The sequence below is a fragment of the Plectrocnemia conspersa genome, unplaced genomic scaffold (assembly GCF_051122295.1).
Source record: "Plectrocnemia conspersa isolate PC_06_02 unplaced genomic scaffold, ASM5112229v1 ptg000014l, whole genome shotgun sequence".
Classification (NCBI taxonomy): Eukaryota; Metazoa; Arthropoda; class Insecta; order Trichoptera; family Polycentropodidae; genus Plectrocnemia; species Plectrocnemia conspersa.
In genome coordinates, this window is record NW_028277178.1 from 16,597,750 (window position 1) to 17,174,465 (window position 576,716).

The 576,716-nt window shown below is 32.2% G+C and overlaps 18 protein-coding genes and 3 long non-coding RNA genes across 56 annotated transcripts; 9 read left to right on the plus strand and 12 right to left on the minus strand.

The window, feature by feature from the left end:
- The first annotated feature begins 86,277 nt into the window (after positions 1 to 86,277).
- mbl (splicing regulator muscleblind) lies at positions 86,278 to 276,286 on the plus strand. 20 transcript variants are annotated; one of them, XR_015812364.1, is made up of 9 exons: positions 103,039 to 103,482; positions 257,043 to 257,210; positions 259,820 to 259,897; positions 260,992 to 261,234; positions 265,236 to 265,322; positions 266,319 to 266,360; positions 266,446 to 266,569; positions 273,397 to 273,481; positions 275,055 to 276,286. XR_015812364.1 is itself a non-coding variant. In XM_088204642.1 (8 exons), the coding sequence occupies exons 1-8, from the start codon at positions 103,294 to 103,296 to the stop codon at positions 270,746 to 270,748; spliced, it is 951 nt and encodes a 316-aa protein (XP_088060768.1). In that variant the 5' UTR covers positions 103,039 to 103,293; the 3' UTR covers positions 270,749 to 271,180. The 20 variants fall into 20 exon arrangements, 13 of the variants coding, with proteins under 13 accessions (XP_088060766.1, XP_088060768.1, XP_088060769.1 ...); XR_015812365.1 differs by having other exon boundaries at positions 261,049 to 261,234; XR_015812367.1 differs by lacking the exon at positions 265,236 to 265,322 and having other exon boundaries at positions 102,807 to 103,482.
- Positions 101,300 to 101,975, minus strand: LOC148226371 (uncharacterized). The gene is made up of 2 exons (XR_015812371.1): positions 101,858 to 101,975; positions 101,300 to 101,368 (listed from the first exon to the last, which is right to left on the minus strand). It is a non-coding gene; the product is annotated as an uncharacterized LOC148226371 (long non-coding RNA).
- LOC148226372 (uncharacterized) lies at positions 214,279 to 215,954 on the minus strand. The gene is made up of 2 exons (XM_088204649.1): positions 215,706 to 215,954; positions 214,279 to 215,639 (listed from the first exon to the last, which is right to left on the minus strand). The coding sequence occupies exons 1-2, from the start codon at positions 215,814 to 215,816 to the stop codon at positions 214,413 to 214,415; spliced, it is 1,338 nt and encodes a 445-aa protein (XP_088060775.1). The 5' UTR covers positions 215,817 to 215,954; the 3' UTR covers positions 214,279 to 214,412.
- A 3,445-nt stretch (positions 276,287 to 279,731) lies between the features above and the next one.
- On the plus strand, positions 279,732 to 287,054 carry LOC148226373 (uncharacterized). Of its 2 annotated transcripts, XM_088204630.1 has the most exons (20): positions 279,732 to 279,987; positions 280,055 to 280,174; positions 280,246 to 280,428; positions 280,494 to 280,727; positions 280,806 to 281,033; positions 281,110 to 281,334; positions 281,411 to 281,635; positions 281,714 to 281,911; positions 281,990 to 282,154; positions 282,210 to 282,573; positions 282,644 to 282,751; positions 282,822 to 283,261; positions 283,400 to 283,492; positions 283,579 to 283,703; positions 283,770 to 284,142; positions 284,360 to 284,466; positions 284,536 to 284,600; positions 286,300 to 286,508; positions 286,576 to 286,707; positions 286,779 to 287,054. In XM_088204630.1, exons 1-20 carry the CDS (start codon positions 279,826 to 279,828, stop codon positions 286,986 to 286,988), a joined length of 3,966 nt encoding a protein of 1,321 aa, XP_088060756.1. In that variant the 5' UTR covers positions 279,732 to 279,825; the 3' UTR covers positions 286,989 to 287,054. The 2 variants fall into 2 exon arrangements, with proteins under 2 accessions (XP_088060756.1, XP_088060757.1); XM_088204631.1 differs by lacking the exon at positions 281,714 to 281,911.
- On the minus strand, positions 287,045 to 328,391 carry numb (NUMB endocytic adaptor protein). 2 transcript variants are annotated; one of them, XM_088204648.1, is made up of 6 exons: positions 328,263 to 328,391; positions 293,059 to 293,316; positions 292,832 to 292,983; positions 292,566 to 292,762; positions 289,874 to 290,075; positions 287,045 to 289,795 (listed from the first exon to the last, which is right to left on the minus strand). In XM_088204648.1, the coding sequence occupies exons 2-6, from the start codon at positions 293,281 to 293,283 to the stop codon at positions 289,342 to 289,344; spliced, it is 1,230 nt and encodes a 409-aa protein (XP_088060774.1). In that variant the 5' UTR covers positions 293,284 to 293,316; positions 328,263 to 328,391; the 3' UTR covers positions 287,045 to 289,341. The 2 variants fall into 2 exon arrangements, with proteins under 2 accessions (XP_088060774.1, XP_088060773.1); XM_088204647.1 differs by lacking the exon at positions 328,263 to 328,391 and adding an exon at positions 300,625 to 301,180.
- Positions 328,392 to 329,832: 1,441 nt separating this feature from the next.
- Positions 329,833 to 333,458, plus strand: LOC148226375 (uncharacterized). The gene is made up of 2 exons (XR_015812284.1): positions 329,833 to 330,221; positions 330,304 to 333,458. It is a non-coding gene; the product is annotated as an uncharacterized LOC148226375 (long non-coding RNA).
- A 3,467-nt stretch (positions 333,459 to 336,925) lies between these two features.
- LOC148226376 (cytoplasmic dynein 2 light intermediate chain 1) lies at positions 336,926 to 338,655 on the minus strand. Its single transcript, XM_088203685.1, has 4 exons — positions 338,484 to 338,655; positions 338,004 to 338,415; positions 337,188 to 337,937; positions 336,926 to 337,114 (listed from the first exon to the last, which is right to left on the minus strand). The coding sequence occupies exons 1-3, from the start codon at positions 338,613 to 338,615 to the stop codon at positions 337,516 to 337,518; spliced, it is 966 nt and encodes a 321-aa protein (XP_088059811.1). The 5' UTR covers positions 338,616 to 338,655; the 3' UTR covers positions 336,926 to 337,114; positions 337,188 to 337,515.
- A 434-nt stretch (positions 338,656 to 339,089) lies between these two features.
- scat (VPS54 subunit of GARP complex scat) lies at positions 339,090 to 342,063 on the minus strand. The gene is made up of 2 exons (XM_088203203.1): positions 341,941 to 342,063; positions 339,090 to 341,770 (listed from the first exon to the last, which is right to left on the minus strand). Exons 1-2 carry the CDS (start codon positions 342,015 to 342,017, stop codon positions 339,187 to 339,189), a joined length of 2,661 nt encoding a protein of 886 aa, XP_088059329.1. The 5' UTR covers positions 342,018 to 342,063; the 3' UTR covers positions 339,090 to 339,186.
- Positions 342,064 to 344,078: 2,015 nt separating this feature from the next.
- Positions 344,079 to 345,490, plus strand: Gpa2 (Glycoprotein hormone alpha 2). The gene is made up of 4 exons (XM_088203210.1): positions 344,079 to 344,870; positions 344,939 to 345,099; positions 345,177 to 345,281; positions 345,366 to 345,490. The coding sequence occupies exons 1-3, from the start codon at positions 344,753 to 344,755 to the stop codon at positions 345,267 to 345,269; spliced, it is 372 nt and encodes a 123-aa protein (XP_088059336.1). The 5' UTR covers positions 344,079 to 344,752; the 3' UTR covers positions 345,270 to 345,281; positions 345,366 to 345,490.
- Positions 345,491 to 346,939: 1,449 nt separating this feature from the next.
- Positions 346,940 to 349,190, minus strand: Gpb5 (Glycoprotein hormone beta 5). Its single transcript, XM_088203209.1, has 3 exons — positions 348,959 to 349,190; positions 348,595 to 348,893; positions 346,940 to 347,345 (listed from the first exon to the last, which is right to left on the minus strand). The coding sequence occupies exons 1-3, from the start codon at positions 348,978 to 348,980 to the stop codon at positions 347,136 to 347,138; spliced, it is 531 nt and encodes a 176-aa protein (XP_088059335.1). The 5' UTR covers positions 348,981 to 349,190; the 3' UTR covers positions 346,940 to 347,135.
- Positions 349,191 to 349,337: 147 nt separating this feature from the next.
- LOC148226380 (mitochondrial basic amino acids transporter-like) lies at positions 349,338 to 350,949 on the minus strand. The gene is made up of 3 exons (XM_088203208.1): positions 350,783 to 350,949; positions 350,585 to 350,703; positions 349,338 to 350,521 (listed from the first exon to the last, which is right to left on the minus strand). Exons 2-3 carry the CDS (start codon positions 350,616 to 350,618, stop codon positions 349,524 to 349,526), a joined length of 1,032 nt encoding a protein of 343 aa, XP_088059334.1. The 5' UTR covers positions 350,619 to 350,703; positions 350,783 to 350,949; the 3' UTR covers positions 349,338 to 349,523.
- Positions 350,950 to 351,545: 596 nt separating this feature from the next.
- LOC148226381 (amino acid transporter heavy chain SLC3A1-like) lies at positions 351,546 to 358,060 on the plus strand. Of its 4 annotated transcripts, none has more exons than XM_088203204.1 (4): positions 351,546 to 351,949; positions 356,103 to 356,188; positions 356,303 to 356,442; positions 356,510 to 358,060. In XM_088203204.1, exons 1-4 carry the CDS (start codon positions 351,903 to 351,905, stop codon positions 358,043 to 358,045), a joined length of 1,809 nt encoding a protein of 602 aa, XP_088059330.1. In that variant the 5' UTR covers positions 351,546 to 351,902; the 3' UTR covers positions 358,046 to 358,060. The 4 variants fall into 4 exon arrangements, with proteins under 4 accessions (XP_088059330.1, XP_088059332.1, XP_088059331.1 ...); XM_088203206.1 differs by lacking the exon at positions 351,546 to 351,949 and adding an exon at positions 355,771 to 355,997; XM_088203205.1 differs by lacking the exon at positions 351,546 to 351,949 and adding an exon at positions 355,771 to 355,891.
- ex (FERM domain containing expanded) lies at positions 358,054 to 403,262 on the minus strand. Its single transcript, XM_088203202.1, has 4 exons — positions 403,125 to 403,262; positions 361,303 to 361,591; positions 361,000 to 361,079; positions 358,054 to 360,929 (listed from the first exon to the last, which is right to left on the minus strand). Exons 2-4 carry the CDS (start codon positions 361,568 to 361,570, stop codon positions 358,359 to 358,361), a joined length of 2,919 nt encoding a protein of 972 aa, XP_088059328.1. The 5' UTR covers positions 361,571 to 361,591; positions 403,125 to 403,262; the 3' UTR covers positions 358,054 to 358,358.
- Positions 403,263 to 407,229: 3,967 nt separating this feature from the next.
- On the minus strand, positions 407,230 to 413,362 carry frtz (WD repeat-containing and planar cell polarity effector protein fritz). The gene is made up of 15 exons (XM_088203129.1): positions 413,205 to 413,362; positions 412,785 to 413,101; positions 412,215 to 412,342; positions 411,438 to 411,607; positions 411,262 to 411,376; positions 410,975 to 411,184; positions 410,738 to 410,907; positions 410,156 to 410,312; positions 409,953 to 410,089; positions 409,730 to 409,879; positions 409,515 to 409,666; positions 408,990 to 409,436; positions 408,364 to 408,926; positions 408,144 to 408,303; positions 407,230 to 408,079 (listed from the first exon to the last, which is right to left on the minus strand). The coding sequence occupies exons 1-15, from the start codon at positions 413,285 to 413,287 to the stop codon at positions 408,021 to 408,023; spliced, it is 3,018 nt and encodes a 1,005-aa protein (XP_088059255.1). The 5' UTR covers positions 413,288 to 413,362; the 3' UTR covers positions 407,230 to 408,020.
- An 800-nt stretch (positions 413,363 to 414,162) lies between these two features.
- On the minus strand, positions 414,163 to 414,870 carry LOC148226384 (uncharacterized). The gene is made up of 3 exons (XR_015812162.1): positions 414,787 to 414,870; positions 414,462 to 414,567; positions 414,163 to 414,372 (listed from the first exon to the last, which is right to left on the minus strand). It is a non-coding gene; the product is annotated as an uncharacterized LOC148226384 (long non-coding RNA).
- Positions 414,792 to 419,544, plus strand: LOC148226385 (importin subunit alpha-6-like). Of its 2 annotated transcripts, none has more exons than XM_088203131.1 (8): positions 414,792 to 415,121; positions 415,190 to 415,357; positions 416,903 to 417,118; positions 417,187 to 417,407; positions 417,480 to 417,743; positions 417,809 to 418,141; positions 418,267 to 418,433; positions 418,514 to 419,544. In XM_088203131.1, the coding sequence occupies exons 2-8, from the start codon at positions 415,190 to 415,192 to the stop codon at positions 418,702 to 418,704; spliced, it is 1,560 nt and encodes a 519-aa protein (XP_088059257.1). In that variant the 5' UTR covers positions 414,792 to 415,121; the 3' UTR covers positions 418,705 to 419,544. The 2 variants fall into 2 exon arrangements, with proteins under 2 accessions (XP_088059257.1, XP_088059256.1); XM_088203130.1 differs by having other exon boundaries at positions 414,792 to 414,881.
- A 1,607-nt stretch (positions 419,545 to 421,151) lies between these two features.
- LOC148226386 (complex III assembly factor LYRM7) lies at positions 421,152 to 421,841 on the plus strand. The gene is made up of 4 exons (XM_088203969.1): positions 421,152 to 421,198; positions 421,306 to 421,449; positions 421,510 to 421,591; positions 421,655 to 421,841. The coding sequence occupies exons 1-4, from the start codon at positions 421,181 to 421,183 to the stop codon at positions 421,771 to 421,773; spliced, it is 363 nt and encodes a 120-aa protein (XP_088060095.1). The 5' UTR covers positions 421,152 to 421,180; the 3' UTR covers positions 421,774 to 421,841.
- Positions 421,832 to 423,692, minus strand: Tgt (tRNA-guanine transglycosylase). Of its 2 annotated transcripts, XM_088203967.1 has the most exons (7): positions 423,586 to 423,692; positions 423,385 to 423,517; positions 423,020 to 423,317; positions 422,574 to 422,817; positions 422,344 to 422,512; positions 422,082 to 422,276; positions 421,832 to 422,015 (listed from the first exon to the last, which is right to left on the minus strand). In XM_088203967.1, the coding sequence occupies exons 1-7, from the start codon at positions 423,624 to 423,626 to the stop codon at positions 421,857 to 421,859; spliced, it is 1,239 nt and encodes a 412-aa protein (XP_088060093.1). In that variant the 5' UTR covers positions 423,627 to 423,692; the 3' UTR covers positions 421,832 to 421,856. The 2 variants fall into 2 exon arrangements, with proteins under 2 accessions (XP_088060093.1, XP_088060094.1); XM_088203968.1 differs by having other exon boundaries at positions 423,385 to 423,636.
- A 1,147-nt stretch (positions 423,693 to 424,839) lies between these two features.
- On the plus strand, positions 424,840 to 433,287 carry Caper (RNA-binding protein 39-like protein Caper). 5 transcript variants are annotated; one of them, XR_015812389.1, is made up of 8 exons: positions 424,840 to 424,973; positions 425,046 to 425,101; positions 428,559 to 428,650; positions 428,817 to 431,477; positions 431,576 to 431,842; positions 432,080 to 432,298; positions 432,372 to 432,496; positions 432,562 to 433,287. XR_015812389.1 is itself a non-coding variant. In XM_088204791.1 (8 exons), exons 2-8 carry the CDS (start codon positions 425,048 to 425,050, stop codon positions 432,857 to 432,859), a joined length of 1,554 nt encoding a protein of 517 aa, XP_088060917.1. In that variant the 5' UTR covers positions 424,840 to 424,973; positions 425,046 to 425,047; the 3' UTR covers positions 432,860 to 433,287. The 5 variants fall into 5 exon arrangements, 2 of the variants coding, with proteins under 2 accessions (XP_088060917.1, XP_088060919.1); XM_088204791.1 differs by having other exon boundaries at positions 430,979 to 431,477; XM_088204793.1 differs by lacking the exons at positions 424,840 to 424,973; positions 425,046 to 425,101 and adding an exon at positions 427,749 to 428,221 and having other exon boundaries at positions 430,979 to 431,477.
- Positions 433,288 to 434,902: 1,615 nt separating this feature from the next.
- Positions 434,903 to 440,331, minus strand: Cyp4c3 (Cytochrome P450 4c3). Its single transcript, XM_088204794.1, has 8 exons — positions 439,986 to 440,331; positions 439,800 to 439,915; positions 437,126 to 437,242; positions 436,224 to 436,383; positions 436,087 to 436,156; positions 435,656 to 435,962; positions 435,168 to 435,588; positions 434,903 to 435,089 (listed from the first exon to the last, which is right to left on the minus strand). The coding sequence occupies exons 1-8, from the start codon at positions 440,206 to 440,208 to the stop codon at positions 434,920 to 434,922; spliced, it is 1,584 nt and encodes a 527-aa protein (XP_088060920.1). The 5' UTR covers positions 440,209 to 440,331; the 3' UTR covers positions 434,903 to 434,919.
- A 40,802-nt stretch (positions 440,332 to 481,133) lies between these two features.
- Positions 481,134 to 558,439, plus strand: Ptx1 (pituitary homeobox homolog Ptx1). Of its 6 annotated transcripts, none has more exons than XM_088204272.1 (5): positions 481,149 to 481,527; positions 493,814 to 494,244; positions 523,961 to 524,122; positions 538,544 to 538,791; positions 556,685 to 558,439. In XM_088204272.1, the coding sequence occupies exons 2-5, from the start codon at positions 493,992 to 493,994 to the stop codon at positions 557,282 to 557,284; spliced, it is 1,263 nt and encodes a 420-aa protein (XP_088060398.1). In that variant the 5' UTR covers positions 481,149 to 481,527; positions 493,814 to 493,991; the 3' UTR covers positions 557,285 to 558,439. The 6 variants fall into 6 exon arrangements, with proteins under 6 accessions (XP_088060399.1, XP_088060398.1, XP_088060400.1 ...); XM_088204271.1 differs by having other exon boundaries at positions 481,158 to 481,527; positions 523,961 to 524,134; XM_088204270.1 differs by having other exon boundaries at positions 481,161 to 481,527; positions 493,814 to 494,247; positions 523,961 to 524,134.
- The last annotated feature ends 18,277 nt before the right edge of the window (positions 558,440 to 576,716 follow it).

Genomic DNA, 576,716 nt, shown 5'->3' on the forward strand with positions numbered 1-576,716 from the left:
GCGTGACTTAATAAATAAGAAAGTCTGTTTGTTCTGTGAACCACTATCATATAAACATCCCGCACTACACGGTCCGTCAGGTCATTGATAATACTCGTAGCGAAAACACTTGTTTTACGTCGTATGAATAAATTTATAAATACCTCAAACTCTTTTTGAAACCTTTAGCGATAAACTATAAACCTGGAAGCTGAAAAGAGTTTTCAGACCCTTCTCAATTTTTTAAACCCACATTTCTTTAAATCATGCATATATCCATTTTTTATGACAATTTAATGTTACTAAAAATAATTATTGCAATTTGTCTTTAATTTCAGTTCATTCAAATGTTATTATAAACTCAAGATAGTGTATTTTTCATGTAGAAAGAACCTATTTTCATTTAGGAGACTAATGTCCATGTGGTATTCGAACACAGGTCTATCGGGTTAACACTCGCCTGTCGTGCTCGTCAAATCAATTTTGCATTCAACAAATTCACGCTTATTAAAAATCTTGTGCGAATATAAATTTGACTATATTTGTCACAACTAACACTTCACACTTCACACAACATCACATTTAAAAATGGTTTTAATTTCCTATGTATTTTCACTGATATCATTGCCTTCGAACAATCCTTTGTGATTCTTTAAATATAGAATCTGCGATTCGGTACTTCGCACGCAAGCACATTGATATCCTATACATTCCGTATGTGTGTCATTAATTGGTATCATATTATCATGTCAACATCGTCCTTGAAGTCGCGTAACGTTAGACATGCTCATTCGAATCAATCATGGTTAATTGACATTATCAAGTGCAGCATTGTTATGCGATACGGCCGAAGATGTTCGCAGCATTCGTTAATGGGCGAAGATAATATTTGCCCCCCTCCGTGGAAAAGCGTTAAAGTATCCAATTATGTGTTTTGAGAAGACTTTTCCGCGCTCTGCTTTATAAATCACGCGAGCTACATGTTACCCTCGGGTATCGTCGTCGTTCTAACGAGAAGAGATTAATTAAATTCGCCACCGACTCTCGTGTATCTTGACGCCATCATCGGCGTTGCTTCAGCCACCCCCAGCATTTCTTGTGTGCTTGCCTCTTGCTCTCCTGTTGTGTGTATGTAACATGTATACACGCACATCAATATCACCAGACTGCTCTTTACACGTCGTGTGTAACAGAAGATAATTGGTGTCCGCAAACTGACACCTTTCTAAAGCCATTATGCAACGCGGTCGCGAACAATGAGAACTCGAGTTTAATTAGTGCTCGTTCATCATAATATTCAGATCGTAATCGCTAGCAAAAAAAAGTATGTGTACATAGAAAGCACATTTCACTGTGATGCTAATCGGTGAATTTTTAATGTATCCCACGCGGAGAAGTCACTATTTCGTGAATTTAGGATCGCAATGTTTCATTTATATTTTTAAACACAATGCGTGGCGTGCAGCATGCCGTCGCTTACAACATCATAACCACAAAACCACAACTTTATATTGAATTTATCAGCAATAGACCACTCACTGCTTATGTATATTTTAATCGGTTTAATCCAATAAAAGCTGAGTCACCCAATTGATGTCATTTCATAAATAATGTATTGAAAATCATAGATATCATGAATAAATTATTAATTAATGGATAAAAAGATTGCCTGAATTTAATTAAAACATAGTTATAAATAAAGACGCTGGAGTGAATAATATTTAGAGACTATAATTGTCTGTAATTTTGTAACTGGATTAAGCAGCTAAAAAACAGCGTTTTTCCTTTTTTCTTTTCACACGTAATGTTTTAAAAGAACGACAGTCCAGATGGTCACTCTGGCGATCGGTAACCATAGAATAAAATAACAATAGTATTGTGCGCATGAATTTATGGTCCACCTAGCGCGCGTTCAAAAAGTAGTTTTTCGGTGGTACTTGTGGATGATTAACGTCTCTGTGATAATATGCTATTAGGTGGTTCGTATATATTTTAATTATTTACGCAATTGTTTGATCTCGATATTTCTAAATTATAATAAATTATGCAGGCTGTTGAACCCCCCCCCCCCCACACACACAGGTTTAAAGTTATTCGCGGAAAGTCTCGATGAGTTTTCTATTTAAACTCTCAGTAACTCTAGCTTTTAAGTTTATTGACCCTATATAAAATAATTGACATCGCTACGAGCTAGCGACTCTATAGTATCAGTGTCCTGACGGACCGCATAGACGATACGCTATATGATAATGCCACCCATAACAAAGGAGAATCCCCTATGTATACCATTGTGTTAGTTTAAAATATGAACAAGGAGTAATCGTTTAGTCTTAAAATAACTATGTTTTGAGTGTTGCTTATAGTACATGCGATATGTTAATAAAAGTTTTGAGATAAAATTACAAAAGTACAACCTAAAAAAATATATGCAAACATAAATGTTAAAGGCAAACAATATAAAAATAAAGTTAATTAGATGGGAATATCTAATTAACTGTAATATAAATATTTAATATGACTAGATTACAGTTTGTGAATAAAATTAATAACATGTTCGAAGATAATTATTTAAAGATTCTTACAAATCGTTGTATTTATTACTTTATTTTAAATAGATTACTTGTCACTTCGAGTCACGCGTTGTGTTTGTAAATTTTATAAATAAATCCACAGTCATGCGAATAAAATTATCTAAGGATAGCACGAGTCTAAATTTAAAATTGCAGCTTAACACAAATTATTGTATACGCTTAAACGAAAATTTTTGCAAATTCGTGCATTGTACTAAAAGGAATACGATGTTTAATGCCATTATTGTCTCGCAACAAACACCGCCAGGCAAAACCTCTGCAAATACGATAAACCTGTCATCTCAGGTAGATGAGAAATGTTACACAAATAAAACACGATTTTTATAGCCTCTCCGGAGGAAGGCGGCGATTCTATTCATGATCATTTTTAAAGATCCCACACAAGACACATGCAAATTGCAACATTTTATATCAAGGAAAATATGGTATATATTCAGATAGAACGTGCACGTTGCTTCTTTTTCATAATTTTCATGGAATCGCAAAAAGCAATTTTGATGCACGGCGCGTCCGACGTACGCCGGAGAAACTAACGATAATATTCCCAAAAGATATTTTTTTTCAGAAGACACGACATAGCTTCAACATAAAAAAACTCGCGGTCTTGGGTTTCTTTTCTCGGGGAGATGAATCTCAAGGGTCAACGCGACACGCGAGTGGGGGTCCCAAAAAAACTGGTCTACCATGACGTCATGTTATCTGTTTCGCTCGCTTCGGCAAACATTACGGTATGCTTGCACACCATGGGCGAATTTTAATTGAAGCATTGCCGTTGGCTTCCCTTCCGGAGGTCAGGGGGCAAGTGTTTGTCCCCCGATTGGGTCATACGCCGTTATTGGTAATAAAAAAATACGCGCACAATCGATTGGACGAGTGGGACCCTCCGTATCGCCGCTTACCAGATATCAAATTCAATTTTACAACATGGTCAATGTGCTCTGGCGATTTTTTCGTGTCCCCACGACGAGGACTGTGTTCTCGTGTTCGATAACGCTTAAATATAAAAAAAATACTGAATAAGCTTTTTATAATATCGAAACATATTTTTAAATACCCTTCGTTAACATTGATTAGAACATTGTAACAGTATAATCAGTACATTTGTAACATAACGATATCTCCCACGTGTTATCAGCTGTTCGCGTTTCAGGAGGTGTAACATCATTTTTAGATTGCTTCACATCCTATTGAATTTTATACATTTGTCCTATATTCAAAGCCTTCAATACCTGAGCATATTTTCGAAACCAATATTTTGATAGTAAAATGATAACTTCCGACTCACGCAGAAAAAAGTTTGTTGGAGGTCATAAAAGTAAATGTAATGATTTACTATATATAAAATATTATACTAGTTGCATCTCGCTTAATTTACCCAATTGCTAAGACAATTATCTAAGAAGAAGCTTACTAAATTTACTCATTGCAAAATCGGAGTCGAAAGTAATTTTGGATTAATAAAGTGATAGTCGGTTAAAATGAACTTACTACTACTCCAATTCCGATTATTGGTAATAACGGGACACTTCAAATTGCCAATAAATTATTGAAGTTACACGCGCTCCGCGTAACGAAGACGAGCATTCTCGACGTCTTGTTGCAACCTTTGGACATGCGCATATAAAATCTCCACCCCTGCTCCCATCTCCATCATATTCTATTCGTGATATAAAATAATTTTAAACAAAATTATATTTTAAAAATATAAAATCAAAGTAATATTATGAAAACGCAAAAATGTAAATTACTAATATTAAAAAAAAATATTTAAAAATATTTTTTATCACTAACAGAATATATTGGTAAAGAAAATACACATTTTAAGTTTCGCTTTTAATATTCTTTATGTACACTGAATGGGTTAAACATGTTACTGGAGAATGTGAAATTTATTGCGTGTATAATTTTATCACTTGTATTTTTCCCCTTTTGTAATTATTTCCTTGCATAATTGTATCACATTAAATTTCATCCTGACACTGATAAAATGATACATTTAGGAGTGACACGCGAGTACATGATCTAGTAAAATATAATATATAAATATCCAAAATAAATTATTTTTTTATAAATCAAAAACTTTTTTGGTGAAATTTTGAAGTCATCCTATTATTTGATAATATTAATTAATAATTTGTGTTTTAAAATACGGTAGTTCAGTATTTAATTGAACGACGTGCATCTATAATGCTTTTCCATGATGTCTTCCATCAACCCTCTGCGGTCCGGTTGGGGTCCACCGCATGTCGTAAACAACGACAAGAGACCTCCGATACTGACAATTTTCACCAGGCAGATGCCATCGCGTGTTGTACTACCGTCACTGCGGCCCTGCGCCCGTGGCCAACATTGCCACGGCTAAATTCCTGAGCCGCGCACAATTCCCGTCGTAAATTACGGCCCTGTTCTCTGTTTATTAACTCGCATTTTGATTAACGATCAAAGTTATCTTTCGTTTGTTGCCGATCGCTTTCAGCGCGCCGCCCACGCGGTCCTCTATCGATTTTGCCGTTTCATTGATATGCACCACGAGTGACATTATCGCGACAGTCGTTATAGAAAAGTGATTCAGCGGCCCACACCGTCTGTCTGGCTTTTCGCCTTATGTTAATTTACGGGTTTTGCCTGAATAGTCATTGTCTTGTCGACGATGCGAGTAATCAGCGCAGAGCTATAGGTATACGTGTAACATATTATTTTACAAAAAAAATATTTTTAGCTGCCCAGCCCCATTGTAAAAATCTATAGGTATGAATACCCTTAGATTTTAATAGTATTACTACATATTCCTTTTTTATCATGACCAAGAGATCTCGGAACACACTTTGAATCGCGTACTAATAACATAAAATAATAATTTGCGTTTTAAAACTGGTTAATCTACAATAATTGAGCCTAATAAAAACGGAAAAATTTCTGAACACATTTAAAATAAGTTTGGGACTGCTTAATGTGCGTAAGAAGGCCAACATATTGTGACGGAAAGTAAGTAATAAAATGGGACTCGAAATGTGTTTATTACCTAGAGACACAAATATGAAGGAAAAGTTTATATTGATTTGAAAATATAAATAAAAAAATGATCTGGGTCGTTTAAAATGTTTATTTTAAGCTTATTTTTAATATTTAGTAGGCCCACCCTTAGCTTTAATTACAGCTGCAAACCTTGATGGCATACTGTCAACTAATGACTTACAGGTGGACGGAAATAAGTTTCTCCATTCCATCTGCAATTTTTCTCTCAGCTCAATTTTAGATTTGTAATTGTGTTTGGCAACTTTTCCTTTTAATTTTGCCCATAAATGCTCTATAGGATTTTGGCTTTGTGACTGTACAGGCCATTCATACTACCCTCGCTAATGTACAGGCTTCCTACTCCTGCTGCTGCCGTGCAACTTCAGACCATAACGCTTCCGCCACAGTATTTGACTTTGGGTACTACGCAATCGGTAAAATATTCTTCTTCGACTCTTTGACTTTCACCACACCCAAAAATTGATTATTTAAAAAAATATTGCTTTAATTTTTTTTAAATAGATTAGGTTTTTAATATTTTTATTATATCAACCGATACTAGTTTAAAATTACCTCAAAGTTGGATTAATCGCCCAGTCTTTAGATGTCCAACTTCGGTGTTTTCGGGTCCACTCTAACCTTCGAGTTTCATTTATTTATGAAAGCCGTCAGGCAAAACTGCTCAAGAAGAACCAAGATTGGTTCTTCTTGAGCAGTTTTTTGAGTCTCTTGTTTTCTTCTAGTTTTTGGCTTTGATTTGTATGAACCACATTGTTTGTCGTAAACAATTAATATGTTCACTGATTTTTGTTGTATTCAGTCAATAATATGCAAGTGCAATACAAATTTAGCTTCACTTAAATCGCGTTTTATTAGCATTTTTTAATTTTTTGTATAATATTAAAAATTATAACGACCAATAAAGATCGAAATCACGCAACGTGATTTCAGTCTAGTTTTCAAAATTACGGCTAAAACTATTTGCTAAAATATTTCGATCCAACTATGCACTTGTAAAGAGTTACACACCATTTTAAAGGGTGCCCCATCATTATGGCCAAGGCTGTATATAAAAGCATTAAGAATATTAGAAGCAGACTTAATAATGTGTCATTACTTCATTACATAATAATATTTCTCGATAATCGAAAAGTAACAATATTATTAATAACATTTTATTTTATTTTTATTATGACTATTGTATATTATAATTTTTAATAAGTACTTATACATGTTTATATATGAGGCTTTAAATTTTTTTGCGGCAGACTTATTAACAATGTGTCATTATTTTATTTCATAATATTAATCCTGAAACCTCAAAGAGTACGTATTGAAAATATCATAATAGAATTAATCCTAATATTTTCATAGAGAATAAATAAGCAAATAAACATTACACCGTACTAATTAATAAATAGCATAGGAAATATTAAATTTTAAACACAGACGAAATCTACCTGATTCTTGCGGCTAGTGGTGGAATTTTTAATTAATTAATATAGTTCAACTAAATATTGGTAAGTACTAATATTTAATTTGAATTTTTGTGTTGTGCGGAAGATGTACAGACGAAGAAATAATTGTTTGTGCTAATAAAATATTGAATTTTGTTTTAGTTGATACTAGATTAAATTATGTTTTAAAATCCAATTTTATTTTTCTTATCTTAAATTTAATATTTTATTCGCCTATTATTTGATCAAATTATCTGAATTTCATATTAGTATAGATATAGATATTGGAATATAGATTGCAAAATTATACTTTATTTGGTTGTATGTGTCATTAAATCTATATTTTTTTATGCGAGCGAGTTTGGCGACCCCTACGCCATACAAATATGCCACTTTTGTAAAAGTTTGCATAATGGATAAACGAAGTTCTCCATTGGACGTATCCCCGCTCGTACTATGTGTATCTACGAATAAGAGTGTCTTCTTTGTCCGATCGACAAAAAATAGAGTCAATCCCCACATGGCGCGCGTGTGTGTGTATCTATCTGTTTTGCACGCCCTTTTCTTTTTACCTGCGAAAATCTTGTGCACACCTTACAAAGGAGCAGTCTCTCTCTCCCTACCTTTGTGTCACTGTCACGCAAACACGATTTGCAACAAATCAAAAGGATCCCACCCGGCCGAGTCGCCATTCGGGAATCCCAGGCGTCTCGCATTGTTTCTAAGTCGCTCCGCCCTTGTCGGCGGCTTCCGCACGAAAATATTGCTCGTTAATATGCGCCATTATACACGTCGTCGTGCCAGCCATTATGGTGTAAAGTGGCGCATTCATTATTTTATATCGCCGTCAAAAGATCTTCGCCCCTTCATGCGAGGGCTTTCAATGAGCAGCGCCCACTTCATAATGTCGCGTATCGTCCTTGTGTGTCTTACACGGCTTTTCACATCCCCTATACCGCTACTACATTTGTGTTTGTTTTTTTTTTCTTTTCTCTTCTTTACCCCGCCAACTACGGGTGCACTTTGCTCTTTTATTCTTCTCGAATTCAATGATACGTTTGCCAGTCACAGTGCAGGTGAATTAGTAAGCAGATGAAGACGATCCAAGGACGCGATGACATAATCTCTGAAAATATCAATTTTTATTTTCTTAACATTTAACTCTAGTACTTTCTCATTCAGAATTTTATTAATAGCAATAAAATAATAATGCACTTGAATAATAAAATACTTTCTCTGAATCGTTAATAACTAGTAAATGTAATGTGAAAGGCATGACATAAGATATAAAATGAAAGGTTGTTAATAAGTATGAAAAATACTTGCCCTATTATATTCATTCTGAAACATTCACACTTTTCAATGTATACTCGTATATATATAAAAAATAATGTTATTCTATTTAGTACCATATTGAACTTTAACACATTTAATACAGCAATTTATTTGCAACAAAAAATTATTTTCAAAGTCAAATTTTTAATGCAATTTTATTAATCTTTTTAATTCGCAATGCTCAAATAAATAAAAAAAACGTAAAACTATGAATAGCATACTAATACTATAAAAAATAAAATTGCGTGGTAAAACAGGTTGAGCTAATTGAGCTAAATATTAGCGGAATACGTTTAAGATAAGTTAGGGATTAATTAATGTGCGTAAGAATGCCAACATATAGTGACGGAAAGTAAGTGATAAAAATGGGACTTGAAATGTGTTTATTATCTAGAGATATAAGCGTATTTGTTTAAAGTTATTATAGTTTATATGCTATTAGTAATAACTAAGAGGCTATATAACGCATTTAACGTAGTTGAAAAATAAAATATAAAATTAAGCACACTGTAAAAAATAATAATGTGTCATTACTTTAATATATAATAATATTCGTCAATTGTCGAAAAGTAGCATTATTATTGATTACATTTTATTTAATTTTTAATAGGTTAATTGTATACTATAATTTCTAATAATTACTAATGCATGTTTATGAGGCATTCAAAATATTTTAGGTAGACTTAACAAGGTAGCATTATTTTATTTCATAATATTATGCCCTAAGTCTCAAAGAGTTAAGTATTGAAAATTTCATACTGGAATTAGTATCTAAATAATTTAGTGTGGGTCGAAAGTCACTTTACCATTTAAAAATTAAGGTACTTCTTTGTGTATAATACAAGATTTATTGATTATTAAAATTAACGACGGAATATCACTTAAAATTTATTAAATTTGACTTTAAACATTAGCTGGTTTTGTATAAGTTATTTTTAAGGTCTATTCAGTCAAAAAGTTTTTACAGCTGATAAGGCAAATTTTCAAAGAATTAATAATTAATATACTACATAAGGCGTTGTATTTTAAAATATTATATAAGGGTCAATTAACTATACTCATGGGTCTAGCCTACGCTTGTAAATATTGGACGATTAAGTAGTAAACATTTGAAAGATTACTGACGCAAAACGTTAAAAAATCATATCTTTCCAGCATTATGTAACGTCAATTCAAATTATCCGCCAAAATGATCCTTTAAAATTAAGGTACTTTTTTGGTATTCCATAATATTTTATTTTTAATTGGTTTGATGTATAAAAATATTTTTAATTAAATGCATATGTATATATATATATATAAGTCATTCAAAATATTAGGGTTATTATTTCATGTAGTATTATTATTTCTTAAACCTCACGGAGTAACATATTCAAAATTTCATTCAACTTTGTAATTTTATAATGGTATTTCATAGGTCTACTTGTACCAAAAAAAGTTGTCATGTACGTTCCAACAAATTCATTGTTATTCCGACACTCGCAGCGCTCGGACGTCTTTAAATTGTTATCACTATACATACGTAAATGATAGCGATTTATAAATAATTTATTTTGATAGCTTATAACTTTCACTATTTCAACATAAAAAAATAGTAACATTTCTAATTTCTCTTAATTTGTTTAAAATATATAAAGGAGTAATGATATCGAACGTATATTGTACTTCAGAACAATTGGTGGGGCCGTACATTCAAAGTTGTCATCTCTTTTTCAATATTGACGAAATGGATAGACATCAAACTGACTCTGTTAAAAGAAACGGAGTCAGTTTGAAACTAAACACTTCAGTGCGACCCCAAAGACACATTACCGTTTAAAAATTAAGATACTTTTTGCTGTTTTAATATTTTTAAATAAGGATTTATTGATAAATAAAATACCACGTAAAATTCAGTTAATTTTACTTTGAAATTACTGGTATTGAAGAAGTTACTTTTTAGCTATCTGTCCATTTAGTCAAAAAGTTTATTAACCTGATGGGATAAATTTTCTAAGAAAGTATAATTTACAGATATTTTGCTGTTACTTGGCCAGCGCATTTTTGTTTGAATATTTAAATTAGTATTTTTTCAATAAGCTTTAATCCTTTTTAAGAAATATTATTTATTGAAAAAAAAACAGATGTTTATATTGAAAAAAAACTCAATCATGAATCAAAATTCAAAATAAGGATTATTTTCACGATACATATTTTTTCCTATAAATGAGTAAAAAAAGTCCTTATATTTGGTAGTATAATAATATTAAAATATTGTAGCAACTTCTTGTTCAGCTGTATTATAAGAAATACTTTTGAATTTATGTTACACTATGCTGGAAAAATATATAAAGTCAACATGTAACGCGTAATCTCCCAAACGTTTACTTGTTAATCATCCAACCTTTTTAGGTGTTTACTAAACTCATGAGTTTAGTTGACCCTTAAATAATATTCCAAAATAAAATATATTTTAAAGTGAAAATATATAACAAAAAACACTTTTAATGTAGCTTGAAACGCGTTGATGTTTCAACGCGTTAAAAGCTACCCATAAAGTATTTTTTTACATTTTTTTAAACAAAACAGTCAGTATATAAAAAATCGTATTTTTTTTTCGCCAACCGGTTAAGCCTTGTAGTGAGTATACATATATTGTTTAATTTAACGATGTTCATATTCTTCAAGCAAATGTCAACGAAATTGCGTGATATACTTCTGCTATTTATTTATTAATAGGTATTTAATAAAGGTAAAATATGTAAATCTATTTTTTTTCCAGAAATATTGCTATTTTCTTGATATATGCTTAATAGCCTAATGCTATTGTTAACCCTTACTTTATATGCAAAACTGTTTAATCTCTTATATTCGTCTGGTGATTGTAGGATTCTTGTGTGTGGACATGTTAATTCATTTCGGAATTTACTTGTTACATGTATGTACCTTAATCAGCTTTAAAATGATATGCTTATAAACTGTTTCTATAATTTGCATACACAGCTTGAAAAAGTCAATACTTTCATACATGATTTCTCTGTATGTATGAAAATGTTATAAAGTATACACATTTTAGAGGTTTTTGACCTTCTTATCATTCTTATGTGCGTTCGCCTTTATTTTCGCCCCATTCTATTTATTTTTGGGTAAACAAGCCCAATCGAAAATACTCGCAAAACAATAAATTTGCTGTTTCACGTCGATCGGTTTTGCGTATAAACCCAAGAACAGATTTGATACTTTCGGCGAAATCTTATTCAAACTGTTTGTTTCTTTACACGTGTCATTTGTCAAAATATGTCAATGATCGATACATTTTTCTTTAATATATATATTGTTTTATCATGGTATAAATGCTTGAATTTGAGCTTGTTAAATTATATGATACAACATTGCTCGAGGTTCTACTGGTACACAACTCGTAGCGAATTCGACAAATAGCCTTAAGTGTGTTATGTATTTTATATTACGTTGCTTTCTAAATTTATACTTAAAAACATATGTTTGATCGTTCATTAATACAAATATTTACCTTTTATTATCGTGTCAGATCAAAGAACGGGATGTTTAATTCGTATCAATATATTTGCAGTTTCGTAAAAAGTTTGAATAACTTATTTATGCGAACCGAGTTGGGATTGTGCCAATTAGAAGTGGGCTTAAAAACTTACTAGTTGTTGAAGTTTTTAGGTATGTACTTGAATGCTTTGAAAAAGTTCGATTTTCAGAAAGCTTGTTTATCTACGACTCGTTCTTAAATCGAAGTTATGAATCCTGGCGGTGAGGCGGAAGCCCTCTTTGTTATTTTCCGCAAGGGTTAATCCCAAATATTTGACCCCTTTTTGTTGAACATGGATACGTGCCTGTGTGCGTACGCACACGCGTATAAAGGAATTAAAGTCATAATTAAATATGGCGAAGCGCGCAAAACTGGGCGCCTAAGAATCGGTTTAAATAAAAGCGTGGCCAGGGTTGTATCTTGGTGTATAGTAACTTTTTACGATAGCAGAGGAACTAGAAGATTTTAAGAATAGCATTTTTCTGTTAATGAATACTATGCTAGTAATCACTAATGGGTATAATGGGTAAAGACGGCGATTGCTTGAGTGAGTTAACAAAATCGGGGCGCGATTGCATGGTGATAGAGACAGATCGCTTGTATCTGGTACGACCGTAAAAATTTGCATTAATTAAACAAGTAGTATAGTCAGTGACTTATACGAACAACTTATAAATCTTTGTGTTTTTTAATTTATATCGTGTCTGGAAGCTTGGATTTAGTGATTATTATATGATGATTATTTCAATCGAATATCACAGATTATATTTCTATACAATGTTTCTTGATAAAACATATGTTTTCAAATCATCAAGAAACTTTTTCAGAAAATAGGATGGGTGACACCACTGGTTGTATCGCGTACCTCAGCCACGCTCGTCGTGTCGGCATTACGGACACATAATGAGGCAGGGCCGGCGTAACATTTTTGAGATTCGCTTATTTTAATTAAATTTGACCCTCGTCGCTGGGGCGCGAATTAATACGACCCCACTCTCTCTCTCGCGGGGATAAGTGGGATTTTGACCGCTTTTATAACAATTTTCCGCGTATGAATTATGATAATTCCCCGGCGTCCGCGGTCGGTCGATTCGGCCGTAATTTACTGGCTGATAAATCGGGGTTACGGCAAAACCATTTGTTCGGCGGCCGCTATCGGTTTTGAATTGGCAATTTATCGGGCACAGCGTATTTCCTGGCTGCGGGAGCGCCCCCTTTCCGGGGCTCCGGGCCCATACTACCGTTGCTAACTGCCCCGACGGCTGATTAGTTGGTTGGTACGTGAGCCAAGGCCTCGATGGACGTGATTGCTGAAAAAATAACGTCATAATGTGACTAACACGCCCCCCTTTCGAAATTAGGTGCCGCGCCGTTAAACGTGACGTTGAAATTATGTGTCGGATTCGCGACGAGAATATGCGAATTGGATTTATTGTTCAGACGAGTCTCGTGTGTTTGCCTGTGATTAAATTGCATTCGCGTGCTGTTGTTAAAATACGACCATCTGCTATGGACGTTCCTTATTAGGAATGGAAAGTGGTATCAATAAAGTTTATTTTTATGACGTTGAGTCGATTGAAACACAACTCAAATAAATATTGACCTAAAAATACTACATCTGTGACTTCATAAAACATCTTTGTAAAAGTGCCAAGACTTTCATATTTTTCCTAACAATATTTTTAATATTAGGAGTGCCTTCTTTTTTGATTTCTTTTTAATAAGACTTGAATTTAATTCAACTAAATAATATTTCATCGATCTGAATAGGTGATAATCAGAAGGGGAGAAGTCAAGTGATTATGGTATGCGAGAAAATACGTTCCATCATAATTCCCTTAGTTTATCTCTCGTTATTTTCTCGTATGGGGTCTCGCATTATCATGTTTACGGACGGAATAGCGTATTCCGTAACACATCAGACTGGTAACTCTGAGGTTGCGGTTTCGAGCCCCGGCAGCGACACTTGAATTTTTATTTATAATAAAAAACGCGCTCTTATTAAAAAACCGGCCCCGGCTGCAGTGACATCTATTGGTTATAAATTGTGTTACACATAATAATTTATAATTATTAAAAATATAGAATTCACCGATTCCCAGACTCAGTCTGGTGGTTAATATATACTTATAAGTAGGAATTCCTTATATCTGATCTAATTTATCCCGTTGTAACACATTGGGCTTACGCCTATCACGTTACAACGGAAGATTTAATAATCAATTAAAAAAATAAATAAAATGTTGGAAAAAATTGTCGTATCTCTTTGTTTTATTGCAACATTTAAACGCTCAAGCTGATCACAATAGACCACAGCTGTTATCGTGCAACCACATTCAACCACTTCATGATATTGACAAAAGCGCCTTTTTTACCTTTACTTTTGGTTTAGTAGCTTTGTTATCGGTGCTTTTGAGAGACAGTGTGTTTTGCGTCTTTGGTTGCAGTACATCACACACTTATCGTCCCCAGCTACAATATGTTGGATAAATGGTGACCTATCTTTTAATTCAAGAAGGTTTTGACACATCTGTACGCGCACGGAAAATGCACTGAGGAGTAACAACTTGTGGTTTTTGAGCGTGGCGCCGTGTTCAAACTACTTAAGTACTGAAAATTATCTAATAATGCGCTACTTCAGCTTTTAAAGAATATCTTGTAAGTATTCCACAACAACAAAAAATATTATTTTATAAGGCAGTGTCTTAAGGTCAAATTTAGAATGCAAATTAAGAAAATTCAGGGCTAAATATTAGCGCCAAAACTTTTAAAGATCAATGTGCGAATGAATGCTGATGAATGATGACGGGATATGAGTAATAAAAATAGACTTAAAATATTAATATTGCCTAGAGCAAAGCTTCCCAACCTTTTTCATGTCCCGCACACCTATTCTGGCCTTTATTCGTCTTAGTCTACAGCATTTTTTTTAACACATCCAGAACTTTGAAATATTCTTATAAGGAAACTCAACCTGGGTGAAGCGGTGAAATACTATTTATTCTAAAGTCTCGAAAAGCGAAAAAAATGGGAATCGAGATATTTGTTTGTTTATATAGATTTATAAAAAAAAAATAAAAGACATGTTTTTATATTTATTAATTATTTGTATAATAACAACAATAAAAACACAAATAAAATGTTATATTTATACAAAACATCAATTGTAAAATTGTAATAAAAAATTAAGAATACATCTTTTTTGCTAGGTACAATAAGTTTTTACAAGACTAAGGCATTCAGTGACAAATCAGATAGTCTTTTTAATTTTTTAAATTTATTATTTTTCATTTTTGTGATGAATACTCTAGCCATTAAGAATACTCGCTTGCTTTCTGTTGATGTTGGCTTAATTGTGAGTAAAGATTTATACAAAAAAAAAAAATTGAGTCGGTTCTCTGGTTGGTTGCAAAATCGTAAATTCATTTCGTCGACTATATTTATTTATTTTAATCGAGAAATATTCTATTGGCTTATAAGTTAGTTTAATTGTTATTTGTTTTTCAACGTCATATATAATAGATAAAATTGTCATCAGTATTATTTTCATTCAGTATTTCAGAATTTTATCTAGAACAAAAGACGTTTTTATAAATCTTCCTTATTATTTAAATATACTTTTTGTGAGCAACATAATTATTAAAAATAGCCTTTTGTAAAAATTGTACTTAACATTCCTATTGATAATGTCTTGAGTCTCGTCTACTTCTTCTTGGAGCACAATACGGCACAAAAATCGGGAATTATCGGGTTCTTTCTAAGCAAAATCATTAGTTAGTACTCCATTTTACATATTTTATTTATTTTTAATTACAAATATTTATAAAATTGCATTTCAAATAATCCTGTAATATGCTGTAAAGAATATTACTTTGTGTGTCGCAAAAATATAAAGCTGTTCCAAAAAACTTTAAAGGCAGAAGTGATTTTGCATTACAACCAAACAAATGCGATAAAATGACCCAAATTTATAAAGATGACCATTTTGGATGTTTATGAAGATCAAAAATATGGCTTTATATACCTTGATTTTTTGGACTTATAAATTCCGCATTGATGATAAAGGACCGTAGCTGAAAACGAGTATTTATATAATTTAAGCTAATTGCTGTGTAAATATCTTTTTAAGTATTGATTTTTTTGTGCCCTGCACATGTATTCAAAAAAATAAGTAGGAAATTTGCGAATGATTTGGGGTCTAGCCATCGTACCTAAATAATTTTTCTACCTTCCTTTTATTAAGAGTTATATTATAATTTAAAAAAATATTATTATCAAATCACTGATTTTTCATCAGGATTTACTGTTATGTGAATGAACCGTTATTTTAAAATTTAAGATAAATTATTGAGATAGCTTTGCAACATTTAAACAACATTGCTTATACTTTATCTATAAATGATTAGTTTATAGTTTCAAAAGTTTATTTTATATGTTGTTATATTACAGTTTAAAAAAATAAAGAAAAATTGAGATTTTATCTATATAATAATCCCATGAACACGTGTTTGCTTTAGATGTTAATGAAAAAAGAGGTTGAAAGTGTTTTTCAACCTAATTATTTTGGCATACTCCGATTTCTAAAATATATTTTTTTATTCACATTTAAAACCTATTTTTTTAAAATGCTATCGATTTTTTTTTTAATAAGTATATAAAAAAAATAACTCTTAGCCTTGTGTTAGCACAAGAATATCAGACGATAGATCGGGTGTCGCCAAACTCATTAATCATAGAAGTCACTTTTAAGATTTAAATTAATTGGTTGCTACTTCAAGCATTTTTATAATTTCAGCAAACTCAATTATTTTTTATTATAGAAACAATTTTTCTTTGCTGTGTTTTTACTAAAAGAAAATAAAGCGGTTTTCCCTAAGAGAAATCATCTTTTAAAATTATTTTTTACCATATATTTAAATTTAATTAAACATTATCTTTTTATTTATAATATATTCTGCGTAAAATGCATTGGAAAACCATTATACTGTATATTATTGTTCAGTAAAGTTATTAACTGTTAACTACTATAATAATATAAAATATAAGTGCTAAATATAATAAATGAACTGGTATTAAACAATCTTCACTCTTGATCAGCCGTTTACATTTCGCCTGTACAAAGAAAAAATATCATTATTACCTAAAACGTAATATAATAGTACGGAACGTCTTCAACAAAGTAAGTCGGCGTTAATTTGAAATTTCGAGGCAATAAATCTTGAGGTCGTAAATTTATATCAAGAAAAAATGTTGCCGAGTTTTCTTTTCTATACTTTCATTAAGTCGGCGCGGCGCTCGGCTGAGAGCAAAAGAAAAAACATTTCAAGGGTTTTCGGCGCAAATTTAAAAATATGCGATATTTTTCTTATCTTAGCAGATTCGCGGATAATGCGCATTAGGCAAAAAAGTACACGCATGATTTTTTTACTTGAAACTAAAAATGGAAACAAGGGTTGGTCGGGGGTAGCGAAGGTGTTGCGCATTCGGGTTCATTTTATTCCCATAGCCGGCGGAAGAATCCTCGTTATTTAAAGTGCGGCCTCATATTTGCGGCATACGAGTGGAGCTTCCTACCGCAGGTTGTGGCCCTTATACACAAAATTTACATTCATTGGCTTTCATTAGTTCTCGCTTTACACCGGCGGCGGTCGGCTATTTGAAAGCGAGCTGTGTAAATCACGCCCGGCCCGTTTCCTAACTCTAACCTTTATACACTCACACTGACCAACCGTGCCGCTAACTTTGTTTCGTCGCACTGTATTATTCGACTGGTTTATGCTGTGAAAATTGACGCGGATTAGCTCTGGAGCAAGGGCCGTCTGTATTGTTTGTTTGCTAAGCTAATGTGGAGGTAAATAAATTTACTTTTATTTGGCCGCAGACGACCGCCAGATTTAAACTTTAGACCACTATCTACAATCGAGGTTTGGGGATATATTGATTAATAAATATTGTGGTGGACTTATTAATTTAATTATTGCGTCTTTTATTTATTTGTGTGAATTTTTATTCTTCTACTCCTTCATATGTATCGCGTTTCACCATTAAGTTGCTGTAACGCAAGCTGTTCATGTATATTTTGCTTTGGATGCATTCACTTTAAATCCGTAATAAGATTTGTAACCTCTTTAATCAAACGGTTTTAGTTTGATGATTATAACTATGTCATCAGCATACGCGTATATTTGAGATATAATACAATCTATTTAATAAATGGTGTATAAATAGTGCATAACCTGCTATACATCTGATTTAATTTCAAAAACATTTTGGCCTGGTTTTGTGTTTGAATAATAGCATTTGGCCCCTCCAAAGTAATTTCCATTAGTTTTACTAGATTTGGGGGTACTCCTAGCGTTTTAAAAACTCTGAGCACCATATTTTGGTCCAATAATCGAATTCCTGCTTAAAATCATAAATAAATTATAGAGCTTGATATTATTTTCATATGCTTTTGCAATGCAATGTCTATATATCTATTTGGTTGAAATACACATTAATACTCTCCGATTATCGCTTAATAAACCATATTTTTGAGGCATTTTGTGCATCAATACTAAGAATACTTTGTAAGCTATAGTTAGTTGGGTAATTTCACAATTCATTTCGTCACCTTTTTAGAATATCGGTACTGTTATCCCAATCTTCCATTATTTAGGCATTATCTCTTTATTTCATACCTTGCATATTAATTTATATATAATATGTTATTTTTTTCTTCTTGTCCTTCTGTTTTGATTATTCTTAAAATTTGTATTTAAGTGTACTATCAAACCATCCTAAAACTATTTCACTTATACCTTAATCTCTATTTTTTTAACATTATACTTATGTCTATTGTTTCGAAAGTTCACTATGCATGATCTATCTTGATTTTATTATTCATCACAATATTCATTTGTGAGATTATAAAATTTAGTAAAAGTTATCTGTAATAATCAATCGGAATTATAATTATACAATATTCACTAATTTAGATCTTTCATACACGATAGAAATAGAAAAAAACATTTCTTTCATGTATTAGTCACCTGCTAATACCTAATTTTATTTGGTTTTGGGAATATGATTAAATTTAACCGGAAAGATATTATTAAAAATGTTATATTTATTTAATATATACGAGCAAATAATATTGGAATACAGAAAAGCACGTTTTTATTATATTGATATAAAAAATGCATACAGAAAGCATTGCACGTGACACGTTAACGTTAGTTGCGACATTTTATATACAATATAAAGGTATTTGATTTGTCAATAAAATTTGATTGAAATTTGACACCTATCAGATTTCGGTGAAGATTACTTTATTCTATTTATATAAGTAAATATATAATAAATTAATTTTCGTTTAATTTACACCGCTCGTCACGTTGAAAAGCTTTATTTACATCCCTTAATCTTGAGTTAAAAAATATATTTTATTATAAGTTTATGTATATTTTTTTATTGAATTGAATGACGTAAATGCCAAATATTACTTAATACAAAACTAAAAAATTATGCTATATCTCAAGGTGTAAGTTGATTTTGTAATTAAGCGACAGATTCAGTTCTCATTCACATATATAAACCAATTTGCATAGGGGTGAAATACTATTTATAATATTAAAATTATTACAACTTTGTATATGTCCGCAGTCGTGTTTAATGTAATATATTCATTAAATCCATATCCATAATTGTTTTTTTACATCCTCGCGATTAACACGACAAAGACTGATGCATTTTCACGCGCGCGTAATTGATGCATTTGCGTTTATTAAAATTTAACTAAAATTTATGCACGCCAGAAAGGGAGTTAGTTGCGCCACCCCTCGTTTCAAGGCTTCCTAGTAGTCAAGTGCCAGCTGCCGTTCGTTTATTTCCCGGAATGTCATTGCGAATCCTTCTGAGTTTTTGCCTTGGAAATATTTAGCAGCGCCGGTGCAGCGGCGGGGACCCCTTATGAATATTCAGTTGCGGAGGCGGGAGCGCCGAAGGCGTAGGGCGAGGGCTGCGCCCCCGACCGCTCAGGCCTCTGGTCACAATCACAATCACGTCAAATGAGTCGAGAATCGCTGGCGAACTCACCCCCATAAACAGATAACGGGTCACCAAACCTCACCCCTTTCTCGATGCACTCGTACACCACCCCATCTGTTTTGATCGAGCATCTGTTATGGCCGTTGTTCTTGGACAGACGTGGACAACGTGCAAATTAAAATATTACCCTGAACTGAACAATCATTTAATATTTATTAATAACAGTACATATATTTTCATATCAGGTCAATATGTACCTAAAATAAAATTATTAATATCTGATTTTAATTTAAAATGCTATGATTATATATTTTGCTGGTTCATATGGGCAATGCTATAAATAAAAATAATCATACAATAACTGCTGGAATTAGCAGCAGCTTCATATATTAATGTTTTATATCATCAATGAAACAGCTTTATTGTGCTGGAATTCTCAAAGCTCTTGCTGAGAAAAATGGTGACTTGATCAATTTCTGGATAAAAATGACGACATTGGAATAGCACAATGTTGGTCAAAAGTAAAGCCAGTTTTCTATTCATACAATTGTATAATGTACATTTTTAGATTACCAATATTATGTATAGTTTTATAAATTGTATAATATATAATATAAAATCCATCAATTTTTTTAACATTTCAATAATCTTATCCACTAAAATGTTGTGTTATTGCTATAAATTATGAAAATACATATTGATTTATTCATCTGGAAACGATGGTTATATGAGTTACTATAATTTAGCCTTAGGATATTTATATGATAACCGTTTCGGCTTGAAAAAAATATTATATGCTAGCTGATTCGACTTTGGAGCAAATAAACGTCCTGTCATGATAATAATGACAGTTATCTAATATCGAAAGCTTTTTATCAAATTTCGGAACATTAAGCAATCCCTGATATGACCCATCCGAGATTCGAGACAGGGACTTTCGGGATAATTCCGGTCAATCAGGAACAGTTGGTGATATATTTCCGGGAATGTTTCTAAAGTTACACACATTCGATTCTATAACTTACACGTGGCGATCCGTATATTTCCCGAATTAGTATATTCAATTACGCTAGTTGTCGTAGCGTCGTATGAATTAATTATATTTACGGGCAGTTAGTGAATGGTTACGAATCCCCCAAACGTGCAAATAAAGTAACTGTTATTACAAAACAAACATGGCCTGCGAAAATAGCTTTCGGCTACATAACTTCATTTGAATGCCACTGCGTTCGTTTTGCATAATTGGAATTTATTAAAATTATACTATTCTCTTTGTATGAATTTCAATTTATATATATTGAAAGCAACACATAATGCGCAAGCTCTGTTCATCCGTTGACATTTAAAGTTGAAATAAATTAAAATTATTTTATAACATTATTAGTTATATACAAAATAAAATATTATTTATTAATATATTATAAAATAATACACGTGATTTTTTTTAATCAATACTCTTATGGCTTCTTTGAATGTGTATGGTTTCTTGCAAAAATATCACCTATAATTAATGAATATATTTTAAAGTAATACAATAGATCATGTATTCTAAAATTGTTGAGCGCGTATTTTGTGCTAGAATAGCGCTTTTGATTCTATCGAGTGATTTTATAGGTTTTTATCGTGTTTTATAGCTTCCTTTCATTCTCATCCTCGACTAACAATGATTTATAATATTTTGCCTTACGTTATCGCTTTCGAGATAAAAGAAAAACCCTCTCCTTACCATTTGTGCACACTCTAGATTTTCCCTTAGTATATAAGTTTATTATTACAGCAAATGAACACGTTCGCAAATCGAGCTCAAACAATAAAATCTGATACGTTCGTAAAAATAACGTTTAACAGCTCCCATATGTACGAGTATATGGCGGACGCAAATAAACTTGTCTTTTTTCCGAGGTAATTACGTACTTTTTCATTTTATCGTCGATGTACACGAAAAGACGGCGCCATAGTGTATGTGTTGTTCATAATAATGTAATCTTATACATATAGTATGTAATCGTAATAATAAAAAAGTATGATTCATATCGGGGCGGCGGCGGCGTAGAACGAAAATAAAATTCGACAAAATACTCCGAACAAAAGAACTGTGCAGTCGTTCGCAACTTTTTCAGCGCAGGGGATGTTTTTAATGCGCCAATCAATCATCGCCGTTGTTGAAGACGTTTTTCAAAGGGAGGATTCGCTTGATAAATATCGGCGGACGTTAAGGGTAGCGCTAAAAATAGCCGCAAGATTAACAATGCACGGCGGACAATGTACACAATAATGGTTTTTGATTATATAAAGCTATTATAATATTACATGCATAATGTATAAGCTTTGAAAGTAATATATTTTTACATTAAATTTACTAAGTGTCATATTTGATGAAACATCAGATGCTTGAAATACTTTTTTTATATAGGCAACGTATAAGTAAGTCACTAATGCTTCTTTTTTCTCGAGAGAGTTTCACAAGAAAAGGCAAATCTTTTCATTTATCATTTCTTGATCTCGAAATTGTGTACTTTTATGATTTAATAAAATATTTAATTTTACATGGAATTATTTCAGTATCAAAATTATGATCTGATAAATTTAAGGTTGAAATAGCGCAATTCGAAAAGTCTAGACTATAATGTAATATTAAGGATTTGTTAGTATATAATGTGTGTGATGCAGAGGTCGTTTCCAATATCAATCAACCAGAAGAGAAAGAGAATGAGGATGAAAGTGAAAAAAAAATGTATCAATAGCATTAATCACAATACGGCATTCACTTCTCTTGACACATTATCTTAGTACATTGACCAATGGGGATTCAAATATAACTATGAAATAATATCTCTTAAGAAAATTCGTTTTGACATTAGAAAATCCCAAAAGATTTCTATTTCTATAAACTAAGTTAGTATTAAAATATTAATCTAATTTTAAATATTTAATAAGATTTTAAAACGAATTAATATCAGATATATAGTTGGGAAGCCATCATTGGCCCTCTGATTGACAAGTAGGTGTACCCTATTTTATATTTATTTTTATACAAATTCCATTTTATTTTTTTTATTTTGTCGGAGTACCGAAATATTGTATACATTTTATAAAAAATAGTATATTGTAGATAGCTAAATTTATTACGATATATTTATATACTCGAATGCTTATATAAAAGTCATCCTTTGCTAGTTGTGTGTAGCAACAAATGCTTCCTAATTATTTTACATTTCTATTTTTAAAATATATTTTATACATATATGATATTTTCTATGAGTTAAAGAGCTTGTTATTAGAGTTGTTTCATGACAAAAATCACGTCTTCTTAATTTCAATATATCTTAATTTTTATAATGTTATGAATAGGAGAGAATCCTTTGCTCCGAGTACATAATCATTTTACTCGAGTACTTCGTACCAACCGGTCAGTTGAAATACAGACAATATCGATATTGACCAAGTCGCAGCTCGTAAAGATAAAAAATATTTTAAGTCGTGTCTGTAAAGTTTATAAATAAATCTAGAGTTACCGAGAGCTTTTATTAAGCCCCTAGTTTGCTAAAGTAAACTTTGAAGAGTTACCAAAGATGATCGAAGATAAGCTTAGAGAATATTTAAAATTAGCAATGACTAAAAAAAAAAATACTGTGTACAATTATTATTCTGGAGAAATTGAAAATGTAAATGAGAAATTAGTAACACTAATTGTAAATATACTATAAGTGTACATCAACATTTAAGTTATGCTCCTCAGCTTATTAGGAATTTTTTTTTTTATATTAATAAAAAAAAATCATATTATTAGTAATTTATCTTAAAAAAGTATTTTATATAAAAAACTGCTACTTTTTAATCGTTTTCATATTCGAAGCGTTTTTTTTACCTTATTATGTTTTTAAAATCAGGACTTAAATCTGTAATTAGATTCTTTTAGGATGTATAGTTTTTTTCTATTTAATTAAATTATTTTTACGGTTAATTTTCGTTAAATATTGTTATTTAATAAAATATTTGTCAAAAAATAAAAACTAGCTTTCACAAAGTTACATATAAATTAAATAAGGCAAAAATAACGTAGTCTGTAAGGCCTAAACTGATATTCCAAAAACCACAAGTTCAGGTCCCCGCAGTAGACTTCAATTTTTTCGATAAATAAAAAAATAAATGTATATTTAGTACGCGATTAAATTAATACAGTATAGTATTGTATATGTATATCTTTATATTATTAATAAATAGAGAATTGGATAATCGATAAAGAGCAAATTTCAATAGAATGATGATTTGTTATAATGGATGCGAATAATCAAAGCTCCAGAACAAATCGATCTACTTTGATTAAATACATAGCGTCAAGATATAAAGGAATTTCGGGCTTCCGTATCTATACTCAAGTCGTAGAAAAATTGTCAGTTACACATTTTTGCTATTTTACATTTTTTATATTACGGACAATATAAAGATTAAAATAATCTTTTTAGATTTTTGAAAAAATGAGATTTTAGTTCACTCTATGAAGAGCCTCCATACATTTTTGCGATCTGTCGATTCCCACGCATAGCGGTTTCTCCTTATATAATTAATAATGTAGTTTTTAGATTACCTAAGCAAAGATAAGGTCGATAGAGCATTTGAAAAAATTGTACAGAATTTTTCTATACTACGGGATCTTGGATAATTAACTCGAAAGAGATCAGCTGAGCTTGCAATGTCATGAACATCTTTACGGCATATTTTAAAAAAATACCTTAAATTGCACCCTTATAAACTAAAACCTAATGATTTGAATTTACAGCGTGTTTTTGTCTAAATTATGTTGGACCGTTTTGCAAATTTTAACAACATCTTCTTTTCGAACGAAGCTCATTTTAATTTTCAATGGGCACGTTATTAAACAAAATTGTCAATATTGGGCCCAAAAAAATTCTAAATCAAAACATCAAAAGCCTTTGCATTCTCCGAAAGTTACATTATGAGCAGCCATTTCAGCTCAGGGGATTATTGGCCCCTGTTTCTTCGAAAACCAACGAAGCTGTAAACGTGAATTTCAACCGGTACGCTACAATGTTACATGATTTTTTCTTCCAAAATTGCAAGAATTTGAAACACACACCAACAAGACATGGTTTCAACAAGATGGCGCCACATGCCACACGTCTAACGAATCTCTGGCTGTCGTAAATGAACTGAAAAGCAGGAAAACTCATTTCAACAAAAGGTGATATACCATGACCTCACAAGAGTCCTGATTTGATTCCTCCTGACTTTTTTCTTTGGGGATATTTAAAGAGTCAGGTTTACAACAACAAACCAGCTACGATAATCTTATTAAAAATAAAATTCAATAACAATTGGCTGCTATTCCACGTGCAATGTGCCTGCGAGTTTTCACAAATTTGAGGTCCAGATTTGAACAATGTGTGTGTTTTTACATATTAATGAAGGAAGTTCCAAATTTTTTATTCAAAAAAATGACGGTATTTGCAAAAAAATATAGTATCAGATGCGCCAGCGTTGTTATAATACAAAATGTTAAAATTTCAGTAGCATTCAGTTATTAAGTTTTTTCCCTAAGAGACTAGTGTAATCGAAATAATCTGACATTTAGATATTGTTTAAGACAACTTCGCTTCATTTCCAACTATAAAATAATTAAAAAAGATTTTTCCAACGGGTCTGTAGAATTAATTGAAAATTATCAACTAATTATTTAATCACATTTGAACGGTAAAGATTCCCTAACAATATATATGTTTCAAATTATTGTTTTTTTAAATTCTTCATAGCACCTAAATATAAACATCGTGTAATTAGTTTTTTTTTTGTGACGTTTTTAAATTCCACTTCTGTGCACACCCGTAAAAAATAAAATATTTATCCACTCTTGTGCGTGTGTACGTGCGTTACGTAAGCGAACAAATGAAAATGTTTTTCATTTACCGTCGGCTTGTTTCGAATCTATCTAAATTTCTTCGGCCTTGGCACGCACGGAGCACGTTGATATCTTATTTGGCTCTTTGGGCATTTTTTCGTATTAGCCCAATGAAAACCGAGGCCCCTGTTTTAGCGCCGGCCGCCATGGCGACGCTTAAATGTCGTCGTAAAACAACCTATATCGAAATTTATATATTTCAGTCGACTGTATATAGACACCGTGTTAGACAGGATTTATTTATAAATATATTTTTTAATGCTCTTTACAAGTTTGTATTATGTGGAAAACTCACCATGTTATATAAAACCTTATTATATTTTTTGTTAGTTCATCCTCATTGTAGAGATACATATTAAACGCAGACGTCGCTTCAAAAGATTACCATCATCCGGACGAGTATTTATCCTCTGCAATTTGCCGCCATTGTCGCTGAATGTAGACTATGGCGGAAGACTGCTCGCCTTGACCGAATTATCTTTTCGTTTATCTCGGCCGTAAATCGTCTGCGATAAGTCGACCAAGTATGGATGCGAAATGGGGAGATTTCTCGGTTGCGCGATTTCATCTCATCGATCCAATCGACCTACAAAGGTCAATCGAACATCGGTTATCCATTTCGTTAAATGTATATTGCTTTATTGCCATCGCTATTATTTTAAAATGCATATTATTTATGCTATATCAAATTTTTATTTCAGCAATGAGCTTTGTAATCATATTTAGCGGATTCATTTAAAAAGTTTAAAACCTGATACATAGATGTGGATAGTATATCAAGAACTTTTGCTACGTTATATAGGTACAATAGTTTCGTCCGCTTCGTTCCACTAGTGCCTTTCAAACATGGTGACAAAATCCAGGTTGCTGAAGTCGCGACATATTTTCTGAAATCATATTTTAAGCGAAATATTTTAATTACACATTAAAAATGTCGTGTTTTCTTTGCTGCTCAGTGTTGCCATATAATGAATATCTAGTCCAGGTCAAATACAATAAAATCGTGCCATCGCAGTTAAAACGCTCAATTATCAAACGTTTATATTTAAATTTTTATAACAATATTACGAATGAGAATCGAATAAAGCACATATAAACCGAATTTCGACCAATAGAAGAGCGCAAAAAACTACAATCTGTCCCATTGAATAATAGTGTTTATTTTGAAAGTATGCTTTTGAAGGCAATGTTCCACTCCTTTTTTATTGTGTGTATAAAAAGGGCTGAAAGAACTTATACCCGAAATACATCAGTTAAGTTCAGATTCATTATTTAAGGTCGGTTTTTACTTTTTTTATATATATATTCTATATATGAGTCGGGCCCCGGAAATTTATTTCCTCTCCCGTCCCTCCTCTCGGAAGGTCTAGCTGTAGTCTACACCGACATTCAAAAAACATTCAATTTTGTCAGAAAGCACTTTTTTAAGTTTTTAAGAGGTAGTTTCGACTGTGAACTGTGAGTATTCTAAAGTGTCGCGAGCGCATCCCTTGTACCTGACATCAGCGCTTAAGATCGTTCCTTTTTCAAAAACCATCCAGCTTCTCAATGAGCTAACAAACATGAAGATGTTTTCGGCGTTAGCTATGAGGAGCTGGAAAAAATTATATGAGATGGTTCACATCTACTTTATATTTATATGCACTATTTTTTTTAATTTGCTTGTTTGTATAATGGTCATAATTTAATTTGAGAAATTTGTCAAATTATATTAATCAGATTTGTAATAAAAAATTTAAATGATCAATTTATTTTTAAAAAAGACTTTATGAAGAGCTTTAGGACACGTTGAATGAGATAAAAATAACTGTATCATCTCTATATTAAGATTAAATTTAAAAACTAGTGTTTTTAATAATAATGCATACACACGAATTTATATAAGAAAGTTTTCAGTTTTTTTCTGACTTAAACCCTTGATGTTTACATCTGAAATCGCTTCGAATAAATTTATTTTATTATATGTAAATAAATATTTTCATTATAGCTACCACAACAATATTTCTTGCAAAACTTATACTCCACACAAGTTCTTATTATTTACGTGTAAGTATACACACAGAAAGTAGATAAAACTTTATTGCAAGAATTCTCGTTTGCAAAATACCCTCAAGGGATCTTTTGAAATATGCATGTGTTTTGAGTTTAAACAATATATACTTATTATATATGTTTTTATATATTTGATACTTCTCATTCACTGTGCACGAAGAGCCATTATTAAAGTCGATAAAAGATTGATTGATATCGATGTCTTCCTACGTCTTCTGTCGGATTTTAAACCATCTCGAGATATCAATCAACGACGGGGCAAATGGAAAACGATTTAGATACCGAAGTACGCGCACGCACTCGGCGGAGCAATATTAGAACTGACGTTTTAACCGACTCGCTCTAAAGGAGGATAAAAGTGTTTTTGTTTACGAAGCTCGGTCGAAAGGGGTGGATGCCTCCCTCGGCGTTGTTCACCTCTCGTGTCAAGATGTCAAAATTGTCTACGGAGGAATCGTCCGAACTGATTAGTGTCTGCGGCTCGTATCAAAACTTCGATGTATTCTGACGAAAAAATAGCAATTTCCGCGTACACTGGCGCCCTGAAATGATTTTTGTGTGACGCAATCGACCGCAAAGTCTATACACAATCAAACCGCAATATTTTTTTCCGCTTATAGTGTATGTATCTAATAACAATCGGTAAAACTATGCCGTTCCATTTGTCGCGCACGTTGCACGAAAATGTCATTTCAAACATGAACAACTACGAATGAACCTTGAATGACTCCGAGCCAAGGCCGAAACTCTTTAATCTCGCTATCAAGCGCAAAATTTGCTATCTGAACGCTCGTTTTCGTTCAATAATAATTTTAAGACAACTTTCCAAGAATAACGGTTATTTTTATGACTCCCTCTTAAAATTAAACTGTAAATGGACAATTTTAAGATAATGCGTGATTTATTTTTAGTGGTTATATTTTTGCTTTATATCGCGTTATATTTTAGACAAAGGATGGTTTTTTCAGCATTTAAATTTTAATAGTTAAAATCTTGACAAAAATAGATATTATGCATTTAGCTTTGGATCGAAGATAAATATACTATATCGATAATCTTAAGTGTAAATGTACTAACCCTATAACAGTCGACTTTACAGCAGCAAAGACATAAATATGAATTGTAATAAAGTGATTGAAAGATAACTTTAAAACCAGCTAGTAAAAATCAGCAGTGTTTGTCTTGCAACAAGATTTTTTGTAAAAGTTAAATATATCATTCACATTTATAGAATTGTGTTTTTTGACGTCTTCTTGTTTTAACACATTATAATTATAATCATATTGTTATAAATAGCACATTTTCCTTTGGTCTGGGGGCATTGTCATAAAAAAAATGTATCACATCGTCTGTAAGGATATTGATAATATCGATCTTTACTTTAGTGGAAGTTATCTTGCTATTTCTTCGACACCTACTAAAGTTGTTTGATACCATTCTTAATAAATATATCTACAATTACTGTCGGCAAGCACTAGTAGACCAACAACGCGGGTTTCGTCCGCGTCGTTCCACGGTCACTAACTTTGTGTGCCTTTCAAATGCAGTAATTAAATCCCTCGGTTCTTAAATCCAGGTCTATGAAGTCTATACTGCCTTTCAAAAAACATTCGAAGTTTATCATCAGTTTCTTGAACTAAATAGATATGAAATTTATCATTAAAATTTTAAATATTTTTGAATATATTTGTGTATAATACATATCAATGTAATTTTTTTTTTCATAAATTATATTATTATTCTAATAATATCAATATAAATACAAAAATTGATTAAATTATATTTTCGATTTTGTAACACTAAGGGGTGTGACTTCGCAGCTGGTAAGACGCAGGTGGAAACTAGTAAGAATTTTATTTAATTATATTAAATTTTGTGACAGACTATGAATGGCGTGATGTTTTCTCTCTCTAGTCTCTGCCGGAGTCTGTCAAGTGACCAGCCTTATATATTCAGGCCTGCAAAACTTGAATAATCACAATTCTGCAATGATCATCCATCCAATCATTGCACTCGCTTCTTAGAACAACAAAATAAGTGACATTTGTTTTAGGGATATCTCTGAGGTTGAGTTGTGTAACGGGAATATTGTGGCTTTACAGTGCTATTTCTCTTTCGGTGATATATTGTTTCCCGTGATAGTTTCGTAACAAATAAATATTCCTTGCGTGACAGCAACTAAAAAAAGTACAATAATAAATTAGTATGGAATAAATAGATAATGCCTAAATAATGTAAGATTGCGATAATAGTACAAATACTCATAAAAAGTGACGAAATGAAATGTGAAAACTACTGAGGGATTTCCCTACTAACTACAGCTTACAAAGTATTCTCAGCAGTGATGCACAAAAGCCTTCAAAAATATGGCTAAATGAAAAAAAATTAAATCTCGTAGCAATAACAATCATATTTTGTAGTTTAAATGAATTTATTAATAAGCATAGAAACTAAAGTAGCCGAGAGTTAAACTTGAAGACCTCAACTTTCGACATCTTTCGCGATTATTACTTATTTTAATTTATTTTTCTCAATTTAAGACTATTTAATGATTATACTATAATATTAGTTAATAATAACCTTTTAAGCGCATATGTCGACATTTTTTTCAAGGTTATTCTTAAATAATTTAGAGTTGTTTTTTATATTTTTCATTTGAAACATTATGTCACGGTTTAAAAAAAAACAAATTTTTCATTTTATGAGCAAACACTTATTCGTTCAACATCTGGAATTAAAAATAAATTGGTCTGTGTATGGTTTCTTATATTTGGCCTGTAATTTGTACACAATTTCAGTTGATTAAAATGTTTTTATAAACTTAAGATAATTTACATCGTTTTATTTTTATTTTTACAATAAGTCGAGCTTTATTGTAAAAATAAAAAGATCTGTTTGATTAGTATTTGTCATCATTATCATACAAAATTAAATCAAACCAAAAATATATTTTTTAATATAAAAATACAGGTTCTTTGCTTTAACTAGATAGATTTTTATGTTAATTTAGCTTTTTAGTTGTATTACTTTTACATACGTGGTTTATTGTCGATCGAGTAAGGCTTTCGTTGATTTTGTAACGGAATATAATAATTGATCGAATTTTAATTCATTTTTATCCGACCGTATCCAATGTCATATTTATCGCTATCGTAATTCTGGTTTTTCTTCGCTCGCAAATTTATACGAAGCGGTCGGCGAGAACCCTCTCTGAAATTGGCAAAGAGGAAGAACACAATCGGATAGAAGGAATATGAATCTTTCCTTTTTTATACTTAATTGCGGCATTTGTCTTCGTCGGCCCGAGAAGGCCGGGGAGAGGATGGATCTAATTCTCTCCAATATCAACGTAACGGAGCTTAATTCGCGATCTTCCTTACATATAACCTCGCAATTCTTTCGCTATCTCCCCCCAGTATATTTACATTAAAATTCGCCGAGTTCAAGCGACTGATACATTATAAAGCTATTACGCGGAATGGCAAACGTTTAATTGCCGCTTCGGCGGTCCTAATACACACAATAATGCATAATAAACGACGTTTTCTCAAATATTATTAATAATTTCGATGATTAACGTGTGTCGTTTAAAATTAACGTCGCGAATCCATTTGGCGGTCGGGTAGTTAAAATTTAACGTTACGCATACGGATATATCGGCTTACACCGAGACGTGTATCAGTTATGGCGCCGTATATCAGATTACGCTTCAGCTTTTGTGGCTTGTCTCGGTAAACTCTCGCTAGATTTAATACGAATTCCTTTGTATGTTTGCGGTTGTATTGTATCGAATCATGACATCGTTACTGCAACGATGATAACAAAATCGCTGTATAGGTTTTTAATTGTGAAATTCTGTGTAAACGAGCATTGTGTGGCTCAAGCACACAAGAGACAATGCTTTCGATTATTTTTTGCTAGTCGATTGTACCGGGTAGTATTTTAAATGCAATAAAACATGATTGGCGAAAGTAATTCTTCTGCGATTGTGCTATAGCTTAATAGCCATCATTCAATATAACGAGTAGCAATTCAATTTATATAATTCTACGCCTTTGACTGAATCGTCATTGTCTGATTTTTACGAAATGTTACTCGTTATAACAAATATTTAATAGGCCCATAAGCTCACATTAAATTAATTGATGTACTATGAACCGCCTCTACGATGTAACTGCTTAAACTCCTTTATAAAATAACTTTCTACTTAATAAGAGCTAATCTCTAACCAGTGCATTATATGCATATTTCATTTTTCATAAGAACGAGTTAAGTCATTGACATGTGTGTTAAATAATTGCTGTAGATCGATAAACTATTTTATAATAATGATTTCACGCTATTCGATTAGCTTCCGGTTAATTTATTTTCACTCTCTGATACCACGCTTTAATCAATCTACTTTAAAGCGCATATGATTTATAAACACTATGATTATGGTAACCGAACCGCACATTATTTATATCACACATCAACGCATATGAATTTGCTTAAACAAAAATCTTTTCTACATGGCACTGTAGAATTTTCCTATATATTTCGCTTTGTCCACATTATTAAATTAGCATGAAGAGTTTTATTTGCATTTTAAGATATAGACTGTGACTAATTATTGCGAATAATTTGATAAAAAATATTTTTTAATAATCCAACTATAGAAATATAAATATAATGTTTTTAAATCTACCATAAAACACAGAAAAATACCTGTGAATTTTTATATTCCACAGATTAGAAAGGTGTACAAGCTTAGCTTAGCTTATATACTGATCTAATGCTGAGTATATGCCAGCTTTTCGCCTATATTCTTTGTCAGCCCACAGCAATGTAATAACTCAATGCTATTTATTATACACACAGAACATCTGATTCGTGTATCGCGTGCCACGACCCGTATTTATTTTCGTCCTATCGTGACATACAGCCTTATTGATTTTTATAGTAGCTGATGAGCTTTGGCGTTGCCGCAGATCGATTATTTTTAATATTTTGAGAAACAGTTTAAAAACCTGTGTTTGTGTTTCTGTTCTAATCAGTAAATCAATACCAAAGCTCAATGTGCCACTTAAATGATTTTGCTGCTAATCAACTACGTTATGTGACACTAACGAATCAATTTAACTCAATAAGTTAAGCTATGAGATTTTCACTCATCGCTTATGAGGAACAAGAGAGATTTTATTTTATTTTTATTGTATAGTATAAGGAAAAAGTATATATTTATTTTATTTCATCACATTGTAAATCTAAATACGCATTGAAATGTCAAAAGCTTAATTGCAAATTTATGTTAACATTAAAACTGATCTTTAACGACTCCACAAGTATGCAAAATGATTGACTATTGTACTTTTCAATATAGCACAAACATTTTCTCACTTAATATTATATACATACGTTCAACAGTTAAACAGTTAAAAATAAAAAGGTGCTTATTTATTTTTACATTTTGTTTGAAGTTTATAAACGGCTCATAAAATAGATATTTTATTAAAATCTTTTAAATGTAATAATAAAACTTTTATTATTGTTTTAGTGAAAATAGACAATTATAACGATTTAATATGTTAAGCTGCGTGATTTTAATTGTATTATAAGCATTTAGTAGCTTTTAATTCTTGGTTTAATAATTCAAGTGAGTAACGCCTTCTAAAGATACCGTGCAAACGAAGCTTTCGTACAATGTTTATTCGAGAGGTTAACCAAATATAACAACAGGGCTAACCACAATAGTTTCATTTATCTATATATAGTAAACTTCTCAAAGTTTTCCTTTCTGTTGATCTGAACCATTAAAGACTATCGATATGAATTTTTAACATAAAGTTCTTTTGCGAATTTCTATGCAAACGCAACTTAAAATATATTTAGTTATTATTAGTAACATAGTTCTAATTCAATAACTATCTTTTAAAATACGTTTCATTAGTAAAAGTATATTTATTAATTAATTTATCGATTCAAGAAATGATACCAATGGTCAAAGGGATGCTTCTCTAATAATTGATGTTATGTTGTCATCCAAAACACAAATTTGCGCCTCGTTTAAGGAGAATTAGAAAGAAACTAAGAAACCCTTTACTTCAAATGAGTTTAGGGATATATGCAAAATTTGAGAAATAGTGCAAAATTTCATAAAAGAAAGGCTTACCTTATCAGTTTCTGATATGAAACATATATACATTTTTTTATTTATTACTACTCACAAATTCCTACAGACTACAATAATTTAACGTAACATACTAATCTCGATAAGAAAAGCTTTATTTATTTAATATTCTGATCGCTTTATTTTGCAATTTTAATGATATTATTTTATCTGTTTTACTTAACCACATATTTATATTTGCAGTTCGCATTACTCGCCAGACACGCGTCGTTTTTTTAATGTCTTATTTTAGACCGCCTCTGATCGGAAAAACTGCACATTTTTTCGCATCGTTCAAGGCGAACTGCTTTTTTCCATCACCCCCGTACACGGTCGTCGTTGACAATTCATTTGCCCTCGTTCGGTCGCGATCAAGGATCCGCGAATCGAGCACGGACTTAATCGAATATCGTACCCAGCATTCCCTTCTTCGTTCTCTTCTCTTATATGTATGTATTTCCCCCCATCTCTTTCTCAGCTGATAACAATGCAGACGGAGTCCCACTTCGGCGATGCACGAACGCTCGTCGCGCACCTACAATACATTTTATTTTGCGACCGGAATCGAACAACGCCGGCCGGAATTTTAATACGGAGCTATGTCGTGTCGATTTGCGAGCTTTTTCAATTTTGTACTTTAGTGTACGATTTAAATTTTGACAACCCTGTGTAGTCGGCGGGCAGCCTTCGGTTCCGAGTATGCGGCCTGGATACTGGGAAATTCTTCTGGAGCGGGCTGACCGACGCCACTGGAATGTCGTTATGCGTGCGACGCCACTGTCCCGGCGTCTTTGTCGTTATTCATCCATTATGGGTCGCATTTTCCCCACATTATAATATTATGTATATGTGGGCAGACGCTTTTGAATTCAGCACTTGTGTCTTTTTATGCGAATAGAATTTACATTCGAAATGCTCGCATTACCCTTAAAATACTCATGTAAGGATATTTTTTAAATAATCAGTGATTGAGTTTTGTCAATTTATCTTATTTTAAAATTTGTGTTGCATAAAAAATTTTTTTTTATTTTTGTTAAAACATTTTTATGAATATTTTGTACCAATATTTAAAAATGTTTTACAACTGCTGAATTTTTTATACTGCTGTATAAGAAATGTTAGATCTGTGCAAGATGTTTAAAAATATGCATTTTTTCTAGGAAGCTCAAAAATTGTTTATGATTTTCTCAACTGCTTTAATCGGCCTTATATTTGCTTCGGTAATCTAAAAACTACACTAATAATCATACAATCGCTCGGCATGGAAATCGGCAGATTTCAAAAATGTATGTGGCCTTTTCACAGAGCTACGCAATTAATGTTGCGTATCAGTGAACATAAATCTTGCTTTTTTAAGTTATCAAAATTTCTCTACATGTCTCAAGAAAGTCGAGAAGTAAAATTTTTCTCGAGAAATAAAAAAAATCGAAAAATCAGATTGTTTTTTATGTACATATATAATAGTCAAATTGTGTATGTATGCTCGCTAACTAGTTATACCGTTCTAACTAGAACCTAACATTTTGCATACCGTCATAGTTTTGCCTAAATTAAAAATGTTATCGTTCATGTAGTCACCAAATTATACCACTGATCTGTCGTATTGTTTTAAATTTGTACTAAATATATTTATTAACTGAGCAATGAAAATGCTCTTATTCAACCTGTCTTATTACTGTTTCTGAATCTAAAAAATTCGCGCCACTTAAATAATTATAAATACTTATTTTATATTAACATTTGTATTTTGCACCTTACAATATAAAATGCTTGAACTAGAAAAACTTAACATGGCAACTTATTTTTGTGGTATAAATTGTATTTTAATCGTTTTAAAGAAATAACATTCATAAAAAACAGTTAATATGATACTTACAGACCTGTAATTTACTAAGAGTTAACAACAATTATTTTATGTTGAACTGAGATTGAATAAAACCATAAAAATATACCATATTGAAATATCCATTAATATAGTATTCAACCATAAAATAATTTATTATAATATTCATATAGTAAATAACGTATAATGCTTTTTAAAATGTTATTATGCATTTAGTATCTCTGTTAAAGCAATTACTTTTAATTAACATTATTTTATGACGTATTGTATAAATGTGAACGTTTCACCAATATATGTAAAATGTTTATTACATTCGCATTATAATAAAACATATTATATTTATACAGCCGCTGAGAATAGGCTTAAACATTGCTTCAACGCTAATGAGCTTTTTTAAAAGTTTTAAAAAAAAACTATTCTCCTTCATAATTCTTCCGTACTATTACGACTTTCTCGTTTTTTCACCTCCATCTTCGTGTGTATAAGTGGAGTTTTCTGAAATTGTTGGAATATGGCACCGTAAAGGGAGCGTACATTTGCTCAATTACACAAGTTTGGAAATTACCAACGCCCCGAGCGTGGCCGGGTTTCGCTCAAGAATTTCGCAAGTTTAATCGATTTTTTCACGAATTACCACTCGGATATTTGCGAATTTTCCGAGCGCTTCGGTAAAGGGCGCCGAACTCCTAGGGGTTGGGCGACGTCCGTTTTATGCGACCGGAAGAGCGAGACGCCTCACCCCCCACCCCCCCCCCCCCCAACGCAGATATACAGGAGATGGAAATTCAATTAAAATAACAATTAGTTACTCATTATCGGGACTTCCCGGCTTTATTTCTGCATTATTTGCAAATTTCTCGGCGGATTCGCCTAAAACACAGAGGTGAGTCAAATAACTTGATAATAACTTTTAATTGATCGGATAAAAGCTTGTTTGAAATGTAAACATTTTAACAAGTATACACTTAATCGTTTTATTGTTGTAGCCCTATTATATTTTTTTAACTAGCCAGTGTGTGGATGATTTAAATTAATTTTGATTTAATTTTTAAAATTATAATAATCATTAGCATATAAAGAGATAAAAAAATACACATTTCTACTATAAATAATATAATCCTTTTTCAACATTGTAAAATTAATTATTCGAATGCTAATGCATGTATAAGTTTTCTGGTAAAGTAATAATGCTTTTCGTTGATAGGATATGTGGAAAGTGAATCTATAAAGGTACAGCACTCTTATTTGGCTTCGCCTACGTTTTGTTTACAGTTCAATTCTTCTCTTTGATGCTTCACCTATGATTTTATTACGTAAAATATACCAAAAGAGCATTCATCTATCATGTTTATTTTTTTCTTTCTAATTTATTTATTGTCATGACTAAGGCAAGCCGGTTTAAGCAAAAAATCCAATTACTAGAAACAAATTTATGTTTTATTTTCTATTCAAGATCGTCGCCATAACAAACAACATGTTTCATTGCAGTTTTAGCTAACTTTTTATCAGCATCATCATTACTAACCTTGATAGTTGGTTTGTGCTGTGGTAATCTACTTGATTAAACTTACAAATACAACCAGATCTTTGGTAGCTGATTCCTCGTCAATATCTTATTATTTAAATAAAATGTCCGTGCTGCAACTGACATTATCGTTTGAATCGATTTCATTGGCTTTTAAATTGATAAACACAAATATCACTGGCCAACATTTTTTTTTTGTAACTTGCATAACAATACCAGACCTGGTAAATTTAAATTCGAAAACGAAAAATCTAGCACGTAAGATTTGTAAGTTAAAGATAGGTATATATATTTTATAAATATATTTGTAGGTTATAATTTTTCATTTTTGAACAAATCATGCAATATTTTTATTAACTATTTTATTTATGTTTGCAATACTTTTTTACATTGGCAACAAAGTAATATTAGCAACACTACTGTGAGCTAACAGATGATACATCGTGGTCGATTGTCAGTTTTGAAAGCGTCAAAGGAATATTAATAAATTTGCACAATGGTTGAAAAATAAAAAATAAGAATTGAATAAAAAAACCTACCCAAATGTGTTGCTAAATGTAGAACCTAAAGAATAGGCCAAATATCTGGGAATATATTTGGACAAACGACTTGCAAGACAAACTAAGGGACTTATTTATCAGCAGTCAAATCTTATAATATAGTTAGATAGTGTTCATATGCCAATGCTCAATTCTTACATGACATATTTTTATTATATAAAATTATATTTTGCATCCATCGTGCGTTGATTAGAACTAATGTCGCTCGACTCGGATGTCATTAAAGTAAAGCGCCGCAATAAAATACAATATCGAGTCTAATTTGCTATCCAAACAAAACAAGTCGGCGTGCTTCGCAGTTGAGACTTATCGCGGCGACACGAACATATTCCCAATGAAATATGAGTACGTACACGGGGAATATCAATTACGCTCACGGCAAATACCCGAATCGCATGTCCCGCCGGCATGAGCGCCGCCGTATTTTTTTCACGTGGGCTATCCATAATTCACGTCGATTCCGGGACGATCCGTCAGCGTGGTGGACTCCTTTCGGAAAATCGACCGATTTATGCGCCCAATAAAAGTCATCCCGCCCCCGGTCGATACATCGATAGTGGTTCTATTTCTATCCGAGTCTGTCCGGCGGCCATTGCCAGTCAGTTAGCCTATCTCACCCCCCGATCGTCGCCCGTTATCCGTCAAAGGCCTCTTGGCCCCGGCTTGTGGCCTATCTACGATCGCATCGGAAAATATCCGCGACCACCATTTTGGAAAACTCACACCAATCGCTTGTTACTTTTTTTGTTAACCTTCAATGCTTGTGTACTCGATTCGGATCTATAGGGTGGAGAACGAGTGTCGCTATAAAAATAAATAAAGATAACGGTGTATTTCTAGGAATTATTATTATTTTTGTTTCATCACAACACCGCTCATCTTTGATCTTCATACCTCACGACTCTTAACTTTTATTTATGATGAAACTGTAAGCAAGATGTGTAAATCTAAGCCAAGCAATCAGAACGAGCTAAAAGCTTACATGAGGGCAGTTATTAAACACAGACCACAATAACCACGGCAATAACCGACATTTTAGTTATTTGTATATGAATATGACTGCCAACTTTACCATAACATAAAGTGTAATATTAATTTAAAAATAATAAATTATTTTGAATAAAAAATAAAAACGAAGATATTATACATTATCATCAGCTTTATATTATTTTTTTTTAATAAAATAGCACTGCACATAAAAATTTATATTGAAGAATGCGTAATATGATGTAAATACTCTTATGAATTTAAATTATGCATTTTTCCTTGAACCAAAATGAATCCTGTAAATCGTTGTTTTTGAAAATTCGTTATTTATAAATGCTCTCTAAATCAATAATCGCGGCTCCTTATTAAAACCATTTTTCATACTTTTGTCATATATTTTTCGACGTCAATCTATTTTTTTATCAAATATTAATTCTATACTTATAAATTTGTTCATTAATTTTCAAATTTCTTTGTTAATAAAGTCTGTTTTTTATACTTGCTGAAATGCTGAAACATTTCTTGACTTTGAGCATTAAAGCGAATCAGTGGCGTAGCTAGGGTATGTGCCGCCCGGGGCAATCCTTAAAATTGCCGCCCCCCCCCCATACATTTTTTTGCAGGGTCATAAAATCAGCATTTCTTAAAATAATAAATTGATTATTGTTAAGCTCTTGGTATTCGTAGATTTACATAAATTTTAGTTTATTCAGGGTTAAGAACCACACTAGACGATTCCATCGCGAATATCCCGCCCACAAGCAAGTGCCGCCCGGGGCGGCCCGCCCCCTCCGCCCCCCCATAGCTACGCCACTGAAGCGAATTAAAAATATAGTGAACATTTTCTACATATAAATTTATATGACAATGTCAATTGTGCTAGAATAAAAACTTTGTTAATATATTTTTTTATGTTTAATTTTAACATGAAATCATCTTTAAATAAAGTAAAAATTTAATGGAACCTAAATATTATCATTGCTGTACTCTACTAGTAAAAATCAAATAATACTAAACTTAATAATTTATTTTGATTGTCATTTTCTTTACCTAAATACACATAACATACTCAAAAACATTACTATACTCATCCCTTGCTTTACGCGATAGATACCTTCCATGAAATATCGTATAAATCGATGCATAGAACGAAATCTGTTTTCGTAAAATAAACGATCGAATAGTATTCACGTGTACTTTTTACTGTTTTAAGTGAACGCGTACACTCCAAAAAGCAAATCAGGACACACTGCATGGGCAGTGAGAGAGGTTCCAGGTGTAGGTCAAGTGCAAGAAGTTTGAGCTAGCCATTAACCCATACGTTTGTACATCTACATTATCGCGCTACACGTGTGAAACCAAAATCATTTGTTTAAATTATTCTTAAAAAATACGTTGAAGAGAACAACATAAAACGAGTACCGCCAAGTACAAGTTTAACATTCACGTAAATAAGGAAATGCTATCTATGCACTACAGTTAATTTTTATATTATTATGCCATGTAAATAATAATATTTTTAATTCTATCAATTAAAAAACTTTTCAATCAACATAATATATAATCTCAGATTCTCATTCCAAATGAATTTATAATTAAAATAAAAATTTGATTATCAAACGTCATAATATTAATTATTTTATGTTAATAAAATACAAAGCGAACCTTCTACATAAAATTTAAAAGTATGAACATATTTATATTTGTAGAGCTAAAGAAATATTTTTATTTTTGTAAGTTTATTTTGTGTGATTTAACCTGAATGAGCCTTACTTATTTTGCGATCACATTGGAATTTTTTACATAAATTAAATTATCAATTAAATATTAAACAATAAATTAATTTACACTAAAATTAATTAAACCAATTAAAAATAAATAAATTTATTTTGTGCCTTATAACATACCGTAAATTGTCAATTATAGTAGCCGTTAATTTATTAATACATTCCGTTGTTTTTTACTACATAAATAATGTAACCTTGGTGATTTTAATTTTTAATTGGAATTAATTGTTAAATGTCACATATTAATCAATTTGTTTCAAAGGGGAAGTAGTCACTATAAACCGCCCTAGACAGTTTTATTATTGCATTTAAATTGCGCTTAATTATTCGCCAAATGTCGATGCGATTTTTATTATACCGTAAAATATCTAATTGACGAGTTTAAGACGTAACGCCGGAGCGTGACGGAACAGAAACGTGTAAGTGATAAAATGTCACGGTCGAATGTCAGACGATTTTTTTGCAATGGAAACCATCCGTTTACATATAAAAAACACTCACAAGTAAGATTAGGTAATTGAATTTTTTCTATGGTACTGTAGGTTGATGCATTTTTGTGTATTTTCGCCTTAGATCAGCGGTGTTTTTATTGTTTATTTTATGTGTTTTTACTTGAATAGTTAAATAATATATATGGTATTTTAATTTAATATTTTACTGCAGAACAGTATTGCTGTTTCACAGTAAACTATTAACATCCGTTAGAAGTTTCTCTTCGGATATTTCAATCTTGCTTAATCTCAAATAATCGTGCAGTCTCGTATACTATCTAAGCACAAGTTGTTATATTATTAATAACCGTTTATTACAATGTATATATTATATGTAATAGAATTTACTTTTATAGTTATTAGCTTATTAATATTTTTTTTTCTCCTTACAGATTTTTCTACTGCTTCAGATTACTCCGATTCCCCTGCACATCCCCAAATACCGTGACTTCTTCGTTTGTTAACTCCGCTTTTGAAGACATTGGTTGCTTATGAATGTAAATATTTTTTGAATATCTAATTTTACTAATGATAACATATACCTATACGATAATATGTAATTTTAAATGTAATAATTATGTATAAACCGTGACTTGTGTTATGTTATAAATGTATGCAATTTCAAGTTAACCGAATCGAAGTCAGAGAACAGTGATATTACATAATATTATACATTATGTAATTTATACATGCACGTGTATATTCAACAATGGCAATAGAGAAATTCGAAAATTGGAGATTCTGCGCTGACTCATCTTCGATTATGGTTAACGTTTCACAGCTGTTGCCGACTTAATGCTGAACACGGAAGCTGCATTTTCACGTCGAAAATATCATTTCACCATGACTGTATCGCAGTTAAATTTAACCATTTGTATAAGCCCCCGCCGATTTTTCTTTTGTCCACTTAATTAAAAAAAACGATCGATACCCAACGAACGACAGGCGCAATTTATTGCAAAAATCGGTAACGCCAGTTTAATTGTATCTGCTGATCGAATGTGCTTATAAGAAAACAATTTCGCGGTGAAATCGTACCAACGGGATATTTGCAATCAATATATCCACATTTGTATGTTGAGTTTTGGATGTGTTAATGCGCAGTAATTTTGATGGTGATTATACGACCGTTAATATCGCGGTTTGGTTAATTTAAGCGAGATTAGATTCGGTGCATAGAACTGTACTGTATATAATGAACAGTTTTTTTTAATAATTTTCATGTTAATCATAAGTATGTTTATACATAGTAATTATAAACATCATGTGTTTTATATGAAACTATTTTTTAATAGAATTGAATATTAAATTATTAAATTATTCATACATATAAAGATAAATATATCTCATTTAAATAGCTAGTCTTTTAAATATGCTATAAAAATAAACCATGACGAAAATAAAAGTTCATTTTAAATAAGAATTAATGGAATTTTAACTTTTCATTGTAATAAATACTAACATACCCTCCAAAAAGTTAGAAAACTACCTCTCATAATTAACGCATTTTATTCGTTATTTAGCAATAATACTTTATGAGATGCCAACATTTAAAATATCGTTCGGAATCTTGAAAAAAGGGTTTAAATAAATTTATTATTAGTTAATGTATAAATTAGCAATAATTGGTATAATAAATGTTAGTTAAATGCTAAAAGTCTCCTGTAAAATTAAGAAACTTTTTCAAATGCTTATAGAAAAGCATTAACAACATACCATATATTTAGTAAGTCTTTCAAAACATGTGTTTTCAAGATGTAGTTCAAATAATTGTATAAAAAAGTACGATGTCTTTTGAAATTAGATTTTTGTTGTATCAATGAAAAAGTGGATTAAATTAATATCTTGATTCAAGAAAAAATTCCGTTGGTTATAAATTAATTACTAATATGATATATACAATTTCGGAATTTTTTTTTGTAAAGGGCTAGATCATACATATTTTAGATTTGGTGGACCATTAAGTAAATTCGATTATATTTATATAGATCAGGGGTGGCAAATTATTTTGTCACTACGGGCGACCTGCTTTTTAAATTATTTGTTCTACTAACATTAAATGTGTTAAGTAATCTTAATAAAAGTAGTAATTTAAAGCCAAAAATAAGTTTAAATTTAAAATAAACATAGATAATACCAATTTCTATTAAATATCAAGTTATTATAATTATAAATAAAACAAAAGGGATTTTTATTATTTTATTTCTGGCGGGCGACTAAGAATAGTTACGCGGTCGACTGGTCATAAGTAGCTAAGGACAGTTAAAAAAATCAAATTAAAACTATCGTGGCCTAGCCATTAAACCGCTGAATGATCCAGATGATTTGGCTTTCATTTCTTAATGAACAAAATCATGAAATTGACGACGGTTAAGTCCACAAAAGCGAATAAATATCATCTCTGACAGAACTGGTTTAATAACACATTAAAGCTTGCGATATATCCCACAAAGACCCTGTTGATGAATAATAAAATAAATAATCAAGGCTTTTAAATAATCAACACCTTCAATTTTCATAAGCCTCATATTTTTTTGAATCACTCGAAATCATTTGCCTTGCTATTCAATTGGCTATTGATGTTCGCTGAAATGCTGAAAGATTTAAATATATTTTACTGCAATAATCAAACATAGCTCTATTAATTTATAATCGATCAATAGCTTTTGATTATTAGTTAATAAATAAGCTATTTGTAGGATTTGATCCTCATTTTTCTTTTTTTATTTTCACTGAAAAAATGCGTTGTGGTGAAAACTTCCGTTTTGAACTTTTAAACTTTTCTAATCGTTGCTTTTACGCAAGCTGGTAATATTATGTCGAGTGATATCAGATATATTTTACAATTTAAATGATTCAAGTGGATTACTGCTGCATAAACTAACCATTAATAATGGTAGTCCTATTATGTTGCTATAAAATTTGGATCCACCTAAGCTGTGTAATGCAATTGGTTAAACTTAAACTGTAGTTTGTACGGCTTTTTTGCTTCCTTTATCTAAAATATCTATCAGTTTTGTTTCATCATAATAATGTTTATAGTAAAACGTTGAAATTTATTACCAGCCAGTTACGAAAAGTAGTTTTTCTATACGAAAAAGTAATCACCTAACCATTTATTATAAAAAAGTTGAACCAATTTGGCTTCGTCTGCTATATATGTTTAATTTTATGGTATATAAATTATAACATTCACCCAAGTGTAATGCTTCCAACATAAAATCTGAGATATAAGTACATATCGTAAAAGCTTTGAAGGCTCCTTATATTTACGCCGATTTCCCATTAATCATAAACAGTAAAGTATTGCAAATGCAGCGTTTGTAATTTGCTTTAAAATATTGTAATTTCCCTTCGATGTGTATAATTTCAGCACTGCATTCGTCTTAACCCTTGCTCAAGGCAGCTGAGCAAACAGCAGCAGTCTCGATCGCGTGCCTTTTCTGCGATAGCTCGTGTTGGTCTGCGTTTTTTTGTATTCGTTCCGCCGACCCAGTCCGGCCCTGCACCGAAACCAGTTTGTTCGGTCGCGGGAATCGCGAATTTTGGCAACGTCTCGAAACGCTGTGTGCACTGCCGAAACCGCAGATACTACACAACCGATTAGATACCGAACGCGTGCAAACACTGACGCTTGTGCAAATATCAACGCCTGTCTGGGTAGGCTTTTTACACTGTTTACATTACAATATAAGGCGATTTTTATATGATTTCGATCTATATCAATACAAAAACATAATATTTAAAGAACGTATAAAGTGAGGCGTCGCGACAGCGACTGTGCGCATTTGCCTTGTTCTTGCTTTGCGTGTTTGTGTATCTTACAGTTTATTTAATATTAGTGATGTTGTGTGAATTAAAAACTGATCAATATTCTTAGTTGTGTTAGATCTACAATGAAAGTTTGAAAGTTAATATAATCCATGAGGGATTCAATAGCAATTAATATATGTATAGATGTTTATTCTTAAAATTTTATAAAATTTCAAAGGCTCATTTGTAATTTTGATGATCCTAAATGTAAATTGGTTAACTTTACTATTTGATAAATATGAATTAATACTTCCAAAAATCATGCAGTAATTATAATAAATGTTTTTTTAATTTTATTATCCTTGAAATGTTTTTACACTAAAGCTAATAGATATGCTTTTAAAAAAATTAATTTGGCATAATAAATCCACATACAGAACTTTCAGCGTGCTTTCTTTTAATGTCTTACCATTTTTTTCTTAAGCGGCTACCCACTATAATATTGATATGACATTGATATAACTTCAATTGAATTTTATATTTTAATTGCACTGATAATTCATGAAATAGCAGCACTTAAAATTTTTTTTGGTATGTAATATATAAGTATATTTTATTCAATTTTTCAACAACCAATCACAAGATATTTTAAAATGAGTTTTCCTTATCGATTTGTCATTGCATTTAACGTAGGTCGTAAATATCGTTTAATTGCGCCGGTCATATATGGTTGTTAGCCAATAGTTTATGTATTATATTATACTAACGTTGTTAACTTTTACTACACAAAAAAGCGATTAGCTCGCGTTGCCACAAGCCATTCACTAACGTACTAATTTTCATAAAACTGTATTTTTTCATACCCCTTAAACGTAGTTTAAGATTTACGACTTGTACTCGATGCATATACTTGTTTGTACGTTCAGTACCCACAACTTTTCTAAATGTCAAACGTATGCATCGTTCGAGCGTTATTAGCGAAAGTACAATAACAGCCAAATGTCAAACGCGTCGAACGTAATTTATTATAGTCTTTCACGTGCTTGTGTTTGTGCATTATTGAATTTTTGCTCGTTTTCGTATTATTTTGCACGGCGCGATTCAGACGAATAAATCAAGTTTTTGGCTTAAAAAATTACGCCCACGTATGGCATCAAAATGTTTTCTCTCCTCACACGTACAAGCTTCCTACATTGAAAATTATGTTTGTGTTCAAAAAAATACATACAATAGGTAAATGCAATATGTAATAAACGAATCGATTAACCTTGTTTCGTTCTCCCATGAATGACGTCGTGTGAAAATTTATTCATGTACACGCTGAATCCGTGTCATGATTGGAACATTGTGTTTTTTGTATCGATTTTTTACCACGAATTCTGAATATTTTTCAGGTTTTTTACCATAAGAAATATGAATAAAATATTTTGTTAATTAAGAAGTAGGTTTTAAAAGCAATCGAGTCATTAAAAGGCGCTTTTTATGTAAAAGTGTATTTATATATATTTTTTGTAATTTGTTGTAAGTTAATTTTAAATATTTAAGCTTTTAACGAAAAAAAATCGCCCTACTTTATTTTTAACTGCCATTCATGTAATACATTTTTTTTCGTAGTACTAATAATATATTTTTTTTGGTATTACTATGTACATTTATTTTTTATTGGATTATTCGGTTTCGACCCTGTTTATATGTGAGTATTTTAGACACTCCGCTAGCGATATTGCTAAATAAAATTGCAATAAGCTCTAAAGCTCCTGACAAAGGTATTGGAAAAGTTGCTTAAATCGAAAAATCAAATTTCTGATATTTTAGTACACACTATCGCCTTGAAACATATAAGTCAGGATCGTTGACTTTATGGACATTATATACCTACATATGAACCTAATACTTTTACAACCAACTGAATTGCATTGCACAATTTTTTGTGTATCCATATTCCATTAGGGTTAATTTGTACAATGTTAATACACATTGATTCAGTAAATTTAAAAATCAGAAAACTTTTTCTTTGTTCATTATTTAGTTAAGTGAGAAACATAACCATGCTGCAAACTGACATCGTTTCTTGTAGTATCGAGATAATATTAGTACTTACACAATATTGTTTTTAAAAAAATATGTTTATGCATATGAAAGTAGCTAATTAATATATTTTTATAAAATTTAATATGTACGAGTGACATATATTTTATTAATTATAAACTAATATTACAGCAAACAATCAGTAGATGTTACTATGTAGAAACAAGCTCCATTTTATTTTTATTATTTAGCACGATATCTATTTTTGAAATTTGTGGCAAACTGCTTTAGTGGAACAGACAAATAGAAAAAAAAACTTTAAAAAAATATACATATATATTACTGGATTGTATTTAAATACAATATATTATACTTTCGATTATCTAAGCTATTACTGGGAAAGCAGGAAGGGCACGGATAATCCAAACTTGCAATTTTTGTTAAATTTAAAAATATGTATAATATATTTACAATACAGATTATCATTTTTTTATTTATTATGAAAATATGTGATCCTCGTTTGCTTTTGGAAATATGTATCTCAATAATTGTGCTGTTATATTCAAATTCTTTTTGATCGATGAAGTCTAGTGGTTTCAACATAAGTCAGTGCTGTCTTGTGACTAATGTAATTGTTAGTATCTTCTTTACTTATATTCTCACTATCATTCTCTTTTTCTTCTGTTTTTGAGACAATCAACACGATATCAACATTATTCAAATAAATGATATTTTTCTTAATAACGGCAATAATGTGTTATTAAAGTATATGTATAAATGCTTGCAATAAAAATATCTCTTCTGTTGCAATCAAATTGAAGCCTGCCAATGTAAGACGCAAACTTTTCAATTAGATATCGGTGTATTAGGTCGGCCATTCACTGCATTCGCAAATTGTTGAGAGCGTTTCTAAAAAGGGCCGCTTCCTCGTTTCTATGGCGGAAACTTTGACACCCATTTATGGAATCCGTGAACTTGTCGCGAGCTTTATCCTGCGCACAGGCAAAGGCATTTGCACCGCAATTTCTTCCCCGAGCTTTTCAATAGGCTCGAGAAGTTTACCGAGCTCTCTCGCCTCCGGTCTAACGAAGGAGACTAGACAATGGGCGTCGGCGACCTTCCTCCCGTTCCCACTCATTGTTTACTTTATAAATTACGAATGAAGTCCCCTATTGAACCGTTTGACAACTCAATTTACTCCGACGAGCAGCACACGTACCGCGCCCGTTCCTAAACGAAAATTTATTCCCATTATAAAATTTGTGTTTTTGATGCTAGCACGCGTCCGACATGGTGCCTAAACTCGGCGTGTAATTACCCCGCTACCCGAAAATAAACTTTTACGACCGTCTATTTTAATAAAGAAAACGTATCCACTGCATTGAGATGTAATAGACCGCGAATTTAATAATTGCTTATCCTGAATTTTGTTGTTATAAAATTCGGATAGTATTCGGAAACCAATCATCGTCGTTATTGTTAAGGCCTATAATGCCTCCAGTAGTATCATTGGATACTCCTATATCTACCATATTTTCTTTGCCCCTCTTATACTATAATTTTCAATTTTATTTTAGATCCAAAATAACACATATTTTTTAATATTTTATATCGTTATATAACTATATTGAAAGCTTATTTTAAATAATTCGTTAAGTTCCATATCTTTCCTTCTTGCATTCTCTAGTAATTACTTACTGAAGTCTTCGTACAACTTCAACGATATGTATTGTACATAACCAGTAAGAGCCTTGTGTGCTAACACATGAGTCTCTAAAATATCTTCTAACAGAGGAGTAGTAGGTCTGACAGTTTTCTTACGATATTTGCCTCCCTTGAATTTGGCTAGAAAAATGCGTATCATTTAACCCTTTGAGTAATTTATACACATTTTACATATTTTCCCATAATTATTTATTATTATTTTATATTGCATTTATAGTTAATTATAGGAAGAAATAAATAATTCTCAACGTTGTATTGCTTTGATTTATTTTATTACTTTTTTGTATTAGTATGTTTTAATAATATATTTTACCATTTTTTTGCTATTAAATTTCGTTAATTTATTTTACATATTCTTTATATATTATTCAGTTTTTGTGGAAAAACTGAAATGCCGTCTCTGATTCTAAAATATAAATTCTCGGGTTATCCCTTAAATAAAATATAAAAAAAACTGTCTCGAATACATCCCAAAAATATTTTTTAAAATACGCTATTTCAGTGATATATTTTAGTAGTAGATATATTTTTTTTACCAGTGTAAATATAATTTATCTGGCAGGTGCTAGTAAAATTATATGATTTCAAGTTTTCCATACTTAGTAATATAAACATTTACGTACTAATCATTATTTATTTACATGCGATGTAGACATTTTACAGTGAAGCTATAACGCGTGGTAACGAGTGTTTGTACTGCGAAGGCGCCGACACGATTTTATTGCTTTTGACGTAGATTTTTGACTTCTGAGAAGGGATAATTGTTTTTTGCGCTTTCCTATTGGTCAAATGTGATTTATTCGATTCTTGCTTATTCGTAATATTGTTATAAAGAGTCTTAATGTAAACTTTAGATAACCGAGCGTTTCCACTACGACGGCGACGGCACGATTTTATTGCTTTTGTCTTATAATAAGGGATAAATATTTTTTGCGCTCTCTTACTGGTCAAAACTTGGTTTACATATAAACTTCATTCGATTCTCGCTTATTGTAAATATACAGAAAAGTGTTTCACTGGTCCTTCGTAAGCTCCAGTAAGACAAGCCTTCCCGCGAGCTTAAAGTCACACGCGAACAAATAAATCGCAATTTATTGAGGAAAGAAGTCATTTCATTAGCTTTCGTAAAATAATAAACGGGTACAAATGGGTGAAGGGAGAATAATAATCAATGTCATAGGACTCCCGTATATATTCATTTTTTAAATATATTCTAAATTATTTTATTACTGTAGTATTTCTATAAAGTAGAAAACATATTTGCTAAAATGTTGTGGGGGGGGGGGTTATGAAATTTTCACAGATTATATTATTTTGTGAAATTTTTAGCTAAATTTACTTTGCAACATTCTTTTAAATGTAAATGACGAGAATGTAATCGAATAATATTCACTCGCTGCACATCTCAAAACGTTTTACATATTCCTTATAACTTAATAATTATTCTGGAGTTGTAATTTTGGACATGAACTCTGAAAACAACAGAGAATTTTACGCATATCAGAGTTAAAAATCAACGTCTAATAAACGCGTTATTCGCAATCATTGGACTCGGCATAAATTTGAAAGCTCCCCTTTTCCGAACACGCATCGGACGGGGTCGCTCGTAGTCAAATTATCAGAGAGATTGTTAACGGTAACCCCTCGGACCCGCGGCTTTCGCCAGAGGTTTGATGATGTAGTAACGTCCATTTGTTTTTTGATCACGTACTTAGAGCTTTCGCTTAATGGCCGGGATTGGCGAAATGAAAAAATCCCCATTAACCCTCTCTCTCTCGTTAAACGTGCGCGTTTTGGCGTTCGATAAGAATTTAATTGTAATTAGTTCAATTTTCTGCTTAAAATTCGTAAAACGCAATCGCCGTTAAATCAAGAGCGCTCTCGACTACTTATGGCGATGCACTCGAGCGATTTGATTGTTAAAATCATCATCATCGTCGCGGTTTTATCTCGTTTTATGCAATAAACGATTAATTGCGACACAATTTGCCGTTGCGCAAACGAGCGTTTCGATCGAAAACGAAATTCTTTGTTGTGCATTCGAAAGTCTCGACGTTATTATAAGTCCGTGTTTTTTATTTATTATTATTCGCCGGAGTTACGTAACCATTTCGGCGTCGTTGCACATGACCGAATAAATATTTGCACGAGTCACGCTAATAAATGATACCGGACCGAACTGCATGCCGTGAGTTTTGATGCGAACGTTGACTTATCACGAGTATCGTGAAATATCATATGATAAGGCTCTGCGGTGTTATGTTAGTTGCGACAAATTTTACTTATATAGAGATCGGTGTTATTTTTTACAATGCCTATTGGATCGGTGCTGTTATTGAGCCCGACGTTGCATGGATCAGAATCATTCAGCCGGTTTTATGGAGGCAATTTTTTTAAATAGACAGGATTAGAACGGACAACAAAACGTTAAATAAAAAAGTCCACATGGCAGGCCCGCTCGAAATGTGCGCTTTTAAAAGAGCCAAAATAAACGACTCAAAAAACTGGCCCGATGAATGTACGTATTGTTTTATTTTACTGCTCACTGTGATAATAAATTCTTATCGGCGTGTTAAAGCTAATTTTAGATAAATTTTCAAAATATCTACAGTTTACCATCATATATGCAATATATCAAATATGACGCTCGTATGCAAATGTTTGCTGTTGTAGCGTTTTCGTACACTCACAATACTTACATCTCAGAGATAATTGCTCGCGAGTTTGTCAGGCATTTGTCATAATTAGCGAAGACTCGGCACTTCTGCATAGACGTCGATTAAATGAGTCCCACGCAAGCGTGGGACGAGGTGCGTTTTAAAAACGTCGAGACACTCGAATTGTGGGTCAGTGAGTTTAAAAGAAAAATACTAAGAATATAGAGCTATTACACACAATTTTCATTGCGTCCTTAATTATTGAAAAATGTGACAGACTCTGGAGATGAACGCAGAATTAAGACTGTGTTTATTTTCCTTCACCTGTTCCTCCACCTCTGTCCTGTTTATTCTTCTGGCACATTGCCCATAGATCTGTTCTTCTCTGTTTCCAAAAATTGCATAATACATCTCGAGCGCAGAGAAGAAAGCTCCTGTGACATTGAAGTATTACTTTGACGACCCATCCGTGATTATTTTAGTAACATGACTTGTAAGAAATTTATATATTATGTTAAATTGCTGCTTTTTTGGGATTTACAAAAACATTATGATCCTGTATAATCCATCGCTATTTTAACTCTTGTGAACGTATAGAATATGTTGTAACTTCATCAAATGTTATTAAAGACTAGTAAAATATCATGTACTGATCTCATTACGATAGTTTTTACGATGATATACACATTCTTTGTAAGTATGTACCAAATGTGGATCTAAAGCATACATCAATAGCGTAAAAGCTGTGGATAAAACACCTAAATTCTATATACCAACAAAAAGAAAAACATAAAAGTAGAACGTGCTTAGTTATGCAGGCAAATAGTCACTGTTTATTATAAGTACAGGTGTAATAAATGTTTATATACAACATGTGCTTTTTAATTTACACTTGATTTATTAAGCAAATAATCGGTCTCTCTTCACAAATAACATAGACATACAATAAATATGTTTTTTTAATAAATCATCTTATCTATTATCACAAAATCCATGCTGTCCCAAACACAGCCCGTAAAACGATTTTGGCTCTTGCTTTTAATTTTAGAGTATCGAATAAATTACCTGCCATTGACAAATATTTTCTTCGTGTGATTTTTAGAGAATCTTATGAATTGGCTGATATTTACTAATATTTTTTTTCATTGTCACTTTAATCGCAATCGTAAAGCAGCATTCAATACAGACACATCAAGTATCTGTATTGAATGCCGCCTTAGAGTATCTACAATTGAACGGCACTGTTATACAATATTTATTAAATTTGAGTTTAAAATTCTACCATAAATATCAGACAACATGACAAGAAAATAACTCTTAAAAAATGTATAGTAATTATCGAATTCAAAGAATTAAAAAATTCCTTACCGATAGATAAAATAGTTTATGGCAATTTGTGCTACTGGCCGATAGATGGTTAGAAAAACGTTATTTTATAAAATAGCCAAAAGATTACTTTGTTTATTTAAGTTTATTTTGGAAATAAAAGTCATTTTACCATTTTAAATTAAATAAATTTTAGTCTTTTTACTATTTCCATACTAATGTTTTTTAATTTAGGTACTGAAAACTAGTGTTTTTCAAATTCTATTTAATCTGTAAGATCGGAATTTGTGATTATTATATATAAAAATAATTGCATTTTTTTAGATTTTTTCTAATCTTTCAGATGGATATCGTGTTGAATAATTAATATAAAATTTAGTTAAGTTGGGTTAACATAGTTATATATATTGATTGTAAGCTGTAATAATAGTTAATATTTAAATACATGGATATTAGTAATTTAAGAGATTTTTATTTGCTTATCAAATCTATATAATTTCATATGAAATTATTAAAGATTATCTGTACTGGGCGACCGAAATTATAATTATATATTAACTACTTATTCCGATCCCCCAGACACAAAAGAAAATAAAAATACTAAGGTCTATATGGGATTAGAACCTACGTCTTTATTAGTCACCATTAGGGATTGCAACACCGGTATCTGGGAAAAATCGACCTGTGACAATACCGGTATTACAAAATAAAATACCAGTAGTACCAATTTTTTTTTAAAATCCGTACAATTTATTTGTTGAAAACGTTATATATATGGCACAGAACTACGAAAACAACGATACCAATATTGCTTGAAAGCATAAGCGGAAAATAAAATAATGTAGGGGATAAACTTAACTTGTGTTATTAGCGAAATCAAAGTAAAATAATATTTTGCAGTGATTACGAATTTTTATACTCTATAATATTTAAATAAACATTTTTAGCTTAACTTAGTATACGATAAATAAATCATTCTAAAATAAATAATAAATTTGCAATAATATTTATTTAGAGATTATCTAATCAATTTGATTTAGTTAGAATTGCAAAAAAAAAAACAATTCATAAGTCACTGATTATTACAAAACAATCACACGTGTTGTATCGTAGTAAACATTGAAAGGGATAATAACATAATTGGTATATTTGATTAATCGAAACAATACTTAATAAACGGGGTATTTGAATGTTTGTTTTTTTACTTTTCAATAAACACGGTGAAACATACGAGCGGTACTCGAATTATATTTTCAATATGTTTTTATTACCAAATAAATAAAATAATGTAAATACCGGTATTGACTGTTTTTTCTCGGTAATACCGGTATTAAAAATCCTGTAATTATTGCGATCCCTGGTCACCACTGTGTTTTTAGGTATTAGTTATCTTCTGGAAGGTGAGACTTTTATTTGCTTATCGGTAAAATCACAGGAAAATATATTTTTGCTAAATATTGGTATGCACACCAAGCACGTACGGTGAGATACATCCCCTTTCGCTCGCTCGCGTGTTAAGTGACGAGAGTGAGTGAGAAGAAGTGGGCATGCGGAACGCATGTAACGCAATTTAATTTATACAAACAAAACTGAAATTGTAAAATTATATTATACAAATAAAATTACATATTTTATTTTTACTGTGCAAAATAAGTTTTTATGATAACCATGGCGTTTGGAGACGAAACAGCTTTCGTAGTGAATATTTCTGTAGTTGAGATACTCACTCGCTTTCCGTTGATACTGGCTTAATTGTGAGCAAATATTGATATTAAAGTTTGGAATTTTGAGTTTCATCTTCGGTTTGTTGCATGTATTTCGACGACTACATTTACTATTTTCACTAAATAAATAATTTTATGGTTTATAAGATGTTCCTTATTTAATATTTTTAAGTAAACTTTATATTGATTAATTAAATCGTTTATTGCTTATTTCAGAATCCTAATTATCTAAATTAGAACAAAAGTCATTCTAATAAATATTGTTTTTGTATTTTTTCTAAACAATATAATATTATCGAAAATATGCTTTTGTAAGAAATTTATCAAACTAATGAACTGCTTATTTATTTTATAAAAAAAAATTTTAGCGTTGAAATTTTTCTATTGGTAACGTTGTGTCAATTTTTTACTTTTTCAGTAAAATTTTATAAAATCTTGAGTTTCAGATTATTTTCTTTTGATGTCCCAGGACTCGAGACGGTACAATAGCCGTAAATTATTGTGTTCTATTGACACAGAATCCCTACTCGCTTCTTACTAAGATGTTTGTTGCTTGTGTATACCCAGGTGTAACGCATTGGGCTTATACCTTTTGGGATATAACAGGAGATTTAAGCTTCTCTACTTGAACGTAAATTATTATATTAGATTATTTATATAATATTTTTATTTTCACAAACATGTACGAGTTCTTTCAATGACAAATTATTTTCTACAAATATTGTTTTTTTAGCTTGAGAGTAGATCGAAGCTTGTTGAAAAACACATGCTCTTTTGAATATCACAACAAAAATAAATCTAAATCTGTGAGATTGGGAGAACACGCTGGCCAATGTAAATCAGATTCTGTAAAATGAGTCTTCCATTTTTTAATCTAAAAGACGAGTAAAATAATTATATCCCCAAGTTTATTTATTTTTAAATGGTAAAGGGACTTTTGGTTTAATTCTTGATCAGTCTATAACCAGATTTTTTTAAAGCTGAGCTTTCTAATATTAATAACTTATTAATAATCTTGGTGTGTATCAGCTTTTAAAGACAGCCTCATGTATCATGTATAAATGATATATCGCTCGTCTGCTTGGTCCCGTCCCGTTAGTGGCCACTGCTGATTCCGCCATTATAATTGCGGACTACGTCTTCGGGGGCATAAAAGCCATTTGTCGCCCCCGAGAGTTCGCCGTGAAGAAAAACGGCCCGGAAACTGCTGAGCGCTTTGAATTTTTCATATCGGGAACCCGCGCCGATCGGACGGGAATTTCCGCCGGCGCGACTTTTTAAAGGAGATTTATGAAAAACATAATTTTCCTGACGTTTTTTCTGTTCCAATAAATGTTTGAGTGAGTTACACACGTCGCGGCCGCCACCCCCGGGGAGTCGTGAAACTCTTCTCGCCCCACGAGAAGTTTTTGCGCTGAGAATTTTCAACCGGAAAGTTTTCAGCCCGCATTTGCATGCCGAAACGCGCCCGTCCTCTACTGTTCAGATTTCACACCTCTCTTTACCTTCCGACGACCCCACCTAAACCACCCCTTGGCCGACGGGGGTGGGCATAGAAAAAATATCATTTTAAAAATTCATCATCACGCCATCTGCCGTGGACACATGCACGATTTTATCAGCGCAATTTGTATTCTAGGCGCCGCGGAAGCGATGAAATATTGATCTTGTTATGTAGAGCTTTATAATTTGTTCTATTTTTATTTATATATACCATTTTCAAAATAAAACACTAACAGCACAACACTGAATGTTTTTAACGCTCTCCTTTGTACGAGCGCCCCAGATGAAATCTTCACCGTGGAATTTATAGGAAATCGTAAACTTTTCCATTCAAAACTTTTCCCATCTGCATATTGCTTGTACGTTATTCAGTTCGAATCCCACTTCTTTAGAACGTGCGACCGAACGTGCTCGGTCAGCTCACATTAAATTCTTTTCGATCTTACACCACCCGATACTAGTAAATCGAGCACTTTGTGCTTCACAATTGCTTACTTAAAAGCATATCTGTTTTCAGATATAATTTCAAGATTAAGCGTCAAATCTGAGAGCGCAATCTGGCACTCGGGTCAACGTTCCTTTTTGAATAAGTTTAACACGGTCCACTTTCCTTTCACCGCATCGTCTCGATAGTTTCACAGACATAATACGCGTATTGTCTCGTGTGCAGAATCTCATACTCATACGAGTCGGATCACACTTTTACTTCTCATATAATATGACAAACGTAAAAAAATGAAAGTTTTCATTGCGCTTCATATTCACATTTTTTTAAATCGAATGTCTGACCATCTTTTCGAGCGCCTGCAATTTTTTTACGTTTGACCCGTTTCTCGGAAAGTCATTGTTCTTTGTTCGAGCGAATAAGGTCCGGTTTCTCTCGGGGCGCCCGTGCCGAATTTGCTCTTTTGTGAACGCAATAAAATTTTTGCCTGGCGACAATTTCCAAGCTTTTGCTCTTTGCCCGTTTAAAAAGTTTGAGCCGTTTTGTTTAGCGATTGAATGGCGAGATAAATTAATTGAAGGATTTATATCAGTTTCGCGAGCTGCGAGCCGCCGCCGCCTTCTCCGTTAAAACATAACTTTTGATTAAACGTTTCGTAAAACGTTAGCGCCTCCCGAGGGAACGATGCCCCTAGGGCTTTTATCGCGTGTACGTCTCGTAACAATGTAATTCCTGGGGAGCGATATTTCTCTCACCTTTCAACTCTTTCTTAGCTCCGCAGTCAAATTACCGTTTCGTTTGTCCTAATTGACGTATTGTTATTCTATCTCCCGAGTTTAACGATTTGATTTGCGTTAAAAAGCTACTTATTCCTGTAAGGGTGTATTTCTATGCCAATAATCGCTATATATATATTATATAAATTTAACAATAACATCTATAAAATAATAATAATCCGTTTAAAAGGCATCAGAAAAATAATCCAATCACTGCTACGCTCACAGTTAACTAGGGCTTTTAATACCGATGTATCGGTATTTTTAGAAGACAATATCGGTATACCGATATTGATTTTTTTTTAAATAAATACTAATTTATTAACAACTAAAATTCAACTACATTTCAACATTATTTATTATATACGAATTTGTGTTGTGATATTATATACATCCATATACTATAATACTATATTAGTCTATTAGTGCTAAGATTGTGACTGCCGTGCTATTTTTTTCTATATTTCAAAATCCCATCTGTGGAATCTTTCACCTGCTCGAACATAATATCATAAGTTCTAGACTAGCAACTCAGAGACCACGGGTTCAGGGCCCAGCAGCAGAATCAAATTTTTATTTATATTGTAAATTTAATATATATAAAAAAAAAATAATATTAATAAAAATTGACTCGATTTACAATTATTAGTTAAATTATAACAAGTAGTGCATAAGCTGTTAATTTTACAAAAAATCTGTTAGCAGACAATAATTATTATGATAAAAATATAATACCCATTTATATTTTATACGTGGGAACACAAATCATGACTTGTTACACATAACTCTACGTCTAAACAGTTAATACCAAAATACCTTACTAGTACTGTGAGAATCAGCCTAAACTATTACATACTAGCATTCAAAATTTCGTTGAATAAAACTCTTTATTAAAACAAAGTAGTAAGTTCTAATAGACACACTATTTATAAATAAATAATAGACCTTATCATTTACATTTGCTACATTAGGTCTTAAACAGTAAATGAAACTACATATATTGCCCACATATTAACAGTTACAAGTAAATCACTTATCTTTAAGGCGACATCAGTATAAAAAGATGATATAAAGCGTTAGGAATATTATTTGGTTATTTATTAAAATTAAGACCATTGGGATCTGACAGTTAAACAAAATGCATCAGGGTGACCAAAAGCATTACAAGCGAAATTACGAAAGGTTTTCAAGTATTCCTTGGAGCAATTTACTTATAAACATTAAGGCCGACCTCAACCAATTCATGTTTTGAGATAAAAATGTGTAGATTAAAGTGATTGTTTGCTCTTATCAGCTCTTATACCTACGCCTAATTTTTGTTTTAATTTTACAGAAAAAATAACTCATTCACATATATTTTAAAAGCGTTATTATTTCCACGCAACTGTTTTAAATAAATTATTCATCATACCATCGTTTAACTCTTATCGTTATCTAAAAATACTCGGTATAGTTCAACTCGTTGGTATTAAAATATTTAAAACATTTTCCCTCTTCGGTTTAATTTTCTCGCACGTCCTATTTGATTTTATATCACTTTTTCCTCGTTTAAATAAAATATATTTGAGAATCACACATTCGTTGTAATGTTTTTTTTCTTTTGTGTTGCTTAAAGATCGTACCTATTTAAAATGCTTTTTTGTGCCGCTAACGGTTTTTTCTCGTGAATCGTGTTCTCTGGCTGTGAAGAAATCTGTGAATAGGTCACGAAATTTCAATTCCAATTACAGCTGTTTATTTTTAAGGGCAAGGGTGAATTGCAAATGAGATGACCGGCATTCAAAGTGACCGGTAACCCTTTATCGCCAGATGCATGCGCTTCTCAGCATAATCGTATGGTAAAATATTCCAACTGGACCGCGTTACAGCGAGCGTTATAGTTTACTTGTGTATTTTTTTTCTCATCTCAATTTCTTAATTGCTTTCACAACTGTATAATTCTATGCCCCGCTTTATGATCATAGTCTAGCCGAATCGTGAGTCTGAGTTTGTTTTGTTGCAATTCGACTGCATTAAACGGCTATATCGCAAGTTTCTCCAACAAAACAATTTATCCTCGCTTCGAAGACCGAACTAACTTGAACCTGACTACTATGGCCGTGTTCGGTCGGCGACAACTGTTTCGACTCAAACAAATTAGTGAATAGCCTGCTATCGTCCGCTTGGTATAATTATCGTTTGTTCAAGAAGTTCGATAACAGATTTGTTCCATAGATGCGCTCGAACCACTTGACATTTTAAAATTGTATTTAAAAACACCCCTTGTATCATACAAAAAGTTTGATCGTGTGACCCAAGATGTGAAAGCATCTTAATGTATATATTGTCAAACGGTGAACTGGCTGACCAACAGGTTGCGGCCTATGCGACCTCTGATACTATGGGTCGCCTAGGGAGGGTAGGTCCTTCATTTGTATAGTGGTCTCATACTAAACTCGCCCGACTAAGCAAACTTGTTTATGATACACCCCATATTTGACCCATCCTATGATTTTCAACTTACAAGACAGTTGATCTAGCATGATATATTATACTCCCAGTATAATTAATATCATGTGAACGCGGTAACTAGCTCATAAAAAAATTTGAATCGTTACCGATATACTTATACGAAAACAGATTTATACAGGTGTTTCGATTTACCTATATGTAATGATACCTTATAAATTTGTTTAGTCAGAAGCGCGGCGTCTGAGCGTGGGCGAGCTGTCAACTTTGCCCGACCAGAGCAACAGGTAGATTCTTGTGTCACAAAATATAAAAGATGCCATTATATTTTCTTGAACGAGGAAAACGAATCTCGAACGGGAAAATTTATAATACACTCGATAAATTTGTCTTTCAATTATCGAACCGTCAATAAATTAACCGCGTCCATTGTGCTCGAGCTGAGGAGAGCCAATAATTGCTCTCGCGCTTTCGCGTGCAATTTTTCATCTCCTCCGTTTCGGCCGTAGTAATGAATTATCCGTAGACTTAACAGCCTCACTTCGTTCGTCTAATTTGCTTAATTAATTTATATACTTGCTCGATCTTGAGCGGCGTTTAAACTCCGTCTACTGTGACTAATCAAGCGGATTAATTTGGACGCTTTCATATTTCGCATGCAACAATCGCCGTTCAATGTCTCATATTTTGTATATAATCAAACGCTTGTTTCTAAAAGACAGACTAGGGCTGACTCAATAATATACATATTATATTTATCACTCTTTGTTTTCCGTTATATCTTATATATTTTTTATTTTATAATTTGTGTCCAATACATTTCAAGTCATAGACGTTACATTGCCCAACTAGATAACTAGCGGCTTTTACGTATATTACCTTGTCAATTGAATAAAATTTGACGTTTCATAAGTCAAAAAATTGCTTTCATCGACTCTTGCGTTGAATAGCGCAATGAAGTGGGCTTTGATATTTTTTTTATGAAGTACCTTATCTTATAATTTTATTAAAATTGCGTTGCCCTAGATATGCAAAGCATAACGTTCATTAAAATAACATATCATTAGAATCTGTGTTTCTTTATGTATTTTTTTTTAATTTTAAGAGTAAAATGACGAATCGCGCCTTTTTTTGTTAAAAATTAAATTTGTATGAATATTTAAAATGTTTTACAACCGCTGCATAAAATAGGTGGGTCCATACTAGATGCTTAAAAATATGAATAATTTATGGAAAGCTTTTAATAGAGGTCGGAAATATTTTTATTAGAAAAAAGACACCGCATTGCGTGGGAATCAGCAGATTACAAAAATGTATGAGAGCTTTCCACTGAGTTACGACATAAAATGTGTTTATCGGTGAACTAAAATATAGTTTTTCAATTTTCTAAAAAGGATTTTTTCATCTTTATCTTGTTCAAAACATTCTGGTCCAATAAAACAAATCTTCATCCTATTGAAGTTTGTTTTCTTCGACAATCAACCAGTACTCAGTTCATTATTAATATGAAGATATCCACAATAATACACCATATTATTGTGGATATCTTTTCAAACGGGTGTAAAACTTTGAAAATGATAGTATATATACTTAGCTTATCAAGCTTCTTTTAAACTATAGGTGCTAAAACTGAAAAGTGCGTCCCTTGGGAAGACTACTTTTCTTATTCACCACTGTTCTAGTATTTAATAATATCGGGCAATGATAAAATAATATTATTTATTATAGTAACACGTATAGCATCGCATAATATTATAGAGCGAGAGCTGAGTACGTCGTGCGACCTTGAAATATGGCTCATTTTACAGTTTACAATCATATCAGGTTGCAAATGTTGAAGCTTACATTTTAATTTCCGCCATACTAAAAATATAACATGTTACTCCTTATTTTAAAAAAATAATGAATTTTGCTATTTTTAGAAATTGTAAAATATAAAATAAATCACTAAAATGATGAACTAATGCTTAACAAATGGTACATTCGAATACGAATAGTTTGAAAACGGGCGAATATAATCAGTATTATAATATTTGCTTTGGAGTCTCTACTATCAACATTCTGTTCGTAGACACGGTCACTTTCATTTTCATGATCTAACTATCCATTTTAACTATTCGTTTTCAGTCAAGAAAATACCAATATTAAATCCTATCAAATAATTATTATATAATGAATAACTCCTTAAGCGTTATTATATTGTTTTGATATACTTACTGATTAAGTAATAGAAAATAAAAAATACTCATTCCTCTCACCAGTTTATACATTGTACCCTTAAAATTTCCATCACGCAGAAAGCTCGTAATACACAGAGCTTTATAGAGCGAATAACAACCGTTCGAATTGATTTTCGCGGGTGTAATTTACAGCGTTATAAATATTATATATTATGACAGGAAATGAAAAAGAAACCCCTTCAGTTCGCCCCCCGAACGTACCGCGGTCTTCCCACGGGCCGGCCCTGCCATCTGGCTTCAACTTTATGATAGTTCTGGGAAATCTATCTTCGCACATCTGCGCTTCGTAGCCCGCCCACCGGATATTCTGCACAACCACGAAACGACGATCCTATCTATGCCATTTTATGACAATCTGCCTTCTATGACTTTTTCCGCAGAAAAGTTGCCTTTTCTATTCAGTGTGACTGTGTGCGTGTGACTGCAATTTAATTCATCGTGACGGGTCGTTTCTTCTGCTGAATAATTTCAGAAGAAACGAGCGACGGGTCATGAATGCAGAGCGTTTAAGCAGTTTTCCCCCGTTATCGTCGTTTTTTGTCTTGGAAATATATACATATATAATGCAAAGTATCATTTTGGCACTATTCCCACTTGCAGCTTAGGATTGGAATGCAACGATAAGATAAATAAACGCTATGAGTAATGTTTTTTAAATATAGGAAAATTCATTTCCATAGTATAAAATAAAACCGGTTTTAATTATTTTTAATACACTTATGTAACCTGTCCCCGCCTTTGCACGTATTATAGAAAAAGTTGCGTGTAGAATATAACACACATTCTCGTGTCCATATGTAAACGTGTTACAGTATTATATGTTACATAAATATGGACATAATTAATGTAATATTGCCCTACCTTTATTAACTCATCAAAGTCGTACTTTTTATTTTAATGTATCTGATATATACTATATATATATAATGACAATATTTAATATAATGATAAAATCTCTCAATGCATATTTGATAGCAATCATTTATGAAATTTTAAGAATATATCGCATACTTTATCAAATGTTAGTTGAATATCAATCAGAAGCCGATTTAGTAAAAAATAAATATTTATAAACAGAAAATTTGATAATTATAAAATATTTTTTATTGAAACAGTGCGTTATTGAGATTAACAGCCATTGGCAATAAATAAATATATGCTATTTTGAATGAATATAAACTATGTTGAATGTTTTATTATGTCAATCCGAAAATTATCATAATAATAAAATCATTTTTTATAAAACACAAATATTTAAAACAATTTCTGAAAGTCATTAAGATATAAATTAATTTAGAAATTTATATTTCTTATATGTTTACATACATATACTTTATTAATTAAAATGTATATTTTATCATAGAATAAAATTTAAATAATTGTATTATTATTTATGACATTTTAGAATAAAATCACAATCAAGAACAAAATTTATTTATTAAGCTGTATTCACCTGGATGCAGATCATTAAACTTATCTGTTGGTTGGTTTAGTAGCTTATGTTTTTTAACGTAATTTTTCGATCAATGAAACAGGTTGTTGTTTTATTCCTGCGCTGAAGCCTAGATTCCTTGCATTACCAACGCAAAATCAATTATATCTTTACAATTGCCCAAACCAGTCGCCCACCACGCAGGGCCCTGTATTGTCGAACGAAGGCAGACTCGCGCAAGTGTCATCCCACTTTGGGGTCATCCGTCTTTGACAGTCGGCCGGCGTGACGCCATTTTTCAAAGATAACCTCGACGATTTTCGGCGATTCAACCAAGCAGTGCGCCCACGGCCCATTTTGCATTTTCGAAATGTCATGTCTGGCGAGATCGGTCACGGCGCGAGACGCCCGACACACAAAAACCGGTCCTGTACAATGTAACGTGGCTGACCGACTGCAGCTGTCTGTATGGAGCGGTCACGTCTACTCTACTCTGTCTACCACGAGGCGCTATCGCTCTCGTCTATCTTCGCTGTTTTCCACTGTATTGTGTTTGACCAATGTGGTGATGCGGAAGCTGAGCGATCCAGAGCCTGATTGACTATTGTGGTTCTTTAAGACCTTAGATGGAACGTATCCGTATGATTAAAACGGATATGGTCACCAGGGCCGCCGAGAGCGAACACATGCCCTGGGAAAACAACGATTCCAGGTTTTAACATCGTAATATAATTTCTTGAATTTATAATAATAGGTGAGAGTTAACCCTTTCTATGCTACAAATAAATATAAAAATAAGCCACCGTTGCGACATATTTTCTAAAATCATATTTTATGCAAAATATTTTAATTAGACATTAAAAATTATTAAGAATGTCGTGTTTTCTTTGCTGCTCAATGTTGCCATATAGTGAATTTTTAGTCCAGGTCAAAAACAATAAAATTGTGCCATCGCAGTGAAAACGCTCAATTATCAAGCGTTTATAGTAAGATTTTTATAGCAATATTACGAATGAGAATCGAAAAAAGCACATCTTAACCGAATTTTGCCCAATAAGAGTGTTGGCGCCGTCGCAGAGGGAACGCTCGTTACTGAGCGTTTCCACTGCGATGGCGACGGCACGATTTTATTGCTTTTGACGTGATTTTTTGCCTTCTGAGAAGGATAATTATTTTTTACGCTCTTCTATTGATTAAAATTCGGTTTAGATGTGCTTTATTCGATTTTCACTCGTAATATTGATATCTTGAGTCGTGCCCCGGGAATTTGTCTCCTCCCCCCATCTCGGTAGGCCTGATGATCACATTAATCAATTATGTCATTGGTTCTCACACAACCTTTCCAAATCATAATATTTGCATCAAGCGATTAAAAATTTCATTTACAAATCAATTGCATAATTATATAATTATGGTTTAGTCCTAAACAAACATCTTATGATACCAACGGCGTTGATTAATATTATGATGAAAGCTTATATTGTCTCGTATGTTCCTTGTACCATTTCTACTCGTTCTATATACACATATATAATATGTACACATAATTTACAACACGGTTGTTATTATTTTAAAAATCTTTATGTTTATAGTCTTATTTATCTAATTTTATAATTTATTTTATTTATATTTTCACTATTTTCCATATCCTTGAAAAATAATGTTCTGACAAAATAATTTGAATGCCTTTTCCAAAACAATCATAAGCAACAACAAGCTACTAAAATAACAAATATTTGCGTTAACACAGTCAGTTCGAGACTTATCAATTTCATCATTATTCATAATTGAGAAAGAGATGGCAAAATTGAGTTTACGCCCCTAATATTAGCTCTAAAGCACACGATAGGGATATACGTTCGATATACTCATCATTACTCCTGTTGATATTTTGAACAAATTTATAGAATTAAAAATCACTACTTTCATTTTTATATTTATCAATAAATCGAAGTTAAGAAAGTATATCGAACGTATTAATTCGATTTTAATTTTATATTATTAATTTATCGTTTTATTACCCCTTGAGATTAATAAAATCTTGGAAAACCTGAACTTTATTGATCGATAAAATTATTATAATTATATAATAATCACTAATTCTAATCCCCTAGAGACAATAAAGAATAAAAAAAACAATCGGGTCCATATTGGATAAGAACCCAGATTTTTCAGTTTACTACTACCTATATCAGTTACTCTTAAAAAGCGTGACGTATTTTGCTTATCAGAAAAATCATAGAATTTTTTTTTATAAATATTGGTATGTATTACAGGCGCGTATGGTGAAATACATTCTCTTTCGCTCGCTCGCGTGTTAAGTAGCGAGAGTGAGTGAGAGATAAGGGCGTGTGTTACATGCATTCCTCACGCCTACTTCTTCTCACTCACACTGAAAGGGAATGTATCTCACTGTACGCGCCTGATATACAATATGTGTATAAAAAAAAGCATACATATTAATTTATTAAAATAATATTAAAAGAGCATTATTAATAAAAAACTACAAAAAAAAACAATTTCAATTATATGAATACAAAACAGAAAGTATAAAATTATGTTATGAAAATAAAAATACATATTTTATTTTTCATAGGCAAAATAAATTTTAAGAAATACCAAAACATTTAGGGACGAATCAGATGGTGAATATTCCTGCCGTTGAGAATACTCACTCGCTTTCCATTGATCTAAATTTTAAATTCATTTCGTCGACATTTACATTTATTATTTTTTACCAAAGAGAAATATGCTTATGGTTTATTATTTGTTTGTTTAATTCTTCTTTGATTGTCAACGTCATATTAATAAAATCCTCATCAGTATTTTCTGCATTAATTATTTCAGTAATTGATTTCTTACTATATAAATTAAAAGATGTTTTTCAAATATATATTTTTAAAGCAATATAGATATTTAAAATAAGCTTTTGTGAAAAAATGATTTAAAGTAATAAGTTGCTTATTTTTTTTTAAGGTTGATACAGTTGTGTTGATTTTAGGTGAAAAAAACTATCTCAACACGGAATACCTAGTTACTACTGTGTATATCAGTTATTGCACTTTCTGTATCTTTTAATGTATTAACTAAATTTCAAATCATCAATCAGTCCGAGTTGTATGAGTCGTTTGTATTATAAGAAAACCAGTTTGAAATACTTGAACTTTAGAACTAGTAGTCTAATAAATCTCTATTAAATATTACATAATCAATAAAATGCGATATTTTTCCATAAAAACATATTTTTTGTCATTGGTAATAACTAGTTTTTCTTATATAAATTATTGTTTATATTATGAAATGTTTTAAACAAAAAGTAACGTTTATTCCGTTCAACCTCAGAACTCGTAGACCAAGTTATGTTTTATATATGCGATCCTTTATAAAGAGACGGAGACGAACGAGAACAATACCGGTATTAACTGTTTTGTAGAACACAATGAAGATATTTTATAAAATGTAAATGTTTTATGTTTTATTTATATAAAATGAGTATGTTAGGATCTGGTCTCGCTCCAACGAAAACACAAACAAACTATTTGTGTTGGATGATATACTATGTGTGTTTTTATGTGCCGTTGCATGTATTAGATGTTCTGATTTTTATCATCGATACATCTGACAGGAAGTTAGACGAAAAACTTGTATTAAAATCGCAATGCACCTGCCTTGCAAGGTGGTTGGGTATCCACAAAAAATGCAATAAAAATATATCGCAATATATTTTTCTTCCTAATTTACATATTCGAAATAACTATTATTCGGTGTAGCGCAGCTTTCGATTTGCCCAGGTGTTTCTAAGCGCGTTGCATCAATTTAATTATCGCCGGGTTGGAATTGTTCCGTTCAATTTATCGAGCTTATTGAGAGTGCTGTTCCCATGGCCGACCGGGGTTCCCAGATTTGCATTTTTCTCGGAAACAATGTTAGGAAACGCGTCCGTCTTGATATATTTAAATCATATGCAAACTTTATTGTGCAAGGGAGATGCGCTTCCTCCCGAGCACCGGTCTGGACCAGTCTTGACCACCCTAGGGACGCCGTTCGCTTCCTTTCACATCGTTCGTTCCCACAAAAATGTTTTATACGCAAATTATCCAACAAGACAATACGTTCGCGAATTTATTTTTCATAACCTCAATTATCTCCGAAACTTTCCTTTAGGTTTAGCGCAATAAAGAGCAAAACACACACACGCAAGACCTAAAGAAAAAGAACGTAACAGTCGTTCGGGGGGCGATATTTATTTCTTTCGCTGAGAAATATTTTTTATTGCGCGAAAGGGCTGACGGTCAAGCGGCTCGGGCTTGCGTTTACACTTTGAATTATAGCTACTTTCTTAGCCTTGTTTCCGCCATTTCTTCTCCATACCGTGTTAACCTTTTGTTATTCATTTTTTTATATAATATCGCTCCTTACTTTATCGTTATTATTACTCATACTTGCATACCTGAAAAAAGCTTTCCCCCTAGATCGACGAGTGCCTTATTCACGTCCATTGTTTAAGATTGACTCGCGTTTAAAAATAATATGCATGCATATAAAATTTTATATGAATGATTTTTTGTGTGTACGTAATATTTGTTGTACATATTATACACATCCGATTCGGTGTTATTCACAGTAATGGGTTTTTTCTCATTGTTTATATTATTTTCGTGTGAAATGCTACTATGTGCCGTTCTCTGGGAATCGTTTTGTACATGAAAGATAGCCATAAAAAGCGAACGATGGTACCCGTGGAAAATTGGAGTAATTCAATTTTTGTAAAATTCAAACATGCATGAGTTGCTATGTGAAAACGTGACGGCCGTGTCACGCTCCCGGATTAATTTACTGTTTTTTCCAGGAATCCATGCCGTATCTTCTTCCATTTATTTATTCTATATATATATATTTATTAATTTAGCTTAACACTTTCACCGATACAATAAATTGAAAATTCGTCTGCGAACAGATTTATTGAACACATTTTCACATTTCTTACTCTTGGTTAATTAAACGGACTGTTTTTCGTGTTTTTAACCGGTGTGTTTTTAACGTTGCGATTTGTGTCACTCGAGCGCTTTGTGGGCGTCCCCGAGGACAGCATAGTTCTCTCCTCTTGAATTATGTCGCTGATGAGCCGAAACTACGACAACACATACGTTTAAAATAGACCAACGTTCCATATTTACTGTTTTGAACGGCATCATATGAAAAATATGCTGACCCGACTATCCGAGAATATCACGTCGCATTTTCTTAAAGCGCTGCAAGAAAATCACATTGTTTCCAAACAATTTTATATACAATAAATATTTTAGTTATTCATGCATCGCATGCCAGTCGGCCAGTATTGATTGTTTGCACGTGAAGTGTTTTCTTTGTTTTAAAATTCAACGTGTGTTTGTTTAACCTTCGGCGTTGCAAGAGCAAAATTCAATAGCGACGTCGCCGTACAGTCTGACAAACAATCGCTTATGGACACTTCGTTTTGCTACACCCGTGTTTTCCCCGATTTATGTTTCTCGAACGTCGGCGAAATTCGTTTTTGCGCAAATAGACTGAAAAAATCGACTACAAGACGGAACATTAAACTGCGACGCGTCTGCAGTTCGCCGCTTGAAACTGCAGATTACTTCGTTATGGTATTGACCATTACTTATCGAAACGTATGCAAATTACAATAGAATTTCTAGTTCACTCCGTGAATCGTCAGCATATACATATGTACATATATAACGCATGTGAATCTATATATTTACATATTATAATATATTCTCAAATTGCTTAGATGTTGACTTAAATAAAAGGTTTGAAAAACAATGGTTTGACATGTGTTTACGATACAAAACGCCCGCTTTGACGTCACTTCGTATTTACGTTCGTCCACATTCGAATTTCGATGATATAATATGTAAGATAAAGATAAAAATACTACCTGATACCATCAATATTATAATCCATCTTAATTTTATTATTTGATAATATTTAATATTAATATTATTATTTGTAGATAATGCTAAATTGACATTTTAAAAATTATTTATGTATTTTTATTGTAAATTAGCGTTAGCCCAATGCGTTACAGCTAAGTAAACACAATAAAAAACTACTAAATAAGTAATTGGACACCATACTGAAATCAGTGACTATTTTATTAATTATAAACTATTATTACAGCTCAAGACCTAGCTCGTTTTTATTTTCAAGCTGAGAAACAAGAAGAATTTAGAAAAATTAAACTAAATTTGTGATGATCGATCGGAATTATTTATTATATAAAATAATTAATAATACACGATTCTGTATGGAATTCGAAACCAGGTATTTCAGTTCTCTCTTTATTTCTCGACGTTTTCTATTTCTCAAGAAATGAAAATTTTTATTTTCACATCTCGATTTTCTCGAAAATTCTCGAGAAAAATTTAACAAATTGAAAAAATATATGTAATATACAGTATGTGATTATAATAATACTGTAAATTATTGTAGATATATTTATATATGTAAAATATATTTTCTGATATATTATTTTTGCAATATTTTTTGCAAATTAATGCTTATTATTCTTTATTGTTTTAGAAATTTTAGTGAAAAAAAACTCTGTGGAAAGCCCCATAGATTTTTACAATTTGTCGATTCTCACGCGGAGCGATTTTTCTTATCTGATTATTAATGTAATTCTTAAATTACCAAAGCAAATATAAAGCTGAAAAGAGCCATCTTACTGCCATTTAAATACTTCAGTTTTTTATTAAAAACTTCCAAGAAAGCATGCATATTTACAAACATATAGCGCGGACCCACCTTTTCTTATGCATCGTTTGTAAAACATTTAAAAATATTCATACAAATTAAATTTTTAACAAAAAAAGGCGCCATAAAAATTCTTGAGATATCAGCAAATTTAAAAAAAAACTAAAATTCTCGATTCGGCATTTTTCTCGAGAAATTCACGAGAAGAAATATTAGTCATAGACTTTGGTGTATACCACTGATATATCGTGCTAGTATGAATGAATATTCTATTGATGCATCTTTTATGTTTCGAACGCTGTATGCATTGTAATCTGACTTTACACTATTGTTAATTAAATTTAAAAATATAGCTTTGATTATAATAATCCGATATTTGCTTTAATAATTCTCAAAAAGCATCATGCGGCAATTATTAAACAAAACCGAACTTTATCCTTTGTGTTTGTGCTTTTTTAATATTTTGTGAATTCAGTGTCATTTTGGCAAAAATGCTCATCGGGCGCCTGTAACATCTGCGCTTAATAATCCCAAGCACTGGCATGAGGCCCGTTTTTAGACTATATTGCAGCTTATTTTGCGAGGGCGAAACGATCGTTAAATATTTACTCGTTTCGCGATGGAGATTCTTAAAAAAACATCTTCGTCTCGATTCACAGCATCTTTTGGCATCTGCAGCGTCTATTGTAGAATGCAGACAGACTCTATGTCCAGCCGCTGACCGGTTTCGCGCCGAGGGGTGGTTTTCTCCCTATTTTTTATGAGTCTGATGAAAGGAACAAGCTGGACCATGTGAAATGTTCTATGAATTTGATTATTTAGTCAGCAGTTGCGATTGATACGTTGCCATCGAAGGACCTATTTCTCTATCATCTCAAAACCATTTTTTTCTATTTTTTTTTTTAATATTAATAATTATATTTTACACTTATTATTTTTAAGCATATTTTTTTCTATATTTTTAGGAGTGCTAATTACCTCACAGTTGAACTAAAAATTGTTGTGTAAAAGTGAATATTATATTATAAACGTGATTATGTGATGTTTTGCTAAAACTTTTGGATAACTCTCGAGTGTTTCGCTAATCGTTGATAAAGTGTACCCTTGCATTATAAAGGTATGTATAATTTAAAATTTCATATCGTATTTATCACAAGTGAGTCGTTAAAGCTCTTGGCTTTATAGGCCGTAAAGTTGAATCATAATTAACCCGACATTGTCTAGTGGGTTCGAGTGAATCATAATTTAACGTAAATATTTACTGGAAACTTGCCATTCACTAAAAAATATTTTAATTTCAATTAACGTCAAGACATATATATGTAGTATATAGACGGACGTTTCGGTAATAATTTTATAAAAAAATGGCTTTGAAACCATGACCGTGAATGATTCTTGATAATGGCGTCTGTTGTTCCGAAATCGATACAAAAGTACCATGTATAGCATTTTTTATGAATAGAATGTAAATAAAAAAAACAGACGGGAATTAATAATACATTTTATACTAACAGGGTAAAATTTGCATACAATCATTGCATCACATTTTGGCTGCATTTCATTAATAAATCAACATAAAATGAATAATTATCGAATGCGTTTGGCCATTTTTGTTTTTACGACCAATTATTTGTTGATTTTTTAAAATAAATAGCCACTGTGTAAATTCAACCTTGAAACATAATAGAAATTTTACAATCAAATTTAATCGTTAAAAATATATGCAGAATAAACCACAAGAACAGATAAAGTTTTTTATAATATTATATATTGACGAGTTCAGAATGAGAGTTTAATCGTAGCATTATTAATCATAGATCATACTTAAATGGCAAGTGTTTTATTCACACCTTAGGTCATTTACACCATACATAGATCAAAAAGTTCATTTGTGGGGTCATCTGTATTTAACCATAAACTTTAAAGTTCAAATGTTATTTTCACAGTAAGTTTTATATTTAGTTATCTTACAACCCGTTTTAAAATGCCCTAACACTTCACCCTTTATATACCTGTTTATTCTTATGTTGTTACTATATGTTCTTTACTTTCTCGTGAGTCCGTTGATCTCTTGATACACCAACATAGTTTTTCATAAATAAATATATTACTTACTAATAATATTCACAACTTTCCCATACTCATATGATTCTAGCACATATTTTACAATATCTTAGATCTCTCATATAATATATACCTTTGAATAACAATGAAACACATTGATGAATGTCGTATTTTTTAATAAAACAAAAATTACCTTCAAATGTTGTTTTTTATTTCAATGTTTCAAAATATATTTTTTTTTCTAAAGCTTTTTCTAAACCTTCTTACACTTTTTGCTCAAATTTTTAAAAGGACAGTTTAAATGTGCGTTAAAATAAATACTTTGTTTCAAAAAGTGAATTGTTTGTGCATTACAATAATAAAAATGAGCAGTAAATAAATATATTTATTTGTGTATTTTCAGTGAAAAATATTAAATTAAGCAATATTTTATTTGTAGTATTCACTAAAACGAATTATTTGTGCATTAAATGTTAAAAACGAGTATTAATGATAACTAAATGAATTTTCTTTGGGCTAAGTTTGGATTTGAACAGAAAATAACCGTTTCGCAACTCTTACAGTGATAATAAATTTTTAATAGTATAAATATTTCAATAACTATTTTAATCTTTTAATACTTTTATTGCTATCGTGTTGTACCAAATATTATAGCACAAAAGAGTATTTTTCATTTTTAATATTAGGTAATCTTAAAATGAATGTCGTATTTATAAATAAATTAAAAAATCACCTTTAAATGTTTATTTTTATTTTAATGATTCAAAATATAATTTTCCTCAAAAGATATAACCTTCTGCCACTTTTTGGTCAATTTTTTAAAAGGGAAATTTAAATGTGCATTAAAATAAATACTTTGTTCCATAAAATAATTGTTTGTGCATTACAATCATAAAAATGAGCATTAAATACATATATTTATGTATGTTGAATAGACAATATTAGATTTAGCAACATTTTATTTGTAGTATTTACTAAAACGAATTATTTTTGCATTAAAATATTAAAAAATGAACGTTAAAAATAACTAAATTATTAAATTTCATGTTTGGGTTTGAGCAGCAAATGAAGGTTTCACAACCGTTACAGTGATACTATATTTTCAATAGTATAAATATTTTAATAATTAATGCTCATGTCTTAATATTTTAATGCACAAATAAATTGCCATCATGTTTTACCAAATACCACAAAAGAGTATTGCTGTACTTTTAAGATATCTCGTAAACCGTTGACGCTACAAAGTGAAAGGTTGTTTGAAGCCCTTTAAGTACTAGTGAGTTCGTAGACTTCAGTGGCGTCGCGTGATAAAATCTTATATGTATAAAACATCAAAGGTGTTTTTATTTCAATTTAAATCGTTTTTCGGATCTTTTAACATATGCACATGCTCGCATTTTCTAATTAGCTCCTTAATGCTATCTAATCTATTTTATACGTCTTGAAGCAGACAAGAGTTATAAATAATACGTCGTCGTGCAGGTCGTATGCAATCTAAGCGCCGCGACGCCACCTGCCGCCCGATTTTCCACCTGCCCCTGGGCGTCTACCATCCCATATTCGTACGAAATACCTTGCATATTATCAGCTTACATTTGAGTGAAAAACTTTATTGTTTGATACATTTTATGTCGTACTACATAATTCACCCGCCGGCCAAACAATTGTTCCGTCTTGTATGTGTGTTTATATTTACGTTCGGTGTATACCGTTCGCTCCTCCTTTATTTTCCGACGACTCTATATTGCTCCTCGTCTAAGTCTATAAAGTTCTTCTGACACATATTGGATGCGTACGCGGGCCGTTAGCCGATTTAACACCCTTATTTATACGCGTACGTGTGTGTATTTAAATTTTATGCACGCGTTAATGCTTTATTGCTCCTGTAGAAAAGTTTTTTTATGTTACACGCGAATCGCACGATATTTCGACCGGCGCCGGTTATTGTTTTAAAGCACACCATCAACTGCACTAAAATACGCTTTTATAATCTGTGCGTATCGTAAAAAAGTTGTTGCAAACATAATTTCCAGTTTTATGACATGCCAAAGTTACATACATACATACGCTCAGTTACGGCTTCGCATTGTTGTCGATGTCATTCGATTAAGTTTTATTGTCGGGTGATCTATTCGATAGCGCACTACGTTGTGTTAATCGAGCCTATTGAATGAAACAAACGACCGGTTTAAAAGCGTGTGCATTATATCGGGAAGTTTTGTCTTCGCTGTGTATTTTTTATCTAGGAATTCGTGTACGTCTTCTATTTTCAAACCCACACTTGATGTAGATTGCATTAGCGCTTCTTCCCACATCTAGGTGAATCCTACGCTTTATTTTGGGTCAGTTGGAAACGAGGAAAGATTTGGGATGAGTTCATACATCCTGATTAACTCGCTCCTTTGTTAGTTTTTATTCGTTCATTACATTCTTGTTTAAATATAAATGCATTCGTACCACACATTAGTGATTAGGTATTAAATTATTTATTATTTCAAAATCACCAACAACAAAAAAAGACAATTATATAACTAAATTTTTTTTCTTCCTAGTAAAAAAAATGCATCAGTGATTATGACAAATAATACACAAACATTTTAGTCACCAATAATTTAAGAAAGGAATGAATTTTGTGAACCGATTCGTTGGCTGCATGTATCATAATATGTGTGACTTTTTCACCCGGCTGTGTTGCGATTTTGCGTCGTTGCAAAACATAATGATATCAACATAAGCACTTCGCCTCCAATAGTGTGTAATATATAATATAAATTGCGGAATTCGTGAGGCACGTCGCAGTTGGCCGTATCACGGATTATACGAGTCAAAAGCGATTGTCTTCCGCCTCATGAATCGAGTGGCAACATCTCTCGGCGAAGAGGAGAGAATACTTTCACGCCGCGCGAGCTGGGGGTATACTATACTCTCTCAGTCCTTAAAACTTACACAACCGAAGTTGCTTCCTGGGGATTTATTGCAACTGCCACCCGCCGCCCGCCCACAAACGCTCGGCTGGAACTTTGCCCCTTCGAACACCAACCACCCCCCGGCGCTCCCGTGGCAGACGATGCACCCCTTGTCTAATGCAATACGCGCGAGCGTTTCGCCTGCAAATTGGTTTCCATTACTAAGCCGGCCCCAATAATAACGAAACGATCTTTTTCTATGTCCTTTCTTATGGTAAGTATCCTGGTCGTTGTCGTTCGCAACCTCAACTGCCCGAGAGCACTGGAAGTGGAAACCCGTGTCCATCTTAACTTAACAGAAAAATCAGAGCACTTTAGATATAGCTGTATATGAATCAACAACTAAATCAGCTGTACTAACTTTGCTCTAATGTATTGACATACACTAATGAAAAGTGATTAGTTTAATTTTGTTTACATGATTGATCCTCAACGTAAATGGACTACTAAATTATTCTGTTCAACATACACATACATTACTATTATTGAAATGTATGTATTATACTTCACTTTTTAGCTTCTGTATATGTATTATTCATAATCAATTAAATTTGAGTAATATATTTTTTTTATACATGTTTAAAAATATAGTTGTATTTTTACGAGTGAATAGTGTGAGATTATGAGCGTTAATGATATAAATTTTATTTTGCATTTCGTCTTTTTTGCTTCTATGTTTGAAGTATACCGCAAAAGGATTCGAGATTTTCTAATGAAACTCTCCATAACATAAACTTCCAGATTTCATAGTTAACTTTATAAGCTAGCTGCGATTCGTTTAAAGATCTATATTATCAGTATCCTGATGGACCATATGCAATGGAAAGTTATATGATAACCTCTAAAACAAAGGAAACTCCCATATCAACAATTTAGTAAAGAAAAAAGGAGTCATAATTTTGATTTAAAATATCTATTTTACGTTATGTATATGTTACAGTGAAAATATATCTTTACATTCATTTCAGTGAAAATTATTTCGAAATACATTTTCAACAGTAGATACATATTTCTACAATTGAAAATATTATTTATCGGACAGATTCTAGTGAAATTATATGCTGTTTTAAGCTATCATTTGACAGGTGTGAAACGTGTCAAAAAAGTGACGTAAATGATGATCTTTAATTGACTGTAGTGAACACTACTTATTAAATGCTGTTAATACAAAAATGTTCCGAACGTACGCAGGGCCGGCCCTAGCTCATTTAGCATCCCAGGCAATAACTAAATTGCTCCCTCACCCACCCACATATTATGTTTATAACATGATCTCATATTCAGGGGTACCCAAATTTTATGCCAGTATGGTACCGAAATTTTATGTAATTAAGAATTAACTTAATAAAAGTTTAAAAATGATCGTTTCGCAACTGTTACATTAAGTTTAAGAAACATTGGTGCCTCTTAGTTAAATTATATTTTCGCTAGTAGAAATATATATCTATTTACCCGTTGAAATGTATTCGGATATGATTTCATTGAAACATGTTTAAATCTAGAAATCTCAGACAGAATAAACTGTGTAAATTTCATGACACCAGAGCTCACCGTGCGAGAGTTTTTGCTGCTTCAGCAAAAACAACTTCTATCTGAGAAGAATTTTCTGGAATCTGGCGTGGCACGTGTTAAGTCTTTCATTTATGTGTTTGCCTCTATTATATAACCTTTTAATTATGCCACCCCGCGATGATTTAGCGGGCGGCGGAAGTATAAAAGCGCGCCACAGACCGTGGTAGACTAGAAGAGCACTAATTGGTATGAAAAAAGGCGCATTTGCGCGACTCGAAACACACAACGTCAAACGATTCATAATGCATCGTGCAAGGAGCGTAACTTGGAACCGAAACCGGTTCTTCTGTCCGGCGTTGCTCGCGGTCAGTATTCGGCTCTTGGATGCGGCGGGATTTCGCGAGCCGAATGGCAAAAACTGATCTAGAATCGATCCGACCGACCGCAAGCTTGGTACATTGCGAACTTTCACTCGAAGCCGCCGAGCGTCCTCTTCTTCTATCGATCGATCGTCGTGACCGGTTAGTACGCTGAATAATTCATCCGTCTGATGCTAGTCGTGTGTGCTTGTGTGCGTCGTGCATGTGTTCGCTGAAGAACTTATTAGATAGGCGTGCCATGATGATGATACCGGCTCAGCCTAGTGCCCGAGATGCGACGATTATAGTGTTTGCAGAACACGTGGATGGAACCTTACTGGTTAATGTAAAAGCTCGTTCACTATTTAATTTCATAGAGTGGTACAGGATGCTTAATTTCAATGTGCATTAGAGTTGTGACATCACATTGCTTCTCCTTTATATTTTATTTTATAAACTTTTAGATGAGAAAAGCATTGCTTAGTTTCGGTGGATTTTTAATAAAATTAACGCGCTACAACTGATAGCATCACCTCGTTTCAGGCAAAGTTTGAATGTTAGTGTAAAGATTATATTAAAAACATTAGTGTTTATGTATCTCAAAATCGCCAAGAAAGTTATTCAGACGCCCGTGCAGACGTTAATGGAAACCTTGACTTGTGTGATACAGCATTTTTCTCTGTATGCTGAAAACGCCTATTGTTGCATATTTTAAATTTGCAACGCTCATGTTCTTAGTATGTCTGCCTTGCATAAACGAAGCGTTAAAATATTAATGCCAGGCTCTTTGTGTTTGAGAAATTAGGTGCGAACTTGCAGCGCCGAAATGAGTACGCCAAGTATTTATTGCCTCGTTTGGTTCTTACCGATAACTCGTGCTAATCTTTTTCTAAGGAACTCTCCCGTCTATAGCCATGTTTTGCCGTTTTATTTGGAGGTATTTTATGTTTGGCTGTTCAAACCGAGCGTGGGCGCAGAATGTCACAAGTCGTTCTTTCCGTCCGAATGCTGCTCAAAGGAAACCTGGAGCAGCCCGGTTGCTCGTATCCTTCGCGTGTCCTTGGACTCTGCAAAAGGACGTTTGACTAGTTGCTGAATTCTGCGCGGATAGCCTTGACCGTCGTCCTGGTGCAAGCGACCCACGCCACCGCCCCCGCGCCTCCGCCTCCCGAGCCCGACGGGCGATAAGCCATCCACAATGGCCAGGGAATTTGATCGGGCGATGGCGGACCAAATGCATTATATTCGCGCGTATCATACCCGGCCTTGACTCGCAGACTCGTCTTTTTTACTTGTGCCTCTGTATGTGTGTGCATGAAAAAAAACAACGCCGACGATGGCATATCTGCCGAGTGACGTCGTCGCTTTTTCGCCTATTGTGCGACGAGGCGGCGTGGCGGCCTAAACCAGTGACCTAATGGCTGCCGGCCCGGCCCGCACATGATTGTTTCGACGAAGGTCACGTGGCTACGAAGCCACGCTCCCGTGCGCGTGGCGTATGCAGCTGGACGCGGCGGAAAACGCAGCCTCGGGCGCCAAAATTCAACGGGCACGCTGGTGTTGCACATCCAGAACCTAAGCACTATAAAACTCATTTATTTACGCAGCAGATGCGGCTAATTATTAGTAACCGATCGTTCACACTACGACTTTCAAACTGGTATGAAGTTACTTTCCTGTTATCAGGGGGCAATTTTATTTTAAAAAAATATTTTCGATAACTTTTTTATACATTTCGGGTGGTATCTCAACTTTAACTTAGCGAATATTGGTTTTTAGGTTCTCAAATATTTCGGGTTTGTCGGCGTAGACACGACTCTTAGCGTAAAACCCTACAAAAAATCCAACGGCGTAAACTCTTTCACCGCGGATGGCTTCTATAGAGGTCATCAAGAAAATCTCCAGTACTCATTGAGCCTTATAATATGTTTTTATAGTATAATTTAAGGCTGTAAATTACTTGAATTTATTGAGCTATAATATTTTAAAAAAATACGGCAGGAATAAGTGCATATTAACAAATTTCAATAAGCCGCCCAAAAATATCAGCCGCGGTGAAAAGGTTAAATCGCATGATCTTGGCGGCCAGTTTACGTCACCAAAACATAAAATAATAACGCAAAACATCCAACTTTGCACCCGATGTGTGGCAAGTTGTACCGTCTTGTTAAAACCACATGTCTACCGCAGCAATATCTTCGATTTCGTGCCAAAAATAAGTATTATTCGCCTATAGCACTCACCATTGCCTGTTACGATCTGACCTTCATCGTTTTCAAAAAAGTAAGGCCACAATGCGCACGAAACAGTCACTTTTTGGGCATGTAATGGTATCTCGTGAATTACATGAGTATTTGCCTCGTTAGAGAAGAAGATTTTATTTGAGAAACAACATCAACTTCCACTGCTCTAAAACACAATCTGTGTAAATTATTCGCTGTCCATGATATCTGATCTTCTTGTTTCATCTAAATTTTATACGGGTGTAGGTGCAATTCTAGATGCAAAATGCGCCAAAGGGAGCCATATGAAAAGCCCAAAAGCTGCGAACACCGACGAATCGACAGTTCCGGGTGTTCTGCCATACTTTAACTTACAGCAGCAATTTTTCGGCTGAACAGGCGCCACGATAATGCACAGGCCTTACCCTATCTCCAATTTGTTCACTACGTTACGAATTAATTGCTCAGTAGGACGATGAAATTGATCATAATTTTCCCGTATATTTCGATACAAAATTTGTACTAATTTTTAAAAAGCTACGTGTACTGTCTTGAATTAACATTACCATGCCTTATTTTACTGAATAAAACCCGTCTGAAAAGTTGGCCATAATATGCGGTCTGCCACCTTATACATCGTATTACTTTTGTTTTGTTCGCGGCCTGCCACCACCACAATAGGGTAGTGCAGCGGTCCGTCAAGCAATTATCTATAGCTCTTGAATGTTCCATATGTCCCGCTTCGAAATTATATTGTGGACCACTACTATAAGAGTAGCCAGAAATAATTAAAATAAATATAAATAATAGACTAAGCGCATATATTTATGGATATTATCGTATGTTTGCCGATTTAAATAAATAAATTAGGTCAGAATAGCATAGTCCGTAAGACCTAGACTGGTAACTCAGAGGCCACGGGTTGGGATCCCCGCAGCAGAGAGATAATTTAAAATATACATAATAGTTCTCAAATAATTTTATAAATGTCACCGATTAAGATACTTTAATATTAAATAATTTATATTAAATTGAATGCATTTTTCATTTCTGATTGACTTACTTAATTAGTACTAATTTTCACTGTTGTATCGCAATAGTCTTACGCCTGTCAGATTACAACGAAATATATAAAAATTATTAAATTATTTAAAAAAAAATGATTTTATCTAAATGCTAATTTATACAATTAAATTTAATTAAAACGTCTTATAAACACCATACTTTTATTTGTGTACAAAGATGTGTTCTTAGTTATTTTATAAATCTATATTTAATATTTGTCTTGGTTGTTTATTATAACATATTTTAACACCTTCGTATTAAATTACTCTTTGTGTTAATAACTTATTAATTTTTACTATTACTGAGTATGATCAACAACTATATAAATATTATAGTTAAAATGGTATTTTAATTTATTTTATATGATGACTAAGAAAATATTATTCAAATATGCGCCAATAATTAAACATCAAAGTGTTCTTTCTATTAAATTGCGACTTATTAATAAAATATCGAAAATTATTTCGATGCGCGGCCAGATTCAGTTTTTCATAATAATATATATTTAAAACATCCTAATTTTATGCCTTATTTTTCTTTAGTTTCTCTATTCATTATAATTATTGTTATTCCTCAAATTTATTTCAATTTTTTGAATATTTTTAGTCTCTTGTCTTCGGTCATCAGCACGTCGCTGTTCAGCTTAAATTTTAACTTAAAAGTTGAAATTAACGCAGTAGACCTAGAAATGGCAGACAATATGCCATGTGCAAATGTCACGTCGCTACTGTTTGGGAGTTCTTATGACCGACAGACAGACACGTGTACAACTAAATATTATGCTTTTAAAATACTACTTTATTTAATTATAAAAATGAGCAATTTAATTATAAAAATGAATGTATATTCAAAATTTATATTGAACCGATTTTTAAAACATAATCAAGTATAACGTGACTGACAACTTCCGTGTTAATTTAGTATCCTTTCAAAAAAATGTTTCACAATCACGTTTTAAAACATTGTATGTACTTAAAATTTAACAAAGGGTTATTGTTCACACAACGTACACGCAACAAATAAGTTCAAATGAAAGCACAGTAATTTAAAAGAGTGCAACTGTATACTTCGACCATTTTTATAAGTATGAAAAACATTTTTATCTTTTTTTTTCAAAAAAGCATTATGTAAGGAAGTTCAAAGAATTTATTACAACGCTTTTTGTACATTTTTATAGTTAGTTCGTTGCAGGTCTTTCCAAGTTTTTATATTACTTTTTTATTAGATTTTTTTGAATCTGCGTCAGATCGCATCAGCTGCGCTGACTCGATGAGATTTTATCTTAGTGAATTGTTAAAAGTCGTGACGGTTTGGATCTTACCCACGTTTGGGTTATCTCTCCTTCGTTTAAATTCAAAATGGAAGATTCTTGCCGCTGCACTATGCTATCGCCCTCCTTTTTTCGAGTATGTGCGCAGAATTATGGTTGCGAAACGATCATATAAATCAAGCTAGCTCGAATCGCCTACGATTAGTATATATTTGGTCGACTTCGCGTCGCACTCACTGACCGTATGTATCTAATGTGTGTAATCGTATTCATTTCGCACTGGCCAAGTATCAAAAAAGCAACGTATGTCACTCATTCGACTGCTGGCAACGTGACATTGCAATACCTACTCTGGATTTGCTGTCAAATTTGTTGGATCGCTAAAACTTGACGAGAGTGTCATTCGTGACAATCCTTATATTTATATATTTATAATATACCTCTTTGCATAAATACATAATTTTTTTTAGATAATTCCATAATATATAATTTTATTTGCATTGTTATAATATTTGCACTGTTCAATACATTCCAACTAACGGTAAAGTTTATTTTATCTTTCAGCGCGTTTATTTGCGTGCAATTTGATCGATAAAATCGTTTAGTTATTGGCCGACCGATAAGGTCGTTTATTCAATTTTATCAATGTTTACTAATTGCATAGACACACCTTACTATTCATAATAATCTGTAATCTTACTTTACGAATTTCTTAAAATTGTTAGCAAAATGACTATTGCTAAATATTTTTTTTTTTATTTCTATTAGATATAAAAAATACTCGCATGATGTAATCTAATTAGATTTTTATTTTCCTGAATGTCAGATTCTAATGCCAAATTATTTGAAACCGCACCATCACCAATAACATTAAACACTCTAATTGCCCAATTTAAGCCTTTCACTGTTATCGACAAACTGTTGCATGAGTATATAAAGTAAATTTGCAATAATGCATTACGCGATATATGAACAATCAACATTTCTCGACATTATCGTTTTTTGTGCGAAATTAATTAAGTTAAGCTGTTAATATGAGAACCTCGGACAATGTTCCATGGAAAAACTATTTGTTATCTAATGTAAAATATATATTAACAATATTGCAATTTAAACATAGTTTATTTTCAATATAACATCATTTCTGACTAGAGTTTTACCATAGTTGTAATTATAATTAAAATATTTTAGAGCATAAACTAAAATGCTATCAGGCTATTAAATGTTTTATTGTAAAAATAACTTAATTAATATTAATCCAGTTATGGCTGGTCAAAATTTGATTTTATAATATGCTTATTTTGTAAATTCATTAATTAAATGTTTTATTAATTAAATAATAAATATTAATATTATATATTATGCGTTATAATAATTTATTTAATTAATCATTATTCGTCAATTTATAATAAAAATACATAACCGTTCATACATTTGATGCGGAAAATTAAAGAATAATTCATATTAGACGCTTAAATTTACTTCAACAACTTCCATGTCGATGGCCTTAAGTGTAAATTGACTAACTCCATAACTCTCAAAGAAACTGCGTGGTTTAATTTAATGTAGTTATCTTTCATATTTAAGAGGTAGTTATATTTTATACAAGGAGAGCCTTATATTTTTCAATTCATAAAATTGACAAAACATTTTTTTTAATAATAGATAAATTCTTATGTTCATATCGATCAAATATTTTATTTTTAGATTTATCACACCTTTTGTTTTTCAAATTCGTACGTTGTATGTGAACTAACAATCAATTTTGAATTACAACAAATAAATAATATTATTTTTAGTCACAAACGCAAATAATATTTATAAAACCAAACAAGTTACATTTTTTTTATTTCACTTTAAATAAAAATATTATAATCAAGAACATGCTAGAGCAGCGTTTCTCAAGGTTTTTGGAGTCGTGACTTTTTCTTAACGGTTATGTAGCCTATCCCCCTCCTAAATAAAATAAAACAAAACACAATATATTAAATAAGTATATATACAAAATTTTAACTGTATATTGTATATAACATATATACGCAATAAAAATAAAATGAATTTAGTCCTTGCAACGCAAAATTTCGAATGATTTACTTTTTTTATTGTATTTTTCTATAAATGTAATAAGATTAATTTAATCACAAATATTTTTTCCTTATTTAATAAAAATCAATATATTAAAACCATTAAGATTAAATGTGAATATGACACTGCAATTCATTGTTTTTTTATATTTTATTTTTAAAAAACATGAGCTTAAACGCCATTTTTATTGCTTTAATATTCGTCATAACATGCATATTTTTTCAATTAGTCTAGCTATTTATTTAAAGTAAAAAATATAATAAAATCAAATCAACATAATTTATTTAGAATTTTTATACATCTAAATTATAATCATATCAATTTAAAACTCAATTTTGGTATTTTGCAGCATAGTGAGAATTTTTTGTGCATTTTACTACAAATTTGAAAAAAATGCTAATATGTGAAATATATGCAGCAAAATTCAGATATATACTTATTCACAGTTATTTCGCTAAAATAAAATACTTGAGCTATGATGTTTCACATAAGATTTTTTGAACAAATATAAATTTTATATAATATATTATGCTAAATTTCTTTGCACTTTAAACAAATATAAAAATTTAATCGTAATATCAGGACTAACACTATAATATTGAGCGGCAGAAAATAATTTTCCTCTTGCAACTCCCTCCCTCTAAGTTATTATCAATAATGCTAAACATTATACATATTATAGGTAGCATTGTAAAATATTCTTTCGCCATTCATTATTTTGGATTATTGATATTTAAAAATATATAATGATCAATTAACACATTTTTTAAATTTAGTTTATATTAATAATACTAAACATTATACATATTACAAGTTTCATTTTTAAAGAAAAATAAGAATATTTAAAAAAAGATGAATACATATGCCACGTTAAATTATTTATCAAGTCTACGAAATACGGTGTTGACTAGTACCGCAAAGGTCGTGGGCTCAAGTCACTGCAGCAGACTCCAATTGCTATTTATAAAAATGCGATATTATTAAAAACCGGCATATATTGACTTTCAAACTGAAAGTTATGTTTAATTACTTGTACAGTAGGTATAAATTTATATCATTGTAACGTATTGGGCTTACGCATGTCAGCTTACAACAAAAGATCTAAAAATAAACAGTTTATTCCTTTAATCTAAATGCTAATTTTTACACTCATTCATTTTATGCATACATATTATATTAATTAAAATGGCTTATGAACAAAACACCTAAAGAAAAAGCTGCAGCAAACACGTTTACCACCCCACCCCCGTCCCCCATAAAACAATTCATAAATAGTAATTTTATGTTTAATAAAGTAAAATAACGCATAAATACAGATTCGTTGAAATACATAGCCTTTAAAACTTTTAACAAACTAATAAAAACAATCGCAAAGAAAATGTATTTCTCTCTCTCTCTTTTTTTTCAATTAATTTGTGAACATATATATATTATATATTCTCGGAATGAGCATTTCAACTCATGATAAAGAAAAAAGTAGTATGTATATATGTGTATAATAATCACATTGTATATGATGTTCTCTCACTACATCCACACTGCTTTAGTTAGAAATCTGAAAATTTGCATACTGGCAGTTTCGTATGAATTAACGACTAGGGCCATTTTATCATTTATGATATTTTACTTCGTTTGTGTGCGTGTACGAAATACTTATTTGTATATGTTATAATAAAATACAATTAAATCTGTTGACACGGTACAATTCCTCGCCGAGTCCCTACATTTTTTGTACGCTCTGGAAAGCCGCTACACAATTTTATTTCAACAGTTGGAGCTTCAAGCATGTAACATGAATCAACCTAGATTATGCAAAATAGATTTAGGTTGTGCGTCAAAACATTGCTACCAAACATGACTGTGAAAACAAGAACTGTGCTGAAGGGGAAAATATTGACCAGCGTGCATTTTAACTTTAAATTATTTATTTTGTAATAGACTAAATAAATCTTAAATCGTTGAGGGTAAATTTAGAATTACTTTGTTTTTATTATGCTCAATTATATGTGCCTTTCCCTTAAGTAAACGCGCCCAAAAGATTATTTATAAAGCATTAAAACGGATATTTATGGATTTATATAGATTAGTATTTTATTTTTCTTCTTCTGATATCTGGATGCGCTTGTATTGTACATACATATATATTAGTTCAGATATAGATTATTTTAATACTTTAACGGTTAATCGAAAAAATCATATGAGACATATCTCAAAACATGGAATTCGCAGTTGACTTTTAAACACGTCGAATATTTTCACATTAAAAAAGCATAATTCGTTAATCGCAAAAACGAATCCGACATCGCAAGCTTTTGCGGTCGCCGCTCCGTCGGGCGCTTCGGGGTGGGAGAGGGTGGGACGGAGGTTCGGCTCCGCTCGCGTGCACGTGCGTTGGGCGCCCCTGCTCGCCGCCGAGCGCCCCTCCCTAGTGCGCGCGCAGGCGGCGGCGCGCCGAGAGCGAGACGCCGCTACCCGAAGAGCGGGACGGGTATCGCAGAGAACGGACTCGCGGCCACTGTGCCGCGCCGCGCCGACCGGACCGCACCGCCGGCCCCGACACGCGCCGAGGCGCCCCTGCCTCCGCACGCACACACCGTATCTCTATAGCCCGACAGAGGAAAATGTGAATCGCATCTCCGCACGTTCCGACCGATCGTACATGCGCTCACTTTTCGCCGACGGACTTTTCCCCGCCGCAACGACGCGTGTCGTGCGATCGAATCGTATTCGCCAGTGTCAAAACGTTCTGAAAAAAGCAAACTAGTGTACTGTGTGCTACGACGGCGTGACTGAACTTTTTTTGACCGTCGTTCAATCATCGGTAAGACTGACATTTCATATTGTTTTTAAATGCGATAAACAAACAAATAAATGCGCGCCGTATATACACGTGCGCGCCGGGAAACTCCCGTACCTGCAATTTGTGCAATCGCACGTGTTGTAATTTTATGATCGAGTGGCGCATTTAAAACTAGCCCGATTTCCTAATAACTGCATTGACTCGTCACATTTTTAATCACAACACGTACAACGATTATTTTTGAAATGATACGTTAAATTACGAGCTGATTTCAAATATTGACGGTTATTTTTTCACCCACAACGCATACAGATTGTTTTTAAGTCGATCGATAGTATTTTTTTTTACAAAAACTACATGTAAATATATATGCTGGTTTAAAATATGTTGTTTTAGCTTACAATTTTAATATAACGCAAAATATATCAAATTCTTGTGATAAAATCATTTTACATATGTAAAATATTAAATTAAAAAATAGTTTTTAATAGAAAACGTACAGTTTTTTATTATTAATTTAACACAAAATATTGCAGTACAAAATTTATATAAAGTAAAATTACGTGTTTAAAAAAATCTATCGTGACGCATTGGGGAAACCTGTCAAGCTATTATGGTTAGATTAATATCAATAAGTTACGCGCTTATTTTAATTATGTTATAAGTATGTTCAGTAATATAAAAAAAATATTTAGCACATTATTCTATAAAAATCATGTGCTGCTTTTAGACATTTTATGATTTTTAACATGCATGCTTTTTGTGCAGTTGATCAATATTAATAGCAAATCCAATATGACGCATTGGGGAATCCTAACCAGTCATGATTGTGAGATTTATTTTTTAATCTAAGTTACGTGCTTATTTTATTTATAACACATTTTATCTATGATTAATATTAATACAACACAATGTTGTAGTTCTCAAGACAAAAATATAAATTATGGTATTAGTTTGAATTCAACACATCCAGTTTTTTTAATCAATAAATATTTAAAATACTATACTTTGATATTTTGTTAAAAAATGATCAATGTAATATATAACACAATGTGCTGATTGCAAATATTCCTGTATAGTTTTATTTTATATAAACGGATTATGGAAAAAAATATTTTATTTTTTACTTTTCTGTTACCAGGGTAATTATTTTTTTAAATGTTCAAAATAAATTTCTAACAAAAAGGGTTCTTACAATTATTTTAAAATGAGCCTAACCAATATATTTAAAAAAGCCTCCGATAAATAGTAGCGTTTTTTTTTTTAATATTACTATTAAGTAAAATTGCGTGCTGATTTTATATATTTCATATGTTTTACTGTAACACGTATACTTTCTTGTACAGTAAATCAATACTAAGGCTTTCGTGACGCATTGGGAAAAACCATGTTTTTGTGTTTTCAAATAAATAAAAAAATTCTAATTGTGACAAGAAATTGTAAATTGTGTTTTTTCAAAATTATCAATATAATTATATGCTCAGGTACTCTAATTCATTGATTATTTTTTTCTTAATATAAATAAAATAATACTGCATTTACTATAACACTACACTATTATAAGTAAAATTACGTTTCTTCTACAATGATTCACGCTGGTTTCAAATAATGTCTACAATATTGCAATGCTAACAAAATATTTTTTGCTCGGTATTTTTATACAAAATTTTCATATAACATTATATTAAAAATTGTTTAGTATTTTTTAATGATGTTTTAAATTACGTGTTAAATTAAAATACTTGATTTATTTTTACTCACAACGCGTATTTTTTTTATATCGATCATTATTATTATTATAATGCAAAATATTGCCACACTTTTGATAAAAAAATGTTAAATATTTTTAATACTAAATTATGTATATGTATTAATTTACATAAACTAATAGCTTATGGTGTTTTTCATATTCTTATGCCACTTTATTTGTGTTTTATTTTATTTTCACCTTTGAGTAACTTGTGGTTATTATTTTGATACATTGCTATTCTTTTTCTTAAATCATTGTTAAAACAAGTCATATCAAAAGCTCCGCGTAAGATATGTATATTAAATAAATTAATATGTGTGTGATACTGTGATGACACATTTGAAATCAGTGAGTAATTTTACTTATAAATCGTACTATTTAAGCTACAAGATAGTTTTGTTATATTGTATTAGATCGGAATATTATGATAACAAGTGGCATTTAAAATAACTGAGGCATTAATCACAAGAACACGAATCGTTAAATTGCCACTTTTTACCAAAGTATGTTTATATCCCTAATATATTGCATGCAAATGTATATAGTAATAATTAAAGCAACTTGAATCGAAATCAATATAGATTGAAAGTATTTTATTCAAAAAAGATTTTGATAATAAGCTTATTCATTTGTTTTTTTTTTTTTTTGAAAAGGCAAAACCGCCTCACTGATTATTTAATTTTGTCGTGCTATAACACCGTATCAATGTTCCTAAACCCAGTTATAGTTCCCCAACTTCTTGGAGTTTCGAACTGCATTTATCAATTTCCAAAGTGCTCTCCCGTTTTAGCTTCGAATCAAAATATAGGCGTAAATTTTCTCTAAGATAAATTATTATGTGTATGGATGGCTTTTCGTTGTTTTTGCTCAGCAACCGAGAACGCATAAATCTCCCGACTTTTAACGATGTCTGAGCGAGTTTTCCGCGAATTTTCGAGGCGAGTCGTGAAATATGGACATCGTAGTTGTCGCCGCTGCGAGACGTAGAGTCGAGCTTTTTGTCCATCTGCCCATCGAGATAAAAACGATCTATTTTAGTGATTAATTAACCTCGATCCGGCGCTGTTGTGTAGTGCGCATTTTTTACTGTCGAAATATTAATATTTTAGCTATTTATAATTTGTATCAGATTGTTTGGGTTATATACTACGGCTAATCTTAATCGTGGATACTTTTTGTTATTATGCAAAATAAATGTATATAAGCCATCTTGATTATACAATATGTACAATGCAGATAGATGTAATGTACGTTACTAACTGTGCTAATATGAAACATATGTGTGTAAACAAATTTATTTTATAACCGTCTGTGCGATATCAGCTATTTTAATCGCCCGTGATATTTTAGTCGTTCCTTTTATATGAACGTAAAATGTATTTATGTCATTATTTATTTTTACCGTAACGCACGTGATATGTGTTTTATATTAGCAACAAATTAGATTGCCAGTTATTTAAATACCTCAAGGCAAGAACTTGTTACTGATTTGTATTTAGACATTTGTAAAGTAACCAGTATTTTTTATAAAAAAGAGATGATGGAAATTGAAATGTTGAATATTTGATTTTTCGATGTTTGACATGAAAACTCTGGTTAATGCCAAAACACAGATTAATCATTCTGTAATAACTTATGCTCAATGGTTCGTTAAGGTTTTGGAATAATTTATGAGATGGAAAAGATATTACAAATAGTTAATGGTATTTTTATAAAAGAATAAGCATGACTTAACATATAATATTTATATTTTCGGTAAAATAAATGTTTAAAAGTAAGAGCATGTTAAATTTAGTTTAGTTAATATTATGAATATTATTCTACAACAATGTCAGTTAATTTAAAATTATCTTGGGTATTTTCATTTAATCAATAAACATTTATTATTATTAAAATTGCTTAATATTCAATTTATATTTTTTGTCGTGTGTGATTCATTATTATATCGAAAATTCTATGAATAATATTTGCGAAAACTAAATTGACCCAATAAAGCTATTCAACATCAGAATCTATCAATCAAGTCAGACCCGTCGTTTTATCATGTCAGATTAAATTTTATTTGAGAGTTCTAGACAGTGGGTACGGTATACACATCCTTTGTGTAATTTCATTAATACACAATGAGACTCAATCATCAATGAATTTTATATTAAAAGTAATACAATGTTGTGCAGAACAATCTGTCCGTTTTTTTTAAATAAAAAACGCGGCCATTTTTAAATGCAAAATATCTCACGTGGAAACGAGCGCGTATTTGAATACGCACCGTTCGTTCGTTCACCGTAAAAACTAGGCGTCGTCGTCTAGATTTTCGCTCATTCTTTGCACTTCTGCAACCGTGAAATTCTAACAATGCCGCCGCCTCCAGACAGGTCATTTGGTATTCAAATGTCGGGAGATGGGCTTCAAATGGGTCTCCGATTCCGAAGGTGTCTGCTTGATTCGATTACGCGGCGCCGGCGTTAGTTAACTTTGACCGTAACTCTCAGTTTGCTTTTGGTCCGATCAACTTTACAATACCGTAATCGGCGATATACACTTAGGCATGTATATGCATAAGCGCTTTATTTTCAGGCCGGCAGTAAATTTAAAATTTGCCCTTTTCGGAGACTAGGAAACGCCGCCAGTCACTCGTAACCCTTTTTCCCGTAATTACTCTCTTGGGCCCGTTTAACAGTCGCAGGGCCGAGTATAATTCACCAGTCTTCCCATAGCAGAATTTCGTTCTTGGCGAAATTTATCTTTTATACCTTCGTGCGTAATAAATGCGCGCGCAAAACTCTTAGCTCTGCGTCTTTTTGTATTTTGCGTAACCGCCAGCTGTTGCCCTGCTTCCCTAGCTATTTATACCGTCGATTGATAAACGCTCATTTCGGATGCTACATACACTGTTTTTTATCGAAAAAAATTAGACGCTCCATGCGCATTCGCGTAATCAATCTTGGCGTTAATAAGAGCGCTCGTTACACTATGAAAATAATTCCAAATAATAACCACCTTCGGCGCGTGAACTAGAGCGTGGAGAATGGTAATGCTGTTTTATGGATTTTAACGTAATAAATCTACCATTTTTTACATCATACGTTTTAATTAGTAGAGTCGACGCACTCTCGATTTAAATTGCACTCGCGCCCCTTCGATCTTCTGAAAAAGTTCTCGGTCCGCACTAATGAAAACTGCCGGCGCCGCCCTTTACGCTCATCTTTTAGAACTTTCGCATCGCAATAGTTTCTCAAAAGTTAATTCTTTGGCCAAACATAATGAGATTTTCGAAAGGCGTCGTCCATTTGTAAAGCGCCCCCTGCGCCCGGCCGACGTTTATTATTCCGCAGGCGAGCGGCGCGGACTTCGCGAGGGATGTTTACGCTCGAGCTAAAGTGAATTTTATGCGGGTGCCAAGCGAAAGGTGACTTACCCGATTACGTGACATTTTAGATAATTCAAAGATAAATTTCCGGTTGATGTGCGCTAGTGTTGTAGAGCTCTAGCTGGCTGGTTACCGCGCGTCGTGCCTCGCGAGGCGAAAGTCGTCTATCAAAAGTCTCTCGGGTTCGTGTACACTCGACTCAACCACTATTTTATGGCTCATGCCAAGATAAGACGCACACGCTCGGCATAATTGCGATGCAGACGTGTCCGTAATTTCCGACGTTCATACCACCCCATTTTCAGTGATGGGAAAGCGTATACAATCTTAGAACTAACCCCTTACTCCATGAACTACTCATTGAACTGTATGTATTCTCAAACGGTATTTATTTAATAAATATAGTCTGTTTTTTTAAATTCATTTGTTTAAATTGTATATGTGCGCCTATGTATATATGAGCCGTTATTTTTTTGAAAGTGTTGAAAATCGGTAGCTTTTGTCAGATAAAAATCCTATTTTATATTTTATAATCACATATTATCCTCATAAATTAATTAAAATAAGTTTAACTGTAAAATGCAATCACAGGATTGTATTTATTGAAAGTGGAATAATCATAATAGCATATTGTTACCTGAAACACATTCAATATAGTTCCATGTGTGCCGGGCAAAACCGAAATATAAAGCTTGCATTATTGTGGTTAAGAATTGTTCAATCAGCTGACAATAACATAAACGTTATTGACCATACATTTTTGTTGTCGGGTCATTCATTTATTTCAATGAACTTCACAAATGTATCTACAAAATTTATTGAAAAAAATGCTATATTTAAAGTTTTGATTTATTTTAAAAACGAGGAAGGCCTAAAATTTTCAACAAAATTACTATGTTACCACTGTACACAACTTCAGGACCTATAAGTGTATTTATAAATAATTTTATTAATATTAATTATCTTAACGAAGTAATTTTTTCATACTTGTTTATTTATAAATTCATAAAAATATAATTACAATTATTTTTAAGAAATTCAATTATTGGTTTACTTACATGTCTTTATTTTAATTATTATTTTTACATTAAAAAATACATCTTAGGAAAACCAACCTCAATTAAAATATAAATTTTAAATTTGCTATTATTTAAATTATTGGTGTAATTTAGCTGAAAAGTCGTTTATTGTCATTAATTATTATTGCATAATAAAATTTACCAAGTTTATAGTTTTAAAAACATTACCCGAATTAATTATCGTTTGCCAATATGCTTAAGTTGGTGTATGAATAAATTGACTTATACCACTTTCACAAACAACGGCTCATATATGAAATCTTCAATATTTTTTCATAATAGCTATGACTCATTTGGGAAACCTGTTTAGTCATGATGGTCATTTTTAGTAAACAAATAAATTAAATAAACTTCGATTCAAGACTCTTACAAAATTATTATTTATTAATTATATTTTTAACTAGGAAATTTGAATTAAGATTATTATTTATAACACAATTTTTTAAAAAAGTGCCAAAAAAAAATTTATAATTTCTCGAAAATTATTTTTATTGATAATTAAATTTATTCGAATATTTTCAGACATTTTTTTATTTAGCTGCATAAGAAAGGATGTGTCCGTGACAGAAGCTTGAAAATATGCATGCTCTCTTAGAAGTTTTTAATTTAGCTCGAAAGTATTTAAATAGCAATTTTCCTAACTATTCTGATCGGCCTTATCTTTGCTCTGGTAATCTAATAATCTGATGAGTAGAAACCGCTCCGCATGAAAATCGGCAGATTGCAAACTTGTTTAGAGGCTTTTCACAAAGTTATGCCATAAAATCTGCCTTTCGGCTAACTTAAATCTCATTTTTTTTAATAATATATTATAAAGAGTTCTTTTTTATGTTTACCTTTTTCGAAATATGAGACATATTTCTCTACAATTCGGGTATAAATACAAGAAAATAAAATCGACAATAATCAATCAAAATAGATTTTGGTCCTTCGCGCGTTCATTATAACAAATCGTCATATTAAAATTTGTTCTCTGTTCATCAGTAATACTATATCTAAAATAATATACCTAGATTTTCTTAATTTCACAGTTACTTTATGTCACTAATTTACCTTGTTGTTGTAATGCTTTGAGATTTACAATAAGTAAATATATATTATGTAAATGCCCTCTAAAAACAAGTTTTCTAAACTGTGTAAGTTTAGTTTTTAAATGCTTGAAAGTAAAATGTTTTTTATAGGTATGTGTAATGTATATTGTATTACAATTGACGTTCTATAATTTTGAGAATGTATTTTTTACAATAGCGCCTTTCCAATTTTCTCTCAGGCTAATTATTTCAATCTCTCTACATAGTAAATTGTAAAGTACGTACGGCAAAGAGCGCCGCCGAGCTGGACCAGAAACGAGTTTGAAAAGTTTCAACCGAACCAAAGTTCTAACAATTTCGATTTTAGTTCAACTTTAATAATATCGATTGTTCTTTTTTATGAACACGCCGCGTATTTGCATTCACGAGATTCGCCTGCGTGAAAATTAATATCCGGCGCGTTGATTGAAGAAATATGAACGTTGCATAAAAAACAGGAACAAGGTCGCAACTGCCGGTTTCCGGATTAGTCATAGAGCGTCAGTTTTCGCATTCGACCGTCCTAATTAAGGGACCTTGTATTAGTATCTTAGGTTCGTCGAGGAAATGGAGCGAATCGCGCTACTTCCCGACTTTACACGGTTAAAATTTGCGCAACGCGATAATTATGACTCCGAATCGACTTTTAAAGCTTTCGTTTGCATCGGCCGGCTGTTCGACACGCGATCGCCGCACAAACCGGTCCAATAATAAGACTTTCGATTTCAATAGCGAACGGATCTGAACGTGTTCAGCCTTGCCGGCGCTATCTGAATTAACGTCTAAGTGCCTTTTCCGATTCTCGTTTTCGCCCCATAATTAACGGCTCAATACTGATAGATAGAACCGTGCACAAGATTAGATAGCCTTGATTCATTGTACATCGTTTTATTCAAGTGAAATATCCAATTGAAAGGATAAACACCCGAAACGATGCGGTTGCCGCTCGTTGTGCTTCTGTGTAACGCCAGTTTGATCAATAACGGAAGTGTCGACGTTCGCACGTTTGCATCTGAATAAACAATTTGTAAATACATATGTATATATATATATATATATAGGTAAGACTGCTCTTATTTAATATTCGCATCGTTTAAAGCTATTACTCTTGCCATGAGTATACTATACGGATATATATTTTATTTAGATTTAAAAATTCGACCAACCGTGAACAAATCGTAGCATGTAGAGTAGTACCATTACGTCCGCCGGCAGTGGCGTAATAGACGCGGAGGGCAAAAAATCAACCTGTTAACATTTGAAATCGCGTTTGGCAAACAGTGTTGCTTTTGATATATTGAACGTTTTGTCGCTTTTTGGTTGAAAAAAGCTTTTATTTCTAGCGCAAAATGCGCCCGGCGCGTCGGAAATGTCAATCGTTACGCCCAAAAAAATACTGGTGTAAATTTAGCGTAAATTTGCTTTTAAATAACTAAATATTATAATTAACACGGTTGAAATAGCATCAAATAAACAGTCAAAACAAACGCACACAACCCCTCGCTTGACCAAATACACAATACATACTTGAATAATAAAAAAAATTATTCCTGCTACTTTGAATTATTAATATTCTTACAATTTTGCCCCTACATTTGGGACACAATAGAGAAACGTAGGATATATGTTTCCATTCATGTTGACAATCCATACGATTTAGGGACTCACCTTTCAAATACTATAAGCTATCATCGTCTAGCTCAGAATATGAATTCCTTAATTTTCTACTTTGGTGTTTAGTGTTTCTTTAGCATATGTGTTTCTATGACTTTTTAAATTATTAATCACCATATTCATTCATCGAAAGATTAGGTAAATCTAGGAAAACATAATCTGTGATAATCGATCTCAATTATAGTTAAATAATAATCAATAATTCTGATCTCCCAGACAGGATAGAAATTTAAAAACATTAGGGTCCATATAGGATTCGAACCACTGGACAATGTTATTTTTAATGCTAATGATATTTTGTTATTCAGTCCTTATCCAACATATTATAATACATTAAATTTGTTTAAAATGGTCATGAGTAGGTATTGTTTTAAAAAACAATGTAACCTTTTGTTGAGCTTAACCTATGCTTTGTTTCGAAACGCAACTCATAAAATACCGTAACGATTTTGCACTTAAAAAATGACTATGTCGCAATCAATGATGGCATCGGTACTACTTTCGCTCGCTAGAAGGTTTCGATACGTCTCGTTAGAGCGTACTTAACTGATCAGCCAGTTGCGAACGATTCAAATGACTTTTAAATGAGTCGCATCGAAATCTGACTGCGCCGCTTCGGTTACCCAACAACGGTTATTTTTACAATATTAATTAACCGCTCTCAGTGTGTGGCTTAATGCGCTTGCTTAGATTGAATTTTAAAACCGCACGCGAAAAATCCGACCTCGTGGATATTAATTAACGAAAACTCGAGTTGCGGGCGATTAATTTCGCCCGCGACCGTGCATATGCGTCGGGATAATCGAGTTTTGCCAAGTGGCTTTGCCGTAATTAATAACACTTTAATACACCCACGTAAATGCTTTCTCTTGTATTATACGAGCGATAGGGGTCGCGGCCGATTCATCATCCGGCGAGCCTGTCATCTCGGTTTTGGCATTCTCCGGCAAAACACCCTCCGACGCCAACCCCCTCGATTGAGCTTTTTCGCCAATTCAGCGCAAATATAAATTTGCCGTAACATTTAATTTATTCGTATATTTTAAATAATTCTTATTCTTACATAATATATGTCCAGGAAATATTTTTATTTTGAACATATGTTTGAAATATGCGTGTAGCGAAAATGCATCTGAACTCATAAAATAAAACTTTTGGTGAATGGAAAAGCAAAAGAAAAACTCTAAGGAGCATTTAAGGAAACTAAAAAATCTTTTAAATACATTAGATTTCAGCGATTTTTACCCATGACATTTCCCCTAAATATGAAAGTAAAGTTAAAAATTAGGAAGAAACAGTTTTTAGATATGTATTGGTAAAAAAGTATTTTAATTTAATTGTCTATAAAACACTTTCCAAACTATGAATTCATCCCTCGTCCCTCGTAATCATTCACTAAATCAGTGATTGTGGATTGAGAAGGCATGCTGCTTATTTCAAGAATTAGGCGTTGTTTGCTCGATAAATATGTTGCATATTATCTTCTTATTTTTAACTAACCGTACAACGGGGAATCAAATTACTTTGACATATAATAAATTATATATGTATTAATTTGATTTTTAACGGGCATTGTTGCTGCTCTTCGAAACAATTCAATGCTTTGTATGGTTGATTCAACGGGTGCAAAAACACGACAGACTCAATCATGAGTCATTCGTTCCGTTGCGCTGTTTGGACGAAGGGTTCTATCAAATGTGCATTTCCATCATTAATTATTCGTACGATGAAGAGCTAGCTACAACAGTGACCCCGCGGTTGATGCAATCGAGAGGATATTCGTCTTGATAGCTCAGCGGTCAGAGCGCCCTTTCGCCGAAGCGGAGGGAGGCCCCAGGTTCGATCCCCGGTCAAGACCCAAACGTCCTTGATGCTGCATTTAAACCGCGAAACGCTCGCCAAGGGTTTAGCTTCCCTCTCGATTTTAAGGCATTAAAAAAGTAAAATTTCATTTATATTCGAATAAATATTTACCACAGCACGAAAAAAAGGTATAAAACCATCAGAATTGCAAATGTGCGTTTATTTGTTTTTCAGAAAATGCCATGAAAAGTGAGCGAAGTTATCCACTTGTTATTCTGCGAGCGCCGGTTCATCCATTTGATTCTCTTTGTATGTGTGCATTGATCGGAATGCAAAAGCGTAGCACTTTATATATGTGTATTTACGTTAAAAAAGATAAAATGCCGGCGCACATCGTAGGAATAATTCATGACGACTGCAAAAAATAGGTTCGTTGTATTATAATTTTCGTAGACTATCGATCGGTGTGTTTTCAGCGAGGCATTATTTTTGGAGAGGCTTTCGGCCGACACGCAAGAACGCCGAAGCAATGGGTTTTAATCGAACTTGGCTGCGATCATAATCTGGCCGGCAGCGTTCGAAAACCTTTCGGGCGCTATAATTTTGGTAAAAAGCGACTGCGGCCCAAGGCGAGCGTTAACGCCAGTTTGTTGGCAATACTGCGAATGGAAATTGTGCGCCCCAATTGCCGTCGATAAATAAGACCTGAATTGGTTTACGAACGCAAATAGTGCCCTCGTTGGTCGTCTTTTATGCCGTATCACAATCGGATTGCTAGTAACGTTAATTTAATTCGTTTAATAGTCAAATATGTATAAAAAATACGACGCTCATAATGCACCAGATTTGATTAAATAAAACATTGCGCTTCGTTTTGTATTCTTATCTAGATCATTCATCGCGTCTTTGACTCTGTGATATTTTTTTTACTTAGCTAATGACTAGCGTCGTGATTATCAATCATCAAGTTAATCGTCAAACTAATCAGCACGCATAAAACACATCATTAACGCCATTAGTAACGTACAGTGTATGCGAACTAATTCGCTAATGTCATATGTGTTTTGTTTGATCAAGCTATGTAGTATTTTTAAGCTCGATTGCGTCGGACCGAGTGCTTCTTTTTGCCGTAATATTTCCACGTCCGTGACCTCCATAATCCTCGAGAGGAGAAAGAAAATGAAAATCGATAAAGCAAAGCTTCTATTATATTACAAGAGTTGTTTTTCTTCTAGTTCAGGGAGACTTTCCGAGGCAGTGGAATATCAACCGTTTTTCAAGGATAATCCTTGCGCTCTATAAAGATTAACAACTAAAGGTCATATTTAATAACACAATACAACAATGTTACACTTTTTGCCACACAGATAAGATAAAACTCATATGTTATTAAGTTTGTGAAATACGTTGTTCCTTTAATTAATAACCTCGTGCATATTTATTTATTATTATCATATATGCTATATATGATGTAGATAATTTATTATATAATAATAAACATTTTTTTATAAATAATCCAAATTTTGTATTTGCAATTGCATAGCAATGAGATTGGGCGTCACCGATTTATTTTAAACAGATCCAGACCACTAGGGTCAAATATCGGTAAACATTTAATATAAGTTAGGGATTGATGAATGTGCATAGAATGCCCGATATATGGTGACGGGATGTAAGTAATAAATATCGAAGTGTTTATTACCTAAATGGAGAGGAGAACAGCGATTTTTTAGACTATTTCTGTCAATATATTGTAGTATAAGTAGAGACACGTGTTTCTCGCATCTTTTCGACATTTTAGCATTTAAATTTATTTTTTGCATACCTTGTGCATGCAAAATCGAATAAAATTTGTCATTTCTACCGAAAACAAATTTAAGAAATGACAAATTTAACACATTAAATACTGCTATTAATTTATAATAATAAACATACTTTTTTATAGGCCAATGTTTTGAAATCAAATAATTTAGAACGCATTTTTTTTATTCGCAATAGAAAAATCAGTGAATGTCAAACTGTAGAACGCGTAACAATTAAATAAAAAAAAGTTTGGCGTCACTTACTTACTTTAATCGGGTCAAGACCACTTTAGGGATTGATGACTGTGCGCGGATGGCCGATAGATGGTGACGGGAAGTAAGTTATAAAAAGTGAATCTAAGTGTGTTTATTACCTATACTTCGTTTCATTTAACAGAGTCACTTTGAGGCTTATCTCGTATTTCACAACGGTATTTCATTGCTCCGCTTGCGTCGAGCAAAGTTGTCATATACAAACGCTCTAATTACTTCATTATTATTCCGACACTCGCAGCGCACGGACGTCTTCAAATTGTTATCGCTATTCATACGTAAATAATAACGATTAATAAATTATTGATTTTGATAGCTTATAATTTTCACTACTTCAACATAAAAAAAATTTAGTAACATCTCTAATTTGTCCAAATTTGTTTAAAATATAGAAATACATATATGATATGTAGAGGAGAATATCTATTTTTTGGACTATTTTTGTTAATATATAACATATTTTGAGCATCTTATTTTTTGTATTTGATCTGTTCTACATTTTAGCATATTTTTTTTATTTCATACTTGATTTTTAAGAAAAGCATCATTTGCTCTCTATTTTAGCGGAAAAATCTTATTTTTTCAATGTTTTTAGACAGTATTTAAAATTAGATGGTCGGTATTTATATTATACAGTCAGTATTTATATTACTTGGTCGTTATACACCGGTCAGTATTAAAGCTGTCAGTATAAATAATGAATGGTCACTATTCTTAAAGAATAGCCAGTATTTATATTATATGATCTGTATTTTAGACTCAAGGTCAGTTTTATGTTTACAGATGGTCAGTATATTAATACATGGTCATTATCAAGGTGTATTAGGGCCGACCAACCCACAAATAAATAATCAATAATTAACATTTAATATATGGCATGATGATCGATGATTACAATAAATGGTTGATTTTTAAATTACATACTACTCTAAACTGTCTGTTTGATTGGCAAACCTTACTCAATGAAAGTTATAAATATAATTATAGTTTTTGAACTTTCATTAGATTAACTCGTTTTTTGACCAACTCTAAAATAAACACTGAACTTTCTATGTTCATACTGACCAAAAATCTATTTATCCTGAACATTGCAGTAAAATAATACTGACCATTAAACTATTTCAATACGTTGTTTTGCATATATTTGCATATTTTACGATTATATTATTACTCGCATATATAATGAATTTTAGCATACATTGCAAATTGCTTAAAATAGGTGTTTCTATGTATAAGTTTAAACTTTACTAATATATTCTAGGAACTAAAACTAATAAACTTTAAAATCAGCGCGCAGTTTTACATTTGCATCACGGTAGTCAAACTTAATTGTATATAAAATTATATGATTAAGGAATATGCTAACATAAAAACTAACTGTAACATAAAAAACATGTTTTTAATATCAATATTTACTGGGTTTTAAAATATTGTTTTAAAGCCCAATACTAACTATTTCAAAGTGTACTATTAATCTTAGTTTGATTTAATATATGAAATAAAAAATAATAACAGAACCAATCCTTTATTTAACATACTAATCTATAGTAAAAATCTTGTAGTGTATTGTAATTTGTTGGCTTTACAAGTAATAAATATTGTATTGTTCTGTCCTGTTATTTCGGATTCGTTTGGAGGAAAATAATTTTCCGAGTTTGTTGACATTGGACCTTTAGCTTTGAGCCGCAAATGGAAGTGTCGGGTTTCCTTTCTGTTCATTGACCAGGTGGTCTCGGCGATTATCGCGGTCGTAGGCAAAGAGGTTTTCCACCGGGATTGGCGTCGTGGCACGACGCGACGCGTCGGCGTCCCGACGCAGAACTATATATAATCCCGGTTATAATATATCCCACAAATACATGCCGCATTTTTTTCAACTCCCGAATACCGACGAAAACGTCCATTTTCATTTCGTTTATTATTTTTACGCTTTATTTTCGTCTAGGGAATGCTCACCGTGTCCGTCGGCTGGCAACAGTTCAGCTACTTGTTTGGTCCTCCACTCTGCCTTGTATAGCGTAGTCTAGTGGCGTTTGTCCCCCTTAATTCTTATGTAAGTCTTCCGCCGAATGCACGTTCTATTCCCGTGCCGGCGTGAATGCTTTTCGTTCTATTTTTCACCTCAGTTGCTCGTTTCCTCGGTCCATCTCGCGCTACAAAACGTCACAAAAGAAAAACGTTTACTTTTCATAAGAATTTGCATTCCTGTCGCGTGACGCATGTTTATTTCCGTACACCCCGTTAGAATTAACACAAACACAACTCTACTGATATTAAAAAATATTATATTAATTAATAAATGACTAGCTCTTTTATCAAAGTATAATATAATGTCATCGCATCCGCCGTATGGCATGGAACGCCGCTACCGTTTCTTATTTATATTTGTATAGGTCTGCCAAGATATGGGATGCTAAATATAATTTTAAACACGCTCCGCTTACGTTTACTTCCTGGCTTTGCACCTTCAAATTTAACAGGTGTTTTCGAGTCGTTTATTCAGTTTTATTATTCGCGATGTAATTAATTACGCCCTCGCGCCCGTTGTACATTGTTTTAAATTCGGGAACGGAAAATTTTCACACGCAACGAGGCGGAGAGAGAAAGAGAGGCGTATCGCTCGGTCAATTTGCACACATTACCGATTTCGGCGGAAAGAACCGTATTTGCATAAGTTGAAAACGCGCATCGATTGTGGATATATGCCCATTGTTCGATTTCGGAATAATGCGATTAAGGCCTTGAATATATACGCAGCCCGCACAATGGCCGCCCGTTCGTTGTTCGATCGAAGCGTTCTCCTTCGTGACTGGCGACGTTTTACCCACTGCGCCAATTATCTAATTACATTCTTACCGAAATGAAATTTACATAAACACACACGTACGGCGGATTTTAATTTCCGGCGCTGAAATTGGATATCGCCCGAATGAGATCTGCGCGTCTATCCACCGATTGATTCAATTTTATTTCAGCTCTAGCTAATCTGTCCTATCGCTTGAACAAGTAGTGTTAATCTAACTTAGATTATTTTAGGTGGTTGCAGTGATGCGATTCAACGGAGCGACGCGGCAGAGTGAAGCTGCAGCGGCGGTCGGAGTGGATTTAATTATTTTTTTTAGGGTATTTTTAGGCAGTAGGCGAAGAGTTTCGCAAGTCGTTTTTCGATGCTTTTTGCTTGTTTCTTACGCTTGTTTTTTTGGCTGTATGAAAAACTAACAAGGCAGGCCACGGTTTATGTATTTACCCCCGCCCGGCGTTTTGACTCGCCCGGAGTGTCCCGGTGAGTCGGCGCCGGGGTAAGTCGTAGAGGGCAGCTTGCCGGTGACCGGGTAGTAACGTATGTGTTTTGTTGTTCGCAGAGCTGAGCGCCCACACCGCCCACACACCAGCTTAGCTTGAGGCCAGCCAGCTCGCTACCGCTTTTTCCGTGCCCGACACCACCCCGCTATCGACCCGGACTTACATTGCCGCGTGTGCTTTCAGTCGGACGACACCAAACACTCTCCTGCCTGTCGTCACCTGCTTCTTGGGCGCATCTCTATCTCGGATCATAATAGTAATATTGGTTGCTTGACGCTTGAGGCGCCCCCGCCCCGCACCGTCTAGTCTTCGTTTGCCATATGCAGTACGCCCGACCGAGACTGTCGATACATCGAGGAAACCGCGTGTGATATCACCCAACTAGTGTTAACCTTATAATATACATACCCCTATGAGGTAAACCAGATAAAGAGAAGAAGAAAAAAAAATTCTAATATCGATATAATAATAATAAAAAACTAATTTATACTTTATGATACATATATTATATACTGATATATATTTTTATGAACATTAACATTTAGAAATTATATATACATAAAATAGAAATAACAAATTTTGTAAAATATTTTATAAACCGGGTTGAAAATAAGTATAAATTATAAATAAAAAGCCTAAATAAATCGCAACGAGTTCTAAAAGAGTATAACCCCGACAATAGTGGCGAATAGACTGACTCAGATAAAATAAAATAGTGAAGTGACAGCGCCGTGTTTGTTGTGTGTAGCGACTCCGCGGAAGATAACCAAGGAAAATGGCAGCCGTTATGAGCATGAATAGTTTGCTGAACGGCAAGGACTCGCGCTGGTTGCAGCTGGAGGTATGCAGAGAGTTCCAGAGGAACAAGTGTTCGAGGTCGGACACCGAGTGCAAGTTCGCGCATCCGCCCGCCAACGTAGAGGTCCAGAATGGCAGAGTTACCGCCTGCTACGACAGCATTAAGGTAAAACTTTCAAATTATTATATATATATATGTGTAAATGTAGATCAACCCATATTATAATCAATAGTACTCGAAAGATTTTGAAAATAGGCTATATAAATTAATTACATATTTAATTGAAAAATCAAATTATTTCACGTTAACTTCATACAGGCATTTGGCTAGAAAAATGCATGTCATTTAATGAAAAACTATGAATTTTAATAAAATCTAAATATTAAAATAACCGACCACTGACTAGCCAACTCACCCCCCCCCCCCTCCTAAAAATCTTAATTATCGTCCCTGATTCTAAACCGGAAATTCTCAAAACAAATCCTTAAAATATAGTCTCGAATCTATCCCGAAAATATTCTTTTAAATATGTCATTTTAGTGAAATCATATCAAAATGCATTTTCACCGGTAGATATAATTTTACCAGTCAAAATATAATTTATCTGGCATGTGCTAGAAAAAAAATATGTGATTTTAACCTTTCCATGCGATGTATAAATGTTACAGTGAATGTATATTTTTCAGTCCAAATACATTTTCACTAGTAGATATATATAGCGCTAATATGCTGCTCTAAAATGTCTTTGAAACTCAATTTAACAGTTGCGAAACGTCCATTTGCTGTTCTAACCCAAACCTAACGAAAGTTTTAATAGTCCAAAATACAAATTAAACCAACTCACTCAGGGGAAAATAAGCGAATTAAGAAATACAGGCAAACGTCGCATTAGGCATATTGCTGTTTTAAAAATATGATAATTATCCTTACCAATATTACTGTAGACTTCTGATATAAGAATATTAGTAAAAATACATTCAAATCGAATTTTGGTCAATAGGAGTGCGCAAAGACAATTATCACTTCTCAGAAGTCAAAAATTCACGACAAAAACAATAAAATCGTGTCGGCGCCGTCGCGAGCGTTCCCACTGTGACTACCCACCTCCAATCCACCCTTAATTTCTATGTATATTAGAGTAGAAGGCAATGGATTTTTAATGGCTTAGTCATGAATAATTTTAAAAACGCTTTTGATATCCAAAAAGATGAAAAATTTGCTTTGTTCATAAATTCAATGCGTGCTCTCATTCCAAATTATTCAGAAAAAAGTTCCACTGCAAATTATTCAGGCTCCTCTGGCACATCTACTTCAATAAACGTAACATGTCAGCAAAATAAAATATTGCAAAAATGCGTCTACAATAGCATTATTAAAATATGTTTACATATTAAATTACGACATCTTAATTTATATAAGATACTACAAATATGCATATATTTTATGGTTTTGCTTTCGTTTCATCAAAAAAATATTTTTTACCTATTTTGTGGTAATCTATCCCGGTTTTCCGACCACTGACTTTCAGATTCGACTTACAGCACTATCCTTTCACAGAAGTGAAAAAAGCATAATATGACAGAAATATAATTTATTTTCTAACATGCTAAAAATTTCATAAAAAAAGCTCAAAAGACACTGATTACAACATAATTTTATCAAAATGATAGCAAAACTGGCACTTTTCAAATAAAAAAAATATATTTTTTTATGCGAATTTGCTAAACGGGACAAATAAGTGTTATCTAAAAATAAAATAAATTAATTTGCAAATCGTACCGCATATATTTATTTTTCTGCGGTCAAAAATCTAAATTAGGAATTTTGCCTTAAAAAGTCAATAGTAGTTTGAAGCAGATCTCTGTTTACTGTAGTGTATATATTATACATATGTATGTATTAATGTTAATATGTCTTTAATATCATCTTGGCTAATTAATTTTATAATTAATCCAATAATATTTTTTAATCGAATTAAATTTTACAGAAGTATTTTATGTATGTATCATATTTAAAGATAAATACAATATTCGGATGAAACGGCGTTTCGACGATTCGTTAAACGCGCCTCTTCTTAAACTTCGCTTTAATCACCCCTCAAGAAATACGTTTCTTTCAACAGGGTAAAAAATGAAGAGAAAAAAGAATCGCGATCAAACGTGGAAAAGGGCGCGACGGGAATACGTTCGCACAATACCAAACAAACAATAAAAACCAATTTATATCCTCGGCGACATGGGGTGCGAAATTTTAATGGATCCCATTTATTTAGGAAAATTTATCTGTTTTATCGCGTCGAAAAATCGCGAACAGACGCGAAAATGCGGTTCGCATTATTCTCACGGGGATAAAAGCGAAACCGGCGTGTTGGTCTTTGGATTTTTTCTCTGTCAACCATACCAATCGGCATAATAAGGCGTCTGACGAGTTCTCGTATACATTTAATAAAATATTCATGCCGGAGGCTCGTTAATAATAAATTATGCGGCACGGCATCCGCCCGTGACTTATTGGACCGGATACCTGAGAAATGCGCTCGATCGAAATTATCCATTAAGAGATTCGCGAGATTAAGATCCAGTCGATTTTGGGAGGTTGGTAATCGTAACTTAAATTATGTGATTTTTTGTATTTGTTATGCATGAGCGCCAGACCGCGTCAGTTGCATATTCATTGTTGTTATTGTTAATTGAAATTCTGTAATAAAAACTGACGATGCATTTGTATTTTGTGCTGACTAGTATCACACTGACTATCCAGAAAATTTAAATTTTATAACGAAATTATAATTGTAATACAATTTTACGTTACATACATATTTATTGCAAAAAATGACAGTAGCCACTCACCTTGAAATTTTATAAAAGAAAAAGTTATCATAAAAAGTCATCTGCAATAAATGCCACACTTGTTTTAAAAAGTAAAAGTTTGATTGGGTAGTCAAAAAGCAAAAACATACACTGAAAACTGAAATAATAATAATTACAGATGTATTTCTATCCAAGAAATTCGAAATCCGAATATATTTGCCTTTTTCTTATCGATTCGTAAAGTATTCGCTGATATATGTATGTATCCGACCAACCGTAAAACATAGTTGTGTATTTTAATAATTTGGATAGTCATTATTTTCTTTGGTGTATCGCTACATTATCTTTAGCCCAATTGTTTCATTTTTAATTTTGCAAAATTTATTTTCTTATTTTTATGTTATGTATAACAATAATGGCCGTGGTAATTAATACCCGACAAACAAAATAATCACATACTGTAATTGCCGAAATTCCAAAAAATACTCGTATTTCCCAGTTAATATTTTGCAGCTGTGGATTTTACCAATTGATTTTTTTTATTTCTTAAATTCGATACCAATAATGTGTAATTTTAAATTTGTCTAGAGTACTTTTTATAGTAATATTTTTGCGCATATCAAGTTGTAGTATTTTTGACTGCAGGTGAAATTCAAATTTAACATCGTACTGATTTAAAGTATGAAACATATAATATTTTTAATATTATAAAACTAAATACTTTTTTTTTGGTAACATGTAAAGCATATGTATGCATGTACAATGTATGAACTTGTTTTTTGTACAAATTGTATTTTTGAATTCTTTTAATGCCAAATCAAGAATTCTCATTTCTCGAAAAATTTGCTCGTTTATCAAAAAATTCCATAGAACCTTTTTTTGAAAAATTAAATTTTTACGAATATTTTACAATCGCTGCATTTTTTTATACCGCTGCATAAAAAGGGTGGATCAGTTTGAAAATATGCATGCCTTCTTAAAAGCTTTTGATTATTTAATTTATCTAAAACTACATCTACACTTAGAAGAAATCGTTCTTCATGTTAGATTGCAAAAATGTATGATAGCTTTTCACAGAGCTTCGCAACATAATTTGCTTTTATTATTTTTATCTTGTCAGAAATATGAAAAATGTAAAGTATGCAGTATTATTGACAATTCGGGTATAAAAATACGTTCGGTTATAAAAACGCTCTGTAATCAATCTAAGCAGATACATTAGAATCTGATCCTCGACTATTCGCATCCATTAAAACAAAACATTACTCTCTTGAAGTTTGTTTTCTTTAAAAATCATTCAGTTCTCTCGAAAATCGAGTATTCGAATATTTTCGTAAGATTATAAAAAGACGTTCTGGTTTTCTCTCTCAAGAAATTAGAATTTTCATTTTCACTTCTCGATTTTCTTGACAATTTTTTATAAATAAAAAAAAGTGTAATATATAGTAAATGATTAAACTAATATAATACATTATTCTTGTTATTTTTATAATAAAAAATATTAACAATAATATATTGTATTTTATTATAATTACATTACACGTTTTTTTTTTTTATCAAAATTTCTTAAGAAAATCGAAAAGTGGAAATAAAAATTCTCATTTCTCGAGAAATGAAAAACATTGAGAAACCAGAATGTCTATTCATAATCTTACGAATATATTTGAATATTTTGTCGTTTACTGTTCGATTTTCGAAGAAACTCGAATATATAAATTATGTAATTTTAATTCAGACTGTTCATTACACATTAGGGTTTCTTAGATTTTTCTAATTGCATGTATGAATATCTTAACGAATAATTAAAACTGTAATAATAGTTTATAATTGATAATATAGATGTCACAAATTTATATGCTGATTTTAGTCTAGTCTCTTACTAATCACTAGTGGGTGTTGATTGTGTTGACGCGGTCGCAATGCATTGGTCTAATGCTCATGTTACAACTGATGATTTTCACTAAATAAAAATGTTTGATTTATATTTGTCTATTATCTTACCAATTTATTAAAAATAACGTGCTAGAATTGACATATTTTGAATCGACTTGAATGAGATAAATTTCTTAGACTTAGTCATAAACAAAAATAATTTCTTAGTCATAAACAAAAAAAGCTTCGTACTTTTTTTTAAATCTAACTCTATAAGCTTTTTGTCTCCACGAGCTTTGAAAATAAACGGGAAAAGATTTTTTCATTATGTAACTTAACGATGTCACTAACGCTGACAAACAATTAATTAAACACGAAGCTCGTTTTTGAAACAAAGACGACTTTTACCTTAATAAACACATTCGTGACTGCTCGACGTTGGGGGTTGCGAATGTCGCCCGCGCCAGATAAAATTCCGAATCGATCCGAATGTGGGCTAGCCGTATATTAATTGAAAATTCTACGGAAATCTTCAAGTTTTCTGATAAGCGACCGGCGCTATCTGCCGCGCCCCCCCGATTCGAACCGCAGACCGTGCGTGCCGCGAAACGCGACCGTGCCACTAATCACTCACCGTGTTATCGAGCCGACACGGCACGCACGCCGCTTATTAGCATAAACGTATGCAACGCGCCGGGGTCGAAAGTTTAGTCACTAATCAAGCTCGGCGGCTCTCAAACTTTGTGTCGCGCGGGGCACCCCTTGTTGTGTAACCGAACCCCGAACGCGCGGAGGCGTAATCGGCGATCGTTTGTCATCGCTAAGTAGTCGCTTGTTAATTTTTAGCCGTGTGACAGTTCAATGTTTCATTGTGACAAATCGTCATGAGCGAATGTCCGCCGCTCTTCCCGAAACCAATTACGCTGTCTAATACGGCTGACGTTTGCGCAAATTGAATTATTAAATATGTAGTGTCATGCCGTACTATATATAGACGTATTTATTATTTATGTATTAGATTCGAGCCACCAGTGAATTATTTCAATATGTCAGTTATCCTAGTTTCCTGTGTCCTCGGATCAATATCAAAAGCGTGAACTTTAGATTTGTCACAAACAAGAAATGCATATAAACTTATTTATTATCATGGTGAGTTGAAAATTGAAGCTGCTGAAAGCGAAATGGCAAATCACTAGCACATAAGCACAAGATCTCCCTAAAATGTGTCAGTCAAATCGTTGCTTTAACACAGATGTGTTAAATAAATACTTTTGCACAGTTTTGCTCTGGATCTTATTGAAAGTTTGAACTGTTGTAATAACTAGACAACTAGTAGCTTTTTCTTGTTATATTAGTAAAATCGTGCTGCAACTGGTATAATATCTTCTACTTGTATATTCTTAGGCACTAAATTACTAGTAAATTACGTTTCAAAAAATTACTTAGAGAGACAAAATTTGAGAATTATACTACTGCTTCTATGAAAGGTATGCATATATAGAGAGCGAGAACTTATTAATGCCGAATAAGCGATAAACTCGCGGTTCCCGTATTTTAAACCATTTTCCCCGCCCATACTGCGAACCAAACGCTTATAGAAAATCAGCCGTTGTATTTTTCTTTTTTAACAACGCACCTGTAAAAAACAAACACGAACCTCATATACACGTAATATATAGATTCGCAATATATATTATGGTTAACGTGCAACGTAAACATAGGGAAAACTCAGCCCGGCGATATTATTTCGAATCGGAATTACAGCGCGCGCGAACCGAGTAAAATTGTAATTTAACGTCGGCATCTGACTTCGGTAATGCGGTCCATACATTATTCGCCTTTGTATCGAACGTGTCGTGTCTACTCCTGCAGAACGGGGATAACATCGGTACGAACACAATCCCCAAATGCCATCATTCACGCCATTAAGCATCCGAAATGTTCCCTCCGGACGAAACTCGAACGAACTCGTGCCACTATTTTATCTATCTCTCACTCTCTCTCTCTCCTTCTGCTCATACTCTAACTTTTAACGTAAACAAATTATCTCGGCCCCCGTCAAAACAACCCGATTTAATTAATCGAACCATATTATAATATAATCCAGAGATTATGTTATTCTGTTATATGTAAATGCATAAAAATTTTGGCATACATAATTGAGTATCATCTCCAAGATTCGACCCAATAATTATTTGGGGAATAGCCAGAAGTTGCAGTAGTCTAATTTAGAGATATTTGGCAGATCTTGGTAGAAAAAATATTTTGATTTACTTCTACATTGTGTATATTATATTTATCTCATATATTGCTTAACCAAATCTAATACGATTTGAGCGTAAAAATGTAGCCATATTTAAAAACATTTATATATTTAAGAATTAGTTCCGAATCGTTTCTGTATTACGTCACACATGAATATTGACAGCACAATTTAATCCACACATTTATAAACTTGAGCTTATTCATTATTTTTGATGATGATTATAAGTTAATATTGTTAGTTTAATTTATAAAACAAGAGTGCAGATATGTTATACAATATATTAAATTTTGTTTCAGTGTTTTCATATTTATAACTTAAAATCGCAAAAAATATTTTTAATCAGCCGCAATGCCTGCACGATATTTACCTGAAAGACGTAGGTGTTTTTATTAATTTACATCTAGTCTGAAAGTATAGAATTAATGATTTTATTATAATATATAATTTTAATTCCGATCGAACATCACAAATTGGGTTTACCTTATTTTTTTTAATCTCAATAAATAATTTAAATCGAGTTAGAAATCGTGATTAATAGTTAAAATTTGACAGTTGCAAAACGTTCATTTGCTGTTCAAACCCAAACCTAACCTAAACGAAAATAATAGCGGTTACATTAATTAATTAATTTCGAGTTACAACTTTTGGATTTTGAGTGTGGCACCGTGCTACAAGTATGTACCTAAAATTCTATAATAATGAGCTACTGTATGTATTCAACAACGACAAAAAATATTTTTTTATTAGGCAACGTTTTAAAGTCAAATTTGAAATGCAATATTTTCAACGATTATTGCTAATAATAAAAGCAATATACAGTAGATTGGGGACGTGCTATTTGTGTGCATGTAGTTGTAGGGAGTAGAAAATAATCGATAACAATTTTTTGATAACGGCTAATCAAATATGCTACAAAAAATGCGCAATTTAACGTATTTTAAACGCACAAGTTTTCGATGATTAATATTAATTTTATGTAGTTACAATATTTAAAAAATAATATTACAACAGTATTTTTCATAAAAGTATAAACAGAATTAATAAAATATCATCAGATAATTGCCTGAAAAAGATCATTATTACTTAAAAAATCGATTTGTTTCTAAAAGTTAATTTATATACACAAATTAAGTATTCAATGTAAGAACCAGACAGAAGAGAAACCTAACTTAATTTTATACATGTTTGTTATTTGCTTAAAATATACATCTCGTGTAATGTAATCGCGAATTTCACTTTAGAATTAAATATAAAATACTTTCTTTAAGCAAAGTTTTGAACAAATATATTCTTTTCCGGAAAATACTGTTGTACAGCGTTTATGATTATTGTATTATTGTATTATTGTATTCGTTAAAAAATCAAAGCAGAATACACGCTATTTATAAATTAACTAATATTTTAATTCTTCTTATAAAAATATTTTATTTTTATAACTCATAATTAAATTACTAAATATTTATCAAATGACACATTATAATAACACAGTATGTCACAATATTATAAAAATCTAAAACGTAGTAAAAAATAAATTTAGTCAGCTTAAAAAATGAATAAGAACTGTTTGTTTCTTATTTATTTTCAGATTTTTTTTATTTTTGTCATATTTTTCCCTGCTTTCCGATAAAGCTGCGAAACATCTGCTGCGAAAAGCCGACGCGTATGTAAATTTTCGCGATCCGTGTTATTTGTCGTTTTTTTTTTGCAGCGCACGAACCATTTGTTACGTGCTGCGATAATGACAATATTTACATTGGTTAAAATCACCGACGGCCGTTGCACATTTGCCGGATGGCGTTTCGATGCAAATTCGGCCGTGTGTCACCGGGCGAAAAGCGCTTGTGCACGATATATTTAACACGCATATGCATATCGGGTCGTTCGATATGTGTGTATTGTGTTTTCAATACTGCGGTTGAAATAAAATGAAAATATTGCTAATTATCTCTCTCTAATATGTCGGGGTGCATGCGCACTATCGCTGACGTGCGCCGTCACGGACACGCAACCGACGATAAAACAAAAATAATTAACGTCATGCCTAATACAGTAGTAATATATAAATATTATAGAATACAAACAGGAAACCATTACGTCTAATTCATACACAAAAAAAAGTATATGCCTAATACTCGAGTACATGTGGATAAGATTATGTAATAAGTAAATAATCAAATTCACATTTTTGCTATTATTCTTATTATGATTCTACAGAACTTGCGGTGTGTTTTTTTTTCAAAATATGTAACATCAAAATCCAATCATGAACAGAACGACCGACGGAAAGTTTCGGCGTTATTTATTGCCTTACCTGAAAATTCAATTTGCCTAATTGCGGACAATCGATACGAAATGTTGTACACACGCTAACATGCAAAACTTTTTTAGCCCCGTTCAATATTTGCAAACGGGGGAAAAAGTTTTCCGTCATACGCGCGACCGACACACCATGATGACTCAGTCATTTTATCATATGCATGTTTTTTTTTTCGACAGGCGCGGCCAACCATCGGCCCGCGAAATAAGTAATTACGAAACAGTCTGGAATGCGAGGCTTACGTCAAAAGCCTTCAGACGCAAAGCTACGGTTTGCGAAGAATTCGCACGTGATTTTCGGGACGATCTCTCTCTCGCGGTTTGCGGAAATGTGTGTAATTTAAACTGTTAGTTTGCGATATAAATACATCAGTGACGCAATTGGCGTTCGATAATCTGAAAATAAAATACAGGTGCTAATGAAACTGTCCAGCCATGTCGGAATGCGTTATATAAATGTAATATCGCTTGCTTCAATCGATATATATATACTACTTACTTGCTTGGGCAGTCTTTATTATCAAATTGCTTCAGTACACTATTTTATTTTATAGTAGAACCAAAAAAACTTTCTGATCCTCTTTGTTACGGTGAATTAAAAGTTACTTTAATAATTAAAACCGTCTCGAGCTACAGGATAAATTACAATGAAAAAAAAATATTTTTTTATAATTTATAACTAAATTACAATATTTACAGAGGTTTAATATTTTATCTCTAATATACATATTATATATTATAATATTCTGTTCACTCGTAGGTGAAAAAAAATCTTAAATTAAAAAGACTACTCCATTAATTATGATATATCCTAAAATCGAATAAAACCAACATGATAGACGAGTGGTATATGTCGCTGACTGTTGACCTGAAAGTCCCGGGCTAGAATCTTATATTGACCTTATTGTTTTTCAATTTCTATCATATCTGGTAAATCTAAATGAATGATTATTATATAATTTATTTTAAATTGATTAAGTTAACCTAGATTTTTCTAATCTCACAAATGCATATCGTGATGAATAATTAAAATTGAACTCCATTGTATATTATAATAAGCTATTTCAATTTATAGAGAATGTATTCATCAACAAAAATTTTTTATTGTAAAATATAACTAATGTTAATAAATTCCAATTTCAACTAATTATGTTTTCAAAACAATATTTTTTCCTCCTTAAGTCATTTTTAATAAAAATATTAAAATGCTTAATATTTTATGGGAAAAAATATAAGTTTGAGGAGTTTCCTTCAAATATTTTAAGTTGTTCTGTGAAAAGCGGCGAGCTGCATCGATCGTGAAGTAAAACAAATTGCAAACATTTAATTAAACTCTTTCTTACTAAAACAAGAACTCAGCGTATATATGCGCAGTTGAAACTCAACATATAATTTAATATTGAAAGCATGAGGAAAACTGTGAGCTAATCTAAAGTTGTACCCGAACGGAAGATATGATAAGATCTTGAGGTTTACAAAATATGCAAGATGGGCTCAAATTAGATATAATTTATTATTATACGAGAATGCATAAAGAGCTAATTTAAAACCACGTTTACGGAACAGCTGCATATAATCGCTATACGCCCACGACTACTTTTTTCACCCAATACTACCTTATATCGTGCAACGTTTTAATTTAATTTCAGGCAGCGTACCTCCACGCTTACCGCACTTTTACCCCGGATTGAAATATGCAACATCCAAGCTCGCCGTGGGGATCTGGAAAATGTCAGGACGGCCACTAATTTAATTTCGCTAAAAACATAAACAAAAAACCTTATCCGTCGCCTGCCAGACGAAGGATAGTATTATACGTCGAATGTGCTTTGCCTTTAAAACTCACAACGCTATAATATAACTATATACTTTGTATGTATAAACAGTTCCTTTCTCATTTTTTTCGGTACTTTGTTGTGCGTTAAACTCTACGCTTGACACGTTGCTTAATTAGTTTAGACCGAAACGGGCGATAATTGGATCAAGGCAATCGATACAATGTAACTAACTCTGTATTGTATTATGTAATTAAAAACATGTATAAAAAACTATTCTTGTTATGAATATTAAAAATTGATTGCTTCACTATTTTTTAATCCTAAATTTTTTGTCGCACGAATGTGTAAATATAATATTTCTCAAACGCTGTTCCTCCAATCTCTTCAATGACACAAACCGACTTTCTTGTCTTCTGTTTGTTGAGGGCTTGCTAGAACTTTTGTCGCTTTTAATAACCAATTTTGAAACAACCATTTAAAATTTCATGCTTTCTCTATTCATTGTATATTAACAGTATACTCTTGATTATCTGGGCTAATGCTGGGGAGGAAGTTACTTAAAGATACTTAAAAAAAACATGGATAATCCGAACTATAAATTTTTATTTGCTTTTAAAATATGTATATTTTATTATATTTGGACAGAATATCGTGGTTTATGACGTCTCAGACTAGTAATTCTGAGGTTGCGGGTTCGAGCCCCGGCAACAGCACTCGAATTTTTATTTATAAAAATGCGCTATTATTTGTAAAGAAACCGGCTCCAGCTGCAGTTACATCTATTGATTATAAATTGCATAGCATAATAATTTATAATTAATATTATACATAAATTTTACCGATTCCCGGACTTTCAATCTGGTAGTTTAAACTTACTTTTAGGTATTGACTTACTCAGTTGGTACAGATTTGCCCGTTGTAACGCATTGGGCTTTAGATAATTTAATAAAAAATAAATTTGTAATACATATTATCAATTTATTTATTCATTAAGGAAATCTGTGCTCGTTTGCTTTTTATTTTTAGATCCTTTAATAATTTTTGAACATTAGTACACTTTATATTATATAATTTGAATCCTCTTTGGTAGATGTATAAAGTTAGTACTGTCTTTTGACTACTGTAGTTGTTAGTATCGCCAAACCTACTCCATGTGTGCCGATAGAAACAAATAAATAATCTCATGAAAAAATCATAATTCAGTTTTTCTTTTGCTGTTAATTCAATTGCATCCTTCTCATTATAATGATATTATATTGCCTATATATAAGAGTATATGTTCATAAAACAGGGTTATTTTATTGTTACTATAAACTCCTTTTTATTCATGCTAATAAAGTATATTTAATTTTGTTGGGATTTTTATTTGGGGTGCCGCAAATAAAATTCTCCTCACTCCGTGTGTCGTAAGATAAAAAAATTTGGCAGATACTGCCTTAAATGATCTAGGTTTTTGTGCTTTTCCAATCACCAAATGTTTTATTTTGTGAGTTCCAGGTGCATTTACGCAACACATGCGCATGATTTCAAATTTAATTCAAGTGCATTGTATATTAAATAAGATTCTATTCACATGCATTGGAACTTGTTCTACCTCTCTCCCTGTTTTTCTTGAAGGTGTTAAAAACAACGGAGCACATAAAATTTAGATATAGTAAATTATGTTTTAATGAAGTCTTTATAAATATTTAATATTTTTCTATTAAAATATATTTTAATATAATAAGCAAAGGCTTTGTATATTACCACACAGCCTGAGTCGGCTAATCCGTCAGGGTATATGCCTCTCTCCTTATCAAAAATGTCACACGGCTCCGTGTCTACAAAACGATCCCCGAATCCCTCCTCCTGTTTGCTCGGCGAAGTTTCCTCCGGCGGGCCGTTAGCGAGATAAGGATTCCGTGTGACGTCACAGAACCGCGGTCCGGATACGATCCTCGGCCCTTATCTCGCGGTCGCTTATCCCGTAAGCTCATTGTTTTTCGTCGACTAATGAAGGGTTAGCACGTAAACATTAACCGTTATTGCCGTCTTTGACTGAAGTGGGTTGCGACACCTAATTTTGCCCGAATGCCGTACTATTACGACCACTGCCTAGTGCTTAATACCCATTTTTCTTTGCGGACGATAAAGAATGATTTATTCTTTGTCGATTTTTATTATTGTATGTATATGTACGTATGTGTGTGTACGTTTTTCTTCTTTTCCTTACGACGATCGAAGAAGGTCATGTGGGGAATGTGAATAGAGCGTGGCGCACATGAATGGTGCTCGAGTGTGCTTTTATTCGATAAGGCCAAAAGAAAAATTGCCATACAGCGACCTTCAAATATCAATATTACACGTCTATGTGTATCATATTATAAATTTGCCATATATTTACTTAGTTTTGTTACAGCGCATTTAGCAAGTTTAACCATTATTTCTATACAAATAGACATACAATGAAACTAGCACAAAAAATACACAATTTATTTCAAATTGTTATAATTTCGGTGAGCACGAAGGTGCCATTAAATTACCGGCATAAATGGCAGATATCCAATTTAACTCATGATCGTATAAATTTTTATATTCGCAAATAATTAATTTTATACATTTAATCATTTAAATATAAATATATATACAGAATAAGTAATTAACACATCACGCGTTTTCGAGTGTTAAAAATAATGTACTCAAAATGATATTTTAGCAAACATATGTATGTAACACATCTGAAATCAGCGTGTATGTAATTTTATCTACTCTGTTTTTTTTCTGGTATCTAGTGTTAACAAATCTTGTACATGACGTTGCGCAACTACAATGCGCATTCACCTCGGCTTTTCTGCCGGTCGCTGGTTCGCACGGATGCTGCGTTCACACGCGTCTGGCGCTTCCGCGATCAGCGGCGAAAACAATAGCGGGAAATTTGACGAGCCGATACTTGACCTTTCCCAAGAGACGTCGGGGGCCAAGGCCGGGCGTCGCGACGCTTCCCGTGCCCGAAGCGCGCCGGCTTGAAACCGCGCCAAGCCCGAGAGCGATTTACAACCGCCGGTGTCGATTATTTACGAGTCAATTGAGTGGCACATTCCGAACAAAACAAACCGGGACGGGACACCCGCCCGCCAGTCAATGGGAAGCGTTTAACCTTTCGGATTCCCTGCGTCATTCATCGCGCACCGATCGATGCATATTTTATGCGCTGCCGTCTCGACCGATTCGCTGCCGATTAATTATTCCGTCGTGCCGGATCGTTAACCCTTGGCAAGAGGCTGCTGGGTGCGCATGTAGCCACGTATGCACACTCCAGGATCAGGTGCTAACACTATCAAGTCTACTAAATGCTTCATTATCAATGCTCATTCAATGGAGACTTTTCTCCAACAGAAATCCAAGAGTCTGTTGCCTATAGCAGTAACAAGACTCCCACTTTGCTGCTGAGTAGTAAGTACTCTTATTGTTTAAAATGATGCAGAGGAAATTTCTACAAAAAGGAGTTTAGATCGTATCAGTATTTGTATCGTCTAGGAGCGTTGGGATACAATTCTCTGTGTAACGTCTACTCAATGAAACACTTTTTGAAGTTGGTAAAGCAACTTGACCTTTTTAGCATTTTTTAAAAAGAATTTGACTTGCCATGTGAGCCAAAAAACGTATTGCGTGACTTGATCATTAATTTAGCTAGTGTGTATTGCTCATTTCAATTGCCATAAATACATTTAAATTTCAAAAAAAAATAATTTATTTAATTTGAGTTTCAAGCTTCGTCACGTCACCAAATCAAAGCACCATTATAATATTAATATGTAACTATTTCATTAAAATGAATAAGGTTTATGTGTGAAAGTTTGCTTAATAAAATAGATGAATTAAAAATATGTACCATGTTGCAACGCACGAGCGTGTTCCGGGGCAAAAAATCAAATTCAGCGAGCATCAGAGAATAAATAATAATATCAATGTTTGACTACATTTATGAATCATATTTAACGCCTAAAAAGTAGATTTAAAATATTCATATAACTATAAAAAAAAATCCTGTGACTGCATAAGTTTTTGAATAACTCATTCAATCACAATAAATTATTATATGTACATATAATTTTTTTTTTGTTACAAAAGACTATTTAAAAAAACTATATTCCTTCAAATACAAATATGTATTTTATATTTTTAATATGCTGAATATAAATCAATGAGTACATACATTCTTAAGCATGATACAATTTTATACAAAATTATAAAATATTTGACTAACGATTTTACATATACATATGTATATTTATAACTGACGTATTTATTTATAATTTATTACCTCGCTCAGAGAAAAATCGTATATTTTCCATTAAAATTCACTAAAATGTTTACGAATTCCTAAAATATATATACAAACGTACGTCTATTTATATTTATAAAATACAACAAAAATATTTTAGTGCAATTGTTAATTTAATTATTTTTAAATCTCCTTTTTTAAGTTATTATATGGTTCTATATTATATTATATTAATATATTTATATTCGAAAATTTCTAACGTCACTGTCATTGGAAAAGCGTCTAACAAGTTTATGAATACAGTCGTGTCGCTCAGGATTTAATACGATATATATTCTGGAGAGTGTTCATCTCAAAACTTATTATTAGATTAGTGTGGCATGTCAACTTGGGATTTAGTGAGACCATTATATCCTTTGAAAGACGGTTACTGGCAAGGCGCCTCAGCATGTTTCAGGCGTGTGTTATATTTTTCATCTCCAAACATTTATCAATACGCCGACGACTCTGAATTTGATATATTACAACACACTTTTTTGTGTATCATTACGACTATGCAATATTTATGACAATCGCTCACCATTCGCGATGAGGTAATACGATGACGTTATATCATCGCGCATTTTCCTGTTAATTTAAATAATGCAATAAAGATTTTACATACACTTTCCCATTCAAACTCAATAATCTGATAAAACGATTTATTTTTTAATGTGTTTGTTATATTAAATTATATAGCAGAAGTTCTCTCGTGATTAATTTACGACCTCTAGCGTGGGTTCCTCAAAATGCGTACACGTATATTTTGTAATATATACGTCTGTTTTACTAGATTTTCAGTTAAAGTTGCAAGTTATAATGATTTGTCGAAACTTTAACGTCCATTGCATTCATACGATGTACGAGAAAACACAAAATTAATCTCGTGTCTCGCCTGGCAAAATAAAATCATAGTCGCATATAACGCGAGGCGGATGCTGCAAATCTGACACCACAGTAGTGTAGATAGACGGTGAATCTCCTGCATGATGTCATGTATTCTAGAAACGGCAGCATTTAACGGTATAATAATACCGCTGATATCATTTTTTTTAAATACCACCACAACATGTTGTGACCAATTTCGCCGATAAAATAATCGAATTTAATAAATTACGACCGAATTGCAGTGGACACATTTGCGTTCGTTTCGCTCTAATCGGCACGCCAATAATCCCATCGGACCGACGGGATAATTCAGCAATTGCATCGTAATTGTGAGATAATGGAGGAATTGCCGATATGTTCATATATATGCATGTACACAGACATACACATAACTGACCCCCAGCACGTTCTAAATACAGAATCCGAATCTGCCGCGAATCCCGACAATCTCATTTGTACTCCATTAGGTGCATTACACACTTTGCGCTCCCTAATTAATATGAATTAGTTTCGTAAAAGCACCACTCGAGCTTCATAGCTTGTACAGATACACACTCGTGCGTGTGCACGATCGATTCGGGAGTAATTATACCAATTTGCGTAGTATGTCAAACATCGGTATTAAATTACACTTTCGCGCTAACTTTGCCATTAAATGTGCTATTATAAAAAATATAATAAAATGCTGATGCTGACCCTCGAAGCTGTAGGCGTCGCATGATCTAAACCAGCGGCCCGCGGACTCTTCGCCCACTAAGTCGTCTATTAATAAAGCAAACTTGCCGAGTGTTAAGTCATCATCACAATGTGTCATATTGCCGTGTATGATCTAACGTTTGTTTCACGGCCATATGTATATGTTACAAGTTACACGTTTCGAATTCGATGTAAATCAGTCGATTTTGAACCACTGGTAAATGGGCGTGAGATGATATTTGCATACGTCTTCGCAAACAATCCCCAAGAAACGGATGTTGACAATTGCATGCCGCTGACTTGGCGTTCATTATGATCTACTTCCTAAAGTGGGCGAGTCGATTCGTTTTTATTTATAAGAATGATCCATCGCGAGATATGAATAATGTCTGTGTAACAGAAATGCTAAGCACGTGGCTCTCGAACTGCGAATTCGTTGCTGGAAATACAGCAGCGCAGCGATTTTGTATATGAAAGATACGCGGAAGTAATATAAAATCTTACACCATTAGACTGTTTTTTTTTTCATGAAAGAAAATAATAATATTACTATATTTGCTTTTCAAATATACAGTTTTTTATTATATATTATTAGTGTTGCACGTTATGTTATCAGGCGAGTGTTCGCGATAGTGTGTTATCTAATCGCGGATTTGATAAAAAATAAAACATTCCCGTTATTTAAACCATTGTACAATATCTTTCACATATTTCAATAGCATAACGTGCAAGTGAAAATATAAACCATTCTATTAAATAATTATCGTGATCTTTTCATGTTTATTAAACAAACAACTTGCATTAAAATAATTCGAATTAGAGATAAATATTTTAAAAATAGACAAAGAGGTGAATGACATTTGTTATTTTTAATGAAGCATAACCTTGAATTGTCTGGATGCATCTAGAAATATTTAAAAAAAATACCAGTAGCTATGCGACCACGGTCGTAAACGGCCGAATAAATTCTTTTGTTACATTTTTCTCGAATAAGTGTTCTCGTTCATATTTTTTATAATAATATCCGTTTCGATGTTTTTAATTATAAAGTGATAGTGTAATTTAGTGTATGTGTTAGAATTAAGCAGTGTATAATTCAAATTAGTGTTTAATACTGTTACTATGCAAGGCACCGTTGCACCGACGCGATGCGACGCGTCCCTTCCCCCGCCGGCCTCGCGGGGGAAGGGACGCCGATTGACGCCAAAAGCGCGATATTTACAATTCTAGGCATCATGCGATTGACAAGGTAATGTCTTTGGAATTTTCTGTGTCATATAGTTAACCCTTTGTGCTAGTAACCCAACATCGTATTCCAAGCGTTGCACTCAAAAATTTCAATGCATTTATTGGATTTGTGTTCGAGCTAATTTTGCCAATTTCAATTTATTAATGGTAAAAAAGCTTCTGGTAGACACAGTTAAGTGATATTGAATTCTAAACTTTTGCAAATAAGTCAATAATCTTAAATTTACGAGTGTAAGTTTATTGTAAAAATTTTCATCGGAATATGGCCGAATCGAGCTGTGTTAAGACCGCATAACGCTTTATGCGGTACAAACTTTGTCGTTTATTAAAATAAAAAAAGGTCTGAATAGCCTCATCCGTATGGTCTTGACCAGTCAGCAGACTCAAATTGTATTTTATAAAAATCAGCCCCAGCTGCAAAGTGAAATATATTAATCATAAATTATATAATTAATTATATAGATGTCACCGATCCTCACACTAAAAAATCGGTTTGATTTAATATTCATTATGGGGCTCAAAAATCGCCCGCAATTCACCGCCAGCATTTTACCACCAATAATTAACGCCAGTTTATAGCCTACAGATGATCGCTAGCATATATCACCGCCGGGTTAAACATAAAATGTATATTATTTTCTTTGCCATTATAAATTAAAAATAATGTGTTTTTATAGGATGTTATTTTTTCATCCGCGCAGTGAATAAATACAGTTATACTAAGACTAATACAGTTATACTAATTTAGACTAGTCACACTTTCAATCAACTAATGAATGAGTTTGTACAAATACATCATTGCTTCTAGGCGGTAATATATTTGTAGGGTATAAATTATCGCGGTGGTAAACTGCTAGCGATTAATTGCTGGCGGTAAATAGCGGAAGATAAATTTTCATAGCCTCATTCATTATATCTGATTGACTTATTTCGTTTTAACAGTACATATTTACCATTTGAAATTAAGCTTACGCTTACCATACTACAACATAATAAATAAAAAAATCAATAGTATTCAAAAATCAAAACTAATGCAAATATATTCATGACGATAATGATATATTCATTGTATATATTTTAGTAAATGCGTCTTACCAGTGAAGTTGTATTATCACTAGTATAAATATAATTTATATTATTCAGCCAGTTTAAATGTATCGAACAATTGTTTTACAATTACACTGTCAATAAAACTGTATTTGTTTATATTTCCACATGACCTTAGTTTCACAAAACTGTGACGTCAAATAGTTTGCCATAATACTACAATATTTAAATAAATGAAGGTGTTCATTAGGTCAAGTTGGTTTTATATTATTCGGTTTGACACTAAACAGCCTTTTAGAGCAGCATACAATTTATATTTTTGCTACTAGAAATATATATCTACCGGTGAAAATGTATTCGGATATAATTTCACTGTAACAAACATTATTACAATAGCAAAAATAATATGCGATAATTGAGCGATTTTCTCAAAAAATACTTTTTATGCTTTTAAAATTGAACCCTATGTATCTCAACTAAGTATTGTGTATGATATTTTAAAATATTTTACATAGTAAAAAATAAAATCTATGATCTAAAAAATATTACTTTTTAAGAAAGTACATACTAATATTTTGTAAAGTAACATGTGACAATCAAAATAAATAATTTCAATGTAACGCAACTTTCATCTTAAAAACATATTTTTTAATCTCTAGATTAAGTGGATGAATACTCAAAATTTTTAAATAAATAAAACACAATTAGTTTTAGAAACAAATATAATTACAGAACTACGTAGAGCAAGGCAATGATTAAAATAAATAAATCAAATGTATCCATAAAAATAACTGGGTTTAAAAATATTTTTTTTTAATGATTTTCCAATTATTTATTTGTAATAATCGCCAGTTTTTTTATTCAAAAGCTCACAGCGAATTTTAGACAAAACATATTATCGTTGTTCGCAAAATACGATTTTATGCTTTGAAAATTGAGTGAAAAAGGCGATAAGATAATACAACTGTACCTCGATAAAAACGAGCTAATACTGCCCTGTGTACTTACATGTTCTGGTACATCCCTCACGGCGTACGACTAATTACAGGGCATTAATTTAAAAACATGCGATGATTGTTGAAAGTCCAATATAAAATTCAAGTTTCTAATAGTTTGAGTAGCTACTCTTACGTGTATAAATCAGTAGATAGTCGACAGGATATTGTAGAGATTTTGCACTCTTGTCTTTTCTTTTTTCGCTTCCATTAAACAGCAGCGTAACGATACTCGGATACGCGGTACAAGGAGTAGCGGTGCACAAATGTCGATTCACATTTCCCAGCGTTTAACACGCGCGCGACAACAGACGTCATAACGACGTGTGCTCCGGAAAAACACGGTTTTTCATTTCCTGTGCTGTGAAAACGACGCCGATGCCTGCGGTCCGCGCCGGAACGACGCTTGTCGGCGCCGAAGAAAAATCTATTAAATAGTTAATGGCCTCGCAGACGAGACTTTGCGGAAGTTTCATTAAAAGATACGTGCGCGGCAGACGTTCGCAACACGTTCAAAATTCAATATGGTTTCAAATAATTAATCTGTAGATAATGCCTGTCTCAAACTTACTATTTAGTTGAATTCGCCAAGTGCAAAAGCTTATAAATTAAAAGCTATTGCAGTCTGGTATTCCGTTTACTTTATTTACGAAGGTTCAAGTTTTTAAAAAGTAAAACAATCAAGCAATTTAACAATCAAGTCTTTTATCTGAATACTTAACGCCATATTTCAAAGCCGAATCATATTATGTGCTTATTATATTGAATTCATACATTTATATGCTATATTCGCTTCCGGTCTTTAAAGCGCTTTACTAAGAATCTGTTGATTATGCCGATTTACTAATCGGAATCAAGATCGCTCGTTCGTGGTAGCGCGCTTCAAATAGCCGGCGATTGAATTAATGCTATTATAGTTGGTTAAATTAAGTGTAACACCTAAGTGAGTCTTTGTGTCTCCGTTGCCGAATCGCGTCTCTTAAACGTCCCGACGCTTCTAGGCGGCGGCGCAAGTCAACCAGCCAACGTCTTCGTTATCGTCTCTTGTTCCGGAACAATCATATTATTACTTCCGAAGGCTGAATGCTCTGCTCGCGATCACACCCTTCGCGCGCGATTGAGCCGCCCAATCGATCAAAACCCGCCCATTAATCGCCCCTCGTCCGTTTAAGTGCCGTCTTCGGTCACGCGTCAAACCCTCTTCGCTCGAAATCGCGCCCATGTTTGACTTTTTTAAAAAGATTGAACGCCTAATTAAGAACGTCGAACTTCGGACACCAAACTTTCTCTTTTCAGAAGCGACTCGATTAATCTACGACAATGTCCTTTTAAATTTCCGGGGACGTTTCGTGTTTACGAGCTCTAGTCCCTTTTCCGCATCCGAAGCGTGCGCGCTCGCTTTGATTGCCGTCCGCATCTCTATCCTAATTAACTTTCTTCACTTCGGCTCTCGTGTCCCCTCCTTCGTTTTCGTCCCATGTGTATTCATAGAATAACTTTGTCCACTTAGCAATCGGGTCTTTGACGCAGATGTCCGTCCTTTCCGTGATGGTGCCTTTTTACTGCTTTGATCCTTTTCGTATCGATAAGCCCAATTCGCTCGAATCGAATCACTCTCGTTTATGGCTATCACAAAAAAAGTCGTTATTTCTCATTTTTAATCCCTCGTTTTGAATACACGCGACTCTTTGATCCTCTTTAACCCCCGGCCGTTAAAATTGACCGCTGGCCGAGGGGCGCGTCAAGGTCCGGCGTCAGCTTTCGACGGCTCAATAAATTAATTTTTAAAACACGCGCAAGACGGTAACGGTCAACGAAGAGGTCCTGAGATTGTGACCCTCGGGGTCAATCCGCGAACCGGTCCTCGTGCGCCCCCCAGTGTTCATGCGCCTCCCTTATAATTTGCATCTTAATAATATACAGCGATCATATTTTACTCGGTATTTTATTCACTTAATAGTCAAGTCCCACGGTCTAACATTTTCTAATGCGTTCACATTTGCATAACCATCCTTCTTTCCGATCTAATTATGCACATCTCGAATGATGTTAAATACATGATAGCTATCATTGCTGATTTTATAAATTCGCTATTTGGTGTATTGAGCCGTGATATTGTATTTTATTGAAATAATGCGAAACTGGGTCGAAAATATAAAATTAACATTAAGCCTTCGTAAAGCTCCGTCCTGTGCATTTTAGCTCTCGAGCGCGCCAGCAAAAAATATACACACATTCGCTATATACAATGTATGTGTGGTACGTACTACCCTACGCCCGGTCAAGAATTTTCTCGCTCCGGAGTTTTCCCGGTCCAATTTGCCGGTTCTGGGCAATTTTCGCGTGGATTTCTGTAGCCGGGTAACATTAGGGGCGCCAGTTATTCCGCGCCGGTCCGTTTACGTTTCCCGAGCCGCCGATTGATACGCGAGTTTCTTTTTCTCCCTTTTGTCCGTTTCCGTAATGCGAATCGCGGGGCGAGAGGCCGAACGTGTTGTCCGGGTGTGATGTAACAAAAAATATATACTACGGTGTAAAAAAAAAAGTGGGGTATTCCAAAAAGCGAGCAAGGCGAAACGAAGAAAATCAACAAAAACGCTAAATATGCCGATAAAAACATTTTTCCTCCGTTTGCCCCCGACGTTTGTTTTCGCGAGTCGGGCATTCGACCGAACGTATATTCGGGGAATAAATGGTGTTGGGAAAACATTAATTATTTATTTTTTCAATGATATGAATATATTTTCTTCTTTTTTGATAACACGAACGATTATTATTTATAATAAAAATGATTTTAAAACAAATTGTTCATTCAAACTACTCAAAACTTTTTTACGTATTACTCAGTTATGTATGTATTAATTTTAAAATAGATCATTTCGCCCAGTTTGACAATTAAGAAGTAATAGATTAAAAATCACAATAACCCTAGATTTCCATTGAATTCTATCTTGTCTGGAAGGTTGGCTTTAATCGATTTACTAATCTAACGGTGAACGTGAGGCAATAATAAAAATTTATTTGCTTAATAAATAAATAAAAAAATATATATGATACAAAATTCAAGATTCATTTAATTTCTTGAGATTTAATACATAACTACCTTATGAATTTTGGGTCGCCGTGGTTCGCTTTAGGCTTTTCATATTCCCATTTAAATCCTAGATTCGCTTTAGGCTTTTTAATCCAATAATTTTTACTGGAAATAATTTTAAAACCGATTTTCAAACGTTAGATGATAACGCAGTTATTATTATGGTTATATACATATGTATGTATTATTTATTATAAAACGTATTTTTTTATTAATTTATTTTCTTATAAAATCATAAGATTTTATAAGAAAATAAATTTTACAAGGTCTTTATTTTCATAATTCATATACATGTTTTTAAAAACATAAATATCTAATTACACAATATTAAATACCTAACCTTAGTTATTTTCTTAGTTACCAAATCGTGTCTACAATATCAAGATAATCTATGTTTAATAAGATTTTTTGAATTTGTTTTAGCGTTGTTCTCAACGACTATGTGAATATTACGCGTATTTACAAGCCGGAATAGCGTAGTCCGTTAGGCGCTGACTGAAGTATAGCTACGTGTTATCACTGCCGTTACCAGTACTAGGGCCTTACGAGTCCAACCCTTATGGGCGGCCACCCAGCTTGTGACGGCCGAACGAGCGGGACCCACCCCCCGTAGCACTATATATTTTATTGGAGTTTCATTATTATTTCTCCCGAGCGCTCGGGGAAACGTGCTCTCGTTGGCTGGCCTGCATTGCTTTGCACTGCATGCATTGCATTACATATCATCCTTGTCACAACACCACCCCCCTGATCTTCGAGAGGTGAATATGTTGCCTCAGTCGCAGCCTTGGCCCTCTTGGCCCTGCTTGCGTTAATAATTTATTAGCGATTCGCGTTCTGTACGATACGCTTGTTCGTAGCGTCCTCGAATATAACTCCATTGTCTGCAATCCAAGTGAAGCTGTTGTTGGGAAAAAATCTGAGATATCTTTACAAAATTGAATAATTGTCGTCTCCGTATTTATATCCTAATATGTATTTTGCTAGGAGCATTGGGATACAATTTATCGCAATCTCAATTAAGCACTTTTTAAAGTTGCTCAGGAGCGGTGTTGATAATCCGTTAATGCTCGGCAACTTTGGAGTGCCTCAGAGAGTTGCAATCGTATCCTATTTTCTTGCCCGATGTGACCAGGATGTCAGCGCTTGGCACGAGCCATTCAAATTTTGCCAAGCACATGTGGAGTGGTGTCACATATATTTTAAGTGTGTACCATAATTGTTTAATTATTGTTTTTATCACAATGCATTGGATAAACCTGTCGAGTCATGATTTTTAAAATTTTTATTTAAAAACATAATGCCACCGATTCCTAGACTGGTCCAATTTTAATATTTATTTGTATGTATTATTTGTGTCTGATTGACTTACCTAGTTTTTGCATTGGGCTTACGCCTATATGATTACAATGGAAAATTAAAAAATATGTATACTGACTGTTTATACTAATTTACTCCGATTGCCACTTTATTTAAATAAAAATGTGATTTATTTGAAAGTTTTGAATATTTACAACCGGTTTCCGGAACTCGAATTTTTATGGAATGATATATCAAAACTTCGGGATTGACTTCCTCTCTGATCTCATATAATCATATTTTTTTGTGATAAAAATACAAATTTGGGGACATAAATATAGTAGAAGATCGGAGTTTTTCAGACGAAACTGAATACCATTCTAAATCCATTTCGAATATAATATAAGAAATTTTCAATTTTTATAGTCCGCATTCTATATTTAATGTGCTAACTGCTTTTCATATCAGTGTTACCTTGACTTAGGAGTTTAATTCGTTTCGTGACGAACGTCGTAACTCAAATTACTCGTATGTCAAATAAATTTTCCACATTGAAATGAATTGAAATGCCATTAATACATTTTAATGGGGGGAAAAGATGGTAAAAGCATACTACCTAAATTAGTGATAAAGATACGCAATGCGTATTTTTAGTCAATTTACAAAAAAGTCGAGTTTCCACTGTATATAAAGATGTGTTTGAAACTAATAATTTTGAACAAAGGTAACTGATTTATATTATCCAATACTCAACCGATGCATTATATAAAGAGCATGCAATATATACCTATAGTACTCTTAAAGCAATTTTCTTTTACCCATCGACCGATAAGAGAAGAGCGCGCGGTAATTAATATTGATGAAATCTTTACAATTTCTCGTTTCTTCACATAATGAGTTGTCGCGAAGAGAATAAAGAGCAGCCAGAGAGCCTTTCTAAGGCTCCGTGGCGAAATTTTCCAACGCCCGAGTGCCGGGGTGTGATTAGCCGCCGCGGACACGTGCTGCCAACCCCTCGAGCTGCCCTCGCCCTCTTAACTCGGAGGGTTAACGCCCTCCCCGCCCCCTCGGCCCCGTCGGCCGCCTTTGTCTTCTCGGCTAAATAGCCTATCCACTTTGCAGGGACCTCCGTAAATCTATGTGCCTTCCAACTTGTTACTCTCTCTCTACCTAACTAATTTACTATTCCGTGGCAGCGGTCAAAAATTTCGCACGTCTCACTCGGAGAGACTCTCCTTGTGTGGCGAGAATGGATACGTCCACTTTACGTAATGAATATATTCATACGATTTTAAAACGCTGTGTTTGATGAGAGTTTTTATTATACAATTCGCATCTATCCATGCACACCGCTGGCAGCCTTTAGGAATTATAACTGGCCGCAGGGCGCAGTACATTCAGCTCACGTGCCGCCGGCCTTAATTGCCTTACGTATTATTTGCCAATTATGGTGAATTCTCTTTGAGTCTCTCTCTCTCTCTCTCAGTCTATGCGTGTAAATCATTGCGAAGAGGACGTGGGTCGATCGCGAACGACGATCGAGTGGGTGGCGCTCGTCGATGTCGTCGACTTTTCGACGACCTTCGTCTTTATATAAATTCAGAACAGGTACGCTTATATCTATGCATAAAAAAGCGCTTTTCCTACTGGCGCATCTATTCGAGATAAACGAGAAAACGCTTACTGTGTTTTCTCCGCCGGAAGAAATATAGTCGCGGTATTTTGTGCCTGGTGAAAAAAAAACGAGCGGCATGACGTTAATGTGCAACCGCGGCCGCTGGCAAATATTTATCTTTCCCTTCCGAATTCGTGCTCGGCGTTTTGCTTATCAAACATAATTTTCGCAACTTGAAAATAATAAAACATTCCGGCGGAAAATATGGTCTTTCTCTCTCTCTCTAGCGCGTAATTATTGTTCCGCCGCTTTTCGGCGCTAATAAATTGTAATTTTCGCTCGTCGTTTCATGAACAAACGTCGGTCTTTTTATAATGCCATAATAATAAGGTTTGAATTGCGTATTGTCCGCGGAATCTTTTGTAAAGTTTTCAACTCAAATAGTTCGAAGGTAAATTAAGTACCGTAATGAAAATGAGTCTTATGAAAGAAATTTCGCGACGCCGCGCCGCCGCGTCCAGACCCTCCGAGGTTTTAACGAAAAATGAATAATAAAAACAGATCTTAACACGGTCGTTCCTTCCGCTTTGTTTGCCGCTCGCTCTCGTATTTTCATTCGCAACAATAAAAAAAAGCATATTAAATTGGCAAAAGTTTGGCGCGCCGTTTCAAGTTTATGAAAGGTGTTGTTTCGGGGCGAAAGAAGTTACGCGCGCAAAGTGTAAAGCGCGCGTTTATTAAAATATTATTTCGGGTATCAGACAAATCTTGCAGCGAGTTCCGACCCTCTGGCGAAACTCGGCAGCGAGGTGAAAAAATGAAATGAAAACGGCGGAGGAAAATAAAAAAGAGGAAAAAGGAAAACAATCGCGAGCGGCGGCAATAATTCATAAATATTCGCGCCCGGCTCCTCGGCACCCTCCCCGCTCGCTGGCCATAAACAAAATAAACAAAACGCAAACGGAAAGCCGCCCCGCTGAATTCCGTCTCGAAAAATATGGTTCAAAGATGAGGATTACTCTTGAAATATGAAGAGCCTCCCTGGGGTTGTTGGCTGCGAGTGAGACGACGGAGCGACGTTCCTCTGCGAGCGAAGCACATTATTGTGCCAGAACTAGCGTCATACAATTTATATTACATATTCTTATACATGTATCCACCAGCCGTGTCACCTAGCTTTATACGGGGCCAACTAAGTACGCATAATACTCATAGTTGTCTCGAGTGTAAATTGACATACTAGTACATATTTGAGCGATAATAACCTTCACTATGTTACTGCAACTTACGCGTATTAGTCAAAGAAAAACATATTCTAAAAGCAACTCTGAAATATATCAAAAAGTAATTCCACTTCATTATTTGATGTACAAAAAAATAGATAAACTGATCAAAAAACTCCTAAATCTAAAACGCGGTTTTAGTAACTTACACTTTACACTTTATTACCATAAATACATGTGGCAACTGAAATGTATACATATTTATTATGTGAAAATTTTATTATCTGATAAAGGTTGTCAATTAAATATCTAACAACTGTAAGTTGCCACACGGTTTATTGACATACAGAAAACTATTGAAATCGTATTAAGTCGCATAAGTGTGTTTAAACGGTCTTAATCAGCTTTCATAGACTTTTAAGAAAGAAACATATCTTTAAAAGCCTTAATATAATTTTTCTTTAGATGAAAAGTATACGTAAGGCTTTTTCAAACATTTTAAAGATGAGCCTGAATATGAAAATGCGACAAAAGATCGCTGAATGACGCTCCAAATAATAGTCTGTTTAACATCAAACTGTTTGTGATTCATTTCTCAAGAAAGATCTGACTTATTCAAACTAATTTTAAATGAAAAAGTAATTTAAAAAAAATGTAATCGTTGAATTCAAAGCACATTTGTCAGTAAAGTTTCACAAACATGTATAGCGAGATGGTACAACATCGCAGTATTTGTTTTCGGAAAGCCGAAAATCTGCGACACGCCGGTAACATCACGTCTATTTATAGAGTATTGTATCAGTGCACATAATGCACATAGCGAATGAATCATCGACGCCAGTTTCCTCGCTCGGAGACGGCGTCAGGTATGTACCGGTCATGTACACCTATGTATACCCAGTACATGCATACAATATTCCGGTCGTGACTGTCGATCGGCTCGTTTCCTGCTTTTACTTTTCGACTCGATTTCGGATCGAAGCCCAAACGAGGCCCCTTAAAAGGCTTCCGCGACGACATTGTCATAATCGCCTGTCAATATACACAATTCTCGTCCTGGATTATTAATGCACTGTCGTACCTCATCGGCGGCCATCTATCTGTGGGACCAGTTCGTCCGAGCCATGTGGGCCTTTGTACTCGCCTTGCGAAACGTACATACCTACATATATATATACACGTGTTAAATCCATTCAAAAGGTGTCTGTCTTCTTGTCTCTTATTCCGGCCGTTAATCTTCTCCGGATCTTAGCAGCAGACGCTGTCAAAAGTCAATTATTATCTGGACTTGTGAACGACGTTTTCTCTTGTGTGTCGATTGACAATGTATTCCCTATAAGGTGTTAATCGAATTAGAGTGCGATTCAATTTTCTGATTAAATTTTATTTAGATAATATGATTCTGGTGTTCTATGGTTTAATATATATGTATGTATTTATTATAATACGTCATTATGTTTTATTTACATATTATGCAAAGCAACGATTACGCAAACTTCCGTAGCAGTATTCGTAACCGATAATTTGTCAGTCCACATATGGTTCTCAACACCTATTAATCGTCCGCAAAAGTATAATTTCACAATTACACAAGATCGTCGTCGTCGACCTTCCGACAATACCAAGGGCCACCCACTGCATAAAAAGGTTTTTCCACAATGAGCCAATGAGTAATATTCAGATACGAACTCACCAGACGGTCCATTCATAATGAGTTCTATGAGTGTCTAGCATATTTATCTTATGGCTTCTTTGGATGATACCACCACCCACCACATTACGCTCCTACGCAAGATATAAACCAGATACGTTTCGAAAGTCTGAAAAATCGATTTTGTTTTACCTCTCACACATGTAGGTACATCAGAGGTTTTTTTGCGAACTACCGAATCTCGGCTTTGTTTTTTTTTCTTGAATTTAAATTAGATTCGCGTCTTGTCAAAGGCAACGTCTATCTTGTTTCACATCAAAGACCAGAGAATTACTTGATTGCACACAGTGGACGACACTGTCTGATAGGGTTTTCCAACCGCGTCGTATTATGTATGCGATGCCAGTTATCTCAGTATGAACTAATTAATTTTCCTTATGTATTGTTATTAAATTAGTTCGCTCAAGCTCCAGCGACCGCGTTTTATTTCGGTTGTTCCGAGTTTCTCGGTCTCTAGACGGTAATGTTTATTCTCACAGTCGGAGCACGTTTGTTTTCGTCGCGCTTCACACACGCAAACTCGAGATTTGAGTCTTTGGAGGATTTAGCAAATAATTTCGAAATTATTACTCGGATAGTGCACGCCGCGATAGCGTGAACGCTTACGTATCCCTATGTCGTTAATATTGTCGATTTAATTATTTCAAAGTGGATACGTACACTACGTCTTATATTTAATTTATCTGGAGAGCTTTCCTTTTACGTGATTTCGATCCGTCTAGACTCGCTGTGTGCGGCGATGTCGTTTATTGGAGTAACTGCTCACGAAAGTTCGATTTTAACAGAATCGAATTCGAACCAGAACTGGCTTCTCGTATCGCCGCCGGCTGTACAGTCGAATTAAATCGACTCTAATACGATCGCGGTTTGTCCAACCGTTTGTGTTCTGATCGACGATTCTGCGTCTATGCAAGCCGATAAGCGCGAAAGCTTTTTGAAAATAACGAGCTTTTTAATGGATCAGTCCATTAATCCCCGAATATTAAATAAAATAATTATTGCGTTTAATGTTGAAAACATATAGCCATGGTCTAAATATTGACACTGTTATACTTGTGTTATATATTACATGTCAATTAAAAAACGATTAAGGTTTCATACAAAATTTATTTACAGCATATTTTTAATATTCAATAGACCTTTTATTGGCTGTAATTATAGCTACAAACTTTTTTGCTGCATAGCTACAATTTCATAGATTTAGATATGTTGATCGTTAATCGCTTCAACATAAACCATCCATTGATTTATCAGAACATATTTAAAGAAACGTGCATGAAAATATTAAAAAAATCAATTAGTAATATTAATGCAACCTATGCACATGAACATGCTTCCTACTCTTAATAATGACATGCAAGTTTATTTCATTAGTAATATTAAACTCATTACTTGGATGCATTAAACCAAATTATTTTTCTGAAATTGAACCAGATTGTGGACTGAACAATAACTGCTACCATTTTTTAAGTAATACAAATATCAGTTAAACATAGTTATTGAAAATATTTAATTTCGCTCAGCTTAAGAATAAAGTGCTATCACTATTTTGAACAAGCTTGAATACCTTCACCATGACGACTTATCATCAAAACTTTTAAATTGTTATAAGCTTTTGCCTTTATAATTATTTCGATTTTCGTCAAGTTCAACAGGCACAAACGACGTCACACGTTTGATTCAGTATCTAAGCATCTCTTACGTTTATTATACTCTCAGTTGATATTTTGTGTAAATACACACCTATTTGTGGACTGACCAGATCTTTAAACAGCGTTTGTTTGAAATTGAACGTATTGCGTACATATACGCCAATTCACCGCCGCCGCCACGTCGCCGATCTATCGATCCGACCTCTATATATATTAGCACTAATGGTTATTTTTGTTCGTTTTACTCCGCGATGGCACGCAATTTTACTGTAATTTTGTAATTTAGCGTTACAAAAGTTCACGACCCGGCCGGGCGGCGACATGATATTGTCGAGGGAAAGCTTTCAAATTGAATACACACGCGGCTCGTGTGTTACATTTAATCGATCGGTGTTTATTTTAACGTTTTTTTTTTCTTTATTTCTTTTTTAAATACATCGGGTTACAAAGCCAACGAAAACATAATGGATTACTCTGCACGAGCTTCGCATTGGCCTATATAGACATGGGTATGAATATAGATCTGGCCTATTTCGTTTCGAGCTGCGCCGATTTCGACACGCTTTTACAAAATACAACAAAACCGTATTTGATGATGATGTTCATGAATAAGTGGAATTGAAGCGATTCATTTTTGCGCCTGCCTGTAACGAATCCGAATTATATATTTTTATATATAATACATATTCATATAAAACATGTATGTATAATATACATCAAGTATAGCCCACGGCAGTAAAATTGTTAAATAATTCTAAAAAGCAAAATACACGATCTTATGACTGAAACGATTTAAAAAACATATAGAAATATTCATATTTCTGTATCTTTTTAAATCGTTTCAATCCTAAGATCGTGTATTTTGCTTTTCAAGCTACCGAGTCTTTTAAGTATCTTATATCAGACTTTTATTTCAGTTATACTTATTACACTATGATTAGTACATTTACAACTTTAATTTAAATAAAATACATGGTACTGTTTTTTTATGAAAAAGAAAAGGATATATTAGTGATTATAATTTGTGTAATAAACTAAATATTTTTATAATTTGGATAATATAAATAAGAAACCAAAGTATATATTGAAAGCAATATATAATTTGGCATTTTGCGCTTATATTTAAATTTTATGTTTTTATCGCAGTCTACGATACTTAGATAAGATAAGCGAGTTAGTGTGATTACACAAAAAAAAAATTTGGTATAAAATTAACAATCCATAGATTTTATGATCATATTTTTTTTCGCAATGACGGCAAGACATTTAAAACTAATGTTCCGAATAGTGCCTATTACGCCCAGATAATTAACGTTTTATTTTCATATAATAAGTTTGTGGATAATTCATATTTGAACACCAATGTCTATGTCAAGTTTTCATTCTCAGTTTAATTATTTTTTCATTATTTTAATATTTTTAAAAATCTCATTCAATCGTAAAAATTATATTTTTATGTTCAAACTGATATTTAAATAATTTAGAGCTTTTTTATTTGTTACAATATGTAACATTTTATCATTTTACGATCCAAATCTGTAATTAAAAAAATGGTCTGCTTAACTATTGATGTGCCAAAGTATCTTGGCGTAATATACGACCGTAATGCCAGACATTGTTAATAAAAATTACAAAGGCACAAGTTGCTTACGACAGCCCTGGCAACGTTGAAAAGTTAACATTTAATTTTCGAGTGGTAATAATTTCAAACGTTTCTCCATAGATGACTCTATTATACTAAATACCTAAAGTCTTGCAATATCATTTTAAAGCATAAATCCGATTTTTTGCGAGAGCTTCGTGATAATATTGTCGCGACTCGATAGAGCTTCGTATGACGTCCGTGGCATACAAACGGTTAATATTGCTCGGCCCATATAGTGTGTGCTTGATACAATAGTCTGTGCCGTGAACATATTGTGTTTTTATGATTAATTCATGTATATTTTGACTGGACTGATATTGGTTTTATACGTATTTAGTTCATTTTATATTAAAGTTAATTTTAGGGTTCAGATGATTGTCTCAAACTATTTAATGTGAATTTAAATGTAGTGATGAATTGTATGAATATTTTAGAGGAAGCTTAAGGAAATTAGGGAAATAAAAAGATGTTCTATATGGAAATGACCTTACTTTACCATTATATATTATGGTTTTCAATCCGGATGAAGAGTTCTTTCTAAGAAATCGAATGCAAAGTGTTATGCAGACTCCAAGCAACTGTAAAGAGCAGTTATCCTGTTTCAACTTTAGTTAATATTTAGACAATTATCAACCTAATTTAATTTTTTTAAATGGCATATTTTCATGAAAGCTTTATTTGAAAATTATGTATGCATCAAAAACTATATCTGGAAACAATTAAATAAATATTATACTTGTCCTAAATGGACAGTCACCGAAAAAAAATCAAATTATTTCTTAGAAGAATCATGAAAATATGAATAAAACTATTTATTTTTTAAATATGTAAACCTTTTGCTTACGGGTCTTACATTTCAAAATGCATTTTTGTGGTAAAATTATTCCTTGTAAAGGTTTTTTTTAAGTCCTATGGGTGCTTCATTTAAAATATATATGCAATAGCAGATCATGATCAGAATTTGAGGATGAGAAATATATCTGGCTTACTTGGATTGGTGTAAAATATCACATTTTATTTAATTTAAATAAATAATTTCACAAATTAATGTCCAATATAGACATTAATGAGTCATCATAATTTATACCTAATTTTATATATTTTAAAACTTGGTTTTCAATTTGTATTACCTTAAACATGCGTATTGACAAATTAACTGAAAATTTCTTGAAATTGACAGAAAACTTAAAAAAAACATTTGCAGTGCAATGTGTTCATTAAATAGCTATATAAAAATATTTTCTTTCAAGGAAAATTGTAGAATATGACTAAACATTAAAGTTTTAAACTGCCACTTTTGTTTATATATTAGGCAGACCGCAGTCCTCAAAAGCTTGGCTGCCCATCCTTGATATATATGTACATGTTTTTCTTCTCCGAAAGGGAAAAACTCGATTACGCGGCTAACGGTCGGCCGTTACGCTAGTTCGAAATAAACAAAGTGCCGGCGGGGGCGCGTTTAATAAAGTTACCAGTGTTTTTCCGCACTTTCTATTTTATTTCGCATCTTTGGACTCGTAAACGTTAATAAATTTCTTTTTCCCCAGTGCTTTACCCGTCCGTGGGCATTATCCCGGCGCACGATAAGAATGATGCTTTCACCCCGCTCTCCTCGGACATCCCCGTCGCCGTTTATGTATCCCGGTACATTATCCCTTAGCCCCTTTCCGTTCATTATCTCGCTGCTAGACGAGGCTATTGTTCATAAATTAGTTATCCGGGAAGTGCACCGCGGCTCTCTCGTGTTTGCTTTAACAGCCAGACTATTTCCCTATCCACTTCCTTCTCTTCCATTTGCGCCTATTAACCCAGACTGCTGCAGTCGATACGATCTAGGATTTTAATTAAACTTTAATATAAATAATATATAAAATTAATCATCTTGAGAGTGCATTCAATTTAAACAATCAAAATAATTGGCATAAATACCCGTCAACGCAATAACAAAGTTTCGTGCGCTTTGTGGCATCGTTCCAATCAAACAATTCGTTTGTTATTCGATTGTAATCAAGCTAGAGATAACGAAGAATAATGTTTTATATAAATTCATTTTAATCCGCATAGGCTTTGCAGCCACGAATATGCGCTACTGATTGATGCGCGCGTGGGTTTAGAGCGTCATCGTAATTTACATACGTTTCCCATTTGCGAGCTTAGTATAACCATTAATCCGCATTAAATTAGGACTAGAATTTCGCGCGTTCTGGTCGACTTTAACCGAGGGAATGAAGAAGAAAAAATCAAAAAGTCAAACAATTCAAAGTTTGCGTGAGCCCACGTAATGCGATCAATTTGCGTCACGCTGGCACGCTTTCAATTTGTATTTATTTTATACAAAAAAAATCTGAACGGCAAAAACAAGATTACTCGACGTCGGTCGGTCGGTGGAAAAAAGGATTACAAGCGCGCGTGAAAACGACGTCGGTAGGGGAAAACCTTTTGGTGCGAATTACTGCGGGCTTGTTTATTCTTCGCATCCGAACACAATTAAGATTGCTGCGCAAACATTCACGTACAGCGGGTCCGTAAATCTCGTATTGTGTGCTGTATCGCAAAACGATAACAATTACGTATTATGATAAGGTACAGCCGCGCTGCAAGACGCTGGCAACTCGGTAACTGTTATATATCTCGATGTAAATCTTTTGTTTGATCTTTCGAGCGAGAGAGAGAGCGTTTCATTGGTCTTTATCTTAATAGACTGTATAGATCTGAATTTGCGACGTTCATATTATACGTACAATATACTCTTGCAATTCGAATAACAAACGACTTGTATGTATTTACATACGTGCGCTTAACATCAAACGGACGATTGTATGAACGGGTGCAGTAAATGGTTTGGAATATATTATAAATCCGTTTTAATATATGCACTAAATTTAAATTATATAATATATCATTTTTCTTTGAATAATTATTTTAATTTCATTTCTGGATCTGTACTCGTGTTTTATTCGCGAGATTTTATAAGACAAATTTTGAGTTCAGCTACTCTTAGAATTTCTAGCGCCGACTTATCAATGCAAAAATATTTCCTGTAAACTGTATTTAAGAAAAGTCTTTTATATAGATATTTAAAAAATGTTTAGATTTCCCTCTCAGACAAAGAAAGGGACTTGCAGTCGGTCGCACCCCTTTGTTGAACGGGGTGGAGATTCCAAATGAATTTACGCCTTTCTAGCCGCGAACGTGCCCCGACCGTGATTTAGCGATGAAAATTCCTCGGCGCATCGGAAACTCATTTCTTGACGCGGATGTTCGAGGCCCTCAACGATAAAAGTTTTCCCGAAACGGGTCTCCGGCGGCGCGCAGTTTCATTAAATATCAACCGGGTTGAATTCTTCACCGGCAATAAAATAGCGCCGCGGCGCCCCCGTCTGCTTTACATATTCACGGCTGCGCCCCCGACGCCTGCGCCCCCCGGACCCACCAGAACTTCGGCTCCCCCGTCTCTTCTCTCCCACACTCTGCTCTTCTGGCGGATTCGATCTCACACGTGTCATCACTCCCGTTATTAAGATCGAAATTTATGACGGCACGCGGATTGCCTTTGATATACCGTACGCCGAATTTGCTTATTCGAATTTGCATTAATAACGTTTATTTTTATTTCTTGTTGCAGGTATGTACTACATTTTTCACGCGCGTGTGAACATTCTGCGTATACGTAAGTTTAAAAATATAAATAATGATTTATTTTATTAGTTGACTAAAAATATATACGAATCTTGATTCTCGATATATTTTTTTATTCTTGGCCGTCGCTCATATTAACTCCATTTGTCTTTAATGAGATCATTAGACACAAAGATGCTTTTCGCGACAGCAACGAGGAGCTAGTTCAATTTATATAGTATTCATAAATGATTACAAAGTTATCTGGCATATATTTAAATAAATTATTTTATGAGTCTTCAGAGAGTACATTCTAAAATCATTTTTTTTATTATATTTTATAGTAGAATCTCAGATTACGAGTATTTCTCAATACGAGCATTTAAAAAAATCAATTTTGACTTGATAAACGTGCTATATCTGTCTTGCAATACGAGCAGCATAATAAAAAAAAAACTGAATTGTTATTTTCCCTTAATATTTTGGACGCCTCATTTTGTACTACATATTATATACAAAAATATTTTTTTTAAATATAATTAAACCGCTTATGCATTTACTTGCTGACACAAAATATAGACTTTTGATTATATTATTTACAAATAGGTAATAGTTTATTTACCTTTCGTGAATTCGAATATTTTTACAGCTGCTTTCTTGAATAATATCACAACTTTAGTCAATCAACCTCAGTATTTATTAAAAAAAATAAAAACCCAATCTAAGAAATATGGAAAATAAATATATGGTTTGATATATATACAACCAATGTAATAGTTTTAAAAAATAATTTATTACTTTTACTTTATTAAAAGCTCATCCAATATACACAGCAATCAATTTAAATTAGATTCTTTATAGATATATGTATATACCAATATTAAAAACATAATTTTTCTAATACCCATTTTCTAGCTCAAGGTTTGTTCCAAATTTCATAGTTAAGCGCAAAATATTTTACCACAATTCTAGGCTAAATTATGTTGACTAAAATACTATAATATTAGGTAAAAACGTTCCGAATAGAAAAGGTTTTAAAATAGATTAAAAAAATTGGTAAAGTATATATGTTTTGTTTCTATGAAACCAATTATATAATATTTACCTACATATGTATGTTATGAAACCAAATTATTTTTTAACACAGCAATCCAATGACTTAGTTTATTTGCAAATATAAGAATAAAATGTCAGTAGTATCATACATTTAAAATTTGACCAACAATTTGGTAGTTCTTGTATGAAACCATATACATATACAATATATTAACCACGAACTTTGGATCGTGCTGGTAGAAGAGTGTAATATTATAACAAAGCCCGATAAAGAACTTTATTTTATACAAGAGCACATACCTTCGTACCATTGTCTCACAGTCGGCGCCCATTTCCTCATACTGCTGCTGCAGACGGTAGCAGACATATGGGGGTATAATCTTGCGGCTCCCGCAGGAGAGTCAGGAAAAAAGGAGGAGGGCCGCTCCTCCGGAAAATATTCATGTGCATCTTTACGTGATTTATGTCCTTTCTGCGGTCGTTATACCAAGATACGAACATTACTAAGAAAGTGCTACGCTTCTGCCGCGCCGCTCGCGCTAGATAAGACCCGAACTGAAAAATGTACATATATTTATTTTACATACATATTAATTTTCCCATATTATTATCTTTTCGCACCCGCGCCGCCACACAATCTTAATATTTTAAACGGTATCGCGCACACCACCGCCTCTTCTGAAATAAGAGGATGAAAAAAAATAGGAGGAATTTGCTCTTTGAATTTTGCGCAAAAAACACGGCAGATCCGCTCGAGAGATGTTTATTTTTGAATACTTTTTCTCGGAATTTTCCCCAAATAGCCGCGGGTCGTTACCTCTCAAATTCGCTCTCCTTATTCGCCTTACGTCGCTCGGTAGGTATGGAAGTCGAGTGACAAAGGTCAGGATTACTAGGCTTTCGTCGTATTTATTTTGATTTTTATGCGTAAAAATATTTTCTTACTCTCCTTACCCATTTTACTACATTACCGTTTTGATGTTGCCCTTAAATACGACTAAACCATTAATAATTTAGTCTTAACATACATTTTTACATTGTACACATAATGAAAAACAACGTACCCAATTTGTGTTACAACTAGCTACGATGTACAATTTTCTTCTACATGTGTTCATCGTTAAATTTTAACAACGGTTATAAGTGTCCATATAGGTATTTACATATATTCTCTAGGTGTTAATTTATAGTTTTTATATTTAAAAAAAAAAAACATCTTGCTTCAAAATGGTGTACATCGAAAATATTAAATAACACGTTTCGTTTATTTATTCCGAGAAAATGTAATTTAATAATTTATTTTCGTATACAAATTGGATAACGCTCTTATTTATCGTTTTAATAATAGCACATAGCGTTTCATTTCAGTGTTATATTGTATCGTAATTTGTATAACTATACCGCTCATTGTACCGCTAAAAGTTTTGAAATTGAATTCCAACGTTCAAATGGCTTTCAAAATTCCTTATTTAATGAAAAATCGATCGGTAACGTCTAGGAATTGAATTCGTGTTAAATATACTGAATAATTAATGTTACTGTTATTTTCTTATATAAATAAATATTGTTACCTTGATTTGATAAGCCTATTTGAGTATATCTTTCTTCCACATATGACTTTTTCGACAATTTATATAATTTGGAATTAGTTTTAAAATTTTCGCACGTTCACCATCCACATAATTATTGCAATACATTTTTTTTCACAAAGAAATTAGATTGTTAGAAAAAATCGCAAATTTTTAATTCACTTTTAAGTGAAAGGTGTGTATTGTGATACGTGTAATCTGAAAGTGAAAGATAATCATATATATTTTCTCCGCGTGGGCTCTACGCAATGAAGAACATTTTAATTTTGCTAAGGGGCGGTGTTGACAACCCGTCAATGCTCGGTGTCTTTCAGCTGCGAGCTTTAGAGAGCTTTGGAGAGTCGCGATCGCGTTCCTTATTCCTTACTGCGGCCAGTTTGTCAGTGCTTAAGTACGCTTTGCTTGCACGAGCCATCCAGCCAAATTCAATGATGAGCTGGAAAAAAATGTTATTTACTGTTTAATTATATAATTATTACTGTTTAAATCATAACTGCTTTTTACTGTTTAATTCTATAATCATGGCTATCGTCGCGATCGTAATTGACAATGTGATGTTAACACGCCAAATTCATGTCGTAAGTAATTCTCTCTATGACGCTACCAAATCAAACATGGTGATAAGTTGTTTAATATTAATTTGGTCAGATCTTACATTGGCAACCCCCGGCCCTTATTTTCTTAGACGCAAATATCTTTTTCGAGTATTATTTAATGCAATTATTTTGGATCGTTCCTCGAAACTACTAATGACAGTCATCCCGTGTTTAAAAATTATTGTGTTTTAAAGGGATCCGAAGTTCTGATATGCCATACGATCTAATTGAACCTCGCTGACAGATCGACACACGTCCCGGGTCCCTAGATTAGGCAGGCACCCGGCTGCAGCCCGTCTCCGGGTGCATGGCCGCCTACAACAAGACATTATGGAAATGTGTGTCTGGGTGCGTGGCGGAAGGCACCGAAAGGGATTAGGTTTACATGTCGCACGTCCCGCGCGCCCTACGAGACGCGAATTTCAAAACGGGTGCGCCAAAGGAGAGGGCGCGCGTGCGAATATATTCTAATCCCGGGCGGGCCCTGTGACGGTAATGCGAAATTCGCCTCCGCCTTTGTGCCGCAAAATGCCAGCGTCCTTATTTCTTTTCCTTCTCCTCCGGCTGGAAGTGTTAACACCACCGCCGCGAATGGAAAGTAAATATATCCCGCGGCGGCGGAGCGGATCCGTCCTGGGTGACAAAGCGTGACGGAAAGCGCGGGGTCCAAATTATTATATCTCGGGCCGGAGACCACCTTTTTGTAGCAACGTAAATTCTGTGCGTATTATTTTTTATGTATGTTCATTAAAAAAAATACGCGTATCTGCCGACGATCGCGTGAATGAATTAACGAGATGCCAAGATTTTTTATTAGACGTAATAATTGTATTTTTAAACGTTGAAATCCGAATTATACTACTATCTGGCACTGCGCGTCAGTCTCTTAACAAGGTTTTCGCTCTAAATAAATTTATAAAGCTGGCAATAGCCTATGGAATTTTAGTACTAGAGTTCCTACGATTGCCTCTTTATTTGGCAGTGAAATCTAAATTTGCTTAATATTTTATTAATAACTCATCCTTATTCATTAAAAAAAAATATAAATCATTCTGTCTCAATCTATACCATCTGAACGTAACAATCTCTCTTTACGCCAATTGTAGTTTATATATTAATTTAATAAACACCCACCTTCATGCAGGGTAGAAAGCGAACACAGGCCCTGGAAAAACAATGATTCCGGGCCTCATGACAAAAATGGCATTTTATTTATATTTTTACATCGTAATATAATTTCTTAAATAGAAAATAATAGGTACGAGTTAACCCTTTCTATGCTACAAATAAATATAAAAATTAGCCACCGTTGCGACATCTTTACTGAAATCGTATTTTATGCGAAATATATTAATTAGGCATTAAAAATATATACTCAAAATATTTACAGTTCCAGGTCCAAAAACAATAAAATTGTGCCATCGCGGTGAAACCGCTCGATTATCAAGCGTTTATATTAATACTTCTTATAACAATATTACGAGTGAGAATCAAATAAAGCACATCTAAACCGAATTTTGGTCAATAGGAGAGCGTAAAAACAATTATCACTTCTCAGAAGTCAAAAATCCACGTCAAAAGCAATAAAATCGTACCATCGCCGTCGCAGTGGGAACGCTCGTTACCGAGCGTTCCCACTGCAACGGCGCTGACACGATTTTATTGCTTTTGCCGTGAATTTTTGCCTTCTGAGAAGTGATAATTGTTTTTGCACTCTCCTATTGACCAAAACTCGGTTTGAATATACTTTGATGAGCCCTCTTATATAAGAAGTCTATAGTAATATCGGTAAGGATAGCTATCATATTTTTAAAACATAGTGTAGTATCGAAATGCAGACAAACTGTGGAGCAATATGTGAGATGCGATGTCCCTCTGTACTTATTCATCCGCTTATTTATATAATAATTCAGTTGGTGCTGTTGTTGATTTTTGTTTAATATTTGTCTTAATATTTTTTAAACGTTCTAAAGCAATAAAGTCAACAATAATTTGCAAACAAATTTTAACACAAACGGAGCAGCGTCAAAAATCTGTCCCTTTAAATAATATTTTTTTGTTTAAGTACTAGCTAAAAAGTGGGTGCTTTTGAAGGCAATGTTCCGCTCCTTTTATTTATTGTATATATATATATATAAAAAGGCCTGAAAGAACTTATACCTAAAATAAATCAATACATACATCTCGAACAACTGTAGCTTAATTTATTTTATTCTTGCGATAATTTTTTCCCGGGCCGGGGGTCCCGGGCCCCAGTAATTTGTCCCCTCTCCCCCCCTTCCTCTCTGCAGGCTTGCCTCCATGTGTAACTCGTGAATTAGTCGCGAGAAAATATTTATATGCTTTCCGTTGATTTTTCATCGGGTGTGATGCATTCCATAATTTCCTTCATAACTTAATTAAGTTGGACGTCGTTCAGCCCTTAACTTTTTTTATTATTACATTTTTGCGCTCTAAATATTTTGAGATTATCTTACTTAATACATAATCCAAACAGCTTAGCTTTGCAGCTTTTGAACTTTTACGTTATCATAATAATATTTAATATAAACAGCAAGTCAATTTGCCTACTTTTAATTTGTATCTGTAAGAAAATATTTCTAAAATAAAGCTGTATAATAATTTTACGTATTATTATATTTATTTAATGTAATTTGCTTTAAACCTTTGTTTAAAATGCTACATGAAAGTCACTATTGTAAAAAGCAATGTTTATTGTGCTAATAATATATTATGTACAACGCATCTCGCATATTTTTCAAGCTATACTCCAAAGCTATAAACATATACATATTAATGTAATAACTGATTATGATTCCGCGTATAATCTCATGGCTCGCGCAACTTGCTGCTTGTTAATTATTATTCAAAATCGGAGGCGAAGGGAGCACGTAATATTTTCACCATTGAATTTCTGATAATGGCATTTTATATTACTTCTTACTGTCGCTTCCGATTTATCGTGGAGCGTACCACCCGAAATCATAAATTTATGATTGAAACAAAAACATGAGATGCAAGGTACTTAGAAGTGCAAATCTAACCGGCACGTGACAATTCGTGTTCAAAGCGTTGATTTAATATCACACCGGTGGTTGGCACGCAATTTGACAGACGCCATGATCGATCGTTTCGTATGCGATCGAGGCATTTCGATATTAGACACGCGTGCGCGCGTGAGTTGTTACTCTAGCGTCTGCTTTGCATGCATAACCTGCTTCAGATTACCTACCATACATAAATTTTTAAACACCTGAAATAGTCGGAAAAGGTCGTATTCCATTAATCATCGCGGTTATTGCCGTGCGACAAAAATTGACCCACATATCTCACAGTTATGTGTTTTTGCATCGGGAGAAGTTATCTTCGGTTACTGGCTCGGACGCGTGCCAAACGCGCGTCTATGAAAATATTTTCACATGCCAATTTTCCCTGGAAAATTGTGCATCGTAAATGTTTCGCAACTTCGTTTTCCGATGTTCTTCCGACCGCGTAAAAACATTAACAAGTCTACTTTGCATCGGTATGTGTGTGTTTGTGAAGGTTTTTTCGCGCAGTGACGCAAACGCGTGCTAAAAGTGTCGTTACATTGGCTATTCTAAGTTTCAAGGTCTAGTTTTTCACATATTGTCGGTTTGGCGATTTTTTCAGCGACCGGTGTGCCGTTTGAATGTCGCGCACTCACCCTCTCAAATAGTGCGTCTATATTATTAGGGGTGTGTGTAAAATAAGACTGTAGATTAAATAGTCTAAAAGGCCAGATTTCATAATGAAAAACATACTTAGAATACTATTTTGAATTAGCATTTCAAGCTAATGTATGGAAGATTAAAAAATTTATTCTTATACACGAAAATAAAAACACTATGGTAGAGAATTATTGACCAGTTTTACTAAATCAGCACCAGCCCAAGTATTCGAAAGTATTGATTTATCAAGGGCATGTTTTTGTATTAAGATTAAGATATTAGCAACGAATTTTGTGATGAAAATTTTAACTAAATCTAAACTTTAAAAAAAAAAACACTTATGCTGCTAGTAGGAAGTATAGATTTTAGAAGAACATCGTTTTAGGTATTGGACAACTCCAATAAGTAACGCTATCTGTCGGATAGTATTGATTCATGCTCTTACAGTTGTCTAGGTATTAATGCTATTATTATAAATGTATGTAAATAAATATATAAAAGATACCAAATAATAATCAACACAAAAAAAGCAATTTAAATTAACATTCTTATAGCAGTAAAGACCATGTAAATTTCAACAATCAGCCGAATAATAACTTAAAATAAATTAACCATTTTTTTTAAATAAAATGCTAATTCAGAGCTATATTTCAATTAAAATAACAGTTTATTTGCTACTATATTCATACTTGCCCATTTTTTAAATACATTTATTTAAATAATATAAATAATTTTACAAACTTGTTTATAACCATTCTTATATTTATTAGCTACAATTTAATAAAAAGTTATGGTTTTATAATTTAAGCAAAAGAAATAAGAAAACATATAGGAAAAAACGATAAATTAAATGATTATTTGAGTTCATTTTATTAATGATCTAAAACCGTTGATATGTTGTCATTAATCTCTAAAGCAATATATGCTTTGAAATTTTGTGTTTCTATTTAAATTTAGAGTTGCTTTCTTCGTAGTCACCGATACACGTTTCGCAAAATATTTTTATTATATTTTCTGATATGAAAATTACAATGTTCTTTAATTGTTGGTATTTGAAGGCTAATATGCATTTTTATTTTGAATGACTGACAATTTAGAAAAATAGTGTAGCTGGTCTTAATTCACACCATGTTAAAATAGGTCTAATTAAATGTTTATAGTTAAAAAATATTTATTATACAATAGTTAGCGCGCTCTTTCTATTGTATTAAATATTGGTCTAGTTGCCGCAATGACGGCAAGTCCATAATTTTAAGTTTATTATATGTAGGCTTGGACTAGAAGTGTAAGCCCAGGTGTTTAACGAATGTTTGCCATTTACGCTATTGCCCTCTTGATTTAGGAGAGGTGGTGGCAGAGTTTGTAAATAATTGCTTCTCTTTTAATTCAGTTGATTTTAATTTTCCACCTCTCAACATATTTATTTAAGATTTTTGTAATTTATTGTCAGCGTATATTAACGCGTATTTTTTTATTTTTGGGATATCGTTTGTATACAAGATAAAAAGAAAGGGTGCGAGCAAACTTCCCTGAGGCACAGCTGGAATTTTACGCGGTATCGAGTGTTCATTATTTAATGAAACTACGTAGCTTCTATTTCTCAGCTATGAGATAGTCAGGGATTTTTTATTTGTATAGTTTATGAATCAAACCGTCGAAAGATTTTTCTATATCTAACATTAAAAGACTTGTATTATTTTCATATTAATATTATAATTTTTGATTAGGCAATACTGTTTGAAGCCAAAATTTTATTCACTGAAAATTATTTTATACGCATAAAATTATTTTTTTTAATATTATTTTCTGATACTTAGCTATTGATTGATAAATAAATAATATAAAGCTTACTGACATAATTGCGGTCGATCTTTAAAGATGACAGTAATTTACTTTTTGTTATATTCGACTTGCACTAGAGTTTCCAAATATTCGTATTTTTTTAGATAAACTATTAAATTAATTTAATATATTTGTAAAAGTATGAGGAATCTAAAAATACAGTTTCAATAATAAAACAAAGTTCATACTCAAAAAAACGATAACTTTTTTCAGCTTCAAGACTATTATTTTAATTTAAAAAAAAATATTCTTGAAACTTTAAATTAGTACAACGTTTAATTGTTACAATATCTACTCCCGAAAAGCCTCAAAGAAAAAATATTAATATGATAAATTACTTAAGATTACTTCTCAAAATTAAACATTATTCGTATTGATTTAAAGTCCACAACTACACAATATTAACTCGGAAATATGTTTAATTTTTGGAATATCAGCAATAGTAGTGTTTTTATTCATTATTTTGTTCTATGTCTTTATAAATATGATATAAGAGGAATTTTACAGAACAATAATAGGATGTAAATAATGCAGCGGTACATTGAATAAAATTAATGATTATTCGCGTTATTGTAATACATGGTGCTTATTAAAATTATTTTTTTTAAGAACACCTCGAATAATTAAACAAATATTTGAACAATGAATAGTTGATAAATTGACAAATATATTCGGTTTGGAGTCTAGCTGCGACGTTTCTTACCTAAGTACAGGTTTTGTGTATAATTCACAAGCGATATAATCTACGTATATTTTTATAATCGCACATATTCGATCATAATACACGCTGTGTACACACACGCACAACTTGTTGACAAATTCACGAGAATGAATAAAAAAAAACACAATAAATCGCCGTCGACCCGCACACTCGCAGCGGCATACGGAATTGTCACTTGAGATTATCACGAGCATTCCGCACCGTGACACGTACACCTGTTCTTCGGTCATGAAGTGTCATCGTTCAGCCTTGATCCGTCACAATGAAGAGCCATCTTCATAAAGGCTGTCTCTCATCCGCAAACACCCACCCGTTCAGCCTTAATTCCGCCCGCTGTCACTTCTGCGAGATTAATGATTTTCCCCACATTCGGCAATATACGCCGCGGGGTGGTAGGCTCCGCTAGGCGGCCTCCTTCTCGCCCCTTCGATTATTATCGGGGTAGCTTTTTAAAATTCACCACCGGATCCTAGCACGCGCCGGAAGGAAGCGTCTACCTCGAAGAACGCAATCGATCACTCTCTCGCTCACTTGGCTGGCGGCGTTTGTCGCCAATATTTTCGATTCGGCCGCCTTAATTAATTTTGAAGTCGAATTTTAATATGGCACTTTGTTCGCCACCTTAATCTTATTTTAGCGCTTCGCGATTATTCTAAAACGTTTACTTGATAATCCTTCGCTTGTGTAATGAACATGGACATACTACATAAATACGTATCTCGTGTATAGTGATTTGCATTTAACCTTTAACGCTTCGTTGTGTACTTTTATTTAGATATGAACTTAAAATAATGCCATTGCACGTCTCAAACTACATTTTTGTGGAATTTATTAGCGTCTCGCGCTGCGGGTGGACTTATAATTAAGTTTTATTAGCTAGATGTTTTTTATAACTTTTATTTTTAACGAATGTAATTTAAACCTTACAACACTTTTTTGCTAAATAAAATTTCATCTGCTAGCAAATATTGCTCCTCTCGTGACATTTTTCCATTAAATTTAAAGTGTTTTACAATTTCTATATTGGTAATTATTATAAAATCATAATAATAATTCTGATTAATTAAAACAGATTAGATTTACCAAGATTTTCCCAATCACACGGAACAATATCGTAATGATTAATTGAAAATTTTCTAATAATGCGCTACTTCGATGTTTTTTTAAAAAAAAATATTATAGCATTTAAGTAAAATTTCACTCTTACACGCAAAAATATGAATCACTAAATATTATAGTAATAGGATTCTGCAATAAACATATTCTCGCTTTTAAAATGCTTTCATATTGAAAGCAATTCAACGGCGAGAATCGAACACTCAACTGTATAATAGTGTTAGTTTGTGCTGTGATTTTATTCTAAAACTCAATATCACTTATACTTTTTTCAATTGCCACCATCCCTTGAATCCATCAAAGCGCATTTATAGCTCGTTTTTGAAACTATCTAAATAATTACATTCATGAAATAGTGTACTTGTAAAAACCAGTCACTGAAACGATACACTATTATTTTAATTATTTTAGAATTTGAGCCGGAAATCAAATCATAGCAAATAGATTTAACCAAAGCCCGCTTAACGTTCTAAAAATATATAATACGCGTATATTAAAAAATAATGTTTAACGTACCATAACTACAGTTAATTATAACTAATTATTTTTATTAATTTATTATCATTTTTACGGTCTAGAGACTCGACGAAATATTAAGCACGTGGTATATACCTTTTTGTGACAAAAGTAAACTTTTTTCTCATAAAAAATAATTAAGCCCGCCAACGGTCGTATCTAAATTAATTTGCACTTAAAACAAACAGAGCGTATCCTCCCCTTCCATTATGCTTTTAAATATCATCATCATTAGCTCTGGACAAACTTTGTTGAAGCTTTGTATTCGATCAATCGATTATATCTTAGTCTAAAACATATTTTAGAGTTTAAAACCGTGTCAATCGCCATCTAATGCATTATGTAATGGTTTCACATTCGACTTCGATTTCCTGTAGTGTGGCTTCAGCCTTGATGTCGAAATTATACGAAAATTGTTATTCGGCCACAGCGGAAACGTTACCCCGTCTTTTACAGTATATTTTAATTTGCTAAAAGCATTACGCGATAATATAAATCAAATCCAATTTGCATGTCCGCCGTGTTATTTGGCGTTGAAAAAACATTTTTTTGTTATTATTGTGTTATGTATAATAATTACACATCGCCAAATTGGATTTGCGTTACTCATACGTGTACATAGAGAGGGGTTTAAAGTCCTCTCAAGTCGCTGCACAAACTTTAGGGTCGTTCGATTGCCCGGTTTTTTTTAAAGCTTGCTCGTCATCGTCGTCAAAGGGTGCCGTGTTATTTTTTTAAACATCTCATGAAAGAAAACGCTTCGTTTTTGGTGCCGGTTTTCGTTTGTGCATTTGCAATATAAGTCACACTTTGCGAGGCCCTCTCGCTCCTGCATGTGCCGCAAAAAAGAGCACCTCTACTCGACTTGAGTGTGTTTGAAACAAAAAAGCTCTTCAGGGTCTTGAGCTCCCGGCCGTTCCCACCTATGGTGCTTGCCACCTTTTATGCTCCCTCCGTCACAATTATGTATCCGTGTTTTTTTTTAAACACCGCATTAGCGCCGCTGCAGATTTCGCTTTCTAGCGTTTCATTAATTAAGCATACGGAAATTTAAAACGTCTTGGACCGCTGTTTATATTTATTATTCATGCCGGCTGGACCCGGGCATTTATCGCGTGTCACATACAAAATTCTCAACATTGAGACTCGACGCATTATTCAACGGATCCATAAATTTTCTTTTTACATGTTGTTAACCCAAAAGTGCGAGGACGCGCGAAGTACCGATTTTTGCTTGTAATGTAAACGCAAAACGGCGGAAGCGGAAAAGAGAGCAAAAAAAAAACGGATTATCGCCAGTGAATTTAAATTCCAAATTTACGTACCAGTCCAAGTTTTTGATCCATTGCGAAGAGACACGTTGCAGAAATGCGAAAATTATACAAATTAATGAAAATGTATGCGCTTTCGATTTTACGGGATTATTACCATTAAGACCTTTCTACTTTACCTGTTTTTTTTTTTTTCACTATAATCGTTTATATGGATCAGCTATATCGTATATAATAAAAAAAACAATACAATGCTTTAGCACAACAACTTCTTATCAATATGACATTTTATAGTCTTATCTCATTTACGATGTGTAATTATTAATACTCTTAGATTATTGATTTATATTTTTTATGACATAATATGACAGCATAAATAGCAATAATTTATCTAGTATATATGCTAAAAAATCTTAAACAACAAACTGATAAAATATCAATGATTCGAATGGCTGTTTATAGATATAACATCACAGATAATTAAGAAACGCGGTAAATATACAAGTGATAATGTTAAAAGCATACAATAAAATTTATCTCTTTTCAAAGCATTTTCTGTCTAAATTTTATTCTTAAATCTATTTTATTCCAATTGTTTCTTTAGATTTCGAATAGTTTTTAACTTTTAATTGAATTGACAAAGAAATAGTACATCGATATTTAGCTTTTCGCAACCAGGTCTTGCTTTATAATTTGCAGGAGTCTCTCGATTATTAATTTCAATTTTTTTTAACGAAAATTTTATTGAAAAAGCAACAGATTATTTAAGGAGACTAAAATAAAAAATATTTCTGTTAATTATTATAACAAAAAAGAAGCATAGAAAGATCGTCAAAGATTGGTTCAAAACCAAATTGGTTCTTGAAGTGAGAGATATTTTTTAAAGTAAAGGATGGCCACAAAATGTGGTATTGTTAATAAAAAAATGCTATTTGTCATCCGAATAAAGCATAATGAAATTTACGACGGTCTTATAGTTGCAAAATTTAATTTAACCCATTACGTATAACGTGAAACGGCCTTATTATGATGGTCTTCTTAAAACTCTAGCTGAGGAAGATGATGGGTTGATCAATTTCTAGAAAAAAATTACGATATTAAATTCAATACATGGAATATCACAATCTTGGTGAAAAGTGGTCAGTAACACTTGTTAGATCATGGAGAAATATTCTTCTTAACGTGGAAATAAATGTATTTGATCCTGAAGCGACTGAGTCAAATAATATATTTGAAATATGCAGATTAATGAAAATCTTAAAATCTCATGAATTGATCTCGATTCAAAAGATCCGTGTTTTTATACTTGAATAATGCGGACATCATTTTTATTGACATTTAAAATTGTTTTCGTGTCACGGTATCTTTCGTAATACACGACCCTAATGACAGCTATTTTTTTAATTAAAAAAATATATGTCAAGTGTGAACGACTTTTCAAAGACGCTTATAACCTAAAAGACGGTGCAGTTTTCGATGCATTTTGACACCATTTTTAGAGTTGTCACAACAAAACAATATTAAATTATTTTTTGATTTTTTGATAATGAGTCGTGTTTTATTTGCTGCTCAGTGTATAGCCAAATAGTGAATTTCCAGTCCAGGTCAAAAGCAATAAAATCTAGCCATCGCGATGAAAACGCTCGATTATCAAGCGTTTATATCAATACTTTGCTTAACAATATTACGAGTGAGAATCAAATAAAGCACTTCCAAACCAAATTTTGCCGAATTGGAGAGCGCAAAAAATAATTCTCCCTTCTCAGAAGTCAAAAATCCACGTCAAAAACAATAAAATCGTGCTACGACGACCGATTTTATTGCTTTTGGCGTGAATTTTTGCTTTCTGAGAAGTGATAATTGTTTTTGCGCCCTCCTATTAACCAAAATTCGGTTTAAAAATACTTTGATCAGCTACAAAAAACTACAATCTGTTCCTTTGACTAATATGTTTATGGTGAAAGAACTACCTAGAAAGTGGGTGCTTTTGAAGGCAATGTTCCGCTCCTTTTATTTCTTGTATATTATGTATAAAAAATGCTATAGGGATTTATACCTGAAATACATCAGTATATATGTAGGTACATCTCAAACAACTAGCTAAGTTCAGATTCATTATTTAAGGTGGGTTTTTATTTTTTTTATAAATATATTCTTGCTGTGATTTATTCTAGAGTTGGACGAGCCCCGGGAATTTGTCGTTTCTCGGCAGGCCCGAGTGCAACATAATAAAAATCTTATCAATTCTTTAGTTCATATTTTTCATGTAATATGCAAGTATTATTTTATGAGATTTATTCAAGCCTTCCTATGATGGTTAGTTGTTAAAGAATATAGCATTTGACGCAAATACTGCTTATCAAAGCAGTCTTTCTTTTGTTCTTATTGTCCAGTGTGTATTTTATTAGTAGTTTATATTAGATTTATTATAGTAGTTTATACGCTATAAAAAATATTTATAAAAAATTATCACCATTATCATCCGTATAAGCTTTTTCATCAGTCGGGATTTGCTTTCCCTCATTCTTGACTACCACTCAAATCCCATAACGATTTCAGGAATTACATCCACTTCACGTTATATATCTCAGGCTACCTACTTCTGAAAAAAATGACCTATTTTCTTTGGAAAAACGAAAGTCTTTCTCTTCGCGTGCCGCTCCCGGTGGGCATCAGGTGTGTCCCGACTAGGGGTCGCGACCTCCCACACTTACCTTATGAAATCTGGCGTCATATATCAGTTTTACTGGCGCCGCGGCGCCCCGGGGGCTCTAATTACTCTCGACGCCACATAAATATCGCGCGCCATCGGCGTTGCTCCTCTTTCTCCCTCGCGAGAGCGCGATCGCTTATATCCGCGCGTTTTTCATTTTTTACGATGAAAACGTCGGTTATGCGGCAGCTTAACGGCACTTAGTCACTGGATGGTATCACTCCGTTATCCACATCCCCACGGCGGAAGACAAATTGCCCGACGTCCGACGGTATCGCGCCCCGCGGCTTCAGCTCCCGAACAATCTTCGTGATGACCTCTCTCTCTCTTTTCTATCCTATCCTTTTTGTGTTTCCGTGGTACTGCGGCCAGGAAGCTACATGACTTGACTAATTAAGATATGGCGTGTGATAAACTTCTTCGGCCTTTCAGAGCGTGCACTGAAAAAAATGACATCGATCATAAAAAAATAATAATCTGCTGTCATAAAAACAAAAGTAACACCTAAACAAGCACACGCCACATCGAGTTCAATTTGAATATGAGTCTCACGTGAATGTTAAGTCGCCATGACGTTAAATAATTTAATTAATAACACCTGATTGTTTGGATTATACTTATTTATACACCATAGCGGTGAATTTGATATATGAATCGTGAGAGTGGCTCGCTATCGATTACACGTACACAATGAAAATGTGGATATTTTTAGATAAAACTATATTTATCCCTACATCCGCGCCATTACTAAATAGAACATCTTACATTGAAATTCGATTGTTTCTGCGGTATATTCTTATATGGTATACACACAATCGAGACATCGTAATCGATCTTTTCTCGGCTCTCGCACCGTTGCGCAATCGTTACAAAGCGCGTATATGGGTCGCTCGTTTGGTAATCCAACACGTATTGGAACGCATAGTCTCGAATTACCAAGCCGTGCAAATCGGACACGAGGTTTACCATTGTAAGGGTGCTATTAAATGCAAGCGAAGGCTCTTCGCAATACTCTGCCGGAAATGAACTGTGAATCGGAGCGTTTTAAGCTCTGCTACGGTAGCGGCCGAATGATCGATACCGATTAGTCTAGTCAAAGCCGATTAGACATAATGAACTGCTAGAAGAATAACGTTCACAACACATACATATTATATGCACACCTAAATGTTAAAAATATAAAACTATTCTCTTTTGAATCGATAAATTTATAATATTAGTTAGATTTTCTTGCTTTTGAAGTCATTTGTTAGGTACCCAAATAATTATTTAAATTACGTTCCGAAAAATAAATTATTCTATACCAAACAATGAAAATTATGCGTGTTTTGAAACCCTGTTCTAAATCTATGCTGTACTGCTATAATTTAAATATATTTTGGAACCTACTTAATATTCTTTTAAAAAAAGTTTCATTGCCGTATTTGTGTTGTATTGAAACAATCTAACATAATTAATTTTATATATTCTTTACTTGAAATGATTTTTAAAATACAAAAAAATTTGGCACGTGCGTTTCGAAGATCACTTACATACGTAGGTATGTATAAACTTTCGCAAATGGACGACTTTCCGATCGGAATTTATCCGGGCTGCGACCCCATCAATCCGCCGGCGACGGGTCATTTCTAGTCAAATGCCGACCCGACGCCGCTTCAAATTCGCCCTTATAATAATAAATGGGCTGTCTACTTTTCGACGCCCTTATCTGTCGCGATCTTGGCTTCGCCCTTACGCAGGCCTATCGATTAAGCCCCCACCGTTTCGATGTTCCTCTTCCGCGCCGCCGATATCAAATGTCAGGCCGAGCACCCACCCTCCGAGGCTCTCTATTACCCTTCCACGTGCGCCGCCCGACCCCCAAATGTCAATGCATTATTGGATGTGTGTCCACTTTTCGAATTTGAATAATCGACACCCGAATGGAATTTTTAATATATAAGGGGCACTGTCTTCCCAGGAGTGTAATTTATGAACAAGGCGACGTATCAGTGGAGATGAAAGCTCTAGTGGGTGTGATTGATGAAAGCTCGATTTTTTATTCATAAAACCTACATCAAATCGATTTTTATAAATTAATAATATACCTAATACACTATACTAAATATTAGAAAAATATCGTTCACGTAGCTGCTGATAAGATTGCCTCGTTCTAGTGCTTCAAAAAATTATAGAGAACATAATTAATATATGAAATGATTAATAGACTGTATCAATTTCTTTCGTTAAGTAATATTTTTTTTCTTGTTAATGACAAAAAGAATAGCGTTAATGATAAAAAAATATTGAAAAGCTACGCTTGCTTCTAATCAGTCTTTAAGACTGTTCTTAATGAAACGGTTACTGAAATAATGCTGCGCTCGTTGTGTGTTAAAAATGTAAAATTTGATACTTAACATATTTTCAACTGCCTATTTGGTATTATCAAGATAACCGGTGTTATATTTTTGGCTAATTATATAATACTAATATAAAAAATATATGAATAACGTTAAATTCTATAAAATTATTTAAATACCCGTTTCTTCTTATACAATAAAAATATGTAATATCCTTTTACCACTAAATCATTCTAACCTGTAAGTATTTCCATAATTCCCGAAATTCATATTCAGTTTAGGGATTATCCGTGCATAAGCATAAGTCGCTTTCCACTCAATATCGAAACGTAGTTTTCACATTTTATGAATTGGGTTATAATAATTTTTTTTTTTAATATACATATATGTACAAAATATTAATCACATGTTTTATCTATCGTTTCAGGTAAAGACCATACTTAGCACACAAACAAGTAGTACGCATAGTAGTTAAAAATCGATGGGTAAGTCGTTAAACAATACGCTTTATAGTACTAGTGTTACTACATATTCGACAAAGTGTCGTTATTCGACACGAACGGCTCGTACATACATTTTTATTCGATGCAACGGTCACAAAGTGTGTTCACACCGTCTACGGCGTAGACACGCCGACGCTACGAGATAACCCGTGTACAGCCGCCACCTCTATCTCGTTTTCAATATCGTTCGTTACGTATCGGAAAGTATTAAGGCGTTCCGGTGCAAGCGGTGTCGCAAATCTGCCAATGTAATCTACTGGCGAACAGCTTTTCTGGAACGCTCAAGTGGACTGTTGGTCTTGCGGTGCATTACCTGATTACTGAAGTTCAATTTTATTCAAAGCTTTCCTTTCGTAGTCGATGGATACTAGCTGAATATATTTCAAATCCACCCGGCGTATCATACACCTTTTTAACAACAATGTTAATAAATATTTTTTTTTATTCCTTAATCATGCATTTCATTGTATTCACTGAATTGTCTTAATAACCTTGCCTATAATTAAACCTACTTTAGAATTTTTTAGTGGTAAATGATCTAAATGCTTTATGCACATATGTTCCATAACATAATTTATATAATATTTAATATGTTAAAGCTAGTTTTGGAAAATAATTCTTAGGAGAAAAACTTATTTTTATAGAGCCTTTATTGTTAAAAATTAAATTTGTATAAATATTTCTTAATGTTTTACAACCGCTGCATAAAAAAAGTGAGTCCGTGCCAGATGTTTGAAAATTTGCATGCTTTTTTGGAAGTGTTTGGATTATACAATTTTCTCAAATATTCTAACCGTGGAAATCTAAAAACCACATTAATAATCAAATAAGAAGAAACCGCCCCGCGTTAAAATTGACAGATTACAAAAATGTATGAGGGCTTTCCATAAATTTGTCTCAGAATTAAAATCCCATCTTTACCAATAATCCAAAAATGTTTTTTTTCTTTATCTTGCTCGAAATATAAAAGATGTAAAGTAACAACAGTTATTGCCAATTTTCTTAATGATTCAAGTGTAAATAGGGGCGCATAAAATTCAATCTAAGTGAATCGATCTATTCTGCTCTTTTATTTACATTAGCTTACAGCTATTTTGACCCATGACATTTACCAGTCATTTATTATGTAAAATCGTGCGCCAGATCCGAAAATAAAGAAAGTAAAAAAACTTGAGTTTCCTGTAAACCGCCCATACAATACTTTTGAATCAGATTATAGGTTTAGGCAATAATTATGAATGTATCGACGATTTTTGATCATTTTTAGCAAAATTTAATTTGTATTTTTTTAAGTCTTGGTTCCTTTGGAATTTTAAGCACGATCTATAACAAACAAAACAGCTGTTATCAAAATCGGTTCGAAGCTATAAGTATTTGAGTAAAAATACATAAATTCAATTTTTACTTATTATCGTGATTATCTTGACTTTATTAAGCGTATGATTTTATTTATATATATTTTAAATGAAAACGTTCACGACGCTCATCACTTTCATCCCCATAATTATCAGGGGAAAAAAATAAATGCGAGTGCAAAAAATTAATCTTTAAATCTTTAAATGAAGATATGAAAATTATACATATTTTCTCATAGTTCGTAAGTAAATGTTCGATTACTTTTTTTGTAATTTGAGCGTTTGAAGTTTTACAAAAAGCTAGCAACAATACAACAAAACAAATTCCATACTTCCGCCTCATCTACTGACAAAATTAAACCGAATTTGGGGTCTTCGATTAGTTTTTTTGCGGCCTCACAAACATACGTTCTTTGATCTTAACATCAGATAAATTCGGAAACACGGTTTACAAGTAAAAAAATTAATCGCATCTTTTTGTAACGTAATTTTTATTAAATATATTGCTTTAATCAAGATCTATTCCTGAACTAGTCGAAACAAAATGTACTTAATCTTATCTAAATTGCATCAATTAAATGTATCAAATAAAAAACATTTCTCTTTATTTTCAACCTATAATAGGGTACATAAACATCCATGAAATTGCAATCAAAATTTACGCCCATGTGCTTTTTTGTCTAAGAGATGAAAAACAATCTAGAACAGTTTTATAATCTACCGCTTTCAATTTTCCGTTGAGTGGATACCTTTCATTCCGGAATATACGAAGCACCCCCCAAATAATTTAACTCTAAATTTTGCATGATTACCTGGAGACATTTCTTTCGCGACGAAAATTGTACTCCATCTGATCCATATTCATTTATTTTACTCTCATTAGAGAGCGTCACTCTTCTTCAATTTAAAACATTTTTCTGGTCAATAACATTTTTTTGATATACCATACCAAGCCACGTATAAAGGTTTACTGGCAGTTTTACGCCCACATCTTAGCACATTCGATCTTAACTCATAATACTTAAAATATTTCCACTCTCTTGATGTATTGCATCCATTTTGACATTCTTTAAAAAAAGTCTTTGAACTGATTTTTATGACGATTAAAATTTGTTTAAATTAACAAAAACTAAATTGCACTCAAACTAAATTTGGCATTAATATTATAACGCAAAAACTAACGATTATTGGCTAGGTAATTACTCAAAAACAATATACATATACCCCTAAACAAGTTTCGACAAATGCAACTAAGTTTTTATGATTTCGTGAATTGCGTTTTTTGTTAGTTTATTTATTTTATTTACCATATTTTTAATTACGATTTTTTATTGTTTAAAGAAATATAAAATTCATAATATGTATTGCATTTGACTCTCATGTTCATACCATTTTTATACGTTCTACCAATCATTAACATCTCTTCAAAGATATCTGATAGTTATTTTACTTAGTTGATTATGAAAAAAGAATCGGTGTCATAAAAATTACGTGAATTAAAATCACCGCTTTAAAAAGATTTTTTTTTTAAATATTTTTATTCACCCTTTGCCCTAAATATTTTACACCAAAAGCCACATTATGCATCCGCAGATGTCCTCCATTAAATTTCGTATGCATTTTTACGATGCATCCTGTATGTACACACGTTGAAAAAAAATCTAATCACGGTTATGAAGCCTCAGAACTGCGGCGTAGGTGTAACGTTTCTGCAGGTCGGCAGATCGGCAGTGATTATTTTATTTATTTTTTCGCAAAGGCAGGGGTGTCCCACCCGGCGCGCGCGGCCCACATTCTGGCCGACGCCACCTGCACTCCGCGCCACTCGTTAATTATTCACCCTGTTTGCGCAATCTTGCCGGTTTACCCGTTTTTATTTCCGGCCAAGTGTACTCGTTTCCCCCGAGCGCTTTAGGCAGTTAAGAATTTAATCAGTTTTCTACTGCGAGCCGTGCAAGCGCGCACGCTCGGCTCCATTCAATGCGCTCTTGATTAGTCCATTTCTGCAAATGTTTCGATTGTGCGCCAAAATGCCAATTTGGCTATGATTCAAGAAGAAAATATTATTGTATGCATGATGATGATGCCAATCCACTAATCAATGTATGTGTATATTTATATATCACACTGAAATTGAAGCGCTAGGAGTAAGCATTGGATTAAAGTTCACTCGGCGCGAATAAAATCATTTTCTCGCGGGAAATACCTGATTTTTCCATCAGTGCATCACCGTGTCGGGAGGGGGTGTCGGATAAACTCGCCAGGGATGTTTTCCAATACAAGTTAGATCGGATTTGCGATGTCAGAAGCCAAGTGACGCTCCCCGTCCTCACTCCATTGTACCGTAGGAAAGTGGCTACGTTTTCCATCTCTTTCTTATGTAAACATACACATATATACATACATAACGAAATTGTATTTTTATTCAAAAATCATGTTCTTCGTAAACCAAACGATTTAAAAAAACTGGTCAAACGTGAATATTTCCTTTTAAACTGAGTCTGAGTTATTGTGTATTTATTATGTGAAAACTTGCATAGTAATGATATTGTAGTTTCCAGATATTTAATTATTAGTAAATTGTTTTTTTATATTTTTTACATGATTGAGAATATATTTTTGTTTGATTAAAAAAATACGTTAAATGTCGAGAACGAGAGAATAAAACATATAAACAGATCTATTTTTCTCTCCTGCGTGGAGAGCTTCGTCAAAAGCTCTGTTTTCTCTAGCCGGGGGGTGCCACACTTATTATTTAATTAAGCGAAGTGGAGCAATTTCTCACCCGTCGGGCGCCATTCGACGCCATTTTTCAACGGGTGTCCTAATGGTTCGTCATAATATTTCCGTCGGTCCAAATGCACTCCCCCTTCGCTACTTTTCACCTACCTATTTTTTTATTTCGCATTTTCTCAACGCGACGAGGAAGTGGACTTTTTGAACCAATCGCTCGATTTTATATATGGCGATAGTAAGGCACGGGACTCAGATGGCCGTTCTAATTATCCGCTCGGATTAATCCGCTCGAGCGTACTTTAATCTCCGTTAATCGGTTCTCAAACATTCAAAAATGTGTAATTAGGCGCAGCTTATCGCAGCGTTTAATATGTAATTAGTGTGTATTACAATGTTTTTAATAAATCGTATACAATGGACGCCTCGCACTAGTAAAACGATTTTACAAACTAATATAAAACAAATTTACATCGAATGACATAAAAAACGCGATAGAACAAAATTTCATTAAAAACGTCCGAATCAGATTGTATTATGTTCGCTCGCCCGCCACTCGTCAGTCGCTTTTTCGTTCGCGATTTATATGAAAACGTTTCTGAATAATACATATAGTAATATTTACACATTTCGTTTAAAATATCGTTTTAATACTTCTGCGTTTTCGTTCACGCCGTTTATTTGTACGTACCGCAAGTTGTTTGCTCTCACGGCGTCTCGTTAACGCCATACACTAACGAAAGTGTCGTCGCCGTCACTTTACGGGTTGCTAGCGAGTCGTCGAAAGTCATCTCTGTGTTGCAGAAAGCTTATTCGGTCCATCGGAGCTTTTCAGGAGGCCTTTGACGCCGAGAGAGACAGAGCTTTCATCTTAAACGCGCAAACTTTATATGAATATTAAACTTGTTTTTGTATTTTTCTTTATCGTCAATGTTCATATTTAAATTTCATCATTAGTATGTAGCTAGTATTTAAATTAAAGGTATAAGAAATTATATCCATGTCAACTAATACGTAAGTAGTATTATACCTATCAGTCAATTGTCTAACGCCAGATTTGGTAGCTAACTATTAAACGAGTTTCGTGATTTTATCGACGAACAAAATACATATAATACAAACATATCACATTGGTTACATTTATTCCACGTGCTAAAACAGCAACTTTTACCGAAGTTAATTAAACTTTTCCGCAATAAAAAAGCACCTCGCCGATACGTGCATATCGGATTATTTTAATTTCACAATATAAATGCATGGACCGTATCGCTTACGAAACGAAAGAAGTTTGAATCCCGCGTCGTAGTATAATAAAAACGCGCCCAGGCCCGTTTTATTGCCTTTTTCGGGTTTGAATTGAAAATAAGAGTGAGTCCCGTCGACGGGATGCGGCCGCGGTGTCCCGCGGGACCCCTGCACTCGCGCGATTGGCCCGGTAACGGCTTCCGAAACGGCCCGCAGATACGAGCCGCGTCTTGTGAAAATTGTGTCATCATTCTTTATTAATGCACGCCCCTGGCCTTTATTTTCAGTGCCTCTTAAAATATTTTTTTAGACTCGGCCGAGTGGTGCTTGGACGAGGCAAGTACTCGGCCGAGTTACTTATGTTAATATTTTAATGATTCAAAACAAATTATAATATACGATTCATGTATAAATAAATAGTGTTTTTTCTCATGGATTTCTCGGGAAAGTGCTCATATTTTTCGAAAATGGTTATAGCGCCTTTTTATATTAAAAATTCAATTTGTACGAATATTCGTGAATATTTACCAAACACTGCATTTTTTTATACCGCTGCATAAAAAAGAGTGGGTCCGTGCCTTATGTTTAAAAATGTGCATGCTTTCTTGAAAGTATTTAAATAGCAAAAAAATCTCAACCACGCTTATCTCTGCTTTGGTATTATAAAAACTGCGCTAATATTCAGATAAGAAAAAACCGCTTCGCGTATAAATCAGCAGATACCAAAAATGTATGGGGGCTTTTCACAGAGTTACACCATAAAATTTACTTGTCGGCGATCTTAATCCTTTTTTTCCCAAATGTTTTTTTTTTATCTTGTTCCAAATATTAAGAAATTCCTTCATAACTCGATTATCCAAAGAGGTTTTTATCTATATATTGTTCGAAATATAGATAGTGTAAAGTAGCAATAGCCAACTTACTCCAATCGACAATTTTCTTCACTATTTGGGTATAAATACTTTCGTAACTCGATGTTCTGTAATCAATCAAGTAGATCGATCCGTACTGGTCCTTTGATTATTCGCGTCGATTATAACAAATCATCAGTATTGAAGTTTGTTATTTTCCACGTCATCCATTTTTCTGTGTATCAATAATACAATGATATATACAATAATATACATATAGATAGGTTCCGCAAAATTTCTCATAAATCGAGACATAGAACACACAAAAATGGGCGATAGGTTACAAAAAATAAAATCCGCGTAATTCGAGACTAAAAACATATAAAATTAGGTTACAAAAAATCGCGAAAGCGAACACATACAATTATATACATATCTATGTACATATTTACATTCTCGTATATCATTACAAAAAATACAGTGTGGTAAAAATATTACTTTATAACAATATGCACTCGATCAAACGGGATAACAATTTTAATATTCCTCTTCATCGCTGCTGCTCTAATCTAACCTCATGTTTCCTTAGAATTGGTTAAAAAATATTATTATGTCATTTCTAGCAGCAGATTCTTCTGAATTTGTCCTTATTAAATAATCTGTTACTATTTTTTTTTCAAATCCTTGTAAATTTATTGAAATGATTTTTAAATTTTGCTGAATTTTAACAGCATTTTATTGATCGCGTTAATGCGAAACCGCGTTAAATCTCGTGGAAATAACAATTTACAATAAAAGTACCGAGAAATTGTTTATAACGTAGTGGTTTTCCGTCACCTTCTACGAACGAAGTAATAAAGATCAATAAACTGTGTTTATCTGTCTTTAATCTAAAATAACAGTTTAATCCTTTTAAAATTATATAATAATTTAGATAAGAAAAACATAGATAAAGTATTAACATGTTATATTCCTCTCCTGAAACTTCTTATACGGAGTTAACAAACTAAATATTTACACATTAAATCGATGATATGTTCACACGTGCATAATTTGTGGCTATGGAAGAAAAGCTGTAAAACTCGAGTTTTATTCTCAAAAAATCTTTACGCAGTCTGAATCGCTTTAAACGATGTTAAATTATATTTTCCGTCGAATCCAGACGCTTTCGCTGGTTATATTATAATATTTTAAACTTTTTATGAGTTTGTTCTCGTCGACTGCGAACCGCTTTTGTTACTTCCGTCAATATTTCCGAGAAAGCGCTTTATTATATGCATATAAATGTGGAAATTAAATTTAATATTTCAATGTTGACTTAAATTATTTTATTAAACATATAGATCGACTTAAGTGAACCAGTTTAAAAAAAACATTTAGCAAACTGTATTCGCGTCGAAAGCAACAAGAAATTACTACGTTATAAGCTTATTATAAATACGTAGGGCTGTCGTAACCTCATTGCAGTCAATCATCGATAGAAAATGAGATTAGATTGAACTTTTTTTGTATTTAAAAAAATAAGAGCACTTGTATTTGTATATCTGTTTGTCCATAAAGTCCAGAGAATATTTATATAGAATTTTAATCCGTGTAACTCTTTATTTATTTATTTAACGCATACAGTATCCAATATTTCGGTAACCTATTTTACAAAGAACGGTTCTTTGTCTTTCACTGAGAGGAAAAGGATCGCTAAACAACCCTCACATTTTATGTAAGGGATTAGGAATTTATAGCCATTGTAAACACCACAGCCAATACTAGTGGAACGGCAGTGCAAAAAAATCATGTTTATGTATTTATATATATGTACATATTCCGTTTTAAGAACCCCGATGTTTTTATTCGTAAAATATTAATATAATAAAAATACGCCAGTGTTTACTTGCGTTAAACAGGCGTATATATTTATTGTACACAAATATTAAACAACAATAAAAACGCTGTTTAAAGACGCCTCTTTATTGTTTGCGTTAGTACGGCATCGCTGCTAAACGGGCGCAATTTTTATTCAAAGTAAACGAGAGAGCAAGCTCACCCTTTTCAGCGGAACGTCTTAATTGGATCGCCGACGCCGTTTTTTGATTCGCAGCATCTGCTGGCCGCACAGTTTACGGCGTCAAAAATTGCCATTTTGCGGTCGCTCGGTGCCGGGCGCCAAGGTGTTAAATCGCCTACGAAAGCCATCGGGCCGGGATCAAATGGCCGGGAGAGCGACCATTCGGGCCCGGATAAGTGGGATACGGCCACGGTTTTAATGCCCCACGTAATTGTCACTTTGTTCTCCATTTTCTTTTGTGTTGTTGCGTTTTGTTGCTCTCGCGTCTCGCACCGTTTGCTCCTTCCCCTACCTTGCCAGATCTTCCAGCAGCGTCGTTTACCGCCCGTACCGAAATATCCTCTTTGGGCGTCCATTCAGAAACTCTTTTTTATCATCGCCTAATTTTAACACCCCCGCGGCTTTATCCGTCCCACTCGATTGCGGCGGAGATTCGCAGATAAGAACACTCCTTTTTTATTGCGAAAGAATTTTTAATCTCGGTCGGAATGAATAAATGATTCTGTATCATAAAATATAACATTTTCGTTTTTAATAAGTCCCGAACACACCGATGTGGGGACAAAACTACATCACAGGCGTCGTGTGCTTTAAGTTGTCTTGTAAAAGTAGTGCAGTAGTTTTCAGTTGTCATTACAGTTCCATATGTAATTACAGTACAACATCATACTTACAGAAATTCGATATTAAAACGAACTATTAGATCAATCAGTGTATTTAGACAAATAAAAAGTCGATAAAAGCTATTCCATGCAAAACTAAATATTAGATGAACAAATTAGCTTTATGATATTATATATTATAAATCCACCATTGCATCTTGACAAGTTTAAGTCCGTCCAGTGCTTTACAATGGTTGAGTTATTCATATTATATATTTATTGCTACCGCTTGAAGCGAAAAAGCAAATCATTAATTTTCTAAATGCGCCTCTTTGCTTAAGAGATTTATAAATTTACAGTAATATTATTGAGATTCAAGTAAAATGAATGTACTTTAACTGATATTATATTTAAAAGAAAAAAATACATTTCATTGCTTGGTGCAAATATTACACTTTGTGTTTTTCATAATTGATATAGTTGATCAATTGAGCTACTTATTTACAATTACTTTAGTAACCTGTTAAGCTATGATGGACTTAATTTAAATAAATAAAACCTTATAATAAATGTGTCACAATCACTTGAATTCAATGCCTTTGGAAGCAACCGCATTTCATCCTGCATTTTTATCCAAAATTAATTTTTCAATAATTTTTAGATAAAAATGCAAAATGATGATTCCTCATTTCTTGATAAATTTGCTTCTCGAGAATACTCATAACAAATGTTTAATTTATACGATTATTTTTAATTTTTTTACAACATTTAAAATTTAAAAAACAAATAGTTGTTTTAATACGCTAAATTCACAGTTACATTCAGAGCAGGTGGTTATAAAAGGGACAGGGATTTCGGATTAAAACTCGGAAAACAGTGTTTCACAATATAAGTTTATGGCCGTTAGTAACTATTTCGTTTCGACTTCTTCGACCAAAAAAATAGGAATGCAAGAATCATTGACTTAATAATTAATATTTTCACCCCTTTTAGTCAATATTTTTATGTAAATTCTATATACAATAAATCATTTGATGATGTAATTTTTTGCAATATTTAAGATAAAATATCTTAATCATAATTATATAGTTTTAGTTATGCACTAGTTTGTTTTAATAATTCTTTCACTATGTTTCGCTTGCGTTTATAATTTAATTAATAACTAAAATATAATTTATATGCATATTAACCTAAATTGTGTAAATGAAATCAAAAAAAAAAAAGATTCATACTAAAGATTAATTATACATATGTATATTTTTCATTTAAGAACTCTTAGAAATCTGGATTAATTTCTCAATTTTCGAGAAATGTATAATATTTAGAATCATGACTACTATAAACTTAACATGATTTTACTGTAATTTTCTTCTGAATTTAAACATTATTTCATCGACTTTGATATTGATGAGCGCAAATATAGCTCATTTTTAAGCCAAGTATTAGATAATTATTTAAATAACGCTCAAAAAATAGTAGATGTTCTTAAAAAGACCTTTACATAATCTCAGCTATATTTTTAAATCCCTACATATTATTTAAAAAAAATTGTTCTGTTCTATATTTTTTTATAAAAATGTGCACCAGATTTTTTTTATAAAAATATCGTATAGCTCAAGCTTTTATTAAGAAAAAAAAAATTACAGTTTATTATAGTATAGACTGCCTTCTTTATAAGTATCATAGAACCACAATGATATGTATCATAATCTTATATAATATTTATAAAAAAATCAAAACGCGTTTTGCACTTTCTTTAGTAATGTGGTTACTGAACGCTCTTGTATAAGATTAGATTAACGTCCTTGATCACATAAATTTGTATAAACCCTTTGCCTCACAGGCTTCCTAAACTATCCCGTAAATAAAAACGTCTCTTAACAGAGGTTAAGTCCTGGATTTCGCAAGTGACAGTCTTAGTTTTCGGCCGACTTGACAACTGCAGATTAACCGATCGCCTTGCTCTGACCGTACTTTATCTCGACTCAGCCGTCGTTTCAGTTTGCCAAAATTAATATTTAACAACGAACGAAATGTTTTTTACGCTAGCGAAAATTTTAATTAAATCCAACTCGCTCGCGCTACTTATTATATACACTTTCTCTCTCTCTCTCCCATTTGAATACGTACGAAAACGAAAATTCTTCAACCCTTTCGGAGTCGTTTGTTCCGATTTGCGCTCCCGGCCCCTAAAACTCGCCAGACGTCTTCGGCGCAAAGTTTTCTTCGGCTATGAGTCTCGCTAATTACGCCGAGTATCCACTAAATCTTATCCGCAACACCATCCGCGAATTTAATTTCGCAAATGCGATCTTTTATTGCTGTTACAATGTCAAATTCGCCATAAACCCTGCCCGATATCGACCGTTAATCCATTAACGTCCGTACGCGAAAGCTCGTTTTTTGATTATTCATCGCGCTAATTAACCTTTTTCGTGTGTGTATATACGCATGTGTATGTTCGAGTCACGTGTTCGGGTGTAATAAGGCGACTTTCGGGCATCGCGTATAATGCTAATAAGAACTGTAAACAACTGCGACCCGCGGCAGCGGTATTAAGTAGATCAAAATTACACAAGCGACTTAATTTGATAAAAGCACCCCATTTGAAATTTAATTCCGCCACCGAAGGCAAGGCCGCTGTCCCTTTCGCTCCGTCTGCGGAAACGGGACGCCGCCGGAGAAAGGGAGCAAGGACGCAATTCTAGGATTCGGTCTAAAAATTAAGCGAAACTTTGAATTTCTTTCATGGGCAATTAGTCGGTTTTGATTACATTGCCGCGGCGCAAGCGGACCAATTTCGAGTTCTTATTCAATGAAAGCCACCCTCTCAAAGCGTCACGCTTTGATACCGATAATAACCCTTAGCGATTGTTTTTAATTACGTTGAGATTAAAAACAAGATATATATCATCATGCGATTTTTTCAATGTAATATAGCTGTCGTCAATATATCAAGATTATTTTTCATTTATATTCATGGGTCGAAGGTACGAAGGGAGAGCATCGGAGACGAGGACTTTACGGTCCCGCCCTGTGTGGACTTTATTAATTCCGCTTCGGCCCCGGTCCGACCTATCATTCCGCTTGAAATTTGCATATTATATTAAATATCAAACGATCGCTCTAGTAATAATGCAAGAAGCGTTTGCATAATGCATTGGTATATGAAAAATAATTATTTAAGTATATAATAATACGAGAGCCACGAAAATATAATGCAAAAAAAGGAAACCTCAAAGGACCTGCGCTGCGGTTCAAAGAACCGTCCATCCGTCCACTCGCGCACGTATGGAAAGTTTTAATATTTTTTAATGCGCCCTTCCATCGTTCGTCATTGTCGGTGGTCTAATTAAAAAGCGAAGTAATCCCTGCCCGGACAACGGGATGCATTAATGGGAGCAAAAGCCTTCCGACTTCCCTTTAAGCCGGAACCGACTGAGGGGAGCGCCGTTCGGATGCTGCGCCCTTTCAAAGTATCGATCAGTAAATTAAAAAAAATACGTAAAACACGCTTTATATCACTTGCTACTGGTATCGATCACTGCCACGCATGAAACCTGATTTTTCAGGATAATGTTTCTGATTGCCACGACGCCAAAGTCTCTGCTTACAACACACTGAAATAAATCTACGTATATTAAAACAATATCCATATTTTCACAGAAACTTTTCTATTTATATTTTAACTAAATTATGAATTTTTTTTTATAATTTCACGTCGTTGAAAATATTAAAATTTAGTCAACATGAACCTTAATCAATTAGTTATTTAATAAATTGTTTTAAAAATATTATAGTTTGAAATGTATGTTGAGTTCGCGAACAGGATCGAGAAAATAACACAAAACGAAAGCCATCTCCATAGAGAATCTAAATCACTATGTAGAGAGGATTATGCAACAGATTGAACGCATTTAAACAATTTTGAATCATCTGCTTGATTTTGTAACTGCTGTATAAAATAAAAAGCAGAGAGCCCACCCCCGAATGGGTGAAATACTTTTTTGACAATCGGTCGCCATAGGTTACAAACTGTCGCCGATCGCTCAAATAACTTAAAAATAACCGAGCTATATTATATATTAATAATACGAAAAAAGATCAAAAGTTGGATATTGATTGAATAACCATAAAGTTTTGCTGAAATCAGCATTTAAAAAACTCGGAAACAAGATTTTTTTATCTGGGCATGACACTTGATTTTTCACTGAAATTAAGTGACAATATTCTTTTATCATTACATTAGCTATCTTTACTTCGTATGGGAGTAAATATGTAGCACGTAGTATTAAAAGCGACCTAATTAATCGCCAGCAACAACACCTGTTAAATAAAGGCGCGGTGAAAAAAGCGTGTCGTTGTTTATGGCGTTATTACGATAATAAAGCTCTCGCTAGGGAATATTTTTTTAACGTACTACATAATATACGTACATAGTGATAGTAAATTTAATTTCGAATAATACGTTGAATACTTGAAAATAAACAGGCGTTAAGACTCGAACGTAATATTTTATTGGATATTTGACCGAGTTTCTAAATAGCTTCTTTGTTAATTAAAGTGATAAATTTAGACTTTGAGTAAAGTTAGGTAGTTACATTTATTGGGTCAGATCTTTGCCTATAGTTCATCGTTAGATGGAAAGCTACATCTAGACAAGAATTCCAAATTACATTAATAACACGCCGAAGCTATTTGGTTGCCAGTAATCTTTTATTGTTGCTCAGTTGAAAAAATTGACCTTACAGTGCCAACGGTCAATTTATTTCAATTGCGCTGATTAGAGATTCGGATTCTTTGCGCGTTTCTTGCTCGGCATCATCTACGATATGTGTTATTCATTTTTTTTAAATTAAACCAAAGTCATACATTACAATACCCATTGAAATGCCAATAAGGCAACAAAAAGTCTCACTGCCGGTACATGACTTTTATCTGCTCACAATGTCAAAGCCGGTTTTTGTTGTTGCCAAAAATGTATTTTTTGCATGCATGTGTGTCATATCGCGAAATAGAAACAGCCGAAACGCTTAAACGTCATAATTTTTAATATCCCCTTCGGCGTCGAAGCACAAAACGCGACCGCCAAATGTCACGCGGCGTTTGTCCCACTTCTGGTTGGCTCATTGTCCTGTGAAAAAGAGGTGGGCTCAACCCCCAACTAGAGAGAGAGATACGATCGCGCTTGTTTTGTGACCACAAAAGACCCCTTCCGACTTTTATTTCGACAGTGTTTTCACACTGTAAACATTTTGTCTCTAATTTCGTTTATTCATGAACAGCAGCGCAGAATGGCGTCGATAAGCGGATTCTGGACGATGGTGTTATTATATTACATTACAACATCCATCTGAATCGTATGTGCAGTTATTGTAATCGTATACATATATTTATACACAATATATGGAAACGTCGAATGATAACCGCATCGTAATTAAAGTCTATGCACTATTTGTCTCTTATATAATTAACAACAGTATTGATACATCGGCTTTCGCTATAATTAATGAGGTTTACATAATGTGATCCCTGAAACTCGCGTAAAGGCCTACTAATCACCTCGTTAACTCGTTCGCTAGTCCGCCGTCATTGACAACAGCGTCAAATTTCCAATGTTGATATTTGGTTGTAAATTTACGTAATAGATGTGTGTATATCCAAAATTTGAATATGTAGTTTGGACTAATAAACACTGAAATCCTGTCTTTTGAAATCAGCATTTAAAGACAAAATTTGTCTTTAAATGCTGGATTATGGTGAGTAGAACCATAATCTATATAGCGGACTAGTACAAAATAAATCTCTGGATATTAATCTTTCGCCAAAAAGTTTGCTGTGTGCAAAGTGGTTCAACCCTAATTAAATAATGTCAAAATTGTCCTCGACCTCAATTAAGCAAAAAATATATATCATAGACTTATATGAAGTCTTCGTAATAAATTAATGCTTTGGTAACAGATTTGGGGGATGCTTTAATTTATAACTACATCTGTTAGATTCATTACACTCTCGATTATCCGAGCTAATGCTTGAGAAAAAAGGCAACTATCAATTTTATTTGATTTTAAAATAAGTGTAATATATTTACAATACAGATCATTTTTTATTTTTTAAAAATATCTGTGATTCTCGTTTAAGAATCTTTCAATAATTTTTGAATACCAGTACGAATTTAAATCATTATATTCAATTCCCCTTTGTTCGATGCAGACCAGTAAAGTTTCAACAGAACTTAGTGCCTTATATAGTATATTCTCACTATCACTCTCTTCCTCTTCTGTTGAAGTAACAATAGAAAGATATCCGCATCATTTAAGCATTAAAATCCCGGATCTTTTGAAGCGCAATTAAACCATTTCTTGATGTTTTCCCGAGCGACATTTTCAAAGCATCTTAAATTTTCCATTAATCTGCATATTTAAGATACATCACTTGCCTTAGTCTCTTCAGAATCTAATACATATATTTATACTATGGGAATAATCTTTCTATACGATCGAACAAGTGTTACTGGCTTTACTTTTGACATATCATCCAATGTCATTTTTTTTTATTTTTAAAAGAATATCACAATAAAGTCGTTTCATTGATAATATTACATATTGGTCTATGGATTGAATTAAACTTGTAACATTAGGCAGTAAAAATTTTGCAATCATAAAACCGTCATTCGTTTTTAATAGATGCGTTTTCTTTCATTCCGCATTATTTATTAATTTCTGTAGCAATTATTTACTTCTTAAAAAATCTCATACTTCAGAAACGCATTTGGTGTGAACTAATCTTCGAAGATTTCCATATCTGTTCATGCTCCTTTTGATTATATTAATCAATATGAAGATTTTTTACTTTAGTCCCCTTACCTTACCACACTGTTTCACATGTCACAATTAGGATTCTAATTGTGACATGTGAAACAGTTCACTTTTCGAATATTGAATAAAAAATCCGCGCATCCTTTCCAAAGAAAGAGTAGTTTTTTAGCGGTATTATGGAATATTATATTAACGTCTCTGGACTGTTAATATAATAATTAATTACAGGTTTCTTGTCAAATCTGTTTATTAACATATCAATCAACCTTTCCACAAAATGTTTAAAAATCTCAAACTACGTACAAATGAGAATTTATAATAATTTTATTAGCCGTTTTGTCCCACACTGTATAAGTTAAAAGAAAACTGAATGTGCTATAAGCTTTAATTCCTTTATTCCCCGAAATGCGTTCATTGAATAATTTAATTTAAGAAAGTTGTACTCCTGAGAAATTGAACCCATTTTCCAAGAACGACGAGCGATCTGGATATGCGGATTTCTTATCTGAAAAAGGACTGGTTTTAAATATATTTCTAACAATGGAGGACCTACCGATAATATGGTTTTAAAAATAGCTCGAATGCCTCGATTGGGCATGTTCGATCTGTTTGCAATGCTATTTATAGCGCGCTGTTATTTCCCAAGGCGTTTGAATCTCTCGTCGAGACCTTATATAACAAACAATTCGCGGGCTCGTCTCAACTAATTACAAAATGACATCACGACAATGATGACAATGATGACAAAATTTACGACGACAGCTCGGCCAGGTCACGGTGCTGACGCCTCACCTTTTAATTTGACTAGCCTTCTTCAATTCGTCTCAAAATTACGGTCTCGTTGGCCCACTTCCGCCTCCGTGACATCATTATTTTTTATGACACAAAACCGCCTACGAATGTTGCGCTTTTCCTAGCACGTGAAAAATTGCCCTCGGCCCTTATCGCGTGCGAAATGCGCGGCCCCTGTCCAATAAATACGATCCGCGTGTATGATTTTTTTTTGTTACGCCGACGTGCCAATTGTGATTTATTTTATTGTATTGTAGTATATAGTAAATTTTATATTTATAAAGAAAAAAAACACTAAATAAGATATTCGTTGTATAAATACAAACAAGGTGTGACGCATCGATATTATTAGAGTTCAATTTATATTTATTGATGAAGTCGTGCGTCACTTTTGCGTTGTTCCTTTTTCTGCGCTGCGAATTTTTCACTGTTCTTCTAAGTAGGTGTAGCTCGCCGTTCGAGAATTAATTCCGAGGTACTAATGGCCCGAAACATTACCGCGTTCTTTATACACACATTAATCTCTATGAGAAAACGGAGTTTCTCTCGGCTCCCCGTGTTCGTTACGTGTTTTATGGTACCAATTAAGGGCGCTAAGTAAGATTTACATGTTTTTCAAAGTACAATTTTAATTGAATCGCCATGCAATCATTGCGAGGTGATATACGCTTTTTGGAAATTGTGTTATTTTTATTATTTTCACTGCGCATGATTTCTTTGTGTGCTGTGAAACATATTGACAGTGACCAATGGAGTGTGGAAAAGGGTTGATTCGGTGATATTCGAGCGAGAAACTCGTGGAATTGGATGAATTTTCCTAAATGAGGTTTACGAGAACAATGTCTATAAAAGCATATAAAGAAAATAGTATTTCGTATCGATTCGAATATTTGCGAAGCAGCGATCCAGATATTTGTTTTATTTATTTGGTGAACTATTTGCGTGTAGTATAATTTTAATATCGCATTTTACTGAGCTTTTGATTTTATTATATTTTTTTTCTCTTCGTCCCCTAAGCAACAACAGGTCTCCGCGTTCGGCAATAAAACGACATTTTCTGCGCTTTTTACAGTGCGCCCACGACCGAACCGTAAAAACGAGGATCGTCAATAAAAGAAGCGAAAAAAATACTCGCCCCGTCACGTTTCAAATGTAAAACATCCCCCCGTTGCATTAATAACCACGAGAGATTTATGAATAATATATTGTTTTCTTTCGAATGTGTGGCGCTCCACCCCTCCGCGGGGGCTCGTAACATTTTTACGAGCTGAATGTCGCGGCCGGTGGAAAAAACACGAAAAGGCCGCAACGCGTTCCGGGACGCGCCGTAGCTTTACGCTCCTTGCATGTGTGTCACGTTGCAAATCTGGGCAACTTTACCTAATCTCGGTGACATGTGCGAAGCTGTGTTACATGTGGACTAACTGGGACATGATATGCTAATGTTAGATATGAAGAAACTTTCTATACAAATCATCTAATTGGATAGGAATTGTTAGTCCACAGCTGCATTGTTCTGGACCCAATAGGCACGTTGCATTCGGACGAAGATTCAATTATTTGAGTAATCGAATAGACCGCGTCTCGCTTCGACAATGTTCTCTAATTTCGTTTCGCTCCTCTCTGCGTATCATCAATTATTTGGACGATGCTAATTCGATCATATGCGCCCGTAGGAGCGTCCGTAACACGCTTTATGGCACCGGAGTGACCGAGGCTTACCCCTACTGCATCTGATGCGTCATAATTCACGTCAATTAACGGTTTCCCGTATCGGCTGGGACGACAGGTCATCGGGTCCCAATTGTGGGTTGGGTCAAGGAGAAGATCTAGCCAGGAATACAAATGTATTATACAAGTCGGGCAGCGGGAGAGGTGAGCGGCGAAATTGCCAATAATGGCTCCGGCCATAAATTATTGTCGTTAATGTATCGGCTAGTTTACGGCGTACTTTTGCAAATGTTTCGCAATAATTCAAAACCCAGAACGAGCGCGGTTTTACGGCGTGGAACTGTAACCGAATAGCGAAAGCCGCCGCGCCAGCGATACGGGTGCCGGTTTACACCTGTAAATTGATATCTAGCCGAATTTTTTGAAATGGTAACCTCACACTTGCGTGACTCGTGCGTGTTGGCACACGTTTCATGAATCATGTTTTAAAAATAGTTTATACTCATAGCAACTTTGGATTATAACAACAACAAATTATTTTTCTGGTTAAAAAGCAACTTGAATCACTTAAAATGACCAACTTCTCAGTATTTACTTATATTTATTAATATAAAAAGTGTGCTTTCAATTCCTTAGTGAAACACTTACACCATGCTGAACTAGATTCAGTTAAATGTTCTTTTGATTGCCAATACTAAATAAGCATTAGAACTGTGTGATTTTAATTAATATGGAAGGAATTGCTCTAATAGCACCAACTGATCAAAAATGATCGCATTATAACTTATTAATCTAATTTATCAAAAATAGTGTTTTAATATTAATACAATAAATAACCATGTAATAAATTCAGGAGAGCTATAACTTGTATATTAATATACTTTTTTAAATAGAGTACACACAAATAGTCTCACTCAGTATTAAGATCATATTTCCTTCTTGATATTCAAGCATTAAAAAATCTATTTTATTTATGTTCCTTAAGTGCAACTGAATTATTTATTTATTTTATTTTATTTTTATTTTATTAATTTATTTAGCTTAATAGCTAATCTTTACATCTAACAAATTTAGTAAACATATATAAAAATATATAAAAAATACATAACAGAAAGAAAAAATGAAAATATACAATAATAAAGTCTTAATATTATAATTTATTTCTATATGTACGAAGGTGTTTTTTTATTCCATTTATGAAACCCGTTATATTTTTTCTGTTTCGGATTTCTCTTGGAAGACTATTATATAAATCAAAACCTCCGTACATAATTCCCCTAGCCGTACTCGTTTTCTTATACTTAATTATCTTTAAATTTTCTCCATTTCTAGTATTATATTTATGTACATCTTTATTTCTTAATAAATACTTATTAAAATATTCTGGTAACATATTATTTTCTAACTTATATATAAATACTAAAACATTCATACTCAATATTTCTTGAAAATTCAACCATTCTAATCTATCAATCATACTTTTACAATTAGTTAATCTATTTTTATTTAAGATTACTCTCATTGCCCTATTTTGTAATTTTTGCAACATTTGTTTATCTAATTTATTTAACATATTTAATAGTGTTGCACAATAATTAAAATGGGGCAATATTATACTATTGTAAATTATTTTTTTTGTATTTATACTTAATATATTTCTTAATCTATATAATAAACCTATTTTTCTACTATTTTTTTTTAATATGTAATTACAATGTTCTTTAAAATTTAATTTTGTATCAACAATTACTCCTAAATATTTTATATTATCCACTATTTCTATACTAGAGTTATTTATTACTATTTTAATATTATTATCTAACACATTTTTATAATTAATAAACATACATTTAGCTTTATTCTCATTTAATTTAAGTACATTATTCTTTAACCATATTTTTAATGTACTTAATTCATTATTTAAATTATTTACAATTTCTTTAATGTTATCACCTATGCAATACATTAATGTGTCATCCGCAAATAGATGAATTTTACATTTTTTCACGTTAATAACTATATCATTAATATACAAAACAAATAACAATGGTCCCAATTTAAACCCTTGTGGTACTCCATAAGATACTAATTTCTCTTCAGAATATACATTATTTATTTTAACTTTTTGTTTTCTTTTATATAAGTAAATATTAAACCATCTTAAAACTATATTTAGCGAATGTTTTTTTCACCAGTACCATTACAGTAGATACAGAAAAATAATCAAGCTACCATTTTTTCATATTTAACCCATCTTTTATTATTTGGATTATCAACTCTATTTGATAGCACTAGTTCGGTGTGTTGTCACCATATGCAATCCTGGGATTAAACTGTCACACGGTATATGAGATTTTTTAAATTTTCTTATAAAATGTGCTAAAATGTACGTAGCCTGAAGAAGAAAGGAGAGAATACAGAGATGTGTACAATCAGGGATCAAATATGAGCATACAAGCTGGCTTAGGGGGACGGCGGGATTACATCCACCCTTGCAAATCCCGTTCCGATTTTCGGTACACTTAATCCTTTAGAAGATTTCTTTCTCCCGCAGTATTGCCATACTGTCGTGAAATACGCTTATAGTCTTTCGCCGACCTCTCATCCCCCGTTTATTGTGAAATACGTCCCGGCGCTGATCTTCCAGACGAAAAACATACGTACATACCCCTTTTTATATGCACTTTTATAGACGCATTGATGTACGCGCTATCACGCCGTAAATCTTGTGCTATACAATACTTTGTCTGACGTGATTGGATATAACATATTTTGAAATAATTAATTAACGACGCCAAGTTTAACCGTAAACCTGAATGAATATTACTACTGGCTGCCACCTTTGTTTCGGCACCGAGTTCAATTTTAATCAAAACTTTGATTGTGGATTTTGTTCAATAAACAAACATGTATGTATATTATATGATCAAGGCTCGTATGATAATTATTGAAATAATTTTATTTATGCGCAAAGTGGCGAAAGGGTTTATTCTCATACGAGAATTATCCACACGAATTATTGCAAATTTCATTCCGCCTCTCCGTCGTAAACGCTATTCGTTTTGTCCCGCACAGAAAACGTGGGGGTAGAGGAGATGAATGTTTATCTTCGTCTCTGAATATCATCCCTTTGGCTTGTTTCGAGCGTCAGGCTCATCCCGTCATTTTGATTGACTTGACCAAAAATTGGTTTGACGTGACATGCCATTATAGACTTTTCGCCTTACCGTGGTTATTTAATCATTTAAAATATAAATTCAGTGCTTAATAAAAGTTCATAAGCAGGTATCGTGCCTGACCGAACACATTACATCACCACTGTAATGAATATATGCATTAAAATTAGATGCTAAAATGTAACTCGATTCTTTAATGCATTTTATATTGTGTTACAATGCAGTCGAGTAATGTCTTGGTTGCTTGGTTCTTAAAACATAGCTTTACATATATATAAAAATATATTCAGCAGTAAGATATCATCATATAAACAGCAAAATTAATAAATGATGCTATTCCTTGTACGTTAAGGACTGTAACTCAAATATAATGGGTTTTTTGCCTCACATACAATACAGAAAAGTATTTATATATTATGTATATGTATATATGTGTTATTATATGTATGGTAATTTACTCATAAACACACATTACAGCCCAATTATGATGCATTAATATTGACTATTTAACCATAAAACCATAAATGTCACAGCACGATGGTAATTTAATATTAAAACACCATTATAGCGTATGTATTAAACATGCCATATATTGATTATTTAATACTACAGCATTGTGTATCTTTAGACTTTCATATTATATATTAGATATTTTTTATTAAAATATTAGGTAGATGGAAACATTCCGATATGGCGTTATTTATTAATCAACAGTCAGTAATTATGTACGCGTGTTAACCATTATTACCGCGATGGTTTTCGCATTGCGCTCGCAACCCCATCGATTTTCAACGCAGTGAAAAATTTATTTTGTCAACCCTTCTATTATTACTTACTTAATGTTCAATTTTTTTCTCTTTACAGGTGAGTTTACAAACTGGCGCCACAGCCGGCGCCGTCGCGTGACGTCATCGGCTTTTCCTCAGAGGTTTCCAAATCCCGGCCGTGTATATGTCAGGTCATGCATTTCCGTTTAAATATTAATTGGTCGGTTCGTATTGCACACTTGCCTACCATTACATACATACATACGTATCAACGTATGTATGTATGTATGTAACACTTTTACTATGAACAATTTTACAGTAGGTATTAATAGTTTTGCTCTGAGGGTAGAAAATATATATATAGGCATTCGTATGCACACGAAAATATCGCATATCGCATAATTCTCACGAGCTACCGACTATCAATTTATAATTCCCAATTTAGTCCTTAATGCAGCTCGAACGTCCTAATCGATGAGCTTTCGCAGTTATATAGGATATAAATGCAATATTACACGACACAGTGTACTAAACATTATCAAGTACTATTTTAAATTTGAAAAACAATATTTATGTATGCTTTATGTTGTATTGTACATATATTGTGACATTAATGGTGACGAACTGTGATCTGATTCAATATTTATCCGTTGGTTTTTCCAGCCGGATGATTTAATACGTGATCGTTGGCGCGAGCTCAAAACACGTACTAATTAAACTTAACGTGACGATTTCTACCGTAAATGGTTTTAATATTTGGCGATTGTGTGCGCTTTCAAACCGATGAATACATTTCGATACACAAATTTATATGATACATAAATTGTTCACACATTATATGTTGTATAAAATTAAAATTAGAACTGTAATAGCGAGTTATAGAGATAAATAAGCATCTGCAACAGATTAAAAAATAATGCGTATTTAATGCAATGCTTGTATATTAAAACATTGCTACCAAATTTAATGTGAACGTAAAAAATTTGATTGACGTGCCTTTTAACTTTAAAAGATTAAATTTCAGGGACAATCAATCACTTAAAGTTTTATGGAATAAATTTGGAATCATATTACTTTTACCATGGTTATTTGTTGTTATAATATTATTTTTTTAATATTATACAATGCAGATCAAATCAGAATAAAAAGCTCAATCTCTTAGGACTGACAATACATATATATATACCATAATGAACAAATCGCGTGGCACTTTGACTGAACAACTTCTCGAACATGATTTATGAACTCGAGCGACAGCATCCGTCGCGCGGCCGATTTGCAGCCGAGTGCATCAATTTGAACCGCGATAAATCTTTCGGCGGCTGTTTCCAGATCCGAAAGTCTCGCCGGTCGTCGTCTGGCATGATCGAGAGCCGAAGTTTGATATTAATAATGGAAACACGGTTCGCTACTTAGCGATAACGGCGTCGCGCGCCGGAGGGCGCCTATGGCGCTCCCCTCATCGGCGGGAGACCTCGCGTTTAACGAGTCGCATTCGGCGCGAAAGCGAGTGCCAATTTACGGAAACCGACCTATGGATGTGTACGTTTAACGTACAAACAGATACGGGAGAATTACCCGCCGTGACGGTTTCGTTTTGAATCATTTAGCGATCAAGTAGGCTGTCGTGTCGTGCCTTGTATTTTGCCAATGTTAATTAATTTTCAAGATACATAATAGTATGAATATATTACGTTACACTGTATTGCTATCTACTATATATATTTCTGAATCATACAAAAAAAGAATAACGTCAATTGAAATACAAATTAGGCCGATGCTGGGGAGGGAGTGCATGGATAATTTAAAAATGCGCAATTTCTGTTTGGGTTTTTAAATATGCATAATGTATTTAAAATACAGATTATATTTTTTTTATTTATTATATATTTTGATAATTTTTTTTTAATAATTTTCAAATAGTTACATTCGAATCCCCTTTGGTCGATTATAATAACGATAATAGAAATCAGTGCCTTCTGGAGACTAATGTAATTGTATTTTCACTGTCTCTTACTTCCTCTTATGTTTGAGTGGCAATAGAAACCTTATTCGGATTCTTCAAGCATTGAAACCCCAGAGTCTTAAAATCGCGATCAAACCGAACGACATTTTAACAGCATTTATTTTTTATTAATAATATACGTTTCAGATATACATATCTATCATTTACCCAAGTCTCTTCAAAATCCAATACATATATTTCAACATAAGGTTTACTTTTGACCAAGATTGTGTTATTCCATGTATAGCATCCAATGTTATCATTTTTTCAGAAATTGACCACGCCATCATTTTTTGAGCCGTTTCATTAATGATACATCCTGGTTCACGGGTTAAATTAAACTTGTAACGTCATGCGATATAAAATTGCAACCATAAAACCGTCGTTCTTATATGCTTTCATTCGGATGAGAAGGAGCATTATTTATTAACAATACTGCTTTATTTTTTTTTAAATCATACTTCAGGAACCCATTTAGTTTTGAACCAATCTTAGAAGATCTCTATCCATCCATGCAATACTTTTTCGTTATAATAATCATGAGAAAGATTTTTTTATTTCAATCCCTTAAATGATCTGGATTTTTTTGCTTTTCCAATCACTAAAAGTTTTATTTTCCGCAACACATTACTGTAATGCGCTCTATATATGAAAATAATGCATTAAAATCGAATTTATTTTAAGCAATAATAATCCTCAATACACTAGGGTACATAATGATATTGAATAGTTAAGATACTAATAAGACAACCTTTAATTTATTTATTGAATCGGTGTATATTTGCATTTTTTCTGAGGTCAAAAATGATTTTTTTTTGTCTAGTTTTGATAAACAAAACAAATTGTTTTGAATAGTAAGTTTTATGTCATACATGTTTATGTATACACTTTTTTTTACATAAAACTGTTTTCTGTACAGACTACTTTTAAATTCTCTACTTGGAAGTTGGGTGAAATAAAAAAGAAACATTAAAATAAAATATGTATCGTTCCATTTTCTTTCTGGCTCTTTCAGAGCATTTTCAATGAATTGCGTTTAACAACTTTTTTTCGCATAGGGTATGAATACCTAATTTATATGTAAAATTATGCGCAGGAATAGTTGATTTCGCTGTGAAAAAATACTTAAATACCTTGTTTTAGTGTTAGGATTTATAGTGAATATTGCATTGATTTTTTTACTAGAATAATAAAAATGTTCAATATTTAAAAGTTATAAATATAACGTGATAAAATTTTGACTCTTTGGAATTGTGATGTTTACATAATAATAAACTTTTTTTAATATACTCTTAATATTTAATACCCCAGAGTGCTTAATATATATCTTGAAAACATATTTTTTTATTTTGTATCAAATATAAACACTCGAGTCAAAAATATTTATAGAATGGATGTTACATTTGAGCAACCATTAAGATAAAAAATCAATGTCGCGTTTCTACGTTTATACTTATACCGCCTGAGATATCCTTGCACCGCAGTCATCCACCCACGCAGATTTTCCACCCCGACGCCACCCTTTTTAAAGCTGCGTGCGCTTATTTTTATGAAATGCTCTGCACGAGTGTCGTGATTTATCTGTCGCGACTTTCCGCACAAGATTGCCGTAGTGCAGTCTCAGCGAAAATGCATTTTCAGAGATAACACCTTTCTCCACTTTTCGCTATCTTAGAGCCCGCACATACTTCACGTTTAACACGTCTCAATCTAAATAATATCATTTTTTTATAAGGTCGATAAAATTATTATTCTCTCTAACCTAATATCCGCCCCGCTGCTAACATATTCAAGTCAAGGCGTCTCCCCACAACGATGATGGCATCTATTTTTCTGCCTCCAGCCACTTTTCCCGTATTCCGCTTATGTTGTGCCTCGCGTCACCCGAATCGCAATATGTCTACCGTTCAAAATCGAATCATGTATCGCCTCGCGACGAACATCGAAACTTTCCGCCCAAGTGTACATCATTTCCTTTTTTTCTCGCGTCGCAGGGCGACGAAAATGCCCCGCCTAAGTGGAGAATAAAGGCTCCTTCACGCCCATTAAAGACGATTGCGATTCTCTCTCTCACTCGAATAATGTATATTTTTCGATATAAGGTGCGGCTATAAAGATGCGAGATGTATTATTGAACCTTTTACTATTTTAAATATCATCGTAGCCTTTGAAAAGCTCTAATATCATATATAGCCAATAACCCTAAAAATAAAATATGATAATGACTGGAGCGCTGCCAAATTTTATTTTTATTTTCTATAGGAGTAGCTTGAATCGTATTGATTGCATTTGTCAGTAAATATAATAGATGTTTTGCGTCTTTTGCCACAGATTAGCAGCACAACAGGTGTGCCATGGCCTGGACAATCGTTCACGGCCGATGACACAGCATGTGTGTCATGTTTCCGCTAACAGTTACTGTCCGGTGACACAGCTCCAATATCACTTTGCATCAAACATTATTCGATTATGGCACAAGGCATGATTTTTTTTTAATTTAAAAATATTATTTAATTGATTTTTTTTTAATTTTATAAATTCTTAAAACAAGTCTATCTGAAATTTAATCGTGTAACTGCGTGGCCTGTATAGTGTTATTATGTTTAACTTTTTAACCCTAACTATATCGAGCTTTAAGACTAGTGTTATCTAATATTACTTAGGTGGCCTTTCTTTTATTTAATATACGTAAAAATCAGTAGATAAAAAAACAATTTTACATCTGTTTCGCAGGATAAATTCATGTTGACTTCGCCTACCGAATTTTATTTTCACTATTGAGGTATCTACTCTATAACGGTATAATCAACGCCTCCTTAAATTGTCTTGAAATAACCGTGTTTAAACGTTAAACACCTGAAAACCCAGGAGGAAATCAATATGATCTTGATAATTATTGACACTACTTTTTTACGTATAAATTTTTTCACAGCCAACTTTAAAACTTAAATAAATTAATTTAAAATATCATATAATACATATATTGCCTACTTTTTTGTCCTGTCGTGAGACATTGCATATGATATGATTAGATTTTACAAGTCTTTCAATATGTCGCAATTATACTGACAATAGTAATCGTTGCGCTACATTGATTTCTTGTGTATAAGACAATGATCAATTTGTGGCTTATTATGTCCCTAAACAATATGAGAAACCTATTAAAAATAGGGTCAACGACTGTTGAATTTAGGGCTTCACAATTCAACCGTATAATACCGTATTATGTTTTTATAGAGGGATTAATGATGGGCGAAACATTTTTTATTCATGTCCTTGTAATTTTTCGTCGTAGCCGTGCAGAATTATGATTAGATTTGAGTTAAGAAAAAGTTGTTTCTCATAGAGAGGCGTCCTCGTCACGTATCTCCCGTTCATCGATGATTCACTTCGCGTTATCGCAGCTCTCCGAGCCTCGTTTCTTACCGCACAGCCTCATATTTTCCTTCAGCCGGTAATATGTGGGCGGAATCGAACTATGGGGGACCTTGCCACCCCCGACGAGTTGCCTTAATCGCATCTTCGATGCCAGTTTTACAATGAAAATAAATCGCTAATGGAATTCCTGTCGTATTTTATTACTAGAAAAACGTTACGCTCAATTGGTCTACGGTATCGATGATTGAATCGCTGGATTCTTTCCAATACGCCAATAAATAAACATATTCGCTCGAGGAAATCGTCCGAAAAAAGAACGATGATCGCTCCACTACTGCGTTCGAAAACTTTAAATACGCTCGTATTGTATATAATAAATTGTAACGAAAGTATTGTTATATCTATAGCCGTCAATAGACCGCGTTTCAATGAAGTTTATTAAAAACTTTTCATTTATATTCCCGTGAAAATGCCTGAAACTTTCCTGCCATATCTGGAATACTGCGCAATCGACAATTGTTGTGTTACATAAACGTTTTCGCCACTCAATTAACCGCCACTCGAAAAATTCACTGGAAATCTACCGAGCTAAATTGCGAATTGTATACGCTTGCAAATAAATGCATTTTACACTCGCCGCATACCTGACTGTTTTATATGCGCCTTGTTAAAAATTCCACTTTGAAATATTACAATGCGATTTGTGTTGCTCAGCTAGTTTAACTTTCATGTTATTTTATGCTACTCACTAATTAATCGCGTCAAGGCGCTTTGTTGTATTTTGTCTTATTATAAAAACTGACATTGACAAATCATCGCATTATTTTTATTTATAATAATTATGATTGTAAATCTACCGTTGAAACATGACAGGCGCTAGTCATTCAAGATAATATATAAAAAAATCCTTTTTCTTTAAAATAATTAATTTTCATCTTAATTTTTTTAATATAATTTTGAAATCTCTTTATGTTTTTATATTTATAAACAATATTTTTCAGATAGCTAATTTGTTATATTATACAATAGATAACAGTAAAACTATTGCTTTTGTTATTTACTTTATGATAACAAAGCTTGAATCTAAAAAATAATTACTGATCTTAAACTGATTAAATTTATTTATTGCATCCTCCGCTCTTGTGATAGTATATGTTGGCATTTCAGTTAAGCCGACAATGCAAAAATATCTTAATACCTTTATTTAGATTCTGTGTTTCATATTGATTTTAAACACACTAGATCGCCCCATTATTTCATTATATCTAGTTGGCCATCCCACGTGTTGAGCGTCACTATCCGGATCGGGGTAGGTCAATGCAATGGAGGCGAATCCTTCTGGCGCAGTTAATCACTCAGACCGTCGGGGGCCCCCGGAGGGCCATCTTTCGCCCCGTGCCACCCCGGTCCCGCCACCCGCCCCCTCTGGCGCCCTGCTCCATCTTCATTGCTTTAATGATTTCCCCATTATTTAGCGCCGCTGTGAGATTTCCGCCCACGCCTCTCTACCCATTGCGGAATTAGCTTACACACGGGGTCTGATACGTGCTTACGACTTGGCAAATTATTAGAAGCGATTACCTTAAGCGCTCCGGATAGTGTGTCCGTACGAACGTTAACTATCCCACTTCGGTACGACTGTGCGCTTATAACTATGACCCACAGAACTAGTTATTGTCGCGCGCTATAATGCATATGTATTTTTGACGAATATATCAATCGATTTATATAGGCCTTTATAAATATTTTAACTAGAAATTAAAGTGTAGCGCGAAATTACGAGCGCAAAGCGGGAGATTTTGAGCTGAAGCATAATATTATGAATGTATCGCTCACTAAGCAGCTGCCGAAGGGGTAGGTGCTCGCTATCGCTCGCACCGTATATTGTTCCTTAATTAAATTGTCGTTTTAATAGCGTCAGTACGCATTATTAATTTTCAAACCCCAACATGTCTCTTATCAAAGTTTGGCGTCTCTCGCGAAAAGGTTATGCGAATCGGGAAGCCGTGAGCATATTTGTTCTCTCCGTCTCGGATTATGCATATTTAACGTTATTTCGTTTCTTGGCGAAGAACTTTCCGAGTTAAATATTTATCCGTATCTCCTGGACGTCTGCGGCGGCACCGAGCGCGTTTTAATAATGGACAAGCGGCGTGCTCGACGCGTCCTCCATTATGTTATGCGGACATTTATGCAAACTAACCGGAATAACGGGTGAAACCTTATCACGGCATGGTATGGTGCTCGTCGGCATCTTCCGCCTCTTTATCCGCACCCCCGGCGCTTAAGTAACTTTTACGGATTTATTTTTCCGCCGTTATCCGCGACTGACGGGGTTAACCGATGGCGTTTTCAGCAATGTTAAACACAATTTTATAGATCCACTGCTATGGGCTTCTTTCTTTAGTAATTTATTTTGGTAATCTTTTGAAATCGAGTGGTCAAAATAATATCTTGGAATTTCCACTGATGGGGCTCGTGTAATTTCAGGGAAAAGAATCGATTTTCTTTATTAAAAATGTCGCACCACTTGAAATCACTAGCATCCAAATATATGTCAATAGGCTTGGAAATAACATTAGAAGACGAAACATAGCCATTGCGTAAAATATGATTTGAAGCAATTTAAGAATATAAAATAAATTTAAGAAATAACAATAAATTCATTGTTATCTGGACGAAATGCTATCAAAAGTCGTACTCTTGAAGCTAGTTATGAAATTGCTAAATCTGTAAAAATTATACTCTATGGAAAGAATTAATTAAGCGAGCTAAATCAGTTTTTCTCAAAAAAATTTTGGAAATAGATGACAAATATGTAAAAGAAATGCCACCAAGCAATAGCACTGTTTGTAAGAGAATATATGCCATGGCCAAGGATGTAGAAACAACTAATTAAGAAGTTGAGAGCAAGAAAATTCTCAATATAGATGAATGAATCAACTTTAAGATTCAGTGTGGCTGTATTGATGACAATGGTGAATTTAAATGAAGAGACGTTATGTGAAACATTGAAAACCACAACTACTGCTATTGACATATACAATAAACTAAAACATGTCTAGATAAAACCCAGATACAAATGAATAATACAACACCGTGTACTGCAAATGGTGCTTCTTCTATTGTTTAAAATGAATGAAGGATGACAACCCAAAAACATGTTGCTTGTATATTGTGTTATAAACAAAGAAAATTTAGTTTCCAGAAAGCTTTCACCTGACCTGAATGAGATAATATATTCAATTATAAAAACAATTACTTTATCAAAGCAAATGCCAAATATAAACAATTTTGAGGAGATAAACATGTTTAGCATTTCATACTAAAAAATATGGTTTTCAGAGGTTTATGAAACTATTTGATATTCTTAACGAATTTTTGAATGACAAACATGAAATTACACTTTAAAAAAAAGTTAATGGTCACGCATTTGTGAGTTATTTAACAAATTTAATTTGTTAAATAAACCACTGCAAGTATCAAATTGATGCAAAATCCTTCTGCAATTGTATAAAAAAAATCTGTAATTGTATAAAAAAAGTGAGGTGACTGTTTCTGTTATACTTGTTGTGGAGAATTTGTGTAAAATGTCTTGTGACTTGAACAACAGATTTTCAGATTTGAAATAAATTGATTTTTCACCTTGGAAACACAACTGATGTAGTCATACAGTATCAAGAATAACTCTTATAATTGAAAAATGCTGTCTTTTAATACACTTTAACATAAAAAATATAATTGCATAGCTTTGTATCGAGACAGAAATAAAATACCCGATTATGACAAGTCTGGCATGAAAATTATTGCTACCATTCCCATCATCATATTTAGATGAATGTGGTTAAAGCGCTGTAATGATTTTCTATTGAAAAAAAAAATTGTTTGGATATCACAAACGGTACAAATTTAGGATTAAGTTGACCAAATTAGTATCGTACATAGAAACTTTTCCGCACACATATAGCACAAGGATTGCATTAATTTGCATATTATTTTTTTCAGTGTTGTTCATTTAATATTACATACATTTATTTACACGTAAACCATCCAAGAGAAGTTCATCAAATTTTTCTCTTTTCTATATAAATATTATTAATGAGTTTTAATTTATTTTTCCTTTAATGTTTTTCGAGACTGGTGTAAAAATAAATATATAATACCATCTAAAAATATAAAAATAAATATTTTAGCTACATTACAAAATAGCGCAAATAAATAATTTAAATTACCATGTTTATATAAATGTTAGGTACTTAATAACTGAAACATTCAAGTTATACATATTTACTTACGAAACTCAGATTAAAAATAGTTTAGACTATGTACATTTTTATTCGAAGCAGACATAATTATTTTTTAAGAATTCGATAACTATAAAATTTTAATTTTCGAAGCGTTGAAATGGAGGTTCATCTATAAAAGTAAAAAAACAGAAATTCAGAACACTAGAACTGCATTTTAAGGTTCTGATTTTCAGTTCTGTTTTTTCGTATATTTTGCAACTATTAATCACTTTAAATTATTGCTTAATATTCTCCTGATAATTTATTCCTCGGTACTGTAACTATCTTTTCTTTATTTTATTTCTCTTTTTCGTGAGCGCAATGTTTTTGTGCTACAGGGGAGACATTAAGATTTTAGAGATGCTTTCGTAGGGCGTAGCCAAAAATGGTGTTTTTGGTTTCATAGCTAAAGATATAATTTTATAGATACGGAAAATCCGCACCCATATGATTAATAGTACACTGTATTAACCTAACTAAATTTACACGTATATTTACATAATTTAAATCCGTGTTTTCATTTATTAAATTTTTACATAATAATAGTACGGTTACGGATCATAAATTGTCAGTAATTAGATACAGTTATTATTTATATACACCGTCATTAACATTGGGCATTAAATATTAGATTCTTAACGGACGAAGGCGTCACACGTTACGCCTATTAAAATTTTATATCTCCGCCAACAATGAGGTACCTAAAAAATATATAAACCGTTTGTAAGATCTGATCTATCACAATATCTCACAAGTGATTTAAATATCTACTTATTGTATATTATGGTATATAATTAAACATTTTCACGGTTTCGATTGACTTTTAAACGGTATGATTTTATAGTTAAATTATTATTTACTTAATAGGCGAAAATGAGAATAATATTTGAATTAGTACAAATTGTTTCAGTTTATTCAATTTAACAATCAAAAGAAAAACTCTAATCCCGAAGCCGCTCGTTAAGCACACAATTGTTTCTTTGGTTACATTGTGCTTTTAATTAACTCTTTTCTGAAAATAAAATACACCTGTTTTTCCAGTGTTTATATAATATAAATATATATAAAGTATTGTATATATATATACGTTTTTTATAATTTTTCTTTAAAACATATTTTTAATCGGCTATTAAGTCGACTTTGTAACATAACTCCTTGACATTATCTATAGTGGAAGCGAATCTTACGTTACAGACTACAACGTAAATGTACATAGTACGTGTCTATTCGAGTGTACAAATATGGAATTTAGCGTTGCTGAGGTGTTGTTTTATCGTTTTTGCTTATTTACGTTGGCGCTTTCGACGCTGACATAACAATGCTGATTTGACAGGTAACGTCTTCCTTATTTCCTAGCCGGTCGCGATCGGTGCCCTTCTGTGACTGAAGCCTCACAAATAAAGTGTCGTCTAGCTGGTGTTTTGTGTTTGAAAAGATTTTCAATTCTGAGTATAATTTTAAAACTTGGCAAGACTTGTTCTATAACGATATGCTATTGAATTCATACGAATAATATTCGTAAAATATATGTAGATATAATACTCATAGAAATAAATTCCATCAGTAGATCTTATATTGTACAGAATAAACGGATCACAGATTGCAACCATAAATTTATTGACTCTGAATATATCTTTTTATCCAAAAAAAAATATTTTTTGCGTCTCGTGATATGCGTAATATGAACGATGAGTGCGGTGCTATATAATAATTAATTCGCTGTATGTGTGGGTAAGTTTTACCCGAACAAGATTATCGGAATTAACTAAATAACAGCGTTAAACCGTAAACGTTTAACCAACGCGGGATTATGTTTCCTTTTCTCCGTTACAAACAATTGCTTTAACCGATATCCGAGATGAATTATTCATATAATTTCGTTGTGTTTCACGTAGTACAATACAATTGTTTTGTCAAAATATTTTCAACGTTATTTCTATTTTGGATTTAACTATTTCAAGCGTCATATTTGGCATAAAACTTAAACTTGTTGCAGTTTTAAGTTGCTCCTACATTTGTAATTTATCCCAAACATTATTATAAAACATAAAATGTATTACTGCGTTACTTCCGCCAAGTTATCTAAATTTCATACAAGCTTCTCGCTGCAGAGACGGTGTAAAATTATTCGAATTCTTCGTTGTAATACAACACAGCTTATATATTTTACACAGAACATACAATATATATGTATGTGTATGGGGTCCGTAGCGATTTTACGAGGAAAACTCGACGTAACGGCGCCCGGGTCTTATTGCCGTGGGGAAAAACAAAGACATTGTATACAAATTGCGCCGGACTTGTTATCTGCGGCGCCGAAAAGGCCTTTATCAAAGGCCATCGTTTTACTCGCCGTCAATTTATTGTTAATCAAATTTATACTGGTCGCTAAAAACTCTTTGTCTCTCTCTCTCTCTCTCTCGCTCGCTAGCTCCAGTTGTGGGATTATCGCGAGCTTAATCTCTGGATTATGGCACGATTTTATTATACCCGTACCGACGGGCCAATATTTGTTATCTTCTGATATAGCACTATACATAGTCACTGGTGTTTATTTATGTGTGCTATGCGTAAAAACCTCCATTCGTCGCTTTCTAATCTTCTATTGTGCCATAATAACATAAACCTAATTTTATTGTAAAATAACATTTAACGACATATACAAAGTGTTTTATTTTTATATATTGTCATTTGCTATATAAACATGACCTACATAACATATTATTTTATTACATAATTTCGTTATGAGTACAATTACAATTGCAACACTTTCTATTGACCCCAGTTTTAATATTTACAGGAGAGCTATTTCTTTTTATTTGATTGTTTCAGTTAATTTACATTTATATGTGATCCTGTTTGTTAAAGTTTGTGACATGATTAATAAAAAAGCTAAATGTCTTAATTCGAAATATAATAATAATATTAGCTCATCCAATTTATGTATTAATTTTACAATGGTAGAATTTCATCGACGCCACAACAAGGGTTGTACGCGCTCTCGTCAGAAACACACACACATATAACGTATTAAATTATATAACGAAACCTTTCCGTTCGCGCCCTCTCTGAAGGGATGAAATAATAATAGACGAAAATGACTTTTCCTTGATTTTCGCCTCCCGATACCGAGGTGAGCTCGGCTGCGAATAAAATCGCGTCCATACATATTTTATGGGATGTTTGGAATTTGGGGTCATAATGTCGGCGGTGCGGCCGCACAATACCCGGCTGCGGCCCTTCCCCGGATTACATCTCAGGTGTAATTTGTTTGGTGTGCGGCCCGAACGGCTGACCTTTTTCCCGTGGTAATTTAGTTTTTTTTTTAACCGCCACCATCCCTCGTTTGCGCGTCTTCCCCGCCTCTCATTCAAATTTGCCTATTAGCTTTTTCCCCGTTCGGTAGCGATTTTATGCCTACTTTTTTCCCTCTCCCGTTCACTTAACGTCTGCCCGCTCTGATGCCGTATTAATTTTAAAGGGATGAAACACTCCAATATGCCCAATTTTTGCTCAACAATTCCTCGTAAAAATGCCATTTTCCTAACGCGGCGATGCGCCACCCCACGCCAATTTTCTCTATGAAAACGCCGCGTAATCTGTACCTAGTTATTTAAACCCATCTGCAATATTTATTGCGATCGCTTTTTTATTTTCCTGTGTAAAAAGATTGCCTTTTAAATCATACATAATATAATTTTCAACTCATAAATTTAGTGTACCTAAATATATTTTTTTTAAGTTTGGAATTGCTATGCTTACGTTTCGACTAACATTTTCCTGCCATGATCATGATCTACAATAAACTAATTTAATATATAGATGATATTAATTAATAATTATTTTTTAATAAAATTAATATTATTTTTAGTTATAATGTAATTGTTAAAAAATTTTAAGATGTTTTTTTGAATATTACATATGAAGTGACTGATTTTTTTAATAAGATATATAACGCTACAAATTTTTTTATCAAATAATGCTCTACCTAAAAAATGCTATTTTGCTCACGATTTAACAATGAATTTTTATGGTGTCTGACTTATGCATGAACACATATTTTGAAAGTTACTATTTATTTACAATTCTGTACCATTTTATTATTTACATAATAAATTTATGTTAATTAAAAGTTTGGAAGCATTTCAAAATACTAGAAAGGGAATCAGCTCAATGCAGTTGATGTTTAAGTTTAAAACCCTGAACTTATGGCCTGTTTTGAAAATGTCGAACCTCTTCGATTGCTTTTTAGCTTGCAACCCTGAATTTAGAAGAAAAGTCTGTTTTGAAGAAAAATCTAAAAAAATACAGATCCATAAATTTTGCGCCTTTTTGATAGATTTTTGACTTCAAACCCCTAAATTTAGAGCTTGTTTTGAGAAAAAGTATACATTTTACAAATCCACAATTTTTTTTTTGAAACAAAAAATGATTTTCTCTCTTTATTTTAAATGAAAAATATTCTCGAAGTCTCGATTCTCAGGAATTTTCGAGACTTTGAAAATTTGTTTCTTGATTCCTGGGAATTTGAAAAACCCGAGACTTCAGAATCCCTACTTCAAAGTTCTCGACGAAAGTATTTCTTCTTTAAAACACCTCCGCCTAAACTGTAAGAGAATTCCGCCGGGCAAGGGATCTGAAAAACGTGACAACGTGACACTTGGAAATGCTGAAGGATAGTCATTTGTCGATCAACCTCCTCCACAGCGATTCCAGGTCTTTCAGAGGGAGTGAATCCGAATTTAATCCATACTTCAACCACTCAATAAACTGACTTTGAAGGATGGAGATTTAGTTATATTAACATTTTATAGTTGATTAACTTGAAACAAGCGTATTTTGCTACATACCATTTTTTTTATAGTTCTGATTCAATATATGAATGAATGGATAAATAATGAGTCATATCATTCAATAATATTATTTATTATTATTGATAATGAACCTTATATATAATGTTTGTTGTTATTTAATTAACCTTTGACATTAGATACTGATAGTATTGCTATTAATAATAAAATAGTTTATCTAATTGTATATCAAATATTATATATAATATTCACATACACTATCGTCTTAAAGTATTATACCTACAATATTTAAATTATCATAATCTCGCCTATTATAATGATCAATTCGTCTATTAATCTCGACCGAAATGAAATAATAATATTTAAACACGAAATGGACTCACGGAAACCGCGCTTATAAGCAATATATACGTCTTTCACGTGATTTTAATTTATTACCACTGGCGATCACGCGATTTTTTTTAACTTTTATTGTATTCGGCGGTGTATATTTTTTATTCTGCATTTTTTATTATCCTCGCGACATTCTCGAGGGCAAAGAAAAACCGGCAACTATCTAATCACGGCGCTCGCTAATCCATTAATCCGGCCCTGGCCGCGGGAATAGTTTTCAATCACGCACAACCCCTATTAATCTTGCCCGCCTTTTAATGCGTTTGTTTGCCTAATTCGAATTGATTCACCGGCATTTATTCGTAAGACGTCACCGCCCGAAACAACCCCCCCGCTGTGAGAGACCCCGCCGAGAGGGCGGAATTAAGGAACAATATGACTCCTTTAAGAAATACATTAAAACAAATCGACACAAGCGACGCGCCTTGAATACGTTAACATTCTTTTACCTCTCGTTTTTCCTTCTGCCTCTCAGATAATAATGACCCAGCTTTTAATAACGCCTTTAAACGAATACAAAATGCAATATTCTTTAATTGTATTGCTATTTGTTTGGCTGAATTGCTGCTTTAAAGCATTGCATCTATATGACTTACCTTAATTTTTTTATATGTATTTCTCAAAATTTTGATTGAAAAATTAGTTTTTATATTCACATGATACACGTGATATTTCATATTTTATACATATCTGACATTAGATAGACTTATCAATACACAAGTCACGATCAGCGTCCATTTTCGCCGAATCATTGCCGCTTTGTTATTCGCCGTGTTCATCACAATTAGACCCCGGCTCGTTCGTCCGCGTGACTTTTCTTTTTGCCATTTTCCCAATTTTCTTCGTCTCACGTCCGCGAATCCCCCACCACCCACACCCTCCCGCCGCTCTCCGTCTCTATCGGATTGTCATTCTTGGACGGTTCTTCGGGCGACGACGTACGTACATTTATACCCGAAATCCAATTACTCAAGCGGGGGAAACAATAAGAGCCCACGTCGTTTTGTCAAATCAAACCTGTGCGTACTAAATACATTTGCATGCTCCAGGTGAATTTACGATTCAATTTCGGCGAAAGGTCTTGAACGCTCATCCCTTTGCTCTTATCCGTAGCGACGCTCTCTCGCGTTTTCCCTGTTTTTTTCCTGTCCTATTCTACGTGTACGTCTTACGTGCGTTAGTACGCAGGCAGAGGCCCATTAAGTCACTTGATATGCTCGCAGAAGACGTTGCGTTAATAAAATTATATGTTTTTTCTCCCTTTCGTACGTTTATATGGCTATTGTATAACGTACAAAGTAAATTTTCCCATGAGGAAAATTATATATTTTTTTTGTGTAAAATAAAACTATCAGGTGTAGTCATATAGCCATTATATATACCATTATTCTTTAATAATGCCAATATTGAAAGCTCACGTATCAAAGTGCTTAATTTCATAGTATCATAATCATATGTCTTTGTTAGTCTGTCTAAAAACTCGCTAATGGAACATAGCGATATATGATATAATTTGTAAATAATGATGTGCTGCAAATTATATGATTTAGTTACACATTATTTTAATTGTAAATTATTTAATTATTACCATAAACTGGCAATAAAAACCTAGTATCTTAAAAATTAAGCAACACGAATGTGTGACTCATATAATGGAGTAATAATAAATTATCAAGAATCCACGTTAATTACCATTACCATAACATAAATGAATCCCCAACTTTGTTACTTTTATGTTGCTTAAGAATTTTAATTTACAAAAACTATAGAATAAAATGCGATTGGTTGTGAGCATCGTAATTTAGACAATGCTCTGGACCTAAATATGTTTTCTCAGTGATGTAGCTTAGCTTTAAATTGCTTAAATTCTCAGTTTACCTTGCCTTCGCCATGATAATAATAAATTGGCGCTCAGTGTGAGTGCGACTTGAAACATGATCGTATATGGGCAATTAAACTAGTATTACATTTGTTTATTTGTTTATAATTTTCCAGTGCAACATGACACGCCTTTGCCCCAATGCATTACAACAAGACATTCTGGTTTCTTGGTGTGTTTCATTTCTCAAAAAATAAAAATTCTCATATTTTTTATTCAATTTTTTTAAAGTATTGCAAAACATATGTAATGCGAATCATGTTATTAGAATAATACAGTATATAGAAAAGTAGTATTGTAGAAATGGATGATCAGGATGATGATTTATCAGTACAGAAGGAATTTCGGGCTTCCGTATTTTCGCCCGAATCAGAGAAAACAGCTGTTTCATAATAAAGATAAAATCCTCTTTGGAAAATTATTATATAAATACAAAGTTTAAGTTCTCTGACAGACAAATTTTACGGCGTAACTTTGCGGAAAGCCCTCATACATTTTTGCAATCTGCCGATTTCTACTTATCTGATTATTACTGTAGTTTTTAGATAGGGCCGATTAGAGTAGTCAATAAAATCGCAAAAAAAATGTCATTCAAATACTTCTAATCTATATTAAAAGATTCCAAGAGAGCATGCATATGTTCAAACATCTGGCACGAGCCCACCTTGTTTATGCAACATTTTTGTTGCAAATTTATTTTTTTCAAAAAAAACTCGAGAAATAATTCTTGCGATGAAGCACTAGTAAACACAATCAACAACTAAAAAGTAAAAAGTGAGACACCAGACTGAAATCAGTCCTTAGTATTTTATTAATTTTAAAATATTATTATGCACTTACGCACGACCTAGCTCTATTTTATTTTAATCATGCATCACCATATTCGTCAGTGGCGTTAGGAAAATTTAGGAAAAGTTGATAAGTATAATAATTATATAATCTCTCGGTAATGATAGACATTAAAAATATATTAAGTTCTACATAGGATTTAAACATATTTAGGATCAGTTAATTTGGATTATCTATTCAACAATCTCGTCTTAATTTGCACAACTCTTATACTATCGTTATCACTACATAGAAATTTACTTGATAATCTTCGCAGTGTTTTCGTGATAATCTCTACTGATGTTTTTAAACCCTCACTTATCGTTGTTAATTTTAATATGAATGTCCGAGTCGACTGCGGAACGTACACAACATATTGGTTCTCCATTATACATTTTTTAATATTTAAAAAATTGATCAAGCTCCAGTGCGCAGCTTTGCTTTCGGTCGAGCTCGATTTATTATTTATTCCCTAGCACGGGCTCGGTGAATTATGTCCGATTTTTCGCCGGGCAATTTTCGGGATTTGCAAGCGAAGCGGCGGCCGTTCGTTCCTGCGAATTCCGCTACGAAACTACTTTGCAAGTACGTGATCGGGTTGCGGACGGGCCTTAAAGCGGCATACCCATTTTCGTCTAATATTTTGCTCGCAAATTTGTCCACGACCAAAGACAGTTTGCCGGGAAGAGAGTCTCCGGGGAAGATTGGGCTGCGGCAATCTCGTGGCAAACCAATAAAGCGAGATCGATCGCTGCTTCTGCTTTCCCAAATTCTAAAACCCGCAGGCGAATGTAATTTTAACACATGTGTGCTTTGTATCTAGACTAGAGGATAAGTCGCTACTTTAATATAAACGGGATGACGTTTATTGCAAAGCCTGGAATTAAAGTTATTTACCGGTGCGGCGTAATTCGATGCAACAGGCGCACACGGTACCATATTCATGCGAATGAGAATAATATTTAACAATATCAAAATGAATGATAATTAGGCGCACGTGCATGCAGAATGCACATGGGATTATTGTATGCAATGACGTACATGTGAAATTAATAGTTATAAAAGCAGATCCAGCCTTTGTTTAATAGTATGTCTATGACATTTAAAATCCACATAGTGTTGTTTTACAATTATGTATTATACAAAGTAATTTACTATTATTTATTAATAATGTTTTAGTACGTACTTATGTATAGAAGTGCTTTAGATATACGTAGAGAGTGAGAGTCTTCGGAAACGTAGACGTCAAAGCTCACCAAGTCGGTTATCTTTAATCAAACAGTAACTGGGAGCATTTCCGGGTCGTGTCGATTATACCCGGGAAATCTGGAAATATGGTGGGCGTATTGGGCGGCACTGGTGAGGAAAGGGTTTGGGTCACGACAGACGGTCTGTGTAAACACGACCCGATTTGAAAGAGATCTATTTGCCCCCGACACGGATTATAAACTTGGAATTCAGATGCAATCAACGGTATTGCCGTAAAGCTGCGCATTATGTGGTGATTATCGAGGGTCGGACTGGAGCCATGTTGTTGTGCGAACTTGCTGAAAAACTTATCTATGTATATCTATACGAAACTGTTGAGAATTAGTAATCCTAGAGACAACTCCGCTAGGAGCGTATCGACAAATTGCATTGTCTTTTAATTAAATAAAAAACTACTTTACTATTGAGTTTTAGAATTAGGTTCATTTGTATTACTAATTTATTACAAAAATAAAATTATTTTTATGACTGACTAGTACTTTCCCACACAAATAATATCTGCAGCTAATATAATACATAATACTCTCGATTATTTGGTCTAATGCTGGGGAGAAAACACGGATAATCTAAACTATCAATTTTATTTGGTTTTTAAATATATATTATATATTTACAATACAGATTATCATTTTTTTTATTTATTAAGAAAAATCTGTGATTCTCGTTTGCTTTTGAGATTATCTCAATATTCTTTGAATAGCAGTACAATTTTTTTTAAGAGCTTATTATATCGTTATATTCGAATCGTTTTTGGTAGCTTAGTATCTTTAGTTAGTATCTTCTACACTTGCGTTCTCGCTATCACTTTCTTTCTCTTCTGTTTGAGTGACAATAAAAACGATATCCGCATCATTCTAGCAATGAAAAACTTTTTCAGAGCGACATTTTAAAGCATCCTGTCTGTCGCTTTAGAATCCAATACATCTATTTCATGATCGAATGAGTGTTACTGTCTTTACTTTTGACCAAGATTGTACTATTCCATTTATCAGCAATAACTCGACATGAGTCAAAATCGCTGTATACTAATGTATAGTCCGTCCAAGATGTTAACGCTCATCATCGTTGTGTTGTAAATAAGGGTGCGTGTACGCATGCATGCATGCATACATACATAGTTTTCCGCGAATTTGTTTACACCGATAGGAGAACGCTACAAATACTAAATCAGGGCTGTTTTAAGGGTAGGGTGACCATACGTTGGAAATCGAATTAAAAATTATAATGTGTTATATTTTTATTATAAATTATTGTCATGTTATAGTATTTTGTAATCAATACAACAATTCCTGTAATATTCTATTGGTATTTTAAAAAAATATTATATTGAACAGATATTTAACCTGGAGAGTGATACCAAAACTGCTCTCATGTTTTTGAGTTAAATATGTATATAAATGAACAAAAAAAAGTAAGGAAGTGATATTTTACACTTTCCTCAACAAATTAAATTAAAAAAGTAAAAATTAATTGCACTTGTAATTTCACATGGTCACTCTATTATATTCTCTCACCAGTACTATGACGATGAGCGTTCATATCTTGGGCGGACTATAATCAACAAATTTTTATTTTAGTCTCCTTAAATGATCTGTTTTTGGCGTTTCTAATCTTATGAGTTACAAATGCATTTCTGCAACGTGTGACTGTAAGATTTTTAGCACGGATTATCTGCACCCGAATAATCGGGAGCTCACTATATTTCAGAGCATCATAGATCATGATGGGAATGATGTTCTAAATTTGAGGACCCGAGAGTTTATGCTGCTTCAAAAAACATATTTTAATATATTTATACATGTATGATTATAACTCATTAATTTGAGTTTGATTTTTCCGGATAGCTTAATGAAACGTCGCATTCTTCCCCTACTCTCTCTCAAATGTCCTAAAGTGTGAATATAGCACCGATATGAAAACCCTCCTATGGAATTTTCTCATCAAACGTGAACTTTGGCATACTCGCGCGTTTTTCGCGTGCAGCGAGAGAGCAAATGGGTCCTCACGCCCAAAATTGGCGTTGATCAATTTTCCGAGCGTAAGGCTATTACCCGGTGCCTATTTACGCTCTCAAGAGAAGTTTCCATATTGAAAAAAGCGGCCATTTCGCGTAACCAATTTGATGGCGGCGGCTCTGTGCCGCGCGGAGGCCTCCCGCGCAGGAAGCAATGTATATGTAAATAAGGAGGCGAATTTGAAGTTATGAGGATACGGGCGCGGAGCCCCACCGACAGGGATAATGGGAACAAATTTGGAACTTGTCTCAGCCAAAGACCCCCTAAGTATACCTAATGGTCGGCGCTTAATAGTCACCGTGCCGTTGGTGCTGCCGCTGGAAAAAAACTAACTACACACGCTCTTAATCCGAGATATTTATTGGAAATGTAAATTCGCGACGCGAACGAACGAATCTTTTAATCTAATTATTTCGCGCTTATCTAGATTTTCGAAATGTATTTGTGTCGAGTTTTCGCGCTACCTGTAATTTAAACCATTCGCAATAGTAAAAATACAAGATCTTAGACATTAGTTACCTGTTTCATGAGATGAAAATAATAAATGATTTAACAACCATATCAATGTTAATTCAAAATCGAGATCTGGAATATGTAAAATAGAAACACAACCACTATATCGTATTTGATGATCTGTTAATTGCCGTTCTCGTCGAAAACGCTGCATTAACTTGTCAAAACACGCAATTTGCCTCTCTCATAGTTTATCAACATTCTTGCCTACACGAAAACCATTTTAGGCATATGATATAAACGTGTTTGTGCTATGCGTTATTTTAATAAATAAATTTACAGGCACATCATTGTGTTTAATTGCAATATAAATTAAAATCACGGATCCCTAACGTATTTACTTCTTTCGTTCAAATTAAACGTCCGCGTCAAAATTGCATTCGGAGAGTGATCGCAAACCATTTATCCAGCGGGGTCGGCCGTTTATCAACGTCGCAATTGAAAGCTTCGACGGTGCCCGTTCCTAATCAACGCAAGAATTATGTGGGACGTGTAAAACCCTGGTCAGGGGCAAACAAATGTCCCGGGACAAAGGGGACGGCAGTGCAACGGCTGGTGCAACGGGACAGCCCGCATTCCCTTCCGCTTCATTACTCTGCCGTTTAATTTATTGTCCTGGAACTTTACGGTTGCGCTTTGCGGATTACGCCGACTAATTACTGTATATAATGCAAATAAATATATATATATATACATAAATCGTATTAAAAAAATATATTGTTAAGCTATGATACACTTAAGTCTCTTAGATAAATTCATTTTAATACTTATAATGCTAAATATAGTTACTCTCGGTTGCGAAAACACTGAAACCCACTATCCTAAGCGTAATGCATGTATATAAGAAGCGATTAAACTCGTAAATAGAGACGCCCCCGAAAAGGCGAGGCCGCGCGCATTTTCCTGGTAATCGGCCATCTTAACCCGATAGAAAACTCGCCGCCCCCTCGAGGCGACCCCCTTTCTGCCGGCGGCCATTGTGCGCCGAATTGAAAGCCTCCTCACGCGCCCTCACAAAGAATGCCCTCCTCATCTTTTCGCTTAGCCATCGGGAACGTGTACCCTTTTATATTGCATTCGATCTGCCGTCACGATATGATTGACGCCGTCCGCGAACGGACAGCCGACCGCTTTTCTACGAAAGCCATTTTCGTTGCCCCCACACTTGCCTACCGCCCCCTGACGATGTTCGGTCAATGTTCGATTCGGTAAAAATTTATTTCCCTTCGGCGGAAGGAACTCGGTCAACATGGAATTTCGTCAAAGGCATTATATTATCAACGATCTGATGACGGATTCGTTTTGGGACAGAATCGCCGGCTCTCGTGCCAAAGTTTACTTTCGGGAATTAATGACCACTATGGTCGCCTTTATTGCTCGACGACATTATTTCTATTTATGATATAATCCACTCTAGTGACTTAAAAGAAATATATATATCAATATTGGGACAACATCGTCTGTAGAATTTATTATATGTATAATAAAAAAAACGCAAATTTTACAATTTAAAAAATCTGCTTTTCAATAACATTGCAACATACGATCATGATAGATTTTTACGCCCAGATAAATTAATTGAACACCTTGATTATAACATAATAATTTCATTCGGAAAAAAAGTGTTTCGTTATAAACATAAAAAGTGGAATTTTATGAGTAATATTAGATATATTTGTTGCAACATAGCAGGCGTTATTCCAATGTGTTTCAACGATGTAAACACAATCAACAACTACTAATTTAGTAGTGAAACATCAGACTATAAATCTATTATTACAACTCACAATGCATGATAAGCTCGATTTTATTTTAATTATTCATCTGTGATTTTGAAAATCTAGGAAAATTTAGATTATTTTTTTGTATGTATACTTAACATCAAAAAGTATTTAAAAATTACGAAAATTTCACATATATTTTATGTTTTTACAACTATATACAACTCTTTTTAGAGTAATATTGCAATGACATTGCTGCTATTGTTGTTTATAAAATAATGTCATGAGTCTTTTTTTATCTATTGACTCACGTCCGCTGCAAAAAGCTTCACCACAGGACTGTCTCATCTCGTTTTCCGTTATATCCTTCCAGACGCCGTTTACGAAACAAATGGACCGTTCTATAATTTTCCACCGCCGCCATGTAGCATCCCTAAAAGTCTCGTATAAACTTTTATTTCTTCTCGGCAGTGCGACATTGCTCGTGTCGGATTATGATAAATTCGTGTTTTGCGAAAAAAGTACTAGCCCTCTGAAAAATATCAATATTTGCACTCTTACATTATTTATCATTTGAGTGCTTTAGCGTAATACACTTAAAGCCGACTAATGCGGGAAGCATGTAAAATATGCTTTAGACTTTGGGATATGCATACGAAGGTTGTAAATTTTTCAAAGCGTCCCTTTTTAAAAATAGGCATAGGGACGCCTTTCGAAGGCGCGCATCTGGCGTCCGTGCAGATTTACGCTTTTAATTTTCCGTCTTGCGCGTCGAAAACGTTTTTTTGCTACTATCACATACACACACACATACCGCGTAATGTTTTAAAATTAAGATAAAATTAAAACGCGCACTCGAGCGAGAAACTCACCGGCAACAAGATAGCGAGCGCGGTTAATATAATACGGTCACGGAGGAGAACGAATGAATATTTGACGGCAACCAAATCCGCGTTTAATTAACACGTAGCGATTTAATTCGCGCGGCCTGCATTCGCATAATGGCTTTTTCGCGGCACAAAAGCTTTATTAATATTGTCAATTTGTATTTCGCCCCGAGCCGTCGACGTCTGCGGCCGGGTGGGTCTCGGTAGACCGCCGTGAGTCGGCGAAAACCGAAAAAGAAGAGTCCGATCGGCTCTTATTCAGTCGGTAGGGGGTCGAGGTGGTTTGGATCGAGTCGGGGTTGGGGTCGGATAGAGCGCTTCCTGAATTACAGATGCCGCCCAGTTTTTGTCTCCCGCCCGGCAACACCTAGACAGGAAACAAATCAAACGGACGGGTGTGCTCCGACCTCCCTTATTGTGGTCTCATCGGAACGGGAAAATCTTGCAACGCGTTAATTGTCCGAACGATTTCATTGTAGTTGAAAATGGCTATTGTACATTTAAACATATTTGTAAAATTGCAAACCAATCAGATAATTTAATTTGCTAAAATCGAAACTACGAGCATGAGTGGCTTATGTGCGCTGAACGCGAAAAAGATATACACGTGCAAGTTAGCGCATAGCTGTTTAATTAGTAAAATCGTAACTTTAAACTAACTGTACATACATATGAAATGGATTCCTAGAACTCGAATGCGAGTTCGACCCAGATTGTTAGCTACATATTGGATTACTGTAGTTAACATGCAAAAACCCATTAAATTGTAAAGGTCGTGCTAAATTGTTTACATACTGAATTGTATATCATATGTATCTTACATTAAAGAAAAGAATGGATGTAAGATTCAACTACATAATAAAGACAATCCAGCAGTGATTTGATTAAATAGTTAATATTTTTAGTCTGTATCTTATTCTATAATATATTAAAAATATATATAATTTATTAGCGCATAATTTCTGATACACACTCGCTTCACAATAAACCCTCGTATATAGGCTTCATAATGATTTCTTTTCAGCCGCTTGATTAAGCGCTCATCAATCATCCCGCTTTTATATTAAAAAAAGAGCGAAGTGAGTGGTAGTGGAGCGTCTGCGGAAAACTGGCGCCCTAATGCGATTCCGTCTGCGGACGGAGGAGACACAAGAGTCGGCACAATGGCTTTCGTTTCAAAGGCCATCGGAAATAGTTGCGGAGGCCGATATCGGCTCCCTCCTGTCCTCTTTTAATTCCGCGCCCGCAACCCCTCCGCCTACCCTTTGCGGGAGGCTCTTGCGAATTTCCCGCGGGACGTGTTGCCCCACGGTTTTCCGTCCTTTTTCCCGGGCGTCGCCAGATACTTGCCGACGTTTCAAAAAGATTGGTCCCGTTCCGCTTCGATTTGATTCTTTTGCGCGACGTGTGTTGCGGCCCTAATCTTGATACTACACACATGTGCATATATCTACATACCTACATACGGTCATGTTCAAGAGTGCAGAATAATTTATCGGAAGAAAGAAGTTCTCGACCGCCGTCTATCGCCTCCAGCACTGCGAGTGTGTAATATATTACTATAAATAACAACGTCGAATCTGAAAATAAATATAATATATTATACGCCGCGCAGTTCTTTGCGAGAAAGTTTGGAGACACCCCCTAGAGAGAAAGTGCTAAATTTTTATTTGGTCATATTTTATTGAAAAAATAGACTAACGTCTGGTAAATGATTTATTATATTATTAAAATTGTATAGAATTTGCCCTTAACCATATGTCACAGAATATAGCTTAATTTACAATATATAAATAATATATCTTTTTGACAAATATTATCTTATTATTAGAATTTTTTATGAAGATGTTTTGGTAGATATTAAATGTATATTAATATTTTTAAATGTTTAAAAAGGGTGGGTCCGTGCCAGATGCTTCTTGTAAACTTTTTTTAGAGATCAGAAGTATTTGAATGAATCAAAATGTCTTACGATTTTCTCAATAATCGACATTATCTTTGCTTTGGTAATCTAATACCTACATTAATAATCAGATAAAAAAAACTGTTTTGCATGGAAATCGGCAGATTGCAAAAATGTACGAGAGCTTTTCACAGAGTTACACCATAAAATTTACTTTACGTTTACGTTTTTTATCTACATATTTTTCGAAATGTAGAATATGTAAAGTAGCTGTTATTGAAAAATTTCTTTACCATTCAGTATAAATACGGAAGCTCAAAATTCCTTCGTATTCTTTATAGACATATTTTTTAAATCTAACTAAATAAAAATCTTGATTATTAAAACTATTGATTTCAGTTAATTAGTGACAACGGACGGCTTCCAGTTCTTTCTTCTATATAAAAAAATAGTAATCTGTTTGTCCGTTTAGTGTCAGGTGGATGAGTCGCTCATCAGCGATCCACTTCGCAACTGAAGAAATCATTTTAACCATTACTTTATAAGATTTTCTTTTACTTCGGGCGTTTCTTATATTGGACTTTCATTGAATCTGATTAGGATGGTTCGTCAGTCTTTTTTTATATTTCATGTTTGTCTTGTAGATCTCTTCTTTCACAGTAGCATTTTATTTTGATACATTTCAAATATATTTATATTGGAGTTGCATAGTTATATCCGGTACATCCAAATCAGTTTTATGATGGCCTTGTATAGGAACAGTTTACTGTCAATTGAGAGTTTCTCCCTTTAGCCAATTTATTTTTTAGGCCAAATCCTAATTACTTGCATTTGGTCCATATATGTGTCTTCCATGTGCATCCCCAAATATTTTCCACCGTCTGCTTGTGGTAATATAATATTATTTAACTGGACATTTTAAGGTAAATGCCATTATATACACAAATATACTGGACTTATTATTATTATAATATATGCTGTATATTTGTTTTAGCTAACACTATTTTAATGAATCACAATGAATCGCCGATATTATATATGTTAATGTATATATCTATATTGACTATTTTACACCTGTAGTAGATGATATGAAATTAAATAACAAAATTATTTTCTATTTATCGTGTGTTAACGAAAAACTTCTATAGAAATATATTTACAATGCATAAATAAAGGGATTATGTATGTAGTTTTCTATACTATATATAATAAATGTTTGAATAGCTTATTTTAAACATGCTAACTAGATTGTCTCATTACATGAATTTGCATGTTGCCCAAAGCCGATCCCCTCTGAATCGCTTTGCTCTTTCGCGTATTTAAATGTATGTAGTTATCATTCTTCGCACACGTCACTTAGGGGCGCCTAATAAAATTTAGCTCTTTTTTAACATTCATCGCAAACGACAATGACATCCAATCAGGTCCGAAACAAATTATTTCAGCATCCCTTGCGATTCGCCCGCGGGCCGGGGGCCATCTGTCGATTTATGTACTTTGCACGGCACCCCATTCCATCACACACAACTTGAACAAAAGCTTTGGTTCTTCGTATGACGTTTAATCGATGTCGAAATTTAAATACGCGGACGCTTTGGCGTATATTTTCCTGACCTCGCGTGACTGCGAAAAAGCCGCGTATTATTATTCATCGCTACACGAACGAAACTTGTATAGATAGATCTGGATTGCAGCACATTAACATCGCATCAGATTTTTATATTACGGTTATTAGTTAAGTCCCGTTTGGCTTTGAGTAATGAAACACCTTAGAGCCCAAAGCCGGTCAGGCTATATTAATGCGTCGGATTAAAACGACGCTTGATTTTAATATGTCTAATGCATTTTAATTAGTCGCCATTTCCAGCCGCTAATTTGCCTCGTTTTGTTTCAGGTGAGTACTCAATCACGTTTGCGGCGGACCCCGCTCTCTCCGCTGACCGCTTTCGGGGGCCACCGGGGGGCGGAGGCCCGCGGTGGCGCTTCGCGAGCAGGACCCGGTACGAATTAACATATAATTATCGCAATTTGACGCCTCAATTTTGTCGCGTAATTTATACAAACCTCATTTTAAATAATATTGAATTACGATTAATGTGCGTGAACGTTAGTTATCAATACAAGAAAACCCAAAAATATTGTAATTTAAAAATATTTCATTCAAATAATCACTTTTGCGTTGAATGACTCTTTCTCTATGCTTCAATCTCTTTTTAATTTTATAATTGTCCATTCCTCGTGTGATTATTTAACACCATGAAATAATATGGAAGGTGAAGCATATTTTCTCTTCCTAATACACAAAATTAGCCCTAAATTTGCCTAGCAATATAAGGTCTTACATTATCTAGCAATAATAAAATGACTAACTTAAAAAACTTTATAATTACTAAGTTGCTGTTTTTGTAGGCACGTATCAAAAAACTCAACGTGGACAATATCGTCCACGTTCCACCATACGTAAATCATAATATTCTTAGTATGAATCGTCTTTTATGGACAACAAATAATATGAAAAATACTCTGAACGACGACGACACGTGGCACGCTCAAACGATTGTAGAATTAGTATAGGCTGCCTATATCTTCATAAAATTGTTCAGAGATACATAGGTACTAAATTATACATTTTGCTTTGTTTTAATCTAATAATAATATTCAGGTCATCTGTCCCTGTCACCGCGCATTTAGTGCGAATCGATACACATCTGGTAAACTATTTTTATATTATGTACTATATTCTCAAGTCGTTTGTGACAAGAAGAAATGATTTTCTTATAAGGAAGACTACTCTCTAAACTTTATTGTATTATGATATAACGTTTTTGAGCAATGATTTTTTAATCTTCTTTCTAGTTTGCTTACACTTGAATATGAGGCTATGTTTACTCTACAGTGTACACAATATATACCAAAAGGTATATTTTTAGCATCGCGCACTTTCTAATACCAACACACACAATTTCAGCGCAATCAGATAAAATAAATACATAAATCGAGCGAGCGGCTCATAAAAGCGGCCCATTTCATTAACCGGCTGCAATAAAACCTATTTACGTGCACAGCTTCTTTGGTGCGACTTCCTCGCTCGGCGCAAATTCCTCCGTACTTATCTATGTACACATGCGTAATTATGGATATACGTATGTATGCATATACATACGTAGTACGGCCGCATCGATCGGAAATCCCCGTCATCCCCAGCGGGGCAAACTCGAGGCCAAGCTCTGGTGTCACTTTTGCTCCCTTGTACGGTTTCCTTCCCTCGCCGCGTTTCCGCCCCGCGCCGGCGAACGACCTTCTTTGTTCCATCACAAAGTCCCTTTGTTGCTTAGAATAAACCTTTGCCATATTATTTTATCAGGCTAACTGAGTTGTCCCGTTTCGAACGATCCTTTGGCAGCTAGCTACACACGCAGAATGTGAAACCGCTCTTTACTCTGTGGTCGCGAAGCTTCTTCATTACTAATATCGTGATTTATAAACACAAGTGTTGTTTATGTCATGTAATATTTTTAAATTTAATTTGTGTAAAAATATCAGATTTTTATTTCAATATTTCAAGCACGATGTTAATATGAATAGAAGTATTTTTAACCATAGGTTATCTTTTGCTACTTTTCAGATGTTCGCTATCACTTTTTTTAATAAAAAACGTTTATATCTCAAGAGGTAATAATCTAAAAATACTTTTTTCGAATAATAAACGCGGTCTCATTGTCGTGTCCCGCGAGGTCGATTTATGCAACTTTAGTGGTTGTAAACATTTTTTCATCAGGTTACAGCTTCCCGGCTGTATGAGATACGATATCGTCCGCGAACAATATTTTGCATCGGCACAATGCCGCATAAAGTATCCCTCTAGTCGTGACGACATCGCTCCCGCGTACTTTCACTCTATATATCCCTTTGATGTCGGTTTATCTACGTCTTTGAATGGACAAGTTTTTTTTTTTTAGTCCGTTTTGTCCGTATATTGGCCAAATAGGGATGATGTCGTAATAAATAGCGAGCGAGCGCTTTCGCCGTCTCCGTTATGGGAATTCTGGCCGCTATCGCTTATCTTTCTCATTTGCGTTGCGAAATTTATTTTAACTCGGCTCTGCAGCCGAAAATTCCATTTAAATATAATTTTCCACTCTGTTTTTATTTATTTTATCTTACGATAATAAAATTTTGCTTTCAATTAAATTTGATGCGATCGTAGAATTTACGGTTTTTCAGAATCGATTTTATTTATTACCTTCGCATAAAAGTCACACATGTCAAGGGCTTTGCGGCCAATTAACAACAATCGGTCGTAAAACATTTTAGGGGTCAAGCGACTTTTTACGACAATGCCTCACCATGGGCTGCTTTCGACCGGTTCGCTTCTCTGAAGCTCGTTTTATATCCTAATTTTCGCTGTTGCTTTTATCTCAATTATTTTTTATAAAAGTATTTTTACTCCGCTCAATTCGAATATATATGGCGTCAGACGTTAGTGTAAAGTTTTTCATATTTTTTTCTCCTTCAAATCAGCTACCAAACCTGTTTGCGATCAACTCGACCAATCTCCAAGATTGGATCCTCGTATTGGGAAAAGTTTTTGTCGACCGTTTTTAGTTTGAATTACGCACCGTTGCCCCTTCGTTATGGACCAGCGTCTATCGCTCCAGCCGATTGCCAATCTTTATCTGTATTGACAGAGGTCAGCAGGTTTCGCAAATCGTATCCATGCGTCTCGCCGAACCCCTAGTATATGTATAAAAAAATATCCGATCGTTTAATTCGACAACAACGAACGACGCACAAAAGTCGAAAATCTGAAGTTTTCGCTTGATTTACCGCAGGAAGTTTCCGCTGCGAAATTTTGATAAAACACTTCTCGGTTCGATTCGTAAAGGGATACACACGCAAGACGAATTACTTTTTGCCAGATAAAAGTCCACTTCGGTTTATGAATAATAAATAATATTAAAGGTATCGCGTTCGGGTACAAAGGGTCGTAATTTATCCGCTACTCTTGGCCCCCGCTCGGACCGCACTTTTCTGCCCTTTTTGCTTTTCTTCTCGTTTTTTTCTCGTTCTCTACCTCTCTCGTTTTCTCTCTTTAGATTCGAAGATCCCTGACGACCGTTCGCCTACCAAAATAAAACGTCCAAATTGATGCATGCTCCGGGCGAATCGCACCCAATTCGCTTCGTGGCGTTCTTTTATATAAAAAATATACTACAAATCTAGATACCTGTGTCTATTAAGTGCCAGTCTTACTCAATATATTATTTTCTAATTAAAACTCATTATGATTTTCTATCAAACCTATATATTTAATAATAATAAGTTTCTTGAATATTGACCTGAAAGACCTGGTTTTGATTGAATCCCATATAGGCCTTATTATTTTTGTTTTTATATAAGTATAATACCGATCGATCATCACAGATTTAGTTTACCTAGATTTTCCTAATATCACGGATGAATATTGTGATGATTAATTAAAATCGAGCTAGGTCATACATATTATATTTTAATAATGTGCTACTTTCGCTCAAAAAAAAATATTGGATGTATTCAATATATTTTTTTATATTGAATACTGGATGTATATATTAAAAAAATCACATCATCTGAAAAAATCTTTGACGTGAAGTGGGAAGCAGCTGCTTTCTCGACCTTTTTAGTCTCGGTGGTCGATACTCGGCGTAACTCCGATTGGTGCGACTGTGGATGAAATCGGTGTGTCCCCAAATCGAGAGTATCTAGATAAAGATCTTAATAAATATTCTTGATTATTTGAAGTAGAATTAGAATTGACATTTTATTGGCTTAGGCGCATTTTGATTATTACCTATTTGGGGAAACATTTACTTAGTCAGTCTAAATTATTTAAAGACTATTATTTGATTTATTGCGCTTTTAACACATATTTGCAATGAGTCTTTTCTCAGAATCACAATCAAATTAAAATATATGGTAAACATGTTCTAAAATTTCGCACAGCATGAAAAAATGCATCTCCACAGTTTCTTAATAAATATAAATTTTACTCTGCATCATTCATTTCATTTTTAATGATGATGATGCTAAATAATATGTTAAATATAAGAAAAATTCGCTACGTGGAAAATAGTAGTTTATTATTATTAATTAAAAAAATGAGCTTGCGGAAATCTTTAAAATTTTCTTGAACAGAACTAAAATTGTATTTGTAAAATATCCACATTTTTTCAGTACGCGAATATTAATCGCTTTTGAAAAAAAATTACTGGCAGTTTATATTAAAATACGCTGTAAAATAAACCTCGTTTTTTCTTTAATTAAAATTTACGGTATTTGCGGTTCGCAAATGAAAATGTTACTGATCCAGCAAAAGGGCTTATTCTCACGAAAATGCCTGGACTGATATTCCTTATTGGCGAGTTTTATATTAATGGCAATTCTATTTTGCTGTACTTGTTAATTCATATTTCCTAGAAAAATACTCATATTATCTATATAATCTCTTTGGTAAATTTGAGTGTGTCTATTAGAACTAAATAATTTATTTAGTAATGTAGTACTTATACATTGATCCATTTAACAAAATTGCCACTGTTATTTTCCGGAGCGCGCTTCATTGAATATTTATAAATAATAAATCGTGTCTTAGCAACATTTTTTTTATAGTACATTTTATACGTACAGCCTATTCTTTTGCGAGCAAATCGAATTTGCCGACGAGACAATTCATGGGCCAAATTGACAGTTTTTATTCGGCGCGCCCGTTGTAAATCACTTTCGTTCGACAAACAAGCCGTTTCAGTACTACTACATACATAGATACGTACTCGTACACACCTCGGTGTGTGCATCATCAATGATTTATCCCCGGGAAAACAATATAGATTGGTTTTTGCATCGTGTTTTATTCACGCGGCCTTTTTCCATTTATCCGGCGCGCATCTCGAGCGCCATGCCCGCCTTTCTCACAATTCCGGCATAATGGAGTGATAAAATTTTATGCGAACCCTTTAATTCCGCCACCCCGCCGAGTCTCCTCGCCCAGGTCATAACCGAAACCGCTTCGACGAAGTAATCGCGTGTTATTGGGATGTTTTTTTTTCGCCATCGCATCTGAGCGAACCAATCGCTTTCACCTTAGAACGTCACCCCGGAGCTGCTTATCCGATCGCCGGAGAGTTTTCGCGAAAATGAAGGTGAACTACACGCTCTTCTGTGTGTGTATGTAGTGTTGCAGTATCTCGGGGTAACGGCGTTACGCAATAACCGTTTACTCCGGGCCGTTACGGCTCGTGCGGGATATTAGGGCCGAGGCCGTTGTATATAAATTCTATGACATTAAAGATATTTTAGGGTTAAAAAGCATCCCGCATAAATATCGACTTCTTACAGCCTCCGGGTAGGCGTGTACTGAATCCATTGGGCCGCACGGTCGACCCGAGATGTTCAATTTTCTCGGAATGGTGTTACTCGCTCTCTTCGTGATTTTTTCTTCCACTCTAAGCTCAAATCTTGTTTTTCGGCCAACATTTGCATTTCAAGCGTCTAAAGTTACTGATTTTATGGCTCGATACGATGTTAGGAACTATAGAGGTCGAAACATTTCTGCTTTTTCAATACCCATGATAATTAATATCTTAAAACATAAATAGTTATTAAAATAATAATTTAAAGACAAATTTATGCAATATAATGGTACTTATTTAAATAAATGGTATTTAATTAAATTTCGCTTTTGCGTATTAACAGTGCCAATTTTCTAACATTATTTTTTTATTTAAATTAAATTAAGACATTATATCAACATGATTTAATGATGCTCCGTACTAAAATGTTTAAAGGACGCGAATAACTGACGAAGTGAAATGCGTTCCTCATAATAAAGCAGAGCCTCTTGAAAGATTTATCGCAAACCTCTTAAAAGTTATTCCAAAATCTGTAGTGTAAATTTCTCTTGCAAAAATATGCTATACAAAATGTGTAATTACACTATTTTATCCTCGGAGCTATTAAAAAATATCGTAAAGGACTTGAAACAACATAGAATAGAAAAAGAGGTTTTGCACACAATTAATCATTTTAATCACAGTAAAATAACGTGAGTTTTAATAATCAGAACCCACAGATACAAAAATATAATTCTGAGGTGTTTTGGATTTTATTTTTAGAAAAGTTTTGCGCAGTTCATACATATTTAAATCAATACTTTTTTAATTATATTGTAAATTATGAATGAATCATAACTATGTATTCTACTTTTATGTACTTTAACTTAATATTTGAACGGTATAATACTAGTTATAAATATTTTTCAATTACTTTTAAAAGGGGCGTTACTTTTTAAAATTAAATTGTTATTTGAGCTACTGACTTAAACCAATATTATCATAATACATAAAAGTTTAAACAGTTATCTAATAATTTCCCATGTAGAGCTCTAGACTCAGAACTTGTCCGATTGCGTGTGTGTGAGTCACAGGGTGTTTGATGAATGTTTTACATTTTGTTATTAATTAATTTTCTAATATTATTTTTGTGTAGCATTTATTTTTAAATAATAAATGAAGCAGATCGTATTTATGTCAGATTTTCAATGGACTGTTTTTTGTTGCAATTATGTTCAAACCTTTTTTATACCTGGATAGGGATGGTTTATTGACATGGAGCTGGCGGAAGGGATTATTTTTGTCTTACTTGTCGCATTGTGATAGTTTTACTAAAGTAATATCAATGGTTCTTCCATGGATCTTTAGAATTTGTAAACTTGGTATGTATATGGTGAATTTAGAATTTAAAATTTGATTAAATTATATTAAATACTTTAGAAATTATGACGATTTTAAAATGTATTAAATACGTGAATGACAACCTCGAGTGCGTACTAATTTTACCTTTTTGTCACATAAAAATACCTTATCAGTTCACTAAAGTGATCGCATGAAGATAAAACAAAGATAAAGCAGTTTCCAGAATTTTGGTTTATTATATATCTTAGTGTAAGAATTATTTAAAAGCCAAGGTAGAGTATTAACTTAAAAATATTTTATTTAAATATAAATCACAACAACACAAATTATAAAAAATACATACATATATAATTAATATAAAAATTGCAGACAAATTAATCTATTCATCAAAGGAATCTTCTGAACTAGAGTCTGAATCTTCGTTTACACTAAACACTAAATTCATATTATTCATAATATCATCCATGGCAATATCGTTGATTTCATATTTTTTTTCAATTTTTATTGCATTTCGGCAGACATTACTCCATTCGTTGGCAGTTATAATATTTATTTTTTCTTCCACTAGTTTTTTGACCGAATCTATTGTCATCTCGACATTTCTAGAGCCCACATAGCCTTTAATAGAAGACCAAATTTTTTCTATGGGGTTGAGATCGGGGTGATATGGTGGCAGCCTTAATACATCGTGACCAAATTCACGAAAAATAGCATCTATTTCAAATTCTTTAAATTTGGACTTATGAATACATACCAATTTATACAGTTCGACCTTCAACATATTTTGTGAAAAGGGTATGCTTTTTCTCGAAAGCCACTCTATCATTTCAGCCTTTTTTGTGTTTGAGGTTGGAGACGGGTTTAGTTGCTTATTGTGATAAGGCGCATTATCAATTATCACCACCGATCTGGGCTCTAGATTTGGAATTAGCATCTCGGTTAACCATTTTTTATAATTTTTAAAGTTCATGTCGTCATGGTAGTCTCCCGTCTTTTGATGCGATTTATATATCAAACATGCGTTCGGTATAAATCCTGCCTCACTGCCAGCGTGTACAATAATAAAACGAGAACCTTTTGATACGGGCTTTCGAATACCGCTGTCCGATGAATCGCTCCAAGCCATGGATGAAACGTGTGTGGTGTGAATATATGTTTCGTCAGTGTATACAATAACTCTTCCTTCTTGTCTGTATCGTGCAATATTTTTTAAAAATACAATCCTTTTGTATACAACATCGCTCTTTTCTTTTAAATATGGGTAATTGTCACGCGTTTTTGCCCATTTAAATCCTAGATCATTGACAATTATTCTACCCAATGTCTTTTCCGATCCTATAAATGATATCGATTCCTTAACAACTGGGTAAATTTTGTTTACGGTTGGCAATTGTTTATGTGTTAAGTGGAAATTGTGTAAACATCTTCTAATCACTGATTTGTCAAAATCATCTACTACAATTTTTTTACTGCAAACCCTTGTTTTCTTCGGAGAAGTTATGGCCATCCCTATTCCGTTATTTTTAAAATCCCGAATGATTTTTTGTACCCGTTTGATAGATAACTTTGTCGCCTCGGCAACCTGTTTCATAACGGGCTCTACTACCTAAAAATACACACATTATTTAATATATAAATATTTTGTCTATATTATTATGTTATCAATAATTACCGATTTGCTAGTATCGTCCATCTTTTTAAAATATGTATATACGTTTAAAACCATTTCTTTAGTTTGTCCCGATAATGCTCTTCCTTGTCCTAATTTACTGTATTCCGACATCTCAATACTTGATAAACACCGTGTACTCAACAGACGACAGCTTCGCTCTGTGCCAATGGCCTACTGACTCACACCCATTCTACCTAGCACCAACAGGCGCGTGTGGTGAAATATATTCCCTTTCGCTCGCTCGCGTGTTAAGGGACGAGAGTGTGTGAGCGATAAGGGGATACGGTCCGAATGCCCTATCTCTCACTCACTCTAGTCACTTAACACGCGAGCGAGCGATAGGGAAAGTATTTCGCCGCTACCGCTTGATCCTAAACCATCCCTATGTTATCGCCGTCCACTAAAAAGTCTTTACGTCAAAAATTATTTTACAGGGTCCAATCAGTGCAGATTAGTATACATATTTACTCACACTATTGCAATAGGACAAGTTACGTGTCTAGAGCTATACCTATCCTATTTATTATTTAACGGCAAACATAAATTCGCTTTACAGTGTATTTTGTATGACTATACATTACTTAAAAAAAAAAAATTTAATAAACATATTAAAATAATAAAATCTAATTATTAGATTAAAGCCTAATTATCATTATACAAAATGTATTAAATCAATCTGTGTCATAATTTCCATTATTGCTAATGTCTATCTTGCTTTTTTTTGCTAGATTGCAAAATGTGGACTCGCATTGTCGTGATGAAAAACGATACTCTTGCGATTGATTTGTTTTAAGTACCCAGTTTAATAATTGCAGTTGTTTAGAGTACGCTCGGGATAAGGATGCCGGTTTGTTATTGTGTGCGTGTACATGTATATGATAGGGAGAAGTGATGTAGCGTGTACTTCGTTGTCTCGCTTTCTCTTTTAAGGACAGTCGCTGATTCGTCAACGCTGGTATTCGTTATTAAAGTGCAGTGTGGCACAGAAGTTCGATCTTCTCTAGTGATTTATTTTAAATAATTTTGTGTTGATATTGGTTTAACCTAGATATGCCCACTGTCCCATGGGTAGCTCACTAAACTCGTGCCACTGTTTTTTTATTTATAAATGAAATTTTTAGGGAACAAAATTTCTTAGGCATATCTGGGCTAATTGATATCAAGGCTTCAAATATACACTAAGTTATTCGTTCTCTTACCCGTGGATCAAAATATTTTAATTATTTTTCCATTAGTCCGTACGTTGTTGGTTTTTTTACACTATTCTCTGTAAGGCTTAAAAAGTTATTATTCTTATCGTTGTGCCAATGATAATTTTTTAATTTATTCAATGGATTCTAATGATTTAATAGAGTCGTCGAGCCATTAAACAATCTGCGAATAATTTCTTTCCCCATTTTATATCTTTTTGTTTTTGAAAAATAGCTAAAGACTTCATTATTTTTTTGACTAGTGAAAGATTTTGAATTTTGCAAATATTTAATTAATGACATCAATGTCTGGTTTCTTCGATTATATCATATATTTTTAATTGTCCGTTGAAATTTCCAACTTAGCTCAGATGTATGTATGTTAAATAAACATATATTTTCTTTTAAAATAAAAAAATTAAATATTCTGAGCGAAATTGTTTTGAGCCACACAGTTCACGCACACAATAACAAACCGGAATCCTTATCCCGAGCGTACTCTACAACATCTATCAAAATTATTTTTTTGCTTAGTTTAATTCATAAAAGACAATGTCTTTGATATTCCACCAAACACAAAGCATTTTGTTTTTTTATGAAGTTCGGCCTTCCCCATGCTTTGCCCAGTGTCGTTTCCTTATCACATTGATTTTATACAACTCATTTTTTATCCCCGGTTTTTGTCTCACACTCAAAGAAACACATGTGGAACTTATGGCTTTTATCATACACAAAAAGTAAATGTTGAATATGCACTATTTTTTAAATAATCACAAGTACTTCTTAATATATATATATAATACATAAGCATATTTTAGCAATGATTTTAAATAACAATGACTTTACATTTTCTTTTATAAAAAGTATTTCAATAGATATTTTTAATTTTTTTTTTAATTATACTGGGAATCTTATATATAATTATAAGTCAACTGTGTAAACAATACGTATTAAACTTGCACGCCGAGCGTGTGCGAGTGACAATCGTGACGCGGAAAACCGAACCACAAGCGTTCCAAGCTCGCGAACAACTCGCAAAGTTTTAAGAGCTTTCGTCTAATTATGCATAATGAAATTATATCCAAACAGCGCTTCGCTGCATTCGAAACCGTCGCATGTCGTACATAAATCTCCCAAAAACTTCTAAATCTCTACTAATCGATTAAATCGCAACACGTTCTCTCCCTTATCCCAAGCGACCCAGTTCTTTCGGGAGCCAATTCGTAAACAAAATGTAATGCGTTAATGTAACGATCCGCCGGAAAGAGAGAATTTCCCGACGACACTATTGTGTAGCAATATTTTTATTTCGAGCAATCCGCCCCCAGAGCGGTTTCGTGACATTACACCTGTCCTGATTGATGGCACGCATAAAACTTGACTGGTCGTCTCTATCTAATCAACGTCCCATTTGATCGATCGCGCTTCCGGACTGCGACCCGAAGGGTCAAAGCTGTTTTCTGTCTGTAAAATATATATTTATGTATGTGTCTGTTCAACGGTGATAATATATAATTTAGAGAATGCTTCGACGGTCAGTCGTGCTTTTGAACTTGTTGTTTTTCAACTGACACAATAAGGCAATTAACGTACGATCACTAATTGAATTCGTGCATGAGAGTTGTGCCAACTTTGACTTTGACTAGATACTATTATTTTATTTGGGATTTTCGGTATTATGGATTAAAAATCTATACTTAACTTACAAGCAATATACATAAGAGCTTACTTTTGTGTTGCGAAATTGATCGCAGTCTGAATACTAAATTGATATACGCTAGCCACACGTGCTGCATCCCCATCCCGAGCAGATATCAAACAAAACAAAAGCATCGTAGGCAATATACTCCCATGCTAATCCAGCCCTCAAGTCACGTGTCTCTTTGTAGACGTCACTGTGCAACAAGAAACGTTCCGTTGCAGAGAGCATTGCGAGTCAGCTTATTCAGCGGTTTATATTGAACCCGAATAAATTCGCCATACGTGAACGCAAAGTCGAACGTCTTATATCGTATCAATATATAACCAGACCCTTTAATCTTATTTGCTTTGGCTCGTTCAAATATTGTCTTTCGGTTAATTATCGAGTGACCCGATTGCGGCTCGGAGATAAATATATAAAAAGGAATCGGGCAAAAGACAACCCGACTTGACAAATCTCTTTGTGTGCACAGAGAGAGACACGAGTTGCCGCGGGGGAGATTCGAGTGCGCACTTTACCTTTTTTCTAGAGGGACCACCGCAACCCCTTTCGTATTGATGTGTGTGTATATTGTATATTGTCTTGCGGTACGATTATACGTTTGACGTAAAAATTTGAGGCTAATGTACCGCGCCGGCTTATCGATTCATGTCGACGCGGCAGCATGAGTGCTCGTCGTCGCTTCGAAAAATCGATCGTCAGGAAGTAGATTTTCCACCCGGGCAAACACTGGCTGGCAACCCTTTGATGATGTGTATCGACGTTTGATCGGTGTTAACTGGCGTCCACCTGGCGCCGCGGCGCCTCCTTGCGCCGTCTCATTAACGGAGTCGTTAAACGGCGCGCTAACTAACGTTGCCGTGTTTACACCGCTCTTACACGAACTGTAAATACCGAGCGATTCCCTAAATAAAACACGTTTTAGATTTAAAACAATCAATGTAACTCACGGACAAACTTATGGAATTGAACTTGTAATACCATCAAACTCGTACATAGCACTGCCTAGTGATTTTTCTACATAATTTATTTAAAGCGTATTTTTATTAATTATATACCCCTTATTGGCTCTATCTACAACTGCAACCTTTTTGGGTATACTATCAACTAATAATTCATAAATAAAATTTATCCACTACAGACTTGGTTTTCAAGAATTATTCATTGAAAATTTCTCATGAAAAATCTTAAATCGAGAATTTTTATAGTCCTTTTTCGTTAAAAGTTTAATTTGTAGGAATATTTTCAAAAGTTTTACAACCGCTGCATAAAAAGATGGGTCTATGCCAGATGTTTAAAAATATGCATGTTTTCTTCGAAGCTTTTAATAAAAATCGAAAGTATTTGAATGGCAAAATTGTTTTTTTCCATTCAAAACTGTTTTCTTGCCTATTTTATTTGGCCTAATATTTACTTTGGTAATTTAAAAACTAAAGAGCGTTTGTTTTTCGAATTTGCAACACCTTTTCCCGCGACAGCTAATTAGACAGCTGATTTGTGCGCAGTTTGGTTTGCCATTTCACCATAAATAGCCTGACACCAGAACAACGCTTACAAATTGTGCAAATTTACTTCGAAAATCGTGGTTCATTTTACGATCGACATAAACGTCCATCCGAGCATGTTATTCGAATAACTATAGATTGTTTTCACGCCACACATACTCTAGTTGATAATACGAATCCGTAGAGACGTCGTACTGTGCGCACCGAAAAGTTGTTTCTGCTGTGAAGCATAGTATTGAGGAGGACCGAAATGAGTCGATTCGCCATTGAGGTTTATTCTCTTCAACGATCATCCAGTTCTACAATAATATACTGTATTATTATAATCACATATTATGTATTACATATATTTTTTTATTTATCAAACTTTCTCGAGAAATAAAAAACATTAAGAAATCAGAATGCCTTGCTGTGTATGCCACTATAATATCTACATCATCGGTCATCACCTCAACGGAAAATGACACATACACAAGACCTTTAGCGTTGTAATTTAACGATCATTATACCATTAAGTCTCAACTTATCGTAAAGTCGGAGTCATCGTATCAAGTGACTTTCGCCCAATCTTAAAATTTGCGGTCTCGCTCTTGTCAAGCTAATTTCAGTTTTCTCTTTTTATTTTCTTAAAAGTCACTGCTTATGTAGATTTGTAATCTCTACCTTGTTTCTTGACCTCACAGCTCGCGCTGAATTGGATCGCCTTTCATTTCTTCTACATGATACACTACACACTCTTGGATTGTTTTTCTACAGTTCCTGGTTATATGTACCGATATATATATTTTAAATTAATATGTAATTTAATATCGTTAAATACAAATAAGTACTATGTGCTTAAAATGAGCTGTAAAGAATTACACAACATTTTTAAGGTTGCCTTACATATAGTTCTAAGGCTGTTAGGTTTATATTATATATTAAATGGCTTAATAAGAGTTTTATTAATTAAGTTTGTTTGTTTAGCTAATGATGACAACTAGGCATAAACTCCGCCGACCCAATAAGCGTAAACACACACGAAAAAGTCGATCGGCTCATCTCTAATTACGCTTAGCGTCACTCTGGACGCGCACGCCCTTCCGTTTAATTTCGCGAACGGCGTAAAGGAAAATCCCTTATATCCGTTTCATTCCGGCGTTACGGAGAAAAGCTAAGAAAAAAAAGAATATAATTCTTTGTGTGTTCGAAAAGGTCTTCGGAGACGCAATTTTGCGGCGAAATCGGCGCCGAAACGGCTTCATATAGGCGCTGCGGATATTTGCCGAGGAAATTTCGTATTCTGTCTTTCGGGCATGCACACACAAACGGCCGACAGATGGCTCCGCATGCCCTTGCAGCGGTTTTCCTCCCGGCTTAATATCCCCGGCTCCCTTTTAGTTTTCCCGGGGCCGTTCGTTGTTGCTCCGCCGCTCTTCCCGGGCACGGAAGTTTTCTTTATTACCGATTAACCGCACGTGTCGATCCCGGCCCGGTCCGCGTCTTATATTTCCTAATTCTTTCTCTTGCCGGAGGAGATTAAGGAGATAGCTAGAGTTTTTCTCCTCTTCGACGTCCCCTGCTCTGCCCGGACCTTGCCCGGGCGCAATTGTGACCTCGACCCCACGGGATATTGGCTCGTTCCGCCAATTTTCCCACTCGGTTATTTCTCATACGGTTCCAATTAGTTTTATAAACGGCCGAGTGTGCGATCGCATCTGTAATTGAGCCTAATTAAATTTAACCTTTTTTTAAATAAGGTAGGCCTTTATTATGCATTCCAAACATATCGAAACAGCGACTACAACAAATAGAAAACATTCCTTATTATGTGATTATATTATATTACACATAAAAAGTTTCATATAAATATTTTTTTTGAATCTTACTAAAAAAAGTCGACAGCAATCTATCTCTCTCGTAACTACTGCGTATATTATTATATAGATATTATTATGTTGAGTTCGCCAAAACCAGAACGCCAAAAATCAGCAGTTGATTTTATAAATTCGTGAATTTCTTATAAAATATGAGCAATCTCAGCAAGATAAAAATATGCCTATAATCTCTATGAGGTAAGGATTAATTTTTGCGGAAAAAAAGTTTGCTCTTTGTGCTCTGAAGCCTCATATGTATCGTAATTTAAAGTAAAAATACAATTTTAATTTAATAAGTAAATGTAAAGCAATGAATTTTTCTAAAAGTTAATAACAAAAAAAATATCTTAAAATAAAACATATCGGTTCTTAATATTATATTTTTCCTGTTGTTAATTAAGGCGTCCCAAAATAAATTGATTAAAATAAGGACATTAACACTATAATACACATGCTCACTCTATTCCAGGCGTTTATGACGTCTATGTAATTATATAAATACATACATATATATATTAACGTACATACAAATTCGAAGAATGCTTACATTCTTGGGTTGCATAGCAGCAAACGTAGGAATCTCGCTCGCGTATCTAAAACGCCAAGCTTTGTGTTTCCTAGTTAGCGCTCGCTTATCTCACATCGAGTACCACCAATATAGTGTTTCTTAAACTGTTTTCCTCTCGTTGTACATTTTCAGTGCAGGCACTGTGTCGTTATTGCTTGCCGTTGATATTTCAGTTCCAATAATTTTCCGGTCCATCGGTCGATGAGTGACGTGTCCTCATTTTGCGGCCAGCTCTTCATATTGTTCGAACAGATGGTGCACGATTCGCGTGGCCAGAAATTATTATTTACGTGAGGCCATCTACGAAACTTCTCCGCTATTTCACGCCCACGATATTAATTCGCGAAACGTTCGCTTTCGATCTCTTTTGTGTGTGTGTTTGTATAAAAAAATCTTTTGCGTTCGGAAAAAAATAACTTTCAGATCACGTATGGAATATATTTTTTTCAGCCCGAGTGCCAAAATTATATGATATTCTTCCTGTATTTTTTATAATGAAAATATGTTTTTGTGCAAAATATGTAACTATACATATATGAATAGTCGAGATGCTATATTTGAATCAAGTGTTGTTCCAGAATCCAGATATTACCACTCGACGTTCCTAAATGTTGATTAATAGCACACAATTAACAGATAATGCTTGAAATATTTTTTTACTTAATATATATAATATATATGTTATATGAATTAAAAAAGAGCTGACTGTATATAATATAATTTAATATTCTTCCGTTGGATCAACATCAGTAATAAACCCTGACAATCTGTATTGGGTTCTAATTTAACTACCCATTCTAGTCGTCCCTTGTTTTCAATCTCTACAACCCTATTTATGTCCCATTTTATGTCTTCATGCGTTATTACAACCGCACCGTAACGAAATTAGGCCGTAAAAAGCAACGCATGAATATACATCAATCAACAAACTATAATATATAATATTATATAGTACTTCTAGACGGAAAGACACGTATCCGTCTGAGGATGATATGCGGTCTGGGCAGTGGCGCCAGAGAGTCTCGCCATGGGCGGCGACTCCGTGGCGCCGACGCCCTCCCAATCGCGCCCCCATCCCCTAACTTACTCCATTCGGGGGCAGAGTCGCCGCCGCTGTGTCGGCTCGACTCTTGCGAAAGGTTATGGAAATCATCCCATTTTCGTGATCAATACCAGCCGAGCCAACCAGTTGCTTTTCTTTTCCGCGAGACGCCCTTCGAGGACGACGACCCTCTGGCTATGACCCAGATATGGTGGCGCCTCAAACGATACATCATCCACTGTCTGGCCAATAAAACTCGGCGATAATCCACTGACGATGTTCTATCTCTACCCGCGTTCTTTGTCCGGGTGGACAATGTAATTATCCGAGTTTCAGATTGGCGTCAATCTGGCGATGAAGGCTGAAATTGCGTAAAATCCTTTGTTATAATATCGCTTTCGTTTTGCTTACTATTAGTTTTTATTGATTGTGAATAGTGTAACGTACCTTGTTTAAATATTACATTTTTTCGACATTGATTGATCTCTTTTTAAGTGATGTTTAAAACCAATTAAATAAATATGGTTATACTTTCGTATTTGGCTTTACCCACGCGTATTATTCAATACTTTTTTATTTTTATATTGCGATTCAACTTTCTAAATCCTTTGTTTCCAATGTAGGCATTTTGATTCCTAGATAATTTTCTAATAAACTTCACTTCTCAAATTTCTCGAAAAATTTTGACGAATAAAAAATGTATTAATTCAGTATAGTATTCCAGATACATTATTACATATTATTCTTAAAATAAACCTTAAAAGAAAAACACATTTCATCTAAAGTTGAATGACACATCCTTGTTTTTTTTTTTTAATTTCGGCCGTGGAAAAATTTCTCTCGTTTTGTATTGATGTTGATTTAATCGAATAGGCACTGTAAATTATTTATTCTCTCGCCCGTCGATTAAAATATTTTGAATTCTTTCTCCATTAATTCATAAGATGCTGGTTTTCTTTCACTACTCTCTGTAATAATAAATTTTCAATTTCTTCAATGGAGTCGCGAGGGTCCTTAGAATTCTTCGAGCAATTAAATAATTTGCGAAAAATTTCTTTCTCAATTTTACATATTTCTGCTTTTGAAGAATAACTAAAGAAGTCACTCTTTTTTTGACTAGTTAAAAAGTCTGGATTTTGGAAATATTTAATTAATGACATCATTCTCTGGTTTGTATGGTTATATAATTTCTCTTCAATTGCCCGTTGAAATTTTGGGCATAGCTCAAAATTGATATTTTCCAATTGTTTTAACAAAAAGTTTAAGGGCCGTTCGGCTGTCAATAATGATCCTGAGGCAATTGTCAATTACGGGTGTTACTACTTCACAAAAACAATATAAAAAAACCTTTTTGTATTACCGAAAAATTAAAATGCGTAATTTATTTTTATTGGAGCGGGTTTTTAGATCACCAAAGCAAATGTAAAGCCGCCGGCCGGTTAGAGTAATAGAAAATCGCAAAAAATTGTTGGTCATTCAAATACTTTCGAACTTCTAAGAAAGTATGCATATTTTCAAACATCTGCCAAGAACACCTTCAGAAAGGCTTCTTAACTGAGTGTCTTCTTTTATTACTTCGAGTTCGAGTGCTAAAAATTTGTGAAAATTTTTTTGTTATTTCCAGACCATTATTAAAATCTTAAAATATGCATATTAAGCATGAGCCCGCCTTTAATTGTGCAGCGTTATAAAAAGGGCAGTGGTTGTAAATCTTTTAAAAATATTCGTACAAATTTAATTTTATATAATAAAAAATGCTATATAAAATTCTCAATTTAACATTTTTGAAAAGAAACACTAGTCCAATGGCTTCACAACCAACCGCTTTCCATTACGTAGTTTTAGTGTATTGGTGCCTTAGTTTCTTGGTCGATTATCTCTTTAATTTAATAAAATGAACACAACTAGCATAAAACATTAAATGTAGAAATTAATTTCAACGACTTCTTACACGTTATGAAATATACATTGACATAACAATGAATTTAGAGACCGTTTTTATTGCTCTTAACTATATTATTCTCAATAATAATATCCAAGTACCTACATTATATATTGTTTTCTAAAAATTAAAAAATAAATAGTAGTAATCGAAAAATACGGTTTTAATAATGAATACATATTTTTCTGTTAACAATAAAAAGTATAAATACTATTTATTTTGATTTTAAAATACGAAATTTCGTTTTAATTCTTCTTGCTGCCAAAATAACTCATTTGGTTGTTGTTAATGTGAGCTTTATCGCAACAACTAGTTCGGAATGTTCACAATAAATTAATTTATACATACTTAAAATTAAATATTATTTTTAATAATTTTAAAGAGATAAAAGAGTCAATTAAGGAATTTTAATTAGTCTACATTAGCATAATATTTTTTTATGCGATTGCTCTATTGTCGAATTTTAGTTTTACTTTAGCTGATAAACAAATACAAAGGTTAATTATTCAAGTTTAAACCGTCCATATTTTCATATGAGACTTGTATTAAATGATTTGGAAGTTATGTGTATGGTATTATAAATAATGGTCATTGCGTGGCTCTAAAAATATAATATATGTCATCGTAAAATCTATAAAATTTGATGACAAACTACGACTAATGTAAGAAGTACAGCAAATATAATTATAATTTAAATGTAACTTAGTACATCTGCATAATGCAACATAATTACTTTAGTAAGGTAATATTTTAACGGTGGCATTCAATTTTGTATAAACAGCTTGATTTATACAATAAAACGTAATCAGATTTACGAAAAATCCTACCAGCACGATATTTCGTAAAGTTATTAATAATGTTTTGACGTATAGTTATTGCCTTCGTTTGGCATTCATTGTAACAAAAGTTTATTATACACACATACAAAATTTTCTTGGGAAATTGACGTATAAAAATAGCTTTATACCCAAATGATCGAGTCAACGCTCGACAATAAAGCTCGCGATCTTTGCTTTATGTAAATTTTCTTCAACAACGCCCCATTATTACTTTACGTGCTCGCACACACAATAATTTCCTCCGGCACTGTGTTTTTTTTTTATAATGCCGCTTTTCTTTGAAGCTTTATATTCCATAAACCTTGTTACTAATCGTGTTTTTTTTCTCTTTCGCAGGTTCGTCTCGCATCGCATGCATTGACACCATTACGGCCACCAATATCTCAATTTAGGCGACCGATTCCCACGGGGTAGTCAGTCAGTCTGGCGGCGCAATTCCTACATGCAGCCGATATAAATCGCCGACTTCCTGTCTGCGCCTTCGCCCCACACAACCCCCCGAACTGGCTTTTTCCTGCAATTCGCGTGCCCCCCGCGCCGGAAATGTACCGCGTATCGTGATCCACCTGCAACCCCCTAATGGCTCTTGTGACATAGTTAACCGTTGCCATGTGCCGCAAAACGTAAACTGCAATAGGCGCAGTTATTCGCGTGGCGAATGCAGCCAGTCTAGCGACATAAACAACTTTCGAGATCGTTACGTACACAATATGCCCATTATGCGCTGTGAAATGAAAAATGAGCTTGCAAATAAAGAAAACACGTGTCGATTTCGTATAAATGGATTTCGATGAAGCGTGAAACACTTTAATGATTTGAAACCCATTTAGCATTGAGCCTTCTAAAGATTTGTTTTTGTGTGGGTTGCGAATTAAATTCGCAACCTTGATACTTCTTTATAAAATACTCATTTAATTGCAGTATTATTCAATGTTTCATTTATCTTGATTTCGTGATTTGAAACAATCTGATCCAATCCAATTAACCCAAACACTTCGACTTTCAACAATCATCAACTAGCAGTTTTCAGTAAGTAATAATAATTTAATAATGATTTACGTGCTTTATTAAAATAATAATATACATTTTTCAATGTTGTCATTTTTTTTATTTTAAAATTATAATAGGCCTTCAATTGGCTTGACAGTTACGACCCTTTATTGGCATACTATTTATTAATGATTTAATAGTATACTGCGTTCACAAGTTTTTTTTTCGTAACTTTTGAAATTATATTAGGCATTCATATTTCGAGAATTTTTTATAAATAAAAAAATATATGTAATATATATTATATGATTATATTCATACAGTATATTATAATTTTTTGCTAGTGTTTAGGTATGTAAATTATATTATTTATAATAATTATTTAAAGATTATTAAAAAATGATCATTTATTTAAACTTATAAATGGGTACATTATCACATATTATTCTTACATATTTTTAAGAAACACACACCGTTTAAAGTGGAATAGAACCTTGTTTATTTGTTAAGAAATTTTCGGTTGAAAAATAAAACTCGGTTGTAAGCCCCCATACGTTTTTGGAATCTGCCGATTCTCACGCGAAGTGATTTCTTAATATTTTATTAATAATATAGTTCTTAGATTACCAAAGAAAAAATACGGTCGACTAGAGTTGATAAAATCGTGAATAGTTTTTCACTATTTAATTACTTACTATATTTTAAAATCCTTAAAAAAAAACATGCATATTTTTAAACATCTGACACGGACTCGTCATTTGTTATGCAGCGGTATAAAATATCTGTAGTTGCAAAACATTTTAAAAAATATTTTTTAACAAAAGGTCTGGTTTCTCTGAAATGATTTTCGAGAAGAAACACTATGGTAGCGTACGTCACGGCATCCAATTTTTTAAACATACATTTGCGCGTGCTAGGGCTGAGTCGCAAAAAGAAAGTCGTATATGTCGCACGAAAATACGATTGTGTGCTGTTTTTGTTTCTACCTGCGTTGCAATAACGGTTATTATCGGGAAACTGCATACTTTTTATTAGAGATTTGTATGAGTTTATGCAGAGGTCGATAATAATGGCACACGCATTATATATTATTTAAAAAATATATTAATTACAAATTATATATGTATTGTATATTAGATATAAATTTACAGAAAATTATATTTTATTATATTTGCCCGCTTAGTTACAATAGTTTTGTCTAATTCGCTTATACAACTTAAGGGGTTATACAATACAAAACACGACAGTTTTGAATCCTTTATAGGCCCTTGTGTCTTCAATTTTTTTATCGTGTCTGGAAGAACAGAATTATTGATTATTACATAATTTTAATTCTGATTGATCATGTTAGATTATGTTTTCATATATCTTTCTAATCTCAGTGATGATTCATTTAAATTGAGCTAGGTCATACATATTAGGTATTACAAATTCTCTAATAATGAGCTACTATAAAAAAAATCTTGATATTTTATGATATACACAATAATTGCTCTTTGGATCAAATGACCCAATCTTTAATGTGAAACTCTTTTTCTTCACCCATCTACTTGCTATTTGTAATGAAATGGACGATCATGCACTTGAAGACTTAACCAAACATTTTTCTAAGGGCATTTGTCATTCGTTTTCTTTCAATATCATGGCTGTACGGAGGGATTTAAATATTAAACCATTGATTTGATCGATATTGGCTGTTATTATGATATATATGAACGATGGAAAATGATCATTTTCTAATATATTTTTTTTAATATTTAATGCCAAAATAAAAATTATATATTTGCTATACTACTAAGTAACTTATGCCGTATTCTTCGCTCTTCTTAAGACTTGGCTCTCTTCTCGCGATTTGAATATACACAGTCTAGCTGACGTTGTTTGCATTAACTTTTATAACCACGTCGAAAATTGAAGTGTCTTCCAGCGCGCCGAAACGTTCTGAAACGGCGCGCCCGCTTATTTATATCCAAGTATTAGCGCGTCGAATATAACTCGTTCCGAAATAGATTCCCGTTATGATCCCGTGCGGAAATATGAAAGCGTGTTAAATTGGAGCTCGATTCTCGGCTCGTCCGCCATAAATTTCCGGCGCTCGCGATCGGATAGCGGGGCGCGGCGCTGCCTCATTATCCGCATCGACGTAAGAAATCGTCTTCTAAAAAGTAGGCGAGGAGGATCCCGCGGGACCAGGCCCGCAAGCCTGCCCGAAGCTGCTAAATCATCTCCCGGAAGTCGCCCGCCGGGGACTCCCTTAACTATAATTTACGATCGCCCCCCGGTTCCGCTGAACTTTTCTCAATTAGGAATCTCCGAACGGCCAATCGAAACGCGAACTTCCCTCCGCCGGCCACTAATCGACGACCGGCGCGAACATCCGCAATCGCAATTCCCTTTTGCCCCCCGACGTATGAGGAAAATCCACAAATAGACGTATTTTGATCAATCGTTCACCTGAGCCTTTCTCTCTAGATTCTTATCCTATGTGATAATTCATAATTTATTACTGGATAGTAATGAATATACCCAGCTGCATGGGTTAAACATTGAAAGAGTGAGAGTTCATCATATTTTTTATCCAATACATTTCATATACCATCGTATACATAATAAATTTGAGGATAATATTGTCTCCTGTGCCATCAATTATTTAAAAATTAATACTAAATTATAATATATTTAAACAAAGAAAAATACTATGGCGGCGATGTGACGTCATAACTATCGCGAGCGCGTTTTAGCCCGACAACAATTAAAAAAAAAACAGCGCTACCTATCAGATTTCATTCAAACTACTTTCTAAACACTCCTGGCACTAATAAAAACAAACTGTACAATTTTCAGCGAAATCGGTCCAGTAGTTTTAAAGTCTATTGGGTACATACATACGAACATTGCAGATTGAGATTATCATTTTTTCTTTATTAAGAAAATCTGTGACTATCGTTTGTTTTCGAGAATCCCTCAATATTTTTAAATATTAATACAGATTTTTTCAAGAACTATATCATCGTTATATTCGAATACCATTTGATCAATATGTAGTCCAGTAAAAAAATTCTCAGTACCACCCCCGTCTTCTTCTGTTTGAGTGGCAATAGAAATCAAGACAAGCATTGTAAACCCGGATCATTTGAAACATCATTTTCAATGCATTTAATGCAGATAAATCACTTGCCTCGATCTCTTCTGAATTCAATACATCTATTACCACTTTAGGAAGAATCCTTCTCCACGATCGAACAAGTATTACTGGCTTTACTTTTGACCAAGATTGTGTTATTCCATGTATAGCATCCAATGTCGTCATTTTTTTCATTATACGCTGATAATATAATACCGTCGTTCGTTTTAAATAAGCTTTCATTCGTATTATCGATTAGGAATACTGCTTTTTGTGGCAACCCTTTATTTTTAAATACATATTTCTATTATTTCTTTTTTTATTGTAATAATCAACAGGATTTTTTTATTTCAGTCCCTTAAATGATCTAGGATTTATTTTATGAATCACAGATTCATAAAATTTATTCATTAATAAAAAAATATTATTTCAAGTACGGATAATCCGTACCTGGATCATTGAAAGTATACTGTAGTATATTTTGCACATATATTTTTGTAGAAAGTAACCTTACTTATTTAGGCACACGATGCGGTTTTAAAACCTTGCTTTACTTTTTTTTATTTATTATATTTATATGTTTGAAAATATTTATTTCTAACAGCGCTGTTGGTTTAATACAATATAAACATAACAGTAATATCAGATCTAGGTTTTTAAAACCTTCCCATTATTATTACACAATACATAAACCCTTTGCGTACCACCGTGCGTGCTCCGCCGAAAGGAATACTATTAAGCTCATACGGCGCTCCCGCAATAAAAGCTCGTAAAATTAACTTGCACGCTTTCTCCGCCGAGGTATCAAAACGAATCCATACGCTCTTTAATCGCTAGCGTTCCTTTTTAATGGCTTTATTCCCTTTAATTGTTTTATAAGCCCAATTTCTTGTAAACGCAATCGCGAAACTATTTTCCAAAAATAAACACTCTCTCTCGGATACAAGACGATACGTCTTTTATTTGTCTCTCTGTCACTTTTTGTCGTCGGTTTAATACGTCAGATACATTATGCATGTAGGCGACGCGGTCCAACGACACGGCTGGGAGTGCTTAAACTCCGAGTTCTTTCCCTTTTCTTCGCCCTAAACCTGTTTGCAATTTTGAAGTACTCGGAAACGAGTCACCATACGCCGGAAGATAAACTTCAATGTTTTATTAAACACGCGTTTGTGTATGTGTATGCGCGTACATTCCAATAATCCGGTAAAGCTACACAAATTCATAATTCATTCAGTGGGACGTCAAATAATATTTTTAGAGAACGATGCAAAATTAATGAGCAAGCTGTTACATAAAAAGTTTCTTCTTATTAAACTTATCTCGTTCAATTTACTTTTCCTCCCGCTGTCTTCTCGCAGTCGTCATGAATAAGTTAGGATGAATGAGAAGTTAAACCGCGCGATTATCGAACCATATATAGAAGTACTTATATATTTATTTTTTGTTTTAATCCGTACAATTCGTTATGTAACATGATTTATGAACGGAACATTTGTCACATGAAATATTTCCGCCTGTATATTAAGCCATAAAACCGACTCTTGTCGTGCTCGACTTTTTTTTATATATTTTATGACCGTTCAATAGATAAGATAGGTGAAAGCCTCCCCCGTCCGATCTAATAAAATATTATTTTGTTTCGAGTTTTCACCCCGAGAGATGACCATAAAAAAGTGCGGGTGCAGGAAGCAGGCAGTTCGTATCTCCAAGTTTTAATTATCGCCCTTTCTTCTCCGTTCTTCCTAATGATAATTCGCAGCCTTCTTCCGTTGGCTCCCTCGTGCACCCCCCTCGAAAGAGCGTGCTCTGACTCCCGATATAACCACTTCCAATACTTATCAGCCGCTATTGCCTATTCCTGAGCCTCGCGGCAGACGGAAGCAAAAAAATTACGCCGCATACCCGCGTAATTGAATTTTGAATAAAACTTATAGGCGCGAGAGTGTTTGTGTATTGTGTATAAGTGTGTGTCGATACGTGGACCGATTAAGCTCGCCTTTATTGAAAATCGCACCTCAGCAAATTACTTAATTAAATTGAAAATCGTTCAGCCTATCTGCTCGCCGACTCAGCAACTTTGTACTAGCACTGGCGATGTACCTTGTATGTGTACACAGGATGACAAGAAAGTACGTGAATCGATTTTTGAAACAAAAAATAAATAGATTTAATTTTTTTATATAATATAACATTCATATTCTATGTTTATTTTTTTATAAATGGATTATTTGTGTAATGTCTTGTTGCTTGATAGCACCAATTTAATTATTTCTACAGCGTGTGGCTCTTTTTCTCATAACTGAATTCTCTCTCACCAAGGAATGGTCTCTGTCTTTCTTTGAAAGCTAAAGAATTTAATTTCGGTGCACATGTTTATGTCTAATATTTCATCGGCATTTCTTCGGTGATATTTAAGTGTTCTTTCACTCGGTTCAGCCTTTCAGCTTTCTTATAAATTGTAAGCTCTATTAATATTTAATAAGGTAAATACATTAAAAAATCCTTCGTACATTTGAAGTTTACACAAAAAGCTCACATAACAAAATTAAAGTTTTACTCGCTATCGCAATTGATATAAAATCTTATTTAATATAAAATACGCATCACTAAAAACATTTTTTAAAATCTCAATTTTTTACATAAAAAATCGTTTTTATATATTTCTAGAAGATCTATAATATTATTATATTGCTCTATACAAAAATATTATTTTAGTGCAATTTAATTTTTAAAATGTCAATTTTTATAAAGTACAACAATATTTTCGAGCAAGAAGTTTTAAATATATTTTTGGTACTCACGAATGATTTTTAAAGCAGATATGTCAATGTAATAACTATTAGCATATATTGTTAATAAAAAATATAATTTTAAATAATGATTATCTCATTTTTTTTAAAAATCTAAGCTTTGTCTGTTTTATTAAAATATCTAAATTATGTAGTATAATTCAGTATCTGTATTGATTTAATCAGCCGAAATAGTCATTTTTTTAAATATTACACAAAATGAATACATTCTATATGTAAATTATTTCTTATTAACCTTAGTTCGCGTCTAATTATTATTGTGATATACTTGTATAAGTCGCCGACTATTGATCTGAAAGACTTAGGTTGGATTCTCATATAAACGTGAGTGTTTTTTTAATTTATATCGTATCTGAGAAATCTAAATTAGTGCCTTATATATAAATATAATTTTAATCGATCACCTAGATTTTTATAATCTCATGGATGAATATAGTGATGAATAATGAAAATCGAGCAAAAAACGTTCTTTTGTGATGAAATGAAATAAACCTACGATCTTCAAACAGTTCAAACACCGTCATACATTTATTTATTGTCTTCTCAATTCTCGTGCAGATCCAGTTCAATACATTTATTTTAATAATTCATGAAGAGAGGGAAACATGTTTTCTTTTCTTCATTATAAACTCTTTTGCCACAAATTCTAGATTCTATGCCAGGGGTCGATGAAAAGTTTTTCAGCTATTAACCCAAAACATATACTTTTATACAGATATTACCCAATCGAGTTGAAATAGAAAAATCAAAATATTTATATAGTATATTAGTCTATAATCAAATTTTAGAATTTTTAATATCAAAGCAATTTGAATACTATTTTTATGTTAACAATTGCAATTTTTTCATCACTTTTTGCATAAACTATTATAAAATCCTCGACATTTAAAAAATATGACAAATCTGCTTTGTCCATAAGTTTAATGTGCGCTTCATTATTGAAACAAAGTTAAAGAAGTGCCTCTGCTAAAATCCTTCATTAAATCTAAATTTAATATCTTAAAATTGTATTTTTTATATATTTACTCATCCTTTATAATTCTTGAATTTGGACAAGATATTTTTTTAATTCTTTGTTGCCTTGGGTTATTAATAACCATATGCGTTAACAATAATATACAAAATAATTAAATACAAATATTTTAAAAGCCGATGGAACAGACTGTGTTTGCTCTGGTGACATTGCACTTTCCAAGTTTGGCCACAAAACGGGTCTCGTCTTAAAGCCGCGCCCCACCGCTTTTCCAGGGTAGAACGACTTGCGAGTTGTATTTAGAGTTTAATGGGATACCGCTGGAAAACAAACATGGAAATAAAAGTGCGAGCTCGGGCGCCGTAGGGAGGGTCAAGTGCGAGCCGGGATGGCCCCCCGGGGAACGGGAGGAGACGCCGGGAAGTAAACAGGTACACAGGTCGAGATGGGAATTAGATAGTCGGCGGCGGCGGTACCTCGCCGATAAATGATAAATAAAAAGAAAGAAAACGACTTTTTTGCGCTACTCTCATACGCTTTTATGCGTTTCGCCTTCGCGACGCGCGTATATATTATTTGATTATATAGAAAAAAGTACTTTGTGTATTGCTTCTGCTGCATATCCCCCTTTATGACATCTTGAGGCGCGATACTTACGCCTACGACGATTTTGTATTGTATTCCAGGCGCCCGACGATCGTTTTGTAGGCATTAAAATTTTATTGAACGATTCCATTTTTGGACACCCCGCGTGCTTATCGATATGTGTCGTATTTATTTAACCTTCGCGAAAAGCAATCTCCCGAACATGTCCGCTATATTTGTATTTAATTTCATATAAGAAAACATATTTAAGAATTTCCGCGCGTACACGCGATCGTATCAATTCGAATAGAGTTTTCCCATAGGAGTGTGCATAAATTTATACAGCACAAAGCCTGCGAGTGCGTACACAACTTACGAACTAATTGCCTTTACAAATTTAAACGTCAAAATGTTATCCGCACTTGTGTGTTGCACAGCAATTGCGAGCTTTTGTGTTGTTCGAAACAAAATTTATAGTTATAGAAATTTCATTGTTTGTTTTTAAGTGTTATCACACTTTGCTTCAAAGTCGAAATGGGTCATGCAGTGCTGCGCCATGTAATATCACGTGCTAATAATTATCAGAGCTACATTTTGGACCGTTTCATATCCGCAATAATTCCGCGGGGTAGCGATATTCGTGATCGTACACCATAATAATTTCGACTTCTTCCGTAGTACCGCATAGCTGACGCCTTTGTTCGTTTCGTTATTGCGAAAAATTATATGTTAAATGTGAGGCGGGTGGCGTGCGTTGATTTTCAAATCGAAAGCCTTGATACATACGTGATTATGATTAATTATTATATTGTGAACATAAAACGTATACGACTGCAAAGTTCGTTTGACTGCCGTTACTGGGCAATTTTCGTTTTATTAGTACATTTATAACACCTTTACGCCTCAATAATAACGTTAAAAAAATAACATTGAATATTGGAACGTCCCATCTTAATCAAACAAACGACGCCTGTTAGTATAAAGATTAAAGTAACAAGCTTCAAAGGGTGCCGTTAATGATTTGTATACATTTTAGATTGTCTCGCAGTTGATCTTCAATATACGAGGGCTCGATTAGATCCACCCCGCTTTATTTACGATTTTAATATTATGCGAAGTTCAGTCGCGTACGTCGCTTCTAATTGCTACGCCTTCGGGGGGCTCGTTATTACTATTTGCATCGGTTCGGACTCGAATTATACGTTTAGCATTATCTACCGAATCGTGTATTAAAACAGGCGAAGAGCAAGTTCGCGGCGGCAGGTGGGGCTCCTCCGCCCACCCTGGAAGGCGGACGCGGCATACTTTACGGCCTGGACTGTTCCCCAGGGTACCGACGTTTCTTTATGTTATCGCTGTTGTTGCCGGGGACTCTGCCCCGCCATCCGCATCCACCCGGGACCCTCCGCAACTTTCCATACGTAGTTGGATAGAGGGTCGGTTACCTATCTTCGGTCGAAACCGCTGCGATTTTCCCTTGAAATTTTCCCAAAAACGGATCCATGTATTTATAGTCCTTATAGCATCTGAAGCATGCTAACTTCCCGCGGGACGTAAAATTTTTAACTTATATGAATATTTTGTTGGGCGCGTCCTAACTCGGTCAACCCTTTCGTTTCTGCTTTGATGTCTTACCCTAGCGTCTTTGGAAGCGGTAGGGATCGAGCGCTCAGGGGGACTCGAGTGCATTCAATATTCATTTCGACTGGAAAAAAAAACACTTGTTAATATTTTTTATTAATATTAAAGTCAAGTCATGTCAGATGTCTCTCTAATGAATTCCATGAGTTTCCATTAAAGTCTGCGCAACTAGTGAAAATCAGAGACGCTCTTGATCTACTTATTTTTTATCATGAGTCCCGTCGGATGTTTCGCGTGCATCCCTGTTTAATACGTTAAAATTGGTGCGAGCGTTTATATGTTAATTTCGTATTTAGCAGGTTGAGCTCTCTCTGCCGGGACAGGTCTCAGGTGGGTCGTGACCAGAACCGGACCGAGCGGTCAGTGTAAACGGGTCATAATTCGAAAATGGGGTGTCGGGGGATCAAGGGGTCGTAAAAAATAACGACCCTTGTTGCCATGCACCGACTGCAGCGAATTAAAGCCACTGTAAAAAATACAGCGATTTGTATAACATCAAACAAAATATCTAGAACCATCACCTGGCCTTATGAAAATTTCATCGTTTTCGCGGCTGATGGAGTAGTGTGCATCAGGATCGCATTATGCACGCTCCGCCAGATTCATCCCGCCGATGGATGATGGATGGGATTCTCTGACGGCTTTGTTGTGTACGACCATTCGCCAATATTGCATTCCGTGACATTATCTCCAGTCAACACTTGCGCCAATCTCTATATATATTTTATGCGTTATACGAGTTGATAATTTGAGAATTTTGAGAAAATATTCCATTGTCACATGACAGGCTTTAGCCCAATGCATTACAATAAGGTAAACACAATCACAATAAACAATCATAGGTGCTATGAAAATCTTTGCTGATCGTAATTCCTAGAGTCGGTCATAAAACTTATATTGTTAAGCAATGTTTTCGGAGTGTTAATCGGAAATCTTAGTCCCTTTTCGTACACCTGTCTAAATGCAGCTGTGAATTTGTATATTAAAAATATAAATTTATTTTTTAACAAAAAAAATCATGAGAATTTTTGAGAAATGAGAAATCATAATTTGGAATTTCTTTTGAAAAAACTTCAAAGAAAACACTATAGTACATATAAACACTAACAACTTACACAATTTTGTCATATTTGGTGATTTCTATTATTTACGTATACATGTATGAAACACTATCAAAAATAAACAAAACGATAGTAAATATAAATATATCGATAAAATGATGAATAAGCAAACAAACAGAACAATTTCCTTTCGAGTTTTTAAATTCTTTGAAACCATATAGAATACCGACACATATATTGGTTTTAAATTCAACCAGATTAAACTGTGCTTAAATAATATTTTTGCCAACGATTTTGGGTTACTATAATTGCGAAAATATAGATCGACGTGTCTTTTAACTTTAAAAGATCTCAGGTACAAAATTTTCTGGAGTAAATTTTGATTTTCTAATGGTTAGTTATATTATATATAACTTGCTTTCAAAAATATTGATTGTTAAATTAGACTTAAATGATAAAGCATTACAATACATGCAGCAAGACGATCAATTACTCAAATTTTTAATATAAAATATAAATTTGGGTCTAATATAACTGCTCGTACACTATGAATAAAAGCGTAACGACCTTAATTTTGCGTCATAATATAAATAAAATATTTTAAGTATAGTTGTAACGTATAAAGAACGCTTTACGTCTGTGAAAAGTTTTCCGCCTATGTTTGTGTGTGTGCGTCTCGAATACACTTTTATCGCTTTTCTTCCCCGCCAGATTTCTCTCCAGGAACTTGTTTATTTAAATATGCAATGTATCTTCCGTTACCCGACTAGTCTCTCCCCTTGAGTCGCTCGCTCTAGGTATATTTATCGTTGCAACCCACTTCAATTTTGATAAAATTTATTTAATTTATCGAACGTGTGTTTCGTATGCAAGGAAGGTTTTTTGCCCGCGCCCCATGTGGCGCAAAAATAAGCCTGCATCGCACAAGCGACATTCGCCTCCCGGAAGGGTTGAACCGCAACAGAATTTTCTTTAAGCCCACTCACGTCCGACTAAACCGCCGATCTGTGAAAAGAGGCTTAGGATTTTTGCCGCCGCGATGTCGCAAACTTCTGCCTATATTTCAGCATTAAAAAAAACAGAAATCAAAATAAAATCGCAAGTCCATCAATCACTGCTCGAAGGACCATTGTTTGCAAGATTATCGATCCTCTTTTTTCCCCCTTTCTTTATAATATACTGCACGGATCACACACTTCACGAGTCCTGATTTACGACGCGGCGTTGTAAAGCGATAAGTTTTAAAAGATCCACCGCGCGTGCCGTGTGTGTGTGGTTCTTTCTAGTGCGCTAGAATAATGCTAGCGTGCAATGAATGGCACACCCTGCGAATTAATTGCCACCTGACCGGGACCGAGACACAAGAATGGGATATTAGGGACATACTTCTAAACACTGTGTTGTATAATATATGTGTATGGGCAAAGTCGTTTAATGAACGCTCGCGTACGTAGACAAACTTTAGGGGTCGTTCCTTGGTTCATAATTTATTTACAAGATAATAATAAAAGTATAATTGAGATATGTACATAATACACTGACGTAAAAGTATTATGGCATCAATGCTATAATATCGCCTGTTGACTCTGGATGCGAATTATTGATTTGCGCCCTTTTCAGCGAATGTGAGTTGGTATGTATAATGGCATATATTGTTAATTTGCCCCTAAAGCTTTTGCCGCGAACGATCGCTGTAACTAACACCGACGCCGATTTTGCGTATATCAAAAGCGTCGGTTTGTCGAACCTAATCGTTCGGAATAATTGCCGCCGCCGATTGACTGAACGCCGTGTGCCGGTTTTATAATTGACTCTCGAGCCTTTCGACCGAGTTTTGGCTCGGTTTATTTGCGACGCTTCCGGTGATTTAGATTGATTTTAGCTAATATTTAATCGATACACTGCAGCAGTGTTTTCAAATAAGAGAAAAAAATACTTTGAACTAAATTAATCGAGCAGTGCTGAGAAAAATCTATTTAACAAAAAACTCAAAGATGTATAAATTATGTTTTTAAAACTACAAAAAAGCTAGTAATGAATAGCAAGGTACGCTGTTTCTTATAATTTCTATATACACTAAAAAGTATCAGGCGCGTACGGTGAGATACATTCCCTTTCGCTCGCTCGCGTGCTAAGTGACGAGAGTGAGTGAAAGATAAGGGCGTGCTTTACATGCGTCCATACCAATGTAATCTATTGGAAAATATTGATTAAATTTAATAAAATAAAAGTTCATGCATAACCGCAATCAAGTTTGTGACATACACACAGACAAATATATTATATTAAAAATATTCTTCATTTTAGTCTGTCTCGTCAAGCCGATCCTTGCTTTATTAATTCCGCATTATGTGCTTTATTATTTAATTTAATCGCCGGCCGCATTTAAGCATTCGCTTTGACATTATACGGTTAATCGCGTTAAACATTCAGACCTTGCTGAATACGTAAACGCACTCCGTTTAGCGGCCGCCGCGCCAAATAATTGATACGCGCAAAATTCTTGTTGCTTATTCAACGTCTGTGAATATCGTCCCGGCCGCAAACCGGCGTCCGAGGTGGGCGCGGAGGGTCCGAAGAGATGTTTCGGGATAAACAAGATTAGTTGTTTGGCGGCCGAAGGGTGGAAAGGGTTGAGAGACGCCGGCGGTCGTATGTCTCCCGGGCGGCGGAGCGTGCGCCCCCGGCCTTTCCCTTGACACGGCCAGATAATCACTCGATGAAATAAATTACCGATCTGACGAAACTCAACAATGATCGAATGCCGATACAGGCTTGTCGGTTCGACCCGTTTCACGATTAACTGTTATGGGGGAGGATTATGCGAGTACCTTTTAATTGCGTAATTTGTTCAATACATCCGGCTTCTACAAAAAAATGAGTCATCCCCTATCTCTTAAATGTAACGAAATACAAAAAAAAATACGACTTTTTTTCTGATTAATTAAGGATCGTCAGAGATTATTTGTGTTATGCATAAATACAATTTAAAATCAGTGTACTCGAGGATATTTTTCATCTAGCCGTTTATTGCTTAATTATATTTTAATAAACATACATTACTATCATCTCTTACTAGTGATTTTCTGTTTTATTCAACATTTGGTTTTTCGTAGCAACGCCTGTTTAATTATTTGCATCATATTTGGGTTCCCCGCTATATTGCCATATAAGCCATTGATAGAATTGATTGAAGCCTCCTATAGCTAAAAAACAAATGGAGATTCCTTGACTGTGTGAGAGTCTGTTTACAGTCTTTAGCAGGCCAATAGTTGAGAGCGGAACACTGTCGTGCATACGCCTTTTAATGTTGCAGAACAATCTGTTGGCAAACGAGAATACACTATATAAATTATAGCATCATTATTTCTAATAAACATACGTGCATTACTCAAAGCATTCAGTGAAAACTATCTAAACTTGTCTTATGGAAACCAAATATGATTGTGTTAAACTACGTAGTTAACAAATTTTAAACTACGTTTGCTTTGATGTCTTTATTTATAGTTTATGTACATATCTAATTCAAGGGAATAATGTATTAATTCAACAGAATAACTAGTAGTCTGTTTCTCATTCATATATTATCTTGTCGGTCGAATTTGAACAATTATTTAAAAAGGCGTTATGGTAAAATTAAATAAAATTGTTATAAAGGGTTCTAATTCCATAATGATCTTACTTTATTTATTTGTAGGGTTTCTTGAAAATATTTTGTGTAATTTATATTTGCTATTAAATATGAAAACAAGTATTAATATGAACGGAATTTTCCAAACACGCTTTTTACGCTGTAATATAATAGGCGTTAACCCTCATTGTTACAGTGTGTAACAGAACTTTAGACAAACAATCCAATTATGTTTTTATTATAACATTTGTATACAAATATATTTTCAATTGCAGATGTATAAGTCAGCGACTAATACATAAAATACATGAGTTCGAATCCAATAAAGACTCGTATAATTGTATATGGGAGATCGGAATTAGTGATTATTATATAATTAGTTTTTCTAATCTTATGGATTAATATTGTGATACATAATTATCATAGTCACATATAGTGATTGTGAATTTTTAATTAAAAAAATAGATATGTCACTGATTGATAGATTTCAATCTGGTGTTTCACTACATACTAAAAATGGGTTTCTCGATGTTTTTATTTCCCGAAATATATAGTATGTGATTTTAATAATACAGTATATTATTGTATATGTTTTTATATCCATGATAAATAGAGAACTAGGTGATCGTTGAAGAGAATAAACTTCAATATGATGATGATTTGTTATAATTTTATGGCGAAAACCCCCATACATTTTTGCAATCTGCCGATTTTTCTTATGTGATTATTAACGTATCATAGTTCAAAACAAAAATATGGCCGATTAGAGTAGTTGGGAAAATCGAAAATAATTTTTTGACATTTAAAAACTTTCGACTTATAAGAAATCATGCATATTTTTAATCATATGGTACGGACCCACCCTTTTTATGCAGCGATATAAAAAAATGAAGCGGTTGTAAAGATTCAAAAATATTCGTTTAAATTATTTATTTTTTTGGCATTTTTTTTAACAATAATTACTAGCTGTAACGCATTAAACTTATGCCTGTTTCAATGTAAGATTTATAATAAATGAAATATACTTATTTTTTGTAATTTAAATAATTATTTAAGTACCTATCTACATAATATTTTTTTTAATAACTAGAAATGAGCAGCAGATGTTCTGTTGAAGTCATATGCACACTGAGAATAATAATTTAATTTGTTTGTGGTTATGAATTATCTCACTATGTGTTATTTTTAATTAATTAAACATAAGTGAAATTATATGCATGATAAAAAAATACATCTCATAAAAAAATGCCACACACCATTCACAAGTTTTATTACGTATTAAACGTGTTATATTAAGTTTCCTTTGTCCCTCGTACATTTTTCGACATTTCACGCACACGCGTGTCATTGATATTTATATGTCAGCAATATTCATAAAGACACGCGATGCGTTTAATATTTTTATTTTTGTAATTCTTTCTTTTAAGTCGCACGTTGCCCGCGAATTTTCCTCGGAATCTGCTACGGGCTTCGGCAGATTGGGGTGTGAAATGGCCCGCGGGTTTGCCCTCGCGCCGTGCGGCCAAAACGAATTATTTATGAATGAAAAACGGAATTTGCGAGAGGCCCCACGTCTTGGGTCCGCGGGCCGCAAACCGACCGAACGGACCCGAACGCAGCTAGAGTTATTATTTCCCACAATTTTCCACGGACGTGCGTACTTTTTTACGCTCCGTGCGCTTTTCACTGTGCCTTTTGATTCCTTTTGTGCGCCGGCCTTCGCAGACCATAATGTTCGCTTGCGTAATTAATTCTGAATTCATATCGCATTTATATTTGTTTATTTATTTATATTTCATTTCATAACATCAACTCGGATTAGAGTGGGGCTTTTTGTATTTGTCCAATCGCGATTGTACGTGTATCTATTTGTCGGGGGATCCGACATGCAAACGGTATTATTAGTGTTGTCCCACTTGAGTACCCCTAGCCCAGATGTTGAATCCCTGGGGCGGGTGAAATTTCGAGAAGCAAATTAATTTCACGAGGCATCCCTTGCGCTTATCCCGTCCTCGCCCGCTCGGTTTACTCTGCCAAGAAGCCACTTGTTTCACGTAAAATGAGAAACATAATTACAGCAAAATTTTAAATTAAAATTCTCTCTACTCCGTTCGCGATTTGAATATTTGCCTAAGCCGTTCGTCAACGGCTTTCAGCTAATCATTACATGATATGAAACAACGCACACGTATACATACATGCTCCAAATAGCACATACGATCCTGTATATTAAGGCACCACTAAATACCATAATATCCTCATTAGCATACAACTCTACTATCTCACACTGTATTTATGTTGTCTCTCTTACACTTAACTAACAAATTTCTACCACCTGGATAAGACTCGATTGTACTATAAATTCTTTTAAATTTTTATAATTATTTCTAAAAGATAATTCACTATCAAGTATTTAATTTGTAACGAAATAAATGTAAACTATTTTTATTTACTAATTTTTAATAAATATAAACATCAAAGTAAGAAATGGAATACTAAAAATGGTATAGTATTTTTTTTAATTTGCATATTGATTTACAATATATTTTTAAATTATATGCGACCTGAACAAACATTTTTTTAATATTCTCTATAAAATCATGTTTTTAGATATTTTGAAAAAATCTGTTTTAAATCATTAATGCTTCGGCAAAATACCCAAATATTCTTGATTATGACGGAATTGAACCATTAATATTAATTATAGGTCAAAAAATATATTGTAATATTACTTATTTTTAGAGCAAAATATTTAATAATAATCAGTGTAATATACATCATTTTAATAATTTTATAAAACAATAAAAAAGAGACGATTTAATTTATTCTAATTAATTAAATATTTTTCCCTTAAAAAATTAAATAAGTCCAGTAAATTGCAGACTTGATCCCGGATCAAGGGAGAATATTTTTTTGCCTATTCACTTGAAATCTCTTTTCACTCAATGCAATACTCAATCGAGTTTAAAGTTTACTATACACTTCTGCCATTACTGTTTTACCTTGTTTTAACATTTCAAAATAAATAATTCCTTTAGAATCCCACCATACACAAAGAAAGGCATTTTTAGGGTGCATTTCGGATTAAGGGGTTGGAATCGCCCTATCTGCGTAAATTAACCACTGTTTTTCTTAGTCATGTTTTAATAAAGGACATATTTTTCGACCTTTTCAGCTTGTCAATATTTTTTGAGCATCTTTGGATAAGGAATTTTTAATTTTACTTATACACTGATTATCTATCATTTTATTAATTTTAAAAGTTGATTTTTTATATTTTAATAATTAATAATTTAAATAGTACGATTGTTTGATGGATGATGGATATTCCTCAATTTCAGCGCATATTACTATTTCATCCCCACTTCAAGGCATATCTATAGAATCAAAAACGTCAGATTAAATTTTTTAAACCATCCTAGGTATTGTCTGAAACTTAATTTGTCGCTGTAAATTTCATAAATATTTTTTGTAGCAGCTGTTCCATTTCTTTTCATATAAAATTCATGCAATATTTAGCAGAGCAAATTTCTCCCGTTATTTCCCGATCAAGCCATAACACAAAAACTTGGAAATACGGTATGTTAATAAAACGGCGTTATTTTTGGAACAATGTAGTAAGATCCAGATTCTTCTATGTTCGGTCCATCTTTGTTGAAAAAAAAAACTCGCGGATCTCTTCTTTTCCTCTAAATATGCGAGTATTCTTCTCTCAAAGAAAGTATGCTGTTGAGAGTTTCTCTTTAGTAGTTGAATTATTAATTAGTACACGGAATCGCTCCCTTTGTATATCTTTATATACATTCCATTATTGCATTCCATTAAAGTCGTCTGATAGATGTAGTTCTATTATTAAACCTACGTTTTAATCATTTCCCTGTGTTGTTTTCATTTTGTTAAACGGCATCTTGGAATACTAATAGAGTTATATTCAAGTACTTGTGCACGTGCTATGTATGAAAACAGCAGTCACATTATCTACGTCGTCAGTGTAAAAAATCTCCGTTTAGGCTGAAACGAACAGCATCCACCTGGAATAATCGTGACCCACCGTGGGAACTGACAACCCTTTAGCACACCTTTTGTTTCCATTCTTTCGCGACCGGTTCTCCCTTCGACCTCCTCCCTCCGAGCGGATATAAATGCCTTGTTTTTTATATTCCGTTTGTGTATTCAATTCCTCGCAAAGTCGCCGTTTTGCAATTCATTCGCCCTCCCCTGAGTGTTTTTCGCAATATTAATCCCATAATTCGGATTTATCCGACGTCATTCGGGACGGGCGACGCATAAAAAAAATAAAATACACACGTATTATAAATATTAACCACTGACTTTTTAGCAATGACATATTAACCCCGCCCGTAATATATTTTTACTCTTGCGTGATGGATCGCACTCGCGCGCGTGCAACGTTATAAAAAATCTCTTGATGCTCGCGCACATATACGTATACTTTTTTATTATCAAATTACATTAAATTAAATATTTATATAGAGGCCGTAAACCGCGAAAATACGGCCTTCGCATAAAAACTTCGGCGGCGGTGCCATAATTCAAATGAGCGCATACACAAACACGCGCGTGCAAAAAATACGTCCGATGCCAAAACATTGCGGGACCATAGGAGAGTTTAATCGCTAGGCATTTTCTGTATTAATATGCGGCCGAGTGCGGAAAAATACGCATTCGCCCTTCGGTGTGTAGGGGTGCGCTATCCACCCCTGCAATTGATATGAAGTCTCATATTCGCCGCAACATTGAGAACCGCTCATGTGAAAGTGAAGATGTACACATGTATAAGATGTTGATGCATATCCGTATGCTTTATACTTCCCTAGTGGCTCGTTTGTAATGAGCGCGCTCTGTAACGCTGATCCGAAACACAGCTTCTCAATACGATTTGCATATCGCTTTTCATCGACATCGATCAGTACTATTTTTGATAATTTTATTCATGAGATCTTGTATAAGAAGTAATAGCATACAAGAGGATCATATAAGTCGCTTTTTATTGTATATAAATATTGAGTCACTTTTTTTTAACTGTTAATTATATGTATTATATTATTTTATGGTTTAAACTTTAACCACTTCAAATTTATTCAAAATGACACTCGAATATCTCGGTACACAGATTTTTTCGAAAAGACGATAAGAAATTACCATGTGTCTCTTCGACAACCTCCGAAGAAAACGAAGGCTAGGAAGGTTATTTTTGCATGCTCATTGTGTAATCATTTATAATGAAGCAACGTTCCTATTAGACAGACTTTTTTCCTAAAGACTTATTACATTATAATTTCCTGTTCAAACCCAAACCAAACGCAACCTAATGAAAGTTCCAAAGCTAATTACAATTTAAAGTCTAAAATACAAACTAAGCCATCTCTACTCTCAGAGAAAAATAAGCGGAAAAAATGTATAGACAGACGTCAAATCTCGAATATTGCTAAAATACATATGCTGCTTTAAAAATGTATGAAAATCAATTCGACAGTTGCGAAACGTCTGCTGTTCAAATCCAAACCTAACCTAATGAAAGCTCTAAAATCAATTTTGCACTTAACCTATCAAGTGCAAAATATCAAATTAACCAACTTATCTCACAAGGGAAAATAAGCGGAAAAGGTACAGACAGACATCACCGTAGTTTGTCTGCAATTCGATATTACACTATGTTTTAAAAATATTATAGCTATTACAATGGACTTTTTCTATGAGAATATTTGTCAAATATATTCAAATCGAATTTGGTCAATAGGATAGCGCAAAAACAATTATCACTTCTCAGAAGTCAGAAATTCACGTCAAAAGCAATAAAATTGGAGCGAAAACGGCGCAGTTTTCAAATCAGCAGAATCAAGATTAGTTGCGATTGAATTAATTCAGCAAAATTTATGAAATAATTTAATACATTCATAAAAATTGCGACGCACGCCTGTTTTTGAGATAAGCGTTAAACGATAATAAAAGGTGGGCCTTTGCAAGGTTTTGTTTCATTAAACGAATGAATTCTGCGGACTCATAGTAGACACGGCCGATAAACTATATTTTTATAAATGTTTTTCGAAGGTGTAAAAGCATTTTTTTTATTGAGAAAATGTGTCTTATTGTCTCTCATTGCGAAACAAAATAAAACCATGGATTTTGGAGCGGTACTAGTCATTCGGGTATATTGAGAAAAAGATGTACTGCTCATGTATACAATTTTTTTTACAGTTGAAAACAATCTAGTTGAAACTCCCACAATATTTTTATATTAATATAATTATATTAAGAAAAATATAATGTTTGAATTGCAAGTACTTCATTAAAATATGGTTATTTTTTTTGGACAAATCTGGAAAATTAATTTTCAGACCTTGCATATACGAGAGTAATTTAAAATATGGCTTAAATATTTACACAATTACTAAAATACATAAATTTTTCCTTAAAGACTCAAATGGAACCTGAAAGTATTTTCTCTCGTCGCTTTTTTGAGTGCATAGATGCAAATTAAAAATAGATTGCTGTTCTCGTGGCTGATCTTTACGATGCAGAGTTCGCGCTAGTGGGTCTTTTTTTCGAAAAATGCGACTTTGCACTTGTTGAAACACATCACCCCGCGAAAGGATAAGACCGCAATATCGTATTTCAACGGAACCGGTTCCACGTCTCGTTTATTAGCCTCTCGGCGGACCGCAGACAATGGTGCTGTCTAGAAATTCTCGGTATTGCGAAATGTGCGTGTTTATTCATTATATGAGAAAGCGACTCGAGTCGTGGGCGATGTATCATGTATTGATTATCATATTAATAATATGATTATATAACTCAACTCGGATGAATGCCATAGCCATAAACATACAAAAAACTCAATCCAATCTAATTATATTTACGTTACGTATTATTCAAGGCATGGGTTGCTTAGAAAATTGGCACAGTATTAGTCAATTAGTAGTCAACAATGTACGACTCTGCGGCGAGTTTAAATTATTATTAAGTGTTCTTGTCGAGCTTTTTGCTCATTCCAAATTGTAAGCATCGTTCCGACCCTCCGCCCTCGCAATTTGTGTGTATATTTATATACATCATTTAAGGAACAGTTTCCCAATCGCATTTAACGCGAATCTCTTAAATGAACCTGCATCTTATATACCTGTTGAATTTTACAACTGCGAGGAACGTTAAATTACAAGAGCCGGTTCTGGGTGGCGTGGGCTGTGGGTGATCAGAAAGGTAAAGTCGTTCGGTTTGATGTTGCTCGCTCTCCTCTTTTTTGCGAATCTTCCTATATGCGATTCGGTGAGGTCAAATCTCTATGTATATGTATGTGTGTAAGCGTTCCTCTTTGTTTTATAAAAACGTTTACTTTTCCTTTCAAACCATCGGCTCGCGCAATTTATTACCGTTTCCCACTCTTCCAGCCGATTCATTTATCACTTTTGTAACGCACGCGACTTTTCCGAAAACTTGGTTACGCACAATGGAGCCGAGTTGTCGACGAGTTCAAAAAGAAAATTCATTACAAGAGCACACGCGTGTGGTCCATTCACTCGGCTAATTCAGGCCAGTGGGTTAATCCTATCGGGCCGCTTGCCAAAACCGACCCCGTCGATGTGTTCTTAGGATGTAATTATGAAAATGTCATATCGCTCAAATGTCATATTCCACTTTGGCAATCCAATACGACGTAATTTAGCTTAAAATTCGAATGCGAAAATAATAATTATGTAGATTTCAATAAAGGCAACGTTTGTTTATGTTAATATGTGGATGTTTGTATATGAAATCCTTAAGAACAAATTAATATCTTATTATAAATATACGTACATGTATACATATATAGGCAAAAGCCTTTGAATGTTTTTATTAAAGGACCACAAGCTATCGCCACGAGTTATCGGTAGTTACCGATCTTTAGTTTGTCGACCACAGCTACAAGTATGGCGACTGTGGTTCAAGTGTGTTTATTGTGTGTTTCAACACGTGTTTCATATTAATATTAATTTATGATTAAAATATTCACGAATTCAATTAAAATATTTTGTATATCGAGCGGTCGACCGCTTGACATTTAAGGCACACCACAGGAATAAGTCTAAAAAGCCAGAATCAAATCCGAATAGCTGAAAGATAGCATGCGAAGATTTGTTTTTAATTCAAGATGCTTTGAATCAACATTTAATCAAAATTGAAATTTTTATGGAGCTGATAATTTTTCTTCCATGATTTTCTAAATATCGAATAGCCTTTGTCGCTGTATGAAAATCTACGTACAACATACTAAATTGAGAAACTAGCGTATTCAATAAAATAATCAATTCATTTAAAAGAGCAAAAAACGCAATAACGATTAAGCCGAGGCCGGGTGGGAGATTAGGTGAATTCGCTGAAAGCAAATAATTAAACATCGTAGAGGGCTTATTAAATTTCGACGAAGCGCCCCCTAATATACCCATCGGTAAAAACGATTCGATTTGCCCCCGGTAACGACCCAATCCGGTGGAACGCGGGGCACGCCGCGAGAGGGATGTTTGAACTGTAAATTGAGAGAGCGATCTGCGGTGGGAAAATATTGGAACAGCCAAATGGGACGAGTGAAACTGATTTGAGATAAGCCACGGGAAATGAACATAAAAATCAGTCACGACCTGCTCCTCTTCCGCAGACCTGACGCGCGCCACCCTAGTGCTTTAATAAAATCAACACCGATATTTTTAGTGTATATACATATCTATAGGTACTCTCTCTTTCTATATATACAGGGTGGTTGTGGCGTGATTTTTCAACGAAAACCGCATTAACCATTATACAGCAATGGGAGATAACTCGCGGCTGACGGAGGGGATTTCTATTTATGGACGCGACTGTAAGGTTATTTCGCTTGATAGCTCTAATCAACTCGAATCCACGATTAGCATATACATGCAAAACATATTTATTATACCCGTGTATAATAAAAATGTAATATATAGAGCCAGTAAAAAAACAAAGGATATAAAACACGCATAACTTTAGCAAATGATTTTTTTATAAGTAAAGGAAACTAGGAACAATGAAATTTTTTGGATGTAGGGTATAGTAATATTCTAAAATAAACGCATCTATTTTTGTTTTTATTATTATTTTTTAAATCAACATCTTGTATAGCGTTTTTATTAAAATACTGTAGGTTGTAAAAATGAAACTCATTTCAGCTTTTTCCGTCGCAGTGGAAGCGCTCGGTTATCTAGCGTTCATATTAAACCTTTTTATTACGATATCATATGAAAATCGAATGAAACATAACTAAACCGAATTTTGACCAATATGAGAGCGCAAAAAACAATTATCCCTTCTCAGAAGTCAAAAATCCACGTCAAAAGCAATAAAATCGTGCCGGCGCCTGCACGATTTTATAATATCATCTTGGCTCTTCTTCTAAGTTCTTGAACAGTATAGTGCAGATTATTCATCGTAACATATTTCGCATCGTTATGCTACAAAACTGTCTAAACCCCGAAGGCATAATTTGCGATTCGCAAAAATAGCGGCTTTTTCTTATATGGTCATACAATTTGCGCCACTTTTTATTTGTATTATATGTTTTATCGATGGTCTTAAATATAAATATAAATTATTTAATGATGCGATTTTTTTTACCATAAAATTCATCTCAAGCAAATTTGCTTATATAACAGGAAAAGAAAATATGCATTTACTAAAAAAAATATAAATTAACTTATTCACCCTTATACATACATCGATATGTGAATATGTTTCTGAGACGTTCTAAACTCGATTCAGTGTATGGAACCACCTTTATAACGATGGAGTATCGTCGTGGCTCTTCTTGGGCCAGTGTCAGGTTGTTCCCCCATAATTGTAATAGGATTCGGGATACGCTCAAAGGACCAATAACTACCCCGAAGGGCATGCGAATTCGAATCGTTAAAATAGGCAATACACACGGGGACGGGCTAATGCGATGGCGTCGGCACCACCTTTCCGCCCCCGGATTCCCACCGGGTGACCCTCGGCCTCCGGCGACAACTCGAACGCCTTGTTATTTTTTACTGCCGACCACCCTGACATTTGTTTTTATCGCCACCCCGCGCCCCAGAAAGCCTCGGCGTATTTTCCGGTCATCTCGAATTCCGGCACGATTCCACTTACCATCCAGTGCGAATCACGTATGTACGTTCTTACTTACGACCCCGCATAACCGTACGTATGCGCGTATATACTGTGCATGCGGGTGACTTTTCATTTTTTTTCCAGGGCAAAGTGGGAAACGCTTTCAATTACAACCGTATTTTAGACGCTCTAGAAAGAACGCAATTCATGGTGTTATGTATATATACACAAAAAAAAAACACATTTATTAACAAGAAACAGTTTTCCAAGTGTGTAACTTTTTATAAGAAATCTGATGCTAATATACGGGTGGGTCTAGACTGAATCATGTAAAATAAGTTTATTTTTTATAAATGATTTTTAATATGAAATAGAGCAGTTTTTTTCATGAATAGTTTAGGATGACTTGTTTAGAACATCTTTAGATTTTTACGTCGATGAAAACCCTAAATTTTTCGGTACTCACATATTTTTTGTAGTATGTTGTATATAGATACAATTGAAAAAAAGAGGTTGTCAACTGTGCGGTGGGACACTCGAGCGGACAGTAATAATTTGGAGCCGTGATTCGCGGCCAAGTGCACTCGCAATTAATGTGTCGAACGTGAAGAGAGCGAAGTAACGAACGGAAGTGGCGTAAGTGCTCTTATTCGCTAATTGCTCCAATTATAAAGCGGACTTTCTGGAGTCTCCGAGGTGGGCGAGAGATCGCATCTCGTAATCGGATGGAGGGAAGTCTGAAAAAAAAGAAAAGAGATAGAGAAACGGACGAAAGACACTCTCCGGTCACGTAGAAGAATACCGATAATAATAATCGTGGAGATATTCATAGTTTTTTTTTATTATTATTTTATTTTCATCGTAGTAGAGAATAATCTGAAGGTTTTAGCTTCTGAGAGCGGATTGAGAGAAAGCAGCGGAAAGCTCCTTGTGAATAATTTAACTGTGGAAAATTGTATTTCTAGAAAATATTTTAAGTTATGTATAATAGCTGTCGCATACCATGCAATGGCGTATGTTGTAATTGAATATTGTCATGCTGAAAAAAAAATATTTGAACAACGCTCACACCGTTGAATAAATTAATGTGCTGTCGTGCGTCATTTAACTTTGACACCCTTCGGCGTATGAAACAACAAAGCATTAAGGCGAGGACAGACCGTCACAGAACGCGGCAGCTACTGTCTAGCGATGTAAAAAATGAAATAAATTAAATTCGCTAGGGTTGAATTTGCGAATTTGAAAAATTCTGCTTGGACCCGTCTGCGCGGTCAGCGGCGCGGTCATTATCAAGATATAGTGGCGGTTCAAGAGCGCGGCACATTGGAGCCCTAATAGAGACACCGGGTCCGTAAACAGCAGGGCCCCGGGGCTTTAATGGGGTGTGAACTTGCGAGGAGCGCGATGACGGTCGGCGGCTGGCAGTAAAAATGAAATAGGAAACGTCTCTCGAAATTCATTATGGCCGCGGGCGCTATTAGTTCCCCGGGCTGGAATTTTCCGGGCACGCCGGCCGGCAGATTTATCACCTGAGCCGGTCCGGAGGAGCGTCGGAAGCGTCGCGTGACGACGCGGAATTAATTATATAGAGGACGATGCATTTGGCGACCGAAAATATTTCGACGCGTGGTATGCGACATTGCTGGAGAGGGCTTTGATCAGCGTGACGGCTTTTAAGTCCCCACTAAGATTATATTATAAAAAAATACTTCAATAAAACATGATTTTAAATAGTGTCATTATCAGAATGCTGAAAGCCAGAGAAGAAGCTTATAAATTTTATTAGTGAATATATGTATCTTAAATTAAATTAAAAGTGACGTTTAATTATGAGGGTTTAAAATCAAAAGCTCGTATGTTTAACCTTTCTTTACTGTGATGTACAATAAGTGTACAACACAGTAAAAATTGACTAAATAAATTATATTATATATTAATAAAAATAATATTCTAAGTAAGTAAGACAAATAATTTCAATCAACATAATGATAAATAAAATGATCTTTTTATCAATGTATTGTAGTTAAATTTTAACCTAAATATTTCACTTAGTCATATATTTTCAGTACAAAGAAAAATCGAAATTATATTTGACGAGCAGTGCGCTTATTTAAGTAGTTTTCTAAAGAAATACTACCCATTGTTTCAATGTGTTTTTGAAAATAATGTAGAAAACTTTGCTTTGTAGCGCAATTTTTCATCATTACTTAAAATTGGGTACTTGTAAATTAAACTAAAAACGAAAAAAAAATTTTACTCAAACTGATACTGTGTATTTAGAAATCATCATAAAACACAGCTCTTTCTCAAAAAGTTGCTTATAGATACAAAAAATTACGCTGCGAGCTACAATAATCTAAATAACTCTTTTGCTCAATGAGTTTGCTGTAAACCAGTTTATCGTGATTACTTTATTATTATTTAGATCCAGTAGCAGCAGTTGAAATATTTAGAATTTTATCAAACCATTTTTTACTGCATTTATGTATTTTATAATACAAGACGATGAATATGAAAATCTCAATTTACTCATGCCACTGTCGACGTTTACGGCTCTAGTCGTCTTCGACCTCTAAACTCCTAAGATTATCCCCGACCAAAGATCATTATGAATGTATTATTGGATTAGGAATGCGTCGCGGCCCGCATGAATAATTTATGTGGTTCGTGGTGCAAGAGCGCGCGCGCCCCTATTTACCGAAGGGGTGAAATGCGATATTGTTGAAGTTGGCCGCACGATACACACCTGCCGGCTAATGTCCAAAGTTAAAATCTCTGCCCGGATAAAAACTTTTGCGGTCGGCTTACTTCCCCCAGACTTCGTGAGCCAGAAACTTGGCGAATGCCCGTCCGAAACCTTCGGAGGAGGCTAAGCGCCGTCTAGCTGCCCCCCATAATAAACAACGGTCGATTTGGACGATTACAGCCTATTTTCGGAGTTTCGCGAGCTGTCGAGGTCGCGGTGTGGTCCAAAAGTTTCATCGAACACAAAAAGTTAATAAATTATATCGATCCTGTAACATTTTATTAGCACCGAACATTAGCAGTTCGTACGAAAGCGTCTGAATTTTGGCATGGCTTTTGTTTAGATCTGTACATCTGTATACTTTTTAGAATCTCTGAAATCGAGACTCGTTTTTTATACAAAATCTCTATGTACAAGTATTTTCAGTGCAAAATAGAGTCGTAGTAATTGCTGAGTGTTGAGTTTTACCATGGCATATAATCATCAATTGTATTTTTATTGTAGCGATCGATCCGTAAAATATGATATTAGATCACGTTAAATCTGTATTGTCTTTTATTCGCTTCAAACTGAGCATAAATGTCACGCGAAACATATATCCCAAGTATTTCCATGAATTTTCCTTCTGAAATATTCTTCGAATGTATCAGAAGTTTTCGAATTTTCAAGCGATACATTATGCTAGCATGGCTTTGGAAAAGCCCAGGCACGAACGGTGCAATTTGCAAAAATCCGCAGTCCCGTTTTGAAACCCTGCAACGGAAGTCGGGGGGGAAAGAGTTTTCCGAATCCGCGAATTCAGGATTCGCGGCGTCAGCTGCGACATCCGAGTCTCGTTACGTACAACTTTTAAACTTTGATAGGTCATAAATCCGCAGGATTCCAATGTCGTCACTGAGTCGTTGCTGCATTTGAAAAATAAGTAAAACTACCATTATTTATATCTTAAAGATAAATCTAAGCGCGGCCCGACTTTCAAAGATACACGCTTCGGTTGTAATTAATGTAACCGACGCCGGTTTAATGTGCCATTTTTGGTTAATTGTTAACGCGCCGGTTAGTTTTGTCAGTAAATTTTGAGATATCTCGTAACTGGAATTTATGGTCTAATTTCTAAATTGCCTATCGCGACGTGCCGTAAAAGTCCCGTGACCGCGTCCCGTGATATTCCCTCGCATTGGGCGCCAAATGAAGCGGCTAATAATTGGGAGTCTCGAGTCATTTCCATTGTGCCCAGCCGCATGCCGGGGCGCAGGAGCGGCTCACCACTTCGTCACCCTTCATTTGGCCCTTTCACTACGGTAATATTGACGGAAAATTGGAAATGCCGCACACACTCGCGCGACCTCTATCCAAAAGGTCGCGGCGAAAATTTCAAACACGCGTGAATATCCAAGGAGCAAAAGTCTTCCAAACTATTGCACAATTCTAATTTAATTTAATTATGTAAACCTATATAATAATATATATCTACGTAGTCTCCATTACGTTTAATCAAACTATAATATAACACAAATCTATGACTCGCTCTTGAGCGTAGCTCTTTACTGAATCGATCGCTTTATTAATTTGTAAGACGCTGAATATAGTATAGATCATAACAATTGCAATATCACACCTATTGTCATTAAATTGATGTGCATATTTTACCCTTCTAAAAATCATTGCTCAAACATCAATTAACAGAACGCTTTTATTCATGCAATATTATTGTCCGCATCGTATTCGATTGAACAGTCTGTTATTATAAATTACAACAATATTTTTCAGCTGTCCATAAATATATACAATTAAAATCAATATTTTTATACTACGCTTATATACTCTTCGTTGAATTTTTGGTCAATAATTAATTATTTTTATATTTATTTTGATTTTATGTAAGACGTCCAAAATATTAAAGACGAATCTAACATTCTTGTTACATTATAATATTCCTCACACCTCGAAGAATATCACAGTATAAAATCAATTGCAGTATATATTATATTTCTAAAGTATTTTAAAATATTGATCTTTATATTATTTATTATTTCCAGATGAATATGGAAATATGAATACGAAATATCTAGTTTTACATTCTTTATAATACAACTAAATATCTCAAACTTAACGTTTTGTAATTACACCAATGTATTCACTTAGACGTTTACTTGCTCAAAATCGATGTTAACATAATAATATAATTGTGGCGGCGTTCTGACATTTCCCAGTGCTGCCACACCACCGCTCAACTTGAGAAGCGGGTGTTTTTAATTAAGAACTGGCAACATTCATAGTTTCTCGCCATGGCCGACGGTTGGCACGCAGCGTCCCCGCCAGCTCTTCAAAAAAGGTTCTCCTGAAGCAAATACGCTACAGCCAAAAAATCTTTTAATGATGACGTTAAATCCAAGACTCAACTGATAGAAAAACTCAACTGGTAGAAAAACTGATATATCGAATTTTGACAATCAAATGATCAATCGCTTAAAGGACTTTGACTTGAAGCATAGCTTTTGTTGAGTTCGCCCTCAATATATTCAAAGCCTAATATACACCTGAAAAAGCAGCTTTACTAGATCTGTTTTAAATTGTATTAATTAAAAAAAAAACATATATTTAACAATCAGTGGTGTTGTGAAAACAACACTACATAAATATGATTTTAAAAATAATACAAGTTTTTTGTCTGTTTTTAACATTCAAATACATTATGTATGTATGTAAATGTACATAGAAATAATAGCTAATAATAATATAGCTCGGTAACGAGATATGTGCTTTTAAATAAATACTTTGTTCTGTAAAACAAATTGTTTGTGCATTTATGTAAGGTAAATCTTCGGAAAAGTATTTGTTGCACTGTTCTGACCAATGCTGGCTCTCTACCGCTTGCTCGCAATTGGCCAACGGTAATGCACAAACAATTATTTTTATGGAACAATTACTTTATATATCGCTCGTTTAAATTGACATCTTAGATCATTGTATGTTAAAAGTGAAAACACATCACTCATATACTAATTTGTTTACTTTTACTTTCCAGGGCCGGTGTAACCGCGAGAAACCTCCCTGCAAGTATTTCCACCCTCCACAACATCTGAAAGATCAACTGCTTATCAATGGCCGTAATCACTTAGCACTGAAGAATGCCTTGATGCAGCAAATGGGCTTAGCGCCTGGCCAGGTTCTACCTGCACAGATGCCTACGGTGGTGAGTTTGCAATGCATCTCGTAAATGCATCTAGTTATAAATATATATATTTTATATATATACATACATATATATTGCTATTGAATCTAATTATTTTCATGTATACAAATATTATCGTTACCCCGAGTGATTTGCTTTTATGAATCTCAACCCCTCCTCGTCACTCTATCCTATGCAGAAACACAACACATATAATTTGAGTGTTATGATACAAGTTCAATATAATAAATAAAGTATTTAATTGGACAAGTGTACCCAAGCACATATTTGTATCACCCGACTAGTAATGCATGACATATTCGTGCTATTAAATAAATTTGTTGAACTGAAGCGTCAACGCTTTCTGCTCTAAAATGATCCAAGATCACTTAATATTGTCAATTTTTACTGAGGAGTGTCACCAATAGTTCTCTGTCACTTTGCATGATGCATTAAATTGAATATTTGGCATAAGCATGACTCCCCTCTATCTCTCGTTTAAATATAATTGTTAAGTTTTGAGACTCACTCGCTGTGTAATGTTTTTTCCTCATTTTGAGTTACCGCTTTTATGAGATTCTAATATTCTATAATAAGATTATCGACGTCCAATTAGTTTCACAGATGTGAAACCGAATAAAAATATCTGAGCGGTTAAAGTCTTTTAGATAGTTTTAAATCAAATAACATTGAGTCATATTTAGTAATTTGAAAGATTATAGTCGCACAGAAATGTTTACAGAATGAAATTATAGACAACAAATCGAGCAATCGGTCACTATTTTGCGAGCGATTATATTTTTACTCTAATACTGCGAGCTTGAATAATCGTGACCGAGTGTTCCTTTTTTAACGTTGTGTGGTAGTGTGTCGCTTAGTGTGGTGTTGTTGTGTTGTGTTGAGGTGGGCGGCGCCGCGGGGCCGCTGCAAGAGCTCGCGCTACCGCTGCCGTTGGCGCCGCTACCCGCGCTCACGGTAAAAACACTCTTTTTCCTCAGCCCACCTTTTTGCTCCACACCACATCGTAGATTGAAGCTTTCGAATAAGATCAAATCACGCCGAGCTATCTTTAATTATTTGTATCATAATCAATTTTATATGTGTATATGTATATATATCATATTTGTTTAATTTATTTTACTGTAAATGTTACACATACGGTATCTACAATATATGAGACCCCTAGAATCAATCTCGGACATTTTTGTAATAACACGAGGGTGAGTCAAATGAAAACTTGAAGTAGTTTCTTTACGTAGTTTCCTTGCGCTCAATGCAAGTTTTCCAGTACTTAAAAGGTGCAATATTTTTGCAACTAAACGTGCACCACCTCTTCGTCGGACCTGAACATCTTTGAACAGTCCGAAGATGTGAAAACACTGGGCGAGATCTTCACGCGCTCACCTTGCAGACGTATTGTGGAACTGCAGAAAAGTGCTACGAATCTTTTTAGTCCACTCGTACACATACTAAAATGACAGTCATGCATCACCTTATGAATTCCAATAGGTTCCACACCACCACTACTCAAAAAACGAATGACGCGCCTATGTATTGCATGCCTGATTCGTACTGCCACTCTTCAAACTATACAACTGCGTTTTGTTATTTTTTAGGTTTTCATTTGACTCACCCCATATATTAATCTGTTAATTTGAATTGACTTATCTTGATATGCTATAATTTGATATTATAAATGTCTGATGCAATTTATATATAAATTACTAACTTATAAATGGTAAAGCACAAATATTGCTGCTAAAAAAAGGTAAAATCTCCGTTGTTCTAGATTTTTATTTTTGAAATATATTTATTCTTGATTATAAGATGTCCTTCCCTTTAACAAGACCTACGTAAAAAGATGTACAAAATAGTGTGAGATATTTTTTAGCAGTACTCAAGTCTAATTATTGTACCTTTTGGATTCTAATGATTTATGAAAACAAATTTAAGTTAATACCTTTACGTCAATTGAGATTATTATCAATAAATTACTACAGTACTGCAGTGACAATATTGTGTGTTAACTTATTTAGTATATAGTTCGTTCTTAAACACTACACAAAAATATGAGACTAAATATATTTAACATATAACGGAGATGTTTATTCTTTATTTTGTAGCAATATTCTTGTTCCACCCTTAATACTTGAAGTATGACTAGTCTTATATGTAGATATTTATATTATTCTGTTGTTGTTCTATAACTAAATTTCATGTTTTTTAAAATGTCTGGGATTAATACTAGGCGTCACGTATCAATCACACAGTATACAAATGGCTGACATAATAAATGCATTACTTTAATTAAAACATCATCAAAATATACATATGAAGGGTTCAGAACACATCTGATAATTTCGGTTTGTTATATTGGAAGAAAATACTCTGGTTTCCGTGGAGTGGAAGAATTATGTAGGGATTTTTTTATAAGAATTTTGGTATATCGAAACGTTAGTATCCAATACTTAAAAATGAAACATTGTGTTCTGTACCCCTCAGATATGCCTAAGAATTAACAATCCACAACCACAATCCAATATCCATCTTTATCATCATAAGTTCGACGGCCCGGGATGGGTCTTGGCAGAATCATGGATTTTCATTCATTCTGCTCTCTATATTTGCAGCCCTCGTTCTCCAATATTCTAGTCCGAGCAGCCCATCTCAGACATCCTACCTATACGACGTCAGGATCCGATTACATGGTATTATAGAGTTCTGTTATACTTGCCAAAATAGCATTCGCCTCTGTATCTCTTTATTTACATATATAATTTTCCGATGCCCATGGATCCCATGTTAGGAGTTGATCGTTTTGAACGCATACATAGATTCCGCCAATCATTTGGTCAATCGTGTCCTTCATATATCATCACGAGTTGGGATCTTTCGAGCGACAGTGTTTATGTGTTAATTATCACGTCTTTAAAAATACTGTCTGTCACAGTACTACTTTATCATTTGAGAATATTCCTGGCCCATTTCCAACTCCAAGCCGATGACAACCTTATCGTACATTACAAAGTTTCCTCTGACCAGATATAATTGATGTATTGAATGTAATTCGTTCGTTCTACATATAAAAATATGTCGTCTTTCAAGTTGCAATTTATATATTGTACTACCTTTTGCTGTCTTTTAACAAATAAGTCATTTATAGTCAGCCAAATTGTGTACTACATTTATTACACTTGAATTCCACATATCATTTTCTAAATTATTTAAGCAGTTTTTAAATAATATCAATAGTTTTGATTCTAGTTTCACGTTTAATCACAAAACTTGCATATTTTATAGATGATCTTTTCTCTTCGAATTTTTGTATGTGAAATTAACACAATATGAATAATACAATATAAATAACCCCGGTTTTCAATAATATATATTCATTCTGACTTAGCTTTCTGTATTTTATTAAAAAAGTAATATTAGATATAATCACATCTTATGAACTATTTTAATCATGCTTCATGCTTAATGTTCAAGTCATAATTTTGCATAAAACTATGAAGTACTATTAATTGAAAATTGAAACAATTTTATTATTACTATATATGCTTTTAAAATTAGCATTTATTATTATATATATAAATATATATTAATTGAAGTTTATTTATTCTCGCTTAATATCTTAATATATATTTTTCTATCTATTATGTAAATTAACATACATACATATACATTATATTACGTATTATACAATAGTATATATATATATTTATGTGCAATATATTATTGTATAATAATAAAATATATATAACATATTGTATGTGTATATATATATTCCCCATTTTATCAGGGCATATTACCGCATCAAGACATTACTTATAGTAATGAACAATGGAACCTGTTGCAGGCGTCAAATCCATACCTGGCTGGAGTCCCCGCTGTGGGCTCAGGTTACAGCCCGTACTTTACAGCGGGGCCCCTAGTACCCGCTCTAGTTGGACACGATCCCGGTGCAGTACCGTCACCGTTAGCACCGGCAATTCCTCAACAAGTACTACCCACACAAAAACTGCCTAGATCCGATCGCCTCGAGGTTAGTGAATGTTTTGTTTGAATCCACGCGTATATCACTAAGAGAAAAATTACAATATTCAGAGATACTATCGATCAACAAATTTATTGAGTTCGGATTCTATTGCATTTGTTTGATTTCTACTTCACATATCATATTCCCCTACTTGTTCACAATCATATTCGGACTAATGTTACGAGTATTTTTTATCTTAGGCCTCATAGCTTAGGCATAAATTGATTATATATATATATATATATATCATAGTTTTTTATCTATAAAAAATTGTAGTTTTAAGCGACAGTGTCGTTATACGAATGTCACTTTTCATAGTTTAAATTTTAGATACTATAATGCAATTTTATTCCAATAAAATATGTCGTTTAGGTATAACGCTACCGTAAACTATTATTACTCATAATTGATATAATACATATCTAAGCCTTTATTTAATTTTGTACATATTTATTTATTTTATAATTATGTGTGCTGTCTAACAGCTTAATGCGCATTTCAAATAAATTGCTATGTCAATCGTATTATGAGAAAATAATAGTTTTAATATATAGATTTATATACATATGTTATTAGAATAATAGTTAATTAAGAATAAAATACATTTAGATTGTAAAATATATATATTAATAATAATATCAGAAAACAAATTAGGCATGGAAATTATGTCAAATCATATGTTACTTTTCAGTTTATATTTAATTTTTATTATATATTCAAAGCTAGTAAAGAAAATAAGGGGGAGACATGTAGTATATTTAAATTGTAATCAATATGGCGAGATTACTTATCGTTTCATTTTTTGAATTTGAATTATTATTTATTTAACTCCCCTCTTAATTTATAATTTTGTATGCATTATGCAGAATTGGCTAAATGGCCTATTTCGTTGAATAGGCATAGTATCCGCCAAATACATGAATCAGGCAAGAATTATGCTGTTGATTAGTTCAATTTATCAATGCTTTACTCTTTAAACTGAAAATAAATATATCTTGCTCATGTATTCTTCAAATATTTGCCTATTTTACGTAATAGACAGTTTTGTTTATATGATCAGTAATGAGTGTGATACTAAATTGTTGTACCTTGAGTGTTATTTCCTATATTATTTTGGCACTACTTTAAATTGAGTTATTGTTTGATTATTTGATCCGACATACAAACTCCATCGATGTTTTTAATTATGTTTTTGTTTTATTTTTATTGTATGTGTTCATGTTTGAGTGTATTTGTTTTTAGTATTGAATTACATTCTATGCCAGAAAATTGTATCTCAAAAGAAAGTCTCCTTCGGTCGTACGCGACAATTAGGAAAGATAGAAAACATATTGTAAATGTAACCGAGAGACACGGGGCCGCAGCGCGTGCGAGCCGGTCCCTTGTCCCTCGGACGAGTAGCGTAGAGACCGGAGCATGCCCCCACGCCCTGCTACTTGTGTCGCTGTTGCCCATCCTGTTGCGCGCACGCCGCTTGATGTGCAGGGCGTGCGCGGCTGCTCAGGCAGTGACGGTGTGCCGTGTGCCGAGCAGGTGTGCCGCGAGTTCCAGCGCGGAGCGTGCAAGCGGCCAGAGACGGAGTGCCGGTTCGCGCACCCCGCACGTGCTGTGGCGCCGCACGCGGACGGCTCCGTCACAGTGTGCATGGACGCCGTCAAGGGCCGCTGCGGCCGCGACCCCTGCCGCTATTTCCACCCTCCCCTGCACCTGCAGGCGCACCTTAAGGCGCAGGCGAGAGGCGCGGTACGCCCCCCTCACCTCCCACGCATTTCACTATAGCGCACCCTTTTTCTTTTTTATCTATCAGCTTCGAACACACTTTTTTAATTCTTATTTCTGCCTGCCCCAGACTCCTAGATGTGTATGTTTTAAAAAAAGTAACTTTTACAAAGCGTTGTGAAACATCATGTGTATTATCATTCTTCTTATATTAACTGCAACAGAAAGCCGACTATCGAGTTTATGCTTAAAATTCTTCTCGGTTAGCTATATTACATTGTGCTAGTGCATTCAAAGCCTCTGATTATTTAATAGTTACTAATTTATTTTCAATCCAGTGTTGTTGCAATACCCATTTGTAGGTGTTGAAGGATATTGGGCTAGCACTATAACATTTTTTTATTAACACTAAGAGCAAAATGAAATACGTTAACTGAAAAGGCTTTTATACTTATGTTGTATAAATTATATCACCACATTTCTTATCAAATATTTTAAGTTACGAAGTACTTTTCTCCTTCCCGAACAATAACGAATGTTTTTTGTTCCCGCGCAACCTAAAAGAACTGAAATTTTGTTTCACAATGTTACATTTATTACTCATCCTTGTCCCTTTATACTTTTTTTTCAGTCGCTAATATTCCTTTATTTCTGTAGTGGCTTTAATGTTTACCGATTAGATTGTGTGATAGTGACTGTAGATTCTACTGCAATATGTGACCTGATGCAATGATCGCGCCTGCCGTGCTCTCTAAAAATTCGTCTCCCATATCTCTCCTACATCCTTTCCGGTGACTCGACTCATTGCGATATCTCTTAGCTGAGGTACGGCCGGCGAATGCTATTTTTCTGCGCTCTATCTTTCTCTCTATCTCTTTATGCCCTCGCTGCGAGTCCTGCGCTCTATGCAATCGAAGAAGCGACGCCGCGTTGACATTGCTCTCCAGTCGATGCTTAAAACTTGCGCACCTACCTTTTTGTAAATATACCTGAAGCTTGACCTCCTCACGATTGGCTCCGGATACGATTTCGAAATTTAACAAAATTTACAAAATATCTGGCATAATGTAATCTTAATTTTTGTATGTTATATATTTAAAAAAAAATATATGTCAGTGTACAACATGTTTGATATGTCATATGTTAATATATTGTGAAAATTATATATGGCAGTGAATGTTTCACAAATCTCATACATTCATTTTTGACAAAGGTAGAAAAAAAACAAATGTAAGACCATAAATGTCGTTCATTGCATCGTGGTTGACATGTGCAGATTTTTTAAATACTAAGAAAATGTATTAGGAGTCATTTGTATTATCGCTCCCAATATTAACTGAATAATACTCAACGGCGGGTGAAATCCTGATGCATTTTCTATACTTAATATATATTCCATTAAATCACCTTTTTTGAATATATATATATATATATATATATATATATATATATATATATATATATATATATATATATATATATATATATATATATGTGTGTGTATATATATGTGTGTGTATATATATGTGTGTGTATATATATGTGTGTGTATATATATGTGTGTGTATATATATATATATATATATATATATATATATATATATATATATATATATATATATATATATATATATATATATATATATATATTGTATATATACATATTGTATATATACATATATCACAAGGTGTATACATTTTTTTATTAACCATCTACGTTGTTAGTATGTTATTATATATCACATTTATTTTCATCTTAATTATATATATATATGTGTATATCTTCACATTTCACTATATTCATGAATCAGTTTTAAACGATATAAATGTTGTTTCTAGTTTGTTGCATTTACAGAATATATTTAGGGCATCTTCATGACATAAATAGGAAGACTATCTAAAATTATCGGTGTTTAAATTAAGGAGAAATGTCTTGTTAGAGAAACCTTTGAGAGGCCATTGCCGTACTACTACAATGTTCAGGTCCGAATCTCATATGTATCACTCGCAGGTGTTTTACTAACAGCTACGAAGTGAAAGTTGACGCGCCGAGGACGCTGTAAAATTTTATCTATATATACATATATGAAATATATATATTTATATATACATATTTTTTCATTTATTACTCTTGGTTTTTAACAAGGCTTTTTATCACGCTTTTAAGTATGATTGCGGGTAACCGCTCCACTTAATGCTTATTATTTGACTAGTTACATATCTGTATATATTTATGATAATCTAATATGATCTGTGTCCCCTCCCGTGTGGTGCTTGCTTGGCTGTAGGGCGCGGGATGTGCAGCGGCAGGTGCCCAGACGACCGCTGTGGCTGAGCAGAGCAAGAAACGCCCCGCCGAGAGCGACCTGCTACTGGTACCGCTGCAAGCTTTGCATGACAAATCCGCCCCCGTAGACTCGCCTATCCTATACCTCCTCTTGTTAGCATGTTGTGACGCGACAAACTTATACACGCACCTTTGCACATCTTTCAGCTTAATCATTCTTGCTACTATCACATCTATTGTATATTATATTTATTATATATATATATTTGCGAACATTATACTTTTTTTGCAATTTAAAGATTTGCAACGGACAATATGTAATTTTTATTATAAAAAGAAAACGCTTACTATATAGAATTTAAAGCTTTTGCATGTCTGGCGACAGTCAGCATCGCTTCTTATTGTTTTTGTTTTTAATATATAAATATATATATATATATATAGCGTATCTCGGCGCTCAACTTGTAGGTGAACGCGTACTAGAACCGACGCACGGTTCACCGCAACGGACAGATTTAGGGAATTGCAGGTCACAAATATCGTGTGACGGGGAGCCTCGCAACATTCTAGCAACATCCGTTCGATAATCCCTAACGGTTCCTCACAACCTCTCCCAAATATTCTCCTTAATTTCATTTTGTACTTATACAGGGGTGCATTTTAACATAATATATAACTTCGGAGAACTTTCGTTTTCCAAATATGCAAGTCGCGTATGGCACATGAGCGTACACTTATCGTATATGCTATGTACGTGTGACTGGATATGAGCGTTCCTATTTTATACAATTTTCACACGATGCACCCCTTTGTTTAGTTGTAGTTTATTTTTAGAACTTTTTGCATGAGATGCTTTTGACAGTTAGTGGTGGTGCAATATATTTAAAATAATATGCGTACTGGTGGTAGTGACGTGTACTGCCTCTCCTGTTACTTTTGTGTACTAGGATTTCTTCTTCTATGACTTTACCGGTCAATTTTCACCGAACTGACTGAAGCTGACTGCCAAAACCATCTTGTTGATTAGATTTTTATTATTTTTCAATGCAATAATGTAAAATTACATTCTACGCTTCTTTTGCAGATGGATATGAAGACTGTTGGATCATTCTACTATGAAAATTTCGTAAGTTTGCTCAATAATCTTTTAAATAATGAATTTTGTATTGCTCGTTTATAATGCGACTCTTGTCGTCTCGTTTGCTTTACAGGCGTTCCCCGGAATGGTTCCTTATAAACGAGCTGCAGTTGATAAATCGGGCATGCCTGTATATCAACCCGGTACAACTTATCAACAACTAATGCAGCTACAGCAGCCTTTTGTACCTGTGTCATGTGAGTACCCTGCCCCTGCGCCCCCCACTGCCACCTCGCCGCGTCCACCCGTGCAGCCCTCTGTCACGTCTCCGTCTACTCCTCCGGCTCCGTCTCCTTCTCCGGATCCGGCGACTGTAGCGAAAGAAGTCGCTCAATCGAACTATGCCGCAAAATTGGCTGTTCAGATTCCTTCAGCGGCTACGGTGTCTCCTCTCACTGCACTTACTTACACTGGTGTAGCACTTAACAAACAGCCGTTGCCGTCGGGGCGGCCCACCACCGTTTCGGCCGTCTCGTCTTCGACTCCCATCATCACTCCGACCATTGCGCCCACCATGTCTCCGGCGCCGACTCATCCGTCCCTTCTCTACCGTCAACCATCTTCGATCCACCCCAACTATCAGCCAATTTTGCGCGCTCAACTTCAATCGCAACAGTTGCAGTTGCAAAATCAAATCCAAGCTCAACAGCTGCAGAATCATTTGGCGAGTCAAATCCAAAGTTTGCAGGGACAGCTGCCCGCTCAATTGCAAAATCAAATCAACGGTCAGTTGAACGGGCAACTTTCTTCGCAAATCACGTCATCGATGCAAAGTCAGCTAGGTACGCCTATGGCGGGTCAATTATCGGGGCAACTAAGTGGACAATTGCCCCTACAATGGACCCCGCAGTCCGGACTATCTGTTTTGCCTCAGCATTTAATGCCAAATTTTTATCACCAACCTATGCTTTATCCGCTTCCTTCCGCTCCCATTCCGACGTCAACGCCGTCTGTAATTTTAAATCCATATAAGAAAATGAAAACCACTTAAACAACTTAACTTAACTCTAAGTTACTTAGAATCGATAAGTTTTACTGCATTAAATTTTATTTATTAAATTAATATTTTAATATGTTGTGCAATTGAATTTTAAAAATGTAACTAATACGCAGACAATTTACGTGGTGTGTGACGCCATTTTTTTTTAAATACGACGAGGGCTAGCACGGGCATGGCCCGAGGTTTAAAAGCCTGTTGGATAATTTTTCTAGTCAAAATTAGTTTCTTTTTGGAGCGGTGGCAAGGTGCAAGTCAGGTGCATTTGTCGGTGGCATTTGTGTGGCTGGGCTTTTCCGCCTTTCCTCCTTGTTGACATTCTCAATCCATTATTTTAATTTATACTAATAGGGTATAACCAAAATACCTCTGTTAATAATTAGTTGTAATTTGCAATTTAAGTATGTTTTTTGTTTTATTTATATATATATGTATATATATATATAATATATATATATATATATATATATATATATATGTATATATGATAAGCTCAAACGACGAAACCACTCAATGAACGAGAAAAGATTGCAACGGTTTGTAGCTTTAGAGCAACAGCCACAACAAGAAATTACGGGTCATGATTGTTTTTGAGGAGCCACAACTCATTTTGGCATTCTGAAAACACTATAATACATCATGGTTGTTTTTTTATAGCCACAAATTGATGTGAGACAAGTCCTATTAAACCTTTTATATTGCTTCTTATCAGTTAACGAGTGATAAAACTAGAAATGTGTAGTTTTTTACAGCCATGCAAAATAAATGAGCTTTATCATTGTTGTTAATTTTCTAGGATTAATATAAATTTTTCATAATAACCAATAACTCTAGCTTGATCACTTGCTAACCGTTATATTACTGTTTCGATCGTGCCGGAACACATTGTGGCTCTTTAAATCAGCCCCGATGTGAAATTTCCCGTTTTAGCTCTTTATCTCAAGCCACTGAGCGTTCTGGTCGTTTTTACTTTCACTCATTGAACAGTTTCGGCCTTCGAGCTTAACACATATACCATTATTTGTTAATTATACAATGATCATGATTGTAACAGTCCTATGAAAATGTTTTTTGTTTTTGTTTTATATAATTGGGTATTTGGACGGTGTCAAAGTAAACTTTAACCCTGGAATATCTGTGTATATTGCAATTTTACTTTGAGACTATTAAAGCATGTGGCGACTTCTCCCTGTAGAGTCAACCCTCACAGCATGCTCGCCTCGCGTCGAGGCTTATCTCTCCTTTGCCGCAGCTCACGTTTGGTACATTTGTTTGTGTGACATACTGTCACTTGTGGCTCATTGTTAAAATCATTAAGCACAATTTTTTTCAGTCATTGTTCTTTATGTTATTTGAAATTGTCTTATTAGAACATAGGTTTAAATATTAAATTGTATTGTGTAAAGGTTCTTTAAAAGATTTATATATTTTTGTAGTCTTCCTGGCTGAATTGTAATTTAAACGATTACCAAATCGCTTTTGTTTAACCTAAAGCAGTTATTTTGTTTGTCATTTAAATTCTATTCGATAATAAATAAACACTATGTAGTAATCGATATGGATAAATTGTTTTCATTGTGATAGTGGTAGTTTAGTGTGAATAGTGTAGTTATCGAGAGTGTTTGAAAGAGAGAGAGAGAGAGTACGGAGCCCAGCTTCCGAACGACTCTCCGGGTGGAATCATCTGAACGGCTGTAATTACACGAAATATAACTATTTTTTTATAACGGACGAGTAATGAAACAACCAAAATGTTTTGTAGTTGGGATAATATTTAGCTCTTAAGTAGGTTTACATGTTGTAACTTTGTACAGAGTGGTTGAAGCGAGACAGAGTGGTGGTCGTTTTTTGATTAATTTGTCGCAATTGTAAATGTTGTAATTAGTTTGACTCGATTGAGATGTTATAATATAAATATAATATATAGGCGCACCACTGCTATGTCTCTTTTGTATCACGCCATCTACCAACTCTCTGCGCCTTGCTATTTGTAAACACACATATTTACTATTTACATACTATATATATAAATATATACATATGGAGTCAGTATTTGTAATAATAACGCTTGAAAATGCATGATTATTTGTTTTTATTACCTACTTGGTTACATCATCTTTGGTATATAATAATAAATTTGGCTTATCAATCTGGAAGCTGTACTTTCCTCTTGGCATATCACAGCTGCTTATATCTATCTTAAAATCACGATGCCTTACACCTCAAGCTTCCTGTAGCCGATCCCAGCCTAATTCCTTATATTCAATCGTTGATGAGCTTTTAAATCGAACCGATGTTTACATACGAGATATGCACTTATACACACAAACACACACATGTTATTTTATTTAACCGGACATCATTCAATCATCGCAACGAACGACTTGTATAATAATTAACATCTCCATCATGATATTGAAGCCGATCATTGTCGTACATGACAACAAACCGACGGAAAGTTTATATGACGACGTAAGTTTTCATGGTGATATATACAGCGGAAGTGCAATTTATTTTTTACATAATAACAACATACATACCTTATTCAGCATCTATGTTCAATAATAATGTTAACATAACACGCTTTATATAAATACATTTATATTATATAAAAAAAAGCTTTATTAGCACCTTTTTAACATATGGGTAAAGTACATTTTAGAGTTGCGTATAAATGTGAATGTTGAAGATTTAACCCTATCCACTTTCCACCCCTTACAAGGAAGCCCTTTGTTTGACTGGTTATTTTGACCGTGTTTATGTGATTTTTGTACTTTCATGATTTTTAAACTGTATCTTCGATATACAGCGATAATTACACCGTTCCAGTGTGTTTACTTGTCAGGTGTTCATTTTGCTTCAGCAATGTGTTTTCTCGTAGCAGTTAAAAAAAGCTTGAATTACCCTAGTAAGGTAGTGAATGACATGCAGTATTTTTCTATATACATATACATATATATATGAATTGGCTACAGAATGGCGGTAACCTCACCCTTAATAAAAAATAATAATCAATTCTCTATTAGTAGTAAGTTGTTACAGCTTCTTTATACGTTTATTATTATTATACATATATATATACATATGAATTTAATTTGGTATGTGGCTCCGTTGTTTGTGTCTCAACCACACGAGCTTGACTGACTTGGCACTGCTTGTACGGAGCCGCCAGCCGGGTTGCGCCCTAACACTACGCCTCCTAATGTAGCATGGACTAGAAACTTTAAGTAATCAACTTGGTGCCCAGGTATTTGTTTTATTTTTATTTTGTATTACGCATACCTTAATTATACTTTTTCGCCATAAGTTGCACACGGCTTGTCAATTGATTCATTCATGTTATATTTTGTTTTATTCAGATTCGACAATGAATTCCTAAGGAGCAGTCGGTGTATTGAAAATATTTACATTAGTATTAATTCGACCACACAGATCCATGTGCAAAAATACGCATACTGCAATTGCTTCAATTCGCATGAACTTGTGTACATTAAGTTATTAAAATCAATGTGTAAAACGTGCACGTATCTTGATATCCAATTGTTGAAATAAATTGCTAAAGTATAAAATTTAATTAGATTTTTATTGTGTGTATATATTATTACTTAATATTGTTCGTTCAACACCTTCATTATGTCTGTAAAGGAATTCATTTTATACAAATAAATTGACATGCAAATTTGTGTCATCCTTTAACAATATTTTTATAGAAGTTGTCGCATGCATCACTGTAATGTTTTTACTTTATTGTAAAATTACTTTAATATGTTTATTACAATAAACTTTTCACTATTTAGTGATAATGTGCACATTTTTTTCTTTGCTATTATTATTATTATTATTACTAGTCTTTATATATTCAAAAATTACATTAACTGGGATAATATGGCATAACCTCGATCTATTTTTTCCTATTTAATTTATTTTATTTTTATGTATTTAATAGATTGAAGTTGCACTGTATTTGTATTACCTATGGAAATGTCTCGCATGTCAGTCATTACAATATGTATTTAGTTTTCCTGCCTGTAGCAATGATGCTGCCATCTATACCACTTTTGTTCTTTTTGACCTGTACATTTAAATAGTAAATAGCAGTTTTAAAAAAAACTCGCTATGCGGCCTAATAAATCAAATTATTTTCTTTGAGTAAAAAAATTTTTATATAAGTAATACTTGTCGCATTTTTTTTGTGGACACTGCCCGACGTAATTTTAATAAGATTCCAGAAAACTTTTTGTATACTTGGCTATGTTTGCTATTCTAAAATGTTCTATAATGTAATTATTGACGAAAAAAAGCATAAAATATTCCATCACGCACAGATATCTACATGAGTATTATGGCACCTGTGCCGAGAGAAGTTTTTTTTAAATAAAGCCTATAAATAATCGCTGGTCAATCAAATTTAACCTATAATTTTTTTAATTGAAAAGTACTTCATTTTTTTCTTATAATAAAAAATCATATTTTTGAAAAACCATAAATACACCTAAGAACCTAAGAACGGATTTTCATGTAGGCGGTAGAAGATGTCTTTCGAATCATGCAGCAGGCGAGACAATTCCATGACATATTATATTACCTATAGTTGTATTGTCAATCATCTATCTATAAACACCGAATAATTATAATTACCTAACTAGAGTATTTAAAATATCACCAAAATCCAATTAATTAAATTAAATTAAAACTGAACAAAAAATATGACTTGTACTAAATTATGGTATATTTTGAATATAAATAATAATCCATTATTTTATTTATATAATTTTATTTTAGGCCTAAATGTCATTGTAACATAAAAAAAGAATTATGGTAAATATGTATATTATTATTACTTATTGCATGTATATTTTTTTCAGTGTTATCATTTTTATTTTCGCAAATGCATGTGTCTAATATAGACGCTTTTTGTTTCATGTCTCCCAAATTGTGATGACAACTGACACATGCCTACTTTATTAATTGCATAATGATTTTCGCAAATTTTATGGTGTTGGTTTTTCGACTCGTATTGTGGATGAATGCATCGTTGTCTATCTTTACTGTGACGCTACGCTGTACGGCTGTGCATGGCTATAGGCTGCGCCGTGCCTATTAACGCACCACATGTACTCTACACTGACGAGCGAGGACAGGTACATCAGCTTCCTCGGCATCAATCAGACAGAACATTCCATCCATGCGTTTCCTAAGAGTGTACTTTATACCTTTTCGAAGATTATCTTCATCATGTATGCTTGGCTGTAATGTAAGTAGTTAATTTGTTTATTTACGCTTCTACGCAAAAATCAAAATTTCAATCGTTCCGTATGCCCCGTCCCCTCCGGTAAATATCAGTAGTTTATTGTTGCTTTACTAAATATTTTAGAAAAGATTAACCGATTTTTCGTATTCACTATATCGATGTTTGGGTTGGCAGCTTTGAACCTGATGTATGAGTTGAAATAATTTAAAGCACTTCTAACCCTCGCTAATAATATTACTTACAATAGCTTTCACACTAGTATTTTTTTACTAAACCTGCTTTGATTAAGGCTTTTCGTTTAATAGACTCGCTTGTTGTTCTTGTAAATGAAAAATAATCGCAATGTTTCGCTTTTCAAAATAAATGATCGGTAAAGAAGAGCGAATTATTTGAGTATACTTAACGAATAAAAAAAATATCGTCCACAAAATTTAATTTGCTCTACTTTTAATAAATGCATTTTATAGTGGTGTACATTTTTTCGTATTATCAATCACCAAATTCTTCCAGATAAAATATCTCAAGTCATTGAAATTTCAGCTGGTCTAGTGAGTGATTTCAAAAAGAGATTAATACCGTGAAATTTTATAAAAAATATATACGGAGGCGATTATTCATCAATGTTTATATATATACATAGTGTTATTTTGATTTTTTAGAATAGACTTAATTGTTTTTCGTTTTTAATAAAACTATATAATTTATAAACACGTGTACGATTTTAAATTGCCATATTCCCTTTCGCGATTTGGTTTAATGTTTATTTTTCTTTACAGTTACTGGACACCCTCCCGGTGTGCCAAGATTTTAATCGACAAGGCTGTACCAGACCCACCTGCAAATTTGTTCATGTACGGGAAGGTACGTAAATCTTATTTGCTAATTACTTTATAAATGACATCAAAGAATTAATAACAGACATGTCTTGTATTCATCCATATATACAGAAATGCTAAAAAAATAATATAAATTAACAGTATGTGTCTCAAGAAAAGTTATATGAACCCAAAACAAATCAATACAAGCAATCAGAGACCAAATGTTTTATATTATGTTCATTTCATTAAAAACATAGTTTATATCAAATAATGACATGTGTACAAATCCAAAATAATTAATTTGCAATTTTCACAACTGTGAGGCTCTACGACTTTCTTCCTCAGAGTGCTGAGAGAGCGTATTACAACTGTGGCAGTCATTTTAAGCTACTGTTGCATTCCTGATTCTTTAAATTATATATATATATATATATATCATTGCTGCCAGTTTATAAGACAATAAAGCAACGCTTTTAAAAATAATAAACCATCACGATAACAAGGATTTGAATTTGGCCAATTAGGCCTTAATGAAATCGAAATATTAAAAAAAATGACTAATGACTGGTGAACTTGAAATGACGTCACTGATTCTAAACAAGAAATTTTCAGGTTAACACTCAAAGAAAAGTCTCTAATCTATCCCAAAAATATTTTTTTAAACATGTCATTTCAGTGAAATCATATCAGAATACACTTTCACTGGTAGATATATATTTTTGCCAGTGAAAATAATTTATCTGATAAAATTATATGATATCAACTTTTCCATGTGTAGTAATATATACATATACATACTCATCATTATATATTTACACGCCATGTATAAATGTTACAGTGAATGTGTATTTTTCAGTGAATTTATATTTTCACTAGTGAAGTCCAAATACATTTTAATCAGTATATATATATATATATATATATATATATATATATATATATATATATATATTTCTAACAGCGAAAATATAATGTAACTGATAGGCGCTAGTGAAATAATATGCTGCTCTAAAAATATATGAAAATCAATGTAACAGTTGCGAAATGTCCATTTGCTGTTCAAACCCAAACCTAACCCAATAAAAGTTTTAAAACTAACTATAATTTTAGAACAAGTCCAAAATACAAGCTAAGCCAACTCATCTCTCAGGAGAAAATAAGCAGATAAAGAAATACAGGTAAACGTCGGGCGGCAGTGTCGAATGCGAAAGAGTCCAAGTCACTCAAAAACGTTTGCCGAGTTCCAAGTAAAGTAATCTTCGAAGAGTGTTTGTCGAAGTGAACCTTTCTCTAGCTTTTTATACAACATTATTTCTCCCAGGTAAATGTCCCTCTATAAACGAAACCATTGTGGTTGTTTGGTCAAGACGGCCACAAAAATTTATTCGACATTTAATGGTACAAACAGTTACAAAAGTTTGGTTACACTGATTAAAGTATATGGTTTTTGAAAATTTGTAGTCTGGTCATTGTTTACTTGGGTGTTTGTTTGATTGACGCTTTCTAATGGGATCGCCCACAACTAAAAAAGTGTAAAATGTACAATGTCTGATATTGATTCTAAATTTTATGTGGTATTATTTGCATAATTTTAATTTTGCACACTTCTATTCCAGGTTGCGGTCTGGCTGTGGAGGGAGGCTCTGTAGCAGTGTGCAGGGATGCAGTGGGAGGACGTTGTCGTCGGACCACATGCCGCTACTATCACATCCCTGTGCCTTTGCCGCCTGCGCCTCCTCTCCCATGACCTGTTTCTTCTCTTCTTATTATCCCCTTTATTGTGATTTCTACGTGGTTTTTAATTAGTCATGAAATGACGCATTTAAATGTTTTTATTTCAAATATTTATTGAAATTTATATTACTCATAATAAAACTACTTACATAATGTTGAGAAAAAATATGTATCTCACCAAAAATTACATGCATTGTTATTCACCGGCAGAATATTTTTTAAACGGAAGAGAAAATCATTACGTGCAGTTTCGTTTTAAAACGGGAACCTGCACCATTTAAAATATGTGAACGAAATGCATTTTTATACTTTTTATGTTAATTTTTACGTTATCTATATATTATAATTGTAATGGATATAATAAAATTATTATCTTATTACCCCTTAAAAAGGAGATTTAATAATATATTTGAATACACATATGAAGGATGCAATGGTTTTTGTATCAATAAAGTTATCGTAAAAGTACATGATATTATATTCTATAAAATTTACCATAAGATAGTTATAGGATTGCGAATGATAAAGTAGAACTGTAAAGAGTGAAGGCGGGACGTTAAGGCTTAACTTTCATAAACTATACATCAAATATATAATTTTACTTGAATAATGATAACCGACACCCCTTTACCTTCTGTTTAATTTGATATGATAACAATCGAACATTGTATCTCTTGACTGTCACGTAATCGAATCGAATCCGAAACTTTTGGCCTAAGTCATTTCCTTTTTGAAATTTACATAGGCATTCTTTAAGTAGTAATTTTAAAAATACTAATATTTTTTTGTAAGTTATTTTTTATCAATAAGGCAAGATGTGTGAGAATTAGAATAATAACTTGTAACGTTTATCGCCGTTGCGGCCTGTTACAAATTGGATAATCGAGCGAACAAACTGATTGTGATATAAACTATGACTCAGTAAATTTCATGATTCGGCAAACAATACACTTGTATGTATGTATCTATATATGCGTGTTTGTATAACATGAGTATGAATATGTATGCGTGCCTGTATGCATCCTTGCGTGAACGATGTTAATCAAAATTATGGAAGAGTCGAATATTTTTAGTATTTTTTTTATTATTCATTCGTTTTTTAATAATACAAAAACTATGAGTTCCTGTAATGACCGCCGTATATTGCGACGGGCACTCGTTGCCGGTTCCGCAAAGGTGATTGTCAAACTAATTTGTGATGTACATAAATAAAATTAAAAAGTGCGCTAATTAAAAGTAAGCTCCAGTGGGATTCACCTCCAATTTTCATCCCCTCTAATTTACCATTTTCTAATCACCGTTAGAAGTTTCTTTGCTCAACTTCTTCGACGTTTCGTAGAGTTACTACTATTTTTAAAAAATAAATTAGTAGCTGATAGTTGGCTTCGAATCGTAGGTGCTCTTTCTCTTCCCACGGGAGTATGTCCTCTCTAAAACGAAACAAATTTTTATTATTTAAAAATCACCACGAGACACTTGAGATGTTAATCAGCGCATGTAATTCTAGTTTTGTTTATTATATAGGTATATAGATCTACTTTTTAAGATGGATAAATTACCTAATATTTTCAATTCACTGTTGAATAAATTAGAATTAACGTAGACGTAAGTAGAGGAGGCGCTCGGAGGAGGGCAGGAGCCGACAGCAGAGGGGAGTTGCTTGCTTCTTGCTTGCAGCTGTTTCGTTCGCTAGCCGCTCGCTTCACTCAGCCGGTGTCAAAAGTTCACTTACCTTACGTACTATTAGCTAGTAAATTGTTTTATTGCAAATAAATTTAACACTTAATAATAAAATAAGAAATATTTATATTAACACATTGACTTTAGCATAATTTAAGAATGACTCCATTACATAAAAAAAAAAAACACCAATAGTTTAGCGGTTTCTAACTCGTGGCACATTACTCTTTTGACACCGCTGCATTTATGATAAGTGGAACTTTTTAGACAATACAGATCGGTGCGTACTCATGATGTGAGTTATTCACTTTACAGCTTGCTATATTCCATTTATATATATGTACATAAATACATATACACCCACTCCAAGAATTGATTTCATTATTTGCTTTCGACCCCCATAGTTGACTTCTGATATTCTTAATCCATATAGCTTATTTATATTATATATATATTTATACTCTTAATGAATATAATTAGCCAGTAGCTATAACCCCAAAAGTATTTATCTCACAAATATATATATATACATATATATATTATATGAACAATTACATTAACCCCCACTGCACATACATGATTGGCGTTGTTGTTTCTTTAATTTTGACAAAGAGTGAAGGATATTTGTCATCGTGTAACTACTGTTTGTTGAATATATAAATTTATTTCTCTTTACATTGCTTGATAATTAGAAAACGGCTTAAATATTATGAGGTGCAGTATTTTTATCTGCAAATAGCTATCCTCCACCTCACCGCCCCCCGCTGTATTCCCTCGTCACCTCAAATACATCCGGCCAATGCTCCAAAGCTCGGGGCTATGTATGCTTAGTAATATGTATATGTATATATGTGTATATATATACTATATACGTTCATACATACATACATATATATATATACAAATATACACATTCATTATTTTCAAAACTACTCCAAACGTGCCCTACAAATGTAAAGATGACCATTATGAAGTATTTATTAGGGGTAGTTTGGTATTTTTTTAGATTTTAAAAATGAGCAAAAAGCATGAAAACATCTATTTAAAATAACTATCATGACATACATATAAAAGGAACGTTTTCACATTTATGATTATAATTTTACGTGGTTTAAAATATTTTTACAGTCGGACTTGCTTATTGCGAGTATATATATATATACATATATATGTAATTACTACTAAAACGTTCATTAAATTAAACTAACCTTTCTGTCCATTTTGTAAGTTATAAATGGCGCATTAGTCTTATTTTATTTATGTTATTATGGGCAACGTGTTAAATAACTCATGAAAGTGCCTATAGCTCAGAAAAGTCTTTTATTACAATAGATTGTTTTTCTCCTATGATACTCATATAAACAAGATCGACTGTATATATACAAGTGTACCAAAAGTTTTTATTGATCAATTGAATCAGGTATTTTGAAACTGTTACTAAATTATTAAATTTCGATCATATTATTCGTATACTTTCAGTACTTTTGGAACATCTGTATATGTATCTTTATATATATATATATATATATACATACGTACATACATATATTTAGTATGAATGCTAGTATGGATGTGATTGCGTATATGATATTTGTGCACGGTGTGTGTTGCGGATTTACACTCAAGCCTTGATTGATATCTGATGGTAAAACAGTGTTTACAATTTATGAAATGAATTTATTGAATAAAATGTTCTATAGCACAATTCATCGTATGACATGAATTTATAATTCAGTCTTCCAAATTAATATTTTTACTTATCATCAATAAATTATATTATTATATAACACCTAAATTATTTTGTGATCGGGTCCTTCTTTAACAGTTTGCTAGATATTTCATTAATAACTTTTAAAAAACTAAATTGTTCAAAAAATATATAATATTTCTTCGATAATTAAAGTTATTCAATTAAAAAGAGGACTGTCATTTCCAAAAGTATTAAGTTTTTATATTTGTAAACACGGTTTATATGGATTGAAGAATATAATAGATATTATAATGAGTATGGGAGATTTTAATTTTTATCATGAGAAGTCATTGAATTTTTATCACGATTATTTCATTTAACAATGTTAGTAAAGTGCACTGTAGATAACTTATTTTTAATAACAATGCATAGGATTGTTAATAAAATAGTCAGGAATTTAAAAGTATGTATGCGATAATTTATAAGAAACGAAATATTTTCTCTTTTTTAGCACCAAATCGTTTTTTACATAATTTTTTGTAGATCCTTTACGTAACAATAAATAATTTTTACATCTACATCGAATGTATCCTTCCTTTGGATAATAAATCGCTAGCAGTATAATTTAAAAGTCTACAAGCGATGAATTACATTTATTTGAATAATTTTGTGATATCTTAAATATAATGTTGTATCATTAACGGACTTATTCCGAATCAGAAAAATGGTGAAATATAATAACCACTTTTTAATATCAAAACGAGATTAGTATCTTGTAAAAGAAGAATATATATATAAAAATTTATCAAACTTTTGTTTGTGTATAAATTTGCAAAAACGATAATAAAAACCAACCGCCAGTGTCATGAAGGTACTAGTGGAATTTATATTCTAACAAATTCGAAATTCATTCTAATTTTTAATATGTGCAAACATCAAAATCATGACATTAATTGTAAGTTTATGATGTGATGAAGATCTATGGATCAGTTCTGAGTACAGCATAGATAATAAACAAGTAATTATGTCAACAATATTTGTTTAATTTCTCAACCTTTCCTGTTCCTTCATTCGTCGAAAAAAAAACTATTATATAAAAAACTTGATAAAAATTTAAAAATACTTATGGTTAATGCAGGTTTTAAAAGAGGATGTGGTTTTAAGAACTTCCTGCGGCCAACATATTTTCATGCAGACGGCGATTAGCAATCAAATTTGTTACACTCATTAATATTTCAACCTTACATTAAGCATACTGTGCTATAAGTACACGTGTATATAAAATGGTAAGGGGTGAATATACGTTTCATCACCCTGAAGATATTAATAAAAAACATGATAGTTCTTGGAAATCAGTTGTCTGTGCTCTATTGACATTTGGAACGATATGTTTAATAATTGTGGCTTTAACCGTGCCTTGGAAGAGTGTTGGGCGACAACAAGAGGTAATATAAATTATACTTAAATTTAATATTCATTTTTCATTTTGTATTTATGTAACATTAAATTTAGGGCAATAATTCTAATGAAGCAACTTATGACACATACAAAGATGAACAATCTGCTGAAGTTTTTAATGAAAAATATACAACAACGAGCGATAAATATAAGAATAGCCATCAACCTCACGAGGTATTTCAATATATCCGCAAAATAAAACTAAATAAATAAAAACAGATATACACATAAAAAAAATATTTTAGCACAATGAACCAATTGATACAAATTTAGCAGAAAATGACAATGACAAAACGGAAAGTTCATCAGAAAACATTGACGATACTAATCATGACAATGATGATTGGAAGGATAATCTTGACAACGTTCATCAGCCTGACTTGAAAGATTCTGATAACCATAATAATTCTGAAAATCACCCGCACAAAGTATTATTTTTATGTTTTTAAATTAAAAAATATAAATTTTCACTATATATTACAAATTATTTTAGTCTAATGAACCAATTGATTCTAATTCAGTAGAAAAAAATGAAAACATCAATGATAATAATGACATTACAAAACAACATAAAACATTATTGCCTTCTACTGAAGCGCCTGATTATGATACAAAAAATAATGATTCGAATTATAATCTTAACAACGTACATCAGTCCGATGTAAAAGATTCTGATAATCATAAAGACGATGATGATAATAATGGTTCAAAAAATAATCCTAATGAGGTATATTTTTATTGTTTATGCTTAAACAAATTTTTATCATAAATACTTTTTGTTATATATAAACAAAAATTATTTTAGCCTAATAAACCAATTGAAAAGGAAAATACATTTGATAATAGAAATGATAGTATTCACAATAATACAGATCATGAAACATTATTACCTCCAATTGTAATTCATGATGATGATACAAGAAATAATGAATCGAATTCTAATCTTAACAACGTACATCAGTCTGATGTGAAAGATTCTGATAATCATAAAGAAGACGATAGTATTAATGGTTCTAAAAATAATCCTAATGAGGTATTTTTTTATTATTTATGCTTAAACAAATTTTTATCATAAATTCTCTTTGTTATAAATACACAAATTATTTTAGCCTAATAAATCAATTGAAAATGAAAATACATTTGATAATAGCAATGATAATAATCACAATAATACTGATCATGAAACATTATTGCCTCCAATTGTAATACATGATGATGATACAATAAATAATGAATCGAATTCTAATCTTAACAATAAACAACAATCTGATGTGAAAGATTCTGATAATCATAAATATGATAGTAATAATGGTTCTAAAAATCATCCTAATGAGGTAATTTTTAATTTTGTATGCTTAAACAAACATTGAATATAAATATTATTTGTTATATACACACAAACTATTTTAGCCTAATAAATCAATTATAAATGAAAATACATTTGAGAACAGCAAAGATAACAATCACAATAATACAGATCATGAAACATTGCCTCCTACTGTAGTAGCTGATGATGATGATATAAATAATAATGGGTCGAATTCTAATCTTAACAATGTACATCAGTCCGGTGTGAAAGATTCTGATAATCATAAAGAAGAGGATGACAATAGTTTTAAAAATCATCATAATGAGGTATGTTTTTATTGTATTTGCTTAAACAAACTTTTATCATAAATACTTTTTGATATATGTATACATAAATTATTTTAGACTAGTAAACCAATTGATTACAACACATTAAAAAAGGAAAATACATATGAAGATAGCAATGCTAATAATCACAATAAAACATTATTGTATCCTACTGTCGAAACTGATTTAAATGATACTGTTGCGAAAGATTCGGATAATCATTCTGACAATCATAAAGAAGAGGATGACAATAGTTCTAAAAATTATCATAATGAGGTATGTTTTTATTGTATTTGCTTAAACAAACTTTTATCATAAATACTTTTTGATATATGTATACATAAATTATTTTAGACTAGTAAACCAATTGATTACAACACAGTAAAAAAGGAAAATACATATGAAGATAGCAATGATAATAATCACAATAAAACATTATTGTATCCTACTGTAGAAACTAATTTAAATGATACTGTTGTGAAAGATTCGGATAATCATACTGAAAATCAACTCAACAAGGTATGTATCTATATACAATATAAAAAAGCATCGCTATAAACATAAATTATTTTAGCCCATTGAATCAATTGATTCCAAATCAGAACATATTTACACTGCTGATAGAAAGAAGTTATTAGAAAACACTGACACTAATTGTACTTGTCTTAGTGATAAGGTTCAGTTTAATAATTATAAGGAGACTAATATGAACAACACAATGGTTATAAATAAGGTTTATGAATATTGTCCAACTGAAGTAACCGAAGCAAATATTTGTCAATCAACACTGTGCAAAAATACTGCTAGCAAAATTTTAAGTTTAATGGATCATGATGCTAAGCCGTGTAATAATTTTTATTTACACGCATGTCATGGAATATCAAATGATTACACGGTAGAAATTAACAGAGAGCTTAAAATTAAAAAGTATATCTCAGGTAATATGTATGGTAATTAAATAAATATGTTTATTATATTGCTTTTAACTTTTTATTTATATTATTTTAGAGAAAATAGAAGAAATTGATTTGAATAGTCCGCATTATCAACAAGTGTTCAAGAATTTCTTCACTACGTGTAAAAAATTTAATGTCACAGAAACTTGCTTTGCCAATAGTAAAATATTTCATATATTTTTAATAAATATATAATTAATATACTTGCCTAAAAATATTTTTCATTTTAGTTAAATCTTTAGTAAGTTCAGTAGGTGTTTACTGTAATAAGGATGATTCTTCATCCAATAATTTGCCACCTATGACCAATCTTGTGACGGAGTTGTTAAAAAGGAATATTCCCATATTTTTCGATCTTATAACCGAAACTGAAAGAGATACTTTGAAATTTATAATCGCTATTAAGCCAGTGTCTTATCAGAAGATTATTTCGAATATAATGGAAAATCCTTACAATAAGTTTTGCATGGAAGAAATCAAAACAAATAAAAAGAAGATTGACTTATATAAAGATTCTTATGAGGTTTACAATAAATGTGAAAATAGCTTGGATGAATTTATAAGAGTAACAACGAATACACTTAAAAACATGAATGTATTTTATAATGCGAAAGAATCTATAAAAGATGTTATTAATACTACAAAAACTATATTCAATCATATAAATGAGGTAAAAATACTATATATAAATAAATATATATTTCCCTCTCGATCGCTCGCATGAGCGATTGAGAGGGAAGGTATTTTACCACCCGCCCTTGATATATACATATACTATATATATATATTTTATTTTATTAATTTTTAGATTATGCCTACACAAATTGAATTTGATAATGCTTATGAGGACAAAAATACCGCATATTTTACTATAGACGAATTAAATGAAAAATTTAAACCTGTGAGTCATAACAAAACTAAAATTAATATTTTAATAAAATATTTATTAGTAAATAATAATAATATATGTATCTTTATAATCTTTAGTTTGATTGGACATATGTTTTTGATAAACTTTTTGGTAATTTTACACACCAAAATGAAAAAATACTGGTATATTTTCCAGATAAATTAAAAGCAATATTTGATATATTGTGTCGAGTTCATCCCAGGTATATAATTTTATATCTCATTAAATAAAATATTTTCCCTATTAATTTAATATTTGTTTATACTAGGTCAATGCACAATACTATTTTAACATTGTACACGCACCAATTATTCCGAACTTATATACAAGATCAAAACGTAGCGGATCGCAATTCCTATTGTATGGATTTATCCATAAAGTTAATGGAGGATGTTGGCTCTTATTTATATATTAAATCAATTCCCAGTGAAAAAGTAACTGCCGATAATACGGAATTGCACAGAATATTCGATTATATTAAAACAACTTTAGAGTCTGAAATAAAGATAAGCAAATGGATCGCTGGCAGATCGGAAAAAATAAAATCTGCAGTAAACAAACTTAAAATTTTGACACTGCAAACATTCAATGATTATAATCTGAATACGATGAATAATGACTTGGAAAATTGTTATAAAGATGTAAGTAAATTTGTTGTAAATATGTAGATGTACATACCAGGGGTGGGCGGTGAAATACTTTCTCTCTCAATCACTCGCGTGTTAAGTAATGAGAATGAATGAGAGATAAGGGCATGCTGACCGCGCGCTCTTATCTCTCACTCACTCTTGTCACTTAACACGCGAACGATCGAGAGCTCGCGCCTGGTATATACATATAATTTAATATTTTATTTAGGTGGCTTCAAAAGGAGAATTCGTACTTTTTGGTGACATTTTACAAAATAGAATACGAACTTTTATGTATTCCGTTTATAAACGAGTTTCTATTGACCAACAAAGCATGTATGTTGCATTATTATTAAACCAAATATGAAAATATGGAATGATATTATTTAATAAATTTTATTTTAGGTGGTTCTACTTGGTTAATCCGCTAAGTACAGAAATTAAAACGGTGGGCAATCGAGATATTATAGGTATAGTAAATTTATGATGTCTATAATCAATTAAAAAACATGTACCTTTTTATGGCTTCTTTACTAAAAAACTAGTATTTTAAATCAATTGTATTAAAAAAAACATTTAGAAGTTGTATATGTCCAAAGAAAACTTATAAATTTTTAGTCTTCCGGTGTAACCTGACAGGCGTAAGGCCAATGCGTTACACTACTTACTTGTAGTTATTCATTATAGATATAATGAATACCTACAAGTAAGTATTAATCAGCAAATTCAGTCTGCGAATCAGTAACATCTATATAAATAATTAAAATTATTGTGTATTTTAATTCATAATTAATAGATGTTACTTAGCTGGTGCGGGTTTATAATAATAGCGCATTTTGATAAATAAAAATTTGATTCTACTGCTTATGGACTAAGCTATTCCAGCCTTATTTAACAAAGTCAAATAAAAGCAACCGATCGGGGGTCTGCGTTTGGTCTTAGATTGGACACTACATAACATTTTATGTAGTTGAATATCAATTGTTTTCTAGTCCTGTGAAGTTATTTTATTATTATTAGTTAACATTAAATCAAGATTAAAAATACTATTTTATGACTTTTCATTAAATTGAATACATATGCAGATATATATGGTGAGTCAAATGAATACCTTAAACAAAGTAATATGCATATCTACATGGGGTATTAATACTTCTAGAAAAAGTAGTGACAAAATTTGGCAGAATTGTTATCTTACAACGAAACACATACTCAGAAGTTTACGCTGTTTTGATTTGATTGCAGGTCATGGAAGATTCTTGAGATCTGCATATATAACACTAGTGCTCCATATTTTTCCCTCGTTTATCCCAATACAATTAGCACAATCTTTCGCCCCTTCTTAATCCAATAGCATCATCATATTTAAGAACCCAGGTTTCATCTCCAGTAAACCTTTTTTGATTTCCTTTTTTTAGATGAAATGGTGATCTAGTATCATTAACATTCTTACAAAGAATTATAATGCTTAAATCAAGAAATTAATAGTTAATGAAATATCACTAAAAAAAACAATATAATTAAAAACCATTATATTGTATATAAAATATCCAAATAAAATAATGAAACCATTACTGTTGAAAAAAATGCGACCAAGAAGACCAAAAAATAGCAAGAAGAGTATTGTAAATATAATATTCTTTTTGATGTTTTTCGTTCTTTCTGGCCATTTTTTATGTTTCGGTAGCATTACTTTTTTTTTTAGCTATATATTTATCTGTCTTTAACTATACCCTTCTTGATGAATCATTATGATCTATGTTAATATGATACTGTTTGTCTTTAGACATAATAGACGAAAGATTGTTTTTGAAATAAAATGAATTGAATTTTTTTTTCATACAAATCAGTAAAAATATTTATAAAATAAATATAATGCTATTCTACGTAATCTTCTATAAAATTCTATACATGTGGTATATTAACATATTTTTTTGTAAGCTGTGTATTTTACAATTAGACATATTTATTCTAAAACACATAATTACAGATATTTGTAAGATTCAATTTGCAGGTGGTCTAAGACTCGTCATAGATAGTAATGCACACCAGTCGATTCATTTTACTTTATAAAAATGCCATTTTGTTTTGAATTTTTATCACAGTTTTAAGGTTTTCATTTGACTCACCTTCATACTTCACTTGAGTAACAAAATTTTTATTTTACAGTTGCGCCGCTCGGATCTATAAATCGAGACACCTTATTAACCGAATTGCCTTATTATTTGATAATGAGTGATATAGGATTCCAGATTGCTAAACAAATGAACAATTACTTACAAATTCAAAAGTATGAGTTGGGTAAATACGAAGCGCAAAAAGGACCAATTAAACTTTCCGTGAGAGACATAATCAACGATCAAGAAATAAACTTAAAAGTAAATTTATATTTTATATATATTTGAATAATGAATGGAATCTCTAAATAGTATATTTGTTACTTAGATGGATTTAGAACTAACACTAAAAGAAAGAATTACTGATGCTACTGGTGCAGAGTTAGCTTTAATTTCATACAGAAGATCGAATCAAGTCGCAGATAAACCGTTGCCATGGTTAGGCAAAACACCAGAACAAGTAATATATTCATACATAATAGATATAATTTTATATTATTATGTAAATGCTATAATTATAATTCTTTTCAGTTGTACTATTTCAATTTGGTACAGCAGTTTTGTACAAAACGTCCAATTCAAACCTACATGTCGATGTTTGACAAGGGTAAAATGCATCCTATGTTCAAGGCTAATAGCATCGCCATAAACACACTCAGATTCACGGAAATCTTTAAATGTCCCATAGACATCGATATGGAAGGAAGCATTAAAATAACACTACCTTCCGATGAGTATTAATAAGCAATTTAAAAATATTTGTAACCTAAAATAATTTAGAAAATAAACGACAAATGTAACAGATAATACTTCTTTTTAATTCAGATAATATAATACATATTTGGTATTTAAATATTATTTCTGCATATACAATATGTGTGTGTATAATTTAGTAAACATGTATCATTGTGTTTGAATATTAAAATATATGCAATTATAAACACATCAATAACTCTTCTCTATCAACAATTTTTACAATTTTACAAAAATTAAATCCTCCACGACTGTTAAGATTCGTTTCTTCAAAAATGATTTAAATAAATATCTAAAATTAAGTACATGTGTATAATCGATATTTTTCACAATAATTTATATACAAAGTATAAACAGACATTTATGCACAGTGTCACATTAAAACGAGTGTGATGCGTCATTCTACTGGTGCAGAGTGCTTCTTTTTAAGTACAGCACTATATATGTACGTATGTATAAAAAGCTTACGTTATAAATACAATTTGGTTAAAAACAAAACATACAATAGACTTTAATAGAAAGTCAACAATACATATCAAATATATGTGTTTATGTACAAATCATATATAAGGTCAGCATGCTAAACAAAATTAGCACCACTCGTCTCAATACTGCCACAAAGACAATTTCCACGTTACCCAGAGGCACTTGACCGATACTTATTTGCAGCTTATAAAATAAGAACGATGCAATTATCTATCACAACATTTCCTAAAATTAACCTTCAAATATATGCTAAAATTAATATATTAAAAATAAAAATTAAGTACAGAACCAAATAAGTAGCAAATCAAAATAACCTCTCAACATTTAAATCAGTAATGTTGCCGACGCTGTAAGTATGTGATCAAAAAAAGTTTTAAATATCATCAATACATTAAAACCAATATATATGTATTTAAAAAATAATAAATTATAAAAAAATAATATAAAATAAAATAACGAGAAAAATACTTATAATTTTAGCATATTCATTGCACAAAATCCCTCTCTTCGCTAAACGTAAAACTTAAAACTAAATAATTCTTTACGATGGAAAACAAGTATATTTACATGGAATATAAGGGATGAGACACCCAAAGACGTACAGTAAAATTCTATTACTAAATACTTCGCGCAAATCATAGTTTCGTAAGTGCCTTCCTAGTAAACGGTTCGTCATATTCGCACATAAACGATACCCAGCACAAGTATGTATGTACGTTTTAATGAAAGGCGCATGTCTTTCGTTCATATGGAATAATCTACGTTTTTAACACCAATATTACTAACAGTGACTTTCTCGAGGGTTCTTTTTATCAAGCAATCATAATGTATACATTACGTATATATGCGAAATCAAAATATATTAGATACCAGCATTCCGAATCAAACGATCACTAAACTAAATATCGACGATCATCTTAAAATTACTCGGCATTAAAAGCGATCTAGTTTTTGAGCAATATACAGTTAATATATATTTTTTTGTATTTTTTCTTCTATGTACATTATAACTATATATTAGTATAACGCACACTTACATCAGCTAACAGAAGATATGTATCAGACACCAGGCGGAACCCAGTAGAAATGAGTAGTTTTAATTATAAAAATAATTGCCGAACATTTTGTAAAAATATTCTCATAAAACATACCTACACGTATGCAGTCATAATATATTATATTATTTTATATATAAAGGTGCAAATTGATTGTTAAACAATGAACACATCATAAGTGTCGTAAGTAATGTATAAGCAGTGACGAGATCAAATGTGTTCACAATTATTAACGGTATACATTCAATGTTCCCGAAATTAATATTTTGATAATGATAACGTTTCGATATTAGCAAAATAAATATTATATAAAAAAATAATACTCGTTGCAGTTATATAATAATTTACAAAATACAATGTGAACTAGACTGTGTTGTAGCATAAATTTGTTCAAATCAGCTTCTATTTGTGCTGGAGATTTATTAGATCCGTTAGTGCGCTTTGAAATAATTTTTAATAATCACTAGTGACAATGTCAAAATTCATCGCATACATACGCAACAAAAACAAAAGATACTTCCAAATTATCAAATGCGAACGTAATATAAAAAATAAAACGCGCGTTATCGGTGCAATCGCTACTTGATAGCTTTTTTAACAATTTTCTAAAGCTGTCATCTTCGTAACATTTCAAATAGTTTAACATTTTTTAGGTATGTCGAATACCTGTTACTATTGCCGCAGTGACAATCGATATATTTTTCCATTTATACATACAATATAAAACAAAATATTTTACTACCACCGTGGCAATAACAAAATTCTGGAACGCGTATTTTGAGTCAAAGTATATCACAAATTTACAATGCCTGTTGTAAAAATGGATTGGTGGGACGGGGAGGAACGGCCCATTCGGCGTCGAACGGGTCTCCTCCCAACGATCGGGCCCTGACCGAGAGCGGCGGCGGTCTGGTGACGGGGGGTGGAGCGCGGGCCACCCGACCTAACCATTGATCGGGGGCCGGCAAGTCTTGCGGCGCCGAAACCGGCACGACGGGCGGCGAAGAAGACACCGGTTCTTCAGAAAGCAACTGTAAATCGCGCGTTAGCTGCTGACACATAGCCGTCACTTGATCCTCTGGTTCCGGAGTGTGTTCGAGAGAAAGGGGCGACAGAGGAATCAACGTTCCTATTTGAGGCTGTTGAGGACCCCGTCCTTGGGACGAGATGACCGAAGACGGATTCGTTCGAAGTCGTTCTAAATTACTCGGTAGATCGCTTATTCTTAAAGACATCTGCCGTTTGAACGGTGAACTACAACAAGATAAAATAAAAAGAATATGAACGCAAATATAATAATAAAACGTCAATGTGAATGCATTAGATACTTACTTATTATTGAGATGAGCGAAACCACGGAAAGATCCTTGTCTTTCTAGCATGTGTGGTGCAGCATGCGGTCGTTCAATAGCGAACGGGTTAGGGGGTGGCGGAGGACGAGCGGACGCCGGTAAAATGCTCGGTGTCGTTGTTGCAGTTGAAGAAAAACTTGCAGTACTATCGATACTCATAGATCTTTCTGTCTTATTTCCGCCTTAAAATAAAATTATATCGGTTAATTTTAAAATAAAAATATAATAAATATGATGCTAGGTGTGGCAATTTAATTCTCGGATTGGCTTGACGCAAACGTAATCTTTATTCCTTGTAATGTATTGTGGTTACATTGTACATCCTGAAATTATTTAATATCTCTTTGGGGGGTTCAGTTATTATTGCACAAACGAAAATTACTTACAGTGATAATGCTAATCATAGAGATACACATATACAATGTATGTATATTTAACCACTTAAACACCAGCGACTCACCGGTGCGTCATTTGTTGATTATTATTTTCTTGCAAATTAATTTTTCGATACAAGTTAACGAATTATTTACATATTATATTTTTTTTAATTATTAAAGATTATTGTACTAGCTTGATTTAGCAAAAAATCAAGTATATTTATTTTTAGAAAGAGATACTGGCCCGTGAAGAGAAAAAACAGGTAACTAAGTCGCTGGCGTTTAAAGGGTTAAAAATACGTCAATATTAATAAAAAAATTATATCTGTATAAATCAAGGATGTCAATATGATTTAATTTAAAAATATTTTACAATTATATCAGTAACTTACATCGGTGTGATAACACTTCCATTTCCTATAATTTCAAAAATACTTACTTAGAATATAGAGAAAAATATAAAGCAGTTGGAATCAAAAGTAAAATATATTTGACAATCAAAACATCATCTATATTTAGAATTTACGCCGTGTGGTATTTACGTGTGTATAATTTTCGTTTGCGCAATAATCTGTTCACCCCTTTTGTGGCTACTTTTTTCACTGTAGAAAGAAAATATAGTCAAGTGAATTGAGTAGGTGTTGATCCCAACAATGCGTGTTTTCACAATCAAAGGATTTCATTATAAATAATTTAGCAATCTTTGGCCACATTTTGGAAAAAAAATAATATGAAGATTTACCTAACTTTTGATTAAATGAACACATTAATTTCAGCGATTCTAAGATATATCTTAATCATTGGTTGGATTTCTCGAAAGTTATTATTACTCATTTAACAGTATGTCTATATTATTTTTAAGTGGTTATCTAGTCAATTGATCGGCAACTTTCATGGTGTAAATATTTATAAAAAAAATATAATACTAAATCGTTTAAATTTTAGTTTGAGTAAAAAATTCGATTTATTGTGTATTTTTATATTACGGAGTGGAAGATATTCTCACTTCATCAGCGGAAGAGTGAAGGCGATTGATTATAAAACCGTACCGAAATTATTTTTCATCCCTTCGATGGAAAAGTATGTGGGCTCAATTTTAGACTGCAATTTCATGAATGCTTCTGCACTCTATCATCAGGTGAAAACAATTGGTAATTTTTTTTTTCAATTTTAGCAATGCAGTAAAGACGAGATTACAAAATTAAATTAAATTAATTCTGTATTACATAAATTATTTCAGAATTTATATTCTATTAACGGGAAAATATGGAATTTAATTATTAGAGGACTAACCTTGGGAAAATCCTTAATTAAACCGATGGCTTCTATAGAAGTCATCAAGAAAATCTCCAGTACTCATTGGGCACCAAAAGGTGCCATAAACTTTTGAGCCTAATAATATGCTTAGTTAGTATAATTTAAGGCTGTAAATCATTTGAATTTATTGAACCATATTTTAAAAAATATTGCATGAATGGGTGCCTCCCACATATCGACAAATTTCGAAATGGCGAAAACACAGGAATTATTTCTTGAGACAAGTCTAAACAGACTGATTGATAATACAAACAATATTAAAATATTTTTTATAATAAAAATCACATACTCCTTTAAATACTATGAATTACTTTTTCTTTATCAACTATTCAATATATTAATCCTCTCATTTGCTAAAAACATACTGACCATTTATAATTATTAACTAACCTAATTGACCGTTTCATTTAAAAATTACTGAATTTTTACTAAAAAACTGACTTGATTTAATTTGGCAACAAAATGGTTGTTTTTTTCAAAAATAGTGAATAATAGAAGCAACAAATTACTGGTTAGTAAATAATTATATTGTCAGATATTTTGTCATAAATTCCCAACTTTTTGATAGTGCCTAATAACCATATTAGCTATATTACTAAAAGTAATTTATTGTTTCATTACATATTTAAATACAATACTGTTCAAAAGATTATATGATTTTTGTATAAATTCTGTTTTAGTCCTATTCAAATATTTGGTCAATATATAACTTATTGTTTAATTTGTAAACAAACATCCTTTGTTAATTATGAACCATTAAAACCACTGATCTAATAAGCACAGGTCATTTAATTTGTTGTAAAAAAATGATCCATTAGATTTCATAAATGTACATTAATAACTTTAAAATAAGAAGTAGATGAAAGCCTACTACGTCAAATATGACAGATTAATCAACCTTTATTGGTTTAACTATATTCACATATAGCAGCATCAATCCGTGTATTAAATTATCACATATATTTGATCAACTCTTACCATTTGAAAGAATTTTATTTGTATGCGATTTATTTAGTTCTGCTACCACTAAGGTATCTTTGTCTCGTCGTTGTTTTCTTTCTAAACAAGCGGCAAAAGCGCAGCCTACAGCATGAGACAGTCTTTCGCCGGGTTCGCGACTCGCTAAAAATCCATGACACATCCATCTTCGCGTAGTGCCATCGCGACATATATAACTGTAAATGAAATTAATCATTAATTATAATAAAACAATATACAATAATAATATTCAGCCTTGAACATACCTAAATCCGCGCTCATGGTTTCTATCGGGTGCACAAAAAGACACTTTTTCAATAGTTTGATCAACTATCAATCCTTTCGTGTCTTCTTCCACAACCCGTAAACCATCTCCGCTAACATGCAAAACAGCCCGAACTGCTCTTCGTCTTGAATTCTAACCATAAAAAATTATTACATGTTGAATAAATATGAATTTATTTCATCAATATAAGTTAATAAATTAACTCACCCTCAAAACTTTTAAAGCTTCTTCGCACACTTGCATGCCGCGTGATTCGAAAACTTCGACGCATCCCAAATACTTGACTTGAAACGCGCACGTGCTGGCTCGTACGGACGTCTCGTCGGCCTGCCATTGATGAGGACGGGCGCTCTCGGGCCCGGCTCCTCCGTTTATACCTTCTCCTTTCCGTCGTCGAAACGATTCTCTGAATGACCTGCGGAGTCGGTCCATGCCGCGAGTGCCAGTTCGACGGAACGAAGTGCCCTATAAAAAACATATAAAAATACATTAATAAACTTGATAATATGAATAATTTAATTTTTTGAAAATAAGTTAAATGTTACAAATTGATACATGTTTTTTTTAAATAATATATTAACATTTCATGACAAGAAGCACGGCTTCAATATATAGAATGTGACAATTGTAAAATGAGAAATGATTGGCCACTGAGCTTGGTTAATGACATAGATGGCATTACCGGCTTATGATACTGCTCAAAGTCCAACCATCTCTACTAAACTAAGAAAGATGTCTGAGATAAAAGTAAAACGTTCTGAGCTATGAGTACGAGTTTTTTAACGACTTTGCAGCTGCATTTCGATGCAGTGTCACTAAAATTTAGCAGGCATTTTGACATTATTAATTGTTTTGCTTCAAAGCCCTGAAATGTAATCAACTCAGATTGTTACAGTATTATAACAATATGAAGTACCGGTATTTAAATTTTAATATGAGCATATATTTTTAACAAAATATTAGATTACATGATAATAACACTCGCAATTTTAATTTAATACACTACCAACAGAAAGAGTACGAAATTGTTTTTATACTGTACAATCTATAAATAAGCATTGTGTAGCACTTCATCAATTTTTCTTCTAAAATTTTAGGAAGTCATATAAGTTGGAAAAAATGTGTCGATGTATGCAGAATTTTTGGTAAAAAACGTACCAGTATTAACTGCGTCATTATATCATTTTTAAATTTCATATTATATGATGAAGTAAAAATCGTTAGCTTAGTATAAACGTGATTATTTAAAATTAGTCCTCATAATTGTTTGAATTACGAGAAGAACTTTCCATATTGTTACAAGATGAACATTTAAAAAAAATTGTAGATCGTTTCAGAAATGTTAAATGGTTTTATCAAATTGCTTCTTTGGCAGATGTTTCTCTTTCCCTCCGGTGCAAAAATATATAAATTTTCACCACATGAGAACAAAAAAAGATAAATAACGATATTTATTACGAACATTGGATTGTTGAAAGGAAAATGGATGTATTTACAACTTTACGAAATCGAACACATCAAATTGGCGAGATTGTTTGAATATAAATCATTTAGCATCTAAAAACAATAACAGTGTCATTAAATGAATATTTTCCAATAACACTATTTAGTTTTCCGTCTTTCAATATAAATAAGTGGACAAAAAGATACTTAGAATATGAAAATTTTCAGTTAAACATATAAAAGCTAAATACAATTAAGTTTCAACGATTTTTTGTGTTACGTAAAATAAGAATATCCAAATTTATCCAACAAGGCAATTCGTTATTGCTGCCTTTTTGTACCACTTACTTGTGTGAAAGCGGATTTTCGCTATATAGCTACATAAACAAAATACAGTAACAAGTAATCAATATCTGATTTTGAAAAAAATTGTAAAATAAAAAAATAAACTTAATCTTTCACATTATTAACAATTGATTAGTAAGGCTTCAAATTGTTTTAATGTGTTTAAAAGATTTCGCGTTACAAATTAAGTTAGGAATTGCTGCTTTACAAAAAAAAAAATTTCAAACCTATAATTGAAATAATTGTTAATGAATAAAAAAATTGCTATATTTATTGGGTCAATAATGTGTGCTTTAATAATGCTTTTGACCATCAATTTAATTAAGCGGTGATTAATTTAAATAAAAGGTCGGTAATTATTAAAGGGTATGTTTTTTTAAATTTTAAATAATTATATTCTGATTAAATTTTGATGTTTTAACAGAGAACAATAATAAGGCTTGATAGAAATTGCTCCATAAAAATAAACATTAAAATATTTTTATAATAAAATCACATTTCACATTTCAAAAATATAAAAATCAAAAATTTATGATAGTTTTGATATATTATTATCCATTTTTAATTATTAAATGATTATATAACAATATTACTGACCATTTATTCTTTAAAAATTGACTTTTTAATTTGTTCCCGTAAGATATCCAAGAAGTTTTTGTATCTCATTTTTTTTCTTTAGAAAATAGTATTTTGATATTTAAAATACAGTAGACCCCCAATAACACGGTAAATTGGGGACGTGCTATTTGGGTGCTCGTTACTCTGTGTGAGCGAGCCAAAGGGAGGATATCTCACCACACGCGCATGATTCGTACATACGTATTGCAAAAAATATAAGTATTTTCTAGTCCCCCAACTACACACACCAAAATAGCACGTTCCCAATTTACCGTGTTATTGGGGAGTTTATATACAAAAACACCATACTGCAATGCATTTAGAGTTATGTATAAGACAATGAAAATAATTACAACTTCGATCCCATTTTCAGGATTTCGGTACCCGAATGTTGAGAAAATAGCGATTTATCAATAAAAATATTTAAATATACTTGCGACCAATAAATCTATATTGTCTATTTCACGCTGTACAGAAAAATATTTATTTTCAATTAGTTTATATAGCATTATGTCGCTTATTCAGGCGTCTTTGTACAAATTGGCACGAAAATATCCATTTTCAAAATGTTGAAATATTGTAATAAGGTGACGCATGATTGATAATACCATATAAGGTAGTAAACATTTCATAAAAATCGACACTATAATACATTTTTAAATATGGCATATTTTACTTCAATGTGACGTTTACTTCCTTATATGCAAACTGGATGCCCATATCAGTGTATGATTATAATTATGTAGCGATGATTATAATTAAGGTGACCAGATTTTGAAAATATCTAGCGGGGACACTACACTAAAAATAAAAAAGCTATCTAGGAAATTTTTGTTTGAAAATGACAAATGAAAAATTTTATTCAAAGGCCATCTCCGAAATTTTTGAAGAAAAAGGAGGAGAAATTGCCATGGACGCGCAAAAAAGAGCATTTCGCAAATTTTTGTTCAAGATCAAAAGGAAAACGCCTGTTCTCATTATAATACAACTTTTAGGATTTCAAGTTAATTTTTATATAAAAAATCACGACTATTAAATGTTGGGAAACGCTGGTCAATATACAGTAATTGTTTTAAAGCTATTTACAAATAATTATAATCACATACCTAATAAGTTTGATAATAAAAGATAAACAACGAAAAGCTCGATCGTTGAACAAGATGGCAACGCGCGTGCGCACTACGAACTGTCAGTTTGACATGCGGTCACAATCGTAGCGCGCATGCGCGCGCGCCGTTTGAAATAACATTTCCAACGGTTAGCGCGAGAAAGTTCCCACGCTGTATCGAGGGGGGTTATTCCTAAACGTTCGTTTTTTGTTAACGGGAACGCGCTTAACTACGGGGAGGTCACACGCGGTTAACACACAATATAAATATACATGCGCATTTTTAACATTACGATCATATAAATACTTTTACTTGTACATATATAATAAATAAATTTAAAAATAGAAGTATGCATGTATTTACTTATTTGAAAAACGATACTATAAAAGTAGACTGTTTTATTTTTTACCGAGTATCGCGTGATAACCGGAAATTACAATCAGACCGCAAATAGATACTGAACGTAAATAGAATCATTGTAAAAAGCTCCATAATCATTATTATATAATAACATTCAAATATATTATATTTAATATCTAAAACAAGTCTTCCAAATTAAAATTAATTAACTACATCTGTTTAGGTCGGCAATAATATATGATGAGGTTCAAGGTTAGATTACAGGTTAAAATATGGAAACTTCATGTAAATTGACAGTAGTTCCATTTTTCACTAGTAACTAATACCAGACACGGTAGTAAAAGTCTCATAAAAAACGACAATATAATTAGATAAAGCTACGTTAATTTTCATAAACAGAAATTAACACACATGCTGGAATAAACACATTATTTTATTGGTACATGTATCTGCAATTAGATCTTCTTCCTTTGTGTAAATTTATACAAATTGGGCGCACGATTTGCAAAGTGTATAAATATTTAACGATTTTTATGAAATAGTACCGCACTGGTAAGGCCAAAAGTCATTTTATCATTTAAAAATTATTTTCTTTTTCTTTCAGATACTGAAAGTAAAAGCTTGGAAAATACGTGCTTAAAAAAAATAACGACGCAAAATCAACGCGCTATTGTTTTAATCCTGAAAATATCATGTATCATATTTATCAAATAAAATCTCCTACTAACTATATTTCCTATCCAGATTAATTTTTGTGTGGCTATTTAAAATAACTAGTATTCATCACTAAATCACAATGAGCATAAAGAAATCTGAGCGATATAATTAGATATTTTGCATATAGTTATGGAGTCATTCTGAAAATAAAAAGGGGGTAATTAGCCTTTCCTTTACTGTGATGTATACAAAGTGTACATGTCATCTTAATATGTCAATATCCCTATAAATATGTATACAATAATTTTAGGTACTCCTCCTCAATACACTTATATATTAAATTAGAAAATTAAAATATATAAGTAATTATCAAAAGTAACAAAAAATATTTTTTATCAACAAAATCGAGAATCATTTCACTAAAAATCAAAGGAGTGTTGATAGTCGATTTTTCAGTATAATTTTTGTAAATAAATATTTTATCTATACTATTACATTAACCAAATTAGATTGAATTATTGTATATATTTTTATTTATTATGTCAATATTTTGGCGAATCCTATATGCAAAACTATATGTATACAATAAATAAAATTGAATCGGATATTTTTAGAAATTTAGTTCGTATTTCGTGTGCTACTATAAGCCCTTGTGTTAGTAAACAATAGTGGCTTTTAATACAAACATCACATTTCAGTTTGTTGATGAATGTTATGGTGACACACTCTGTTTGAATAGCACCGTTGCCATTGTAGTTTTAGATCGAAAATATGTTGGACACATACATTTTAATGCACGTAGTCGATTCAGCTATCAAAATATGTAGTGATAAATATTTATTCGTCTCAATTATATAACACACGTTATCGAACACGAACGCCTCACTTTTTTATCAATGAATAATAGTATCGGCATTCATAAAGAAAGTGACGACAAATCGGTTAAAAAACCCATTTTAACATATGTTTTACGCCAAATTAAATGATTTGACTCATTATGCATTTATATGGATTAACCTCCATCATATTGATAGCAATCGTATCTAGATAAAAAAATATATGCATAGCTTTATAATAAATAGAATATCTTTTTTATCGTTTAATTAATAAATAATATGGAATTAGTATTTCTATGGTAAAATTATGTTTAAACTAAAGCCATAATCTATCCTTTGCTGACAAATTAACCTTTGCGGTTATACTAATTTCATATTGTGGAAATACCACATTCTTTTTTTTTGTTATCTTACCATTGTTTGCATACTAAGAGTTTCGTTCTATTCGCAAAATCATTAATCACACATGATAAAAAATGACAAGAAGAAAACTGGTAATAGTTAGTCAATCAGATTTTCTTAGTATTGAAATAATTCCTCGCATTGAGCGGAAGTTGAAAATTATCCAGTAGTCAATCAGCATTTAAGCTAAGTGTGTAAAAATCACACGCATGTAATTATTATTCCACATTTAGATATATATAAGATATCTTATAGTTTATGAAAGGCAACATCTGAGAAAATATAAAAAATATTCCCACACATCCTTTTAACAAATACAATGTAGAATAAAACGAGAAACCATTACATTTAATACGTTTCTCAGGAAAACTTATATATTTAGTGTCCTACTTTTTATTCGCGGATTTTGAACATTTTAGTATTAAGACTAGAATAGTTTTAAGAGTACATATGTAAGTACTAAATATAAAATTATTTATTATTATAGTAAAATTAAATGGCTTTCAATATTTTGTTTAATAACTGTTGAACAAACACGATCGACCAGTGGTATAGTCTATGACTAATAACTGAAAGTCCAGTGCCGTAGCTAGCGGGGCAGCGGACCGCTCCGGGCGGCACTTGCTTGGAGGCGGCATTTTCGCGTTGGAATGTGGTTATTAAACTGAACTTTAAAAAAATATAATTCCTAGAAGAGCTAAATTTAATATGTGAAAACAATTAACAACAGTTAAATATATGCTGATTTTATGACCCGGCCGGTCATACACAGCAGATGTTCCCCATTGTTTGTTCGAGTCAAGCACGTGCTAAAGTAATGAAATGCTTGATTACCATTAACATATTTCATCAAGCTTGAAAACTGTTTTGCACATTTTTTATATCTATATATGTGACGGGTGTGTAGCGTAGCTGGAGGGGGGGGGCAAAAGGGACCGCCTGCCCCGGAAAGAAGACATGCATTAAGATACAAATTTTGTATTAGATAATTTTATGGGGGGGGGGGCAAAGTTAAGGATCGCCCCGGGCGGCACAAACTCTAGAAATGCACCCTCTTAGAATTAAATATTCGTTACTCATAAAATAAAAAATGCTAAGTATAAAAATAAGAATTGCTTTTTATAAAAATTGTATTTGCAATTTAAAAAATCGAAAAAAACGATTACAGCGAAATCCTAAAACGCATTATAAATTATGCAAAATATATTTACTTTACTATAAATATAAAATACATACATTAAACATTTTCGCACATAGTTTTTTGAACAAAAAACTATCGTATAAAAATCGCCTACAGATGGGAGATATTGCTCACTTTGAGGTGTTTATATTTAAAAAAAAAAAAATAATATCAACAAGATATCTCCAATGATTGTTTGAGTTTGCTTTTGTTAAATCGTTTTAAGGCAAGTATAAAACGGCGTATTATAAATTATTTTATTGATGTGTAATGTATTACTTGAAGGTTACAAAAAATAGTATTTTAATACTAGTTTAATTAAATGTTATTTTTAATTGATCTTGAATTTTAGAGGCGCAATTGCGGCAAGCTCTGTTATGTTTAGTGAATTCTAGTTTTCTGGCAATTCTTCTACACGGTTGTATCGTTTAAATAAAATACTAAAAACAGAGAATGTCATCAATTTTAAAATATGTGTACATCTAATAAACATAGACTAGTGAGAAAAGGATTATGTTGACATATCGTACTGCAAGTGATTCTCAGGCAAATTTATTTTGACCCTACCCCCTCGTCTCGGCACGTGACTGTTGTATCTACGATTACCAAGGGATATAAAACAAAATTTTAATATCACACGCACTCTGTTGAAGAATCATACGAACGTGCCTCATGCCGATGCGTTCAATGCGTATGTATGTGTACAAAATAAAAACACTGCGGTATATAGGCACTGCAGCAAAGGTGCACGCACAGCCAGCTTCCCGTAGGTGAGCTATTTTCGCGTTACGGAAACATCTGTCGTAGAAAAAAATCCACACACCCGCAAAGCGAAGCCGGCGTTGGATCTAGCGGCTCCGCTTCTGGACAGGGGCTCATGGGGCGCGGACCCTTGGTTTCCCATCTTGATTCGAGTGTTGAACGTCGGTTAGCTGCTCGGTCGGCGAAGGGTTAAACCGAGTCGCATTCCGCGGGCCAAGGCCGTTCGCCGCTGCAGCGACCGGTTTTCGGATTCCAGGAGCGGCTCTCGAGAGCCGCGCTGCTCTGTCTCTCCTCTCCAGGCGAAAACGGACGAGCGCACTATAGTTATAGCGCGTGCACCGCGAACAAAGGTCCCACGGTATCGAGCACCTGGCGGGGAGCGGACGTTATTTTTTCCCACAGCTCGGCGGCGAAAGGGGAGCGAAACGGCCTGGGATGCCGGCCGATCCTGAGCGAAAAAGTTCGCCGAAAGAGGCAAAAGTGCCGGGATAGATTGTCAAAGACGACCGAGATGCAAAGATCCTGGGAATCCGGGAAACGCGGAAGAAGATGGGAATACAGATGGATAAACCGACGCGGAAAACGCGTGCACGCGCGCTCGGGCCGCGGCCGCGACTGATCCTCGCTTGCAACTTTTCGTGCTAACGGACAAAGCCCCGACACTGCCAGAGGCGCCGAATATTTTTAATACGGTATCGACAACTTTGTAATACAATAAATAAAACTAATCGTAAATAATAAACTTTAAAAAAATAAAATTTAAGAATCACTAGTCAGGTACTGACTAAATGTGCATTCATGTTTAATCATATGATTTTTTTTAAAACTTGTTTGAGCTTGAAATTTTATTGAGTTATAAATTAAGAATTGTTTAAGAATTTGTAAACCTGCTACTGAAAATACAATGAAATGGACAACTGTAGATTTTATGCAGAAAAAGGCATCCTTGTTCAAAAAAAATCACCCCATCAAATTCAGACCCATATATTTATTATTTACTCCTTAACTAAGGCTTGGATATCACATGCTTTTTTCAGAACTTTTGGCGCTAAAGGTGCATAGATCCTTATTTTTTTAAATAACGAAATAATTAGTTTATAATATCAAAACCAAAAAGAATCATAATGCATAAGTAATTATCATAAATATGCTACCCAAAACGGATTTTTTCGCATGAGTGATATTCGCGTACAAAGGTTTTTAATTGATCTTTTAATATTATTATAAAAAATAAACATTTAATACGTTCAATTTCGGCATTTATAGATAATAATTGCGATGTCTAATCCATTTAATCGGTTTACCCTATCATTACAATAACTATTACGACTTAGACTATTATTATAATTACAGTAAAACCTCGATATAACGGACTAATGAGTGTGAGGGGGTGGTTAAAACTGAAAGTCCGAATGTGTTTTTTTAGTAAGAAAATAAACGGCAGAATGCAATGTCAGTGAAGTTTCCATAAGTGGATTGAAAATATTATGTGCTTTTAAACAATGATAAGGTAGATATAAAACTTTTATTCACAGAAAAGCCTTAAAATTGGTCATATTTTTTATGGAGGTAGCTTCCTGAATAACGAATGACGCAAATACGCGTCGCCCGCGTCTTATAGAGAAATTCAAATGACCTTAGTTACAGTTACGTAAACCTTGATATAAATGTTGTAGTACAAATCGGTTAAATAGATATTACATTTGCAATATAAACTTATGCTAAGAATATATTAACCTGATAAAAAATAAAGCTTTCCATGCCTATTCTATCGATCATATCAAAAGGACATTCTCTATGAGCTGAAGTAGCTCATTATTAGAGAATTTTCAATATCTAATTCATACGACTTTGATTTCAATTTCAATATTCATCACGATATTCATACGTGAGATTAGTAAAATCTAGCAACCTAATATGTGATGATCCGATCTCTCAGATAAAAATTAAAAAACATATGTGATTCGAACCCAAATTTTTCAGACTTGTGGTTACCCTGTTCTAACGTATTGGACTGAAGCACGTCATGTTGCAATGGAAGATTTACAATAAATAAATAAATATTAAACTGATTTTATGACTAGATATATTAAATAAAAATGTTTATAAGAATTTAGTTTGATTGATTATTTGAGCTGCAGCAGAGAATATGTAAAACAGGTCAACTGTCAAAACCTTGTAGTATACTACGTATGAGTTTTATTAGAAAATTAAAAATTGACTCACATAATATACGAGAAATACGCTAACGTCAATTGCTAAACATATAAACACATAAAACGCCAATTCAAGTCTCATTTTGCTAATTTTTTATATGAGCATGGCAGTGTCATGCTTATAATTTATATTTTTTGTAAGTGTAAGTGAAGCAGCAACATGGATATCAATGTATAATGATCGAAATCATACAGAATAAGTATTACAATAAAATTGAAGCACCTTAATTAAAAAATATTAATAAAAAAAACTTGTTTTATAGCGTTGTCGATAAACTAGCAAATGGTGGGCGTATATTTTCTATGTGAAGTGTCTCTACCAAACGCCTGCCATTAAATCATTACATACATGTGTTTATGTACACATGTGATAAACAAAGAAAAAGCACATGATAATTAAAAAAAGAATTACATAAACATACAAATGGAATGAAATAACAATACATAAAATAAAGGTTTCGTACCCCTGGCAAATCATCGCAGCCGTAACCCGCAAACGATCGGGATGCAAATCGACCGACTGGACAATGCATCGAGTTCTCACGTATATGCTTCGACTCTTTGACTATGATAATTCTTGGGAAAAACGTGAATAAGCGACGGTGATTTTTTAAAAGAAAACGACAGTCCAAAATCACCGGTCACCTCGCTGATCATAAGTGGGCTTTTATTTTATACCTGCAAGGACGATCCGTCGATTGCTAAGCGTCGATGACTAAACGAGAATGTCATGCGTCATCGACAATATCATCGGCGTCATCGGATGGAGAAGAAATTTTATTAATAACATAAAAAACACACGATCGCCTCTGAAGGGGCACACTGGAAGTCGTATATGTTCGCATCATGAAACGAGGCGACAGCATGAAAAGCCTTTCACTGTAATTGCGACGAGTAAAATAAGGCTTCTGGCTAATCGAAATCAAATCGCGGTTATGAGCATTGCGTTAATCGCTTATGAGTACATTATTTTTTTATACAATGACACATATGAGCGCCAAAGGAAATCCCTGTTGTAATATTATTCTATACAACCGGGCTCGGTGAATCCCTCAAGTTTTTAAACGATGGATCTAATTATATTAATAAAACATTAAACGTAATTACCACAAAAAGCAAGACGTGTATTTGGAGATAAACGTGAGTGGAATATCAAAAATTGATATGTGTTAATTTTACATAATAACTTATATCATACATAACGCATATTCGCTGGTAGCGTAGATAGATTTCATTATCGATCATAATCATTGTTGATTCGTAAATTTAAATTCAATACATAATATTATTGTGGAAGTGTTTATTTGTGATTTTTGTGTTTATGTCACCGCTATTATCAGCTTGCGATTTAAATATTTATAGTTTTATCAAACTGTTTACGGAATACATTAAATTTTTCCTGCTGTTTTCTAAGAGCAAAATATACTTGGAAGTGCTCAAAAAGTGTACATTTGTACCATATATATGCACTACAAAACACACTATTATGATATTTGACCCCAACGGCCGGTAAACTGACCTGAATAAGTGACGTATATGTTTCTGAAATCTGAACGGCTAGTTTACCGGCCTCAAAATCTGTCATCCTACGGGCCGGCAAAGAAAAATCTGGGAGGATACTTTTGACTCATCAAATGGCGTAATTTTACAATACGCAAGAGACCGTGCACTGGTACAAATTATGCTAGGTGTCCCAATAGTCCTTTTGAATTGAGTTTGATCTGAAACTGTGTACCATTACAAAATTGAATTCTAGCAATAATTTTTTTTAATTATTTTAATCTATTATATAATTTTTTATATGCAAAAAAATTTTTTTATTGTTTTTCTGAATTGCTTTTTTTGAGCTGCAAAAGTGTATGTAATCATAAGAAACTGAATCATCAGAAACTAAAAAATGTATAAAACATGCTATTTTAGTCGGATCTTTGTTGAAAATTACATAAGAGCTCAGGGTTCAGAGGGTTAAAAAATATAATAAACGACCATATCGTGGTAGTAGCGAGTAAAATATTAGATATTTAAATAATAATCGATTATCTAAAATAAATAAGTGTAAGCCTCTCTGTATTATTTTAGTTTAGCTGAATGTATTTGATTTTAATTTATTTACTTTCAACAAACCATATCACCCAAATCTAGACTCCGATCAAATATTATTATATTCGAATACCGAATATATTCGCCAATTTTTAAGTGTTTGTTATTTAAATATTTTCTTAACTATTCGAAAAGTATTATATTTGTAGTGGATTATTTTTTTATTGATTTTTTTATTAAGTTGTTTACATATTAAATCAACGCAGGTAGTCATTTTTTCTTCGAAATAAATGCCGCATCTACAGCACAATAAATTTTGATATATTTTGCTTTGAGAATTTTTTTTATCTTTATGTTATTTATAACAGCCATGGCTACAACACCTAATAGCTGACAAGCAAAAAAAAACTTTGCTTGCCGAAATTTCAGAAATTTTTCAAATTTTTGAGTTAATATTGTGCCGCTGAGGACTTTCTCAGTGGCTAATATTGAATTTTGTATTTCTATTAAATCAATACAAACTATGTTTTATTTTTATTCTGTCTAAATTAATTAATTCATATTTTTAACATACTGATTAGTATTATTTTCGGGAGCAAGTATGATTAAAATTAATACTAGTACAAATATAAAGTTTTTAAAACTTAATGGTTCATTATTTTTAAATTTAAAATAAATAGTTTTGATACTTTTTATTGCCTTTTGTGACATAGAACCTGTATTCATTATTCATAACTTGACTATTGAATATTCGAAATTATTTCATACTTTCTTCAAAACCATAAAATAAATTGACGTATCATCTGCAGAAATGGTAATATTTCATTTTTCACTAAAACTACAATATCGTTTATATACAACACAAATAACAATGGACCAATTTAGATTCCTTTGGCAATCCCCGAACATTACTGTTATTAATTAAATATGTTTTAAATCATTTAATCCATGCACATCTAGCTTTTTAACAGCATCTGTATATCTATTGTTACATACACCCTTTTAAAATATAGAAACACTGCTCTAAATATTTTTTTGTCTAAATATCTTCTGTCCAATTAGATCAAATAAGCTGTATGACTCACTCCTTTGAATGCTTATCTCGGAATCCTTATAGAATTTAGGAGAATATCAGTCTCGAATATATTATAAAGAGAACAAATATTATAAATACATAATTACTTAATTGGCTACTAAAAGTACAACATGAACGTTTTTTTTTTAATATAATTCTTGCAGCTAAGTTATAGATCTGATTAATAAAATACAACAATATTATTCTCACGTGGCAAAATCGATTGAGCGGTTTTTATAAAATACTTTTTGTTTATTCTTAAATTGTTAACAATAATGAAAAACATATTCTGATAGTAAAGATACAAAAAGCCCAGAAGTAAAATACATTTAGAACTAAATTTAATGAAACAAAGAGCCTATTGACTCCTTCGTCAGAAATCTAGCGCTACTTTATTTTTGGCACCCAACGCGTGCAGTTAACCTAACTTTTCGGTAACCGTTTCATAAAAAAAAAACACTTCTAGACATTATTTATAATCTATCGATCGTAAACCACTTCCCGGACACAGTATTTTTTTTTAAATTACTCAAAAACTTCTTGCACTGACCCATCCTTTGTTATGCAGCAGTTGTAAAACATTTAAAAATACTCCTAAAAATTGTATTTTAAACAAAAAAATGCCATAATAATTTTCTTAAAAATTTGCTGATTCTTGAGATAAGAATTCACAAAACACAACTTTTTTAACTAGTGCATTGACTGGGAAGGATTAAGCGACTAGCAAAATGTTTTTTTTTTAATTTTGCCTCTTGATAACATTGTATAAATGGAAACTAATCACTGAACGAGGAATTCAAATAGCTATATCAAATGTTACTACGACTAAAGTCTGGTAAGCACCACCCTTGAATTTCCCTTGTAGTTGAAAAAATTAAACGCTTGTTGTTTATATCTATTAAATAAATCATCACGATATTAATCCGTGAGATTAAGAAAATCTAATACGTAATAATTTATTGGAATCATAAATATATAATAAACACCAATTCCGATCTCTCAGATATTTACTATAAAGATTATTTTAAGCCGGCCTAATTAAAGTATGATAAATTGAATCAGGTTATTAGCAACTAATAAGTTTTCACATGAATCTGGTGGTGGCAAACTTGTATGAAACCTAACGCATATCCCTTGTAATAAACATGTTAATAAGCTTTTATATATGTATCCCTATATCTCATTATAAAGTTGGAGTCGATTACTTCCGTTCAACCCCTTTCTCACGCAATTAATCCTAACAAAGCGTCGCCCCATAGCCCAACGACATTAAAACAGTTAGATTCGCAGATCAACGTAACTAGTCAATTAAAAAATAACACGCTTACAAACGAATTACACAGTACTTCCCCTTAGCGTGGTCGAACATTTTTCAATTCAGGGAAATGATTACAAGCAATGCAATTTCTCGGTAAAATTGCATTTTACAACCGGTTAAACGGCTGGGTCAAAAAACTAAAATTATGAAAAGAATAACGTCACGAGGGGTCAACGTCGTTGGCGAAGGTCTTGCTTAATTAATTAACAGCATCGTTGCTGAGCATCTGGGTCAACAATAGATTAATTTGTATAAGTCTGTTTTTCGAAAACGTCCAAGGCGTGCTACGGAATATAATCTTGTATTATTGAATTACTGAAAGTAAATAATATATATATATAATGAAGAAATCCATCAACTTTAAAATTGTATCACATATTATATTGAAAATACTAACAATGTATTTATCTACACTGAGGTAATTAAACAAAGCTTAATAGAAAAAAAATTATCAGCGATGAAATTACAAGTGTATCGAATGAAAGTGGATAACATGATAGAAAATGCGATTAAGTAAGCGTTTGCAAACGCAGTCAAGGGAACCATTCACTGTGAGTGGTTTTCACTTGAAGATGTAATATAATACAATGTTTTAAATAATAAAAACCCATTAAAAAATTGTTTACAATTAATTTAATAACAACGTATTTTTGACCATATATGGCGCAACCTAATTAAACCATTTATGTTTTTAATGTTGAATTATACACGTGCCGATTAAATAGACTACAAAATAAATCGGATTATCAACTCCATCACTCGGATTTATTTATTGTTGTATATTTTAGAGGGATGTGATGAAGGGTGGAATAATCAAAAGTAATTCCCCACGAGGGTGGCAATAATCTGATTTACAACAACCCTCGTAGTCTTACACGAATTTTGACCTCGACCTTCGTGTGTGACGTAAGTTTAAAATTATACCAAATTTTGAGTTATGAATATCAATGGTATGGAAATTTCTTACTTTTCTAATATTCAAATACTCGATGCAATCCTTCAGCACAAAATATATCCCTAAAATGAAGTATTGATATATTATTAATAATTATTCGTCGATTATCTATTGTGTATATATATATATAGGCTATATATTATTGAAAACAATTTAATTATTTTTTCAAACATAAGAGCTTTTTTCATACGTTTAATTATTGCTATATATATTTAAATATTACAGTGGTAATTAAGGGTGTAAATAAGTAAAGAAAAATCGACTCTATGTACAAATTAAGTACATAATATCTTTAAAAGCTTTCATATTTTTTACATACATATACATTTATATTGCGTATTTGTACATATATGTATCTAATTGTTAATTAAAAATCTCATTATCGCGATTTGATAATATTTACACACATATTTCATACAAATATACATATATTCTTTATTATTGAAGAGGATTCAGATGAAATTTCCCAAATATCTCTACAAAAGGGATCGTAGCCGTATCCTATTTCATTAATTTATAAAAACGTTGGGATACAATTAGTCGCGATTGCGTCCCATATTCTTTACGATTGCAGCCAGGACGCCTACGCTCAAGAACGCTCCTTTTACAAGAGCCATCCAGCTGTTCAGTATGCTTTCAGACACAAGGATGTTTTTGGCGAGAATTACGAGGAGCTTTTAAAGTGTATGGAATAGAGCATATATCTTTTAAGCATCATTTTTCAATATTTAAAGGTATAATTAAACATTTTGTGTGCAATTTTAATAATATGTGCGTTGAATAGATGCATAAGAGCTGACGTATACGTATGTATATGTGTACGAAATGTTTGAACTATTTTATAAAAAAAGCCAGAATGATGCATTGGGAAATATTGTCATGATGATCAGATTTGTAATACTTAATTTGAAATTCAAATATACACTTACATGTTTTCGGCAATAGTTACGAGGAGCTTGATATTTATTATAAAAAAATTACCATAAATCCAAATAAGATACGCTTTCACTAAGTGATCTACAGGAGGCGGAGTTAAACAATAACGCTATTGGTCCTAAAATAGCCTTCTCTCCCATTCCTTTAAGTATCAGCAAGGGATCAATTTGAAGGACATCACATCACAATATTTTGATATACATACTAAGTACGCTAAAAAAAATGGGAGCCCCTGTTTTAAAGAATGTATATATGAAACATTGGATCAGTTTGAGCGCTTTGAATGAGTCAGAAGTGAAATAATACATATCTGATTTATAGCATTAAAGTTGGCTACAGGATTATAACAAAAATTGCTACGCTGCCAAGTTAGCTACAGTATTTTCCTTCAATACAATATTATTAAAGCCTTATACTTTGCATGCCTAGCAAACGGTATTTTATGTTGCTGCTTATAAAAAATATTTTTTAAATAATTAAATTTGTGTACTTTAAATAATATTAAATATCACAAGCCCTGGAATTGTTTAAATGTAATTGCTATTAGTTAGTCGCTAATTTTCGGTGTTAAGTGGTATTGTTATATGAGTTATGAGCTATTACACTTCATAATTGAATATATTACAGACAATCCATTTTTTTAATAATATATTTTCTGACAGTAGGAAAATTGGTACGTCAAAAGTGTAACATAATGCGCAATTACATAAAACATAGCGAATAGAAAGGGCAGTTGTCGATGGTTCTCGGGCAAAAAAACTTTCCAATTTCAACCATTTTGAATAAATACATACATATGTTATTATTGTAGCTAACGAGATCAGCTTGCGCTATATGCATGGCGTTTGCAAAAATTACACACGGACCAATTCGCAACCACGTATTCTCAAAACATAGTACGTAGATACGTACAGTTGTTGTATGTACATAAATTTGACACAAGTGACTTGATTGCTATGACGCGATAAGAAGAGCTGGTGAATCACAGCACAATGAGCAAAAACGGGATCTGATTCGGATTTCCGCATGCAAGCGTTTGATCACAACCATGTGTTGAGAGTTGTTGAATTAAAATAAAAATGTAATGATGTCAAAATGTCGATTAATCATTACAGTATACGTCATCAGGAAAAATATACTTTACCTCGATGTCCCATTGGCATAGCTCATAATGTGGCGTGAAATTCAACTAATTTGACTATTGATCTACTTGGAATCATTCATCATTGTGAAAAATTAATGCTATGGTTATCAAAAAAATTATGAAAATCGATGAAAAACTAACGCATAGCCCTGAACTCACAAATAAATATGTTGTAGCATGAAAACTAGAAATCATCTTGCTATGCAGTTTAATTTTAAAAAAATAGTCAATTTTTATTGAATTTTTTTTTATATAGTATATGGCACACATGCCCAAATGGCGGCTCGCGAGCCGCATGCGGCTTTTTAGTATACATATTTAATGCCGCTCCACAGTAAATGGTGTAGCAGGTATTCGTTGTTTTTATATCTATCGGTGAAAATGTATTCCGGTATGATTTTACTGAAATGACATTATTTAAAAAATGTTTTCGAGATAAATTCAATAATGTTTGTTTAGATCTTCTTTGAGAGATAACCCGAAAATTTCTGGCTTTGCATCAGTGACGTCATTTAAGCTTTTTTCATGGGAGGGGGGCAAAAGTTCGCTAGTCAGTGGGTCGTTTTTTTAATATTTCATTAAGATTCATAGTATTTAATTAAATGACATGCATTTTTTTTACAAATGCCCTCACTAGTTTTCACCTGCACTTATTAACTGGCTACCAAGTCACACCCCACAAACCTTAAACTACTTTTTTTTTAAATATCTTATGATAAGATAATTTAATAATTTTCCCCGTATAAAAAGCAGATCTCTTGAGATCAAATATGAAAAATTTGACGAATATCAAGGAAAGTTAAAATAATTATTGTCTGATTTCAGTCTTAAATTTGAAGAATCTAAATTCTAGATCATACAATCTCATTCTTAATTAATACATTTAATATGTATTTGAACAACTATGATTTTTTTTATTTTTATATGTACTCTTTAGATTATTTCATACGTAAAAAATCATCAAATTATTAAATACCCACATTCGCAAAAAGAGTATCGTGTCAAATATAATATTAGATTACTTTAAATTGAATTGTATTTTTGAGCTCATGTAATGAGTTATTAAAGTATTAATATGAGGGGGCGCAAATTTAGTTTACCTGGAGCGCACAATAACCTAACCACTCAACACCATAGAGTTGCTGCGTACAGTTATAAGAAACAACAAGCCAGAAATCAAATGCCTGGTAAAACAAGTCCAAACCCACAAATTTAATAATTTAACAGTTAATAAATAATACATTTTTATTTGATCGTTTGTTGATAAAAAATAGTATGCGAAATATATTTATATAAATATAATTTATAATAAACCATTGTTTGAATTAAGTTAGGCATGAAGTTTGGTCACCACTTAGACGAAGATCATTGATTCCTAGTTTGGGCAACGACCAAATTCATTCATATTCAAAATTATGTCTCCTTGCTTCTTCACATTTGTAATTAATATGACATTTTAAATATATAATTCTGAATTGTTATGGGAGCTGTACCATACGATCTGTAAGGACACTGATAATATCGATCTTTATCTGACCCACGTAGCGATAACAATTATTTATGTCGCGTGAATAAGTTTATCAATAAACCTGGAAGCTTTAGTTTCCGAGAGTATAATTAGAATACCTCAAACCTTCACAACCACAGGATTTATCAACGACACGCAAAATAACAACATAAAATTAGTGGCATCAGGAAACTATTTACAAGACGTTGGAGGAGGGCGGATAAGGCTAAATTGAGAGCAAAGGACCCATATATTTTTTCTATTAAATCTACGTCCGATTATCTTTTTCTTGGTATAAAGCAAAAAAATGTAATTATAACTATTATTAACCCATAGAACCGGACTTGAACCACTGAGTCATCGCGCTAGGTGGATGAACAACGGGAAATGTATAAATTTCCTTCTTCGCATATACATAGATAAGACTTATGTAGCGAAATATTACATCTTGAGGATAAAATGCTAACGTATTTTAGTATTGAGCAATGTATATATGTACTATTGGCTAAAATGAATGATTATCGTTTAATATGCAAAGCTCGACTGATTCAAACGGAAAATACTAAGAAGGCTTAATAGTCGAGTACTGTGACGAAATATTCTCATTTATATGCAATTGCCACTCGCACGGATATTACTTTACGGATGTTCAACGACAGAATCGAGAAGCATCTCTAGCGATCGAAGATAGTAAAACGAGATCAAAAATTAGTTTTGAAAAAAGGCATGCTGTCATATTCTAAAAAAAATCCTCTAGCACTCCTTCCTAATTGACATCAGCGCAATTACGAATTACATACACACACGCGTTCGTGCCGGTTAATTAGATTATTCTTTCATGGTGCGTTTAAAGTGCCCTTCTCGCCCACGAATCATATATTATTTCGTCGCACGTGTATCAACCAGAAGCCTTTCTGACCTTTCGTGCCAAAAACGGACATAGAATCGAAAATCGATCCAAATGCACAACAATTCGATCGCATGCAACGTACAGCAGAAAAACGCTACAAATAGACTGTGACCGATCTTATAAAAAATCAAGGAGACTACACAAACACAATTTTTTAATAAAGCCACATAATAATTTATTATAAAGTAGGACAATTTGTGCCTCTATCGTATGAAACCTAAGATAGCGAATGTTTGACACAAAGAAACACAATCACCTCTCACAATTAATTAGTGAGTTGTATTAGGCTACACAATTTAAATAGTTATATTACTTTTTAATATTAAAATGTTGGTTACTGACAAAATCAAGTTCATTGCATGTCGACATATTTAAACGCTGAGTAATTCTAAAATAAGCATAACAGGGGAGGGAGAAAAAACGCCGAGACCAACGCAGAGGGTAGTCTTAAAGAGGCTCGTTAAAACCGGCATGCTGCGGTGCAGAACACACTTATAAAAATCGATTTTAATTCTCATACACCATCAAGCGATAACCTCGAGAAGCGCGCACAAGAATGCAAACTTGGCACATTGTTACACGCGTATTATAATACACAACCATACGCATCGGACGACCGGTATGAAATATTAAATATTCAAGATCAAACGTTGAATAAAACATGCAAAGGCGAGAGTCGTCGACCTCCGAATATGATCGCCGATGGCGAGGATTCGAGGAAACGTAATCCTGTCGGAGTGTTGTTCAAACACGGTGAATAAATGTTTGCTCGGTGATCATCTGTAGTTTGGCGCAATTCGTGGTGCCGAGAAAGAGCAAACAGAGCGAGCTCTGCGCGAACGAAGATGACGTCCAAGATAAAGTGTAAAAGCCAGTTGGCAAGGTGAAGCGAAGCGAAGTTCCAAGGCCAAAGTACAACTGCCCGCTGGCTGTGTCGCTGTGGATCAATGGAACTTCAGCTGAAATCTAAGGAGACGTTCGCCGATGTAACGTGGTTAACCTAGTTCACTTGTATTCACATTTTCAATTATCATTGTTCACTGTAGATGCAGAAACAACGATAATTCCGTGGATGTATTACATGTATACTTTGAGTTGAGTGCTAAACACGAGTGACAAACAATTTCGATGGCCAACTTTCTAACATTATGATAAAGGACAAGCAAAAATTTTAACAATATTTTATAAAGATATTTATATACATCCTGTAATTCATTTACTAAGAAGCCTCTCAAGCTCTTTAAAATTAGATTCTTATTTCAAAATTGCTTTTTGCATCTAAGCAAATAATATTTTCTACGATTACGTATGTTTGGACACGCAAGCTGGATCATTGTTTACTTTTGAATATATTAAAGCAACCAATTAAAAATATTATAGCATCAGAGTTTCTAATTGGTGTGTTTCGTTGTGAAGGTCTTAATCTGAAGTCTCCGATGAAACTCGGCGACCCTTCTCAGCTTACAGGTTCAAAGTTTATCTCGAAAGGTCTACTAATTAAATTCTCGGTTTATTGATGAACTTCATAGACACGACATAAAATAATTTGTTATCTAACGAATACGAGCAGCTGTGACTCGGGTGAAGATTGATATTATCAGTGTTCTGACTGACCGATTGGTACGAAAGGTATATGATTATACTCACAGAACAAATGATTCTTCCCTATTAATAACATTACTGCTTCATACTATTATATATTTTTAAGTACAACTTCAAAATAGCAGTTGTAGTAGTCATACCAATGTAAATTACTATATGTAACATATTTTTAATACATTATATTTTTAAATTAAAATCATATTGATATCTGTGATATAAACATACATTAATTTTTATATATACATATACATATGTGTATATATGTATTGACGTATTCTTAAATAAGATATGTATATTGATCATCTATGATCGGAATTTTCGATGTGTGCAATAATCACTGAGTGAGTGACAAATAATACAAATAAAGGATATCAAGTGGAGTAACTCAAATGCGATTGCACATTTATAGATGACACTGTTATCTTATTAACTGGGAAGATGAATAATCTGTCAATAAAATGAAATGAGGTATTGTCAAAGTTAACCAATAAATTACGTATCAGCATATACAGTTTACAGATTTACCGACAAGGATCAATCGAGAAGTCGTAACGTTTGCCAATAAAGCGAAGTACCTCAGCATGGCCATGAACATGATGTGGTGGAGCGAATGCGTCAAAATTAAACGTTAAGAACTAAATTGTCTTTGGCAAATTGTATCGGCTTCTCAGAAGACACTTCGAATTGTCAATATATCGTATACTAAACATTTTACCAACAAATTATAAAGCCTATCTGGACAAATAATATTCTAGTATTAGGACGTGAGAAAAATATATACTAAATTCGTCCAGAAATTGCAGTACAAAGTTGTATACTGAAGGCGCCGCAATTCTACATACATTATGAAACATGCGCACGGACATAAGTTGCGTCTACTTCAGCACTGAAATGGCAAGGCAGCAATATTTAACGAGATAAGTTTGTATACTCGGCAATTTAACATAAATTGGTTTAAATGCATGTCTTTATTTTTGTGAACCCTTTTATATGTTCTCTGCGACCAGTTTTAATTTAAGTGGACCAGGGGAAATAAATCCCTACCTCCTTAATAAACGCCCATGTAACAGCGTGTATTGCCATCCCATACATATATTATTTCATTACTTCGCGGTTCATTTACGCGAACAAATAAGAACAGCATGTTTGTCTTCAGCATAATGCCATAGAATCTCTTAACTGCGCGTTTCAACGAGTACAGGTATATTGTTTGATGGTGACAAACGGTTATATAAATTTTAGCCAGTCTCATTAATGTGTATTAGAAAGGGTTTCGTAAACATCCAGTATTAATATTTATTATTCTAATTCTTAGTGATTTAATATAACGATTTCTTAAAGCGCTTTTGTAACGCCGAATTTTGTAAGATCCCGCACATCATAATTGTTTCTGAATAAAAATATGTATGTAGCTTTCTCTTTTCAATAAAAACTGTTTTATTTGCAAAAAATCTATATTGACGCGTATGTGTAAAAGTACTATTGCAATATTAATGTTATAGTATTGTACGCATCGTAGTGACGTCGACGCGCGAAACAAACCTATACTAGTCAGTAGTACAATAAGACAATAAAGATAACAATGCGGCTTCTATAAAATTACTAAGACCCAACAGTGCTTACTTGCTCAAATCTAAACAGTAATAATCCTTTAGTTTTAATTAAATTCTAAAGCATTTAAACGAAAAGTTTACAAAAACAATAAAATCACTTTTAATCGGTGTATATTAAATTTACTTATATTGACGTATATTAAATAAAATATACGGCCAATAATAAAATAATATAAGCTATATCTAAAAAAAAATGTATAATATTTTGTCAATATTTTCTGTAGAAATTAATTAAAAGATCATAAATTCCAATACCTCTATCATAACTCCGTAAGCGAGATGTAATTAAGACACTATTCTTCAATGAACAGCCAAATCACGGTAAATTAAACAAAGCGAGGTAGTAAATCTTATCTGAAATTTAAGCCGCATATCTTTTATAACAGCACAATGCGGCATAACATTTTAAAAATAACGAGCAACTGTCGTTTTAATATATAAGATTCAATATTCTATTAATTCAAAATATTTTAATAACGTAACCTACTGTAGCTAAACTATTTAATTCTGACTGACTTGATTACTACCACATTTTATAATATTCAAACAATTTCGATATCGCAACATAAAGAGAGGAAAAAAATTAACCGCACGACATACAGCGTAAAATACAATCATGACAAGACCGTGGTGATTGTGCTGCAATAAAATCATGTCGGTTAGATTATATCGATTATATTTCCAGAAGTAGATTTTGACGACGTTCAGTCGAACATAGCACGTGATGTGAGTGGGTTATGAACTAAAAAAAATGTTATAGATAGACAATACGTACAGAAATGTATTTTCGATAATTACGTTTAACAGTTCAATTTGAATCTCTACACATAATTGATTACACATAAACGTACTGCGACATTGTTTCAACATTATGATATTCCCGGAGAAAAACAAGCTCTATAACCAAGCTTTCATATTCAGTTTGTTAAACTGTTGAGAGAAAGCCAAGTATGGCAAGCAAAACTATTTAATTGGTCTGCTTTGACGTTTTTGAGTTGTAATATATATATATGAGAATATATCATACATATGTATTATACATCAAATTTAATATATGTTTAATATATAAACAAAACTATACCTTTCTCACTAACATTAATGTTTATTTTTACTATCTTTTCCAAATTTTGCTTAGTTGAACTTTAGGACCCTGAGGAAAATATAATGAACCGAAAACATCTTACCCTTTCTTGCATGGACTAAATTTTTAATACATCTTCATTTTATGCAATACTAAAAAACCTCTCACAGTACATAATTCAAACGTATTTAAAAAATCTCTTTATTTCTTTGCTATTTCCTGTTGACGTTTTAACATTGAATAGCGTTATATTTATGAGATATTTCTTAGTAATCGAAAATGTATAACTCAAAATTTGTCATATTTTTATAATATAATAAAATCGAGCAATACACCATCTCTCCTCAACCATTTTCTTTAGTTGAGTACATAAAACCCTACATGTAAGTTATGAAAACATGAATATTTTAGTAAAATACATTTCCGTATATACCTAGCGTCATGTACAGTTTTAAAATTCACTCATTTATTATCTAGCATGTGAAGTTGGCTGTGTAAAAGAAAGACATGTTGAAAAACGACGTTTATCGATTGCGAACTGCGAAAATAAATAATAGATGTGGTTCGATTTTTTTAGATTTCACCCACATATTTAAATAAATCAAATATATAGTAGATATATCAGAACCGGTAAAGATGAAATTTAAATATTAAAGTATCACTTGATAATCTAGATGGGTAGTCCCGAAATGAAGAAGTTTGGAAGAATTGTTTTATATATTGCTCATTTAAATTGTCCTTTTTAGTTTTTTGACCAACTGATTGATTCCATTTCTGCAGCCAGTACATCATCGTTCATCTTTGCTGCTCTCTCAGATTCAAAAAATTTTAAACCACTTTTGACATTTGCGAATATCTAATGAATCACCCATTACTTTACAAATGTTTTTAGTGGCCGTAGTTGAATTGTTTTTTGAGAAATTCATATAGCATGCATGTTTTTATAAATTGTTCACTTGGTAAAAATTTTGAGGCCCATTTTTCCAAATGTGCACCAACACAGATATAACAAAAATACGTAATATTCTATCAACAGCCAAAGCAAAACTGACTTAAATTAATTGTTAAAACTTGAATTAAAAAAACGGCATTCGTTTCGAGTTTACATAATATATAGAACTACAAGTAACATATAAGTTGTTTACGTGAACAGCACCCGAATTAATTTAGATTTTAACTATTCAAATGTGTATATTTTATAACTGACATTGTCGGTCTGTCAGAGACCTAGACAAGAGTTACACACCGAATAAAACCTCACAATATCCTTGTCTACCCTTGAATGCGTATTATGACCTTAAAAATAATTAAGGCTTAACTAAATAAACCTTCCAAGATTTTAGTATTATTTTTTGATTTAACATATACTACCTGACAAAATTCGCTTCGATCCCACCGGTAGCCCTAGGGGCAAACGTAACCAACACTAATGAAAGTTTCGTGCGGTATACGTGCGGAATAATTTATCACAATTTCTGTGACCTAATAAAACCATCCACACTGAATTCTACTCTTTTACAGTGCTTTTGATAATTACTTATGATATCTATATAGATATACAAAGAACATGTCAGTCTTCAGATACTAAAATAGCGTATTAACCACACATTTAGAAATAGCAAACTAAATTTAACCGTCATTATACACGCGAAATAAACAGCAGATTGCAATGACACCTACAAGGGGCGAAACACTCTGAGTTATTCAATATAATTATACACCTTTATAATGATTGTGAAATTATGTCTAATACTTTGTGTGCGACGCGAATTAAGAAGGTTGTTATTATTTTCATGTGAGAAAATCGATATAAGACTCGAGCACACAAAAAAAAACAAGCTCCGTGGAAGGTTGTGCGTCACATAATTTCAAATTGCGTTCACGTTTATCGGTCGTCTGTCACAAGTAGAAATAAGGAGTGGTGGGGTCATTTTCTTACCCCAAACCGACGACGATCAAGAAAACGTGAAAATACACAGACCTTTGCTTTTAAATATCTCGCGTGTTGATGGTATCAAAAGCGTGTTTATTTGTCTCGGACTAATGGACCAGGTAAGTGCCATTAAATCTCATGTGTGTATCACGGTACACATTTTCAACGATAAGAAAAAGTTCTTGACCGTTCTTCGACCCTTGACGATTTTCAATAAAATAAAAATTAGTTTCATTGCATTCTTAGAGACAATGCACAATCAATCTATCCGAACGTGACGGACGGAAAGAGGAGATGAAGAAATAAAGAACCGATAAAAATTAAACGTTACGGCTTTTATGCGACGGTATAATTCTGTTCTCTTTGATAAATAGACCTAAGAACTTTCTGTAATAATGAGTATTTTAACCTTTACCCGACAAAAAAGTTTTTCTTATTGAATCCACTGCGGTCCAATTTATTGAAACACAAAAATAAGGCTTGATAACTATTATTTATATACAATTTATTTAGGGTACACCATGTACCAATTCCAGATGTTGCGACCACTACCAGAATGTTTCGCGTTAACTTTTTCCAGAGAGGGGGAGCAAAAGTTAGTTAGTGGTCGTTTTTTTAATACTTTATTTAATTCAGATTCATAGTATTTCATTAAATGGCATGCATTTTTCTATCCATTTTTAAAGCGGTCCTGGTTAGAATCCACTTTAGAATCAATAAAATCGTGGGATCGGCGCAGTAGAAACGCTCAGTTATCTAGCGTTCATATTAAGACTTTTTATTAGGACTTACAATAAGCGAGAATCGAATAAAACACAACTAAACCAATTTTTGACCAATAGAAAAGCGCAAAAAACGATTATCCTTCTCAGAAGTCAAAAATCCACATGAAAAGGAATAAAATCGTGCCGACGACGACGCAGTGGAAACGCTAGTTATGGAGTGTTCTTTTGATTAATACTCTCATATTAGAAGTCTGTAATTAATCAGTAAGAATATTTATAAAACATAGTGTAATATCGAACTGCAGACAAAATATGAATCAATAAATGATATGTGACGTCTGTCTATACTTATATTCCCATGAGAGAAATATTTTGTACTTAACATAAAACTATTATTAGTTATAAAATTTTTAGGATTGGGTTTGAACAGAAAATGGACGTTTCGCAACTGTCAAATATGGTTCATGGACATTTTAAAGAGGCATATAATTTCACTAGCGTCTATCAGTCAAATTATATTTTCGCTAGTAGAAATATATATATCTACTGGTGAAAATGTATTTGGACTTCACTAGTTAAAATATGACTTCACAGAAAAATACATATTCACTGTAACATGTTTACATCGCATGGGAATAAATAATGTAAAGTACCTAAATGTATATATTACTACGTATGGAAAAGTTGAAATCATATAAGTTATATTTTTGCTGATAAAAATATATAGTATATCCACCGATGAAAATGTATTCCGATACAAATTCACTGAAATTACATAATTTAAGAAATATTTTCGGGGTAGATTTGAGACTGTTTTTTTAGATCTTCTTGCAGGGATAACCGAAAAATTTCAGCTTTTCCCAGGGGGGAGGGCAAAAGTTGACCAGTCAGTGGTCATTTTTTCAATACATATTCCGATTTCATTAAGATTCATAGTATTTCATTAAATGACAAGCATTTTTCTGGCCAAATTTAAAGGGGGTCAACTGGCCGCCAGGATCTACGATTTAACGCCGTTGGTGCACCTAAAAACTAACATCCGCCAAGTTATAGCCGAGATATCTTCGCCCGAAATGTACGAAAGTCATCGTAAAATATATCGAAAGGATCGGCTGCTACAAAAGGTCCAGAGGCGGCCATTTTATTCACTAATATTTTTCATAATTAATGAAATACATCAAATATGCGATTAATAAAAAAATATAAAGATATCCTTAAGTTTGTGCGGTTTTAAAAAAAAATTAAAACTGGAGTCGGATCACCTTTTATGTATGATATTCTTCAGCATGAACAACGTATCACAAAAATCTACCGTACAACTGAGAATACTCTCGATTAAAATAAAACATTCAGCCCAATTAATCCTCGCGACGTTTCAGACTTATTTTTTAATATAATATGACACAAAATAATAAATATGTGACAATTACAAAATATATTGTCTAAATATTGACTTGAATTAAAAGCAATAATTTAATTTATTTTAAAAAAATGTGTATGTAAATGTAAAAACAAAACTTTTTAGGTTGAGAACCATGGGTAACAACTCACGCTTCTAAGTTTTGAGCGGCTGAAACAGACTGGTCAAAAAATTGTTTCTAAAATCCGTCGATGGATTAACAGATTTCAGTAATTTGACAATTCCAGGTAAAATAGTATGTATTGTTCATCTTCTCTGATAAAAATAGTAGCATCCTATACTTATTTGACAGTTATAATATACAAATGCTTCAATCATAATGTAAATATTATTAATAATGATAGATTCAACGCTGGCGGAACGTCAGAAGGGACCAGGAGTCCTGATTATAATAATGACCATCGAAATTATCGCACATTTTGTGCCTTATCAAACGCATGCACGTTTGCTTTCGACGTAACTCGATATGATAAAATCTGTTGTGCAAACAATAAACCACCGGGCGCGCGCATAAAAATATGTTTAATTGAATCATTACGATGTTCTTAACAAAAAATATGAATATTACGATATAACTGTGAGAAATTTCGCATGCCATCGTTAAAAACAATGAAAGAGACAGTCGCGCCATTCAGGCCCCGACCGATCGAATGTGTGTGTGCGAGCTCGCAAGGTCTTGGATGAAAATTTTGCCATTTTTGGCTTTGACCTACCTTCGTCGAGCGTTGTGAACACAATATACGTACGTAATATAATCGCAAATGTGCGAAAAAGAAAACGTAATGAAGCGCCATTTTTATATTTTCGTGCAGGAACATGCATATGTATGTGGTACACAATTTCGCTACGCGAAAGCTTTGCTAATGTTGTTAATTAATTTCAAACTCCAAGTTACTCATATCGGTTGTACGTACACGGTTCGAGTACCGCGAACGATGAATTTTTGATTAACTGAGCTATCCTAACTTGGCATAATTGTATAATATTAAGCACGCGTTAAATCACGATTTAATTATGTTAGATTTACAAACATAATTAATATGTATACCACCGCCGTGACTTGTTGTTTAAGACAAGGATTGCGTATATATTTATATTATATAGATCACGGAATTCAGTTTTAATGTATGTATTTAATATCCAAATCAATCAATAATAAATTATTTAGTACGTGACTTTTTCTTCTAAAATGTAATAAAAAGGGTGGCTAGGAAATAAATTAAGTATAATGGTTTCTTGATGCATATGTGGGGACCGATTTATTTGGCTAACCTGGAGCTAGGCGGCACACAGCGAGGACTACCTAATTTAGCGCCGCAACGAGGTCTTACAACTTTTATATCATGTAAAACTATTTAATATTACGATAAATCTTCTGCAGCGGCGAAGCATATTATTATAAATGTATGAGATTATAATAATTTTTGTTCTCATATATTGTAATGTTTTCATTATATTTTTAAATAGCACTACAATACTTAACATAAAGATAATATAGCTAGGTGTATATGTAAAATTACATTCAGATTTCAGTAGTTTTTGAGATTTTTCTGCAAAATTCTTTGTATTTTAACATGTGTGCTTTCAAAAAACTATTCAAAAATACTTTTTATGATTGATTTAACATACAGATGTATCTACATACATATACGTAGGACAGTTTTAATTGATTTAAATTCCAACTTTAGGCTCCCTAATATAATTATAAGAAATTTTTAAGAGTTTGTATTACTATAGTAATGTTGAGCTATACTCGATTCAGAAATCACTATCGGTAGCGCGCTAACTTTTTTATTCATAAGAAAAAAACAGAAGCAATATATAAGTTACCGTGGGGAGGTTGCACAGTTAACACGACACTTTTGAACGTAAGAAAATAAAATAACAACTCGTTTGGACAAAAAGCCTAACTAACAAGAGGATATTATTAAATATCACAATTGTGTAATTAAACAGATTAGTATAGCCCGTCCAAGATGTTAGCGCTCATCATCGTTGTGTTGTAATTAAGGGTGCGTGTACGCATGCATGCATACATACATAGTTTTCCGCGAATTTGTTTACACCGATAGGAGAACGTTACAAATACTAAATCAGGGCTGTTTTAAGGGTAGGGTGACCATACGTTGGAAATTGAATTAAAATGTATAATGTGTTATATTTGTATTATAAAGTATTGTCATGTTGTGGTATTTTGTAATCAATAAAACAATTTCTGTAATATTCTATTGATATTTTAAAAAATATTATATTGAACAGACATTCAACCTGGAGAGTGATACCAAAACTGCTCTTATGTTTTTGAGTTAAATATGTAAATAAATAAACAAAAATGTAAGAAAGTGATATTTTACACTTTCCTCAACAAATTAAAATAAAAAAGTAAAAATTAATTGCACTTGTAATTGCACATGGTCACCCTATTATATTTTCTCACCAATACTATGACGATGAGTGTTCATATCTTGGACGGACTATACGCTCGTAATGACTAATAAAACTACCATTTTGTACATAAAAAATGCAATAGACAATGCGTCTTTCGGTGTAAAAACCACCATTGTGATATACCTCTTTGCATTAACGACTTTTGGAATGTGTTCATCTTGCAAATTTTATTTCATTATATTCAGGGCATAAACATATTTCGTTGGTAGAATATACAAGCGATGCAATTAGCTAACCGATTTCTGCATTTTTGTGATTCGCCGGAGACATCTCAAATCAAGAATAGAAAAGATGTGACACTCTGTCACATCGGCAGACTATCTTGCGATTCGAGACGGCAGACAACCAGATCATCCCGGAGACATAACTTCTCCACCAGCGCAGTCTACAGAATATTTACAACTCGACAATATTTCGTTTTGGTTTAACAAATTAACTTAATAAACTACCAGTTTTCCGGCGTTTCTGTTTTGGCAGCAGTCACACCACCCCTTTGGCTTCAAAACCAGAAATTAGATCCTTTTAATTTACCTGATATGCCAAGACACGTTTGTATACTATATCTACAATCGATATGATTTTCATCAATACAATAATTTTATAAAAAAAATATATTGGTATAATGTATATACTAATATGGTAAAAGTTATCAGTTGTCAGAATCTATTTAATTATATATTTGTGAAAAGGCTTAAAGGTAAAATAAATATAGTACTTAGAAAACCTTTTATCCATAGCATTGTGAAAGTGTAGAATTATGTGAAAATGACAGATAAGTGAAATATTTAATTATCAGAGCCATACATAAAAGGAATACACAACATATAAACCGAATAATAAAAGTAGAACTAGCATATGATTTTTTTTATAGGGAGTTAGTTACACATATAAAAAAACGACTTTTGAAGAAAGTCAACATTAATTAGTTTGTTTTGAAAAGTTTTGATAAAGTCGAAAGTCTAAAATTTACGGTCAACTCTGGACTTCAATCCGCTGATATAACGACATATCTAACTAAATTTTAACAAAATTGAGATAGGTATTAAGTCTTCTAAAATCAATGAAATGCAAAACAATGCATTTTAATTAAATTAAATGTTTATTGGGTTTCTTGAATAGATTCGATTTCGCTAACAAGGTAAACCGAGAATAAAACATATTTATCTACTCCGCCAATAATAAATATATAGATATTTAATATAATATTAATTAAACATTTTTAATGGAACCCATTGTAGTACTAGTTAATGGGTAAATGATATTATTAAACTTTGTTTGAGCGTTGATTTCTTGATTTTACTCATTCACAATAATAATTAACTGAGGTTTGCGTGAGTCGATGTACAAATAATAATATTTATTATGAAATATATAGAAACGTTCTGTATGATATATGTACATATACATGTTTTACCAAGGTAAAGCGGATGATTTTTTTAAATACTATTCAAAATTTAGACATAAACCAAAGAATGCAACCAAAGATTTTTCCAGAAACAATAAATATAACACGGGTTTCGAAACTTGAGTGAAAGCTTTTTGTTGCAATTTTTTTTTTGGTAATTTACGATATCATGGAAGTAAGATTACACCAAAGCCCACATACACATGACAAGGTGCTTCATGCATGCAAAATGCATTGCGAAACGATTGCATTAAATTACAGTTACCTCACACACGTTCGGCAATCGTAGCGTCAACCGAGCACGGCACACACCGTTAACCCAGAAAATGCAGAACGCCCATCGATCAAATAGTAGCATTTTCATTCTTTCTCACTTAACGCGGATTCAGAATGTTTTTAGAGACGCAGTCGGAAACCCACATAACCGGTACGAGCACGAGAACAAAATGGGCAAACATCGCACACCCAGCCTAGCATGTCCTTCTCCACCAACGCCAGCAATGGTCAACGACACGAGGCGATAAATTACGTTAACGTGAAATTGGAAACGTTATCAATGCGCCTCAACAATATTATTACTATCCGTGGCGGGAGAAATTTGTGTGAGGCAATAGAAAATTGCCAATGACATAAAACCTGTTTCGTTGTCGATGTCCGTCAGCGGTTATTCGAACCAGTGTCTTTCAATATTCAATCGACACAATTCTTCGTGCAAAACTTAATCAATAACCCTATTTACTTGCGCGAAATTAAAATTCTGCCAACTCTGTTACAAAAGAGCAATTTGCGCGTCATTGATGATAATAAGGGAGTGAAAGATAATACATATGTATTATGTTCCCCAATCGAATTATATTATAAGAGAGAAAATGTCATTATAAAACTGATAGCTGACATAGTCTAGCGCTAACCAGTTAAAAAGTAGTTCATTTAGTATTATCATATCAAATTAATATAATCAAATTTTACAATCACTCAGTACACAATTACAATTATTTACCGGGCATGCAGTATTATGCAGTGTTACATTAACCACACAGTTTACATTAACAACGAAAACAGTTATCATTCAAGAGCTTTCAAGGAATACAAGACCGCAAAAATTAAGCAGATTTCTGAATATAGAAATTAAATAGCAATATATAAATAAAACAGTAATAATAAATATACTACGCGACCAAGCGCATTTTTTAAGGAAATGGAAATTCCATTTTTTTCCATTTTTCTAAGGGAAAAATGTACTTGAAAACTGTACAGAACAGACAGACGGACTTGGAATAAAAACGTTATTATTGAATTATGTTTCCTAATGACGATTAATATAATACGGCAAAAACATGAATAAAAGTAATTATCAATTAAATATTAATAGATAACACCGACAAGTCGTCAAAGCACTCAAGAGTGTCATGCGATCAACGCAGGACCCTAACTAACACGACCACCCATCCAAATCATTACTTTACCTCTCGGTCACTGAACTGAATGATTCACGTGTGATTTATATCATGAAGTTACATGGACAATATGGATTCCCACACTTGTGGATAAATAAAATAAATTATTTTACTACAAATCAAATGGGAGATATTGACTGATAATCGAATATATAGACAGGTAATCGAAACGTTATCGCTATCAAAACTGGCTACGAGTGTCGTGTGTTTAGTTAAAACGCTGTCATTAAAATCGATTTATTCAAAATAATCCAATCATTTCAGCTCACTGTGAAGCAATGGACGCCTGTCAAGTTTAATAAGCAGATTTACATAATGATATTAGTATTCAAAAGTGAATTTATAATGTGCGAAAGCCTTTCTAAATTCAGGATAATGTTTATCGAGGTAACGAAAAGAGTGTGAATTTTTTTTCAAAAGTTCCACTTGTGGATGAACCACTTCTTTCAGAAAATTAACGAGCCATAAATACAGACCCAAATTTTAATGCGATAATGGCGACCTTGTCTACTGGGCATGAAATTAGTGTTGATGACCGAAAAATTTCTCATTGATAGAAACAGTTGTTATAATCAAAATAAAGGTTATTTCATAACTATCAACTAGATTCCAAACAGAATTCGTAGTAATTTTCAATGAAGTATTTTGCAAATTATGTTAAAATTATTTATGCGTGAAAAAATACATTTATTTTCATTTTAAGGGTGGAAATTTAATAACCTTTATAAATAATAATTGCATATTTAAAAGTAAAGAACATTTTTATATTTTGTGAAGACCAAAAATAGTGTACAATTACCAAAATATATCATAAACGATCAACTGCAACTGAGCGGGTGTTTTCAAAAACAGGAACAATTAAAACAAAGTTAAGAACCAATTAAAAATAAGAAACGTTCAACGCGTTATTTTAAAATTTACAATAAATGTTCATTATCAAATGATACATTAGTTTGTTTTCTTTGAAATTTGAATGTACTAATATGAGTTATATTACTAATTAAAAATTAATTAATCTCTTTTTCCATTCTTTAGAAAAGATTTGAATAGTTCATGATATCTATATAAAAAAGTATAAAAAACTGTTTCGGAAATTTCAACATTCATTATTTACGTAAGGCTGAAAGGCCTCAAGTAATTGATAGCGAGTTCCGGCAACGATCCAAACATTTTAAAAATATGAACGGCGTCATAGTGCCTCACAAATAATTAAACAGAAAATTTAAAAAAATGTATGCAGTTTCTTTGACTAATATCAAAGTCAACCAGGTTATCTATATGAACATTTAGAAGATGATGACCCCTACATTGGAGGTCGAAATTTCGGCAATAGTAATTCAGTAGTTTGTCAGAAAAAATGTTTAAAAAATGTAAACACTTATTTGACAGTTGGTTATTAAGTGTCAAATAAGAATAGTAAATGAATATCGAAAGAAAGTTTTTGGAGAAAAGTCAGATTGGAACATATGATCGAAAATGAAAAGTAAAGCTCGAATTTGGCACGAAACGATGACGATAGCCCCGAATCGACCGAGAGAACGCGCGTCCAAATGTCAAACGATTCGTGCCAATCTTACATAATACCCTCGTGCATTTAACGTTAACCCGTTTGCATGTTTCGCCCCGACGTTTGAGAAGCGGCGATCGCGACACAAAAGCGATCATCACAAGTTCGGACGATAACGATATTTTGACGTTTCATGAATCGAAAATCGATCGGATCAGCGCCGAAGTCTCCGCGCGTGAGCCTGCGCCCCTCTTAAATGCGAAAACGATATTCCGGCGAAGGTTATCGTCGTCCGAACGGAGCAGTCGCTCCGCTCCGGCGACCTCGGCGCTGATCCGAGGGCCGAAACAAAATATCGCTAATCCAATCTGAGAATCGACTGATAGGGATTCATATTTCGAACTCACCTGAGGGCTGCAAAGCTCGCCGGTCCCAGCGCACCTGTCTCCAGCGCCGCTCACCCTCGCGAGTGCATCTCAATCAGCCGCCATTTCTAATCTATTAACGCGCGACCAGCGCACGTTGCGACTCGTAACGCGTTATTCGACACGCTAGCGCACGTGGGTGGGTTGCTTTGTATTTATTTATAATAAAATGCTAGCTAAGCGCTACACATTATATTTATTTACCTTTTCAAGTTAATTCGATTTTTGTAAAATATTATTTACCAAAATCTGAATGGAAATATATATGGAAAAACACGTCGATCATTAATTCTGAGGGGAGGAGGGGCTATAGTCCCTGTTAATAACTTAACACGTTAGAAACAATATAAATTATAGGCAGTGCATATCAAATTTATGATATATTTTTTTTTAAATATAATATATTAATATTAATGCTATATAGCCTTAAATTATATTAAATAACCATATTATTAGGCCCAAAGGTTTATGACATCCTTAGGTGTCCGATGAGTACTATAAATTATCTTAATGACTTTTACAGAAGCTATCCGCGGTGTAAATGATAAAAATATCGAGTTCTAGTTGTTTCTCTTTATCTGCAATCTGTCTCTAGCGTGGACTGAATTGGCTCGTGAGAGAGGATGCTCACTAGCTACTTCCCGTATCAAATTTAGTTACCAAATTTATTATGCTACTTTTCAAATCTTGTTGCAAGATCCATTTGTTGTGTACGTTTCAATCTTTTATTATAGTTCCATGGTTTGGCAAGTCTTGCAGCTAGCTGATTAGGACGATTCTCCAAAGTATTGAAATATTTATCGTGATATCTACGAATTTTACTCTTTACCGAGTTTATGCCGAGATCTTCTCGTATGATATCATTAGGCACATACCATGGTGTGTCTATAGTTATTCTCTATGTTAAAAATACTTGAGCTGCTGGCGGTTTCCCACAACTCTATACCGTAAGTCCAGAATGGCTTCAGTATTACTCTGTATATAAATAATTTGGCAATTTGTTTTTATTGAGATACACTGGTGGACATGTTTTTCTTCTCATAGTAAACGTTACATGTACTGACTTGGATTCATTTGCTTTTAAGCTTCATACTAATTTTAATTTTAATTTTAATTTTAACCGCATACTAGAAGCGATGGTTGGGTCGTCATGTGATTCTAATATCGCCTTGTCATCACTAAAGGTGGTTACCATAGTAATTTTCATCTTTGGGAGATCTGCAGTGTACAGCAGGTATAACACCTGCCCAAGCATACTTACCTGAAGAACACTTAAATTTATAGGAAAATGTGATGTTTTTTCTTCATCATGTTTTACCAAAAATTACCTATTGTAGATTTATGATGTGGCAAGCTCATTTTTATTTGATATAATAAGCTCTCGAGGTAAATGAGGGTTTATTATATAAAATAAAAATCTTATCTAAAACCTGTGTAATGTCCAAAAATGCTGCAAAACAATAGCATCCACCAAAAATAATGTACCACCTTCCGCCAAGCTCAGCAGTTTGTCGTTGATGGGTTTGTTTGCGTTAGCTCAGTCGCGTCCAATCAACACCATTCTGTATTATAAGGCCGTCGCGTAGGATTTTCCCATAGCCGTGACGTCACGGTCCAACGGTATAGAGCGCGACGGTCGGCGGCGGCCAGAACTAAACCGTCCGTTGGCGCGCGACGCGTCAGATTCACGTGCGCGTGTTTATTTACCAAAAATCGGTTAAATATCGCAGTTAACCATTTATCCGTGTCGTCGTGTGTTATTCAGTGTTATTTGGTGTATTTGCAACCATGGTTTATACGTGTTGTGTCCCAAATTGCAACGGAAACTACAAGAACGGCCCCAAAGTCAGCGTCTACAAATTTCCTCGAGATGAAGCGACTAAAAACAAATGGATCCGGGCGATTCATCGAGCACATTTTGCTCCTACTCGACATTCTAGGGTACGTATTGTTTTTACACATATAATATGATGATCGATACACACACCTAACCTACAATATAATGGATCATAACATAACATAGGTATGCGAGCGCCACTTTACCGAAACGGATTTCAGACGAAATAGTGAATATTATGACGAAAGAACCGGACGTCATCTGAGCGTTCCCTTGGACAAAAAAGCATTGAAAGAATCAGCAGTTCCGACGAAGCTACCCAATTGTCCAGATTATCTATCTGCTTCTACTTCGACCAGAGAGAGTGCAGAAGAGAGACGCACGCGTATCGACAATTCCAATATAGAAGCTGCAATTGCCAACAGCTATCGTTCCAAAGCTAAATATGATAGTAATAGAGTATTTTCCAATTTTAATCAATTTATTGTTTGTCTAGATAGCCATAATGTCGACGAGGAGTGGACCATAGTCAAGAAAAACGGCCTGGTAAAATTTATTTTAATAGAAGACGTTCCAGCCCCCGTCATTACGCTCTCTGCCGTATTTAGCCAAGACTTAAAATTAACATTATATAAAAACAAAACCCAACTAACTCGCTTAAATAATAAACAAATCCCATTAGCGTTTCAAAATATTAATGATGTAATTGAAACATTAAATACTTTTAAATCTTCTCACCAAAATGTAAACGAGAGTTCCGTCGATGACAATATTCAATTGATCCTCGATACGTTAGCATCGACTCGTACATTAATAGATGAAGATAAGAGGAAATATATCGATTTTTTAAGTGAGCAAGTAAAACTTTTCAATTGTAAAAAAAATCGTTATAGATATTCACCTGATTTTGTAATATTTTGTAGCATTTTGTTCTCAATATCTCCCCACGCATATAGATACATCAGAAGCTTTGATTATATGATTTTACCTCATCCGACTACAGTTCATAAAATTTGTTTAAAATATAATACCGATCCTCAGATTGAACAAAATGAGGCAAATTTTTTAACTTATATTAAACAAAAGTTTCATTTTTTAAAAGATAGTGATAAAGTTGTTAGTTTAATGATTGACGAAATTTATATTAAGCCATATTTTGATTATAAAGGGGGAAATATTGTAGGTATGGCTTATAACACTGAAGAAGCAGCTAAATCTGCTCATGTATTTATGTTACAAAGTTTGCTTTCTTCGTTTAAAGAAGTTGTGCATATTTTACCTGTAAAAACGATGAAAGCAATGGAATTATTTAACTTCATTAAGAGAATTGTAGTCGGTCTACAGAATATAGGATTTAATGTAGTCTGTGTCGTAAGTGACAATAATTCTATAAATCGTAAAGCGATGTCTTATTTTGCTTCACCTCCTCAAGTCAGTATAGTTTACAAACATCCTTGCAAAGATAATGCACCTTTGTTTTATATTTTAGATTCTGTTCACGTATTGAAATGTATACGAAATAATTGGATTAATCAGAAAGATACCGATCAGTCGATTAAGTTTCCATCTTTTGAAAATGTAAACGATGATACTTTATCTGTAGCTTCCTTTTTAAATGTGAAAAAATTGTATCAAATGGAAAATAATCAACTTGTCAAATATGCTCACACATTAAATTTAAAATCTCTCTCACCTAGTTGCTTTGAAAAACAAAATGTAAAATTAGTATTAAATATATTTAACGACAATGTTATACAGGGACTGTTAGAAATAGGTCAGCAGCATAATTTATCTAACCACCGATCTACTGCTGAATTTATTAGATTAATAAAAACTTGGTGGGAAATAGTAAATGTAAAAACACTGCACAAAGGTGACAGATTTAGAAATCCTCTTCAAAATCCTCTCGTACCTGCCGAAGAAAATTCAAAATTTTTAGAAAAATTTCTAATATGGTTAGATTTTTGGAAAGGATTAAATGTAAAATGTAATAAACTAACCAGAGAAACGCACGATGCAATTTCCCACACGACACACGGGCTTTTACAATTAAGTGAATATTGCAAGGCAGAATTAAATTTCAAGTATTTGCTTCCAGGCAAAATTCAGACAGACAATCTTGAAGCCCGTTTTGGTAAATATAGGACGATGGCAGGTTCTCAATATTTAATTACAATAAGACAAGTGTTTGAAGTTGAATCCAAAATTAGAATCCAAAATTTATTGCCATTAACGTTAACGTCTGAAAAATTTGGAAATATTAATTTAGAAAATAGTATAGAAATTGATAATGAACCTAACGTAGAATCAACTAATTTTATGTCAGAAACAACAGACTTCGATTTAATTTATACTGAAGAGGATTTTAATATGATTCAACCACAGTTACCTATATTTACATATTTAGCAGGCTATTGTGCAAGAGTAGTACTAAAAAGAGTTAAGTGTGATATTTGTAAAAAGTTTTTAGTTTTAGACAAACATTTAAATTTTGCTAATTTAGAAGAAAATTTCAATTTTATTAAAAATGTTGATAGAGGCGGTTTATTGTATCCGCACTCTGATTTAGTAAATGTAATTATGCTAAATTACATTACAATAAACAAATTAATTAGCACTAATCATGAAAATAAGTTTTTAAAATGTAAAGCTCAGAGGGAATTAGTAATATGTTTAACGTTAAATACAGTCGAAGAACATGATTTCTTTCTATCGGAATTTTATTGTCCATCATTGAAGCATACCGATTTTAATATTTTAAGGCTATTAATAAAAACATCTACAAATATATTTTTAAACAATTATATGAAAAAGAAAAATAACATAATATCGATTAATTCTGATGGAAAGAAAAGGAGAAAATTAGAAACACTCACCTCGGGTAGTTAGTTTTAAGATTTTTTTATTTTGTAAATATGTTGGGTTTTGTTTTGTATCATACCAATTAATTTTAATTAGACATATGTCAACTTACTTTAAAAGAGATCAGCTGAGCTGCAAAAAAGATATGTATTCAAATATTAATTTGTATGTATAAATATGGCAATGATTGACTTAATGTATTCACTTTTCCAGATCAAAACAACAATAGATTGAAGTAGCGATTCGAGAGAAAGCTGTTATATGTCAAATAAAATTCAAGTTTTATAAGTGAAATGGAGAAAAGTTATATTTATAAACAAATTATCTTGAACTATAAGAATGAAATTTATGTTAAGACCATGTACTAAAATTTGTTATATGTTTTATGTAATTGAATATGTAAACTCTTATCAAATAAACAGTGAAAAAGTTTTTTCATTAACATACAAATAAACTAGAATTTTCGGACATTCCTTAAATGTACTTTGTTTTAATTATATTTTTTTTATTGACCTATTTTTAAAAAATGTTCTGATAATTTTCAAAACTAGTAATAAAAATCATAAATGAAACCTTGATTTTATTAAATTTAAGAATTATTTTTATTCTAAAAAGGCTATTAAAAATACCGAAATCGTAAAAGCGCGTAGATTCTCTAGTACGTTTGCCGCGCCGAGTATCCCTACACCCAATGACGTCACGCGCGCTGCTGTCCGGCCTTCTATCTAGGTGGTGTTGGTCCAATTCACTTGCATGTGAAAATTGTTATTAAAAATAAAATACACCGTATTTTATGTTTAGTGAGTATTAATTTTTAAATATCTACTATATTATTAATTAATAATATTATAAATACGATTTATAAAATTATAAAGTTTTTCTGAAAAATTAATAACACTGCTGACGAGTTTTTTTGTAATGCAACGACTACGAAAGAACAATAGTCAGAACGACAGAATAGTGAAAAAGACATAGAATTGAAAACGACCGAGGAAATAAAATAGAAGATATATTAAATAAAGATAGCCACGCAATCAGAATTGGAACAGAATGCTCCTGAAATCCTTTTTGAAAATCAGAAAGCTTGAAATTATGGATAATGAATTAATCTAAAGGTAGCATCTAATAAAGAGATCATGCTTTGTACTTTTTAACCATGCTTAGGGACGGTGGTAGTGACGGGTGGCAATTATAAACAGATTGAACCGCTGCAGTATTATTTTATTGATGATTTATGAAGTTTACATGGTTATAAGGCGGACGCGAGACGACGCATCCGAATGCGCGGAAGATTGCCAGTGCAGAGAATAACTGTCACGCCAATACTACTCAAGTGCCGACCAGTTTTGGCCACACCAAATCTCAATAGGCCCCATACGTTTATCTGAATGTGACTGAAAGAAGCTGATCACGTTCTAAAAAAGAGTACCTTTCACCCAAGTGCTTGTCAACTTTTCAGGATTAAAAATGCATTGTCTAGTTTAGGGGCTGTGATGATGGCGGTTGGCAATGAGACACAGGTTGAGCCGCTGCAGTAATATTTATTTAAGATTGACGGTTTACATTATAAGAATGGGGCGGACGCGCGACGGCACGCGTCCGAACCCTTACAAGCTTGCCGGTCGAGAGAGCGAAAACCGTCACAACAATGCCACTTCAGCGCCGACCAGTTTTGGCCATAACAACTCTATATTGGCCCCCATATCTAGTTATTTTAAAATTGACTTAGAAAACTTTCTATCCCGTTTTTCATTAGGTGATTGGAAATTTATGAGTAAAATATCTTACGAAATTATGTTGCGCGCTTAAGATCTCTGCTTTTTCTTAAGAAAATATTTTATTTATTTATGGGGATCCCGAGACGACCGTCCGTGACGCAGCATAAGTGAAAGTGAAGTCCCGCTGAGCCGCGCGCCCGAACTAAGCGGCGTTGTACAACCACACCGCATCCCCGCCACCGCAAGCAACGCGCGGAGTGGGGATACTGTTGCGCACCCGACCGGGATTATAAGGCGGCGCTAAAAGGCTCACAGGGAGACAAGACACATTCTACTCAGGACTTCTGACACTGCAACACTCACTGGACTACACGGATTCTACACCTCGCCTCCTGTTCGAGCAACCATCTCCAGGACACGTGCTCGAGGTTTAATATCGACGACTGTCGAAGGATCCCAGTCAACACGTGTCAAGAACGTACCGGACGATTTCATAAGGGCCACTTTGTACAGTTCGCTGTACAAACGTCCTATCACAGATCGTCAACCGGACTGCTGATAACTACAATACAGAAGCGTAACCCCACGACCGCTTCATTGGTGACCCCGACGCGATGGATTCTCCAGCCAATACCAGTGTTTCAACCAACCCGCAAGCAACGATGACCATCACACATGCTTGCGAAGAGCTTCCTGTGGACGCGGCTGGGAACTACCTAGCCGACCGGAACCTCCGAGTGCCACATACACAGCTCCGCACACTGTCTGGAGACACATCTCCAGCAACGACAACGCCCGTCTAAGTTTCGACTATAAACTTAGCAACGGATTGCAGCACCGACTGATCGTTTCAGTTTCAACCACAAACTAAACGACGACCCGCTGCAATGCAACTCCACTGCGAAGAGCTTCCTGTGGACGCGGCTGGGAACTACCTAGCCGACCGGAACCTCCGAGTGCCACATACACAGCTCCGCACACTGTCTGGAGACACATCTTCAGCAACGACAACGCCCGTCTAAGTTTCGACTATAAACTTAGCAACGGATTGCAGCACCGACTGATCGTTTCAGTTTCAACCACAAACTAAACGACGACCCGCTGCAATGCAACTCCACTGCGAAGAGCTTCCTGTGGACGCGGCTGGGAACTACCTAGCCGGCCGGGACCTCCGAGTGCCACATACACAGCTCCGCACACTATTTGGAGACACATCTCCAACAGCAACACCAATTCTTTGTCTAAGTTTCGACTGTAAACTTAATCAGACACGATTTGGCTAAACAGTGAAATTCCCGAAACGTTTGGGATACTGTTCACATTTTCGGCAACAACTTCAACCAACGACAGACGAGTCTACACAAAATACAGCAACGGACAGCCAGTATCTTGAAATATAGTTTTTAATTACAGTGATAATATTTTCTTTATATTTTAAGGTAAAAGTATGCACACGGAGGAAAATGTCATGCACAAGTGACAAACGGACCCCGGACCCCTACTTTTCCGTTAGCTGAGAGATTCGCAAAGGCCACTTTGTACAGTTCGCTGTACATACGTCCACACAATCATCAACCAACTGGTTCTGCTTCCATCTGCGCCGACCCACGCTGCGCACGAAGACCACATCAGTCTGAACGAGCCTCAGCTTCTCCTCTTGGTTAAAGTTCGCAACTGTAAATTGCTAAGAGGGGGAGTACTATGGGGATCCCGAGACGACCGTCCGTGACGCAGCATAAGTGAAAGTGAAGTCCCGCTGAGCCGCGCGCCCGAACTAAGCGGCGTTGTACAACCACACCGCATCCCCGCCACCGCAAGCAACGCGCGGAGTGGGGATACTGTTGCGCACCCGACCGGGATTATAAGGCGGCGCTAAAAGGCTCACAGGGAGACAAGACACATTCTACTCAGGACTTCTGACACTGCAACACTCACTGGACTACACGGATTCTACACCTCGCCTCCTGTTCGAGCAACCATCTCCAGGACACGTGCTCGAGGTTTAATATCGACGACTGTCGAAGGATCCCAGTCAACACGTGTCAAGAACGTACCGGACGATTTCATAAGGGCCACTTTGTACAGTTCGCTGTACAAACGTCCTATCACAGATCGTCAACCGGACTGCTGATAACTACAAAACAGAAGCGTAACCCCACGACCGCTTCATATTCATTTATTTTTTTAAATAAAATTTACAGGATAATTACAACAAATAAAAATATATATTACCTTGGTGACCAAATAAAAAACATCAGTTTATTAGAAAAAATACAATTTGCCGTTTTTAATAATATTACATAAAATAAAACTACTCGGAGAAATGATGTTAGTGGCGGTTTAACTTCTTTTCTCGAGGAGAATTCGGGAGTTTGTCTTATTGCTGTGTGCGATCTTGAAACTTTTGTTTTATCGGGCTTGAAAGACCAGTGAAACAGTTCAATAGTCAATATTCATATTTTTTAATGTTTAATAAAAGAACAAGCTTACCCTTACGTTGGTACACCATGGATGCCAGCGGTATAAAAAAGAACGGAAAACTCCCGCTCGAGTTGCTCCAAAGATCTTGGCTATAAAACAAGTTTTGCTAGATATGTTCCAAATAAATCAGAACAGTGTCAAAAACTAACTTTATTTGCTGGTTTGTAATATGAAGTGGTCCAGAAATAAATAATTAATCTTAAAAAATTGAAATAAAGCATTAAAAGTATTGAAATTTACATGAATAAAATAAATAATTTTAATGCTGAACAGCTTATTTATCTCATTTTATAGTTGTACAAAAAAATCACAAAATAGACATGATTAATTATTTATTTTAGAAATAACTTCGTACAGAATCTGCCATCATAATTTTAAGTTCTTCGTCTTTCTGAGATCTAACAATATCAATCATTGGTTCTCGATAATTTGCCTCAAGAGAAGGGTCACTTGCTGTAGAAGCAGTCTGCTGTATTTGTGGAAATTGTGTTATATAAAGTGACTTAACAATGTCCCAAGATATTTTACTTATTCCAATGCTTTCCCAAGAATCGCCGCTGGACGATATATAAAGTGGCTTATTGTAGTCATGAACGACGCCTTTAATCTTTTGTTCGGTTCCGAACCCGACGTGATTGAGGAAATCTTTCATTTTCTTCTTTAACGTTTGATCAGTTTTGGAGAAAAATAACAAACTAGCACCTGTCAATAAAGCGATGGAACGTAACATCTTGCAAACGACCTTTTTAACTCCCGAATCTAAAATAATCAGGCAAATAATAATTTATGTTCTGCCACTATCATTAGGTTGTAATAAAAACTTACCAAATTCATTGAATAAATCATATTTTCCACCTATTATGACTAACGGTAAGGGAAATCGGTCTGTTTCTTCCTGATTTATTTCCATTCCAGATGTTGTGATATAGTAATTATTTTTTTCAATTATAGACTTTAAATTGTTGATCAAATTTTCTATTGTTAACCATAACGTCTTTGGTTGTGACAAATCCAGAACGAGAATTATAGTCATATAAGATTGCTTGTGCGCCAAAAATGGAATGTTCAGAATATCTAATGTTTTGAACATATCTCCACCGAGTTCCCATATGTGGCATATGCTCTTATCGCTCAAATGACCGTGTACATTTTTTCTGGCAAATGTATAATCTAAGCCAAGAGTTTCATTCTGGGTCTCTTCTTTATCTAAGATTATATTTGCTAGAGTAGTTTTTCCCTAAAATACATAATAATATAATTTAGCTTTTGACAATTTAATGGATAGGATCGACAATATTTACTCACACAACTTTTGTTTCCTAAAATAAAAAGAACCCTCGAGCCACTTTCACTATTACTACCACTTTTGTATTTGCTTTCCATTAATTTAATGGCTATACTCCTTATAGTTTCACCATTTTCAGTATTACCGTCCATTTTTAAGGTTATTTGTTTACATTACCATCACCATGACTACACATTTTCATCTAGATGTGTACACAAAACTGCAGGGTAGATCATGTAGTTTTGGTTATAGCTTATTTTATAAATAATAATTCAATTAATTTTTACTTCTTTTCTTCTAACTTAAATTTGTTGTTTTGTGTTATTGAAAGATTTAAATTTAAACAGGATATTTACCTTCAAAATATTATTTAAGGAATTTATTTACTTAAATTTGTCTCATGGATTCTAATTATTCGTTTTGAATCTTGTTCAGACTATCCTGCCGATATTTTAGTTTTACTAACAAACTAATGCATCTATATAAATTATGTTTTCATAGATTTAATTATTTCAGTAATTTTAAAACAAAAATCCAATTGTCGCCGTTCGTACACTCGGACACATTTCATGATAAGGTAATCTAGATTAGGACTTTTGCACCAGTCCCTAGTATAAAAACATTAGTCAAGTCGTTTATATAATTTTTTATTCATTATAATATAATCAATTTAAAAAAAAACTCAACAAACAATAAATATAAAATTTACAAATAAAAATACTTTCATTTCAACCATATTTCATCCATAAACTTCAAATTCAATTCTTCTTCCGGAAGTACTTGAAGAGTGACTAAAGTTTGAAGATAAAACGTCAATTCTGATGTTACCACCCCGTGTTGGGGACCACCGTTGCCGACTATGTTCAACCGGATCAACTGTTCTCGTAGTTTATCTTTGAAATTTCGATGGACAATTTGATAAACGGCGCAGAGTTGAGGCACTGGTAAAACTCCGATTAAAGCTTCGTGTAGTTTGAGAAGATGCCGAGAGATATTTCTAAATTGCTGGGAAGGAATTGGAGGTCTAGCTTCCCAAATGACCAACTGGGCGGTTAAAAGGGTGCTCACGATGCTAATCAATTTATGTTCAATTTCTTTTATGTGTCTACCGAAATCTTTTTCGACACTGTCAAAACCTTGAGTCAAAGCTCCGTTGATTTCGATTATTTCGAAGTGTCTACGAACGGCAACCAAGATCCACATTAGTAATTGTAAGGCACGGGAAGCTAATCCGAGATTTGTGGTTGTGATAGTTTTAAGACCGGCACTTTGTAAGGCGCCCGCTCCGAGGACGAGCTGACAACAGCGGGAGTTGAAATATCGCAATAGTTCAACTAAAGCCCTTCCACCCATGATCGCAGTGCCGGAGGCTTCTTCGCATACCAGACAATACTCTCCTATCATTTTTAGAGCTAATAAAACAACCCCGACTACGGTAAAAGGTTCATTATTAACTATTAAGAAAGATGCTGGAGATTTCTCATTTTCTGATTCAGCGATGTTGCTTTTTGGAAAATATCCACTTTCAGATATATGATCGACTATCATCTGAAATTCGTACGGAACTTCCGCCTGTTTCCATCGTTCGTTATCGAGAAGTAAGGTGAGTTTATTTTTTCTTTCATTATGAAAACGCTGCATATATCGACTAGTTTGATTTTTAAGCGCAGTCTTCAATATTAAACACGGTCTACTGCAAATTTCTTCACACTTCTTCGTAAAACCTTCTACGATCGTCGAGAGTTTAACGACTTGCTCATTGGTGATGTTGGTGCCTTTTTCTTTATCGCTCGCGTTGATTAAATTAGCACATCTTTCTAGACAGTAATCGCAAATTTCATAAATTAAATTCTGAAGCTTCGTTTCGACAACTTGCTGTTCTTCGGAAGTAAAAAAATCTTCTCCGTCCAGAAGAGCTACGTCAGCAGCTAGAGACGTCTGTAAAACAATACGCCTTAAAGATAATATTCGATATAGTAATGTAACTAAACGCGGCGTCAAACGGCTCAGTACGTCGACAGTGTTCGCTCCGTACCATCCGCCGCTTTCGCCTGTTCCTTTAACGGATATTTCACCATCGTGTCCCGATATTTCTTCAATCATAGCTTGCTTCACTGTCGCTTGAACGGTTGTTATAGCTTCTTCTTTATAATTATCGATAAACTCGAAATGCTTTTGTCTCAGAAGACCGGATATCACCGAAATAAGTTTATCCTCATCTGGAATTTGCGCTTCGTCGCTCAACGGCCTATTTAAATCTGCAGCGACGAACCGTTGAAACTCCGTATTGAGCATTTTATCTATCAGTCGCTCCATTTCTTTCAACTGCGAAGATAAATGTCTAAAGGCATGTATACCGGAGAGTTCAGATGAAAGAATAGATTGCGTGGTACCTATTAGATCTAAAGCAGTCACATAATCGGCAGTACTCAACAGTAGTTGAATCATAGGTTGCGTTTGATGCACTGTGGACATGAGCTTGAGTTTTTCGTGGACTTGAGAAGTGTTATTTCTGAAGGTCGCTAAGTTAATGAGCTTGAGAGGCTTCACGGACAGACCGGATTTAATATCTTTAATGTTCAATCGGAGGGATTTAACTAGCGTTATTGCGGAACTCATTTGCTCCATTATAGTGTCGTGTGAAAGCATAGCGTGAAAAAATGCATCTGATTTTTGAGATACTTGTTTAGCTATTTGAACTTCGATTATATCTAAGTAATGACTGAGTTTCTCTTGTAGTAGTCTACAGCTGGCCCTGCTGTCCTGAGAAGATTCGCCTAAGCCGGGAAAAACGGTGTTGAAGGTTTGCGAATCGTTTAGCAACAAGTCGCTTTTGAAGAATATCGTCGGTACAACGGTCAAATCGTACTCTACAGATGGAATGTTTGAAGTTTTCAGCGGAACGTCGACATGACACTGGGCGATTATCCTGCTGTGCTTCCTATATTTTTTGCCGATTTTTCGCATATAATATTCAAAGTGGGCGTAAGTTATCTCGGGCAAATATGGACTGTTAGGGATGTCAACTTTTTCGATGAAGCACTCTCCCCATGTGTTGGTGAAGAAAGTAGATCTCTTCCCCCGGTTCGGATCGTTGAGAACAGCCGGAAGGTTTTGAGCAGCGGAGTATACCGTCCATTGGCAAGAAGTATCGTCTTCTTCGGAATACATATGGGAATGTCGAACGTGAGAATCGTATTCTTCGAGCGTGATGCCGTCCAAAGGCGAGGAAGGGCATATTCCATTATATCCATATCGACAGACGTATGCATTTCTTTCATGTGAACAATGTCTCTCTCGCAGATGTCTGAAATAAAAATAGGTTGGAATTGTATTACATATAAGTTTTAAAATATTATAATTTTATTAATGATTATCAATATTGGATGACATTAGGTTACATAGATGACAGCCAGGAACGCAACCTAACCTAAAAATAGGAAAAGAACTTTGTTCAGATGAAGATAAATATAGTACCTGTGAAATTCAGTCGGCGATGTAAAAGTGAGAGCAGAGCAAAGCCTGCAGCGGCGCCAGCCCTCGCGGCCGCCCATCAGCAGCAAACCGACAGCTGACGCGGACCATGGGATTTGCAAACGCGGCTCAATTCGTTCGACATTACCCCTTTTGCGAATACAATCATTTTTTTAAAACACAATATAGCAGGGCCGGTACGAAGGTGAAACGATCGAGGCACTTGCCTTAGGTGAACGATGGAAAGGGCGCTAAATTGATAAAGTCAGTAAATTGAAAAAAATTAACTTTCTTTTTCCACGAATCTAACGAAAACACTATTTTTCATTCGAAAATTGTTTGACTACACATATAATTCAAAACTATCCCTTCACACAAAACATCTAAGAACAAAAAGTTTGCAAATTTTATTTACCTTCCTTTTGACGCCCACGCTGATAGGGCCGAGCCAAGGGGAGCCATTTACTATGATTTTGGGTGCCATTTGATAACATTTAACACGGTATCAAAATCTTCTCGATTTCTCGAATAAAAAATCTGATATGGTATTTGAACAAATTTTTTTAAATAACATATTTTTAGCTTCTGCAGCAATTTATTTTTCTCAAACAAAAACCCTGAGATTTTTAGCTCTCGCAAGAAAAAAATCCCAAATGACCTTTGTTTTTTTAAGAGCCCAGGACGCTAAACATTCTCATACCGGCCCTGCTCACTAATCGGTGATTCGCGTAGCAGGAGTATCGACGAGTGTACATATTGAACTGAAGTGTATTTTTCGTGTTTCGTTTTGATTTCCAAAGTTTCTATATACATACATACATATGTATTTAGGTGAATTTTCAGAACATTATTAAATTTTTTTTCAAGCGAAATTTTTAATTTACTTTTTATGGCGCTTTTAACTGATCGGTAATCTACCTAACAGAAGTTTTCGTTACAAATATACAAATTTTATTAATCTAAAGTGATTTTTTGTGTTTCGTTTCGACTGACTGAAGTTTCTATAAATGGTAAATTTTTAGAAAACTGTTTAAAAATTTTTTTATTAATTTTTTTCCGAGTGAATTAATTAGCTTATATAATTATATTTTTTTAAAACAACAAATTTGATCGAGAAAATCCAGTGGTGCTAAATATAAAAGAAGAGGAAAATTGTGGAATGAAACGACTCAAATCAGTGCAGCACAATTACAGAATTGGCTAGCGAGTAATTTAAATTTAACACATGATTGAGGCTCAAGAAAACATAGAATTTGAAGAAACAACTGCCAATAAATAACAATTAATTTTTGATGTGGAATTTGACTAACTTGATTTGGGTTTATATCTAATGAATAAAAAAAATTGAAACGTATGGATGCCTCTCGGTTTTTAGGTTTGTAATATGAAATTGATCGACCCTGCCCCATTAAAGTGGAATAAACATGGTTACTATTATTATCAACGTTATTTTTAATACTGATTTTTTTAATACAAAATTTATTTATTGCTTTTTATTTTGCTAATAAAGCAAAACAATAATTCACATTTGTTTCGTTGTGACAACCCTAGCACTTAGATTTGTAACTGCCAAGAATGGACATCAAATGCACCGGGAACGTCATCCAGAGGCCCTTATGAGGGGCATAAAGGTCATTCTTCTGTACCTTGACACTTGACATATATTTTATTTTTAAATCTAAAAATACGCGGCATAGGGCGATACATTAGGTCCATCTGGCTCGGCCGGCAAACGGTTAAATTGTTGTTTATTGTTTGCACATATTCAACCTATATCTTAGCTATTCGTTGATATATTTTTTTAGCGCATTCAGCTTAAGAACCACATTACATCGCAAAAATGCCGCTCCAAACAAGTGCCGCCCTGGGCGGTCCGCCCCTCTCCGCTCTCCTAGCTACGCCACTGTCTATTTGATACGAGATTATATTTTTTCAATTATATAGTTAAGTAGTACATAGAGTTCTTATTGTATTAAAAATGGTACGAGGGATGTAAGATGTCTTGAATGTGGTCTGTTTTTTAACGATTTTCAATACCGTCATTTTTTAATCAAATTTATTGCCTCTACTGCTATTTTTTTGTCAAAATCTCATTTTGATTATGGATAGACGTATCTCAACAATTTATCTTTTATTATAAATAAAAAATCATATGTGTCTATGAAAACATGTCAATAAGGAAATTCCAAGAAGACTGCAAAAATCATGTTTTCACTCAATAATTCTTGGTTCGCAAAGATTATTCTGAAATCATTTTTCTCGGATATTCGACCTCAGTTTTTATCTTTATAATATTTAGAGTAACAGTCAATAATGGTCATGGTTAATGTTCAGTAATTTAATAATATTATCAAATTAAAAAATTTAAGCGTTTTAAAATGAGTCACATTTAATTTCTAGTCTTTGCTTTCTTCAGAATAAAATATTTCAGTTATTCATTTATATTAAAGATTACAATTTTAATTTAAGCAAAATATTCAAATATTAGATATTAATGACATGCGCTATCATGTGGATAATTATCGTTCATAATGAGACGATCTCAATACAATGGTGGTACAAAAATAGACAATTAAACATATTCAAAGACGTTGACGTCAACGATTTTTTATTATCTTTATGAAAGCAATGCTTAACGCGACGAAAAATTCAAGGTGTGATTACATTTGAATAACGATTAAAAGTAAGGGTAAAAGGGCCGATATAAAAGCTTTCGCTGTCGTCTTACAGCCAGTTGACGAAAGCTTTCTTTTGTAGACAGTATTTTTTACACATATATATATTTATTTATCAAATATTTAATTATAAATTAAATATGTTCCCGTGGCTTGCGGCGTTTCTGGTAGCGCTGATAGCTTCGGGAACTCTCGGAGAAGCTACTGTAACTCATTCCGGGAAACAGGCATGGCAAAAGCCCGGATGTCATCGCTTAGGTATGAATTAGATATTGATTGAGTCGTTTTATAGACTGAATATCATAATTTTATCTACTGATTTTTAGGGCATAGCAGAACCTTACTCATACCAGGATGCGCCCCCTTTTCTGTAACGACCAATGCTTGTCGTGGCTATTGTGAATCTTGGGCTTTTCCATCAGGTGGGAAAGCGTCACAACCAGTAACTTCTCTGGCGCAATGTTGTAGTATCATAGATTCAGAGGACGTAAGTTAATCCTGTTAACATATATATTAATAACTATTATTGAATTATGATAGTGAACTTTAATTCTTGTTTCTCAGGTGATTGTTAAAGTACCGTGCGTGGAAGGCGAAAGAATTATTACATTGAAATCGGCAACTGCTTGTTCTTGTTATCATTGTCGCAAAGCATGATAATATAATAATGTTTGTATTTAATTAAATTGAACTATTTGTAAGTACATATATGTTTTTTTAAACATTTTGAACGTGATATTAATTATTTTCCAGGAAATATCCAACAACAGACACGACACCATTGCTAATGGATATTAAATTGATTTTTAAATTAAGTTTTATTATGTATTGTAATCATTAGATGTATACGAGAGATTTTCAAATAAAAAATTATGAATATGAAATGATTTATTTTATTATTTTTGGTGTTAAAATCACACTTACCAAATTATAATTGATAAGTAACGAAAACTGTGTTATCTATGACATAATACATAGTTTGTGAATGAAAAATATTATATTCCATATATTAAATTATCAATTTACAAAAATATTATGAATATTCTAAAAACTCTTGAAGGTAATAATTACATATATAATTAGTATAGTAAAGTAAACGAAAGTATTTTAGAACGGTATATGTTTTTTTTCGTTGCGATACAGACGGTTTGTATAATTGAAACATATTTGAGGTCAAATATTTTTTGTTATTAAATCTACTGCGGTCCAATTCATTTAATCACAAAAATTGGATTCCTTATATATTATTTATGTATTACTTATTTATGGTATACCCTGTTCCTGTTCCAGAAGATGAGACTACTTCCTGGAAAAAAAAACACACAGGAATGTTCCGTTCTATGCCTTTTAAAAAAAATATTTTTAGTTAATTGTTCAATATTATAATTATCACAACACCAGTGGTTATCAACGCATTTTTAATGACACAGAATTTATTACTGTGATACATGAAACAATAATATATTTGAATGTACGTATGTAATTACTTACATATTTATATAATTTATGCTTATATTTGTCAATCGTATGATATTTCTTCAATCTTACATACATATAGAGATATTATTTTCGATCCAATGTTTTAAAAAATCTCCTCTTTGTTTTTTTACATAATATAGGAATTTACTGTATGGGGATAGTATATATTAAGTGTCACATCCGATAGATGTAAAATATGTTTTGAACGTATTAAGACTTTGTTGAAAAAAAATGAGGCTTGTGAAAATGCAAATCTGTGATTATTCGTTGTAATATTCATCAGCAGGCTCGTTGTAGGAATTATTTCAACTTATCATGTGTTATTGAACCAGTTGTGTCACTGTTCCGAGACTATTTTGTATCAGAAATGTAAGTGTAAATATCCTAGCCCTACCATACAGCATTTTAGTGGCTCAGTCTAAATAAAAACGTATCATTCATCCTAGTTAGTATTTACCGCAAAATTGCATTCTGAACTTCCCTGAAATCGTTACATTTTCTTCATCGATAATCAATGAATCACTGTCTGAAGGAATTTCTTCTATTTATAAGAAAAGTTATTCGCCTAAGTATATTAACTATTTTAGAACATCTCTAATTATTTTTTTAAACTTTAATTTTTAAATTAAATTCTAAGTAAATTTAATTCTAAAAAAAATTAAATATTAGTAATAAAATCTTGAACTTTAAGGTTTTTTTATATAATAATCCGAAGTATCAATGGTGATTTATTTGAGATTTCATGGGATATTTCGATCGAAGGTTTCCAGAAGCAAATTCCAAATAAGAACCTCTATTTAATAAATATCGGACAAGAAAATAAAAGGTCTACTCAATATTATTTTTAATATAATATATTTTCAAATTTTTATTCACAATACAAAATGGTAATAGTAATAATAATACTTTCTTAAATTTTTTTCTAAAATATATATTACAATATAAATACATATAAAATAAATCATATTCGAATTATTTCATGTTTTTGGCTACTCTAAATATTTAATACTGATCAGCAAATAGCGAGGATTATTATTAAAAGATTCAACGCGGATGAGGTAGCCATCCACAGCTGGTGTCTGCAGATGTGCAAGCCGTGCAACGGCAATTGACAGGCTTAACATGGTGATAGATCCGGGCTTCGGGGGCTGCGCCCTCCTCGCAGTGCTGGAGATTAGTTATGCCCTCTCGTCTCGCTCCAAATCCGCAAACGGGATGCTTTGAGCGTTTATAAGGGAACTTCCATTCGGATATCTGAAATTTATAAAATATATGTATATTAGTTTTAGCACAATCGCGGACACAATTACCGTGATACTAAATTAATATAATATTACTGTACAAAATTTTTGCAGCAAAGTTTGTTTTTAGGTTTATAGTTTATAAGGAAATTACACCACTTAACAATTATATAATTTATTGCTACAAATAATTACGCCGCTGATTTTTTTTTAAATAATCAATTCATCTGTTTTCAACCATTTTGGTTTGATAAAGCACTAAAAAATATTTTTATTACTGATTATAATATTTTTTTTATTTAATGTAAATCCTTTTTAAAGATTAAAATAATATAATAAAAATAAAAATACATAAATATTTTTTGTGTGAAACATCCCTTGTGACATGACAGGCGTTAGCCCAATACGTTACAACGGAGTATAGACAATAATCTGATAAGTAAGTAGTGAGTATGTAATGTATATTTTATTAATTATAAACTATTATTACAGCTGACAATCAATAGATGTCACTATGCATGACCTATCTCGATTTTATTTTAATTATTCATCTGTGAAATTAGGAAAATCTAGGAAAACATAATCTGCGATGATCGATCTGAATTATAATTATATAATACTCACTAATCCTGATCTCCCAGATACGATACAAATTTAAAAACATGTTCATGTGGTATTCGAATCCAGGTCTTTCAGGTATTTGTCACCGATTTATACCAGTTTTGGTCTATAGTTTATTATGCTACAATACATTTAATTTATTAAAAAGCCAATTTGATCTATAGATTACTCAAGATTTAAAATGTAAAAAAATGTTAAAAACGTTAGTAGTAATGTATGTATTATGTAGCGATTTTATATATTTTATCGCGACTATATATAAAGCTTAGTTATATGAAATATTTGACTTTTATTTAGTACATAGCTTTACAAATGTATATATTCGACTACAGAAAAATATCTATACGTTTTATAAAATAAAATATATATATATATTGTATAATAAAAATTAAATCGACGATATATTTATGAAAACACAGAGTTATTTGGATATCTTATCTATGTGGGAAAAGAGAGCAAGATTTAGTATTTTGAATGTCTGTCTTATTGCAGAGTGAAATTTATCGAAATATTAAAATATAATTTATCAAAGTCATAACACATGACACAAAAATCCTATGTATCAAAGATTAATTGTGAAAAATATTTATAATAATTTCAAAATAAATAATATTTATAATGTATTGTAATTAAATTCATACTTCGTGTGAATCGCATCTCCCCCAGCAAGCTTCAAGAGCAACTGTATCCCAGCAGCGACGACCAGCTTCATCCTTTTGCTCAACTTTGACTTTGTACATCCGACGATGACAGCGAAGAGTATTCGCCTGCTTTTCCATGTGCGCCACTTCGGCTGAAGTGACTACTTCTTCGGTTCCTCCGTCGATTTCTTCGACCTCGCGGGACTCGAGCCAGTCGCCATTTTCAACAGCACATCCGACTTGTTCAACGTATACCAACATCAGACACATCCAAAGACACATAATGATAAGGTATACGCCTGTAAAAAACGATAACTTAAGCAATTCGATCGGTGTTTAATCTTTAGCGAAAGTCAATCAATACCTCCGTGTCGAAGATGACCCATCTTCGTGAAGGTGCGGAGAGTACTGCTAAGCGACGTTTTGGATCTTCAGAAATATATATATGCTTTGAATTGCGTAAAAGCTTTCATTATAATAATCGAAAGATCATGCTTTATAGGGTGGAAGAGTCATTTACATATTCACACTTCATAAAATGTCTTTAGCTTGAAAGATTGAGTCATATTTGAAAAAATATATAAAGAAAATGCAGATAGATGTATAAATAAAATATATTGTAAAAGTGTAAATAATATATAAATAAAACAAATTAAAAAATAATATAACAAACAAATAAATTATATAAAATGTTCTCATTGTCTTTCGCTGATGTTACTAGTAATAATTATCATAAAACTCAATCTCTTTCATATTGTTTATTGTTATTATCGATCTCGATTTATGACATGTATATTTTATTGTGAAAAAAATGCGAGCAGTGAAACATCACCTCCTTCCAAAATTTCTAAACAGACTGCCTCCATGACACAATCGTCACGTTCGTCTATTTTTTTGTCATTTCACAAAATGCCAATTCATAGCAAATATCAGCTTGTTATTTTTATATCCGCCAAAATACCCAATTTTACTGGAATTGACAATACGCAGCTACCGCAAATGCCGTTTTTACGTTTAACGTTGTGGAAGTCTTCGTGTAACTCGCTTATATCTCCAGAGCAAATGGTTTCGCTGAACATACTAGCAAACAGCAAACTCTTGTAAGCATGAGCCGCATAATGCATATCGCAAATTTGATTCGTTGGCTGTGTGTAATTATCTTGGAGCTTCATACACCAGCTCACAGCTCCAAAGCATGCCGCGTTGCTAGGGAATGCTCTCAGAAGCACTGCTGAAAGACCGCGAACCAAAAAGCGAGGTCCTTCTGCTGCCATGCTCTTCTTGAGACAATCGTAAGCGCTCGAGTATTGTCTGGGTCCTTTCATGCCGTCTGCTTGCAAGCGAGATTTGACAGAATCGACTGGGAACGATATCAACCAAGATGCTGTGCCGGCTAATCCGCCCGCCATCAATACTCTAAACGTGCTACAGTGTCCACCGTCGGCTCTCCTCGTCAACGCTTCGTATGTTACGAAATAACAAGCAAACGCAGGAGTGTCTCTAAGGATTGTAATACCCAAACCCCTAAATAGAGCACTAGGTCCTTCTTTTTTTGCAATCTGCATCAAACACTTCAACGGGCCACTAGCAACTCCTCCGTTGCCTAGTTGCATCCTAGTTTTGGCCAACTCTACAGGACTGCATACGAAAGATTGCAAGAATCCGGCAGCAGCACCAGCTACTGCGTGCGATTTAAGTGTACTTGGATCAGAGCATTGACGTTGAACTCCTCCATAAGCTCCGAATACGATGGCATTCACGAAAGCAACGCCGGCCATTGGACTTGTGACTCCTCGATAAAGCCCTCGAACCGAATCTTTAGCTATGACGTTCTTCACGCATCCGAAAATGCCAGTGCCATTATTTTGAACCTGCATCATGACTTTGATTGTGTCCAAAGGATGACCAACTACAACTCCAGCGCAGCCTGTAAAAATTATAAAAATATAATATTTTTCTCAAGCAACTAAAACTCCAAATCCAAGCTTACCTCCAACGCATCCAGCTATAAAATCCATCGCCATTTTTAATGGTTTATGTTAAATTAAATATTTATTTTAAATGCTTCTTCTGATATTTTATTATCAACCACGTAATTTGATCGTGTTTCTATAAATATATTATAAATTATTGTTTAAGTAAATAATTTTATTTGGTATAAATTGTTTTTTATAGATTGAAAATGTACCTTAAATCTCTCTCTCCTACGATGAAATCGTGTCACTCTATGAAAATCTGCAACGATATAAAAGTACTGATCGATGTTCGAGAATGGCGAATGGATGGGACACAGAGTGGGAGGCGTGAGCTTATCTTGAGGTCGCGCCCTCGTCGGCCCCCGCTGCCCCTGTGATATATTTGACCACGAGTTAACGTGACGACGTATTTCAAAGAATCTCACATTTTATTTCGACTAACCAATCAGCAACGATAGAGGCAGACACACTCCGCACCTCATTCACGTCACGTGACAGGGTCAATAATAATAATAAAAATACCAAAAAAATAAGTTTAGTAATAAAACAACATGATTACCATATCAATTCATTTAATATCATAGCTTTTAAATCCCACAAAAGTCGAAGTTTATCTTATTTATATATAATTCTTCTAAAATTCAGCTATATCAGCGTTTTTAACGGTTAATTCAACAAGACTTATGATCAAAGTTATGACTATTTAGCAATATAAGCATATTTACTGGCAAACAGTGTGATTATTTGTGGCCATTTAGTCATTATGGCTGACCATCCCTAAAGGCTGATTTACACGCTCCCAGTTGCTGGCATGCCAGCTGAAAGTTGACTTGAACGAAGCTACTGGCATTCCAGCTCACTGGCGGTTTGCCGTTTACACAGTGCCTGCAATTGAAAGAACCATTGTTAAGAAAAAGCGACTTGCGGGCGACAGTTGTCGTTTTAAGCGATGCCACTCACCTTGCGCCAGTACGGTAAGGTGGTGGTAGAGGGAGCTGGGGTGTCAGTTAAGCAAACATATTTGTTCTGCTGGAGCTGCCAGTGGCGCATTGGCTTCTCCAGTGACTGGAGTTAAGCGTTTACACGATGTTTGTCGCTGGCATCCAGTTACTGGCAAACTCAACTGGCCCGGCAACGGCCTGTCGGCGTTGAGAAATATTTTTTTTTTAAGAATTTATTGTTTTCAAGAATATTATTTTTAGAATCATATAAAAAAATGAAAACATGTGGAGAATAATTGTAAAAAGAGATGGAGAGTATATACGTACTTAAAAGTACTACAAGTTTTATTTTTTAACTCATTATTCCGCACCTTAAAAAACGTCAAGACTTATGGAACAACCTGATAAATCATATTCACGGATCTTTTTATATCTTAGGTATGTCATTTTAAGTTTTCTTTTCACTTATACTTATTTTATACATTATTATTTACACTCGCTCTAGTGGTTTTTTAACAGATAAAATACTAATTTGTCGTATAAAAAGGCCACGTGATAATAGGGAAAAATCCTAATTAATTATTATCACAAAAGGCAAAGTGTAGCATTACCACTCGTGTATAGCACATGAAGTTAGTCGCGAGTGAACTAACAAATAATTTATAACTGATTTGAACTAACAAATGCCTGATTCGGAGTACCATTCTCAAAATTATTTGTATTAGTACTAGAAGTTTATAGGTCAAAAGTGCACTCTTTTGAATTTTTATCGCAATTTTATCATAACTATATAGCCAATAATACAGATTTCAAAGAGCATTTTTGCGTTTAAGTCTTTCCTAAGGTTCAAATGATAAATACGTTTATTTATCTTCTGTGCTGCTAGATTATGTTTATTCGGTCAATGAATGCAAGCAAAAAATAAAAATATAGCGATAAATGTATATTTAATGTAAACTATTTAAAAATAAATTAAAACTCGACTTATACAAAAAAAAAGTTAGTGGTTGTTTTTCCTAAGCATTACAGAACCTAGTATTTTTATTTGCGATAACAAAGGTCAAGACTTTTTTCTATTCCATTTTGTTACGTATATGTACATTCAAATAAAATTGCGTATGTATTCGTGTTTATAAATATCATGCAATTTTCCTGCCCGTTAATAATCTTGAGGTCATGACAGTATTGTAATAAAATATTAAAGAATCTCCACCAACAATAAAAAACTGGAATATTCAGAAAATTCCGGATTTTTTTTGTTCATTAAGACAGTAGCGTGATTGGGAGTGTGCAAAGTTTACTAAGCAGAAGGGCGAACGCTTTTCAGGGCTCCAATTTTTTTAAATAACATATATTGTTAGTAACGTTATTAAATGTATTTTTGTTTAACTTGTACGAAATATGATTTAAATTATCTGCAAGCATAAACTTTTACAATCAAAGTTCACGTTTTATTAACACCTTATACATGCGTTACAGCTTTATATATATATATGTATATATATCCATATTTATAGAATTTTATTAAATATATGTATTTCATAGTATTAAGCTGGTGGCTTATTTACAAACATCTGATATATTTACGCGACGTACAAACTATCACGTGAATATCACATTATGATAAAAATTATGAACGCTTACATTATAATATAATCTAAATAATTAATTCAGTACGATTAAGACAATAGTAACAAACCTATTTTTTACTATTCAGTTTTTTTTTGGTTAGCAACAAAATTTTTAGGACTGCGATAACCCTAAGAAGTTGAAATTGTAAATATAGATAAATTAATTTATACAACAATAATGATTGCAGTTGTTATTGTTAATGTATCATTTAAAAACTGTACAGGCGTGTAGCAAAGATGCATATTTCTTTTTCAGATATCAAAAAATCTGTATAAATTTAATTAAGTAATAATAAATTATCACTAAATAAACAAATAAATAAAAGCATGAGTTCAGAATGGAAGCTATTGTCATAATATCATTTAATTTGTGTAAAAATAAAAATTATCGAAAAACACACATGACCTGCTGGCGATTGGTGACAATCTGAGCGTCTTATTAAAGTTTTTTAATACCCGCAAACCGAAAGTTCAACTTTGATAATATGATAAAAATGTAAATAACAATGATAACATCGTATCAAAACAAAAATTCCATATTCATAACCTTAATACGTTCCGTTGGGATTTATTTTCTTCTTTTCTTCTGTTTTTTTAAATAGTACATTAAAATACGATAATGCTTCTTAGACGTCACATTAACGTGCGACCATTATCTAAATACAATAAAAATGCGAAAAGGAGTATGAAATTTGATTAGGAAGGTCGACAGTTCATTTGGGTGTTATAACACGGATTTGGCCAATGACGCCATTTTTAGTTTAATTACAGTATACAAATTTAAATTAATGCTAACAGAGCTTAACTTATCGATTTTTATTTTTTATAGAATTCATGTGTATTCATTCATTTATAAGATTCATATTTATATTCAATTGCAATATACATAATAAAAAAAACTAGAGCTATATAAATCTATAAAATATAGACCTAAAGGTCGAAACAAAGTTATTTAATGTTTTAACTATACCAGATGAATCCAGCTTGATCCAGTTTTTAGCAAATTTTACTTGGGGTCATGTTTTTATTTTAACTAACGTACTTTGATAACTCTCCCATTTGTGTCTTGAATGACGGGTTGTTTCATTATTTTCGCGTTTTAAATCTAATGACTTGTTTATTTATCAGTCAACGAAAACATAATAAAAATAATAAACATAATGAGATAGTGTTGATTTGAAGTTTAATGTTTATATATGCAATGTTCAATGGTTTGTAAAACAGCACATTAAAAATTCGTTTCGTCAATCAATTAATTAACTAACAAACATAATTAAGATCAATCAACAATGATAATTATTCTTTGATTTCATTCAAAAGCGATAATAATAAAGTTTTAATTAGGAAAAGATAACTACAAATATTTGATAAACAAAATATATATTAAATGACACGTGCTGCCATCTATAATGGAAATTTAAAAAAGTTATTAACTTCGATATTCTCTGTAATTTATTATTTTGCTATCGCATTTGGTTGCTAAAAGTATACAAGTTTTAAATTAAAAATGTCTTAAAAAGTAGTTAGTTTAAAAATATTTTAATTATTTTTATGATGCTGCCATCTATTGCCTTAAAAAATATGAATCTTTCTAAATTTCGATAACAGATGTCTCCGTCTATAATTGTTTTGGTCATGCGCAGTGATGCAATTGGTCAACATTTGGTCTTAACAAGAAATAAAATGTCTACAAAATATTGCGCAATAAATTGTATTATATAAAGACTACCTAAAAAGAAAAACACACAACTAACATTTCTGTCGAAAATGAGAGATACTATTTAATACATTAAATTTAGTGCTGAAAAGTGAATAAATATTATTGAAAAACAGCTATTATCTGCTAGAAAACTAAATAGTTAAGAATTTATTAATATGGAAACTAATGTGACATTGCTGTGTATTGATGCATTTACAATAATATAAGAATTAAAGACACACTTTTGTCTATATTTTAAACAAAATAAACACTAACCAAAAAGGATTGTAGATGGGTTAGCAAAGATTCAGCTTTTTTTGGGTGTGTCTGACCTGGTTGAAAAGTTTATTATGAAACTTTAAAGAACTTTAAATCCACTGGTAAATTTACAGATATGCATCACAATGCTATATTTCGTTAAATATCGATAAAAATCACAACTACTTCAAAAAAAATTTACGACCCTAAATTGTACGTATTGCAGGAGAAAGGATCAATAAATAATATAAAAAATGATTTTAATATATTGCTAAAGATTTTCATAAGAATATATTAAAACAAAATTGTCAAATATTACATATTTGACCTTAAAGATGAAGATTTTGTTGTAATTTTATTTTTACTGTTAAAATCTACTGTTAATTATTTCACTGCGATAAATGGCGGTAACAACCTACAAATACGAGTAAGTATTGTAACAACCAAGTTTAAGAATCAGCGACAATTATTAATCTATTTTAGATTATATTAATGGGTTTATATATAAAAATATTTATCGTGTAATTTTCTCATTCATTGATATGTTGATTTTATATAGAAATTTATATTTTGCAAAGTTTAAATTTTACTCAATATAATATTTTTCATAAAGCTCAATATTGCGCAATATTCTCAATATCTCACTTTATACTGAAAAGCAGAACAAATGTATATATAGAAAAACTAGCATACTGTGCTAATACGTTCGACCTTCCACACGCTGTGTTTGTTCCGAATGCTGTGATTTTTGTATAAATTCTACAAATTTGTTTCCAAGAAACGACGCAAAATGTACACAATATTTATATTCTCTGTTTGCAAACTGTCCACTTGAACTCGTCAATTTAACTCGTTAACCTCTCTGTGTTTATAGCATAGTTGGCTTCCACATTAATAAGTAAGATACTAACCTATTCTTCTGTTTGTTAATACTGCTGCATGTTTCTTTCATATTCATTCATTCAACAACGTTTAACCGGACATTTGATTCATTTTTCTATAGGTCATTAGAAATGGAGCAGCAGGAAGCATTATTAGACGACGGTTCTCCATCTCCAAGACCTCCAACTCCTATACTACCAGTTGGAGGTAAGAATTTATAACTATTGTTATGTAAAAAGTGACTTGTAAATAATCAATAATTTAATGACATACATATGTCTATATGTATATAAATTGATATATTATCTTTTTATTCTTCAGATGGTTGTACCGGAGAAGGAGATTCGAGCTCTGCCGGATCTGTTTTACCTGCAGATGCTGTTTCAGCACAGCTCATCAACAACATAACCATGTTGGATTACCATTCTCTGGGAAAAACTACAACTCTTATCGACGATCCAGTATTTACTACAAAGCATACTTTATATATTATAATAGTAAAGATTTTAATGTATCTTTCACTTTCAGGAAGACATCGGTGTGACTAACGGGATGGGCATAGGACCGGCTGTCGGTCAATTGCCTCAATTGTTAACGTGGAATTGGCCGCTCATCAGACGCTTTCTCTTTTGGGTGGTTTTGTCTGCTATTTTTGCATGCGTGGCAACCGTCATAGGAATGGTCGCAACTCTACCTCGAACGTGTAATCCAGTCTTACCGTGGTATCAAGGCCAGCTCTTCTACGAAATTTTTCCTGCTAGTTTTCAAGATACGAACGGCGACGGTATCGGTGATTTAAGAGGCATTTCTAAAAAGATTGAATATATAGAGAAATTAGGGGCAAAAGTAGTACGTCTTAATTCAATTTTCCAATCATATCATTATCCGGAAAACTATAAAAACATCACTTCTCTAATGGAAATCGACAAATCGCTGGGCACGGTTCAAGACTTTGCGGCGCTCGCTAGCAGTCTACATGCTAGAAATATGTCTTTGGTCATCGATCTACCGATCTATCCGTTCGTCCTTAAAATGGAAAACATATACAACAACATCAGATTGAATAGCACCGATTCTAATTTGACCCATCTTAAAAGTGCAATTTCTGTAGAAAATCAAATTACGACTGCTATTAAATTTTGGATATCGAATGGAGCTGATGGATTTTATTTGAAAGGCGCAGAACATTTGATCGATGACACTCATTTCACAGATTCGCTCAAAGAATGGAAGAAGATAATCGGATTCGATAGAGTATTGATCATAAGTCACGATGCATTACTCAACGCTAGGTTTCACATAGTCAACAGCATAACATACTCCGTCGATTTGATCGATGTGTTTTTAGATGTGAGCAACGGTAGTGAACATATTAAATCTCAAGTGAATAAAGTGTTGAGCGATGTAATGTGGACGAAACCAGGATGTCCATGGGTGCATTGGTCTGTTGGAAACGTAGAAACGAAAAGGTTATCGTCCAAAATACCTCAGAATAATACTCTATCCGCTATATTATTGAGCATGATGTTACCCGGAACACCAAGCATATTTTACGGAGACGAAGTAGCACTGCGAGAACTGTCTGAGCCGGAAGAGGACTACCACGAGTCGAAGAAGGTTCATAATTTAACACCGATGCTTTGGCCGGATGTCGAATCACAATTCACAACAGGAAAAGTGTTGCCTTGGTTGACGGCCGGTGATTATCATATGGAGCGAGTTCCGTTCGACAACGTAAAAATTATTCGATCTCTCGCGGACGTAAGAACCAAAGCGTCTTCCATATATGTTAACGCTGTTTGGAGAGACGGAACAATGCTACCCAACACGCAGCTGAGATACTCTGGAAAAGCAATCGTGGTGCAAAGATGGTATCCTAGAAAGACGTCGTACGTGTTCGTTTCTAACTTGGGTAAGACGAATTTTAGTGCAGATCTATCGTCATGGTTCTACGGAGGTACGGTAGTGGTCAGTTCTAATATGGAACTTCTAGGCGAGGAGGTCGTCTTTAAAGCTGTCGATTTAATGCCTGCAGAGGTAATTATAATAAAGTTAGAGAAATAAAAGCGTGATTTTAGATTGTGTATTATTATTTATATATGTATATATATATAAAATACTATTTTCAGCGTACAAAACTAGTATAGGATTGTATCGCTCTGTACATATATTTAAAAATAAACGAAAGCACCAAAGAACTCGCTCGATCGTATAATTTATTGCAATACGTAGTCGATTTGTCTGTAGTGTTTTTGCGAGACTGAATCAATTGAGCAAATATATTCTAAAATTAGATTCGCGAACGGATTAATATTAATTAATTATATACATATTACGATATGTCATATTAGAACAACTAATAGAGTAAATCGAGGCACTATGCGATGGCTGGCGACCGAGGATCGGGCACGTAAGTGTTGGCGGTGGCGCGCGGCGCCGGATGAGGTAAGGCCGGTAGAGCGTCTCCGGGGTGTCGGTGGCAACCCCTCCGAGAGGGCCCTTTGCCGACGCCGCCCCCGCCCATGGACACTGGCCTCTTGCCCTTGCCTCGCTCTCCTCTCTCGCGCTCCCCGTGCCGAGGCATCACGAACGCCTTGGTCTGTTTCAGCAGCGATTTGTCGTTGCAAAGCGCCGAGATCAGTGGCAGGTCCAGGTTTTTGCTCTTTTCTCTGAGTGCCTTTATGTCCATCGGCTCAGGGGCAGGTTTAGTTGGGGGTGGCGGCTCTCTGGGCGGAGGGCGACGCGGGTAAGGCGGTGGCGGCGGAGGGAGACGACGCGATCTGGGCGCCGATCCGAGACTGTTGAGGATGTTATCGTCCGAGACGGTCCTTCCGAACGGGGGAGGCGGAGGGTCTCTTCTCGGCGGAATCGCGCACGGAGGTAATCTTACGTAGGTGTCTGAGAGAGCTTGGGCAGAGCCGCCGCCTCTGCTGCGACAGAGCGCGCCTCGGGGACACATGGCCGCTATTTTACTATCTAGGTAATCCTGCTGACTGATGGCCGGATCTTGCATGGGGTACACGACGTAATCTACATCGCTGTAGAGCTGTCGTCTGTATTGCTCTATTTGTGACCGCGCCAGCTGGCTGGTGTACACGGTGAGCGGCGGCGGAGGGGCTGGAGCGGCCCAACTAGGCTCCGCCGTGGGACTCACCGCGCTGGCGTGCGCTCTGAGGACGGTCACGTGCGGCACCATAGGCAAAAATCTAGCAGGATACGCGCGACCCGGGTACGGTGGAGGATCGCGCACCGGTATGCCCAATCTCAACTCTCGGAGACTTCCGGACAGGTCGCAATCCGGAAGGGTCTGGTGTTCGGACTCGTAAGGCGGAGGCGGTTTGAAGAGAGCCGACGAGCTCTGAAACGAGACGCTGTTTCCCAACGCCTCCACCGCTTCCAACACGTTCGGTAAGGACACGTTGTGGCGATTGGCGCTATCGATTCTCTTCGGAGGTATGGGTGGCGGTGGAGAATACGATCTCTCGTCTTCCGGATAGCCGTCTTCCGAGGGCGCGGTGTCTTCGTGGCCAGGAAGATAGCTGCGGCCGTTTGGCCTTGGCAGAGTCACGTAGTCGCTCTCAGAGTTTTGTGGCTCGTGGACCAATGGCGGCGGCGGAGCCGGAGGGGGCGGATACTCCCCTCGTCCGACAATGAGGTCGCTGAGTTCCTCGGCACTGAGCGGGCCGAGTTGCGCGTCGGTGGGGTCGGTACCGTCGCCGTGGAACGATTCGGCTCCACTCGCGTTGGAGTCCGCCCGAGCTCGGAAAGACGAGTTCGGCTCCGCGCCGTCGACGCTGTCTCCCGAGACGAAGCTCTCGTCGTTGTAAAAGCTAGCGCACTCGGAAGCTGCGACTCCTCCGTTGCGCGGCCCCAGCGAAGAGACGCTTTCCGTCCTGTAACTGGACGAGCGAAGACTAGAAACGTCTCTGTGTGGCGCGCGCGGTCCGGGTCGAAAGCTTCCGTAGTCGAGGCTGCCGTCGTCGCTGGCTGGCACGGCCGCCGAGCCGGTGGTCATTGTGTATACTCCGCTGGTCTCGCTGGAGGCGGCGGGGGTCATGCAGGATTCGGCGTTGGCTGCTACTACAGTGCTGCCGGATGAGGAACACCGCGAGCCCTGCGCGACCGCGCGCGTCGTCGTCCCCGCTTCGACGTTCGACCGCACCAAAGCGCAGTTCTCGACGACGACGGCGACTGGAGGAGAGTCTATCATGATCTCGAGCTCGTCCTCGGAGTGCACGCGATCGCTCACGATACCGGAGGTGGTGTTAGAACTTGCACTCGATATCACGGATATCCTCTGCTCGCATTTGTCTTTGTTGTACGGCAGATTGAGCGCGCCATCGTAGGTGAAGCGGCTCTTGTCTTCCTCTTCTTCCTCTTCCTTCTTGAGTATGTCCGTCAGTTTGAGAGCCATCTTCATGGAAAACTGATGCGTCTCCTTACAAAGTGTCAGCAGCAGTTTGCTTTTCTCGTCTCCCGAGGAATATAGGGTGATTCTGCTCTCGCCGGCTTTGATTTCGAACTTTTTCCGGTCGAAACTCAGCTTTCCGATCGAGGGCCAAGGGAAGGAAGCGGGAGGCCTGGAGTCGGGCGCGACGGTGAGTCCGGCGGCTCGCACGTACAGTCGCACGGATCCGGGCTCGGCCTCGGCCTTGTGGGCTCGGAGCCGGTAACAGTGTGCGTTGAGCTGGTCCGAGGCGCACGCCTCCCGCAGGTACTGGATCTCGGCTTCGGTGGGATCTTGGAGACTGTCGATGCGCACGGCCAGGGCGTTAAGTCGGTTGCGCGACGCCACCGGCAAGGAAGCGGCTCTCGCCACCACCTCCTGCCGGAGCTGTCTTACGTATTGGCGTCGCGCACCGGCGTCACGCACCAACGAGGCGCTCTCCACGTAGAACTGCACTCTGAGATGCAGCTCCAGGAGCGGCCTTCCGTTGGCGTCAAGACCCTGAAAATATAAAAAAAACATTAGCGGATGCAAATTAAGAGATAAAAATCTCCATAAATAGAATACTTACATGCGTATGAGACGACCTCCAACTCTTGGGAGCATATTTTGAAAGTTTGCTGTCGAGATCTGGAAAGAGGTAATCTCCACCTGAAAAAAATAGATATGTGTAAAAATGGATTCAACGAAATAATATAATCTTGAACAATGCGTTTGAATATATTTATGGCGCACGTGTTGATCAGCACATCGACTTGAAGATAATAAATGCAAGTTATGTAGCTGGTTTTAGAGCAAGTAATATACTAGATATACATATTTTGCGTCATCGATTAATGATTTGGGTAAAGCAAGAATAGATATATAAATGTACCTGATAGGACTGCGACACCGAAAACTTCTGCGTCGAGCACGTCGTGGTGTTTGAGGTGTCTGAGGGCGTGGGCGCGCAGGTCGCGCACCCGCGCTTTGGCATCGACGAGTAGACACAGCGGCGTGGATCCCGCCAGGGCCGCAGACGCCGAACAGAAGTCGGGGGCGCGGGGCAGCCTCAGCGACAGGAAGCGCGCGGCCGCCGGCAGCGGAGCCCCCGGCCGCGGCCCGCACGACGGCGGCGCCGGGACGCCGCACAGCGCACGCATGCCCCCACATAGCACTGGCACCTGAAAATCACAATAATACACGTTAGGAACCAATTTAGTAAAAAAAAAAATATTGTCAATTGGAAAATGTTTAGGAGTAGGGCCGGCTCTGGCCAACATTAAAAAATTAATCGTAGAAACGACACATTCAAGTTGTTCTGAACTTTGCTTCTTTTACTCAAAGGGTTCCAAGGGCCCCGCAAAATCGACGACGAAGTTTTGGTGGTTCACTAGGTCAGTTCTGTCTATGTATATGAATTTTACAAAGATACACAGTCTGAGACGGCAAAACCGGCTCCAGAATTCGCACAATTTTGATTACGTCGTAATTAATATTATTATTATCACATTTTGTGATAATAATAATATTAATTATTATTGTTTACTTTGAGCGTAGGGCAAAGCTGGCTCTACTTATGAGCGTTTAATATCAATAAACGTTCTGAGATAATTTCGCTAAGTTGGATAGGTATCATACTAAACTAAGGAAATTTGAGGTTTGCATATTAACTTCACGTGTGAAATTAGTACATATTTGGTTTGTAGAGGGTTTTAAAGGACTTATTTCAGTGTTAAGAGCAGGATTTCAAGAACAAATACAAACTCTTGAAATTTATGTAATTAAAATTGAATAAAAATAATAAAAGACGAAGGAAAAAGGGCGATATCACAGTATTTTTGTACCGGCTCAACCCTGATTTCTTATATAATTTGGGTACTTTTTTGATATCCGGAGTCATTTTTAAATAATGTTATTTATTTGTTCAATTGTTTTTTTTATATAAAAGTACATTATGTATTTTTATTGCGACCAAAAGCAAAACGTTGTTTTGCTACATAAATACGTAAGGTGCTACAGGTTAGGTGCGAAGGAGTTGCAGCGAGTTAACGTTGACCAGAACAGTATAATTTCAAAAATGACTCCGGAAAACAGTAAAGAACTATAATTTGTCTTTTACTTAAATGTGTTGTTTTGCCGTAAATTTAAAAGTTTTTGGTTATTTTACTTATTCATGTCTGAAACTCATTTGATGCAGTGCGATTTTTTAACAAAAACTTTAATCTCCATTTTTCCTATATTCTGTTCAAAAACTGTTATTTCACTGAAGTATGGTAGTTTATTCTTACAAAAATAAAGAATATATGAATTTTTTTATCAATAGGTTTCTGAATTTAAAGGTACATGCTTTTATGTCAACTTTACGCTAGGGCATGTATTGCCGGTTCTCGATCAATACGGCTAATTGCTATTACCGAATTACCGGAAAATATATTTCTAATTACCAGTTTTTCGGTAAATTTTTCGGTAAAAATCACATTTTATATTTAATTTTTATTACGATATTGTGTGACGATGTTTGCTGCGGACAAGATCGAAGGGTCTGTTTTAAGAGTCAAGTGTATTATCACAACAATCGTAGATCTAGCTTAGCTTAAACACCAAAATAATATTTACAATTAGCATTTAATTATCTAAAAATTCAGCCAATTTGTGTGGAATCAGAATGAGTGTTAGAGAGAGAGAGAGAGAGAGAGTTTTCTCTTTAACATAATCTGCACTAAAATTATATCCAGCCTAAACGATGACACGTTAAGGATGTTATGTTTTTTAAGGCTTACTTTAATTCTTCTTCTGAAAGAAAATAACTTTTTATTTTTAATAACCATAAAATTACCGATAAAGTGGTATAAATTTCAAATTTTGACAATTAATCTGTAAATTTGTATGTCTTACTATATAGACTCACCAAATCTCAAATTCCAGGACCATAGTTTTAATGAATTGGCTTGAGATTTCGTGAGCACTACTGTAGTAACTAATTAGTATAAACACTGCATTCGAAATCTAGTATTTTATTGATCCCATTTGGGGACTACGGATAATCTTAAACATAGTATATGGCAACTAATCTATTTTATGTCTATCATTGCTGATGTTGTATCTGTAGTAATGTATAGCAATAGTTATATCTTTTTTTTATGGTTATGACTGATGTTCTCAACTAAATCCCACAAGAGCGCAACACATTATTCCAGTGAACGCTGCATTTACATCTGTCGTAGTCTATCTCTATACAAATAGCAGTAGTTTTAAACATTATTTCTGTCGTACTCATGATCAACCCTTTAAATAATATGTAATGAAAATTTATTATAATCTAACAAGTGGTTCTCAATTTTTGTTATCATAATAAGATAAAATAATAATGTGCGTCGATATTTTAATAGGCCCTTTCGTGGAGAGATACAACCCTGACATTTTTTCTCGGACCCTCCAATTCGGAGAGGTCCATCTTTCGGTACCGAATTGTCGAATTCAAGCAACTGGGCACCGGGCCCGCCCGACGACCTTCCGGGCCCTCGGCGGCCTTCCTCCGCGCATCTGCGGGCTTCGCATTCCAAAAGTCAGGCGCCAGTTGCGCCCAACCTTGTCCGCGCTGGGCAACCGAAATTATTTTTATCGAATGGATCCGGAACGAGAGGAATTTTATCACGAGCTGCTAGTTTGATATTATATCGCGAGATATTAATTAGTCGCTCGAGCGGCCTTAATAAGGTCGTTTGGATTTTTTATTTCGTTTAATTGATGATATGAAAATAATATACATACATCCGTGGAACGTATTGATATACATACATAGATTCGAGGCCGAATCGTTTAATAATGTGCACTTGTATTTATATATTCGAAATCGAAGTATTATTAATTTTAATAACATTTATTACACAGTTAGTAAATTACAATGATATTTACTAAACCTATAAATTCTCCAATTATTGATGACTGAATGATTTTTTATCAAATATTATTTGGAACGCATTCTGATAATACTTTATAGATAAACATACAAGTAGCATTTAATTGTAAATGTTTATATTATACATTAAAAACGTTCTTCTTACTTTTTATAGAAAATAAGATGAAGTAATACGTCGCGAAGCTAGAAACTACGCCAAGACTAATGTGAATATCTGTACTCTTCACATATTTAATTTTATTTCAGAGCCTATAATTTAATAGTTAAAAGATTTTCCTTATTAGCACGATAGATCAGTAGTAAAAATCGGAACTAGTGTTTTACAAATTAGTGATTATTATATAATTATAATTTCGGTCGACTACGACAGATTAGGTTTTCTTAGATTTTCCTAATCTTTCGAATAAATATTGTGATAAATAAATTATCTGTTAATACTAAGCTGTAATAATAGTTTTTAATTTGTTTTCATTGTGGTGTTAATTAAGTTTACCCCACTGCAATGCATTAAGTTAACGCCTGTCATGCTGCAACGGAAGATTTACAATAAATACAATTTTGAACGTATAAAATTAAATTGTAAAAAATCGCAAAAGAAAAAACGCAACTATACCGCAGAATCACATTCCATGTAGATCACACAATCATAGAGAACATCTTTATATAAATTTCATATGATTTTAAATGTACAAACGTCAAAATAACGTTGATAGTGATAGAGGCAGGTCGCTAGATCTTGTTTTCAGTTCTTTCGTATATGCAACTCTTAAGAGTGTCATCAAGAAACATTAATTATATTTTTGTGGATTCTGTCTTATTACTCAGATCTGAATTGACCGAATTATATTTTAATATATAATACTATAAAATTAATGATTAATTATTCCAGCACATCAATCGATTGAATAATCCTAGTTAGATGAATGTGTACACATTCACAAAAACACGTTTCGACAACGCGCTATCGGTCACCGTCGATGGAACATGTTGATCAATGGCGTGTTGTTCAATTCGTATTTGTCACCGTGTCCGGCACGTGGTAATGTTTACGTTGTTTTTATACAGCGTAAATAATTCCGGCTGCTATTGTACGCCACTTTTCCAACGCATTCCAACGTCACCGGCGAAACTACTATAATTCGGAGTGAAACTCTACCGCATGAATTAATATTTAATTCTCTTTCTCTCTCTCTCTTTCTTTCTCACGCATACGTAATAATGGATTTATATAAAATGAGGTGCTATTTAACAGGGAATTGTTTTAAGAGATATGTGCATTTAAATAATTACTGTGTGCAATAAAATTAATCGTTTGTGCATTTATGTAAAGTAAATCATCGGATATTTATTTTGCCGAAAGTTATTCATGGAGTGTTCACTGTTATGACCAATGCTCGCTCGCTACCGCTCGGTTGCACCTAATCTGTACAACAGTAATGCACAAACAATTTGTTTTATGGTTTTGAATCAATCATCTCACTGTATTACTTTTAAGATTTTCTCTTACGGGATCCTTAGGTTTCTTTTAAACTATGTTATTCTCTCTCACTAGGAGTTAAATTAATCTGCTCTTATACATTCGTCAATAGTAGAAATGATGGAATTACAGATGGAATTAATTTCCGTAGTCTCCAATTGTTTTCACGTGTGCTATGTTCACATTTAAAAAAATTCCCTATTGGGAAAAGATTTAAGATGTGATTATGTGGAGATTACTACTCTTACTGTTTAGTTCTATTAACCTTTTGATACATATTTTTAATGAAAGGAAAAAAATGCGATACGGCAGCAAGAGGTAAAACTATTTTGGAATGTTCATGAAGGGTTGTAATGTGTTATGGGGAAGCATAAGATATGCTACGCCACTGGCAGACTGTTTTGCGTTAACAAATCGTTAACCGGGGGCGGTCGGGATTAATCGCATGTCGGACCACGAGCAAAAAGGCGATCGAAAACATGACGCGTCATTACCGCGCTAATGCGTCCAATTACAGGAGGGGTGCAATTAGCATGCGCAGTGCGCACGAAAGGTAAAGTGCATAAATCGCACGAGCTGGCATGCGAACAAAAATAAAATGATTTAGAGATCGAAAAGAAAGTGAAAATGAGAGCTAATGAGCCGTGCGAGATAATGTCTCGAAACGGCCCGACCTTCGCCAAGGTCGGGAAACCTTGAACGATGCGCAAGAGGAAAACTGCTCGGGATCCTTCCCGGAACGTGGACGCCCCCTAAAGTTTTTTTTACAAATAAAATAATGATGTTTTGAGAGTTTTGGAATGCGGACCGGGCGAAGCATATACAAATAGCATCTCCTGCAATTCGAACAATTTCCTGTGTTTTGTATATTTTAAAACAATCTTCCTCTATTTTATGAACACACGATAAGATAAAGAAAATAACACAAATAACGATCGGTAATACCTGATAAAAAGCGATAGAGTTGGAATTTAAGAATTTGACCTCTAGCACCACAAGCACAACTACCTTAACCTATGACCATTTCAAATAGTATACTATATGAAAACCTGCTACAATAGGCGCAATAAAAATCTCCTTAGAGTGTGATGTGCCTGTCATCAGATTAGTTTAGATTTGGACATACATAAACAGTTACAGAATTGCCTAATATTATAATATACCAGGGAATATTCAAGCTGCAGCTAGAAAGTAGATGGAACTTAAATTTCGTTTATATATGCAGTTTAAAATACACAGAAGTAATGTCGTTTTTATCAATAAAACTCAGATGACATTTTTCAGTATTTTGATTTTTGACATTTTATATAACATTCTTTCACCTTTTTCATTAATTGCTATTGCTCTTTTTGTAGTAATATTCTGATTTGGAAATAAAACAATGAACAGGAGCCTATTTCATTTACTTCATCTGAATGTGATGTAGTGAATATGAGGGCTGCAATTAAACTTCTTAAAAGGTTGCAGATTTTATACCGTGTCAATTGAGCAGTATATTGTTATGTTAGTGAATATGTTTTGCCTATCCACTAGAGATGGTATTTTTCACTCAATATAGTTTAAAGTTTACTATGCACTTCTGCCATCAGTGTTTTACCTTGTTTTAACACTATTAAAAAATAAATATTTTTGAATCCTATCATACACAAAGAAAAGCATTTTTAGGATGAAATCCGGATTTAGGGGTTGGAATTGCCCCTTCTACATGAGATAGCCACTGTTTTTCTTAGTCAGGTTCGAATAAATGATCTATTTTTCGTCCACAGTGATCTGATTTTTAGAGAAAGGGCTGTAATTGTTATTTTTACGCAAAATAGTACACGTGTTGAACCCAAAAACATCTTTGGGTAGTAAACTACGAAGTACCGACCTTGTTTGATAATTATTCGATGATTACCGTTAGATATCATTCAATTTCAACTATGGCTATTTCATCCCCCAAGTTGTGTGGTCCAAGCACCAGATTATTTTTTTAAACAATTTATGACATATCCTTACATCCAATATGTCGACATAAATTGCAGAAATATTTATTGTAGCAGCTGCTGCATTTCTTTTCATTTGAAATTTATACAATATGCAGCTCCGTAATTACAAAACAAATTTCTCCCATTATTCCCAGATCAAACGAATGGGTATTTTTTGTCATTGAACAAAGATCAAACATCGCCACAACACAAAAACTAGAAAATACGTGTTTATTACTGAAAAGTCATTATTTTTGGGTACTCCTAATATAACAATTACAGATAAGAGTATAACAATAATATTTTTGCTACAAAGATAAAATTATATGCTGATTTCAACTGTATCATTAGTTTTTCGAGAAATTCGATTCTTTTCACTGGTTTTCAATATTGTTTCAACAAATAGTAAAAAGTCATTTATACTTATAAGTCTTAATCTGTAATATAATTATTGTAAAAGTACTACAAAAAAATTTGTAGTATTGTATTGATCATAAATGGTATCGTATGTATTATATATGTTGCATTAAAGCTTTATTAAACTACATATATTTATAGTATTTATGTACGGCTGTTTTGCTGCACTATAAGATTTGTCATTTAATTAAACCATCAAAAGCAAAAAATATATCTAAAGAAAAAACTAATACATATTTTTATAATATGACAAAATGATTTTTTGTTATTATATTAAAAGAAAAATGTCTGAAAAAATTTGCAAAAAAAGTTATATACATATGTATATAAAAAAACAGACAGACTTTAGCGAGTAATTTCACACATAAAGAAAGTTATCTTATCGTGTTGACAAGAATCTGTTGTAGTGTTTTCTGTCATGCTACACAAAAATAAAAACATTTGGCGCTGATGTTCTACATATTTTTTATTGAACATTGCTTAAGATTTTTTAATTCGTGAACTTTGAACGTATTGATTTACGTTTTTTTAACTGATCTTTAACCTAACATACCAATATGCATACGTGATTGGTCTATAAATGATTAATGAATAATTCAATTGTGTGCTATTTATATTTTATGTATATATTCAACGATTTACAATTAAATTAAGTATGAATATATTTAATTCTGATTATATTGAATTTATTTCTGGTATTAATAATTACGGATTTTTCAGTGGGCGTAAACTTTACCGGTATGAAGATTACGGTATTTCCTTTTTTAGATTGTGTTGAATGCGTTATTAAAATAAAGTTATGAACATAAACCGTGTTTATTGAGTGTTAATTTAATATAACCTACGTTACGACTTCGTAATGATTCTCACTCACACACCGTAGCAAAACAATAAAGCAAACATTCCGATTAGATTATAGCGAAATCGTTACATTTACAATACAGCAGTTAAATTCCAACGCGATGATTACAATCTATGTACAATACATGTGCAAAAACGCAGCGAACCACTGAACCGATCGAAACATATTTTTTTTACAATCGTTATACAAGGTGTCCCATAAAGAAATTCACTTTTCTTGTCTTGTGCCTATAATCAATTCCAGTACTTATTTATGAAATATTTTAATGGAAATATTCAAAGTGTAGAATTAAAGAATAATACTTAAAAATTATCAAGCATGTCGTAAGAGTCCTCTGAGGCTTTTAAACTGAACATAGAAAACAATGTGCATTGAACTTTATTCGTAAGATCGAGAGGTATCATAAAAAATGTTGTCAGACGTGTATATAATGCATCATGTTGATGAACAATTGAAGCAGAAGAATGCGTGATTGATCACTGCTGATATTTTTTTGTAGTTGAAATTCAAGCCAGCGTGCGTCTAAAATCTAAAGCAGACCTCAACGTGACTGACACGTGTGACCTTGAAGGGTTCTTATAATGCATTATTTATCATGACAAAATGCATTTTTCTGTCTACTTTTTAATGCCTGTAAATTTATCTGCATTTTAATGTTACAAAGTATTCATAAAATTTTCATATGAAAATTACTTATAATTACATTTAATTTAGAATTAATCGAGTTGCAGCGCGTATCAGATATTTTTGATAAGCCTACACAAATGAGTGTATATAATTTGTGTAAATTTCTAAGAATTAATCTCCAAGGTAAATCAGAGCATATCTAAATCATTTCAATACCCACAACATACATTGTATCGCATTGTATTTTAAATGCCAGAATGAAAATAATTGTGTGCTTAGAAAAACTTTTATTGTAGACGTTCAACAACATTTAATATATTTTGTTGTATTGCACATTGTACGAAATTCTTATAATAATCTGATGTGTATTTTTTTTTTAATGTTGGAAATTTCTCATGAGATTATTATTAACATATCGTAAGGTATGATAACAAATAAAAAAATCATTAAATCATAAACGACAATAAATATTAATTTTATAGACAAAGTACAAAATGTGTCAATATTAGGTAAATATTTATTACACGTATACATTTTGTAAATAAATAAAGTCAAATACTTTTACCTGCATATAATAAAATCATGACAAATCATTCGAGTGGGATTGAGGAAATTTGTACACTGAAAGAGCTTTTGGGTAAGCCTTTAATCGAATGATAATAATTTTAAGATTTAATTTTGGAATCTGAAGTATATCATTGGTGCTTGACAAATTAAAAAAAATAATTCCTATATATTTTGAAAAATACTATAAATTATTATTAGTATTAACGATTTATAATATTCCTCGACAGTCCAACTAATTTGTAGTATTTTTTTAAAATAGCTACTGTGAATATTAAATCATGTCTTAAAAGACCGATTTTAGATATTCATAAAAAAGGTAATAAAATATGTAATATATATAAAGGCTTTTTATAACGTGAACTATTCAATCTTAATCGACAGGTTTTTCTCCATGTTTTTTGTAACTACTCATAAAATCATCGACGGCTTGTAATTTATGATTCGCAATTGAGTACCGCAAGGATCGAATATTGGTTCTCTGCTATTTATGAATTATATACACAAAATTTGCTTACTCCGACTGTTAATAATATGCCTATAATTTAAAAATATGTTTATATGTATATTAAAGCGGTTACTGATTATATATCTCTATAAGATTAGTAAATAGAAATAACCAATAGACCAGTGGTATAATAAATAAGTCACTAAAATGTAAAAGACCTGGGTTCAAATCCCATAAAGATACATTATATATACATTTTTCAATTTCTATTGTTTCTTGCAGATAGTTATTAGTGATTTTACATATATTTATAATTTCGATCGATCATCACAGATAAGTTTTCCAAAATTTTCCTAATCTCACGGATGAATAATTAAAATGAAAATCAAGCTAGGTCACCATAGTGACATTTATTGATTATAAGCTATAATAATAGTTTATAATAGATGTCACTGATTTCCATACTTTGATTTTAGTCTGGTGGCTCATTAATTAGTAATTATTGATAATGTTGCATTGCATTACATGTTATGTTACAATCAAACATTTACAATAAATAAATAAAAAATGACTGCATTATTCTAATTAGTCGATTTTTCTAATAAGGGTTTGTGATACAACAGCCTTAAATTTAATATGACGAATTGATGCTTAGCGTAATTTATTTATTATTTTTAAATATGCAATTGTAACCTGACAGGCGTAAGCCCAATGCGTTACAGCAGGGTAAATCTGTACCAACTGTGTAAGTCAGATATAATGAATACCTACAAATAAATATTAACCACCTTTCTGAAAGTCTGGGAATCAGTGACATCTATATTAATAATTATAATCAATAATGTTAATGTAGCTGGGACCAGTTTTTTTTATTAATAGCGCATTTTTGTAAATAAAAATTCGAGTGCCACTGCTGGGGCTCGAACCCGAAACTACAGAGTTACTAGTCTGAGACGTTACGGACAACACTATTCCGCATTAAAATATGGAATCACAGAACCATTAAATAATCCTTATTAATCCATGATATTTGTATTTAAAGAAATATGGATATTTACTATCGAATATCTGAATATCCAAGCAAGTTTCTCTTAGGAGCACTCGTATATGACTCTCTAATTGTCTTTCTATACTCGTCGAACTCCAGTTTTATAAGATTCTCGTGGGATGTATTTGATTGCACTGTACTTCTTCATGAAATTAAGTATTACTGAATGGATTATTTGCAAATATAGATTTATTTCATATACATATATAATAATTTCTTATTGAACGTCGATTTTATAATTATGTATTAAGAAGCTTTTAAACAATCTTCCAAAATTAATTTTTTTGGTCTATGAGACAGGAATTTTGATCGATTGGCAAGGTTTTTGTCAAACTATTCTTTGCGAGCATTTCTGGACTCATTTTAAATGCGCCAAAAAGTTTATAGACGCAGTTTTTTTTCTCGTACGCGAAAAAAAAAACCATCGATTCGGATCGATTAATTCTGGTACATGTGTCTGTTTTTCGCGTGCGCCCGAAGGTCGCAGCCGGCATTCATTTTATTGACCGTTCTCGGTCGTCGTTCGGTAACGTTTGATTTACATAGTTTTCTCCGTGGCGGCGGTATGCGGCGGTGGGGCCGCGTCGGGGGCCTCCGGCGGGAGGGGGCGCGGGGGCGGAGGGGCGCCGAGGAATGCGGTCGGAATGCCTCGGCCATTGTGCCCGGGGGCCCGTGCTTACCCCGCCGCCGCTGCCGACCCGACATAATCTCCGGTAAACAATTTGGGCTTGCGGGCCAATCGTCAGCTGTTCTAGCCACGCGCCAAAAATCGACCGCAGTGGCCGAATCTGTCGATCGACGAGAGTGGGTCGCGGTTCGAACCCGAGGTGAATAGCGAGGAGGTCTCGGCTTTCGAGGGTAGGCCGCTATTGTTGGCCACTTGCCATTGTTTGATTTGAATTTCAATTTGACAACCATCGGTAGCTTTTAAAATTTACATCCATAAGTTCAATGTTTGTCGGAAATCACTATGGATAAATTGTTACCACAGGTAACTATATCATACTAAAGAGTTGCGATCGCGCTCTTTATTCTTGCCCTTGCGGTCAGGATGACAGTGCTTAAGAACGCTCTTCTTGCACGAGCCATCCAGCGTCAAACGCAATGTTTTCGGCGATAGCTATGAAGAGCTGGCAAAAATGATGTGGGTTTATGCTCAGCTATTCTACGTGTGCTAATGTTTATTATTGTTTGTATAATGGCCATCGTGACGCATTGGGGGAAACTTGCCGAGCCATGATGGTCAGATTTTTAATAAGAAAATAAAAATATAATCATTATTCCAATAAATGAAAAATTTGCTCACATTAATTACAAATTAAATTAATTAAATTTATTTTAAGTGAGTAATCCTAATATTAAGAAAATATTTAACTAAAATAAAACAATTAAAAATAATCAAGTTAACTTGGTTTATAGTTTCGAAATCGAATGCAAATCTATTAGCGATGTCGAAGAGACAGATTTATTTACTGCTAAGAATGTGATAAAGTTATTCAAATAGTAATATCTGTTCAGAAATCACAGTCAATAGGCACCATTTAACAAAATACATACTTACATACAGTCCAAAATTAGAAGAAAAAATGCTTATTTCGAGTTGAGCTTATATAAGAAGTGGCCAAAAGAAATGACGTTTTTATACTGAATAACTTTTGACGGACAGTTGTGACTTATTTGTCGTGCGGGTCGCATGTCTTTCTTTCGGCAGTGTTTGGATAAACATCTGGAGAGTGCATTATAAACATAACAATAACATAGAACACCCCAAGTTTCAATGGAAGATTTCGTTCCGAGTAGATGTTTTTCACTTGCATGCTGTATGAATTTCACAAAAATAATTGGCAACCACAGCAGGCAAAAACATTTGTGTCGTCTATAGTGAAGTTTTACTGGTTCGTCAAAGCCAAAAATGGTTCAAAAGATTTAAATCCGAAATTTTTGTTTTGAAGACAAACCTAAAAGTAGGACAGCAAAAATCATCGATGACCGCATAGCTACAGAAATTGAAGCTAATTCAGAGACAGGATATTCATGGTCTAGCATTCAAAGAAGTTTAAAAAAAGCGTGTGGATACTACACGCACTTAGCGACGAGAACAAGGCGACGCGCCTGCCTCATACTGCGATAAAAAAATATTTTTCTCGAATAGAAAACTGTTACTCACCTTCCATATTCTTCCGATATAGCACCATCAGATTAACATTTATTTATGTCTGTCAGGTTACAACGGAATATTTAATAATAAAAATATATAGTTCAATGGTTTCCAATTATTAATGAAAAATGAAAAATTAATCATTAGAGCTACATTAAAGATTATAATTAATTAGTGAGCTATCTTAGGTAGCTAGATGAGTGTTTATTCGTTGGTCAATGTAATAATATATCTGAGCAAAGCGCAAGGATCTTTTACAGCGAAAAAAAATTGCGAGCTACCGATATTTAGTGAATATATATAGATAAACGCCATATAACTTATCTTAGTCCGCGGGCCATTTATTTATTTTGCAAACATTTCGGGGACTAAAAAATCTTTTGCTGTTGGAAGCTAAAAAAAATTTATATACCCCGTGCCTGGTAAGCAAACAAAAATGTTTTTTTTAGCTCATTTCATTTTAAAAACATGAATTGGTCCGCGGTCCGCCAGTTGAACAGCGCTGATATAGACATTAAAAAATATGTCTAAAAATCATACATATAGATTTAAAAGCTATTTTCTATAATAGTTTCAAATTATTACAATAACGTCTACCACATTCATGTAAATGTGATCGATAAGTGAATATAGAGTACCCATTTTCATATTTCAGGTAGATTTTGTGATAATTCAATAAAAATTGAAAAATTGTAAAATAAATATTTTTTTAATATATAACAATAAAATAATAACAAAATATATTTTTTAACACGCAATCTACCTCATTATTGCGGAATTTTTGTCATTTATGTGTTACATTACGGTCCGCTATTTTCGCGGAATTTTAAATGTATATCCGTGTTTTGACAAAAGGTGACATTTTTTTTACAAAATAATTATTAATGTATATATATTCCCATCTCTCGATAAAAGTTTAAATATTTATTACGTTCACACGATATTTTCACAAGCTTAAGTTAGATTATTTTTAACTCTCGAAAAAGCGTGAACGGAAAGACTGTTAAATTTCGCTATCACGCGAAAACGCGTAAGCGGACCGTAATATGTTAAACGGTTTTTTAAGCACGATAACTGGCATAGTTTAATCATACCAACATGAAATTTATTCTAAAAATATATCTTAGGAGTATCTCGACTAAGTTCGTAACTATTAAAAAAAATGTTAAAAATGTTAGAGAAGAAATTAAAGAAGACAAAAACGTTTTCTAATAGAAATTAAAATTAAATATAAAAATTAAGTATTAAAAAATAATATATATATATATTTACATTTCTTTTGCTATTTTAAAATTTAAGGCCAAGTTAACTGCCGTGGTTTAATCATATCGATATTCAACTAAAAATATATGGTAACTATCTCTATAAGCTAGCTTTTTTCAAAATGGCGGTTGTTTAAAATATTTAAAAAATCGTAATTTTGTTAAAAAAACATAGAGAAAAAAAAGTAAAGATAATAAAAATATTTAAAAATAAAAATAATTCTTTATATTATAAAAGTAAGGAGAGTAAATATTTTTTCAAGGACAATGTACTTAGTCTAATGTTATAAAAGCAATTAAATTTAAATTATAAACATTTGATTTTTTTTAATTCACATACATATATGATGACATCAAAATAATCACTATAAAATATGACGCCATTTATGTATTTAAGAAACGTCATTTAAGCACGTTTTTTATTTAAACGTGAGGTAAATAATCTCACGTTTGGCGGTATGAATTGGCAATCAAGATTATCCTATTTGACAGCACCAGACTATTTTTGGTGTTATTTGATTGGTTAAGTATTTGTTAACATGTCACGGAGTCTAAATATCTACCAGTCAAAATATTAATGTCTTAGTTTGCTTTTGCAGTAAGAGTCACTTTAAAATCATTTATATGAGAGCATGAGAGATCCATATTATATTTTATTAGGTTTGATTTTTTACGGAAAAATCTGTTGCAAATTTCTAGAGCAACGCATTTAAATAAAATATATAGGCAGTAATTATTTTAATTATTACAATATATGTAGTATAAATATATCAATGCCTATAACGAATGACTTTATGAAATTAATTTCTGAAATAAAATTCAAGACATGATGCCATTTACAGCATATTTTACTATCTTGAAACTACCTGTTTATCTTAATCTTTATTTCCATAAATTCAAATGCTTTACTAAAGCATAAACTAATCCTATTATGCTGTTTAGACATTTAGATGCACCAAACACAGATATGTTTGTATGTGGTAGTAATCCACAGAATTTAACATTTTAAGAAAAAAATACGATGTCTAATATACAAACGTACAGTATCATTATGGTTCAATACAATTTTAATGGTTCATGCCGAAATGATAACGATGTAGTATTTTATCGTAATAATATATGTGCATTAAGTTATTTAAACACTATACAAACCGGAAACAATTATTTTCTACAAACATGGCATTACGGAATTTTAATTCATTCTTGACATTGTATCAAATATCATTACATATCCATTTAATTTAGAACCCCCTTTCATAATACGTATAGAAAAATATGTTCTTTTATTGAATAGGCAAAAAATAGAGTTGGATTATTTAACAATAACACTATTGTTCGAAAATTATAGGATACGTTATATCTACATCTACTCATAAGGACGATTTTTAGCCTATGCAATTATCTAAACGATCTTCCCACGATCGATATTTTTATTGGAAACAGCATAACTAAGCCACTTTAGGTAGTGAGTTGAAAAAATAGCGTAATTACGAGGCGTGCGTTAAGAGAAATCTCATACCTTTGTAGCCTTCTCACGTACAAAACGAAGCGAGAAAAACAAGGATGGTGGTTTTGTTGACGTTTTTTTTCACCGGCGATTATTATCATTGTGTAATTTTGGCAAGGTAAATCGGTCGAAGAATTATCGTGGAATTCCACGCGTCGTACCGTATTTCGAGTCGGAATAATTGACGAGGACTAGTGAGGTGAGGGTCGCGGTCGTGATGTTCTCATATTGAAAAGGTCTCAAAAGTTCATATACCTGGAATATACATTCTCTCGGGGAATGCGAGAGTCCATAGAAAATTTCGCTCGCATTCAATCCAGCGCTACGGATCGACAGGTGCTAGTTCTCGGGACTGCGAAAAATATTCAAAAATTGATTTCGATCAGCGCCGATCAACCTTTTTTGGGTGGAGATTATGATGAGGCGGATATTTGTGCGGTAGGTACATATAAATCTTGTCAGACGCGGTCGAATGAGCACATTATATAATGTGTTCGATAAAAAAAGGTTACGAATCGCTGAGTCCACATACCGCCAAGGGGCTTTGTCGAAGGAATGATGATAGAGATAGGAATGCGGAACGACTTTGACCGTTGTCAAAAAAATATAATATATAATAAACACGCATACGTACATTTATATAGAGCTGAGGATTTCGTGACCCCCACTTAAAGAAACTGTATATTTAAAATTTAAATAACTAGAGATTTCGGTAGTATCCATAGATTACAATGTATAATAATTTAACACCTTTATGCCACAACTATAATAAAATCACGCGTTTATATATATAAACTTCAGCATTAATTTTTTCAACACATATAATTTAAAATAATTTATAATTACATTTTTATGATTGGTTATGAATAACTAAGATACAGTTAATACATTTAAATTATTATTTTTTTTATTGCAAAAAAAAACACTACAAAAAATGCTATATTTTACCAAATTTTTATTTTTGTTATAGTAATGATGTGCATTATGTATTTTTGATAGGATTTGTTTTTATGGCAAGTTTTTGCCTTGCATGTGTAATTATGCTCTATATGCAAAATTGTTTTTATTTATTTCTGTCGGGCTTTTTAGATGTTAGAAATAATTTTATTTAATGACAAAATAAATAGAAACATAAACCAGTAGTTCTAATCGATGGCAACTATCTCGTTAACTACATTTTTGTATATCTTGAGTTATTTTCATGAGTATGCATTATACTTAAATTTATCAAATAAAATAAAAATATTTAATGTGTTTTTAAGACTTATAAATAGTTTTCTGCACTCTCGCTTTTAAAAACAAACAATATTTTTAATGGAGTTTCCTATTTGTATTTGATAAAATTGACTATAACAAAAAAGAACTATACACGTTAGGGAAAAAATGTTTTGGAATCATATACATCGGCTAAAATATTTTACAATTTTATTTTATTGCGTAAAAATTAATATTACGTAGCTAGAAGTTCAGCTTTATGTTATGCATTATAGTATATTATAAAAAAAAAAACATAAAAAATAATTATAACGAAATAAAAAAAACTCCAAAACACTAGAACTGAAAGTAGTATGTATGTAAATTAATATATCTAAGATTTGTGACAAACATTATATTGTAAGGTGCTGGGTAGTTGATCTTGGATCATCAAGCACAGAAAAGAAAACAGAGCACTTCTTTTCTTTTTGCCTTGGCGCTAAATTTTTTTTAATCCCTTGACTATTCGGGACGCTATTTCAAGCCTTTCCTTGGCCGGGCGTCCCCAGGGAAGACCCCACCTCATTTAAAGCATCCTAAGCAGCACGAGAGACGAGTGGTATATGTTTCTATACCTCATGCGTAAAGTATGTCTGATGACAGATATTACATATATATATACATATTATACCAGCATTATAAATCACTTGTATAAGTTGCTGATTCTAAAAGACCTGGGTTTGAATTCCTTTAAATCCTAGGTTTTTAAACTTGTGTTTACTATATAATTATATTTCCAATTGACTTAAGTTACTGTGAATATTGTGATGATTTTTTAAAAACCACACAAAAATCGTACATATTAGGTATTAAAAATAATATAATTATGAACTACTTCAGGTAATTGAGAATATAATATAATACATATAATACATATATATTATATAAAAAATATTATCCCTAAGTCTCCGCAGAGAAGGCTACCTTTGGAACTATCTTATGACATGTTTTATAATAACTAATTTTTCAAATTATAAAGTTTTGTGCATTATTTTAAAACAGCTTCCATTGGTTCTCAACCAGCAACCCAAAATCCCGAAAGTTCCATGTATATTGTATGTTCAAAGTGAGATTAATCTTTGTTGAACTAATTATACCAAATAGTTTAATTAACTTATCTTCTAAATGAAAACCAAATAAATAATTTTTGGAAAAAAACGTTTGTCACAAATGTTGTTTTGTTGAAATTACTGCATAAAGAAAAAATGGTAGTTTTGCTTCATGAATCTAAATAAGACATTTTATTTTACAAAAAACGTATTAGCCTCAAATATTATTATTTCAACTAAAAAAACTGCTCAAATGTCTTTATATACTATTGAACAGAATTACAGTTTTATTATCAAAAATAAAAATAAATGTGTATTTAAAATATGTACATACATAAATTAACATATAAAGATATATATTTTTTATAATAGAATAGCAATTTCTACCATAAAAAAACTGGAAAATTAGAAAATATCTCAAAATTACGCTTATTTCCTTGGGGTTTTTATATATGTATAATATTTAAATATGATTCTCAACCTTCGATATACATAGCATTTAAAGAGCAAAACTTATAGACATCGCGTTCGGGTCATTTGGGCCAGGTGTCGGCCTGGTAAAAAATATAAATTGGAATTGATACAGGAAACGATTAGCATATCTCACATAGAGTAGACGACCGAGAATATATAGGAATAAAAAATGGTGCGAGGCAGTCTCGGGTGTGCATCACAACGAGCCTCTTCGTATGCTAATACTGCTTCGTTTGTTACGTTGAATCAAAAGTTTCAACGTCGATGGTTGATCGAGTGCTTGAGCCGAGGCGAGCAAAAAGAAACCGACCGCTGCGCTGGCCGACTACTGTTTGAGGATATCCATCCGAAAAAAGCAACGGCATTGGGCAAGAGTGGCTTCAGGAATGCGCAGACGGCGACTGATGCAGGAATGCGTCGTGGCGCAACCATTAGTCAACACAATTCCGATTCATGATTTATGTCGTACGTCGCCATTATCATCCGGAGATTCGATCGTCCTCGTCGACATTGTTAGGCCAGCACCTACCCGAGATGTAAATTTCGTATATGATACCCACACACGACATGGTGGCTCGAATGAAGATTAGCATAGGGTTGATACCCGATACGTTTCATCAAAATGTATCGAGTGTCTTCCTCAAATAACAAAAAAATGCCTGTCAACTGTGTTGTATATAAATTTTAAATATAACATATCTTTGCATATGATTAAATTCTATATTTTGATTCTTAACTGAGCATTGAGATATGTATATGTGGTAATAAATCTGTGTTTAAGGGAGCTATTAATATTTACATATATATGTAGGTACATAAATCGAAAGGTAGATCTTTAGAAAAATAACACAAGTATTACCGCACTCAATGAATACAATAAATATACTTATAATTGGTTCGTTTTAGAAACCTTAGTTATAATTAAATCATTATATAAAATAAGATTCACAATTAAAATTTGTATAAAAGGTTTCGCGCTACCCCGCTCGTTTAACGCTCCAGTTTATAAAGCACGCGTGATAATGCGCTTTCAAATAAATACATGCATTAATTTATATACATTCGTATGCGCATATTTGAACAGCAACAAGACGTAATCGTCCAAATCTCTGATGCTCATGATACACACATAAATATGTATGTAGGTACATATAAAAATAAATTTTGATCGTAAAATTTTACTATAACGACGTTATAACATTTCTCTCTCGTCATTAATACGCTTCCACGTGAGGAAGAAGACCTGTCGAATATTTATATACGTGGCATATTGCTAGAATATCATTGACCTCACAATAATGAACGCGGTATCAAATATCTTCGACTCACGGCGACGATCAGACGCAATAAAACAAAATTTTACAACATCCATGAAAATTTTGTGGTCGGATTTTGATAGCCATTATAGGCGATAATTACCGATAGATGCGCGCAATGCTAAATAATGCAATATTCTGTGAAAGGTCGATACACTATAAATGGAGCAAAAGTATTATTTGAACGAAGAATCATTGCATATTATCATAATGCGGGCGGAAGTTCGGTTTTTGTGCATTTGTGTCGACGTTTTTTTATCTCTAAATGTATTTAAAAAAAACAATGAGCCAAATTCGATAATGACCTTAAAGACCAAAAAACAAAAAGATGACATAAGCGCTACTATTGCATGGCGTTCTTTTTTTCAGAGGGCAAAAACTTGTCCCGGTTGTGATTAATATCTGGGCACTCGAGATGCGGGATTGCCCTCGGGGAAAACGGTGGCCGACTGCAATTCTTCAGCAACACATAAATTTAACGTGGGTCGAAATTCCACATACGGGAGCGAGATTTGAGACGAAGAAAAAAATTATAATGCTTTGAAATTAATTCACCTCCGCGCCCATCTGCCAAAACGAACCGCAGAAGAAGCCTAGAGCTTAAATTATTTTTTCTAAAGAACAACACAGCGCTGTTACAATAAATATCCCCTAAGCGTTTAATTATTTATTTTAATTGTTTCAGAATCACATTATATTTGCAGATAAATATCTAAAAATATGTCGTGAAATCGTAACAGTAGTTGAAATTAAATATTTTTAATTCACCGGAAATATGACGGTATTAATATTATGCGATATGTAATAAAATATAATCATTATTATTAAAAATGTAATAAAGCGGAATTAGTATTTATTTCTGACTATGACTCTCGTATTTAGTTTTTATCACAAGCTTAATTAATATTTGATCAATGAATGCGGCCTTAAAAATATCGACACGAACTCATTATAAACCAAAATTTTGTTTACACTTGAATCAAGGTCAGATCGTGCAGATTTTTTCCGCGTAAATGCACTTTATAATGACGAAAGTTTCAAACACATAAATTAGTAGATAATAAGTACACTACATTATTAAAGACCACACATTTTTCAGGAAAATTACAATTAAAGATTAAGGTAAGCAATGAAAAATTACTGGTGGAATGTTTATTACTATGAAAAATACCACATAAAATTAAATTCTGGGGTAAAAACAGACTATTCAAGAATTTCTTGTTTATAAATATTATTTCTGAGAGAATTCATCATTTTACTTATCTAATATAAACTATTTCCTTAACTACGTAAATGTAGTTATGTTATGAGAATATTATATCAGTATTTAGGTGGAAGAAAGTTAGCAAAACAAAATTGTCATGAGATCACTGTCACTTGGTTCGGTGATTATTGAGCAAAGGAAAATTGTGCACAGCGAAAAATTCTGATCATAGATAATCAATATACACATAGTTATAGCAAAACAAAGTCTGTAAGTATATATAACAGATGTTAATATGATTTTAATTAAAAAATATTTTACAATTATATTAGTAATTTACATTGGTATGATACACTTACATTTCTTGTAATTACACAAATGTTCACTAAAAATAGGAAAAAATATTAAGCAGTTGGAATTAAAAGTAAATATATTTGAGAATCAAACAATCACATATATTCAGAATCCGGTCACCCTGTCACTCGAATTTAAAACTTTTAACCAAAAATAAATAAATAAATAATCAAAGTATGCTTATGGAAGACATACATAGTGTTATCAAATATGTTTGATTTTGTTGTTGTTCTAATGCTGCTAATTTATTTATCAATCATGGACGCTGTTGCTACTCATCCGCATCATTAAATATTGGATGGGCATTTCGGGTGCCCAATGCGGCCCCGCGCCGGACCGTGCTACCGGTTTCCACGTCCGAAACGCCATCTTCGAATTGTCGAAGAATTGTTGCGCACTCGATGCAACACACCCGGCGCGATCATCCGGAGATGAGTGACGTCCTCGACGCGGGCACGGGCGCCTGAGGAATGCGGCCCAATCGGGTCGTGACGTCACGCAACATGGCCGACAACATGGCGCGGGCATAGCGAGCGGCGACGGAGTTTTGGCGCCCAAAACACACAAGTGTTTACGGGTAGAAAGCGAACCGCGCCGGTGAAATTATGTAAATGGCGGCGTTGCATCAGATTCGGATAGGAGATGGAAAAAATCGCTGCCGTTTCCGTCCGTGCGTACGATTTCCCAACGACAGCTTCCCACGCGCGATTAGAAAAACCGGCGATCCGTCAAACACCTGTCAGTGACAATCCGGCGCATGCGCACGAAGTCTTCGAGCGCAAATATTACGATTTTGAATGGCAAACGATGAATGGACATCGAAAACTAGTAACTTTTAATGTTATTTTTAAACATTTTAATACAATTACACGGCTAAATATTAGAGAATCTATGGTGTATTTTAGGGGTAGCTACATTTTTATTACTGCTGTTGTGTTGTTTGCAATTATTTTTTAGCGCTCAAATCGTGATAAATGTCTGCACTGTGATTGGTCGTACGGTGTGAGGGATGTGCCGGTATGTGTAAGTACACAGGACAGTGTTGCTTTGCTATTTTCGAGGTACGGTTATAGAGATTATTATCTTAACGCCTCTTTCACGTTATTTATAAAAAAAATATATAAAAATGACTTCTGCGAACGACAATAACGAGTTTTGTCCCTTTAGTTTTTGCCAATTGCAAAAATGTATAACTTTTATATAAATTAACGATAATTTAATTATTCAATCGGTGTTTGTTATTAGTAGTCTTATCAATATTTTTTTATTCAATATTTTCAACCCTAAATCAACAATAGCAATGGAGATAAAATTTATTTTTGAGTATATGTATATCTAATCAGAAGCTCATTTGATTATTAAAAAAAACCCTGAGGGTAATTTGGTTGAATATAGGAATAATATTAAACTAATGGACTGTGAGCCGGGTCCGGCTCGTGGGCCGTAGATTGCCATCTCCGATTCTATTAACATTAATTTGAAATTATATAAAAACCTGCCACTGTTACGCAATTCCGACAATGTATTATGGTATAAAAAATACACAAACAGACATCTAAACTCAATCAGTACAAGATTGATGGATTTTCAGTGACTTGTATACCTCTCTTTATTTTGTATACTAGAAGCAATTATAACTCACCACATTTTTTGATTTGGAAAGTCATTAATAGTCAATACTCTTACAGTTTATTTGTTATAAATGAAGATCGTAACGAAATTTAAATTTGATTTCGTCCCAAATGAAAAAATATGCTCGTACCCTGGGAAAACAATGATTCCGAGCCTCATGATAAAAAAGGCATATTATATATTTTATAACATCGTAATATATTTTTTAAATATATACTAATAGGTACGAGTTAACCATTTCTATGCTACAAATAAATATAAAAATTATTCACCGTTGCGACATATTTTCTGCAATCATATTTTATGCGAAATATTTTAATTAGACATAAAAAAATATAAAATAATTAAAAGGGAAATAGAGAAGGTAAAATTTTGAACAGAATTTTTTTTCTTGTTGTGATTTTTAACTTAAAAAAATATTCTGATTGAGCTTCGAATCTGTACATAAACGGAAATACTATTTATGATATAATAATAAATCAGCATCTAATAGTCCTCCCCCATGTCTTGTATTTTTATTTTAGTGATTGTTCAAGGCTAGAAATCTTATAACAACATTGATATTTTAAATCTGTTGTTTATTACCTGAGATCGTATTATTTAATAAGGATAATAAATAAAGGCAATTTATGAGAAATATTTTTATTTAATTAAAGGGTTTTATTACTCGTTGACCTTGTTATTAAGAAACCGCTGATTATATTCGAAATATAAACAAAATTGTTAATCATACTTGTGAAATATAAAAAATTCCGATTTCCACTACCCACACGTACGAGCATAACATCACAACGCACATTCCTATCCTGATATACCCGAGCACGACGGCAACCCGCGAGATCAGACCACAAATTCCTATTCTGAATCGCCCGAGAAGCCTCGCTGGCTTTTTATACACTTCGTCTAACATTCTTCTCCTCCTCAAATATCGCATATTTCTCATTCATGATAATCGAGTAGTATGAGTATGCTTGATAGTAAAAGCTTCGAAGGCCGTCTTGGCAAATTTATTCAAAATAAACAAAAAATTAGAACGCTTGCCTCGCGATCGAAGTTCGAGGACTATAAAAAAACACTCACACGCAGGATCGATTACATAACTCGAGCCGCATTTTTCCTTATTTAAATCCATGTCATGACGATGAGAAATCCTGACTTTACGCAACAGAAGTATGGCGCCGATACCGGTTCGAGGCGGCTGGACCGCCGAATGCTGGACGTCCACCCCGTCTCGAGATACGACGCGACGACGCAAGACGAATCGTCGGAGACGACGTAAAAAATCTTATGTGAAATCCGTTGGTTCCATCCACCAAGGCATTGCTTAGGCAAGAGGACAAAATAACGAAAAAGATTCTATATCCTGAATATATAGAATTATACACTGTATCGTATTATTAAAATAATCTTACATTCTAATAATATTTATTCATCATCACATGGAAGACATAATGGAAAGTCTACATTAATCCAACTGTTACCATTATAATGTAAGTAGCCTATCAAGTATTTTTTACAAGAAAGAGGTAAAGACCATCAATTAAAATTAAAGTTAATTTAATAACACAATTTTCTAATTTTTTTCATTACTTAATATGTATAACAGAACATACTTGTACAATTGCATTAACTATAACCGTAATAGTGCATTATTAAAGATCCAAATTTAAAGGGATTATGATTGATTCCTACAACAATGTTTTTCATATTGAAATTTACGCTAATAATATAAATATCATGTAAATCGCAAATTGCCCTATATTTATACGACTTGTATTTTCACACTAAAATAGTATTTTAAATTATGGATTTTTGTATTATGTATTTCATGTAGCACGCCATTTTTGAGATATGTTTTATTGATTTTTTTGTAATCAAATGATTATTAAACGTTATTCAAAATATTGCTACTATAATCGAATTAACGTATTTTTTATTTTCAACAATTTTAATATTTATGAAAACATGAACGAAAATTGTCATACTAAAATTATCCTCAATATTCCGAATTTTTTCAGTTGCTTTAGTTAAATTATTAAACTCGTTTTTAAACGCTAGAATCTTTCGTATTAAAATTGAAAATCATTCGTCCATTTCCAGACACTGGAGTCCCTCAATGTTTAATTTTAGGACCCTGGCTATTTAGTGATTTCTCAACTAAACCTTACAAAAATTATATCACCGCTTTCTATGTTTTAATAAAAATCCACAACGAACAGATAGATAGATAAAATAAAAAATGGTTTGACAAATAGCTAGTAACTGCAAATCTCACTAAAGGCGTCGAAGTAACTTTTCTCATAGAAAGAAAAAAATATTTCGCTGTCGATAAATTAGTAAAAATTAAAATGTATAACAAAAATCTGGAGTCCAGACTGGCATAGTATACGGCATAGTCTTGCATACTTTAGACTCAACTTTCGTGAAAATATGAAATAGATACAACTGATACAAGCAGAACAAAAATATGCCGCGAAAGTAAAGTAAATTACTTATATTTAAATCAATATTAAAACTGCAAATTCGTATGCTTCCCAACAAAACCTAAGTCACAAAAAAATATTTCGATAAGAATCGAGTAAATCGTGGTACACCACGATATAAAAAACTATACCCTAAATTGCGAGAGAATTCATAAAAATGCATTAATAAAAGATATGTATGAGAAATAGCAATAAATAATATTTTTTATATTAATAATATAAAAATGAGATACTTGTTAATATTATATATATATAATAATAAGAATAAAATAAATATTGATAAAATTTTTATCAATACAAATATCCACCAAAATAGATAAGCCGGTAAGAGACCATGTTATAGGAACCGCAAAACACAGTAGATACTGTAATATTTTAAGAATTATGGCCATACGTTTATTGTCGATTAAGTTATATAATATATAATACAGAAACTGATTCTCTAATTTTCTCAGTAGAATAATTCATATGATATAAGTTACGACCTACCGCAATTATAATGCATATTATTAAAAAAATATATAGTTAAAATCGATGTAAGATTTTAAGCCATGACCTTCACTTTATAAGCAATGTCTCTTAGCACTGCTCCACAAATTGAATTCTGTTACAGATAAATATTTTCATTAATTCTATATCTACCAGTACTTGAAGTTAAAAAAAACATAAAAAAATATATCTGTTTTTTATCAATTTAATCATCATTATTTGTGCAGTTATGTCGTAAATTATAAAAATACAGGTCAATTAACAAATACCTAACTATCTCGAAAGTATATTAGTTCTTTAAAATGTTTTTGCCTTCTCGTTTCGTTGAATTGTATAATTCCCTAATAATTATTTTAGAAGGTAAAGTTATGAATTCGATGAAGTGGAAAGCTTTTGAGCTTATTTTTCACGTCTAGAAAATCCGTGGTATTTTTAGGCGGCCTACATAACATAGGTATCTAAAACACTTTACAAATATATTTATAATATAAACATCGTATATGATAGGGTCAGGCAAAAAAACAAGTACATATAAAAATTCCATGCGTCGATTATCCCGCGGCGGCCTTGGCGATCCGACCAGATATGCGCTGTATATACATACATATATAAAATGGTCCCGCCAGGATAATTATTATGAAGACGTCGAATATTCACGCCATAATCTGAGCATAATAGGAGCACCGGCTACCGCGGTTTACGGTAGCCGATTTTATTGAGTCCTTTTGTGTTCGCGCTCGAGCTACCTGCGCGCATTAATATGTATGCGGCCGAGAGGGTGGTGGCTGCTGTGTGGTATAAATAAAAAGAGTAGAAGCAGAAGAACCTCCGAGGAGTTTTATATATATGAACCTCCGTCGCTGAAAAGAAGTTAACGAGGAGCCGGAGGAGGAATTCGCCTCGAAGCAAAAGCGGGGATTGACCGTCATTGTGTTATAGCTATGCCTTTTTTTTTAATTAACACCAATTAACTCGCTCACCTGAGACGACCGTAACGCGGCGCTAACGTCGCTCGATACTACGAGTATAAACATTCGTTTTGAAATTTTATTTAGTAACCTTGTTCAATATTGATGACGGTCGTTAAGTGGGAATACAAAACAATTTGAGGAATGCACGCGATTACGTTAACAATATGGAATTAGAGACGCAACCGCTACGAAACCACGTAAAGTCGTTGCGTACTAGTTAAGATGTTTCAGATTTTATTATCACTGTTAAATACCTATGTAACAAACACTAAAAAGCGATAAATATTATACGAGTAAATGTGAAAGCTTTACAGCTATATCTATGTATTATATGAATAATAGTAGATAAATATATCGAATGTTTGTTTACAGCGATTATGCAGTTTTTTTTATGCAGCGATTATACAGTCAATAAAATCAATTCCGAATAGTAAGATTATTTTAATGCACTACAATGTTTTTAAAATATTATAATAATAAGAAAATGATTGTGATGTCAATAGAAAAAAAGTCATTGCCGCAAGTCTGAGCCCTTTTGTCTCAAAATAAATAAAAACAGATATTTTAATTTATTAAAATTTGATTTTCCTCGGGACGTTTTTAATGACAGATTTATAAAAATAAATTTACTAAATAAAATCAAGATACTATAACAGTACAAAATAAGATAATAAATTAGTTATATAAATGTACGTTTCAACCTGTACAGAAGTTGTTAAGTTACTCGTGCAATTAAACGGCTATTACTTGCCACCTTTGACTCTATTACTAGCACATATATTTAAATAATAACGTATTAACCCTTTTCTTTAAATATCTTGCATATTTGGCTTATATATACAATGTAAAAAGATCATTTCATGTTGATTTAGGAATGAAATATAAATATTTATGTATACGTTAGACGCATTTTTTTGGATTGGATTGGTGATAAATTTAAAGTTAAAGTTGTAGACCAATTCACATTTATGTATACACCTCACTTAAGGACGCATTGTTTGTAAACATTAGAATTCAACTGCAACTTAATATCACCGCTCATCATTAACATTCAAAGTGTGTTTACATATATTTTTGGATTACCTGACGACGCGTGAAGTAAATAAATTCATAACATCAACATATTTTATATTTCTCGCCTGAGAATATTATTGTGTATGTGTATTTGTTATTATAAAAAAATCTAAATAGTTAACTGCGGCTTAGACTTAACCTCGCGTGATAATATTAATACGAACAATCGTGAAGTAATGCTAGTTATTAGTTTATCACGCGAGTAATTCCAACCTTTGTTCTGCATTATAATTTGAGGCTTAGATGGGGTGAACGATAACCCCAAAGTCAGAAATGACACATGCATAATAAAAAGATACAGTATAAGAACATATGGCAATATTTAGGTCGAGTGTTACTGCAACAATTAACTTTTCCAGAAAGTTTAGTCATAGTATATTCTTCGTATCAAAAGAGCACACAAAGCAGACACTATTTTATCAATAATTAAGTTTCGTAACTATTCTATTTCAATGAGTCTCAATTATATATGTTATGAACTTATAATAGTTGTTTTATAAAAAAAAATAAAGACAAACACTATATCATTTATCATGCGAAAAAAAAGAAATATATCGCTAAGATAAAAATGTAACGATTGCTTATTGTCAACAAGTTAAATAATTCCCAGGACAAACTAAGCTTAAAAATTAAGTTATATATGAGGCGTCAAAATTAAAAAGAGTATTATATTTTCATAATAATATTACTCAAACCTTGATGAGTATGGTAATAAAGTCTATTCTAGACTATTCCAAGAATATTGGACAAATAAATTCGTGATTTCCCATTAAACTAACGATCTTAAAAATATATAATTATTCGTGTGAGTTTAGTTGATAGTTATATTCTAAAAAGCAAATAATATTTCAAAGTATGGATTTGTTAAATTCACCCACAATATTGTCAATGCCTTAAATGTATTAAACAGTGGAACCTCGACTTACGAGCATTTTTTTAATATGACTCGACATACGAGCAATAAATGTATTACATAACTTAAAAATAAACTTTATTTTTAATTTAGTTAGTATGTATTTACCATTTACATTTTCTCCATTGATATGGATTAATGGCATTTCAATTAATTTCAATAGATAAAATTGATTTGGCATACGAGTAGTTTGAGTTACAAGCTCCGTCACGGAACGAGTTAAATCGTAAACCAAGGCACCACTGTATATATATGTTATGTATACCTACACTTTACAAATGAAATCAAAGTATATTAGTATTTTTTAAACTAAATAAACATATAAGTTATTTCAATATTAGATAATTATTCGATCAGCAAGATAGACGAGTGGTATAAGTCGGTGATTATTACATGAAAGACTCTCGTATGAACAGGTTTTTAAATTTCTATCGAGTTTAGGAAATCAAAGTTAGTTATTATAATATAATTGTAAATTAGATAGATTATCACAGATTAGATTTATCTCACGTATGAATAATTAAGAAATAAATTTAGCGACATCTATTAATTAATAAAAGATATGGAAAAGTCTGTTGTAATGCATTACAACAGAAAAATTTACAATAAATATATATTTTGTAATCGTATAACTAGCACAATAGTTTAAAATAAGCATTCGTAATGGAGATGAGCTGCCCCTCAGGAACGTGCCGGGTATGTATTGGCAATTTTGGAAGGCTTGGAACGCGCTAGCATAGAGTTTCCAATAGGTAAAGTGTCTTACACGAGCAGAAAAACTTAATATATGTATGCATTATGTGAGGTATTGAGGTTATCAAAGTCAAACTCTACAAATCTATATATGGAGATAAACGACAAGTGCTAGAATCACTATTCTTTAATGATATATGTTATAAGAAAGTACAAAATATGTTTATTTAATAGACGAAATAGACTAATCTTGAATATACACTTTCATTTCAAAACACTCCCAGTCAATCTAGAAGAGTTTTAAATCCTACCCTGCCCCTTTATTATCCAACATTTGAGTCTGTTCGTAATTTGTCAACGCTCATCTCTCGTGTTATTATCGTGCGGCCGTGGAATGTTTTTTTTTTCGGTCCGCGCAACAAAGTGAAACAAAACTAGTTTTCATATCATAATGCAATTATGGAATTCCAAAAAGTGGCGCGAGAGTGACGACCTCGACTCGTCAGCGGAGCGAGAGCGGCCCAGGATGACCGAATGGAGACGCGTTCTTGGAAACGAGCCGACTGTTATTATTTATCATCGGTTGTTGTCTTCGTAATTGCAGATGGCGCGCGAGTTTTCTTTTTCTCCCCGGCGGATTTCCTCGAAGCGGAGAAAAAGCGGCCGCCGGGTTGAAAGGTTAAACGCGCGAAGGCACGAGGTGGCGGTGCGGGCTTGACCTTGACACGGCGAGAAGGTCATTCGGGGGCCAAGGACCGCTGATCGCGCGGGCCGCATTCCTCGAGAGCCGCTCGAGCTGCGTGCCACAGGAGACGACTGCGCGACGAAAGTGAAAAGTGGATCTCGGAAAAACCAACCCTACAAAAGAGTGGGAAAATTAACCAGAAAAACATTTTCTTTGATTATTATAGATATTCCAAAACGAAATACAATCTATCATTACACCAAAGTTATTCAAATATAGATAATATAATATAGATTTAACATCAATGTCCAATTAGAAAGCTATCCAACTTCTTATATGAAATATCTTTCCAGATATTTAAATAGGGAATAGGATTGGTTTCTATAAGGGCGTGTTGGTTTTTAAAAAGAAAGGTTGAAACAGAGTGAAAAATCTTAGTTCAATAAGTATAGCAATCATGCTAGGAGTTTTGGTGTCTGTTCTAATATAATAGAGCAATGGTAAAAGTCGGTGAATACTGGAAAAACTTGGGTTTGAATCCCATATGGACTTTTCAATTTATATCGTGTCTTAGAAATAGGAATTAGGTAGCATTCATAAATATAATTGAAATCGATCATCAAATATTAGGGTTTCCGAGATTTTCATAATCACACCGAAAATCAAGTTAGGTTATGCATAGTGACATCTAGTGTTTATTCTCCGGATTTCTTGAGAAAAATGTAAGATCGAAAATTCTCATTTCTCGTGAAATTTTATGAAGCATTTTTATTATATAAAATTAAATTTATACGAATATTTAGTATTTGAATAACTAACAATTTTTTTGTGATTTTCTATTACTCTAACCGGCCGGCGGTTTTATTTTTGCATTAGTGATCTAAGAAACCGCTCTGATAAATAGAAATTACGCATGGGAAATTACGCAGAATGCAAAACGATTAAGGGATATTTTTTTCAATAATCCAAATTTTTTTTTTTATATTGTTTTTGTAAAGTAACAACAGCTGTTATTGACAATGGTCTCACGATTATTATTGCCAGTTGAAGGGGCCTTAATTTTTTTTAAGACAATTGGAAAATATCAATATGTGCTAAGCTCGAAATTTCAACGTAAATTAAAGAAAAATTATATAATCGAAGAAACCAGTCATTCATTTCATTAATTAACTATTTGCTAAATCAAGAATTATTCACCAATAAAAAAAAGATTTCTTTACTTATTCTTCAAAATCTAAAATATGTCAAATGGGGAAAAAAATTATTTAATGGCTCGACAAATTTAAAGGACCCTCGCGACTCATTGAATCATTGGAATCTATTAAAGAAATTGAAAATTTATTATTGGCGCAACAATTATAGAAAGAAATTTCTTTCAGCCTTACATACAGTAGTTACTAGAATATTGCTGATCTTTATTTTTATATACTAAGGAAGAATATGAGGCGTATTTTTTGCATTCAACAAACCCCAGATTAATTTACAAAAATGGCTAAATTATTCTCTTTTGAGAATAATTCCTCAAAGATCATAGAAAAATCTCTCGGGATCTAGTTTTTTTATTTATAAAATGTTAATAAATAAATCACACTTATTAATACTAAGACATCTTATAGAGACGATGAATAATCAATTGCTCTAATAGATTTAAACACTTTTAAATAGTCAGCATATGAACAATTGCTGTGTTAATGTGGTACTTCATAATGTGTTAAATACTCTTTTGAGTATTGCGAATCATAAACAACAAGTTATTGACGATTCTATAATAGTTCTTTATAGCATTAACTTTCTTAATTGGTAATGTTTTAAGAGATTTTACCATATTTTTCATGTCAAAAGTCATAACTTTTAATGAGTGTATATGTGGTTTTGATTTGTTCAACGAAAAAATAATTATAGTGATTGGAAATATATTTAAATATAACAATAAAGCTATAGATTATTTCGGCTTTTGTAAATTGGAGTCACTTTTGTGCATTTCAAAAAAATGGTAATACAGAATTCTACGAAGGCTGATTAAAAATAACTGTAAGTTTTTTAAACTATTTTTTCATCAACAAAATCTGAACCAGAAAACACCAACTTTTAATGGATAAAGTTGAAAATTAAGCCAAATATTCACAATACTTTAAAGTAATCTGAAAATTCATCTAGGACCAGCTCTAATTTATTTAGCGCCGCAAGCAAAAACTACATTGCCTCCGCCCTCACACATAACATTTAAATACTATGCACCAATACTATTTTACCATTAATTATCTTTAGAAAATATTTTTTAAATTTATAGTAAAACAAAACAATAGTTGCTTATTATATAATAATTATTTAATAAATTAACGCATTTAAGAAAAAAAAAGACGCTGAAAAGCGGCGAATACAACTGTATGGTAACCACAGAATAAAGAATATAATAAGAATAAGAAGAGCGATGAGGTCATGAGATGGAGCTAAACAAATATTTTTTAACATCTTGATATGCTAACAATAAAAATATACCATGCAATTTTTATTATTTAGTTTTTAATAAATATAAAATTATTATCTATATATATATATATATATATATATATATATATATATATATATATATATATATATATATATATATATATATTGAAATAGTTATCAGAATATATTTCGCAGTTATAACCATTAATAGCGTTTTAGAACCACAGTGCAATTGACACGTTTTCGAAAATAATTTATATGTTAGTTCAACTAAAAAAAGTTGGTAAGCTATAGCATTTATAAGCTTAAATAAATAATGTTTATTTTCAAATATCATCTGCTAGCTCTAAGAAATAATTATGAGTGTTCTCTACATCTTAGTCAATACTAATCGCGCGCACACTGTTAGTTCAGATTTAATATAACTACACGTTTTGATACTTGTAATAATCATGAAAAAAATAGAATAACGGATTTGTTTAATTACACGAATCAAAATAAAATATGTATTAAAAAACTTACGTATGATTATTTCACATGCGTAATTTATTATGTAATATAAAATTTATGATTGATTATTTTTATTGAATATTTCAACTATTGTATATAGTAAAACTTAATATCGTTATTATGGCTGAGTCGAATGAATGGAATTTTTGCACCGTGCATAAATTAATTAATATTCTCGCATTTCCGCTAAGAGATCTTATAATATCAAATATCATGAAATGCAAAATATTTTTAACTCAGCAAGTCTACAAATAGATTTAGTATATATTTCTGGACTGGTCAATCTGCTAGTCAATCTGCTATAAAAATAAATTTGCACTATTAAGTATATTTTTATGCAGAAAATAAATAATAAATTATCTTAGACCAACAATAGCCTGGGAGAAAATTATTGAAATTTATTTATAGTATAGTTATATTTAATTAAAAAATATTTGGGCACGTCTACTTTTGAAGTTTATTTTTGTGTCTGTCGTCAAAATAAAACATAATTGAGATAGTGACAATAGTAATAAATAAGTAATACAGAATATGCATGTCTGATATTGATTCTACACATCTCAAAATTACGTATTGGCTCCAGCAAATTCGTTACATAATAAAACTTAAATTAATACCTGGAATGATTAATTTTAAAGCGCGGTTTAGCAAGCGCTACCGAGTTAATGACGATCGGTATGCGAGTGGGCGGTTCACGGTGATTTTTTGCTTCATAAAGTATGCACTCGGTCATAACGCTTACTGAAAAAAAATTACGCAAAAGTTTACTAGTTCGCACACTTCATCACTCATTGACCGAGCGATTTATCGCGAACGTAACGACGCGTTGCAAAACCGTCTCACTCGCGCGACAATAAAACAATGTTTATCGTTACGCAATCTCGCCGTGGCCAAACAAAAGCCTCTTATGAATAAACATTTCCGATTTGCACAACACAAAATGACCTTTTAAGGTTTCCAGCATGAGTATATGTAGTACTATGCGCGGAAAGCAATAAAAATGACCGAGCGTTTGACCGCGCTGGCTCGCTTCTGGGTGAAGGTCCTTTTGTAACGCTTTTATGACAAATGCACGTATAAATTTTCACACCAAGTATGTTAAGACACTTGTGTAGTATAACGATGCTTACTGAACATCGTAACACACTGATAAGAGCATTGCTATGTAACTAATCGATTTTATGGTAAGTAATATTCTATATCTCACACAATACAAAAAGTAACAAGATATGTAAAATTACACGCTGATTTCAGCTAAATATTTATTTTCCTTATACTGTCTCTTTTATTAGATATCATTAAAACTGATCTTTTAATAAATACTTTTGCTCAAACTGCATTTTCCCACACGAATTAAACCAAAACACGAGAAAATGTCAATATCATATGTTAGAGAAGAGTTGGCAAGTGCTCCAGTTCTAGACTATACAGGCAAGAACAGTGGACGTGACCGAGAATTATATAAACACATCTGCGACTTGACATAGAAACGTAACCAAGCGCACCCAGGCAACAAGGACGGATAATACCCATATTCCTTCAAGTATAAATATCGAAGGAATTTACGCTGAACTTTTTACAGCTTCGATTCATACGCCTGGAATCCAAATAATAGAGCTAGTTTCTAGTATGCTGCAGACTAGAGCATCATAAAGAGTGCGCAATACTAAAGTATTCCTGAAGTAGCGCGCATTTCTTAAGATAAAACCGATACAATGACTAGGCAAAGTATGCACTAACTATGAGTTTTAGTTAAAGCTTACAGCGCTACATTTCAATGTATACTTTAACTAGAGAGTGTATGAACTATTCGACGCGAGCTAGTTACATCGTCAACGAACAAGATCTGATAACCAACCAAATCGCCAGCGACTAATCGTAGAGCCAATTAAATAACATTGGACTGGTTCGTGACGAGTGAGCGTTAGTCAGAGCAGTGAAAACCCCATGAATAACGGAAAAATACATAAATTGGCACCAAAATTTACCTTATACAAATGTTCTAAAATATCTATTAAGCACATAAATGATTTAATTTTTAATTTTTTGACAAACACTGAACAGTGAGAGCATACAATAACTTGCTCGTGAGTTATTTGGTGTGTACTGTAACTGATTTGTACTGAGTGATTTGATAGTGCATACAGTGACTAGTTAATGTATGCATTTTCTAAATTCATACTTTGCCTGTAACACATACACACAATAGTAAAAAAATATCCATTCTAATTTTCCACTTTAAAAAATCAAAATTACTATATAGAGCCTAAAACTAGAAAATTATACATCATATTTTTATTATACATTTCAACTAAATATAATTTTAACATTGTGGTAAGGGTTAAATAAGCGCAACCACGCGCGGCTAGTATTATATTCTTAGAACAACCAGAGTGTAAGGATTTCGGTAAAAATCTTTCAGATGTCATGCCTCGATCACGTTTATGTGTCTATTTAAGTAGTCTTCAAAATGTGTTCCGATCAAATCAAGCAAATCGATTTCTTCCATGCATCTTCATAATAGACAAGCCTTCGTCCTCGCGTAGGCTTTGCGCGTGTGGTTCGATTTGCCGTGCGAATTTATAAAGCGAATTCCGAAACGTAACGATGACGCAACGCGCGCAACAATGCCCGGCAATAGTGAAATCTAAATAAAAAAAATAATACAGCGGCGTAAACGTTTAGTTATTTGTGTTGTTTTGCAGTGAAATAATAATAAAAAAAAATCACACAACGAACTAAAAAGAGTGAATCGTACAAGCGGAATGCTCTACGTTCGTGGCGAAATTCCACTTAATTATTGGCGACGAGCGAAATTGTACTAATCGACGTTTCAACCGTGGATACCTCGCTTTGGTCGCGACGAAAAAATGCGGGACGAAACTATGCGGTTCGCTTTGACGCACAAATTACACGCGAACTCAGTACGCTTTATACTGGAGAAGAGACTGTGATATTCTGATGAATAACATATTGAATATGTACAAAAAGATTTTTTCATATGCATCAAAGAGTACTTTTCTTTTTCAATTAGCATACATAATGCACCTTTCTCAAATCAACAAAAACTTTCAAACTATTTAACATGTGACCAAAATATTAGTAGTGTCGCGCTTAAAAGCCAAACAACTATATTCGGTTTTTGCAGTAGAATATATATGAATATCGTTTAAAATTGTGCTATTAACAACAACAAAAATAGTATTTTTTATACCACGAAGTACACACAATCAATAACTTTGAAGTAAATTAGTGAGACATTAGACTGAAATCAGTTACATCTGTTTATTAATTATAAACTATTACTACAATCAATATATGGCACAATGCATGACTTAGCTCGGTTTTATTTTAATTATCATCATAGCAATTCGTGAGATTATGAAAATCTAGGAAACTCTAATATATAATCTATCGGAATTATAATTACAAAATAATCATTAATTCCGATCTCCTGGTTCAAATGGAATTCAAACCCATTTAAAAAAAAAATATATTATAAATATGTTATAATCAATAAAAACATGTTACAGTCTAACACCTATACTGTTACAGTGGTAGATCTATTTTAATCAAAGGTTAATACATGATATCTCGTTTAGTAGCATATTAATATTTATTTACCTATTCACTAGTAAATCTAAAAATTATACAAAATAGTATATTTCATCATAAAAATAAATAAAGCTTGAAACATACTATATTTAAAACACGTTTTACCTTTTCCTGTCATTTTTTTATACCAAGTGCGTACTATGAGCTAAATGGAGAATAAATAATACGATTTTTAATCAGATTAGGCTAGAAAAATCATATGTGGTGAACGATCGGCATTATTTTTATAATAATCACTTATTCTGGTTTCTCATATCTAATCTAGGGCTTTCTTGATATAACATTATAAAAAATCATATATTTCGTATTCAATAAAAATATATAATCAAGCCTTTTATTAAAATAAAATAAAATAAATATCTCAAAAATGACTGGAGTGAAGCATGTGTATAAACGTTTATTATGTATTATAGGAAGCGATTTTTTCCGAGAATTATTTTTTTAAAAATTTTCAAAAATAATGAAAAGTGATGATTTTTTATTTCTCGTGAAAAATGATGGTTTCTTGAGAATTAAAAAAAATGTTTTTTGTTGTAAAAAATTAAATTAATACGCATATTTTTAAATGATATATAAGCAATGCAATTGCACAAACAATTGCATCGGCTAAATACACAGCTGCATTCAGAGCAGGTAGTGTAAAAAGAGACAGAAATCCGATATAATATTCGACAAAATTAATTTTATGATCATCTCAAACATCTCGTTAAGATTTCCTCAAAAATTAGGAATGCAGTGAAGTTTTTGGTAAGGATTCGTTCGCTGACTAAATGAAACTAGAGTCAATGTTTTCATGTAAATACTATAAACATCATACGAAAGGAAATATAATGTACATTAAATATTTTAAGAAAAAAAGTTGTTGTGCCCAGACGTAGTCCAATACGTTACAGCGGGGTAAATCTAAACCAATTTGGTAAATCGATCAGATATAATGAATAGCTTCAAGTAAAACTAAAAATCTGGAATATCAACAATATATTATAAATTATTTATTTATATTAAATTAAGACCATCGTAACCTAACAAAATACCCCAATGCGTCACGATGGTCGAAAACAATAATTTCAATGCACAAAAAAATATATAAATAATACATATAAAGAAACAAACAAAAAATGTAATATAATATATGAACCGATATTTTTAAAATTGGTATATGTCCATATATTCATATATTGAGATATTTAAGGGTTTGGGTTTGAAACAACCTAAATATATTGGCAAACGTTAATCAATTTAAGTAATGTTTTTAAAATTATAAACTTAATGAATTTTATTGTGCAATAATAATTAATAAAAATGTTGAAATGTATATTTTCTTGGATACATTTCAATAATAACAAATTATGAAAAATTGCCTTTTCTAAAACGTATTTTTAATTAATGTATAAGAAAACGAATAATCGAGTTTCTTAAGAAATAGTTGCAGTTATATTATAACGAATTTATAGATACACAATCATGAAAAATAAATTACTAATAATAAGAAACTATTACTTATTTCTCCTTTACACTTAGCATAAGTGAAATAATTATGGTAAACTAAGCAATTATGATTATTACGTATGGATTTATTGCACTTTCAACAAAAACATTCCTACGATAACATTTTACAGTTCAACTTTTTTTTATTAATTTACGAGGATATTGTGTAACATTGACTGTGATTATAAAAAGAGGATATTGTTATCTGACAAAAACTTCTATTGACCCAGATTTTTCATGTACAAAGATATATTCTGTAATAATAAAAATATATACTGTAAAATACATAAGTCTAAATTTCTCATGTCTCTAGAATAGAAAACATCGAGAAAAATAGAAACACTAATTATAGCTAAACTTCTAAAAAATATACTATAAAAAATATGAAAATATAGCTACATTTTTGTAATAAAATAAAATTTAAGGTTAATTTTTAAAGCTAAAGAAAAGCAGTACCTCTCTAAATAATACATATGTATGTATATTATAATAAACAACTCGGAAGCTATCGCTAATGAAATAATAGTTATACATATTGTTTTATACATTTTTTTTCTTTTTATAAATATTTTTGGCGAATGCTTTCTTAATGTTTTCGACTTTTGTTTATGACTTTTATTTTAAAATATAATAATCAGGAAAAACTGATTTTCCTGATTATCATAACCATCGATTTTCATCGATTGCTTTCACATTGTTATAGATATGATATGTAGTACAATTAATTGAACTATCATCAATTTATTGAATGAAAAGCGCCGCCGATCCGAATGTTTATTTTGACAACATATGGCGTATGAAATTGAGAATAAAAATTTAGAACGATTTCACATATGAAAGTGATTTTATTTGACGCGACTCCAAAAACAATTTATCAAACATATGCGTATTGTAATCGTTTTGAAATCATGCATTGCAAATGCAATATTTTTTATTTGATATTTTCGACATAAAGAAGAGCATTAAATCGTCGTTTACGGTTTTGATAAAGTTGTGCAATACTGACGGATTTTCCGCCGAAACGAAATATTCAAAGTGCGTCTCCGGCGTTGCGAATTTTGCGATTAGTTTTTTTTATGTGATTAGAATTTCGTACGCACGTTCTAATGTCTCCCGTCTCTCGGCTCGAACGGCACAATCGATTTTAGTATTGCTAAGAACGAGTCGACTATCCGACCGTGGATTTTGTAAGCGCGAGAGCAACACACGAGACTAAATGCGGTCAACCCGAAGAAAGTGGGTTGTGAAATTTGAACTCCATAAACATAGTCATCATATCGATACGAAACGCGCGCGACACGCCATCGCACATGTCAAAATCGAATTTCGTTTTAACGCACGCATTACAATAACGATAATAACGCGCGTTTAATTTTATTGTTGTCTTCGGTCGGGAGATTTCACCTCGGAGAGCACAAATCGAAAACCTTCGCAGTTGAAATTGTGTATTGAGCATTAAACGGAATAAAAAATATTGCGGAGGCGTTTTTTTTCGATTCAATGCGAAAAAAATTCCGAACGTACGCGAAAGTATTCGACGGAGATCGTTCGCGAAATTTCAACGCGGGGATAAGACAGAAACCGGCTTTTCCACTTCTTCGCCATGATTCAAAAATCGAGATGAGTTTATTTTTCGCGGATTAAGAAGACATGCCAACATTCGCGAGCGACGAAATAAAAAAATATGCGGAATGTCGAAAAAAATATACATACGTATAAGAGCGCACGCACATATACACGAATATTTTTTATAATGCGACATTGACGGCTGTCATGAAGCAGTTTCGACGTAGATATCGACGATGGGTCAGCACTGAAACCCAGAATACAAATATTGCGCAAAACTCTCGAGTTATCAATGACTACCTCAATATGAAAACTCCAAAGCAAAAATATGACAAATAACTAACATTTTTGCATTTTTGTTAAAAGAGAGTTTGTTTGAAATACAGGTGAATAACGTAATAATTGTACTTTTATATGAGGGCCAAATATTTACAATAAGAATGTGTTAAACTGATTTGTTAACAGGTTCCTGACATTTAAAAAGTACTTCAAGAATAGAGAAAATGTTATGTTTCATGCATCTGTAGAATAATTAAGTAATACTAATCGACCGAAAAAAATTTAGGCAAGTAATTCAAAAAAATATGTTTAAAAAAATTTCAGGTATTTTCAGTAAATGATATTATTCAATTAAGCATAATACATAACAGTAGTAATGAAATCAACTACAGTTTTCTTATCAGAATTAAAAACTATTAAAAATAAAAATGCATAAAATAATAAATATTTAAATCTCACAGTATTTATTTTTAATTTATAAAAATATATATAATATATGAAACTTTAAGCTAATCTTATTTTGATAAAAACCAATGTAAATAAAAACCAGTGGTATTACGGAACCAAATAATTATGGTGGTGGACTGTAATGGTCATTTTCTTTCTTTGGTTTGACATAATTTTATTTTGTGTGGCTCATTCGCTCTGCATTTCTGCATATATAGTAAATAAACAGTAACAATTGCCTCTCGACGGCACAATTTTGTGCAATTATGTGCTTGTAATTTGACGTATAAATAAAATAAAGAATAAATTATTTAATATATAGATATCACGTTACGAAATATTTTTATAAAACAAAGATTTGACATGCTGTTAACCTATCTATGTATACGTCTGAAAATGAAACAAGATAGCTGGAATTGTCTTATTTTGATAATCCAACTTCATAAAAATTGATGGTTTTACTGTATTTGTTTTAATACACTACTGAAAAACAAATAAAAATATATATGGACGTGTCTGATATTGATTAATACGTCACAATATTATTATAAATATAAAATTAAATCCATCGAACCGGTAATAAAAATATATATTAAAAATACATTCCTACGCTAGGAAATTCAATTGTCTCCAGATCTTTGGCAAATGTTCTATAAAGGTGGATCGAATTATGCGGCGCAGGAATGTCGTCAATAAATGTGGAGAAAATATGTGGACTAAGGATGCTGCCATGCAGAACTCCGAAGAGTTTATAAATAAATTGTGATTAACATTACTTTCGTATATTTACGAATGTAATATTATCAAGAAAATAATTCAAAATATTACTTCCAGATTAAACAAATGAACAGATGTCAAATATAATATTTAAAAAAAACGTTACAAAAATATATTAAAATGAGTTTGTATAATATATAGCTTTCGTTACTATAACAACAGTTATTATATGTTTTATCTTACGCCTGTAAAATAAATCTACAACTAGACATCAACGATCGGTCAACGTTAAAACCCGAAATTAATTTTATAGGAGTAACAACACAAACGAGACGTCGTCCACGTATCGTGCGTTCAATGCGTAAAAACGTAAACAATCGTTATCAATGAAAAGGTCGCGAAACACGTGTGTCAATATATGATGTGTGATTAATTTGAAATTGATCGTAATTGCAAACGGTACCATATATGGATTGTATTCGATTCTTACAAGAATGTGACCCTAGGGTCTATCGTCACTTTCGCGCAATATCGTAGATTACGTTTGTTTACGTCGTCGGAGACCCGAGTCCCGTGTCCCGCTCGGATGCGGGAATTCGGAATGCGGCTCGATAGAATAGAGCCGGAGCACGTCGAGAAAGAGGCGTGAAGGTAGTTAGGCATTTATTTTCATATCGAAAACGAGTTCAAGAGTGCGCAGGAGAGGGGGGATCGCCCGTGGAATGTTCGGTATGCGGCGTCGGGAGAGCCGCCGTGCGTCGGTCGGGCAGGTTGCGGTCGTATTGTGGAACTACCTCCGGCTGCTGGCGAAGCGCTCTCGGGCACCGGCACTGGCACTAGCACTGGCTAGCGATCTCCCGCTAATTACTCAACGACGACGAAAACGTTCACGCACCGCACAGCACGAAGGCCGCGACTCGACTGACGAGCCCGCACGTGGCCGCACGCCGCCCGAGGAAAATCCCACCCTGTCCGTTGTTGCCGAGAGAGAGAGAGATAGATAGAGAGAACGCGAGCGCACCCGAAACCCTCGGAAAGGCGCAGAGCCGCACTGAGCGCGACACTATTAGGTAGGTTTCAATCAAATTCTAGCTACAGTGAAATAAATTCATATTTTCATTTTAACTTAATTTTTTTTAATGATAATGTAAAGAGTATATTATGGTCATTCGTTGCGGAAATGCAAATAGAACTTAAAAAAATAATCTTTTGGTGATGGGAAAAGCAAAAAACCTAGATCATTTAAAGAGACTAAAATACAAAATTTTCCGGTACAAGTTGGTTTTATCACCGCCACTGCCGCGCTTGCACACGTTTACGAGCACACATGAAATGAAATAGTTTAGCGCATGCACAAAAGTCGTCTTAGCACTCGATTGACAGTTCGGTTTTTCGTTAGAATTATGTTATCAGTGGCTTTCAATCTGTGGGTCACTTAAGATCAAAATGAAAATAAATAAAAATTAGTTTTATTTATTTTAAAACACGCCAAAACTTTTGATACATTTTTGTTTTTCTTCGAAACCCTAGTTAGACGGTCTTCTCACAAGAATAAGAAAAACACAAATTTCTTCACGTAGGAAGAAGTTTTAAGAGCTAGTATGAATACACTAGATTTCTTTGTTTAAATATTTATTATTCGTTAAATTTAGTTTTAGTTCAATAAATAAGCCGAAGCGATTCAAGTCAAAATGTTTTTTAAGTTAATATATTAATTTTAATCTTTACAAATTTATCAACAACAAAATTTGACACATCATTTTGTTAAATAATTAATCTAAAGCACATGATTTATGGTTTTCGAATTTCCCAAATTTAAAAAAAACAGATTCTTAAAAACCGAAAAACTAATCGTAAATAATGGTTTTAGTACAAAATGTTGCAAAATAGTTTCTACTGTTCTTTCTCCATAAATGTATTTTTTCTACCCTTTTCTACATATTACAAAAAAAAATACATCAAGTGAATATGGCAGATGTTGTATAACTACTAATCAATTTTTATATATAATTTATAGTATTTGAAACTGTTTTTTAAATTCTAAAACCAGTTTTCGAACTTTTCAATTTTTTTACAAAAAAACGATTTTTAAAAACCGACAAACCCAAAACATAAATTTCCGTTTTCACTCAGATCTTAGCGAAAATATTTTTTTTGGTATTTTTCTATAAGCTATTCATTTACATACGAGACATCGAATTTTTTTATCACCGTTTTTGGATTTTTTCATAATAACGAAAATCTCAAGACCGACTTGGCCGCTAAATGCGATATGTTACAATATTTTTCTTAAAAATCGTTATTATATTCATATATTATATTTTCCTCAATTTAAAAAAAATATATTTCCCATCCCATCCTGGTTCATTCATCCATCAATAAGTTATATTAGTTAAATATAAAAATATTTACGTAATGCAACCTAATACCTCTCTGTACTTAGAAAAGAGCAATTTATAAAAAAATCGCAGTGTGCAATAAATTTAATCAGGCATTTTATTTAAGAGAAATAGTTTATTACTAAAAATCTATAATTTTCGAGCTGCGCGGCAAATCACACAATAGAATAATTTATTCAGGCTAGAATTTAACCATCAGTTATCTCAACTTTGTAACGCTACGTAATAAATTGTGTCTTATATTTACATTTTGAATGAAAATGTTAGTTAAAAAGGAAAAAGCCAAAAATTTCAACACAACATATTTCTTTAAAAAAATGTTGAAGAAGTTAAAAAAACGTATTGTAGTTGTTTTACAAGTTTATGTAGTTTTTTCACAGTAATTTTCATTGTTTTTAATAATAGCTTTTTATATACAAAACTATCTATCTTTTTACGATTTATTGTTGTACGGGGAAAATTTTTTGATTAAATTCCTCACTGCGCATTAAAATAAACATTTTCATTGAAAAATCATTATATGTCACCGATACGTATATATGCCTATTTGTTGTTAATATTTTTATTTTTCTATAGTTTCTTAGATTAGGCCAAAACGTTCTAAAATGAATTGTTACAGTGCTAAATAGGACACTGCAATAGTATAGATTTATGGCAGAAACAATGCATCGATTATCACATTCCAATGTCTTATTAAAGATTTCTTTAAAACAATTAGCGGTTGGTGACCCGTTTAGTATATTTAAGAACCGTTGATAATTAAAGGCATATACAGATAAGAATAGTCATTCGAAAACATTGCACTTATAGAAACGGCAAAACATCTTACTAAAATAAGTAACTCTAGAATTATTGTGGTGAACAATTTCTTAACGTTTTAAAATAATATGCAAAATAAAATGTATAATTTTTAACACCCGTATCTATACTGAAAACAAAAATGGGTAAGAGAAAACGAAATTCAGCTTCGGATCGTTAAAAATAAAATGAACGCTTATTTCTGATAATTTAATACAATTTCTTAATCAGATGGAAAAAATTTCTCGTTCCGCGTCCCAAAATCTTGACTATTTAATTGTGTCATTTTGAGAGTCAGATGTTCATTAAATATAATTTACAGTAGCTCCCAAACTTATGCGTCCCACCAGGCTTTAATTTTAGTAAAATTATACATATTTTTTTTCATAGGGAAATACTTTTTGAATAAATTATATTTTTATTTTTCTGTGAGAATATTTTGATAAAGAAATAGTTGTGTGAATACAAATATGTTAAAAATATATATTTTCGAGCTTAACTTAAATTTGTGATTTAAGGCATCAACTATTTTACTGTACAATAAAAATAATAATACAGTTTTAATAACCGCAGTATTAAATAAAATGCGATGTAGTAAACATTTTTAGCTTATTATTGTGAAGTATCATGATTTTAGAGTTGGTATTGTGGCGGTCGACATATATCACACGGACGGAAAAAAATATTGAATTTCAATGACGCGCCGAACCGGCGGCGAAATAAGGTACGACAGTGCTAACGTAAGCCATGCTCCACAGAAAAGAGCTAAAACGCCTACGTCCTAAAAAAAGTCTATGTCACTAAAGCACACTCCATCCAGTCCATCTACCTCGGATACTGCGGTTAAAACACTTTGAATGCGAGTTGAAATAGTCCTGATTACGCGAGGAGCGGGCAGCTAATTAAAAAAAAATATTATAATAACTTTGGTGACGGGAGATGGGTGGCGATTAGACACAGATTGAGCCACTGCAATAGTATTTTATTGCCGATTTGAAGTTCATGTTATTTATTATCTATATACAGTGAACGGTCCGCGTAGCCCGCACCGACGTGCGAGCCCGCCAGAGTCGCCAAGATAAGAGTCTGGCGGGGATGTATTTATTTCTTTTTTATAATAAAATGTAATATATTATAACCAGGCATGTGTTATTTGACCTTTATTTAGTTAAAAAATCAGTGATTTGTATTGATTAGATTCCTGCTTTAAATACTAATTATTTACGGATAAATAAACGAAATCCTAATAGTACAATAAAAGTACAATAAAATTTCGTCCTTGCAAAACGAAAACTCTAATGTCCCGCATAAAAACTATTCAAATAATTATTTTTTATATACATTCAAAAAATATAGCCTACAATTTTTTTGTTAAGCTTTCAAGGCTTGAATTGCATCTCATTCAACCCTTAAATGTATGTACAGTAGACCCCCCAATAACACGGTAAATTGGGGACATGCTATTTGGGTGCCCGTTACTTGCTGTGTGAGCGAGCCAAGGGAGGATATTTCACCACACGCATCTGATTCGTACACATGTATTGCAAAAAATGTATGAGCATTTTTATTCTCCTAGCTACACGCACTCAAATAGCACAGCACATTGTATAATAGAAAAATCTACTATTAAAATTTTAAGAACTTCATTAAAATAAAAATGCATCTTAAGGGCTAGCGGGTGTATTATTAAAATAGAAAAGTTTGTTTGTAAACAATATAATTTATTTACTAGCTTAAGATACATAAAATTATTTTATTTTAATATAAAACATTTGTGAAAATGGACGGATTTATATTAAGGCACAATAATATAACGATATTAAAATAATAATTATTATATAAAATAAATGCACATATTCATCACAAGTTATAAATGCAAATATCTTTGATGAATACATTGAAAAAGATTTAAAATTTTCATTAACATCAATATATCTGAACTTATGGCAATTAAAACTATTTGATATATATTTTAAAAAGGCACAATTCACAACCGAATACCATCAGTCATTAAATAAATACTTTATAATATAAAAAAATAATAAATATTTACAATTAAATGTATAAACTGTAGTTTTAAATATCTATACATTAGTTATTTATTTTTTAAGAATATGTACTTAAAATCATAAACATTGAGCGATATTGTTTATTTTAATAACTGTTAAACTATTGATATCAAAAATCAGCAATAAATGCTTTTAATATAATAAAATTTATTATCTTTAATCTTATCAAAAACCTAACATTTAAAATATTATATTCATGATATTATAAATACAAAAATAAATTGAATTTGTACTTTATATTATAAATGCTATTTTACGGAAGCACAAAAACATATAATATTACACAAAAGTGTAATTTGATTTGATCCATGTTTTATTAAATGCGCGTGCTATTTTAATTAAATATTTTATCTAAAATGGCACACAAAAAATCCATTTTTTGCTACACCATTTTAATTCAATAACACATAAAATGGCACACATTTTATACAACGCCAAAATGAACGACTTTGATTTTCGTCTGCTTTTCTTTATTTTCCGGTTCTGAAATATAAATTTAATTACCGTAACAGTTGACATTGATTATAATTGAATGAATTATATTTACCAGGCTGCGGGGCAAAATCTTTGAGATATTCATTATTGGGATCGCAGAGTGGCAAGCTATCGGCAAGTTCTCGTTGTGGATCGAGATGTCCAGCATTCGGTCCAGAAAATCCTCTACCCGGATAAATCCTTTCATTTCGCCTCTCCTTTCTTGAAACTTCCTACAAAAAACAAACATTTTAAACAGAAATTGATATGTATAACACTCGATAAATACTTACAGGAACAACTGCTACAGTAACGGTGTCAGAAAATTTAACTTTATTCTTTTCACCAGGTGGTTTCGTCGATGGTCCGTCACCGTCGTTCGTTCCAGATAGAGACGTCTTAATAACTGGATTAATTTTATTGTTATTTACAAAAAGGCTACCGCAACCTTTCTCGGTGAGTTTATTCGATTCTGATTTGTTTAACTGTGATAATGACGAAGACATGTGATCGTTTTTAAAATTTCTATTAATTGGCATATTCAAGCGAATGTTCCGTTGTGGGGACATATTAGAAAATTCAGTTCTATTATTGGAAGGCAATTCTTCTCTAATGCTTTCCATCGATACTATATGTGTCAATTCTCGGTTACTTTGAGTGTGCATAGCAGACATTGTATCTTTAATAGGTTGCGGCATGAACGATTGAGGTATTGTTGGAAGTGTAGAAATCGTCGACGGAATCCTTCCAGAAAACATCGGATGTTGATGATAAACTGGCGTGTAAACATTCAATAAGCTTTCAGATTTTAAAGCGTTTAGATTGAATCTCATTCGATCAGCTCGCGTGGGTTGATCTAAAATTATAAATCAGATTAATTGCTTCACTTCAAAACATATTTAATTTAAAAATAGATTACCTGAACTAGAAGCATTTTCTGGCAATTCCGTTTGAAACAGATCTAAAGCCGATTGCGATTTTACGACAGGCTGTGGAATGATCTCTACAACCCTATGTAAAACTCTATTATCAGAAGGAGCCATGCCATCTAACGGATGATTCGCGGCTTCGTTCCATTCAAAGTTGTCCCTTTCAGGAAATTTATATTTCGTTGCTACTTTAGGCAGCGGTAAGCTCGGAGTGTTGATGAAATTCTTTGTAAAGTTGTTTTGTGGAACGGGGACGTACGGAAGCGGCGGCGGAGATCTATGCACTTGCGAATACAGTTGGTTTTGCATAGACGAGCCATATAAATCAATGTTTTTAATTAAACTACTAGCGCTCTTGTCTACAATTGGATCGTCTTCTAACGACAGATCGCTCGAACTTGAACAATTTGAGCAAGATAAACGCGAACAAGAAGAATCTATAAGTGTGTTATGTATAAATAAATAATTATACTAATATACAGAATCATAAAAGATTAAAATTAATATTAAATTACCGCATGAACTGATAACTTCTTCGGCATGATGGAAAGCTTCTTTAGCCAAATCATCAGCACCTATCGCTTCAGCGGCGTGTTTGATATCCATAAAAAGATCGTGATGTCCAACGTCAATAGCAAGACTAAACGCTTTTTCTAATCTACCGTATCTAAAATGATTTCTATAATTCATTATCTGATTCAAGTGAATATATTAAAAATAAAATGTATACCTCAATAAATGGCGAAAGAATCTACGGCACAAATCGTGTAACTGAGGTAAGTGGGTCATGCGTATCGATGAGGGGAAGCTTTTAACCGGTGCTAGAAAAGTTCCTAAAGCAGCTTGTGCTAATTCTTCTCGTTCAGCATTTAATGCACGACTGAAAATAAATTCATGTTTAAATATTTTTTTTATTAATCAAGTATTCTATTACAAATGATTTAGTAACTCACGAGAATAGACTGTTTATTATTCTATGTAACAAAGCAAGACAAGATGTTCCTTGAGTTTCCCAATCCATCGTTCGTAACTTTGCTACAGCTGTTGCTTCTGAATCTAAGTAGACTGGCCCACCACCACCTTCTTCCCCCTAAAATTTTATATTGGAATATGATCAGCATAAAAATCAAAATCAAAATAATTACAAAGAAAATACCTGAAATGTAGAAGGAGCATATATTCTAATGCACACAATTGGACCATTTTCCATGATTGCCAATAATAACCCATCGCCTGATACAAAATTATTAGTACTTATGACACTTGAGGTTTTATTACATTTGAACATTAAATGTGTCATAACTGGTTCTTTTCTGTAACATAAATATAATACATGAGTGATGATTATTGTTGATTAAGGATTTCGATCATTTAGTTCGCTCCAGTTTTTTTCTCTATATAGTTCTGCAAAGTTGTGATCATTTTGAAACCATGGAAGACGTATTTAATTCATAATAATCAATCATTTGCAAGATGTTTTTGGAGAGTGCTGAATCGAAAAATACCATTTTAACTACGAGTCTTAAAGACAATGAGTATAACATCTGATCAAACGCCGATCATTCTACGAAGAAAAGCTAGTGATGGATATACGTATGTGTGACTATTTGTATACATTTCTAAAATAGTTCTTTGAAAAGGGTACAAAAATACTTGTTTACTTGAAGAAATATAAGTTAATAATAAAATTATAGAAATCTAGAACTTTGTAAGTATACCTCATATATATGTAGTTTACCTAAAATAAGACGATAAGTCAAATACAGATGAAGATGGTAAATGATCGCTGACAGGAGCAAGATGAACAGGAGCTAGCGCTGTATCCCAGCATTGCAACTGTGATCCAACTCCGCCGATCATAATAGCATAGCCACCGCCGTCTTGCCACCAACAGCAAGTTCTTGCAACCTAAAAATATATTAATTTATGAATAAGCATAATTAAAAAAAATATAAATTAAAAAAAGTATTATTACGAATGCCGCCGATACTGTCGTCGTTATGTTGTGATTATAATGATGAAGCAGAACAGATCTATCGCTACAGGTGAGTAAAAGAAAAGATTCGCACGGCGATCTAGCGGCGCAAGTAGCAGGTGCCGGAGCAGCCACGCGAATTGACTCACATTCTTCTAATTCGTTTCCATTTCCGATTTGCAATTTCCTACATTCAACTATCACGCCACCCTAAAATAAATATCGCTATTTAAAACCAGTGCCATTTATTAGAAATGAATAATAAATTAACATATAATAAAATTCACCTTTTTAGAAATTTTTTGTTCTACAGAAAACACGATTTTTTCGTAAAGTTTCGAAAATGATACACATATTGGATCGAATTCAATTCGATGATAGCACTGAAGGCTCATTTGAGAACTAATAAATAAAAGTGAAATAAAATAACAAATAAAATAAAGTTAATATCGTTTAGTTTTACCCTTGAAGTAAATAGATGTGAACGTTAGCATGATCTTCATTCGGCGATCGAGGACTCCACGGAAATAAATCTGACGGAGATGCCTTACTCCATACCAAAACGGATCCCCCTCCGACACTTCCAGACACTTGTCTTCCTCCTCTTCGCCATCCACCTACTAATTCAACCGTCTAAAACAGAAATTAATTAACTTTTTAGCGACACTAATGTGCAAAAAAATGTGCCTTATAAATACGAGGGTAAGTCAAAAGTACAAGTATGTTAAATTTACAAGTATGATAAAAAATCACTACACTTCTCTATTGTCCTATAAATTGGCAGCAAATAACGGCAGTATAAAATCAAAAACGTAACAGATGATCCATCAACAGCTTAACACTAGATTTACAAACAATGAATGTTTTTTGAACAATGCAAATATATTAACACTATTTTTATTTTGGGAAACTTATTTTTGAAAATCTGGAAAATATGACCATAAATGATTTAAAATTTATGTCATGCGTATTAGAAACTTGCATTGGTATGATACACTTATATTTCCTAATTTTACACAATGTTTTACTTAAAAATAGGGAAGAATATGAAGCAGTGGGAATTAAAAGTAAAATATATTTTACAATCAATCATCGTGTTCAGAATTTTCGTGTGCGCAATAATCCGGACACCTATGAAAGCATACGAGAAGCGGTAAAACGCATCCATAATCTTTTTCGCACTAAATATTAGGTTGTACCGAAACTAAAACAAAAATATTATATGATTACAGTTATTTACCTGAAATTTTGGGTCGCGTTTACTGAGTTTTTGCACGCCAGAACTTTTGATTGAAGGCTTATTGAAATTTACTAGAATGGCTTGATTATCATTATATGTCAATAGAATATGTGTATCAGTAAACAAAACTGAAAAAAAAATACATTTTTATAAAAAAAATTAATGATATAAGCATAACAAAATGTTAGTTGGACTGGAAAAGAATGTCGTTTTTATGATCATTTTAACAATCTTGCGTTGTGCCTTATTTGTGGTATTTATATTATTTGTAAATAATAATTGCGATGCTTAATGCATTTACTTGTTTTCAATACATATTTTATATATTTTATAATTGTTTGACTATTAATATAATGATTATTTCGTAATACTATTCCGCTTTTTTTAATTTGAAATCTTTTTTTTTTAGCACATCATATGCTAGCGATGTACAATAAGTGTACATCACCGTAGTACGTGGATTATTTTGCACTGTAAGAGGAAAGTAAAGAAGGTGAGAAAAAATATTGACTTTTCTATTCAGAGACGACATTGTTTCCCGTTACACATGTATAAAATATAAAATCATACCTTCGCTGACGCTGTTGGAAAGCAATTTACCCACTAAATATCTATCAAATAAGATTCTCTTAATGTCAGCGGTGTTGGTGTTGACTCCAATGTACGCTATAATGCCAGTCGAAAAAATCAAACACAAACAATCGTCGCTTCGCCATGAGCTGTACATTAATTTTTGACTTTTAAATAGTTCAGTTAGCTCCTCGAGCGCATCTTTCAATTTCAACGGACGCTTGGCGGATAGAGTCCAGCTCTGTCCTCTTCTTTCCGCGTATAGCTTTTTACCTTCACGGTAAATCGAGTGGGAAGACGGTTTCTTATTTTCATATCTGAAATGAATTGATAAATGAGTCGGTCGAAATGGAGCATGTTTGCATTGTACCTAGATCTTGACATTCGAACTATGCGCGCGTTATGATGATAAATAAGTACCTAAAGGCGGAGAGATCTGTGTGTTTGACAGCCAAATGATCTGCCGCCGACCAAAAATGTGCAGAGCACAAACGCGCCCGCATACCGCCGGCACGCGTCAAATGTCACTCAACATAGCAATGACACTCAGGTATACCAACATATCGAGGCAATTTCTCAAACTAATGTTGGTAACAACTCATACTCCACTCACAAGTGTTTGCTTTATAAAAAATAAATAATATCTAAACTGCATGTTACTAGTGATGGGCAAAATTAATAAAACAGTAAAAAAACAGGGAATTTTAGAAACTTATAATTAAAATGTGTTTTTAACCATAAAAAAGGCTAAGAAATAATAAAACAATATATTAAATAGTTAATCATTAAGTTCAGCAACGGTCAAAAACGTTATTTCAATGTATTTAAACATAAAAGACTTTATAAAATTATTTAGTTGTCAAAAATCCGCATATATAAAATTCCAATACTAATGTTACTACATTTTTAAAATATCTAAAAAGAATACTAAAAATAAAAAGGCCATATTGAAAATATTTATTCAAGGAGGACAAAGGGCAAAAAAGTAGAAAGAAGGAAGACAATCCTCCTCCTCAAAGGAGACCGTCTGGTCACCTTAACAAAGCAAACATATAAATACAAAATAAATGCAAATATTGCAAATTATAAACAAGTTATATAAAAACAAAATAATTTTGTGTCAATTTACGAAAATATTCTTTATATCCGAGACGTCAGTGACGCCGAGACGAGACGAGACGCCGTTATGTCAGTGTTACCAGAGCGCTGCCAAGTTTTGGCCATAATAAAACCTATATTCATACATATATTAATGGGCCCGCACATTGCCAACAGAGTATTCCGTCTAAATTATGCTCTTGATTGAATAACAAATATAAAAAATAAAGTAATGATTTTAATTTCTAAACAATTTTTAAAAAGATTTACATATACATACATTTTCTGGATTCTCAAAGGCCGCATTTATAAAACTGGTTAAGACGCTGCAGTATTATTTATTTAAATATGGTTTAGTTGCATGTTGAAATATACAATATATTCTAATAAACGGTGGACGGGGCACTACCGGCCGTTGTCTTCCTGTCAAGGTCCACCAAAAGAACATGCCGCTCTCCACTGCCGTCACATCAGTGTTACCAGAGTGTCGCTAAGTTTTGACCATAATGAATGAATAAATAAACATATAAATAAAGATGAGAAAGAGCTGGAGACTAAAATTAGACCCCTATTATACACCTGAATGAGCAAAATTGTCGTCGGGGCGATTAATATAATATATATTTCAGATACAGGCGACTGACGCTCTAAGATAAAACGATACTGATGACATTCACTTGAGTTTCTGAAAAAAAAAACAATTCTAGTAACGATGAAGTTTTCAATGATGAGGAGCGAGAGAATTGTCATGACAACCTTGGAATCTAATAAAATATATTTTTATTTGCTAGTAAGAATCTGATAACTGGATTATTAGTACAATTAATTGATTTAAAATTAGTTTTAGACTTAGCTAATTTTAATTTATTTTTTTAAATTAAAAATTAGCCCCGAAAGTGCTAACCGTTTAGCTCCTCGGCGAGTGTCCGCCTCGACGGGCTGACCGTTCGCTCGTCCTTCTATCGCCTTCGCTGCTTCGCCGCGGACCAGGAGGCCAAAGTGAGTGTTTTTCACATCGCGATCGTCGACCTTCGGACCCTCGGGTGATTCACGCGCCGCGCTACGGCGGAAGGGCGGACGGCATGCTCGCGGGCGCTGTCATCGCATATTACTGTCGTTGCCCTGCTCCCGTCTATTTCCGTGTTTCGTGTTTCGTGTTTCCTTCGCGTCGTCGTTGTTGTGTCGCGAGACAGCCCCGCCCACGCGGCCCGAGACTCGCAATACCTAACAGACTTAAATGTCATTTGCATATTTTACACATTTTCCTAATTGATTCAATTTTCCTAATCGTTTTTCCTCCCTCGTAGATGTTGAACGGACAGAAAAACCGCTTCAAGACCGCCGGTCTCAGCGCCGAAGAATTGAGGAGACGGAGGGAAGAGGAAGGAATACAGCTGCGGAAGCAGCGCAGGGAACAGCAGTTGCTCAAACGTAGAAATGTTGTGCCATTGAATTCCGTCGAAGTGTCTCCTCAGGTATATGCATTATCTTGACTCCTTAATTTGTATTTTTTTAAATATTTTAATTGCAGAGATACAAATTATTTTTAAAACTTCGAAATCTCCTAGAATTCTTATATTCATTATATGTTTAAAGTGTGTATTCAGATTTTTATATCAGAATATAGTTAAACATAAAATGAAAATAAAAGTGTGATAACAAAATAACAATTTTTATTTTTATCAAAAACTATTTATTTATTCTTCAATATTGATTATATGCCAACGTTTCTTTCAATCTGCACAATATTTATGGAATGTACTATTTGGTGTAGTCTTCAGCTCACTAGACGATTTTGTCTTTATCTCTATTTAAACATAGCACTCTCACCAAAAAAAATTCAAAAATACAGATAGATAGAAAATCAATTTCAGTTTTACTAAAATATATCTAATTGTTAAATATTCGCAACTGGTATTAATTCTCTAAATTATATACTATTAACCTACTTAATATTATGCTATTTTAAAAATATAATTTAGCTCTGAATATTATTTGAATATGTTAATATTGTATAATTTATTTACAAACCACGAAGAACGTAATACTGATAGATAATAGGCAAATATTTATCAGCCTGTGTTGTTTATTTCTTAGTGATTGAATAAAAGTGTAGATAATTTGCTGATAAAAGTGTTGCTCATCGAACGAAACAATGATTTGGACATTGACGTTATCTTATGACTTATTTTAAAGAAATATGGTAAAAACAATATGCTTTGAGTAACAATCTGTATAAAAAATTTGAGATCGGAATTTTTGTCCAGGATAAAGAAATTTTATTTAGAGACACCTCTTGTCTCACAAACGAAATTATTTTATAAATTTGTATTAAAATTGCTTAGTAATAATATCAAGACTGCCCGTTGACAGACACATAAAATAGGCAGTTAAATCTGATACATTTGTATATCCTGTGTTGGTTTACTCCACTAAGGTGTCTGTTTTGAGAATTATTATTCATTGGTGAACTATTAATGATTGTATTTATATCCATGTAAAACTTTTTTTATTAACTGCTTAAGGATGTGTCCTGCCCATGTGCGGAATTTTCGAACTTAGCATTAGACCGACACCTTTCGTTTGCCGTTACACCGGGCGTGGGGGGGGGGTCGCAAATGAGCGTACTTTCATATGTTTTTTTTATTGTTTATTTATTATTTACCTAAAAATATTTCAGGCATAAAGTGGTTAATGAAGCTTAAAAATATGTGTTGACTTATAAAAAATTTTTTTTTGAAGTAGATATATTTAGGGATTCTATAGTAAAACAGAATCATTTAAATCTGATATAAATTGAAAACCCTAGAAATATTGTAGCACTATTAAAATTTTTATACGCTCGAAAGATTTTTTACAATTAGAATATATCTCCGGTTTAAAGACTGGCAACAGATAATGATTTGTTTCGATTTTACAAGGAGCAAACAAAAGACCTTGTGTTCAAAAATAAATATTTTATTATTATTGACAATGAAATCGTTTTATATATTTGTTTTTTTTTCTCTTCCATATTTTAGAAAGATGCTAATGGTGTTCCCGTATCTGACAACGTAACGCCTGAAATGGTGCAAGCGTTATATAGTGACCGTCTCGAAGATCAAATAGCGGCGACTCAAAAGTTTCGCAAACTTCTTAGCAAAGAACCTAACCCTCCGATCGAGGAAGTTATCAATACGGGTATTTTGCCTCGTTTTGTGGAATTTCTTAAAAATGACTTTAACTGCACCTTGCAGGTATTTTTATAATAAAACTATTAAACATTAAGTTTTTCTGTTGACTAATTTAATACTTGAAATTTCAGTTTGAAGCCGCTTGGTCTTTGACAAATATCGCCTCTGGTAATTCGGAACAGACAAACTTGGTAATACAAGCCGGTGCCATTGAAGTATTCGTAGCGCTCTTGGAAGGTCCGCATGAAGAAGTTTGTGAACAGGCTGTGTGGGCTCTCGGTAACATTGCAGGCGATTCTGCACAGTGTCGAGACCACGTCCTCGAGGCTGGAATATTGCCTCCCCTTTTAAAGTCAGTAAGATTACATTTTCATCGATGAAAACTTTGTAGATCCTGTCCATTAACTTATAACATTTTTTTTAGATTATTAAATAATTCTACTCGGCTTTCTACAATAAGAAATTCTGTGTGGACTCTTTCAAACCTTTGCAGGGGTAAAAACCCCCCTCCAGATTTTAACAAAGTTTCTCCAGGACTGCAAGTACTCTCCCAACTATTGTTCCACACCGATCCGGATGTATTGAGCGACGCTTGTTGGGCAATGTCATACTTATCAGATGGAACCAACGACAAGATTCAAGCCGTAATCGAAACTGGAGTTTGTCGAAGACTAGTCGAATTATTAGGGTATGTTGAAATAATCGTAATCATTATCTCCGTCGATTATTAATGTATTAAATAAATATTTATAGTTTCAATCAAATGAGCGTTGTTTCGGCTGCTTTGCGAGCCATCGGAAATATTGTTACCGGCGATGATGTTCAAACTCAGATCGTCATAAACTGTGGGGTATTGCCGTACTTGCGAAAACTAATTACCGGAATTGGTGACGACGTTCGAAAAGAAGCATGCTGGACCGTCAGCAACATAACTGCTGGAAACCGTTCACAAATTCAGGCTGTTATAAACGCAGACATTTTTCCAGTCTTAATCAAAGTTTTTGCTAACGATCCTTACAAAACTCGAAAAGAAGCCGCTTGGGCTATCACAAACGCAACGAGTGGAGGTTCTCCAGAACAAATAAGGTAAAACTGTATTTAGATTTTTATAAGTATTTTGTATACATATTTACATATTATAATGATGATATTTATGTAAACCTAATATAGTCCTTATTATATATTATAATTGTATTTTTGTATGATTGTAGATATTTGGCTGAAAACGGATGTATTCCACCATTATGCGAATTACTTACTGTTCAAGATCCCAAAACAGTGCAAGTGGCTCTAAATGGCTTAGAAAACATTCTTAAAGGCGGCGAACACTTTAACGAATCTATAAATCCGTACGCTGTAGCTATTGAAGGATGCTACGGTATGTTGAATTTTAACACATTACACACAACAATTTATTCCTATTTTATAATATGCTAATTTTCTTTATTACATTTTTAGGCTTAGACAAAATAGAATATTTACAATCACATAAAAACATTGAAATCTATCAAAAGGCCTTTGATATTATCGAACACTTCTTTGGATCTGAGGAAGAAGATGGCAGGATCGCTCCTAGCGTTTCCAGTACAAATGACCAATTTCAATTTAACTCTGACCAATCTGTACCTATGGGCGGTTTTCAATTTTAAAAATTGTAGTGTTGATATTAAAAGAACCTCAATCTCAAAATTTGTTTCAACATTTTTATAAACATATGTATAAACACATTTTTGTATTTGGTCAGATAATCTCATTCGGAATTTTGAGCTGTAATATCTTTTGATTACGTACAGAAATTAACAAAAAATAAATTGATTGATTTGTTTAACCTATATTACAATTCTTAATATGAATGGTAAAAAAATATAATTTACCGTAAATTTTAGTACATACATGTACCTACCTAATAGTTTTAGTGTGAAATAAATGACAAAACAATTCAAAATTAGCTTTCTTTGAAATTATATCGAAATATATACTTGAAAAGATTTAGAGGATTTTTAAACATATAATAAAGTAATAAAGAAAGGTTTATAATATAGTTTTTATAAATATTACTTTTCTGTCAATATCATATTTAGTATCCTAGTCATTTTTTGTATCAAAATATTTTGAGTAATCAGAATTATTATTTTTTTCCCATTCAATTGGATACTTTATGTTTATTGCTTTGCTAATGTTATATGATAAACTAACTCTTTTCATTATCGCAATCCATAAATTATGAATAATATAACAAAACAGCTTTCATTTTTCTTATGTGTGAATTTAATAGTAATACATACATATATATTACAACTTTTAACATGTATTTATTAAATTCACGCATTGAATTTGTATGTTTGATATTTTTAATGGATAAATTACCAATATGGACAAAGAACGCATTTTTCTTGTAATGTTAAAGAATTGTAAAAAAAATGTTTTGTGGGAGTTTATATATTTCCAATTTTATTTATTGTTAAATAAACACAATGCTTCATTTGTAACGGATGTTGTTATTTAAACCTATCTATATCTTAACCCAACGCCGTCCAACTGGCGGCCCGTGTAGCAATTCCTTTTTTAAAATGAAATTTAAAAATAACTAAAAAAGAGGGTCGGTGTGAAAATGTTTGTTCGTTTATCAAAGCATGGGGTATATCAACAGAAATGTCCGAGGTGATTTTTTAGACCTCCACCAGCAAAAGATTGCCCCCCGAAATGATTACAAAATAAAAAATGGCCTAGGAATAAAAGAAGTTGAACATCGCTGTCTTAACCCTTACCACTTAATTTTTTTCGATATTATTTGATGAGTATTAATTGATATAGGACCATACTTTTTAATTAAATAAATTATATTTTCATTAGCTTCATGAGTTGTACAACTTTTTATGGAATTCTGTGTAGCAGACATCAGAGAATATATAATTCAGTAAAATTATTATACGTTTTTATTTTTAACTCATTTAACCCGAACCTAAAAAACGCAAAGACTTAAAGCCTATCCAAACAGAGAGCGATGCGAAGGCGTGGCGAGGCGTTTTTATTTTGTAATACACCGAGTCCTTCGAGTCTCATTCATAAGATTCAATTATGCAGCCTATGATACTCTCCATAGTCTTCCCGGGTTTTATTTATGTCGTGTACCCAAATTCTTTGCCCTTTTTCTTATTTTTTAATAATAAAACAGTCAAAAATAAAATATCGTCACGCCTTCGCTTCGCCGCGAAAACGCAGTGAAAATGCCTCGGAATGCTTCGCGTTCGCTTTCTGTGTGACGAAACTCGAAGGACTCGATATATTACAAAATAAAAACGCCTCGGAACGCTTCGCGTTTGCTTTCTGTGTGACGAGACTCGAAGGACTCGGTGTATTACAAAATAAAAACGCCTTCGCTTCGCTCTCTGTTTGGAAAGGCCTTTAAGGAGCAGTCTTATATAAGCAGTCAGTGTGTTGATTCATGACCAGAAGTAAGACTATTGCATTCACTGTAACTCGGCGGTTTGTTTCGTGAAGCCTTCAACTGCTTCAATATATTCTAGTGTCACTACTCTGCTGTATAACTTGCGTTGTTTTAGAACCTTTTAATCCACCCGTACAATTGCTGAATTGGCAAATATGCATCATCATACTGAACATTGATTCGTTAATAAATATAAATATGTTTCACTTCTCAAAAAGTATGACAGCGCTATTGTTCGATGTTACAAGTGCGGCGGCTATTTTAAGCTACTGCTATGCCTAATTCATATTATTTGTAACATGGATGCTAATGTACGGGATAATAAGGCATTTTTATCGCAATTTTAAGGCTTCATTTGACTTACTTTTGTATAATGAATCTTGTATGAAAATGACCAGGATGAAATACAAATACCGTGCAATAAAAAATGTGAGTATGAAATTGCTGTTCAAATATAAAATTGCACATTTATTCCTAGATATTCAATCGAAATAAATAAAATATGAAATAAAAAAGGGGTGATATTAAATATTTTTATACAATTTATTTATGATAAAAATAAATTATTTATAATAAAAATATTAGTTAGATTTTATGTTTTATATAATTATCTGGAATTATTATTTAGTAATCAGTGGTACCAACATTGCCATTCTGCCAAGGAACTGTCATTCGATATGTCACTTCGATTAGAGGTTATTTTTTCATTATATATGATTTATATTATATAATGAAACAATTTTTATTGTTTTAATGATGTAACAGTTAATGGAATTGTATAGTTTAATTTATATACTTTTAGGTATTAAAATGTTTCAAAGCCTTGCATAAAGCACGAAAACTTATATTTGCTGGCGATCAAAGAGCTTTAAGCATAGTAAGAGAAAAGATTAACGAGGCGTTTATTACAAACAAAAGCGAAAGCAATGATAAAAAAATTAACGAGGTAATAGTTCAGCAGCTAGCTATTTTTTAATCTATTTATCTCAAAAAATATCATTTTTAGATGATAAAACTTGGATATGAAGTTGAACATGAATTGAGAACAACTGTTATTCAGGCTAAAGAAGTCGACCCTGGAGTATACCGTAAGTAGTAGTAAACTTCGAGTTATATAATATTGTATGTGACAAAATCATATTGCATTTTAGGATTACGAATTCTTCCAGACACGGAAAAATTGGATAATGTAGAATATAACGATTGTATTAGTGATGATTTAAAATGCAAGAATATAAATAGCAAAAAAAGTTCACGCGATAAAAAGTAATAGTTGATATTTAGGGATATTATTTAATATATTATTATGTAGTTTAATAAAAAAAACATTCTTTTATATATTGTTTATTTATTTTACGATACAACTTTCAAATCAATATTAACTTCCTTTAGCGAATTTATAACCCAATCGGGGTATGAATCATATGGATATAAATCAAGCATAAACTTCTTAACAAAATCTGGAAAAGTATCTTTTTTAATGTGTTCTCTCATAGTCCGCATTAATCTCATCTAAAAAAAAGAATATTAATAATATAATGGTATTTGGAGTATATTATGTTTTATAAAATAATATACTTGAAAAGCTATATTGTGGATAGATAATAAATGACATGAGACAGTTTCAACTGTTGCGATTGTATGAAGGTAAGCTCTTGTGTAATTCTTACACGTTGAACATTCGCACTCTCTATCAATAGGACTGAAGTCTTCCTGGTATATTTTATTTTTGAGACAAATTTGTCCCGTATTAATCAAAGCACAGCCAAATCTCTAAAGAGAAATGTCTTATTAGTTCAAAATTTCATAATAAGTTATTGGTGAGTAATAAATAACATACAGCAGTTCTTGTAGGATATACACAATCGAACATATCAACTCCCAGTGCCACACAAACCACTAAATCCACTGCTATACCGACACCCATAAGGTATCGTGGTTTATCAGCTGGTAATATACCGGTACTAAGATGTACCATTGGCCAAAATTCGTTTTTTGCTTCACCGCCACTAAAAATTAACTATGATAAGTATATTGATTATATAAATTTAATATTACAAAAATATATACCTTAAACCTCCAATAGCAAATCCGTTGACGTTTTTTGTGACATGTTCTTCAGCACTCTTCTTTCTTAATTCTGGATCTAACAAACCCTGAACTATTGGGAATATATTTTGCTCGGTAGGACGTTGATGCGCTTCGATACATCTGTCTAACCATCGCGATGTTCTATCGGTAGCTTCTTCAATACGATCTCGATCAGAATGAGTAGTTTGAACTACGTCATCTAACTGCATTATAATATCGGCACCTAAATAAATGCAAAAGAATATATACAAAAACAAATAAAATAATTAATTTAATTTAAGGTAACCAGATTTTGAAAATATCAAAGGATACTAAAGAAAATCGGATAATCAGTGCTCTGGGCTCTATAAAAAATGGTCTGGAACAGGGTTTCCAAAAGGAGGACGTCTGGTCACCTTAGTATATATAGTATACGATTAACATACCTATGCAATTTTGAATTTCTATACAATGTTCGGGTGTGAGCATTATTTCATTTTCATTGTATGGAGATTTAAACTTCACTCCTTCTTCGGTTATAGTGGCTAATTTCAACAATGAAACCATTTGAAAGCCTCCAGAATCCGTGAGTATCGCCCGATTCCATCCCATAAACTTATGAAGACCGCCAGCCTTCGATATAACAGAAATTCCTGGCCTATTTCCTAAGTGGTAGGTGTTTGACAAAATAATTTGGCAGTTTAACTTTTCCAATTGTTCAGGCAATATACCTTTCATTGTTCCCTGTTTCATCATTAATATTATAAGTTCAAATTTAATTATTAAATATCAATATAATGTTAATAAGTACCTGTGTTCCGACAGGCATAAAAACGGGAGTTTCTACACATTGATGCGGTAATTGCATGAGAGCGGTTCGCGCCCTTGTTTTTCCACATTTTGATATTATGTCAAACGTCAAAGGACGACCGTGAGCCATTTTGCTTATAAAAAGTTATTGTTTAATTTAAAATATAATATTTTATTTAAGAAATAAATCAACAAACTTTACTTGTATATTTTAGGGTTATAGTAATTTGACACATGACACATGAATCATGGTGGAAAGTCATATTCTTAATTTTGGCCGCAAGATTACTTACTACTTTAAATTATACTGTAAAAATAAATATTTTAGATCGAAAATAGACAAAATTAAATGTAGACTTTTAATTTGGCTTAAAAGTTTTTCTAGCAAATCTAAATTTAAAATCAAAATACGATTTCAGCTAAAAAATTAAGTATCGCCTTATGTTGATTTTTCAAGTCTTTAAATTTATATTGCTGTGTATGTTGGGGAATTCGTGGTGTAAAATATCACTACGCATTATGAATAAAGCGAAAAGCAGAGAGATTGGCTATTTAACTTTCTTGAAAATGTAGGAGCTCTTCAAAAGTTTCGTATGCTTTGATTGCAAAATTACACTCATTCGTAGGAAACCTTCCCAAAGATGTTCACAATTTTACCGCGACAAGGGTAGCTTGTATATTTTTGCAGCCCGTGAAAAATCATATTTTTAATTTAAATATTTTATTTTGAACATTTTATATGCTTTTCTATATTTTATAATTAGTTGTCAAAAGTTATGTTTGATATTTTTATTCGTAATTTGGCGACGGGAGGTGTTGGTGGCAATAAGACACAGACGAAGCCGTTGCAGTAGTATTTTTTATTGAATATTATTACAGTTATATGTTAAAACTTGAATGTGCGAGCGGACGGTGCGCGAGGCCTGCACCGGCTATGCGAGTCCACCGAAGTTGCCAAGAGAAGAGAGTCCGTCACGCCAATGCTACCAGTGTGCCGCCAAGTTTAGGCCATAATAAACATATTTTTTTAATAATAAACGAGACTTGCTAACAATTTCGAAGCTTCAAATGATATTTTTTTTATTGTAATAGCTGTTATTTTAGGATCGTTCAAAATTATATTAAGAATACAGGTCACTCAAAGAGTGATTTGAAATTTTATTTATTTGGGTTTCACCCGTATGCCACGTAAATACGGTCAAAGAACATGGTTGAAAATTGGCAGTTCTAGTTAATCTACAAAATTAAAAGTAATATAAATAAATAATATTACATATGTAAAAAATAATTTAAACGATAAAAACAATTGTAGATAAAGTTTAGGAAATTCTGAATTAAGAAAGTATTTTTAATTATATCCAGTAAAATGAATAATTTTGATGTGTATCGTTAGGTTGGTACGGTCTAGTTGGCATAGTGGACCAGTGTTGCCAACGCAGCAGCGTGACGGCGCCCATTTCCGGCGGCCATTTGCAACCGCTTGGGTGTGCGATTGCGTCGGTGGGTGGTTCGTTACGATTTGCTCGTCCATCGCCGATCTGAAAGGTTGCGTGGACTCCGTTGCCGTTGCGTCGAAGCGTCCGCACAACGGTGAGTAAGCGGCGATCTATCGCGGTGATTTCGTTTCGTAACTATAATAACGCGCATTCTTTCGCATTTCAGACATGGCAGAAGACCTAGACGTGGAGGCGATGCTGGAGGCTCCGTACAAAAAGAACGTTAGTATCGTTTCTCACATTTGGCCATATCTTCCATTGTCGGAGCCGTCGCTCCTTTAGCTCGTTAGGGAAACAAAAACTGCGAGATAATTTGTATTAGCTCATTTGAAATTTTTTCATAAAATGACATTTGGTCTCGTTTCTTTGTATTTATAGAACTTTGTGGTATTAGTCGAGCTCGCTTCACCTGCCTGTCGCAAAAGAGGTATTGCCTATTAAACAATATTTATTTCCTTACATTTCTTTCATTTTGTCATTTATACAACGATGGCGCGCTCTCCCGATTGTGCCCTTTTCGACTTTTTCAACTCCAAATAGCGTTTTATTTCCTATTTTACTAATTGAAAAACGCGCCTCCATATGGTACTATCACTAATCGAGCAATTTTTCGTTTGTACGTTTATGTGTAGAAAATATTTCTTTGTTTACCTTATGATAACCAAACAAATATTTGTTTGATAGTAAATATAAATCCAAGGACACATTAACCAATTCCCTAGATTCTTTGAAACCATCTAGAAGGACTGTCATACAAATTGAAGCTCTTTATATTTCTTTATACGTGATCCGCCTAGATCAAAAACGTTACATTGTAATTGAAGCAACAATTTCATCTTGATATTTAGCATTTTTCGATAAGACTAGCATTCGCAATGTCTCGTTATCGCTCATAGATATGCTTTTGATTTTGCAAATTTGATTAAAACTGGTGAACCCTTTGGGACTACTTTCTAAATATCACTGCATTACATAATCAAATATGTAATGCATTGATAATGTTTTCTGGCTTGATCAGCTACCCTATTTCAAAATTGTTCTATAATAGATTTTAAAATGCACTCAAGAATTTCTGCGGCTATATTAATATTTATTAATTTGTTTCTACATTTTATTTATTTGTATACAATTATAAATGACGTTTTTTAAGTAGATTCGATGCAGAGTTATTCATCGAGTGTTCACTGTTCAGACCAACGTTCACTCGCTGCCACTCATTCACGCTTAAGTTGTTTTGCTACATAAATACATTTATGATTTAAACAGGTGAGGTGCGAATGAACGGCGGCGAGTGAGCATTGGTCAGGACGGCGAACACCCCATAAACACAATAACACAAGTTATTGTGTTTGAACACGTTCGTTTTCCATGAAAATATAATTGTATATAAATGATTAAAATGTATAAACAAATGATCGAATAAATTTGACCCCCGAAAACAGGAAAGATTATTATCGACAAAGGATGTATAGTATTTTTTCTCCATCCCAGGAGTAGTCGATAAACCTAGTCTTTATTTTCTACGGTCAGTGCACAATAAAACACTTCTTAAACAAGTTCTTAAATTTTAGCCTTGTGATTTCAAAAAAAATAATAGAGTGTAGTGTTTGCTTATCTCAAACATGTGAACTGTTTCTTGGAACAAGACATGGTACTCAGTGATTGACAAAGGCTGTATAAATCATAATAAATATTAAGTATAAAATATTTATATATATGTATATTGCTTCATTGGTGTGATATATAGCTGCCGACTTGACTATGGGTATTAATTTTGTTTGAAAGTGGTATAAGTAGTTTTAGTCAGATAATAATATCCTCTTTTTATATTTATAATCACAGCTAATGTTTCACAATATCCTCATAAATTATTCAAAAGAAGTTAAACCGAAGAAATGTTTTTTTTTGAAAGTGGAATATGTTCATTTGTAATAATCATAATAGATGAGTTTTACTGCCTTTCGTACCTCATATTGACTATAATTACTTCACTATGCTAAATGTAAAGGAGAAATAAGATTGAAATATGGGTAAGTTTGATATTATTAGTAATTTATTTTTCATACTTGTTTATTTATAAATGATTGCAATTATTTCATAATAAAATCGATTATTCGTTTTCTTACAAGTCTTCATTTTAATTATTATTTTTTGCATTAAAAATACTTTCTAGAAAAGCCAACTTCAATTAAAATTAAAATTGCTATTGTTTTTATTTTTCGTAATTTTTTTTGTTGAAAGTGGTATTAGTCCATTTGAAGCTAAAAAATCGTTTATTTAGTTTACAGTTTTAAAAACATTACCTGAATTGATTAACGTTTGCCAATATTTTTAGGTTTATTCAAACGCAAATCCTTATATTTTTCAATGTATGAATAAATTAACTTATATCATTTTCAAAAATAACGGCTCATATGTAGAAATATATACTTGATATTTGTATCCCTATTTAAACACAACACTGTCAAGTAAACGATCTAGTCAGCAGTGATAGATAGCTTCTCTCTTTTTCTCAAAAGATCATATCCCTGCATCCCATTTTAAGGGTTAATGAATACAACTATTATTTTACTAAAGTATAACTTTTTATTTATATTGAAAGCATGTACTTTATTATGTAAAAACAAGAAATGTTCAACTTTAACGCTATTTGAAATTGAAAATTAAAAGTCGAAAATCTCAGAATTTTGAGCGTGTTAATTAGTTGACCACCACTATTTTTATTATCTTTAATTTTATGTAAGGTGTTGAGCGAGAATGAATGAATTTAATCGATTGAGTGGCTTTATACCCTTTAGTTGGCTCTTAATCCAGAGCTTAATATTAGGAAGTTGAGTTGGTATTGCTGATTTGGTGCGTTTTTGTTCAGGGGGTGTCTGACGGTGAGCTGCTACGAGATGATCTACTTGCCTTGCAAACTCACGATGGTGTAAAGCGACATATTTTTAACGATAACTGTTTGCTATTGAATTAATTTTCATATAAACTTTATACTATAACTATAGTAAAAAGGCTCTTTCTAGTTTCATACCGTGCGCCTCGAAGGTGATTATGTTCATAATTATTTTTATTAAATACACAAGTAACGTTTTCTCATTAAAATTATTAACAGTAGATTTAGATTCAATAGTTGTGTTGTTTTATACATTGAAGACAATACTTGATTTTACAATTTTCATGAAATAACTTTAAATTCATATTGCATTTTATTATGTTACTCGTCCAAAAAAAAAAAAAAAATACGTGTCCTTCACTGATACTTTGTATATGAAGCTGATGGGGTGTAATCTTTTGCAGAAGTTTTGCTGTGGCCGTCTCTGTTGTCATTGTCAATAGTGAACGGTAAGTTTGACTCGTCCCGTCCTATCCTCGAAATCAATCCCGTTCTCCAATTTTCACGTCCTTTCGATGTTCTCCGTCCTTGTCGGGATCTCCGAGGGAATTTTAAGCAGCGGAAATATACATTTACATAATCTGCTCGGTCGGCAGAAGTGATTTAATAAGATTAGGAATTAAAAAAAAATGTTAAAATTTCAAAGCAATGTGTGCTTTATTAGCGTAAATCATGCATTTGCTATTTTTTTTGTACTTTTTGCTTGTTAAATTCCTCAATTAATATAATATGGTTTTTGTTGGCGTGTCGCTGTGGCCGTTCTACTTTGCCTGCTTTGTGTGACAGGACGAGCATTCGACGTCCAAACATCGTCGCGACAAAAGCTCGGAGAGGCATAAGCATTCGGATCGCACTAAGGATTCCGGAAAGAGATCAGGGTGAGTGGTTTGATAATTAATGTATTCTATTAACTCTCATGTATATTATTATAAGCTCGTATGTGTAAAAATTGCATTGATAAGAACGAACACAATCTGAATTTTAAAAATATTTAAGTTTCCCACGTATACTTTAAAATTCTGATGATGTCTTTTTTTGGTTAAGAGGAATCATGTCTCACCAACTCGTGGGCAGACGGCCTATTAAGCTGACGACCATAATAAACACCGAAGGAAAAGAAGTGGAAGTCGAACGGCGAGAAGATCCCGAAGAGAAAGCGTTAGCGGATAAAATTGTCGGTTTATTTATCGAGGCTGGATATTTTCAAATCAATCACGAAATTAGTCTGTTTCACAAAATAACCAGTGGAATGGTTTGGTGTTTGCAATCGGCGAATTACGGATTCAACACGGACTCTTTCGCCGGATTCGACGAACAAACCAACATAAGGAATAAAATATTCTTGTCTGAGAAAATTATTAGGGTACTATTGAGTAAGACTGTCAAATGCCCGATTGTGATACAACCGCATCAGATATTAGGGTTGAACGTAGAGCATTTATTTCCTTTGATAAATTGGCTCGTCAATCATTGCTTAGAGTTGCAAAAGCATCGTAGGGACGATTTTGTTCGTATAGCGCGCCAGTTTTTAGATACAAAGAATTTCTCGACTCCTTTGAGCGCATCCGACGTTAGGTATTTGTCGTTAAAGCGTATTTTAGATATATACGCTCCACAAAGAAAATTTGTGTGGAATTATCCCAAAAAGTTAAAACAAAACGCCAAGTTTTGCAAATCTGAGTTTCAAAATGTTGTGTATAAAAATATTACTAACGAAGAGAGGAATCCGCCTATACTAGATTATCTCATACCTATTAAAGCCGATAAATGTAATGTGACAAGTGAGGAATTAAGAAGCATTCATTATGATGAACTTACAAGTGAGTTATTTATAAAGAATGCGCACGCTAACGAAGAAAACACAAAGGAACAAAACAGAAATATTTTTACACATTTTATTAAAAAACAAGACGTTTCTCAAGTTGCTGAAGATCAGCTCAGTGAAATTTTGAAAACGTCTTCATTCGATACTAATAAAACGTTTAAAAAAGTAGATACTATGATAAATGCAGTTGTTAAATTGGAAAGTGAATATAAATCATTATTAAAAACGGAAGAAGCTAAAGAATCTAAAGAGACGATTAGTGAATCTCCGCACAGTATTAATCGGATGTCACTGGACGAATTATATGACATTGAAAAACAGATTGATAGAGAATTATCTAAATTAAACGAAGATATAAATCTGCATAGTAAGGAAGAGTGGTCCAAAGGTTTGGAAAAGCAAGTGTTTAGAGAGCGTTTGAACGAGTTGCAGTCTCAAGTGATAATGACGACTGTTCAAACTAAGCAGCACTATGCGCATTACAATACGCTAATTGACATTCAAGCTTATAAAAATAAAGAAATCAACTTGTTGAATTCCGTCATAGAGAATTATGAAAGAGCAAAGTCGGCTAAGAATTATCAAGAGCAATACTTGAAGCAACTAGAGAACGTTGCCGAGTGGATAAAACAAACAAAGTCTAAGTTGTGCGTCAAGCACAACATTGCCAGGGGTAAAAGAAACGATGTGCACAAGCAGTGGTCGATTTTGATGCAAATGGAGAGGGATTATGCTAAAGTTACGCGAGATATTAAACTTGCTGTGTCGTAAAAAATGTATTTTTTTATTCATTTTGTATTTTTAATATGAATTAGAATAATGTTAAAAAAGCATTACACTTATGATAAACTATTGTATAAAAATCAATTGATTTGATTGTATGTATATTAGTATTATAGAACGAAGTTATGTGATTGTTTATGATTAATTTGAGCATTTATTATTATATTAATAACTAATTATGTATATTGTCAGCTTAAAAATTATCAAACATAATAATCCGTAATAAATTAAATATTTGGGATGGTATAATACAAAAATATATTTATTTTTGCAATGTAGCATTTAACCCTTTCATATAATTTATGTATAATGAAATATTGCGTTTATAATGTATAAATAATAATACATTAGATTCTTTAGCGGTGTTGTAATGCTGTGATTAAAAAAATCTAAAAGCAGCTTCCTAAATAAGTATTTTTCATTAAATGAAAACCTTAAAAAATTAACATTAAAATTCAGTTGGATTATGTTTAAAAGATATGTTTGTAGCTGTGATTTGTGATGACATTTATCTTTTCATATAAATAAATAATATAGTAAAAAAGTTTTCATTTTATTTCAATTAGTGTAATATGATAAAAACAATATTTTCTTGCAGAAGGAGCAGATCTCGCGAAAGAAGAAGGTCGAGAGATCGTAGTAAAGGCCGCAGATCGCGAGATAGAGAGGAAAAGCGCGATAAGGACAAGGACCGCACCGACAGAGAAAGGGAACGCGATAGAGGGGATAAGGATAAAGATAAGGATAAGGATAAGGATAAAGATAAAGACAAAGACAGGTACAAGCACGAGTATGTGGACTCGAGAAGGAGCAGACGACACAACCGCAGCAGGTCGAGAGGGGGTGAAGGAAGACGAGCGGGCGCCGTCGGAGCGGGGGGTGACATGAGCGGCGTTGAAGAATTAGCTCCCGAAGAACGCGACGCTCGTACGGTATTTTGTATGCAGTTGTCTCAGCGGATTCGCGCTCGGGACCTAGAGGAGTTCTTCTCTGCCGTGGGGAAAGTTCGCGACGTAAGACTTATAACGTGTAACAAAACGCGAAGATTCAAAGGAATAGCCTATATTGAATTTAGGGACACTGAAAGCGTGCCATTGGTAAGTTTGTCGTTGTATCGCTTCGATTTGCGAAAGTAATACTTTTATATATTTCATGATCATTTTTATTAAGTACCTTTTTCTTTTTATTCGAACAGGCTTTGGGTCTCACGGGACAGAAGCTGCTCGGCGTCCCGATTATTGTGCAACATACGCAAGCCGAGAAAAACCGAATGGGAAATTCGCTTCCCAATTTAGCGCCAAAGAACAACACCGGACCTACGAGGCTTTATGTTGGTTCTTTACATTTCAATATTACAGAGGACATGTTGAGAGGAATATTCGAACCTTTTGGGAAAATTGATAATATTCAACTAATGACCGACGGCGACACTGGAAAATCAAAGGGCTACGGATTCATTACGGTGAGATATATGCATATTTTATATTAAACCAATTTTAGCATATTTGTAGACCCAAATTTTGATAAAATTCACTATTTGGGGGGATATATATATGCAAAAGTATCAAATGCTACATTTATTTATTACTGTTCGTACTATTAAAAATGTTTAGTATAAAATGTATCATAACATTTATTATTCAATGTAAATATTTTTTTTTATATAAATTTGAAATTAATTTTGTTAATAAATTTGCAGTTTCATCATGCTGCAGATGCTAAAAAAGCTTTAGAGCAATTAAATGGTTTTGAATTGGCTGGGAGACCTATGAAAGTCGGAAATGTCACTGCACATCTTGAAGCAAATTCTGGCTATCATCGTTTCGATACCGATGAGCTAGATCGTGCCGGAATCGACTTAAGCGCCACTGGCCGTTTGCAGCTTATGTTTAAATTAGCAGAAGGTTCTGGACTTCAGGTATGTTTTAATTTATTATACATGTGTATCACAGAACTCATTTATATTTTACATGCTTCAAATATCATTTTAGGTTCCACCAGCAGCAGCATCTATGTTATTAGGTGCCGGAACCGGATTAGTGGCATCGACCCCCCAAATTACACCGCCCATCGCTACGCAATGCTTCATGCTCAATAATATGTTTGATCCGGCCATGTAAGTCAGATAATAATTAATAAAAATATTTCAGTTTTTTTAATGTATTATATTTCATCTTCCAGTGAGACAAATCCTAATTGGGATATTGAAATACGAGACGATGTTGTAGAAGAATGCATTAAACATGGCGGTGTGTTGCACGTCTATGTTGATAAAGCTTCGCCGCAAGGAAATGTCTATGTCAAATGTCCGACGATCGCAACAGCGGTAGCTTCCGTTAATTCTCTACATGGACGATGGTTCGCCGGAAGAGTGATCACAGCTGCGTATGTTCCGTTAGTAAATTATCATTCTCTGTTCCCCGATGCAATGACAGCGGTGATTCCTTTGAGTCTCTCGGGAATGAGAAGAAATGCTTAAGCGTCTCGTTTGGTTAATTGTACATTTTTTACTGTTAGATACTGTAATCTTGTGATTGGATATTATCGAGTATCTTCTTAAACTGTAAATATGGTTGTAAAACGTTAGTCTGTCGACCGATTGTGATTTTTATCTGTCGGATAGATGTAATTGGTTTTATTTGTTTGGTTAACTTGAGACGTTTATGACATTTATATATACTTTCATCTTTGTACCTGAAATGTACGGAAAGCGCCGATACAAGGATACATGATTTAATTTGTCTTTTATTTGATCCTTAATGTTTTTAGTTGTAAATGCATCTTATTAACATATATCTCATTCCACAAGGTGTGTCTATGTGTACGACTCGATTTTTTCAAGGTTAAGCAACTTGTCTGTAATATATTTATATTGTTTATATTTAAATAAATAGAAATGCGACCGAAGATGTTATTTTATTTCATTTTTACTTTCTTGTCGATGGGCCGATCAAATGGATTATTCGTCATATGAGAGATCATAAGTTTGATTTCTGATTCTACACTAAGCAAATTCTAAATAATTCTGCTATTAAAAATAGGTTCATTACTGTCGATTAACAATAAAATTATTTTGAATTTCAACAATGGAAGAAGTTCTAATAGAACTTCATAAATAAGCCATTAGGCTTAAAGCACATTAAGCATACACATTAAGCACACTCAGTCCAAATAATTCTCATACTAAGGAAAACCTTCAATATGCTCCCCAATAACACGGTAAATTGGGGATATGCCATTTGGGTGCGTGTAGTTGGAGGACTAGGAAATACTCGTACTTTTTTATAATAAGTACATACAAATCAGGTGCGTGTGGTGAAATTATATTTATTATATATATAATTTAATTAATAAAAATATAGATGAAACAAAGTATACAGTATTTAACGTACAAGGAAAACAACATTGGTGTATGATTAGGCTTTACCATATTTATGAAAGTAAACCGGAACAGCTAAAAAAGTCATTTCCGAAATTTTTACAATTGAAAATTTGGAATGTAGGATGCGGCGAAAGCTAAAAAGAGAGGTCGTAATCGTAAAAAAAGAAAGATTTTGTTTATTTTGGAATGTTTAGATATTTAAATTGGATGGCGGAATGTTGGTGATAGCTAAAAAGAAAAAAGGACATCTCTGAAATTTTGTGAAACCAGGATGTATGGTGAGCCTATGTATGATACAGTGTGCATCATTCCGAAGAATTACAAAACTTTTTTAAAGCTGATATAAATATATTTAAAAATTCCAACATTGAAGTAATCCAAAGATTTCAATTGAAAACATTGAAATGCATCACAGTAGGACCTTCCCGGACTCCTGGAATTCGCGGTTTCAATAATCGGGACGAGAAAATAGTGATGTTTTAACATCGATTATTTATATATTGATGATATTATTCCGTTATAAATCACAAGTTCTTTCTTATAGAAACAAGGTCAAGTTTCTAATTTTATTGCTTGTCCAAATCCTTTGTAGAAATTACAGAAAATGAAAGCATTTTTAAATCATAAAATAATTACCAACTCCGATGTAAAAATCAACTTGGATGTACCAAAGACATGTTTTATCTAACAAAGTAAATCTCATTTATCTATATTACTAGGGGTGTCTTATTTAAAAAAAAATAATAAAAATCATGAAATTAAATTACGAATGTGCGAATCAAATACAATCCGACAAAAAATTTGAGAATGCAGTCGGGGTAAAGATGAAGTCAGGTTAAATGTTTAAATAATGTATTTTTATTGTTGATAAAAATTTATTTGTTTTTGCTTAATGTATTTTGTTTTTAATTTTTTATTAAAGAAATAAACGTATTTTTTTCTATAATAATACTAAAAAATTCTGGGATTCTACGAAGTTTCAATCCCGACTCCCGGGATTGAAAAAATCCTCGGGAACAGCACCCACTAATCACAGGTTAAATCTGTTGTAGGAGGCAATACAACTCACTTTGTAATAATTATACTCATACACGTGGAAAAGATTATATATATGTTATAAAATCATTCCAATAAAAAGCATTTTATTTTTAATAGGATCATTTATTACTTTTACGTGGATATATTTTTAACATCAATCCATTTTTCGGTCTTAAAATTAATTCTCCTAAAAGTGTGATATCTTCTCTGCGATCGATGGATTCTATTCTATACTTTCTCAATATTGATGATAATACAACTTTTTCTTCCAGTATTGCAAATCGTTGACCTGAAAACATACAATTTAATAAAATAATGTAAGTATACACATATGTATATCCATATAAGCTATAAATAATATAGACACCTATGCAGTTTCTAGGTCCGGCACTAAATGGGATATAAGCATAAGGATGTCTTCCCCGACAATTATCAGGTAGAAATCTTTCTGGATCATATTTTTCTGGATTCGGGAACGCTTTTGGATCTCGATGCAACATGTATGTGACAATCAAGGCAGTTGTACCAGCAGGTACTAAATAATCGCCTACTGTGATATCTTCTTTCAGATAACGGCCTATGAGGGGCACACTTGGAAACAATCGAAGAGCTTCTTTTACACAACATTCTAAATATTTCATATCAAACAATTCTTGCATAGTCGGCTTTCTATCCGAATCGCCGTCGAATATCATATCTAACTCTTCAACAGCTCTATCTTGTATATCTTGATGACATCCGAGGAGATAGAGGCACCAACTTAAACCCGCCGATGTTGTATCGTGCCCCTAATGAAAAATTATTTTAAAATACATTCTACTTTATAAAGAAGCATTGAATTATCATATAATATACCTCAAACATAAATGTGTCCACTTCTTCTCTGATATCATCAATACTTAGAAGTTTCCCTTCATCTGAAGCTTCAATCAACAGATCTAAGAACGCGAGCTTTTTCTTCTCAAACTCATCATCATTTTTGTCTTCTTTCTCAGCTTTTTCCTTAGCTCTTTCTTCCTTCCTCTCTCTAATAACTTTATAAGAAAAACCGTGCAATATTTTGAGACATCGTTCATGAGCTATATAATCACTAGTCATTTTAAAAATCCAATTGGGCTGCATCCAAAGAGTGGACTGTCTGTTTAAGACGATGTTTCCAATTCTAAAAATATATTTCACACGCTCAGATCGAATAAACATTTGATTGATGCCGCATTTCCTCTTAGTTACATGGATGACCGAATACTAGAGGGGGTGATATGTGAGTACATCATAATAATACTCACTCATATATAGCTTTCACATATTCAGATTCACTGTTGCTTTGAGCGTGAACTTTTCGTCCCATCGCAGTCTCTGTAGGGAAACTTTCAGTATTAATAATGTATAATATATGGTAATTAAATTAAATTTGAATATGTACCACATATGATATCTAGTGTGCAAAGTGTAACATATGGAAATATGTTAAAAGCTCCGTTGCCTAATTCATTCTGCATTTTCGTTACTAATACTTGACTTTGTTCGAAGAATATGTCTATGAAATTGTCCAAGATTTTGAAGTGGAACGCTGGTGTTAATATCTGCAAATGTCTTGGCATGTTAATGAGTGATAATTAGTTGTAGATAGCAATGGTGCTGCGTGAATTGTGATTTGGAAGAGGTAGTACTCTAAAAAAATTAATATAAATATAAAATATCAATATCCTAAATTTTTAGTAATTTATTAATAAGCGCTATTCCTCGCTGGTTCGCATTGGTAAGATACACCGCTAAAAGTAGGGCCAGCGAGGAATAGTATTACCAACATTAGAACGATAGACCATTGGTATAAGTTGGTGACTAAGACCTGGGATTCGAATTCCATATGGGCTAACTACTATTGTGTCTAAAAAAATTAGTGATTATTATACAATTAAAATTTCGATTAATCATGACGTATAAGGGTTTCCTAGATTTTCCTAAACTCACGGTTAGATATTGTGATGAATAATTAAAAAAGATCGAGCTAGCTCGTGCATAGTGACATAGATTGAATCACTGATTTTGATTACAATCTGATGTCTCATTACTTACTTAGTACATAATTGTTGATTGTGTTTACCTGGTTGTAACGCATTGGACTAATGTTCCATGTTGCAACGAAAGATTTACAATAAGTAAATAAAAATCTATATTTTAAGTAAATGTAAATTTGTTTTACAGGTAATTTAGTTATATAGATAATAATTTAAAAATTAAATAGAAAAGTGGGACTTCTACAACTTATAAGAGACCCGCAGCCACCAATGAATAAGTGTTTTATATATTTATGAATAGTCTTACCTTTCTTCTGGCCTTCCATTTCGGCCCTGAACTCGTAAGAAGACCAGTGCCTAACCACGGCCTCAAATATATATACTCAATACTTTTGTTGATGCATTTGGCGTTGCTTAGTATTGGCTGCATTACATAAAATAAATATTAGTACCTTTGTTAGAAGAACAAATTCAGAGGACAAAATTAAGTTCCTTTGTAGTTTTAATGTTGTTTTTATATAAAGAGTTTCATATTCAATGTTTCCAAATATGTGTAATTAGGCATTTATTAAAAAATATGATTAATTAAATTTGTCTAAAATGACTTGATTTTTTGTATTGGAATGCAAATTTTTCACTCAAATGTAAAGTATTGATATAAAATAATGACATAAATGAAGTTAGAACTAGACCAAAAGTTAGATACTGCAATTTTGATTTGATTCTATTTCTCGACAATTCATATCATATTTTTATTCTCAATTAAATAGAAAACAGTCAAAATACGCATAATAATTAAGAAATCACAGTCAATAGATTGCTCTCTTTCGCCAATACTCATAAATAAGAAGGATATTTGGGTTATATCCCTATAAATTACTTCGCAAGTCAAGACATAAATACAATTCATAATATCGTCATCACGTTTACTTTTATTTTGAAGAATTTTATAAAAAATATATATTTATATAATATAATATGTTAATATTGCGAAAGTTACCTTCAGAATCTATTTAATTGTTATTATTTATTTATAAAAGAGCTTTAGTGTAGAAGAATGCGTGTGTGAAAATATTTTATTAGAAAAACTTGTGCACAGATGAGTAAAATAGTTGATTATTAGAGCCATACAAAAACTGGAATACATAAAAAATAAAAAATAAATTAAAAAAATAGACCCAATGATAATAGTATAACTATTTGATATGGTAATGTAACAATATTATTCAAGCCAATATAAGTACACTAGTCTCCCCAATAACACGGTAAATTGGGAACGAGCTATTTGGGTGCGTGTAGTTGAGGGACAAGAAAATACTCATACGTTTTTTGCAATACGTACGTACGAATCAGGCGCGTGTGATGAAATATTCTCTCTTTAGCTTGCTCACACATAAAGTAACAGGGACTCAATTAACACGTCCTCAATTTACCGTGATATTGGGGGGTCTTAATTAGATATATACACCTTTTTAGAACTTCTTGTAAGTAAACATTATATTTTCAGTTTTTATAGTGCATTTTTTTAATTTTTAATCACGTTTATATCACTGAAAGCAGGACAGCAAAACTATATATCTGGAAAATTGAGTAAAATAATGGATATTCTTAAATATGCACCTTTTTAGAAAGACGTTTTAAAGTACTGTCTATTAACTATGCTTTATAAATATAAATAGTTATCGTAAATAACAAGTCAGAATGTATAACGAAATTTTTTTAGATATACATGTATGTAATGAATTTTTTTCTTCTTCTAAAAACCAACTAGCTCAAAGAGCACAGTTGTGTATTATATTTTTAGTCTTTGTGTATACAAATATACCGTTGTAATATCTACTATCAAATTGTGCACTTTTTTTGCTTTGCAAAATTTATTCTATTGACATAGACATAATCCAAAACCGACGAATAAAAATAATTCCCTTAAAATCGCGGAAATTACAGAAATTACTCATATTTCAGAGTTAATATTGTGCAGCTGTGGACTTTCTCATTGACTTGTAGTGATATTTTTTATTTCTTCTAAGTCTATACGAATAATGCTTAGCTTTTATTCCGACTAAAGTAATTTAATGTGGTAATAGTTTTTGAGCATACTGAGTTGTAGTCTGGATTAATTAAAATGAGATTTCGTATTTAATTTGAGTTTGTAATACTTAAAAGTCTTTTTACTTTTTATTGTTTTTTTATAACATAATTAGGTGTGTATGAATATGTATTCATCATTGAAACCGTATTTTATGATTGTTCATAACTTTACGAATATATTAAAATATTTTATGAATATTTGGAAACTGTAATATTTGTATATTATAAGCAAAATATAATTACAATTATTATTGATTGTTTTTCTGGCGATCTATCAAATACTTTTTTGGAACGCGTGCTAGAAAAATATTGCGAAACCGCTGCCATATTTTATTACATTTTCTAAGTCTAAGCTAAAAATAAAAATAAAATCGATTTATTTATTTATTTTGTGTTCTATATATCTGTAATACATATATTATAAAAAGAAATTGTTTTTCAAATTTGTTGTTATGTTATTTTGATGCTAACGTTCATTTTAGTTATCAAAAATAAGTACTTTCGTGTTATCGGGGGGTCAAATTTATTGTAAAAAAATATTTATTCATTTGATTATATATTATTTTATGTTTAAACCTAACCTAAATGAATTAGCACAATGAAGGTCCAAAAACAACATTTAGTTTTAGAATATATAATTATATATTATATGTATATTTAAATAAAATGTATTAAATAACAGTAAAGTTCTAGAAAAAATTTTTTTTTATGCATATGTCATTTTATCTTTGAACGACAAATATAGTATAAGTCACTAGAATAATTAATTATTTTATTGAAAAAATATGATGTAGGGATATATACATATTTAAAAAAACGGAACATATCACACTTTACTGCTTAATTTTTTAATTAAAGTAATTAATTTTTGCTATAAAAGTATTAAATACCTCAACAGTAGAAGCTTCCGATACTAGAATGTATGGTTTTGTTCCCAACCAAGCTTTGTTCAGTCCTTGTCGTCTGCCCCACATAGCTCTGACTCCAGTGATCCTTTCGTACATTTCTAAAAATACATCGATATTATATAAACACGTTTAATCACAACATAAATAATTAGAATAATATATACAAACCATCATGATCGCAGTATAATTCAAAGCAATTTCCAAGAAACGGTAACGAGGCAGGTCCGGGTATTTTCCCAATCAGCTTCACCAATCTTCTCCTCTGCCAATTATAATAAGCCAGCGACAATGCTATCGCGATCAGAGATAATGTGACAGCCGGAGAAAATATTGGTATAAACGACAGAAAAGAGGTATTGAGTAAATTGTAAATTTTTGATATAATAGCCATGATGAGATTTTCAAAGTTCGCTTAATTTTCTCGAAACTATAATTGTTATACGCATAATATGTTAGCGTATAACAGTTCCGCGATGATCGGAAGATGAAAGATGTATGAGTTCGAAGTGTGACTGAGGTGTGACAGCAATCAGCCCCCTCCTACCCACTTCGTGACCAAGAATTGGTGATGAAAGTGAAACTTTGAATTTATTTTCGAGACGTTAAGAAACGAAGAGAGGAATTTAATTGGCGGACGTGAAAAATAAAAACAACTCATTACGAATGTATGTGAGTAAAGCTATAACTTTTTTAAGAGAACTGTTCTTGAAAGTGAATTTCAGTGTATTTAAAGTATACAATTATCATTAATATAAACTGATAATTTAATGTATTATTTACGTTAAGCAGTTTGTCATTTATGAAGAATTTTTATTTTTTGTTAATATATTTTTAATACGAGAAAAAATCATTGATTTAATTGCTGTATTTAAGTTGAATGAAATAGTTGATAATTAATTATAGTTATTATTTACTTAAGCATTGTTTCAATTAATTAAAATTAATAACGAGTAAAATAAAGTGTAATGTAAAATTAATGATACATTTTAGGTTTATGAATGTTTTACTTAAATATGACATACAAGTGGTATAAATCGATTAATATCTGAAAATCTTGAATTCTATATTAATCCTATATGGATAGGAATTAGTGATTATTGTATATAGATAGGAATTTTCTATATTTTCTTAATCTTACAGATTAATATAAACGAGGAAAAATTTTAGCGGTTTTAGTTATATGGTTTAAAAATATTTTTTTCCAAGCAGTAATATTTTTTAAATTAAAAAAAAACTTCACCAAGGTTCTGGGCTCATAATAAATTTTATTTATCCTAATATATATTGCATTATATTATTATTTAAGGAAAGATCTCAGGGTTGTCTGTTCGCGCAGTGCATTTTTTTTACATATTTCACTCATGAACTATCATTTTATTGAGCTCAGTTTTGGGCTTAGTAAAACAGGATTCCGTATTTTAAAATCATTACTTAAAATATTTTGAAAACCAGCAAAAAGCTGTTGAATTTTTATAATAATTTAATTGTGGTGTTTTTACATTGGCTGTATTTATATAACTTACGCATTGACTGAAATTTATTAAAATTTTCTTGGAGCAACATTTTTTTTATCACTCATATTGAGACCAGCTAATACTTATATTCTGTGGCTTGTATTAAAATTTGATCAAGGACAGCTGGACTAATATTATTAGTTAATGCTTCTCAAAATATATTTTCAAACGATAATTTCAAAGGATATTTTCAGACTCTTTCGAGTATAGGCGATCAAATTATAAATTATTAAATAGTATAATTCTCATTTAGATTGATTATCTTTGATGATGTAGTTTTTATGTATATTAGGTAATAGTGAATTATAAAATAGTGTCGGAGTTAGGGTTCTCAATTGAATATTCGATTATTCGAACTTTTCGTCCAATTTAGAATATTCGTTTATACTATCTCGAAGGGAATTAAAAAATATATAAATGAAACAATTTGTAAGCTTGAACAACACAGGTCTTTCTATCAATATATCCCAGTTACTAATGCTGCTCTAAAATGCATAATTCTTTATGCGCCTTTATTTTGTCTCGGAATGTGAGACAACGATACGCTTCTTCTCAACAACAAAAAATCCTTTTACGCCTTCAACAAATATTTGTGAATAGAACGTTTTTTAGGCTGTATCTAATATGACCGAAATTCGCAGAATTCGTTCGTTGAACGAAACAAAACGTCAGAAAGGCACACCTTTTATTATCGTTTAATGCTTATCTCAAAAACAGGTATGCGTTGCAAATTCCTGTTACGTTTTTGTATTTGTTGTATTCAGATGTAATTATTTTATTTTAATCAATTTAATTTGACTAGCTTACTGTAAGATATTAATCTCTCTTTATAATATGGAATTTATTTTTACCTGTCCATTGTATCATAAAGTTTTTCGAATTCTGGAATAGTTCACCGTTAATTTTGTCCGTATCGTTAGCCATTTTAATTATAATATCTTCTTCTTCTAGTGTCATTCTGATTCTAGACGTTGGCGACCACCATGTTGATTAGTTTTAAGTATTCCTTTTGGACCTTAGCTGAACGAAACACTTATTCGGCTGTCATACCCCATCTCATATGACATGACATATTCTTTCTTCCGACCCATTTTTTATAAATACTCATATTTCGGGACTCGAATCATGTTTCCATGGTACTTCATCTTCCTCCGTTTGATGGTTGAAATGAGTCCTCAATCGTGTCCTATCATGAAAAGAATTCGGGCATTGAAGACTCTCTCAATCCATGAAACTTTTAGCATACGTCTATAATGCCACACTTCAAATGCTTCCAGAATATTTATTAGCACAACACATATGCTAACTGTAATTATTATTACACAGCAACAATTACAATGCAAAAAGTTTAACAAAACGGTACAATATTTTAAAAATAGTGTCAAATCATCTAATACAATTTATGATTCAACATTTTCAATTTAATATTCATTATACTCAATGTAATAAAAGCAAATATAGGTTAATTAACAAAGTAAGTTGTCTATTACATGATAACAGGCAGCTGATAATTTTGCTATTTATTTTTATTTAATAAAATTTGAGCGTTCTTAGATTCTAAATTTCTTAATATAAGGTGTCATTATATTTGGCTGACAGAAAAAAAAACACTATAATTAGTGAGTGCACAGCGTGAAAATGATGCGGCTGAACGTAATTTCGACTTGACATTATTCGTGACAAGAAAGCGCAAATGTTAAGGGCAGTCGAGATGAACGCAATCGTTTAATTTAAACAATATTATTTATTGTATAATATAATATAACACGATTTAAAATAAATATATTTGCCCCTTTTAATGAATAGTAAAAATGTTTATTGTTAATTGCGTCAAATGATAATTTATCTGACTAAATTGACCTTGGATTTTCCACGAGCATCAAACAGGTACAAAAGGTAAGCGATTCGTGCGTGACTCTAGGTATGAATCAAAAATTAGTTACGCTCTTTTTAGAATCGTTCTCTTATCCGTTTCGATTTGCCTGCATAATGCTCTTTTGTCAGTGTTTGATATGAAAAACTAATGACAAAACTTCACTATTGTCGTGGCAAAACTAGCGAAAGCTGTTTGTTGTTGTTATCACGAAATTTGGAACATTTGATTCCGTGTTCAATTGCGACATTTCATTGTTAGAAAATGTGAAAATTCCTAAGACGTAAACGAAATACTACAATTGAGACGCACAATTGGAATAGAAATGAGCATAAAAATAAAAAACTTCAAATATATTTTAAAGTAATCATAAATTCGAAATACTAAAATCTGCTTCCCAAACATGCAAGTTTATATGTCAGTTGATTATTCAGATGATTTGGAAATATTAAAAAATAACTAAAAAAGATGTGTTCATCTGACTACTACTCAATAGCGAGGAAAAAGGCCATAGTCGTAATTGCTTACAGAAAATTCCCATATTTTCTATGACAATTTAAAATATGTTTAATTGAAATTTTAACTAATTTTACAGATATTATTTTTAATAAATTTCAAGTTTACTTTTAGACTTTCCAGCAACAATACTTTTGCTACCTTGTAATTTTAAGTTCAGCTCATTCATATAAACAGAGAGATCTGTATAAAAATGTATTGCCCCACATATGATAATTGAGCTGAGGAAAGTTTGCCATATTCTTATCCTCAGGAAATATTTTAATTTTCCTCGGCTCAGGCACCTCACATTACTGATAGATTGAATAAACTTTCTGTAAAAGCGCCGAAAATTCTCGCTTCTGAAGGGCTCGAGTAACTAATAAATTCACTATTTTTTTCAGAACTGACATTAAATAATTTAATTCTATATTAGCGATGGCCAACTATGGCACAGTAAATAACCATATTTTGTAGTTTAGTAATATCTATCTTTTCTATATTTTATTCATAAAAAAATTTTTATTTTCAACTAACTACTTTATGTGAACAATTTTTTTTAGCCATTTAAGACTTGCAATTTGAGTTGCCATTTATTGAAAATGAGATTTATGCTCAAATTTAATGGGAAATTATTAATTGTATTCATGTAACTGATTTATCGGTTAGTGATATTTTTTTCATTAAAATATGCTGCTACTAAGGTACATTACAGTTGAAGGCTTGGAAGTCTCTGATATAAAGTAATTAAAATCTTTATCGAAAATGACGATATTATTAGTAATATACGGTTTTATTACCGGTATGTAAATGAAAGGTGACGACGATGTTAATGCTAATCTGTTACATGGGTTCTGTACTCGATATGCTAAAATTATAAGCAAATAAGATTAGATCTTTAAACCAATCAATTGACATTTTTAACGATGGAAAAGTCTAAGGAAAATGACTTATAATTCTTATCATTATCCAAAACAATATTATATTATTTATGGGCTTTAATTTTGATTGCTTTTGGTAATTAATTTAATTAAATTGTTAGAAGTTTCACTAAATAGTTAGTAACTGAAATAAATGGTCTGTATTTATATTAACAGCTTACCGGCCGAACTTTGTTTGGTGACCGAGGGATTTCGCAGAATAATTCGCTTTTTTAGAAAATTCCCTATAACTTGTAAATTAATTAAGATATTTTATTGAAATTTCATATGTAGCTTCCTTATGGTACATATATTGAGACATACTTTTTGAAAATTCATCTATGTGACGTACCCCAAATTCGGGAGATCCACACAGATAAAAAAATGCATTTTATAATCGAAGGAATGCAGTATATTTAGTCTCTTCTGAACTATCGATCGAAATGTATCGCGAAAATTGCTCTTATTGATATTTTGTGATTGTGATTTTTAAGAAAAAAATATTTTCGATCACCCCAAAATGGACGAAAGAGATGAAACGTTTTTGGAAAATTTTTAAGATGCATTGTCAACGCCCTTAGTGATATGTGCGAAAATGATTCTAATTCAATAGACCGCATGTAATGAATTTACTTTCATCCAATGATGGTGAGTGTGAAAGTGATATTATCCCAGAAGACTGGAGTGAATTTGATTCAACAATCGATAATCAAGATTTTGAAGATATTCCAGGTGAATAAGTTTTTCCCAATAATAGTGAAATCATCGAAGAAGTGGCCAATTTATTTATTGGCGATGATTTGTTCGAAATAATAGTTTCGGAAACAAATTTATATCATCGGCAAAAATCTCACAAATATAAAAATATAGAAAAAAAACGCACAATGTGACCGTAAATGAACTGAAAAAGTGGTTTAGTTTACTTATTATAATGAGTATAGTTCATAAGTTTAACAAACCCTATAATCGAAACGCCGATATTTCGAAAAAACTATGTCAAAAAATAGATTTAGACAAATTTTAACATTTTTGCATTTTGTTAAAAATGCAAAAATTTCAAATAGTACAGATAGCTGGCTAAAGTGAGATAGTCCAGTCAAATAAGGCGAAATAAAGGCTAAACCTCGGAATGAAAGATAACAAGCTGAAATTTTGCACAGATTTTTGTATTGATGTTCTAAGGACAGGGTGAAAAGTCTCATAAAATATCGTGTCTGCTAATCAAGATATCAAAGGTCAAAGGTCACAAAATTGGTTTTTTTGCAAATATCTCGCATTTTATGCGTCGCACGTCATTAGATGCTTTACAAAACTTGTAAAGCATAAAATTTTCTACAAGTTTGGTTATAATATTTGTTTTGTATCCTTAACCGTTTTTGAGATATAGTGCGAAGAGTGGGAGGCGTACATCCGTTTATAGAATCCAGCGAGTATTTCTACCTGATTAACTTGGTATAAGCTTTGAAAAAGTAAGCAATCGTGAAAAAAGTGGTCTCGGCAAGTCGTTTGAACCATAATTTTATTACTTTTTTTATTGTATTATTAGGAATTATGAATGAAATATTGCTCGACTAGAAATTTGTGCAAAAAAATTGAAAGAGTTGAATGATGTCCTTACGGAGTATGTACCAGATGATAAGAAGATCATTTCCAAATTAAGAGAAAAATATTTAACTGACATTATAATTACAACGAAGATTGGATCATTCCCTATTTTTTCTTTTCCCGATGCTCAAGCTTAAATTTTATCCATAGCTTGGTATGAAAATAAAAAAGGCACTTCGGAAGAAGAACACTTGCGCGTAGTGGAAGCTGCTGCGGCGATTATTAGAGAAGATATTCGATCTTCTGTTGTTGAGACCAAGTCCTATCCGCCCCCGAGTAAAATATTAATGAAGAAATTCCGAAAACTTTATTACATTTTCTGCAAGAAGTATTATATATGTATTATAAAGAACAGAAAAGGAAAGACGGGGCATTTTAAAACGAAATACACAGCTATAAGTCATGCTATAATGACTTCCATACGAAAATGGTCCTTTTCTTCGCAGTTATTAATAGGCCTATCTGTATTTCTTCATAGAAGAAATACAGATAGGCCAAACATCCATAAAGACTTTTGGATGTTTTGTCAAGTTTAGGTTTTTTCGCTTCATATAGTGATGCTGTAAAATGTTAAATTTCAGCTGTTTATCACCCACAGCCTCTTAATCAACCATCAGAGTCAAGTGCCTTAGTACAGTATGCAGCGGATAATGCAGAAAAATATTTATACTCTTGATGGCTATAATACTGTTCATATAATGGGAATGATAAAAATAATAACTTCAAAATCTGAAGTTATATCCGATGACCGCATAAAGAAATTTACAACAAAACCAAGTGCAAAAGAGTTAGCAGCACTATCACATATACCCCTTCTAGTGTATGAAAATCATGTCGTACCCGGATTGAGCAAGAGATTCAAGTTCGAAATTTTAATGATGTAGAAGAACTAACCGAACAAATATTTAATGTAGTTGATTTGTTGTGGATGTACGGAAAGTGGAAAAATATCTCACCGTTGCCAGGGTGGAATGGATTTATTGAACAACTTACAAAAACAACGAGAACTTTGTAGCTTCTCGGATTCTGTTTCTTACTTTTATTCATCATCCTGCGAGTAATATGGACACAATTTACAACACATTACAGTGTACTACAAACACTGCCAAGAAACATGAACAAAGAACATGCTTAATAACTTTTGATCAGCCGTTGTACATAAAAGCACGTGAAATCGTAGCAGCTTCAGATGCTAACTCAGACTTGTCCAGAGTAGTTGTGAAACTAGGAGGCTTTCATATGCTTATGTCTTTTATTGGATGCATAGGGTATATAATGAATGGAAGCTGAATCAAGGAAGCTCTCAGTACAATTTATGCTTCGAATTTTGTCGACAAAATGTTGGATGGTCCCGCTTTTGCAATAAGTATCAGAGGCCATACGTATTACTTTTCGCATTATCGATGATGATTTTTGAAGATATGGAGATTGAAAGTTATAATGCTTTAGATGGGTTCATTCTGCAGATAACAATTTGCGATGTTTCCTATGAAACTGTGGAAAAATGTTTAACCCATATCTGAACAAGTGACACTGTGTTTATGGTGACAATTTTTAAAATAGCGTTTTACTCGCAAAATATTTACTTTTATGGAAAACAGAACTTTGTGGTATAATCCGGAAAAATAGGCTGCCAGAATTTAAAAAATATAAAATATAGGCCCTTACAGATGTAACATGGCAGAAAACGTAAAACGCTTATCCAAATTTGGAAAACAAATAAGAAAAGAGGTTTCAGAATGCTATATACTTTTCATAACAGCCAGATGATAGACACGGAAAAAAAACAAGAACAACCGGCCTTACAATATATAAGACTCAATGTATAAATATATGAAGTGTTGATCGCACCTAGTTACACAATATGTCTCAATACCTAGTTACATAATTTTTCGAAAAACAACGGAATAAACAAAAGGTTGTTTTTATTTATTTCAATGCGTTTTGTTTTATTCGTTCAGTGTCTATCAACATTTATACTGTAACAGCAAAATTAAATTCAAAGATTTTCTTTTGAGTAAGGCTAAAGGATGGATGCAGAATTCAGTGAAATCTATCGGTTCTGAAGACATTTCACCAGTTTCTACCACATCTTGCCGTGCTCGTGTTGCGATCTGCCAAAAAGGCTTTTGGATAAGCTGATAAGTCATCAGCTAATAAAAATAAAAAGTGAGGAGAAATACGTGAGAAGAAAATGTCGTGTTTGTTCTGCACATGGAATAAGGATAGATACACCATACATGTGTAGAAGTTGTGAAGTTCTTCTTCATATTGACGAGTGTTTTTATATGTATTAAAAAATATTGAAATAAATAAAAAAGTGTAAATAATAAAAATAAATAAAAATAGTGATAAAGTGTGTTTTATAAGTGTAATGATGTAAATAAATGTGTCTGTGACAGTTGTAAGCAGAAAAAGGAAGCCGAAAAATTTGGTGAGTGCATTTATTATAAATCGTTTATATAAAAATTATAAAATCATTTAAACATACATACTATTAAATTATAAATAACTGGTTTGTAACCATTGCAACCATTTTCAATTAACACAAAATATTAAGAATGAAAAATTCATATTTATGTATTTTTCATATAAAAAATATTTGGATTTGTGTGGGGCGTTCCTCATAATATTTACTTTATAGTTGAAAATCGTAAATAATTTCAATAATGTCATCTTTGTAAATAGAGCCTATAAAATGATATATGATCAAGTGTCGAGGTCGATACTAGGGGACATCTCACATATCATCCTTTGTCTATCGTTTGAACCGGACGCGCAAGTTCGACGACAATGCGATTCCCCAGTGTAAACACAAACGCTTCATAATTCTTGCACAATACAAACATATTTTCGATCAAAGGAACAATGTAATTCTTGTTGCCGTGCATGTGGGGATAGGGCGAATTCGCAGGGGATCACCTACATTACAATGCATATTAAGGGTATAATTTTATTACGGTTTCAATCATATGGGGTACATTATGTCGGTTTTGGGGTGAAAAAAATATCTATGTGCGCTGACTAAAAGTGACTTATAATAATATTCTCATCATTAAAATATGGTAGTATATGACTATTGCCATTATACATATGTACATATACCATAAGAAAACATATCGAGAATTGATTGCATATTATAGTTTTGTGATTGATACAAGTAACATATTGTAACAATGTAATACGAATCTGTAGAACAATGATCTAATCTTGATACTAATTTGAATATGGCACATAAAAAGCGAAATAAAAATTAATCAATAATTTCGAATGCTTTCATATTTTCAGTCATTAAAATAATCTTAAAAATATGTTGATTGTAATAAAAAAAAATATATAAAAATTATTGAAAATAATAGTTTGCTTAACTATTAAATGTATTTTACACTAGTTATATTAAAACGGAATTTGTTAAGTTTAAAAGTAACTATATTTAATATATAGTGAAAATAATTATTATTGTACTTTTATAGTACCCATTACGCTTACAAATGAACGTGTGCTTTTATCGTTTAACACATATTGATCATCATATGGGTTTGTTAAATTTGCATATGAAACGCTATAGTTCATATTAGACATCTGCGGTGGGCGTTTTCTCCATATCTCATAAATTTATGCTAATTTGCAATTTTTAATGTCGTAGACCGAATGTCAGATTTGTTAAAAGCGATTATTCAATATAAAAATATATAATATAAAAAACTCTCTAGGTATATACATTTGTGTAACGGTTATAATAAGTATAAGATATGTCACATATACTTTTTTAAGTTAGGAGGGTTATTTTATAAATTTTTAAAGCAATATTTTTAAATCAAAACTTAATTAACGTTATTATCGAGAATTTATCAAAATTTATATTTTTAATATAACAATAAAACAACAAGACGAATAAAAAATTATACTAAATTCTACTATTATACTAAATAAATACAAAATTTTTTTTTATAATTATTATTGATAAGTATTAAAATACATATTAATAATAAAATAAAATAAAAATGCAATTGAAAAAATAATATTTACATACATAGTATATAACTTGAATTTTCAATAAATTAAATTTTTCATTAAACCAAAAAAAGACAAAAATTACATTTTAAAGAGCAATAAGTTTTTTTAGAACGTACAATTTTCACATTGTTAAAAACATAAAAGGTGGAAAAAATGATCAATATATATATTAATCATTACTACATCACATAGGTACAATTGTTAATAAAATCATAATATAATTTATTGAAAAAATGATATTTACCTGAATTTTTCATTAAACAATAAAAATAATAGCAGAATTACCTAATTCTTAAGAAGTATCTATTTTTTTCGTATGTAAAATTTTTATATTGTGCGTTACAAAACGGGGTAAATAAAATTTTAAGCAAAATAAAAAGTAATTGTTTATAAAATTGTATTAAAAGTTTGTATTGTATATGCAAATGTAACTAATACAAAGATTAAAATTCACTTCCATTACCGATATCTTTTAATCGTCTTCTTAATTAGAAACTCGCGACAGCTTAGGTAGGAAGCCAGATATGCCCTGATCTCGGGCAGTAAGCAGTTGCATGCATTGTAAAAAAATATCTGAGGAACAATGAATGAAATAGCATATTTTGTATATGAGTAGCTGATCAGAATTAAAAGAACAAGGCATGGGTATGGCTATGAATTCCAAAAAATCATTTCCGTTCAATAAAATACGGGATAAAATATATTTAGTGGTTTTGATACTACTTTAATGTGTAAAAAATAATATTCGCTGATTTTTATTGTATAAAGTGTATTCTGAATTTAAAACGCAATTGCTTAAGATTTGAGGCTTTTTTATTATTACAATAAAAAATCTCTTTCCTGAGAGATATTTTGTAAAATAGTGTTAAAAATACAGTATTAATGAATCTCAATTAAGGGTTAACAAACCATATTGTGAAATACATGGATTGAATTTATAATTAAAGATAAATTAAAATTTAATTATTAGGTATACTATTGATATGTTTTATTAATTCCATATTTACGTATTTCATACATATGTATGTATGTACACTGTACGAAGGCGAGGTGTATAATATTATCTTCTTCGGAGCGTGTGTTTGATGGTGTGTATTATCGCGTCGTGATTACGAGCACACAGAAACCTCCTCCATACCCTCGTCTAATATCTCTCTACCCCTTTCGCTTTGTTGCCACGCACCGCGTAGGTAGGAGAAATGATTAATTAGACTATAATGAATATGTATGAGAATGATTATGGAGGCTGTTTCGCTGGAAGCCCGCGCCCTGGCTGCTCGCTGTTGCACTGAAGGGCTAATTCGAAACGAGTATCTTCTCTAACTTATAAATCTACTCATAATTAATGAAGCTTTGATGATCTGTCTTTGCTTTTACATATTTTAATTTGGGCTCGTTGGAAAGCTTCTGAATCCACGAGCAAACATTTTATTCAATAGTATTTTTGATTAAGGATAAGGATGCTCGTAAATGATAGTGACGTAATTTAGACGGATAGGCGTGTGTGTAGGTGCGATGGGCTATAACAATTCGTTTGGCGACCATAACACGGGTAATATGAATGGCGCTGGGGAAGGATGCTTTAATATCGCAAGTTTGGCGGGTGGAGTGTGCTGAGGCTGAGCATTAACATCACAATGCCACCATATATCACCGGACGGACGGTCACTACGCCGCAGCTTCCACAACGATCGCCAACCTTTGGTGCTAGAAAATTCTACTACTTAATTTTTAACTAACAACTTTGAAATAAATTTCTTCTTGGTAACTAATTCCTAATCAGTTCCTAAATTAATATTATAAGAATAGTGAAAAATCAATAGATCATTTTTTATTATTAAATATAAGGGTTAACTTACGTATTAAATTGATAAATAAATATACATTCAAATAAAAACCTTGGTACTGGTTCCACTGGAAATATATTGCTCTTAATGTCACTCTAGCGACAAGTACTAGAGCGAGGTTTAAGCATATGCTTATTAAATTTAAACATGGAGTTCAGGGGTACAACTTAGTATATGTCACTTAATTTTCATTCTTTGCTGCTACTCTGTTAAATTTTGAGAGGCGGTGACGAAGCTTATCTACGTCTAATAAATATAATTGACTGTTTAATGGATTCATTTCAATTTACCACCTTGTGTTTTCTCTGTGTATATTGAAAGTTTTAAAGATATTGTTCTGATTTATTTGCGACATGCGCATTAAAAACATTGTTATGTCCAAAATCGGGCGGGAGTTTCCCGCTAGTTCTTATATCGCTGGCGTACTTTATGTACCGACGCAAGATTAGTCTACGTATTATAAGGTGCTGACTGTAAATATTCTCCGTCATTGAGAGGGTATTTTTTTGTTGGGAAACGGTCACCGATATAATAAATCACCGGATCCATAAGATTCCTGTTGTAATGCCGCTTTCTAAAGGCGTATACATATTTAGCAGTTCTAAGAAACGACTGCAGCATCGGCTGGTTGATTGCTGCATTATTGCGTTTGGTTAGCAAACTTTGCAGTCCTGTATACTTAAGCCTGGATTCTGTTGAGGAGAAGGTAGGCACAAGCATCACACTCGAAGACTCAGGTAGACACTCGAAGAGATTCAGATTCATCCAGCCTGGCAGACGCGCCCCATCCACACGAGCAAGACGAACTGCTTCCAGACACTCGCTGCGGGACCTTCGAGGACCTCCCACGGACATCATCTCTGCGCCAGTTTCTCTACCACCACTTGGAGAATACATTTCGCCACTCAGCATACCAGCATAGCACCTAATTATTTTCAATTGATTATTTTCAATTCGCTCACGAAGCGAAAATTTAGAAGAAAAGCTATATTTTTCAAATTATCTTGGATCAAAATTTTTTAAATGATATACCATAACCACAAGTAACACAAGATTCTCGTATAACACTTTGAAGTAGGATTCAAGTGATATAATACGTATTTTAATTGTTTTATAGCCGATAAATATATTTACTAATAATATTAATATCTATATTTATAGATATCGATGACTTAAAGTGTAAATTTGCTATCTTCACTTTTGGGTGAAAATTTCTTAACAATGGCATCTTGTATTTTAAACAAAATACACATGCTCTCCAAAATCTCCAATTAAACACTACTTGAGATATTGTTTTATTTTCATATTTTCAAGTTATTTTTTTAGTTTCTCCTGTAACGTTGTCAAATATGTAGCTAGCAATTTTATACTTTATTATAATATAAAATTACTAGTAGATCTATTTATATAATAAAAAATATTTATCATCATCATAAATAATTATTAGATTATTATTTTACTACTTTGAATATATAAAATGAATAATTTATATTTTATATGAAATATATTTGTATATACATTCTGTTGTTTCAATTTTTATATTATACTAGTTATATAAATTTGCTCGGTATGTATTTTATTATTTTATTTATATTTGCTTTTTTTATTGATAATTACAATTATTATTATTATTAATGATTTTAAAACAATCAATCAATGTTAATTGTAAAATAATCGATTATTTCATCAAAGCGAAAGTACAACTAGGACATAATTAAAAAAATAAGCTGTGCTAGGAAAACATATTTATATATCTATACTATAAAGCAGATTTGTAGTAAAAAACAAATACAATCACACAATTTTAATATTGTTAAATTATATTAATTTAGTTATAGAGGATCTTACTAATTATATTTATATGAATAAAAGTAAGTCTTGCTCTTAAAGCCAATTTACACTTAAAGCCATTGATTTGATAATTTCACATGTATATAGAATGCTATTGTTAAAAAGCAGGTGTATCTATTTATTTATTTATTAATATTGCCTTTAAATTTGATTCTTAAAAAATAGAGAATATGCATTACGTAGTCTTATACAATTAATAAATGAAAAAATATAAATAGTTATTCCTAAATTAGTTGCGAATATTATTTTTCCGCGATAAATCGCCAATCACAGATTCACCGGCCGACACTTATTGCTTCGCGCGGCACATTCAATTATAATTATTTATGACATGTGTAGTTTGAAATTGGCTGTTAGGTCCGGCCATTAACCATGGAGGGTGTTGCTGTCGGACTATGTAAATGAAATTACCACATTGTGGCGTGGTGTGGTGTGGAGGCCGTGATGCGGTACTGAAGTAAAGCCTCATTCAACGCGCATAATAGCAAGATCACACCGAAACCCTTCCCAATTGTGGCGTTCGTTTACAGCGGCACTGGAACAATTCCTGCATTGTGATAATCACCTGAAAAGTCTATAAATATGACACAAAATAAATAGCTAATTTTATTTATATTTAATTAATTTCATACATAATTACTACATTTTTCTAAAATTGATGAGATGCATCATATTATTAATGATTATTTTGAATTCATTATAAATTATATTTCTGTGTAAGTGTTATAGCAGTACTTATAGTAGGTGTGGTGCCAGTTAATATAAAAGCCGCTGTATATATATTGCGGGGCGAATAATAATTTTTGCTCTGCTGAAATGCGTGAAATTACCATTAGAATAGAAGAGGACCATTGTGCATTGGTTGTTTGTGCGCTCCATTATCTCTATTCAACGTTTGTTTATTTTTCTTCCTTGCTACTATCATTTCAAGTTGTCGTAAACATTTTTTTTGTATTAAAAACCACGCGTTAAATTTAATTAAAATATAATTTATAAAATATATGTGTATTTTCTGTTACAGAAAATTCGTGACCATGGCTGGAGCATCACAACTGAAATATAAAAAAGTAAGTGTAAATCGCGATGAATCCCGAGATTCCAAAGGCCTATACTAACAAATTAACAAATGTGTATAAATTAACTTACCACCGAAAGGGTTAAGGATTATGACTAACAATCACTTTCCAACTTTATTTTTCTTTGTAATTTTACAATTGATACTGTATATTTAATCGTTATTAGTAAGCCCTTATCATTTGTCGTTTAGTTCGTTTTCATACTTACAGTACTTTCGTGTTTTCGCTTTTCTCAGCGATATTTATTTATTTAAGTTGAATTAAGATCATCGTAATCTAACAAATTACCCTAAAGCGTCATGGTGGTCAAAAAACAATACATAGTAGTACATAAATACATTGTAATCAGAGCCGGATTTAGATTAAGAAAGTCTCTATACTATTCCACTTGTGAGGCTCCTACAAGCCCCCATTTTCACGAGTAGCGAAAAATGCTCAGTGCCTCTTATCAATTAATTTTAAATTATTTAAGTCTTGAGAAATATCTATTTCCTGAGTTGACAATTAAGCTAAGAAACAGTTGCATGATTGTCATCTGATTTTTTCTTGTACGAGTATATAATTTGATAAAAGCCTGTATTCTGTTGGCTTGTGGTTTTGTCTCACGTATATATAAAAGTGATAATTTATTCTGGGTATGTTTCCATCGACAATATACCTAGCTGTATTTCCTGCTTCGATAATGTCAGATTGCCAAGAAAGGAATACATAAATGTACTACGCAACTCTTCTTCTTGAATACGTCTAAAATAGAAATAAAAGATTTTATCCTTAGCTTATGTTTTGAAGAAAGTTTCTTTAAAGCATCAGAACCGGATGTCCTTCCGTCATTTTATTGCTCTTTTCTTATTATTTTTATCCTTCTGACAGTCCTGTAATCGACATTTGGCAAGGTTTGCTTGTTGCTCAGGCTCATTAAAATATTTTTTAATTTTCCATAAAAATCCTGAAGTGACATGTAAAAGTTTGCACAAGTATTCGATAACAGATCTAATTTGTGAGTACGTTTATTAACTTAGTGAAACTGGCCTAGCACACTGTTCCACAAATGCAGCATAAACACCATTTTTTTGTCAGATTAACATCAGAGTATAAGTGACTGAGGGTATCAGTCTCAGAACTTGTGCCTTTTGCACGTGCTTCCCACCTAATATCTGTCATAGTCCAGTCAAATAAGGGTTTAGCCTCGGAATAAAAGATAACAAGCTGAAATTTTGCACAGACCTTTGTTTTGGCGTTCTAAATATTAGGTAAAAAGTCTCAAAATATATCGTGTCTGCTAATCAATATATTAAAGGTCAAAGGTCATAAAAATCGTTTTTTTGCAAATATCTCGCCTCTTTTGCGTCGCATGTCATTAAATGCTTAACAAAACTTATAGAAAATAAAATTTTCTACAAGTTTGTTTTAATTTATTTCTTCGTATGGTTAATGGTTTTCGAGATATAGCGCGGGGAGTGGGAAGCGCGCATCCGTTTATAGGATAACGCTATGTAAACTACGGAGCCAGAGTTACCTGTACATTCTTCCACAGTTTCGTAGAAAACATCGCAAATTGTTATCTGCAGAATAAACCCATCTAAAGCATTATAACTTTCAATCTCCATATCTTCAAAAATCATCATCGATAATGCAAAAAGTAATACGTATGGCCTCTGATACTTCTTGCAAAAGCGGGACCATCCAACATTTTGTCGACAGAATTCGATGCATAAATTGTACTGAGAGCTTTCTTGATTCCGCTTCCATTCATTATATACCCTATGCATTCAATAAAAGACATAAGCACATGAAAGCCTCCTAGTTTCACAACTACTCTGGACAAGTCTGAGCTAGCATCTGAAGCTGCTACGATTTCACGTGCTTTTATGTACAACGGCTGATCAAAAGTTATTAAGCATGTTCTTTGTTCATGTGTCTTGGCAGTGTTTATAGCACACTGTAATGTAGTGTAAATTGTGTCCATATTACTCACAGGACGAAGAATAAAAGTAAGAAACAGAATCCGAGAAGTTACAAAGTTCTCATTGTTTTTTGTAAGTTGTTCAATAAATCCATTCCACCCTGGCAACGGTGAGATATTTTTCCACTTTCCGTACTTCCACAACAAATCAACTACATTAAATATTTGTTCGGTTAGTTCTTCTACATCATTAAAATTTTGAACTCGAATCTCTTGCTCAATCCGGGTACGACATGATTTTCATACACTAGAAGGTGTATATGTGATAGTGCTGCTAACTCCTTTGCACTTGGTTTTGTTGTAAATTTCTTTATGCGGTCATCAGATATAACTTCAGATTTTGGAGTTATTATTTTTATCATTCCCATTATATAAACAGTATTATAGCCATCAAGAGTATAAATATTTTTCTGCATTATCTGCTGCATACTGTACTAAGGCACTTGACTATGATGGTTGATTACGAGGCTGTGGGTGATAAACAGCTGAAATTTAACATTTTACAGTATCACTATATGAAGCGAAAAAACCTAAACTTGACAAAACATCCAAAAGTCTTTTTGGATGTTTGGCTTATCTGTATTTTTTCTATGAAGAAATACAGATAGGCCTATTAATAACTGCGAAGAAAAGGACCGTTTTCGTATGGAAGTCATTATAGCATGACTTATAGCTGTGTATTTCGTTTTAAAATGCCCCGTCTTTCCTTTTCTGTTCTTTATAATAACTTCTTGCAGAAAATGTAATAAAGTTTTCGGAATTTCTTCATTAATATTTTACTCGGGGGCGGATAAGACTTGGTCTCAACAACAGAAGATCGAATATCTTCTCTAATAATCGCCGCAGCAGCTTCCACTACGCGCAAGTGTTCTTCTTCCGAAGTGCCTTTTTTATTTTCATACCAAGCTATGGATAAAACTTAAGTTTGAGCATCGCGAAAAGAAAAAATAGGGAATGATCCAATCTTCGTTATAATTATAATATCAGTTAAATATTTTTCTCTTAATTTGGAAATGATCTTCTTATCATCTGGTACATACTCCGTAAGGACATCTCTCAACTCTTTCAATTTTTTCGCACAAATTTCTTGTCGAGCAATATTTCATTTTTAATTCCTAATAATACAATAAAAAAAGTAATAAAATTATGGTTCAAACGACTTGCCGAGACCACTTTTTTCACGATTGCTTACTTTTTCAAAGCTTATACCAAGTTAAGCAGGTAGAAATACTCGCTGGATTCTATAAACGGATGTATATACGCCTCCCACTCTTCGCGCTATATCTCAAAAACGGTTAATGATACAAAACAAATATTATAACTAAACTTGTAGATAATTTTATGCTTTACAAGTTTTGTGAAGCATCTAATGACGTGCAACGCATAAAACGCGAGATATTTGCAAAAAAACAAATTTTGTGACCTTTGACCTTGATTAGCAGACACGATATTTCATGAGACTTTTCACCCTGTCCCTAGAACATCAAAACGAAGGTCTGTGCAAAATTTCAGCTTGGTATCTTTCATTCCGAGGTTTAGCCTTTATTTCGCCTTATTTGACTGGACTATCAAACATTTAGGCACTTTCGACTGGGGTTCCAGATGTTATTTTAGAACTACCCATCACTTTGTGGAGGATGAAAAGAAAATATATATTTCATTAGTAACGCAAAAACTTCATTAAGAGCCGAACGGCTTACTAATTTATATAATAACCAGCGCATGGAATAAATTATGCAAATAAAATTTTTTCGATGATTTCGATGGTAGGTACATACTGTACTACTTCCCAACCATTTTGGCTTCTTTGTCGTAAGACTGCCCTCAGCATTCTCTAAAGTAAATGTCAAGCTCAGAAGCGAAATACACTAAATTAGCCATGCTTTTCCATAAGTGATATTTTATCTCAAGGAAAGTTAAAATATCTCTTTTAGTAGACCGTCCTCAGATGCAATATATCTGATAAATAAAGTCAACTGATGAGTATGTAAAATGTCATCTACAGAAAAAGTGAAATATATATCCTTTTCCGCGTCAGACACAATTACGTCATTAACTTTCTTTTTCGTGTGTTGAATAAATTACTTACATGTAGGTTTTGACTAACCGATTGGTTAACGTTAATCTATAATAAATAAAACAATGTTGACAAGGGTTAATTAGTTGGTTTATATAGAACTGACGATTAAATGCTTATTAATATGTAATTAAAAACTTCTTTAGAGCCTGTCTTGAAAACTGGATTAAGAAAACTAAATATTTATTACTAATTAAAATATGTTTTGCATGTGTTTTTTTAGCAAAATTGCACACACTTTCGTGTTGACACATCTATTAAGATCGGAAGGACAGTGATGTAAAATAAATAAGGCTCGTTTGGGCAATGCGCCCCACGATACCCGCCCACGATAACCTCCAGCACGTGGAGGGCGGGCGCCCGACACGTGCGAGGGGGCCGCGCCACCGGGGGGCGAAGCACCCTTTAGATAGAACAATCGTCAAACGTACAATTCGCCAGTTTAATATATCATTTTTATTGATTTTGACGCCCGCAGCATAATTGCGCGTGTCGGAGCTTTCGTTTTATTCAAATCGAAAGTTTGATATTACAGTGTTATTATTTGCATATAACACAATACGATCGTAACGAAATTTTTAATCAGTGCGAAGTGATACAAGACGGCACTTGCTATGTGTATCATACGTTAGTAATTAAACCAACGGGTTATCTTATAAATTGAAATAGTATTAGAGCTTGTTCGAACCCCGGGTAACGGAACGATCTTTGCGCAACGATTGGCTTTAATATTCATCATCACGCTAGCTGGTCCATTGTTATCAGGAGAAATGAATGATATTGACTTTTTTATAATATCATCTATTGTACATAAAAATTATTATCGTAATGAAAATTAATTATGACGGTTCCGTTTTATTAATGCATGTTTTAGAAAGCGAGTTTCTAGAAGTTAATTCACGAATTGCAATATTAATATTAATATGTCATTAATAACATATTCACAAAAAACTGCCACTCATAATTATAATTATTGTTAGTTAAGATTATTATTGTCATTAAAAGTATTGCTCATAAAGGTCAACAGATAATTTGAACCAAATGTGTAGTTTTAAACATATAATACATAAATGTCTGTTGATTGTTAGGATAATGTAATTCATAGATGATCCTCAAACACACGTAGAGTGCTAAACAGTCTTTTTGATTGTAAGAAACATTTAACAATATTGCTGCCTCAGCATTCCTATGCTAAAACAGAAGCAGCTTATACCTATTATATATTAATAAGGTATCCAGAAAGTTCACCGATTGGTAAATTTGTGGAATGGAAAATTCACCTACCCACAATTCATCGAACGGAAAGTTCAACGATTCTTTAATTGATCGCCGATGATTTATTTAATAAAAACAGGCAAACGTTAGTTAACGTTTTTAGTTAAAATATTTTCCGGCAAATACTTTTCGTTATTATTGATCCAATTTCAATGCAATTTAAAATGAAGCGATAAAATAAGGGCTTTGACCGATAAGGGCTGACCGATTAATTATTTTTATCACCTCCTTATTTTTTTAACATCGTATTTTTAATTCATAATTCTGTTAATTTTTCTCGTTTTATTTTTTTATAATCTTTCTAGAATCCAGTACGATTTTCTAGATTTAGCTCTCTACGTTTTATTGGTAGCTGATCGATTCTTGTGTTTGTAAAATTCATGTGCTGACATTTATTGTCATTAATTTTGATATGCCACAATACACTTTATCAATGAACATTGCATTTTATTTATTGGTACACTCTTCTATCATTTTCCCAGTTTAGAAGATAGTGTAGCTACAAAGTCCAAATACAATTTCACCAGTTGATATATATTTCTACTAACGAACATATAATTTAATTGATAGGCGCTAATATGCTGCTCAAAAATGTCTATAAAACGCAAACCCAAACCGAACCTAAAACTAATTATAGTTTTAGAACTTTAATTACGTCAAGTTTAAAATACAAACTAAGCCATAGCTGAAGAATAAGTACAGACAGACATCGTATTTCACATATTGCTCAATAGTTTGTCTGCATTTCGGTATTACACTATGTTTTAAATATATGATAGCTATCCTTACCGATATTACTGTGAACTTCTAATATAAGAGGGCTGATCAAAGTACATCCAAACCGTATTTTGGTCAATAGGAGAGCGGAAAAACAATTATCACTTCTCAGAAGTAAAAAATTCACGTCAAAAGCATTAAATCGTAAGACCAGACTTTTTCTGATTTTAAGTGTTTTGAGTACTGGTATTTATGGTCCTCCAAAAAGTGTATGATTTTATCGGAAGGTACTTCATACAGAAAAATGTTAATATATGTGATCTTTCATTGTTTAGTCAACCGACGTGTAAGCTGATTCAAGACATTTTTGTCAGTAGGATTGTGTGTTATTTGCCTTTCATATCTTTTATCTCAAGAGGATACTTAATATCGTTGATTGTGATGCCGCGAATCAATATCAAACGTGTCACATTTACTTATTTGGAGTAAAATGCAATAAAAATTTGTTAAACAATTATATTTTTCAATATATTCAACGTTTATTACTATGTTTTTTTTTAATATGTTTATTTCAATAATATAAATAATTTTCAGAGAAGTCTAGAGAAACATTTAAAACCGACATGTCTAATGTCTGATTCAAGATTGTATGTCTAATGAACATTTATATGCCATCATCACCAATATAAATTAAAACGTGTTACGAAATTTATTTCATTTATATATACTGATTTTTTAATAAACTTAATTAATTATGTGGTATAAATAAATTCTATTTTTAGGTAAAAAATTATATAAGTTGTACTCATTTAACCCTTTAAGCACCAGCGTCTTTTTAGTGGGTCACCTGTTATTTCTCTTCAGGTGTCAATATCTCTTCCTAAAAATAAATATAAAATACTTGGTTTACCGGTAAATTAAGCTAGTACACTAATCTTTAATAATTAAAAGAAAATTGTAAACAATTTATCAGCTTGTTTTAAGACTCACTGACTCACCGACGAGTCGCTGGCACTTAAATGGTTAATGTACGTAGCTTTAGTTATTACTAAACATTTTTTTATGTATATACCTTTACATATTAAAACATAATCTTACCTAAATAAATCAACATTTTTTAAATATAGAGAAATATGACTTGAATGAAAAATATGGTCTTCAAATTAAAAAAATGTACTCAGTTGCAATAGAGGTATCGTTATTTTTTTACTTCATTTATCCATACACTACATATTATTTGATTAAATTAAACCTCAAATACAATATTAGCTTGTGACGTGCGACTGACACGTGTCCTCACACAAATCCCGTGTTCACATTTCCCCTCCGCATTATGCCCAAAGCCTAATTACCAGAAAAAGAAATCCAATTATTCAACGCAAGCATCCGGCAACGTGCACCGGTGCTTCAAAAGAGCATTACGAAAAGTATTTGCACACAAAATTAAATCCTATTCTATGGAGTATCACATACGGAGACTACTACGTTTATATTCTTATTTACGAAATGCGAAACGTGTATTTAGTGAGCGAGTCGAGCGTGAGGCTAGAAAAATATATATTCCACCGAAAAGTCACCTATGTGTTTCCTAAAACCCTTTTCTTGTAAAATAAATGATTCACCTAGGTATAACCACACGTGCAGTCGGCCCGAATCGAATCGATGCTCGATTTAATTACCGCTCAAAGTATTAAGTGAAATTCTTTATATTATCAATATCATAATAAGCATTATTTTTTATAAAATATATTAGTAATGGATATTGTTGTTACCTTTTTCTTATTATGTCATCTTTTTTTTCTCTATAAGCAACGGTGTAAGTGCGAGTAATCTTGCTACAGGATTTTCCTTATTATTTTTTCTTGCGAGAAAATTGAAGAGAAGCCTTTCGAAAAGCTTAAGTTGTACCTTGGCCGCGTCTGGGTAAGGGTAAGATCCTAAACATAATAAAACTTAGCCAGGGTAAGCCCGCCCGGCCACGCGCCGCCTCTGTCCCGTCCTTAAATCCAGTGGCGCGTTTATTTATTATTTTAATAAATTTGTCATAATAAATTTGTCTTATATAATAATTAACGCTATTATGGATATTGGATGAGTAGCTCGGGCGATTTATTGTTTTTAATAACGATATATTTAGCGTATTATGTATGTTTATGATATTGAACTTTTGAATATTTTAGTTAGGTGATTAACACATTATTTTAACAGTGTTGTTTAATTGTATGATTTTTATATTTATACGTTAATGCAGAGTCTTGCTTATATAATATAATCGGATATAATATTTACAAATATACAATTTAATACTTTTTTAAGTATTAAAATATGTTATATGAATAAAATATGTATATATTTTATGGGTGATAAATATAGAAAAAATAGACTAATTTATTCCATTTTCATGCAATTTAGTTATATTAACTACATTTTCTTTTTTCAAACTACTCTTGATTTTTATAATATTTTACATGATATTTATTAAAGATTTATTATTTATATTATAGATATTGTACAAACAAAAATTGTTGCACAGAAAAAAATATATGCTAATAAATAATTATACCTAAAATTCTACAGTAAAATTAATTTTAAGGCTTTTATATTTATGTATAAATGTCATATAATTCTTGTAATAGGCACAGCTACCGTTTAAAAATATACTACAACAACCTTGTATTAATATTACTGTTGTTTAATACTACACTAATCGTCTGTAGTAATAGTTTTTTTTGCTTAATAATAAAAATATATTTTGGAACAACCAAAAAAATCATTGGTACTTAAAATTTCTAAATCTTGATTTTAAAAAAAGTTTTGAGACTTTAATTTCTGCGATCTTTACTTTGCTTTTATATATTTTTGCTTATACTTGAGAAATAAATTATTCGGCAGAATGTTAATAATTATTTCAACAGACATCATTGTAGCTTTTCTGCGATTTAGTGCTTCAAACAAAAATTTCACTGAACTGAAAACTAAAATGTTTCTTTGAATAGCCATTTATTTGTCCATTTGTTTTTTAAGCTTGTAGAATTATGAAATATATTTCTTCTACTTCTCTACTGCAAATTACCATTCTAATATTGAATGTATGAGACATTAAGACCTAATATTTCGTAATTATTATTACTACAAAAACTATTTAAATCATGTGGACGTTCAGAAAAAATACGCATATTTTAATAATTTTAATAAATGGGTTTATATTCGAGCTGTAAGTTTGTAGCATCTCTGCGACTTAGTGCTTCAAATAAAAATTTCACTGAAGTAAGAACTAAAATGTTTCTTTGAATAGCCATTTATTTTTGAAGCTTGTAGAATTATTATACATTTTTCTTAGAATTCATAAATTTTTGTGATTAAGATTTTCATGCTATCTCTATCTAGAATCTCTACTATAAATTACCATCCCAACTATTTTAAATTAATTTAAAATCTAATATTTCGTGATTAATACTACAAAATCTGAGATTCAAAAAATCTCCAAAAATGAGTTTATGTTCAAGTTCTAATTAAAGTATTGTAGCAATATACAGTTTTAAAGGCGCGATGAATTTTAGGCGTTAATTATATTTTTATAGAAATAGTGAGAAACATTTTTTTGGTAATTTTTTTAGCTTAAGCTATTTGTGAGATATAAATATGTTAATATGTGTCAACTTGTAAATATACTAAAATTGACCAAAATGCACTTTTTATAGCATTATATAAAAAAATGTATTTTGTAACTTATCAGAAATTGGTTTATCTTTATTATTAATATTTTATTTTTTTTTAATAAAAGAGAAAAAGTCTTTTGCCCTTTTAAAACATATTATAAAAAATGTCATTGATATTATTATGGACTATATATATTATAGGACTTGTATTTACTAATATAAGAGGACTGATCAAAATATATTCAAACCGAATTTTAGTCAATAAAAGAGCGTAAAAACATATATCACTTCTCAGAAGTCAAAAATTCACGTCAAAAGCAATAAAATCGGGTCGGCGCCGTCGCAGTGGGAACGCTCGGTAACGAACGTTCCCACTGCAACGGCGACGGCACGATTTTATTGCTTTTGACGTGGAGTTTTGACTTCTGAGAAGGGGTAATTGTTTATTGCGCTCTTCTATTGCGTAAAATTCGGTTTTGATGTGCTTTATTCGATTCTCACTCGTAATATTGCTATAAAAAGTCTTAATATAAACGCTTGATAACCAAGTGATTTTATTGTTTTTAATCTGGACTGGAAATTCACTATATGGCAACACTGAGCAGCAAATAAAATACGACTAAATATCAAATGTCACTGCCAGTCTTAAAATCTGGATAGAAAAATAATAGGCAAAGTTTGTAAGGCTTTTAATTATACGTTCTTTATATATTTTTTCTTTTAATGAAGAAGTAATTAATTCAGCAAAAATCAACTCAACATTTCTGCGATTTATGGCTTTATAATAGCTTCCATCTATTTATTTTTATTTTTTTTATAAATATGAATATTTTTTTGATATAAAATATTGTTTCTCGTAAAATTAATTTAATTGTTGCTTTTTAAACGTAACAGCCTTTGTGTTTTTTAATATAAGCTCAGAAAATCTGATAAATTGAATGATATTTAACTAATATATGGTATAACTTTAAGTTATACGATATATTAGTAGGCGTATGTTTTTTATACTATCGGTAAAATAAATAGTTACAGCTGGAGTCTCTAGGAAAATTATTGTTATCTCTTCGTTTTATATAGTACATACATATAAATGATTATTATAAAAATATATTTATTTCTATATAGGCTGACAAATCAGATAATTTAAAAAATCTTCACAAAACTTTAATTGTTTTAAAAGATAGAAAATTATAACTAAGGTATTGAAGTCATAATACTTTTAATCCAAAAGCAACCTTCGCAAGGTGGATATATAAAATAAAAGTCGAGCGTTAATTACGCAAATTTCAGAATTATATTTACTTGAATATGATCGAATTTCAATTAAAGGGCTTGCCGCCATACCGACAGAAGTCGCGTGTTAAAAATTAAAACTAAATTGTAATTTATATTCATTTTAGAACCAATATTATTTTTTTAAGATTTTAAAGATACAAAACAAATTGTTTAGAATATATTATACTAACGCCATTTTAGACCAACATTAAAAAGTTAATTATTAATTCTAACAATTGACAATAGCACCGGTAAAATATTACAAAAATATTTCGAGGAAAAATATCTCTCTAATCTCAAGTATCGGTCAATTGCTTTAGGCGTTTAAACTCTAATTAGGTAAATAATATATTATCTAAATTAAAATTAGCGTTTAACGATTAATTATGTATAACTTTTTTCATATAGTGATTTATTTGATTTAATTTCTTAAAAATTAAATTTAAGTTTGATAATAAACCAGGATCTTGTAATTCCATTGTATGTATTTTTATAATTCACAATTAATTAATTAAACAAAAATAATGTGAATGTTTTTATTTTACATGTTCAGTTAAACGTGTGTATCTACATACATATGTCGTCAGAATTGCCGTTTAACTACGTCACAAACCAAACTGTCCGGTCGTTTTCACAAATCGTTACCGCCGCGAAATTGTTTCGTCGCGAAAGTTAATCCGGCAAACAATGTCAACAAACATATAGCACGTATTTAAAAATAAATTGTTGGGAATAAAAATGGTGCGCTCGTGTGTATTACTACTGCTATTGGCCCAGGTAGGTACCTGTCGGCCCTCCACTGTAGAGTCTCTCCTACGGTCTAAATTGCTGCACCGGATTACGCCGGGATTTGCTTCTCGGGATACTTTATGCTTAGTGGCTGTGCCGGCTCCCGGGACAACCCTTGCCGGTGCCTTCGCCGGCGGCGCCTGCGCCCCCTGCCCCGGGCACCCGCCAAGACTTCGCCCCCGAGGTCGGAGTCACCTACGGGGCGAAATACGGCCACATACCGTAATTAAACCGAAGACCGTAGACAAATCCAAAATATCGTTCAATTATAAATGCGCACTTTAGAGGATTTTGTCTAATTTTATTGAATAGAAAATATAGAATAAATAAAATAATGTGAGATACTATTTATATATGGTTATATTGCCATTGTTTTTTTAAGTATGCTCACTCTAATTTAAGTTACCTTTTAGATGCAGGAATTAGTCTTTGTAGACAGTGCAGAAACTTGGACACGAAGATCAAAAAAGTCAAGAAAAGTTTGAAAAGAGTTATCATAAAACTGACCGTATTGGCAAAGTTTTTCATGAACACTTGGTCGTGTGTTTTCCAAAACATGTGATTGTTTTGAGCGCTGTAAAACATTGCTGATGCTCATGAAAAAAATATTCATTAAATTACGGCAGGGTTTCCCAAACATTTTTTCCAATGGAACACTTTCCTAATCCTATTTTTTTTAACGGATCACTTAGTTTAATTTGTAGGGTAGGTAATTAATCATAATTAAAATCAAAATAAATCAGAAAAAAACAATTATTTATTATGTATTTTTTTAATACATAACACATAAAATGGGTAAATGAAGTTCTTATTAATCTCGATGTTTTTGGGTCCATATTTCTATTATACTTAATTCATTATTTAAATTATCTACATCTTCATTAACATTATCAGATATGCAATATATTATTGCGTCGTCCATAAACAGATGTATTTTACATTTTTTTTATATTATTACTATATTTTTTAAATTTATCAATCAATCAGAGTAATATGTATATCGAAGTGTATCCGTATCGTGTGCTTTAGAGCTAATAGTAGGGGCGTAAACCCAAACTTGCCATCTTTCTCAATTATGAATACTGATGAACTGAATAGATCTCGAACTGACTGTGTTAATGCAAATATGAGTAAAGGTCGGCTGGCACAGAACATGAATTTCAAAGCAGGGAAACGTTCTCACTAGTGTTCCAAATATACTTTGGAAATTTCTTTATCTACTTAAAAAAATATTTAAGACAGGAAAACTATGCAATTTTATTTTTCGTATTAAAATTTTTAATACTCTATTTTACTAATGATAAGTTAATTTTATTACACTTAAAAATATCTGACAGATACGCCAGACTGATCAACCATGAAGTGTTTGTTAAAAATTCAATAATAATGTGTGCCTTAAAGAGGACAAATAACTCACGTCAAATCTCATAAAGCCTTATTCAAGTTCACTATATATCAGCACTGAGCACCAAAAAAGACATGACTAATTATCAGATATATATTATTTTTTTAATGCATAATTAAAATATTTAGTATAAAATATGATTTCAGAAAATATGTCGCAACGGTGGCTAATTTTTATATTTATTTGTAGCATAGAAAGAGTTAACTATTTATTATTATTATTTATTCAAGAAATTATATTACGATGTTAAAAAATATTTCAGGGTCCGGGTTCGCTCTCAGCGGCCCTGATTGCAGCCAGTCCTGTGACATCTGTAGCTTTATCTATTTGAAATGCATATTAACTACAAAGTCCAAGTCGTTAAATTAGCTCTTATTGTGCTATAATTGTAATGCATCTATGACAGCCTCGTTAAATAACGCATGATACTGTCTTTCATACGTGGCTTAATGAGTGTTTCTCCATATGTATGAGTTTCACCATTAAGAGCGATGAAGTAACTCACGTGATAAGATGCCTCTGTTGCATTTTCATTTATTTTTAGCAATTTAATTATTTTCTCGTTGTCACTTAAAAAAATGAATGTACTTTCCTTTTTTATCGGCATATATTGTTAGAAGTGACTAAAAAATTTATCCGGAGCCAAAGTACTATTTGTGAGTATCTTATGATACAAAACACACATTATATCAAGAGCAGCTGAAAAAATATTTAATTGACATTACATTTAATTTTTTGGCTTTTGCCAAAATTTTTGCTTAATTAAAATATTATTGTATCTGAACGATACGTTTTATTATTATTATTATCATATAATAAAGTGTTGATATAAATCATTTTTTGTCATTTAGAAGCCGTAGCGCCGGTCCGCGTCTCCGTTCTGCCCTTCGTCGTTAATGTAAGATTCTATGAGAGCGAGTAAAAAGCTTTTTATTAATAATTTAAGGCGAAAAACAAAGAGCCAGTCTTAATTGTTTGATACCTTTTTAAGGCTACAATGTTTTCCGAAGCTTAAGTCTTTATTTAATGGAGTATATATCTGCACAACGCCTCCTGTTTCATACAGCACCATTATAACACCGGGTACAGTATACCGAATTGAAAGTAATTTTATACTTTATATAAATAATAAAATTATTATTAATGTTATTTTGACACTTGTCGAATAGTTTATTGTTTTTTTGTACGCTAAGTATTAATTATTACAATCTATTAATCGATTTAGTTTTAGATAATAAATGTTTTAGTATTGAAAACATCTTCGATTCATTATTATTAAATTAATTAGATGTTTAATTATATATTATTATATTTTTCACGGAGGACTTCGATCGCTTTCCGATTCACTCGGCGTGGAATCGCCGTTCTAAATAGAGACTAAAAGCTTTTCATTATTATGAGAGAAGAATAAGGAGCTTTGAGCTTTTGTTGTTCCCATTCACCTATCTAGTCCTCTAGCGCTTTTCGAGTCGCTCGCAGAGCTTCCAGCCTTATTCAAATCCATTCGCAAAGATTGCTCCGATAGCTCTACATAATCATATTTTGCGTTGTTTTCCTGCACGCCAGGACGTACAGAAACGACGACATCACAGGACGAGCCTCGCTTTTTGAACAGTATTTACTGACGTCAACAAGGACGGAAAGTGAAAATACACCATTTAATATTAATATTATTGTGTTGTAAGGAAAAGCAACGTACAACGAATTATTTAGCTTATACTTAATTTATAATTATATCAATATTTATTTATATTACATAACAATTAATAAACTTAAATTCTGTAAAAAAATGATGGACTGTGTAAATAAATTCTAAATTAGTTCATTTTACTTATATTATAGATAAAAAATATTTATTAATTTCATCTTATATCTAAAGAATTAAATCACTAAAAGTACATTTAAAAGTTTCTAAAAATACGTAGTTGAACTGATGAATGTATTTGTCTTTCCTATAGTTTTTTCTATTATGGAGCTTATCAATTTATATTAGGCATTAATTTGTTAATGAATTATCGATGACAGAAAAATAATATTGAAAAAATTAGAGAATATCGGTATAAGTTAAATAATTTTAATATTAGCTATGTTCATTAAATTAGATAAAATGATGTTGCAAAATTATATTACAAAATAGTGTAATGAGAATGGTCATAAATAAAAATAGATTTATAAGTCGCAGAAGTAGGATTGATAGATTGGAATGGTTAAATGTTCAAGACGTTTTGAAGATTAATGTTTTAGTATTTATATATGAATTGGAAAATATTATGTTGTTATATTAATAAGAGTATATTAATAAGAAATAAAGATAGATTTAATACTAGAGATAGAGACAATTTAAGGATAGTTAGGTATAAGAAAACGAGTACGGCCAGGGGAATTATGTACGGAGGTGTGAATTCGTATAATAATATTCCTAGGATAATCAGCAAAAATAAAACTGTAACGGGTTTCATAAATGAAACAAAAAAACACCTTCGTTCATTAAGATTTATCAAATCTTAATGAACGAAGTATAATTTATTAAATCTTTTATTAAAATAATTAAAAAAATACATAAAAAACTTATTTTAACAAAAAATATTTATGACTAACATCAGTACATATGTATATTATATTAATATTCTACTACTAAATGTGGATTTATTTAAAATAGTTAAATACTATATTTTACATGAAATATTATCATAGAGACACCTGTTGCATCTTATTTTTAATCATATTGAATTTTTGTTAAATATTTTTATATTATATTTACTAACTATTAAACAAATATTTTGACTATAAGCTATTTAATTTTTAATAAATTAAAATACTATTTAATAGAAAACTATTATTTTACACAATTTACTTTCTACTAAATACGACATCTATGATCACGTAGTCGAACGAAACGTTATTCACGTAAGTTTTTATTATTTAATTTTCAAAATTGTAAACGAACCGCAAGTGCCTCGGTGGAAATAAATTAAACGTGATTCAGTTATGGTAAACCGCCACTGTTAAAAGTTATCCATGAATATGAACGAAGATTAGCATCGCTTTTGGAATAAATCTCAGTGCTTTGTTTGGACTATTGAAGCCTTCGCGTTGTCATTGTACCCGCCGATGGGGTGGAACAGGGTGGAGGTGCGAATCAAAGTCGGGAGTCGGGGTGAGGACGAAAAAGTGGTGGGGGTAAGGTGGACCGTTCGCATCTTCATTATTTCATCTTAATTAACGAGATTAAGCTGCGCCTCCTTAATAAAGAACAATTAGTCAGTGTCATGTTTCGTAATATGCGAACGGGGAATATTTTAATTTAAAATGAATTTTTAGAAATACTGTTATTTTAAATAACTTATGAATTTAATATTATTATTTTTTAATTAAAAATGTAAAATTTGTTAAGTATGTGAAAAAAGAATTATAGTTTTAATTAGTATTTGTATCATGTTTTAGATAAACAGGGATATAAAGCAATAATTAATTTAATATGTGCGCTACTTTGAAAATAACTTCATTATCTCAGAAGCTACTTCAAAATGAAAAAAAAAGTTGAGGTTGTTCTGACTATGGGATAAAAAAGCATACTTCCCTATATTATTTTAAGGATTAAAGTATGGATTCTGATTATAATATTGTTATTTATATACTAGAAAATATTATAAAAAATATTTTTTAATTCAATTTATGAATAGCTTCTAGTCTTTTCTTGTAAATTGTAGCCTTAAAAGTTTTTCTTTTTATTTCTAATTATATTGTGCTAAAATATTAAATTGTTTTTTTTTTATTAAGAAAGAAGTGTGTAAATTTATTTATCATATAATAAACGTTTCACTAAAACAATCTTTAAAAACTTTGATATTCAACGCAAATGCCCATTATTCTAAATATTGATATAATATAAAGATTTAGGGTTTAAAGAATTTTTATACAATTTCATTGCAATGAAAAATTAAATTTATATAAAAAAAATCATTGTATGAATTTTACATAATTATCAAAGTATTTTAGATTTTTTAAATTTTATTTATATATATTTACTTCTTATTATAATATATTTAATGGAGAATTTAAAACATTTAACTTACTAATAAAATCATGCTACTAGAATATCTGCAGCTTAATGGTATAATTTTTGACAATTTCATTGGAGAGTATATTACGCTATCAACATTTATTAAAATATTTGATTCCCATATTTTTTAATGTTATAAATTCATTTTAGAAATAAAATCTCGAGATTTTCATAACTATTTACTTAAATTAGTGACTGATTTCATTTTTTTTAGAGAGTCTATGAATTTATCATAAAAGTAAATTATTTAAATAATAGAGAATTAAAGCTGTAAAAGACATTTTTTATTTAAAAATATCTTCAATTATATCGTATTATTAAATATCTGATTTAATTCATCAAATAGGTAATACGTAAAGATTAAAAACTTTTTGTCAATAGAATAAGATATATTTGTGCAGTATATATATTACATATTTCTTTTTTAATAGTATTTTCTATGACTAGGGAAAAATGATTGTTATAAATAAAATGAATGAATAATATTAATATACTTTCACATGAATTATCTAATCTAATTAGTATTTCTACTATAAATCTCAATCATTAATATCAATGGCTACACCCCAATATGCCGAATAATATAAAAAAGTTTTTAGAACTTAATCGATAAAATGTTCACTCGAAAAAACTTTTCAATATATTTATACAGTAAAGCAAATCTTTTGAAACAATTTTACATGACTGCTCTTACATTTATCAACTTACCTTCAAGGCATTAACGTATATATTATGTCACGTAGTAATAGAAAATGAACTTCTTAAAATATTATTCATCCTTCATCTTTATCGTGTAATATATATGCATGTATCGATAAATTTGTAGATAAGATAATTTTATATATTTCTAAAAGTTTATGACTAAAAATTTAATCGTTTTCATAGCAACGGGGGTGTGATAAAAATACACTCGCTGCAGATAAATGTTTGCATTATATTTGCGATCCAACCCCACGCAGCTAAAACTTCTAATATTATTATAAAGATTACATAACTGCAAACGCCATTACCCCGTGGCAGGGGATGTCAGATCAGGGGCTGGGGACCATCCTGGTGTCACTCGCTCATTGAGGGCGAAGCGGCCCTTTGTATTTCGATAGGGTCAACATATTTTCTTGCAATTAAATGAAACAACATATTCAAACACATCAGTAAAAAATACGTATTTTATTGATTGTTTATATGATAGAAAATTACGGTATTTAGATCTTTTATGTCTATCGTTGATTGTATTATATATAGATTTTTTTTCGATGGAACGATTCATGGTCACCGCAATATCAGTGGATCCCTTTTATTCTCATCTCGCCCCTGCCCTCGTAGTGGCATAATGCGATATTTATGCCCCGATCATCATATGCGACCCGTCATGCTAAATTTGACCCAACCCCCGAGGAAAGAATTGCTTTGAATGAAACGAGGGTGATCGCCTTCGCTACAAGAAAATGCAGGTTCGGTAATAGCAGATTGAACAAGTGCTTTCAGCTGGTTATTAATGGTTATTGCAATTTATGCAGATGTTGTAAATTTTAATACGCCGTGGCGGCGCGGATTTAATCTGGCGGATAGGAATTATTTATTATGTTTATGGTTTGATTTGATACATCCGTTGGTATGCAATCATATTCAATTTGATAATACCGTTTATACATATATACAAGGAAAGGTGATTACTAGAAGTAATTGATTTACCATATTATATAAAAATAATAATAAGTAAGCAATACTTTTATTTATTAGTATAGTCATTCTCTTATAAAATTAATATATACATAGTATTGTATATATGTATCTATGTCTTTAACTAATACATATTGCTTATTGGCAGAAATTAAAAAAAATTGATTATAATATTTGTATGGTAAAAACATTTCATTACTGATGTATTATATAAATCACTTTAAAACGTATTTAATATTCTAGAAAAATATTTTCTAGATTTTATAGTAACATAGTGGTACAAGGATCTTAACAATTTTTTAGAGGTAATAAACTAAAATAGTAAATATTATATATGTTATGTACGTTAATTTTTCAATCCTATTAATTTGTGCCATTCGTCTTAATACAATACAACTTAATACAAATTAAGTAATAGTAACATATGTTACAAGCACGATGAATCAGTGGTAAATTGTTGCCTAATGCCTGAATGACATCGGTTAGAATTTCACATAAACCCTATCATTTTATCATGTCATGTCATATAAAAATAATTCCGATCGATTGAATATCGTGATGAATAATTAAAATAAAATTCTACTGGAAAATAATTATAAGAAAAAACACGTGATTTTCTTTAACTCATTGATATAAAGTATTACCATCTAGATTTATTTAATTTTTTATCTCCTGTACTTTTCACAGGAATAAAAAATTTTGAAACGCTATTTTTATGATTGATTGCTATTTTGGAGATGTGTGATTTTTTATAGCACATATCAGAACAGTGGGTGCAAAGCCATTATTGTGTATGTTTTTACTTTCAAGATAATTCTTAAACCATTTATTTGTTCATTGCAATTGCATATCAAACAAAAATACAAAAATGTTTATTGCTACCAAAACATGCTTAGTTTAGTCACCAAATACGATAATATATAGTAAATTAATGCATGTTTTTATAATACGTATATTTTACTATAATAAATAAATTTAGAACCATACGCTTAAATTTATTATGCGTTACTCAGTATTTTTTATTTTAATAATAATTAAAAAATTGACAGAAAGGTGGGAGAAGATTGCATTATTAAAGCGACATTCGTTTAAGGATCACCTAATATTTAGCTAAAGATCTAGTGACATTGAAATGTCTGTTTTTATTTTTAAAACAATTAGTCCTTATATTTTAATTTTAGTATTGTGACGCAAAACATTTTATAGTGTTTTTATATACATATATAATTTGATTTAAATGATTTTTTTTTAATTATTTTTATAGTAAATTATATAGGTATTAGTAGCTAAGAGTTGTATTTTTAGTAAACAAGTTGTTTCTGTTAAAAAAGTCGGGAAATTTTTATGTAGCCATTACCCCAAAATATATTTGCTTAGACCGATATTGCCCAAAAAGTTGAAAAGGAAAAATGTGCATTTAAAATAAAATAGTCTATAATTCAATTTATATTGAGAATATGGTTTACTGTAATAATTACTTTTTTTATTTAAGCTTTTGAGATATATTGTTGCTTTATTTTTAGCAAATACTTATTCTAATCGAAGTAATTTGACCCATGTTGTTTTTATGTTCATTAGAGAAAAATAGTTGTTTGCATAGATAAGTTGTTGCAAATGCTTCCTCACACATAATTTTAAACGCCTGTGCAGTTATTGACATCTAAAAAGATGACAAATCTATGTTGTACACAAATTCATTGTTTGAACAAAGTTTAAAAAATGCCTTTGTCAATATTACAGGCTTTTCTGGAAAATTATCTTTAATAAACCAAACATTTTGGCAAAATAAAAATGCTGCAATAGAAAAATACTGCATTTCAATTAATATAAAATATTACAGACATTTATACATTTCTTCGCCTGCATTACACACGAATATTTATTTTAATATACCACATTTTGGAGTAATTTAATTTGGCTCTTCAAATACTGGTTTAAATGTTGTAATAGCGGCAAACTCCTAAAAACTTTCGTTATGTGTTAATCGTACTTTTACAAGAGATCTCAGACACAACAATTTTAGTACATGTCAGAAAAAAATGTATTACTATCTAATAACAGGTGTATTAATTAATTATAATTATAATAAGTTCTCACGCGTTTTAAAAACATGAATGATTTTATAATATTAAAAATTATTTCAATTATATAACAATGGGCACGTGCAATTTGCAGTATGGTGGCGCGGTTTGCATAACAATTTTCCAATGCGGTCTAACCGCGTTGTGTGTTTAATAAATCACCTATGCAAATGTAATGCAATTGCACACGAGCATATGCTAATTCTTTGCATATCATATTTTTAGAAAAGAGAAACATGTGCGCTCGTAAAAAGAGTGTCAAGTCGCAATTATGATATATTGAAGGCAGAAAAAAATAACGCACTACGATTTTGTAAATAATTCACCCGCTGTGATATTGTTCGCGTATATTCATTCAATTTTAGAGGCAAGTGGTGCGATTTTTTTACTTTTGTGCATGGGTGTAAAAAAAATCGTTTTTTAATGACATATACTGTCAAGTATGCGTACAAAAAAATAATCAATCAATCTGATGATGGAAGTGTACAAAAATAAAACTAATATATTTCAAGTGCAAGTATTATTTATTAAATCATATTAATATACACAAGTGATTCTTCGCCACTGTACCGTGAAGTTAATGTGTCTCTCTTTTTACCTGAAATTCATAAAAGTAAATATGGAAAAAGGTAGATATAGAGATAAAGGTGGGGCAGTCAAACAACAGGTTGTAAATCAATCCAGCGATTAGACGAGGTTCACCGAAGCTCCGTAAGAAAGGTCTCGGATAGATATAATGTTTGCTCAGCGAATGCAAGCGATCGATATCTTACAATATTATCGTTTCGTTGTCACATAAAAATATATTATATATTTCTCTTCTCTGATAATTTTTATAGTGAGTAGATAAATTTTGACAAATGTGTATCTATACATTTTGAACAATTTTTATTACATGAAGTTATTATATAAAGAAAAATAAATAAAACAATATGATATAAATAGATTAATTTATTGTTTTATGAATGTATGTATGTATTAAATAATCTAATACTCTTTATTAGATATAAGTTTCAATGAAATTTATTCTTTCAAATAACATTTAATTTGTTATAAACTTACAGATCTTTAGTTTTTATTAAGCAAAAAAAAAATGTACATATAGAAGTATTTCTAACATTGTAATAATTTATATAAATATTGTATAGAAGGTATTTATATTATAAGTATGTAATTATGTGAGAAATTATATTTTTAGTTTTAATCATATGCATATTATTTGTATTACATGAGTTTTTTTGCTTTTTTGTGACTTTAAATACAACTATATTAAGTTATTATACAAAGGAAATATAAAAACACGTCCAAATATTTTTTTACATGTTAAAACATATAAAAATATATTATTTATATATATTTAAGTTATAGACTTTTTTTTTACTTTAAATACAACAGTCTTAGGTACTATTTTACAATTTAACGTGTATTTATTATTTTAATAACAAGCTTAACTAATATAGGGAATATTTACATTGTTTTTTTAATTGTATATTATTGGTTTGAATCATATAGCAATGTTACTCATTTAATTAAATGTAAAATATTGAAGTCTTAGAGCTTTTTTATTACCTTAAATACAACTGTCTTAGGTACGATTATAAATAGAGGGTATTTATAATTTTATTAACAAGCTAAAATATTGAAGTGAATTTTTCATGTTATTTTTTATTGTATCTTATTGTTTTGATTAATATAAATATATAAATGATTTTTATTTAGTTAAATATAAAATTTTAGTTTTTGAGCTTTTTTTCACATTTAATACACCGTCTTAGGTAATATTTTACAATTCAATAATTAAGGTGTATTTATAATTTTATTTACAAGTAATAGTAATTCAAAAAATATTTACATTATTGCTTTTATTTTATATTATTGGTTTAAATCATATAAATATATCTATGTTATTTATTAATATAAATGTAAAAATTTAAATTTTGGAGCTTTTTTGTAACATTAAATACAACTGTTTCAAGTACATTTTTACAGCTTAATAAGCGATTAATAATAAAGTGTGTTTATAATTTTATTAACAAGCTAAAATAATAAAGTAAATATTTTATTGTTTATTATTTGTTTTAATCATATAAATATATCTATAATATTTATTTATTAATTTGTAAAATATTTAAGTTCTAAACCTTTAAGCAAATAACTTACTAATTCAGTGAATATATAAGTTATTTGTTTTATTTAATAATATAAATACATCTATGTTATTTATTTATATCACATGTAAAATATTTAAGAGATTTTAGTGTAATTTTAAATGCAATAAATAAAAATATTCACAATACAAGCATTATTAATATTATAATAAAATGTTCTAATTTAAAAAATGATGAATCAAGACAATATTATATTATATTAACGACACAATATATTCTACATCATGAGCTTTAAATAATGATACAACTTTATAAAAACACAATTTTTCACAATATATATTAGGTAAAACTATTTATATTTATTTAGTTGCCTTATTGAATAAATAAATATATTTTATGTCATTGTATTTTTTGTGTTTAGTGCATAATTATAAGTTTTCTATTATTATTTAATCACAATAGTAATAATAAATAATTAAATAAATTACATTTTTATCAAATCACCCTCAAAGATCGACGCGAAATGTCCGAGCTTTAAAGCTTTTATCCGTCAAACATAATATTTACATATAAAAACCATTTGTATACAATTTTTTAAATCACAGACACAACTTAAGACCAAATCACTTGAATCGAGACGATCAATCGGCGTCGGACTTTGCCGTGAAAAATGCGGAAATGCAGCGGCGACGCAGCACGGCGGCGAAAATAGTCGCACGCAAGGGAAACAACAAAAAAGTCGGAGCGCACGAGACGCCATGTTGCGCTAGGCCACGCCCTACTAGCGTATCATTGGTTGAAAGGCCGGCGTCCCTCCCCCCACTACTCTCTTCACCCTCTAATTACTGAAATTTTATTGCAGCCATATGCAGCCTGGGATTTTATTTTTTTAAAGCAAAAAGTATTACGCAATAATTCTTAATGTTTTAATTCGTCGTTAAATATTTAGCTCAATAAATTAATTTTGCTATTTTATTTAATGAATAATTTTATATTAATTTATTTAATTTGTATATATATATATCTATATTTAAATAATTGATTATTCATATTACATATGTTTTATTAATAATTATAAATTATTTTGATAATTATGCATTTTTGATTTTTTATAACTCATTTTATTGTAATTTAAAAAAATTAAGTTCATACAAAAAGCAATTTAATTTATTTACAAACTGTATTATATTATTTAATATAAAGTAATGTATCAATTTTCTCTTAAAAAAAGGAAATATACATATTTTAACATTTTTTTCCCTCAACCTTTTCAATAATATTATATAGACTAACGAAGTACATTACATAAGATGACAATATGTATGCATGTTTCACTCACTCTTGTTCTTGTAAAAATATTATATTATTCTAATAAATTATTAAAATAGAGTTCAATTTGTAAATGTCTTAATATTTTTATATTATATTTATGTCAGACTCAATCGAATGTATTCATACTAAAAATTTCAATCATTATAAATTTATTGCCTTAGATTGTGCCACTATGCTTTTCGTACAAATCTCTACGACTCTGTCTTACTAGAATTTGGTTAATATGCACATATTATATAAATAACGTATTTATCATTTCAATCATTAACTTTTAATTATTTAAAAAAAATATACAGCTTAATTTGTAAATATATAAATATTTTGCTATCAACTTTATGTCAGTCAATTAGAGTCTTCATATTAGGGTTAGACTTTATCGAATGTATTCATAGTAAAATTTCTGTCGAATAAAATTTCAATCATAATATATTGATTGCCTTAGATTTTGCCTCACTATAATCTGGATGATATGTACATATTAAATTACATAACTTATTATTTTTACTATAACACATTTTTTTAATTAAAGAAATACAGCTGAATTTGTAAATGTCAAAATATTTCGATAACAAGTTTTTGGCAGTCAGTCATGGTCTTTATAACAGGGTTAGATTTAATTGTATGTATTCATAGTAAGATTTTTGGTTAATAAAATTTCAATCATAATAAATTGATTGCCTTAGCTTTTGCCACTAAGCTATTTGTACAAATCACTACGACTTTATGTCGTAGTGATTTGATTAATATGTACATATTCAATAAATAACGTGTCCATTATTTCAATCATTATCTCTACTAAAACACAATTTTTTTATAAATTATTAAAATACAGCATGATTTCTTCATGTCTAAATATCTCAAAAATATATTTAGGTCAGTTAGCGTATTCTTAACTTGGATTAGACTTAATTTTCATAGTAAGCATTTAGTCAAATAAATCTTAAATCATAAAATATTGATAGTAATAGAATTTGGTTTTATGTATCATTTGTACATATATATTAGTTTAAATTATATGTACATTATTTTAATCATTATCTCTACTATACCACATTTAAAAAAAAATAGCACAAATTGTAATTGTCAAATTTTATTTAGGTCAGTTAAGATGACCTAGACCTTAGATTTTGCTATTACGCTATGCGGATAAATCACTGTGATTTTTCCAAGTTTTCTGGTTTGTTTAAAAAGTCGTAAATAATATATCAAAACTTTTCATAATATTAAGGGCGAACTCAACGTGCAACGGTTTATATTAATATTTCTTGAAACAACTAGCTGTTTGAGGGTTAATGTGAGTTCGCCCTTAATATTCTCTTATCGCTTAAACAACTTTGAAGTCGATTAGTTCGAAACGTGTTTTTGTTGAGTTCGCCCTTAATATTTTCAACGGCTCATTTGAGAGACGTTTCATATCGCGCTGCGTAGTGTCCACACGCGGCGGTCTTGCGCCGTGTCCAGTTGATGCATAGCGTCGGGAAAACTGCGTACAATTTTTCCGACCACATGACCGGGGCGTGGTGAGGCGCGCGCGAGCGAGACGCGTATATGCGTCGACGCCTCTCGGCCTTATCTATTCGCTGGCCGGATCGCCAGATAAAAGTGTGGCCGTCTCGCTCACTCGGCCGTTCTAAGGGCTCGAATAGACAAGGACGCGCACGCGCGCGGGGAAAACTGGGGTGGCGGGGGCGCGCACACGCGGTCCGCGTGTGTTTGGTGCCACAACTCGGCCGGATGATATATAGAGTGGAGGAGTTAGCGTTAAAGCTCGCCGGGAAGTGGTCGAGATTAGAGGAGTCGGCCGGGTCGCCTCCCGTCGTAAGCTCACATAAGACTTTTTTAATACTTTTATATGGGATTTAGCGATAAAGCCCCGCGGCCGCAAATCATCGCACACCGGCTCCGATTGTTATTATTATTGTTGTGCAACGGATTTTCCATACGTGTCTTCTCCATCGAGATCTGAGTGCATGTTTTTTTTGTTGACGAATATTTTTAACTGTTGTGTGGTTCGTTGATATTTTAATCGCTCGCCGACGGATGTGCACCTGAAGATGTACGCCTGTGACGGAACATTTTATTCCAACGGTGAGTTTTGATGTTTTTTTACATTCATATAATTCGTTTCGTTACGGTTTTAGGCCTACGATAAAAACACATACGTGATAAGAACAGGTGACGAACGCGTACCGACGCTGTTGTGTGTTCACTCTTGGCAAATACAAAGGAAAACGCGGTTTTATTGTCGCTCTATTTGTTCTGTGTGTAGATAAAAAGAGCGTCGAGCGTGTCTACGTGTAAACTCATTAGAATGTGTTGATAAATATTTTTTAATAATAATAATTATGCTGTGTAGCGAAAATATATTTTTCTATAAAATAAAAAACTGCAACAAGGCGTCAGCCTATTTAAATAAATTGTATATAAATTACAAGACGTCATTTATTTATTGTAGTGTATATATCATTGTAGTGCGAACGAGCGGTTATTCCGGCCACCTATAGGAAATTGTTTATATTGCCTCACAGCAAGAAATTTTTAGTCACGATACGTAATCACTAATATTTTATTTTTATTTTACGTAAACGGCGGCGGCAATCTATTTTTTGGCCATGTTGTGTATGAGAAAAGTAGTATTTTATTTAAAAAAATGGTTTGCACAGTAAAAATTTACTATTTTATTTGTGTAAATCTATGAGTAGGTATTACAACACAAGATACATTTCAAATTCAAATTGCGAGACGTTTTATTAGTAATAGTTTTTTAGTGGGAGAGAGTAGAACATTATCGGGAAAGATGGTATATTCCTACCCTTATATGTATATCTAAAGAAAACTGTTTACCGTTCATCATGACGCATTGGGCCGCGCATATAAAAATATTATTTTTTTGCTAATCTTACAACGAGGAAACAATTGTAAATTATGAGTTAGTATTATAAAAACACCAGATGAATGGTTTGGGAATACCTCTCAAGCCATGAATGTTTAGATTTGTAAATTTAAAAAATTGGCCTCGCATGGAAAATTTTCTTTAAAGTAACATTTTGAAAAATAATTTATATAAAATTGAATACACATTTTTATTAATTTAGTAAAATAATATAATGTTTTTGATCATATAGTACGTAATAAATTAAATGCTTTCTATTTTATATCTACTTTTATTATGCTATGAATTGTACATATAATAATAATAATTAAGTAAAAATATTTTTATTAAATTGATATAATATTTAATTATGTGATTACTAAACAAAATATTATTTACTTATTTTTATTGCAAAAAGATTTTCAATTTTAGTTAAAAAATATTTTCTAATTCTAGAAGTATTATATATTTTTTTTATCTAATGTTAAATATTATTTTTTGAAGAATCTAATAACAAAGATAAAAATATTTTAAATTCAATACAAAGAGACTAAAATAATATTTTTCAATTAACTTAATAATGTTTAAATATTTATATTATTAATAATATAAATATTTAAATATCGACGCTTTTATAATGTATTTTTTTGACTACATAATTTTGTAGCAAGAATATATATTTTTTTATTAAAAAATATCGCTAATTTTTCGCGGTATATTTTTGGTTTGAATTAAACACGTTTTTTTTTATATAATATAGTGTTTCTTAAATTATCTTATAATAAAGTAAAATAAATAAATATAATGAAATTAAATATGCCTCTATTAAAGCTATTATTATTTTAAATAATCACTTTCTCTAAATAAACTAATAATAATTTAAAATATCGATTGACGTAAAATATATCTTTGATCTATTTTTGCAATTTTTTTATTATTATTCTGCTTTAAATTGAACTCAATCTCTCATTTAAAAAGTGATTTTAAATTAGTTATGTAGTAAGAATATTTAATAATATGACTTATATAAATCAATAGAGATAAATATTTAACTATAAATTGCAAAAAAAATGTGAAGATTTAAATATACTATGTATTTAAATATTCATGTTTTTCTTTCTATTTTTGTAGTAATAAGATTTGTCCAAATATGTTAAAACAAAACTTTTTTTTATTTGAAAGAAGTTACACTTAAATAATGTTAAAATATTCTACATTAAATGACTGAAGAATAAATAGAATATAATGTGACGATGTACAGAATATTTTTTTAGATACATCCATACATCATACGCGTTCTTTTTAAGACATTATTTAAAAACCCAACAGAATCAACGCAGTATAATATTTTAGAATATTGTCTGTGGTAAGGGTGTCTTATTTTTTAGTCCATATAGTTTTCATTATTTTATAGACTATTCATAATTTTTAAAGACATATTAAGAATATAAAATTAAAATATTTTTTTGTCTGCAGTAGATAAATAAATCTAAACACATAATATAGTTTTAATACTTCTTGACATTTATTTTTAATATGGATATTAGAGTTACATAAAACAGTTTATTTGATATGCTCTCACTTTATTATATTTTAATTATATATTAACATAGCTTTCCCGATTTATTAAAATTCAGTCGTATATATTTAAGATTAGGAACACATAATCTCAAAAGTCTTTATTTGAGAGAATTTAATACAATAAAAAATCATGTTTTAAATAAATAAATGTGAAGAAAACCGCAAAGAACTATAAATTGTGTTCGAAACATCATGATTTAATCAATATATATAAAAAATATCCTTTACACATAAATATAAGATTATTTAACACATTTTAATAAATTTGTTTATTAAATTATAACTTATTACACAAATTATTGTGTGAGCATCTAATATATGATATAAATTATGTTTATATGTAAGTCGTGTATATTATCAATTATCGCAAATCTATGGTCACGCGATAATTGATAAAACACTTTTTAGTACAAGTATATAAATAGTGTTAAATACGGAATTACACATGTTCAATCGATAACATTATTTTGATATACATAATATTGATTCAAATAAATTCGTACAACGATATAATCAATCTGAAATGTTATGTATCGATTTATTTCGTCGAGACACAAAAGAAAACATACTTCCTTGTAGTGGTATGAAAAATTGCATTTAATTAATATTTTCTTGGGTCATCGTACAAAAATGTTATAAATGTAATAATATTTTTTCCTTCTTTCGATCCTGCCGCGGCCGTTTTCTCCTCTGGGTTTCTGTGTAATAGTGGCAAGCACCCTCATCCTTATCCGGCTTGATCCAGGAGAGATTGTAGGATTTGCAGGACTCATCTAACAAGTCAACTTACCCGAAATGGCGGTCACGGCGCACATACCATAATACCCGTAATACGTTCTGACTTCATTTTGAAAGTCATACCAGGATATGCGTATCGGAGACATGTCGTGTCGTAATTGCAACGTGACCCACAAAAATATATTGTAATTATTATAATCGGCTAATAAAAATAATACACTCTAACGTATGTATAAATAAAATTTATTGATTATAAATTTTGGTACACATATGTATATAATGTGTAATATAATTTATCGTATCTGAACGAATCTTTTGCTCTTATCAATTGCTGATAATCGCGTATGTGCAATGTGCGTATAAAAATATATGGTTAAATTTTAAACGATAAATAACTTATTCATTTAAGAAAATTTATATACTGCATATTAACTAAAATTTCATATAAATACTCTTAATGACAATTATTGTATTGTATTTTGAAATGCAGGTTCTTAAAGTTTTTAAGAGTTTAATTTGTATACATACTTTTCATGATGCTGTGATTTCACAATTTCGTGTTTTGTGTAAAGTGCAACAAAAAATATTTAATATCATATAATCCACGTTGTGGGAAAATTATCGATAAAATGTACTTTTAACTCATAAAGAAATTATAAGTCATGAAGAATGTTCTTTATATACTAAAAGAGCAATACTCGTTATATTTTTAGAAAGCTTATTCATTATTTAAATTTAATATATTAGTGATATTATTATAAAATGTATTTCTTATCGTATTATTTTATGCATTTTTAGATAATTAACTTTTTTAGGTATTGTCAAATTAAAACATATACGTTTCAACTATATTAAGTACTAAACGTTTAAAACAAATTTACAAAACATGGTGCAAAATACATATTTACTTATTTATTTCTGGTACTACTCGAAGTCACGGTCTTCTGATCGGTCTGCTAGAACTCGGTTTATGCTGCATTTTTGTCTTATGCAATTGGTTATTTTCTATTAATCCTAATACAAAATATTTTTAAATTGAGTTGTATTGATGGCAAAAAAATAAATGTACGATTGTGAGAAACGGCTTTGCTTATAAATACAATTTTTATTTAATACATATGTATATATATATATATATATATATATATATATATATATATATATATATATATATATATATATATATATATATATATATATATATATATAATTAATAATATAGTTAATATTTCTAGGAGTCGGATTACTCCGCGTACTTTTTTGATTCCGTGTGGAATCATGGTCCCTACGTTTCGGCCAGATTCGCCCGGCCATCCTCAGGGGAAAATTGAGAATATGAACATCCGGTGTGGGCAAAGCCCAGCATGTGGTTGTTCAGATCTATATATATATATATATATATATATATATATATATATATATATATATATATATATATATATATATATATATATATATATATATATATATATATATATATATATATATATATATATATATATATATATGTATACTTATTATTAAATAAATCAAATTTATGTTTACACATATGTATTTATATGAAAAAATATATAAAATATCTCTAATAAGTTGTACAAAATATTTATTAAATATCCATTAAGGATTTAATGTATAATACAATATAAATACATACTCATACACAAAGTATCATAATATAACATGTAATGTATTCAACGCTTTTTATATGCCGAGATATACATACGATATATTGAAAGTTTTTCAACTAATTCGAAACACCTGAATCGCAAGCAGGGCACCTTTATATACACGTATGTGTGTATATATATATATATATATATAAATATGTATGTATCACACTCGCACGCAGTACATACACACATAAGTATTATGTCTCCTCGGCTTTATTGTGAAAACTCTTCACGTCGTTTGTTGGCAACAAAGTATCTTTCTCGTTTCCCGCGAGGAAATCGTGTATTGATCTGCTTTGGCCATTCTTGTTACTCATACTATCAATAGCTACGCTTCGTACATGTTTCTATCATCCACTCGGTTTTATCTTTGCACTAAATATATATAATAGATACATTACATGTGTAAAATGCAAAAAAATATTATCGCGCAGTACGTTGCAACGTCATTATTACAATTTTGTTATCGCACTAGTGTGACATGATAATAAGATATTTATAAATTCAGTGCGCGCGAGAAGAATGTAAATATTAAACTGAAAACATTCAATTTCTGTATGTGTTATGTATACAATCGTTTAATAATTTTCTCATAAAGTTTCGTTCTCTCGTAATATAATATATTGCAGTCTATAAGGATAGCTAAGCCGTTATTTAGAATAGTTTAGTTTTGATATCACAGAGCTATAGTATGTTTATAAAGCATTATCTATCTGTAAATAGCGAGTTGTGTAAACTGAACCGAAACCAGTCACGAGTGTCGCGGGTATAATTCAATCTGTGGGTGTTATATAGTTTTATTTTTATTTAAAATATTATCACTTATAAATGCATATTTTTTATTTAAAATATTATATTCACTTATAAATGCATTATATACAATTATATGTGTGTAATTTATCATTGAATATATCGCAATATGGTTATGAAGTGCGTTGTGAAATGAATCGTTGATAATGTCTGATTATATACATAAATTCCGTATTGCAAATTTTACATAAAAATGCGTAATATGTAAAAGTTATATTTTTAAAAATATATTAGTGAAAATCTTTTTATTAGTTATTTTATTAATACTATACGAATTTATCTGTTCTAAAATTGGTTATTATTATTTTAAAATTAGTTAATATTCAATAAAAATGCTTCAAGTATATATTTATTTTTAATTCGTAGGGTATATCTATTTGTATCAGACGAAATAAGACGTATGCTCGGTATAAGAATAGCATCTAGTTAATCCGTCTATTTTGGAAGACATAATTACACTGTACACAAAATTTTTGACACGAGATAAAAAAATACAAGCTGATTTTAGCTGTATCATCGTAACTGTATTTTTATTATTGATTGTAATATATGATAATATGATACACAGTATATTTTTATTGTTTTATAGCCGATACTTGATATCACAAAAAAATCCTAAAATTCTGGAAAAAGTTTAGTATCTATATACCGTTTAAGAAATGTAGACATTTTGCATTTTTTATTATAATTTAATTTAAAATATGGTATATTCTGGACTTTTCTAAAGCCGATTTTCAGACTAAATTTTATCACTACAAATTTTAAAAGATCTGTAAAATGTTTGGTTTATTAAATATATTTTTTTATTTCCATACGTTACAATGCCGTTTAATTTCATTTTAATGATTGTACATTATATAATATACTGCAAATAAACTTATTTAAATCAGATTTTAAGCTAAATATAAATACGATGTTGAAAATCTAGGTAAAAAATTGTATTCATTTTAACAAAATATTTTATTTCTATGCAATAAGGATTTTCAATTGAATATTTATTGTTAATGGTAATAAAATATTTTATATAGTATATCTCGAATTTATATAAAGCAGATTTTAAGACTCAATATTATGTCTACGAAGTTTTAAAGTTGTGTAAAATTTTTGGTATTAAATCGCTAGAAAATATATCTATTGTTTTTTAAAATAATATTGTTTTTATTGCAGTTTTTAAATTATTTTTTATAGTGATTGTAATATAATATATTGCGTAATATATTTTAAGCTTTAACATTATCGCTACAAATAATTCTGTAAATCATTTAAAAATGTATTATTTTTTTTAATATCATATTTTAATTACATTTTAATGATACATGGTATTTTTTAATTCACTTAAAACAAATTTTTAGTCTCAAATATAACCACTAAGAATTATCAAAGTTTTGTAAAATATTTAATATTAAATAGTTAGAAAGAGTACAATTTATTCTTATTTTTACGCAATTAAGATTTTTAATTACATTTTTATGTATAATTTAATATAATATTACGCATAATAGTATATTTTGAATTTATTTAAAGACAATCTTAGGACTTTACATTCCTAAGAATTTTTAAAATTCTTTAAATAGTTTGGTATTTAACGGTTAAAAAATATATAATTTTTTGACAAATAATAAATAATAATATAAAAATTATTGCATTTTTATAATTGATTAAAATATATTAAAAAATATATAAACTTCAATTAAAATTGAAATATTATCACAACAAATTTAAAAAATCATATTTTTTCCAAAATGTCTTTTATTGTTGTATGTTACAATGTTTTTTATGGCATTTTTATGATTTTTTGTAATACACTAAAAGTGTAAAATTTTGAATTTTTGTAAATAATTTAGTATTAAATTGTTGAAAAGTGTATTACATAAGTACATTTTTTTACAAAATAATATTTTTTGGCAATGAAATATTCTTCATAGTATAATTTTTAATTTATTTACTCAATATTATCACAACGAAGTATTAACGTTTTGTAAAATGTCTAGTAGTAAGTCGTTTTCACAAAATACTATTGTTTATAGTTTCAAACTAAGTTCTGAGTTTTAAATTACAATGTAATTGTAAGTAAAATATTTGATACTAGAAGTAGATACAAAAATGTTTAAAATGGAATATAAATTTTGATAAATTTGTATTTTTTAATAAAAATTTCAAAAATGCTGTTTTGATCTTACATATTTAAATTAAAAAATGATGTCTAAAAATAAAAAAAAGTAATCTTGAACAAATTTTATTTATGTAAAAGACAGGAGATATAAAATAAGATTTTTTATTTTAAGAATAGCTTCTCAAGATATTTTGACAATTCCACTGTCACTGAAATCAATATCGTTAATTGTCTAAAAATACCACTACTACTTTACTAAAATATAGTATCAGCGAAAGAACTGCTAAAAAAATTACAAGTGATTAGAAGATTAAGAATTTATAATTAATCTTGAGAATATTACTTAAAATTATTGGATTAAAGTAAATCTCATAGTTTTTTTCACCCATCAAAGTTGCCTATGATAAAGTTTGACAATTCATAAGTAATAAAAATTATTTACAATTAAAACATACGGTAATTAACATACCATTAATACAAAAAGGCTACTATATATAATATAATAAATCAATCTGGAATATTACTTAATTTTATCTTACTATTACTTAATTTAAATTAATAAAAATAGATAAGTAGGTCCATTGATTACCACTTAGTTAGTGTTACATAAGATATAGTTAGTGTTACTATAGTAGCTTTATCTTAAGCCATTTGAATTTAATGTTATTCGATTTTTACTATACACTTGTTATTGGTTCATTAGACTTTGCTAAAGTAGCGTGGCCGATCGTAGAGGCTCTACGCCACTACGGGCGTCGATCGTAGCGGATGTTGTAAAGCGGCGTTTTATAATCGCATTTACCTGAGTCGCGGGTTTAAGTCAAGTAATCGCGGTTTTAGCACGTTTTAAGGGACTGCGCTCAGTGATTTTTATACGGAGGATTTGCTGGGCGAGTGCCCGCGGGGGGCCATGGGGGCGCCGCCCCGGGGCTTAGCCGAGCGAGACTCGGCCTCCGCTATGGCGATAGGTGTTTAAAACGTGGACCCCTTAACTCCGCTTTATTAAATGTTTAAGACGCGCGTCAAGAAGCGACTTTGCGTTACAAATCGGATTGACTGGCCGACCGCGCTCCAGATTAAAACTTTTAAGCGTTTGTGCCACCCCATTTTGGTCGTGGAAGGGCTTTGGGGTTGTAACATTATTCGACCAAACAATTTATTATTTTATCATATAAAATATGTATGTATGTACAATTTTTATATATTATTGAATTACTTTAGTAAAATAATAAATGTAGTCCAGAAGTGGGTGGTGTAATAGGTTTGGAATTGTGGTCAAGGCTATATCAGGTTCTTACCTCCTCATCATATGTCATGAAATTTGACATGTTTAATCTAGATATTATTAAGAAGGGTTTAAACATGTATGATATTTACCCTGCAAAAAAGTGACGTTTCATATTATATAAACACAATAAGGTGTGTTGATTTTTGCCTTAACTAAGATATATTATCTTTCGATTACACTTTATTTAATTCAGAATATTGTGATACAATTTCTCAATATAATTAAAAGTTGATTTGTGTCAAATCTTTTTTTTTCAATAAGCTTACACTTTGTTGGTAATATCGGTAAAATCCACTCTTATTATTGATGATGATATATTATCGATCTGCGTTTCTCAGAATCTCAAGCATTGACATTATTAAGGGTCTCCAAAACTTTTCAGTTGGCAAAAGATCAACACTTGAACGTGGCGTATATAATATCCACAAAATCGCAAATATAGACAAATATTCACATACGAAAATCGCACGTAAACAAAATTAATGGATTCTTGAGGTCCTAAATAATGTTTAAGAGTATAGTTTGAGAATATATCTGTTAGATTATAATAAATTATAAATGAAAATATTGAATTTATTTAAGGTTGAGGCATATATGGATTAATAAAAATATTAATAGTAAATAAACGACGAATTTCTCTAAATTAAAAAAAAAATCTTATATTGATAAATATATTTTGTAATTTTATCTAAAAATATGTAAATTTGATGTGATTTTAATTTAAATTATATAACACTACATAATTAACCATGTGTTTTTTATGGATGTACTTGAACTAAGTAAAGTTATATTTACAAATAATTAAATTACGAATAATATTTCGGAAATTAAATGTGCTATAAATATTGACAATTTATATGATCATGAATCATTTTTTCTTATTTTGAAATGGTTACTTGAAACTATTTATATATATTTATATTTTAACAAGGTAAATTATGTTACGAATACATGTTTATAATATATGCTCATTAAAAATACATAGTATTTAATTTTTCTAGTACATATAAAATTACTAGCAAAAGCAAATTAATTTTATTGTTAATTATAAATTTACTATTTAAGTTACTCATAATCTCGTTATTGAAGTTTTAAAAATATTATTTTTCTAGTTGAGTCTCTAGTAAAATTATTTTCTTAAATTAAGTTACATCATCGTTTATATTTAATATAAATAATATTTACATTTAAAGCTGTGTTTTTATGTTAAAATATAATGATCATATTAATTTTTGTCGAATAATTAATTTTTTTCAACAGTTTCTGTTATGTTTTATAGCAGTTTATAGAACATAGTATTTTGCTTGCTTAACCTTTTAAAGACTACCTAAGTTGTAATATACAAAAACCTAATATATAATATAGAAATATTAAAAAAACATTTTTTTTAACATTTTACTACAAATATGAACGAATATTTGGATTCGAATAATTCGAAAATTTGGTATAAAAATATTAACTGACTAGAGTCTGAAACAATCTGTTAATAGGGAATTTTAACAGTGCAAGAAAATCATTTGACAAAAAATGTTCTATTTGACTGCCATCTTAGTACAAAATAATAAATTTGTTTATTAAATACGCATATTTTCACATATCATTTCAAGTAGGTTGGTTTTAATCGTCAATTTTTTTATAAAGTTTCTCATAGACTGAAGTGAAAATATTACCGATTGCTGGTACGAAGCTTTTTAAAGTAATTGAAACTATGTACACCGCGAGTGATACAGCAGTACGGTCGTGGTATCACTTTGTGACGCAACTTGACATAAGTTGTGAGTATGTATGACTATATTAAACACTTACTTATAACGGATCTTCAGTTTCTGTTGAGGTAGTGATAATATTTCATTTTACTTTGAAGAGTATGTTGACACGATCACGAATTATATCGGACTGTAAGTATCATATCGCTTTGATGTAAATTAACAAGTCGATACTGATAATGATTAAATAAAACCCGACTTTTGAAAAAAGGTTTATAAATTATAATATTTAAAAAGCAGTAAAATTATTTATTTTAATTTATTCAAGCTATTAAATATTTATGAAAATGTATAGAAAAATAAACTGATATTTATTAATAAAAAATAATCTTTCATTATAGTATCCGAACTTAGATTTATCGTTTCCATGGCATCAAATAATGAAAACAATTTATTTTTTGTTATTTAAATATTACGATACGTATATTGAAAACCAGTCTCTGGTATCTTCAGTTATGGTGTCATTAGTTCAGGTTTTTATTGATTTATTTATTGCATCTTTTTAAGCATTGCCTTCATTAATAGTTTCGATACAAAAATTGTTTATGGAAAGAGAATTTTCAAATATAACATAAGGATTAACGTTTTTATCTTAATACGAATTAGGATAAAAACACCAATCTACATAGTAGATATTAGGCTAAAGACTTAGTTAATAAATACGCATTGAGGTTAGTAAATATGTGTGCTTGATTCAGAAACGATTTGTCTTCGTCTTCGGTTATGATATTACAGTCGTCATTTTTAATTTTATGTGTTTCCATGTGAATATTTTATTAATGTATATTTTTTATTGGAAAGCAAATGAATAAATAATTTAAAATATGATAATCCGAAATAAATAAGTTCTATGTTGTATAAATTATTATTATTATAAAATATTTAAAACTGGTTTTTAATATTTAAAACATTATAAACATTTATTTTTTTTTAATCTGACAAACCCTAATTTTTACAACTTATAGGAATATTTTGAGAAACTAGCACTGTGAAGAACACCAGCTACTAGCTCGTGTTATATCATGAATTCTGCGATTTTGTAAAGATTTTTTAGATTTCTCAACGCTTCTTTGTGGAAATCTATTGTTGCCCGTTCGTTATATAATATTTTTGACATGAACATATAAACAGCCTTAATGATTATATATGTATATATTTAAATTTCCTGCGGTACCCCAAAGTTATTTTACGGAACTCTTAAGTTCTTCCGCGTAACACAAGCTAAAAACCGCTGCATTAGTTACTTGCAGAGCCGTAGTGAGATTTATTTAAATTTGATTATGCGATATGTTTTATACTTAGACATTTTTTATATTTTGCTTTTTAATTTGCCTATTCGATTATACATAATGTGTTAGGCATACGTCCAATTAGTTCAATAGCTATCAAATATGGCAGACCTTGATTTTTAAACCGGTCATCTGTGCGTTGCTTATCCGATTATTGTTTACATGCGCTGCCAAGACTCGATGAACATTATATAGCTTAGCATTGTGACCACTGCGGCTCTGACTACATGAGTGACTGTTTTTTCAGAGACGCCGCGGCCGAAAGCGACGCAGCGTCGCCGATAGGGGATAAGAGGAGACTCGCTCGGAGGCAAAGCATGAGACCGTAGATCTGACCTAATAGGTCAGCAGCCGGCACGATTCATCTCCGCGTGTACAAGGACGTGTTCCCGTCGGGGCTGCCGTCGTTCCTGCCCGGGGCGGCGATGGAGCCGCTGGAGGCGGGGACGGGGGGCGGCGGGGGCGCGGGGCTGTGCCTCCAGGACCTGGTGGCGCAGGAGCCGCATGCGCACGCGCACGCAGTTCATGCGGCGCACGCGCATGCGCACCTGCATGACCCCGTCGCGGCGGCCGTCTCCGTCAGCTCGGCCATCACGGGGCTGATGGGGGCGCCGTCGCTCGCCGACCACGCGCTGCCTCCGCATCACTCGCACCACGAGCCGCTAGAGAAGCTGAAACGTGGTGAGTGACGTTTCAAACGATGTGGACCATGAGATCCACGGCGTAAGAAGATACTTTCCTTTTATCGGGGGTCAAACTTATTCTAAAATTTTTTTTTATTTATTTGTTTATAAATTTTATTTATTTGTATACAATTATAAATGATATTTTTTAAATAGATTTGTTGCAGAGAGTTATTCATTGGGTGTTCACTGTTCTGACCGTCGCTTCCGCTCGTTCGCACCTGTTTTGATGTAGGATAGCGTTGTTTTGTTATATAAATACGTTTTAAAATTTAAACAGGTCAGGTGCGAACGAACAGTAGCGTGTGAGTGATGCTCAGAACAGTGAACACGCAATGAATAACTCTCTGAAACAAATCTACTAAAAAAATGGCAGTTTTAAATTATAAATAAATGTTTAAACGAATAAAAAAATATTTTTTAGAATAAATTTGCTCTCCAATAGCAGGAATGTACCGATAATTGAATGTTGTCAAATACGATTGGGGCTATAAACAAAATTTACAATAATTCAACCCATATTATATTGTAATAATATTTGTTAGGAAGAGAATATTATGTGCTGTCTTGCACACGCGCGCTTTTTTTAAGCTATCATATTTTGTTTAATGATATAATATCTATTTGTGATAAATCGTGAACTGGTAACTTATAATCAGTCGACGTTCTTTCGACAGGCTTTAGTCGACCATCAACGCGGTTGTTGTAACTAATATTTTATGATTTTCAAAAACGGTGAAGAAGTTCCTCGATAATAAATTCTATGATTTGATATTTCGACGAGTATTTCACTCGTCTTAGGGTACCGCAGAATGTCACTTATAAGCTGACGACCTGAAAGTACTTCAGAGTATTGTTGTGTCTTATTGCTATATTTTTCAGACCTCTTTTCTAAGAGGTATTCTCTTATAGTATGAAAGTGTTTTTAACCAAAAATGCTTCAGAAATGTAGAAATGTTATATAATACATAGCGCGTATCACTTTAATAATTTACCCACGATTTGCTAACTCCAAGTGTCCTCGAATATGCTCGAAAAAAAAGCAAAGCTTCAAATATATACATATATATGTACGTATCAGATTTTTGTATTCTTGGGGTAACATGTACATGTAGTGCATCCAAGATTTTATCGTCAGCCAACTAACGTAGATATGAAACTATTTTTCTTATAAACTATGACAGCTAAGAAACAGGTGATATTGATCCGATTTTACCGCATCACAAGCTGTAAACGTTAAAGCAAAATTCTATCGTTTCGAGTTATAGATCGACTAAGTTTCTCCATTTTTTATTTATATGATAAAATCATTGAGAAGCTGGATGACTCTTGTTAGAGAATTATTTTTGTACACTGGCGTTAGGAATAAGATACGCGAAAGAAACACTCTTAGCATATATAAAATTACCCATATTTATATGTACAATTGTACATATATATATGGGTAATTTTATATATTAATATAAAATAAAATTTATTTAGCAATTGTAAATATTCCGTAGCAATGTGACAGTCATTAGCCCAATGCGTTACAACAGGATATACACAACCAACAACTACTAAATCAGTGAAAAGCCAGATACGAAATTAAATTAGTATGGTATCAAGTATTATATTATAAACTATTATTACAGTGAATAATATATGTCACTCTGCACGACATAGCTTGATTTTTTCATAATTCATCACGATGTTTATGAGTGAGATTAGAAAAATCTATGAAAACCTAATCTGTGATGATCGACCGGAATTGTAATTATATAATAATCACTAATTACGATATTTCAGATTCGATATAAATTGAAAAATACTAGGGTAGACATGTGATTCAAACTCAGGTATTTTAGATAGTTGTCACTGAGGCATACCACTGGTCTATAGTATTAGTATATAATATGTATATATATTACATATGTATGTATATATACATATGATAGAGACCCGGGTAAATGCTATTTTAGAGGTCCTTCAAAATTAAGAAAATAATATGGACAATACATTAAAATCAATGGTATTTATTATTTATTCGATTTAATTAACATTTAATTATTTCACATAAAAAAAATGTTATTAGTTATTATTATTATTTTTTAAATCTTCCGTTGTGACCTGGTGGCTATAAGCCCAATTCGTTACAACGGGGCAAATCTGTAACAACCGGGTAGGTCAATCAGACATAACAAAAATCACCAGACTAAAAGTCTGAGAATCGGTGGACAGACAATAAATCAGCAAACCGATTTGAAACTAGACCTTGTTTTTATGAGAAAGATCTTGAGATATATAACGGAATAATATAATATAAATAATTTATGTTACAACATCACTGATCTTTTTTTTCATGGTTTTTGAATTCTGAATCTCGGGAGTCAAGATTAAAAAAAATATTAAATTTTCCGGGATTTCCTGTGACCCACTACTCCCGACTCATTGTCGATCGTAGAAAGTTTTTAATTATTCTCAAAACACTAAATGATCTTTTAGTGTTCTCCTTCTGGTACATTCACAAAGTTAAAAAAAATCGAAGCACAATTTCTGTATTTGGTAATATGTGTAGGAATCCAATATCAATAATTTTTTTAAGTAATTTTGCAACATTAGTTTTTCTGAAGAAATTTATTAAAATCGATGCGTATGCAAAATTATTTAGCCAAAATTATTAATTATTAAATTAATAATTTTGCCAAAAAGTGGTAAATGAAAATATTATTCGGCAGATTTTTAGTCTTTTATTCGACAGTTTATTTATTTGACGATTATAACTCTATAGTGCTTTTATTTTTGGTTGCGAGTTTTTCTGTATCTTTAAGTTCTCAATATTATCTTTTTTTATATCCAATGTTGCCTTACGGGATTATATAATGAGATTTGTTTGTTAGTACCTATTTGTAATAAATAACATTATTTATTACTATTTTCGGCCAAACTGTAGACATAAGAAAGTATTCAAATTTTGACAAATATTTTTCATAAACAGGAATCTGTGTTTGTGCATCAATAGGGAAGGTTTATTAATTCGATTTCATTTAAAGCAGATTACAAAGACTTAGGGACACTCGTTTTACTACCTTTAGACTTGCTGACCAACTTGTTTTTGAAATTTTTGTAAGAAAGTTGTAAATATTGTATTAAAATCTCCTATATTTTTGGACTTCCGCTAAAGAAATTATAAATTTGCTGGACAGTGCCAAAGAAAGGTATTGCTTCTTTGCAAGATTCTTTTGAATTTATTCCGACAAAAATTGTTTCCATAACCTGAAAACGTACAATTGCTATTTTACATAGGGCCACATAGTTTTTTAAAAGCTATTTTAATTCCTGTAACAAATTTAAAAGTCGGCTAGTAATATCATGTTGTGTTTATAAGAAAAAATAGCAAAGCATATAAAACTTTCTTTAATTGAAAATTCTCATTCCTTGCGCATGACTTGACGTATAAATAATGTCATTTGTTCATCATGAGATGAATCTGTAGTCACATTAGCAATAATAACAAAATATTTAGCTCTCTTAACTTACTCAATGATCGCGTTTTCAACTAACGAACCACGAGTATTCTAGTTGAAAGAACCTGTATTCTCCTGTTGTCTTCTTGTGCTACTCGAATTTTTGAAATATGCCTTGCTATTTTTTGAGCATATTTACTAATGCAGTAATTAATCCAAGAAAATTACTGTTATGTGGACTTCCAATTCGTGCATCAGATCCAAAAAACGCTTGCCTTCTTCAGCAGCTTTTTTAATGTTTGGTATGCTCATATATGTCATTTAGCAAAATTTATATTCCTTTATCAGATTATATGTGAAATTTCCATAAAATGTATTTTCGTGAGATGGTATGAATAATTTTAATCTATTTTTTTCAACATATTGAATTACCAAGATGAGGTCCGGGACAACTGCTTCTCTTGTTCCCTTCTCTGTATATATTATACATATGTTAAGTAATATGATATAATAATTCAATTAAAAATAATTTGTAGTTCTGTGTCTAATTTTATAATATACAATAATAATATTCTCATTGTATGATTTAAAAAAAATCCTACAATTTTTAGTATACATATTTATAGTTTTATTATTATTTCTTGCTTTTTTATAAAGTAATAATGGGATTTAAACATTTATTCTTTCATAACTGATGATTTTACAAAGGATATTTGGGGTGATCGCATAGATCACCCCAAAAGGGTGATCAATGTGAACCTGGTTACTTTGTTTATTGTATTGTTGTTGGGTTGTTCATTGTACTGCAATTAACAGACTATGCAATTAGCACTAATATGCACTAATATATGTATTTTACCTGATCTTTTAACAAATCGTTCCGGAACGCGCTCCAGTCGTAGAAAGATGTACTGGAACACTATAAAATAAATGCATAAGTAACCTTTTCAACCCTTTTAATTCCAGATGATTTTGTCTTATATATGAAAAAACTGATTTAAGTCATAGTTTTCAGGCAATGTTTATTAAAAATACATTACGTATCATTCATTAAAATATTAGTATTTTAAATTATTTAAAACTCAAGCTGATTGTAAATAGTCATTATTTTTCAGATAATAGAAATAATAATATTATATATACTCGTATATATATTTCATTGGGTTACTATTTTTAAAAGTGTATAATTGATCTAAACGTGTATTTTTAATGACGGCCAATACCAAAGTAATTCATAGCTTTCATTAATGAAGCGTATAGGTGTTGTTGCTCATAGGATAGCTTACATAGAGGGGCTCAACCCCCAGATAGTGCGGCGAGCAAATTACGCGGGGCACAAATGCATAATAAATATGCACACTATAGCTCTAAAGCGATACAAATTACCCCCTGGCATGTGCGAAGGGGCATGCGAGATTATAATCGACTCCCTTAACATTTTTTCTTCTGAAAAATAAATAAAACATATTAAATTCGAGAGAAAATGTGAATATTCTAATTGGGAGTAATTTTAAATAAAATTGCAATTATGCAAATGTTCGCTTTTTTTTGTATATATGTATGTATGTACATATATACATTTTGCAGGTTCATCTTGTATGTAGGGAGCGTAAGCCTTTGCCCCCTGGGACCACTGTTTGTCGTTGAACTATGTTTAGGGATGCAATTAGCTGTGGCGAAATTTGTATATAAGTATATGCATACAGTCAACTCGCGTTATGTGAGGGTCATGTGCAATAGTATTATATCGTAAGAAGATAAAAAATATATGTAACTATTCTTCATGGAAATACGCTGTTATTAAATCTATAAAATGCATATAATCTAAGAAGAATTCGCGTATATACAGATGTGATTGGTTAAATAGAGCAGATGAGTTTCTTTAATATTATATTTACTATGCAAACGTAAAATTATGTAAAAATACATTTTTACTAGCACAGTCAGTCATATAGTTATTATACCATTCTTTAATACCCACTGTGTTAATGTTAAAAAGTAAGTCATCTAGCACTTGATGGCGCTGTTTATATCAATCAATCAATTACTTAAATTAATGTGTAGTAGAGAATCACTATCAAACGGAATGACTATTTAATGCAAGGCAATAATGGAGGTGTTAGTTTGTAATCCATCACGTTTATAAAAAATAGGGGAAGTATTTTTTAAGTCGATCTGAACGATGAGGGCTAATGCGATTGTTGCACTTTTTATGCTCATGCAAACTAAAAAGGACATGTGGAGGATTACCGGCGCTATCGTTTTAATATGTATATTGATATGGTAATCTTGTCGAGTAATTGATTTTATAAGCAAATTATAAATTTAATTATTTGGCATAGGGATCAAGCAATATTGTATCATAAAATATGTCGTTTTGTTTTATAAAAAAATATATTTAGGTAGAATAAAAAATTCAACACGGAATCCCATTTTCGGAAGTTTTTTTTCAGACGCCGTCGATCGTGCAGTCTCTCCATCGAATGTGTATAAATCTGGTCTCATAATCTCTAACCTCAACCCAATTATTCGTGGCGCACTTGAGGGTAAGGCTGGGGATCAGAACTAAGCCTCCGTTAACGATTCGTCTGAGCCTCTTTTGGTGTTTGCCATAATGTCCTACCTGCGGGCCATTGAACCTCGTAAAATACCTGCTTTTTTCACTACGCCCGATACACTCTTATTTTTTTACACAAGCCCTAGAATTGAATTTTCATCTACCGAAGAGACGATTTTCAACGGGATTATGAGTCTTCCAAGTTGATTATTAACGGTGGAAAAAATTGAATACGACGTTAAAATTTTCGCGCAAAAAGCAATTATTTTTTTAATAACGATTTTTTACGGTCAACATTGGATAAAAATCTAGAGCGAAATATTTTTAATTTGCTGTTTGCGCCACATGAACAATCTTTACGAAAAGCGATTTTTCGGATTATGAACATATATTTTAATATGTATATTATTTGTAATATATTTATTTAGCTAATTATAATTATTTAGCACACAAAAAATATTTTTAAATAGCTCAAGTGAGTTATTTAGAAATACTTTTCGTATGTTAACTATTTATTTTTACCGCTTACGACGCAACAAATCCGCGTGCTACGGTCATGTACACACAGAACACATGTCAAAATATGTTAAAATTACTGATTTAAAAATACGAAACATTGATTATAATAGTAGGTCAATTTTGAAACGTAGTCATTATTATATTATAATATAAGTGCTGAAAACGACATCGATGAAAACATTAAACATCGCGATTATTCTGTTTTTGGCTCTAAGACTAATGATCCAGAATAATAATAATATCATATATAAATAATGGTAATTTTTTTCTGCTTTATTCGAAAGTAAGAGAACGTGTCATGTTTTATATTGATTTTAATCGTCATAGTAACTCATTTTACACCTATTAAGCAAATTCTCTCATTTTTCTTGCACAAAATTCGCCTAGTTCTTGTAGCGTTCTCACGCATTTTTAGAATAGCACAATAGCGACAATGGCATAAATCATTGTTTTAAACACTCATAATCTCATGAGCTGCTTCATAATTCATTTTAAACTCCACACTAATGCCGTTATTGTGCGAACGACTTTTCGCTAGAATGTCAGTCACACGGGAGTCTCAATGTCTGACACGAAAACGTGTTCGGAACTATACAAAGAAGAGATACTGGGATATACCCTCGAATGCGCAATCTATAATATCATCCCCGACATCTGAGGGTTGTCCGCGGGATGTTTGCTTTGCACGGACTGAATTTATTGCTACCACGCCTTTCAATAATAAACGCGCTTTTTCGCCATCCGCATATGCCCATTTGTCCACGATGACATTTAATGCCGTTTTTATTATAATGTAAATGCCATATGTCGCCAAAGTCGTTGCCGACGGTGTATAGAAATGAAAGACCTATAATTTATTCGCTTATAAGAAACATCATAAATTCTGTAATATCTAATCCCAATGGTCTCGTAAAAAATACAGTTATATGGTTTATTTGCATTTTATAGCATTAGTATTGTATAATTTATATAAAATGATATGTTGTTTATTTGCCAAAAAATATAATGTCACGTTAATGCAATATTTAGTTATTTATTAAATATGAATATTTAATAAATTATGTATGTGAATTTATTGTATTATAATTACTCTTAATAATTTCTGAAATGTGCAATGAAATATGATAGTGCGCTTAATTAATTGTGATACTACTCTTATCATTTTATATTTATATATACATATATAAATAATAGTTTTTTTATAATTATATAATAATATTGGTATTCTGAATCACAACACAATTTTGTGAATTCTCAATTCACTGAAATTAACTTTAAATAGATAGATTTATATGATTAGTTTCTGATATTTTCACAAAAAAATGCTTTCAGTGATTATGTAACTGAATTCTTAAAATTAATCGCTATTTTAGGGTTGTAAGATTTACATAGCATGTTGCAAAATGTTGAAGGAAATTACCGGAATAGGAAATTTACATTTTTATTGTAAATATTTTGGGCTGATTATCTACATTGTTAATAAATTTGAACTTGCTTAGTGTCGCATTGGAGAGTTTGTAAATTATTTTTTATTGTGAATATTTCATTAAAACTTGCTAGGCGTCAGCCCAATGTGTTACAACGGAATAAATAAAATCAGCATTACTGGACTGAAATTAGTCTCTAAATCAGTGACATATATTTTATTTATTAAAAACAATTATTACAGTTTATAATTAATAGAAGGCACAATGCATGACCTCACTCTATTTTATTTTAGATTCTGTATTGATTTAACAATCCATAAATCTGTTTGTAAACATTTATTTCTTGTATGTATAAAAAGGACTGAAGGAACAACTATAGTTCAGATTCATTATTTGAGGTCGGCTTTTATTTATTCATATATCTTTGCTATGATTTTTTCCAGAGTCGGGCCCCGGGAATTTGTCCCTTCTCCCCTTACCCTCTTGGCAGCCCTTTATATGACTAAATAAATTTTTGAGTATAAGGCCACTTTGTTTCGATAATTCTGATTCATATTCTATCAAAATCGTATCCAAAGCTCCAGTGTCACTAAAGTAAGCACTGAAAAATACATTAAATTCTAGATCTTTACCATTTTATAAGCGGGTCTGTCAGAAAAATAGTGTACCAGAAAGAACTGTCAAATTTTGTCTTTGAGCAAAAGATAGAGGAGAGCTATAATATACATTTATAAAATAGCATATTATTATTTGACTTCATTGAGTGCAAAATAAAATCGATATAAACATTACTCGACTTTATATAAAATGCTAATAATATATTTTATCACCAGCATTGAAAATATTAACCCCCAAAATAACGAAAGTCATCGAAGCGCAGCGATTCTCTCAATTACGGAAAAATACCATTACAGACAAGTCACCTTGTTGTCGTGATAAATATATATTTTCTTCTCCATCGCGTTTTCACTATATATTAGGGGACTCGGCGCGTATCCATCACACTAGGAAGGAAACAAAAGTAATTTCGGCAGCGTCCCGTCTCATGAAACGATCATTTAGCCGCCCGAATATCCATTAAACCCTTCGTCGGCGGTAAACATTTATTGTCATTTTGACTTGTTTCACCCCTTCACCTTTCCAGGGGGCGGCGTGCAGTGAAATATTGATGAGGAGCACATCTGTCACACGATTTTTCCAATTAATTTGATCTGTCACTGTCCGCTAGCCGGTCTCTATGCATTGGTTAGCAAATACCCCTTTTGTAACAAATCACGCTAATATTATATAAAAAAATGGGACTATTTTATTTTTATATCATATTATAAATGGATTTAAACTCATAAATCAGTTATTATTTTAATATTTTAAAATTATATTTAAACATCTATATAAAATATACACATATTCTTCAATTTGTGTAAAATAAAGAGAGGTTCAAAAATCGCGAAAAATTAATACATAATTGTATATCAGCACATCTAAATAAAATATTGGATTATAGTAATATATATACATATATTATATTTTTTATAAAACAACTTTTACTTCAATATATGATTAGTATTGCAGATTTGTACATTTAACGGTCTCCGACAAGGCGATGCTCTAGCGTGTTTTTTATTCAATATTGTCAAGGAAAAAGTCATCAAAGGTACTAAATTAGATATAGCCAGCGGTATACATGAATAATAAATCTTAGGTTGTTGGGCTAAAAATGAATGAATATAAGTATTGATGAATAATTATTTTAATGACGTAGCATTATTTTATTTTATACTGGTACAAAATCATTCTGGATTTACTATTACTAAATAATTTTCAACTAGGTAGTTTTTATGGTTTATGTTTTATCTAATCCTTATAAATTTGCAAATGTTTTTCAAGTTTTGTTGAACTTTTTTAGAGCGTTGAAGATTTATATCAATACCTAAAACATTAAGTTTTTGTGTGCGAAAGAAATAATAACACCTAACAACATATAACACACGATTGAAACATTTCTTTGTAAAATAGCTTTAAACTTTTAAAAAATTATTTTCTCTCAAGTTTAAACATTTCTTTGCCAAATATACTTAAACATTTTTGAATAACTAGAGGTATTCTAAAATGTTTTCGCGTAAAAAATAAAAAAATGCAGTTTTAAACGAGTAAATCAGGTACAAAAGACTAGTGGTATAGTTGTGATTCATACCTTAAAGACCTGGGTTCAAATTCCATATGATCCCTAATGTTTTAAAATTACTACTGTGTCTGGAATTATTAAAAATTATGTAGTAATAATTGTGATTTTCCTAGATTTTTCTAATCTCACGGATGAATATCGTGATGAATAATTAAGATGAAAGAAATTTAAAAACACTAAGGTCCGTATGTGATTCGAACCCGGAATAGTCGGAGACTTATATCTCTCGTCTATCGTGCTGGATTTATACCGTTATTTTGTTAGACAAACGTTTTAGCACAAGACATAATTAAATGCAGGCGGCTGCAAATAGTTTCGCGGTCGATAGGTCAATCGCAATCGACGCAATGCTGTATAACATTTTTTCATAATTGAGCGCTTATTTTATTTTTTCTTACGATGTATATTTTTATTTTGGGATATTCAATTTGATTTTTGATATTTGTCTGAAAAATAATTTATGGTATTGCAATATTTTTGCGTTGATAAATTACTCCCAAATCATAAATTATAATAAATGCATTTTTACGATAATTAATGTTTAATTATAAATCGTTACTAAAAATATTGGTTTTCGTGTTTTTGTATTGATGTAATTTGTAGAGTTTATTTGTGTTCTTTTTTAACGGTGTTTAGTTTTGTGTGTTTAGCTTTTCTATACTTCGTTACGCAAAATAATAAATGAAAACCTCAGCTAAATCGCATAGACTTATTTGATGTATACTTTTTCTTATAACCTTATTTATTTACCTACTATATACTGAAATGTTGATATCATTTATATATCCAAAGCAAAAATACAAACGCTGTCACACAATAACCGGGCAATGATTTATTCTGTCTCCGTACACCATTGTGATGCAGGGCTATCCTATTGTCATCCTGAAATTTCCATTTCACCCCTCCGTAGCTGAATCGTCGTACCAGCGATGTGTGTACAAATAAACGATAAACATTAGCGAATTACACAAAAGATGTTGCCATTGTTGACAAATATTTATATCCGTTTCACCCTCCCCGAAAGTAATGTCCTATATATGTTTTTTGTATCATAACTTTTAACATAAATTTCAATTTTAATGTATAAAAATACGCTGTAAATCTGTTATAAACACTCCTCGGAGACATATTGAGCTATAATAGATTTTGTCGTGGCTAACCAAACTGCAAACGAACACAATCACATAAACTTTGGTCCCTTGAGGAACTAAAAAAGAGGGTTCAGTGCGAAATCTAGACGGTGCCCTTGCTTTATCGTAGGAAATAATTCTAAAAAAACATCTAAAATATAATAGAAACGCAATGTCATAATAAATATATTAATTTAGACTGGAATTGCATTAACATTATCTTATTATTTTTATTTTAGAGGTAGGTGGAAAGAATAAAGGAACACATATGGGACCAATTTTCACCCCTATACATCTGCTCTCAGATAATTTGCAAAGCCAAATTGGTTGTGGTCAACCCCTTTTTCTGTCTGTGGGTTACTTGAGCCTATTTATTTTGTTTTTTGACATGTTTTGATGCTCTCTAGAGAATGTATCTATTATATAAATATATTTAAATTATATATATCTAAATTGAAATCATATTCACTGTTACGTGTTTAATAATCGATGTCTGAAAAGTATAAATATATAATGGAACGGTAGTATCAGATCGTTTGTTTTATTTATTATGTTTTTGATACATTATACATGCTGCTATTATTTTATTCGTTGTGTGTACAGACTTTTGGAAAACACTATACGTATGTGTGTATATCCAAAAGGGCATAAAACACAGTGCTGATAAATGACTTCCGAAAATCCTAAAGGAAGTTGAGGCTTACGCGGGATTTGGAGACGAAAACCTCACGAAGCTTGTTCGATCTGTAGTCTGGGTCGCTCGACTCTCCCCTCGTATATTTTAGTCGTATTTCATATCATAGATGATTTTTTTGTTTCCAGCAACAGTTATGTGATGGGATCTCGAAATACCAAAGGATTACTCCGTATAAATAGAGTCCCCGTTGAAGTGATACATTTGTTCTGTCGCCATTATTCGCCGTCTGTCAAAATCGCGATGCGAGCGCACATTTTCGTGATGATATTTCCAAAATTATGATCTCATTTTTTATAATATTGTATAAATATATGTGTAAAGATATACATAAATACATGATACGTATTTATGTTATACTTATAGCATTTCACGCAAAGTTTATGTATGCATAAATTAAATGAAAGCTTAAGCCTAAAAATATTTAAAAGGTAATATGATTTGATAATATTACAATGATGATACACTTCAATCATTTTTAAATTGCTTATGCTTAAACTTAACTACAACTATTCAATCTAACCTAACAATGTGTAAGTGTTTAATGTTCAAGCTTCCTAATTTTGTGGTAAAAAATTATATTTAATATATAAAGAAAGGAAATGGACTTGAACAATTTTCATACTTTGAGTGCTTGTACTGAAGATTACCTTATTATGCATAGATATTGTATATTGTGTTTTAACTATTTATAGTAACATTAAATGTTGCTCTCTAACGTTGATTGATTGTCCAATTTTTTATCATAAAATCTTTTACATACGAATTTTTTCGAGTATTTTTTTATTCTCTAAACAAGGCACGACGCGTTGGCTCACACGATAATGACACAATTGTCTCACGGCAAGATGTCTTCATAAAAATCCGTGTCATTTCATATCACACACACATAATACATGGTATGTAGTACATTGGAAGTGTACACCTGACGGTCCTGTGTGAGAACAAGTGCCGTGGGTTGCCCTCGAAATTTTTAATGTTCCGGAAATAATTAATGGTTGTAACCGAACGGCTGGGGGGAGGTTAGGCTATTGAATTAGAGAGTGCAGAACGGGCGAGGTTACCTCAATTTATGTCACAGCCTCCGGTGATGTATTTCCTGAGAGAGAGGCCGTGGATGCCTACACCTACGCGTCCTTACACCTCTCTTCTCTTTTGTGAACGCCATAGCCTATTCATCATATTTTCACGCCTTTGTGCCCTTCCATTCACACGTTTCCTATTCATGGAAATGGGGAGTGCATAATGGTGACTGCATTGCTATTTTATTATACTGTGTGATATTATTTTTTTGTTCGACGCTGACAAATTTTCAATTGCCCATTAAGGCGTATTGATAGAAATTAATCGTTGCGGTTCCACAACGGAGGCAATCGTGAATGATTAATGTTTGGATGATTGATATTCTATATTCGTAAAGTATAAAATGATTGAAAAATTTATCAAGTACATAATATCATTTTATTACTTTTTTATATTAAAATCTTAGTCATATTTTTGATATACAGATGGGCGTAGTTTTTTTATAAAAGGTTTTAGATATTATTGTGTTGATCTTGTAGCTTTGTCGTCTGCGTCACTTTGTCTTCAAAGTGTTTCTGAACTTTTAAGTATTCGGAGGAATTTTCCAGATGGTAATATATTCTGAAAAAAGTGTCGCGAGTAAGTTATGTATGTATGTATATACGCTTTTACTATATAAAAAAAATGCTTCTCTTTATCTTGCTCTTGACCCTTTGGCCAATGCGACGATTTGGGGGCAAAATCATACTATTATTGTCTGTTCCTTTTTTAATAATAATTATTTTAAGTAACGCCTATTATTTAAATAGCCAAAAATTTGGCAACGCTGTCACTGGGTACCTGCTATCCGCATTACATCGACTTTTTCGCATGTATTTTATTCACTTTTGGCAGAGTACATTAGTTTTTGTTTATATTACCACCGACAATCTTTTGTTTAAATCCATTTGCAAGTGGTCCTAATCCGCTCAAATTGTCCAAATGTATATCGCCGGCGTGACGAATAAACTTGTTCTGCAGATTATTAGCAATCGCGGCAAATTAGGTTCAGATATAAGAGACAACAATTAATAATACTTTTATATATTTTTATATAATTTTTTTAATAACATTTTGATTGACATAAACCAATTAGCCAAACCTTAATTGACCTAATAAAAGTTCTAAAAGTAACTAAAGTTTTAAAACTTCCATTAAGTTAATTTATTTTGACTAGGTTTGGGTTTTGCCTAATTTATCTTAAATATTTTGTGAGTCTCTGACCATATAAAAAAATGCGTATCTGATCATCCATTTGTGATCAAATATAGTTTTATTGCTATTAAGCAGTAAAATTGTTAATCAATTGTTTAATACAGTTTAACTGACTAAATAAGTAAAATCTTATTTATACTAATGAACATATTAATTTACAACATATATATAAGCATGCATGTCACACATAACCGTTAAAAGTGATAAAAACTACGTTATATATTATTTTGTAAACAATAAACGATCATTTTGTAAACAAAAATCTGTGATTTTGTTTACTAAAAATTTTACTTGCTCATAATCTAGAATCAAATCATAAAATTAGGCTTTAAATAAATTTAATAGGCTTTAAATGATTAAAAATCTTACAATTTTTTTTAAATCTTGATAGTACAGGAAAATGAAAATAGGTTCAATTTAAAATTCGCGTGTATTTATACTTATCTTTGTGGCAAACATATTGTACAACGTTCGTAATTTAATAAATATACCCCTTTTTAATTTAATTAGAATGAATAGAATCATTAGAGTATAGATACAATATGAAAAAATTATCAAACATATTATAGATATTAACAGAATTCTAGTATTATAACTTATTTTAACAATGTAACCTAAATATAGTAATCAAACTATTGGGCTAGCAATTTATTTGATCAGTTATCTAATATTTTTACTGTTTGGGTAAGCTCTTAATTAACACACTTTTACGTATAATAAATATGAGATGCGATTTAACAATTAAGTTTCTACATAATTAATGTGTTTTCCAAAAAATTTTTTTTTTAATGCTATTGATTTAATTTAATTAACAATTTTTTATTTATTTAATATAACAATATTCGTATATTCTATATGAAAGGTTATGCAATATTCTAATATAAATCATTATAAATACCTACGTTAATTTTGACATAATAATTATGTCGAAGTAGTTAAATGTTAATGTGTAATTTGATATCTAGTTACTTTTTACGACTTCCTATCCTGTGTATTAAAATGAAAATATATATTATATAAGCTACATATCAAACTTTAATGAGACTATGCCTGTAAAATGCTTAGTATATAAATAGTAACCTTTATTATTATACATCAAACTTGTCATAATTCATAATAATAATAATAATAATTTATTTAATTGAAATGTAGCACCCACCTCTAAATTTATATTTATCTCATTGTACGCATAACACATGATATAAAACTCTCTAGCCTTAACATTTGCATTCGTGTTTTTGTGACCGTTGATAACCACGCTTTTATTTGCTTTCAGTCATCATTTGTATTATTGTGTCAACAATGACTATTTGAATTTCACGGACGCTTTGTTGTCGAAAAAACAAATAAAACGTGTAGTCTTTCTAAATTAGCACTTGATCGATATCGTACAGCGATGGTTCATATCCCGTAACGAGTCCTCGAGAAGGTAAGGTACTCGAGTTATTCGAGAGCCTTGTTAGGTGGTCCGATAAACGCAGTCCGTTGTTTTTAACCTTTTAATACTGTTTCACGTCACGGATGCTGCGTCGGAAGTAATCTGTTTTTTGACAGGTCGATTATTAATAACAGCAACCCAAAAATGTTGAATTGCTATGGACAGCTCTTGAGTGTAAAAAAATAGATAGATAATAGAAGAAAACGTAGGACGTTACTGATGTGACGTTTAAAGACGTCATATGTCAACATTCTTGTTTGTAGGCGATAAGAGAGAGGTAATTTATAGCCAACGCTGACTTTGTTACCTTACGAGTATATTTGTTTGATGACGCAGTTTACATTTAACCGACAAATTGTGGTTCAAAAAATGTATGAGATTATAAGATACTAAATTTATATTTTATAATTAATTCGCTCGTTAGGAGCGTTTCCACTGCGACGGCCCCGACACGAATTTTTTGCATTTGACGTGAATTTTTGCCTTCTGAGGAGTGATAATTGTTTTTGCGCTCTCCTATTGACCAAAATTCGGTTTGAACATACTTTGGTCAGCTCTTTTTATTTTATAAGTCCATAGTAATATCGGTAAGAATAGCTATCATATTTTTAAAACAAAGAATAATATCGAAATGCAGACAAATTTTGGAGCAATATGTTAAATGCGATTTCTGTCTGTACTAATTCTTCCGCTAATTTTCCCCTGAGAGATGAGTTGGCTCAATTTGTATTTTAAAAGTTCTAAAACTATAGTTTTAGAACTTTCATTATGAACAGCAAATAGACGATTCGCAATTGGCAAATTGAGCTTCATAGACATTTTAGAGTTAAATTATATTTACGCTAGTAGAAATATATATCTAACGGTGAACATATGTTTGGACTTTACTAGTGAAATTGTAACTTTAACAAAAAATACACATTCACTGAAACATTTATACATCGGATGTAAATATATATATTCCTAAATATAAAAAAGTTAAAATCAATATAAATGTACTAGCCAGATAATTTAAATTTTCATTGGTAAAAATATATATCTACTAGTGAAAATGTAATCCGATATGATTTTACTGAAGTGATATATTTAAAAAAATATTTTAGGATAGATTCGAGAATATTTTTTCTAGATACATGAAACTAAATTAATTATTTATTTATTTTGCTGCATTAAATCCAGTTTTCAAATTACTAATAATACAATCTTTAAAAACAGTAAATTGATATAATTCATCTATTGCTGTTATTGATTTTTCATTATTTCTTTGCTTCTTTCTTAGGTATTCAATCTGAAAATTCTGATCAAATACCAAAATTTACTGCTACTAATTTATATTTGTTCAAATCAGTCGTTCAATCTTCATGTGTCCAGTCTCGATGTAGTAGAGCTCATTTCAGCCTTTTATTTTTTTAATTCTGAAAGTAAAAGCTTCTACCAAATAGCATAATAATGTTGGAATGTTTCTACTTCTCATTTTTTTGTAATAAAATGTATAAAATCCGTTTGCAAGCATTTCACTAGCCAGTTCTGTAGATAGTAGTTTCGGCGGTGCAATATTTTTTTTTATCCTGGAAATTTGTCATACGTTTTATTCTAGTCTTATCATATTAATAAAAGTGTTAAATAAATTTTGATGACGTAAAAATTAAATTCGCACAAAAATAATATAATTTAACGCAATTCAAACCATTAATACAGAATAATATATCAACGGACGTTTTATAATTACATTATTTTTGTATTTCATCACTAGTGAATGGTTTACAGAGTACATTTTCTGGGGGTACAGACCATCGGCGATGAAATAATCGTCCCCAAGAGTATGAAGGGAGTAAGCTGCAATCTCGCTCTTACCCGGGGGATACCATTAATGCTGGCGGGCGTTCACTTATGGCTGATCCTTTAAGGAGGGCCTCATTCTGTTGATGCAGCTCTAGGAGCTGCTCTCTGAGGGCCTTTATGGCAGATCCTCTCCGGAGAATGCCTTAAATTGAACCCGACTGGACAAAATTGAAAGCTTGACAAGGAGTCTTCAGTGGGGATACCCGGCCAAAGACCAAAGCTTGGTGAATGGCGGTCCGCTGCAGAATTACCCTATTAAACGAAAAGTCAAGGGTTAAGAAAAAATATGTGCGCAGTAGTACTCTATGCTCTAGTCTACGACCCAAGTCTGGCGTTGATTAAAATTCTTGATATCTCTAACGCCTGATGAATGGAAAGTGTTTCTTGAAAGCACTCAAAAACGTGCGATAAGCCAAAATTTTATATATTTTTTAGAAATGCTATATTTGCGTTATTTTATCTTTCTCAAAAAATAGATTTTGAAGTGTATTCGAGGACCGTTGAAAAACAGTTCAAAATTGAGTTCCAAGAAACATTGCTATTTTGCTTAAGGAACGGTCGTCAGGTTGTAATTAAATGAAAACACGCACCGAATTTTTCCTTTCTTAAAAATGAACTACATGTGATCAATTTTAATCAACATTTAGAACAAAAATTGTAAAAATTATGAGTTGAAAATATTTGCTTAAATATTGTAAAATTTTTGTCATATTTTGCTAGCAGTATTCAGTGGTGAGGTGATAATAATAAATCACTAGATTTTCAAATTTTAAGATAACCATTGATTAGAATTGTCATTATTTTTTCTTCTTGCAAATTTTAAAAGTTAGTTGATAATCATTTTTCAAAATTTTATTTCCATTTATGTACATCATACAAAATGTGGCGGCGATAGTTATGGTTAACTTTAACCATGTTTCTCGTCGACAGATATTTAAGCAGACACAAAGTTTTGTTTGACAAATAAAAACCTGTTAAACACGTGCTTCTTTGTGTGTCGGTAAATACATCTCGAGAAACATGCACTTTATCTCGGCGAATGAAGTGTATTTAAAATATTATTTTCGAATAGATACGCGCTTTTTCTTTCGTCTTTAAATAGTCAGCCGAAATTTGCAAATTTATGTAGAGTCAGGTTGTGTTATTTAGTTAAGGCTGTACACGGTTGATCCCATAAAGTACACCCTCTCGCCGAAGGTAAGCCTCTCTTCGGGTCGAAACAATATGTAGCGAGGAGGGCCAGTTTATTATCATCACAGGCGGATGCCTTAACACGTGTGTTTTGTATTTTATTTTGTATAGAAAGATAGGTTACATGTATATTTACTAGCATATTTTTAAATAAATTTAATAATATAAGTTAATATAACTATTGCCCTTTACAGTCTTCCACCCAATTTTTACAATAACTATTGAAATATATATAATCTAAATATGTATATTGAGCTATATGGTAGGTTATAAAAGTTCCTTATATATTTTTTTGTAAAAAACTAATCTTATGGCACTGAGAATAAGCTTCTCGATTCCTAACTCCTTGCAACATAACTTGTACTTTCATTTAGTACTTAGTTTGCTGTAGTGTATGTTTAAAGATACACACATATGTGTAAGAGAATTATCTATTAAATACAGATTTGCGAAAAATATCAGAATAAATTAACTTGTCTACAAGACCTTTTTATATGAAAAAAATAACTTACTTTTAAAACCATGTTGTATAGCCTGTCTTTGGAGTCTTTCTTTGCGATTAGAAAATTGAGAATAATGTTGTAGGTACTTATTTTAATATTTGTCGGCTCTTTGCTTCATTATGCTTTAAAAATATTGTACCAGTTATAATTCCATGCTTAAATATTAATGAAGGAGCGTTGAAATGTCTATAGAAGATTTTTTATATTTATAAAATTTAAAAAAATAGTCAAAAAATTACGGGACATTAATTGCCTTTAATGTTTAATTGCGTAATATTTTACTTTTCCTAAGAAGAAACAGCTTTATATTGTTATGTATACGTAGGTATATTGTGTAATGTATTACGTTGTGTACGGAATACGGGGTCGTGCAAAAATTAATATATACGATACGGCCCGTTGTTGCATCCCCGTGTTTTCTCAAAGCGGTTGTTTCGCACTAAGGAGATGGTCGTTGGCTTAATATATTTATGACTCAGGTCTCGTGGACTTATCTGACCTCTTGGAGAGGCTTCGTTAAATTCCACTTTGGTAAAGTGTCTCCTAGAGCTCGTGATACGTACATAGATTTCCGCAAGTCGTGTATAGATTGATCATGCAATGATATATCGATATATTTTTTTTAATATATCCTGTTCTACACAATAATTTTATATGAGGATGTTTACAAATAATAACACTGTAGAGTAGACAATATGTCTGTCAAGACAGTAACACGTGTTTGACGGTATATTTCAAAGTTGGATATTTGATATCTTTTATTGATGCTTCTAAAATGTTTTTCACACTTTATATTATATAATGATATAAAAAATATATTTTAAAAGTAAGAAACATTTATTACATAATTTTAACAATCTTATTATAATACATATGATTTTATTAATAACTAATAAATAGAGCTTATTTCGTACACTGTACATTATCTGGATTATCTAAGCTAATAATGGGGAAGAAGGGCAAGATTAATCCGAAATATTAATTTTTATTATGTTTTAATTATATATAATATATTTGTATAGGCTATCCATTATTTTATTTGTTAAGAATATCTGTGATTCTCATTAATTTGCTCTTGAGAACCTCTCAATAATTTTTGAGAGCTATTATATCGTTACTCTGATCGACGTAATCCAATAAAATTTCAACACAAGTCAGTGATTAATTTCTGGCTTTGTATTCTCATTATCACTTCTTTTCTTTTCTGTTTGAGTGACAATAAAAATGATATCCGCATCATTTAAGCATTAAAAACCCGGATCATTAAATCGCAATCAAATGTTTTCCTTAACGATATTTTCAAAAAAATTAAATTTTCTATTAATCTGAATATTTCAGATAAATCCCTCGCTTTTCTCAGCCTCTATATAATCAATTACATATATTATATTTTAACAATATGAATAATACTTACGATTAATGCATTCTATAAGTCGATTACTTCTAAATAGCTTCCTTAAGGGAACGATTTATGGCCACGTCTAAATATCATTGTAAAATATATATAATAAACCCTTACTTAACCTCTACTTTTTAAGCCATATTTTTATTTACCCCTTGGTAGCTTTTTTCTTGCTTCTTTCTTGTACTTGTACACATATGTACGCTCTGATCAGGTTTAATGTTCCTGACAAATAATAATTCTGGGGTTCATTTAAATTGAGGAGATCCACATGGTTTTAGGGAATTTAGGAACTCAAATGTAAACCTATATGCATATCTTATAAATTAAATAAAATTATCGTACTGCAACTGGAATCATTTTTTTAATCAAAAATTTACGGTAATTGATTTAAGTATATATAAAATGATTATTCAAGAATTAATTCAATTTTGCTTTGATTTTTCCAGAAAATATGTATGCTTGGACAGTCACTAAATCTATACTATATTGATGTAATTTAAATTATTATCAAACAATTTAGATTACATAGATGTAATACATGAAATACATGGATAGTAAATAATACCTAAAATACTTGGGTTCGAATCACATATGGAATCTATTGTTTTACATTTTTTATCGAATTGGAAGATCTGAATTATTAATTATTATATAATTAATAAACTTGGTCGATCCTCACTGGTTAGGTTTTCCTAGAGTTTTATAATCTCATGAATAAATAATTAAATTAAAATTGGGTTATTTAATGCATTGATTTTAAGCTAAAGAAAAAAAAGATTTGTAAAATCATTTTTATATACAATATTTTTATACATCAACACGATAGACTGAATAGCTTGGCTCAAATCCCATATGATTTTAGTGTACCCTAATGTTTTTCAATGATCGGAAAATGATTTTATATTATCAAATTTCCGATCGAACATCACAGATTAGGTTTTTTTAGATTTTAAAGAAAATCGAATCGTTTATATTATTATACATAAACACTGATTTATTAACTTTGATTTCAGTCTATTGGCTCACTACTTACTTTAAAGATGCTGATTGTTTTTATCTAACGCAGTTGCAATTAAAGACTGGCAATTAATAAATAAATAATTTAATTTATAAAATGTTGCATTGACAGTAGCAAAATTCACACTGTAAAATATTATAAAAAGTTTTTAGTGCAACACATAAACAGAAATCATTTATTTTATTATATAGTATAAAAAATATAATAGCGATTTAAAAACAAATTTGTAGAAACTGCGTCGAATTGTATATGTTTTCGTAAGAAATTTGATATTCTCTTCTCGTTTCACGACTATTTATCTTTCGGCAATTCCTTGATCCTGTATAGACATTTCGCCGCTGACCCTCTACCCTTATTTGGCACATGTTAACGTTTTCGTAACGGTTGAATTAATTTTTATATAGCCTTTTTTCTTTCCCCAAACAGTGAGAATGACAGATGTATCGTCGTTCCGGAGCGTTATGATATCGAGAACATGTGTCACAGTTTCCATCAGAAAAAAATAGTGTAAATAATAATTTTATCGACTTTAATTGAAACACTACACGACAAAGTTGTAGTAAGAAAAAAAATAAAAAACCGTCGAATGACAAACAAACGGTACGAACACATTTGTATTTTTAAAAGAGAACTAGAATGTCAAACGGCCGAAGATAAAACGGTCGACGAGAAGAATTTAGGAAACATAAATTTGAGCTTAAACATAACAAAGGGTTGTAAAACTGATCGCTTAATGGAGCGGCACGCAGCCACTGGAATTCGGGAAACATGATTCGGGTGAATTGTTGGGTCATCTATAAAATATAATGTATTCTTTATTATATCTTTGGCATAGCTAATATTTTTAATAGAATACATACTGATATTTCAATAAATGCGGATTAGATAGGATACGATGTTTAATGTAATATATTATTATTACATGTATACATAGTATATATTGTAAGTGAAAATGTATTGCATACAAGTTCTGCTTTTAAATGTAACTCTTCACGTCTTGTAAACATAAGCATTTTTTTATTTTTCTCCACGATTAGTTTTATTTGCAATAAACGTTCGAAAAAAGTGAATTATTCCCACGTTGCGGTGAAGCGTTAAATAACGCCGTTTAACGAATGCTTTTCGTGTTTTTCTGTGGCACAGGAAGCCACATAGTATAGGGTGGGTCGTATGTCTATTTCTGTTTTTTATGACGATACTTGATTCGGGTCGAAATAAAAACTTGTAACGCGCTCGTGGAACACGTTCAGCCATTAAACAGGGCTCACAGCTACCTATACTTTAACGGTTTAATTATGGTTAATTAGTAAAAAATATTCATAAAATGTACATCTAATATCTTTAACAGCGTTTAAGTTTAATTTTAATGTTGCACAACTAAATAAAATAATTTGGTTTTTAATTTATAACTAAATTAATGATTACAAAAAATGGTCATTTAAATGATATTTAATATTTGTGTATAAACTTATAATTGTATTGTAAGCAATATCACATGAAAATAATTCATAATATTGATACAATTTACAATTTGACACAATTTGATACAATTTGACGCAGAAGTCAGCTTCATAAATAATCTAATTTTAAGTGCAATTTTATATAGCTCTTTTTACCTTGATTTAAAAAAGCTAACAAAGTTGATTTCAAAATATGCTTTAGCTCTTGATTAACAGCCATGTTTAACCTTTTGAGTAGCGAGTTAATTTATACACATTTTTAATTTGTTAGTGTACAGCTGAGAGTGAGTTAATTTTACGTATTCCCAACGTTTAATTACTTTGATTTATCTTACTACTTTTTTGTAAAAGTCCGTTTTATTTAATTTGCTAAAACACTATTCAATTATTAAATTTCGTTTATTTATTTTAAATATATTATTCGGCTTATTTGTATTTTTTTTTGTCAATTCAGAGGCTTTCAATATTTTTTATGTTCATTTATTTCGTATTCTATAATTTATTGGTATTAATATTTATAAAAATTATTTACGTTAAATTAAATTACAAAAAATATTATATAATACAATGTTTTTTATATTTATATTATTTCTTCAGTTATATATGTAAATATATAACTATCTGGGGTACCTGAAAACAGGAAAAGATCAACCGCCGTACATGTACGGCGATACCGCTCAAAAGGCTAACAGACGATATTGACAGACAATTAATTAACAAATTAGATAAATGGACTTCGGATAAAATATAATCGTTTTGTAGTACAACATTTAAGTAGCACTGATATTTTTCTTATTTCTTAACTTTTTAAAAGTAAAGTGATACAATTAATTTTTTTTTTTACTACGATTATTTCAATATAAATAATTTTACAAACATACTAACTATATATACTATACGCGTTAGTGGTTTTGAACTATTTTCATGTTTAGAATTTGTTATTAGCTACAATTTGCGTGCCCAATGAATACTGGCGATTTTATTGATGGCATCTAAAGATGCCATCCGCGGTCAAAGCGTTAATGAAAGGTCAATAAATATATTAAATGGCAGTTTATATTGAAAGGTGATTTAAAAATCACTCAGTTATACTATTTTGGCAGATAATTGTATTATTATTGGCATTGTCGATATGTTTAAATAAAAATACATTACACTTGTTCTTAATTAACTTAACATTGATTTAGTTGTTCGCCAAAGTAAAATAATAATAAAAAATATTTATGATATCACGATTATATGAAAGCTTAATTATTTATGCTTTTATATTATTGTATTTTGAGTATAAATAGCTAGAAATTATTTTTATAATATTTTTTACAGCTACGTATGACAGGTCTCTATTGCATAATCTTCAAACATGCGTCAGCTATAACACATTATTTACGGTTTCTCTGCGTTTTTATTATTTATATATTAATTAAAACTGGTAATGATTTATTTTTAGAATTTTCAAGAAATAAAAAACGCAGAGAAACCAGAAATAATTTATAAATTATTTTTTTAACACGTAACCAAGTCTTAGATATATACAAAATACTATTTAAATAAAACTTATTTACATATTTAATTATATACAAAATTCTTATTTTTTTTACTTTCAAGTAATATGTATTATATAAAATTTAAGGTAAATAATAATAAGTTAGTTATTCGAGTACGTTTTTAGTTATAAAATCATTTGCAAGTCAGAAATTCCGCTCTTTTTGAGTAGATGCAGATTTAATCGTTTAAAGATTATATCTCTCAGTTATAAATTTGTTATTAATTACTAGTCGTTTCGAATACATAAATTTAGTTAGTCTGTCAAAATATCTCTTATTTTAATTAATTATTAATTATGTTATATATAAATTTAGTTCATCTGAAAGATCCTTTTATACATGTTCTATAATTTTTTCGTGTTTGAGATATTCATAAATATTTATCACTAATTTATATTCTATTGTATATTTATCATTTGCAATAAGCTTACATAATGCAAATCTTGTAATAATACATTTGATTGATTTTTTGTATTAAAAAAGATCAAAATATTATATAGTTCTCAGGATTTGTGTATTTTTTCTAGGAATGAAAAAAAGAGATTCTTAAGAAAAAACATCAACAAACAAATCTTTATCTTAATAATTTGATCGCGATATCTAAAAACACAAAATCAATTTTCAATTAATTAAAGCCAACTAAAATCAACGTGTATGTTTTGTGAAATTTTTCTAAAAAATATCGACAGTATCTAAATAACTACACAGTTATTAAAGACAGCAACTTAATAGCTATTTATGGTTTTTCCTTATCAGCGTTCCTGCTGCGGTACGTATCCCCGAGTCTGATTTTATTAATGGGGCATGTGACAGGCGCTAAACGTTTCACAGCATCGGTTCAGTCCCCGAATAGCTCTCTCCGACTAATTTGTTAACAAGTGTGCGGGGCACTTCATTATCTGAAGACACCTTGTCTTCCTGTTAATCGCGACACTCCTCCACACAAAAAAAGAGGAACGTCAAAAGCGCTCAAACGAGCTGATGACGAAGTCTGCTTGTTGCGTCTTTATGATTTGTCATGTCGTGACATTAATCGTCTGTGTAATTGAGTGCAACTAATTGCTTATATACATTGTTGAACGATTGAACACGTTAGTTTTTAAAATAATTTAAATCATTTGGTAGTATTTTTCATACTTTATAGATCTAAAACTTCGCAGTAATTTAAAATGTATGAAACAGATTAATTGTATTATTTTATTCATTGAGTGAATTGTATTTGTCTTTCAGAGGGCAGACGATTTCTTTCATATTTTGTGAGATAATACCTAAACAAATCGATTTTACAAGTGATACAATTTTATGGTAAAAATTAAAATTTGTAGTTAATTTTTTTTACAGGCTTTAATCATAAATAAAATATTTTTTATGTAAATACTATTAATAAAAAAACTTTTGAATGACTAACGCAAACTTTAAGTACCTATATACAATTATTCTCTACTAGACCTTCACACAAAATTCGGCAATTTTTTAGACTCGTTGGTTGCAAACGAAAAAAAAAAAAAGTTTGATAATTTTATTTGCTTTTAAGTTGCAATTTTTTGCAAAGATAATATCCAGATGCAGATGATTACACATAACGTAAAAAAATATGCAATTTTAATTTGAAGCCAACGTTTAACTATACAAGCAGCGAAAATTTTAGGATATTTAGATTATAAACTAATATTTTTTTAACAAAATAAAACGCCGCTGTTTTACACTATATAATTATGCTTTATGGGCCACGAGAATAAAACGTCAATGGACATATTTTTGTACTATTATAATAGCCATTATGAAAGTTTCCACCTGCACAATAATAACTCAAAAATATTAGTAATTTGTAGAATATTTGAAATAAAAATTATTTTTTCTTTATTTATTTTGTTTGTCGAATAATAATTGTTATGGCAACGACTGTTATAAATAATATAATGATTAGAAGACAATTTTCGCAAAATAAAAATGGTCACAATCAAGCTGAACGAATACTTGCTGAATATTTTAAGAAATATTCGAATCACAAATATTTGGAAAAAATGGCAATAAACTAGGTTTCTATTCTTTAACTGTAGTTCCGCCACAAATCACTATTTTTTGTCGTCGTTTTTCCTCATTGGAATCTGTATTAATGAAGAGTCGTATCAACAATTCATTGTTCGCATTGTGCTTATTAATGATTATGTTGTTATCTCTATTGTGTCCAGGTCTGCCGAAAGAGGGGACAAATTCCCGGGGCTCGTTCTCCTTCAGGTGCCCGACTAGAAAAAAACATAGCAAGAATATATATATAAAAAAGTAAAAATCCACCTCAAATAATATATTTGAACTAAATTACAGTTATACTGATGTATTTCAGGTATAAGTATCTTCAGCCATTTTTATACATATAATACAAGAAATAAAAAGAGCGGAACATTGTCTTCAAAAGCACCCACTTTCTAGGTATTACTTTCACAATAAACATTATTATTCAAAAGGAAAGATTGTTGTTTTTGACGCGGCTCCATTTGTGTTAAAATTTGTTTGCAAATTATTGTTGATTTTATTGATTTTTGAACGTTTAAAAAATATTCGACAAGAGAGAAAATATTTAACGAATGTAAATTAATAGCAGTAAATTTAGGTATTCGATCTGAAAATTCAGATCGAATACCCAATACGAAAAATCAACAACAGTACCAGCTGAATTATATAAATTTAATGATTTTATGGACTGTATTATCGATAATTTGACAACTGGTTTTAATGCAGCAAAATAAATAAATATAGTGGTTATTCCTAAATGAAAATCTAGAAAAAACAGTCTCGAATCTATCCGGAAAATATTTTTTATATTTTTTTTCGCTGTTGCAGTATAAACGCTCGGTAACGAGCGTTTCAACTGCAACGGTGACGGCACGATTTTATTGCTTACGACGTGAATTTTTGACTACTGAAAAGGGATAATTGTTTTTTGCGCTCTCCTATTAGACAAAATTCAGGTTAGATGTGCTTTATTTTATTCTCACTCCTAATACTATTATAAAAGGTTTTCACCTAGATGGCATGATTCTATTGCTTTTGACTTGGACTGGAAATTCATTATATGGCAACACTGGGCAGTAGCACACGGACTAATTATCACTTTAATTTTTTGAGTAGATGTAAATATTTTGCAAAAATATAATTTCAGAGAATATGTCGTACCGGTGGCTAACTTTTATATTTATTTGTAGCATAGAAATGGTTAACTCATACTTATTATTATTTATTAAAAAAAATATATTACGATGTTAAAAAATATATTAAATTTTTGTCATGAGGCTCGGAATCATTGTTTTCCCTGGCTCTAATTGTGTCACGTGTCGTTTAAAATACTTCAATTCATAACCGCTAATATAGCGATTTATATTTGTATCTATTTTTTCAGCTCGAATAATTTTTTTTATCAAAACTAATGACTTAACTTCATAAAATATATTTTACTGTGAGATTATCATGATATATTAACGCATTCTATAACAAATCCAAGACAGGATTAGTTCCTAAGTTAAAATGTCAAATTTGATCCATCCGTTTACAAAACGTTCTATTAAGTCCAAGGCGAATTTTGTTTTGACCTGTTCCAATTACAAATTATACAATAAACGCCACTTTATTTGCAAACGGCCTTAACAAGGATTTCACGCGTAATCCGGGATGAACGGGATCATTGATGACGATAATAAAACCACTCCGGGGTCAGAGCAAACCAGTTAAAACTAATAAATAACGACGAATTTATCGACGGGGCGTGAAAAAATGTAAGCTTAATTCCGTGAGAAAAGCCCGGGCGGTTCGTAGGTGGTCCGCGAAAAAAAATGCCAGGGCACACGTGTGCGACCTATGGGTGCGAAACGGGTCCTGATAGGTCGCAATAAATCTCGTCTGCTTCGATGAGACCGCAGGCAGTTAGCGTTGCGGTCTTGGCAATTAATGCTGACACTGTGCGAGCTGGTCTTCTAATCCCACTATGACACCTCAATAACTATTTAGAAGTCAGATTTACGCGGCTCCAGCGGCAGCTGTCGGGGTATTTTCGGGAATCATTGGCATCTGGAGCGAGATGCAATTATCGCACCAGTTCGGCGAAAGCGAATGTTTCACGTGAATACATTCTAGCTGGTACTTACGCATTCAAAGAATAGTCTATTACTGTAACAGCAAATATGCATCCTAATGGATATTGTATATCAGAATCTGATATAAATATATTCTGAGAAATTATAATCACTGCTTGTGAAGTTATAAACATGTCACATATTTTGTATCAATATCAAACACATACCTATCACTTTAATTGCGCTCATTTAGAATTCAGTTTGTCATTAGTGTCTTAAGAAATTATATCCATCATTCCAGTAACATATCCAGTTAATTTAAATCTTTGAACTCTGGTAAATGAAAATGTTTCTACACATATTCATGTAAGAATATGTTGAATATTAAATTATAAATAACCTATTTTATACTTGAAAATTTATTAAGAAAGACAGAAGATCTTATTATTAAGTAGTCCTTTTAAATAATAATGTATATTTAAAAGCGGGTGCTTTTGAAGGAAATGTATAAAAAGGGTTGAAGGATGCATGAAATACATCAGTACATATATCTTCAATAATTGTAGTTTAGTTCAGATTTATTATTTAAGGTTGCTTTTTACTTTTTTTATAAATATATCTTTGCTATGATTTTTTTCAGAGTTGAGCTCCTCCTTGTATAGAACTTTATAATGTAATAATAGCAAATACATAAAAAATACATTTATTATTAATTTTGCGATTTTTAAAAATTTAAGTACAAAATACTATTTGATAACTTGTGATCTTATATTATTGTTTGAATGTGTTTTATATTTAATCTATATCAGACATGGATATTGTTACTTTATTTATATATGTTATGCCAATGTCTAAAATCAAGGCGAGTCTTCACAAGGGAAGACGCTTACTATTCGCCATTACGTATGCATCCCCTATGTCATGTGCCTATCCCTGAATACCCAATATTACAATTTTAGGATGCCCCTGTGTCACAGCCCTGCAATGTATGTGTTTTGTGTGTTTCAGTGTGGGCCGAGACGGGAGACTTCAGGGAGAGCACCCACAGTTCCCTGACGTCGGCCAGCTCGGGGGGCACAGGGGGCGGAGGGCTGGACCACGCTGCCCCCTCGCCGCACCCTCACCATCTCGCGTATGCCCCCGCGCGATCCCGCCCCCGGGACCGCAAAGGTACGGACGATGGTAACGTATCACATGAATTTTACACATTTTATATGTACGTTATGTGTGACTGTCTGTGAAAGGGTAAAGACAGAGGGCGACCCCATCGGATCTACGAAATTACGATTAGATTATTGTAAGCTTACAGTGTGTTGTATATTTGCTTTTTTATTTATATTGCCAATATTGTGCTTAAGAAAAAAAAAACATAAAGCTATTATTCTAACGATAGTTTAATCAAATCAGTGCTAAAATCTCACTACTATAAATTTACTATGTAGTACAGATTCCGTATATCAGACATATTTAGACATATTTGTAATTAAAAAAAAAAAAACATTTTTATGAAATGATTTTTATCTGTATTTTAGTTATTATTTGTATACATATATAAATATCTGAAAATTAAGCTAGTTTGATCTATCATATTTTGCTATAACAATGGCGTCATTTAAATAGTCAAACTCCAAAAACTATTTCTATAGAAGTCATCAGGAAAATTGCTAGTACTCATTGGGCACCTAAAATGCCTTATACCTTTGAGCCTAATAATATGGTTATTTAGTATAATTTAAGGCTGTAAATCACCTAAATTTATTGAAAAAATATGGCATGAATAAATGCCCCTCACATATTAACAAATTTCGAAATGGCGTGCAAAAATATCAGCCGCGTTATGTTCGTTATTAAATTTATTTATAAAAATTAAGAGTACAATAGATCAGTAGACCGAATATATATTTTTATACAAATTTACTTGCTTTTTGGAAAAAATATTGTGTCTAGGAGAAAATATTTAATAATGATACTTATATTAGGCTTTTCTAGATTTTTTTTCTCACGAATAAGTATAAAAATTAATGAATTAAACTCATTATAGGGCGATAGTGTATTTAATTTGCGATACTAATTGTACAAATTCAATTAATAAACTATTACACTATTAGTAGTATTTTTTAGAATATTTGGGCAAAAAATATTTTTTTTTATATGTTCTATTAGTAATTGAAATATTTTTTTCATCTCTTTCAAAAAGAGTGATTTTTTAGTTATATTGCAACATATAACTTAATATATTCTACAACAAATTGTATTTTACTATATATGTTACAGTGAACGTGTACTTTCAGTGAATATTTTCACTAATATAAATGTAGTTTTTCTAACTGTTTTAGTGAAATCAGATCCAAATACATTTTCTCCAATAAATACACACACACACATATATATATATATATATATATATATATATATATATATATATATATATATATATATATATATATATATATATATATATTTTACTAGCGAAAATATAATTTAACTGCTAGTGGAATAATATGCTGATATAAATTGAAACACGATTTAAAAGTTATGAAGTATCCATTTACTGTACAAATGTAAACCTAACTTAAATGAATTAATTAAAACGTAATATTGGTTTGATTTTAATAACACGATTTATAAATATCCATTTGCTTATGTATATATAAATATTAAGATACACCCAGACCTCGTTTAACACGGTCATATGTTATACAAATCCGTGTTATACGAGGTTTGCAGTTCATACAAAATAAGGGTTTGCGTTCCAAGAAAAAATCTAAATTAATTAATACCCTTAATTTCTTAATACACAATCAAAAAAAATATACATTTTCATATTTATCGAATTTTTTTTTAATCCGTAACATATAATAGATCATTCATTAATCATCGCTATCACTTAAAATTCTATATGTTCGACTCTTTTTCGAAATCGGTTGTAAGTTTTCATCATCAGAGGACTCTGGACTATTTTTGGATTTAACCTTTAAAAAATCTGTAATAAGCGATTGTCTACTTTTAGCATATAAATCTTTACGAATTTCGTTATAAGGGGCCAAGATCTGCTGTAATCCCCTCTTGAACTTCAAACTACTTTTCGTCATAGGATCATTTTCTATAAAACAATGTTCTAATTTATCAGCCAATTCCGAGCCGTCATTTATTGTTTTTAATGTGAAACATTTAGCTACTTCGCTGCAACTGCTTTCTGAGTCATTAACTATGGTAGTTTCATTCAAAATTTCGACAGATTCTTCTTCGTTCAACGTACGATCTTCAAATATTTCTCCAATATCTTAAATATCCATATCATGAAATATTTCTCCACTAATACCACGACAAATGTTAATTATTCTTTGGTATTCATCTTCTATTTGTGGTACAAAATTTTCGCAAGGGACTACTTCTGTCCACAGATTTTTCCAGCAAGAATTTAAAGTCGATTGATTTATTTCTTTAATGGATGCAGAGACTTTTTTTCAAAGCTTGTGTAACTATTAAATTCTCATCTTGTCGTAGCGCGATCCATATGCGTATAAATCAAACATGTTAATTGATTTTTTATTGTTGTTTTTTTCTGAAACCGTGTTGTATAAAACGTGTTGTACAAAAATATGCCACAATTCATCAACCGTTTTATATAAAAACAGTGTTATACAAGGCTTTGGTGTACTTAAAAAATGTAATTTTTTATGAAAATAACGGGAGTACGATAGATAATACGTATATGTAATAGTTTTTACAAATTTAATGGTCGTAGGTGGGGCGAAAAATTTATAATAGTACTTTTCATATTGTGTTCTGAAGTTTTTGTGCAATTATTTTCTCACTCCAAATCTTTTTGTATTATAAATCGATTGCCTATAATTGTCAATTTAACAGGAAGTATGAAAAACTAGTGTAATTTAATTTATTAAAATTAAGTAATAGTTAGATTTTTTATTCTTTTATATAAAGATTTTTTTAATCTTCTGTGTCAAAATAAACGTGCGTAGTTGACGTGGTTAATTAAATAAAATATTTAAGTATGATCATCTAGATCTACAATAGTTATTTTTACAGAAAAAAATTAGATCATCTACATAAACTTTCGTGCAAACAAAATTATTTTTGAACATTTTGCAATGTTATTTTCAGTGATAATATAAAAATCTTGAGACGTTATTATAAGGCATATGTATCAAAATGGTTAAAGCAAAACTTTTTATACAATGGTATAGTTGGTTAATAATTATCAGTTGTAGAGGTAAAGTTAGTTATCGATATGATATATTAAATATTTTGTGGATGCTTTGAATATCTAAATTGACTTACTTATGCAATTCACTTACTCATTAGGAACACTAAAAATAAAATAAAAAATTATTTGTCAATATAGAGTCCATATATGCATTTTTGAGTGCCACCAAACAATTCAAAATTTTTGCATATTTCATTACAAATAAATTTATTAGTTAAAGTCGTAGATATATTTAATACAAGTCATATTTATAATCACTGTTATAATATGCAGTAGCTTTTAAATATCAACATATTACATAAATAGGTTAGCACGCAATCAATATTTTCTCATCAGATTACCCGCGTGTCGGACGCAGGCATTCGTTGGTCAGTGGATTTGCGGCTGGATATGAAAAGTTTCGTCACAGTGAACCAAAACAACCCTGCTACATAACGGGAGTGCGAAAATCTGCGGATTTCTCAAATTGGCACGATCTTGTACGTGTTTATTCGACATCGTATCGGCGGACACTTCCAAAGCGACTTAAAGGCGACTCGGTCCGTCATCCGGCCGTAATCCTGTGCCTCTATCGCTCTGGGACGCCTCTTTGATCGCCTGACCATTCATATAAATCTGACGGTCGTTATTGGTGTTTGGCCTGGCATTAGCGCTAAGAACACGGCCAAGGTCCGTCGCTGACTGGACCCCTACATCACCGGCTTGTCACAGCGAGCCGCGACAGGATTAGCGCGGATTCGCGCCGCGGTGAATTATTGTATAGGAAACGCGAAAAACGATTTATACGGTGTGATTTTGGATTGGAATGTCGTCATGGTTGATTAGAGATAGATGACCTATTTGATTTGAAAACGCATACATTGGAGATCCATATGATTTTTATTTAAAAGCAGTTAGACTAATTGGGTTTAAATTTAGACTAACGCATATGTACTTACAATTGTCTCTTGGAAAATAAATTTTAATATAGTCATTTTCTAAATTAACATTTTAGAATTTAGGTAATAGCTTTTTAAATTACTGAAAAAATATTGGTTTTAAAATCAAACTCTATTGATCACACGAATAAGCTCTATCCTCTGATTATTTGCTTTTATTTGTGGGAGTCTAATATACATAACTTTTTGGATCCAGTGTGCATTTGAAGTAATGTAAAACTATATGTATTTATTGAGTCTTCTAAATGGTATTTGTCTGGGAATTATAAATAGATAAATATGTGTATGTAGTATATGTGATATTTATTTAAATGTCAGAAAATTATACAAATGTGTTTTTTAAAACAATGATGATTCGTTATATTTTTATATCAACAACAATGATTTCTAAATTTCTTACGTTAAATTAAGCATATCATATTTGATTCGTTACATCGTGTTTTGATAACTATAAGACGTCTAATCATAATAAAAAATAAAGCGAGCTCAAATAACATTACTAGCAATTTAATTAAATTAAACTGTCCGACTCGAGCGTAAAACCTCGACAGACAGATATCAAAGCTAAGATTTGCCAAAGATCCTTAACACTTGGCGACTTAAGCGGCGGCTTATACGGAATTTGCCCGTCTAACGAATGGCACGAATATTAATTTTTCATCTCGGAGATCAGTCCGACTTATCTCGCGTGTTCGGATCGATAGATCGTTTGATCTAGACTCGCGTTTATTTACTCGTAGACTGCGAAAGTTACGAGCCGCACGAAAGAAAGCCACTTCCAGCCAGAGCCGGCTTTAGCGTTTAATCCTTGGCAAATCCCTCGGCCAGGACCTCAGTCTCGGAGTGTGCTCGTTTAAGAATCGGCCCCGAGATGCCATCGACCGTGTAAATATATTAAAACTGCCAAATAAACCGCTCGGCGTGCACCGTCAATTATTTTAAAACTGTCTTGACGCTAATCTCCTGTCTGAGCAGCTACATAGCTGCCAGAGTTGCGGGCAAAAATTTACGGAAGAGTTTCGCGTCTGCCAATGGCGACGCTGCTGCTTTGTGCCACGACAAAAAGTTTTAGCGAAACAAAGTGGACGTAATTTATTATGACTTATTTGTACAATAAATATGTGTTTTACGCCTTAATACCACTGAATTTTTCTTAAATTTCCGTTTATCGGATATTTTTTTTTATGTATTTTCAGCAAACATGATTATTATTAAAAAAAATAATCAATGTTATATGTATGCAATAAACACTATATAATATCGTATAAGTGTATCGTTATAGATTAAATATATTTAATTCATAAATTGAAACCATGTCTTATCTCAAAATGTCTCCGTTTTTCTTGTTGCTTTTGTGAGAGATATATTTAAGTACCGAATTTATCTACTAAAAAAACTAAATATTCTTCATTAAGAAATTATTAATGATATAATGTCATAAAATTATTAAAATACATTTAAATGCTGATATTTAATGGACCATTAACACTTCATATAGAAACACATAAAAATCATAGTAATACGCAAATACTCAATTTAAAAAGTTTTATAACGAAAAAATTAAAAGCTCTGATATTTCAAAAACTGCTTCAACTTAATGATAAATACACAAAATAAAAGCTAATGTAAATAATCAAATATAATATATTATTCATATTCTTTAAGATAATAAAATACTAAGAAAAATGTAGTAAATTAGTTTTTTCAAATAAAAAATAGTGTTTTTGTATTGTTTTCTATTAATTTACCATTATTAATTGACGAGTTTTCAATGTTTTTTATTGTTTGTTTTGTGTCAAAGCACTAAAAATGAGCTTTTATTTGCTGTGCTTTTAATGCTTGCACTACACTCTCTGGAAGTTGTCTGAACCAAAGTTCAACTGAAGTCGGCCGAGGTCGCCGACTTCCGAGTAGCGACCACACTGCCACAAATTTCATATGCCGTCCGGACGGCGGCTGCTGTCACGTACAGCTAGCATATTTGCGCGCGATCGAAAAATGTGCCAAATAATCGCAATTTTTAAATTGTCATATTATTAAAATTACGCTACTAATAATTAAAAAAGTTTGTGTGGGCACTCACCAATACAATATCAGTGTCGTAAATATTCAATTTACGCAAAATCTTTGTCGGTTTTTGCAAAATGCCATAAGGCATAAATATGATACTTCAGAATACGAACATCACATCTGTGACTATCTTAGAATTTGTCGCCATCGATTCTAAATAAGAATTCGTTATGGTGTGACATTTATATAAACCGATCTAGGAAAATACATAAGGATATTCGAAACGATTTTTTCAACAAAATCAAGTACCAATAATTCTTTTTTAATTATTTAATTTTATATGAAAAAAAATATAATAACGAAATCTGGTAGAAGAATATACTATCAAAACTATAATTAATCCCTTTTGGTGCCCTAAAATATTCAAAGATGTCAGTAAGAGTATGTTGAAGTCCCCGATAAGCACGTGGTATTATAAATTTACCACGTGGCCCCGATGTAGCGCTCGTCATGCGTGTTGATCATATGACGCCTACGCGCATACTGAAATTGAACCGAGTTACTCGTTCTATCTCAGTTTGCGAAAAACCATATTATTATCTCTCTCACTGTCGTCACTTAACACGCGAGAGAGTGAAAGGGGAAGTATCTCACCGCTCGCGCTCGAAAGAGCAGCTCCGACTTTGGTTTCTTTGACTTCGGTCCGTTTGCCGACAATGTTTGGAAGCGCTCGAAGCTGGACAAGTCGACTGAATTACCCCCACTTTACCTCCCGTTCTCGGTAGCCTCGGAAAACTTCCAAGAGATTTTAGAGCGGGCAGAACCGAACTCGACCGAAGTAACCCACTATATTCTCCGTCCTTGGCCAACCTTGGCTAACTTTCAGAGAGTGTAGTGCACGCATAACGTAATTTAAAAAAATACGAGATATGTATCTAAAATGTTTAATTTTTGTGGGTCTAAATTAATTAGGAGTATAAATATACTTTGAATTTTTTTATAGCTTCATAGTTTCATGAGATACAATGACTGAAAATGTTGTATATGTGATAATGGAAGTATCTTTAGTAGATTTTTTGTATTAAAATTTAGTTCAATAGTTTTTATATTAAATGATTGACTTTGATTGTAATATTATAGAAAAACATATTTTTAGTTGATAAACATACCTCAATTATGTTCAAGATTTGATAAAAAATTAAAGTAATTATGTGCTATGATTTAAATTGAATTACTTAAAAGCAAAAGCAGGATAAAACGCAGTAGAGCACATTAAGTACTTATTAGTTATTTTATTAATGCACTAAAAATGTTTATTTTACCATGGCAAATTATCATCATTAAGAGTCTTAGCTTTATATCGTAATATGTTATTTCGCATACATAATCCCATTACATAACAATTTTGTCGCGCCTCCGCATAATGATCTCGGCACTTTACGATCGTGCAGTTCGAAACAAGCAAAAGTTCGGTCCCCTTCGAATCGTTACGGTTCCTTCCGTATTGACGTTAACTGTAAGTCGTTTCGATAACGGCACGTTCAAGTTTCGAGAATGAGTTTCCCTAAGTCCAAGTTGTCTGGCGTCGGAGCCGCTTTTGCCGTCAGGCAAAAAGCTCCGGCCCGTAACTATGAAAATTTAAAATGTGTCAAACCGACGTCGCGACGCCCTCAAAAAAAGCTCTCGCTGTATGTATATACGAGTTTATATACTATGTCTACCGAATTGAGCTTTCTCGGAATTGATTTTAAAAGTGTTTATTTGAAATTGCTATTGTTCATTTTAATGTTTAATAAACGATGCTCCGTAGATAAAATTATTTTATAAAAGTTAAATTGCATCAATGACAATCATAGTAACGTTAAAAATCTAGATGCTCCTATATATTAAACTAAAAAAATAAAATAGTAAATAGTTTGCCAATGTATAATTTATATGCTATATAAAAAGTACATAGACTATTTAAAAATATATTACAAAATGTTACATAGAAAACATAAAAAAGCTCATTCTACGCCCTTATCATTATTTCGGTGATAGATCTTTCACTGTTTTGAGGTATCTCAGATTGTCATATATTTACTATTAACTAAAGAAGTATCAAATAAAAACATTATACGTATATAATATTTTTTTAAATTTGATTAAATGTGAATGATTTATATAGAAAATAATACCAATAAATTAAAGAGTACGAAATAAATTAACACATCAACTTTATTTTATAATAGTTTTATAAGAAATATTAAAAATTTTTGATAGATAGTTGAGGTAGTTAGAGTGACCTCTAAATTATAACCAATTGGGAAAGTAATTAAAATACCTGCCAAAAAATACTTTATTAATAAACTATCACTTTCTGAAAAAAATAATTAATGAGAAAAGTAAAAGCATAATTTTTGCAGTTAATACAGTTTTTTTTCTTTCGGAACTGTTAAAAACACTTTGAAGATTTTATATTATTTTATTTTAATCTCTTTAAACATTTATACTAATACATGAAAATTGTTCCTATTTAATAGTAATAAGGTCACTTAGAATATTTTTTATCCAGCACGATTAACGAGTGGTAGAATCCTTAATTGACTTGAAAGACCTTGGTTCAAATCCCACATGGACTTTGTGTTTTTTTAATTTTAATTGTGATTGGAAGATAGGAATTACTGATAATTATATAATTATAATTCCGATCAATCATTATATGTTCACCTAGATTTTCCTAATCTAACGGATGAACATCGTGATGATATCTATTAGGTATTGAAAGTTCTTAATATATAATAAAATGAAAGTTTTTAATATAGAATAAGCTACTTCAGCTCATAGAGAATATCTTATATGTATAAATATATATTATTATTTATAAATAAAGCAACACATTCATATATAATATTTGTGACATAAAAATCTAGATTTATTAAATGTGTGATTGTTTTCATTTTAATAAATTGTATTTATTAAGATACGTATACAATAAATAATTTTGGGAATTTATTTAGAAGCATATTTTAGTTATTTTTTGAAATAATAATAAAACCATTTTTAAAATTTATCAAATCTGTAAGGCAGTTTGTACTGAAAAGTTTATTTAAATTTGCACAGAATTTTAGACTTTTATATTTTACAGTTTAACAAAATTTAGCGTTTTTTTTAAATATTGCTTATTTTTTTTAATTAATAAATTAAGTGCATTAAGAACCTCAACAATAAGCTCCATATAAAATAAAAATTTATTCAAAAAAATTATGTAAGTTAAATAATTATAGTAAGTAGTGTGAAAGTTTTTCTTTCCAAATCCATGAACATGTATGATGGATAGAGAAGCGGTTTTACATTTTATTTTCAATTAAAATATTAATAGTAAACAACTATTTATATATGTTTCAATATAATAGGTTAAATTTAGAACATATTTCAATGTAAAACGGGGTTTAATTCAAAAGCACATTAATTGTTCAGCTTTTATACATTTCGACGATAAACGCTGTTAAATCGAAGCCATATTTTTATTTTATATTTATATGAGCACGAAAAATATTTTTAATTAAATTTCGAATAATACACATAAATAAAATATGGGGCGATGGGATTTGCGCGAACAAGTAATTGCTTTATTTATTGCCCTCGCGGCCTTATTGAAAATTGGCTGGCTTCATCCTATTTACATGAGGCTTTGTTCGTGGCTGAAAAAGGATGAGAAAATTTTGTGCCGGATGATTTATTCGAGCAATATGACTCCAATAATAAAAAATATGGTTGCAAGTATAAATTTTATTATTCCATCGGCCAGATATTGGAAAATGGTGTAGGAACGTGCTTTCTCGACCACAAAGAACACACAAGAGTGTAATAATGGCTCTCTTATCAAAATGCACAAGAGCGGCGCAAGGCAAGTTTTCCCAGGTGCAACTCGGATGTTCATCACAAGTTTGTGAAAACTTCGCGAGGAAATTTTCCCATCCCGTTGGTTCGACCGCGCCTCGTGCGGGGGTGAAGTTCGAAGTTTACCCAGACACACCAGAAAACCCACCCCCTTCGGTGCATCTTCATCCGGTGTCGCTCGCAAACTTTGAAGCGGACGCTTTGTATAATTTATAACATTATAACGTTTACTTTTATTATTTATAAGACTCGAAAGGTGTTTTCGCTTTTTTTTAAATGAGTTTTTATAATATCACATAACACGTTATAGAATTTATTTTACTCGACGTAGTGATGTGGAAATAGCATGGAAAAGATTGGATAGAAAATCAAATCTTAGTATCACGCAACAGTTTTTTAGGACATAATATACGTATATTAATATGAGATAATCCCGAAATCAATTTCGTTTTTTTTTCAAATTTCAACAGCCAGTCGTGCTTTGGCAGGTGATACCTGAGTACGTATTTTGTTATATATGTTAATGCACATCTAAGCTCCACATTCCATTACATAAAAAAACTACGATGACAGAATTCTTACCAAGTTATTAATTAATACGAAATTGCATGTTATATGAATAGCTTTAAAAAAAATTGGCAACTACGGCCACTAAAAATATATGTGAAGTGGTAGGTGAGATATCCGTTAATGTTAAAGATAGGTGAAGATTTTGTTTGAGAAATTATGATATCAAGAATAGTGCTGGATTTGAGAGAACAACAAAGTTAGACAATGATGTACTAGCTGCAAAAATAGAAGCAAATGCTATACAAACTATCCATCAGTTGGCCGAGAAACTAAATTTGTCCAATTCAACAGTGCACATATGCATAAAGAAGATCGGGAAGGCTTGGATACTATGTGTATGGGTTCCACACGAATTGAGCGAAGAATACAAGTCGACGCGTATTCCAAGAACTTCTATATATTGAAGCTGATCGATAGTTTCACAACCGAAGATGAGAAATGGGTGTTGTATGACAACAATCGTCATAGAAGATAGTGATTATTCAAAGATTAAGTATCAAAACTTACTTAGAATCCCGGGCTCACTGTAAAAAAAATATTTTGATGTCTATGGTGGGTTGCAAGTAGAGTCTCCAAGTACTCGAACCATCAACTACTCGAGTATCGAATATTAAAATTTTAAAATACTCGAGTACTCGAGTACTTTCGAGTATTTACCAAATGTACCAAAATAGCTATTATTCAAATTCGTGCACATATAAATAAATAAATAAATAAAATACTTAGTATGTTAATTTTTACAATTATTTTAACTTCACGAACATACTTTTTAAAAACAATAATGCAAAAAGTGTCTCGAATTTAATATTACTGCTAACCTTTGGTTTTAATATTCCTGTTATGGAATAAATCCTTTCCGTTGCTGTTGATGTTGGACTTATTGTCATTAACGCGTTGGATAAGGCTTCTAATTTATATCTGTTCGCTTTTTATAGATATAAATTTTTTTGAACTCTATTTTTATGTTCTCTTCTTTCATTCCCTTCTCTGCTTTTCTCTTAATTCCTTCGACTATTGACAAAATAGCATTTTGTAATTCTTCTTGAATAGATTTTTTTTCTTAACAATATACAATATTCTACTCCTTCTGATTAATGCGAAAAATTTAAATCTATATCCTTCGAAGATGTATTTGGGTGAATCCCTTTCACTCTAGAGCTAAACGGTTCGCAAAGAACTGACTTTACTTTAAATGCCTTTAAAACACACAATTGTTTTGATTTAAATTTTAAGCTGAGGGATCAGTATAAACAATCTACAACACTTTACGCTACAACTGCATAGTCATAAAACCTAATTTTTTTTAGATATTTCATATTGTTCATTGCCATAAATTAGATAAGTCGGGACTGTCGAACGGAAAACACAAAAGAAATTTCTCCGTCGTACCCACTAACATAGCCGACGACCGGAACTATGCAACTATGGAACTATGAAAAAATTATACCTGATAGTAACTGCTCTAACTCGGGACTTCGGACATAAACGCCAAATAAAAGCAAGACGTTAACCTTTACCGGACCGAGTTAAAGTTATTTTTGTTTCTGAAATATTTCAAAATTTTTTAATTTTGAGTATTAATCGAGTATTTTTCAAAATACTCGATTATCAAGTACTTGAAAAATAGACAAAAATACTCGAGTATCGAGTACTCGATTACTCGAATTGGAGACTCTAGTTGCAAGTGGATTGTGAATTACGAAACTCTTAAACCTGCTAAACAAATACAGCATGCTTCTATTGTAATCAGTTGGATTGCTTGGACGAGAAAGTTAATAAAAAAGGCCTGCATTTTTCAACAGAAGTCGAATAGTTCTATAATACGATAATGCTAGTCCTATGAGGCAAAATTGACTTTTGATAAAATCAAGGAATTTGGCTGGAAAGTTTCTGAAAATCTCATTCATTTTTATTTCAAGATCGATGTAACACTTCCTAGACGGAAAAGTATTCAAAATGCAGACGATGTGGAAAGGGAGCTGTCAGGAACTATTTTGTATCAAAGCTACCAACATTTTATGAGATGTGGAGGAAGGTTATATCATTAGAAGAATATTTTATATAATTAAAATAAAAATAAACATTTTAAAGTGATTTTTTGGATTTATCATATTTTTTATTATTACCAGTTTTCTTATTCTACCCTAATTTAATTAATATTGCTATCAATATAACTTTTTCCTTTCAATTTTCTTTTGTAAACTAGAAAATGGTTACAAACCTGCAACTTGCACTTAATCTAAAAGTATGTATTATATTTTCTCGTATTCTTATTTATGTAAACGTTTCTATTAAATAAAATAAAGGCTTCTATTTTTATTAGTTAGTTAATATTTAATAGTTATAATACAATTTTGAATCATAGTTATATTTATTTGATATTTAAAAATATTTTAATGACTGATACTAGTGATATAATTTACTTCAAGCACAGATTTGATTAAAAACAGATATACAGATTATGTAATACAAGGAAAAAATGAGTTTTTTATCATTGGTAATAACATTTCAAAAAATATGTATTGTAGTATTTCTACTAAAATCTTACTCATCACCAAATGGTATGAAATCACCGTTAATTTTAAAACTTAGATATTCGATAAAATCGCTCTCGATCGTCCTCTGTCTGTTATCAGCGTGTCCATATCGAAAGATATCGTTGGCTATTTTTCGAAGATAATAATAAATACATGGAAGGTGTTCACCATTACCCAACTTGGCTCACTGATAAGCCTTTTGAAGCTGGGCCGTCCGCAGGGGCAGACCCCCATCGATCAAAATTCGATGACACCTTTGCGATTGTGACCCATGCCGACCAATATAATTTTCCAATACCAATAAAAATACACAACAAAAAAACTAATTATCCGAAGCGAAAGATAAACTACAATTTAACCGTTTTTTATTTTATTTAATGCCGATTAAAAATTTAAATAACGATTGCGATTAATTACGAAATTATTCACGACGAGAAGGCGTCATCGTCTGTTAAAAAACTAAATAGTAAAAGATTAACGGATTAAGGGATCAAAGTGTGATAGACGTTTTTTTATTCAATTCAATGAAACACACAGATAAACACCAAGATGTACAGATACAAAAACGATAGAATTAATATATTTTAGATCTCAATCGAGAGTGATCGATCTAAAAACATAATTATCAATTTGATAATTATGTTTTTACTACTTGAATGACAATCGATCACACTTGAAATGTCTCTTGTGATATCGTTATGTTTTTTTTAAACAAAAATCTGTTTCTGCAGTATTCTATAAGTGCAATTTTGGTCTTTATTATTTAATCTATTATATGTTTTTTAAGCTTTAATGATGCACATTTTTCGATATCTATTGTATTATATACGCAATCTTTCCAAAAAAAATTATATTGTCTTTTTTCTTTAGTAAGTTTGACACAAAATTTGCTAATAAATAAAGCGTTATACAAAATATTTAATGATGTTTAAAAAGTTCAGGAACTTTTTAAACATTATTTTCATTTTATACATAAATCTAATCTTATCGATCAAACAAATTACAAACGGCGCATTTGAACCGATTGTACATAAAAAAAACAAGTAGTTTATTACCATAGAAATGAGTTAACATTTAAATATATATAATCATAGATAAGCTCAGTTTATTACTCTAGATATATAACAATATTACTAAATCGGTACTAATATGATACGCGATTCAATTCATAGAAATATACATATATTGTATAAAAAAATCTAAAAAAAATGCAAGTGCTTTTTATATATAACATGATGATATCTGCTGCGGAAAAAGATAAGAAATCATGTGATAATTGGTCGTGCATATTGAAAGGGATAATATGGACCAATAACAACAGTGCATTGCTTATCTATTTTTATAGGCGGCGTTTCCATTGATCAAAAAATACAGTGCAACTCTGTTAGATTGTATGTGTATTTAATAATTTTTATTTATTTTTTAGGTGGCCGTTCAATAAATTCGGAACCTACGATCAAAACTGAATCTTCGACACCTGGATTGGGAACTGATGATGTTCTAGACGGGGAAAAAAACGACAAAAAGAACAAAAGGCAGAGAAGACAAAGGACCCATTTTACGTCACAACAATTGCAGGAATTGGAAGCCACATTCGCCAGGAATAGGTATCCTGACATGTCGACCAGGGAAGAGATAGCCATGTGGACCAATCTAACCGAAGCCAGAGTCAGGGTGAGAATAATATTTGTTTATTTATTTTTTGCTTTCACGTGTCAAAAACTATTTTGAGCTAACAACGGATTTGCTTACGGAGAAAATCCCCTAAAATTATCCCGAGTTCATTGCTTTCAGTTTTTCTTTGCTTATTTAAATTTGGACGGCTTAAAACTAATCCGCAGATTCACGGGCATCAACTGAGATGAACGCTGTGAAAACACACTTAAAAAAATATAACACAAAACCCTGAAGATATTTGGCACATTTACGTACATTTATGTTGTTTGAAATGTGTAGATCAATTTTGATTTGCTTAATCTGAAACGATTTTTGTTACTATAATCAATTGAGTGGAAAATTTTTGTGTATTCATATAGGAATATACTAATCTTGATTAGGTTTTATTTGAGAAAAACAGTGCAAAATTATTTTTACAACATAAACATAATACATATATCTATGCACATCCAATTCTTAAATAAATTATTGTTGCTATAAATAGTATGGTCAGATATATAATACAAACTATTCACAATTAAAATTAACATCATCTTCATTATCGTTATGTGTTGATATTTTTCATTTAACATCGTAATTAGTGATGATTTTCTTGATTTAATGGTTATTTTTTATGCAGCTCCTGATATCTAGACCTATAATTTTGATGCTGGTTCCGAATTTGAGTCTTTAAGTAGAACATAATTTTTCAATTTACTGCAAAGTTACAGACCTTTTAAAACTATTTGTGCAGTGAAAAGAAATAGATTTTCATTCGCTTCATTATCGTTTTTTGATTATTCGGCAATATCTAAGGTTATTTTAATAATATATTCGTTATTAAAGACATTATCCGCAAGTAATTTCTTGATAAAATTTAGGCTAAATTTATCAAAACCTTCTCTAGCAATTTGATTCGCTAAAGTAATGATTTCTGCTGATATTTTCGATGCTTTAATGGTTTGAGTGTTGCACATCCAGGCCATACTGCTTTCCAGCAAGAACTTAAAATTTGTGTTCTGAATTTAGCGATAGCGAATCAATCATAATTTTCAAGGATAAGTTAGCGTTAATACTCCATTTTTTAATTTATCCAAAATAAATTAATAGATGGTTTTAATTTAATTTTTTTAATTGGAAATTATGCTTTGCTCTAACGTCTGAATAATTTTGATATTCTAAATACGGATTTGTCAATAATTAATAAAACTTTAAGTCCAGAGCTTTCTGCTTCAGATATTTTTCCACTTCTGGTAAAAAGAACCGTTCAGGTTTCGTGAACCATTCAGTAAAAAGAGCAGCATTCACACAGATAATTACTTGAAAAAATAAACATTTTAGTCTCACGATAATAAATAAATATAATTTGCATTAACTTCATAATCGCATAAAAAGAGTCTTCACTGTAATCAGTACAACTATGTGAATATAGAAATACTATATATATACATGTATTTTCTCTAGATTTTACTTTATTACTTTAGGAAATATAATATGAAGTATATAAGCAATAAATAATATGAAGCATGTGTCTTGATAGAAATTATTTATCATCTTGAGTCAAATCGTTCCTTATATCATAAGAGATTTAACATGTTTTCTCGCATCTAAATTCGCCACATGAATTTTCACACTTTCGCGATTTAGTGCCTTGCAAACATTCATTCGGGTTATTTATAGCATTTATATAACGTGTTTGTATGCTTTCAGCGTGAATCTCACAAAAAAGTGTTGTATTTTTAATTTTACACTGCAATTACGATAATCTGTCGGCTTTGAGCGAAAGCACGCGCGGCTTTAAATCGTTCATATTTCACGTACGATACAAATTTACGTGAACCTTGTGCATGACTTTAAAGAAAACAACATAATGCTAATTTAGAAACTTTAAACTCATGTAATCAATTATGAGTCTGTAAGATGGCAGCTTTATCCACACACGATAATAATATTTATTTTATGTATCAAATATAATCTGCGAATCTTTCAAGGTCGTCTTACGTACCCAGCTCTCTCAGTTTTTTCAATGCAATTTAGACATGACAGTAAATCAACAATCCATAAAAAGCAATTTGAATACGCTACGCTGAAGAGAATCATCGAATCGTGTCCTAATTTTAAACGGCATCATTGCTTGCAAATGGGACGATTAGCGATTTTCCCTTGGGGGAGTCTTGAGAACTCCTTTGGGGCCAGTTTTGCTCCCCTGTTGTAATCGCAATAAAAACACACATACAACACAATGAAGTGGGTAGTTCGATGGTGATATTTTATTTATGGCATCTGCTATACGGCAATAGACACTTGACAGGCTAATACATCCCGCTTCAGCGCTCTGACTGACAGCACATTACGCTTCGTGTAACAACGCCTCGTGTATAATTCGCACTGTAATATATGCTTCCCGATATAGTGTAGTTTGTGTGTGTTAGAAAATATATAAAAAATATATTTTTTTTTAATTTTTATAAATAATTTATAGATTTGAACCCTTTTTGTGCATTATTATATTATTGTTATCTATAGTACGTTAAATAAGTAAAGGTACAGTAAAATTAAACGATTATGTGTAGCATACAATAGTATAAAGCATAATCATTTTTTTATTATGATCATTAGCTTTCGTACTAAGCTTGCAAGTGGTATGATCCTAGTTATATATTAGTATCATTAAACACTTGATATATAATAGATACTATAAGTGATATTTTGGTTAAATTTTGTTGATGATTCAATTGTGATATCAAATGTAGCATAAATGTAGAGTAAAGCATTCATCTCTTTAGTAAATAATTACCACTTGAAAAAAAATCTTTATTGTCATGAAGCGTGTAAAGAAAATTGGGAATTTAAGCAGCTTTTTTTTAGCGAATGAAATCGATATGATTTTTCATAATTAAATTAGACAGTCGGTATTTTTTTAATTTTTTTTTATACATATATGATATATCCTATGAGATGAAATACCTCATTGTTAGGATTAATTTGTACGACCTAGCTCAATTTGAAATTATCATTACAATATTCGTCCGTGAGATTAAGAACATCTAGGATAACTTAATCTGTGATGTTTGCACTACTCTCTCTGGAAGTTATCCGAACCGAAGTTCAACTGAAGTCGGCCGAGGTCGCCATACTGCCACAAATTTCATATGCAGTCCGCACGGCGGCTGCTGTCACGTACAGCTAGCATATTTGCGCGCGATCGAAAAATGTTCCAAATAATCGCAATTTTTTAATTGTCATGTTATTAAAATTACGCTACTGATAATTATAAAAGTTTGTGTGGGCACTCACCAATATAATATCAGTGTCGTAAATATTCAATTTACGCAAAATCTTTGTCGATTTTTGCAAAATGCCATAAGGCATAAATATGATACTTCAGAATACGAACACCGCATCTGCGACTATCCTAGAATTTGTCGCCATCGATTCTTAATAAGAATTCGTTATGGTGTGACATTTATATAAACCGATCTAGGAAAATATATAAGGATATTCGAAACGATTTTTTTAACAAAATCAAGTACCACTAATTATTTTTTAATTATTTAATATTATATGAAAAAATATATAATAACTATATATAAAAATATACTATCAAAAATATAATTAATCCCTTTTGGTGCCCTAAAATATTCAAAGATGTCAGTAAGAGTCTGTTGAAGTCCCCGATAAGCATGTGGTTTTATAACTTGACCACGATGCAGCGCTCGTCACGCGTGTTGACCATTTTTTTTTTTTTTTTTTTTAACGCGTTTATTTCAGAAATATTCATGGGTACAATAGTATACAGACATGTTAAATACACAATACTGGTTTATAACCATTTCCATTGCTTACAATTAAAAAATTAAAAAATAATAATAATAAGTTATCCCTAAGTGTAATAAAGTAGATTTAAGGAAAAACACATAAAACCTTTTACAAAAAAAAAAAAAAATTTTTCAAAATATACATACATTTATAAAATATAACACATACATAATTAAAAAATACAATAAATCAGTGAACTAAAGCTGTTATTGTTTGCATTTGAATGTCCTAGAGCAAGATGTGCTTTGGCATTTTGTGTACATATTTAAATTTAAGTCCTTTTTTGTCGTAGTTACCGATACTGGATATTAGTGGGTTAGTATGTTCTCGCGAAATGTTTTTATAATATTTATCCGTGTGATAATAGCAATGTTCTTTTATTGTTGGAATTCTATATTTTTTATGTAACTTTTTAAGATTCGTATAAAATGGGGTGTTATATATTATTTTTATTGCTTTATTTTGAATTACTTGTAATTTATCAAAGTTAGTTTTACTCGTATTGCTCCATACCGGGCAAGCATATGTTAAGACTGGTCTAATTAACTGTTTATAGAGAAGAATTTTATTTTTGATTGTTAGCGCGCTTTTTCTATTAAATATTGGTCGAAGAGCAGCGATAGCGGTTAGCCCTTTCGATCAGAGTTCTTTTAAGTGTTGGTTAAATTTAAGCTTGGAGTCCAGGTGGATGCCTAGGTATTTAACGCTCTTTCTCCATGCTATGAGAGTGCCTTCCTCACTTTTAAGGGGTGGGGGTAAAGGTTGTCGACGGCTTGTAAAAATTATGGCTTCTGTTTTGTCGTGTTGACCATAGGACGCCTACGCGCATACTGAAATTGAACTGAGTTACTTGTTTTATCTCAGTTTGCGAAAAACCATATCATTATCTCTATAACTGTCGTCACTTAACACGCGAGAGAGCGAAAGGGAAAGTATCTCACCACTTACGCTCGACAGAGCAGCTCCGACTTCGGTCCGTTTGCCGACAATGTTCGGAAGCGCTCGAAGCTGGCCAAGTCGACTGAATTACCTCCCGTTCTCGGTAACCTCGGACCACTTCCGAGAGATTTTAGAGCGGGCAGAACCAAACTCGACCAAAGTAACCCACTATATTCTCCGTCCTTGGCCAACCTTGGTCAACTTCCAGAGAGTGTAGTGCAGGCTTGATGATTTTCATCTCTCAGATACGATAGAAATTATAAAAGAAAAAGGATCGCATGGTATTAGTTATCGACAATACCACTAATATATTATGCTGGTTGATGCTTTTACAATTAACTGCGACCCATTGCACAGTTTTGGTGTATTAAAATTATTTTGCAGCATTATCCTTTTAAACGCCAGCCAGTCATCTGTTATTCTCTTCACGCGTCAGTATATCTATAAATAAATATAAAATACTTGGTTCACTGATTAACTTTAATAATTAAAAAATATAATTTGTAGGTAATTCGTTTGTCACTTGTTTTGAAAAAATAATTTGTAAAAAATAATAATCAACAAATGAAGCGCCGGTTAGTCACTGGCGTTTAAATGGTTAATCACAATAGATCTCGTTATAGCGATAATTGTTTTTATCAAGGAGATTCGTCTCAGGTGTTTTATTGTCCAATATTATTTTTGAGCAAGCGACAAAATATTTTAATGATTATAAGTGAGTACTGTTTTTTTGCGTTGACTTATATCGAGTATTTGATTAGTTTTTATTGCAACATAGCAACAGAAATACAAACTTTAAAAAGCATAGTATAAATAATATATTATACTATAGCATACTGCAACATTTATTCAAATACATTCTACCATTAAGAGTCGTGAATTATCATATTCAAACTTCTTGGCGCATAGTCTCGTCCCGAGCGAGTAACGGTTGTAACTTTTACCGCACGAGCAATTAGATGTTGAGAGTATTACCTTTTATTTTATAATTTAAAATATGCTACATTCAGGTGTGTGTGCTTATTTACGTATTCAGTCATTTGGTCGCGTGGTCATGTTCGATATTGGCCCTCTCCCCGATGCGACCGTTCGCCTTTGTCGAACAGGCGTGCCGGGCATCATCATGCCGGTGGCTGCTGCTCACTCATCGCGAACGCTGCAAAGTTAATCCTTTCATGATTAAGACTATAAATCTGCCGGGGATTACCGCCGAATGCACGCTTGCATATTAATGCATTTCGCCGACCGACCGACGCTCTGCGAGGCCCGTGTTTAGCTGACTTTCCAACGCCCATAGCTCGCCATGTATCGATCGTTTTCCAAATTTAACATTTTTTTCTCTGTGAACGAATATATTCGTATATGATGAAAATAGCTCTATAAACAATTCATAGTGTCATAAATATAGGCTAGATAAATAATAAATATTGCCTTTCAAAGCGCCTAATAAAATGTAATTAGAGCTTTCTAAACTTATGTATGTACAACCTTATTAAAAAAATACAGCACACATACTTTTAAGTAACACCAGAAAAAAAACATAGATGAAAATTAATTAATGTTCTAGCAGACACGTTTTATGTATTTGTACTTGTTTCAATATTAACCCGAAATTTTCAATCTACACGGACGAAGCATAAAGTGTAGTCTATGTAAGCCAATTCACTGTTTAATTGCATTGGGTTCTATTTACGTTTTTCTATTGTTAAAATGACAAAGCTGTCTTAATTGGGGAGTAAAGACAAGATAACCATTAGTTTATATAAAAAAAATCATATATATACTAGCATTATGTAAGCTTAATTGTGTAAAACAGTAGTTTAATGTAGTATTTTTAAAAGTGATTTATTAAATTGAATATATAGAAATTAAAATGAAAATACTATGAATTCTCTATTTTTTATATTTAAAATGTAATTTACAAGCTGTAAATATTTGCAGATAATTATATTACTAAACGATTTTTATTTTTTAAATATCTATTAAACTTAAGTCTAATAAAAATAGTGGTTACTTAATGTTAGCCATATATATGTATATAAAATGAAAAATAAAAAGATTTTCGGTTTCGCAATAAAAAAATTATAGGTGTGTATTTGAATTAAGAAATGATTATTAAAAAAAATATTTTCAACTAGTATATACTTACTTTATTTTGCGGATATATAAAACGCCTACTAACAACAATAATTTACCGGTTTTTTTTATAACCAATAAATTGCCTGAATTCTGGTTTATAAAATAGAATGTGAGGAGAAAATAGTTTGCGGTCACAAATGTAAACACAATAAAATGCGTTGACTACTTAAATCTTTATAAAGTCGATAAAATTTATTTTTATTTTAAATATCAGTATGCCGAACAATATATAATATAAATTGTGATTTTAGTAAAAATAATACACTATATGTTGAAAGCTGCTACACGTTTCAACCGAGGGTAGTTTTTTAGCCGTTTTTCAGCGGCGTCGATTTTCCGACGGCAAAAAACGTGCACACGTTAATTCCTGCAAACATTTTTGCAACGTCGATGATTGATGTACATTGCCTTCATTTCGTCACCGATCACTACGTACATCTAAATATAACGGCGTATACGTGTACGTGATGGTGCAGCGGCCGCGTCAAACTACGGTTCGTATTTGTCGCACGTCTGGGGGATGTTTGCGGGATGATTTTGGGGTGAAATTTGCAAAGGATTACTAGCGCAATAAATTACTTTACTGAATATATTAAACGAGATTTTAAGTCAAATTGAATAAGATTTATCTCATAATATTGTATGTATATAACACAACACAATCAAGTTTTCTGGGGAAATTAATTTTTTGCTATTAGAGATTATGGAATAGAATGCAACAGTAATATAGTTGTTTATTTAATTAATATCTTGAATTAATGATAATCTTGAGCCATAAAGCCAATTGTCGAAACTTTATGATTTAGATAGAGGTGCTATAAAGATTGCTTATCATATCTGAGCATTGTGATTGTCCAAAACATATATTGTGTGTTGATGCAGCAACTTTTCATTAGTGTAATAATTCATATCTCGTTAATTTTTTGTGTATTATTTATTCTACTACACTAAAAGTAAAGTCATATTTAAATAGTATAAACGTCAACGTAAATCATATTTAATCTAACGTTATATTTAGTGTTTTATAGGTTAGTATGTCACGCGGGAGACTTCCAGATTTTTATCGATATTGTAAAATTTGAGTTTTTAATTATAATTTATGTTTCAACAATTAAGGTATACCATTTCTTGCAAAATAAATTATATTGTATATAATTCTTGAGTAAAAATCAAAAGGGATACTTATAAGTTACTAATATAAAGTAAGCTGCCTACAACCTGGTGACAGGTGACGACACCCTAAGAAGAAGAATGCCACGATGGCATATTAAATCAATCTTGAAAACTTATGGCGCTGGGCTCAAGAATGATTTTCACGCTCGACTTGATGACAATAAAAATATATCTCGCTAAGCTCGTCCAGATTACGAAGGATAAAAGATATCTTCTAGTATTAATTTTAAGCTGTTTGCGCTTCTCGCTTTACTCGACCACCGGCAAATTGTCAACGAGAGCTTACGATGATTAATTCGCGATTCATATTTATCGAATTAACTTAGGCCTAATGTGCGTAGGCTCATCATCTCGGAATTGGCGAAAGTCGTAAATTTTCATCAAACCGTGTATTGTTTATTGTGAGCGTGTATAAATAATATCTTGAGGCGATAATTCTCAGGCTAAGACCGCGGATTAGGGTTTGACTACCGCTGCTTTTGTGGCTCTTCGAAATTACGATTACATCTCGTAACTAATACGTAGTAATAATAAAAAAACTTTGATACAAATGTGCAAGATTCGCATTAGCAATATTAATTATTGTGACAATATATGATTTTTTAAACATAGATTTAGATTAGTCATTATATTTTATATTCTGAATGATTAAGATTCGATTCTGAACGATCGTCGGCGCAGTTGGACGTTCTCTTTGAAGATAAAAACCTTATAATACATAGAATAAACACATTCTGGGTTAGGCGACACAATGGTGAATTACTCGTGTGTACTCTGCGATAAGTGAAGAGTAATTTACTATTTTTCTTACCTTCCACGTGCTTGTCTGTCTGTGTTTGTAATGTCAACTGATAGCAAAACGCAATGCGACACTTTTCTCGATGTTATTATTTTGGTTACGTAAACTAGTCAACTTGAATGATTGATGTGAATCGTCATAAATTATATAGTGGAATTATTTCTGATCTAGAACATTAATGACTTAATCAAAATATATGCAATTTTGTATAGATATCCATTCACCATAACAATCTTCTTATAAATCAAATAAATGGTCCCAACTCAGATTAATGCGATTGTATTTGGTTTAAATACACACATAAGTGTAGACCGGAAGTCGCTTCATAAAAAATAAAACTCAAATATATTCTTAGGTACATTTTTTTATAATAGATATTAAAGTTTCCTCTAATTATTAATATATCTTCAATGTATTTTTATTTAAATTATTTTGATGTCTCGCAAAATTAACTTAAGACCAAAGAAAGCTCTTTCAACGCTAAATTGTATTGCTGGAGCTCCTAAAACCACAATTGCAATTTTGTATAAATGAGGGTATGAATTTTTTTTATCCTCCCTAAATTCTAAAATATGTTTTTTTTCTGTCTATTCTTTGTACATGGCTAAAGTTATTCCTAATGAATTCAATGTTCACATCTGTAACAATGGGGAATCTTTGTGTCTCTATTGCCAATGTTTTACTTTAAAAAAAAATGCTTTTCATCGGATGTTTCACTAGATTTTTTGTTCATTTGTGAATGAAATTTATTTCTTTAAATATTAATATTTTTTAAAATTATAAATATTTTTCGAATGTTGTACAGCTTTCTTTTTTGTGAATGCGTGCTTGAACATGGACTAAACCGAAATAACTTTTCGTTCTGACAGAAATAACAGTTTTCCGGTTTTTGGTTCAGTTCCGGTCGAAGCCCTGCTTTTGCACCACTAACAAAATCTATTATAACATGGAAAAGAATCACAAGAATCACATAAAATATCTAATTCTTATTCTATTAATTAATTAAAGTGGTAACACGGTTATTTGTTCTTCCTGCCTTTACACTTAATGCCATCGATATGCAACTATTTAATACAGAGAGTCAAGAAGTCAAAAAATAAATCTATAAATCCTTAAAAAAAAATGCGATTTTCTTAATTCCAATCAGCCTAAAAATATTTACATATTGGATCGTTCTGTATCATAGGTATAGTTATTTATTATAAACATTCTGTTTTAATATGGCAGGCGTTAGCCTAATGTGTTACACAATCAACAATTACAAAGTAATTAGTTAAACACTAGACTGTAAAACAGTGACATCATTTTCTTTTAAATTTAAACTATTATTACAGCTGTTTTACTTTGCAATACCTAGATCGATTTTATTTTAATTCATCATTACGATTTTTATCCGTGAAATTAGGAAAATCTAGGAAAACCTAATCTGCGATTATCAATTGAAATTATAATTGTAATATATATTATTTACTAATTATAATAGGATAGAAATTCAAAAACAATAGGGTTCATATAAAATTCAATCCCAAGTTTTTCAGGTATAGTCACTAATTTGGTATTGGTCTATCGTAGTGTTTACTTTATATTATATTATATTTTAAACCAGATCATTATTAAGCTGTAATGAAATACTGAAAAATCAGTGAGATATCTTGTTTTAATTATAAAATAGCATTACAACTTACAATTAAAATATGTTAATGTGTACGACCTGGTTCGATTTTATTTTATTCCATGAGATTGGGAAAATCTAAGAAAACCTTATCTGTAATGGTCGATCATAATTATATTTATTTGTATAATATTCACTAATTTCGATCGTTCTGATCCAATATAAATTCATAAGGTTAATATTGGATTTGAACCTAAGTTTTTCAGGTATGAGTCACCGACTTGTATCAGTCAATCGTTCTAGTGTATTAAGGTTTAATACAATTTTTTTTTTGAAAATATTCAAGTACATTCATAATTATTTTGCCAATTAAAAAAAATGTATATAGCACTGAAATTAGTTTAAACACTCAGTATGCAGATAGAGATATTAAGATATAAAAAAATTATAAAAAGAACAAACAACGTACATCAAATCAATTTCTTCTTTATCTAGTAAATAGTCTGATTCTAAATCGACCATTATTTCGTAAAAATAATGATCAGGATTTTTATCGCGTAAATCCATTTTCAAGTAAATAGGTACGTTCAAAACGAATTAAAAAATTTTCATTCAAAACCTTCTTTAAATAAAAAAAATACTGTTTGGTTGACTGTTTTTAAGTTGTAGAGTAGATTTCTTCTCTAAATTGTAAGAAATAGCCACATCAGATAGGCGTAGAAAAAGAATTCCAATATTGTAGTACAAAAATATTATCGTTCTTTTCTCCCGCTTCAGCAGCGCGTTATGAAGATTCTCGCTTTCGCATACGAAGAGGTAAATGTTTGTCAGTTTCATATGAAATGGACAAACATTTATCATTACCTCTTTATTCTCAATATATCATATAAAGGTTAAATTATAATCACTAAGACATACATATATGATTGTTTTTTATAAAAAAAAAAACATAACTTGAATAATTTTTTACATTTTTTCAACCTGAATTTCCCAATATATTTTAATACATTTTTATACCTTAATATTTTTCTATATTAATATACAATTATAATACACATAGAAAATTTAAAGAAACAACTTGCTTATGCCATTTTATTAAAAATCACTGAAATATTGAATAAATTTCGCTATTGAAATATTATGTCGGTTTTAACTACATTAAAAAAACAATTTTTTCGAAACATATATTGTTAACAATTCTTATTTTTCACTTTCATCTAATTACTTTTTTCAGTCAAAATAATACAATACAAACATATACATACATATATTATGAACTCAATGTGTATAAAGCTCAGAGGTCAAATAAAACGCAAGGACAATCGTCGTGTCGCCAGACAAACATACATACCCACACATACTTCATGGATAGACATACGCTTTGTGTTAAAGTTTAAATTTCATTATGTGTATGGTGTCCGTTGTTTTCAATTACACCGCAGGAATACAAAAGGAAGCGACAATAAAGCTGGACAGCCTCATCAGCCCCACATCCTGAGGGGGTGGCCACGCACCACGACTCTCAGCGGGACGCTTTTTAATAACCACACATCACAACCCCCCACAGACCTCCATTTTATATTATTGTCCATACATTCATTCGCAAATTCATTCGCTGGAATTTCCACACAAACACAAATAAAAGTGACTAAACTAAAACATATAAATAAACAAACACCTGATTCGAATTCAGGAGAGATCGACTGTAACCATTAATCTTGATGAGCTTTATTCCCCCACTACATGTTTTTTTATTTTGTTTTTCAACTTGAAATCAAATAGTATTATAATGGGGTGCAATTTCAACAATACATTAATAAATACAATACAATTTAAATGCCTAATTTTCCGCCAATCGTATTAACCGTGTCGTCTGTATGAATGTTCCAATTTAAGTTCGTGCAAATTTCATGATAAGGTATATGCGAAATAAGGGCGAAAATCGCTTGAATGCAATATCGTATTTATTGTATGCGATTCGGTTAATATTGGCAATGTAAAAATTTGATGCGGACGGACGCGTGCATACCCCTACTTTATTTAGGATTTCATTGGCGTGAATAAACTTTATTTAATGTCTTTATTTAGGGGTGGAAAAGCAGCGGCGGCTCTCTGTGCATCAATATGAAATGATTTATTATTATATAATTTTACATATTATAATAATATGAACTGATTATTTTATTTTATACTATATATATAATTTTGTATAATAATCTGAATCTGTTACTATTTTTTATTAAATTAAAACGCGCCGTCACTGATATTTCCCATCATACGGTGCACAAAGCATAAGATAAATGGCCAGTTTGTGTAACTGTAACGTGTGAACACTGTCATCGTGTATAATCCAATTAGATATACATACGAGTATATTTAAACTGGACGTTGGTGGGAATTTTAAAATAATATAATTGGGTGTTTGTGTCACATCTTTTTACTAATTTATTAATTGTAAATATAATGCATTCTAATTATTATTAAATATAAAATTAATTAAGCCAAACAATATTTATGGGTTCATGTGAATATAGATTAGTTCAACATTGCTAATTTATTTGTGTACGCCTTAGTAAAAGGTTCATAATTATTAAACCAGATCAGCATTAAAATTGCAAAGTGTTTTCAATTAATTTATTAATAAAGTTTGTTTAAATTCTTTTAGGTGAAAAAAGTTTATTCGTAATGAAACGACTTATTAAAATAATATGAAAGTATATTAAATAAATTTATATATGATTGGAATTATATAGCTGTGTTTTAAATACAGGTAAAAACAGAGTAACATCATGATCACATTAGAGATATAATTTATTTTTAATGCATATTAAATACGAAAAATAAAATAAATTATATTTTAAATATTTATTTTTGGAGTTAGTCCAAAGGGTTTCAATATGGTTAACTCAACCAACAACTATTAAGTAAGTAGTGAGACACCAGACTGAAATCTAAGTCTGTAAATCAGTGACATATATTTTATTTATTATTAAATACAAACTAATATTGCCTATTGCAATGTATCTAACTAGGCACTACCTAGCTTGATTTTATTTTTGTTATTAATCACGGTAATCATCCGTGAGATTTGGAAAATCTAGAAAATCTTTGATGTAGATCGGAAATATATCTTGGGCTATTAATTAAATTAATGTCGAATTTCGGTTGCTAAGATGATTTAACTCGGTTATTCTCGACTTATTTGAGCAATCGAAGCCAGTTTGTAACCTATGGACAGGGCCGGCTCGAGGGCTGTGACGCCCTTAGGCCATTTTGGTTTTCATCGTCACCTGTGATAAAAAAATATTTTGTGTATCTAACTGTTTCTTAAGATTCTGCTTTTTTTAAATGGCAGTTTTTATAAGTTACAATAAATATTTATTTAGAGGAATTTATCGCTTTTAAATGCGATAACATAATACATATTTAATTAAATTAGCTTATTTGGAATTGCTCTTTTTATTCTTAAAAGTTACTGTTTTTCTATTTTTCTTCCATTTGTATTTCATTTTAATCCAAAACTAAAATTCGGTTCTTTTACTTATTTTTTTTCTAATATATTTTCTAATATATACACTATATCTAAATGAAAAACATACATTAAAAATAGTTTTACTTTTGTATTAAAACAAATATACAGTTAATTATTTATAAATTTCATAATCTATTCATAATTTATCAAAACTGTTGATCCTTTTAGTTGTTTATCGCTATTTATTAGAACATAAAAATAATATATTTTCTACCACCTTTTCCATATTTGTTGCAAACTTTAAATTCCTTTATTGAAAAACTACATTGGTTTTGACCTGAACATTTCTTTAAGGGCATGTCTGACCTTAACCACACTTGTTACTCGTTTGATATCAAAATAATTTAACAGCCTTTAGAACAAGTATTTAGTATCGTCTGGGGAATATGGTCGATGTCACATTTTTTTCAATTCAAACTCTTACCCTACTCTTTTATAAATGTAGGTTATTTTAATTTAATTCACTTTACACTAATTGTCTCCATTTAAGGTCTTACAAATATTCTAAAGAATCCATCCATATCATTCTATCTACACCGATTTATACTGGAATGGAATGAAACTGTTTTTTTTGTATAAGGTTGTTCTTTGCTTTTAAAGCAATTAGAAACTGATTAACACTATGGTTAAGCTCGCATAACAAATCATGCAAAAATGTGTTAGTCATTGTTATTTTTAACCTTTGCAATTATTTTATTAAGCCATCTAGATTTAAATGATAATAAATATATCTTTGCTTACGCAATACTAATAATAACCTCACTATCATAAATACGTACATCGAACAGAAACAGCAATGATAATATTTAATATTAAAGAAGTATGGCAATAATTATTTTAACGACCAGATAATTTCTACCCATTATTATTGTGTATCTAACGGGTACTCACAACGTGCTCGTATATAACGATAGCAGTGACGTCCGAAAGAAGAAAATATACGACCGGCACTTATTAAGTATGATATGTGCCCCCTAACAAGCAATAGATTTGTTCGGTATCGTTCATCGATCTCGGCGGCCGATGGCCGGCAAACGAGACGGAAGCTGGGCCGAGGCGTGCGTCCAAGAGGGAAGTCGATCTTCGAGGGAACAGTCTCTGTGGGCTGGGTCGGGTCGAGGCTGTGTGTGTTTCGGTGGGGAAGTCAAAGTATATGAGAATGTCGGGACCAATCACGGGGGTCGTTTATCTTCATTCCGACGCCGCAATTAGACGGGTCGTTGGCTGCAGCTCCGGAGGGCGGACGAGACCGGGGGGCGAAACGCCGCGAGCGACTATCACTACTGCAATATTTTCCCTCTTGTTTTTATTTTTGTTTTATTTTTGCCGGAGAATATGTCGAACTAATGTCTAGAGACGTTGCGGTGCGATGTTGAACTTTATCGATTTGAAATCAGATTTTTAGCGTTCAATTTAACCCAAAAGCTTCCACGATTATAATTAAATTATAAAATTCGCATAGTAACAATTGCAGTTTATATCAACATTTTAATACAGATAAAGTTAATAATTTTTGCTTATGAATATCTAAGTCGTATTTTTGACATTATCAGATGTCTATATGGTATAATATGAATATTACAATAATCATATGAAAAATATTCATATATAAATGAGATTTAAAAATTATTGTCTTATTATGACTTAGTAAATTTTGCTGGTATTTTATTTAAAAATAATATCAGTTTGTGTTGAGGTTATTATTCTTAATGATTTTTAATATATCGTCAATTTTATTTAATTTTTTTTACTGTTTTTCAATAGTTGCGATATATTACTATTAATTAAATTATAATACATTTTATATATATATTGAACTAATTTTATACTAAATTTTTTTTTTTACAAAACTATTTTTTGTGATATCCATATTAATAGATAATGATACGTAGTACAATGTTAATTATTTAAAGCAGTTGAGTTTACTGCTTTAGATCTCAATTCTGTAAATTTTAAATAAATTTATACACGTTTAGTATTGTATTTTTAAATTTTTATGAATAAACATAAACACATGTTATTAATTTATCTATTTATTAAAATTAAGTAAAAAAATCTCTATTTTTCGAGAAATTAGGATCAATTTATTTTTTCTTAAGAAGTGAAAAATGAGAGTTTATTTAATGCTAATGGTCGAAAATAAAAAGAACACGATAACATGAAAAAACATTAAAAAATGTTATAAAATACTAAAATTAAATATTTTTCATTATAAATAAAATATTTTTGTAGAAAATTCAGTACTTTTAAAAAGTTATAATTATAATCATAAGCACAAAACTCAGCTGTTATGAATGAATTTATTATGTAAATGTATTTAAGCTATCATAATTAATCATTTTTTTAATATTTCGCTAAAGTAAAAGAGTTAAAAGACACAGAAATTTACAAAACAAAATTGTATTCAGTATTAACAAGAATAGAATTTTATAGTTTTGGTAAACACAAAACTGCAATTTTATAAATGATTTAACTTACTCTTATATTTAATTAATAATAACATATTGCTACAATGATATTATTAAATTTTATTACGTTTATATGTAATATTTTATTTAAATGAAATAGTATTTCTTTGGTATTATTTTTTTTCCGAATATTTTAATGCGCATTTTTATTTTGATAATTTTTAGATTAAAAAAACTGGTGTATAAAAAAAATAAAATCTAATTGTGTGAATTGCGAAATGTTTTTTTCTTTGTGACCATTATATAAACAAGATTTTCTCATCGAGAATATCTTGTAGATAATATTTAAAAAATACCATTTTTATTTGATACACATTTTAAGTAACTGTTGAAAAATAAAGTAGAGGAAATCACAATTATTTTCGATTGCAATACGTGTAAATCGTTAAATCTACTTTTAAGTAAATAATATTGAATAATTCTATTTTTCTCCCAACATTAAACTAAAGAAACAAAATTATTAACGAGAATTTCAAGAAAATTTCTGTATGGTTTATAAAAATAACACTACAAATGGCGTATTTGGATGATCTTTTAAAATAAACAGGATATGTTAAGTAACTAGGTACGCTACTAAAATTAATTTTAATTAATTAAAGTTAGTCTCACAGTTTTATTAAAGTTTATCAATTTATACATAAAGCTATAGATATTTTGCCTGTAAAAAATTAGGTTGTATAAAAAAAATAAACTAGCTAATTTTAAAATTGAATTAATTTTTCTAAATCTAGACGATTTATTTCAATTAATTTCAATTAATAGTAAACCACAATTTTTATATTTACTGCATTTTTAACCAACCTAAAGTCCAAAGACCATTAATCTATATTTAAAGCTATCAATATTTTTCCAGTAAAAATAAACTAGTTATTTTGAAATATAATTCATTTTATAAAATCTAGAAGACAACTTAAAATAATTTCAATTAATAGTGAATTACAATGCCTGATTTTTACTAATTTTAAAGTTGTTCATTAAAGCTATCGATATTTTTCCTATGAACAGAACAGGATATATAAAAGAAACCATATATTCTAAAACCAAATTAATTAAGTCTAGAAGATCTTGATTAATTGTAATAAACTGCAATTTTTTCTCTCTCTACATTTTTAACTATTATAATCTTAATCAATTTATACTTAAAGATATCGATATTTTTCCAGTGAAAACAAGAAAACGTAGCAAATAAAAAAGCTATATAGCTATACATATATTGTAAGTTAAACTCTTCTCTATTTACTGGGATTGCTAAAAATTGTAATAAGAAATACAATAACTCGAAAATAAAATTAAAATCAAGTTGCTAAATTTCATTGGGCGAAGTTTTATTTATATTTTTTTTTTAAATTGTGATTTTATTTAAATTATATTTTAATTATAATTATGTTCTCAATAAATTGAATTTTAATTTTTTTTATTTCTTGTTGCAGGTATGGTTTAAAAATCGTCGTGCGAAATGGAGAAAACGCGAGAGGAACGCAATGAATGCAGCGGCAGCAGCAGCAGCAGATTTCAAAAACGGTTTCGGTTCACAATTCAACGGACTGATGCAACCTTTTCCCGATACCGACACTCTATACTCATCGTACTCTTACAACAATTGGGCAGCGAAAGTGCCGAGTCCTTTGGGGACGAAAACTTTCCCTTGGCCTGTGAACCCCTTAGGCTCCGTCGTGCCGAGCAACCACCATCAAGGATCAGTCAACTGCTTCAACACGGCGTCTTCCGTAGCAGGAATGGGAGCAGCTGGAACAATGCTGCCAGGCGGCATGGGAACAGGATCAGGAGGATCTGCGCCCCCGTGCCCCTACACTGCGCCCCCAAACCCTTATTCGGTATACCATCATCGCGGACCAGCGGAGCCCTGCACTGCGATGTCTTCTAGTATAGCCAGTCTTCGCCTGAAAGCCAAGCAGCACTCTTCAGGATTTGTGTATTCGTCGACGAGTCCTGCGTCCAGGGCCGGATCGGCGGGACTTTCGGCTTGCCAGTACGCCGGGGTAGGAGTCGGTTCGGACAGGACCGTCTGAGAAGAGGTCCTCGCCCTCGGCCGATGGGGGAATCGCGCCGGGGGCGGCGGTGGGGGCGGGGACCATCAAGACCGGAGCCCCTTGTCCGCAATGGAAGACCACAACGGCACCCACGATAACTAGCTCCTAACATAAAAACTAAAAAAAATATATAAAAAACGCACACCAAAATCATATCAAACTACATATGAATAAATGAGCTTGTATTTGTGTGTATAAAAAAATATATAATTTCATACATATAATAATCAATCCACACAAAAACCGCAGCAATAATAAAACAGCATTATTTTATATTTCTCAAGCCGAGCCAAAATGTATTGGAATCGTTTCAGGTGCTAAGACGAATGTTAGCTGAACAAACTACAGTATTTTATTTTAAATATAATTGTAATATATGAAACGCTAAATAAAATTATACGAAGACGATTGTGTTGATTTGTTAATAATGTGTACGTAATTATTAACAAATAAACGAGTATCTGGGTTATACTCGCTAGTGATAATTAAATACATTTAATTGATAAATAATTCACTGTAAAATATGTACGCAATTATTATTTAATTTCGAGATTGTATAAATTATTAGGTATATAAATATAGGCATATTTTGTATGTTTTAAGTAACGTTTATCCAAAGAGTCGATGTTGTTACCAATAACTATGAGTTTTGATATTTTTACTCTCGACTTTTATACCATTCAATCCAAAGAATTATCGCAAATTAATCAAAATTATATTTTTATCAATTCGTACAAACTACCTCTACGTTACGTCTAATAATATTTGTTATATTATTATAATTTATTATTTTGCATTTGCTGCTCCTTAATTTTAAATGAAAATTGAGATTATGTATATAGATAATAAAAAAACATATGATTTGATACGAGTTACTCATATTCGTATATTCAATATTTTTCTATGATCGCATAGTGTGGCCATTGTTGTACAGTAATCGTTACGGATTTTCAATAATAGCACGTATGTATCTAAAATTAAAGTGTAAGTTTCATTAATGATAAGGTTTAATAATGTACTTAAATAAACCGTAAGGCCATTGGGATAAAAAAAATGATGAATAAACCTCATTTTGTGCATATCGTTTGTAACTCCATCGAATCGTCTAGTCACAATAAAACCAAATTTTAATCACTTTTTCTTTTAATCACTACCTAAATTCACTGATTTATATATATACAATTCAGGTAAGTATTGTGTATAAATAATATTCTGAAACCCTCGTACCTTAAAGTTAACGAGTCGTTACGCCAACATCTTCCCTTAAGGTTCTCATAAAAATATTAAAAAATGATGGATGAATCTGTGTTCAAGATAACAATGACGGAGAAAAAAATACAAAAACCTTGAGATATTTTATATATTTTTATTAAAACGCTTATTAAAAAATGTCACTATCAAAAATGGCAAATTTCTGATTTGTTTTTATCGCTATGCTTCAGAGATGAAGTGAATTTTTAGTGTGTATGAAGCTGGGATATAAAGAGTATGTATGGGAGGAGTAGACATGATTGCATTACATCATGGCCCGTCGACTGGTGTCAAACGGGTGAGACTGATAGCGCGTCGCTAAGCAACACCACCCCTTTCTGGAAGGCAGGGGCAGCGCCACCCCCTCAAGAGACGAAGCTGCGCCTCACAGGGCTGACTCTTCGATTCTTTAATGTAAAACCGAAGCGTGCATCGCCTGCAAATAAATGCATTTCAGAAACTGAAATCATAGATGATTTTTAAATTCATCATTTAATATATTGACATTAATAAATGCACTATTTGTAACATATATAAATTTAAACTATGTCCACATGACCAATTAAAAATGCGTATATTATATAAATTATAAGATGAACCGATGTTTAAGAATAAAAAGTAATTTAATTAAATAATGAATAGTTTAATAATATCGTATAAATTGAGTAAAACTATTTACATAACTATAAGGTAAGGGCAAGTTTATAATATTTAGAATTCACATTTTAGAACCAAAAAAATATTTTAGATACTACAATACTACTACATATATAAACGATACTACTACAATAATATAAAAATCACAGTAAATAAAAATAAAATAAAAGCAATTAGTGTTTATGAACAAGTTAATTAACTTATAATTTTTATTCCAAAAATATTTTTAATTAATAATTTTTGCATTTTAATTAAAATGAACATATTAAATTTTTTAAGCATAACATATCTTATTTTTTGCGATAAAATAGTCAAACATATCAAATAGGAAACATAGAAAAATTAAGTTAAATTTAAATTTCTATCGTCAAGAAAAGCTTTTCAGAAAATTTATTTAAAGTTTTTTTCCAATTTTTCAGTTCTCTTTTTATATATTATCGTAAAAAGTGGAATTTTCCTTTAAATAAACTAAAAAGCAAGACAGTAATGATTAAGTAAATCTAAAGTTAAAATTTTAAAATAAATAAATAAACAAATATATAAACAATTTTTAACATATTAAAACATAAACTTAAAGGTTTGGTTTAGTTAGCTTTTAAATGCATTAATTAATAGATTTTTTTTTTATTGTTTAAGCATTTTTTGATTAGTTTTAAAGACATTTATAACAGTGTGGCATTAAAGCTAGAACGCATGTAATAAATAAATAAAAAAATAAAAACTCTTAAACTAATAAATTAACATTAAATATAACTTTTGCCACAATATCTCTAGAAATCTCTTTCATTTTTTTTATTCTTTTACATATATGATATTCTCTACGAGCTTAAAGTAGCTCAATATTAGATAGAAAAAAGTGAATAATATATGTCACTATGCACGACCTAGTTAGATTTAAGTTAAACATCAAGATATGTATCTGTGAGATTAAGTAAATTTAGGAAAACCTAATCTGTGACGTTCGACTGGAATTATTTTTACATAATTATCTCTAATCTGCTAAAAATAAAAAAAAAACATAAAGGTTGCTATGGGATTTGAAGCTAGGTTTTTCGAGTATAAGACCGGTAGTATCGATAATAGTAATACCGGTATTGGGGCGAAAATTGACCTTCGATAATACCGGTATTACAAAATGAAACACCGACTTTTTTCAAGCCTGTACATTTTATTTGTTATAAATGCTATCTCCATGGCTTAAAACTAACAACACGAAAATGCCTATATTGCCTGAAAGCAGAAGCGGAGAATAAAATAATGCTTATTGTAGGGGAACTAATTTAGAAAAGAACAGATTTTTAAAGAAAAAATGAATATACAGTGTATTAAATTATTTTTCCTGATTTTGGTGATGCACGCTGATCAATCACATAATTAAAATATTTTTTCTTTTAATGTTTGTTTTTCAATGATAAGAATAATCAAACTACTGAGACGATCTTGTCCCATTAAAGCTCGCAAATATATCAAAATAAGCTTTAACTTTTTAAACAATCGCTCACAACTTGCAATTGATACTGCAACAGTCATTATAATATCTAATAAAGTGGAAAAAATTGTAAACTATGACACAATAAAAGTGAGAAGATCCAAATAAGTTTTCGGTAGTACCTTACTGTCTTCGATTTCTGCGAAAATGCCTTTCCATCGACGTCCGTGTCGTAAAAATTCCCAAAATTTGTGTAATTTCAACGTATTTTATTTTCATTTGTTTTAGAAAAAAAATTCGATGTCCAGAAGAAATTCAAACATTTAATTAAGGTCTTTTAGTCTTGAAAATGGTGTTAATATTTATCGTTGCAATCGATCAAGTAAGTTTTTCATAACACGTATGATTTTGTTCTCTATTAAAAACTCTGCATTAAATTATACTACTCCTGGCATCCTTTTACGTCACTTTATATTTTTTTTAATTTGTGCATTTTATTTATTATATTTAAACATACATTTCACATAAATCATCGTGGAGTTTAAACAATTCCAATTCAAGAGATTTAAGATCAGTTACTGCTTCTGTGAAATTCATAATAAGATCTTCAGATCGATTTAATTTAATTGAATAAGATTTTAATTCAATTTTTTTAATAACGTCCCAGAAATTAAGCAAAACGATGAAATTTAAATTCGTTTCTAGTTTCAGACATCATATCTGGATCTTTTAATAATTTTTAAAATAATTAAAATATCAATTTTTAATAAAAAACGAAAATAGTATTCGAATGCTTGAATATGTTCGTGTTTATTTCTTCGGTTTTTATCGATATTATTTCATTTAACTATTAAATGCAAAAAAAACCCAGTTAATTGCTTGTAAAATATTATATGCTAATTATTTTAATTAAGCATTAAGAAATGAAATAAAATCTGTGCGTCTTGAAACAACAAATAAAAAACGTAACACAAAGCTTACAAAAAATATGGCGACGCACACCTGTTTTTGAGATAAGCGGTAAAATATATTAAAAGGTAGGTATTTCCAACGTTCAGCGAACAAATTCTGCGAATTTTGGTCATAGTATACACAGCTGAATTCGCAAATGTTAAAGGCGTAATTCATCTATAAATTCCAGTTGTATTCTATTGAGCAGATAGACTCTACCCAGATTTTAAAATTAAGACTGTTGAAGAATAAGTCAGGAGATATGAACTTGGTGTTCTTACGATGTATTAAGCTCGTGGACGAAACGTTTGATTGGGGTCAACAATGTAACTGAGGGCAAAGATGGCGTCGATTAAAATCCTTCGACTGTTGAAATTGTAAAAATTTTACGATTTAGACGCAAACGAAAGGCACTTTTCGCTAATACATCCCCATTTGGCAATATCCCCGGGGGGCTTCGCGCGCACCGTAATCAAATCACAATAAAAGCCCGCCATGTCAATATTTACGCGCTCTTTTCCCCGGAAGCTCGCCGCTCTCTCTCCCGCGCCTTTCCTGCGCTCGTAAAAAAAAGTACACACACACATACACTGAGAGACGAGGGTTTTAAATTTAAATGAAAAAGACCGAGGCGAAACGCAAATTTGCCATATAAAACGAAGAACCTTCCCGGTGTATGGCGCGAATGGATACAATAATGGCGGATCGAGGATTTTCGGTTTAAAACCCGCCGCGGGCGCTCATTTGCCACAATTTATTACTATAAAGTGCTTATAAAATAATTTAAAGAAGTGGAATATCGGGTATTGTGCGAATTATTGCGGGACGACCGCGTGCAAAGCGTATATATTTATATACATAGTACGTGTGTATATTTTTGGATTTAAAGCGAAATGTATGTGTACTTATAAAGGCTGGTGTGTAATAGATAAATTTACACGGATTAAGACTTGTTTGTAATGGTTCGATGTAATAGAAAATTAATATCGTATAAATATACGTAGTAAATAAATTATTTATGTACGTAGATACACATTAAATGCCTTGTAAAGATTTTATTTTTATAATATATTATTTTAAGCAAATTAAAATATATTTGATAAACGATGTCATAGACATGTCGCATTTATTTATTTTTGAACAAAAGGCAATGAATCATTGTAATTCGTTGGTCATTTAATATGTTCGTAGTTTACACTGACTTTCAAAAACCATTTGACAAAATTTGTTATGAACTTTATCTTCGGAAATTAAGTAACTTCTCTTAATTATGTACTAGTAATGGTACTCGCATAGAATGAGTAATATGAGTTCACTCGTTCTGGAGTACTGCAGGGACCCAATTTAAGTCCACTGATCTTTTTAGCACTATTTATTATATGCTGATAACCAGAAACGAATGGAACTTCTTTAAAGTTTTAACAGAAGTTTTTACTTAGAAATATTATGGAAGCAATTTTTGAGCACAAGTGGAGATAACGTTTAAAACGTAAAGAAGGGCTTACAAAAAACTGCCTAAAAAAAAAGGTTTTCGTAGTTTTTACAAATCAAAAGCTGGTTAACTGAGTTTAACAGTCCTCATAAAAATTGGTCTTTATAAAAAATATATTTCGAATGTTTTAAATTTTTATTTTTAAAAATACATATGTAAATATTTGTTTTAAATTATACAAAAAAAATGGCTGCATGCTTATAAATATAATATTCATGGTAAAGTAATAAAAAAATTGTAAATAAAAATACATTAATTTTATTTTTGTTTTTTTTTATCATAATAGATGTAGAAAATAAATTATAAGCTATCAAAAATTTTAATTTAAAAATAATTGTAAAAAACGGTTAGTAGAGTCACAAAAGCAGGTTTTCGTTTTTTTCTAAAATATTAGAAAAACCGGTTAATTGGTTTTGCTTTCAACCGCAATGGTTTTGGTTTCATGCAAAAAATACATATAAAATGTTACAAATGGATAGCTTTATTCACGTCATCATTAACAAAATAAATTTTATAAAAATCAAAAAGAATAAATCAGCAATTATTGTATGTTTATGAATCCTCTAGAAAGTAGCTACAGAGACACTGTACTTTACTGCAGTAAAGTCACGAACTCAAAAGGAATTTAAAAATGGCTATGTAAAAATTTTAGTGCATCTCACTGCTCATTTAAATGGACTGAACATACATCTCCAGTATGTATTGAATAGTTGTAACAGTGTCGGCATTTTAAATTAAGTTTTTGTATATTAGGTTATATAATTTGATTGATTTATTGTTAATATTTTTTTAACATAACAGGCGTTAGCCCAATACGTTTAACGGGGGAAACATAATCAATAACTACTTAGTAGGTATTGAAAAAGCAGTCTAAAATTAATGTCTATAAATCAGTGACATCTATTTCATTAATTATAAACTATTATGAAAGTAACTTTACTAAAATAAAAAATAAAATACAAATAGCAGCATGAAATGTTTGATTACGTAATTTTAAATTTAAGAAGCCTGTGATTTAAAATTAAAAAAATTAAAAACTAGTGCTAGAAATTTTAATTTATTTTACATATATAAAATAAAAATGAATGTTTTTGATATGTGTCATTGAAATATTAGAGTAAAACGACATTTCAATCTAATTTATTTTAAAGAACATTAAGCATGCTAATTGGTGCTGGAATAGGTTGAGTGACACTGATAGAAGTTAATATATTACGCTTATTATAAAGATAGACTAGATTTTCTTAAAAAATAAATTAAATGGGCATATTTACTGTATCTAAAATCTACGGTTGTTTGGTATTGAAGGCGCCATACATATATATTATGTAGCTAGGTGCGCATATAAAGGGAGTCTCCATATGGAATGATTAGATTGTAAAATACGAAGACACTTTCTCGGATAAATAAGCACCCAATGTGAGTTGCCATAAAACCGGAATGAAATTTCCTTACTGGAATGAAACGGAGAATATTGTTTTTTCCCCACCAAATAGGAATATTGATTTTATTGGCGGAAAACTCGCACTATATCTGAACATACAACAAACAAATTATTTATTGAAAATAGGAATATTTAATATTTTTAGATATGCTCTATATAAATAAATTTAGATGAGTAAAAGTATGAATGAGATAAGCACGCTTTTTAAAATAAACTTAAGTTTTATTATATTTATAAAAAGCCCGAATAAGTGTTTTTTTCTTGTGAGCTTTTTTCCCTCAACTAAGATTTTAATTACATATATATCGGAATGATGTTATAAAGCAATAATAAAAATATCTTTCTGTAAATAGAAATTGTATATAGTAATTAAGCTCTCTATCGATAGCAAGCAAGTTTTTTATAAAATTCTGAATTTTTATTTTGTATTATGTATTATGTACAAAGTAATAAGATTTTAGTGTTTAAGATATGTTTCACTCAATGTGTGAGTTTATTTAATTTAAATATTTTTTACGTTACCATCTATATTTATGTATTATTTCACGTAAACCATTATAATATTATTTTACGGATAATATAATTTAGAGATTTTTTTTATAAAGTAAATAAAAACATTTTTAATTTGTCCTCCCTGACTCCGCAATCATAGATGACATTTTTCGAAATGTACGTGACAAATTCACCCCTGAAATTTACTCCACATATTTGCCGGCAGAAGCAGCCATGATAAGTAAATATACAATACAAGGGGAGACAGGATTTTTACGCAGCTTTTTTAATGGAAAACACAAGCAACGCCAGGAGAACGGTTCGAGAAAGAAGACAAAAAAAATACGAAGCAACAACGCCGCGGCGCGAATCGTAAAAAAGTCACGAACTCGTTTCAGAAAAATGCCATTTTTCTTCGGGGGAAAAAAAAGAAGACGAAGAAAAATATATATAAAAGACGTGCCCCCCAATTGCTGAAGAATAACAGGGCGTGTATAATGTGTGTGCTTCTGGGGGTGGTTGTCGTAATTTTTCGTCTTAAAAATCAATTCGAAACAACATCACTATTGTTTGCTTGGAATTAAATCACTCTCTTGTTGGGATTTTTCTGCTTTAAAGGATTTTATGTCACATTTTTTTTGTTCAAACATAAGACTTAAACAAAAGTATATTTAGAATAAAGTAGAAAACAATCTTCATAAGTAAACGTAGCATTTCAGCTACGTCTAACTTAAATGTAACACTATTTTAACATTAATATATATATATTCCTTTTAATTTGGAATATATGCATGCCAATGTATTTATTTTACTAAAAAGTTATTTACGACTTACGCTGAAACAAAAATACTTATTTAAAGAAATGAGATTCATTATCACTTTATTATTATAATTACTTATTTTTTTACTTTTCCGTTGTAACCTGACAGTCGTCCGCCCAATGCGTTACTACTAGATAAATCTGTACAAACTGGACAATTCAATCAAACATAATGAATACATACAAGTATGTATTACCCACCAGACTGAGAGTCTGAAAATCGGAAACATGTATGTAATTAATTTAAAACTATTGTGCGTATTATAATTGATATTCAATATATGTCACTTTGCCGCTAAGGCCGGATTTTAATAATGGCGCATTTTTATAAATAAAAATTTGAGTCTACTGCAGTGGTTCGAACCCGCGGCCTTTAGGTTAATAGTCTGAAACCTTACACTACATTATTCCGCCCTTTTTAATTTTTCGAAAATTCTAGAATATGTAGTTAATCTATGCGATTATAATAATACAGTATTTTATTGTGGATATATATTTTATATTATTTATCAACAGAGAACTAGATGATCGTTAAAAATAACAATCTGCAATAAGGTGAAGATTTTTATAATGAACGCGAATTATTAAAGGACCAGAACAGATAATTCTACTTTAATTAATTTGCAAAGCGTCAGTTACGGAGGAATTGATTTGTAGTGAAAATTGTCAATAACAGATAAAGATTATTGTAAAAATAAGATTAAAGTTCGTTGACAAGCAAATTAAATAGCGTAACTCTGTGGAAAGCCCTCATACATTTTTGCATTCTGTTGATTTCCATGCGGAGTGGTTATTATTCATCCTCAAATTATATACAAATTTAATTATAATAATGAAACATTTTATTCATGTTTATCGTAAATTTAGGAGCTTGCCGCAATCACGACCCATGGACCTTGGATGTATGGCATAATAAATAGTAAGAAGAGCAATGAGCAAACATAGGTTAGACTTCCCAAGGAAGAAAATATTTTCGACATGTCTATAATATATTGTAGATAAGTACATTTTTTTGATAGCCTTATTTTATTTATTTTCATCAATAAAGTCACAAATCTAAGACAATTTATAATACAAAAAAATATGTTTTGCAGAATAAATTTACATTACTTTAAAATTTAATTTTTAATATATGAATAAGCAAATCATAATTAAAAAAATCAAATTATGTTTTAGTACTAATATTTTATTTTTGTATACACGTAATTAATTTTCTTATGTATACCAATTTAAGAATGAATCTTCGTTATTATGTAGAATCAATGTTGAATGCTTCTAAACTATTATTACTGATACATCAATTTTATATGTAGTATTACACTCGAGATTGAATATTTTAATAGAATCTTTGTATTTATATAAACTTGATTCAAATATAGTTAAATTGTATCCATCTAAAAACGGCAATTTCCAATACTTCTCGATCAATCTGATCCGAGTTTCACTATTTACGTCTTCTATATAAAAAAGCGCGTTAAAAACGTTTTTGGCACCCGAAAAAGGACCTTTAATTTCGTGCACGCCGTAAAAAAGTCACTTGAACGTGAAATATGTCCATAAACAGCGGCTATTAAAGCATGGGGCGCAGCGCCCGTACGTATCACTTATCCCCAGGATTGGTGGCCGCCAACGCGGCTAATCTTTTTAAGCAAAGGATCTTTGCCGGTTGCCGGTAAATCCTGCGGGAAGACCGTTCTGATCCGGTAAGTGTGCGACTGTTAACCCTGCGCGGCCTACTGGGGTGTTCGCGACGCCCGGGGTCGTCGCCGTCGACGTCGCCAGATTTACTGGCCTGACCACCTGACGCCGAGGCTATACTAGCACCGCAACACTATTATGGCACTAAACTCTTTCCGGTGACAAATAAACAGATTTAAGCCAGAGCTGGGATCAAGTCCACGAGACACTTGCGAAACGGCGATATAGTCACGCGTGAGTCGGAACTGTGATGGGTTTGTGACGTAAATAGATAACAATTAAGTTATTAACGATTAAATTTTTAATTATGTATCATTAATTTAATACTAGGTATCTGTAATCAACATAAGTTTTTTTTATCTTTCATGTTTTCACATACACTCGCTCATATTTATTTCATTATAAAGTTTAAAAAGCATTCTACCATAAAATATGGAGTACTTTTCTCATATAATCCAAGGGTTTAACTACGTGATCCTTCAGCTATTAATGGAAGGAAAAGTATAATAGAATGCAAGCGTTGGAAAATTTGTGCCGGTTTAGAAACGTCCGTAATTGTTTGATAATCTGTGAATCAAGTATGCGTGGGCATGGCGCCCTAAGATGTATAACGAATTATTATATGTACCAATATTCGTACATTACAAATTATATTAAATATTATATCTAACTTAACGTTAGGTTAATAGTGCCAAAAAGCAGTAAAATATATTGAGTATCAAATACGAAAAAAGGAAAAAGCAAACAGGTACGTGTATAATTATTATCAGATACACAAAAGGTTGAGCACACCTGGCAGCGACCCGACTGAGCCGCTAATGGGAGCGTGGAGCCTTTAACAATCGCGGCTAATCTCACTAATCGATACACAATTGAAAAATAAAAATGCAGATGGCGCCCTTATGCTCGTAACACAGTTAGCGGATAAAAACTCGCATTGGAAAAACCGCCCGGGGGCCCGGAGCTAATATTGAAAGCAAATCCGCGGCTAAATCCTTAAATCGCGCGGCTTCACCCACCTGGAAAATTCGAATCGAATCACGATTTCCTTACAGTCGCTTTTTCCGCGTGAGCCATTTTTGCAGCGCCGATTTTTACGATCGACTCTCTTTTCACACACACCGGCGAATTCATAAAGTGCAACATCGATGCTTTATTATTATTATGTCGCGTATATTTTTATACGCTATGTTAACCGTATTATATTATATTGATTTAATAAAAGTTCTATAAAAGCTGGTATTATGTGTTGTAAAAAATAATTTAACAAGTATTTCACAGCATCATTACACTGGACGCGGCAGACGTTAGAAAAACGTACCCAACACGTTGGATTTTTCAGATATAAATATCTCGTGAGTCAAGGACTTAAAAAAAATATTTTCTTTACAAACGTATGCTTAGATCTTAATGATATTTACATAGAAATGTCATTCGCTTTCTAATTTATGTCATAGATTCGTCCTGAAAAAGTAGTATAGATAAGAAAATTTAAAAACAGCAAATATTAATGATACAAAAAAAAAACACTACAAAATCCTATTTTGTAATATATTTTTTGCAAAACAACGTACTGGTTGAAGATTTTAATATTATTTAACGTTTTTACTTTTTCTATGATACATATGATTTAATTTAGAATATCTTAGACTTGAAAACCAGATATACATTAAATTTATTTAAATAGAACCCTAAAGTCTGTTACTTTCCTATTGTTTTATTTAATTTTCTGATTTTTTTTGAACTAATGAATACTAAAAATAAATAGTAAATATGTTATTGTGTTATTTCATTAATGTTATAGTTCTATTGAAACCAAAATTTTCCTGTTTTAGAAGTAGATTTTATTTTAATATGAAAAAGTAATTAAGACAACAAAATGTTAACTAGCTCATTTTTCAGTAGAAACAATGCAAATGACGTAATTTATTTTTGTGCACGAGATTAAATCAGCATCATTATTAGCATTCAGTTTGAACGATTAGAAAAAAAATGAGTGTATATTTTAATTATTAAACCATTACTTTATTTATTGTATACTTTAAAATAATTTTCTGTAGCAAAAAATATTATTTTTTAATTTACAAATCCCATTAAAACACTAACAAATATTGTGCTATATTTAATATAATTTTAATATACAATTCATTCAGAATATATAATTATTATGTATATAAAAAATGTGTTTGTGATAAATTTAATTTTAAAATAAATTACGACATGCATGGAACATGTCAAATGCACGGTTCATTAACACAAACATTGTCATGTCGACTTTGAATACAACGAACTTCTATCAATACACTTTTTTATAATTTACATATTGTATAAACAAAACATTACTAATACAGTTTTACTTACGATTATCACAAGAGCGTTTTACACGGATTATGGTCAGGGCCACCGAGAGCGAATCCAGGCCCTGGGAAAACAATGATTCCGGGCCTCATGACAAAAATGGCATTTTATATATTTTTTATATATAATTCCTAGAATAAATAATAATAGGTACGAGCTAACCCTTTCTATGCTACAAATTAATATGAAAGTTAGCCACCGTTGCGACATATTTTTTGAAATCATATTTTATGCGAAATATTTTAATTGGGCATTAAAAATATCTACTCCTTATTAATCGTGTTTTCTTTGCTGCTCAGTGTTGTCATATAGCGTATTTCCAGTTCAAGTCAAAAGCAATAAAATCATTATGCTCGATTATCAAGCATTTATATTAAGACTTTTTATAATAATATTACGAGTGAGAATCAAATAAAGCACATCTAAACCGAATTTGCCCAATAGGAGACCGCAAAAACAATTATCCCTTCTCAGAAGTCAAAAATCCACGTCAAAAGCAATAAAATCGTGCCGTTGCCGTCGCAGTGGGAACGCTCGTTACCGAGCGTTCCCACTGCGACGGCGCCGACACGATTTTATTGCTTTTGACGTGAATTTTTGCCTTCTGAGAAGTGATAATTGTTTTTGCGCTTTCCTATTGAACAAAATTTGGTTTGAATTAACTTTGATTAGTCCTCTTATATTAGAAATCCATATTATTATCGGTAAATATAGCTATCATATTTTTAAAAAAATTTTGAAAAATTTGTTCCGCTTTTTTCTCCTGAGAGTTTTAAAACTTTTATTAGGTTAGGTTTGGGTTTGAACAGTAAATATTATTTATATTTAAAGTTTATCTACTTGCTCTGCCTAACTTATTATGGTGATATATCTATTATATTAATACAAAACATAGTGATAAATAAAAAAATAAAATAAAATGCGTAACGATACAAGCGCACCATCGCGTTTGGCAACCGCTGTATGCAAATCGCTGCTGTCCGTGCGATCGGTTGTCTCCGGTAAGAATTATTGTAATTGCGGCGGGATTATGGACCGATAACGACACTTCCACATCTCCCGATATTAATGCGATAATTTCATTTTTTCGCCCCGGGAAAGGTGGGCGCCCCGTAATTGGCGTCGCCGCGGGCCGCGCTTTATTTATTTTTTTGTTTTCCACCATTCGTTTTCGTTTTCAATTTGCCCGCCCGGTAATTTGTTTTATTCGCCGGCATTATCGTATCGCCAGCGATTGCTACCGATATTTATTGGCTTTGCAAAGCCGGCCGCTCTTTATGAACGTCAGCGGATCGCGATTGATAAATTGCTTTCTGTCGTCCGACGTGTATATGTGTATGTTTACTATGTTCCAATAAATACAATATATACGAAATAAATGAGAATCTTAGCAGACTGATTGTTCAATGATTTTATGTACAAAATGCATTGCTAATATAACACGTATTTCACACTTTAAGTAATAATAACAAATTACAAATAAGGGTATACTAAAATAACGCTTGTTCATAAAAAAAACATGAACATAAATTGTTAAATATATAGCGGAGATGTTTGATTTTGTCGATAACTTCAAGAATATATAGAGATTTTCTATGGACATTCACAACATTTGCAACGAGGATTGTTTATCTAATTAAATCAATGTATTCTTCTAATCCTCAACACATACTTATAACACACCTAGTTAATTTGCATTCCGATTATTTATATTCAGTCAAATGACGAATTAATGAAAATTATTGTCACGTAGCAAAATTTTATTATTAAATATAATAATTATTTAAAACTGTTGTCACGGTACTGTCAGCCATCTTGTTTTATATTTGAATGCTTATTTTTCATTGGTCGAAACAACAGAATGCATTACCGGTGCCTCGGAAGCAATGAAGCAAATTCAATTTTTATTTTTATTATTATTTATTATTATATTTAAATATATTTCCTTTGTTTACGTGTATATTATACACCGTTCATACAAAGCAATACGATTTACAGAGTAGAGAATTGAATGGAAAATATTTCATTTTAAGATATGTGCGTCCGGAAGCGGAAACGGCTTAGAACTAGAGTCTCCAATTACTCGAACCATCAACTACTCGAGTAACGAATATTAAAATTTTAAAATACTCGAGTACTCGAGTACTTTCGAGTATTTACCAAATGTACCAAAATAGCTATTATTCAAATTCGTGCACATATAAATAAATAAATAAAATACTTAGTATGTTAATTTTTACAATTATTTTAACTTCACGAAAATACTTTTTAAAAACAATAATGCAAAAAGTGTCTCGAATTTAATATTACTGCTAACCTTTGGTTTTATTATTCCCGTTATGGAAAAAACCCTTTTCGTTGCTGTTGATGTTGGTCTGATTGTCATTAACGCGTTGGATAAGCCTTCTAATTTATATCTGTTCGCTTTTTATACAATAGATATAAAATTTTTTGAACTCTCTTTTTATGTTCTCTTCTTTCATTCCCTTCTCTGCTTTTCTCTTATTTCCTTCGACTATTGACAAAATAGTATTTTGTAATTCTTCTTGAATAGATTTTTTTTCTTAACAATATACAATATTCTACTCCTTCTGATTAATGCGAAGAATTTAAATCTATATCATTCGAAGATGTATTTGGGTGAATCCCTTTCACTCTAGAGCTAAACGGTTCGCAAAGAACTGATTTTACTTTAAATGCCTTTAAAACACACAATTGTTTTGATTTATATTTTAAGCTGAGGGATCAGTATAAACAATTGACAACACTTTACGCTACAACTGCATAGTCATAAAACCTAAAAATTTTTTTGTTGATATTTCATATTGTTCATTGCCATAAATTAGATAAGTCGGGACTGTCGAACAGAAAACACAAAAGAAATTTCTCCGTCGTACCCACTAACATAGCCGACGACCGGAACTATGCAACTATGGAACAATGAAAAAATTATACCTGATAGTAACCGCTCTAGCTCGGGACTTCGGGCATAAACGCCAAATAAAAGCAAGACGTTAACCTTTACCGGACCGAGTTAAAGTTATTTTTGTTTCTGAAATATTTAAAAAAAATTTAATTTCGAGTATTAATCGAGTAATTTTCAAAATACTCGATTATCAAGTACTTAAAAAATAGACAAAAATACTCGAGTATCGAGTACTCGATTACTCGAATTGGAGACTCTACTTAGAACAATTATATATAAGATGTATTTTAAATGATAACTCTTTACATATCAATCAACGTGATTTATAGCTTATTGGTAAGTGCTATAAGCTTAGAGATAACTAAATATATTTTTAAATATACCTGTCAAAAAAATTAAAGTGAAAGTGGCGGAACTGAATGTATCATATTTGTATTTTTTTTTAAATAAATGTTTTATATTTTTTTTGCTAACAAAGCTCACTACAACTCAAATGCATCTAAATACTATTCAAGTTTAAGAGCAAATTAATTTTATCATTAAATAATTTAAAATACAGTGCTAATTTAGGTGAAATTTAAGTTTTGGTTAACATTAGTTTTTTTTTGATATTATGAAGCCTTAACGAAAATCATACTGAAATGCCAAAAAATTATACGAAAAGCTGCATTTAGAATATAACGTAAAATACGTTACAAACAATATAAATAGGACTAATAACTTCATTAGAAGCATGAAATTTAAGCATATAAGACATTGCACCCTGGAATTTTCTGTAAGTCAAATTTTAATTTATTAGTTAAACATTTAAAATTTTCACGCTACGTAGGTGATTGTGTCCTTACGGAAAATGGCAGTATAAAAATAACTTTATTTTACTATATTTGCAACACACGAGTTGCAAAAGTTATCAAAAATGTATATATCCATACAATTTACATAAAATAAAATTGTTATAATACAATCACAAAACTAATTATATAAGTATTAGATCTTTCCTTGTGAACTATAATCCCATTTGTCAGAAAAATTTGCTCGAGTTTACGTACATTCGTGCTTAAAATAATCCTATAATCTAATTGATATAACTACCATAGATAAAACAGTATAAAATATAAGGAGTACCACAGATATTTTTGTGTAAGGGCCGATATCATTGCGTGTATGGGCGGCCGTTGCGATAGTGAAAATCCAATGTTATCACGGTTGAAGTTTTTCCACGTCGCTTTTCTCGGAAAATACCTGTTACCAAACACATCGGCCAACGACTCTCGAGTTTTTTCCCGGATACGTCTGGAGCAAAGCTAAACGACCTAAGAAATCCCGAGCACATTATTCTCCTATACAACATGTGGCACTAGCTTTGCTTTCCACCTTACCTATACCCGTTCTTACGTCGAACCTAATAGTTTTCCTCCCCCTGTAGCGCAGCGTACGCTTTCCAAATGTATTTTAAATTAATAAAATTATTATAAAATAAATGCAGTTAACATTATTAAAATAACAATAATAATCATTCAAAATCAACCACATACTTTTGAGGTAATAATATTATACAAAAAATATTACCCAAACTAAAATTGAACTCGTTACTGCGACACTAGAGATTAGCATCTTAGCATACCTTACATTCAAGATTTATTCTTCTTCTTTATGCATTTCTCTTGTACCTTTTGATGTGAATCATTTTTTTAAGGATGTCTTAATTTAAAATCTTTACTACGTATTCAATCATTAGAATTTATATTTAGAACTACATTTCAAAAGTATTATATTATTTTTGTGATTATCAGGGTTAAGCTATAACTATATTAATTAATTAAGAATGGAGAAAATATAACAGCGTATAAAAGAAGTGTTTTTCTTGGTTTTTATTTCCTGTGAGTAATTCCTACATATTAGTTAATCTCAAAATGAATTTCATTCTTTTTAATAGAACTACAAAATCACTTGAAACATTTTTTTTCAATTTTAATGATTCAAAAGTTAATTTCCACCTAAATAAATAAATTTCTCCCACCTCCTGGTATTTAAAAAAAAAATCATTAGAAATAAAACGTCTCGAAATTATGGATTAACAATGGAAAAGAGATCTCGGGACTAAACAGATGCGTTATTAATTGAAAATATTTTAATATTGGTTATTGTTTTTCTAATCATGATTTTATTGTATGTACTTTGAATTTTATAGAGAATTCTAGAATTGCCGTTTAACTGGCTTATCAAATGTGTGAAAAGTTGTTATATTTGTGAATTCTTCTAATGCCTATAAAGATCATCTCCCAGTATATGTTAATAGTGAAAGTATGCAACCTTTTATCTATTTATAGTCTACTTTCTGGTCCTAATATCAATTAACAAAATTAAATAAAATATAGAAACGTAAGATGCACTTTGTCATATTCCTTATAAACATACATATATTACAAACAAGATAAATAGCATATATATTAATAAATAAATAAAAAATCATGTATTATTTATCATATATTTGTATGATAAAATAAATTTACGATTAAATAAATATTGTCTTAACTTTTTAATATAGTTACTTAATTAAATATGAGTTTACATATATTGTAATTAAAATAAAAATAACTATTACATATATTACATGATGGGTATCTTCATCATATATTTTTAAAAGTCTATGTTTTAATGGTGCTTTTGCTGTATTACTAGTTCATTTACATCAATATTTTTTTATTAATCTTTAACACAAAAATAAAATTCAGATCTACATTCGATTAATCGCTACTTTCGATCTCGACGAATTTTTGCTGTGTGTTAAATGAAAATCGTTTTTCACATCCTCGCACGTATGCGAAGGAAAAGGGCACAAAAAAGGGAAAAAATGTCTGTTTGCATCTCGCTCTCCCTCGCTCGAGTTGCCTTACACCCTTTCCACCCAACTGCAAACACCTTTTTCTTTCACTCTATAAACGTACAAGCTTACGGCCCGCTAGGTATATATTAATATAACGGAGGTTTGCCTTCGAAAATCTCTCGGGATTCGAAAGGATTTCGATATAAGGTATATTCCTCTTTTTTCCTTTTCCTTTTCGTTCCCCGTGGCCAGTCGCGATTGAATTTGAATGCGCTTAAAATCCCATTGTTTGGTTCTGTGTTTTATCATATATTTTATCGAAGCGCCAACACAAAAACAGGGGCGGGCAATTATTCTCTATGCATTTAAGTATTATTTATTTCAATAATATTTAGTACTATATTAATATATAGTACGCAACCAGTTAATGCAAAAATATGGTATTAGTTTATTTTATTTTTTTATTGCTACTTCTACATTGTATTGATAATATTTTCTAACTATTCTTCTAAGTAAAAAATATTTATTTATTCAACTATAATACAACTGCTATATGCTATAAAAAACCTATTTTTATTTCTAATAGTTAATAAAAGAGCAAAACTAAAAAAAAAATGTTTAATCATAACATTTTTTTGTGAATTAAAAAAAAAACAACAAGATAAAAATCATTTTGAAATAATAAAGTTTAGAGAATAACTTGATAAGTCTATTATGTATAAAAATATATATTAAATATATAAAATCACAGAACTATAATACATATATATTTTATAGTTTTAGAATCACAGTAAACTACATAGCTATGTTTCTTTATCCAGTAAAGTTAAAAATCGAGTTAAAACTAATATAAATCCATCCAAAATAATCACAGTGGTAGTATGAAATGAAAATCGAGTGTACGCAGGAGTTGAAGCTAAAATTTAAATACAATTTCCAAAATTTTCTTGAATGGGCTTGCCGCAATTGCGGCTTTTAGATCAATATTTAATAGAAAAAGTGCATTAAATCTAAAAAAATAAAAACTTCGCTCACAAGCAATTAATCAGAAAAAAATCTTGCATTT

Excerpts from the sequence above, each read along its gene's own strand:
- mbl (XM_088204632.1), top strand. The coding sequence starts at position 103,294 with ATGGCAGCCGTTATGAGCATGAATAGTTTGCTGAACGGCAAGGACTCG. Across the intron at positions 259,898-260,991 it reads CGTCAGGATCCGATTACATG|GGCATATTACCGCATCAAGA; the intron begins GTATTATAGAGT and ends CCATTTTATCAG. Across the intron at positions 265,323-266,318 it reads CCGAGAGCGACCTGCTACTG|ATGGATATGAAGACTGTTGG; the intron begins GTACCGCTGCAA and ends CTTCTTTTGCAG.
- LOC148226372 (XM_088204649.1), bottom strand. The coding sequence starts at position 215,816 with ATGTCGGAATACAGTAAATTAGGACAAGGAAGAGCATTATCGGGACAA. Across the intron at positions 215,640-215,705 it reads TGGACGATACTAGCAAATCG|GTAGTAGAGCCCGTTATGAA; the intron begins GTAATTATTGAT and ends GTGTATTTTTAG.
- LOC148226373 (XM_088204630.1), top strand. The coding sequence starts at position 279,826 with ATGGTAAGGGGTGAATATACGTTTCATCACCCTGAAGATATTAATAAA. Across the intron at positions 281,034-281,109 it reads CTAAAAATAATCCTAATGAG|CCTAATAAATCAATTGAAAA; the intron begins GTATTTTTTTAT and ends AAATTATTTTAG. Across the intron at positions 283,262-283,399 it reads TATTCAATCATATAAATGAG|ATTATGCCTACACAAATTGA; the intron begins GTAAAAATACTA and ends ATTAATTTTTAG.
- numb (XM_088204647.1), bottom strand. The coding sequence starts at position 300,705 with ATGGGAAACCAAGGGTCCGCGCCCCATGAGCCCCTGTCCAGAAGCGGA. Across the intron at positions 290,076-292,565 it reads AAATAAAATTCTTTCAAATG|GCGGAAATAAGACAGAAAGA; the intron begins GTAAGAGTTGAT and ends TTTTATTTTAAG. Across the intron at positions 289,796-289,873 it reads TTCGCTCATCTCAATAATAA|TTCACCGTTCAAACGGCAGA; the intron begins GTAAGTATCTAA and ends ATCTTGTTGTAG.
- LOC148226376 (XM_088203685.1), bottom strand. The coding sequence starts at position 338,615 with ATGGACGGTAATACTGAAAATGGTGAAACTATAAGGAGTATAGCCATT. Across the intron at positions 338,416-338,483 it reads TTTTAGGAAACAAAAGTTGT|GGAAAAACTACTCTAGCAAA; the intron begins GTGAGTAAATAT and ends TATGTATTTTAG. Across the intron at positions 337,938-338,003 it reads TGATTTATTCAATGAATTTG|ATTCGGGAGTTAAAAAGGTC; the intron begins GTAAGTTTTTAT and ends TGATTATTTTAG.
- scat (XM_088203203.1), bottom strand. The coding sequence starts at position 342,017 with ATGGGCGGCCGCGAGGGCTGGCGCCGCTGCAGGCTTTGCTCTGCTCTC. Across the intron at positions 341,771-341,940 it reads TCGCCGACTGAATTTCACAG|ACATCTGCGAGAGAGACATT; the intron begins GTACTATATTTA and ends TTTTTATTTCAG.
- Gpa2 (XM_088203210.1), top strand. The coding sequence starts at position 344,753 with ATGTTCCCGTGGCTTGCGGCGTTTCTGGTAGCGCTGATAGCTTCGGGA. Across the intron at positions 344,871-344,938 it reads GCCCGGATGTCATCGCTTAG|GGCATAGCAGAACCTTACTC; the intron begins GTATGAATTAGA and ends ACTGATTTTTAG. Across the intron at positions 345,100-345,176 it reads GTATCATAGATTCAGAGGAC|GTGATTGTTAAAGTACCGTG; the intron begins GTAAGTTAATCC and ends CTTGTTTCTCAG.
- Gpb5 (XM_088203209.1), bottom strand. The coding sequence starts at position 348,980 with ATGGGTCATCTTCGACACGGAG. Across the intron at positions 348,894-348,958 it reads GGGTCATCTTCGACACGGAG|GCGTATACCTTATCATTATG; the intron begins GTATTGATTGAC and ends CGTTTTTTACAG. Across the intron at positions 347,346-348,594 it reads GGAGATGCGATTCACACGAA|ATATCCGAATGGAAGTTCCC; the intron begins GTATGAATTTAA and ends TATAAATTTCAG.
- LOC148226380 (XM_088203208.1), bottom strand. The coding sequence starts at position 350,618 with ATGGCGATGGATTTTATAGCTGGATGCGTTGGAG. Across the intron at positions 350,522-350,584 it reads TATAGCTGGATGCGTTGGAG|GCTGCGCTGGAGTTGTAGTT; the intron begins GTAAGCTTGGAT and ends TAATTTTTACAG.
- LOC148226381 (XM_088203204.1), top strand. The coding sequence starts at position 351,903 with ATGGAACAACCTGATAAATCATATTCACGGATCTTTTTATATCTTAG. Across the intron at positions 351,950-356,102 it reads CGGATCTTTTTATATCTTAG|GTCATTAGAAATGGAGCAGC; the intron begins GTATGTCATTTT and ends ATTTTTCTATAG. Across the intron at positions 356,443-356,509 it reads CAACTCTTATCGACGATCCA|GAAGACATCGGTGTGACTAA; the intron begins GTATTTACTACA and ends TTTCACTTTCAG.
- ex (XM_088203202.1), bottom strand. The coding sequence starts at position 361,570 with ATGCGTGCGCTGTGCGGCGTCCCGGCGCCGCCGTCGTGCGGGCCGCGG. Across the intron at positions 361,080-361,302 it reads CGGTGTCGCAGTCCTATCAG|GTGGAGATTACCTCTTTCCA; the intron begins GTACATTTATAT and ends TATTTTTTTCAG. Across the intron at positions 360,930-360,999 it reads GGAGGTCGTCTCATACGCAT|GGTCTTGACGCCAACGGAAG; the intron begins GTAAGTATTCTA and ends TTATATTTTCAG.
- frtz (XM_088203129.1), bottom strand. The coding sequence starts at position 413,287 with ATGCGGGCGCGTTTGTGCTCTGCACATTTTTGGTCGGCGGCAGATCAT. Across the intron at positions 410,908-410,974 it reads CGACAGTATCGGCGGCATTC|GTTGCAAGAACTTGCTGTTG; the intron begins GTAATAATACTT and ends ATATATTTTTAG. Across the intron at positions 410,090-410,155 it reads ATGCTCCTTCTACATTTCAG|GGGGAAGAAGGTGGTGGTGG; the intron begins GTATTTTCTTTG and ends ATAAAATTTTAG.
- LOC148226385 (XM_088203131.1), top strand. The coding sequence starts at position 415,190 with ATGTTGAACGGACAGAAAAACCGCTTCAAGACCGCCGGTCTCAGCGCC. Across the intron at positions 415,358-416,902 it reads CCGTCGAAGTGTCTCCTCAG|AAAGATGCTAATGGTGTTCC; the intron begins GTATATGCATTA and ends TCCATATTTTAG. Across the intron at positions 417,119-417,186 it reads ACTTTAACTGCACCTTGCAG|TTTGAAGCCGCTTGGTCTTT; the intron begins GTATTTTTATAA and ends TTGAAATTTCAG.
- LOC148226386 (XM_088203969.1), top strand. Across the intron at positions 421,450-421,509 it reads ATGATAAAAAAATTAACGAG|ATGATAAAACTTGGATATGA; the intron begins GTAATAGTTCAG and ends TATCATTTTTAG. Across the intron at positions 421,592-421,654 it reads AGTCGACCCTGGAGTATACC|GATTACGAATTCTTCCAGAC; the intron begins GTAAGTAGTAGT and ends ATTGCATTTTAG.
- Tgt (XM_088203967.1), bottom strand. The coding sequence starts at position 423,626 with ATGTGTCATGTGTCAAATTACTATAACCCTAAAATATACAA. Across the intron at positions 422,277-422,343 it reads TATATCCTACAAGAACTGCT|AGATTTGGCTGTGCTTTGAT; the intron begins GTATGTTATTTA and ends ATTTCTCTTTAG. Across the intron at positions 422,016-422,081 it reads TCCACAATATAGCTTTTCAA|ATGAGATTAATGCGGACTAT; the intron begins GTATATTATTTT and ends TCTTTTTTTTAG.
- Caper (XM_088204791.1), top strand. The coding sequence starts at position 425,048 with ATGGCAGAAGACCTAGACGTGGAGGCGATGCTGGAGGCTCCGTACAAA. Across the intron at positions 425,102-428,558 it reads AGGCTCCGTACAAAAAGAAC|GACGAGCATTCGACGTCCAA; the intron begins GTTAGTATCGTT and ends TTTGTGTGACAG. Across the intron at positions 431,478-431,575 it reads ACACTGAAAGCGTGCCATTG|GCTTTGGGTCTCACGGGACA; the intron begins GTAAGTTTGTCG and ends TTATTCGAACAG.
- Cyp4c3 (XM_088204794.1), bottom strand. The coding sequence starts at position 440,208 with ATGGCTATTATATCAAAAATTTACAATTTACTCAATACCTCTTTTCTG. Across the intron at positions 436,384-437,125 it reads AATGGAAGGCCAGAAGAAAG|ATATTAACACCAGCGTTCCA; the intron begins GTAAGACTATTC and ends AGACATTTGCAG. Across the intron at positions 435,090-435,167 it reads CGGACCTAGAAACTGCATAG|GTCAACGATTTGCAATACTG; the intron begins GTGTCTATATTA and ends GTATGTTTTCAG.
- Ptx1 (XM_088204270.1), top strand. The coding sequence starts at position 493,992 with ATGGAGCCGCTGGAGGCGGGGACGGGGGGCGGCGGGGGCGCGGGGCTG. Across the intron at positions 494,248-523,960 it reads GCTAGAGAAGCTGAAACGTG|TGTGGGCCGAGACGGGAGAC; the intron begins GTGAGTGACGTT and ends TGTGTGTTTCAG. Across the intron at positions 524,135-538,543 it reads CCGCAAAGGTACGGACGATG|GTGGCCGTTCAATAAATTCG; the intron begins GTAACGTATCAC and ends TTTATTTTTTAG.